This window comes from Phocoena sinus, chromosome 21 (assembly GCF_008692025.1).
Source record: "Phocoena sinus isolate mPhoSin1 chromosome 21, mPhoSin1.pri, whole genome shotgun sequence".
Taxonomy (NCBI): Eukaryota; Metazoa; Chordata; class Mammalia; order Artiodactyla; family Phocoenidae; genus Phocoena; species Phocoena sinus.
The window spans coordinates 2,461,588-3,038,303 of NC_045783.1; positions in this window are offsets into that span (position 1 = coordinate 2,461,588).

The window sequence follows — 576,716 nt, forward strand, 5'->3', positions numbered from 1 at the left end:
TGGAGGAATCAGGTTCCCTGACTTCAGACTATACTACAAAGCTACAGTAATCAAGGCAGTCTGGTACTGACACAAAAACAGAAATATAGATCAATGGAACAGGATAGAAATCCTAGAGATAAACCCACGCACATATGGTCACCTTATCTTTGAAAAAGGAGGCAAGAATATACAATGGAGAAAGGACAGCCTCTTCAATAAGTGGTCCTGGGAAAACTGGACAGCTACATGTAAAAGTATGAGATTAGATCACTCCCTAACACCATACACAAAAATAAGCTCAAAATGGATTAAAGACCTAAATGTAAGGCCAGACACTATCAAACTCTTAGAGCAAAACATAGGCAGAACACTCTATGACATAAATCACAGCAAGATCCTTTTTGACCCACCTCCCAGAGAAATGGAAATAAAATAAAAAATAAACAAATGGGACCTAGTGAAACTTCAAAGCTTTTGCACAGCAAGAAAACCATAAACAAGATGAAAAGACAACCCTCAGAATGGGAGAAAATATTTGCAAATGAAGCAACTGACCAAGGATTAATCTCCAATATTTACAAGCAGCTCATGCAGCTCAATAACAAAAAAACAAACAACCCAATCCAAAAATGGGCAGAAGACCTAAATAGACATTTCTCCAAAGAAGATATACAGACTGCCAACAAACACGTGAAAGAACGCTCAACATCATTAATCATTAGAGAAATGCAAATCAAAACTACAATGAGATATCATCTCACACCAGTCAGAATGGCCATCATCAAAACATCTAGAAACAATAAATGCTGGAGAGGGTGTGGAGAAAAGGGAACACTCTTGCACTGCTGGTGGGAATGTGAATTGGTACAGCCACCATGGAGAACAGTATGGAGGTTCCTTAAAAAACTACAAATAGAACTACCATATGACCCAGCAATCCCACTACTGGGCATATACCCTGAGAAAACCATCATTCAAAAAGAGTCATGTACCAAAATGTTCATTGCAGCTCTATTTACAATAGTCAGGAGATGGAAGCACCCTAAGTGTCCATCATCAGATGAATGGATAAAGAAGATGTGGCACATATATACAATGGAATATTACTCAGCCATAAAACGAAACGAAATTGAGGTGTATTTGTAATGAGGTGGATGGACCTAGAGTCTGTCATACAGAGTGAAGTCAGAAAGAGAAAGACAAATACCATATGCTAACACATATATATGGAATTTAAGAAAAAAAACATGTCATGAAGAACCTTGGGGTAAGACAGGAATAAAGACATAGACCTAGTAGAGAATGGACTTGAGGATATGGGGAGGGGAAGGGTAAGCTGTGACAAAGTGAGAGAGTGGCATGGACATATATACACTACCAAACATAAAATAGATAGCTAGTGGGAAGCAGCCGCATAGCACAGGGAGATCAGCTCGGTGCTTTGTGACCACCTAGAGGGGTGGGATAGGGAGGGTGGAAGGGAGGAAGACGCAAGAGGGAAGAGAGATGGGAACATATGTATATGTATAACTGATTCACTTTGTTATAAAGCAGAAATTAGCACACCATTTTAAAGCAATTATACTCCAATAAAAATATATATTAAAAAAACACAGCAATTATAATCACTTAATTTGAAATTAGGAATTGAACATCTGTGTCTTCAAACAAAATGTAACAGATCTGCTTAGTTCACTCCTATATCTTTAATGTGTTTAGTACTGTTTGCATGTACTAATCACTCAAGAAATATTTATTACAAATGTAAATAAATATAAAAGGAACCAATTAATGAAACAAGAATTTGCCCAGCCTTCTTTGTAGGGGCAATAATTCTTATGAAAGCAATATTTCTTCTTATATTTTTTTCTCCATCTGATATCAAGTAGTCATCAAGAGTACAGATTTCATATCTGTCTCATTTCTAAAGAACACTTTTAGAAGGAATATTAATTATCTCCCTTAACTGGCAAAAGTGTCAAGAATCCCCGACGCTTTGTAACAAAAAGCACTGTCGGCTCTCAAGTGTGTTTCTTTGCCAAACAAGTAATGTTGAGATATTTTAAAAATTCACCTACTCTCAAAAAATTTTATTTTAAAAGTTGTATTAAAAGTACCAAATGTAAAACAGATTAGCTAGTGGGAAGCAGCCGCATAGCACAGCGAGATCAGCTTGGTGCTTTGTGACCACCTAGAGGGGTGGGATAGTGAGTGTGGGAGGGAGACGCAAGAGGGGGAGATCTGGGGATGTATGTATACGTATAGCTGATTCACTTTATTATACAGCAGAAACTAACACACCATTGTAAATCAATTATACTCCAATAAAGATATTTTTAAAAAACCCTTATTTTTCAAATTAAAAAAAAAAAAAGTGATGAACATAGCCAGTCCCCCAATTCAGTATATGTTTCTTACAAAAGAAAAAGTAGAAGACGTACGAGTAGAAATAGTGCATGAGTTAATGTTAGAAGAAAAAAATATATATATTTCTTATCCTTTTTGCAGTGGAGAGCAGAACGCCATATGTTTCACCCTCATACATGACAGAACTCGAAGTGCTTCCCTAATTTGCACTTATATGTAAAAATCCACAGGGCTCATTTTCATTTTGAAGACTATGTTTGCAGCTTGCCAATGTGCAAATTAACAAATTTCTAGGGCATGGAATTTCTCCCTTCTCAAAGCCACATATAGTTCTTTTCTTCTTCATTACCATCCGAATACGAATACTGTGCGACTTTCACTCCCTAGGAGGTCAGCATCACATCCACACAGGGGGCTTTACACAAGGAACCAGTGCCTGAGCCTTGTCAGCACTGCTCACAGGCGAGGCTGGTGTGAGCCAATGCACAGCCCCAGCCCACATTCTGATTGTTGCACTATGGATACCATTTCTACATCTTAAGTAGCAAGGAAAAGGGTGCCTCTATTAAAAGCTATTGGGTAAGGCGACTCCCTTATTTTCAGACTTTCTTCTTGCTTTGTCCAGCTTTGTGTTAGACCCTGTATTGACTGTGACATACTTTTCCATATGAGGCAAAATGAGCTCTCTTGATTTTAAGAGTAAGCAGAGTGTAACCCAGCTCTCTCCCTTCCTCTCCCTTCCTCGTTCCTTTTTAATAGGACTTCGGAATCTTCAGATGGTTTCCCACTGGACGCCATCAAGTCATATTTCCTACAGAAACCATTCTTACCAGTAAGACAAGAAGCTAATCAGGAATGTTCACAATATGAGGCAGAACAGGAAGTGAAAAGCTAAAGCCGATATTCAAAGCGAACCCTCATGCACTGCCCGGGCTGATGGTGTCTAGAGGCAAAGCAGTCAAAATAGCTGAGGGCACACTATCAACGTTCTATCAGAACATCTGCAATTTCAACTAACAGCAAGGAATTCCACTTGGAGTACTTCCTCTTAACAGCTTTCATAATTCAACAGCCAACTCATGTTGAACATTCCAAGCAAAGAGATCCGTCAGTAGTTTTGGTATCAAATCTATATTCTCTATTAAAAGAGATGTGCTCGAACTCTCTCTGCCAAGACCTTGTTTGAGAGCATACATTACCACAGAAACAGAAAACTTCCTTGCCACCTAAGAAAACATACTGCATGAGACCACTGATTGATTCACGGTTTTACAATAATGGCATATACGATCCAGCCCTATTTGTGACACCTTGTCTGTAATCTCTTTGAAGGATACTCAGGGTTCAAGCTATGAACAAGAATGAGTATCTGTTCAAAAACACAGACACAAACAATGTCAAGTCATTTACCTATTTCATTAAAGCCGTTTGCAAGTGGGCAATGAGGAGATCATGAATTGTTATTTTTTTTTTGTTTATCACAAAAAAGTTTCCTTTAGGAAAACTCATTCACTGGAAGATTATCATCATTATTTCTATTCTTCAAAATGAGCCACCATTTATTTGGTAGTTGTCAAAACAATACAAAAGATAATTCTGTGTAAGTTTTGAGTAAAGGATCATGTGGATTTTGTCTTTATTGAGAATAGTGGTTCCTAATCTTGTTTAAAAGGACCACGTTAATGCTTTTTTTTAGTGTTGCGTTTCTGTCAAAATCTTCTTTTAAGTACCAGCAGTCTTACATTTCCACATAGAAGCCTTTTATTTAATAACTACTTACGATGTATTTTAAGAATAAAGCCTGCCTTACAAATAATATAATGCAAAATTGTATTTTAGAGACTTTAACTAGAATTTTTCTAAGTGTCAATTTATTAATGCATCATTCTCTAAAGAATGATCATCGCATGCCCTTTTCTCCAGCTCATCAAAAAGTGATGCTTGCTTGGAGATTTGCAGTATCTCAACTAATTAAATTCTTTGTGTTTGCATTTGGTAAAGGATTCAAAAAGAGATCACTAAGCAAAGAAGATTAGTGCAGAGTTTTAAATATTATTTCAGTATTGACTGATCTTTGTATGTAACAAAGGTTCTAGCAATCCCTCTTTTAGAAAGACCACAAAAGATTAAACTAAGAATTTGAAAATAAAAATAGAGAAATACATACACATTTAATTCTATTTTCTACTTGTTACATTTTGTGGGTAACACTTTTTTTCCTTTGAAGAAATGGCTTTATTATAAGTATTTCCTATTTTTAAAATTTATTATAGTATTTCCTTTTGGAGAAATATATATTTAATTATTTCAGGTAACATCTAGGTCTATGAAGATAACACTAATTAATGAGTGGGCCAAAATATAAAAGTCAAAACAATGAAAGCAGTCCTGGCATTTGTGTGTGTGTGTGTGTGTGTGTGTGTGTGTGTGTGTGTGTTTGTATATGCACAAATTTGAGAAGGAAGTAGCTGTTTAATCATTAGATAATAGAAAAAAAATAGGTTTTCATAGGGGCTAAATAAAGGAAGGTCATATAACTTATAAACCAAGTTATAGCCAATTACACAAAGAGTAAAATAACATTTACAGATCTTATCAAGAATTATTTTAAAATTAAGCCATGCTTCAATTTATAGGGTTCATTTATATACTTATTTACTAATTAAAATGGGTATTTATTATCTTAAGTGAGCAAGTATTAGGCATAAATATGTTCTACAGATCCCTTTTCCTACGAGCATTCCTCAATATTATACTGCTCTGGTGATTAACATTATAAACCAAGAACATCAGAAAATGCTGCAGAGAGAAAAAGTTACAAAACATTTCATTCTGAATACTGGTTTCATTATGAATTGTATATTTTTTAACATCTTTATTGGAGTATAATTGCTTTACAGCCGTGTGTTAGTTTCTGCTGTATAACAAAGTGAATCAGCTATACATATACACATATCCCCATATCTCTTCCCTCTCGTGTCTCCCGCCCACACTTGTTATCCCACCCCTCTAGGTGGTCACAAAGCACCGAGCTGATCTCCCTGTGCTATGCGGCTGCTTCCCACTAGCTATCTGTTTTACATTTGGTAGTGTATACATGTCAATGATACTCTCTCACTTAGTCCCAGCTTACCCATGAATTGTATTTTAAATCGTCTATCTTAACATCTTAACACATGGTAATTCCTGATTTTTTCCAATGAAAAAATGTGTCTCCACTGCTCTTGGTGTGTGTATGTTGGGAGGTGATCGATCTATTTATCTATTATCTACCTCGTAAGAGTATGATAACGAAAAGAAAAAAAAAAAAAAAAAGCCATACCTACCTTACCTACCTCTTACAGAACTGGCCCACTTCTGAAGTTAAGAATTTCAGGCCATAAACTAATATTCCAGGGTGGTCTCATTGAGAATTCCAAAATATCAGATCAAGTTATATGTAAGGTCGAGCATTTCTAATTGCATATATTTCAAAATCCGATGTAAAATGAGTTTGGAATTATCCAGTGTACTAATTCCCTTTATAATCATTCTTAATGAGGAATTGACTTTATCAAGAGAGTTTTATTTTTTTGCTTATCCTAGTTACCAATTCAAAGAGTCATACAACAGCAATTTCACTTTAAAAGATGTATTAAGCACAGATAAAACATATTTCTGTTTATGAGAAGAATAATTCTATTTAATGGTTTTACTAAGCATGCTTGTAAAAATTATGTTTATATAAACTTGATATCAACTCCATTAAAGATGTTTCATTGGACATCTTTTTTTTTTTGGGTGTGGGAAAAATTCAGCCAACCAAAATTAAAACTTAATCCACAAACGAATTTAGCTTTAAAAATTCTAAGATAAACCATCAGTCATCTAATATAAAATTATGAGGCAAAACCAGCAAGTATCCTAAGAGTATTACCTTAAATCACAAAGACGTATATAATGCGCCTCAGCCATGTTCTCATCCTTAACCAAATCTTAAAAGATCTGAAGGTAATTTTATCTTGTTTTTTACATCAGTTGAATCTCTTTTTGTATTTACTAGATGGATGATAAAAGCCCATATAAATTTCATTAACTGTAAAAGTTGCTTTTGGTTTGAAATCCATTTGAAATGGAAAATATAATGCCTCAGTGATTAACCAGTATGCAAAAAAAAAAAAAGCTTGGATATAAGAATACACTATGACTTAACTGAATATATAGTAAATATCTGGGCAATAGTTAAAAAGAAAACACATAACCACAAACTACTGTTTCTACAGCACACTGCAATAATACTTGCACAGGTTTTCAGAAATTCTACTCTAGCTTTTTACGCCATGTTGCTTAGTCTTTTGCATAATATGCTGAAGCATGTCATTCCTGAGAACTTGCAAGACCTATTCTTTAATCTCCAGGTCGCAGTTAAAAGCACATTTTGAAAATATGGGTGGTAATGAAAGCAGACAGCACGGTACCAATGGATATGCTGAACGAATAATGAGGAAAAAACAGTAATACTACAAAGACCTGCAGTTCTGGGGTACACATCTAAAGGACTAACGCAATCCCGTCATCTTGAGTCTCATTTAAATACAAGAGTCTGTTTCTATCTTTAATCTTCTAATTTCAGGAAATTAGATGTAAAACTCTCCTCATTCATTATAGGTACAGAATGATCAAAAGAATAGAAATTTCATCACAAAGATAATTGCATTGTCAAATGACCTCATGCATAATGAATCATTAAAAATGATCTATTCTGTAATAATTGTATGCTGCTAAAGGTTAAAATAGCTTTAACGTGTGGGAAAAGAATTGTAATTGAAATAAATTCCAGCTTTATATTGCATTTGCCAACAATGAAATTAGTGGATGGTATTTGAGTTTTATAAACTTTATCTAATGAAAGTGCTCTTTTTTGTGTGTGTGTGCTGAAAATCTCCCATGACATAAACACTCTGAGACTGATATGAAACAAACTTTTCTATCATCAACATTGATCTCGGGTAATTAGCTCTTTCAGATCTTTAATTACAGTTACTTAGCAAGTTATTTCAATCCCAAAGAATCAATTATCAAGCAGAGGAAATTATGGTATTTCCTCCATATTTCCAGTGAAGACTTCCCCATTAGGTTTTTTTTTTTTTTTTTGAAAATTCAATAAATTCTATTCATCTATCTATATAAATTAATATTAGACATAAAACCCTCAGCTTATACTATTGTTGACATGGGACACAGCCATTTTGCCATCAAGAACAGAGAGAGTAATGAGTTCTAGAATGCAAGTACCATAAATAAGAATAAGGTCCAAACAAAACAAGATCGAGTTCATATCAACCCATTAACCTCTTCTGTGTAAGTAAAGTTAAATTACTTTAAAACCAGGAGATAAAGATAATGGATATTACATAAAATACAAGATCATGAGGATAAAAAGTGTTGGTAAATCATCAGTTCTCAGCCATACAAGGTAGGAGAGTGAGAGAGTGTCATTCAGAAATTGCCTAATAATCACATTTTATCCAGTCTAAATTAGATTCAGTAATAATGAAGTGCCTGCAATGGTAAGCATTTATTGTCCAACTGAAGTGATTCCTGATAAGGATAAAGCACGATTGCTGTTACAGTTTTGCACTGAATCAGAAAGTATGTCGTGATTATGCTAATGATATGGCTTTGAGGTTTAAGAGTATGGGGAATGTTTCTCCAACCTTATCCCCAAATATCAAAGCCGTTCTACTGAGAGTGATCTTGAACAGTGAAGCAACAAAGGCAGAGGAAAACTCTTACAAGTTTTGATTTGGGGGTTGACCCAGGCAAGTGTTCAGAATTTCAGAAGGGGGTAGGTCCAGTAATAGTCTCCAATATGAGAGATGTCTCTAATCGTCAAGGACAAGAAAAACATCTCACCTTCAAGGGTCAGAGAAAAAGAATCTGACTTAAAGATTTTAAATGGTAGGGAAAAGGAATTTTTTATTAATAATTAGAGAAAGTGCCCAGATTAGAAGTGGGTTGTGTTTCACAAGATGTTAATGAGTTGTCCCAATTTGCTAAATGATTTTACCACCAAAACAATATTTCTAAGTTCCCAGGACATTCCACAAAATTTTATTTGAACTAGACTTAATATACCATATTTTTAATTAAAAAAGCACCGTTTTCAAGAATATATAAACACAGGAAACTTAACAACAACAAAAGTAGCTGATGTTTAAGTGAGAGCGGGTTGAATGAAAAGGCCATTACAAACTGGCCCCATGCTTCATCTTCTATCTTACCTTCTTTCTGATCACACTGTACAACCATTTCCTCATACCTCTAGCCATCTCCTGTCTCCATTATATTTGCAAATGTTGTACCCTCTACTTGTATAACTCTTCCTCACTTTTCAATCTAGGAATGCTTTACCCATCTTCAGATGTAGATCAGCTCATTCTGTGAAGGCAAGCCAATTCTTCAACACCATCCTCCATGGCAATAAGTATACTGCATCATCATTTATCCTTTTTACAACTTTCTCTTCTACTCAATCGTGAGTTCAGTTAGGAAGGGTAGGGACCATATTCTTAGTGTTCTTGCTATCTCCAGAAGTGGGATCAACAATGCCTCCCTCTTAATTTGACCCTTAACTGAAGGCCAGGTACATATCTGTATTCTCCAAATTATAAATTAGGAAGAAATTTCTTTGTATATCTCCTGAAAGCTTTAAAAATGAATTTAAAATGTTATATTCAGAAGAAAATAAACTCATGTGCTGTGTTTAAATAGTGACAAAATTAGCAACTGCAACAAATAAAATCTAGCCCATGTGTAAAGTTTAAGAATCTTACGTAAAGGATATATGAAGAACTAGAAAATTGACATTATAATCCTGTGAAGGACTCAGCTCAGTTATAGTTAAGATACTGAATCATGAACATATCAGTGAACCTCTCCAGAAACAAGTCGGTCAGACCGATGCTCCGTGTACAAGTTGCCTGCCAGGCTAAGATTCTAATAATCAATATTGTACATAGAATGGAGAAGCTTTCTTCCAGAAAATGGAGAAGAGCTATCACTCTGGGACATGGCATATCACTTATCTGAAAAAGCAAACTGACAAGTGCTTACATCAGATTGTAAGGGGAAAATCTGCATCTGATATTAAAGTTTCTAAAGTTTGCATGGCACTAGCCACAGGGATGTAATAACTGTATGAAAAAGGCCTAACACGTTAGGAATCCTTTTGGATTTCCTAGGACATTGCTCTTAGGGAAACATATCAATTCTGCAGTCCTTTTCAATTCATATGAGAGGCATGCAAAATGTTTTGTTTTAGGCTTTTATTTATAAAAGATGGTAAGATGTGACAATATTATCTTCAAGTTGGCAGGAAGACGTGTACAATACTTTGAAAATGCATTAAAAAATAGATAATAGGAAGCCTTTAAAAATAAAAATAATATGCTGTTTACTGATACAGTGAAAGGATAACTTTAATAGAAAAATGAATCTTTCTAAGGGGTCCTAGACAATTCAGGAGGTTGCGTTTCGGGTTTTTTTTTTTATACACCCATATTTTTAATAATTGAAATTTCTTTGAATGAATGGATATCCAATGTTCAAGGCAAACTGGAAAGAGAACAAGGTGTGGATATTTGCCCTAAGAATGTAAGTGTTCTATAATAAAAATTAAGCTAGACTATTTAAAACATTATCTACTGGCCTGAAATTTATTCAGAAACAAAGAAAGAGCTCAGAAAAGATTCACTGTACATGATAGAAGTGTCACTATATGTTAATATGAAAGGATAAACCATTCAATAATGGAAACTCAATAGAACTGATTGATGCCTCATATTAGAAACAAAGATACTTTCCTGCTGGAGAATGCCCTAAGTGTAAAAAAACAATAAAAACAAAACAAACATAGTATTACTAAAAATTCTTTATTTTTTAATTAAAAATAATATTTTCAACAGTACAAAATAATTGCCAACTGTAAAGTAAAAGACTGCTAAAGTTTTCTATATCAAAACCAGAAGCATATTACAACAAACTGAATGTTAAAAAAAAACACCAAAAACTTGGGAGAAGATGTCTGAAAATACTTAACAAGAAATGCTTGATTATAAACTGCAGAATAACAGATACAAATTAGTTAGCAAAGGCATATAATCCAGTACAACAATGGGTAAATAAAATGAACAAGATCTTTGTAGAGGGTGATGTCACCAACACGATGGGAAAGAGTTTTCTATCATCTTCCCCCTAAACGAACATCAATTTAGACCATAACGCACCAATGAGAGTGCCTTTGTGGGAGGATGGGAGTCTGGCAGAGAAGTTCCAGCACACCTCTGGAGCAAAAGACAATCTGAGGTTGGATGCACTGAAGAGGGTAAGAGGGGCAGGTTCACGTTACCTGTGTCAACCTTCCCCCAAGGTGGCACAGCTCAGTGCCAAGTAAGATTTTTTGGACCCTGATTTCTCCTATGGGGAAATGTGAGGGTCTGTGAGTACCTGGCTTCCCCAGCTGTGCAGAATGCTGCCAAAGAGACCCACTTCTTTCTCTAGGATACTAAGAATACTAAGGTGTGCAACCTGACTAGGGGGCAGGAAGCTGCTAGACTAGCAGCGAAGGCACTCAGAGGGCTTCAAAGGAACAAGGGAATGAAGATGCTACAGTACTAAACACAGACCCCATCAGGAAGCCTGTCCAGGAGCTGCCGGGGATGCTCAGTCTGTGGGTCCCCCCATCTACCCTGTGGGCACCTCCAATGCTCTGCATGCCTCAGCCACACATTCCCCCGACCTCAAGGCCAGCTGCCTGTGTCTACCCCGCAGGGCAGAGAGCTAGTAAGCATGTGCAGAAAACTGGCCAGACTCTGCAGGATTGGAAGCAAACAAACCAACTCGAGCATTTAGATCCTTGCCAAGACATATTGTAATAACACTGTCTAAAATCAAAGACTGAGAGAACGCTGTAAAGCTGTAAGAGAAAACGATTTACATACAAAGGAGCTCCCACAAGGTTATCAGAGACTTTCTCGGCAGAAACGTTGCAGGACAGAAGAGAGTGGGATGCTATATTCAAAATACTGAGAGGAAAAAAAAAAACCTGGAAACAAAGAATGCTTTACCTGGAGAAATGAAGGCAAGATAAAGACTTCCCTAGACAAAGAAAAGCTGGGGGATTACAAGAAATGCTGGAAAAAAGTCCTTTAAGCTGAAGTGAAAGAACACAAATTAGTTACAAATCAGTAACATGGAAACATATGAAAATATAAAAGATACTGGTAGAGGTAAGTACATAGTCAAATTCGGACTACTTTAATACTGTAACGTGGCAGTATGTTAACTATGTAGCTCTAGTAGAAAGGTTAAAGGACAAAACTGTTGAAAATAACTATTGCCACAATAATTTGCTAACGGATCCACAACATGAAACAGTGTAAATTATGACATCAAAAGTACAAAATGGGGCTTCCCTGGTGGCGCAGTGGTTGAGCGTCCACCTGCCGATGCAGGGGACACGGATTCGTGTCGCGGTCCGGGAAGATCCCACATGCCGTGGAGTGGCTGGGCCCGTGAGCCATGGCCGCTGAGCCTGTGCGTCCGGAGCCTGTGCTCCGCAACGTGAGAGGCCACAGCAGTGAGAGGCCTGCGTACCGAAAAAAAAAAAAAAAAAAAAAAAAAAGACGAGAGAACCAGTGTTGATGAGGGTGTGGAGAAAAGGGAAACTTTTGTGCACTGTTGGTGGGAATGTAAGTTGGTGCAGCCCCTATGGAAAACCATACGAAGGTTTTCAAAAAATTAAAAATTGAACTACTATTTGATCCAGCAATCCCACTTTGGGGTATTTTTCCACAGGGAATGAAAACATTAACTTGAAAAGATCTGCACACCCATGTTCACTGCAGCTAAGACATGGAAACAACCTAAGTGTAAGGATGAAAGAATGGATAAAGAAAATGTGGTATAAAAAATATGTATACATCTTATATAAATACACACATACACAACATATATACGGAATATTATTATATACACAATATCCATATTAAAATACACAATGGAATATTATTCAGCCATTAAAAAGAAGGAAATTCTGCCATTTGCAACAACATGGATAAAACTTGAGGGCATTATGCTAAGTGAAATAAGTGAGATAGAGAAAGACTACTGCATTATCTCACTTGTATGTGGAATCTAAAACAAAACTACATTCAAACTCATAGAAAACAGAGAATAGAAAAGTGGTTGCCTGTGTCTGAGGGGTGGAGGAAATAGGGATATGTTGTTTACATATTTCAGCTAAAAAGGGTACAAATTTTCAGCTGTTGGATAAGTTTTGAGGACTGAACGCAAAACATGGTAACTAGAGTTGATAATACTGTGTACTATAATTGAAATTTGCTAAGAGACTATGTAGAAATTCAGTGTTTACACCAAAAAAAAAAAAGATAAACTGGGAGGTAACAGATGTGTTAATTATTTGGGGGGAGTCCTTTCACGACGTATACATAAATCACCACAATGTACACTTTAAATATTTTACAATTATATATGTCAGTGATACCTCAATAAAGCTGAAATAAAGAGTAAAATTATAAAACTAAAAAGAAAAAGAATAACAATTTAAAACCCAGAATATAACGTGCTTTTAAATGATCTACCATAGAGTCAAAGAAGGGTAGACCAACCATCATGCTACCAAAGACTTGTTAAAATAGGATGCGGGTTTGTATACTTAAGCTAAGAATGCAAAAGAAGGGTCCACTCGTATGTACAGTTTATTCAATAGTAAATACTATGGTTCTACATAATCTACTGTTGGAAAAATACACAGATGCTAAATCTCAGATACAGAGGAGCCTTGTACACAGGGGACTGTAAGTTATACTCCACTGTGGTAGTATAACCACTGCATTGCTCAAGGGTCAACTGTATACACTCTATTGCGGTCCACGGAAGGCTGCTACTGGGTGGGCTGTTGGTATGAGTATAGAGTGAGGTAAAGAGCTTTGGTGCCAGGTAAGATGCCCGATATGAATCGACTGTAACTATGTCAATAAACTATTTTGTTTTTCCCTATAAGACTTCCTTGATGAATTAAGTCCTGTGTCAGTTTATACACTGGCTTAAGTTCATCTCATCACGTACTTCCTGTGTGGGTACTCAAGAGAATTTCAAGAGCACTGAATGAAAATAATAATTTTCAGAATGATATGAGAGGCAGCATACCTCACCTACAGGATGGTGCTAACTACTGTGCATGTCACAAACATCTAAGTACACACTTAATAATAAACAGACAGGCTAGACTTTAAGCGCATGTTGATTATTGCCTGAGTAAAGAATGGATGAGGCTGGGAATTTTAATTATATTTCTAGTCCCTTATTTTTAATTAAAAACAAAGAAAACGTGTCAATATTAACTTCAGTTTTGCATGGTAGGTGTTTGGTAGAGTATCAGGGGGAAGACAGTATTTTGTCATGGTTCCCAGGACTGAATCAGGAGCCAGACTTCTTGATTTGAATCCATTCTCTACTGCTTAGTGGATGCACAGCCTTGGGAATATTGCTTAAATTTTGTGTCTGTCTCCTCATCTGTAAACAGCATTAACAGTACATAACTTTTTGCTAAACAGACTCTCAATAAATGTTAGCTCTTATTACGCTATATAAGATTGTATTATAAAATTATAAACAATTTTATGCCATCTTTCTTTTTTAACTGAAATTTAAGAGGCAAATGTTAACAAGCTCGATATTTTGGATTTCTAGGTTTTAAAACACTGCTAATGAGGAAGAGGAATAGTTAGTGGAAAGAGATGGAACACATCAGGCTTGAAGATTAGTGGTCATTTATTATTCAATTAATTTTGATCAAAGTCATTTATTTCTCCAGAGCCACAGTCTTCTCATGAGAGCAAAGGAGTGTTATACAACTCTTGTAAGTTTGTTGTAAATAAATCATATAAGTTAGAGTTCAGTAAATACACATATTCCCTTTCCTTTTACTTTATTTTAAAAGAGTAAATAAGATCTTTAAAAGAGTATTTGTTTGTATGATACAGTTCCTTCTATTAAGCTTTTAAAACATTCCTTTTGTCTCTGTAAAGTTTTCTCTGCTGGATTTTACATAACTTTTAACCTTTTAAACAACGTTTATTTAATGGTCAATGCTAAAATTATACATAATGCTTTTTCAGTAAATTTTCAAACAAGCTTAGCTATTAAAAACTTAGGTATTTACGGGTCTTCAGACTAAGTATCTTCTCTTGGCTAATTATTTTCTATGAAGTTTATAAATACTGTAATATAACTTATGTACTTACAAGTTAGTAAAAGTTGAAAATATTTTACAATCTTAATTGTAAAGTAAACAGGAAAGTTATTGAATTGGCTGAAGCTTATGTTTATCCTTCTTCAAGTCCGTTTCTTTTTTGTTAATGAGCATCATTATATTTTGCAATTTTCTTCAAACGAGGAGAATCTGAAATAAATCACTTAGCACTGGAATCCAAAAACAATCCTGTAGCCCTGGACAAGTTGTACATATATAAAATTTGGATGGTAATATGATTGTGAAGACTAGATGAAATGAGCCACTTAAAGCACCAAGTACAATAAAACATCTAATATTCAACAATGTACGGCTTAATAAATGTCCTACGAATATTCAGCAAATACTACTAATTAACAACCCCATCTCAAAATCATGAACTAGATTTTAAACAGGAATTGATTTTGAGCATAGAAGTACAAACATATGTTTGCACTATTAATAAGTAGCTTGAGCATAGAAGTACAAACATATGTTTGCACTATTAATAAGTAGCTTAAACTTTGTCTGTACCTGTCAGCCTGATTTTTTTTTTCTCGAGGCAGTATTTGTGTGGATAAAGGCGCTGTGTGTGTGTGTGTGTGTGTGTGTGTGTGTCTGTGTGTGTCTGAATAAGAGTGAGATTTCCTTAACTGATCAGCTGATTAGAGTAGAAAAGGCACCTGAAAAAAAGCAAAACAGAATACTAGATGATTTATTTAAGAAATACTTTTTTAAATTCAGAGGAAAAAGAAAAAAAGAAATGGAAATATTGAGAAAGCAGCAGTCAGTATGGAGGAGAATTCACGGAAACTCAAACCCCATAATTACAGGTCTTATAAAAGAAGAAAACAGGACAAACGAAAGAGAAGCAATAAAAGATGGTATAGCTAAAGGCAAGGTTAGTGGGCTGGAAACAAAAAAAAAGGATCTGTGCTTGGCAAACTGAAAAGGCTCATTATGTAAAAGGCAAAATAAATGTAAAGAGATTCTTATCTGGACATATCTTGGGGAAAATGCTAATGGAAGGAAAAAATGCCCCTACTCACATATAAGTAGAAAAAATAGTTAAACTATAAAGGGTGTTAAGAGCAAAAAGGCATAAAATCGTCAGTAAATGCTACATGACAACAGAATGTTAAAAATATTTAAGAGGAGAATGGTTCTTACTTAGTCATTTTGAGGCCAGTTAGGCTGTTAAAGTGTAAAAACAATGGGAAAATATTTTCAGAGACAAGAAGTTTTGAAAATGAGAGATGAGCCAATATGTCAGCATCATGAAATATTTAAGAATGTAATGACTTGGGGAGGAAAGATAAAAATTAAACCAAGAATGTGACAAAGGAACAATAAACAGACTTGCTTCAGAATTATGGGAATCATCCTCAGCAACACTGGACACCAATGAAAATGTCAAACTCTCTTCAAATTTCTGATTAAAAAGTGGTTCGAACACAGAATCCTATTCTCTGTCAAACTAGCCTTCAGAAGGATGCCAACAAAACAGGTTTGCAGAGGAGAAACAGAAAACTCCACCACCCAGAGGAAGATTTACATTGTAAGAAACAGTGACAGGTGAAGGGAAAACTGAAGTATAGAACTTAAAAGAAAAATGGTGCCACGAGGCTCTGTTCATTCCCAGATGTTCCCTAGGACAGAATTTGGGAGTCTGGACTGCGAGTAAGGAAAGCATGTTAAGACTGGGGTTGCAGAGAACAGAAATGACAATTAACTCTGGAAACTAATTTTTTTAAATGTTTAAATATATGTGTTAAATATAGCAATACCATTCAGAGAATAAGAAATAAGGTACAAAATTTCAAAATACTAGACAAATGACACCAATCTAATTACATATAAAAGATAACCAACAAGCAAGCAAGATATACAGGAACACAAACTAAATGGCATAAATCAGAACAAAACAAATGACAATAAAAATGAAGAAGTGTGACAAAGAAAGATAAGGTTACATGATCAGTCATGGAGGGCTCTTCAAAGTAAACTTGTAAGGGAAATGTAACACAGAATGACACACTTTGGGGAGCACAAAAGAATAATGCTGTATGGAAATGTATAGAAAAAGAGGAGGAAGGATAAAAACCATCACCTCTGGGGAAGGAAGCTGGGAGAGAAGGGAGGGAGGGAGAGAGAGAAAGAATGTGTGTGAAAGTTCAAGGGGTGCATATACGTGTGTGTGCAGGGGACCTGCTTCATGTTTTATTCCGTGCACTCCATATATATCCTGTGCAAGCTTTTTACATAAGAATGGCTCTTACATTACTTCTTGTGGAATACATGAACAGAGCCAAGTGAGGAGAAAAAAATGAGAAAGTTATCAAAGTTAAACCATTCTCAAAAGTCTCTAGTCCCAGAAGATTTTATAACTGATTGCGGACAAGTGTTTAAAGTTTGGTTAATTCCCATGCTTTTATTGTTTAGCATAGAAAAAAACTGAAATGTATCCATTCAGTATAGGAAACAAAATGTAACTTTGGCAAGAGAAGCCAGCACTGAACGTAATTAAAAAGAAAATTACTGTCCCTTCTGACTTTTTGGTATACTTAACAAAATTACATATGAAATGTGAAAAAATATAATCCAGTTGCATATGACAACATTAAATCAAGAAATGTGATAAGGGTCCTATCTCTCAAAATTGTTATAACCCATTCATAGGTAAAACAAAATGCTCACTGAAGAAGACATTTGTCTGATTCTCTAAGTTTTCCTTACCACCAAAGCTAAAACAAATAAGTGAGTTTCTGTTTGAAACCAGTAAGATACGTTCAGAACGTGAGTTTATTGCTTCTCCTTAATAAAATCCCATTGAAGTGACAGGAAAGGAGAAAAAGATAAATTTCTGGACAACAAAGGAAATCAGGAAGAAAATATCAAGAGCAAGATATTCCAAGACGTCTCTGGAAGATGAAGTAAGAGTGGATACATCATGGCTCCCAAAACTAAGCAGAAGCTGCCACAGCACAGAAAAAACAAATAGGGCAAAAAAGGACTGGAAGAAGGAGCAGAACCTGCAGAATCAGGAGAGAAAGGTCAGCATATTTGGAAGTTTCTAGTGAAGCGGGGAACTGAAAACAGTTCCTGATCTACGCTTCTCTACTCTGGTTTGCGGAAGACCCAACCATCACATGTTCACCCTGTGGCAAAAACAGGATTTCTTGCAAATAAACCAGCAAACGAACGCTGAAGACATTGTTCTGAGAAACGTAGAATGGCTGGCTTCAGAAAAGCTACTCCAAAGCAAAGCCTGCCTCATTTTGGTATTCTTTGCATTCCTAGAAAGTAATATTTAGCTCCTCCAAAACCTGTTTAATAACATGATTTTATTGCCTGTAAAGCTCACAATTGTTGTTTTTTAATATCACCTTATTCAAGTATAAAGGGAACCAAGGATCACCAGACATTGAGGAAGTATCGACATCAAAATGGTTATGAAACTGTGTACTCATAACTTCAGGAAATACTTTGGGAAGAAAATTCAGACAAATTTTTTACATTTCAATGTATTTTGTGACAAATAAAAATGAGAAAACTATACACAAGTGCTGTGCGCTTAACAATTTCTCCTAGTGAAGTGATTTGCATAGGGAAAAAAGTACCTTAATGAAATGGAGAAAGACTCTTACTGAATAAAAATAACTTACAGGGAGGTTAACAGGGTACTTTATAATTTACGTTTATATTCTAAAAGATGGCATTTGATTTGGCAAAGGTAAAATCAGACTAAGGAACAAGTACTTCAGAAAATAATTTTGCTTAATTACTGAGAGTTGGTTATCAAGTACCTTACAAGCATTAGCCTAGCTTAAACATTAGAGACAGTAAGAAAGCTAGATATGGATGTTTTTCTAAATGTAATAACATTTCAGTATGTATTACCATGTACTATTAGCCTGAATTCAGTAAGCGAAATAGATAAAACCATACACAACAGAACAGCTAAAATTAAAAGGACTGGAGGACTTCCCTGGTGGCACAGTGGTTAAGAATCCGCCTGCCAGTGCAGGGGACACGGGTTTGAGCCCTGGTCTGGGAAGATCCCACGTGCCACGGAGCAACTAAGCCCGTGCCCCACAACTACTGAGCCTGCGCTCTAGAGCCCACGAGCCACAACTACTGAGCCCACGTGCCAGAACTACTGAAGCCTCTGCGCCTAGAGCCCGTGCTCCACAACAAGAGAAGCCACCGCAATGAGAAGCCCGCACAACGCAACGAAGAGTAGCCTCCCGCTCACCGCAATGAGCGAGAAAGCCCGCGCGCAGCAATGAAGACCCAACGCGGCCAAAAATGAATGAATAAATAAATAATTTCTTTATTAAAAAAAAAATAAAGGACTGGATATCCCACGTTAGCAAGGATGTATAGCAAAATGCACTCTCTTGCACTGCTGATGGAAGTGAAAACTGGTACAACCACTTCAGAAAACAGCTTGACCTTATCCACTAGAGGCTATGATCAGACTCCCTATGACTTACTCACAGGTACCTACCCCCCGAAATGGGTTCACATGTATTCCAGAAGGAAGATAATTCATTAAGTTGTACATTTATGCTTTGTGCATTTTCTGTATGACTGTTATATTTAACAGAATTATCTATAAATAAAAGAAAATTATATGATTCTTTGTGAAGACTTGCCGTAAAATTTTCTTTTTAAGTATGGTATTGTTTCTATTCTACAACGTAGGCAGAGGAGTAGGTCAGTTCCTTATTGGAACTGGAATATGGAATCTGACCATAGTTCTGTATCAAACTTTAATTCCAATTTCATGTGAATATAAACAAGTTAGTAATATTTAAATTTCTAAGGAGATTTAATTGAGAACATCTGTATCACTCATAAACATATTTCTGGATGAAACATATTTTAAATTTTCATTTGAAAAGTTTAAACTATGATAAAATAGATATGCTTCATACTCTTTAAAGCTACGCAAATTAATTTAAAATTTAAGTAAATTTTGTTTATCCATCTGTTCATTCATTTCATTATCCATTCACTCATTTAGATATTCAACAAGTATTAACTGGACCTTAAACTCTACCAGCCCATAGGATCCCTGCTCTCATGCAGCCAGTCTGGTCAGGGAGAGAGACACCCAAAGAGAATAATAACAAAATGTATAAACACTGTATAATTGTTCAGTGCATGTGTCAGTGTATCGGTGTTAGTCTATCAGGATAGTTGATCTGTGACACTGTAAGAACAAAGAAGTTCAGGGAACTAACTAATCTACCTTAAGAGGGTCAGAGACAACTTTGTAGGGACGTTGATATTGGAAATAAGTTTTAAGTCAGAATGTGAATTAGTCAGCTGGAGAAAGATTTCTTGGATCATGGAAATCAAGTTTTTGAAAAGATCAGTTTATTACCACAAAATACTGAAAAATGTGTCCTTGGGAACAGCTTGGTGAATTATTGTAAGTATATCCTTGTGTTTCTATGATTTCTAACTGCTTAATCTCAGATCATCATAATTATCTAGAACTATCAATACTTTACAAAGGAACTATGTTAACTGTCATATGTAATTATTAAAGTTGATATTTAAAGGAACAGTTATCCAACAGTACCTCATTTGTACAGAAACTAAGATTTCTCCAATCAGATGCAAATGCATTACACACACATCTTATACCACTAAACATTTAAATGAAAGGCAAATTCAATCATGGGACAGATATTAAAAAGTAATTGAACAGAATGACTTGAAAAACTGTTAATAAGCCAAATCCAACTAATTTGACAATGATGACATGAGGTTTGTTTCTGGGAAGGGGAATCCTCAGTTTGTTGACAATGTTAGATTTCTCAGTTTCAATAGATTAAAAAAAGAATTCAGTTCAAATTTAGCATTAAAGGATATAATAAACTGGAGCCTAAAAGAGAATAACTAGTGTTTCTGGGTGCCTGAAATACAGAGAGTTTACAGTGAATATACAGAGATTTATTGAGGTATTTGAGAAGGTTTACCTAGGAAAAAAGAATCCCATTTAAAGGGCTATTGCTGGGAAATGTAGATTTATTTGACCATTTCCACAGTGTAAAACTAAGCTCTATGAAAATATTACAAAGAGGATCATTTAATTATCAGAAAATATATGAATTATAAAGTAAGTATTAGATATCGTAATCATTAGTAAATGATCTCTAAAAGAATGACCTGGCTAAATGGCAGGTAAATCCAAAGGACATAAATTATTTAATTATTGCTCAGAAAACTATAGATATGTGATAAAGAATAAAATATTTTGTTTTGGGAGTAACATTGAGCTGGGCAGACTTAAAGGCTTCTTTAAATTCTATGCCCCATAAATTTCTAGATTCACACAGAGTATGGGGAGACAGCTTCTCCAAGAACCTAATATGGTTCCCCTTGAATTGGGAAGCCAGGGACAAGAAGGAAGCCTACATTTGTCTATACTGCAGATGAAGTGAGTTTGGAACTTGGATTCCACAGTGGAGAAGAAAGAGCCATCGTCAAACATATTTCTGGAGGATGGGAAGCCCAAGATCAAGTTGCTGGCAGATTCAGTGCCTGGTAAGAGCCTACTTTCCGGTCGATAGATCCGTCTTTTCCCTGTGTCCTTATGATGGAAGGGGTGAGAGAGTTTTCTCAGGTCTTTTTTTTATAAGGGCACTAATCCCACTCATGAGGGCTCTGCCCTGAAGATCAAATCACCTCCCAAAGGTCCCACCTTAAATACCATCACACTGGAGATTAGATTTCAATTTATGAAATCTGGGGGACACAAACATTTAATCCATTGCAGAATCTAGCTACTTAAGCTGGAAAATCTAAAACAACAGCAGCAACAAAAACCCCTTCAATGTTGAGCTATGTCAATATTTTTAGCTGTTAATTTCCCAAATGTCTAAAAGAAATGTAAAAAAAGAAAAATGAGAGGAATATTATTACTAAGTCATGTTTACCTTTTATATATGACTATCACTGAATCAATTAAAACTTATTTTTGATTTGTAAACAAAAAGTGGTTTAAAATTCACCAACAAGGGCTTCCCTGGTGGCGCAGTGGTTGAGAGTCCGCCTGCCGATGCAGGGAACACGGGTTCGTGACCCGGTCTGGGAAGATCCCACATGCTGCGGAGCGCCTGGGCCCGTGAGCCATGGCCGCTGAGCCTGCGCGTCCGGAGCCTGTGCTCTGCAACGGGAGAGGCCACAACAGTCAGAGGCCCGTGTACCGTAAAAAAAAAAAAAAAAAAAAAAAAAAAAAATTACCAACAAAAAAGGTGCCAGATACACAATGTGCCTTAAAGTCTTGTCATAACAATGGCATAAATACTATTCTCGCTTATTTTTACTAAGATAAGTATACTGATACAGAGTCATTTATTATTTGGTCTAAATATTATTTGGTATAACATTTTGAGTATTTAGCCATTTAATTATTATTTGGTCTAAACTTTTGAGTATTAAAACTTTTAGACCTGATTCTTTTGTCTTACGGGCCTTTGGGTTGAATGTTATGAAAATTAAGGACATTTAAGGATATTTCATATGTAGGACTAGATTGTTAGGGAGTTTAATTTTAAAATATTTCCTGAGCTCCACTTCTGCAAAACTGCATTGATTTTGTCCTAGCCTGTTCCCAAGGTTAGCTTCTTATTTTTAAGACAAAAAAAAAATCTCAAATATATTAATCAAATATCACATCGCTATTTTATTATAAAACTTTACTTCTAAATTATGTCACTTCTTAAAAAGAGAGAGTTGTTCAGATCATAAAACAGTTGTTAGCCAGAAGAGACAAGGATATTTTTAATAATCAAGCTTCACATATAACCAATTAAAATAGCATACTACTAGACTTTGTCAAAGGGAATAACAGCACTTTAACAGCCATATGCTTAAATTAAAGTTTAGAAAAGTCCTCTCCCTCTGGTAAGTAGATTCCCCTGTGATTTTGCAGATAGAAGTTTGATAGTTAACTTCAAATGTCTCTGGTAGATACCAAGTAAAGAATAGGTAACGCAAATACTTTGAGGAAAAAAAGAGAAATCTTAAAAATATATTTTAATGCCATTTCTCTAAAACTTAGGAAAATAATTATAATGAATAAACCTTAGTATCTTACATATGGAACGTAATGTCACACTATTTATTATTCAGCATCTCTTGAAGTTCAGTCTAAGTTCTTGCCTTGTAGAAGCATCTGGGATACTGGTACTGTGAGTGCCTGAAATGGGACCCATAACAAAGTATTTCTGAATAAATGATAACTTGGTAAGTAGCAAAGCCAGCAAAGAGAGATTGCTATGAAGGTCTCACAGTCTGTCTGCCTAAAGGGCTCAAGTTCGAAAACTAGAGAATTCTTGACTTGCAAGGAAAAAATACTCCAGAGCAATCTATCTTTATTAAAAACAAACAAGCACTGGAAATCTCTCCTGGTGTATGTCTGAACAATCACACTGCAAAAGGGTGTGTGCAGGACACAGTACCTGCCCCATGTGCAGGAATGTGAGCTAAATGGTCTGAGGGACCCATCTGCCAGAAACAGATCCCGGACAGTCACAGCTCCCTGTAATTCTCATTATTAGATCCCTTCCTTCAGTAGTTATCTTGCCAGAATACATACATGCTACAACATAAAGTCACTGTGCTATAATTAGCTCCTTTGTGCATCTTACATAAAATAGTTTGTTTCTCAGATCAGTTCGCGACACTCAATAAGATCTCAGAGGGATAAGAGTACAGCGGATAATTTGAATGAGCAGAGAACGGAAGAAAAGTGCAGCCAGAGCTCCACATGGAAGAATGAAAGGTGGATGCAATGAACTTCTAGAAGATCTGAGCGGGGCACTGCTTTATTTCACCTCTGTATATGTCACTGAATACAAAGTGTTGGTTTAATATTTTTTAATTTAGAGAAAATTTTACAATGTTCTTCAGATAAGAAATTTGGATGCTATTAATTTATTCTTTCACTGGATAAAAACTAAGATTGGAAAGATATTTGTTGATACAAAATCTAAATTAGAAAACAAACAAACAAACACTGTCTTGCTAGTTTGAAGGTTAACCTTTGAATAGGTGGTATTTTGGTGCTCATGAAAACATACTTGATTCTTCCCTTGTTTCTATTATACCATTTAAAAATTTACCTGCCTTGTTAGCAAATAAATATATAGTTTGACAAGTCAAATATACTTTACGTCTAGTAACATACAGCTACCTAAGTCTGGGAGCCACTTTCAACATTTGGCTGATTTCATGGTATTTACCATAATATTTCCAAACAGTGTGTTTAAAGTGCTATTTCTTGATTTCTCAATTTTGGAGAGTACGTAGTACCTTCCAAAAAAGAAAAAGGAGGATTTAGGTTTCTTTTTCCTTTAAAACACATACACACAGCCTTTTATGAGTTGTATCAGAATTTTAAACCAATATTATTCAAAACTGAACCACGGACAATATTGTGATTTTCTTCTGATGTACCTGTTTTTGAGGAAACCCTCCAGTAGGGAAGTCCTACTTCTTGTCTCTGTGTGTGTGTGTGTGTGTGTGTGTGTGTGTGTGTGTGTGTGTGTGTGTGTTGATTTATTGCTCTATGTACCTATCACTGTTGCCCCCTGAACACTCTGACAGAAAGGTAGTTTTACAACATGATCAAACACATGAAGTAATCTATCAATTCACTTATTATTATTGTTGCTGTTATTGCTGCTGCTACTTTTACTATTATTTTTTATTGATATTTCATTGCTTTTAAAGCGTGCTGTACACTGTCATTTTGGCAATCCCCTTCACGTCACTTTGACATTCCGCAAACACCATCCTGAGAAGTAATTACTTTCACTTTCTTCCTAGGCTGAAGCCCGATTTCCTGCACCCCGTCTTCCTATTTATTTATTTACTTATTTACCCTTGAGAATATCTTCCTATAATCTCCCGAGAAAGTGTTCAGGGGAAGAAACATTTTTGAAAACTGGTATAGCTGATAAGTATCTTCATTTTATCTTCACACTTAATAGTTTGGCAGGGTATGGAATTCCAGGTTAGTGACTGTTTTCCATTGTATACTAAGAGATTTTCTTCCACAGTCACTTAGACATCAATGTTGTTAGAAGGCTCGTAACTACGAGTTTGAAGCCCAGTCCTTTCTATGGGGTCTATATTTTCTCTGGAAACTTTTGGGATTTTCTACCTCTGACAGTCTGAAATTTCATAACGTATCATGAGGAAAGCATCCTTTCACACATTGTATCAGGTAACTGGTGGTCCTTATCAATCTAGAAACTGTTGTCCTTCAGTTCTAAAAACAAAATTTGGTATAAGTTATTTCTTATTCACTATTCTACCCACTTCTATCCCCCATCCCAGTACCATTATATGAAATCTGGTTTTCTCTCCCTAGAATGAAAATAATTTGTTATTGAACCTCCTAAATTGGTATTTTAGTTTTCTTACCTCAGTCTACCTTTCTAATACTACTTCTATTTTTATTCTATTTTCCTTTAGATTTCCATTTTTTCCACCTAAAATTTGATTTTTAAAAGTTTTGCTAGCATATTTTAAATTCTCAACAGTATTTTGTCGTTTTTATGAACATCGCCTTTTTATAGCCTCCTCTTTTGTTTACTGGATTCAATTTCTACTGTTGCAACTTTGAGAACAGACTTCATAGCTTCTTAACAAAAGCTTTTATTCTGTTCGTGGCTTTATCTCTGTTTCCTATAAATTCCATTTATCTATTTCCTTGCTGTAGTATATAATATTTTTCCTGCTACAGCTCTCCTCAAGTGTATCACGATTATTAGTTGTTTAGACCTAAAGAAGAGTAAAGTAATCTAAACCCAATGGAAGCACAGTACTTGGGGGCGGAGGAGTATGTAAACTGGTGGAGGGGCAGGAATTCCCTAGGAGAAAATGAACTTAAGGAATGGAAACAACCTGAGTGTCCATCGATGGATGCATGGATAAAAAAAGGGTGGTATTTACGTATAATGGACTATTATCCAGCCATAAAAATAATGAAATTTTTCTATTTCTGACAACATGGATGGATATTGAGGGCATTATGCTAAGTGACATAAGTCAGAAGAAGACAAATACCATATGATCTCACTTACGTGTGGAATCTTAAAAAGAAACAAAAACAAAAACCAAGCTCATAGATACAGAGAACAGACTGATGGCTGCCAGAGGTGTCAGTAGGGGAGGTGGGCAAATGGGTAAAGGGGATCAAAAGGTACAAACTTCCAGTTATAAAATAAGTGATCCTGACGTAATGTACAGCATGGAGACTACAGTTAATTATATCGCATTGCATATTTGAAAGGTGTTAAAATTGCTAAGAGAACAGACCTTAAAATTTCTCATCACAAGAAAAAAATTTTGTAATTATGTTACTATAACAGATGTTACCTAGATTTATTGTGGTGATCATTTTGCAGTATATACATATATCAAATCATTATGTTGTACACCTGAAACTAATATAATGTTATGTTTCAATTATACCTCAGTAAAAAAGAAATCACTAAGAACAGTGTCTACAGATCCAATAGATATGAAATAAAAATACAGTATCAGGTAAAAAAAACATAAAGCTAAAATTAAACAAAAACGGGCTTGCCAATATTACTTAGCCAAAAGAAGAAAACAAGTCTGTGGTCTTACAGTAAGTTGAGCTGAATTTTTGACAGGTTATATTAGGGATGTCTGAGAGAAAGCTAGATGACTGTGGAACATTGCAGGCAGTTGTAAATAAAGCTCTGCTGTAACTGATGTAAAAGTGATAGCCGAAACCAGGAGACGGAGATAACTGCCAAGGAAGACAAGGACACAAGAAAAATGTCACTGCAGTCACTGAGCTTAATAAATCAGTACTTACAATTTTCTTTTCAGTTTTTAGGAATAACTTCCATATAAGCAACAGAAGAACAACCATCAGAAAAGAGAGTGTTGGGTGGGAAAATTGTCCTATTGTAATTATTCACAAGTGTCACATTTACGAGAAAAGCAATTAAGTTAATTGGGTTGATGATAAAAATGTATCACCGTGAGCATTCTAAGCACTTACTTAATTCATAACTAGTAAGTACCAGACTCTTCAAAGCACCCTTCGTGTGGTGGATTTCTATTGTGAGGTATAAAAATCTACTGAATAGTCAGAAAGTCTTCCTGAAATCAATGACAACTTTAATCCATACATGGAACTGTTAATTAAACTGGGATGTGCACATTCATTCACTTGTCCATTTATTTTCATACATAATATACCTAGATATGTTTGTATTTATATATATATATATGTACACACACACACACATACATACACATATACGCTTTAATATACATACAGGGTACCTGGAGATACTGTGGGTTCTTTTCCAGACCATTGCAACAAAGCAAGTCACAAGATTTTTTTCGGGTTCCCAGTGCATATAAAATGTTTACAAAATACTGTAGTCTACTAAGTGTGCAACAGTCTTATGTCTAAGAAAATGTAAAACTATTGCTATAAACTGTTATCACCTGAGCCTTCAGGAAGTCGTGATCTTTCCATCGGCGGAGGGTCTGATGCTGCTGCCTGATAAGGGTGGCGATTGCTAAAGGCTGGGATGGCCGTGACAATTTCTTAAAATAAGACGACCGTGAATTTGCAACATTGATTGACTCTTCCTTTCACGAATGATCTCTCTGTAGCCTGCAGCTCTGTTTGATAGCATTTTAACCAAAATGGAGCTTCTTTCAAAATTGAAGTCAGTATCTCATACCCTGCCGCTCTTTATTAACTAAGTTTATGGGATATTCCAAATCCTTTGTTGTCATTTCAATCTTCACAGCACCTTCATCAGGAGGAGATTCCATGTCAAGAAACCACTTTCTTGCTCATCTATTAGAAACAACTCCTCATCCATTCAAGTTTTATGCTGCGATTGCGGCAAATTCAGTCACATCTCCAGGCTCCACTTCTAATTCTACTTCTCTTGCTATTCCTACATCTTCACTGACTTCCTCCACTGAAGTCTTGAACCCATCGATGTCATCTGTGAGGGCTGGAATCAACTACCTCCAAACTCCTGTGTAATGCTTCTATTCTGACTTCTTCTTAAGAACCACAGATGTTCTTAATGGCGTCTAGAACGGTGAATCCTTTCCAGAAGGTTTTCAGTTGACTTTACCCAGATTCCTCAGCGGAATCATTCTCTATGGTAACGATAGCCTTACAAAATATATTTCTTAACTAATAAGACTTGAAAGTAGAAATTACCCTGTGATCCACGGGCTGCAGAATGGATGTTCTGTTAGCAGGCACGACAACTTTTATCTCATTGTATGTCTCCTCCAGAGCTTCAGACCAGGTGCAGTAATATTTTGAAAAGAAGTTTTTTCTTCTGAGCAGGTTTAACAATGAGCTTAAAATACCCAGTACACCATGTTGTAAACAGATGCGATGTTATCCAGGCTTTGTTGTTCCATTTAAAGAGCACACGCGGAGCAGATTTAGAAGAAGGGTCCTAGGAGTTTCAGAATGGTAACTGAGCACTGAGTTAAACTTCAAGTCACCAGCTGCATTAGCCCCTAACGTGAGAGTCAGCCTGTCCTTTGCATTTTGAAGCCAGGCACTGACTTCTCCTCTCTAGCTAGGAAAGTCCTAGATAGCATCTTTTTCCAACAGAAGGCTGTTTTCTCCACATTAAAAATCTGCTGCTTAGTGTAGCCACCAACATGGATTATCTTAGCTAGGTCTTCTGGGTAACTTGCTGCAGCTTCTACATCGGCACTTGCTGCTTCACCTGGCACTTTCACGTTATGGAGACGCCTTCTTTCCTTAAACCTCACGAACCAACCTCCACCAGCTTCCAACTTTCCTTCTGCAGCTTCCTCACCTCTCTCAGCCTTCACAGAATTGAAGAGAGCTGGGGCTTTGCTCTGGATTAGGCTTTGGCTTGAGGGAATATTGTGGCTGATTTGATGCTCTAACCAGATCACTAAAACTTTCTTCATATCAGCAAAAGAAATGTTTTGCTTTCTTATCATTTATGTGTTCACTGGAGGAGCAGTTTTAATTTTCTTCAAGAACTTTCTCTTTGCCCTTACAACCTGGCTAACTGTTTGGTGCAAGAACCCTAGCTTTCAGCCTGTCTCAGCTTCTGCCATGCTTCCTTCTCTAGCCTTAATTATTTATACCTTTTGATTTAAAGTGAGAGGGGTGTGACTCTTCTTTTCACTTGAACACTTAGAGACCATTGTAGGGCTATTAACTGGCCTAATTTCAATACTGTTGTGTCTCAGAGAATATGGAGACCCGAGGAGAAGGAGAGAGATGGGGGGGCGGGGGAACAGCTGGTTAGTGGAGCAGTCAGAACACATTTATCGGTTAAGTTCTCCACCTTATATGGATGTGGTTCTTGGCATCCCCAAACAATTACGTAGTAATATCAAAGATCACTGATTACAGATCACCATAACAAACACAATAAAAATGAAAAAGCTTGAAATATTTTGAGAATTGCCAAACTGTGATACAGAGACACAAAGTGAACAAATGTTGGAAAAATGACACCAGTAGACTTGCTCTACACGGGTCGCCACAAACCTTCAATTCGTAAAAAAATTTTTTTTAATTAAAAAAAATCAAACACACAGAAAAACAAACAAAAAACACCCACAATATCTGCAAAGCACAATAAAGCAAAACACAATAAAACAAGGCATGCCTGTACACACACACATACTTGCCTTTGAACACATATTTAAATTTGGAGAGTTAAGGGAGAAGGCTGAGTGTGGGATATAACATGCTAGTAGTTTTATCTAAGCCATTTACAGTTCCCATCTGGAAAACTAGAAGTCAATTTCCTGCAGATTCTCATTTATATTCAAAATTGAAAGTTTTTTAGTTAAATGAAAAGTAACTTATGTGTTATTTTGCCCTTCTCTTGATACTTTATATTTCTATCTGTGGTCTTCACCATGCCAACTTCTCACTATAAGGAAAATGTACATGTTTTCATTCATCTACCATGGATGAAGGTGGGACTGGAAGACCCAGCAAGTACCAGTATTTTTCCTCTATGATCCTTATTGCATTGTCCATGGTAATTTCATAGTAATAGAGTGAAATCCAAGTTTCCCACGATACAGGCTTCGTCACCTATGATGATATTAAAAACAATGGAGAAAGTATTCCATTGGTTATGAGACAGAACCAGCAATCAGGGTACCGAGGTTTGAATTGTGGTGTTGGTGCTCATAACATGTATGAACTTGCCACTTCTGTAAGAAGCAGCAAATGAGATTATCACGTGGCTTCACAAGGCTATAAGGAGGAAAAATACGAAGCACTTAACACAACACCAGCTGTATAATAAACATCCAATAAACTTTAGCTACTATAATAATGAGAACAAGAGCTGATGTTCCAGAGCTACCCTGATCCTGGCACCACCAGTGGTAATACTGTCTTCTTTCTCTAATTTGTCCATTGTCCTGCAGAAAATAAGTTCTTGCTTGATTTCCATTTACTGCTGTGATTTGAAATTGCTTTTGCTTCATAAGCTACAGTGCTCGATCTCTGTATTTGAGATATTTTCTGATTTTCCACTCTTGTTCTTTGCACTTTCTCCACTGCCGATTAAGAACTCCAGAACTGGAGCGGGGAAGGTGGGAACACTGCATGTGACCAACAGCCTTAAGTTCTCACTGTCATTCGAGACAACTGGATAAAGGAGTAAAACCAGGAGGAAGAAACTTAGCACAGTTTAATACAGCCAAGCTGCAGAACCGAACCAAAAACAAAACATAACAGCTAAAAGTCATGTTTGTTTGAAGATTTATCTTAACTATACGTAGAAAAGAAGGAAAATACTTTTCACTCTTTAGTGTGGTATTTCCAAAAATAAAGGGGCTAACATTTTCCAGAAACATTATATTGTTAACTGAGTAAGAAGCAAAGGGAAGCGAGAACAACTAGAATTTTATTTCCATAGAAATGGACCAAATCGAAAATGAGTCCAGATATTTTAACATAATTTCTAGTGTGGTGGCTCCCTCAACTAGATTAGTGACAATTTAGTTCATTCATGAGAATTCTCCCATGTTGAGACAGGACTGGAGTGTCTAACCTCACACCAACCCATTGTAAGTATTAAAATAGCATCTCAAGATACATCTAATAAACCAGGGCCGCTTCCATATCTAGTAATTCTGAAATTCAAAGCAAGTAAAGATATATTTTTCTTAACTTTTCACCAATTAATTAGAGAATTGTACCTGTGGAAAAGGGAATTATATAACTTTTATATATTTGATTAATAACATGTAAAAAGATTTAAAGGGTTCTTTTCTAAGTCCAGAGTACAGAAAAATCTAATGTGGTATTTACCTCAGTTCCCTAGAAAGAAACGGTCTGTTTTCTTGTGTGTGTGTGTGTGTGTGTGTGTGTGTGTGGTATGTGTCTGTTTCAATAGGTCTCTTGCATACACCTAAGGACACCTAGAATGAAGCATTTGCATTATGAATGTTATGTACTGAAAGCCATATTCAAATACAGATTTTGCTTTGTTTGTTCATTTTAAATTATGTTTTACCAACTTTTGGTATTTTTCTAAATATTCTACAGAAAAAGAAATATTTCCTATCAGGAGTGATAATATAGACTCAGGGTTTTATTTCAATCTCAAGTGTAATAAGACCGCGATAGAGAGGATTTTGGTAGATGGTGAATTGAACACAAATAGTTTATTTTCTGTTACCAACTCCACATCTGCCTTTGTTGATTCAAATTGCTGCTGAGCTTCTGCTGGCTGGGTTGGACACACAGAGTGTGGGCGATCTGAGGATGAAAGATGATAAACGACTGAGGGAACTCAACAGGCAGAGAGAGTGAGAGATCCTTCAGAACAAAGCGAAGAAGCAACCAGCAAAGTAAGGATCCTCTCAGAGCCGAAAGATACCTTTCACAGAAAACTAACAAAATTATTAAGGGGATTCAAGTACAGAACAAACAAAGCAAAGGGAAACAGAACAAAAACAACAGCTATAGCAACCACGATTGTCCAAATAACAACACGGAAGGTAAATCATAGGACAGGAATGAAATGTACTGGAACGTTTTACGGAGGAAGAATATCAAAGTACTGTGCATAGAAAAAAAGTGCAATAAATCTTGAGAAAAACATAAAATGATACGACCTGGAAATCTAACATATAAATCAAAGGCATCCAGAAGAAGGGAAAATACAAATGGAGGAGACGCATCAATTAAACAAATACTGGAGGAAGATTTCCTGAGGGCAAGGAAGATTTGAGTCTGCACGTCGAAAGAGCTTCCTACCATCTGGACTGCACTGATGGAAACCCCTACCTAGACGTATCATATGAAAATGACTGAGCTGTAAGTGCAGAGAGAAATCTCATAGGCCTCTGGGGAGAAAGGACAAGCCAAAGATGAAATGAATCACACCGTGATTATCCTTTGCTACGTCTGAAGCCGGTAGGCAGTAGCCAGCCATCTAGAGTCTCCTGAGGGAGTGGAACTGGGAACCTAGCATCCTGTATCAAAATGATACAATTTTCCTATCTGAGTAAAATAAAGTTTTAAAGATGTAGAATTTGTAAAGTAAACCATACCGGTACTTCATCTGAAGAAAGTAATAGAGAAGAAGGTAACCAAACAGCAAATGGCCTGGAACAGAGACCTCAAAAGACAGAGAAGAAATGATCACAAGCTCTGAGTCTCGTGCCCTTCCAACAGACACATGTGCACGCACATACAAACACACACTGATGGGTAGTCTAAGAATGTGCAGCAGAAGTGATAAAGAAGAAATACTGAAAGAGCAGAGTATACTCCAAAGCAGATTCTAGTAACGGCCCAGAGCACAACGCACTACAGAATCCAAGCAAACCTAGCTATGGGGAAGGTTTGCGGTGGGAGGGAGGTGATAAGCCAACTGCTTCATTTGGTTAGAGGACCTCTGGGAGAACAATGGGCACGAGGAAAGTAAACATATTCTACTAGTCTCTTCTGGCTAAAGTTGGGGGTTGAGATGAGGACAGAGTAGGGAGGTACTAGAGCTTTAAGGATCACTGAATATTTCTGGGGAAATAAGTTTTTAAAAAATAATATATAGCAACATATATATCATTAGGAGTTAAAAGAAGAGGAAAATAACCACATAATATAATAAAATAATGTATGGAACTTCCAAATTAACAAGGAGAAATAAATATACCGGATTGAAAAATGGTAAGTCCAAAGCAAAATTTAGAAAATAACAAAAGAAGAAATAATAACACATTAATTAATATTAAGTAAGACTGAAAGAATAAAACCATGTAAATCAGTCCCTATAATTAAATGATGAAATTTGTTCCTTAAAAATCTGAGACTGTCATATTAAATTTTAAAAAACAAGGTATCTGTATGTTTTTTAACAAAAACAATACTTAATGTTACAAAGGAAAGTTGAAAAATTTTAAAGATGATGTAAAAATAACTTACAAATGCAAACGGAATACGGGAGTTGCGATGTTATTTTCAGAAAAATCATGATAAAATATTAAAAACACTCAACACTATAAACAAGAAAACTGTGTAAGGCTGAAAGCAGGCACAAGGGACAAGGAGAACGTACCTCCAACAAACTAGTATTTACCAAACATCATGGCATCATCTATAAACCAGGATATGATGGAAATAAAATGCACATGGAGGCTTGAATAAAATACTTTTGGAACTTAAAAGACCTAGTAAACTTAGCATACAAAGGATAAGCAGAAATCAACAGTACACTCAAGGCTTTTGATTTAACATACAAATATAGAACTCTACAGCCTTTGAACAATGTGTATGAATGTGCATTTGTGTCTGTGTGTTCTATGTCTACAGAATATTTTACATATCCATCACATAATTGGGCACAAACAAAAACATCTTTAAAAAAAATTAGTTTATAAATGAACAAACATCGTTACTTGGAAATAAAAATAAACCAGATTAAATTGCCCTTGGATCAAAAGGAAATCACTAACTAGCAAGAAATAATGAAAAAGCTAACACTTCTGAACAAAACTGATGAGACACACTGAAAGCTGTCCTAGGAATGAAATCTATGGCCTTAAATGTTTTCTTTATTAAAAAAGAAAGATGAAAAGATAGAACTTAATACAAATAGAAGCAAATGGAAAGAGAACTACAGAGTATAACGAAATAAACAAGATGCAAGAATTAATAAGGTTAAAGCCTGAAATTAATGAAATAGAAAAAAAATAGCAGGAAAGATATATAAAGCCTAAAATGTGTTTGTAAGATCAACACTTTGCAAGCCTGATGAATATTTTTAAAAAGAAGGGGAACTAAACAGACATATTAGGAATAAGAACAGATAAATAAGTACAAATATGAGACAGATTAAAAGAAGGAGAAGGGGCTTCCCAGGTGGTGCAGTGGTTGAGAGTCCGCCTGCTGATGCAGGGGACGTGGGTTCGTGCCCCGGTCCGGGAAGACCCCACACGCCGGAGCGGCTGGGTCCGTGAGCCATGGCCGCTGAGCCTGCACGTCCAGAGCCTGTGCTCCGCAACGTGAGAGGCCACAGCAGTTAGAGGCCCACGTACCGCAAAAAAAAAAAAAAAAAAAAAAAAGAAAAGAAAAAGAAGGAGAAGAAAATACTATACACTCTGATGGCAGCAGATTTGAAGTCTTAGAGAAAATGGACAGTTTTTTTCCAGTTTCTAATATTAACTCAAGAAGAATTAGACCACTTGAATAACTCTATTACCACAGTAGAGATTTGGAGAGAAAATAAATATATACCATTGAAAAAGGCATTACGAACAGCTGGGCTCACAGATGAAACTGCTATCATTCTTAAAGAAGTCATAATTTCCATTTTACTTACAATGCATTTGAATTTAGAAAAACAGAAAGTTCTCAAATTCATTTTTAAGATTAAATCAAATTCATTTATTAAAAAATGAGAACTTGAAAACCATTCTCATTGCATAAGTAAAACGTCTAATTAAAAGATTAACACAGGGCTTCCCTGGTGGCGCAGTGGTTGAGAGTCCGCCTGTCGATGCAGGGGACACGGGTTCGTGCCCCGGTCCGGGAAGATCCCACATGCCGCGGAGCGGCTGGGCCCGTGGGCCATGGCCGCTGAGCCTGCAGGTCCGGAGCCTGTGCTCCGCAACGGGAGAGGCCACAACAGTGAGAGGCCCGCGTACCGCAAAAAAAAAAAAAAGATTAACACAAAAATGTACTAAAACAATAATACCTTATTACCAAGTAGAATTTATTTTGGAAATGAATTTAACCCCATTCAGCATATGAATTTAACATACTTTCAGTTAGAGTCAGGACAGATGTTGTAGTAGTTATTTTGTAAGATACTTGTAGAGAAGAAAAAACGTCTAAAGCAGCTATGAAAATACTGGTGTGTGTGTGTGTTTAGGAGACATGGGCTTTGCTTACAAGGGTCCAGACTATGCTTTAAAGATATATCCTATAGGGCTTCCCTGGTGGCGCAGTGGTTGAGAGTCCGCCTGCCGATGCAGGGGACACGGGTTCGTGCCCCAGTCCGGGAAGATCCCACATGCCGCGGAGCGGCTGGGCCCGTGAGCCATGGCCGCTGAGCCTGTGCATCTGGAGCCTGTGCTCCGCAAGGGGAGAGGCCACAACAGTGAGAGGCCCGCATACCGCAAAAAAAAAAAAAAAAAAAAAGATATATCCTATAGATGTGGGATATATAAAAATATCAAAGGAATGGAATAGAAAATATGAAAAGAGATTCCTATATGTTTAGTATGTGACAAAATTGATGTTTCATCCTGTGGGAAAGGTATGGATTCTTTAATAAACTGCTTGCACAACTGATTATTCACATCGAAAGAAATATAAAAGGATATGAATCTTTTACTGTATACAAAATTAAATGCTAGATGGATTAAAACTGAAATATGAAATGTAAAATATTTATAATTCTTCAAAAACATATACCATAGTATATTTATAATATTAAATATCCCAAAAGAGTAAAACTAATTTGTAGCTACATTCATAAAAACGAACACATTCCATAAACGTAATAGTAAACAAAATGTGCAGAGCCGTATACTCGGCATGGATCCATTAATACAAGGGTCATGAAGAGAACTAAACAATACACTGTTCAGGAATATGTATATATATTTTAAAGCTATAAACAAAAGGAAAAGGATTATTAACACAAAAATGCAAGATGTTGATTATCTGCAGGAGGATAAAAATGGGATGTTATTGGGGGAAAACGCTATAATAATTAAGCTGAGGTGGCACATGGATGTTCAGTATACTCAAACATTACATATATATTATAGAAAGCTACATATATACATATATAATACATATTTATGACAAACTCAGAACTATAAAAATGTGGAACACTGCATGTCTACTTTAGGGGTTAGGAGAATTTCTTAACCACAACTGGAAACCCAGAAATTGTAGTAAATACATTTGTATAAATAAACATAAATCTTTTTGTACAGCAAATGATGTCATAAATAAATGCAACACACAAGCAATAAATTTTGGAAAATATATTAAAATGTACAGAGCGTATATATATATATATATATATATAAAATACAACAAGTCTTTTCAAATTGACCAAGGTAGATAAATGATTTAATAGAAAAATAGAGAAAATACAGGAATAAGCAATTTATAAGAAATCAAATCAAAATGATTAGCAAGTACATAAGAAGACATTCAAACACATTAGCTGCTAGGTTAAGGCAAATTAAAGTGAATGGGATATCACTTTCCACTCATTAGCTGGAAAGTATTAAAATAAATACTTTTAATATTTTAAAATATTAAAACAATTCAAGAAGTGCTAAAACATACTGGCAAGGATATGGTAGAAAAGGTGGTCAACTACTTTGTTGATGAAAATTATTACAACTTTGAGGAAAGCAAGTCAGAAGAAAATTTAAGGAAGTATTTTCTTTGACTCAGCAATACTACATCTGGGAAAACATGACATGAAAATAAAAGCTCCATTATGGCATAATAGTTGAACAAGGTTTCTACTGCAACACCGTTCCTACTGGCAAAACCTGGAGACAAAAATGAATGTCCACAAACAAAGGAAAGGCTGAATAATTTATAGCTCATCCACACAATCGAATATTATGCAGCCATTAAAATGCAACTAAACCAGTTGACCTGGAAAGGTTTCTACAAGGTACATTTAAAGAGGAAAAGCAAAATGCAAACTCATGTATACTCTAAGTCTACTGTTGTATAAAACTCATTTTAAAGTCCTATATAAGTCTAGTATATATTTATACCTGATGAGACTAGCATAGAGAAAATCACTAAGGACTGCATAGCAGGTGGTCAACGTAAGTAACCAGTGGTTGTAAGAAGTTATAATGTGGGTATAGAATGGGGAGGAGTGGCACATGTGGGAACAAAAATATAAACCAACGACCTGCATTCTAAAAATCAAATTAGAATATGACTATATTTGTGATTTTATACAAAATTATTTGTGCATATAATGCAATTAAAAATATTGTAGGGCTTCCCTAGTGGCACAGTGGTTAAGAATCTGCCTGCAGCCAAAAATTAAATAAATAAAATTTTAAAATAAATAAATAAAATTAATTAATCAATTAAAATAAAAATATTGTAGTGATAGAGATTGGCCATATTTCTTATGGGAAAAATAACTTTTCCCCTATTGCCTAACATAAATGTAAATAAAAATGGGTTAAGTATAGAATTAATCCACAATGTAAAATAGAAAAAAAGGCACGGAATTCAGGTTTTGAAAACTAGAAGTGCAAGAGGGATTTTTGGCAAGATCAGAATACACATTTCATTTAGTTTCACTGATTCTATCTATAAAGCTCAACTTCCATAAAAAGTACCCTGACATTTCACATGACTGGAAATTCTATATAAACAGAGTGACCGTATTAAAGGATCTCACACACACACACACACACACACACACACACACTCACACAGAGAAGTTATCTGTAACAATTAGAGAAATGTTTTCCAATGACCTGAAGGAAAATAATATAAATAATCTAATTGCAAAAATTAAACATCAGAATTAGTTCTAACTAATAATAAGCTGTACTTCACATTTTTAGTCTGTTCTCTGATTATCACAGCTGATCTGTAAGTGTTCAAGTTGTAAGCCACTTTCATTCTGATTAACATCACTTAACTAAGAATTGATTCGTTTGCTTGTATTATCAAATAATAAATTCTTTCTGAAAAGGCAGCTAGAAATTTTAATCACTATCATAGCAATGCTTAGTTGGCTTTCTTGTTTCAGAGTTGAGAAATCGATACTTTACATTTATGCAAATGCAACAGTGAACCTCTGTGTTACAATTGCAATATGCAACTGACTACACATTACTACTCATCTAAACAGTGGAGTAAAATTTGAGGTAGTTTTTGATAAAAGTAAGCATAGTCTATAAATGTGTTGGCAACACATTAGAAGGAAAGTTGACAGAAAGGGAAACCTGTGGAATAGAGACGTGTTTTTTCCTGTACATAAATATGAGTAACGGAAATATTTAGTAAGTTTGTTTTAGGGCTCAGAAGGTTAACTCCTTACTCTGACTCTGATGTATATCACCTCTAACTTTGAATTCTTCAAAGGTGTGTCTAAGGCCTCTTATCATCAATAATCAAAGACTTGACACTTTCTGGATAACACACACACACACACACACACACACACACGCACACATATGCAAACCTCACTGATCACCTTTTTTTAAAAAATGTTCTCACTGTATTTATTCTCATCTTAACTTGGGAGCATCAAATTCAGACTTTTATAGAGAGCACATCTGTCACTGGATAATGAAAAATAGCTTATGTGTTTTTCAGAAATTTGAAGTGAGCTGATTTTATTTTAAGGACAAAAAGAAGGCTTGCTCCAGTGGCCATATATTGGATGACATAGCGGCTCTGAGGAAGTCCTTCGGATTTCAGCTCCTTTGGGTGAATGTACTGGGCATCCTGCCAAGCCCAGCATTTTGCCTGGCAAATGCTGGTTATATTAAACCCTAAATAGCCAGAGGTCCTCAGATCAATCCCGTTATGCCAATTTTATTTCTTAATGCATCACTATCAGGATTATCTTTTTAAAATAAGCCCGGCACTACATTTCTTTTTCTGTTCAGATGTAAAGGAAAGGTAATTTGCGGCTAAATGCATCTCTATGTAAAATTCAGATACTCCTCTCTCTTCCCATGTCTACTAGACTGAGTCTCAATATTGTGGTGATAGGTATGAGCCACAAAACCAGGTCTCAGCATTCTGACAAGGCTTCCGTGGCTGCAGAGGAAATGTTCTGGAAGATTATTCTTTCTTTGGTACAATGCCTTCGGTATTTCATTACGAACATATTATCAAAAGCACAGTTAAAGAAAGAGAAGACAACCCATAGCCAAAATATACAAAGAACATTTGAAACTCAACAATAAGACACTTAACAACTTGACTGAAAAAATGGGCAAAAGGTCTGAACAGACAACTCACCAAAAAAGACATACAGATGGGAAATAAGCATATGAAAAGATACTCAACATCTTATCTCATTAGGGAATTGCAATGAAAACAACGACACACCACTACACACCTACTAGAATGATGAAAATCCAAACCATGTCAAAAACACCCAAATGCTGGAGAGCATGTGGAGTGACAGGAACTCTTGTTCATCGCTGGTGGGAATGCAAAATGGTCCAGCCACTTTGGAAGACAGTTTGGAGGCTTTTTTACAAAACTAAATAAAATCTCACCAGCAATTGTTCTCCTGGTATATACCCAGATGAGTTGAAAACTTATGTCCACATAAACGCTGCACACAGATGTTTATAGCTGCTTCATTTATGATCACCAGAGATGTCTTTCAGTGGGTGAATGGATAAATAAACTGTGATACCTCCAGAAAATGGAATATTATTCAACACTAAAAAGAAATGAGCTATCAAGCCATGAAAACACACAGAGGAATCTTAAATGCACATTACAATGTGCAAGAGGCCAGGCTGCAAAGGTTACACACTGTATAATTCTAACTACAATTGACCCTTGAACAAGAGGGGTCTGAATTGCTCAGGTCCACTTATACATGGATTTCCTTTCACTAAATACATACAGCACTACACGATTTGAAGTTCGCTGAATCTGTATCCGTAGAATTGCACTTATAGAGGGCCAACTATAAAATTATACAGAAAGTTTTGACTATGGGAGGGGTTGGCACCCCTTAACTCCCATGTTGTTCAAGGATCAACTCTACATGACCTTCTGGAAAAGGTAAAGTTATGGAGGCATTAAAAACATCAGTGGTAGCTAGGAGTTAGCATGGAGGAAGGGATAAAAAGGCAAAACATTGAGGATTTTGAGGGCAGTGAAACCATTCTGTATGATATTATAATGGTGGATACATATGACTGTACATTTGTCAAAACCCATGGAATGTACATCAGACGTGAACCAGTGGAGTTTGGTGACAGTGATGTGCCATTGCAGGTGCACTGACTGTGACAAATTACCATCTGGTATGGGATTTCACAGTGGGAAGGCTGGGGGTACTGGGGGCAGAGAGTATAAGGAATTCTGTATTTTCTGCTCAATTTTGCTATGAATCTAAAACTACTATAAAATGTCTACTTTAAAAAATGCACAGTAACTTTTGAACTACCTTTTTAATAGGTTTTTTAAAAGATGGTGTCTCATACAACAACCAATATTTCTATAGTCTTGCTTATAGTTGCAATATGAAGGGATCATGTTTTTCAATTAATAGCTGACTAAGCTTGAATCCTAGAAAATAACTAATTTGGCTTTTTTGACCTTTAAAAAGGGCAACTTAATAAGTTACAATTTAATAAAAAGAGCACTTAAGTTCAGTATCATTCTGACAAATTGAAGTACCTGTTAATCCTTTTAAATCGTTTTCTACCATTCCCTGGATTCCATTTTCCTCAAACTATTTATTAGCCCTCTACCACACTTGACTCTAGTCAGTATTTTACTTGAAATTTTATCTGTAGATAATAAAAATATATTTAATTTTAATGTATACTGAAGAATATGAATATTTCAATCTCACATCTTTTTCGCTTCCTCGTTAAATGAAATTATAAATTTTTTGATGCTGAGACTATGCTTTCTTTTTTTTTTTTTTTTTTTTTTTTGGCAGTACGTGGGCCTCTCACTGTTGTGGCCTCTCCCATTGTGGAGCACAGGCTCCAGATGCGCAGGCTCAGCGGCCATGGCTCACGGGCCCACGGGGCATGAACCCGTGTCCCCTGCATCGGCAGGCGGACTCTCAACCACTGCGCCACCAGGGAAGCCCAAGACTATGCTTTCTTTACATTTCATCATCTACTGTTTTCCTAAGTACCACGATCTGCATCCCATGAAGCCTTAAAAAAATATTTTGAATAACTGATGGCTATAGGTTCAGGAACTAAAGAATAATTCTTTGTAACTATTTCTTGCCTTCAAGATAAAGCTGTACAAAAAAGTTCTCCCTGAGATTGGAGACTTTTTACCGCCTTGATCAATAACCTGGGCCATGTGAATGATAATCATAAAAATCCTCACTCTGAATAGAGCATCTGCCCCCTACTCCTTAAGGACACACACAGAACAGCCCCTGTAATGCCCAAAGGCTGTTTCTTGACATCTGGCAGCAATCTCTCTATCCATGTTTTGAGTCCAAAAGGTGACAGATGAGAGAATGTCTGACAACAGGGCACGGTCACCACTTCAAATCTATGTGCACAATGATGGGAATATCAAGATCATCATGGAAATATAATAAACCCTTACAATAAACATTCCTCCTAGCTCTGCAAGGGTGCTTATAACAGGACAGTTCTTAAAGTGCTCAAAGAAAGTAACTGTATTTGAAATAGAAATTAAGCAATATGCAAGTCCTCTTACTATAAAATAATAGACCTTATGCATGATAGCAAACTGGGTTTTTTTTCATTTCATCTGTAACTTGAACAATACACAGAAAGGATAATTTCAAGATTTTAAAATAATTTTAGCGCACTCTAATTCAGAACTCCTCATAAAATATCTGCGTTTCTATGTGGTTTATTTAAAAGGGAGTACTATCTTGTTTTAACCACAAGCTCTTGTTCTTATATATAAATAAGACTGCATATATTGAAATCTGAAATCTTACCCTAAACTGCTGCATTTTTCTCTACACACAGTATAATGATTGTATCTTTTATCTCCGGAAAAGGAAGGTTTCCTATTGCTCACATACCATTTCTAGTAAGAAATAGGTTCATGTTAGAAAATCCTTCAAAGGACAGTTAACATAAAATCCCTTAGCTATAACCCATCACCTCCCAAAGAGAAACTACAATGGACAGTAAACAGTGTGCAGGAACGACCCTGTGGCTGTGTTGAGTCCGTGATTTCCATGTGCTGGACTGACCTCTGGCCCCATCTCTTAACTCCACTCAGCCTCTTTCAGTGACCCTTGGCGGTCTCCAACTACTCAAACTGCAAACAGACTGAAACCAATTTGTTGTCCTTATGTTTTTAAAGCCACTAGCCCGGTATGCTAATTAGAAATAAATCGCTTGACCCGTGAAAGAAACGGCAGGAAACCTGAAATGAAGGCATTATCCTACACTTCATGCACCTTAGTGATGCCATTTTAAATATTTCAGACAGCCTATAAATAATTAAAACCTCACCGCAGCAAATTATGTCCTATTATGCAAATAAATAGCCTCCTCCCCGGTTTCATTAAAGATTCTAGATGACAAGCTGAACGGTTTCAACAGAGCAAGGGACTGCAGTGAGGCGAGAAATCTTTCAATATTTTTTTTAATTGTGAGCGCCAAGTTTCATGTGGATTTTTACTTTAACACTTTAATTTGCATGAGCAAATAAACCTTTAGAAAACCTTTGGTAGGCGGAGGAAATGCATCATTTAATTAAATTTGATTTGTTGTGAAACTATCGTGCCTCATGAATAGTTAAGGACCACAAACTCTCTTTTACTAAAGAGTACACTATTTTAAGGAAGGAAGCGATTTTCAAGAAACTGACGGTCTCTGAGAGATTACAAATAATCAATACATATTCAGATAAACTTTTCACTACAACTGACAAACGCCTGCACATGTACAAGTTTCAATAGCATACTTACACTTACCCACTTCGGGTCAAGTTTTATGTAAAATTTTTAAACCAGTGATATCAAAAACAGGTTAACTGTGACTGCTTCGGAATTTGTCAAAAATGTTCAGTCTTATTTTCTGTTTTTAAGGTATTTTATTCGTGCTAAATTAAAAGAACCCCAAGGTTTATACAGTAGGATATAGTTACTGTAAAACACTGCAGGGGGGAGAAAACCCTATTTTTAGTTTAAAAATACTCTATATATCATACCTAAATACCATACAATAGAGAAATGAGCTGCAAAGTGTATAAATATCTTTTCCCATAAAAGATTAAAATATCATCTCCCTCTGAAGCACAGCCTCTCATTTTGACTTCAATTAAATTATAAACATCAAAGGAAATGCTTCTATAATTGTTTTACTGGCAATCGATTATTAAGGCAATGTCTGTCACTTTGTAACTTGCTTACAGAGCAATGCTTATTGCGATAATTAAGGGGACTTTCTCTCACGCAGACTGGAGGGTTTTTAAAATTCACCCTAAAAAAAAAAAAAAAAATTCACCCTAGGGCTTCCCTGGTGGCGCAGTGGTTAAGAATCCGCCTGCCACCATGATGAGAAGCCCACGCACCGCAACGAAGAGTAGCCCCCGCTCGCCGCAACTAGAGAAAGCCCGCGCGCAGCAACCAAGACCCAACGCAGCCAAAAATAAGGAAATAATGAATCAGCGTATTAAAGAATAAAGAAAAGAAAATACACCCTACATAGTGTTTATTAGCAATTAGTGAAGGCCACTGTAAGTTTGAAAAATGTGTTATATGCAGTATAAGATTATGATTCTATGAAATCTAAATGAAAAATAGGTTATCTCCTCTAAAAAATAAGAGGTTGACAATACAATTATTTATTAGTAATATTAATATAAATGACCCCGATGATATTTCTATTCTAAAATGTTGTGACACATTCATTCAATTATAGGTTGAAAGAAGTCCTGATCTTTTTAGAAAATAATTTTGATATAATCATGATTTTTTGGAAATCCATGAAGGCTGTTAGTACAGCCAATAATCAATGTAATATAATGCTACTTGCTAAATAAAGGAGTAATTCAGTAATTATTATTATTTTTCAAGAGGCTTGGACTTTGCCAATTCCTCAAACTATCAAGCACCATCCTAATTCCCAACAGATGAACTGCCACTTATTTTGAAAAAGTAAATTCACCCCTCTCCATCCACCTCACGCATTCACCAAAACCTCTGATTCCAACCTTCTTTCCTTTATTCTGATCTCAGAAGAGGTCCCCCTCCTCTAGATCATCCCTTCAACAGGCTTGTCACCGTATTTCCTCATTGCTCATCTAGGCAATTCCTCAGTCAAAACTAATTTGGCCTTATTCTATCTTCAACTTCTCTTTCTCTGCCAACTCTCCCTTATCGTTCTCTCTTCCCATCAACATAAATGAATAAGCAAACAAGTCAATAAATGATCCCCACACAGACAAATAAGACGAAGAGCAAAAGCTTTCCCTCTGCTCTGGGCTCCCAACTCTCATTTTCTCCCACTCCTTGTTAATGAATTCCGTTCCCAGCACATAAATTTCTGAAAACAGTAATGGACATTAATATTTTTACTTTCTAAATTTCCACTAACTACTGACTCCTAATATAGCTTCTGCCATGAGTAACTGTCATGGGCAGTGCTTTCTGAAATGATCTGTTTCGTGACACTAGCGTACACTGATCTTGAACTCCCTGCGGGTTTTGATACTCTTAACAATTTAGTCCTGAGAATAGGTCTTTCTTGCTTTCCCCTCATGACCTTCTCCCAGTCTCTTTACTGCTTCTTCTTTGCTCTTGTGTCCCTTTTCAGGATTATATTCAGTTTTCCCCTCTAACTCTACTCTGAGATGATAGAATCTACATCCACGGTTTTAACAACCAATTCTGTATCTACAAGGCCCGCACTTATTTCAATGTGTGATTTTTTGTAAAATCTAAACATCTAGCTGCCTGTCAAAGAACTTCACCTGAATGTTCCGTAACTCTTCAAAATGTCTTAATTTCACATCTCCCCCCAATATCTCAAAAATCTATCTTTTCAATATTCTAACTACTGTTTCTTAGTTCAGTATTTGGGGGGATAAAGTGGAAGGATTGTGGGTTGATAGATGGGAAAAATGGATACATACACGGATAGTCACCAAATGGTCTAGCTTTCATCATCTCAAATATAATGACTCAGCTGGTTTCTCCATTCCTCCCTCCCAATACTTGCTGATGTTGACAGTAATTTCGTACACTGAAAATCTTTTCAGGTTATTCCTCTGAGTAAAATGTTTAGTTATTCTTCTCACGCACAGAATAAAAGTTCAGATGTCTTCACATAGCACATAGTCTCACCGTGATTAGACCCACTGTTCTCTGTTTCCATTTTCTTCCCACCCCCACCCCGTATCCCCATCTCCTCTGTTGGCCTACTGAGTTCCCAATAACCCCCTAACTCCTGCTCAGGCATCACCCTTACCATGAAACTTACCTTGAAACACCCAGATACTGAATTCATCACCACCTTCTCTGGAGGGCTCTGCTCCTTCCATTTAATCTCTACTCACGTACCCCACCACAGTGTAACCAACTGTTACATGAATTTTCCCCCAACGAGACTGACAGTATCTTATCTTTGTATCCTCTGCACTCAGCCTGGCATTTGCCACATATATCACAAATTCCACATTAAATGATCTTTTAAACTGATCTAATTATACATTGTTAGTTATTCAAAAGAAACAATCAATTCCATATACGAGAGGACAAGACAGAAGGGAAGAAACTCTATTTCATGGTTTCACAGTACCATGAAGAGAGTACTGGCTTGAAGATTAAGAAACAGCAATGCAAATCCCTTTCTAGTCTTCCGCAAATCATTTAATTTCACTGAGGTGCAGCTACCTTACCTGTAAATTTAGAAAATACTTTATAAAAACATAGAAGTTAGGCATATAAAATCTGTAGAATGGGGCCTGATATAAAATGTTCACTGGGAAAAAGTTGTATCTACTATTATTATTTTCAATTACTTTATGGTGATCCTTCCCTAAGAAAAATCCTTCCCCAATGGCTGATTGTTGGTTAAATTACAAAATTAAAGATTCTCTGATCTGGATAAAATTTTGTATCAATTAACTATGATCTATTCTTAGATAGTTAACACAGCAATCTATAGAATGTATTTATATATTTTTATGATTGAATCCATCCAGTTATTTCTACACCCTAGTTTTTCATAGGAGAGAAAGAAAATACGTAAAAATGGGTATGGTTACTTAGAATCCTTGGTGAAGTGGGTGGGAAGACAAAGGTTGAACGATTCTTAGAAAGGAGATGTTGATCTTACAGACAGATTACTGTAAAAGCTTGGACCAAAATAATTGAACTGGTATAAAGTAGTATAAATATAAATGACCATTACTGATGGCAACAATGCTGAGATTATGTCAGTTAATACTATTAGTCATAAGATGTCATCATGTGCTAGATCATAAAGAATGCAATTTCATGTTTTGCTAAAAATTGCATGTTAAGGAAAAGAGAGTAAAAAGAAATCCGTCTCCTAGAATAAGACTAGCTGAGAGTCAGATTAAGAAAAGTACTGTATTGACAGGAATCCATGAGAACTATTTAAAAAGCTTGTATTAGTGTTAAATAACTTACCCTCCAATTTACACGTGACCATAGGTGAGCACTAGTGCTTGGCGTACTATATGTATCTGATTATAAGTTTTATTGTCGTTGCTTGTTTCTTTTGTAGTTTATATTTTTATATTAAGAAACATTATTGTAACTTTCATATTGATGCCACTTATTACATATGCTAGTTCTCTGTACTCCTTCAGGCTAGTAATTAGCTAGCGTAGTAGAGCTACTGTACAACCAACATCTATGTTTTATGCCAGTTTAACATGATTAAAGTTGATTTCTCATTTACTGCAATGTTTCATTGCAGGTAATTCTGGTGTTCATTTACATACTGTCATTCAGGGAAGCAGACTTCTGCCATCTGACAACTGCATGCATCTTGAGGATCTACACAGCCAGTGGGTGGAGAAAGGGCAAGAAAGATGCGGGTTGTGTGGTGTGTAAAGGCAAGCCCCGGGAGTGATGCGTATAATCTCCTTTGACATTCTATTAGCTCGGGCTCAGCCACGTGGCTGGAATGGGCCTGAAAGGGACTAGGGCATGGACCTCATACGCCTAATAACAGAGAAGTAACGGACATTGGGTTGGTGAACAGCTAGGCGAGCTTTCCTATAATGGTTTCCTCAAATTTATCAGTGTTCTTTTTATTTTCAAATCCCAGCAACTCCTACCTCATGGTTAGCAATGATATCCTTTCTTAACCTATACTCGCATCCTTGATTTTCACTTTCAGATAATATTAACAGTTAATAATCATATATTATAGACTCATGTAAGTTTTACATCTATCAATTTATTTAAACCTCAAAACATTCCCTCAAAAAAAGGATTATCTCAATTTTCTAGGAAAAGAAACTGGTAACAAGAGAGTTCCAAAATAAGATAACCAGACTAGCAAGGCTAAAATCTGTTCTCTAAATCGTTCTTGTGCTACATACGATTTTACTTTTCAAGTAAAATAATGGGTGATCCTTTTTTTTAAATGCTGGTTTTTATGCTACAGTTCAAGTACCATGCAAATATAATATTTCTTACGTAAAAAGTGAGGGTACTTTCAAATGTATACATCTTTTTTAAATGTTTATTCCATATTGATTTTTCTTTTTTAAAAAATTAATTAATTTTATTTCTGGCTGTGTTGGGTCTTCGTTGCTGCGTGCAGGCTTTCCCTAGTTGTAGCGAGTGGGGGCTACTCTTCGTTGCGGTGCGCAGGCGTCTCATCGCGGTGGCTTCTCCTGCTCCGGAGCGCGGGCTCAGTAGCTGTGGCACACGGGCTTAGTTGCCCCGCGGCATGTGGGATCTTCCCGGACCAGGGCTCGAACCCGTGTCCCCTGCATTGGCAGGCAGCTTCTTAACCACTGCGCCACCAGGGAAGTCCTGATTTTTCTTCATATAATCTTAATGGCGTAGAATATCTTTCCATTATTTATAATCATAATAAATATGAAAATCTTTAGGCTTTATTTTAAGCCTATGGTTGTCACTGACAAGAAGTTTCAGAGTAATATGAACAGAAACTATCACTAATATATTTGGTCTTCAAGTATTTACCAGGTTTTTCCTTCTCAAATTGAAATAATTACTTGTAAAACTGTACTGCATATATTTTAAATAGAATATTTTAAATTGCAGCTAACCTTGACACGTTTAATTGAGCTATTTATTTTTAAGTTTTCTGTTTCTTGACATAAGAATGTTGACTAATTTAAACCTGCTTAAATATTTTTATACATTTATGTATTTATCCTCTCAGAAAAATTAGCAGGTACTCTTTACTAAGTGTACAGAACTCTCTACTCTATGCTATCTTAAATTTTGTCTCCCACTTATTTTTCCTACCTTAATTTTCTGCTTCTATTAATATATTCACTTATTCCTCATCTCATTTTCCTTATATATTTTATAAGTTGCTATAATTCTCTTTATTATGAGATATACACACCTATGTAGTTTTTTTCGAGCAGACTCAAAATGATAAATTATATCTTAGTCATTAGTAGTCTCTGCATAGCTTCTATGTGCAGCTCTCAATATTTTGCTAAAAGATGAGTAATTCCAGGTGAGAACGCAGGAGAATAATTCAAAGATACTAAGTCAGTTTGCCGTTTATTATGAGTAATTATTTGGACTAAAGTGTATATAAAATAGACGTTCTTCGGGTGCTATCACAACTAGGTTGTGCAAATAAGACTGAATTAAAATGCACCTGTTTATTCATTTTCTAACCACAAATTTATTTGGAGATAATTATAAATTCACAGGCAGTCGTATGAAATAATACAAAAAGATCCCAAGTGTCTTTTTCCCAGCTTCTCCCAACAGCAAAATCTCTTACAAAACTACAGTTACCATAGCACAACCTGGACACTGAGACTCATTAAGTCAAGACGCAGAATATTTCCATCACCGTTAGGATCAGTCATTGCATTAGTTTCTTAGCATTGCCCTCACACATCACCACAAATTGTGTGGCTGAAACAACAGAAATTAATCCTCTCATACTGCTGGAGGCCGAGAATCTGAAACCAAGGTGTCAGAAGGGCTGTCTTTAGCTTTCAGAAGTTCTCAGAAGTTCAGTTATGCTCGATATGGATTTCTTGGATTTCTCTTGTTTAAGGTTTGCTCAACTCCATGATTCCGTATTTTCATGAGGTTGCCACATTTGGCACCATTTTTCCAACTCATTATTTTTTTCAACTAACTTTTTCAGCCTTGCTTCCTTTCTCCTCTCCTTCAGGAGCTCCAGTTACACAGTTTTTTTTTTTTTTAAATATTTTTCGTTATAGTTACATAGATCCCTGAGGCTCTGTAATTCTTTTCTCTGTGTCTGGATCAGGTAATTTATCTCATCTTATCTTACAGTCCACTGATCTTTTACTCTGTCTCTTCCATTCTGCTGTTATGCCTCTCTACTAAACTTCTTATATCAGTTCTCATTTTTAAATGCTCAAATTTCCCCTTGGTTCTTCTTTACAATTTCCAATTTTTTGTTGGCACTTTCTATTTGTAACTGCTCACTAAAGCATTTTACCATGCATTTTATCATGGCCGCTTTACCACTTTTTAAGGTAGTTCTACATCTCTGTCAACTTGATATGTGTATCTGGTGACTGTCTTTTTCATTCAGTTTTAGATCTTCCTGGCTCTTGGTATGACACATGATTTTCGATTCAAATTTGGTCATTTCCTAGTATGTTATGAGACTCTTATTGAAACCTTTGGTTTTAGTTGGCTTTCTCTGATTTCACTTGGGCAGGAGAAGGGGATGGACGCTACCTCATTACTGGTAGGTGGAGTGAGAAGTCCAGATTCTCCAATTAGTCAGTCTCATGACACCTGATAGGACTCTCCACTCGGGCTCTTTTGACCCCATCCCAGGAGGGAAGGAGAGGGATGTCTCCCCACATGATCTCTGCTGACACAACGGTGGGGTGGTGAGGAGGGTTTGGGACCTCATTACAGCCCCAAGGGGAAGGAACACTGAGCTCCCCACTCAACCTTCATCAGAGGAGCTGCGGGGTCATACTTTTCTTTTTCTGTGACATTTCCCTGGAATTGATGGCTTATGTCTGTAACTGTTATGTCTTGCTAGGCTGCCCCTTTCCTGGCCCTTTAGCTCGAAAATGCAAGCTTCTGTTGGCGTCTGTATTTGTCTGCACCCATCGCATTTCTGGGTGGCTCGCTTCTTCAGAAACAAGTCATAAATACACGAGATAAAGAGAAAATATAGAAACTAATCATCAAGGCTTTCTTCAGGCTCTAGGGTCACTAGCTGCTCTGAGCTCTCTCCACCTTTGAAAGTCTTCATATGTTTGTTTTGCATGTCATTTCCAGGGATCTTAGTTGTGCCTACAAGGGAAAAAATACATCTCTTCCACCTTCCTGGAAGCAGAAGCCCATTTAATTTAAAGTTAGATCGAAGGAACTCATTTTGAAACAAATGTTAATTTGCTGTATCAAATATTCCCAATGAAATATATGAGCTTAGCTTTTCTATATTTTGAGTTATCTGTATTGGAGATATCTGAGTTATCTGTCAGAGCTCTCACCGAGTAGCATGTTTTTGCACTGGGAAATTAAATCTTTAACATTGCAATAAAAATTCTTCAGAAAATTATTTAAAGGCTATTATTATCACTTAGATACAACAAATAGGTTTTATTGGAAAATCCAGTCATTTTGTTGATATTTTCTTTATCCTTCAAGTATTTTACAATGATTATAAATCAGTAGTGATTTTTAAATTCTCAGAATACATGGGAAAACTAAACATATTAGAAAGCATTAGTCTCTACAAAATAAATGAATGCCATGTTCCCTTTGACTAATGGATACAACGTATTATCCCATTATTCTACCTCCTTTTATATGTACACATATGCCTCACTTCTGATGTGTGCATTAGCCATTAACTCTTTCAGTTTTCAACACTTTGTTGATAGTGTGGAAATGTTCATTGTGTGTCCCGAATTGCTCACATATAAGTTATCATTCTGACTTCAGAGCTGTGCCTGGCACTTCTAGGTTTCTAGATTCAGTTATACATTGCTTACTTCTCTTGCTGGAAGCAAAATTTTATGCAACCCCCAGGAAAAAAGATCAGAAACTAACTCAGAACCGTTGGTGGTGAATGCAGAGCTTATACAGACTGTCATCCCTAAGCCTTATCTAGATGGTTAGGAGTGGGTATCCAAACGTTTCATCAATTGTTAGTATGCAGTGTGCCTTATAAAGTATTAAACGGTGCAGTTTCCCAGGTTAGGGCTTTAGCTCCACTGGGCCTTGGATTTCTTGAACAGTAAAATCTCTTTCCATTTCCCATTATCTTTTTAAATAACTATCAGCTCTCTCTCTCTCCTTCCATGCCAGTCTCTCTCTCTTTTTACATTTCAGTCTAGTTGCCTTAATTCTCCTTGGGAATAGAGCCACTCTACACTCATTTTTTTGTTGTCCTTGGAAAATATATCTACTTTATCCAAGCTTGCTATTTTTATATACCAAGAGAAAATGACCTGATAAACAATTTTGTGTGTGTGTGTGTGTGTGGTATGCGGGCCTCTCACTGTTGTGGCCTCTCCCGTTGCAGAGCACAGACTCCGGACGCGCAGGCTCAGCGGCCATGGCTCACGGGCCCAGCCGCTCCACGGCATGTGGGATCCTCCCAGACCGGGGCACGAACCCGCATCCCCTGCATCAGCAGGCGGGCTCTCAACCACTGAGCCACCAGGAAAGTCCCTGATAAACAATTTGATGCAAACATTTCAATAAAAGTTTGGCAGTCTCGTTTCCAAAGATACATGGTGAAAATTCACTCTGAAATTCCTACACTGAAGCCTTGTTTCTTAAACGTGAAATAAATGCAACTGGCATCAATTTAAGAGAGTATATCAGAATAATTTCTGTAAATGTATTTTGGTGATTCTTACAAAAAAGAAGAATGTAAAAATTCTACCTTGATACCGTTGGCGCCAGAAATGACATGGGCTTTAGAAAGAACATGTGTGTGTGCTAACTTTTCATGAAAAATTTTGAACACGTGCAAGATAAATTTTTAGCCAAGAATGTTCTGACATTTGAATAGTCTTGTGTGTTTTGTTCTTAGTGTTATTTTAGTGTAAGACATCATTTTTAGAAGAAATTACAAAGGAAATAATACAGATTTTATAGGTGGCAAATTGTTCAACTTTCAATAAACAAAGTAAAGAGTTGGTGGCAATAATAAATATTCCTATCATAAAAATGGATACTATCAACACAAAAACCCTAATCGGTGAATGCACAGGGACTCTCACAGTCATGAAGCCTGAATTTAGTAAGCATTTATATTATTTAAATGAATACAAAAAACTTAACATATACACGGTGAATAAATATGTGGGAAATGCTCAGCCTATTAAAATGATTCAGATTGGTCTCTATCTTAACATGGCGAGTTATTAATGTCAAGATTTTGAGCGAAGTAAGCTCTCAAAAATGTTTTTCTAATGAATGTAATTTCTCAACACATACCAAATGTCTTCAAGTAAAGGGTTCATAAGATGATGAAATAATTCACATCCAGGAATATATACTAAAGACGTACCTATTGGAAAAGATTTTTTTTCTCCAAGAATTTTTACAGTAATCATTCTTTATATCTGAAGACTTGAAATTAATGTATATGTCCACAACCACCAACTTTTAAACGAGGTAAAAATATACTGTAAATGGCGTGGTAAACTATTGATCACTGAAAACTAATTTTTAACCATGTCAGAAAATAACTATCATAGAATATCAAATTAAAATAAAAAGGACACAATTGATCTTACACGTCTAAATGACAAATATTGCTTATTTGCGACAGGTAAGACCAGCAATAACTTTTATTTTCTTCTCTGCCTCTTTCTGTAGTGTTCAAGTTCACTAGAATGCAAGGACATTACATTTATAACGTGGACTGATCTTGAGGATGAAACAAATCATCCTTTGCTAATTGATAAAAAGCTCAACTATAGTGGCAGAACAGACTGGTAGTAGAATTTACATCTTAATCTGAAGTAAGTAATACGTAACACTAAAGGACTTACATGGAGGAGGGTAGGAGGGAAGAAAGTACCAGGAATTGGTGGCTGGATTTGAACTTGATGTATTACTCAGATGTAGAAGTGGAAACAATCCACAGAAAAGAGCTCCGAATGAGTAATCACACCATTGTGTGATGCAGACTGTGTTTTTCAAGCTGACTCGTGAACTCAGCCTGCCTTAAAGAATCCCTGTTGTGGATGTTTGATCTCCTCCTTGTAGGGAGCTCGGGCTCCTGGCAAGGCTATGGCTGCAGTCTAGGGGGAGAGCTGCTGGGAGCCAGTGAAGAGCATGAAAGCTAACCACACTTTTCCTAGCAAAGGATAACTCAATCAAAGACAAGGGATGAACAAGGAATTTTTTTCCAGTACATTTTAGCAAGCAGGACAGGCTTAGAGAACAAAGTAACACCATGTAGTGCAACAAACCCAGAGCTACGATGAAACCTCCCAGAAAGCTACAAAAATAAATTGCTAACAATATCAATGCCAAATTCTGGAAGATGAAGAAAATTATAGCTAAAATAAAAGCATATTTGTTTAGAAAAATAATATTTTTAGAACACAACATGTTTGTTTATTTAAAACAGTGGATGGTGTGACTTCTTTTGCAGAAAAAGTATATGTTTGTCTGAAAAGTTAGTTTCTATATATGTTTTATTTATAATATAACTTATCTCCTCACTCATGATCACTTTCTCTACACTTACCTCCGACAAAAAAAACCATGGGCAGTTTAATATTTGCCTTAATCACCCCAAAGATATTATGAATATGATTTTATTTATTTTTATTTCGCATCTTTGTGGGAGCCAGAACCTATTCTTTTTCTCACTGGCTACATTAGGAAACCAAAATCCAAGGGTTAAAGACAAGCCAGATACAGGTAAGCCTGGCATTTCGAAGTTATTTTTTAGTCATTAAAGCCAATTCAATGTAAAGCATATATGATCAATAAAGTTCATCTAAAATAATTTTAGCATAATTTTCAAGTTATAAATAGTTACCATAAAGGCTCTCCTATAAAATAGCAAACAGTCAAGATACCAAGAGGTATGTAGTATTACATACATTGCAGTAGTGACAGAAAAGAAGTAGAAGACAGTGTCAGCTCTTGAAATATCCACAATGCCACTGTGATTTGTAATCGTCAATATTCCTTCACCAGTTCCTAAAAGGGAATGTCTGCTGGGACTTGTGTTTTGTCAGGTAAGTGAGCAAAGGATGCACCAATACCCAGTCTCTCCAGTGTTTATGCATTTTTTAAAATTATGTAACACTATAATAATGCTAATATTTCCTAAGAGGTTAAAAAGTACCCAGTGCTGTGCTTAGGACTTTACATGATTAGCTAGTTTACTCTTCATTGCATCCATAAGAAACTGATATTTATACATCATTTTGAGGATGAGGAAGGTAAGATCTAGGTAGCTCAGATTCTTTCTCAAAAGTCCCAGTACTGCAAAGTGGCAGAAGCAGGATACAGAGAATTGTCTATTGCACTTCAAACTCGTCTGGTTTCAGAGATAAGCTAACGAAATATGCCAAACTGAAAAGTGAAGGGGGCAGTACACCAAGAAGGGAAAATCAAGAAGGGATGGAGTGTTGCCATTTTTGAGCTGGTTGTGTGTTTGTTTAATTTGGTCTGGAACCCACTCCCCAGGTATTAGGAAATGTGGCATCTGTTTCAGCACGGAACACCTCTTTCTTACGTTAACATCAAATTTCAATTTGGTTCAAAATTAAAACTTCTTAGTCCATTTTCAGCATTTACTCCTTTATCCCTGTTCTTATTCACTTTTTTAAAAAGTATTAGTATTTTTTTCTCACAGTAAATTTTCAGTTTCTTAAGTAGCCAACAAAGCCTGGCTACAGGTACTCATGCAATGCAGGTTAACTGTTCTCTATCTTTCTGAGGATAGACTGTGTCTTAATCACATTTTCAGCCCCAGAGTATTTTAGGACCAGGGCTTATATATAAGGTTCTAAGTAAATGTCGTCAAAGTGGACAAGGCTATGGCCATCACTGTTCTGTGATGTCAAATATATACAGTCACTCAACTTAGATACTAAACTAAGCATTTCAACTTTAGGGCTCCAGAAGACAAAATGATTTAATTAGTGTCACCCTTATCAGCATCTATTTCTACAATTCAAAATCACCCCCATTTTTTCTTCACTCATCCTCTTTTATCTCAAATTGTAGTTTTCAAGACTGCTGCCAGACAGCAGGAACAATGAAAGGCAGAGATAAGAAGGGGCAGGAAAAGAGGCGATGATGGAGAAATCGAACTATTGTACATGGCAGCGGATGAGTTCATTAATATATATTAATCCAAATAACTTGCTATCGGTACATCTATGATCTCATTAGGTGATCCTAATAAGACAAAATAACATTTAGAATTATACTCAAATGTTATTTAAACTACCATTATGGGAAGCTTTCCAAAGCAGAAACATCTGACAACAGAAAAATGATTAAAAAATAATTCTTAGAAGTAATGATTCAAAACTAATATCATGTTTTTGCCTTTTTGCATTCAAGCAGTTTTCAATTAAATTCAGAAAACCAACATAAGATATAAAAAAAGCCACAGAGACTTACGTTTCCTTATAACTACTTTTTATGTCCATGTAAAGCACATACTCTGGTTAAAAAACTAGACGCAGGTGAAGTTTTGTTGTTGTTGTTTTTAGGTGTGCTATAGATTGTTATACAACTTATTTTTAAAAGTGGTTTTGTGCCTAAGAGGAGAATATTAATATGGCAATTCAATGAAGTTAATGGGAACTTCATTAGTAATTTGACTGGAAAGAAAAGGTTTATGACAAGGGGATGGAAACAGAGTAAAATTCTAATGGCCTGGGAATGGAATAAGTAAACCTTATTTAATAAAACATTTTACAATGAAGCAGTGATGTTTGGACAAGTCATATTTTACCTAAAACTGTGCATCTTTTAAGAAATGAAGCCCAAACTTAAACCCAAGACTGCCTGACTCAATGGAGCCAACTACGCTTATGCATATTGGAAGAACAATAATAACCAGCCTTTCCCGGATGATGAGAGACATGAGTAAGGGAGAGAGCGAAATGGCTGAGGACGAAGGGTGGAGTTACACTGTGACTGCCAGGGTAAGAAGTTGTCCATTTAATGTGCTACGAAAGGAGAATCACGAAGGACTTGAAATACTGGCAACATCAGATATATACATAAATATATCTGAGGAAGAAAAAAAGAAGTGTGATACTCTGTATAGTCAAATTAGGTATGCTGAATAAATATATAACAAAAAAATCATCACAACAACAGTGATAAACCTTTTGATCAATATATCTTTCCTTCTATATATAATAATACTTAACAACTCATTAATGTCAAATGTTTCCATGACATCCACTTCATTTTTCAGAAATTTTCATGATAATATCTATCATTCTTGGTGTTAATATGCTACTTAAAGCAGAGCATCTATTTTCAAGCAGTACTGGAGGCCAGTAGCGTATTTCCTTTCCACTTTGCAACAGGTATATACGGGTAGTCCTAAATTATTTTTCTTCCATGATTATTTGAAAATATGTTAACTGACTATGAAGTAAAGAAGTATTACATGAAATAATCTCATTATTATATAGACAAATCATTTTCTTATCAGAGAGTCTACAGTACATAATAAAATCTCCCTTTCAAGAAATAATTCTTCTGCTATTTACATAAATTTGAAAGCATATATTCTATTATACTTTAATAGTCTAGAATGATATTATTCCATTTCAACCTGAAAAACAATATTCAAAGTATTTTTCCACATACTCTCAATCAGCATTCTTTACTTGGTTCCTCACACAATTTTTAGCCTACTGAAGGTTGTAATATGACAATTTATAAGAGGTCATTTATAACTTTATAAAGACAATAAGAGGCGCTATATACTTGATGTGCATAAATACATTTTATATGACAGAAAATTGCATCTAAAATTTTTATCATAAAATGTGAAAACAAAAAGTATGTGAAATACTTACTTTTGAAATGCATAGTTTCAAAGAAGGAATATTTTAACTTAAATTTGATTTATCTCAAAATGAATAAGAATTTTTAAATTTGAGCAAGAATGAATAAGATAAAATACCAAGAGAAAAATAACCAATTTAGTGGTATGGAAAATAGTGAACACTGAGAGAATAATGAAAATATTTTAAACCTCAGAAGAACAAGTTTATTTCAAAAATTTATAGTTTACCCATTTTTCAATTGGTTTGTTTGTCTTTTGATGTTATGTTTTATGAGCTGTTTATATATGTTGGATATTAACCCCTTATTGGTCATATCATTTGCAAATACCTTTCCCATTCAGTAGGTTATCTTTTCATTTTGTCAACGGTTTCCAATGCTGTGCAAAAGCTTTTAAGTTTCATCAGGTCCCATTTGCTTATTTTTGCTTTTGTTTCCTTTGTCTTAGGAGACGGTTCCAAATATTGCTACAATTTATGTCAAAGACTGTTCTGCCTATGTTTTATAGTATCTGGTCTTACATTTAGATCTTTAATTCATTTTGAGTTGATTTTTGTGTATAGTGTTAGGGAGTGTTCTAATTTCATTCTTTTACATGTAGCTGTCCAGTTTTCCCAGCACCACTTATTGAAGAGTCTGTCTTTTCTCCACTGTGTATTCTTGCCTCCTTTGTCTTAGACTGACCATAAGTGTGTGGGTTTATTTCTGGGCCCTTATCCTGTTCCACTGATCTGCATGACTTTTTATTTATTTATTTTTTTTGCCAGTTCTATACTATTTTGATTACTGTAAGTTTGCAGTATAGTCTGAAGTCAGGGAGGGTGATTCCTACAGCTCTGTTCTTCCTTCCCACGATTGTTTTGGCTGTTTGGGGTCCTTTGTGTTTCTATACAAATTTAAAAGTTATTTATGCTGGTTCTGTAAAAAATGTCATTTGTATTTTGATAGGGATTGCAGATAGCCAATAGGCACATGAAAAGATGCTCAACATTGCTAATCATAAGGGAAATGCAGATCAGCAACACAATTAGACACCTCACACCTATCAGAATGGCTATCATCAAAAAGAACACAAATAACAAATATTGGTGAAGAAAAGGGAATCCTCATACACTGTTGGTGGGAATGTAAATTGATACAGCCACTGTGGGAAATGGTATAGCAGTTTCGCAAAAAAATAAAAATATAACTGGGTATACATCTGAAAAAAACAAAAACACTATTTCAAACCCTACTACATACACCCCAATGTTCATAGAAGCATTATTTACAATTGCCAAAATATGGAAGCAACCTAAGTGTCCATTGACAGATGAATGGATAAAGAAGATGTGAGATATATATATATATAGAGAGAGAGAGAGAGAGAGAGAGGTGTATACACACACACACACAAACACACAATGGAATACAACTCAGCCATAAAAAAGAATAAAATTTTGCCATTTGAAGCAACATGGATAGGTCTAGAAAATATTATACTTTGTGAAGTCAGACAAATATTATATTTTATAACTTATACATGGAATCTAAAAAATATGACAAACTAGTGAATATAATAAAAAAGCAGACTCACAGATATAGAGAACAAACCAGTGGTTACCAGTTAGGAGAGAGAAGGACAGAGAGATAATGCAGGGGTAGGGGATTAATCGGTACAAACTATTATGTATAAAACAAGCTACAAGGATATACTGTACAACACAGGAAATATAGCCAATATTTTATAATAACTATAAATGGACTATAACCTTTAAAATTGTGAGTCACTATATTGTACACCTCTAACATATAGTACATCAACTATAATTCAAATTAAAAAATTCATGGTTTACCAATAAGTTTCTCTCCATCGTTAGCATATTCACATTACATTTGTCCGTGCACATTTTGTTTAAGCATCTACTACCATTAAACACCTCAGCACTTGTACTTACACATGACCTTGCCTGACTCTATGGCAGTATTTCAGTCAAGCGTTCCCACTGATGTTATGATATGAACCATTCAAGTGCAACTCCAGCAGTTATTGAAGACCAGCTCATTAACAAAATCATAATGCCAGCTTAGCAAGGAATTTTCAATCTATCAAATTTCCTAAACCTCGTGGGGCCAGTAAATATGTAAAATTATGTAAAAGAGCGTTACATATAAATTAAAGATACTCCAACAATGAGAAACAATTTATCATATGCCATATCACAATAGTTTATTTGTTGTTACGTATTAATTTTTTTCTATTTCTTTACTAATTATTACACTATCATTAAACTCCAGTATAACTGTGTAGAAGAAAAAAAACAAACCTGAAGTTCCAGATTAAGGAAAAAAGAAACAGCATTCCACATTGAAATAGTCTCTATGGCAAGTTGAATGAAAGTGCTTTATTCAATAAACAGATTTTAAGGGAAAGGCTTTCAAATAAATAAAAAGTACAAAAGCAATAAGGCCCAAATTATTCTATACATTTTTAGTATTTATTTTTATTTTACTGTTCAAAGAACACCAAAGTTAAATAGTTAAGTATATTTAAGAAAACAGCCACCTCATAGCGTGTAATTCCTTATGTAAATTGATATGGTGGCGAAATTTCAACAGTTTCAAACCTCACAGTGCTTCTATAATAACAGACTAAACTGTAATAACCATAGGGTGAAGAGAAAGGGAGCTTGGGCTTCTACTGCAAAAGCAATTTGTTCAAACCACATCTTCAACGTCAACAAAGGAGAATGAGATTTTCATTATACACGGGTTCTTTTTAAAGTTTTTGATTAGCATTCATGAAACATTCATTCTTAGCCACATCAGGCTCATTATTATTATGAGCAGTTTATATTTTTGTTGCTTTTCCAAAGAAAAGTTATTTGCCTGGGTGAAGAATAATACTTGACATACTACAAAAGGTATATAATTTAAAAATCAAGTAGGTACTTAAAAATGACAAACACATCTAAAAGCTAAAAATACCAAAGTAAAAAGGATCACAAAGATAATTAGTTAATTGCTTTTTACCAAAATAGACTCATTTATGATATTTTACTTAGGTTAATATTAACATAAATTTGTATAAACAAAATCTCATTCAAAATTAATGACTAATATTTCTGGAAGAAGTAAAAGCTTAGATTTTCTTTTCTTTTTTTTTTTTTTTTTTTTTTTTTTTTGCAGTACGCGGGCCTCTCACTGTTGTGGCCTCTCTCCCGTTGCGGAGCACAGGCTCCGGACGCGCAGGCTCAGCGGCCATGGCTCAGTGGCCCAGCCGCTCCGCGGCATGTGGGATCTTCCCGGACCGGGGCACGGACCCGTGTCCCCCGCATCGGCAGGCGGGCTCTCAACCACTGCGCCACCAGGGAAGCCCTAGATTTTCTTTTTATTCATTTTCCTTTTCTTGATTTTATGTCAATATATCTTTCATGAACTATCTAATAACGACCTGTATGTAACTAGCTTATGTCAGACATGACAATAAAATTAATTCTAATACAAGTGAAATAGGATATGTAATTATGAATTTAGCAGAACTGGTAAATAACAGCTCCGTTAAAATTTTCATAAATATTTAAATTATGCAATTAAAATAGAAAGGGTCAATATCATCTAATTTCTGAGTTTGTACATAATATGGGGGACAGAAAATCAATTATTTCTCTGTAACATGTAATTATACTTTTCTGAAAGCAGCACACAAGTACTAATCTACTAATATTTGAAGAGTTATTTCTATGTAGTTTTGGGGGAAAAGCATTTAAGAGCAAAATGAGCAATCACCCTATTTTAAGAATTAAAATAAATTATGCAGTTAATATGACTGCTATTCCTGAATTAATACAGAAAGAATCTGACTGCTTCACTTCAGGACTTCAACGCACACATAGCTTTGTATATTTGATAGCAATATCGATAGCGTTTCACATATTCAAAACAACTAACTTAGAAATGATATATGTTAAACTATTTTAAGTTGTTTGAAATATGCAATTCTTATCATAGAAATATATAATTCAAACTATCATATCATTTATGGAGTTTTAACATTTCATGCACCAGATTAAACCAGGGGAATGGTCTTGTTCTGGTATATTTTATCCTCCACTGATGTAAATGGCTTGCCTTTTTCTCATAACTTGCCTTGTTGTCCACCACTAAAGTAATAATTTTCAGTACCGTGGTCCTCTGAGAAACATATATACGTACAATAAGGTACATTATGAGAAGATCTCACAAATTCTATGTATTTTCAAATCAAATCCAATTTTTTTCCAGATTCAGATTTTAATTTAAAAATAAAATTTTTACTGATATTTAGAAAAATCAGCAATAATGATCACAAAACTAGCATTTTAACACTATTTAATAAGATGTGCATTATTAAATTATTATAGAAATTATCATTCTTTAAATGTCATAATATTTTTTGGAATACCTCTGCTAGAGTTTTCATTTGACTAGCAATTAAGGGGTTACACAAAGAAATATAACATTTCAAAGAAAGAAAAACATGTTTCATGATAAGCTTTTCACATTACTCTAAATTATTAATATGCTATTTCTACTTTCCAAATAGGAATCAATTTCTACATAAAATGCTTTCTTGTCTCAATATAATTTTGGCATTGAATCAATCAGAACATATACTCATAACTTGCATTCTTTTTAGAATATTAAAATACTGTATTTTTACAAACTACCATTTATTCTAGACACTACTAATTATTCTTTGAATGAAGAAAGCAGAAATCATTTTATAACTATTAAGGTCATTTAAAATATCTAATGCAGTTTATAAAATATTTCTCAGCATTTCTTTCTAATGAAATACATTGTCAGAAGTGCCTAATGCAAAATGAAATGTTTATTTTCTTACTTTTACTTAAGTATTTGGTCGGTTATTTAAAAATTCTTGAGTCATTAAGTTTCCACTAAAACAGCACTTGTGCATAAATTATTATTAATTACTAGTTAAAATTTTCAAGACGTCCATAGTAAGCGCATATTTTTTTCTTTAAAAGAGGCAGTGTAACACACGGCGCACCTCAGGGTGTTGCAACATCACACCAGCCTCTGCCAGTGCAGGCTCACCCCACATTACAATTATAACGACCTTACCCCTCCCTCCCCCCAGCCTGAGTGAGCCAGAGCTCCCTAATCAGCTGCTCCTTTAACCCCATCCTGTCTGAGTGAAGAACAGACGCCCTCCAGTGACCTACACGCAGAGGTGGGGCCGGACCCAAAGCTGAGCCCCGGGAGATGTGCGAACAAAGAAGAGAACGGAAAATCTCTCCCAGCAGCCTCAGGAGCAGCGGATTAAATCTCCACCAGCAACTTGATGTACCTGCATCTGTGGAATACCTGAATAGACAACGAATTATCCCAAATTGAGGAGGTGGACTTTGGGAGCGACTGTAGACTTGGGGTTTGCTGTCTGCGACTGACTTCTTTCTGATTTTTGTGTTTATCATAGTATAGTTTTTAGCGCTTGTTATCATTGGTAGATTTGTTTATTGGCTTGGTTGCTCTCTTCTTTTTTTTATTACCTTTTAACTCTTTTATATTAATACTTTTTTAAATTTTAATTATTTTATGCTTTTTAAAATGATTTTTTCTTTCTTTTTTTCTCCCTTTTCTTCTGAGCCATGTGGCCGACAGGGTCTTGGAGTTCTGTCTGGGTGTCAGGCCTGAGACTCTGAGGTGGGAGGGACAAGTTCAGGACATTGGACCACCAGAGACCTCTTGGCCCCATGTAATATTAATCGGTAAGAGCTCTCCCAGAGATCTCCGTCTCAACGTTAATACCCAGCTCCACTCAACGAGCAGCAAGCTCCAGTGCTGGAAGCCCCATGCCAAACAACTAGAAAGACAGGAACACAACCCCACCCATTAGCAGAGACGCTGCCTAAAATCATAATAAGCTCACAGACAACCCAAAACACATCACTGTATGAAGCCCTGCCCATCAGAAAGACAAGATGCAGTCTGACCCACCAGAACACAGGCACCAGTCCCCTTCACCAGGAAGCCTACACAACCCACTGACCAACCTTACCCACTGGGGACAGACCCCCAAAACAACAGGAACTACGAACCTGCAGCCTGCGAAAAGGAGACACCAAACACAGTAAGTTAAGCAAAATGAGAAGACAGAGAAATATGCAGCACATGAAGAAGGTAAAAACCCACCAGACCAAACAAATGAAGAGGAAATAGGCAGTCTACCTGAAAAAGAATTCTGAATAATGATAGTAAAGATGATCCAAAATCTTGGAAATAGAATGGAGAAAATACAAGAAACGTGTAACAAGGACCTAGAAGAACTAAAGAGCAAACAAACAATGACGAACAACACAGTAAATGAAATTAAAAATTCTCTAGAAGGAATCAATAGCAAAATAACTGAGGCAGAAGAATGGATAAGTGGCCTTGAAGATAAAATAGCAGAAATAACTACCACACAGCAGAATAAAGAAAAAAGAATGAAAAGAATTGAGGACAGTCTCAGAGACCTCTGGGACATTAAATGTACCAACATTCAAATTATAGGGATCCCAGAAGAAGAGAAAAAGAAAGGGTCTGAGAAAATATTTGAAGAGATTATAATTCAAAACTTCCCAAACATGGGAAAGGAAATAGTCAATCAAGTCCAGGAAGCGCAGAGAGTTCCATACAGGATAAATCCAAGAAGAAACACGTTAAGACACGTATTAATCAAATTATCAAAAATTAAATACAAAGTAAAAATATTAAAAGCAGCAAGGGAAAAGCAAAAAATAACATACAAGGGAATACCCAAAGGTTAACAGCTGATCTTTCAGCAGAAACTCTGCAAGCCAGAAGAGAGTAGTGGCAGGACATTTTAAAGTGATGAAAGGGAAAAACCTACAACCAAGATTACTCTACCCAGCAAGGATCTCATTCAGATTTGATGGAGAAATTAAAACCTTAACAGACAAGCAAAAGCTAACAGAATTCAGCACCACCAAATCAGCTTTACAACAAACGCTAAAGAAACTTCTCTAGGCAGGAAACACAAGAGAAGGAAAAGACCTACAATAACAAACTCAAAACAATTAAGAAAATGGTAACAGGAACACGCATATTGATAACTACCTTAAATGTAAATGGATTAAATGCTCCAACCAAAAGACACAGAATGGCTGAATGGATACAAAAACAAGACCCGTATATATGCCCTCTACAAGAGACCCATTTCAGACCTAGGGACACATACAGACTGAAAGTGAGGGGATGGAAAAAGATATTCCATGCAAATGGAAATCAAAAGAAAGCTGGAGTAGCAATTCTCATATCAGACAAAATAGACTTTAAAATAATGACTATTACAAGAGACAAAGAAGGACACTACGTAATGATCAAGGGAACAATCCAAGAAGAAGCTATAACAATTGTAAATATTTATGCACCCAAGAGAGGAGCACCTCAATATATAAGGCAAATGCTACAGCCATAAAAGGAGAAATCAACAGTAACACAATAATAGTAGGGGACTTTAACATCCCACTTTCACCATTGGACATATGAACTAAAATGAAAATAAATAAGGAAACACAAGCTTTAAATGACACATTAAACAAGATGGACTTCATTGATATTTATAGGACATTCCATCCAAAAACAACAGAATACATTTTCTTCTCAAGTGCTCATGGAACATTCTCCAGGATAGATCATATCTGGTGTCACAAATCAAGCCTTGGTAAATTTAAGAAAACTGAAATTGTATCAAGTATCTTTTCCAACCACAACGCTATGAGAATAGACATCAATTACAGGAAAAAACTGTAAACAGTACAAACACATGGAGACTAAACAATAGGCTACTAAATAACCAAGAGATCACCGATGAAATCAAAGAGGAAATAAAATAATACCTAGAAACAAATGACAATGAAAATGCGATGACCCTAAACCTATGGGATGCAGCAAAAGCAGTCTAAGAGGGAATTTTATAGCAATAAAATCCCACCTCGAGAAACGAGAAATATCTCAGATAAACAACACAACCTTACATCTAAAGTAATTAGAGAAGAACAAAAAAACCCCAACATTAGCAGTAGGAAAGAAATCACAAAGATCAGATCAGAAATAAATGAAAAAGAAATAAAGAAATGATAGCAAAGATCAATAAAACTAAAAGCCAGTACTTTGTAAAGATAAACAAGGGCTGCCCTGGTGGCGCAGTGGTTGAGAGTCCGCCTGCCGATGCAGGGGACATAGGTTCGTGCCCTGGTCCGGGAGGATCCCACATGCTGCAGAGCAGCTGGGCCCATGGGCCATGGCCGCTGAGCCTGCACGTCCGGAGCCTGTGGAGAGGCCACAACAGTGAGAGGCCCGCATACCACAAACAAACAAACAAACAAAAAAAAGAGATAAACAAAATTGATAAACCATTACCCAGACTCATCAAGAAAAATAGAGTAAAGACACAGATTTACAGAATTAGAAATGAAAAAGGAGAAGTAACAAGTGACACTGCAGAAATACAAAGGATCATGAGAGATTACTAAAGCAACTATCTTCCAATAAAATGGACAACCTGAAAGAAATGGACAAATTCTTAGAAAAGCACAAGCTTCCAAGACTGAACCAGGAAGAAACAGTAAATGTAAACAGATCAATCACAAGCAATGAAATTGAAACTGTGATTAAAAATCTTCCAACAAACAAAAGCCTAGGACCAGATGGCTACACAGGCGAATTCTATCAAGTATTTAGTGAAGAGCTAACACCTATCCTTCTCAAACTCTTCCGAAATATAGCAGAGGGAGGAACACTCCCAAACTCATTATACAAGGTCACAATCACCCTGATACCAAAACCAGACAAAGATGCCTAAAAAAAGAAAACTACAGGCCAATATCACTGATGAACATAGATGCAAAAATTCTCAACAAAATACTAGCAAACAGAATGCAGCAGCACATTAAAAGGATCACACACCATGATCAAGTGGGGTTTATTCCAGGAATGCAAGGATTCTTCAATATATGCAAATCAATCAACGTCATACACCATATTAACAAACTGAAGGAGAAAAACCATATGATCATCTCAACAGATGCAGAAAAAGCTTCTGACAAAATTCAACACCCATTTATGATAAAAACCCTCCAGAAAGTAGGCATAGAGGGAACTTACCTCAACATAATAAAGGCCATATATGACAAACCCACACCCAACAGCGTTCTCAATTGGTGAAAAACTGAGACCATTTCCAATAAGATCAGGAACAAGACAAGGTTGCCCACCCTCACCACTATTATTCAACATAGTTTTGGAAGTTTTAACCACAGCAATCAGAGACGAAAAAGAAATAAAAGGAATCCAAATGGGAAAAGAAGAAGTAAAACTTTCTCTGTTTGCAGATGACATGATACTATACATAGAGAATCCTAAAGATGCTACCAGAAAAATACTAGAACTAATCAATGAATTTGGTAAAGTAGCAGGATACAAAATTAATGCACAGAAATTGCTTGCATTCCTATACACTAATGATGAAAAATCTGAAAGAGAAATTAAGGAAACACTTACCCATTTACCATGACAACAAAAAGAATAATATACCTAGGAATAAACCTACATAAGGAGACAAAAGAGCTGTATGCAGAAAACTGTAAGACCTATAAGACACTGATGAAAGAAATTAAAGATGATACAAACAGATGGAGAGATATACCATGTTCTTGGATTGGAAGAATCAACACTATGAAATGACTATACTACCCAAAGCAGTCTACACATTCAATGCAATCCCTATCAAAGTACCAATGGCATTTTTCACAGAACTAGAACAAGAAATTTCACAATTTGTATGAAACACAAAAGATCCCGAATAGCCAAAGCAACCTTGAGAAAGAAAAATGGAGCTGGAGAAATCAGGCTCCTGGACTTCAGACCATACTACAAAGCTACAGTAATTAAGACAGTATGGTAGTGGCACAAAAACAGAAATATAGATCAATGGAAGAGGATAGAAAGCCCAGAGATCAACGCACGCACATATGATTACCTTATCTTTGATAAGGGTGGCAATAATATACAATGGAGAAAAAGACAGCCTCTTCAACAAGTGGAGCTGGGAAAACTGGACAGCTACATGTAAAAGAATGAAATTATAACACTTCCTAACACCATACACAAAAATAAACTGAAAATGGATTAAAGACCTAAATGTAAGGCCAGAAACTATCAAACTCTTAGAGGAAAACATAGGCAGGACACTCTATGACCTAAACCACAGCATGATCCTTTTTGACCCACCTCCTAGAGAAATGGAAATAAAAACAAAAATAAACAAATGGGACCTAATGAAACTTAAAATCTTTTGCACAGCAAAGGAAACCATAAACAAGACAAAAAGACAACCCTCAGAATGGTAGAAAATATTTGCAAACAAAGAAACTGATAAAGGATTAATCTCCAAAATTTACAAGCAGTTCATGCAGCTCAGTATCAAAAAAACAAACAACCCAATCCAAAAATGGGCAGAAGACCTAAATAGACATTTCTCCTAAGAAGATATACAGATTGCCAACAAACACATGAAAGGATGCTCAACATCACTAATCATTAGAGAAATGCAAATCAAAACTACAATGAGGTATCACCTCATACCAGTCAGAATGACCATCATCAAAAAATCTACAAACAATAAATGCTAGAGAGGGTGTGGAGAAAAGGGAACCCTCTTGCACTGTTGGTGGGAATGTAAATTGATACAGCCACTATGCAGAACAGTATGGAGGTTCCTTAAAAAACTACAAATAGAACTACCATATGACCCAGCAATTCCACCACTGGGCATATACCATGAGAAAACCATTATTCAAAAAGAGGCATGTACCACAATGTTCACTGCAGCTCTATTTACAGTAGCCAGGACATGGAAGCATCCTAGGTGTTCATCAACAGATGAATGGGTAAAGAATATGTGGCACATATATACAATGTAATAATACTCAGCCATAAAAAGAAACAAAATTGATTATTTGTAGTGAGGTGGATGGACCTAGAGCCTGTCATGCAGAGTGAAGTAAGTCAGAAAGAGAAAAACAAATACCTTATGCTAGCACATATACATGGAATCTAAAAAATGAAAATGGTTCTGATGAACCTAGGCGCAGGACAGGAATAAAGACTCAGACAGACGGAATGGACTTGAGGACACGGGGAGGGGGAAGGGTAAGCTGAGACGAAGTGAAAGAGTGGCATGGACATATATACACTACCAAATGTAAAATAGATAGCTAGTGCATAGCACAGGGAGATGAGCTCGGTGCTTTGTGACCACCTAGACGGGTGGGATTTGGAGGGTGTGAGGGAGATGTAAGAGGGAGGGGATATGGGGATATATGTATACATATAGCTGATTCACTTTGTTATACATCAGAAACTAACACAACACTGTAAAGCAATTATACTCCAATAAAGCTGTTTAAAAAAAATTTTTTTTAATAAAAAGTGTTGCTCTGAAAAAAAACCAAAAAAAAAACCAAAAAATGATGCAGTGATTCATTTTTAAATATTTGCATATATTTACATACATTTGTAGCTTATATATATATTTTTTATCTATGCATATGGAAATTTGACTCCAACAGAAATTAATATAAGCAAGGTCTATCCAAGGACATTTATTTTTCAAATTTTTGTATTATTTTATTAGCGTTTATAATAATCTACATATTGTAGCAAGATGCTTAATGTAATAATTGAGAGTGGGTGAAAACTTTTAGTAGTAATGTATCCAGAATAATTTTGGGCAAGGTAGTGAAAATCAGAAAACCATTCAAGAGAATTTAGAAAAATAAAAGATATGTGGGCTGCAGTAAAAATACAGATGTTTTACTGATGCAGTTTGAGCTGTGGCCAGAGGATCCTCAAGCAATATAACCTGAATAAAAGTGAAATTAAGATTTCCCTCACACCTTGGGCAGTCTCATTTGACATATTATAAATGGGGAGGCCAGATGGTGTTTGGGCAAACAGGTCGATTGCAAACCTGTCCTCTGTTACACACACATACAACGCAAGGCTGCTATGCTACCAAATTCTGTCTGAATAATGATAGCAAGAGAACTAAAATCCACCGCACTTCTATAAATAGACTATCATTTGATATAAAACGTGTTACATGTAGCACCCTAAAATGTTGTACATCATCTTCTCAGTGTTTTCTAATTCGAGATTCAGGCTGTGAACACAAAGTTCACTCAATTCAGGGATTTATTTGAGTGGCATGCATACAGTTTTACTTCTTTTTGTATTAATTGCCGTATTCACAATGATCCATGGTCACATGACTGCAGTTGGGAGAGTTTTAGCTACGGAAGTTTAAGTGGAGCCACACATTACAGATTTTGTTAACATTACAGGGGTGAGGCTACATTCCATTTTCTGCATGTTTACAACGAATAATTAAGGGGCTTCCCTGGTGGCGCAGTGGTTGAGAGTCCGCCTGCCGATGCAGGGGACGCGGGTTCGTGCCCCGGTCCGGGAAGATCCCACATGTCGCGGAGCGGCTGGGCCCGTGAGCCATGGCCGCTGAGCCTGCGCGTCCGGAGCCTGTGCTCCGCAACGGGAGGGGCCACAGCAGTGAGAGGCCCGCGTACCACAAAAGAAAAAAAACAAAAACAAAAAAAAACTAGTCTACATCCATAGAATTAAGATGTATGCCTTCTTATCCTATCTCATTTTTCAGTCCACTGGTATTTGAATTCCATAGCTTCTCTTCCTGTTGCAGTAACAATGATCTAATTTATAAATAACTGAATTTTTCAATCCAGTCAGTGTTTGGAGGCCCATATCATACTGAAATCTATATTTTACTTGATAGCATTGAATTTTTGTTATTTCTTGAAACCATTATTTTTGCTTCACAAAACGCTGAACTTACATGATGCTTCCTGACTGCTGCCTTCTCTCTCTTCGTGATTTCCTCTCCTTTAATCTCCCCTCTGCATATCAATGCTCCCCAGACTTCCATACTCAGCCACCTGTACATACACCTTTAAACTCTTTAACTGTACTTCATGGGTTTAACTACCTACATTTTGAGAACTTAGAAATCAACATATTTAGCATAGGCTTCTCCTCCAACAACCATATTCTTCTCCAACTGCATATTGGATATTTCATTTGGAAAGCAGATAAGCGCCTCAAATTCAACATATACAATCCTCAATTCATTGTCTCTCCCATCAAACCCCCTTTCTCCTCCTAACTCCTGAAACACATTTAGTGGCCAAGGTCCACCCATGGCACATGTTTCTTCTATTGCCTTTATAGAGCTTGATTATTTCATGACATGGTCACTGAATCCAAGCTTTTAACATGACCCACAAGGCTTTCCATCCTCTGGCTCTTGCTACCTCCCCAGCTTTCTGTCCTAATTCTTACTTGTGCTCCTGAATCTGAAACTGTGGTACCTGCATGCCATCCCTAAGTGTTCTGTCTTTGCCCATGTCCATTACTTTGCTTCATCCCTGCATCATCTCTCCAGTTAGATAGTGACCTCATCTCCTTTAACTCTTGGCTAATCTACTCCACAAGATCTTCATAAAGCCACGGCTGGGTTTATATGACTCTTCTTTGTATTTCCTACGTGTTTATGTTTATCCATTGACTATCTGTGTGCCCTAATATAATAGGAACAAAACAGTATCTTATCTGTCTTGGTATTATCAGCACCCATCATAATTCCTGAGACATACTACGGACCCCCCGTTAATTACATTGTTAACTGAATATGAGATAGGTAAATATTTGAATGTGCTAACTTCAGTTGTTTCAATAATGCTACACAATCTTTATTTTGGTCCTCATTCTTCCTTACCGGAAAAACTGTAGCCATAATCAATTCCAGAAAAGCTGAGTCAATTTCAGGTTGATGCTTCATCAAATTAAGGGCTCTCTGCTTTTCCTCTTCCTCCCTGCAGTGACCACTAGTTGTGAAGACTTACACAGATGTATAAATTTGTGGCATTGAGATGGCAAGTGGTGCCCATTTGCTGCCCAGTCAATACTACCAATTTATAAAAGCATCCACTGATATGTGCATTGTCTCGTCCGGTCCTCAGGTATGATCATTCCCCCACATGGGAACGCAATGAATGGTCAAATGTACACGTGTCCCCATATCCTGTCCTTCCCTTAACCTTAATATACATTTATGCCTCTCAGCCCACTTGGTGCATCCTTCAAAGACGTGGAAAACTTTTAGATGCTCTTCAGTGGAAATCTTAAATAGTGAGGGGCTGCTTCAGGCTCTCTCTGCCTAGACACACCATGTCATGACTCTAATCATCTGCTTCCTATCAGGAAACGAAAAACTAATTTTCTTCGAATGGTCTCTGCTCAAGAACCAAGACACAGCACCTCTTTTACAAAGACCCAAATAAGCATTTTTTCCATATCTGTCTTGTCCCTGGACCATGGCTTTCAAATTTAAAAGTCATGTGTCACCCTTCTTCTGTTTCCATGTTAATTTCTCCCCTGAGCAAATTCTCATTTAGTAGTTCACATGGGGGAAGGTTTGTAACAAAATAAAAAAGGGATGTACAATTTACGGGAGGTAGGGGGAGAATTGAACATTAATGTCATTCCGATATAAATGAATAAATGTCACCTTTAATGAATCTCACAACAACAAAAATTTAAATAAATATAACCAATTTAGCCACATTAGACACACTTACTGGTAATAGTTTCTGCTATCAACTTCTGGTTTCCTCATACTCATTGGCTGTGTGTTATTTTTTTTTTTTTTTTTTTTTTTTTTATGCGTTACGCGGGCCTCTCACTGTTGTGGCCTCTCCCGTTGCGGAGGACAGGCTCCGGACGCGCAGGCTCAGCGGCCATGGCTCACGGGCCCAGCCGCTCCGCGGCATGTGGGATCCTCCCAGACCGGGGCACGAACCCGTGTCCCCTGCATCGGCAGGCGGACTCTCAACCACTGCGCCACCAGGGAAGCCCTGTGTGTTATTTTTTTATATCCTTTGAATCTTCAGCAAGAACTGCCCAGGTCTTAGCTGTGCTAGAATATTTCAACTGCTGGCATAGGACACATTCTTATTTTGATTCTTCAAATCATAAACTTAAGCTAGAAGATCTTATACCTGCTTCATGAGAGCTCAGTTCTCCAAACAACAATTACTTTTTTGGAGGTGTATCACAAGACTTGCAGACAACTAATTTTGAATTTATTCTTCAATTTAACGGCTTTTCTATACCCTCTCTTGTTATGGGGTGGGATGTATGAGATGTATCTGTAAAATTCAGTCTTATATTTTCATGTGCCTTAACTTCTAGATACTACAGTGATTAACTAGGAACATAAACAACTATTATTTCAAGAAAATAACTTTATATCTATTTCATGAAAGTGGGATTTTACTGTATGTCCAAGTTGGTATATTGCACTTTTTGAAAAAGTCACACTATATTGTAAACATTTTACAATGGTCTACAATGGTCTTAAATATCTTTTGAAAATACGATTGTAAAGTTGTATAGAATTATGTGTTGTGGGATAAAGCATAACACCCCATTTCTAACTGTTAGATATGTAAGTCTTTATGGACATTAGCTAATTATAAATCATGCTGCAAAAAAACATTTCTTTAAACACATCATTGTCTACTGTATATTTCACTGTGTTTTGCTTTTGCTTTTTAAATGGAATAGATTTCAACCTGTTTTATAGATCAAAGAGAAAAAAAATTTTAGACTTGAAACATTGCTTGTATTCAGTGATACATACTTTGAAACACTTTCCCTATATTTAAATTAGACTAAACACCTTGGTATCAAGAGAAAACAAATGTAGTGGAGAGAATAAGCAACTGAGTTACAATTAATTCCTGACTTTATCCCATTCCTGATTAATCAGAAGACACTTAGGCTGAAAGAGATAGTCTATGTTAAACCCCTTAAAAAACGTTAGATGGAGAATTAACACCAAAGAGAAAAAGTAGAGTGTAAAACATTCTGAGTATAGAAACTATTTTATTAGTTATTATTAATACTTAATATAACAACTGAGTGTTTCTAAGAGACTATAAATTAATATTAGAGAAAACCATATTTTAATTAGAAACTAAAATTTGATTAAGTTTCTTTACTTTTCTTTCTTGTTTTTACTTCCAAAAGCTATAGGATTTTTATGGCATGCATAGCTAAATGGAAGCTGTGAATTTCTGCATAATACAGGGTATACACGGGTTATACACAAACTCTGTATGTGATATTTGTTAATTCTATAAAATGATCCTTCCAGGATTTGAAGATCTGCATAGCACTGTCATAAAGAAGCTAATGCAAGAGTGCACCGCCTAGTGTTGACAACGTGGAAATGCAGACACACAGTCCAGAGGCCAAGTAAGTGTAGGGATATATGTTAACTTTGTATTTATGTGAATACAGTCTCCTTAACCCGAAAGGTGAGTGAAAGAAAATATGAATTCTTCAGTTTCCAAATTCTGGCTGCATAACATTTTTGAAAAAGGATTAGGAAATTCAATTACAATATCCAATCCACAAATTATCAAGATCACTTTTAAAGGACCTAAAAAATATTTTTGTACTAAAGTCTCTTACCTCCTAAAATCTACAAGCTGATAGCAAGTGAAGTGTAGCCACAGGTGTTTATTTAGCTCCACACTGAGAGAGCCCTTTGCAATCTGTGGAGTTGTAATGCTAACAATCTTTAGAATGTTTGGCTATTTCAGATTCTTATTTTAATTCTAAACAACTTTCCATTTTACAGCCTGTCATCATTGTTTTTTTCCTGTGTCACGGAACTTAGAAGCCATTCAGTTGAGTCTCAGTGAGGGGTGAGTATTCCTTATTGAGCAGCTGGGGTGCAGTGGAAAGAAAGTAGACATATATATATATGAAAGGGGAGCAGTTTATTTTGTAACATCCAACCTATAGTCCTAGCTGGTGAGGAAAATGTAGGGCATGGTACTCACTGAATACTCAGATGTGTGTACCAGGTAGGTGATGTGCATACTATGTTCCTTTTGGTTCTCTCCACCCAGGAACTTTGGGTCCTCCTTGTAAATATCAGTTGCTTTTCCCCATGAACTGGGAATAGCTCAGTAGTGGTAAACACCCATAATTATCTTTCCCTCCTACTAGAATTCTAAAACAGGGGAAACCTATGCAGATAAACATAGTTCCTCTTTTGCATGACATTTGACTTGCTAGTAGTAGATAGAAAGATGGTATGAGATGATTAAACCTTCATCATTGGTTTGACCTGGCATTAACAAAGCCCCCAGTGTATAACTCTATGTACATGTGTATACATATGCTTTATGTAGAATAAATATAAGTATAAATACATAATGATTAACTATATATTACTTGAGGCAAGGCTTCCTGGATTCAAATTCCAGGTCTACCACTTGCTAGCTGTCGGAACTCGATATTTTTAAATCTCTTTGTTCCTCACATCCTCAAAGGTAATACACTGTATGATAGGACCTACCTCATGGGGTTCTTGTAAGGAATACAATGGTTAGTATGTATAAAATCCTTAGTAAGTCTGGTGCATGGTAAGCTCTCAAAAACATGTTTTAGAATATATGTCATTTCTATGGAGAGGAATGTAGGATCGCTGTACATTTCATTGAGTGCTATAGGATTTTGATTGGAAAATGTTTACTTAGATTCTTTTCTAAAACTCATTTTGACTAAGGACAGAATGAGGACAAACTTCCTAGCCTCTTCAAAGTCACCAGACATTTTTGGTGACAGTTCTCAAGCCGGATTTGTACTAAAAATTCGGTTAGAAAGATAAATAAACTTTTGTGAAAACTTCGTATTTGAATATCTCAAACATAATCCCTTAATGTGCATTGTAATATTAAGCATCTATTCTTTCATTAAGCTAAGGTGATATTTTTAAAGCAAGAAACATCAACACCGTGGGTGAACTTCAGCCATAAAAAGAAATGAAACTGAGTTATTTGTAGTGAGGTAGATGGACACAGTCTGTCGTACAGAGTGAAGTAAGTCAGAAAGAGAAAAACAAATACCGTATGCTAACACATATATATGGAATCAAAAAGAAAAAATGGTTCTGAAGAACCTAGGGGCAGGACAGGAATAAAGACTTAGACGTAGAGAATGGACTTGGGGTCATGGGGAGGGGGAGGGGTAAGCTGGGACAAAGTGAGAGAGTGGCATGGACATACATACACTACCAAATGTAAAACAGATAGCTAGTGGGAAGCAGCCGTATAGCACGGGGAGATCAGCTCGGTGCTTTGTGACCACCTAGAGGGGTGGGATAGGGAGGGTGGGAGGGAGACGATATGGGGATATAGGTATACATATAGCTGATTCACTTTGTTATACAGCAGAAACTAACACAACATTGTAAAGCAATTATACTCCAGTAAAGACATAAGAAAAAAATCACTTCATTGTTAAGAAACATATTTCCTAATTATTTTAATAAATAAACTCCATATAGTATGTATCTACTATATGCTAAAAGCTAACAGGAAGTAAATACTTATCCAAATTCATTTTGGATACTTCCCACTTTGTATAATTCACGCTGTGAATTAATAGACATCACGCTACTTTTTTTACAATTTTTTTTCATAGAATTAGGTTGTAAGACTGTTGATCTGAGTGTAGTCAGACAATTAATTCTCTGTGAGATATATTTCTCAGTTCATCAGATTATATTTGTGGTTCTTAGCAATTACAGTTGCAGCTGCCAAAACAGAAGCTTATTACGGGGACCAAACAGATGGTGCAAAGAAACAATAGATGTCACAGGTCCTATCATAAGGGAGCGTGGACACTGAGGCAAAATAGACAGTTTAAGCCCCATCTAAAGTGTACACACACACACACACACATGCACACACACGCGCGTGCACACATGCAGACAAACGCACACACACAGACACACGCACACAGACTCAGACGCGCACAGACACACGCACACACACACATGTACACGCACACATGCACACAGACACGCACGCACACGCGCACACAGACACACACACGCACACAGACATGCATACACGCGCACACACAGAGACACACACACACCACACAGACACACACGCACACGCGAATATTATTTCTAATATACACATATGCATATATTTTCAGTTGAGGTGTTCTTTACTGTTCTCGGGTTTCCGTGGACACAGCAGGTTGAAGCCCCACCCAGAATTCCTCCAGACGTGGAGACTGAGGACACCACGCATGTACCAATGAGGAACGGAACCAAGGTTAAAGGAACTTTAACCTTATTATTCAGACACACGGGACTTTCCAGAAGGAGCCAGGAAGGTACCAGCTAGGGCAAGGGCAAGAGGGCAGCAAGGTGGGCGGCCTGGGTTTTGTTATGCTGAGCAAGTCAGGCTGGGACAGAGGTTCACACAGACAACTAGCCTCTACATGGGTTGAAATTTCTGTCAGTGCCAAGGAATGGGGAGCAGCCCAGGTGTGGAAGAAGAGGAGAGGGGAGCGCGGGGACCAAAAGCTGTCAGTGAAGTTTCCCTCCTTATTACATAGAGTTCCTCTTAATTCACACGCACACACAAAACTAGAACAAAATAATGCTGCATTACTGAAGTTGTTATATTAAAAAAGGATACTCGACTACTTTATGATGATTTCTGTCTTAATTTTTTTTTTTTTTTTTTTTTTTTTGCAGTACGCGGGCCTCTCACTGTTGTGGCCTCTCCCACTGCGGAGCACAGGCTCCGGACACGCAGGCTCAGCAGCCATGGCTCACGGGCCCAGCTGCTCCGCGGCACATGGGATCTTCCCGGACCGGGGCACGAACCCGTGTCCCCTGCATCGGCAGGCGGACTCTGAACCACCGCGCCACCAGGGAAGCCCTGTCTTTAATTTTTTATATAAGGATGCGGGTGGGAGAATCACAGCAACCGTGACTACACATCTCCTGAGCAAAGAAAGAGAAACACATTGTTGTAACACATGGAGAAAAGACCCATAATCTAAAAACGTTTTCAAAGGCTGTCAGGCATGAAGAAACTGCACGTGGGGAGGTGTTCTAGGCCTGGAGAATGTATGTTTCTGTATACTATTTAGAGGAACACTGTAGATGGGATATTAAGTCCAAAGAGTCGCAAACATCAGAATTCATCGGAAAGAGACAGATGTGCATATTAATGGTACACTTTGAGATGCCAGTTTATTTTTATTACCTTTGTATATCATCTGGCTTCTGTATGTAAGTATAAGAATTTCTTGAATTTGTTTCTGTAAAGAAATATATATTTTAAAATATCAATGAAAGAAATAAAATACAGAAAAATTGAAAATTAAATTAAATTTTAATTCAAATTAACGGGGGGAGGGATAACTTAGGAGTTTGGGATTAACATAAACACACTACTATACATAAAATAGGCAACCAACAAGGACCTACTCTATAGCACAGGGAACTATACTCAATATTTTGTGATAACCTATAAGGGAAAAGAATCTGAAAAAAATATGTTTGTCTATAGAGATATATAACTGAATCACTTTGCTGTACACCTGGAATTAACACAACACTGTAAATCAACTATACTTCAAAAAATAGTTAAAAAAATTAAATATTTGCTATTATCTTTCACTTTCTATAAAATATTCCTTAAATTCTAATTTTTATATATGACCTTCCACGATGTTTTATTTTTTAGCAGCAATGTTATTATTTTAACGTGTAGAGTGCTGTCATTCACATGTTGATAAGAACGAAGAAGAATACTGTATTATACATCTAAAATTTTTTTTCTGTATATTATGTTTTGGCATCCTGAAACCCCTTCTGGCTGGGGAGAGACAGCTCCTCCCAGGGCTAGCTAAAATGGTTAACACCTGGCCCTAGAGCGTGCCTTTCATATGCAAACCAATCCTGGGTTTATACCTCCAACTACCTCCTGGCCTCATTCTCACACACCAAGCCAGTATTTCCCCTGCTCTAAATCAGCCCAGGGCCAGGTACCAGGCAACCAGTGACTAACCATATACCCCAGAGCCCTCTGCTGTCATTCAAAGGAGCCAGTCCTACACTGTTTACACTGGCCTGTCTTGCCTTTCCTGTAAAGACACCAATAAAGGCTCTGGCTTAAACTTTCTGCTGCTCCTAGCCCGTCTGCCTCTTGATGGACACTGGTGTCTTTCCCATGGCCCTCTGTGACATGCGGTGATCCCCTCCCTGGGTCCTGGGAGCATAATAAACTTCTTCCTTCCAAGTCTCATCTCACTTCCTCCTGTGGCTACACCAACTTTTTATCACACTGTCTTCAACATACACAACCTTAAAACAAACACCACTTCACACATTTGTCCATGGAATTCTATCTAGTGCCCCAGTGGTGTTAATCCATGATCCACACCAGCAAGTTTCCGAGTATCATTTAAAATAGGGATCTGCTGGATTTAATAATGTATCATTGAACTTATCAGAGACTTTGGTAGGCTGACTTTACTATGAATTTCTAAGAGGTGAAAACAGAATTCATTGTTTGGCAAGTTTGTTGCTACAAATATAATTAACTTCCAGGGTCCAGTGTTTTATTTCTAGGGATGGGAGGTGAGTTGGATAGTTTTGGTTTTATTCATTTCTCACTGTGGAGACAATGTAATATAAATGATGGCGGCCTAAGATTGTTTGACCTGAACACCAACTGGAGTTTTATGTCTATGTACTTGGGTTCACATTAGTCCAGTTTCAAAATATTATAAAAACCTTCTTCAGAGTGTGTCATTGAAGATATAGGTATCCTGGTTTCCTAAATGGGTTTCCAAGGTCATGGATCAGAAAATATTGATAACTTCTGTAGTAGTATAAACCATAGGCACCATTTACAAAGTACCAGTGTGGTATCCAACACTGGTTACAGACATATGGAGTCAGCACTCTTTCTCTGTATCATCAGATAGCGGTATTGCCAGACAATGAACACACATGCAAGTTTACTGTAGCAGCATCACTGCATTTCTTTAGAAACACTGATGCAGTGTCGTCAAAGACAGAGATTCCCACTCTCAGTAACTCTGCTCTGAGAGTGGGTGGCAAAGGCTTAGCACCTATCTTTAGAGTCCAGTCCTTTGTACCGATTTTACCTTTTCTGTTTCCTAAAGGTTCCGAGATTGTCTACTGTCTATTACAATAGTCAGCATACTTGTTTCCCCTTCCTTTCATCTAATCTCAGAGATCCTGTGAGTGACTGGACCTGATAATAGACTCACACGGTCTAGCATCTTCCTGGCTTCGACTGAAACATTGATTCTCAAGAATTACACTCATCCATCAGCTACAGCATTGAGATCACAGTGTCCTACGTTCTGCATTCCTTGAGAGGGTATTCTGAAGTCATTATCACTCTTGCTGAGTCTACTTTCATACCTTAGGACTATTAACAGTGAAACACATTGGTAAAATCTTCTTTGTTCAGTTAATTGATGCTTTCTTTCACATGCAGTTAGATTTCAGTAACTTTAGACAACATTTTCCCCACATTAAACCATTAAGCACTAGCTCCACTATAATGGAGGGAACAGTTATACAATCCCCAAACAAAGAGTCTTATGTTTAAGCACACACAAAAAACCCACTGAATGTGCAGGCATTCTTCTATTTTTGGTATATTTTCTATACCAAAAAGTCCTCCCCCCTGGTTACAACTGTAGTGGGTAGCAACTCTCATTCTTGTTACTTGGGTATGCAGTGGACATGTCTTCCATGGATGTAGTAGGTTGTCTTCCAAGATCCATTTCAGCCCTCCATGTTGTGAATGTGATTTGCAAGGGATGGTTTTCACTGGCCATCCTTACTGTGGTTGTTGATTTAGAGATGACCCAAGGTAAGCCAAGTTTATGATCTGTGTTTGATGACTATGAGAATGTCCTTTCTCCCACTAGATGTCAACAGAGCATAGTAATAAAAATAGCTAAAATTTATGAAGTGCTGATTATATGCCAGATACCATGTATTCCATCATGTGAATTAGCTTATTTAAATCTCAGAACACTTCTTTGAGATAGAGTCTGTGCTTGCTCCGATAATCCGTATGTGAGAACTGAAGAACAAGGAGGTTAAATAAATGTACAAGGTCACAGGTACAATCAATGGTTGAGCTGGATTGCGAACCCAGGGAATCTGAAGCTAGGACTATGCACATGTCCAATGTACTGTCACCGTTTTCTCCATGGGGAAACCATATAGGTAGTAACCTTAGAGAAGCATCAAGCAGAGAAAATCAAAGATAAATGGAAGCTGAGCCCTAGTTGAACAGCGCCTAAAGGCTGCTCCAGCTCTGAACGTTTCAGTTTCACAAATAAACCCTCTCTACTGTCTAAGCCAGTTTGAATTCGACATTTCTGTTACTTGCACCTAAAAGCATCTTACCCTGTCAATTCATGCAAGGAAGACATAGTCACAAAGAGCAGATTTTACTATGTTGATTTGGTTGAGCAGAAAAGGGAGAGTAGAGGGCTCTGATGACATCTTTATTCTGGGTGAGCATCTGATAATCCCTGTTACAGGTTAACAGTTACTGACTTTCATCCAATTAGGATAATGACCTTCTTCTTGCCTCAGCGATTATTTGGTAATGCATCTGGAACAGTTCAATGTCACGGAGTGCATGGCGTTCCCTTCACTTCCATGATTTAGGGAAAGAGTAATTCAAGAGAAGATAAGGACTTGTGCTTGACATTATGGAAGTGGCTGTCTCTCCCTCTTTCTGCCTGTCAAGGAAGAGCTATGCGGCTAGCCGTATTTGTCAATGGGGAAAGACACCTGAAGTCGAAGCCACCCTTGGAGAAGTGCAGAACCAAAGATACTGAAAGGAAACAAAGGAGGAGGCTTCGTTTAACTCTCCTACTTTATATATTTTTGGTTACGTGAGCCATTGAATTCCCTTCACTGTCTATGATACAGCCAGATGGGTTTTGTGGTGTCAGGCAATCTTCTTTTTCTCACCTGTGTCGTCTAGTTTAATTTAGTCCTTCTGAGTTCCAATTTTTTGTAAGCTTAGCCTCCTATGGAAGTTGTCTCGGCGACGAGAAATGAAACTGTGCATCTTGAAGATGGAGAAAGGGTCAGCGAGGTGCGGACCATAATATCCCACCATATTATCTAAGAGATAAGGTCCCGGTTTCAGTTGATCTATTCGTGTGAAACAAACCCCTCTAAACCTTAGTGGCTTAAAACAGCAGCCATTTATTACTTCTCCTAATGTTATGGGTCTTTCCGTTGCACATCACGATGCTGGTTAGGTCACGCATGCAGCTGCATTCAACTGGAAGCCGGGCTCCGCTCTTTTCCATGTGACCGCTTTCCTCCTGTGAAGTGTTAGCCTCCAGGACCTCTCCCATTAGTTTTTCCCGCCAGCAGAAGTGCTTAGATTTCCTACAGCATTAAACCAGCCCCATAAGGGAATATTTCAAGACAGCAAGCCCCAACGTGCAGTTCTTATCAAGCCTCTGCTTGGATCATTCTTGATAATGCCTACCGGCCAAAGCAAGTAACATGGTCAAATCCAGAGTCAATACGTCAGGAACTCCACAGGGCATGATGGAGTGGGTGTGTAGTTCACTGGGGGTCACCACTGTCACATCTATCATAGGTAATGAGACCTTTTATGTTTCCTGTTAGCATCTCCCAAAGGTTCTATCTAAAGCCAATAAACTTCTGTGCCTTTGGCTACATCAATGAAAATGTCCCTTCAGTTATCAGAGCCACAGTATAATCAGAAATTTTCATGACTCGTGAGGGACACAGGTGGGGAAACAGAGATAAAACCCCATTTCATCAGAGCCCCTTTCTATCTGTCTCGTTTGACTATATTTCTGTTCCTTGCAATCAAATACTCCTGGACAAAACAAATGAAAATCTTCTTTTTTTTAGAAAATGGAAATGAATATATTATTTGGGATTTGGTAGTATATTAATTAGAATGCCTTACTCATTTCGCTGTTTAATATTAATCATGCTTTATATCAAGTAATGTGTTAGGTGATTTCCCATGAGCTAAACCAATGGATTTCATCATCAACTTTGTGACACAGATACCAATTTTTTTCTGTCTTTGAACATTTGAGGAAATTGGGACTTGGCACGTTTAATAACTGATCAATGTCACATTAGTGGAACGTAGAAGAGCCAATATTTGAGGGAAGATTGGAACTGCATTTTTCTAAAATTAAATTACAGAAGGCGGGTAATTTGACAGACATTTTCGACTAAGATTCAATTATTACTAAAGCCTCACCCCAGCAAAAAAAAAGAAGAAGAGAAAAAAAAATGTCCACTGACCTCTGGATATGAAGTGACCTGGCCTTGACATCTGCAATCCTACTGGCCTGTGTTGACTGAAGTCCCCTGGCTGCACACGTGTGCCCTTGCTCCCTGGCAGCTCCACCGATGTCCTCTAAGAATGCCCACTTCCTGGAGGGAAGGGTTCACTGCTCCCCTTTCTCAGGCTCCACTGGCATAGCCTTTGAGTCCATTTTTTTTATGTGCTTATTAGACAGGCCACACCCTTTTTCATCTTTGTAAAAATGAAGGTTATTTTATAAATAACTTTGGTCCCTCTCAGGGAACGTAGGTTAAGGCCAGTTCTGCCGAGTCTCTGTGTCAAGCATCTTTAAGCTTAACAATCAAGCAAGAAAGTAGGTCAGGAATTGGGGTCAGGTGTACAGGATATGACCGGCAACGCACTGAGACCAAGGTGCAAGGTGCGGAGATAGCAGGAAACAGGAAGTAAAGTCGGAACAAAGGAAATATGAATTCACCTTCATCAAGATTGTCAACTCCAGTCAAGGACAGGGCATAGGAGAGGCAGACGAACTGAAGAGGTCAAGGTTACAGAATATGACCTTGAAAGACTACAGTTAGATCATGAGCAGGAATGAGTGTATCTGAGATCGCACAGGTCCAAGGGTACTTTATTTTTAGCTTCTTTCACTATCCTTATTTCCCACAGGGACAATAATTTCCTACATCAATTATTAAAGGTGAAGTATTGCTATAATCATTTGGTTTAAATGTTTATCCCCCTCATGAAAATTTGTATTGCTTTTTGCTGTCTCTCCGGAGAAATAACTGAATCATTTGATTTTCACGACAAAAAAAAACCGATACATGTCCGTAGTGACCACGTATTCATCTCAGCATTTACTTGCATATCTGTAACATTTCATTTTTAAACATATAGCACAGTGGGGAAAGAAGCAGAATGTGTTTCTTATTGGTGTGAAGAAGCTAGAATGAAATCTTCAGTGTTTTATCTCACAAATGACCTTATAAATGTACTTACACTTTTACTTTTGAATGTAACTTTAACTATATAATATGTTAAGAACATTTATATAAATGTTTTTCACCTTAAGGAGGCTCCTTATCCAGGATTCAAATATCCATAAGTATTACCAAACAAATATGACTCATCTTTATTCTTAATCCAATATTGTTTGTTTTTAGGGGACTTGTTCTAAACGGAAGTATCTCTCCTGTGTAGTTAGATTAATCAGGATGTTATTTTGTATTGCCTAGAGCAGTGTGTTTACTGACTGGATAATTTGTCTTCCCCATCACAGTAACAGTGGATGGAATCAGTACACTTGCCATGAAGAAGTTTGTTTCTGCCTGAGCTCAGGGAAAATCTGACTACTTCTATCAGATTAATATCCATTTGAAAATAAATTATTCCTGTAATCATCAACAGAACCTAAAAGCCTGGTAGGCCTTCCTGAGGGAATTACTATTGCAGTGAGAAGAGAGGGGAGTGGCAGGAGGGCTGGGGAGACATCTGAAGGGGGTGACGAGGGAGGAAATCTGGGAGGTGGCATGCCTTCCCTTCATGCCCGAGCATCATTCTGCTTATAAACTGGGAGACAGAACTAAATCATTACGATAGCATTGGCATATGGCTTAATGCTTCAGAATGGCATCGTGCAATGAAGATCACACACAAATGTGCTCTACAGGGCTGCTGTGAGTGGAAAAGAAAATACCAGGACTGTGTGCACTGCTTCGGTAAAGCCGAGTATTTGCAACTCTTCTACGTCTGAAGTCAAAAGTTCAGCAAGTGTGGCTTTCTGCCGTGATCACTACTGGGCATAACTAACTGCTACTGAATCACAGAAAAGGCCATTTTATGTCCATATCTCTATATGAATGTCTTGTCCGATACACACACACACACAGATACATATCTGCATATATGCTACAAATTACTTCCTTTTCACTTTTCACTTATTAGCCATTATAATATTTTAGCACAGTCCTTTACACATGGCACAAAGAAAGAATGGATTTCTCTTCAGATGTATGAGTATTGGTGGCAGAACCTCTCAGACTCTGAGTAATTCTTGTCTTTTAAAATTCTAATATTTCTCTTCATAGCTGCAGGCTGCAACAGTTCCCTCATTTTATGACTTGCAAAATAACTCTAGAGAAAAAGAAAATAAAAGTGTCTTCGTTTCAGTTCTGTTTTTCGTCTTTGTCTTTGCATCCAGTTTTACCACCCTCTATTCTCACCACAGAAATAAAAACATGGAGACACAATAAAATGCAAAAGTCATCTCTATGAACCATAAGGCCTCCTTTAACGCCCTCTCCAATCAGAAGGATTCCTGCCCATCTGACAATTTATAATGTAGGCTGATGAAGGAAGTACTCCTCTGTCACTAGTAATCCTTTCTTTATTGCTTTTTTAAAATTAATGACTGTTAATAATTAGAAAAGTATAGATTACCTTTCTATTATAGTCATTTCTATTTGAATTTTCAGATGTGGCCCCTTGTTATACAGGACTCTGACATTTATATGATCTTGTCCTCCAAAAGAGATGACGGGTACTCATCTTAAAAGAAAAGAGGTGGTCGTCTTAGACATTTCTCTTTTAGACCTCCTGATTTCATATTCATGGCTATTTAACTTATTTAAAGATAAAATGTTAACATGATTCAATAGACCTAAAATGTTTTCATGAGCATCTTTGACAGGGTCTGTTCCTTATCTTCACTGGAACTCCTTTAAAGCATATTTTCAGAGCTTTTTATTGCAAATGCCTTTTCTTCGGAATTTCTATGAACTAATAACGATTCTTCCCCAACTAACACAAAAGAAAGATACTACTGGACTTTCGATCAATGGATCAGCCTATCACTTAGTATGCACAAAGTTCTCCTTTTAGTTTTGCCTGAAATTAGGTAGTTTCCTTTTTTATAATAATGGCTTTAAAGAAGAAAGTAGGATCAGTTGTCCTCTCCAGCTAATAGCAACTGAAGTTTATATATTAACTAGGATCTTTTACCACATGAATAAGTATGTTTTTCTCTTCCTAACTTTGCATATGAAACTCTCTGCTGACCAAATGTTTGCTCAACCAAATACCTCCTTTCTTTATTACAACAGAAGAACCATAGCAGTTGTAATGATTGACCTGTTTCTCATGGTTGGTTACAGTGTTTCAAGCTATGCCCTATACATTCTTCGGCATTAGTTTTGTTATTTATTTGTTTGTACCGATCTATGCAGGTGATTCCTGCTGCCCTGCTCACAAATCATCTTTCTAACTCTTCCTTTCTTCAAAGACATATTAACTGAAAGGCACTCACTATACCAGCTCTTCACAGAAAAAAGAAATGTTGATACAATGACTAAAATCAAGATTCTTCCAGGTAATAGTCACTGAGGGCACGGTAGCTATCATATCCCAGGTACTGTATTAGTTACTTCACAGGTATTATCTTCATTCTTCATAAGATTCTATAAGGTTGACATTAGTTCCATTTTATAGTTGCAGAATCTAATGAGAGGTATTTTATTACACTTTGCTAAGTCTAGAGAGTAATTGAGAGAGACGGACTTTGGACTCATTTTATCCTTGACACCAAACTCAACGGCCCCTTCCAATCCTCAGATAGAGAATTCTATGAATAAGATGAGTTCAAAAAAAAAAAACACAAGGAAAGTTACAAATAGTATTAGTAAGCAAAGATAGCACAAGAGAAGAATGCTATGGGGAGGCAAAGGAAAATGAGCTTAATTCTCATTAGAGGGAGAGAAAAAGGTATCTGAGAAAATATAGTTTTTAAGAAGTACCTTGAAAAATATGATGGTAGTGACTATGAGAGGATAGGACAGCAGTTCAAGGGTCGAGTAAATTATGATTTAAAATAAAAGAGAAGAAAATACTGGTGACTAAAGAGCAATCTTGTTTTGTAAAAACATGGACACCAATAACCTTAGTATTAGTTTACCCTGAGTGAAATCGTTTATACACTGGTGTATAAATAAAATACAAAATAAAATATAAATAAATAAAAAAGATTCCTCTTGGGTTCACAATACTTTCCCTTTAGAAAACTAACTTTCTTTACAAGAATATCCCCTCATCTTACTCTAGTCTCCTTTATAGAACTATGTACTACTGTACACCTTATACCATTTGGTATTCTCAGTCAGTGTTCTATGGGGCACATAACTTGAGAAAGGAAACTAAGATTACAAATCATCTAATGTATGTGGAAAGATCTTCAAAATTGCTTTCTTATTTAATTTACAAATTACTCTAAGAGAAAAGCATTATTAATCCAATTTTGCAGTCTGACACTGAGTTGCTAAGGACAGTCAGGAAGTGGTAAAATTAAAATTTGAACCCAAGTCTACCTGACTCTTTCTGCTGCACCCAAAGGCTCAAAGTAGAAGAGTTTTAAGAAACATCTGGCCATTAGTGGCATCCAGAACTACTTGAATATTAAGAAGAATAAGGAAGAAGAGAAGGTATATTAGAAGGGAAGTTTCCAGAATGAAAGAGTGAGCAGGTCTAAGGAAGTAGAGAGAGTGAATGTAATCTGAAAAGTTGTCAGGAACAGACAGGGATATCTTTGGGGAGAAACAGAAGTTATGAAAAACATTTCTATTTTTATTCCTTTAGTGTTGAGAAATACTTAATATTTTTGGAGACACAAGCCAAGAAGCCAGTGCTGACAGATTGGAGATTTGAGTAGAAGTAATAACTGCTGTACTTCTGTGCCTTATATTAGTTCGTGTTCTTTCGAAGAGAAACAGAGTTGTAGCTAATCTATAGTATGCACTGGACCTTCAAGGGCTCTTTGATTCGGGACTGACCAAGCAGCAGATATAGAAGGAAAGAGGAGACAGACAGAAGTAGAGAAAATGAGAAACCAGGTGGGTCAGGTCCTGAAGGGTGGAGGACAGGATTACTTCCTGGCAGTATCTCATTCAGTTTCCAACAGACCTTGCAGTAGCTCAGCTCCTATGACAGCACACGATGTCGTCTGTTGCCAAATGCCTCCTTAAAGTTAAGTCTTCTCTACTTGAGTTCATTTTATGGATTTTTTTGTTTCTTGAAACAAAGGATTGTGGAATAAAACAGGCATAAAACTCACATCTCATGCAACATTTAGTGAAGTATATTTCAAAAGAAAAACATGAAGTTGCAATACAAGGTCATATGGTAGATTACATGTCTTTCCTCATTTCTCTGAGAAAAGAAGATAAAGCAACAAAAAGGCAAAGGTAATGAATGAGGGTAGAAAAAATCATGGGGTGTGAGGATGGGATTTGGAGAATACATAGAGATGGAACAAAGTACACACATCTAAAAAAAGAAAAAGGACCGTACATGAAGACTGTTGGCAACAATTTATCCCCTTTACCTCCAGGGAGGATTTAGTGAAACAAAACTGCTCGTCAGACTGTGCTTCCCACGATGCTGCAAATAAGGGCAGCTCTGCTTTACATGACTTGTACAGACACTTGGTTCACATTTTTAACAGGGTTATCCTCCTGTAACATCATTTCACTACCAATATTATTAACCATTGTGGCATCACTGCTCTTGGTACATAATGGATACCCAGCATCCATTTCCTATCCTAATAGAACCCAAATGAACCCAAATTGTTCCCAGGGTAATAACTATCCTTTGTGCAATCTTGACGAAGAAGGGGTTCCTAGAATTCCTCTCCACTACAGAAGACTTGGGGGCCAGATTTTTCTTTTGATATTGCATGTGTATGTGACCTCAACTTGGCAAATTAATGCTCTCACCTGGAGCTCTGAATGTTAAGCCGTGACCACGGACAAAAGATAGGGTAGAAGAATATTTATTCTAAGGCAAATGGTGATTGTAGAGGCAGTAGTGGCGATCTCTGACTGGGATATTCAGAGCTCCAGAAATTAATATGCTGCTTCTTTATTTCTTCCAGAACTTGGGTTATACCTTTGGATTCTACTTCACGAGCCCACCAATACTCTTCCAGTAAATAATCTTTGTTGTACGTGGGTCCAACTTGGTTTCTGTTTGCTATCACAAACTCATCTTTTACTAGAAACCCATAATATTACCAGAAGTACTCTGAAACTCTATTTTCCTATCAGGAATCTTTGGAAAGATGTGTGGTAGCCATTTTAGAAATGAATTTACTAATTTATAAGACATAGTTATCTCAATTGCATTGTGCACTATACTGCATGGTATGGATATGATCTAGCCACAGTTTTCATTACACTGGCTTTGCATACGCTGTGTTCTAATTCTATTGTTCAGATATACCACATTTGCCACGTGTCATTCTAAGTAGCAAAGGTTACAGTCTCTCACAATAAAATTGTAAACTTCCTCTAAGGAAACGATACACTCGTTCTCGTGTCGAATTTGGGAATGTGTACTTTATGAAGAATGCATGTCCTTGGAATCAGAGCATGAAGAACAGAAACTTGTACAACTTAAACTCCACTTTCAGGGACTAGCTGCCTGTACTCAACTGGCTAAGAGTTTTCTTCTACGCTGCTGCCTCTTACCAAATGGTATTAAATGCTTCAGAAGATGTACAAATGTACAGTGGTGGCACTATTGTGTTTCAAGACTTCCAAGTTGGTAAAATTTCATTTTCTTTAGAAGTACTCTTTATGTGTGTTTTCATAATCATTTTTTTTAATTTTATTTTATTTTTTAATACAGCAGGTTCTTTTAGTTATCTATTTTATACATATTAGTGTACATATGTCAATCCCAATCTTCCAATTCATCCCACCACCACCAAAGAAAAAGTCAAAAGTATCTCTTTTACACTAAAAATGTATTGATCTACAAGCATCGGGCACACCAAGCTTCCCCAGCCTGACCCTTCAACCCCCTCACAGTGATTCACATGATGTGTAGACACCACTGTTCATTCTGGTTTTTTGTTTTTTTTTTTTTGCGGTACGCAGACCTCTCACTGTTGTGGCCTCTCCCGTTGCGGAGCACAGGCTCCGGACGCACAGGCTCAGCGGCCATGGCCCACGGGCCCAGCCGCTCCGCGGCGTGTGGGATCTTCCCGGACCGGGGCACGAACCCGTGTCCCCTGCATCGGCAGGCGGACCCCCAGCCACTGCGCCACCAGAGAAGCCCTGTTCATTCTTAAATCATGTATATATTCACTTTCTTGTTTTGACTAGATATATACTGCCATGGATTGAACTGTGTCCTCCAAAATGATATGTTGAGTCCTAACCACTGATGCCTGTGAGTGTGAGCTGACTTGGAAATAGGGTCTGTGTAGATATAGTCAAGATGGGCTCGTTGGGGTGGGCCATAATCCAGTACGACTGATGTCCTTATAAGACAAGGAGAAGTCCAGGTGGAGACAGAGACTCGGGAGGGCAGAATGCTGTGTGGACTGATGTCCTTATAAGACAAGGAGAAGTCCAGGTGGAGACAGAGACTCGGGAGGGCAGAATGCTGTGTGGATGGAGGCCGAGCCTGGAGTGTAGCAGAAGCACACGCTAAGAGCACCGGGAATCGCTGGCACCTGTCACAGCTAGCAGGAGGCAAGGAAGGATCCTCCCTGCAGGTTTCAGAGGGAACATGGGCCTGCTGACAAGTTGATGCCTGAGTTTGGGCTCCAGAACTAGTAGGCAATGCATTTCATTTGTTTTAAGCCACCCAATTTGTGGTACTTTGTATCCAGCAAGCAACCCTAAGAAACTGATACACATACATCTCCAAATGGAAACATTTTCTACATTCATTATATTATGGGGGAAAGTTTGTTCCCATTCACCCCCTCACCAGCAAAACACTAGTCAGAAATTGGTCGCACTCTTTCTTTCCCCTTAGAGTAGCCTTTTCAAAAGTCAATCCACAATTCAAATAATCTTATTTTTAAGTCCTCAGGGCAAATACAAGAATGATTACATATTTCTGTATTGTTAGTAAACTACTGTGTGGACTTCATTCTGTGTCCATGAGAACATTAGTTTCTCACTGATAACATATCCTTTAAAAATATTTAGTAACCTCATCAGGCATACTATACAAAAAGACAGTTTATTAAACAGACCTTCCCAGAGAAGAAATACTCCTATGTATTGTCAAATCCCTTCTATGCCTGTAGCCAAATACCCTGAAATTTTGAGTCTCTTGTCTCTGATATAAGATCCTAAGAATTCTTTTATAATTGTACACTTTCGGCATTTAAGTATCTAGACCAAATTAAAAAAAAACAAAAACAAAAAACACTATTCTACAGATACCAGACTCTGTTTTCTGAGATGCTTCCGGATTTATCAGTCTACCACCTCAGCCTACAACACACTTACTCACAAATATCAATTCTGTAAATGACAGTCAAGTGTAAGAAACATAAATTGGTGTGACAGAGTTAATTCTCAGCCTACATATATTTGTAAGTTAGATGTGTTGAATCTGAGCACACTTTCCCATTAAAACAATTCTGTAACTTTCCACTAAATACATAAGCGTCAAAGTGGTCGATTTAATTCAACATTTATCAAGCATCTCCTAAAAACGCAAACCACTATTACAGATAACAGCAGCATCACACTGAATAGCATCCCTGTCCTTGAAGAGTTCACAGCCTAGAAGTTAAGCGTGAGAATTTGAATTAAGATGTGAACTACAGTCTGTGCTCCAGGGCTCCTTGATCCCAGCCTGCGGTGTGACTGGGGCTTGCAAGCAACACATGCTCAGGTTCATACCCTGAATCTGTCTCTCAGTGACCACGGTCAAATTAAATTACCTTAAGCTAGTTTTCTTATCTTTGGCAAAGTAAAATAATGAATACCCTGCCTTGAGGGGTTTCTGAGAGGATTGGCAGGGGAAAAATTTGTAATATGGGTACAGAGAAGTCAATAAAGCAACACCAAAGGGAAAAGAAAAAAAATTTTAAATAGGAGTGTTGAAAGCGTCAGCCGATATAGAAGGATTTAAATGATATTTGAGAGCAGACTCTAGGAGATGCTATAAAAATCACACACTGCTTCGAAGGTATAAGTGATGGTCAGAATCAAGCATTACTCATTTCGCTGAGGATCTAGCACAGTCAGTAAATGAGTGCCTCTTGTAAAGATGAGGTTGAAATAGGGAATGAGGGTCTTGCTGAAGGAAATAAGTAATTGGTATTAGGAGCTAATTTAGGTTATCTATTGTGGAGTTAATGCTATTACAGCTTTTCCCAAAATATATAATGAATGCATGTTAATTTGAAAAGAATTACCAATGTCAAGTAAGTTTGGGGAGCACTGCATTAAACAAAGTGATACAGGTTTTAGTGCTGCAAGCCTTCTGAGAATCTTCAAACTAGGGAGGACAGATAACCGGTGTTTGCTGACCACACAGGACCTCAGGGTCCTTTATCCTGGCAGTGATTCCCCGCCCATTCCACAGGTTTTTCTATTTCTTTTTTCACAGAGCTCTCCCGTAATGGCTCTATAAACCTCATTTTGATAAATACTGTTCTATTTATAGGAAATATTCATAGCTGCCTAGGAAACAAGGCAAATTTGTGACTAAGGTAATTCTAATAAAAAATATTTTTGGGCACCAAAATATTTCTCCAAACCAACACAGTTTGATTTTATATGACACACAGTTAATGGGTTTTTATAACTGGCAAAATGCACTGTAATTTTCTTAATAATCATGACGTGAGTCATCCTACATTATTTATGACTCGATTTTCTTTCCTTTGGCTCATGGTCAGCAGTTAATCTATAAATTTCAAATGATAAGCATTTTTCCTCTGAAAAATCACAGATGCATAAGGAACTATAACATAAACCATCACAAAACACAGCTGAAATACATGTGTGATTTAGACAAAACATGCAATTATATCTGGGATAGAGTTTAAAAATTAGTAAATTTAATGAAAATTAACTGCAATATTATCGTCGAAATATACCTATCAGAAAGACTTTTACTCTAAAATCTACGTTTGAAAGGATTTGAATCCTTAATCACATCAGCTGATGTAACAACTGAATTATCAGTTCATTCAATTTAATCAGGGCTAAGCTGTGCTAAAATTGTGATGTACACATGGTTGTTATTTGGCACCATCAGATTTTTAGCGCTTCTCCAGTGCCCTAGTATACCTCACTTTACACTCCAAAGCGGAAGAAAAAGTTGTTTTCCCAAATATGATTAGTTATACTAAATGACAGCCAATCACTAATGGTAACATGTTTCTTTGACATCAGTTTTCTGCATTTAAAAGCCTTCAAATCCTTAAATACAGCACCTATGAATTTTCCTGCATCATTCAATGAATATGTATGGACTTGTGGAAACAAAGGGCTTTTCAAATATCTCTAATTTACATCATATAAGGAAACCTATTTTCTCACATAAGTCTGGCCCTGAACTAAATAGAAGTTAATTTTAGAAAATGTATCCTTTATTAATTCAATATATACACATATATGTAATATTTAAAATGTTCTGTTTACATAATATTTTCTATATATACATCTATTTCATACAAGTAATATAAATATATTTGGGATGTTCTTTTTCTAATCTCACATTCTGGTGATTTTGTCAGTCTTTTTTCGGTGGGTGTATTGGCCTGAGTACAGGGAGACGTGCTTCCCACATAAAATTATTATGCGCTCACACAGCTATTTTGTTAGTTTTAAGTGACTTGGCTTTATTTTTCAGCTTATTTTATCAGCATGGCACACAGATAGGCCAGTAACTTTGGCACACCAGTAGGAATTCTTTTATTTTTAAAATCACTACTTTGAAATTATGTTTCTAAAAACTAAAGGTATCTCATTCATTACACAGGTAGTCTCGATCTTTCCTCTTCTAAAGAGACTTGAAATTCAAATAATGACGTCTGGGCAGAGAAGAAATTCTTCAATCTGAGGTTAAGAATGTTAATTACCACCTTACGGAGATGCCAGGATCCAGAGAATTAGAGAATTGGGCTGTTAGAAAAATCAATATGCTGCAGAGCTGCAAAGAAACTCAGCACTTTACAGTACTTTTAATTTAGTTCCCATCGGTCTAATAGCAAACTAGCATTCTGGATATGTACTTCTCCTTTACAAAGATTTCAGGACAACATTTAAGCTTTGGACTAAACACTGTGAGGGTGACCTGCTCGTTTTTCCATCTTTCCTCCCTCTTTCCACTAACTGAACAAACTTGTTTACTCTGTTTACACTGATTTATTGATTGTCTGAATGACGGTTACTTAACTGTAAATAAAAATTGTACATAAGATATCATTTTGAGGAATTTCAGTTGATTTTTTAGTTAAATTATTCAATCTACTTGTACCATTTTTTCCTCCAATAGGGCCAGTTATCGTCATTACGTTCTCAGGCTACTGTGAGAGTAACACTCAATACATCAGAGCTGTTACTTGTCATGAGTGGAAATGCTTCAAACTAATTTTTTTCTTTTGGAAATTACATTCTACTGAGTATATCTATATGAAAAGAATCAGGATGAACTGATAAGACAGTATCATTTTCTGGTACAAGAAAGTATCAGTGCCAAAGAACTACACTTTTTATCTAATAAATGTAATTCCCCTTAACTATTTTAAATTGCGTTCTTTAATTCTTATTAAAAAAGAATGTTAGGGGCTTCCCTGGTGGCACAGTGACTGACAGTCTGCCTGCCAATGCAGGGGACAGGGGTTCGAGCCCTGGTCTGGGAGGATCCCACATGCCGCGGAGCAACTGGGCCCGCGAGCCACAACTACTGAGCCTGCGCGTCCGGAGCCTGCGCTCCGCAACAAGAGAGGCCGCGGCAGTGAGAGGCCCGCGCACCGCGATGAACAGTGGTCCCCGCTCGCCACAACTAGAGAAAGCCCTCGCACGGAAACGAAGACCCAACACAGCCAAAAAATAATTAATTAATTTAAAAAATAATAAAAAAATAAATACAATATATCATTTTAAAAGAAAGAATGTTACATAAATATTATTTCATTATTGTAAGTAGAAAATAAAACATAAATCATTCTTTCTAAAGCACAGCTTATTCTATGTAACTTAAACGCGCCCCTGAAGTCATAAAGAAAATACATCTACGGACGACACGTGGTCATTAGCATTATTTTTTGCTTTTTAACAATCAGGATTAAATTTGTGGTTTGTCATGTCTCTGACAATGTATTTTAATGATTGGCAACTAGCCTGTTTTATTCTGAGGACATTTTCAAGTAAATGAGTTCTATTAAACTTTCCAATTAGATGTCATAATGTTAGAAAACAAATATTCCAACCAATTATATGTATATTTCCATATGTGTTCACACCTATATATATTTTATAAATATAAAGATATATTTCACATCATAAATAACGCTATAAAATGACATTCATGTAAACATACATTAAATGTTTCTTAGTGATTCCCTCAATTTGAACAAATGAATAAGTGAACACTTAAATTTAATTAAGAGGGTTGTGTAAATAATTACCTAGTAAAAAGTCCAAGTTCATTCTGATATAATAGAATATATTCACTGTCTCAGTGGTTTGACCCAAACTAAGGCCATGTTTTGTTGGGGATATTTAACATAGAGCATCAATCAATGTGTGTCTGGGTATCACCTCTCCATCGAGTTGGCTGTTACTATCTTTCTTATAATGACAAGAAAAGGAACTATATTTTCTTTTTATGATTTGTGAAATGTTGTCAATATTCCACTTATGCTAATGAAATAAAAAGTACATTTTTCAACGTTAGACTCTTAAAACCAAATTTCCCTCTAGCTACTGTAGCACTTATGCAAATATTAAACATGCATTTATTTTTGTGACTGAGAGACATTAAGATGAATGTTTTAGCAAATTAAGTAACTGAGAATTTACAAAGCTTAATTCACATTTAATAAGAAATCTCAATAATAGGTTATATATATGCACAGAACAGAACTACTTATAATCTTAGAGTTTTGGCCTAATTTGATTCCTGGACTAATAAAAGGGCAATATAATTAAATAAATGTTGATAGATATTTATGCAATTTTATAAATGCATACATGTATATATAGGTCGATACTGATATGTATAAACATTTATTTAATTCATTACATATATACATGTATGTACATACATATGGGTGTATTCATTATACCCTCTCTAAAAATTCATTCTTGATTTTTCCAGTAATCCTTCATCCTTTCCTATCTCTCCTACATTTAAATATAATATTCTTAACTCAGAAAGAAGCAGGTATTTAAAGAGGTTAATATGCAAGATAATGACAATCATTATTTTCTAAGAAGTAACTTAATAAAGCATTTTCAACACTTAAAACTAGGAGATTCCATTTATACGACTACATGTAGCCTGCTATTGAGCTTTCAATCACGGAAGAAAAAATTACAGATCACACAATGATATGTATCCGGTCAATGTCAAACTGCGAATGGACAAGACCTTGTGGTAGTGAGAGGGCTGTAGGTTACGGGATGAAGTGTGCTTACACCGCTGCTTTAATCGCTGACAAGGCTAGGGACCCATCTATGTTTGCCTTTCAGTCTCCATCCTTTCACTTACGGGAGAGTTCACCTGTCCTATACTATTTCTCTTCATTCAATGACATATATTTGGACATAAAAAAAGCAATTTGCTTTCTTCACCTTTATTTATATGAAATATATATATATATATATATATATATATATATATATTTTTTTTTTTTTTTTTTTTTTTTTTTTTTTTTCCCGGTACGTGGGCCTCTCCCTGTTGTGGCCTCTCCCCTTGCGGAGCACAGGCTCCGGACGCGCAGGCTCAGCGGCCATGGCTCACGGGCCCAGCCGCTCCGCGGCATGTGGGATCTTCCCGGACCGGGGCACGAACCCGTGTCCCCTACATCGGCAGGCGGACTCTCAACCACTGCACCACCAGGGAAGCTCAATAAAATATATTTTTTCAAATGCTGATCTAGAGAACAGGCAATTGGCTTGATTCTGACAGTGTCCTCAGAGAAGACCATTAAGTACAACAGCCTGATTTGCTTCGCAGGCACGTGTTTTGGATACTGCTTTCTTTTTTTTTTTCTTTTTTTCTCATACACACACACTGTATTTTATTTTTACAAGAGATAAATAACCTGACACCAAGCATTGTAAATGGATGACCACAACAAAAGCAACAATGATTGCAATTACCGAACACGAAACACACTCACACTGTGTCATGATATTGACATTCAGTCCAGGAATCGTCCACTGTAACAGCTCCTTTACTTTGCACTGAAAATTGATTTGTATATTTTTTGCCTCTGAGCCCTTGTGGGATTTTTTTTTTTTACTCCAACAGAGAGTCGCAAAAATTATAATCACCCTCATCAGTTCACTCAGTCCCGTGTAATTAATTTTTTTATCTTGATCTTTTGTTAGCACTCTTATGAATTCATCAGTTTTCCATTAGAGTTCTGAAAATGCTTATTCATTCAGTTCAGCAGTGGATACTGCTTTCCAATCATACATTAGTTCCCTCAGTTTCACTTCTGGTATCAACTGGGCTATGTTTGCAGGAATAAAGATTCAAACTGTACTATTACGAAACTTTAAGCCTGAGATCCATGTGCTGCCAGGACAACCATGCTGGTGCTACTTTTGCTATATTTTGTCATAAAACCAATTTTCCTACGTACTGAACTTCTTTACAGAATGTTCTTTGAACCACTTTGTGCATAAGAATCCACTAAGCTTGATGTATAAGTAACTGAATAGGATACAAATATTCAGAAGGAAATGTCTTGGACTATCTGTGAAAGTGGAAGCTAATTGCCCACCATTCCAGGTAAGGTTAATGTCCATGAAGGTCATCCACATTCGCGAGGGCTCATGTGTCACACTTTTCTTCACTTGGACTCTACCTCCAAGCCATTTCACTCCCCACTCCCATCCCTGAATCCATCATCATCACCCAGGACCATAATAATCCTGACATTTTAATCCCTAAACACAGCAACTTCCTACAAGCTTCCTCGACTGTTTTTCCTCCTTTTGGAGCTCTCTGCTACTTGGGTAACACTTCCCTTTTAACGGCTCTCACAAAATCTTATTGTCTCTTTTCCCTCCAATTACATCTCCTCCTATTTCCAAGACATATGATTTTCTATTATAAATCTCAGATTTAGGATAAAAGTCTTAATTCATTTTGGCAAAAACGGAGGCCAGGCATTCTCTCCTTTGCTTGTCACCATCCATCTAATAAGTGCCCCAGCCAAAGCTGGGGGGCGGGTGACTCCTCTTTGACCAGTAATAACTTCTCCAAAATTATCTTACCTCTCTCACCCTGAATAATTTTTCCAAAGCCACCTTACTCCCTTCTTTAAAATAATCCCACTGTATCCCACAGCCTTCAAGATAAATTCCAAACTGCTTAGCTCAGCAATACGCGGGTCTCGTTCCCTCACCGTTCTCCTCCTGCCGCCCTCCTCCTATGTGTGATACTCACATGGCATTCTCTCTCACCTTCCCGCATTTACATATGCTGCTGCTTTTCCCTCCTTCTCCCTCCCTACGACCCTTATCTCAGAAGTCATCTGAACCAGAAGTCTTTGCTGACCCCCCTGGCCCCCAACATACCCCATGCATGCACATACGTCTGTTTCCACAGTACCCACTATCAAAGAACTCATCACATAGTACTGCCATCATCTGCTTAATTCCACTATTTTCTCTGCTAATTTAACAGCTTGGAATAAAGAGTCCACATATTTTCATGCATGTCTCTGGCATTTAGTACAGCATGTGCCATTGAATAGATCTCAAAAACGTTTCATCCTCGAAGACTGGATAGGAGACCTCACCGCGATAGTGACCCTAAAAACAGGCATGTTTCATAACCCATCTCTCATGGATGTTTTGTGCTTTGATAATAACCTTTCTGGCAGAGCCCAGCACGGCCCTTGATAGCTCTATTTGATACTTGGTGAAACATTCCTTACAATATTGATTTTCATACAATGAATAACTTATACCCAGGTAAGACTTTTTAAAACAGTAAAGTACTATTTGCATAGGATAAACATAATAGTTTGTGGAATTGAATGATTTTTTTTCCCCATGTGCTATCACATTGTAGACTATGGAGCTGCAGTCAGTTTTCAGACTGAGCGGGTGTGTCTTTTCTTTCCTTTATCTTCTCTGATTCGGCTTTCTCAGTCCCAATCTTAGCACCTGTCCTGAGATATCTTCTAAAACCATTTCTCTGGATATCAACGAGGAGGTAATTGTTGTTCACATTAAGGATATGATTACAGAAGCAATACTGCTATGGGGAAAAAATGTCCGTGATAACACTGAATACTTTAACATGTATAACATACAAACTCAATATTCAATTAATATATCCCATTCTTTTTTGGAAAATAATATTAGTCTAATGATTTTTGTTGTTGTCAACAGATTTCAATACGTAGAAATGATGGACTTATGTAATGTTTAAAAATATTTAAACAATAACTATGGAATATAAATAACTGTATTCTAAACCACTATTTCGGTTAAGACTAGAATTTAGTTCTCCTGCTTCTTAGCTTTTGAACTTTTCCTTTTTGACCACATAAGAAATATGTGAATTTTACTTTCACCTTCTCTTACATAAAACTTTAGAGAATTTATCCCCCATGGGAAAATAATCTCTAAATAGTATAGCTTTACGTGGAATACTACAAAATTATTAACCTAACGCTGTTTTTGGTTCTTTTATTTGTAAGAGGACGTCCCTGGTGGCGCAGTGGTTAAGAATCTGCCTGCCAATGTGGGGGACACGGGTTCGAGCCCTGGTCTGGGAAGACCCCACATGCCGCGGAGCAACTGAGCCCGTGCGCCACAACTACTGAGCCTGCACTCTAGGGCCCGCAAACCACAACTACTGAGCCTGCGCTCTACAGCCCACGAGCCACAACTACTGAGCCCGCGTGCCACAACTACTGAAGCCCACATGCCTAGAGCCTGTGCTCCACAACAAGAGAAGTCACCGCAATGAGAAGCCTGTGCACCTCAACGAAGAGCAGCCCCCGCTCGTCGCAACTAGAGAAAGCCCGCGCTCAGCAACGAAGACCCAATGCAACCAAAAATAAATGAATAAATAAATTTTAAAATATTTTTATTCTATTTCTATACTACAATACACAACTAAGTTAAACAATTTATTAAGTTATTATTTTGTAATAAGAGCTTCTTACTACAAAACATGAAGATTTGTACATTTCAGGCATGACCCAGGTCTACGTATAGTAATTGTAGGTCCCAGTAATTTGAGGGACAATGAACTACCCCACTGCAGACAGATTCTCCCTTGCCCTTCATCACTCCTTACGGGCTCTCTGTCCATATTCCTATGCACACATATTTATATTTTTAATTAACTGGGGTATATAGTTATACCGCTTAAAATTTTAATTAGTCTGCTTGTGGTAATAGCAACATCCATTGTAACTGGGTAAAAAACAAACCTCTGAAAGACGCAAAGGCAGAATTGAAAGATTGGAAAGAAATATTCAAAGAAGAGAAGAAAATTTTGTTCACAACCAACTTCATGGCCTGGAACTAAAGGTTGAGGGCATATTAAAATGTTGAGAGAGAGAGAGAGAGAAAGAGAGACAGAAAGTTTTCTAAAATGTTCTAACTTTCATCACTGACAAATTCTGTTTAAGTTGCTCCGTACGGAGAAATACTCTAAGAGTGCTTCATTTTTATTGATATTTTATTTAGTCAAAGCATTTTTTCTTTAGCACCAACCTAATTTCTTTTCAGGATTTGGCCTTTGGGTGAAAGATAATCTGCATGAAAACTAAATTAAAAAGATACATGATGAGGTTGTAATTTATAGAGTACTGAATTTTATCTTCTCTTTAATATCTACAGTGATTTTGAGCATCTTCGTAATATGTGCTTTATTGAGAGAAGAAAGAGCCAATGCATTAGTAGATGTATTTGCTTGAAATATTGATGTTGTTTAAAAATAGTTTTGCAACTGACAATTTACTGAATGGAAAACCACATTATGTTTTTAAGCATGATTCATAATCTCTTAACAAACTACTTAGTTCAGAGGAAAGAAAAGTGGGAATTTTTCAGAAAGAAGAGTGTTCTTCCTACAACAGAATTTCCTGAAGGATCTAGTACTATAATAATTCAAGGATATAAATACCTAGATTCCTTCTGTCTTAACAGAGGATTAAAAAATACAGCTGAAGAATATCTAACAATGATATGATTTGAGTTATACCATCTGTAAACCTAAAAAGCATATCTAAATGATAGTTTTTAATTAAATGACACTGTTAACATCTCACACTGATACATTCTAAAATAATCCCTATAATAGATTCATTCTGTTCAGTAGGAATGAAAAATGCTGCAAGAAAAGCCTTTTTAAAGAGTTAACATTTCCAACCTTCAGTATATGTACATAAATAGCAACATTATAAAATCAAATTGTGCAAAATAGTACTATTAGAAGGACAGCCAAGACACTGACCTTCTACTGATAACATTCATGTTGTTTTATGGCTACTACTTAATAATATGAACATTAACAGACAGGATTATTTCCATTTTCGGATAGTAGAATGAAATAGAGAAAATAATTATCCCATTGACATAAAGATTCTTTCAACAAACAGGCACTGAGTAACCATGATTTTCTAAGCACTGTTCTAAGAGCTTGGGATTCAACAATGATTAAGACAGACACATCTGTTGCCTATTTAGAGTTTATATAAAATATATGCTTATGATCATCTAGTAAATCAAAAGAACTCCAGGTCTGCTGTCCAGATTCCTTTATAACTGTGTTCGGTGTGTAGATTCTCTAACCTGTTAGAAAAAATGACATATAACCTATCCAATACACTTAATAAAATACACAGTAAACATTTTATTTGTATATTAATGATATTTGGGCCTAGCTTACTTAATATTTATACAGCGAGTAAAGAGTCTACATTCACACTGAATGAATCACAACTTACCAAGGCTTCTAAACTAATTTTTTTTCCTTTCAGTAACACAAATCAGTTTATGTGTAACGGAGTAATAATTATTGTATAATGCCCCCTAATCTCCCAAATCTACTGATTAATCCTGATGGAGCTATATCCTGGTTCAGAATATTTAATCAGCATCTTTTATATGCCAGGGACCTTTCTGGACACTTAAGATTTATCACTTAAAGAAAGACAAAGACCTCTGTCCTTGTGGGCCTTTCAGGAGAGGAGATCAAGAGCCATAATCATAATGAGTAAGTAAATCATACATTATGTAAGGAGGTGATGAGTTCTGTGGAGGAAAATCTTTAGAACGAGATAAGGGAAATCAGGCATAGAGTTTCCAATTTCTAAAAAGTTAGTAGGCGAAAGGCATCATTGCCAAGGTGACATTTGAGCAGATACCTGACGGAGGGGAGAAAGTTAGCCTTGCAAACACTTTTGAGTATGGTTTTGAGGGAGAAATCCAACTTCATTTTTTTCCACATTGCTAACCAGTTGCCCTTATACCATTTATTCTTCACTGAATTGCAATGCCAATTCAGTCATACACCAATTTTCCATACAAAATGGGTCAGACTCTAAAACGAGGTATTACGGGCACCCGCCTCATAGGGCTGTTGTGAGGCTTGAACGACTCCAATCATGTAAGGTGCTGAGAACAGAGTCTGGTACGTAATCAGCAAATAGCAGAGTTTACCCTGGCTATGACAGTTGTTGTTTGTGCCTCTTTAAACAAAAATTACAAGTTTGTCTTTTAATTGATCTTACAGACAGCTACCTACCTGGATACTTATTTTTTCTATAATCTGTCTGGAGAGTCTGTTGTGTCTTTTACGTAAACAATCTTATTTTTTGTAAATATTGACATTTAGCATTCTTCCTTTTCAATAGTTATATGTTGTATTTGATTGTCTTAAAAAACTTAAGACCTTCTGAATAAAGCTGAATAGTAACTATGAAAGTGTGTATCATTAAGTTTCATGTCCTTTAATTTGTTATACTTATGAAAAGTAAACAAACTTTTAAAAAAATCTTTTCCACATCTTTGTCTTTACTAAGACATTTAGTCAATTTATAATTATTAGATTTAATCATATTTTCCCTGCTGAACTGGAAATTATAAACTCAGTATTTGCTTCATGGTTGGATACTCCTGAAATTTTATAATATATAATTAATTTTAGAAAGCTTCAGAGAAACATTGGGATGACAGTATACTTTAATTCTAAATATCCCTCTTGTGGCCTTTAGGACACTATTATCCAGTACTTACATATACAAACACATCCAACTTGGCATTATTATTGTTCCACACATACAATGTTTGTTAAGCATGTATAACAACATCTTGGCTCATCATTAACAAAATTTGGTTAGTGGATAAATCGCTCTTGTTATTTTTTAATCTGAACATGAGTTGCAACCTTCTCTTTCTGAAAAAGATTACTCAGCACCCATTTCTAGATTGGCAGTCATTATATCTCAATGCCTGAAAGATACTGTCCAACTAAACGTAGGTTCAATCGATGCTGAGAACTGCACTGCCAATCTAATGATCACGGTTTAGGAATTGAAGAAGCATCACTCTAAATGAGGAAGTACCCCAAGACTGCTATTGACTCAGACTCGAGCTTGCCTTGGGTACCATTTACCACTGAGACTTAGTTCTCGCCTGAATCTCACTTTGCTACCCAGAGCCTTATCTTGAGAGCCTACCATTTGGGTCTAGGCCCTGAAGTCAGGCCTGTGACTATAACCCCACCTGCTGACACCATCCCTAGGGTCTTCCACAGAACTTGCTGTTCCTCCTGAAATTCTGTGGCATTTGGGCTCAGACACACCTGAGACAGAATTCTGATTTAGTAACTGCATTACTTCAAATCCATTTATTAAATTATATGTGCTTCAGTTTCTGTACAAAGACAGTACCGATAAAAGACTATTATTACTATTACTGTTAATTATAAAAACAATATACGGCTTATAATATGCTAGGACCCGTTTTCAGCATTTTCATGTATTAAAAATTGCATTTTCATGACAGTATTTTGAGGTACTCTTATGAATTTTGCAACCATCAAATACCTGCACTGTAGTCAGCATTCAACTATCCAATACCTGCTATTCCCTCTTACTAAAATATCTGAAATACATTCGATTAGTTTATCAGTCTGTATGTCCTTACTTAGATTATTGGACTTTGAATAGTCGAAAGCAAATCATCTATGAAAAAATATGTACCCTTTAACCTTCTTTCCTTTTTAATCTCTTTCTACCAACATCTTTCACATACCCTAAAGTTTCCTCATTAACACACAAACAACCACACAAAAGCAACATCAACAACAAAAACTTTCTTTAAAGGCTTTTTTTTTCTTCTTTACCCTCTTTACTTGATTCCTTTCTTGATTAACAATAAGACTTCTAAAAATATCCGTGTTTCTTCCTAGCTTCTAGTCTCTTCCATCAATTAACTCAAGCAAGAAAAATTGATATTTCCCAGAGAGTCTACCAAAAAAATTTTTTTTTCCTCCAGAGTCACAGCTGACTATTTTTTTTTTTTTTTTTTTTGTGGTACACGAGCTTCTCACTGCTGTGGCCTCTCCCGTTGCGGAGCACAGGCAGCTCCGGACGCACTGGCCCAGCGGCCATGGCTCACGGGCCCAGCGGCTCCGCGGCATGTGGGATCCTCCCGGACCGGGGCACGAACCCGTGTCCCCTGCATCGGCAGGCGGACTCTCAACCACTGCGCCACCAGGGAAGCCCACGGCTGACACTTTTAAATCAGAGGCTTTTCGTTTGAACGTTTTCCTGCCATCCTCAACTGCATGGTAAAACCCTGTATTTATTTATACCTTTCTCTTGAATCTCTTTTCCATGTTTTCAAATACTGTTTCCTGATTCCTCTGGTTGACTCTTAAGGATCTCTGCTTTCTGGTCCCCACCATATTATTCACCATTCTCCAAAACCTTCTATCTTTGGTTGCCTATAGTTTCCTTCTACCATTTCTGGTCATACAAGTACACCCACCTCTGTGGCTGGTAATCAACGTTCACTCCAAACACGCTCTAATCAATTTACTCTGTGATTCACTCTATAATGGAAGCTAAAAGCCTAAAACTTCATCTTTCTAAAATCTTTTATGGCAAGTCATGTTCATACGACACAGTTCCGAATAACGAGGTAAAACTGGATGCTTACTGGATATCTGGAGGAAATTTTTATCTCCTAATACAAGAGCTGACCTTTCCTTTTCCTTTTTCTTCCCTGATTCCTAAATAATGTTGTAATGGTTGGAGTTTCAACGCCCACCTGGTAGAATGAAGAAATGAGAAGAGAACTTTCACCTTAGCATCTGGAGCTTCTGAATACTGCTATGAACACTATTTTATATGAGAAAAATAAACCCTCTACATTTCAAATTTTCTGTCTCTGCAGATAAATGCGATCTTACCTAACATTATCACACTTTTGCACCCAGCTTAAATTCTAATCATTTCCCTCCACCCCAAATTATCCCACTCTCTGAATTTTTCTTCTTTTACTTCTTTTTCAAGACAAGATGTGCTGGCTTTGCCATCAGGAACCTGAACTTGAATTGAGGTTCTGCTCTTAGGGTCCTAACAAAAGGATGTCATTTCTTGAATATTCTCCTGTACGTGCTTTTGGAGTGTGGGAGAAGCACCTAGAAGGTCAAGGGTTAAGTGATGAAGGAGGAAATGGACAAAAAGGTAACGAGGTCAATGAACCTTCCTCAGCAATCCACAGAGTGACCGGTATAGACACATCCTCACGTAACCCTGCCAACCTCAGATTGCTACGTTTGGGCAGCATTTTCCACATGAAGGTGAAGCAATAATGCAATTTTCTAATAAATCTAACAAATTTCTATTATATTACTAACAGTAACTCAGAGTTTATTCTATGACTAGCATTAACTGAAGTGCAGATGTTGTTTAATTCTCACACAACTCTATGCGTTAGGAACAATCATTAAACCCATACTAGTGTTAAGAAAAAAAAAACAGAAGAAAATATGTAACCTGTCCTGGGCCAAAAAGTCACAGAGCACTTACCATAAATTCCGCTAAGCCGCCACTCATATCATATGGTAAAAACTGTTGGTAAAAGTCAAGTACTATGGAGGTGCCATGTTGTTGGTGTATTTTCTGCTTCCTGACTTAAGAGTGTCATCACTGTCTTATCAGATGCCATATATCGTATTTTCTTTATTTCATAATTATCTCCTTGAAAGCCAGTGACTTTGAATTTTTCTGAACCCCACAGGGTCTTGCACATGAAAAGTCAACAGACCTTTACTGAATAAATAAAATACTAGGTAAAAAAATCCAGAAATTTGTGATAACTGAAAGGTGTAAATTTTGAAATACTGACTTTGGGTTTTTCTTATTTTCCTCCACTTAAAATGTATTGATCTAAACTTTTCTTTAGAAACTCTGGTAACCAATTTACACATTTAAAACATATTTGTCTTTGTTGAAATTATTGAACTGTTTTGTTTTTTCCCAATGTTTCCACCTGCTATCAAATATTTGCTGGTGCTGCTGTGTTTGCACCTACATATAGCTTGAGTGTAGTATATATCATATATACGATGGTATCATATATCCTGAGTGTTTCACTTTTGCCTTTTAAAGTACAATAGCTACATTCTAATCATAAATGATTATGATTAAAAGTAAATAAAGTTATAGTATAATGTAAGTCACAATGACTTGGGGATGATATAAACTAACAACTGAGAGAAATGTTTGATCATCTCTGCAGGACTTACTAAGGGTTTGGACCAAAGCTGGGTCTTCCACCTCTGTCCCATCATCTACCTAAATCTCATATATAAATAGAGAAACATGGGTAGTGAGTATCTATCGGAAAGAATTGTTAGAATGCTCCATATTTCTCCCCCATGCCTCCAACTTCCTCAAATCAATCACCCAGAGAACCTGACACCGAGACCCTACAGTTTGGACTACAAGGGTACACGACTCCAGTTTAGACATTTTTATAAAGTAAAGCTGAGGAGAAAGAGGAAAAAAACGAGGGTCAGAGAGGAAGCAAGAAACACTATTAAAAAGGGTGAAGCACAGGTACATCGGGTCCACGAGGATAAGGAAAAAGAACAACAACAAAATGAAAGTGTTACCATCTTGAAGGTGACGCTGACAAGATGAGTGAGCTGAGTCCACCAGAAGGAGGCTCTCTAGGGTGTCAGCACTAGAAACAGGAAGTGAAATGGGGTAAAGGTGCTCAGCTGGTGGTATTCTGACCTCATCTGGAAGTGCTGCAGTGGGAGGTCCCTCAGGGGAGTTTAAGAAGAACCCGAAAAACAGCCCCTTGTGACATAAAGGACACTTCTGGGTTTCTTTCAAGGCTAGGGCACCAATGCCAGATTACAGATACACTAGTCATTTATGACCCTCGCGTGATCTTTAAGGAACTTTCCCCTCTGAACCTGACTAGAGGAGAAGTAGGAAAGGACAATGATTACTGAAGAAAAGAGGAAAAGAAGACAGAAGAAAATGACCACGCAACCCTTTGTGATGCAAGTTTCTGCACCTGAATGGGGTTCAAGCTATTGCAGAGGAAGAAACGATGAATTGAATGAAAGATTCACAGTTTGTTTTAAATAAGGCTGAACTTTTTATTACCTGAAAACTATACTTTTAATACCAAAAATAACCACCAACGCTACAAGATCTGCTAAAAATGCTGTCCAGACAGAAAAGGGAGATCTACTATTGTATGTTTGGAAGACAGTGGTACGAGGAAAAGAAATGAAAGCATTTCATTATTTCACTTCCTGCAACTCTGTCCCCTTATCTAGATAAGGTATGAGATAAAATTAAAATATATTAAATGATAGTTGTTTCCTCGTCTTATCAATTAAGTGCCTGCCTGGGCCATCTGGATGGTCCAGATTTGCCAGTAATCTTTGAGTTAGTTTATTTACACCCTGAGGGATAAGGCTATGTTCAGTCAGATGGTGTGAAATTTCTACATCTGGTGCAACTCTCTCTGCAAAGTCATGCCTATTAAGATGTTCATCTGAGAGCATCTTCCGGGAACGGCTTTCAGCCACCTCTTGGAATTGTTACCCAGAGAACCTTGTGAATAGTACACGGTGTGTGTGTGGGGGGGGGTTCCCTATTTCTGCACTTATTGCTGCTTCCATAGACCTCCTTCCTATTTTCTTCTGCTTTCTCTCCAGAGTAACCTTTAATAAAGATTCTCCAAGGAAACTATTCTAAGACAAATAAAGACAGTCATAATGTTAAGTTGTGCATTCTTGAATGCCATAAAGTCTTCTAATATTTGTGATGCAATGCTGGTGTAGTTGCATGAGAAATTTATTAGTAACTTAATCACAATAGTTGTCTACAATCACCCTAGACATATTTGTGTCCAATAATCACATTGTATAACAACTCAGAATAGCATTACATTCACGAAGTGGGTTAAAGTCACAGGACAGATTTAAATTGGGCTGAGGAAACACTTGTAAATAATATCCAGTTTGCTTCCTTTTGACCCACAAAAATCAATTTTTATATTTCAGTGAGATTTTCATTTAACATTTATAAACTAATTTAGAGGTATTTTCTTAAGGGTTCGAAATTTTACTATTTTTAGGACTCTGAAATATAATATATCCAATATCTACTTCTACGTTTGCAAATACTTAATATAATTCAGAAAAAAAATAACAGTAATAAAATTTTAGTGCTGCCAGGAAAATTCAACAGTAACAATAAAATTAGCCCCCAGAGAATTAATCCAAGACACTTCTTTGGCACCACGTCCACGGACTCAAAGTCTATACCTGTGCAGAAAACACGTCGCAATTTCTCTCTCTAGACTAGAGTCCCACCCCACTTACGCTGGGTGTACAACAGCAAGTAAGAAGTGCGGCACTGTTTTAGACTCATAGACATAAGGAACAGACCTGTGGTTGCCAAGGGCATGGCGGGGGATGGGCAAGGAGTGGAGCGGGAGGTTGGGATGAGCCGATGCAAACTATTACATACAGGACGGATAAACAACAAGGTCCTGCTGTAGAGCACAGGGAACTATATTCAATATCCTGAGATAAACCCTAACGGAAAAGTGTATATATATGTAACTGAATCACTTTGCTGTACAGCAGAAATTAACACAACATTGTAAATCAACTATACGTCAATAAAAAAAACAAAAAGAAGGGTGGCACTGTTTTAAGAACCACCTAGAAACAAGGATCAAGTATTGACCACACACATGTGGAGTGTCACCATTTGGTAAACATTTTTTTTTCTCCCATACACACACTGGTGATAACCTTGTATGAGACCACAGTGATGACACAATCATTGTTTAGTGAGAAATGAAAACTGTGGGCTCCATCATGTGAGCACTTCCATCCCATCTCTAGGCAGTGGCTTAGTCTAAAGCCAAAGTGCATAAACATCTGAAACTTATTATTTCCTCTTTCAGGCAGAGCTTTGAGTGAAAAGCTTATAAGGAGACAGAATCATAGGTACATCTGTTTTTCAAACTGTGTCTTAACAGGTTTTGGCTGTAATATTATAAAAATAGCTGAAATTGATCAAATGCTCACTATGGCCACAGACAGCTATAAACACTTTAACGCATGCTTAAGTGATAATTTAATTGCCTAATTTGGGGTTTTTCTTCACCTGCCTTTCAGAAGCATTCAGTTAATATATGGTACAATTTGTAAGGCTTTTGTCCTCACAGTTCTTAATTATATTAGGAGAAAGATATGGTTAGAAATACCTACATTTTAAGGCATAACCTAGTAAGTGTCTTAGAGGGATAGTAAATGTAAAATGGGCAGAAAAGGAGTAGAAGGTCACTTCAAGATGAATTAGGAAAGCCTCATACTTTGGATTAGCAAATATGTGTGCGGAAGCTTTCAAGACAGCAGGAACACTTCAGTACAACTGACTGAGCAGATAGAAAGTGTCCTGCAAATACAGGAAAAAGTAAATATCCTGTAACTAGAGGAAAAAACTATTCTTTTTTGAGGAAGTCTGAGAGTTAGGGCAAGAAAGGGACTTTGGGATCAGGGCGTGGAGGGCTGCAATGTCACAGTGTGTAGAATGGAATTTATGGGGCTTTAGTTAGAGTCATTGAAAATATCTGTGATGTTCTTAGGAAAGATGTGTATAGCGGTGGCATACAGACTTTATTGTGCTGGAGATTATCTCACAATTACATTTTATTATTCTAGACATGAGACAAAAGTGACCTGGCTCTAGAAATATTAAATGAAGGAGGTAAATGCCATGTTAATTAATGCTTACTCACTGGCTAATGTTTTTAATATGCCTTACATGATTAGGAAGAATAATATTATTACTTCTGTTATAAAATCTAGCTTCACTTCACCATTCTTAATAAATAAAGCTAAATAGTATAAAACCACATTTTTTTGTTTGAAAATTATATCATCTTTAAATTCACTTGTCACTTCTAGTTCTATGCCATATATATTTAGCAATTTCATCAAGCATTTCTACATGTTCTGGTAGACCAGAAGAGCTGTGCAGTAAATTTGAATATATTTGAATATTTAATGGTACCATATTTTAAGGCATGTGAATAATTTTCTTGCACAATTTTAATAAGCATCTGTATGATGATGGTACCCTATTATATGGCAGGTCTGTTAAGTAGTCTTTATTTAATGACAACACCTTACATATGACAAAAATATTGTAGTATAAATCTCTATGATTTCTTAAAGTTCATAGAATCTGAATGAATTATGAAGAGCAGTATTTTGATAGAGCTTCAAACACGGAAAATAATAATTTTAATTAACTCTGGTAATTTGCACATACAGGGGGGCAAGAATATATAGCTAGTGTTGCCCACAATTAAAACATATGCTGTGAGAAGATTCTCTATTATTTTGTCTCAGGTAAGATTCCTTTGGCCTAACTTATGCATAGAGCACAAGAGTGATAAATTTCATAATGGATAATATATTCCTTTTTTAAAGAAAATTCTGCTAAGAGAATATGATTATCTCAAATCTTGGCTACTACTTTTCAATGAAATTGGATAATTGTATAAATTACTAATACAAATATATTAAATTAACTTTACAGCGATGTATCTGCAAAAGAAAATATCCCACATAGAAGGTTCTTATAGATTACTAAGGTATAACTGAAACTTCCCAATGTTCCTGAAAAAAAAGCAAGATGGAATTTACCTATTTTCTTTTTTATTTTCAATCTATTCTATAGGAGAGTTAGGAAAAGTTAATGATTATTTGATGCAGTAGTTAAGTTAAATGTCAATGTAACAGTTAAATGTCAAAGGCACTGAAAAGCAAGAATAAGCTGAAAATTTTTCTAATGTTCTAAGTATCTGCTGGTCTTCTACACAACTGCATTTTGACAATTTCGGAGTTATCTACACTGAAGTTTTCAATAAAGAGTGCTGCATACCATGAAAAAGGTGACTTTGTGCAGGAGTAATATTCCTATATCACAGAATGAACAAGGGACAGAAGTATTTTGGTCCTTTTCATTGTTTTTTAATGGTAATTTTTCTTATTATTACATCATATTGAAACATTATTTCTTCACGAATTATGATCATTGTAAGTTTATACCATGGCTCTCTCTACATGTATTGGTGCCCACAAGGCATGTTTTTTTCTCCCTCTAAATATCTTTAATCCTTGTATATGTTTTGGGCACACGGAACATGTTCATTTTGGACTTTGTTTTCAGACTTTGTAGAAGTGATCCTCCCTCTGTGGTTACTAAAATAAAGCTCCAGTTCTGATTTCCAAGAAATCAGAAGTCATTCACATAAAAGTTGAAGTGATAATACAATATCAGGAGTAATACTAGACCCTTTAGCTTCCTGGTAGAATACACTGATATTAGAATATGATTTCAAAAGCATTTCTGACAGCTGTAGAGAATTTTTTTTTACCATCACTTTGCTCTACATAAAATCAACCTATTCTTCAAACGTATCCCCGCCTTCCTCAGATGATTTTATTGTATTTTTCTTTCTTTCAGACTATGTCAATATATTTATCTATTTGGCAAAGAAAAAAATATCTCAAAGGATCCGTTGCTAAAATACAGAATGCTGTCAGAATGTGTAAGGAATGAAGTAACAAAAAAGGTGTATTATCATTCTCACAAAGAAGCTTTAAAAGCACTGGTTTCATATATTAAACAGTCAGCATCTGACTATTCAAGTGTAATGTGTATTTTCAGCTTCCAGTATCAGAGTTATGAACTTCATATTTATTCTCTCCATAATGATATTTATAATTTTTCTTAATGTGATCTTGAAACGCTTATGTTAAAAGTAAGTTCTACTATATAGATTATCTTGTTTGTAAGCACCTTACCATGTGAGTCAATAAACATATATTGAAATAGGAATACTATATAAATCAGTTCGCTGCATCACTTTACTACCACCACCAAATTAGGATAAAGTTACACTGCTTTAGGCATATTTAAATTAGGAATCTGAGGTAAAAGATACTCTCAGCCTTCAAATTTTCCAATGTCCATTTCTCTACTCTTTATTTTACTCCATATTATTAGGTTATTATATTTCTTAGAAATTCTAGTTTTTTCATCTGCAGGCCAATTAAGATGGTCTTAATTACAGGTCAAAATTATATATTTATTTAACTATTCCTGATGCTATCAGAAATAACACACGCATGTGGCTTCTACCATTGACACAACTGTGGGAGAATGACCCAAAGTAATCATTATATATTTATATTTGAACTAGAGTGGTAGAACTTGAATAGAGCCTTATACTTTATATATATCTTTGACTTGGACAAAATGATTTTAATAAATAATAAGAGTTTATGTTTAATATTATGCCATTATAATCATGTCTTCCAGCAACATGAACATTTATAATTCTGTTTACTAGACTTTTTAACGATTAGTGGAAGTCCCTATTAATTGTGCTGGAAACTTGCTGTATTTGTTGCTGTTGATACTGGTCTGACAGCACTGGATAGAGCAGTGTATGGGTCTTTGATTAATTCTTCCCCAATTTTTTCCTTGTATTTTGGGAGGAATGCCTTTAAAAATGCCCCAGAGAAGGAAGGTTAATAAAGGCATGATATACTTTTTTTATTATCAGGGATATGGAAAATGTAAAATTAACAATACTACATTCTTGTTGACTTGAGCTAGAATTCTTACAAAAGTAAACATACTGGATTAACCAGTCAACTTTGTACCAAGTTTATAAAAGCAATGTTTATTTACCTTTTATTCCAATTACCAAAGGGTTAGGACATGTTCATTTGAAATTTTGAAACTTTTTGAAAAATATAAAGAAATATCACTGCACTCCATCCAATAAGGCAGCCCTGAAATAAAGTACTGTTGACAACTTGCTACTTTATTTTTTTCTTCTGTTTTTGATTTATTTTGTAAAAACTACTTATTTTTAAAGAATTAGTATTTGTCTTCACTGATCCTCTCTATTGTTGCTTCATTCCATATTTCATTTAATTCTGCTTTTATAGTTATGATTTCCTTATTTCTAATTTCCTTCAGTATAATGTATTTTTCTGGTTTCTCGATTTGAATGGGCACGTTTATCAATTATTTGTTTCTTAATTAACGCATTCATGTTCTGTATTTACCTCTAACTACCATGTTCAACCACTGCAAAGTTTGATATTTCATAATTTTACTTGTGACTTTAAATACTTGTTTAAGCACCAGCGTTATTAGGGTCCCAGGTGTAAAACCAAAGGGCACACGTAAATTAGGATAATTTCAGAGGGGGCTGGTAACGGATTATGTAAAAATGGGGGTGTAATGATATGACATGGCTGGCCCCGGGAGTGCCAAGTGGGCTAGGAGGTGGTGTCGACCAGGAGGGTGTAAGTCCAAGCCGTGAAATCCCTGGAGCTCAGAGATGAATAAAAAGGGATGAAAAAGGGCGGATAGTGAATGTGGAGCCAACTGAAGATCTATGGCATATTTACTACTGTTGTTATTTTTGGTATGTTTACCTTTAAATCGGTATTTAATGGCATAACAGCCACAGAATAAGATCTCTATTATAGCTATTGTTCGAAATTTGATGAAACTATCTGTGTGGCCTAATAATGTGCTTAATATTTTTTGGAAACTTCTCCTTGCTTGTTGGACATGAAACATATTCTCTATTTGTTGGATAAGGCCTTTTCTACCTATATCTCTTAGATCATACTTGTTAAATTTGACTTTCAAAAACATTAACACTATTTGTTTAATTGAGCTCTAGAACAGTGTAAAATTCTCTAACTGTAAACTTCATTTTTTATCATTTTTTCTTATTTTATCATTCTTTCGTATAATTTAAGGCAATGTTAAATACATACAATTCATAGGTTTTATATTTTCTTAAAATTTTTTTACTGTTATGTTTTTATTTGTATTTATTAGTGATATTTGTCCTAAATTTTATTTTGTTTGATACTAATATTGCTATACTATCTTTTTATTTTAGTCTAGTGTTTAATGTCTCTTCACTACTTCTTATTTACCAATTTCTGTATGATTTATTTCAATTGTATCAAAAGAACATCATAACATATATTATAAAAGTTTAATAAGTGAACTAAGAATGGCTTTAATGTTTTCATTCCTTAGATTGTATTTTCTTCTAAGAACCCATAAAGTTACATGTCAAGGAATTGTGAAGTGGTTAACAACCTCAATTCCTCTGTAAACTGGTACTGGGTAATGATAAATGTCATGCTTCAAACACCTCTGAGTCTGTGCTCTTATTCAGCCATTTCTTGCAAACAAATCAATCAGTCATTCTCCTTTTTAACAGGTGAGTTTAATCTGGTTACATTTATTGTGGTTTTCAAGTACTTTTATAATCTGATTTGTTCTTTTTAATACTCTTCTTTCCCTTCTTTTATTATTCTTTCTTGCTTTTTATTGTTAAAAAGCAGTATTATTATAATAGAATAGTATTTGTTGATAAATACATTGTTATCACCACTTCATCTCCTTCCACTTCCTCAACAAGTTTGTGAATAATAGATAATATTTCTAAACTTCACTATCCAGGATTTGTATTTATCTCTTGATCAAGGGCTTAGCAAGCTTTAACCTCCTACTGGATTCCAGATCCAGATTATTTTATCTTGAGTTATAGTTTCAATTTTTATCACAAAATAGTATTTTGTCAAATGGTAATTAAATTTACCAATAACTCATTTTTATATCATTTTTTATACCTTACTATGGCTTCAGTATTCTCCCAGCCAAGCCATATTCTTGAATAGTTGTTTCAGAAAAGATCTTCGTTGGCTTACTCGCTTAGGGCTCATCTAAAATTATTTTTATTTGGGTAAAGCTCTTGAATGATATTTTGGTGGGAAAGATATATTATATGGGTAGTTATTTTCCTTCAGCTCTTTGAAGTTATTATATGTTATATTCTGACAACTAGTTTACTGCCAAGAAATCTGTTTCAATCTCATTTTCATTTGTTTATATGTAAATCTTTCTTTTCTCGGTGCCTTGAAGATCTCTTAATTTTTCATAATCCGCATTCACAACAGTGTGCCCAAGAGGTTACCCAGTTTTATTTATCTGGCTTAATATATTCAATGTGAGGATTTAGTTAGTTCCTCAAACCTAAGTTAAAACCAAAACCCAAAACAACCCTCAGCTAGTAATCTTTTTTTTTTCGGTAGACGGGCCTCTCACTGCTGTGGCCTCTCCCGTTGCGGAGCACAGGCTCCGGATGCACACGCTCAGCGGCCATGGCTCACAGACACAGCCGCTCGGTGGCATGTGGGATCCTCCCGGACCGGGACACGAACCCGTGTCCCCTGCATCGGCAGGCGGACTCTCAACCACTGCGCCACCAGGGAAGCCCAGCTAGTAATCTTTTAAATTTTATTTTTGGATTCAAAGAATTCTATTATTTTACTTAAGTTTGAACACCACAATATGTACTTTTTCTACTTGGTTATTTTTTCTATCTGCCTATTTTTGTTTTATATCAATTGCTTACATTCCATCAATTTCTTTCATTTTATACATGTTTGACCATTTATCACTTTGGGGCCATAAACGTATTTTAAAGTCTTTTTCAAATTATCAAATTATTTTGGTTTACTCTTCTGATTATTGATATATTTGGCTTTTGTCACACTAGCTGTCTTCATTTACTGAAATCATAGCTCAGAGGAAAAATTTAAGCAGAGTTTTTCCCCCTAATTCACTCTTTTTCTATTTGTATTACCTTTGCTCTCCACGGTCCCCTTGCATAGTGGTTACACAACAAGCTCGATCTGGCCACTCAAATTTCAGAATGCAAACCCAGGTCTCATACTAGCAGTCTGGTCTCCCTGCACGACGGCAATATTGAGAAACTGATGATCCAAATGATCCAATTGCAAGCTTGGGCCTTTATCTTCCCACCTCCTATAAGCAGGAGCCCCAATTAACAGCTTTCTTATGCCTCCTATCACACGTGGGAAATCACGCCACCAAAGCCTGAGTGTGAACCTGACTTCACGCCTCCACCTTACAAAGAGCAATTCTGAACATTATGTGAGCCAGACTCCCAGTCCCGTCATTTTGACCGCAACAGGACCTAGAACACAGCAGGCTGAGGGCTTCAGCCAGGCCCATCTTATTCCTTCTGCTTGGTGTCTGTGACATACCTTGCCTGTTCCTTTTTATAATTTACCTATCACTGCTATAGGTTTGGAGTTTGCATAGGGGCAGATGATCAAAGTATGACCCAAAGTACCATCATCTTTCAACACAGACCCAGAACTATCTCCTTTCCATACTTGAGGAATATTGATTCACAGTGTGTATGTACGTTTTCCGTTTTATATTATATTGTAAGCACTTACCACTGAACAGTACATTGTTTGATTTATATGCTTTATTATGTTATAGTGGAAGTTTCTTTGCCTTCCACTTTTATGCATACTTTTCAATACTTATCCTTGCAATTGCTTGTTGCAAGATCATTTCTGGCAGTTCCAACAAATAATTATTTTTATTTCTTAATTTTTAGGTTATTTGTTCTCTCTCTCTTTCTGTCTCTGTCTGTCTTACTTTAGGATAAACGACAACTTTTAAAACACTGAATTTTCCTATCTGAAATTTTGGAATGCTTTTAATTTGTTCAAGTTATTTTCATATTTTTTACATAAAGAACACAACATAGATATGTATATGTATATATAGATTAGATATAAATTTGTTCCTTAAGTTCATTTCCAAGTACCTTATATTTGATTTGTTATGAATAAATTATTTAGCCTTATGTTTTCGAAATATTTATCATTGTTATTTAAGAGAACTATTAATGCTTTATGCTTATTTTGTATTAGCGCTAATACTATCTATTATTACTTTGCTTAATTAATGTTTGTTGATTTTATTGAGTTCTGAAGCATCTAATGATATGATCTGCCAAAACAATGACTGAATCTTCTTTCTCTTTGCTTCACCTCTTAATATAGCTTCCCAGTCTTATTTCATCTGCTATTTTCAGAAAGAAAGAAAATAAAAGTTGTGATAGCAGGTATCTTTCCCTTTCACCCATCTTGGAAAGGATTATCTTTACTCCTTATCAATTTCCTGTGAAATATGACAAAGCACACTTTTGATTAAGTTAGGGGATTTTCCCCCTTGTTAATTATATTTCTTTTCAACATTTACAGTTTCAAATTAGAAAAGGATAATGAAAGAAAACTTTAAATGATAAGTGCTTGGGCTCATAATTATTAACTATCAAATTCATATAATATTAATAATGAAGATAATTTATAAAAGAATAACTATTAACTTCTGGGTGTTTATCATGTGCCATGTAGTATTCTAAATTGTTGAAATGTATTAACTTATTAAATCCTCATAAAATTTCCATGAAGTAGGTACAATTATTATCCATGTAGAAGAGAAATGAGGCACAGAGAGGTTTAGTACTTTTCCCAAGGCTAACTACTGAACTGGGATAGGTCTCTGTAATTATTTTAGAGATCCTACCTTCCAAACACTTACGTATGTACATTAAATTTTGTGGCTTACAAGATGAACTGATTATAAAAGTGTATTTTAAATGTTAATACAATAATTGGAAGTAATTTTTTATAAAGTTATGATTTGGAGATTGGTGATTCATCATTTGATGACAGTAGTACTATATCTAAGTTCGAATACTGAAAATGGTAAAATTCATCAGATTATATTCTTCTAGGAAGCAGAAAGAATTTCAAACCACGAAGCAATGCTGATTTCATTTCTCTTTAAAGTAAAATCAGCGCTTAAATTGCTAAAGGGCTCACTAGCCTGATCTACCTTTAGATTTTCAGTTATTTAAGGTTCTGTACAATTTCAATACGATCTTGTCCACTGTCAATTCATAATAACTGCTTTTGGGCAATGGACAAGTAAATCACCTCAGGGAAATAAAGAGAAAGCAAAAGTCAGAAATTAAGAAAACAGTCTGATTATTCTTGAAATATTCCAAGTAATTCATGCCCAAACTGCGTTATCAGCATACTTGTCTCTCAAACCATAAAAAGGCAACCCCTTCAGCTTGCTGACATTTCCAATACTTTAATTGGGACACTAAGCCCTTATTATATTTTGCTTCAGGGATCCAATAGTACCTATGCAACATTCTAAATTTGACAGTCCTCAGGCCAGTTTCTCCACTGTGCCCAAATGATAATTGATGAATATACTTGTCTTAATTCTTTATTTTAAACTGGTCCTGTTTTCTCTTTTGCTCCTCATTTAAAAATTTAAATTATTTTTGCATTATTCCATTGGATAGTTGGTATATCAGATTACCAGGTTTTAGACATTGTGCTATTTAACTTTAGTTAAGTGCTACATTGTTTTTTTTTTTTCAAAAAAGGTGCTTACGGCTTCCCTGGTGGCGCAGTGGTTAAGAATCCTCCTGCCAATGCAGGGGACACGGGTTGGAGCCCTGGTCTGGGAATATCCCACGTGCCGCGGAGCAACTAAGCCCGTGCGCCACAACTGCTGAGCCCGTGAGCCACAACTACTGAAGCCCACATGCCTAGCACCCATGCTCCACAACAAGAGAAGCCACCGCAATGAGAAGCCCATGCACCACAATGAAGCAACTAGAGAAAAGCTCGCTCACAGCAATGAAGACCCAATGCAGCCAAAAATAAAATACAATTTAAAAAAATTAAAAGGTGCTTAATTCAACAAAGATTTACAAAGAATACCTTTTAGATATAAATATCTTAATAGTCATCAATGAATTTTGTGAACTTAGATGATGATAATCTAGATTGTCAAATGAGTCATAAAAGAACAATGATAACCTGATAAAGATCCTGGAAATATTTTAAAAGTGATTATAAAGTTCATACTATTCAGATAGAAGGGTTCTCTTTTTTTTAAGGATAAAAGAAGAAAAAACTGAACTTGTAGCTCAAGGAACTGGGGTAATATGTAATTAATTACATATTACAACATTTTACTGAAGAGTATTAACCATTAAAATTAGTAACTAAAGATGTCCTAGAATATACAAGGAATGCAAGATTTGTTGTTTGCAGTTTGAAATTGCACGTGGAAGAGACAGACTGAAGAGCCCAGAACTTTGCTTCTTGATTTTATCTTTCCCAGCAAAGAGAAAACAAGACACAGTTGGAAAACTCCTAAATTAGGGGAAAAAAACCATATTCATACTTCGACAAATACACACCAAGGTTCAGTTACGTCTACAAGGTTCTCTTCCAGACAATGCGTCAGTAGAATAATGACTAAGACATGAATTCGACCTTCAGCAATTAAAGTATACACTCCACTCCAATAAGAAAGTAAACAGGTATGTGAGTATGAAGATATAGAGAAAAGGTCCATAAAAGAAGCACAGAAAAAGAGCCATTTGTGTTGAGATCAGGGAGAGATACGGATGAGTTTAAATAGGCAAACATTAGGGAAAAGCACATATGCTCAGTCTTGGAAGACAGGCAGAGTTGAATATATGTCAAACGCGGCATGCTAGAGGATAGGAACAAATACAACGGGGGGCACCCAAATGGGAAACTGGATTATGAATACGAGCAAGAAGAATGTTGTTTACTGCAAGAGCAAGTAGTGAAATTATTCCCTCAATGCTATTTTGACTTGAACCTGGGCTTCAGAGAACATGTGAGGTTTTTGAGGAAACAAGTGACTTAGGGTTTAAACTTTAATAGTAATACATTATGGATTGGAGAAGAGATCAACACTCCAAAATAAAAGAAAACAAACAAATATAAACGACAATAAATTTCTAACAAAATTTCAAAACAAAATACATTCTCATCTGCCCAAGACGAAGAAAGAACTGACTTAATGACTCATCTTCAGCTCTATGATTCCAATTTGAGTTGTCTAATATCCAATAGGGTTAGCAAATCACATATTCCTTTAGTATCAATGGCAACAATTAACTAAGCATATAAATAAACACTAACAAAAACAGTTACCAAAACATGAATAAACTTTAAAAAACTGCTACAAATTTCTATGGATAAAATAAATGATATCATAAACTTTTCTAAAAAGTGCATATAAATTTTAACTCAAATTCATGTTACTACCATTGATTCTTTAGAAACTGTCTTAAGAAATCTTTCCACAACATTGAACATAATCTAGAACCCTCAAAGAATGAGATTTCAGGAACATAATGTAGATTTTAAAAATAGGTAACAAAGTATTTAACAATGTATCAAGTTCCCTTCTCACTTGCTGTTCCTCCTTGCTTTTTTTGTGATCCGATACCCTTAAGACAGGGACTAATATATCCTCAGTATTCAGCATTCGTGAATGAAATAAAGAATAAATATGCAAATAAGTTTATCGACAGATAAATTTCACTGCACATATTTGCTGAACAAAGTACTAATATTTCAATTCTGTTACTTTGCACATTCTATTCTCTTAATCTTCATTTCCTTCTTTGCCTCACCTCTTCCAAGTTAAAAACCCTTTTCTGCATTTAAAAACCAGATCAAAGAAATACAATCCTTGCCGTTCTTTTAGGAATTAATAATTTCTTCTTTTGCATTACACCAGCACTTTATGCATAATATTGTCTTCAAATCTGGTTGTGTATATGTTTTAGTAGACTAAAAGTTATTTAAGCACCATAAAATGTCATATTCATATTTGCTTCCTTTCTACTAGCTACCATAGTGAAATGTCTCAGTGCATGTGTACATAAGTCTGTGCATTTATGTGTATGTATATAAACACATAAATATCTACATACATATCCAGGTTTAACTGATGTTCATATACATATGCATATATATATATATACTCATATATATATTATTATATACACTAATAAAAAACCATTGTAAAATGTATTTGAGTTCCATATTGATGTACAGATTGAAGTGGATGAATCTTAGGTCCCTTTCAGTTATAAACTCTTATGATTATGAAGAACAATGTATTTCTCACTGGTTTTCAACACTGAACTTTACAATCAGTAATAAAATGCTTTCTAAACGAATATTTTGAGGTTAATTTCCTTGCCATGATGATAGTTAAGTCTAGAGTAGTTCTCAGGCTTCCAATTTTGGGAACTTGAAGGTTCTATTGTAAAGTGCAGCCAGAATTCATAACCACTGTCATATAGGTACTATAAAGGCATATATGTCTGTGATACTTTGTCAACTTCTCATTAAATTTTTTTAATAAATTTATTTATTTATTTTTGGCTGCATTGGGTCTTCGCTGCTGTGCACAGGCTTTCTCTAGTTGCAGTGGCTTCTCTTGTTGCGGAGCACGGGCTCTAGGCGCACGGGCTTCAGTAGTTGTGGCACGTGGGCTCAGTAGTTGTGGCTCACGGGCTCTAGAGCACAGGATCAGCAGTTGTGGTGCACGGGCTTAGTTGCTCTGCGGCATGTGGGATCTTCCCGGACCAGGGCTCGAACCCATGTCCCCTGCATTGGCAGGCGGATTCTTAACCACTGCGCCACCAGGGAAGTCCATTTTCATATAATAATCCACAGTTCTTGCCCACTGTAAGGATAACTATACGTTTCCTCTGCAAACTTTCTTATTTATAAAATGCTTTAAACTGGACAAGAGTAGTTTAAATGGCATAAAATGCTTTCTGCTGAAAGAATAAGAAAGTGTACTCAATTACAGTTTACACCTCTTCAATAGCTCTGTCAAAATTTCAAAGTTTGAGTGCCCTGAGCTGGGGTTGGAGCATTTGTGGGCATAATTTTCTTCTATTTATTTTTTTTTATTTAGATACCGCTTCAAAAGAGGATGGTAAGTCCAGGTGTATAAATACGTATACAATTATTACAAAAACAGGATGTCTGTGTCTATTTATTTAGTTTTGAGTTATATTTGGTTATTATAAATACATATTCTTAATTGCATAATAACATTATAGTCCTTAGGACTACACCTTCAAACAATTAGCATTTTTTATCATGAACGTTTTTGCACAATATCACACATTTGGAATATTTGCTGGGTTCCCTTAAATCAAGACCATTTGCCTCTTAACTAGAAACGGACTGTGTAACTTACACATACAGATCTTTATATATGAATGCTCTTTTTTAAAGTTCACTCACTATTCTTAGTAAATAGGACTCTTTTCTATCACTGTAGTTACCAGGTGGTGGTTCTCTGTCTGATTTGCTCAACTAGAGTGTTAAATACATACAATCTGGCACAATATTCCCAAGGTAGTCTCTTTTTTCATCTTTTCATCTTCTAATTTCCATCCCTTTCAGATGGAAATCACTTCAGTATAAAAGATAATTGGTTGTGCTTTTCAGTCTGCCTTAGGTTATGACTGTCTCTTAAATTAAGACAGACAAAAATAATATCTTAACTTTTCCTCTCCCACTATCTCATAATTTGTAAATGTACTTTCATGACATTTCTTATCATTTTCAATAAAGCCCCCAATTTTTATCTCTCTGCATATTGTTTTTATTTAATGCTTTTTTTTTTTTTTTTTTGCTTCTCTCCTTCCCTCACCTTCATCCCATTTATTTGTAAAGGAATGTTCTGCAGCCTAGTGTATAAGACTCAGAATTACAGTTAAGAATCATCTCACAAAGGTCAGGAAAACAGTTTATAAAAACAAAACTCTTTGGACATCATGTCTTCATTTGTGACAATATCTGCAAAAAGGATAGAAGGCGGCTCTCCAAGCACATTTCCAGTCTCTTTTATGAGACTTCTTTTTATTATTATTTGCACCATTTGTAAAGCCCTCTTGATAAATGTATATGTATCACCGTGTCCTTCCATTAGTACTTTTTTTCCTCTTTTGGGCTCATTTTATATTCTGGGGTCTGGATCTTAGGGACTGCACCGCATTCCCACTCCTAAGACAGCCTGCAGTGCATCTGCAGGACAAGATCCTTCTTCCTCACTGTGCTTTGCCCACAGATGCAGTGCAGAGCAGAGTGTTATTAATCAGTACAATGAGCAAAGAAGGAGGAAAAATAATCAGAGAAGAGATGTCTGATTTTGGACATTCGGACTTTGGAATCTCTGATCTATGTAGAGTTTGTTAGTAACCTAACGGAAATAAAATTAAGGATCATTATTACTATAATAATAGGTGTGCTCTCCAGAAAGGAGAATCATCTTTCTTCATTCCTCAGAATGCCAATGCCTATTACTCTCAAATTTCCACTAGAAACTCAGGGCAAGATGAGAAATTCTAGAGTGAGAACATGAAGTAAAGACAAATTACACCCTGCTGCACTGTTGGTGGGAATGTAAATTGATGCAGCCACTAGGGAGAACAGTACGGAGGTTCCTTAAAAAACTAATAATGGAACTACCATATGACCCATCAATCCTACTACTGGGCATATACCCTGAGAAAACCATCATTCAAAAAGAGTCATGTACAACAATGTTCATTGCAGCACTATTTACAATAGCCAGGACATGGAAGCAACCTAAGTGTCCATCGACAGATGAATGGATAAAGAAGATGTGGCACATATATACAATAGAATATTACTCAGCCATAAAAAGAAATGAAATTGAGTTATTTGTACTGAGTTGGATGGGTCTAGAATCTGTCACACAGAGTGAAGTACGTCAGAAAGAGAAAAACAAATACTGTATGCTAACACATATACATGGAATCTAAAAAAGTGGTACGATGATCCTAGTGGCAGGGCAGGAATAAAGACGCAGATGTAGAGAACAGACTTGAGGACATGGGGGGAAGGGGAAACTGGGATGAAGTGAGAGTGTAGCACTGACATATATGTACTACCAAATGTAAAATGGATGGCTAGTGGGAAGCAGCTGCATAGCACAGGGAGATCAGCTCGGTGCTCTGCGACCACCTAGAGGGATGGGATAGGGAGGGTGGGAGGGAGGGGATATGGGGATATATGTATACATTCAGCTGATTCACTTTGCTGTATAGCAGAAACTAACACAACATTGTAAAGCAATTATACTCCAATAAATATGTGAAAAAAAAGACAAATTACATAAAATCACTGACTTCCACCCAAGAGATAGAGTTTCTATAATAAAACAAGGGTCAAGTTTTGTGCATAACATATGAAGATGTGAAGAATGGTGAGTTTCAGAAATATAAAATGTGATGATTACTGTTTTGCCCACCATTAGACATAAAAGTCAACATTAAGGTCTCTGTTCAACAATTAAACTTTCAACGTATGTGGAAAATCTGTCAATCTCCAGATCCTTCTGGGAAAGCAAGCAAGTCATATACTTTCAGCAATAATCAATATTTGCTTAAGTCAAACAATACACTAAAACAAATCAAAATACAGTATGTAGTTCTGAGTACAAATAAACATCTGCGAATTCTCAAAATACGATAAACACTCTATAGAATTATTATTTAACTTATCAAAAGGAAATCCATTAACAAGTGGAATACAAAATGAAATGATTCCACTATGTTAAAATTAATTATATAACTGGATGGTATTTCTAATCCCTTAATTCATATATTTTAACCTTTAAAAGGTCTTAGGCGTGTAAATAAGGCGTATATGACAACTCTACTGGAAAGAAAATGGCCAGGCATAATTAAAAGACATACCGTAACAGTTTAACATTTTTCATTTATATTTAAAATGCAAAGTCCTAATTTATGAGCATGTTGAGTTATAAAATTTAACTTAAAAGTTATATGGAATTTTTAATCCATGTTCTCTTATTTTTTTATTGTGATCATGCAAGAAATACCACTTAATCCATTAATTTATTCTACAAACATGTATAAAATACTAACTGTATACGCCATGTGCTACATCACTGTGGAGGATACAGCCATGTGCAAGACTGATACGGTTTCTTACACACCACTTAAGACATGATTAGTATAATAATAAAAGACCGCCCAGTTATTTTTAGTATATAATCATAGACTAAAATGCCTCCATAAAAAAAATAAAATGGGCTCACAGTTACATTTAGTAATGCCACGAAGAAATTTACTCCAAAGTAAAATCTGCCCAAGGTACGGATGCTCAGGTGGTCAGTGCAACACAGCTGGGTCAGGGGAGTTGATACTTTCATGGTTCTGTAGGATTCTACCTCTTTCCAAGTTAACACCAGGGATGAAAAATAACTTTTGACACTCTAGTGAACAATGAGGATATAGTAAATTATTTTCGGTCTCTCTGCCTAACTCAGTGACTTCCATTCTATGAAAAACAGGGTTCCCACTTACATGGACGGCCCATGACCCCCATGACTCCATGGTTACATCCTTTTGCCATAAGTGAGCCGGTAAGTGATGAGAAAGCCAATAAACTGAGCAGAAAATTCTAAGCAACTCTGCACTCTGGAACATTCAGGCAGTCTTCTGGGAAAACAGGAGCCTTTATCACTTTGATCAAAAACTGTGGAATTCTGGATTGATCGGAGTCTCACTTAATCTCCAGCATTTTTCAGCCTTTTGCCACATGCCTGTGGCCCATGTCAATGACAACTCAGTCTTATGTCCCTGGAAAAATGTTCATTACATTTTTCTTTCCCAGCATTGAATCTTTACCTAAAGTTCTATATCCGGCTTGATCTCTTGTGCCACAATGGTAACCCACTTCTTGGGGTTCTGGTATCAGCTTGTTGCGTGGAGCAAATGCCTTACGCTGGTCCAGTCTGTTAAAACACTAAGTGTGAAGGTTGACTTTAAAAAATAATAATTTAGGGGCTTCCCTGGTGGCGCAGTGGTTGAGAGTCCGCCTGCCGATGCAGGGGATACCGGTTCGTGCCCCGGTCCGGGAGGATCCCGCATGCCGCGGAGTGGCTGGGCCCGTGAGCCATGGCCGCTGGGCCTGCGCGTCCGGAGCCTGTGCCCCGCAATGGGAGAGGCCGCAGCAGTGAGAGGCCCGCATACCGCAAAAAAAAAAAAAATAATAATAATAATAATTTATAGCATGTACCGTCATGAGAGTTTTTCAAGTTTTTAAGTAATGAAATATTTCCTCTATTTATTCTCCATTTGAAACACAGGCCTACCCTGTGCCTTAGCACAAAGATATTGATTTTAATATCATTGCAGTTTCCGGAATTTCCTTCTCCATCCCACGACTCCTCGTGGCTTGTTCTCGGTAGCTCTCTGTTGTTCCCTCTCATGGCAATCATCTAATAGCAGGCACTGTAAAAGTATACTCAAGGATCGCTTCTATATACCAACTTAATCTAAAGTATATGTTACATCCCAAATCCTAGTGGAAATCCCACGGTGCTACTAAGTACACCTGAAGCAGGTTTTGATCTCACTCAGCATGTTGTCCAGTCAATAGGAGTGCCTTTACACAACCCAAATAAAACATCAAAATACAATTGAGTGGTTTTTGTTGTTCTACAAAGAGATGCCAAGGAAAGATTCCTTGAATGTCACACAGTTATACGTCCAAACAATCCTAAACTGAACTGTCTCACCAGAGTCCTTAAAGCAACTGGTCAGAAATCTCATTCCTCTCTTGCCCATTTTCCTTTCCTGCAAATGTCAGCCCATACTATTTTTTTTTTTTTTTTTGGTCCATTTTTCAACCTCTGTTCTCATTCTTACGTCTGCATTCCAGTTTCTAGTATTCTATATGCCCATCAGAGCTGAAGATACAGTTCCTCATTTATTTCAGGAAAAAAAATCCTGTTTTATCTCTGAAAACTTTTACTATTCCACTTGTTGGTCTTCCTTTATTATTCTTTCATATTTATGGCCTTTTCTCCCGATGCAGGAATTGCTAGATTTCTTTGCTCAGCCTTCCCTGTAATTTGCTCTTTTCCTCTAGGTTGTGAACTTGGGCTTGGCTCGGGCTAGTTTTCTGACTAACGTGGCAACTTTGCTTAGATGTTCTATTTGCTCTGATACAGTAAACCTTGCTTTTGCCATTTTGCCTTTCTTGATTGCCTTCACCATAGTTTCAGCTAAAAAGCCACCCGAAAAAAAAAAAAAAAAAAAAAAAGCCACCCGAACTTTACAATTTCTGCAGCCAGAAAGCATGAAAGTAAGGCGATGGGAGTGAGGTCTCCTGCTGAATGTAGCTCTTTCTAGGAAACCTGGCTTCTGTTGTCTGGAATGGGGGTCACGACATTCAGCCCGTGGTGCTCTCTGCTCCCAGCCTGGCACTGTTTCTGGAAGAGAAACTCTATGGTGTGGGAATATATGGAGACTGATATTCTTCAGTTTCTTTGATGTTTCTACAGTCTGCCTACTCAATCCCTTTTTCCCTTCTCTCTGAGTTATAGTGTTTCATTCTACTCAGAATTTTGACAGCTGGTATTCCTTCCTCAGTACTGCCACAGAAGGTAGGATATAACTATTATATTCAAACGTACATCTTAAGCCCTTTTAAACTTGTGTCATTCTGTTAATTCATACAAAGCAAGAGATGACGCTTGAAAGCCTTGTTAAGCAACACTTACTGTAACCTTTGTTACGTGTTGTATTATGTCATTTTGATTAACTAAAATTGAGACATGATACATTTTGACTTCAGTTAAATGAAACGTGGACTTGACTGTAGTGACAATAATGTACAAAAATAATGGCCTAGGTTGAAATAGAGTCTTGTCACTCATAAATATCTTGAGATTAACTCATTAAAAGAGATACACACAGGTATGTGTCTAAACAGGGAATGAGAATAATTCTGTTTTTTGACAACAGAAGTTGTACAAGTCACTGAGAATCACCATACCACTCAATTTCCTAAGCTGTAACATATACAAAATATACTGTATGACCTGCAGTGATATTTCCAGATCAAAGTCTATAATTTGAATTGTTTACTGCTTTTGTGGCTTCATTAGTCATTATTCTAAAAAGAGACATATGTATTTTTGACATTATAAGAACTTCACATAGGAATGGATATATTTCAGAAGATAATTATATCCTTATTTTATTGATAAATTTCAATTTGATAACATTAATCATTATCTTAAATGCTATTTTAGGTTTTGGGACGTTTGTAAACCTAGAAACATTTAAATTCCAAAACTTCCTTTCACAAATTGATTTATTAATCTTCCTCTTTTTCATAAATATCTTAGAGTCTAAAATTTATATTTACTACTAATTACTACTATATACATAGTATATGCTTCATAGTTTTCAAAACTATTTTCCTACAGTGCTCAGAGAAGAAGAGAATACAGGAATCCCTTTTAATTTGGTACCTTATGTGCAGACATTGAATATAAGCTGAAAAAAAGTTAAAAAGGTGGTTGCTTTCCATTTGTTTGACTTTGGAACAAATGTCAACGGAGAAGACAGGCCCTTTGCTACCTACGTAGAATTTCTTTGGAGACAAATGGTAACCAACAATGTTTGTATTAGAGGAGGATGAAGACTTTTTGAGATTCTTATTTATAAAACTCAATAATGAGGATGAAAATAAGACCTGCTAGGATGACTGCTTTGGGTTTTTCTTTTTTATTTATTTATATTTTTGGCTGTGTTGGGTCTTCATTGCTGCACGCGGGCTTTCTGTAGTTGCAGCGAGCAGGGGCTACTCTTGGTTGCGGTGCGCGGGCTTCTCATTGTGGTGGCTTCTCTTGTTGCAGAGCACGGGCTCTAGGCGCGAGGGCTTCAGTAGTTGTGGCACATGGGCTCAGCAGTTGTGGCTCGTGGGCTCTAGAGCGCAGGCTCAGTAGCTGTGGCACATGGGCTTAGCTGCTCCGCGGCATGTGGGAACCTCCTGGACCAGGGCTCTAACCTGTGTCTCCTGAATTGGCAGGCAGATTCTTAAACACTGTGCCACCACGAAGCCCCTCATTTATTTTTTTGAAACTGATTTATTGTATTTTCATTATTCAGCTTCTGTTTTCTGCCTTTATCATTCAGTGGAGATTTTAATCTTCCTACAGGTAATGAGATCCACAGGTCAATTCTGAGCTTAATACCAATATTTTACCTGGTAATATGGAAGTTATACTAGATGTGTGGTGATTTCATTTTCACACTGAAGAAAAGTGATACTCGTACTAGGCATGGCATGAGGATTGCTTATGTTAAAATTATTCTAATATGCAAAACAGTTGTTTACTTCAAGTAATTTTCAGAGCTGAAATGAGGCTATAGAATGGTGTGCTGATCTTATGAATCCTGACAACCTCCAATATAATTGATATTTTTGATACTGTAGTTTTTTCTAATAATCAAACAAGACTACAGCCTGGAAGTTAAAGGGACCACATATATGACTTGACAACCATGCAAAACTATTGGAGAGCTAATTAAAGATGAAACAAGGGACATATCAGGCGTTCAATGAACAACATAGACACTTTTTGTGTTTTTTTCTATGTATTTTCAAATTAATAAATGTCAACCAAATTTCTGTTAGAGCTCTCTTTCAAAGTGAACAGTCCTGCTGCATATTGTATAATACTCTTATCTACCATTTCCATACATGTTTCTATTTAAACACTTTCACTTATCTTACCTTTTCTAGACTCCTATCCTAAATGATAATCTTATTTCTATAATTATCCATCTATTTCTGTGGGGTTTTTTTTGTGTGTGTGTGGTACACGGGCCTCTCACTGTTGTGGCCTCTCCCGTTGCGGAGCACAGGCTCCGGACACGCAGGCCCAGCGGCCATGGCTCACGGGCCCAGCCGCTCCGCAGAATGTGGGATCTCCCCGGACCGGGGCAAGAACCCGCGTCCCCTGCATCGGCAGGTGGACTCTCAACCACTGCGCCACCAGGGAAGCCCTCTGTGCATCTTTTATATGAAGTGTTTTCAGATGCTCTCTCGTCCTTCTTGCTTTGTGTCTCCTCTCAAACCACAAAATTTACACGTATTAAAAATGCATCTGGAAATTTTTTAAGAACACATTTCAAACAAATTTATCTGATTTGTCTGATGAATGGTCTTCTACAGCTTGAACCTTTTGAAGATATAACTACTTTTGCTCTGATTATAGGTCTTCCTTCTCATCTCAATTCTAGCATCAAACTATCATCCTTCATATGTTACACATTTTTCTGTTTTCAAATAGGCATTCTAATCTTTACACTCAAACAGCTCCCAGTGTGACAGCAAAGGGTCTGAACCAAAGGCCTTTTCCCATACAGCATTTATGTGTATTTTTTGCTGTTGCCTCTTTTTTTGGTTGTTTCTAAACTGTCTCTCCTGTATACCTAGGGTCTGTATCTGCCCCATTACTCTTATTCTTGTCTTCTCAGCCAGTTCTCTCTAGTGACCCTTCTCTTTCCCTGTATAATGTAGCTTTCTCTGAAGTATTAAAAACAATATACAACCATTATCAACAGAAAGAGGTATATTTTTTCCTTTAAGGTAATGACCTTTCATCAACTCTTTACCTTTTTATTTCTTTGAAAGCACCACTAAATAATGGAATAGAAATTGCAGATACTTTGAATCAACTGCTTAAAAATAATATTCTGAATCAATCCAAAGTACTCTTTTAGGCCACATTAAAATCCATCTTGCTCTGAAACTGTTCATTATCAATCCAGTCAAAATAATGTCTGCAATTCTGGCATTTCTTAATACTAATCCTACATTTATAATGATGCCTGACGATAAATTTAGCCTATCTTCTAGCTTACAAATATTCTCCTCGAAACTAACTTAACCATCTTTTAAAAGTTCTGTGATTAAGTGGTTAAAAAAAAAAAAGGCATTCTCAGCTGTCTCTTTAGTCCAACAAAATAATTAAAATATTGATTAATTAAGAAAAAACTAGATTTGGGTAAAATAATACTTATTTTATTATACTGAAATATAATACATTTGAGAAAGAAATTAAAACTTTAATGGCAAAATTAATTTTTGATATTACCATAATACAGCGTTTCTCACAAATAAATGTGATTTTTTTCAATATGCCTTAACATTTGGTATGGTGTTTTGGTTTCCTCACAGTTATTATAAATCATTCCCAGATTTCCCATATATCTCCTCAGAAAGTAGCAAAAAACATTTGCTCTGTGTTTCTCTTTATGAAACTTTAGAATTGGCTAAAGAAAACCACAAATCTGAGTAACGCTGGTTACTGTGTAGCGATTCGTTTTGGGACAAAAGGACTGTGGTCTCTGCTGTCTCTGTATTTGATTAAAGACAGACTTGCATTATCAGATGAGGAATGGTCACCAAAAGCTAGAAAAATAAATTTATCTACTGGAGTTACATACATCTTTAACTCTAGTGATCAATAGCTACAAGTACAGATCAGAAAATAGTTCTATTAAAATTTGAAACTAACCATACATTCACAACTATTTTACTTAAAATATTAAATGGTACTACTTACTTTTCTTAGTCTCAATATAGCCTTTTTCTCTAGACAGAAAGAAATTTTCCATTCAAAATAGCTCATAAAACTTCTTGTCTTTGTAATCAAGTTAAAACTAGAGGAAATGACTTGCCTCTATCAGCAGGATACCATTTTATTAAATTCAATCAAATGTTCTATTTACACACTTCAATCCTCGATAAAATCCAATTTTATTATTTGAAACCTATAATCTTCAGTGAAATTGAATAAGTGTATTTCACCAAAGCTGAAGTGCTCTGTTTTATTAATCAGCTAGACAAGATTTTATAAAAGGGTCGGGGGTATGGAACAAAAGGCAGCATTGGTAATGGTCTGTATTTTACCAAACTGTTTTAGCCTCTATTAGAAGTTAATCGATTTTTAGATGTAATGTCAACATTCTTATTAGATAAATGCTACACACTGGAATGAAAAATGTTTTTTTTTTTTTTTTTTTTTTTCAGTACGCGGGCCTCTCACTGTTGTGGCCTCTCCCGTTGCCTAGCACAGGCTCCGGACGCGCAGGCTCAGCGGCCATGGCTCACGGGCCCAGCCGTTCCGCGGCATGTGGGATCTTCCCGGACCGGGGCACGAACCCGTGTCCCCTGCATCGGCAGGCGGACTCTCAACCACTGCGCCACCAGGGAAGCCCAAAAATGTTCACATTTTAATGTAATTTTTATGTTTCACATGAAGGGTTTTTCCTTGAACATAGTTAGAGAACACTAATATTTTAGTATATTTAATTTACAGAAATCCAATTATTTAGCTTACGGAAGAATAGGCATCACCTGCTTAGGAATTCTAAGAAAAGACAAAACATGAACTATGGTAAGTATAATTAATAAAAGAAAGTACCTAGTTCAAGTGCTTCGGAATAACCTTAAGTAAACTATGCCTTGATAACCATACATATATGTATATATCTCAGTAAGTTTAAGCCACAAGCACGCGGATTCAGAGCAGCCAGCGCACCCTGCATGGCTCTTCACCCCGTCAATTAAGTCTTCTGAATGCCTCTGTGGCTTTACTCTGAGAAAGTCCACCGGATATGTTTCTACGTTATCAATAGAGCAGAGCAAATAGCACTGGATTATGAGTCAGATGCCCTGTTTATAGCCATGGATTCAGAGCTAACCATCTGGGCAACTTTGGGCACGTGATGTAAAATCAACTCTCTGAGTCTCAGCAACTATGCTACCAGACTCCATGGCTCACCTGTGGTAGGTAAGGCTAACTGATTATGACACGCTTCATATATTCTAACACAGTGGTCCAGAAAGCAAGTTCCAATCAGTCTAAGGCAGCATTAATTTTTCAACTATTGCCATCCTAAGATTGGATAGTTTCTAAGGTCATTACCACTTATAACATTCTGGGACTCTCAATGCCGCAAGCAATTAATTGATTCCTTGTACTAATACTCATAACGACTCCAAGGCTCTCAGCTTCCTAGATAATCCTAGTGCTACTTAGGAATGTTTTCTGCAGGTTCCTAGCTCAGGGCCCCTTAATCTGATTGAGATGGCTAGATTCTGATTAATAAAACTGAAGTTTACCAGAAATTTATATACATACATATATCTGTCAGATAACATATATACACATACACACACAGTTTAAAATTAACTGGAATATTTATAATTTAAACAATGCTTAAGTCACTTATTTCAATTGGCAGTAAAGGATAGCCTGGCGATGTTTACGAATGTTACGTAATTGAAGGAAGAAGAATTATGTAATAAGATAGGATGTCTTTTGGTTTTGAGAAATGTTTTTTGGAGTCATTACTCTGTGCAGTAGAATGGTGGAAATGTTATTCTGAACTCAGTCAATCCCCTTGACTATTCATCTGTCTCTAAACTACCTCTAAAACAGAAAGTGACTAAATGTGATATGTGACAAAACACCCAGTTAAATAAGTCTTGTTGCATATACTATAATTTAGGCTTGGCAAAGTGCACTAAGGATGTGTATTTCCTGGACTTAAATTTAAGAGATTTATCAAGAAGCCCTATGATAGGGTAAAAAGAGCAACAGCCTTGGAATTAAAAGACAAGGATTCAAACTACGTTGTTGATCAATGAAGTAATAGATTTAATAGAGATTTTTTAATATAAAAATTGTATAAATGTTATCACTAGAAAAATAAATAAATGTAATTATAATAATAAATATAACTATAATTATAAATATAATACTTTATATTAAGCCAAAATGTGATTATATTATACACATATTATATATATCACATTATACATATATATATGTATATATATATATATATATATATATATATATATATACTATATATATATACTATATATATATATAGTTATATATATATAACTGTTATATATATAACCGGTTAGTGAACTGGTCAGTTTTCTCTGTCATATTTTTACTTAAGACGCTTACAAGTAACTAGAAGGAAACAGAATTTAATATAAGTAGATTGCATTCCTTACGTGTGGCAGTAAGTTTACAAGGTTTTTCACTGTAAAATATCAAGACTGATCTATGTGACACTTTCCAATACTCTAATGGTGGCCCTCTCACAGTAGATATAAAGTAACATGTTCAAAAATAATAATTTCCATGATAAGAACCCTGCCTTCCTTTCCTCTAAAAACATGTTAGTTTGAAATAAACTTTTATGATTTTTTCTCTCCAGGCCTCTTTTCAACATCTATAATGGTGCCCTTTCCACAATATTCAATTGCTTCTTTCTCCCCTCTAGGGCAAAATAGTCAATTACGGAACAGGATATCACAAAAGTTACCAAAATATATTTATTTAGTTATGGGGAAATGTAGATCGTATTATAAAATTGTTATTTTATGTAACAAATGCTCTCAGATTGTGTGTGTCTGTGTTTGCGTACGGATTAACCTGAAGGATTATAACATAAAATCATAAGGGTATTTCTTTTAGTAAGTGAGTAAACTTGCAAAATGATCAGAGAATATGGTAGGTGATGAATGTGCAAAAGAAAATAATATGTATATTTTCTTTAAAATATTTCAGTTTAGTTATAGTTTATGCATGGTCTTTTAAGGTGTGACTAGACATTTTCAAATCTTTTATTTTAACATAAAAATATATTCAAGGAACTGCTACAACACAATATTGCACTAACATATTCAAAGTGCCATTAACAATTTAAAAGTTATTGCTCTTAATATTGAGACTATTGAAAACTTGGACAATTATCTTCTCATGGACTTTCCACATCACAACAAACTATAAACACTTAATTATTAACAAAAAATTCAGATGTTCATAATTTGTTGTATTCCTCAGGCAAAAAGAACTAAAATAGCTCATAATTTTTTAAGAATATCTCTTTAATCAAATGTTACGTTTAACTCTATGATGTACACATCAGGATAAAGAAAAGATATCACTACACTGACTGGCATTTTGGGGAAATTATACCATTAAGCTTGCCAGCAACTCATGTACACCTTATGAAGTGTCAAAATACTGTGGCACAGGTATAGGAAAACTTCATCAAAAATAATAAACCTCCACCTCACACCAGTCAGAATAGCAATCGTTAAAAAGTCCTCAAATAACAAATGCTGGAGGAGGTGTGGAGAAAAGGGAACCCTCCTACACTTCTGGTGGGAATGTAAGTTGGTGCAGCCAGTATGGAGAACAGTATGGAGGTTCCTCAAAAAACTAAAAACAGAGTTGCCATATGATCCAGCAATCCCATTCCTGGCCATAGATGCAGACAAAACTGTAATTCAAGAAGATACATGCACCCCTGTATTCATAGCAGCACTATTCACAACAGCCAAGACATGGAAACAACCTAAATGTCTACTGACAGATGCATGGATAAAGAAGATGTGGTACACACACACACACACACACACACACACACACACACACACACACACACACACACACTGGAATATTACTCAGCCATGAAAAGAATGAAATAATGCCATTTGCAGCAACCTAGAGATTAAGTCAGTCAGAAAGAGAAAAACAAATACCACATATCATTTATATGTGGAATCTAAAATACAACACAAATGAACATATCTAGGAAACAGAAACAGATTCACAGACATAGAGAACAGACTTGTGGTTTCCAAGGGGGAGGAAGGATGGAGTAGGGAAGGATTGTGAGTTTGGAATTAGCAGATGCAAACTATTATATATAGGATGGATAAACAACAAGGTCCTACTGTCTAGCACAGGGAATTATATTCAATACCCAGTGATCAACCACAATGGAAAAATAATATGAAAAATTATATGTATGTATAACTGAATCACTTTGTTGTACAGCATAAAGTAACACAACATGGTAAATCAACTCTACTTCAATAAAAAATTAAAAAGTAAACCCCTGTCCCCAAAGCACACAGAATATGAATATTTTTATTAACATAACTTTGTCTACATATATTCAGTTACACAATCCAGTGTGCTCTCTCTGTTCCCAAGGTGCTGAGGTTGACACTGTTTTTGAAAATCATACTGATGCTTCATATGTATTGATATAATTTGTAATATCATCAACCTAACTGTGATTCCACATACGGTCTCTTGTGGTCCTCTCCAAACTCTGCGGCCTAGGTAGAACCTGAATCACCACCCTTATTTCAAATAAGAGGTAGAACTTAAATAGTCTCACCAAAAAAAAAAAAAGGTAAATATGCGAGGTGATAGATGTGTTAATTAACTCAAATCCTTTCACAATGTATACATGTATATGCATATCAAACCACTGTATTTTATACTTTAAATATCTTACAATTTCATTTGTCAACTATGCGTCACAAAAGCTGAATAAAATAAAAAGAGGCAGTATATGCAGAGACATATATGTCAATTGGCCAATGACACAGACTCATCAGTGACTCACACTGGACTAAAAACCTTCCTCCTCTCCTTCCATTATTCCCTTCCTCTCTTCTTTCTTCTCTCCTTCGCTTCCTTCTTCATTTAGTAATCATTCATGTACTTGGCACCAGTATCAGGTGCTGTGAAATGCACAGATAAATGAGAACCTCCAGAAAATTACTAGATCTATAGCCTGCTCCTCTTTCGTAAGTGACATAAAGCACCTGAATTGTAGGACTGAACATTTCAGGTGCTGGCTCATCAACAGATGGGCTGTGCAGCCTCAAACAAAAAGGAGATGACTTTAATAAATACAAAGATTAGAACAGAACTCACAAACCATGCTCGATATGACGGCGGACAAAGTGGTATGCGTACTACAAATCTCACTATGTAAAGGTTTGTGTGTGTACGAATCCATCTGCTAAATGTACACGTGAGATAGATACGTTTCATTGTTAGGATATATAAAGCTAAATTAAGTCTGACCTATTACTTACTTTATGGAAAAGTCTCTACATAACTTAAGGACATGGGCCAGCATTACAATATATATATTACATTTTTACATACTAGTTTTCAAAATAACCGTTTTCTTTTCTCACGTGTTTTCTTCAATTTAGGATATGGCCTTTGTCAATAAAGAAGGCTCTTAAAATGCACTAACACACCTTGCTGAACAAATTCATTTAAAATATTATCTGCTATTTGTCTTATTGTATATTGTCACTTTCCACTGAGTGCTAATAAGTGCTTGTCGCTGAAGAGGTCTGCATTTAACATCTGTCACCAGCATCTAGCAACAGCACCGAAGGGGAACTGTCAGGGAGACTGTCATTCTCCTTTGTAACACCCTGAATCTGTTTCACATCATTTACATACAGATAGTTACAGGCATTCATCATTTCATTATGCTGACGACTTCACTATTCTGATATATAATGTCTCTTTAATGAGCCTCAAAAAACACAATATTCCTTGATTTATGACTGCTTAACTGAAAAATTACACAAATTGGCAAAAAAATTACTCATAATGTATTTTCATTGTTCCTCCACATTACACTTATATTTAACAGTGACTCATGAGTTAATATCATGCATTCTTGACAAAAGGAATGATCAGAATTTGACTTACTATGTTTTAGTACCACTGAGGTTTATGGGCATATTTAAAGCTTCCTTGTAAAACTGTGCTGACACGAAAAAGTAGCAAATTAAAATCGATCTTTTTTTTCCCCAAAAACTGGACAACCAATTTCAATGGCATCATAAGTCTGATAAGGTTTCTTAAATTGTACTTAAAAGTTATTAGCCTAATACTCATTTTTCCCTTTTGCAAATAGATATGAAGATCCTTGATACCAGAGAGAACTCTATCAAGAAACAAAGAAGGTAGTAAAGAAAGAAAAACCCCAGAAGTAAACTGAAATGGGAACAGAAGCTTGGAAAGAGGGAGAAGTTGCTGATTCTTTCACTGCTTGTTAACTCCTAGGCTCCTCCTGGGATGGCAGTTCCAAGGTGTCACGAGCCTTGTTTCCTAGTCTCTTAAAAGTTACACCATTGAAGGTGATGAAAAGTGTTCTATTTATTAATTAAAAATCATTTCCCAAAAGAAACTGGTTGTGCCCCAAACAGGCAAGAGTGCCAAAGAAGTATAAATTATTCAGACGCTGCCAGCCACTGCAAAAATAGGAAGCCTCTGAGTGGAGGGTAAATCATAGCAGAATGAACTCTATATACAATCAAGAATAAAGATGAATCCTGACTCTCAGAAGAGCTCCTAAATCAGTATGAGTAGACATACAGAAACAACAGAATTGAGGAACTGGCATCCTTACATTTGATATTAGCCTCTCTGAAGTTTAGCTTCGATTCAACACATCTGAGATTATTTGCAGCTTTCGATTTCAGGAAGAACAGGAAACTAGGCTAAATTAACCCAGAGCCATGAGAAAAGCAGCGGTTCAAGTTAAATGAAAGAAAGCACAGAACCGTTCTCACGTAGAACAAGTGACAGGATTCCACACAGAAATCCTAATAAAAGACATATAGTATACACACACGTACTCTGTAAGAAAATGTCCATTTATAAAATACATACAAGAAAATGAGTTCTATTACTTTAATACTACTTTTGTATTCCCTAGCTTGATTAGTCACTTTCACGCTCATGATAAATTACTTTGGGTTATATCTAAACATGTGACTCACTCACAGAGAAAATAATCAACGTTGAAAGAAAAAAAATGCAATTCTTCAAGTATTCTTAAATAGAAAGGATTCAAAAAAATATTTAAATGAATTTAGCATCATTTGCAAGAAGGGTTTATAAGTTCCTTAGTCATACATGGAAAGGAGCTTGATGTCAGAACTGTTTTAGGCAGGTTTTCTATCATCCCTTAAAGGGCAATATTAAATTGTTAATTCCTGTGCTAAAGAAAGAACATTCATTACGTTTTACATTTGAGGAGTATAACATTGCCAGCTCACCTACAAAAAATAAGATGTACCTCACAATGTATATATAAAAGCATTCCCAAACAGATGTACACAGTTTTAGGACAAAAGAGGTCTTATTTCCAAACATCTTGGAACTGGCCAAAGGTTTATAAGTTTAGAACAAATGGGGTCCTGATTTTTACTTTTCGTTTTTTTTTTTTTTTTTTAAAAAGGGATAACTGCTAACGTCACCAAAACAATATGGTATTACCTCCCTGAGTATCGTATTTCAAATCTGCCTCAAGAAATACCTATCATTCCTCCTTCATTCTAGTCTCAGGTGACATGCTCACCTACAGATCTCTTCATCTATGAGGCCAACAAGAAGAGCAAACCTTACGAGTTCTCACTGTAAATCACTTTCCCATACATTATAACGTCTAACCTTCACAATAACCCTCTTAGATCAGTACTATTTTTATCCACATTTTAATCAGGAGGACACTGAAGCTTTGAGAGAGAGATTAAACGCCATCGCCAAAGTCAAAGCCGTGGGGGAAGCCAAGGCCGGCAGGCATCTCAACCTGAGATCACTGCGGGAACTATGCTTTCAATGGTATTCCCTCTTCCACGTATTTTCAACTTCTCTCTCTCTTTCCTGGTACTCTCTAAGCTTCATATCACTCTCATTAAGAAGAGAGAGGAGAAAAAAAAAAAGCATCCAGCCACTAACCCGATAGTCAACAAACAATAAGGAAGCCTACCTTAATTCCACGGTCTCCTTCATTTCTCAGGTCGGCTTCTCCTCCATCCCTGACTGTTCACGCCCCAATCTAGCGCCGCACGGCGTCGGCCTCTCGGCTCTACACATCCTGCGCTCGCTACGCAGCACAATCTGTGGCCTATTAATTAGGGATCCGTTCCCAGGGAAGTTCACCTTCGACCTTAATTCGCAGCGGGCTCATCATCGTCACTTCTTTCTCTTTAAAACTCCCTTGAAACTGACTTTCCTGATTCTTCCCGTCCTGCTCCGACCTTCCCTTCGATGCCTCACTTTGCAGTTCCCTTTTCTCTGCTCTCTTATTGGATTCCCACGCTTGCCGGCGCCCCATTTCTCTTCCAACCGGCGATTCACATGCTTAACTGTCCCAAACTACCTCTACCTGGCACTTCAACGGGCACATCCTCAAGATGCCCGAAGCAGAACGCATCTGTTTTCATAAACCTCCCCTTCAATTATTTCCTCAGTGTAAGGCGTCATGCATCAAATGAAAATGAAAAACTGCATGGGACATTTTCCTGTTTCTCCTCTCTCGAGCTCTAGTTCACTAACACCCAGTGTAAAACAGTGTGTGGAGACCTTCGATCCTGCCTTCCCCGTATATTGTCTCCATCCGACCCTTGTCTGAGTTCTCAGCCTTTTACATTGCTCGCTGCTTGAGAGGTCCTTCCTCAACCACTTCCCGCAGAAACCCAGTGCCTATTTTCACTTCTCCCGTAACAGATTATGCGTTATCTCTGGCCTTCGGGTATTTTCAAATAGAAGTGAAATGCAATGGCTGAAGTACATGGCCTCTGAACTCAGCTCTACCACTCGCCAGCAGACAGGTTACCTAACCTCTCTCGACCTTAGGCAATCTCTGTTCTCACATCCACAAAACGGAAGACGACCAGAGCACAGACGGAACAGGGTAGCGGCGAGGATACAGCAGAGCATACTGAGCAAGCCCGGCAGGTATGAAGCATGCTTCAATAGTGCTACAATACTGTTTATAAATAAGTATGTTTCTCTCTAGACTCCCCAGCGGACTGCATCCCTTGAGGATATGGGGATTTATCTTACTATCACTAGCGTCACACACCAAGCACACAGTCAGGGCCTCTATGTGTTGGAATTGATTGAATAAGGCTCTTGAGACACACTATTCTAAGTAGAAGACCGATTTTATTGGATCCTACTCCCTAATTTAAACTCAAGCTGAGTTCAGAGGCCACATTTAAATAAGATTGGCAAGGAAGATGATCACCAACGAGGAAGTTCACTTCAGACCAAAACCCTATGTGTGATTTTTCAGGCCTGATCATAGGCTATACCTGGCAGGCCTCAAAGGGGAAAGCCTCCAGCCCACCCCTGACTGGGGTCTTTGGCAGAGGTGGCGCTTTCTCCAAATTAGCTTCTTGCTTATATGATCGCAGCAAGTGATTAAAGCCTTGACCATTACTTTCATTCTGGGTTACTGTCTTAATTGACACCTCGGACACCTGGCAGCTCTACACTCTCCAGCTCAGCCCTCAACAACTAAGGAAGAGAGGAAGAGGGAAGGAGATTGCAAAGGGAAGACACCCTGGAAAACAATATTCTGCTAGTCCTACTTTATAAGAAGATATAATCTTTTGAGTGGTTCCTGATTAAGAATTAGGATACTCTTAGATGAGAAGACATCTTAGAGACTTCATAATACAATTTATTCATGAATATATGGTAGACATGAAGAAGAACTCAGGGGAAGAGACAAGGCTATATTGACTCTTCATTTGAAAATCTAACTTCCATACTGCTATGTATTATATAGGGTTGAGTCCGGAAACACACAAGTTCCAGAATATCCTGTTTCTTGGTTCCCTTTTTGGCGTTAGCGTCTGTGATGTCAGTAAATCATACATGACATTGATACTCCAAACCCAAGTGGCTGGAGAAAAAATAATAGGATAACCTGAGACCAGAAATGTAAATATATGTGTTTTGGTCACACAAGCATGAAACATCAACTTCTTCAAGTTTCTAGATGAACTTATTTCAGAGTGAAGGCTAAAGATTTAAGAGTGTATATCATATCCCTCGATCACCACAGGCTTCAAGTTGTTTAGAGTTAGAGAGTGAAAGAGTAGATCTGCTGGCCAATAGGCTTTAGCATTTTGTTGGAAAGCAGTTTTCATTGGAGACGTCTAAGAATGAGGGTGGCACAAATAGAGATAAATGGAGACCAACCACAGGTTCACCAACTGCATGAATTCTTCAGTGGGGAACAGTGACAACGCACACATTTCCAGAAAAAATGGTCTCCAGCCTCGGAAGTGCGGGTACGACTATGGTGAGGCAGGACTGTGACTGTTCTCATCTTACAGTAGAGGGCACTGAATGAAGCTGAGAAGTGACGAAGGTCTTCAAAAATCTCCTACAGCACTTTCTACCACAGGACACTTAGCGGTTACTCTGTGAGCCTCATTCCAGAGTCTAAAATAGAGTTGCAATAAAAGACAGGAATTCAAGGAAGTCACCTTTGAACACAGGTCATCGCTGAGACTCATCTTTGCGTCTTAGACTTTTCCAGGTTATGTTTCCAATTCTACCACTCGATTTTCCCCAGTTTTCTCTGGCTATGTGTCAAATGTTAATACTACATTTTCTTTAAGAAAGAAATACAAATACTGCTGGCATGAAGCTAAAACTTGCTCCTTAATAATTGAAACACACTTTGTAGAGGTACCAACTAAAGGTCCTTTCTAAGTGCAGATCTTCTATAATAACACCCAAATCTAAAAAATAAGTAAATAAAAGAAAAATCAATGGAAGCATCCCTAAGTATTAATAAGACCATTTCCTTTAGACCTTAAAGGTATGAAAGATCTCAGTAAGAAATAAAGAGTTAACTATTATTTATCCCTCACTGTGTTGTTTACTTAAATGGAAATCTTAAATTCATAAATAATGTAGTTTTCCTCTTAAAAATTCTTATTAACACCATGCATACGGAACAGTACAAATATCTTTTAACATTAGAGTCAAGGATGAAAGTAACTGATTCAAAAAGTGTGATTTATCACCTAGTAGGCTGTTCACTTCTTCAATGTTAAGTCTATGCATTTAAACATTTTACCCTAAGGTAAAGATTTTATTTTTTAGAAAAAACACCTAAAGTATAGCACAAATTATCTGCCAAACAGAGCAAACAGGAATTTGCAAAAAGCTAATGCTCAGGGAATGTTAAATACCTGTGCCTAAGGAAGAAACAAACAAAAACAACTGCTTTCATTAAGCAAACATCACAATGAAATATTTTACGTATTAATACCACTAGAGGGCGTAATGCATTTTGCTTAATAGAATTCCTTTCACAAGTTTGTCTTCTTGGCATAAATGAACTTCTATATATTCATCCTATAATCAAGGTTATGAAAAAAACTGACACAAAACATAATAAAGTGACTAGATGAAAGGAAATTTTATAGATTGAATATCGTATTAAGCAATTTAAGTGTGTTAAATAAACTGTTTGGCTTCAAATATCACTTATTCTCAAATGACATTATTTCTGCAAATCTGTATTTAACAACATGGTTCTGATAAATGGTCTGAGCCATTTTCAAGGAAGATTAATAGTTTTAAAGCAACTCACAAATTTCTTTCAGTCACAAGTCATCAACAATATAAATTAAAAATAATTTGCCTTCATTCAAGCTAGTCTCAATATTTCATAGGAATATTTACTCTCACGAAAATTTGTCTATGATTCTAACTTAGAGAAATTATATTATGGAAGACATTAAAAATGACTGTCTTTAAGTTCCCTCTTTAGTAGGATAAGTCACACATTTAATAAGTTTGATTTTGTCTCGAGTGGTAATTTATCTTTAAATCAATCTCAGTATTCAGTCATACTGTGAATACATTTATGAGATAATGAGAGAATAAAAATTATAAGACTCAGCTAAATAAACAAGTCTTACACCGACTCTAAAGCCTCTACTTACCCATTTAAAATATGAATGAGTCCAGCTGCCCCAAGTCTTGGATGTGGGTAAAATAACACTACAAATAAATTTTTCATCTTTTGAAGTTGAAAATCTAAGTTATCACCACACTTTATGATAAATTACCTCTGTAATTCTGAAAAAAACTAATGAAATATAAACTGTTTCATTCACAAGGACTTGCCCAAACTCTATGTTCAGTTTTGGGGAAAAAAATATTAGATGTCATAGGATATTAAAAAAAATCTTTCATTATCTGAATAAATTTTCTGGCTAATAACACAATTCAAAACTTGAATGGTGTTAACAGTCAAGACATACTTGACTGTAACCTGGGTGGCAGGCGTTCAAAATACGTAGCCATCTGTAGTGCGTGGGCCTGACTGGTCAGAAGGTCCTGCTGGTAAGCTCTGAGTACCATCTGAGATTGCTACATATGATTTCAAAACCCAAAGAAACCCTAGTTGTCTGGAGGTTTTACTATTAAATGCAATCTTCCTGAATTCCCCCCAGAGGTTATGTTTTGCTGTGTAATTCACAGGACCATCAAAGACATTGCCACCTAAGAGATATAACCTGCCACCTTTATTCCACCAGCAAAATGGCTAACATTTCCACCTCTTTACCAATCATAATAGCACTTACCCGTGAATTACAGCAGGGTGCTGTGAAATATTATGTGGAAAATGTATTTCTTTGGTTATATGACCAAAGCAAGCCCTCAGGTCAATTTACAAGGTTTTTACAAGGTTTTTTGTTTGTTTTATTCTTTATGAATACAATAGTTTTATATGACTAAACTGCAGATGCCGTGAGCAAAGGGCTTTTGAAAAAACTTGGTACAGATTAAGCATTCTAATAATTGAGCTTGGTGCTATCATCACTGATGATTCAACAGGTTTACTCATATCACCAAAATTTAAGCAGTCGGCCTTATGAAAGTTTCTCATTCTGTATTTTCCTAACCTGTATCTCATGACATACTGATTATTCATGGGAAGATTATCATTCTTCCCAGCATAGTTTTATGAATATTTTACTTTCTCATCAGAATATTATCGCATTACTAAATGTATTCTGGCAACGATCACCATGACATAGTAAAAAATCATTACATTGTCCCTCACTTTACTTTTGTTTTCACCAAATATTTATTCTGTAATTAAGTTCTTCTATATCCAGGATGATCTTTTTCTTTCCAAGTTACTATGATCTTGTCAGTGGTGTTTCACCCATTACTGCTCTTAGAATACATGTTACTCTTAAATTCTGTTGAAGTGTACTCCGTTCGACATCATCAAGGCCAAAAAAATTAACATTCTAATTTCATTAGAAAATACTTACAGTGACACACCTCTAGTAGAGATCTTTATGCTTCATCCAGAATAATATCACACGAGAGGAATATCCAGAGGTTATTTTTATCTCCTTTCTCTAATTTAGATGACCGCTGCGTTCAAGTCTGAAAAATAAAAAATTTAAACTACCTTACTAAGTACAATGGCATAATTTCAATGTACTCTATAAAATAAGAAAAAATGTTACAATATTCTCCTGAACATGTTTCCAAATACTGAATGGATGTATCATGAAGAATTTTAAAAATATAATTTATATATGATGCAAAAATCATCAGGCCCAGCAAACTTATATTAAAAAGTACATTAAGTCATGCTCAATATTACTTCTTTTACTTCCCAATGAGAAATGAATCGGCACACAGTGAGAGATCTTAATCACATATATTGTATTTCTATAAAAAAGAAGTGTATTTAGGATACTAAGAAAGGTACAAAATGTAATCTTCCTTTTTGTTTTAACAGTTAAATGATTATAAAACCGACCTAGAATTATTTTGGTGAACTAGCTTTTAGTATTGAAGCAGTCACAGGGAAGTCAATTTTGTCCTTTTATATCCAATTAAGGTACGCATATCCACATTACATTTAACAAAAAGGATACGTATTCAAATATTGTGAGAGATTTGTAAAAGAAAGCTATACAAATAAAGTACCACATTTTTACAATGAGCTGACTCCGGAGAAAAAAAATCTAGGGATATCCTCAGATTCAGTGCTCTACAATCTGCAACGGGAGAGGGACAGCCCTTGTTTGTTCAAGGGAGGTTGCCTATAGCGCAGCTATCAATTGAAATCAAATCAAACAACTTTAATGGAAAGGACTTCCAATGGAAAGGCTCCTTAAGGCTACTGAGCTGTTTCAAGCTGTTTTAACGGAAATAAACTTAGTATCTAGTAATAAAAACTATAATGTTTCAAGATAATGTGGCTTTAATTATTAAACCAAAAAAACAAAGCTATTTTAAGTACAAATGCATTAACACTCTCACCTGCACCTCCCAAAGTTAAAACTTCGTGGAGTCACTGTATGTGAACCCTCAAGACTGTAAGATAGAATAACAGAAGTCACCCAATGTGACCCTTGCAATCTCACTCACCGTGAAGGGAGGCAGCTTAAAGAATAAATAACTGGATAAAAGACCTGCTGCTACCAAAAAAAAAAAAATAATAACTCTACCTCTGAATGTAATTACTAATGTCAGTCAACAGTAGCTTTTTTTTTTTTTTCATGTTCAAACTGGTTTACTAATCCTCTGGGCAATGACAAGGAGGCAATGTATCATGTTAATGTTCTGAGCCTTTTTGCCTTATTTCTTTGCTCTTTTTTTTTTTCAGTAGGTTCTCATTAGTTATCTATTTTATACATAGTATCCATAGTGTGTATGTGTCAATCCCAGTCTCCCAATTCCTCCCACCACCACCCCCAGGCCGTTTCCCCCTTGGTGTCCATACATTCGTTCTCCAAGTCTGTGTCTCTATTTCTGCTTTGCAAATAAGATCACCTATACCATTTTTCTAGATTCCACATATACGCATTAATATATGGTGTTTGTTTTTCTCTTTCTGACTTACTTCACTCTGTATGACAGTGACTAGGTCCATCCATGTCTCTACAAATGACCCATTTCGTTCCTTTTTATAGTTGAGTAATATTCCATTGTATACATGTGCCACATCTTCTTTATCTATTCCTCTGTCGATGGACACTTAGGTTGCTTCCATGACCTGGCTATTGTAAATAGAGCTGCAATGAATATTGGGGTGCATGTGTCTTTTTGAATTATGGTTTTCTCAGGGTATATGTCCAGTAGTGGGATTGCTGGGTCCTATGGTAGCTCTATTTTTAGTTTTTTAAGGAACCTCCATACTGTTCTCCACAGTGGCTGTATCAATTTAATTCCCACCAACAGTGCAAGAAGGTTCCCTTTTCTCCACACCCTCTCCAGCATTTATTGTTTGTAGATTTTTTGATGATGGCCATCCTGACTGGCGTGAGGTGATACCTCATTGTAGTTTTGATTTGCATTTCTCTAATAATTAGTGATGCTGAACATCTTTTCATGTGTTTGTTGGCAATCTGTATGTCTTCTTTGGAGAAATGTCTACTTAGGTCTTCCACACATTTTTTGATTGGGTTGTTTGTTTCTTGATATGGAGCTGCATGAGCTGCTTGTATATTTTGGAGATTAATCCTTTCTTGCTTCATTTGCAAATATTTTCTCCCATTCTGAGGGTTGTCTTTTGGTCTTGTTTATGGTTTCCTTTGCTGTGCAAAAGCTTTGAAGTTTCATTAGGTCCCATTTGTTTATTTTTGTTTTTATTTCCATTACTCTAGGAGGTGGGTTACAAAAGATCTTGCTGCGATTTATGTCAAAGAGTGTTCTGCCTATGTTTTCCTCTAAGAGTTTGATAGTGTCTGGCCTTACATTTAGGTCTTTCATCCATTTTGAGTTTATTCTTGTGTATGGTGTTAGGGAGTGTTCTAATTTCATTCTTTTACTATTGGTAACCCACTTCCTTTCTGATTGGTTAGTATGTCCAGTCTGATTTTTAATGCCTCCTTTGTCTCTGGTACATGACTTTTTTTTTCCTTCCTGGTTGTGTAATTGTTAATCCTTGCTATTCAGGAATTTCAAAGGATAATTTTATACACTGATAATAATTCTACATGAAAAAGGGAACACTCTTGCACTGCTGGTGGGAATGTGAATTGGTTCAGCCACTATGGAGAACAGTATGGAGGTTCCTTAAAAAACTACAAATAGAATTACCATATGACCCAGCAATCCCACTACTGGGCATATACCCTGAGAAAACCAAAATTCAAAAAGAGTCATGTACCAAAATGTTCATTGCAGCTCTATTTACAATAGCCCGGAGATGGAAACAACCTAAGTGCCCATCATCGGATGAATGGATAAAGAAGATGTGGCACATATATACAATGGAATATTACTCAGCCTTAAAAAGAAATGAAATTGAGCTATTTGTAATGAGACGGATAGACCTAGAGTCTGTCATTCAGAGTGAAGTAAGTCAGAAAGAAAAAGACAAATACTGTATGCTAACACATATATATGGAATTTAAGAAAAAAAAAATGTCATGAAGAACCTAGGGGTAAGACAGGAATAAAGACGCAGACCTACTGGAGAACGGACTTGAGGATATGGGGAGGCGGAAGGGTGAGTTTTGACAGGGCGCGAGAGAGTCATGGACATATACACACTAACAAACGTAGTAAGGTAGATAGCTAGTGGGAAGCAGCCGCATAGCACAGGGAGATCAGCTCGGTGCTTTGTGACAGCCTGGAGGGGTGGGATGGGGAGAGTGGGAGAGAGGGAGACGCAAGAGGGAAGACATATGGGAACATATGTATATGTATAACTGATTCACTCTGTTATAAAACAGAAACTAACACACCATTGTAAAGCAATTATACCCCAATAAAGATGTTTAAAAAAATAAAATAATTCTACATGAAATTTTCAAGGTAAAGAATTGATCGCAGATTCAAGAATTTCATTCAGAAGTATTTTCAATTGTAACTTCAAGTTTCCTTTTTATCTGTTTGTTCACTTTTCTATGAACTCCTATAACGTATGCATTAGTTCTGTTACTTTTCTTTAAATCTCTCATATCCTTTCTAGTAACTTCTATATTTATGTTTATCCTACTTTATTTTTTGATAAATATTTCAAAAACATTTCATCATGTCCTAGGCAATTATTGTAACTGAAAAAATCCGTTTCTGTAATTTTGATTTCATTTTAGAATGGTTTCGTACATTTCCTTACTCTTTCAGTATTTTCCCCCAGAGTCTGAGTGCTTGACCTTCATTTCCTTCTGTTGCATTACAATCTCTTTTTGAAACTTGAATTTCTTTATTATGCTCTCACATTTTAGAGATATTTTGCTTCAACACTATGAGACAATGAATTGTCAGAACTCTTTCTTATAACACCTTGCGTCATTTAAGATAGATATTTTTCACCTCCTGTTCACTCAAGTGACTTACCTACTCTTGCTTATGTTGTAGGTGTGAGGTTTCTCTGTATACATAAGATGATATTCCTTTTTAAATTGCTGAATGGGACCATTCAGTGACTGAAATACTGTGTGTGTGCAAGTGTATGTAATCACCATTGAATGTCTTTAATTCAAACATCCCCTCAAAAATGTTATTTGTTTTGTTGACTGGAAACCAGTGACAGTGCTATCAGAAACGTTAACGAAGGTTGTTAGAAAAAGGATATCATTATCCAAAATCTGGCAGATTATAATCGACCCCTGAAAAATTTTGAAACAATTTTTCATCCTGATATTTCAGGCCTGCTTGGAAGTAATTATTGATTGTTCTGTAAGCCCGGGGTAGGATACTGGTAGCAATATTTACTCCCATATGGCCCAACAGACACACTTCAGGTAAAAACCACTGTACTAGCTTTTCTGAACATCTGACATCATTTTTCTAGTCAAGAAAACAACCTGCTGGAGAACACAGAGTTACAAGCTTGGAACCGAACGTCAAAAGGGTGGTGAGGAGGGAGATAGTGATTCTCCCACTCAACGTTCCTAGCCCATTCATGCCTCCTCTCATTCCCACTCAACGATCAATGAAAGTCAGGTCTGCTTTGCTCTTAGCGAGGACTCCCATCCTCAGCATCCTCTTCTATTCTTAGTGGACATCTTGCTGCCTCACAGGAATGGCTGGCAGTAGAACCCAAGCACCTCCTGAATTCCTATGCCACCCACAACCAAAAGGGCTCTTAAAACTCCATGTTCTGAGAGAGAATAAGGCCCTTGCTAGTATGTAAATTTCACATATATGACATATTTAGAAGATTTGTTTCTATGACCAAAAAAAAAACCACACACACACACACACAGACAAAGACACAGTAAACTCTGAATGACATCATTTACAAACCAAACATCTAACCTCAAAACTCTCTCGTGTATTCTTTGATGCTTTCTGCAGCTGTTACTCAACCAAGGTTTTTGCACAAATAATCATCAAGACAGTTAACTGAAGAGATTAGCTGTTGTCATCAGGCTTGTATTGCCGATCCTTCCCCATTTGATTCATTCAAACAAATTATTTAAAAAGGACTTGACTTGATCGGCCAACAGTTAATATTACTTATTAGTTGTTATTTAATTTCATCGTTTCTTTTCTTTATGGACCCATATGGATAAGTATGTCTTAATATGCCTCAGTGATATTTTTCTATGTTAAATTTTCTAGAGTTAGTATTCAGACATTAAGAAATCTGTAATTTGTGAGGAAAAGAAAGTTTGTTTTTTCTCAGAGAATTTTAAAATTAGAAGGCTTTATAGTACAGTACAGGAAAGTCACATGTAAGAAAGAGGTCAGATTTCCAGGACATATTTGCAAGCTGTCTGCTTGATTTCGGGTGTAATATATCATCTGCTGTAACAATGTTCTCAATGGTATTTAAATCCCTAGAATATTCAACTAAGGCATCTACATTTTGGCTTTATTATATTTTGGTAAACACGTCTGGGAACCAAGCCACCACTAAAAACACAGATAATTGTCAGAAATGAACAGTGCATTCTGACTTCCAATTTGGGATTCAATATGCAGAGGACAGTACTGTCCATTTCCCCTTAGCATCCCACACTCCTCAGGGGAAGTCACTGTTACCTTGCAAAGTGTCTGCCTTGCTGTCGCACACTGAAATCCAAAACAGAAGCCACCAGGTATGTGGCTAAAACTGAACACACACATTTGCATGACAATAATACAAAAGACTAGTAACCAACACTTACTAATTGCTCGATATATGTCGGGTCAACACTGTATATCAAGTTTTCATTCATATATGAGATAAGGAATATCATTATCATCTTCAGATTACATATTAGGAAAATGAAGCTAAGAAATATTAAGTGATTTTCTCAAATCATGTACCTGCTAGTAAACAACTTTCATGATAATGTTAATCCCAGATTCTTTCCATCAAATTATGCTATTTAAAAAAAAAATTATGTTATTTTGTGATGAAACTATAACAGAAAATGAGAAGTTGTTTTAACCGAGTATGGACTGTCATGATATACAACACATTACAGGCAAGACTTCAATTTTTAAAAACTAAAATGTACAGATATCTGATACAATTTTAAATAGTTAGAAAATATACGGAATAAACTTGATAAGAACTGAATCCTCTGAAGTATCATATTCACATGAAATTAAACAATAAGGATATGAATGTCAACATGCTAAAATGCTGAATGTCTAAGTTAAATCATTATAGAATATACATGGGAAATAAAAAGGAAATATTTATGTGACTCTCAGAAAAATACAGTTCAAATGTAAATATATCCTACATCTTTGAGGTTTCCATAAACATGAGGGAATATATATATATATATATATATATATATATATATATATAAAAATTTTTAAAAACCTCCTGATTTTGCAAGAGTAAATGCTAAGGAAGATTTAAAACAAAATTTACACACATAAAAATGCTTATACACTGAGTAGTTTAAATCAATATTTACATAAGATAATTCTATCTAATCCTATGTCATTCATGTTAAAATAAATAAATAACTGAATCTAATTAGCACTGCATTAAGCTACATCATACAAATGCATATTTTGGACAAGAAATATTTGTAGGATATCAGATTTTTTTCTTTCAAAGTAAACCAACTTAACGGCATATAGTGTGTCTCTATAATGGGATAGGCTGGTGTGGATTGAATTCTGAAAATTTTAAATAATTTCATACTATACACATTATTTTCTCATTAAAAAAATCTATACAGAACGTATTCTACATGACCATTAATTACAGCTAATTTTACATGAGGGAAGTTTGTTAGCTCTTTGTTGCTACAGTTTTTGATTTTGTGTATGTTTACTTTACAATTTCATAATATTTCTTTTGCTTACCAAAGAAACTCTTAGCTCTCACAAAACCCAGTATGTCAATCAATGATTTAGAGATTTGCTGATAAACTTCACATACTATAGCAAGAGAAACGAAAAAAAAAAGCCTATTTCTGCAGGGTAAAATCAAGCAATTGGCTAAAAAACTGGAGGAATGCACAAATTATAACCTCAAGAAGTATGTCACTTCCTCATTAAGAAGTGTGAAAGTTAATCATGACAACGTAAGTTTTTCTTTTGTAAAATCTAGGCAGAATGGTGATATCGAGGATTTCATCTAATATTTTTTAGGTCAGTAATTGAGAAAAACCTTTGTACATGGGAGAAAAAACCTCGGCAGTTTAATAATCCAAATAAGGACAAAGAATTTGTTTTCAAGGATCAGCCTGGAAAGATACAGCACTGACAAAACTGAGAACAGAGGATAAAGGCTAAATGCACATTGGTCCAAAGTGATAAAGTTGTCAAAATGCTGAATTGATTGAAGATGAATTCTTTTCTGTCAGTAGTTTCACAAATTACAGCCAGTGGTGCTTACTCGAAAACTGCAGAATCACCTAAGGGAAAAGCAATTTTTTGTGCAGTAGGTTTATGATTTTGAATGCTTTCTTTCACTTGTTTGTATAGTCACTGGGATTGAGTAAGAAAAGCGCAACCTGTGATTTTGGAGAGTTTGGGGATATTTTTCAATTTTTGTGCAGTTTTACATCATCTGTATTTCATTTTCTGCCATGAATATGGCAGCACTTTTTGCTGGATAACGTTTTAATATTTTTCATAAAAGTTTGTGACTTCAAGCAGTTGCTCCAAAAAAAAGTTGTTTGAAAATAAGTTTCTAAGCATTAGTTCATGCAGTGTTAAATTATTCACATTCTATAGTGAGCTGTGTAAACTGTACTTGCTAATTAAACTGTCTTATCTAATTTTTTCAAGTGTTTCAGAAAGAAATAAAAATACTTATTCCATTTTAATTCAGTGATGTACTTATCTGCCAGACATATTTTCACTCAGTTTATGTATTTCTTTTATATTTAATAAAATATTCTTCATACTAAAATGTCAAAAAACAGTTAAAAAGCACATTAAAATGTGAAATTGGAAAATGATATTTATCTTGATCATTTAAGTGCACAATGCAATAATCATATTCACTATATTACATTTTACTTTAAGTATAATAATACAAAATTAGTGTTTTCTTTATTTGAATAGTCATATACATTGCCATAACTTTTAACCTAAGAACAATTCCACACAATTAGAGAAAGCTATTCCCTTGGTTAGAATAATCACTGGTATTAAAAGTTACTAGACATTACTGGCTGATCATTATTTTTAATCATACAGATAACATTAATATTATGCTCTGAGAGTTTGACTAATCCCTTTTTTAAAAGTACGGATCCCTGGTCTTCCCTGGTGGCGCAGTGGTTGAGAGTCCGCCTGCCGATGCAGGGGACGCGGGTTCGTGCCCCGGTCCGGGAAGATCCCACATGCCGCAGAGCAGCTAGGCCCGTGAGCCGTGGCCGTTGAGCCTGCGCGTCCGGAGCCTGTGCTCCGCAAAGGGAGAGGCCACAACAGTGGGAGGCCCACATACCGCAAAAAAAAAAACCTTGGAATGAAAAGTACGGATCCCTGTTGCAAATCTTCTTAACCGATTATTAAGGTCTTAGTTTTCTTCCATTTTATAGTTTAAATATTTTTTGTTTCTTTTGAACAATTTGTTTTCGATCATCTTTTAAACTAATTCACGTATTTCTGAAATGATGGGAAAGTTACAAGGATAAAATGACATCTAAGATTAAAATATTTATATTTCTAAATATTTAAAAGATTAAAAACTATTTGATATATTAAAAAATTTAAATACTAAAAATACTTTAAAATACTGAAAAAATCCCACTGCATCAGGCAATTATTCATACACAAAATATAGAAGGCAGAAAAATATACGCTCATGGATTTTGCAATCCAATTGCGGAAGGGATGAGAACAACACGCACAAAAGAAAAGGCCGGGCTCTCTCTTCAACCACCCCAAATCAGGCACTGTTCCTCTAAACAACAATCACAAAACACCTGTCAAGATCAAAAAGTCTTATCCTCACTTTTAAATCCAGTGGTCAATTCTGAGTCATCGTTTGACATAGTTTACTGCTAGCATGTGACCCAATGGACCAGCCCCTCCTAAATAAATTCATCCTGAAATGATTTCTCCACTTGACCTTAGTTCCTGCCACCTCACTGCTTTCGGTCCCTTGTGCCGGTTCATCCATCTCCACATCTAAGGGCTTAACTTGGGGTGACCAAGTGTTCAGTTTTCAACTTCTCCTGTCCCTTTACATCCTCACTGTCTACAGCCAGACTGTCCAATACGGTAACAGCAGCCACGTGTGGCCATTTAAATATAAATTTAAATTAATTCAAATTAAATAAAGTTCAGAAAATAGCCACTCCAAAATTTGCTTCCTCTTATATGTCTTTCACCCCCGACATCCAAATAATCAGCAATTCATTTGGGCACCACATTCACAATATTTCCAGAATCCTGTCACTTTTCATCGCTTCCAAAACTATCAATGTAGTACAAGCCATCACCGGCTTTTGCCTGGGTTATTACAATATCCTCTACAGCTATGTACCTAAACCACAACATGCATGTTTCTGCCACAGGGCCTTTACACTTGCTTCTTGCTTTTCAAGAACTCTCTTCCCACAATCCTCCCTACTCCCATCTTCAGGTCTTATTCCCTTGCTTCCCTTTAGGCTCTGCTCAAATATTCCTCTCTGGGACTTGATCACAGTATATAATCTGATCTTTCTCCCTTACACATCTCACCCTGATTTGTATTTGGAATAAAGGAATTCCCTCCCCCATTACCCAGATTTATGCTTTGGCAACTTTCCAGATATAGCCCCTTATATATCATAGATGATCATATTAATAACCTTACTTTAAAAACCACAAGCATTCTATTTTATGATGTGGCTTTTTACACTATAAAATACAGCATAACCATCTTTCCAATTCAATAAAGTTTATCTACATAATCCACTTTAATAACCTCAAGATTGTTTTTAGTATGGATGCTCCAACATATAATCATACTGAATTGGTTTCTGACTTAGAAGTATTCAAAACAGCACTGAAATGAACATCTTTGTGTGTGTGTCTTTGAACCCTGGTCCGATACTTTACTTATTTCAAATCCAAGTAATAGAACTGATATGACAAACGGTATTCACATTTCCAATCTGGATAAAGCATTTCAAAAGTCAACCTTCCTACAACAGGCACATGAAAAGATGCTCAACATTGCTCACATTAGAGAAATGCAAATCAAAACTACCATGAGGTACCACCTCATGCCAGTCAGGATGGCCACGGTTAAAAAGTCTACAAATAACAAATGGTGGAGAGGGTGTGGAGAAAAGGGAACCCGCTTGCACTGTTGGTGGGAATGTAAATTGATACAGCCACTATGGAGAACAGTATGAGGGTTCCTTAAAAAAACTAAAAATAGAACTACCATACGACCCAGCAATCCCACTTCTGGGCATATATCCATACAACACTATAATTTGAATAAATACATGCACCCGCATGTTCATAGCAGCATTATTCACAATAGCCAAGACATGGAAACAACTGAAAAATCCACTGACAGATGAATGGAAAAAGAAGACGTGGTACGTATATACAATGGAGTACTACTCAGCCATAAAAGAGAATGAAATCATGTCATTTGCAGCAACATGGGTGGACCTAGAGATTATCATACTAAGTGAAGTAAGTCAGATATAGCAAGACAAATATCATACGACCTCACTTATATGTGGAATCTAAAAAAACGACAAATGAACTTTTATACACAACAGAAACAGACCCACAGACACAGAAAACATACTTACGGTTACCAAAGGGGAAAGGGACCGCAGAGGGATAAATTGGGAGTTTGGGATTAACATATACACAGTACTACACATAAAACAGAAAACCAACAGAGACCTACTGTATAGCACAGGGAACTACATTCAATATCCTGTAATAAACCATAATGGAAAACAATATGAACAAGAATGTATATTTTAAAAAAATTATGAGACCTACATGAAAAAAAAAAGCATAATCATCATTCCTAATCTACCTAAAGACAGTAAATACTACTAACCCCGTATCTTTTCACTTAATGTTCTTGAGGCTCAACCTTTTAAATAATCTGGTTCTTTTTTGAAAAACTTCTTACCCCACACCCTATTCCTCTGCACATTTTTCTAATGAGTTGTTGGACATTTTTTCATTGCTTTGCATGAATTATATGTACATTTAGGTCTATTAACACTTTTTCTGTTACATACACACATACATATATACATATATCTATATTTAATATAGAAATACGTACATACACATATATAATTTCATTTATGATCTGTACTATTTTCTTTGCCATTCAGAAGTTGTAAATCTTAATTATTCAAATCCACTGTTTTACATTAAAGTATTTAATTTCTGAATTTTTCTCTAAGAAACCATTTTCTTTGAATATTTTCCTAAATTTTCTCTCTGTATATGTATGCACTCTAGTTTATAATTAGTATAAACGTAGCATACATCTAACTCTTCAGGCTCTCTGGAACTAAGTTGCAAGTCGGGGATTCAGCACTGTGTGTTTGTTTCCCTGCACCCCTTGCCCCAGTGACTACACAGTTGATTTGTAAAGTTATCTTGAATATGAACTAAATCTCTCTTAATGCAAGAGCCAGCTCCTTGGCTTTCTGGTTTTTTATACTAATTTGTCTCTCTATTCCCATTTCAGATTCATTCTTCTATTCTTAAATGTTTACTTTTCCTATCAGAGATTCTCAGTTGACATGTGGGTGCTGAGACTACTGAGATTAATATAAGTCCATACTGGGTGGAGGGAAGACTACAGAAATCACACATGTGCTTCAGAGTTTATATTTTTTTTTAGGTATAAGTCTTTGAAATAATCTTGAAATTACTGATCTCTGGAGGCCTATTACCTCTTTTTTTCAGTAAATTACAAAATTTCACAACACAATCCAGATTTTAAAATTTACTAGCAAAGAGATGTTCAAAGTTTTTCCAGTATTTTGAAAATACAGTCTCCATCCATGAAAATATTCTGTATCTGCTGCAAGGAGATAGAATGGTTAGCTAGTGGTTGGTTAATGAATTTGTTACTTAATTTCCAGTTTTAACTTTATTGAGTCTATTTTTGGATTCCTCTGAGTCTTCCCACTGTCTTGCTTTCATCAAACTGATTTATTCTTACCGTGGCTGATCAGGATATGTAGTGAAGTATTTAATGTATCTACTTGATAGGTAAAGAGGCGCCACCTAGGAGGTGGCGGTACTGGAACTCCCAGGGAGGTAAAAACAATTTAATGAACACACATTTTAAGTTTGAAATTCAAAAAGATTATTTCATTATATAAAAGATAAGATGAAGCTCAACAAAATCTTAGTTGTTAGTAAATATAAGCAGAAGATACCGTGATTTTTAACTAGACCTTTTCACCATAGGGCAATGGAATCAGTAATTGCTTATGTTTATCAAAGGGAGGCATAACACTTTACCCTTGAGAAACATTTCCAACAAAAACATCTTTCTCATTATGTTTTAGACTATTGCCACAACCATATATGGGTGTATACATATATTTATGTACACATAAATATATACGAAGAATTCTAAAAATTACAAAAGTAAATGATAAATCATTAAACAGTTTCAAGGAGATGTACTATAGTATACTAAGTTTCATTATAAGTGTTGTTGACTAGGAAACAGATATTTTATTTAGTATAATTAACCAACATCAATAATAAATAGCTGTATTTTGCAAATACAAACTCAAATAACACAAATATTACACCTTTAATAATAAGGACACATTTCAACAGGCAACAAGACTCAAAGGTGAGACTAAATTGTAAATGTACAGAATTTACAGTATAATCATCTGTTTCTCAATTGAAACATGTAGCTACAAAGCATTAAAACATATAAGGAAAATTTTTTTCTAGTGAAAATGGTACAATTAAACTAATGTAAAATACTCTCAACATATACTCTTAATTTACCTTCTCTTCAATCTGCTATTTCTTATAGTGGTACCGCCCTATGTCTGATCATTATAACATATGATATTCCTTTTTTTTTGGCTTTGGACACCATATTTTTGTTTATTTGTTTTTTGATAACTGCTATTTCTTTTTTTTATTTATGAATGCAAAATACCCTGTTTACACGCAGCATCAATAAAGAGTTAAAATATGAAGTATGTAAATTTATAATGGCCTAGTTGTTTAAACATATTTAAAATCATCTCAAAAGAATATTACATAACTATTGCAAAACATAATCATTAAGAGCCCTACATTTTAAAATACTAAGTAAAAAAGTGGAATACAAAATTTTATTCATGTAATAAGGAAACACATATAAAGAATACATGTAAACAGGACAAGAAGGAAAGGGACATGGAAATAACAAAACCATTAGTAAAATAATGGAAAATGAGTGTATTTTTCTGTCATTTATATTATTTCCTTTAGCATTAAATTGCTATATGAACAATAACAAAGTTTTGAAAAATTATTTTTATAAATTAAGGCCCAAAAGGCTCTGACTTCGGGCTTTTGCTCCTGTAACCTTGTTAATTAAACTTCCAGATCTAGTAATTGGAGACACACACACACACACACACACACACACACACACACACACACACACTAAGCATAACCATGACTCACAACAGAAGAAATTACTGAAAGTAATAGCTATTGTCTACTCAAACTCACCATCATGTACAGACACCCACAGAGAAATCTGAAAAACAACAAGAACCTCAGATTGTTAGTTCAGATACTCATGATGCCTCCTTTACAGTCCAGATGTACTGCAAGCTGGTACATAACTAATGAAACCTATAAGACAGGCTTAATTAAGACCATTTGAATTCGTTCCATTCTGCTTGTTTTGCATAGGTCTATACAATCAAAACAAGTGGCAATTTCGTACTGACACAGAAGATATATATGTATTTATCTATATATTCCTATGTTAAATACTGGATTGTTCATATATTTCAATAGAAGTGTTCACCTAAAGTAAATAAGGTTCTGTGTTTTTGGAAATTGTTATGTGAATATTATGTGTAAACCTTAATAAGAAATTTTAAAATATTTTATTTAAATAGCGTATAAATATTACAACCAATGCAAAAGTAATATGGATAACCTAGGCCTTTTTTCTTAAAACACAGTTAATTCTCTTATTACTAGAAGCCTTCATATCCTAATACAAATGTTTGATTTATTTTATTCATAATGTCATTTTTTTTTTTTGGTCTTAGTGGTTCATTCTATGCTATGCTAATTCAAGTATCGAGACTGTAACTTTAAATAGAACCTATTTCACAAAATCAGATTCCACTTTCTACCTGAAACTGTGCTCATGAGTAATCTTTATTGGGGTAATAAAGATTACCCGGTAGTGATAATTCATTTTATAATGATCTATTTATTCTCATGATTTTTATTTCTTCAAAGTAATGTGTAAATTTCCTGTATCCCAAAGGACATTCTTCAAACCTAGCAGGATGTTCCCATTTGGTGAAGTATTTCAGAAAATACTTCAGACACTGACAAACTTGACTACAGAGGAAAAGTGATAACACAGTAACTTGATATCTCAGCTCTACTTCAACAAAACATGAAAATTTAAAGATGAAAAGAAAAGATAACTTGATATCAAACTGTACCCGTTCATTATTATATACATATTTACGACAACCTTGGCAAAGCTATAATAGCTTTAGGTGAGGACATCACTCTTCATGAAATGCTGTTGGCAGCGCAACGGTGGGATTCATTTGGAATATCGTAGATTGTAAATAGACAAGCACATTATCACATTTTCTCAATTCCAATATCAATATTTCTTCACATTTTAACATTTCTTAAATTGGGATGCATTCTGCAATGGATTTTTAAAGGAAACTTGCCAGCCATTATTGTTTTTTCCCCCAGGAAAGCTGATGTTAAATCAATGGTACCTTGCACAGATATTGACATCTTAGAATTGAGGCTACGGAGTGTAAGCCGAGGATCTCATAATGGCTGATGCCAGCAAGAGTGTAAAGCAATATATCATCTCTACTACCACTAATTATTTTATTTTTCTTGAATGGGTCCATTTTAAACATAATTCAAACATATCCAATATAGGTTTGGAATAATTCCTTGTTTCATTAGAAATTGTTTTTTTAAAGCCCTGCCTCTTTTCTGAACTCGAACTAATGAAGGTTATCGAAATAACTACCTTCCACACCGAACGTTATCTTAATGCAAAGTATCTGAATAAAATTCAACAAGTTTTGCATAACAAACGGCTTTAAGAATGGGCGGCTTCAAAGGAACCCAGAACGTATATATGACTTATTTTTCATTGCTTAAATTCAAAGCTAGTAATACTTGTTTTTACCTTCAAAATCGGATTTGTTGTTAAATCATAAATACTAGCTTATTAGCATCTTAAAAATGAATTATAATGTCAAATATATCACACCCATCATCAAACCCACCGCACAAAGAAAAACCGTACAATATTAACAGCAATGTGTCAGTGAGGTGTTAGAGTAAACTTAAAAAGAATAACCAAAGGAAAGAGAATCTTAAGTGTAACTAAAAAGTACATGGGAAAATATACATAGTTGAGTCAAGACAGGATACCACCTATCACTTTTTAAAAAGTTAACAAACCAAACTTCAAATAGCCATAATCTTATTCATGAAATATTTATTACAAAAACAGTTGTTCATTTAGAATGCTTTTGCTATTTGTCACCACTAAGAACTTGCTTAAAATACATCAACATGGCTTACCAATAATTTGAATGGGCCAGTCGTGTTGGATCACATTTACAAGTTTATCCAGAGTAGACTTTTGTTCCTATCGTATGATGATTCTTTTCTCTCTCTGAGGGCATTAGAGGCACGTGGACAGGAAGTCTGCTTAATGAGCCAGTTTTTCTATAGGATATGGTGAATGTACATATTTGAAAACTCAACACTCAAAATCTCATAAAATTGATATGAATGCCACATATTCACCAAACGTAACTATTACTTTTTCATTACAGCAAAACTACTGTCGCCCGCAGGTCAGCAGTGTTGTGAGGGCGCTGTAACCCAAGCTCCTGCTCTGATACTTGCTGCCCTTCTTGTGGAAAGGCATGCAACAGAACCCTGCCCCTTCATCAGCACCTTCCGGTCCTCCCGCCATCACCGCATCCCAAGCAATGGCTGCGTGAAGTCACAAACACAACCTTCGCATTCGGGGAAAATGTCTGCTTCTCTTTCCTCTATGGTCAGAAACTGAATGGTGGCCTTTGTTGTGAATGTATTTTAGCACAGCTCTTTCCTCAGCAATAGAAACACACGATATGTCAGAGGGAGATATAAAAACACAAAATGTCCAGCTCTCACAGCCAGCAGGCCGAATTATGTTTTTCTCTTTCCATAAGTCCCAGTATTTTCTGGAAGTTTTGAGAATAGTTTTCTAACCAAGGACTTACTAAATACTATGTTTTAAAATTTTTAAACAGCACCTAGGTATCATAATTTTCAAAAGAACTCACACGGTCTATTCAAGGATCGTGCCCTGGAAATAAAGGCTCTAATATGAATCTTTCTGTCTTGAATGTGGGTAAAACAGAAGCCATAGTAAAGTTAGAAAGAAAATATCCTTTTCTTTCAGAATGTTGGGAGTAGCAGTAGAACAAGTATTATGAAGCAAAAAATAAAAAAATAAGACAAAGCAACGCAGTAGTGATAGGGAGAAACTAGATATCATGGACAAAGAAAGTCACCTGTCATATCAGTAAGCAAAGGATGTTGCGGCCATCAAGCTATCAGCCGCAGCAGCCACCCCAGACTGTGCACCCTGAGGGGATTCGGGATGGGAAAATAACAGGATACTGGCCCTAGACGGGTAAGGTGCATGTCGAAGAACAATTTCAGTGAGCCCAAGCTCTTGCATCTTCCCGTACGTACAAAAGTGCTAGATTCGTTAACTTGAGGTGTCTGGTCTTCCTTTAATTAACCGTAACCTTTTGATGTTCTGACCACTTGGTCTTCATTGCAAAAACTCCTATGTATCCTGGCTCCTCCCATACCTCTTCAGAACAGTTTCTCAGAGCATCTGAGAGCCTGTCTCCTAGGCTTAGGTCCTCAGTATGTCCACCAAATAAAACATAATTCTCAACTTTTAGGTTGTGCGTTTTTTCCACTCGACAGTATTATAAGGGCAAAATAATTATATGTGCATAAAGTTCAAAACAAAGAATGGGGTAAATCCTATGGAATGATAGTTTACTTTTATAATCAACAAAGGGTATTGAAAGCTCATATATTCAACCAATATTCTACTTGACTAGTTGTTTACAATGGTATAGAAGACATAGCTCTGTTCCCTAGGTGTTTACCATCTTGGGAAGAGTAAAGAAAAGCAAAATACGTATATATGTAACTCCAATATGAAGCAATTTTTAGAAGGTGAGTTTAAAAATTATCTTTGCTGATTTAGGGAGCAAACAAAACCTCAGCTATAAAGTTCTTCATAATTACACCATGCCTACATAATTCTTCTTTCACATATAACAAATTTTCTTCAGCCGTGTCAACGCTCATTGTTTTTTAAAAAATACTTATGAAATCTTCAATTCTCTCCTGCCCTGTTTGAAACCCTGGTAAAATAATGCTTTTAAATAACTGGGCCTCTGACTTCAGTACACGTATCAGTATATATATCAACAGCAAAACTAAAATGTGTAAGTGCCTTTGGATTCTACAATCCGAAGTCCAGAATGCATGCTTTTCTGTAGCATCTTTATACCTCTTCAACACTAACCCCTGATACAGGAGTTAAATATATTTGCAAGTATCTTATGTTAAAAAATGCATCATACTTGCTTTTATTTTATTCCAATCCTACCTTTCAGTAAGTTACAAATGATAGACAATTTCAACAGAAATCAAACAATGATACCCACGTTTTTACCCATTAATCCTATCACAGAGGCAATCTAGTTTGGACCTTGGAGAACTGGAAATATAATCAAATGAAGATGACATATGATCATTCCAGCAATATCAGAGAATGAAGCATGGCACAAGACACATGCTAATGATCAGGGAAGGAGATCCAGTTGCATGCTTAGGAACATGTGAAATTTGTCAGCAAGTGTGCACCACAGAAGGCATTAGATAAATTCTGAGATGATAGGTACCATTAATTGATAGGACAACCAATTAGGAGAACTACCTTTAGATGCCACTGTAAGTACCTGCTGTTCTCTACTAGCCCAGGAAGTGAGGGGTGGTTCTGGGAATAGTCCTTTCCGGGGATCCCAGTGGAAAAGCAAGACTGCTGGGACCAGTCTCTGACGCTTTTGTCTCCTTGCAGCCCTGGACAACAGATTGAGGGAGGTGGGAACAGTCTGAAAGCATTTCAAGTGGTAGCACTCTTGATCGGTCTCCTTTTTGGACTCTATCAGAAGTAAATTACAGACAGACATAAGTCAGAGCATACCAGGGAGCCCTTGCTCACCAGGCCTGCTGAGAACGCCCGGGGGGCACACTGTGGAGCGTAGGCTCCAGCTCAGACTGCGTCCATCTGAAAGATTTTCCCGACAGCTGCCAGAGACCCCTGCTCTGCCTTTCAGTCCCTGGTGTGGCTACATCAGTAGCTCCAGGACCGAGTTCTCTGAACTCTCTGAGGCTCTGAGTCTTCTTTTGCTTAAAAATGACTATTTCAGTACTTTCAAAGATCTCAGTGGCTTATTCTCTCATGTTTTAGAAATTCAAACCACTCCTCTTTACCTTTAAGCATAAAACTTCCCTCGTAGCTGTGTTCCTTATGTCTTTTTACCCTGCTGCTTTCTTTTGTGCCAGAATCTGCCCACTGAAATAAAGCTCAAGTGAAACTCAGGCAGTCACAGGCAGGACCGTAAATCCAAGGTGACTGTCCAGTACAGGTTGAATGACCGTCTCAAAATCTGGACTAGACTACTCTGGTCAATGAATTCTCACTCAGCAGCTTAGGCAGAGATATGAAAAGTACCCACAAAAACTATCTTGCCTTCTTCCTTAATTATCAAATATTAACAAATATGCCAAAAGACTGATGATAAAATATAATGCACTTAGATTAAAAATCTCTAATTTTTTCTCTTTAAAGTGAACCTAACTGTATTGAATGTTACACCTAATTCTTTTTAAGTTGTTCACAGAAAATGAGTTTAATTAATGAAACTTCCCATTTTAGCAGGTCCATTTTGCAACTAAGTCAAAGGGGCGATGGTTTCGATGTTTCTCCTTGTTTTACAGTCGAGTAATGTCAAAGATAGAGTGGACACCGTCCTCACCATGAGGAACGTGCACAAAAAAGGAAACCCATGGGCTCTGGAAAAATAATAGAGTCGTGTTAACAGTCGGTGAGGGAAAAAAAAGATGTATAACTTTGGATGCGGCTGGTTTATGGGCCAGGCAGTGGCCTGGAAGCCCAAGACAGGGCTTTCTTATGGCACTGGAGCCTGAAGCCTGGAGCCTGGAGCCTGGGAGGTGAATTCTGTCAAGTCAGGCAATTACTCTACCCAGCTACACTTCAGGTAACTAACAAGCAACACTGGAGCAAGGCTCTACCACACAGCTGATACCCTAGGTGCTTGGGGAAGTATTTTAGCAAATATACCCTAATTTTTAAATCATGGAGATGTACAGATGTTAGAGATCACCTGGTCCACTTCACCTGATCCATAAATTACCTCTTCCGCCTACATACCAAGTATCGGTTCAGTCTCTGCATCTTGGGACAGGCTGCTCATGAGGTAGTTAATTCCAAATTGGACCCGCTCTAAACGCTGAGGAATTTTCCCTTATCTTGTGTCGACAGCTGCCTCCAGAAACCGATATCCACCGGTGTAGGTTTTGATGCGACTTTCACGACTGGTTGGTTGTACATTTGTGCCTATTTTTTTTTTAATTTTTTATCGAAGTATAATTGATTCACAATGCTGTGGTAGTTTCAGCTGTACAGCAAAGTGATTCAGTTTTATACATATATGTTATATATATATTCTTTTTCAGATTCTTTTTAGATGATACACCTAAATTTTATTTATTGATGCTTTAGTGGAATTAGAAACAGTTGTGGTCATATTACTTTACTGAGGAAGTTTTATGTAAATCACTTGCATATTTTATTGCTATTTTAAAATTTTTACTTCTCTAGAAACATAATTGATAATAAAACCAAAAGCTAATGCCATCGTTTCTATTCATTTTTAACTATAATACTTTTATTATTGCAATGATTACATTAAAACACATTTTGACTGCATTAAAATTGCATTTCTAAAGATGTTCATATTCCTCTTTAGAAAGAAAAATAGCACATATGGGTGTATTAGTGCTTTAAGGAGGACCATAAAATTTTAGGTTTAAGATATTATTTTGAGACTCTCCTAACTGTTCCATCTCCCTTAATTTACGGAGTGAGAATGATGGGGCCCAGAGAAAGTTAGTAATTTGCCTACAGTCACACTGGATTTTAGTGTACAAACTAAGATTTCAATCCTAGTATACTAACCTGTGCTTTTTTTTCTGTTTTAAACATTTCATCCACAAAAGAGGTGTGTATTTTCTAAGTTTAAAGCTACGCTATATCATCTTTCAAACATCTGAGAGTGTTAAGTAAATGGATTCTCTGGGCTGCAGCTTACTTTGGAGAAAAGCAAAAGCCAAAGAGACGTCTTACTCCAGATACACATTGATAAACAAGGATCTAATCAGTGGAACGAGGACTCCTAGGTTCTGTCTGATCTTTCCTATACTGATTTGTAGGCAGTTCAGCTTTCTTTCATGTGTTGTAACAAGAATCGGCTTTTATTCGACTTTCCCATTCCTGACCACAGATTTTAATAGTCACTGATGATATATTTTATTGTTAGCATTTTAATATCCATATAAAATACAATCACTAATAGACAAAACGTGCACATATATAATCCAAATTATTGGTGAAAGCAATGAACTAGGTCTGTCTCTGCCCCCCTCTGTGTTTTGTTTGCAGCGTCATGACAGACAATTCACAGATAATACTTTGGAGATAGCTCTTTAGTCAATAAAACTTTTACTCTAATCCACCACCAAGACTTTTGCCTTATGAGACATCAAGTCACATACAACAAAAATCTGAACTACTGTCTGTTTTGTCTCCTGGTAGAGAGTATGTTTCTTTCCTGAAAAAAAAAAAAAAAAATTTAAGAAAAAATAAGAAAAGAAAAAGAAAGATGGGACTAAATAGAAAACTTAAAAGGGATCTACCTGATTTCCTGATGGCTAGAAACAAGTAGACTTTGAAGATGGAAGTAGATGGACATATAAATAAGATAAAGACCCCACTTCAATAACCTGTATATCAGTGTTTCTTAATCAGTGGAGCGTTGATTCTCTTTGAGAATGATATATAAAGGTATGTATGTGTCCATGCCCTAAAATAATCCTGAACTTAGAATTTTTGCTTATTTATTTTACTGCAATTAAAAAGCTATTTCTTCACAAGGAGAGAACTGATAATATAATCTTCATAAGCAATTGTTTTTCTCTTTTTAATTTTTCATGCAATTAACTGCTTCTTCTTGAAAATAAATTAAAAATTTTGCAAGTAAAATTGCAAAAAAAAGCCCACAAATTTTATTTCTGCACAAAAAATAGATTTCTGTGAGATTCCATATTTCATTTTCCCGAAAAAGAAGCTAAAATGTTCAAATCTTAGACTTAGCCTTGATAAAATATATGCCATATATATGGTATTTGGTATTCATACATATAGTAATTTTTTATTACAAAACTTACAGACTACATGATTGATTGTCTCCCCCAGTCTCACTCTCAAGAGACGACTATTATTAATGTTTTGTTGTATCATGACAAATTTGTACCTAGGCAGCAAAAAATACCTGGTGTTTTTAAATAAAACTGGAATCATCTTCTTCAACAGTACTGTAACATTTATTGTTTGTTTTAACAACACTATCTAATCGCTTTTGCCTTCTCGTATTGATATGAGTTAGAAAAGGCTGGCTATAAAATCCGTGTAATTAAAAAAATACAAAGCTGAAGTTGCCGTTGGCGACACTGCTGGAGGCTCCACCCTGAATGCTGTGACCCACTATTATTATCCTTGTCTTCAATTGAAGGAAATTATCTGCAGCAAATCCTTCCTCACCGTTCCTGTGTCAGCAAGAAAGGATTCTGAATGTATATTTCATATTTAAGGTCATCTAAGGATTTATGTTCAGAATGGTTTGCAGCGTTTTAAGGTGTTTCTAGAGTTTCCAGTTGATAAACACTGTTGTACTCATTTTCACCTTGGCCCACATGAGGCTTAACTTTTCAAACACTGGGAAATTTGAACTGACATCTGCCTCTGATGTCTTCTTGCACAATGGCTCTCACCTTTGTTTTCAGCATCGTTATGATGACCACATAGCCTTAAATAAACATGACTTTTTTTATTATTTACCCAAATAACCCATGCATTATTCAGGCCAAATTTATTCTCCTTATGTTGGCCTGAGAACGATGCTGTATTTTTTTTGTTCCAAAAAATCAACCCACCAGTTTTGCCTGAATTTTAACCAGGTGCTCCAAGATGCTTGCAAGAAAGCTTTAGATATACTATCATATTTTCGTTTCTTAGCAGAACCCTTCAGAAGGTCCTAACATTAAGTGCCTTGACAAAGTTCAGGACTGCAAGAAAATACTTTTAAGAATTTTTGTCAGAATCTCTGATGACAGAGCAGCTCATGAAAAATCATGATTCAGAGCTGTGGTTTTCTTTAGCAAATAACCAAAATCAGATAGGATGTCAAGTCTATAATGGTTTCCACTGCACACAACAGTCTGAGATTTTTCTTTCAAACGATGTTTTCATCAGTAAAGTAACATTTCTATTTTTTTTAAAAATCAATGGTCCCTGAAGTTTTCAAAATGGGCTCCCCTAAAATTTCATTGATTGTGCCAGGATGTGCATAACTGATAGATGTTATTAGTTCTTTCATTTACTTATTAAAGGGAAATCCTGTAGCTTTCATTTCTCTTTGATATTCAAAATATTCAATGAAGTGTCAGTGATCTAGGATTAATGTTACAGTTTGAAGGAAGCTTTTCAAAAATTTTTTATCTATCTCACCCCTAAGGGGCCAGGGAGCTGTATTATTTCTAGGGCACCAAGAAACCAAGGTATCTCAAACTGCTTGTGGTTAAAAAACAAAACAAAACAAGGTAATGCCATAAGCAAATCTGCATGAAGCATAATGATATGTTTTTTTGTTTTGGAAAATCCACATATCAAAACAATAAGGTTCTAGTCATTTTAGATCAGGTCTTTTTTTCCCATAAGAAAGTGCATATCTTTCAATGCACTCTTTCATTATACATCTTACCCTGAGATAATTAAAGATTCACATAGAGTTATAAGAAATAATAGAAATCCTATGCACCTTTACCCAGTTTCCCCCAGTGGTAACATCTTGCAAAACTGTAGGGCAAATAACAACCAGGATATTGATATCAACACAGTCAAGATACAGAACGTTTTCCTCACCACATTCCTTCCCCGCCCTATTCCTCCTTCCTGAGCCCTGGCAACTACTAAACTGTTCCCCATTTCTAGAAGTTTTTCATTTCAAAAATGGTATATGATGGAATCACCCAGTATGTAACATTTTTGGAACCAGCTTTTTTTCATCCAGTGCAATTCCCTGGAGATTGAGTCAAGCTGTTGTGCGTTTTAATAGTGTGTTCCCTTTTTATTGCTGAATGGTGTTCCAGGGTATGGATATACCACAGTTCAGTTCACCATTCACCTGCTGAAGAACATCTTGGTCCTTTCTAGTTCGGGGCTATTACAAATAGAGCTGCTGTGAATATGTGTGGACAGATTTGTGTGCGAATGGTTTTCATTTCTCTGAGATAATGTATTTTTATGATGGATCAATGTCAGGGATCTCCTTCAGCTCTGCTGAATTAATATGTCCTTTAATATCACTTTTTCCCATGAAAATAACATGTAGCTTTTGTGTCCTATCTCATCAGTCATGAAAATAATACCACAGATCTCTAACTGAGGATTCTTAGTTTCAAATGAGGGACATTGATTTCCCTGAGTAACACAGAAAGGAAATATACTGAAAGGTTTTAGAGTAGCTCCCAGAATCAGCAAGTAGAAGAACTAGGTTCTCAAAAAGGGCAGGGACGAGAAATGCCACGCCATACCCAGGACCATAGCAAGAATCTAACAGAAGAAATCTGACAAAGGCACTACTCTGATAACAGCCGACTCTGCATTTAACACCACTGCCCAGGGCTCTTCTACAAGCCACTGGACAGCGTTTCCACTGATGCCACTTAACATTCTTACAAACTGGATTATGCTGTTGACACTGCCGCAACTGCCAAAATGGATCTCCCATTACCATTAGTACACAACTATGTGCATATTCTACATATCCCACAGAATGCCCCCTCAAAATCTGGAATCCCAGAGAAAATAGTGTACTGAATTTACGGTACATTTTCTCATTAACAATTGAATTGATAGCTTTAAATTTGGGGCCGCTTTACTGAAAAGGTTATCAGCAGATTGAAGAAAAACACAATGGGCATATTGTATAAAAGCATAATTTATATTTACTATTTTACTATAGTAAAATACTAAAATTTACTAATACTAAAATTTACTAAAAATAGTAAAATTTACTATTTTACTATAATTTACTATTATATAAAAACAAGTTCATTCTATAATTTTAAAAAAGAAGAAGAAAATAATAAGGGTTGGTGAAAAGAGAACGTGGGGAAACTGGAGCTTTCAAGCACAGCTGGAGGAAATGTACACTGGAGCAGCTGCTTTGGAAAGTGGTCTGGAAGTTCTCCAAATGGTTAAAAAGAATTTCCACACGACCCAGCAATCCTACACCTAGTTACAAACCCAAGAAAAGTAAAACATACAGCCACGCAAAAACTAATGCATGAGTGTTCATAGCAGCGTTATTCAAAAGAGCCCAAAACCAGAAACAACCCAGATCAGATATTCAGCAACTGATACAAATCTGGCATTCCATGCAATTGGAATATTAGTCAGCAAACAAAAGAATGAAGTATTGATTCATGCTACAACACGGAGAGACCGCAAAATCATTAGGCTAGGTGAAAGAAGTCCATCACAAATGACCACATAGCCCATGATCCTATTTATACGAGATATCCAGAACAGACAAATCTATAGAAAATAAGGCTGTTTGCCTATAACTGGGTAGGGAGAGCAAGATGGGAAGTGAAATTAGATTATGTTGATGGTTGCACAACTCTTTAAATCCACTAAAAAAATCACTGAATTGGGGGTTTCCCTGGTGGCGCAGTGGCTGCGAGTCCGCCTGCCGAAGCAGGGGACACGGGTTCGTGCCGCGGTCCGGGAAGATCCCACATGCCCAGGAGCGGCTAGGCCCGTGAGCCATAGCCACTGAGCCTGTGCGTCCGGAGCCTGCGCTCCACAACGCGAGAGGCCACAACAGTGAGAGGCCCGTGTACCGCAAAAAAAAAAAAATCACTGAATTGTGCATGTTAAATGGGTGAATTTTATAGTATGTAAGTTATATATCAATAAAGCTGTTGAAACAAATGAAAAATAAGTTCATTCTGTCCTTTGACTTTTTGAGCACACTCTGTAATTTCCTCTCTATACATTATACACATACCAATAAACAGATTAATAGCTACTGATATTTGTATATTTAGTCTCATTTTTATTGGCCATCTTATTAATCATAGAGATTGTAATAAGACATCAAGGAGGCCATCATAACGTTTTGAAAGTTTCAGACACGGATTCATCCACCTGCCCTTTGGATTCCCTTTGGATTCCCTTACCTCTTACTCTCAACGACCTTTTGCACCATTATACGTATTGCCTTTATATATTAAAGATGATGATCAGTGTATTCTCATGGTCTATTCTCCACTTCCAGACCTCCCAGTAATTTCTGGCCCTTTTCTGACCCTACCACTCTGCTGAAACGCTTCTACTTCCTCTAAATTGACAAATTACTCTCATTTTTCTTTATACCTCTGCATTATTTAACACGTTAATCACTCACTTCTTCATCAATTCTTGTGGCTTCTTAACACCCACTCCCTTGTCTTTTTTTCTGTTCTCAGACTAATTATCCCCAAGCACATTTTCACTTTTCTCTCCTATTTCTTAAGTGCAGGTGTTCCCAAGGGTTTGAGTCTTAGTTTCCCTTCCTCCTGTTGTCCAATCTTTCCAGATGATCTCATCATTCACACCAGGTCTTCAAGTCACACCTAGTGATCTAGTAACACACTCATTAGTCTATCCTGGCAGATCTCAGAGATACTAGAGGTTCTAAGTCCCCGCAATAGAGTATCACAACGAAGTGAGGCACATGAATAGTCTGGCTTCCCAGTGCATCTAAAAGTTACATTTACGCTACACTGTAGTCTGTTAAGTGTCAACTGCATGTTTTAAGAAAGCACATACATACCTTAATGAAAAAATACTTCTCTGCTAAAAATGCTAACCACCACCTGAGCCTGCAGTGAGTCATGATCTTTTTGTACTAATCGTAACACCGAAGATCACTGATCACAGATCCCCAAAACAAGTATAATAATAACGAAAAAGTTTGAAATACTGTGAGAATTACCAAGAAGTGACACAGAGACATGAAGTGAGAAAATGCTGTTGGGAAAATGGTGCCAACAGACTTGCTCGACGGAGGGTAGCCACAGACCTTCCATTTGTGAAAAACGTAATACCTGTAAAGAACAGTAAAACAACCCATGCTTATATCTGCCTAAGTCTATTCTGTAGTACAAACCAAAATTACAAGTAATCATAAAAACTGTAGCCACAATCACCAATACACCTGTTAGCCCATGTTCTATATGCTTTCCATAGAATATAACACCCAATTTTCATGGGGACAACATATGGTGTATAAACTTTGTCCATTTGATAGATGAAGACACTGACGTTTATAAAAGTAAATAATTTATCCACAGGTACACAGATTTTAAGTGGCTGGGTTGGGATTTATACCTGGTCATTGTCTCTAGAGCCACAGCTAAAAGGTTATGTTGGCCTCCAAACCTGTATTTCAAATGGCTTTGTGAGCATATCAGTGTTCCCCGGGCACTTTAAAACTCACATAGGAAACGTGTTTTCCTAAAAACCTATTCTTCCTATTAAATTCCATAACAGGACACAGTCATCTTAACAGGAACCTTGGGTCTTATTCGAAACTCCTACCTCTGCCACAAGCCACATGCGTTCAGTGTCACCACTGCTCTCCACCTGTAACACCTGTTTCTTGTTTCAGGGTCCTCACCGTCTCGCCCCTGGACTACTGAGAGTCTTCCCCACGACCTCCTCCTTAACCCAATCTTTCTTATCCTGTGGTCAATGTATAGCTTTGCTGAAATCCTTGCTCAATGATGTGCTTACCTAGAGGGTTAAGTCAAACCTCATGTATTGCACAGATCTCTGCCTTATTACTCCACCTTTGTCCACTCCCTTTCGGTCTACTTTCTACTTATTTTGAAGTGCCTGTGCTTTCGAGAAAGACTCCTTTTTCTCAGCCTCATCTGTGTTTTTGTACTCTCTGGTCCTCTTCCAGATTATTTCAGGCCATCTCCTGTGGAAAGCTTTTTCTGACCACAGAATGCTCTGATTAACCCCTCACTCCCACTGTGCTCCTTTTCATCTGAGAACTCTTTTATCTGGGAGAGGCAGCATGAGCTTTGAAGCCGTATACACCTGCCCTAGGAACCCATTTTCTATATTCGAGATCCTGAAGAATTAACTTCAACAATCTGACTTCCAGCTTTCACATCTATAAAATGGTTGCACTGATACCTACATCAAAATGTTGTTGTGAAGGTACTGTTAATATAAATAGTCTCTCCAAAAATGCTAGATATCATTGTACTCTTCCAACAAACTAGACAGTACACTGTATATCTCTCCCACCACTAGGAGTGCAGCTTCTGACTACTCTTTTGACTTCTCCCGTCCTTTGCATAATAGGTGCTTAATTATGTTTCCACACACAAATGAAGTTTTGATATTAATGGCTTCAAGTTACAGATATTCATAAATATACATTTATGTGCAAATATAAATATCTAGTTATCCAAAATGCTAACATGTGCTGTCTATTATCATTACATATCTTTATTCCTAAAATGCTAAAATCTGAAATATAAAATTTTTAGACATGGTTGATACACACAAGCCAATAGTACCCACGTTTGTTCCAAACTGAAAGAACAAGCACAAATGGCAGAGGGTAGAATAACCAAGGAGACTGGAGGAAAGTGAAGAAGGTCACCAAGGTAGCAGAATTCTGAATCACAGGGAGTGCACGCACAGGCCAGCAGAGGCCTGGATATAAGGGGCTGGAGAGGACTCCGGGCTTAGGTGAAGAGCCATGGGACCTCTAGGAGGACCAGACGCTGACACCAGCTGTCTTACTCTGTGGACAATGTGCTGTGAATGGAGGCTGGAAGCAGAAAGACGAGCCAAGATGCTACTGAAGTGGTTGCAGGAAGAAACAGTGTAGGGATGAAACGTTCTTAAGAATAGTGCACAGCTTTTATATCATCCTATTGGACTCACTACACTGTTTTCTTCAGAGCGTTAAATTTTCTATTCATTACTTCATTTGTCAACCAATGTTTCAGGAATGTCTACCATGTGTCAGGCACTGTTATAGGCACTACCGACAGAGCAGCAAACAAAGAGACAAAAACAAGTGACCTTTTGGAACTTTCAATCTACTGGGGTTGGGGGCAGGGGAGACAAAGAACCGAGCAATCGAGTGAAATAAATAGTATATTTGAGAGTGACAGATTCTAGCTGGAAGGATAGAAAGAGCCACGATGGGTGAAGTACTGGAATTGAAACAGGCTGAACAGGGAAGTCCTCCCTAAGAAGGTGATCCAGCCTCAGAATTTGATTGGAGGTAAAAACCAAGTCACGATGATATCTTGGGAAAGAACATGCTGAATTGGCAAATGCAAAGAGAAACTGCAAACTATTCTAGTCTGAGTTTACACAGGTGATTTTGCAGGGTAATCATCTGAATTCTTATGATGATCCCCAAATCACCGCACTCTGTGGCCAAAAAACTCAAGAGCAGTGAGACAGGAGAGCCCGGGCTCACACTGCAAAACACGCCTCCCTGATGGTGAGTCTCTTCTGTCAACACTCAGCTTCCTTCCACAACTCTATCCTGTCTTTCTATCATACTGACTTTAAGAAGAAGCTGTAAGTCATCCAATGTCACTAGTGCAATCGTGAGTTAGCTTTGACTCCTTTGGAGAAGCTATGATGTAAATTTCCATCTTCAAAGGACATTAGTAAATCACCTTTTTATTTTTAAGAATCAATTTTATTCATTCATTCATTTATTTATTTTTGCCTGCATTGGGTCTTCGTTGCGGTGCGCGGGCTTCTCGTTGCGGTGGCCTCTCTTGTTGCGGAGCACGGGCTCTAGGCGTGCGGGCTTCAGTAGTTGTGGCTCGCGGGCTCTCGAGCACAGGCTCGGTAGTTGTGGTGCGCGGGCTTAGTTGCTCCGCGGCACGTGGGATCTTCCCAGACCAGGGCTCGAACCCATGACCCCTGCATTGGCAGGCAGATTCTCAACCACTGCGCCACCAGGGAAGTCCCAGTAAATCAGCTTTTATACAAAAAAACCTAGCATGTGCTCCAACTCTGGATCCTTCAAGATTATAGGAAAGGGAACAGTTTGAGAGGTTAGAAGAATCACAGCTCTGAAGGCAGGCAAAACCAGGAGAAAATAACCCCCTGGAATGGAACATACTCCATAAACAAGTCCATTCGCTTTGGTCGGGTGTCCACTGTCTCTGTTTCTTCTGCTAGCTGTGGCAATCACTCTATGAGGTGAGGGTTGTATTTCACAGAGAACTATGGTTTCTGCCGAGAACCAGGGCCATCTAACCAGTCGTCAGGATCTCCAGCCTTGTTCTTGCATGATTCCTGGACAAGGCAAATTCCTATAGATGCCGCTGTTTCTACGTGTGCTGCTGCCACCTCCCTGCAGATACTCTACTGGGCATTGCTTTCTGCATTACAAATTTACAGGGCATAGCAGCTCTCTGCCAGGGATCATCGCTAAACACCTGACTATATGAGCCCATGATCTCTTCTGCTTTTGGTGTTTTGGTGTTACCACTCATTATTTGAATCATTAATGGCTTCAGATTACTTATTTACATAGCAGCCTTTAGATAACTTACTGAGAAAGACCTTGTGATCATTAATTTTAAGAGTCACCTTGACTGGGCTAAAAGATGCCCAGATAGCTGATAACACATTATTTCTGAGGATGTCTGTGAGGATGTTTCTGGAAGAGAGTGGCATTTGACTCAGTAGATGGAGTAAAGAGATCCACCCTCACCAATGTCGGTAGGCATCATCTAACCCCTTGAGAGTCCCAACAGAACAAAAAAGCAGAGCGAGGCTGAATTCTCCTTCTTTGGTGGAACGGGGATGTCCACCTTCCCCTGCGCTAGGACATTGGAACTCATGGGTCTTGGGTTTTCAGACTCTGGAACTTAGACACCAGTGGCCCCATGGTTCTCAGGCCTCTGGATTAGAACTAAATTACTCCACTGGCTTTCCTGGTTCCTCGTCATGAAGAAGTAGGTCCTCAATCTCCATAACCATGTGAGCTAATAACCCCTATAAAAATTCTCTTTATATATATATATATGTATATATATATATGTATCTCCTATGGGGTCTATTTTTATGTAAACCCATTGGTTCTATTTCTTTGCAGAATCCTGATTAACACAAACCAATTCTGTCCTGTTTCCAGTATATTATTTTAAAGACATTTCAAAGTTATATTAGTTGCGTCCTAATATTTCACGAAGTTCATAAACGTGTAATTTCAATTGTTACTTACAGTTCCCTGTGCACTTCATGCCACAGGTGGCTCATCCATGAAATAGATACAACTGTCAGTCGCCAGGCCACATTCAGAATGCTACCTCCCTCTGAAAACCAAGACTTCCTCTCTGAGCCAACCTCTTTATGCCTGGGACTTTATTCCTACACAATGATTTATCCTATGATAAATAAATCAGTCTCCATGCAAATGATTTTCTTGTTGGCCCATCCTGCTTGTGTGTTAGACATTTCCTAATGTAGCACCACTCGATATAGACTCAAACTGAAATCCCTGTCGCAGATAAATGGAGGAGAAACAATAAATAAATAGGTATTTGTTTTGCATACCAAATAAAGGTATATATTTGAAATATCTATAATCCATAAAAAAGATTAGGGCTTCCCTGGTGGCGCAGTGGTTGAGAGTCCGCCTGCCGATGCAGGGGACACGGGTTTGTGCCCCGGTCCGGGAGGATCGCGCATGCCACGGAGCGGCTGGGCCCGTGAGCCATGGCCGCTGAGCCTGTGCGTCCGGAGCCTGTGCTCCACCGTGGGAGAGGCCACAACAGTGAGAGGCCCGAGTACTGCAAAAAAAAAAAAAAAAAAAAAAAATTTCTACTGGATAGTAGCAATGACAAAGTGAGTGCCCACTGACTTCTCCATTTTCTTTTTACCTTCTTGCTCCAGGATAAATGCTAAGGGCTCAGGACTAAATAAATGACGTTCCTAGTCTGATCTGATTTTCGTGTAGGCACATCATCTAGAGGCTCTTCCCTCTCTCCACCTCATACTGACCATCCAATGCATTCCGAGGCTTAATACTGAGCTTTTACTTTCATCTTCATCCCAAGTTTCTATTGCTGTAACTACTTCACACTTCCACCCCTTCGGTTTTCTTAGTTTTGTATCTGCAAAGTATTATGCACTCAATAAATGGTCACTGAATGAATAATATACAACTTAAATAAAAGACTAGATAATTCAATTATAAAGAGAGCGCTCATTAATGAATTTGTGATCACTTCTTTACTACAGCCGTCAGCCTTCCAGCCTTAGCCATGGTGTTCGGATTTTATTTGAATAGCTGCTGTAGTTTATCATGTCCTCCAGATACTGTAAAATGTCAGTGTGGTTTTTATCGTGTGATGTTATGAAAAAAAATGAAATAAAATATCACTAATTTCTACTTCATTAAATTTGGGATTTGTGATATTTAACATGCTCTGGCCTAAAGGCTACCTTTAATCATACACTAAACAAATGAGTAGCTTCAAGTACATAACAGGAGGAATGGCAAAACCTCTTGGAAAAAGTACATTGTTCTTATGCCAGCTGCTGATACTCAGTATAAGTAAAACTAGGTTGAGTATATCTACTGCAAAGCGCGTTCTGCTTAACTGAAACCCAAAGAAACCCACAGAAAACAGAACCACAAAAACCCCATACTTTTCTTTTTAAATTAGGCTTTTCATTTAATCGTAACAGATATTTCATTTATTCCTAATAGTCTTTTATATAATCATAAAAATTATGTGCTGGATGGGGCATTGCAAATGATGTCATGCAAACTCTCATTTGGAGACATGGAAATTGAGGCCAATTGAGGTAATTTACTGGCATTCCCAAAGTGACATCTCCATCTGATTTGTCAGCCTGGCCTTCACATCTCAGATGTATCGTGTATCAAGTATCACTACCGTCCCATGATACTTCTGTCATTCTTTCTTCTAATTAAAACAAATTAATGAAGTTTTACTACCGTCACAGCACTTTTTGGGAAAAAAAGTAACTTGTTGGCCTCTGTTTCATAAACTATAAAATAAAGGCAGACTAGCTGGTCAGCTCTAAAACTGTATCAGATGCTAAAACTAAATAGTCTGCTTTTTCTGAGCTCTGAACAATTTTTTGTAACTTCCTTAAGGAATATTCATTTTCTGTCATATACTGCAGGTATCAGGCTATATTACATATCTTGTACAAGACTGCAATTGCTCTGAAGGCAAGGACTCCCTTAGACAATCATTAAGCATTTGTAGAAAATGATGCAAAGATCATAAAACGTTTTTTGACCTGAGAAACTGAGTTAAGAAAAAAATGCTATGATTTCAAGTCTCAAATATTTCATTGGGTCTAAGGAAAACAGATATTTTTTTCCCCTATTGTGCATTGTTCACATTATCTTAAATTGAGGTCTATATTTAAAGAATTGAATAATCTCGTGTGTACTAATGGGGAATTAAATGTTTTGCTTCAGCTTTTAAAAAACATTTTTATGCACCATTATATCTTCATGTACCTATATATCTCAATGATATTTCTAGTGGAAATATCAATGAAGTTTTAGTCATGGAGTTAAACACTGATTGATTTCAGCTTATTCTCTAATCATATTAAAACCAAAACATATACATGTACATCACAGCGAGTTACTTGAAATATTTTTGTCCTTGTTTGTGGCTAGTTTTCAACAGATATTATTTAAAATTAAGATCAGAGAAAAAAGTGTTTTAAAGTTTTAAAACTTATATTCAGTAAAAGCAATGTGAACTTTTTTTTTTTTTTTTTTTTTTTTTTTGTGTGTGTGGTACGCTGGCCTCTCCCGTTGCGGAACACGGGTTCTGGACGCGCAGGCTCAGCGGCCATGGCTCACGGTCCCAGCCGCTCCGCGGCATGTGGGATCCTCCCGGACCGGGGCACGAACCCCTGTCCCCTGCATCGGCAGGCGGACTCTCAACCACTGCGCCACCAGGGAAGCCCAATGTGAACTATTTTAACTTTGAGATCTGTCATACAACACAAATAGGGTTTCTATACATTTGGCAAGTCAGCTATAGTTAAAATGAAATATTTATCCACAGGCATGAATTATTATTTTGGGGAAGACGGTAAAGAAAAACTCAATTTTGATTTGTGTTTATAGTTTTTATCAAATCACTCCAACAGTTACTAATTTTAGAAACAATATTTTTTATGTAACAGAAAATCTTTCAAAACACTGAATTCCTTTTTTTCCTTTGTATGGAATCATTCCCTGAATGCAGGCTACGGGTTGGCACAAAAGATATTTATTGTCTTGAAAAAGTAAAGTCAAACAGATGAAGTACCTATGAAATGATGATCTATTGACTGAGCGTTCATAGTTAAATTTAAACTATCTTTGTTAAATTTTGATTCTGAAGCTCTTAAAGTCACAGCACCAATGAGAGCCTGCCAGAGTTACAATTTCCCACCCTGTGGCTACAGAAATGATTGCAGTGGCATTGGGGGTCAAGCCTGCGGTTGGCTTGACATCGCTCATTTCAACTCAGCGCATTGGCGTGTTTCTGGAAAAGGGAAAACTGCTTTATTGAGCTGTCTCCAGACATGAGTCAAAGCACCTCACATGCTGCCAGCTGTTTGCTGGAAACCCCTCCTGTTAGTACTTGAGGTAGAGAAACACCACTGCCTCCCGCTTTTCTGTCCTTCGCTTTTAGGTTAATGCAGCATATCTGCAGCACCCTACCTGGCCTTTAAAAATGTTTTTGACATTTCATTTATGTTATTTCTTTTTCTATCCTACCATTTCTTTCCTGTTTTTGTCCACTCTTCTGCCTTCTAGCTCCTTCAGTTTCCTAAACCATGAGAAAAGGTGTCAGAATTCATGGAAGCAACGCTTCCCATTTTCTCCACCAAAATTTCTGTCATTCAACCAAGAGAAAGCTTCAATACCTAAGAGAGTCGGGAGAACAAGGAAAATGCTTGTATAATAAGCAGAAACCTATGCAACCAGTTGACTTGTAAAGAGCTCTTTTCTTTATCTTTTCCTTCTGTAAACAAAAGGTCCTAGAGGTTAATCTGCTTAAAGAGTCCATGGGCCCATCTAGGAAGGAAGACCAGACTATCATACTTCTCCCTGAGATTTAATGTTAGAGAATATTGTTAAGTCAGCATATTTTTTACAAACAGAAGTAGGAGCAATAGGTAAGCAGAAATTAGAAAAATATGGCCACTGAAATAAAACAGATAATTAGTATATAGAAGAGCCTGGGGCCAATGATTGGTCCTGATACAAAGCTGGGTCCTGGGGTAGGAGGCAACCCTGGGTTTAAGAGAGGAAATTATTTCACCCAAGCCTCCTAAGGCAGATCAGTAGCATGGGGGCAGCACTACGTTTATATTTAAAGAATTGAAACATTGGGAATCTAGGTTATCCTTTCTACCAAGTATGTCACATTACGAATAATTCTGAGGGGAAGAAAATAAATGGAAGCTCAGGCCTATTTAAACTTCAAGCATATTTGTTAAACTGGTATAGAACTAAAATGTCTTCCTCTAGTATAAACAAACAAATTGCATGATAAACTCCTTTAATGTCAAGTGCACACTGCACACATCATTTCTGTTTCTTGATTCAAAACTCTCACATCTTAAAAAATAAAGGGGCGTGGAATAGATGATTTCCAACCACATTTTTTTTTTCTCTTGGAATAGTTTGTTGTTAATCTTTTCATGATCTGTAATAACTAAATAATGTGGATTATAAATAAAAGATCAAAGTCACATACTCCTTATATTTCAAAATGAGTTAAACGAAGGCATTTTTGTTTGATAAAACCACTAGTCTGTTTTAAGGACTAGTTTTCTGATGTTCTGATTTCAACAGAGGGAATTTTAAATGGCAGACTTGCACCTGATGTTTGAGTTCATATATAGACTTAAAATTTGTAATAATCATGTACTCTGGAAGTGGAAAGGGAGCTGAAAAACCATCCAGTCCAATGTCCATATTTTACAAATAAGAAGAATAAAAATGAGGAAAGTTATAAGAACTTCTCCCAAGCACAGGACAAGTTTAGGAAAGAACCAAGATTAAAATTCAATTTTAAACCAAGATTAAAACTGAATTATCACCATACTATCTAAGATGTTCCTGAAAAGCTGAATTATTATTTAGGCCCAAAGACACCTGACATATGATTTACAAACTGAATGCAGAATTTGTACAACTACTTCTAAACAGTACAGGATGAAAAGAAAGACTAGATAAATATTATTTTATGGGCAGCTTGGTATGAGAAATGACACACAGATGTATATACTGTTTTTGTATGTTTTGTTTTTACTGAAGTACAGCTGATTTACAAAATCGTGTCAGTGTCAGATATACAGCATAGCAATTCAGTTATATATATATATTATATACTCTTCTTCAGATTCTCTTCCCTTATAGGTTATTACAAGATATTGAGCATAATCCCTTGGGGTATACAGTAGCTCCTTGTTGTTTAACTATTTTATATATAGTAGCGTGTATATGTTAATCCCAAACTCCTAATTTATCCCTCTCCCACGCTCTTTCCCCTTTGATAGCCATAAATTTTGTTTTCTATGTCTGTGAGTCTCTTCCTGTTTTGGAAATAAGTTCATTTATATCTTTTACTGTTGGTAAGTTGTCTTCCTCAAAACTGCTAAGAACTTAATGTTGAAAATCTGAATACTTATTTTCCTAAGCTTTATTTTGTTACATTTTTATAATGCCTTTAACTGTAAAATAAATGTTTCCACTGGCAAAGTAAGGATACATTTTAAGTACCATGAATGCTAAAAAGTTAAAAAAAATTTCAGAATTAATGTTTAGTTATTAACCATATCCTGTGAGAAAGGGGATAGTACCTCTGCTTGGCATGTTTCTGGGAAAATTACTAAATATAATTAAAAGACATGCTTTAGGTTCATGGAAAGCTTAAAGACTACCTAAAGGGAAAATTTAAGCAAACAAACAAAAACCTCCAGCTACACTTTAATTCTTCCTTGCTTTCAACAAACATATACTAAATGCTGGGAATAAAACATGTAGTGGGATGGGTGTATTCCGACTTCCACACATTTGAAAGGGAAGACATCGTAGAAGAGTGAGCCCGGGAAAGGACAGTTACCGGGTGTTACAGAGCACCAGCGATGCGCCTGCCACCGTAAGCCTGCTAAACGAAGACTGGGGAAGGAAGTGATAGCCTAGGCTCTCCGAAGTCTGCAACAGGTGGAAGGGATGTTTGATGAAAAGAGATGGTTCCACGTAGAAGAATCAGTATGTGCAAAGGCTGAGCAGCTTGAGGAAGGCTAGAATACTTGTGAAAATGGGAAGGTTCCACCCTGACCAGACTATGTCTACATGGGATGTGGCAGAGAGAGGCTACTTATTGAAAAAAAGATCCTTGTGAGCCATAATAGGATTTTCCAGTTTGTTGTCAGAGCAATGGAAAAATTGAAGGAGTTGAAGTTCAAATTAAACTTGAAGAGCTTATCAGCATAAACTAGTGAGAAACAAAACTTAGATGAATAATTGAGGACTGGCTCTGGAGGACTCATTATGTGCTAGAGGACGACAGAAAAGCTGAAGGTAAACGATCACTGGAGGTGTAAAGTCTTCCAGGAATAACTGGACTTCAGGGGGACTTAAAAGGTAAGTGATAGTAAAGACGAATAAGAGGACTGTAACAGAAACACGTAACCCATGAATAAAAGCAGGCACTGTTTGTGATACTGAAATAGAGTCGATTTGACAAAAACAGTTTTAAGAGAGACGGATAAATAAGATCCACAGAATCAGCTAAATCACGGAGACAGAAAATAAGAAAGTATAATTTATCTTCAATTTAAAATTCTGATGACTTTTGAGCCATGGAGTATGGGACGGAGGGGATTCCTTCTGAGTCCAGGAAATCCATTCAGAGACTATTTCAGAAACTAAGGCTGGAAATGGCAAGGAACTCTGCCAGGCTTGGACGGGAGGTCTGGAAGAGCTCACAGGATAAACGCCGGGGCCAGTGTGAGTGGGGCACAGCTGTGGACCGTACAAGAGCAGGGCGCCTCTCTGTCCCATCCCTGCTGCATCCCCACCCCCACCCCGTGCATGCACATGTGGCTCAGGAGGAAGGTTGGAAGGCGGAGTTGGTCTGTCTACAGAAGGCTGATGCATTTGTTTTTGAACATGTTTTTTTCAGCATGTGGCCAATTACATGAATCTCAAGGTCTTGAGGAAGGACTAAAAAAATGGCAAAAATTGAGATCTTATGAACTACAAGAGCCCCGAGAAGAGGATAAGAAGACATAAGCATCGAATTTTCCTGTTCACCCTTTAATCTTCTGGACAGAAGTGGTAGGATTAGGAGACATGCTGATGGCAAATGTAATTTCTCTCAAAGTAGTCAAGTTGTTACAGAAAAACCTGGCACTTCCTCAATGATACATATCAACACAATTTCACTACAATTTTGCATCAGCGGCAATAGAACTTAATCATTCTTGAATTGCTTTTACAGTAATAACTCGTCATCATTTTCCCTTTATCTTGTCTATTTGATCATTTCTTTCTGCTTATTAGTCTCTCCAAAATTGAAGAAGGTAACAAAGATATAAAGATTAAAAAATGCATGACTTCTTTGAGATCTCATAAAATTTTTGATGAGAAATAAGATAAAAATTAATCAATTCTCTACTGACTGGTGGAGATTATTCTGAAGTAGAAAAATTAGAAAATATTTTAAATAAATGTAAGTCTTATTTAAAATAACATTAATTATATGTTGTTGGGTAAAGGGTGTAGATTTTTGAATAAGTACATTTCAATTAATATGGTTTTACCTACAAATTACTCTTTCAAATATGATTTAAAAGCATTTTTTTCTAAAATATGTTTCATTTTCTCTATCCCATCATGTTTGCAGAACTCTTTTCCTTACGTGTAATACAAAAGCCGACCAGTTTGGTACTAACAAATTATTACAAATACAAAATTAATAAAATATGAATTAATGAAGGTTTATTATAAATGCTTAACTGAATTTTACCACATTTTAAGTTTTTTCCTATTTCTCACTAGTACCTATAATTGGAAATTTGCTATTTGGTGGAATAAAATCACACGAAAGGTTTTTTGTTTGTTTTTTTTTTTTACTATATATATATACCTTTTGTGTGTGTGTGTGTGTGTGTGTGCGCGCTGTTTAACCCTCATTTCAGCAACAAAGAATTTAGCAAAATTCTGAAGGTCCTCTACTTGTATTGAAATTGAAATTTTAACAACTACAGAAAAGCAGAAACTATTTCTCTATGAGTGTTGAGCAACTTCTACCATAAACCACCCTCCTACTGTTACAAAGAAATAGATCAATAATAAAGAGGTTTATGGCATTTGATGGGACAGGTATCCTTTAATTTTTTAATTAGTCTCCTTTTAAAGACTCTGAGTGCCTTTGAAACAGGTATTGTGACAAGACCAAAAACTCCATTAGCCTCTGTTTAAACAGAGAACGAAGATGGAGGGAGTCACATTTTCCTTCTCCTAATGAATCTGCTTCAACATAATCGGGTCTTATTTCATTGACACAACGGCTGCCAAGCCTTCAAGGGCACTTTCTACTGATTTTATGTTTAATTTTTTGCCAGAAAAATGATATTTTTCTGGAAGTAACAACACATCCTCTTCCAATCCGGTTGTTCTCTGAAACATTTCATTTCCAAATTCATCAGCATCTTTTATCACACCAGTCAAAGCAGTTTAAATTATTTACCTTAACATATCCCTTTACTCATAAACTACATCAGAAAAAATAAAACTCTATGAAAAGGTTGATTAATAATACTGAAGGGACTCGTAGAGATGAATATGTATATCTTAAAATAATTCAATCAATTCAACTTTGTCAATCTTAGGTTTCTGCAATTTTTAACAACTGTATAAATTATTTTTTTTAATTCTCTCAAGAAATCAATAAACCAAGGGAGTCAAGAGAGCAAAACTAATTTTAAAATATTTGATTAAGTAAATCAGAAGAAATATCAATAAGAAAATCACAATAAAAGCTAAAACGCAGGATATTTCAGAATTTACAATAAAATTTTCATGAAATATTTATTTCATTTTCATATAAGAACAAATGTAAGCATTGTAAACAGTGATGACTTTTTTCTCTTGTTAAACGTTTTTGCTTTCCATTCTTTCCTTAACACCATATTTTTGACCCAATCTCATCATTGTCACAAAAAGTATATTTTTAACCATCAATTTTGCTTAACATAAAAGATCCATCCTTAATTGCTACTTTTAAAAGGTGATATGAACAAGATGGTATTAGGGGGCTATCATCATTCAATTCAGTAATTCATAAGAAATGGCCCCCACGTGCAAAAGACAGACAGAGGATATAGTGACTTGTGAAACAGAGTTACATATGATACAAACTCCCTCAAGTTCAGTGTCTAACGGAGGTGTATAATTGAGCAGCCTTAGAAAAGAGTGGCAATCCGTCCTAACGCGAGTACCAAGAACGTAAGCTACTTAAGGACAAACTAACATTCTTGTGATAGTGCCACTGTCAGACTAATCGTTTCAGCTCAGAAAGGAAAATAAAGACTGCCACCTATAAAGATGAATCTTTTTTTCTTTTCTGCAGTTCCCCCCACCGTGAGTCCCCATTCTTTATCATCTACAGAATTTAACGTGATGATAGCCTGAGGTGTTAACAGCGCAGTTTTTCAATGATACTTAGCTCACACAAAGACTAGGCAGAGAATGTATTATTATTTGAGATCAGAATTTGCCTGCAGGTTGTGTGATGCTGCTAACGTGATTTCTGCTTTTTAAAGAAGCATTTTCTACCCATCAGTTACAAGTTTTTTTTAATTAGGTTTTTTACATTTTAAAGGTCTTTGATAATAAATCATCCACAGCATGTCTACTGCCAACCACAGGTGCCATCTCTCTCAGCGCTGTTTTAAACATACTTTATAATTAATCACACAATTAACTGCTTTTAGGAAACAGTTTTGTTTCCAAACCCAGTCCATTATTTCACCTTCTAAATATATGCATGGTTCATGAAAAATACAGTGTGGAATGCACGGTGCAAAAAGTCATGGAGTATTATAAATGCAAAGGCTAGATATAATCAAATTAATCTCAGTGATGGTCAGGCATATGTTCAAATATGCTTCCTCTCCTTTAGTGCATCAATTTCTAAACCTATTATTCAAGAGCCAACTCAAAGTTCATTTCCTCCACGGAGTAATACTATTACTTGTGGAAAAGTTAACTAACACACTAAGGAAATAAGGTGTTCTAGGGCTAGGCAATAGAATATAAACAATGTAGATCCCGACTTCAAGAAGCCCGGTCTAGATAGAAACAGATGACTACAAAACAAAATTGCAAGTTCATTAATAGACACATGCAAAAGTTAGTATGGAAATAAAGAAAATGGTCCTTATTTTGTTGTGGACGTCAAGGAAGGCTTTCTGGAAGCAGAGAGGTATCAGTTAGAAGGAGCAGGTATCGGTCAGGTGGGTGGTTGGTTGGCTGGGGACAGTGAGAGTGACCCGAGTTACGGGGAAAGAGCAGGGGGTAGGTCTCCCAAGAGGAAGTGGTAGCAAGAGCAAAGGAACAGAGTGAGGAACAGCATGGGCTGTAGGAGCGCCCCAAGCAGCCTGCATCACTGATGAAAAGGAGGGAAACCAGGAACGAGGAAGCAGTGGGTGAGGAGCCTGCGATGTGTGTACACAGAGGCTTGATCAGCAGGACCTCGCATATTACATTTAGGAGTCTGGAATTCACCTCAGGGGCAGTGGAAACCATGCAAAGGTTCTGAGCAGGAAAGAAAAATCCCAGGTGTGTGTGTGTTTTTTGTCTTGATTTGGTTTTTTTTAATATATTTGTTTTAACCCCTGGAGGCTACTGGAATAATGTCTTTAAGAAGTATGGTTCCAAGGAAAGTAAGGGTATGGATGCATTATTTCAGCATAGTAATAATGAGCACAAAAATAAGGGTATTTTGAAGGGATGGAGACATTTGGGGGAGGACAACATGTTCAAGAAATACTGGGGAAGCGGGAGTGGATACACGTATATATAAAACTGATTCACTGTGCTGTACACCTGAAACTAACACAGCACTGTAAATCAGCTAGACCCCCATAAAAATTTTTAAAAAGAAATACTGGGCAAGTAAAATGACAAGATAAGGCGCTGTTTTAGAACAGAGGGTTAAAGAGACGTCAAAGACCATATGGTTCAACGTGTGGCCCCAGTGAGCATTCCAACGCCACCCTTCCTAAGTGACTTTCGGCAAATTATCAATGTTTAACACATTTTAATTAACGTACCAAAACTATAAAATGGAAATGAAGTGCCATCAGCCTCATAAACTGTTAATATTAGTTGAAATGCTTCATATAAAGTACCCACACAGTGTGAGGCACATACTATGAACTCAATAAAAGCTAGTCAGGTATTAATAATTAATACCATCAGGAATTGCGTACAGATATTAGTATTGCTGACTGAAAAAGAGGAAGATAGAAGGAGTGGTCAGTTTAGCAGAAAAAAAAAGATGGGTTCAATTTTGGAAATTCCTATGCAGGAACTATGATGAAGGAAGACATCTATGTGGAAGTACCAAGATATTACAGTACCAATCTAATCCCAGGGGAAGTGTGATGGCTGAGAAAATCAATAGGACGAGTTATGGAACCACAAAAAAATGTGGAGCGATAAAATTTAAGATAAAAGAAAAATGATAAGCCCTAAGGAATGAGAATAGAAACGGGAGGGATGTCAGTCTAACTTGGACGGTTATAGGGTCACAGATGCCATGGGTATAGGGAGTCTGAAGGAGAGAGAGGCTAGCAGAGATAAAAGTCAAAATAAAGCCCAGTAAGACAACTGAAGGTGCTCAGTGGATGTAGCAAATAGGATTCTAACAACCTCCTATTTGCTAGGGAAGTAAGTCAGAAAGAGAGAAACATATACCATATGCTAGCACGTATATGTGGAATCTAAAAAGAAAAAAAAATGGTTCTGAAGAACCTAGGGACAGGAGAGGAATAAAGATGCCGATGTATAGAATGGACTTGAGGACACGGGGAGGGGGAAGGTTAAGCTGGGACGAAGTGAGAGAGTGGCATGGACATATATACGCTACCAGACGTAAAGTAGATAGCTAGTGGGAAGCAGCCGCATAGCACAGGGAGATCAGCTCAGTGCTTTGTGAGCACCTAGAGGGGTGGGATACGGAGGGTGGGAGGGAGACGCAAGAGGGCAGAGATATGGGGATATATGTATACGTATAGCTCCTATATAGGAGATATGGGGATATATGTATACTTTTAGAGGAGATGTGGGGATATATTTATACGTATATCATTTTGTTATATAGCAGCTACTAACACACCAATGTAAAGCAATTATACTCCAATCAAGATGTTAAAAACAAACAAAAAAAAAACAATTGTGTGGGCCAAGGATGTGAGGCCAGAAGGAGGCAGGCTGAGCAGGAATCCAAGTTGAAAGGTTAGAGCAATGATTGTAAATTGCTCTTCCAAGAAATTTCATGAAAGCAGTGAAGAGAAGGACGAAAGAGGTGAGACTGGTCGAAGGGAAGCTTTGTGTGTGTAGGCGCACATCTGTGCCAGAGTACGGTAGCTATGTCTGTTTTTAATTATTGCAGAGTGGAGGTAATAGTTCTCATTTGGAGAAATAGTTCGTAGAGAGGAAATGACTGGTGACACAAGACAGGGAAGGGATGAATTGGACGATGGCTTGGAGGAAGCAGTAGAGGTTTGTGTTAATTGTGTGGGTAAATGATTTGGCTTTGAAGCAGCTTTCATCTCCTGAACCTAAAAGGAAATAGATTAGAAAGGTATACATGGACATATGTTTGTAAATATTTTGGAAGATAAAATGAAAAAAAAAAATTCCAGATGCTTGAAATTTTCTCCATAAATGACAGAAAATAAGTCATCTGGCCAGGAGATCGGATTTTGAAAAGACTGGTGAAAGTTTGAGATCACTGGAAGCAGAAAGAGAATGTGCGTTGACAAAGGACAATAAGTGGCTTGGAAAGTATCTGCAGATGTCTTGCTGTAACGCAGACAATGGATTTATCATGGATCTCAAATACGCAACAGCGTAACTTCTTCCAAACAGACTCACGTCTGAGTGTAAGAATATAAACAGTGAGCGCTGGTGTTGATGCCAAGTTACTGGGTAAGAACATATAGAACATTGCAGAACATCAAACAACTGGATGAAGCAGTCATGATTATCAAATGTGGGGTCCAGGCTCTAGAGAATGAAGAGTTCTGGAGAGACTAATAGAAAAAATAAAGCACTCCAGGGACTGGAGAGTTCAACAGGGTTTACTAGAAAGACCCCCTTCTCCATTCAAACTCCTGGCTCCCTGACTCTGGTAAAAGCTCACACACATAACAGTTCACTGCTGTGGCCACTGGGGTTGACATCTCAGCCAGCTGGGTCAACCATACACCTGTACCTGGTCACTCTGTTCAGGCTGGGTCTTCCTATTTCCCTAAGCAGGTACATTAGGGTCCTTCCTGGGATTTATCTAGCTGAAGCTGGTGAGAAAAGTCTTCCTTTTCTTTTGGTGGAATTCTGAGTATGTAAGTTCAACCTCATGAGGGAATCAAGGCAATGTTACAAGAAAGGTGGGTGTGAGAGAGAAAGAAGGAGATGACAGAGGAAGGGAGTGAGATGGGAGAGAGGAGAGAGAGAATGGCGATGATGATATTATGGCTGTTTGGGCTTCAAACGATCATTGTGAAAAAAAAAAACACACACACACAATGAAGGACTAACACAATGATGCAGAGTCCCAACCCACAGCTTTCTGAGCAGATGTGTCTTGACATGCATGCACTTTTTCAAAGAGCTAAGTCTTTATTTGTAGTTTAATAAAGGTAACTGAATGAAAATCAAGCTAACTGAATTATCCTATATATCTGAACACTTCGGCAAATATCTTGAAGAAGAAAAGGGCAGCAAGCAGCAATATCTGCTCCCAAAAAATTAAAAAAAAATTTTTTTTCCAGTTAAATGATTCTTTTGCTGCATTTTTTTTTAACATTATCCAGAAGTTACATACTAAATTGAGCTCGTATCAAATTAATCCAAAGCAGTCAAGTTTTAAAAACTGTCTATCTGGTCTAATTCAACTATGAATGAACGTTCAGTAGAGCTTAAAATTTAGAGTAGCGAAAAGAAATAATAAGAGAATGCTTTCATTTGGCTGTAGAAGAAGTTACCAATTTTATTTTTTTTACATTAGTCTTATATAGATCATTCTATAAAAGTTCGCTTTAGAACTTATAAGAATGATTGGAATTAATAATTTCTGGAGCAAATAAGCCAATTCATCAAATACTCATCAGGTGAAAACTGTTTAAGTATTTACTGATTGCTTACTATATGCTAGTTAATCTATTTATATCAATATGTCAATAGATTACAACTCTCACACACAGAGTAATATAAACAGATAGAATTCATCTTTGCCAAAGTTATGGGCCTCGAAACCATATTAAGACTTACTTGAGGGACTTCCCTGGTGGCACAGTGGTTAAGAATCCGCCTGCCAATACAGGGGACACGGGTTCAAGCCCTGGTCTGGGAAGATCCCACATGCCGCGGAGCAACTAAGCCCGTGCGCCACAACTACTGAGCCTGCGCTCTAGAGCCCACGAGCCACAACTACTGAGCCCATGAGCCTACAGCCCATGCTCCGCAACAAGAGAAGCCCCCGCAGTGAGAAGCCCAAGCACCGCAAAGAAGAGTAGCCCCTGATCGCCACAACTAGAGAAAGCCTGTGCACAGCAGCGAAGACCCAACACCCCCAAAAAAAAAAAAAAAAAAGATTTACTTGAAAACTGTAATATCTGAAGAAGGGGAGCCGTTAATTTACCAGGTTCTACCATGTGGTTACGCTTACCCTTTATTTATAGCTCAGGCTCATTTCCCTATCCAGGCTGAAGTATGAGATTAATTCCCCCAGATCACTCACTTGGAAAATTTCTCAACTTTTGAACAACTCAGTCTGAATACCACTCCGTCTTGGCAAAACCTCCCTTCGGGATCAAGGCTTTGTTCCTCCAGGAGAGCTGCTGCTTTCAGCCTTAGCCAGACCCACCACCATCATCTCTCCTGAATTGCTCAGATATGTCATGCATGAGACTAGTTAGATTTCCAGCACAGTGAGTGAAGATGGAGAACAGTGGCCAGGACCGAGGCCTGGGGCATTCCCACCTCCAGACATCAGGAGAAGAGATGTATCAAGTCAGGAGTGAGCAGTGAGACGGGAAGAAAACACCCAGGTCAGATGCTACACGTGAGTCAATGAAGACGGGCACTGAGAAGTGACATTAGATTCTAAGCAGCATGGTGGCTGCTGCTGATTCTAACACGAGCAGTTTAAACAGAGAGACGCGGCAAAATCTGACTGCAGTGGGCAAAATATAAAACGAGAGCAGATTAATTGAGAATCTTGTCTAAAGAGAACTCACTCAAGGGGTTCTGCTGCAAAGAGGAACAAAGAAATCAGGGTAGTAACTGGTGGAGGAAGTGATGCTAAGAAAAGATTTCTTTTAGATGGAAGAAATAAGAGCTGGCAGGAATGACAGAGTAGAGAAGAAAATGGGATAGTGAGGTAGAGAGGGCAGAGAATTGCTTATCGATGGCCTTGAGTATGTAACAGAAGATGGAATTTGGTACAAGTAGCACTTGTGGAATGAATGGAAGAATGAATGAGTGAATGAGTGAATGGATCATGTAAAGGCTTTTAACATTTACAATAACTATATTAAAATATTTATAAATAAGCCAAATTAAATAATACTCCATTCATAGAGTCTTAAATAGTAAAAGAAAACCAGAGCATGTTATACAAATATTAAATCAATAAGATTTTGGTGAGTACCTATTATAGAATGAGTAATGTCTGATATTATAGAAGTCAAAGACATGTTTGCTACCCTTAAAGTATGTAATACATAGTACAGAAAAATGTAGCACGTGTAATCAACAAATTTATCTATGTTATTTAGTATTTAAAATGTTATTTGTTATATTAACTATTGATATTAAATATAATTAAACTGTTGTTATTACTTTTTGACAGATGCAAGCTTCCTTAGTCAGCTTCGTGTACAGCCAGGTCTCACACTGGTCTTAACATCCTGGAAATTTTCCTCTTTTGCCTAGCGTTCACCCCGGGATTAGGACTCATTGCCCTCAGGACCATATTATTAGGGGTGTTCTTTTATTCTTCCAAGGCAATCTACTGCCCAGGATCCCAATTTTTCTTTATTGTTGGTTTCCTTTTCCATTTTCCTACCACAGACTTTCCGCATACAATTTTATCATCCTAGTGTCACTAATGGTTCAGAGCTCAGGCTCAGAGCCAGGCTGGCTAGGGTCTCAGACGCTACCTGTAGAGACATCTGTGCATGTATTAACCTCCCTGTGCTTCAGCTTTTTCATCTGTAAGATGAAGCTGATAGCACATAACTCATAGAGCCTTTGTGAAGATTAAATGAGTCAATATATGGGGAGTAAGAGAGGCATGTGTGGCAACAGTAAGCACTCACTGAATTGCTATTAATTGTATTTGATCAGCTCCCTGTGTACTGGGACTCAGACACCTACAAGATGTGCCACTGAAACAAGAGAACGGCCCTAGGTTTGCCTCAGTCCTAGGTGGAAAAAGTGACTATCGTATCCAAACCACGCAACCAGTGTGAAAACTGGGATTCAAATCTAAGGCTATTTACAACTGCCTATGAAAATACCCAAGCCTATATCATACTTTTCATATCAACTTTTGGGACTCACACTCTCAGGGTCTGCACTGCGGCAGGTGCTTTGGGGATTCCTAAACCACACGCCTACCTCCTACAGGGCTCTGCTCCGAGCCCCAGGTTCACTTCTCAATGTCTTCTCAATGTCTCCACTTTGGATGCCCTGCTGGAGTACCCAGTAAAATACATCTGGAGCCAACCTCGTGTTCTCACTACCCACATTCCCTACTTCCCAACCAAGGAGGCCGACTTGTAATACCTATTTTTCCCACCAGTGCTACAATCTTTCTCCAAGTCATCTCATTTAACTCTTAAAACAACTTTGCGAGCTATTATGAGTCCCATTTTGCAGATGAGGAAAATGAAGCTCAGGAAGCCTCAACCACAGCACAGAATACCACACAGCCAGTAAAAGAGTATTTCAAAAGCAAGGTTAATTATGTGGGTAAAACTCGCAAAAATTGTTAAGTGAGGTGTAACAACCAAATTTCTAATTTTTTAAAATAGTGTGGATATACTATACGATACATATATGCAAACAGTAAATATATAGTATATATACGTGTGTGTGTCTTAAAAACTGGAAGCCACTACATCAAACTGCTAACAGTGATACTCTTCTCTGGTAGGAAGGAGATTTTTGAAATTTGATTTGGGGCATCAATGCTTGTCTACTCCAGCTGATAATAACGAAAAAGTGAAGACAGACTTTTAGGGGGTATAAAGGGACTGTGCAGAAGGTAACAGGGAGCAGTGCAGACAGGTGGGGCGACAGTGACAAGAGCCGGCAGCTAATTATGGGAACACAGGCAGGGAACTAGAGAATCAGTGTAAGGATCAGAAGTGGGACGAGAATGGATGCTTGAGTATCTGAAGAATGGCTAACACAGAAAATGAGTTCATCTCTTCATGGTAAGCCTAACAGATGAGAGTTTTCTCTGACGCCTGTTTCTGATGCCTAATTGAGAGAATATTCTCCACACTACCTACTGAAATACTGCTGTTGCTGTGTTTTGCTCACAACAACTGCCCGCATTGAAATGCCCTCCCTGTCAACATAAAGCTCACTTTGAACTTGTGACTCAGGCTCCCCACTTTCTCCAGCTGGTCCAGCTGACTGGGATTTTTTTCACTTTTGAAGGGCTATAACTTTTATCTGGTCAACTTTGCTGGCGTTAATGACACAGGGATTCTACTGACATACGAATATTGCAATGCACATCTTATCCTGACAACTATATTGTAAGTTTCTTGATTGTTAGTACCGTACCTTATGTTTTTATGTCATTGCATAAAGCTTTTAATGTAGTGTCTTACATGTAGATCTATCCAATAAGCATTTGCTAATTAATGCACCGGATTTTAGATGCACAAGAAGTCTTCACAAGTAAAAATATCAGCAGAAATAAAGACCTGGTTATGATCTCTACAAATTATTTCAATATAATTAATGTGTATGAATTTCAAATAAAACTTTTAAATAAAGTGTTAGATTTGAGTGTTGAGATTTCCATATAATGAATCAAGAAAATTCAAACTAATGTTTCCCTTAGTAACCATAATGTATTTCTTTATGCACATATAATATCCCATTGCTATTAATAGTTAAGTTTTATATATAAGTATATACGTAATAAATAATCCTGACAATAAAAAATACAGACTACTACCATAATGCCTAAAATTATGGCACACAGGAGAGCTTTCTACCTCTACTTTAAAATTAAGGATATTTTTGAGAATTTCCCAAAAGTGGCTCTCTAGAGTTACACATTCATGTAATATGCCATATGACCATCTGTGTTCACCACTTCTTTCTACTTGTTCAAGTCCTCCCCCGGCAATAATTTTCCCACATATTCTTCTATGATTACCTTAGCCTTTGAATATCTCTTAGACTGTAACTCCTAAAACTCTTAGGAATTATACTTATCATATATTTGTTGAATTTTTTATAACACAGTATTTTTTAAATCAATTACTACCAACATTTCTCACAATAAGCTAGTGATTTGTAAAAGGGAAGTGTTCTCATACTAATTTTAACTGGGGACAATGAATTCAGTTCAAATGTTAAAAGACACACATCAAAGGACTGCTAAGAGAGTAACCACGTTCACATTTTCTGATTCTTAATTTAATGTTCTCTGTATTTACCAACAAGGTCTTGAGAGTCTTAGAACAGATCATTTTATATTCTTACAGTGTCATTAACATTTTCATCTAGGTGCTTTAATTTCCAAACCAAAGTAAACACCTCTAGAGGTCAGAGATTTTATTTGAAGCTTTTGGTTTCCACAAGTTAGCAGACTAGCAAACGAAGAGCAGTCACTTGGGAAATATGTGTTTTTCTTGAAAATGTTGATAATCATTTTTCCAAATATTTATGATGGCTCATCCAAAAGCAAAACAACAAAGCAACAAAGCCTCCCTCAGTACTAGAGGTCAATTTCTAAAATAAATGTCATATCAGTACTTTATATATTAGACTTTGAAATTCAAAAAGGCTCACATATATGGGAAAAAAGGAAATTATTCATACTAGTATGTCTCAGAGTAGTCTCTGTGTTACATGATTTGTTTCTTTAAAATAGGGATTGTTGGGTGAAGGAGCTGTCATAGGGATTCACATTTTTACAATTTTTATTTTATTTTATTTTTTTTTGCGGTATGCGGGCCTCTCACTGTTGTGGCCTCTCCCATTGCGGAGCACAGGCTCCGGACGCGCAGGCCCAGCGGCCATGGTTCACGGGCCCAGCCGCTTCGTGGCATGCGGGATCCTCCCGGACCGGGGCACGAACCGGTATCCCCTGCATCGGCAGGCGGACTCTCAACCACTGCGCCACCAGGGAAGCCTGGGATTCACATTTTTATGAATTTCTAGTAGGTCATCCTCATGCCCACTAAATTTCAAGGACTCACTTCTACACGTTTATGGGTAGAAAATACCATATCATCTTTCAATTTGCTTCCTAAAATGACTAACTGACATTAACACATGGAGTCATTTTATTGCTTAATTTTTTTCAGAATTTAGGAATTTTATTCATTAAAAATCTGATAAAAAATCTTAAATTAGTTAGAAATCTTAGTTAAAAATCTTATATTAAAAGTTGTAATTCTAAAACTCTATGTTTAGTTATTCAAGAGATGTGGAAGTATTTGTATTCCCAATAGGATTTTTTTCCCTAGGAATACAAAGGAAATATACCTTCTGATACTGCATTTTACATTTAATCTATTATGCTTTTGATCATTATCATTACAAACTGGGCAAATCATTTTTCAGCTTAAAAATCTGTATGGGTCTAAATTCTTCTCGATTGAGGTAACAAGGTACACACTAAAGTTCGATCTGTTTTTGTGACAAAAATATATCCTATCCTCTCAGAAAAATAACTGAAAGGATATCTTAACTTTTAAAGATAATTTACATTTGAGCAAAGAATGTGTACATTGAAACTACAGACCTGAGCTCAGTTTAGCAAGATTACAGACACTTATATATGAAGGGTCTGTTAATAATTAATCATACAGCACTAACTTCGCTATAGTTATAAATAACATTTCTCTTATTTAGATGTTATATTCAGAAAATTACCTCTTTTCAGAGAAACATCTATACTGAATTAAAATAATTCAAAGAGGTTTTTTTTGGAGAAATAATGCAAACACTGGGAAAATGTTCTTTTGGGGGGGGCAGATGTTAGCATTTGGAGACACATTAGAAAATGCGTTACCTTTATTCACTTCTGTTACAAACATGCAGTCAAATTATCTCTCCTAAATTCCTCCTCTGACTGGTGTAACAAAATATTAAGGCCTGCAGTTGGCATGTCTTCCGGATGCTGAGGCAGTTAAAAAGTATAAATGATTAAAAGACTAATCGATATAATCTACATAATCAATAGGATCTAGGGTACCAGACCCTTGGACGTTTTAGTCCCTGTGTACAGAGGAAGACAGAAGGAAGATAAAGAACGCACATGCCTTGACCCTAATTGTGCACAATTCAAAGCATATGTCCTATAAAATGACTACATGATCCAGATTCAAGACTTTGTCTCTTAACACACTAAATTCTAAAGTCAGATATTATGAAATATAAATCAAGTTGCAAGAACACATGGTGCCTGCAAAGGTCAATTAAGATAACCTTTAAGATACTTTCTGGCATAACTGATTAATGTCAGCTAATGTAAGAATAAAGTGTCACTGAGCGTGTGATTCTAGCACTAGTGAGAAAACATTTCATGTTACCGTCTATGTAAAACAGCATATTTTTAGAGAAAATTTAAAAGTTTTCTATGGGATGTTAAATTGTTTTATACTTCAAAACTGACAATCTATTCCATCGCCTCTGTTAAGGCTGACCTAAATAGGTTAGAAAATGAGTAGATATCCTATTTATAACGTTGGGTAAAAAAATCAAGGATAACAAAGCATCTGACGAAAATGTTTGCTATTGTATTTATGCAAAACCAAAGTTAACTGAATACATGAGATAACGACTTCAACTTGCATTCCATAGGTGATGGAAAGATCAGGAAGGTCATTCAACCCCCCAAATCTACCATAATTGAGTGTCCAATGCCTAAAACTACTTCACTAATTTTTCCTGAATATTCTTTAATCAAATGAAAATACTAATAGAATTATCTTATAATCAAGCATCCATATCTCAATGTGAGTTTTTTTGAATATATTTTCCAGTCTGGCAGCCCTGAGAACAGTCTCCTGAGGAAAAGAAGAAGAGAGTATAAAGGAAAAAGGCAGGAATGTGTTTCTCTCGGACAAGGCACAGTGTCAGTGGGCCCTGAGAATTCTATTACAGAGCTGAGTTCTGGGAATATTAGCTTCCCTCATACATTTGTTTCTTGAGGTCTCATTTTCTATTTTCTAAGGGTCCTGCAGTCTCTTGGAGGGCTTAACATCTCTGCAGGGGAGAGAAAAAATACTAGCCTGTTGAAATATTTTGATATTCTTGATCTTTTCTACGTGGGAGGAGAACTCTGTGAGTAAGCAAGTGCTGTAGCTGTTATAGGTTATTACCACTCTGCTCTCAATAGTGGCCAAGAACTGACTACTGTCCGGGACCACAATATAAAATCACATCATAAGGTATCAGTTTACAGTCCTCTCCAACTCTTAAAATATGAGTTCCTCAGGGCTTCCCTGGTGGCGCAGTGGTTGAGAGTCCGCCTGCCAATGCAGGGGACACGGGTTCGTGCCCCGGTCCAGGAATATCCCACATGCTGCGGAGCGGCTGGGCCCGTGAGCCATGGCCGCTGAGCCTGCGCGAACGGAGCCTGTGCTCCGCAACGGGAGAGGCCACAACAGTGAGAGGCCCGCATACCGCAAAAAAACAAAAAAAAACAAAAAGAAGCCATTGCTAGGAGGGAATCTAATGGGGGCCCAAAGAAAGGAGAGATACATCTCTGACCCAAAAGAAATATTTCTTTTCAACCACTTAAATACAGCATGATAAATTTGATCATTAGACAATTATGAAATTCTGTTGACTCATATATCATATACAAAATAAATATTTGTTGTTCTCCTACGTAGTTAAGCAAGGAATGTGTTTTAAAATGTCATAATTTGGACTTCCCTAAAAGTGTTGCTAAATGGTCAGATAATCAATGATATTGAAAAGTTTCAAGATGCCTCATCCTTTTCTCAAACTGTGAACAAATTAAGCAAGATACTAAGAGCAACATCAGAATTACTCACATCTCCCGTGGAATCCCGCTTACGGCAGAACCGCAGGGAACGCCCTCCAAGATGGAGGAATTTATACCCCCACGCTGCTGGTCAGGCTGCCCTGGGCCTATCAGCTTTCTCCTGAAATTGCCTTCAGCTGAAGAGCTGCCTCTTTCAAGGCAGGAAAACCTGCATCCAATGATGGTCAATAAGGAAGGATCAAGGCCTGGTTTGCTCGCTCCCAGCTTAGAACAACTTGGAAGGGCAGCATCAAACTCGCTTTGAGATCGGCTGACACCTTCTAAGGACTTCATCGCAGCCTGAAGTCTCTCTCTGTCCAATCTTGCTGCCTTTCCTTTTCCACAGGTGTGGGTGCTGATTGACTGGGCTTTCTCAGGCTAATTATAGGGTCTGCTCTCCAGGGAATTTAACCAGCAACACCTGTCGATGTTCACCTAAAATTGCAGGTTTTAAAATTCTGATAGTTTTTGCATTCTACTTCACAGATATCCAAATAATTGTAGCTTGATGAAAAGCGGGATGAACAACTGAGAGAGAGAGAGTTTGCAACATTTTCCAAGGCAACTTTCTAAAGACACTTTCAAAACCATAGGCATGAAGGGGTAAAAATCTGAATTATTTCCAGATGCTGGCAATTAAGAATAGTGTCATTACTACCTTGGTACAAAGCCAAATTTCATTAACTTCCGGAGGTAAAGGAAAATTTCAAGGAGATGTGGGGATAAGTTGAGAAATACGATTATTTTTGATAGCGCAGCAACTGGGTGAAAGCAATCATTTCTCAACGTCCCAATTAAATTATTCTGCAGAGGGGCTTCCCTGGTGGTGCAGTGGTTGAGAATCCGCCTGCCAATGCAGGGGACACGGGTTCGAGCCCTAGTCCGGGAAGATCCCACATGCCGCTGAACACCTAAGCCCGTACGCCTCAGCTACTGAGCCTGCGCTCTAGAGCCCATGAGCCACAACTACTGAGCCCATGCGCCACAACTACTGAAGCCCGCGTGCCTAGAGCCCATGCTCTGCAGCAAGAGAAGCCACCGCAATGAGAAGCCCGCGCACCCCAACAAAGAGTAGCCCCCGCTCGCCGCAACTAGAGAAAGCCCGCACACAGCAACGAAGACCCAATGCAGCCAAAAATGAAAACATATATAAATAAATAAATAAAATTTTAAAAATAAATAAAAATGTCATAACTAGTAACTGTCTATACTATCCGTATATTTCAAATTTAAACAAAATTCATGTTAATATTTTTGTGTATTTTTTCAAATGTATGTAAGCTCTAATATGCAAATATGTTTCAAAATAACATAGTAAGCGTTAACCATTCAGTTAGAAATCTGAAGGAAGGATACCAGAGTGAAAATAAAGATAATTTTCCTTTTTCTTAAAACACATATAATAAACAAGTATGGCTGTTTAAAAATAGTTTAAAAATTACTCCTCACATCTTACTGAAGTTAAGTACCACAGAAAGAAATTAAAGTATATATATGGAGTTTCAAAATTTCAAAAATTTTTAAATTTAACTTTTAATTAGATTAGCATAGTTTGGGCACAAATGCCTAGTTTACTAGTTCCAAGAATTTGGGATATCTGCCACCAAAAAGTAAAACAGAGTTAAGCAGAAAAAACTAAAATGATGTTGCATTCTTGTTTCAAACCTGGATATAAACAAAATACTTTATGTGTTAATCTACTTAAATATTTATTATTTTAACTATAAATAATAAATCTGTCATCTCATAAAAATACATATGCTCTTCACTCTTCACAGGAATAGGCAACGCATTTCTATTTTCTAAATAATTTATTCTCTGTTAATCAGATAGAAATAAAGATAACCTCATATCCACTTTGTACTAAAAATAAATAGTACTTGATCTACACTTTGCAATATTCTTAATCAGCTTCAAGCGATAAGTAGCTCAGGAAAGAAACATTATAATTTATTGCAATGTTTATTATGCAGTCAGATGGTTTTCATCACAAAGGTCTAAAATACTTTCATCTTCACAGAAAAATATAAAATGTCCTTTGAAATCAAACAGACCTTCCAAAGACATCAGTCTATTGTGAAAATATTACAGCTTTGTGACTTTGGCCCAAGAGATTTCTGTCAGTCACCAATCTGCTATCACTATAGAATTACAGCTAGAGTACACTATCAATACCTGCTGGGTCCTTTGGGAAACCAAGCTTTGCTGGTTGAACTTTATGGTTTAGTCCCACAGGCAAGAACAAAGCTTTGAAAAGCAGACAGGACACATTCTTCCTCTAAAATTCTAAAGAGACAAGATAGAATCTCTTTGCAATTGTCTGGTGTACTACAGATTAAATTGAATATTAAACAAATTTCTCTGGCCCATAATTAGTATTAGCTGCCTCTTTGTGTTTGCTTCAACTAATTACATTGTTTTAGAATTTTCAAAAGTAACTGTTTAATGTGCTCCTTTTTGCCTTATTGAGCAATTACCAGTTAACAGTGATTCTCTCTGTAAAGGTGCAGGTAAAAGGAATAAAGCCTTTCCCTTCCTATTCTTAAAAGTATATCCCAAAAATCACTTCTTAAAGCTAAGTGTAATATTTCAAATTTGCTGCTAAAATATAGGAAAAAACGATAAAATTAATTTCTGTTTTAAATGTCTTTTTTACTATTATTTACTATTATAGTTTCAAAGATAATGCAAATCTAGGCTTAGACACAGAATTACGTGGGTGAGTCTAATGTACTTATTTTTCAAACAGTAGACGTATACCTGTATATTCTACTATTTCCTGGAAACACATTTTTTCATGGATCATAACACTTTTATTTTCTTCTGGATGTGGTTGGATACTATATATCCCAAATCCTGAGTGATAAGGTTTTTTTTACCCCTAGACCTAGCTCAGTCACTTAGAAAAGTCTACCTGGAGGTATCCAACAGCAGCTCCTTAGCACCGATGACTATAGATAACACTTGGTTCCTCTGTATCCGCGGTTTCCACATCCGCAGATTCAACCAACCACGGATTGAATCAAATGACTACATATCGTTTGCTAGGTGAAAGGAAATAGAATTGTTTCCTAGTAGCTAGTTAAACAAATCCAAAGAAATAGACCAATCAGCACACAATATTTTGTTTCTACCTAACTGAAATGTAACCTAATCCTTTTCTATTACAATTAAATTATTAAAACATATGCTCAAATGGATTTTTAAAATAAAATGTTTAGAATTAACAGAAAGCAGTGAGGAGAAAATTATCTGATTATTTGGAAATAGAAACAAGTTAAGTGAATGTATACAGAAACCATTTTCCTTTTAATTTGTAACAGATTGAACAACTCTGTTCTATCTGAAATTACATCTTATATTAATTTGTATTACAGCAAGAACTTTAATACTATGTGAAGAAATGCAAGAATTAAAGAGCCTAATATACAAACTGCTTCGTAAAATTGAACATTTTTTTTCTTGCCTCATTCAAATACTCAGTAAAGTCAAAGGATGAAGGGACTTTATTGCTTATTTTCATATTTTATATTTAACAGTAACTAGTCCCTATAAGGCACTGGGACTCAGAAGTTAAAAGTGCCCTTAGGGCTTAAAGTTCTGCCACTTCAGCAAAAATATATTCAGAGAATGTAATCAGAGTCTTCAAAGGTGCAATAAGATGCTACACTTTCAGAGAACACCCAGTTTTGCCAGAGCCTTTGAAATATCAGTAGGCAATCAATTCTTCAGTCCCTTGAGAATCACTCACTGAGTAGTCTGAGATCTCTGAGGTTTGCTTGAGTTGGTTTTCCCTCCCTGTAGACCTGGGTAACGTGTTGATTTGCAACTAACCAAGATCGTGTGCGTGTGTGTGTCTGTCTGTCTGTCTGTCTGTCTGTCTTACTTCAGCACACTAAGAACTGCTTGTAACGTGGTGATCTTCCATGTGGTATGATTTTGTGTAGTGGCTCAAAGCCCCATCTGAACAAGGCATATTTCAAAATCAGACAAAATTCCTACTGCTGCAGAAATAAGCTGTTTTGCAGTAAATCAATTCCAGAATAACTTTAAAATAACACATATTTTAGGGGCTTCCCTGGTGGCGCAGTGGTTGGGAGTCCGCCTGCCGATGCAGGGGACACGGGTTCGTGCCCCGGTCCAGGAAGATCCCACATGCCGCGGAGCGGCTGGGCCCGTGAGCCATGGCCGCTGAGCCTGCGCATCCGGAGCCTGTGCTCCACGACGGGAGAGGCCGCAACAGTGAGAGGCCCGCGTACCGCAAAAAAAAAAAAAAAAGTCACATATTTTAATGTGTTCCGGCAGCACATTAGCAGAGATCAAGAGCAAAATAAGAGGTGAAGAGTCCACACTGCACTCTCCAACTGGTAGCCACTGGCCAGTTTTGGCTATCGAGCACTTGAAATGCAGCAAGTACTGAAAACTGTAAAATATGCACCAGATTTTGAAGACACAGTATTTTTAAACATCTGTAAACTACCTCATACGTTATGTATTAACATCATATTTTGGACATACCGATTAAGTAAATTATTAATCTTCTTCTTAACACTTTTTTAACATAGTTACTAGAAAATTTTAAATTACATATGCAGCTCACATGATATTTCTATTGGAAAGCAATGGCATCTATACAAATTTGAAAAGTTGATAGGCGTTTAGAGAGGAAAGGACATTGGGTCAGGGTAAGCACTTCAGAATGCTATCAAAGAAACAATAAACAAACACTGGTGGATGGTCATTCTGAAGCCATTTGAGGGCCTGTGCTTTGGTTTTTGTTTTCGTTATTTTGATCATATACTAACTAAAACAGCATGAGACAGAGGAAAAGCGCACGCACTTCTGGGAAACTTTCAGAATACCCATCCTTGAGACCAGCAGTCAGATTTTGATTAAAATGGTCTGGGATGGGACACGGAAGCTTTTTAAAATAACTCCCTGGGCGCTTCTACAATACAGGATTGTGAACCACTATTCACTAAAAGGTCAGAGGATTAATAAACTCATATCCAAGAGATTCACAGAAAGAGTGTGGAAGGTGGGCTTACAAGAAAAGAGGTTTGAGCCACAATTTTACCATGACACCGGAAATGGATGAGGCACACCCTGAAAGACACGGGCAGGAGCCGCAGAGGAGACTAGTGAAAGTTTGGGGAACTTTTTACACTGATCCAGTAGCTCAAGGAAACAACTGCTGTGACAAAATGCTTCTGAATGATAAAAAAAAATATTTGGAGACCGTAGGGAAATATCTGCAGGGCACAATATTAAATATGATTATAGATATTAAAAGAACATTTATATATTTTGCCAAGCAATATACGCAAACACGTCTTCAAGGGAAGTGCAGCCAATGCAAAAGCTCTTTGGTTACACTGTGAACTTCTACATGGATTTTTTACATTGATGTGAGCTTCCCTATTTGCTGGACCCTTAGTCTAATCTCATAATTGTACACTTTACTCCTTTATTAACTCTTTAATATAGGCCAAAATGCTTAAAATCATACTTCAAATTCCTTATTACATGGTCTTTCAGCTCCACTTATGCCATCAGGCTGTCTCACTTTCCCAAAGGAAGGTGTTTTCACGTCATAAAACATTTATTATTGCTGGTAAATAATCCTTCCTAGAAATAAACATAGTAAGTAGTATTATCTCACAGATTAATAATCCTTATTGGGCAAAAACCACAGTAGGGTTGTCACCCATAGTCTGCCTGAACTTAATTGCAAAAGAAGAAAGGGTGAAACTAGAAAGGGAATAAAAATCCAAAAGAATCTCCACCTAAAAGCAGTAACTTAGAAATAAGTACTAAAAAACACTGACATACGCCTTATTTTCTACTCGCAGAACCCTCCACAGAGAATGAAAACCAAATAAATGTCCTCCAGCGATGGAAAGAGCTAGTGCCCTCCCATCTAAACAATTAAGGGGTGAAACAGTTAATACTGAGGTACCAATCACATGTTTTATCTCTCCGAGTAACATTTTTATAAAGGAGAATTACAGAATTATGGGGTAATAAAATGACTTTGTAAAAAGAAAAAGATAAAAATCCAATCACAGACTTCAACATTTACATCAATCCCGATTCTGTAAGTGAACTAACATTACTGCCCGCCTTTAAGGTCACCTGCCTTATCTATCTTGGTTCTGTAGGTTTTTACGTGAGTAATAAGTAAGTGATTCATGGCCTTGCTGGATTTCAACCAGAGAGAGGAAGGTATCAAAGAGAATGTCCCACAATAAAGCACATTATGTGATCATCAAACTACTAGATAAGATAGATGAAGTGATTACTATGAGAAGCTTTCAATTCAGGAGAGAATGACTTTGGGTAAGAGGCCTCCAGAGTTACAGACAAAGGTTATGTTTTGGCTCTTTAAATAAATAGCGAGGAAAAATGACACGGAGCATATTATAGTATAGAGAGCATAAGTGAGCAAACAGGACTGTTCCATTTTTCCCAAAACAAATTTCGAAACCTTTTATTTTTAAATTAAGTAATTTAAGGTCAAAGAGGTGATATTATCTACATACGTACATACACACACACACACACACACACACACACACACACACACACACACACACACAGTTCTGTCAAGTAGAATCAGAAGGAAATACCCAAATTTCTTATATAAACTACTTCAAATCTATCAAAAATTGCAGGTTGAAAGGGTTTCCTCACAAAATGCCAAAATACATTTGAATGAAATATATTATCAATGAAAAAGATCTATTTTTTCACACTATAAAAGTTTTAAAGATAATTTTCTGTAATATATCTTAACACTGTATCATGGAGATCGTATCTAGTGCACTATTTCTCTAAGACAATAAAACTGATAAGTTCAAGGTTTCTTCTTCACAGGAAAACCTAGCTTAAACAAAATCATACTGTAATTTTAAGAACACACAAAATTGGCAGACTCTGTTACACTTCCGTTAGTAGATGACACTCAGACCATCCTGAAGTGTTTTCTCCTTAACAGGATTTACAACGTGGCTCTTTTTCACTCCTACACACCTCAGCTGATGCTGAAGGATTTGGGGTTTTAGATTTTCCTTCACCTTGAATCTCCTCTGTCTCTCTGAGATGGAAAACCATGAAGTGTATCCCTAACCTCCTGAGATTGAGAACCTCAGTTCTCATTTAGAAAATGAGGAGGGCTGGAATAAACAGCCTCTAAATCCCTTCTATTTCGGAAATTTTACCAAGAAAGTCAAGAGAATTTGAATAAGCAGGTATTACCAAAACCAATGTCCACCATCTTCTACTTTTCACCTTTTCAACCAGTCTCAGGGCCTATTTGTTTCTTTGAATTGATTAATACCCTTCCTCCTAAGATGCACATATCATGGTATAGAAACAGGTTGGGTTTCAGAATTAAAGAGATTTTCCTTTGAATCGTGTCTTGACTGCTTACTAACTGGGACCCCTTGATGATAACTTTATACTCTTCGTGTCTTAATTTTTACCATCTAAAATGATGATAATAATGCAGGTTACAGTAAAAAAAAAAAAAACGATGATGTGGTATAGTTCAAAGATGAAAAACAGAAAAACCTATATAGGCAATTTCTGTGGTTGACCCATAGTCGGGATGCAAATTAAATATTTAACTGAATGAGCATTGCCTCTCTCAAGGTTATTTTCTTCTAACCAGGGACACTACTTTCAAAATGAGTATCTTTCTAAAGGTAAAAATTTAAGTAATAAACGTAGACATATGTAAAAGCTATTTTTTCACCAGGTAAGTTTCTTCAAATGTTTCACATCACTTAGTTTTCCTTTTCATAAGACAAAATGTGGTTGTCCCACACTCTCTGAGACTATTAGATTCCTGTTTTCTGTAGTTTCCACATCTAACAAATCCTTCCAGTAATCAGGCATATTCTTGATAATATACACCTCTTGAAAAGCACAGTCACGGGGGAAAATTAAAATTAACTGAGAATGATGGCCATAACAGCAAAATAACATTTAATGAAAACGAGTTAGATTCATTGGCTACCTGAGACCACAATCAAGAGATATTATTTCCCCAAGGCAGAATCTTGAAGAGTCTTGGAGGAAAAAAAAAAAAGGTATTAATTGAAGGGGGAAAACGTCTTAAGTAAAATACATATGTATCTCTAAAACTAGGTATCATGACTTAATTTCCTACTATGGACAATGGTATATCTTTCTGTACAATCACTCCAGATCAACAGACGTTCATAGCAAACACTCTCAGGGGAAGAAAAGCTTTGCAATTACAGTCTTGATATTTACCTTCTTCCTAAAAGAAATATGACGCATGTGATCATGGCTTAAATGACGCACAGTAAGTTGTTTCAAAGCATGCTCAAAGATCCATATACGTCCTCCTCCAGGAAGAAAAACAGATTTAGAATCCTATACTAAACTCTCCCTAGCCTTAAAGATATTACCGTATTGGGGACTGCTAAAATCACAACTGTAAATAAATTTATACAAGTTGCAGATTGTAAGTTTCATTTTGTGTGTAACATTTCCATCGGTCCATTCCACATTTACAAATGACAACCGCCTTTAATTTCTTTCTTACACCACGTATTACAAACAGCAGCATCTCTCGGAAATATACAGTAGGAACTTTTTTTCCTTATAACATGCAATTCCAATTTAATTTAAATGCAAAGGACAAAGAACTGACTCACAATCTAATATCTTGATCACCTAAATGCTTCCGACTGTGATTGTACACCATGTAAGGGATTTAGCACTGGGATATGAAGGAGAATAAATAGAGAGATTTCTCTAAATCGTGTTTCCCCACATCTGACGCATAAACCACCGGCATCAGATTCATGAGGGATGCTTGTTTAAAAGGCTGATGTATGGCCCCCACTTAAAAACGCCTGGGTCAGAATCTCTGGCCATGGATCTCAGATGTCTGCATTTTAAACAAGCTGCTTGGGTGAATGTCCCCTTATAGAAAAAACACCTCCCATTGCCTTAATCCACAAGTGGAAGGTAACCTCACGGCACCATAAAACTTCTCACCGTGGGACCAAGGCCCTTTGCGACACAGTCTCTTTCCTCTACAGCCTTCCCTAGCCCTCAGTGCAACACGAACCAATGATGCCAAAGCATGTACGTCCTGCACGTCCAGCTGCATATGCTTGGACCACACTGGCCTGATTGCTTCGCCAACCTGAATTCTGATTCATCTGAAGCCTAGATGACACCCTGCACCACCGCCTTTGCTGAGACTGACCACAGCCTGTCCTCACACTCACCCCAGTCGGGTAAAATGCTCACTCCTGTGGTTCTTTGGTTAACATCTTTACTTACACGTAATTCACACCATAAAATCCACCCATTTAAAGGGACACCATGTAAGTTTAGAAGATTTTCATCAGCCCTGAAAGAAACACCATGCACCTTAGCAATCACCCCACATTCATTGCTCTCTCCACCCTGCCCTAGGCAACCCCGAATCTCCTTTCTCCTGTGCCTATGCTGGACATTTCTTACAAATGCCAGTTGCACGTGCTTCCATCATATACTACCAACTGCATCCTATTTCTTTATCCATCTGCCTTTCTGACCAGACTTACAGAGGCTCAGTCTCCAGGATCTGGCACTGAGCGTGGCTCAGGAGGAATAATCAGTACATGCTGGATTAATGAATGAATATCCCTTTTTGCCTCTTGTCACAGGCAAGGAGGGGCAGAACTTGGATGCGCCGTCACCGCTTAGATGGAAAAGACTGGGCTATCACCAACCTGGGGCTGGGGAGTTAGGTTCAGACAGAAGGGAAGGAGTTTGACAAACCCAAAGGACAGCATTAAATACTTTCTAAAGTTACAGCGATCTATTAAATTAGGCATCTGTAGTCTTTGAGATGAGAACAGCAGTCCATGAGATTTTCCATGATATATCAATACAACAACCACGGCTACTAGATCTTGGAGAGACAGCACATCTTTTACTGTCCTTTACGTCCTTTTTGACTCTCTCCCAGCTCCTGTGTACTCTCTCTTGGTCCGGGGGTCCAGCATCAAGAGGTTGTCCAAAGTCTTCCTCTACCAAGGTATCCTTAATTTGAAAAGTAATATTCCTCTCCTTTGGTCTTAATCAAAATTGCTTTTGCCTGAGGGCTATTCACATCACACTGATGTGATTTGGAACACAGTAACTGATGGACAGAACTGGTTAAAAGATTAGGCAAAATACCAGTCATTAAGAAAAAAATTATAATACATGCTCTGGAAGAATCTTCACAAAGAAGTACATAAAAAAGAAATAATTAAGGGGCTTCCCTGGTGGCGCAGTGGTTGAGAGTCTGCCTGCCGATGCAGGGGACACAGGTTCGTGCCCGGGTCTGGGAAGATCCCACATGCCGCGGAGCGGCTAGGCCCGTGAGTCATGGCCACTGAGCCTGCACGTCCGGAGCCTGTGCTCCGCAACGGGAGAGGCCACAACGGTGAGAGGCCCGCGTACCGCAAAAAAAAAAAAAAAGGAAATAATTAAATCACCCAAAATGCCCCGGGGAAGGGGTGGGTGGGTGGTGGATTTCACTGTTAACATTTTTCTGAACATCTTTTAAGGCAGAGCTCTCTGAGGACAAAGCCACATACACATACACAGATACACATGTGTAAAAATATTTACACTTTGCAATATGCTGTGCAGAGTTTTCTATTTCAGTAAATGTAAATCTACAGCATCCACTGATGGCTGCATAGCATTTCACAGTTGAATGTAAGATGATTCATGTAAATAATCCTTTACTCCTAGACATCTAGGTTATTTTCCTATTCCCCCCCTCCCCGGGTACTATTAAAAAATGCTGAGAAGAAAATATATATATAGGAACAATTAGTTGGTTATCTCATTGAAATACATTTCTATAAAGACAATTTCTGTAGCATAGCATATCAGCGCTCATGCTTGATCAATGTTGGAAAAGTGCCCTGCAGAAAGACCGTACCTTTATACTCCATCAACAGTGTGTTCATGTCTGTTTCCCCACACTCTGGCCAAGGCTGCATTTTCATAATAATTTTAGTATTTAACAATAGGCAAGAAGCAAAACTTGGCCTTTTGACACTGCCATGTCAAACTGTAAAATCGGTGCTTTATTAACCTTCATTACAAGTGATGACTGCAGAAAAGTCTCTGCTGCTTTTAGCATCCTTGACCCTGTCTCCGCCTCCAACCTATATCCTTGGTCTGTCCTGTGTCCAACCTACAGCCTTCCCCAAATCCATATGCCACCCTTGTTCCTAACACTGGGGTCAGGGAGGCTATGGAAAATACACATTCCCTAATATTCAAAAGGACAGAAATACAGTGTTCAATTTTTTAAGGACCCACCAAAACAGAAATACAAGATTCGTATTTCATGTGCATTTCTTCAATTACTAGTGAACATATTTTTACTGATCTTTTGTATGTCTTTTCTCAAGTCCAGTATCTATTTGCCTAGAAGGGTATTTACCTTGGGTTATTAATATAGGTTTTTTTCCACTCATGTAAAATGCCTTTGCTATCACATTAAGATTCCATACATTCATAGGTACAGTTTTTTTACACTCTCTATTCTTTCCACTATCATACTATTTCAAATCGTATAATTTTATAATGCATCGTAATATCTACCGGGGCATAACCCCTCCTCCAATGCTGCCTGGGTGTCCTTCACTTGTTTTACATCTTTTTTTAAGAGGTACTTTAAAACCACTTGACAAATTTTTAAAATCTTAGTAGGATTCGGCTTGATTTTACATTGAATGCACAGATTCGTTTTTATACACTGCCTATCTTTACAGTTTTATACTTCTTAGGAGTAGCAGCAGAGGTGTTAGGAGAAATAATAGGAAAAATAGCAAATGGTAATTAAAAGATTGCTATGTGTAAGATAATCTTCCAAACACGTGATATCATTATCTCTTTTATCCATCACAGCTCTGTGAAGGGGATATGTTTATTGCCGTCTTGTGGATGGGAAAATCGAGGTACAGAAATTGTAGGTAACTTATCTATGGTCAAGTACCCAGTGAACACTGGGGTCAATTCCGCACCGAAGCATTTTGAAAAGGGAGCTCCCACACTGACAACTATGCAACTTAGGTAAATCCCTTCATTCCAGTGTTACTGCTTTTTATAGCTTTAAAATTTTCTTTACCTGAACATTGCACATGTCTTGTTGAATTTATATCCATATATTTTATGTTATTAGCTGCAGCTTTTAATTATGACATTTCCTTGGTACATTTCCAAAAAAAAAACTTTTGGCATTACAAATATTATCATTTATTCTTTAAATGGACAATTTATTCAATGTATTGTTTCTAATTATACAATATATACATATATATATTCTTTTCCATTATAGGTTATGACAAAATATTGAAGAGTCCCCTGTGCTATACAGTAGGTCCTAATTGCAGCCACTATGGAGAACAGTATGAAAGTTCCTTAAAAAACTAAAAATAGAGTTATAACATCCAGCAATCCAATCCCTGGGCATATATCCAGAAAAGACAAAAGCTCCACTTCAGATTTCTAATTAAATAATTCATTTTCTATTATTTTTTAATTTAGTAACAAATTATTTAAGATATTAAGCTCCTTTTCATTACAGTTTTGTCTCCACCCACAGATTTTGTATGTAGCAGTATTTTTTACTGTTATTTCCTAACAGTAAAAATTATAGTTTTAGTTTCTTAATTTGGGGTTAGTTATTTCTAAATTTGTTGCCTTAATTTTAAAACAGAGAATCATCTATGACTACAAGCTTTTCATAATTTACCACGGTCATTTTTTTTCCCCACGTGTGTGTGTGTGTTTGTGTGTGTGTGTGTGTGTCTAAGTATATGGCAGCATAAGTGAGATATACAGCTTGCTTGACAAGGAACTTTTGTTTATTTGCTTGTGTAGCACAAAGTTTGCTACTCATCTCTCCAGTGATCTTATCAATTATATCAATAAAACCAACCTTGACACAATTTAATTCTTATGCATTAATCTTTCATAAAGTGTGCTAAACTCGATTACTCTTTGTGTTTTTCACTTTTTCCTTGTGAATTCAGTAGTTTTGTGTTACTTATTTGTGACTTATTTTAATTCTATGTCGTAAGTTAAGTTATAATATGTGATATTAGTGGGAGGCGGATATTTTCGTCGTGGTTTTGGTGGAGGATTTCAGAGCACAATCAAAAACTCTTCTCCATCTCCAATTACTTTCCAAGTAAAACAGTACATGAAATTGTATGGTTTCCAACCACCTACAAACTTCACTCACGAAAATAATAAAAATAAAGTGATTAAAATTGGCAAAGAGAGCAATGAATACTTTAACCTATAAATCACATAAAGGGAAGTTCAGGATGTGTCCTGAATTAACATGCACGTTTTACTATCACAGTATCCTCGATCTGTATCGTTGAGCGACAAATGAGTCGGCATAGAGCAAACTGAGTCCTCATATTACTTAAACATGAAGAGCCTAAGAGATTATTTATATTTAATTTTCTTTTTACAGTGCTTTGATTTCGACGTAAAGAGACGGTACTACTGCATTCTATACAGTACTGTAAAGTGCACAAAAGCACAACGACTTATGGAGGATGCCCGCATGGGACAATGTACGCCAGACACGTGAACTAACTCACATGATTGGTCACGTGAACGCACATCCGCATCTTTGAAAGTTCGCAACTTGGAAGTCCGTGTGTAGGGGACTTACTGTAGTTATTTTAATTTACATTAATTAAAATCAAATACATTCCCAGAGTCCTCACCTTGTGGCTAGCAGTCACCCTTTAGGACAGCACAGGTGGAAAACACTCTCATTATCACAGAACGTTCCTTTGGACAGCACTGGAGGCAGATATTTTTCTTCCCAGACATAATGAAAACGATTCTCATTATTTTTCTCTTCAGATAGGACAAGTAAAATTCTAAGAAAATAAACAGCATACTTATATTCAGAATATTAGTAACTGACAAACCAGAGACTTTACCTCGGTTCTATTTGACTGCTGAACCACTGTTTTTTTCTACTTACTATGTAGAACTGATTGAAGAAAAGAAACCCTTAATATCAGCAACCGCTGAGGGAAGCCCCTGCCCATGCAAGTCATGGCCTCAACAATGTCACTAGAGATGCCACTGGCACACCTTGCCCCACGGACATTTATCCTTGTCCTTCCTAGATTCCAAGTCTCATGCTAGATTCCCTGAATTCTGTTCAGTGTTCTAACTAGTATGTAAATTCTCGAATTAAATTCATCTCATGTCTCAGATGTCTACATTATACTTCTTATCTCTGGCAAAGACTTAGCAATCCTGCCAATCATTATATTTCTATTTCATACCACTTACAGAGACAATTTCTGGAGATGGCACAGTCTTAATGGCCTGTCCAAAATTAACCCTTTAGGTTGTACCAAAGTTGCCTTTTTTTTACTGTTGTGGATTGAATAGGGTCCCCCCAAAAGATATGCCTAACTTCTATTCCCCAGTACCTACAAGTGTGACCTTACTTGGAACAAGAATTTGCGCAGATGCAATTAAGTTAAGGGTCTGGAAACGAGATCATCCTGGATTTGGGGTGAGCGCTAAATCCAATGACTGGTGTCCTAATAAGAGGAAGGAGAGAGAGGGTTGACATCCACAGACACAGAGGAGGAAACCCAAGGGGGAAGGCCCATGAAGATGGAGGCCGAGAAGGGAGAGACGCATCTACAAACCAAGGAACATCAGGGATTTCTGGCCACATCGGATGCTAGCAGACAGGCATGACACTGAGTCTCTCTGAGAGCCTCCAGAAAGAAATCACCACTGACAACTTGTTGATTTCAGATGTCTGTGGCCTCTACAACCGTGAGAGCACGGGTTTCGGTTCTTTCACGCCACCAGTTGGTGGCAATCTGTCACGGCAGCCCTAGGAAAGTAAGAAAGCCACCATCCACGTCAGTATTTCCTTTCAGGGCCTTGATCTCCTTCAAAGCAGTTACTGTTCCTTCCACATCTCCCAAAGGGGTAATCGAGAATTTCTGGTGACTGACTTCCCAATTAACTCTAATAAGGAGGCAAAATCTGGGCGAACACCTGAAGAAAAATGTCAAAGATGCAAGAATGTTAGGTTATGGGAAAACGACTTTGCCTTTTAAAATGTGGTTGGCTGGCTGGATCTAGAGCAAGCTGCCTCTTTCTCAGCGTTGAACAGGCTCTGAAGCAGCAAGAGCCTAAGGAGACTTAATGACAAGACGCGCGGACATGTCCTGTTGATCAAACAACGCTAGAGAAGCAAAAAAGCTTAACATCACTGACAAAAGAATGGTTCATTTAATATGACGTCCCCTTAATGATATGCAAATTATTTATTATGCGGCCTGAGGACGAGAAAAAAGAGCCAGCAGGTAAAAATTTCCATTTTCTTATTGATTTTATTGATGATCTTATCTTGTATTTCTCTAGCAACCGCAAGAATTAATTTTAACAACTTTCCATATCAGGAATCTTTTAATAGCCATTGAGTTCTTTAAACTATACAGAAAGACTCAAACTCTAACACTATCTTTTCATTTGCCCTGAATCCTTAATTCTGTGAACTGTATTTGGGTTCCTCCTAAAGCCTGGCCACAAGAAGCATTTTTCAGTCATTCTCAAGACCATATTCACCTCGGCACTTACTAAAAACGGATGGTCACACTAAGAACAGAACGCTGTGGGTGAGACGCCTGGATGGAAGAGAACTCTCAGACATGGGGGGTGAGTGCGGTGACCTCAGCATTCAAGGAAGGAGAGGAGAACACGGGTGACCAAAAGAACAGGGAGGAGAAAGTGACCTGTCCTCTGGCAGAGGAGAGAATGTGTGGATCGAGACAGGTGTTGGGCTTTAGAACAAAGGAGCTAACGGCCCAGAGACAAATGTTCTCCTTAGTAAAAGGTTTAAAGGCTTAGATAGGAAAAAGAAACTCATGTGCATTTAGGTATAAATAATTGCAATAGCAATACATGATTTTATCTTAGGGGAATGAGAAATAAAAAATACATTCACTTCCAGAAAAACAACCAGGGGGGTTAGAGGAAAGTTCTGTATATAATTGTAATTTTGAAGAATCAGGTTTCTTCAGCTTTTTCTGGGAAGAACACACAATGCATTTGAGGTTATTAAGAGGAAAATGGTTAGAAGGCATTCAGGCCTTGACCATTTAATTTACAAGGTAACCTGTTATCACTTGTGTTTATTTTTCTTCACATGAAGTAGTCTGTAAAAGGCAGTGGACTCAAAGGGAATGGCCCTTATGATCACTTTAGCCTAATTGGAATTTATGTGAGCTCACGGCCTCTACAGTTCTCTAGTTAAGAAAGACTAGGTATTCAGGTAAAGGAAAAAAAAAAAAACTACTGGAAACAACAGCAAAAGAACAGCAGCAAAACTGACTACAGGCCATCATGAATGTCCTAGCCTAGAACTCTCCATAATCTACTGTTCCCCTATTGCCTGAAACTTCTACACACATTAGGAAACTTTCCACTGCTTGCCGACTCTGTAAGAAGACAGCAGACAATCAGAGTTATTACTCCATGACTGACTGGAAATTTGCCTGCTGCTCAATGTTCGTCCCTTATTGTCTATCTCCATCAAAGGTCTTTATACAGCTAATTTAAAGTATACAATTTTTACCGTGCTGTTTGATTGCTGTTAATTAGAATATACTAATCGTTCGTTCCTGTTATATATTTTACAATTTGATCTAGGATAGGGTATACCCTGGAAGCTCTGCCATAAAGAACCAAACTCACAATGGCAGGGATCAAAGACCTTTTAAACGGGGTTAAGGTTATGATTCCTATCCGTCTCCATCTCCTGTGCTTGGAGACTTGGCATGGTAACTAGTAAAAACTGACTTGTGTTAAGTGCCCATTGTTTGAGAGACTATGTGCACTTGCATTCACTCCTATATATGCATGTACACACACACACACACACACACACACACTGTTTTTGTTTTTTTGCGGTACGCGGGCCTCTCACTGCTGTGGCCTCTCCCGTTGCGGAGCACAGGCTCCGGACGCACAGGCTCAGCGGCCATGGCTCACGGGCCCAGCCGCCCCACGGCACGTGGGATCTTCCCAGACCGGGGCACGAACCCGTGTCCCCTGCATCGGCAGGCGGACTCTCAACCACTGCGCCACCAGGGAAGCCACACACACACATTTTGATCAAAGGACAAAGTGTATAATAGCAGGACTCAGGGAGCACTAATATCTTCTATGATCATAAAAAAATATTTCCCACATATAACCTCAAATATATTTGTAAATTACGTTGACTAAATATTTGTACATATCTTTTAAAAGCAAAACCTCTGTAGAGACAGCATTTCTTACAGATCAGGAGGAAGACAAGCACTGAAAGAGGAAACATTATTTTTGAGAACATGGCCCTACATAATCAGGTTCAGGTAGGGCGCTGAAGTCACTGGACTTCAGGCAACAAACAAGGGCAAATCTACTTCAAAAGTTCATTTAATAGGCAAGTATTAAGTACTTCTAAAACTTATTTAATCTAGGGAAACATAATGAAAGCATTTTTTTCTGGATTCTTACAGTGATTGGGAACAAATACTTTAAAAATTAAGTGACAAAATGGTGATAAATATATACATATCTTTAAACTTATTTATGTAAGTTACAAGTGTACTTGAATATTAGCCTGTAATATACATTAACAGAATCAGTGCAAGTCTGTGCAAGAATTACTATATAATGTGTGTACATACACACATGCACACATTATTTCCACAGAAAAAATTAGAGAAAATGATGTCGGGAATTAATTGTAAATATACATGCTGCTATCTATGTGTCTATATTCCAAAATATTATACAGTCAGCTGTGAAAATGTTTACCCAAGGAAAGCTAAAAGAATATTAAGTTTCGGCTAATCTGTGCTTCACTCCAAATAATTGGCTCTATTATTAAATATTACTATAAATAACTGACAAAAAAATTATTGCAACCTTGCAGCTGGCAATAAGTGAGTTAACACTGATAAGCTGTGGAAATACAGCAACTTGTTTTCATTCCTACACACTATTTAATTTTTTTCCAAAATCAGAAGTAGAGTTAGAATAATAAAATGTCAGTGTAGACAATATTCTCTTAAGCATTGTTACAAACTCCAAGGTTTATAAGTCAGAGAAATTGGTACTAAGAGATATTCAATAACCCACACAAGATGACACAGATTTAAATGAAATCAAATCTCAGACTCTGGCAGGATTCATTGTTATGTCTATGATAATAAAATATCAAAATTAATTTTGTTCAAGCAATAATTCACTTAAGAGTCAACCAAAACAGTACAGCGGTTCCAATTATTTAAGAACATGCTTTTATGAAACCTACTGCATTATGTTAATTATATTAAAAATCAAAACCATTCAGGCATACCCTCTGACATAATTTCACATTTGACAATTTATCTTAAATAGATGCTTTTGGATGGCAACAAAGATATAAACCACAATTAAACCCTTCATGTAGCTTCTTTTAATCTTATGAAAATGTAAAACACAACAACTACCAAAATCCCCAACCATATGAGACTGTTAGGTAATTTCTTTTAAATCCATACAATGAAATAATAAGCAGCCACTGAATTGGTGCTGTGGTAGGAAGATATTTAATGACATAGATATTTTTAATTTAAAAAGTGTTATGTAGGATGCTATGATAAGTATCACGTTGGCCAAAAATTAGTTCGGGTTTTTCCATAACATCTTACAGAGGAGACCCGAAAAAATATTTTGGCCAGCCCAATATGTGATAATAAACAAAATAAAATATATCATACATACACACATCACAATACCATTCAAATTTAGCTTATAAAGTTGTGTATTCTGTATTGTATTTTGCATTTCTCTTCTGTATTTTACTGCAGTATCACACTTAAGAACTTTTTCTTATGTCGGGAAAGGAATACTTAAACTGTAGTTTAATCATCATCATATAAGGAAATACTGAACAGTGGTTATAATAAACAAACAAGTTCAAAATACGTGAATAAAGAAAAATCTTAACAATATAAAGGTGAGTAAAAAAGCAAATTGTAAAAATCTGCATACGGTAAACACAATGAATTTTGAGAAGCGACTGCTCTTTTAATCTTTCAAATTTCAAAATATTACTAAGGCTATATTTTAAATCTTGAATTTTGGTTTTTGAGTGTAAATAATTAAATGCCCCAATAAATGTCACAATAGGAATATTTCTGTTGGAAGTATTTTCATTCCATCATGTTGTTATTTCTCCCAATTTTCCTTTCTTCTTTTTTTGTTCCCTGAGTAATTTTAGTTTTCCTTATTTTCATTTTAATAAAAAGGTGGGTAGGGTGGGGGGGGTCCTTATTCTCCATGTTAATCTTTGCAGCCTTTGGAAGAAAAGTTCTCACTGGTGACATGATGAGGGCTCTTCTCAGTGGTGGCTGATGGACAGCCCTTGGGGGTGACACTGCTTTCGTGAACTTGGTCTTGCAGTTTTGGTCACTGTATGTGTCAGTGTCTAATCATATTTGAGGATGGTTCTCGCTGGCAGCACTCACAAGGGTACGAAACGTAGAGCTCAACATGCCAATTCAGTCATTTATAATAGAAATACAACAGTTCCCAGCCTTGATTGTGCAAGAGTCCCCCAAACACCTTCTTTCCCTAAACGAAACGCACAGGAATAGACAGATTATCTGAAGTTTGTTTGGCAAGCACTGAAATAGCATATGTTATTTTATTTATATGTTATTTTATTTATGGGATATGTTACTAATGCCATCAGCCCAAGCCAGCCTGCTGCATCAAACATTCAGAAAGCTAGCGGCCACCGTCTTCCCAGAGTGGCTGCAAGATGAAGATTCCCAAATTGCCTATGGGATTCTGAATTTGTTTGCCAGAATCTTTTTTTTTTTTTTTTTTTTTTTTTTTTTTTTTATGCGTTACGCGGGCCTCTCACTGTTGTGGCCTCTCCCGTTGCGGAGGACAGGCTCCGGACGCGCAGGCTCAGCGGCCATGGCTCACGGGCCCAGCCGCTCCGCGGCATGTGGGATCCTCCCAGACCGGGGCACGAACCCGTGTCCCCTGCATCGGCAGGCGGACTCTCAACCACTGCGCCACCAGGGAAGCCCCATGCCAGAATCTTTTTGATACATGTTAGAAACGTTTGTCTCTTAGATATTGTTAACCCTGTCAATAAGATTAGAGAGGCTGCCTTGGGGATAGATTCTATTCTTTTTGGTAGAGGTTCTTTTTGTGTAGATTTGGTCTCATATGATGAGGTGTCTTCTGATCCATTACTGCATAACTGTTTATTTGAAATCTTAAGAGTCTTCTGAGGTATCTTTCTCTTACTTTTGCCTACAAGGACATTTTTTTCTGGATTTTATATTACCAACGCTAATAAAAGGTTTTAAGCATTATTCATATTTTAAACAAGAATAAAAGTCTTTTGACATTGCTCAATGGAAAATATTTTTAAATAAAACTTTCAACATATGACTGGCTAAGCATGGGAAATAACATTTAAATGGATATATCATATGTAACCCTCTAAGTGATATTACATAACTAGCAAAACCACTGTCCCTTGACGTTACTACCCTTGAGTTTGCCACACAATTTAAATATGAGCTCTCCATAACTTCACTGGAGTTATGACAGTCTGATTTAGGGAAATAGGAAGTGTTGGAAATACTTAACAATTTTTACAGTGGTTAATCATAAGTTGATTCTCAATAAAATTAACTAAAAGGAAATGACCAAACTCCAAAAATAGGAAAAAGTGAAGAATTTTATCATCATGTAATTAATTATATTTTTAATCTAGATTTTTCACAAATCACTATGTCCATTTAAATATTAAACAGAATTAGGCAGATGATCTGATTTATATACAATCAATATCAAAACTGATGAGGGTAACTTGGAAACTATTAACATTGTATAAAACAATATTGGTTGAGATGCACAAATTTTTTAAAACATTAAAATTATGAATGATCCTATGTAAACATTATTAGCATGGAAATTTGGACACAAATCTTACCAAATCAGTACCAGGAAACTGAAAACTCAATATTTAACATTGTTTTCTGCATTTAACTATTTCAAGGTTATTTTCCCTCAAAATTCATAAAATCAAATGTTGTGATTTCTTTTATATATATATATATATATATATAAAATTTAGATTAGGTCATCACTCAAACTTTTCATTTAACTGAAACTTATTTTTAAATATGTATGCTAACCATTAAATTTTTGTTTTCTCTTTTGTTCAAATTAATTACTGTTACCTGTTGAAAACACAAAATCTTAAAAAGTATAATATACTCCACAAACATCAATAAGAAATATTTTATTTAAAATCTTTATGAAATTTGTAAAAGATATAGACTATAAACACAATGGAAATATCACTGACCATAATTATATTAAAAGTAATAAACTTTTAATTTTGATCCCACAGTTACCAATAAAATTTTGAAGAACTGAGAAGCAAACGATTTACACAAATAACTTTAGCAACAATATATTTTAAGGCTAATAATACTTTTCATTATTTTAATGTATTTTTAATCAAAGTAAAATGAAGTTGGCAATAACTAAAATATTATCAAATTCTTTGAATTTAATAAACAAAATATTAAGTTGTATGGAAAAGTATTGTGAAAAGTGTGAATAAGGAAGCTCTGAGTGATATAAACAGATCTTGGATCTGTATTTTAGGAAAGACCTACAGTATAAGTAATGATATATACAAAATAAAAGCTTAGTGTTTCTATACTCAATATCTATATGTATCACACATAAGAAGGCAAGGTGTTTTTACTGTATTTAATGTGTTCATAAAACAAACTTACTTTACATAAGGAATCTTTACATACCACATCAAATTAAAATTAAATAGCAACTTTATAAGACAATGAGAAAAAGAAATTGTAATACATCCCATCACAAAACAAATATTCTCCAGTTGTTAACCTCTTGGATTCTCTTGTACCTAACTGGACTAAAAAGAAAAATATCAGTGTACTGTTTTTTTTTTTTTTTTAATTTGATAATATGAACAGATCAATGATAGGAGGAACATAATATTTACAGGGCATGGGCTTCCCTGGTGGCGCAGTGGTTGAGAGTCCGCCTGCCGATGCAGGGGACACGGGTTCGTGCCCTGGTCCGGGAAGATCCCACATGCCGCGGAGCGGCTGGGCCCGTGAGCCATGGCCGCTGAGCCTGCGCGTCCGGAGCCTGTGCTCCGCAACGGGAAAAATATTTACAGGGCATTTAATTTTATATTTATTCTTTAAATAATTTTAATCAAGCTTATGAATGCCCTCCCAATTTAGGAAAGTGCTCTTGAAGAAAAAAAAAATTTCAGGGAGAGAAGGTAAATTAACATATTTGGTTTTCAATAATATAACCATGTAACTTTCAAATCTCTGTTCAACAGGATATCGTTATCCTCTCAGGATATTCTATTCTAAGGAAAGTCCAAACTAATCAACATAGAAAATTAAAATACACGCGCACACACACACACACACACACACACAGGGAAACCCATTTATCATTTCTAGCTGTCAAATTTGTTGAAATATGGGTTTCTTTGTTTATGCTGCTATTAATTTTGTATATAATCACAGCTTTAACCTAGAAATATTTATCTTCCAAATAATAAAACTAATTCCTGAAAACTGCATCAACAAGTTCTTAGTTTTATTTGTAACTTTTCAAAACTAGTCCATGCCACTGTCATCCTGTAACTGCTGAAATACTTTTTATTTTTAAAAGGTAACAGGAATAAATCTTTCTGCTTTAGTTAACACTTAATGAATAACTGATTGAGCTACAATCCAAAAAATATTAAGTATCAATGCAGTCCATGAATAAATTGATACCTGTGACTGTAATTAGTTCCCATTAAACACATCTAGGTATACAAAATGTTAAAATCAAATGTATTTAATAAACTCATTGTATAAACTGGAGGGCAAGCAACCATGCTAGGCAGGTGACCTCAGTCACCTTGCTTTCATCTTCACGTTAACTGAGGCTGGGAAAGCATGTTTTCCATTCTTACTCACCTGGGGCACTAGTTCAGCAAATGCTATACACTCAGAGCATTTTTTTGGATTGCTTATTTTGTATGATAATGTTTGAAATCTGATGTAAGCATCAAAGATCCCTATCATACAATGATGATCAATATTCATTACAGAAGTCCAGCAAAAGACCAGCAGATTCCTAAACATACTCTACTATACTGAAAATAGGGAGATGAATAAGAACCTCATCTGATTATATTCTTAATAAAATTGCTAGCAAAGTAGTAATAATGCAGATTTGGGGGCTACATATAAAGTAATATCAATATGAACTTTTTTTAAAGTCATTCAGTCTTTCCAACAGCATTATACCTGCCTTTAGTTTAGGCACAGATTTCCAAAAATTGGTCAAATATTATAAAACCTTTAAAATATTCATGTTAGAAAGTAGAAAACAATTATTTGGGGTATGGGGTGTTGTAAAACAATCAAAATCATAAAACATATCCCTATCATAATGTAAATACTACTTAGATAACTGTTTTCTTCTAATAATATCACGTAAATTCTTCCATGATTATACTTTCTCTTTTAATTTTGATTCTCTCCATCTGTTTCAAATCTCCTACTTCAAAAAAAAATGCCTAGAAAGATATGCTTATTGTAATAATTGATAAATGATTCTGCTAAATCCTTAATTTTTTCACTAATTTGATACCAAGTTTTGATTCATCCACCTTTTTCAGTAATAACTCCTAAATATAGGTCCTATAAAAACGTGGAAGATAGTTTTCCACCATCACAAAGAAATACCTGTGTTCGTCTTATCCAATGATTTTAACCTTTAAATAACATTACATATAGTCCATATAATATGCTATACTTAGGGATTAATTACCAGTTTTATGGTAGTTGGGTGAATAGTAAGGTGGTTTACCAATCATTTCTATGACCAAACATTCTAAAACCATATGGCAGAACTCGTAATGTCCTATGCAACCATATAGAAAAAACTGCCTGAAGTCCCTAGACTTCAAAAATAATTTTGGATAATCAATGAAATAAAACCTATTCCTTAATATTGATATGGTAAGAGCAAAATTGCACTCGTGTTTAAAATGTGAATATATATACAATTAACACAGATGATCATATACAATTAAGCTACATTTATTCTTGGTAGGGTTTTATAAAATTAAGTGCTGACTGAAATGAAAACAGTTCTTAAAAATAAAGATATCTGCACCCAATACATCATAAACACATTAAGATTAAATCAGAGTAATACTCAAATTTGGAAATATCATTTGAAGTAAATCTTCAGATTCTCATCATTTCTGCCAAGACATATTCTAAGATACATTTTAACTGCTGTGCTCATCCAGAATAATTCTTATTTTCCTATAACTGATCTCTCAAACTCTCTCTTCTAATTCAGAATTAATGGTGTCCCCCCCCCCGATAAAACCTAAGCTTCAAATATATATGCATTTTCTAGAAATTACAAGTGAAAGTCATATTCAGTTATACTTTATATTACAGGTGAAGTCAAACAGGCTGCTGACAAGACAGAAATTAAAGAATAAGAAGATTTCATCTTTTGTTTGATCTTCACTGACTGGTAAATCTATTTTATCTCTTAGATGATAATTTAATGGAGAAAAAAACAAAACTCATTGCTTCTTCATAATCTCTCAGTCCCTCTAAATGTTTTTTTTTCTTTAAGTTTCATTCAGTTGAAATATATTTAAGTTTAAAACTAACAGCTAATTTTTAGACTGCTGGAAGAAAACTACCTAATATAGCTATAACAGAATAAAGCCCTGAAAAGATAGAATAAAGATAGAAATAATGCACAAATATGGATTAAAATCACTATGATACAAATACTCAGTGATTGACAAGCCGCAAAACTGAGGCTTCGATTAAATACAGACACACTCTGTAACTGATACTTTAAAATAGCCCATATGTGATACTGTAGTTTTTAAAAGAAGAATTAAAAAGTTAATTATTAAAGTATTTCCAAAATTCATCAATACAATACCAGTGTCATTTCTGGAGACTTAACACTATCTACCTACCTACCCTCCTATGCAACGTTTTCTCCCTTAAACTTGAACCCGACTTCAGCAGTCTGCTACAGGATTCTGCCAAGTAACCTTAACTGAACAGCTTACTACTGTATGACGTAGCGAGTACTGAGCATTTTTAAAGTTCCAAAATATAATTTATCTATCCTTATATCCATGTTATATCAAAAATATATCAATTGTATCAATATTTCACTGAGACTGAATTCATGGAAAAGCCTATAAACACATCTGGTTTTCTTTGCAAATGTATATGTCACATAAGCAAGGACCATAATATACCCACTTCTACCCTATTTTACTAAATTAACATTGCTGTTACTAGCTGCCTTTTAAATTACCAATAAGCTCTCATGTTTGAGCAATTTAACATGCTTAATAATGATAAAAAATTAGTAAATGTCCTGTTCTCATATTTTTAATCACGGCATAAATCTTTCGGCATCTTACATTGAAATCCTTTTGCTTTTGCAATGTGTGAAGGGGTGAGGTATGTGATAAATTTAGAAAAATCCACAATGAATTTATGTGACAACAGACAAGGTAAAAGCAGTTCCTTCAGGAAAATAATATTATTTTACAACGCGGGGAGTTCCAAGCCTTCCTTAATATTACGTGAATGTAAAGGAAATAGAGTTTTCAGAACTCACAATTCAGTACTTTTCTAGAGACGTTACCTGATGATTTAGAAAATAATCACATAAATTTTATAAACAGGTGCACTCAATGTAAAGCAGGTATAGTTCAAATGATTACTGGCACTACATTTTCCGGAAGCATCCTACTTGTCCCTAAGTCCTCTGAGATGTTTGATACACAGTTGTAACTTTTAAATTACTAAACAATAAAATTAAAATAAGCCCTGACTGAGTTCTTCCAGACTAGTTAAGCAGAGTTCTATGTCACAGAAAAATCTACAGCAAAATACAATGAAAGGTGCAGAGACTGGAGATGAGTACAGCCTAGATTCGAGAACCAGCTCTTCCTGAAACAGCGCGACGAAGACCTGAAGTTTCTTAAGCCTTTGCTGCTTTGTCTATAAAATGGGCAACCTATTTTTCTCTGTTAACTTTAAAGTTACACTGTCGATGCATGACTTCCTAGGAAGTTTATAAATTTATGTAGGAAGGCAGATTATCTCTCTACATGATTATTGCTACCATAATTACCAATGTACAGGTACAAACAGGTAGCCTTTGAAGGTTCTCCCCTTTCTATCTGAGTATACAACTAACGTGTTCAGGTCACAGCAGTTCCAAAGTTCACGCAAGTCTGGGGAACAAGCACCAGCAATTCACCAGAATTAACAAAAAAGTTTTACCAACTTTTCCTCTTCAATTTTGGCTACAGTAAATTATTTCAAGAAATAGGTATATCAGCCTAGCTTAATTTTGTAAAACACACACTCTGTTACATTCAAACTACTGAAAAGCATTCAAACTCATAATGTTGAGTCACCTTTAAATACAACTTTATGTAGTTTTCTAAATGATCACACAGTAATGAGACTTTTATTATGGCAGGAGGGATTGTTTTCCATGGTGCTGTGAGTCACCCCCCAAAATGTAACTATAGGACCAACTGGTATTTCTGACATGAGGGAATCATATTATACTTTAATTTATACAAGGAACTATTTTTTTAACGTATTATGGAAGAAAAAAGCTTAAAGAATTGAAGTTTTTACAGATATGCTCTGGTTATATTTCAGTGGGCATGCAATTTTCTTTTCAAATAGGACAGAAAATCCACTGCCTCTCCTAAGCATGAGCTCCATATACTTTTTTTTTCTTTCCTTTTTTTCTTTTCTTTTGTATCATCGTGATTGAATGGGGATACAAGAGTGTAAGGCAGGTTGCAGCACAGCTTTACACTGCTCCATCTGCTGGATATGCCTGCATCTCCTGCACCCAGCGGCAACCTCTAAAAAGTAGCACGAACTAATTCAGCAGGTGGCTTCAAAAGGCTCAAGCGCGTTGCCTGAGAAACTTACTGTGACTTTTTAATTTTCGCCCAGAGTTCCAATTTCACCGTAAATATTTAAAATTAATTAAGAACCCACAACCGTCATTAAAATACTAAGGCAGCGAAGACACGCTTCACCGTAGGGGATCTAAGGCAAACCAGAAGGAACCAGGCTATTCATTCACTGCCGGTTTGCACACCGCTCCAAGCACTGATGCAGACATTCATCTAAGGATCCTAGAGCCGTTCACCCAGTCGAGAAATGGAAATACATGCATAAAAGTTTTAAAGAGATTTTTAAAGCACGCCTATCGGTGGGCCCGTAAACGGCACAGAAGGAGATAACGCCTCTCCGAACGGGATTTCCCCAACGACCGAGCGGGAAGCCCTCGGCCTTCTCCTCCGCAGCATCCTGGCCGGCAACCGCAGGGTCGCGCTTTCGGACCAAGCAGCCGGACTTTTCCCTCAGCTCCTCGTCGCAGACGGGACAGCGAGCGGCTGCCGCCCCCCGCCCGGCCGCCAACGCCGTCGCCGCTGCAAAGAAAGGGCTACTCCGCTCCCGGAGCCGGGCGGCTGCAAACTTCCCCTGCTTTGCACATACCTCTTTCTGCCAACTTGAACATCCTTCCTCGCAGGGGGACCAGGGAAAACCATTACAGCGTCCCAGGGAACGGTGGTGAAGGACACCCTCGCAAGGAAAGACCCGCGCCTCCGGCAGGGACGCGCCGTTCGCGCAGGTGGGCAGCACCGCTGCCGGAGGGTCCGCCCCCCGCCCCCCTCGGCCGGCGCTGCCCAGGCTGCGGGGAGGACGGCTGCAGCGGCCACGGGCAGCGCCAAGAGGACCCGGGCAGCCCGCGGGAGCCGTGCGGGAAGGCGGCACGTACCTTGCTGCGGTCGCCGGGCGCGGAGCCCGAGCCGGGAGCGTGGCTGGGGGCGGTGGCGCGGGGGCGCAGGGCGCCGCCGGGCGCTCGGCCCGGAGAACTTGGGCAGAGCCTCCGCCGCGGTCTCCGCCAGCGGCGCGAGCAACACGTCCGGTTTGAACTTTCCAGCTCCGGGCCCGGCGAATACGCGCTCACGCACGGACACGCGCGCGCCGGCAGAGCCTCTCAGGGTCAAGCCAAGCGGCCCCGGGGCCTCCGCGGCCGCGTCCTCCGCGCTGCCCGGCTCTCATTGGCGCGGAGGTTCCGGCGCTATTTATTTATTTCCTCCTCCTCGCTCCGTCCCCGCCCCGCCCGCGCGCGCGCGCGCGCGCGCCCCTCCTCCGCCCCTCGGTCCGCGCGGCCGGCCGCCGGGGCTCCGGCTGCAGCGTGGCGGGGATGCGCGCGGCCTGGGGATGCGCGCCGGGCGGGCCGTGGGGGAGGGAGAGGGCGCCCGGCTGCGCGTCGGAGGCGAGGGGCGAGAGGCCGAGGCGGTGCGGGGCGGACGCGCGGCAAACGCGCAGAGAAGGCTGCGCGGCGGCTCCCCGGCCCGGGCCGAGCCCCTGCGCGCTCGGACGCCGCCTCTGCTGCCCGCCCCGCAGTTGGCCCCAGCCCCGCGGGGACGCTGCGACGTGCCACCGCCGGCCAGCCAGGGGAGCCGCGAGCCGGCCCTTTCTCAGTGGTGGCTTAAGCGCTGCGCAGTGAGGCTTCGCTCTACCCACGGTCCTCGCCCAGGACCGTCGCGAGAGCCGCCGTCCACCCAGGTGAGGCGGCGGGCTGAGCCCTGGCAGGAAACGCCGGGCTGGCGCTGGACCGCAGGCTCCGCGCGCACTTTGGGACGCCCCGCCACGAGCTCCGAGCGCCCATGCCTCTGCTGCTGCTGCTGCTGCGGTTCGCCCCCAGATGAGCTCTCAAACGTCCGCCGGGCGCTGGTGCCACTGATTTTCCTCTGACGGTCTGCCTGGTACCCAAAACTGAAGGAGGGATGACCTTAGAGCAGGCCGCCCTCACCCACCGCATTCAGCCTCAGCGCCGGGCTGGAAGGAGCCCGGTTCTGGTTCAGTGAAATCCGCCTTCCACTTGCGTCTTCCCGACCCTACTTCGGAGCGGCTCCTCCAGCCCAAACCCCTTCCAGGCTTCCCTTGAGGTAAAGCCGGTTTTTGTTTTTGGTTTAAGGGTTCATGGTTTGAGTCATGGAAAGGGGGGAAAAAAATTAAAAGGAAGTAATTCTAGAATAGAGCTAGATAAATAAACAGTAAACTAAGCACCATCCCGAAGACTAGAATGCAAATCTCACCTCTTGGATTTGGAAACGGGGGCCCTTCCTCAGTGATTTATCCTCCAAAGTCCTAACAGTCTTGGGCTATATTTTACTGGGACTCCAGGTATAAAAACACTATGACCCTAGAGTGCTTCCCATTATCTGTTACAGTATGCACTCAATTTCTTTTTTCTTCTCTGTCCAAAAATAACTTCCAGCTTCTCTGAAATGTATTCATTAGATAGCCATCCCTTAGTGTTTTAGATCTTTTCTCCGAAATTCCCTAGTAAGTGTACAAATACTCCTTAAAGTGCTGATAGCTCACAGATTTTACATTTTCTTTGACATCTGGAATAAGCCCCCCAGAGGCCAGACAAGGAACAGGTAAGATCCTGAAATGGGAGAAAATGGAAAAAAATACTCATCCTTTCAGAATGTTATTCTTCTCTGGCTCCAGATTTAATATACACTTGCCATTTTTAAGGAAGCTAAAAGGAAAGCACCAGTATCTAGACATCCAACTTTTCCCTCACTCATGAAGCACCAGCTTATTACTGAGAAAAGGGGCCACTGTAGTTGAATTTAATACCCTGCTACTGAATGGAAGAATCCAGAGACAATCCCCCAAAGTCAGGGAAGTGGCTCATTGGTCAACCGAGTGGTAGATGGGAGGGTGTGCCCATTTCTGATGGTATCTGTGCCAGTAAAGAAGTAAAATCTTTGCTCAGAACCTGAAAGGACCACAAGTAATTTTAAACCCAGGACTTTAGAAGCATGTGTATTTCTACAGAATTCTGCCCTGCTCCAGAGGTGGCCAGCGTCTAATATGGGGGAACACCTATCTGACATTGATACTTTTTATTGTGTTTTGCATACAACCTCCTCTGGATATATATATATATATATATATATATATATATATATATATATTTCAGCCAATACAAAAAATATATATATATTTTGTATTGGCTGAAAAACAATTGAAATGGCATTATTTTCTAAAATTTTGCTCAGGGAATACAACTGTCCCCTGGTACCACTCTCTTCATCCTCCCCATACACATTTGTCCCCAGTATGCTTCTACACTCCAGTGTCCAGAGATACCAGTGCTCATGGGAGCTGCGGGCCATACAATGATGGTCATTATCACTATCACTAGGAAAACACACATCTGGTGTTTGACTTTAGATGCAGCAAACATCATAATCTGAGATATGAGATGGAGAAAAGATCTTTAAACCAGGAATTGATATTAATCATCACAGTAACTCATTGAATATTTCAAAATGTCCGTTATCTTTGAACATCATTTGTTTCAATGATTGTGTTTACGTCTGTACCCACAGCATAAAGCCTATTTCACAGAAATTGGAAAATATGTGCGGAGTAAATTAAAATGACAAAAACATAAAGGGGGTATGTAACCATTTTATTTGTTATGAGTCACTGAATCAGAGGGAAAATAAATATTAACCATTACATAGATATTAAAGAATAATGTTTTAAGAGGTTATTTTGAGAAATACCCATAAAATCCACTATTTTATATTAAATATAAAAATATATAACTGCATTGGATTGGTTAAATTTATTTTAAAATATTTTTCAGTGTCTTATAGGGGGCAAGGAAAATAAAATGAGATAGAAAGGATGTAAAAGTAAAAAGAAGATGAAAGAAAATGAAAAATTGACCACCAGACAAGGAAACTGTTTGGAGGCCGTAGCTGGTGTGATAAGCAGAACGTGGGAAACATGAAGAGAGTCTAAGAGGTATTAGGGTCCCTTAAATTCTGGTCCAGAATGGCAACAATCCTCAGAAAACTCCTTAAGCCTCTGCTTAAGATCCTGAATTTATGGAAATTTGCTTAGACACCACTTTTTTTGCTTGTGTGATAAAACTGCATTATGCAAGAGAGTGAAACCAGACCAATAATCCTCACTTCTGCAATCAGGCAATTGACTTTCCTCACTTTTTCATAAAAGATAACCTGCCTCATAATTTTGTGAAAAATTTTAGTCCAATTTTTTTTTTTTAGTTTGTGAATGCTCATTGGCAAGTCACATGTACTTCCCTTTTCCAGAATCCCTATGTAGAAACACATTCCTAGTGTTTAGCATTTCATCTCCTGCCTTTCAAATTCTTCAACATTTATAATTATTGTTAAAATAAAAAAGTCCCTACTCTAATATACACACCTCTGACACATATCTGCACATTATAAAGCAAAGATTCTCAATCCCGCTCTCCAACTTAAACTTCCTATGCTCACCTCACCTGTCAAAGTTGAGAAGGAAGTTTCCTCTTCTGCATATGCAGTAGGCCCTTGGTATCACCAGGTTCCTCAACCTCTGCTTCAATCGATCTCTGATTCAATTTTCATTGAATCTGTGGATGTAGAACCCGGGGGATACAGAGGGCCAACTATACTAGGTCATTTTATATAAAGGACTTGAGCATCTGCAGATCTTGGTATCCCGGGGTGGGCGGGGCCGGGGGGGGAGTCCGGGGACCAATCCCCTGCAGATGCCTAGAGACGACTGTACCCCCCCCCCCCACCAACCTCCATTAAACTCAGCCTGTTTTTCCCTCCCTCTGGCATCTTTAATCACCACATTCAGAATGATGGGGCAAAGATCGGGGAGCCTTTGGACAAGTTCTTCAATTATATCTCAAGTGGGGAAAAAGAAGGGCAGTGAATTAGCTGTTCGTGAATTTAAGGTTATAGAGATTCCGGGCACTTAAAATGTTAATTCAGCAGAGAGGCCAATACCATTTCATCAATGTGAAGACAGATGGAAACTGTGGGGCAAGTGTGACTGCCCCTAATCCTGGGGATTCTAGTGCCCGAATTCGGTCATCTTCAGAGTCCCTGTGTCCAGAAGCTCGGAGCTCATCCTCACTAATCTCTTCCTTCCTTCCTTCCTGTCTCACAAACTGGCCTCCTTTGATTCTTCACTACTGAGTTTTTCCTTCCTCCTCAGGACCCTTGCAAACACTGTTCCCTCTGCTTGGAGCCCCTGTGTTTCCTCAAACGCCCACCTCAGTTAACTCTTACTCACCTTCCCCCAGGAAAAGTCACATGCTAAGGGTGACAAGCACATCCTGGATTGATTACGTCCTCGTGTTTGTTCTCCTGGATCCCTTACCTTTTCAGCAGACTATCCAGGACAACTTACAAGTTCACATATCTGAAATATTTGATGGATATCAATATTCTAGTCCAGCTCTAGGCTAGAAATTCCATGAGACGAATATTCATGGAACATGAACTGCACTTAGTGCAGTGCCTGTCACAAAGTAGTTGCCAAAAGGACATACTTATTAAATGAGTATATGACAGAAAAATCGGTACAATTCAGAAAGGCCATCGTCTGGACTGGACAGTGGGGTGCTGGACAGTTGGGACATGACAGGGTAAAAAAAAAAGACATAAACTACTTCATCGTATCCAAGTTGATTCCGTTTCCATCATTATTGTGGAAACCCTGGTATTTTTCAAAAAATCCTATAATATTTTCAAAAATTGGATACTTTATTTCATTGAAATTTTATAGTGAAGAAAGTCCTTTTTTAAAAGATTATATGACAAACATGGAATGGAAAGTTATAAAGAAAGAAGATGAAATTATAGCATTTTGATAGTCTAAGTAAATAAGTCTTTATTCTTGGTCAGTTTGGGGAGAGGTTTTGTTTATGCTTTCCTTATTAATAAAAAATTCAACTCTGTCCTGAATTAATCAGAGTGTGTTCAGTACAAAGCTGGGAATGTCTTAGGGAAATTTTATATTACTATCAATACAGAGTATATGAGTAAGGAAGAAAAGGCTAAATGAAATTTAGAAAATGATATAAAATGTTTTATTATGAGATTATTATATTATACAGCAGTTACAAAAAAAGGCAAAAATTAATATGGGCCTTCTGATATCAGAAGTTTCCATGAAAGTGACAGAATATGAAAAGTACCTTTTAAGATCAAATTTTGAGAAAGGTCAGTAGAAGAATGGGCATTTAGGATGAGGTTAAGGTGCAAAAGATCCAGTTTCAAAGGTATGTAAATGCTCTATGAAAATACAGTCCCAGTAAAAAGAGAAATTTCATGCTCTAAATTTCCACTTGTCTTTGACATCTGCATTTTAATATCTGATGTGGTGTCAATGTTCATAGTTGGGAATAAGTTGGCATTAAACAGGAGTGAAAACCTGAAGTTTTAAGCATTTATGATATTTTTGGGTTTATAATTCAGGGAGCTAGTGGTATTTTTTTTCACTGAAGATACCTAAAAAGTCCTCTACACTTAAATACAATTTACAAATAGATCAAATCATAAGTGTTTAACATAAAAGGAGGGACCTATACAATTTGAAGTTTTTTTAATTTAAATTTACTGTTTTTGATAGGTCCCACAAATGCATTTGAAGTATTGATCAAAATATTAATCATTATTTATCTCATATATGATGATATATATGTATTATTAGAGACATATTAGATATCTACATATTATTAGATATATATGCTAGAGACAATCTCAAATGTTTTTCTTGATAGAGGGATCCAACAGGCCAAGAGCCAACCAATGTTTTTCAAAGGTGAAACTTCTCAAAGTTCTTGGTAACATTTTCAAATATTACTCTTAATGTTTATTCCTACTAAAGTTAATTTTAAGTCTAAAATGTTGGAAGCTATGAATGAGAGAGGAGGAGAGAAAATTCAGTAGAGAATTGGATATGGAGAGTGGATCCCTGTCACTAACAGCCCGCCACAGATTTTTCAACCAGTAACTGAAATCCATTTTAACCTATCATGGAAAAGAACACCCACGAAGTTTAGGGGAAGGAGAAGTGGTTAAGGACGTTTACATTTTATGCTCTATGAAGATAGCACACCCTGAAATAACTATCTAGGGCCAGTGAAGTACTGTCCTCGGGTGAACACTTTAGTGGGGTAAAAGCAGGGAACACCAATAACTGAGTTAAGTAACATCTAAATGCTATACTTTAAAATTGGGTGAAATACACATAACATAAAATTTATCATGTAGATGATTTTAAAGTGTACCGCTCAATGGCATTAATTATATTCCCATTGTTGTGCAGCCAACCACCATCCATCCCCAGAACTCTTTCATTGTCCAGAACTGAAACTCTGTCCCCAGTAAACAATCATTCCCCATTGTCTTCTCCCTGCCGCCCTGGGCAACCACCATTCCATTCTGTCTCTCTGAATGACTGACTACCATTCTGTCTCTATCCATTCTTTCTCTACGAATGAGTCCTCCAGGAACTCGTGGAAGTGGGAATATATTGTCTGTTTTTGACTGGCTTATTTCTCTTAGCATAATGTCCTTGTTGTTCATCCGTGTTGTAGCATGTGTTAGAATTTCCTTCCTTTTAAAGGCTGACTAATATTCCATTTTACGTATATACCCCATTTTGTTTATCCATTCATTCTTCAATGGACCCTTGGTTTGCCTCTACCTTTTGGCTATTATGAATAATGCTGTTATCTGTATGGATATACAAATATCTGCTCAAGTCCCTGCTTTCAGTTTTTTGGGTATATATACCCAGAGGTGAAATTTGTGGATCATATGGTAATTTTATGTTTTGTTCTTTGTTTTTGAGGAAATGTCATTCTGTTTTCCATAGCTGCTGCAGCATTTTGCATCCCTACCAGCAGTGCACAGTTACAATTTTTCCACATCCTGGGCAACACTTGTTATTTTGTATTTGTTCCCTTCCCTCCCCTTCCCTTTCCTTCCTCCCTCTCTCCCTCCCTCCCTCTTTCTCTCTCTCAATAGCCATCAAAGTGTGTGTGAAATTGTATCTCCTCATGATTTTGGTTTGCAGTATTCCCCTTCCCTAATGATTATTGATGCCAAGCATCTCTTCTTGGGCTTTGGGGCCATTTTTACATCTTTGGAGAAACGTCTATCCAAATCTATTGCAGATTCTTTAAACTGCGTTGTTTGTTTTGTTGTCAGTGAGTTGTACTAGTTCTTTATATGTTCTGTATCTTAATCCCTTATCAGATACGTGGATTGCAAATATTTTCTCACATTCTGTGGCTTACCTTTTCATCCTATTAATAGTGTCCTTCGATGCACAAGTTTTTAATTTTGATATAGTCTGATTTATCTATTTTTTCTTTAAAATGCAATATATTTTCAAATAAGAATTTAAAAACATGACAAATTGTCCAAATTTTAAGTGTGGACAGGTCAGTCTTACAAATTTTTTGGCCTCAGGGTCCAATATGGCTCAGCCTGGCATTGCTCTGTGCATTTTCTACATTATGCATTGTGAACTATAAGTCCTTTGGGTTCAAACACCTCTATTAAAACAGGTAGACAAATCATGTGGGAAGATTCTACAGGAGGAGTTCTGCATTATGAAGTAAATAGTTTCAGATTAATGTAAGTTTATAATTTTCTTTATTTAGATTGTTTCTATTTCCAGGAGAGGGTAAGAAATGAAATTCAGGCCTGTCTTTGCAGCTTGTTTTCCTTTACCAATGTGATTATTCTGGTTAGATGGGAAAAGGTCTTATTTCTCACTGGGAATCACAACTGGAAAGAGTGCCCAGGGGAGTTGCCCCAGAAGGAGATGCCCCACTGAGGCAGGCAGCAAAGTGCGTCAAAACCCATTTTGTGTACATTGTTGTGTAAAGCATTTTCTAACACAAAGAAATCACGTCTTCCTGTTACACAGGGAAATCACAAATCAAGAAGTCTGCAAATGTTCTAAAAGCTCAAGAAGTTTGAGATATTAATAGGTTTAATAGATTTCTTTCTAAGTGTCAGCATATGGCACGCTCAGATTCCTTTATCTTAACCACTAGTGACTATATGCAGATTTACCTTGCTGAACAGACCATACACATTTCTCATTGTGCTACCACTCTGCACCTCTACTTTTGTCAAATGAAAACAATAAACTAGATTAATGTACATGTTCTTCTTTGTAGTGTTTCCCATTGTCAAACACTGAGTCTTTCTTTTTTAAATGGTTGACTTTGTTTTGAAACTTGTATTTAAGAAGGTATTTTAAAAGAATGAAGTTCATGCTCTTAACACCCTTAGAAATCAATCCTCAAAGACCATTGCACCACTCGTCAATCTAGCAGATGCTGCCATGTAACAACAAGGACCACGAAAGTTGCTTGTAAACTGCTTTGAGTTGGAGCAGTTTACTTTCTCAGCAGATGAGAACAGAAGATTTTTTTAATGAAATGAAGTTCAATTTTATAAAGCTATCTGAATCTTTTTAACTGCCTTCTTTAAACATGCATAGTAAAATCTTTCATGTGAATTTCATGAGCTTCAAGGTCATTTAGGAGAAAATGGTAAGCGTATCAGTGACGGGTAGTCCCTCTTTTTCGTGGCTAAGAGCATATCTACCATACAATACATACCTTCGAGTCACTCTGGTTATTTTTATTTTCGGTGAATTAAAAAGAGAAGAGAGAAAATAATCTATTATTCTCTTAATTGATTTTAATTATATCTGAATATCCAGGATTGTACCAATAATTTTGAGAGATAAATATATAATTAATCCAAGATTGGAATTTATATCAGAAGAATATTTTAATAAGTATATTAAAGTTATAGGCTTTCACAACCTGTACTTATTTTGTTCTTATAATATATATTGACAGTTTTAATTGAGACTAATGTCCACAGCAGAGAAAAATAGTTGAAAAGCAAGATATTCTTTTAATGCTTTTTTTACTTCTGAAATGCACCCACTTGTAAAGGGCAAGGATCTGAATTTTTACCTAATTACTTTCATATGCTCATCTCAAAAAATGTTGCAATGGCTTAATTATACATGTTAATGTGCAGTAACATAGACTGAAATTCTGTTATGCAGACATGTCAACATATAGAATTTTTAAATACTGGTGAATTTCAGATATAATTTACTGGTGCGAGTTTCTAGAATTTCAATGACTATCGTAGAAAGGGAAGACTCTCTTCAAGTAACTAAATAATTAGTGCTGTCAAGAAATTTGTAAATAGTGTGCTATGTGAGCTTATTAGTTGGTGTATCTTGCTGATAACTGTGACTACTATAGATAATTTTGAAAACCCATTGCTAATAGAAGACAATCTACGCTGAAGAAAACAAAATCACTTTAAGTCAAAATAATGAACGATACCAAAAAATGTATTTTACATTGGGATGGTCTGATGTAATAGGTCTCAATGACAAAAGGACAGCTATGATAAAGTCTTGATTAGCTAGAATGCTCTAGAATAGCTTGTATAATTCATTACATTTTTGATTGAGAGTTAATTGGTAAGGCACTTGTTTCAATAATTCATCAATTTTTCTGCAAATATATGAGATGCTTCCCACTTTAGTAAATAAAGTATTATAAATCTACTCAGCAGTTTTTAGCTAAATTTATTTTCTAAACATAAATTGAGTTTGCTCTATGTTATAGTATGGTTTCAACATTAGAAATGCAAAAATGAATAATCCCAGCTTCCTAGGATTGGCATCTTATAGTTAGATAACCATCAAAAACATTAAGAATGATTATGCAACATACACTGGCCAAAATGGTTTTACTAAACTTTTTAACCTTCGAAAATCCAATAGGTAAAATAAGATTCATTACATATTAATATTTATTTATTAGAGTATGTTTGGTCTTTTTCATGTTTGAAGGTCCATTTGTAATGCTTATGGGGTGAACTATATTTTCATATCCCTTGCCCATTTTTTAGTTGGGTTGTTGATTTTTTTCTTAGTGATAACTGTCACATAACTGTAACCCCTCCTGCATCCCTCTTATAAGGACCATTGGTAAGCATCAATCCCAGCCAGGTAATCCAGAAAAATCTCCCCATCTCCAGAACCTTAATTTAATCACACATGCAAAGTCCCTTTTGCCATGTAAGGAAACATATACAGGGGTTCCTGGGATTAGAATGTGGACATCTTTGGGGGTCATTACGTAGCTTACTACAGGGTACAACAGGCCAACAAAAGAAAATCAGTCACAAGATTTAAAATATATTATCATTGAAATAAGCTCCTAGAGGAGTGAGATAAAAAATTAAATACAGGAACACTTGAGGAAACTCAGGAGCAGTACATATGTACACACTCATATGTTTATACACAAAACATTTTTTCAATTAAGCAATTAAGTAGGATATTGGAGGGAGAGACTATCACATTGGAGACCAAATCCAGGCCCTGGAAGATCAAGGGCAAAAGATACGGTGATGGAAATCCTAAAGGATAATAAAGAGACTGTAGGACAGACCCAGGAAACCCATAATAAAAATGATAGGCATTTCAGAAAGATAGAACAGATGGAAGAAAGGCAATAATTACATAATAGGAGATAATTCATCTGTGATTATAAAAGACCTGCATCGACAGACTGAGAGGGCTCGCTGAGTTCCAGCCTGTACTGATGAGAAAAGGCACATGCTTGGCATATCCTGTAAACCTCCTGAATGATAAGGACGGAGAGAAAAATAACACAAGCACAGGGTGAAAAGTATAGATTCCGTACAAAGGGAAAACAAACTAGCATTTGCGGTTCTCTTATGCAACACTGGAAGCAAGAGGACGGTGAAATAACATCTTTGAACACAGAAAACTGTGTAACCAGAGGGTACCCAGTCAAGATAGCAGTCATGTATCAGAGAGAAAGAAATAATTTGTAACCATACAGGAAACCATGGAGTATATCATTCATGTGCCCAATCTGAGGAAGGTACTTGAGAAAAGACTCTTAACTAAATAAAGAATTGTTCCAAAGCAGAAACTTCAAGACGAGGGGGAAAAGAAAGCAAAGGGAATTGAGAAAACACCCCATTATATATTGCCATGGACATGCGTGTATCATTGAAAATTAACCTAGTAGACAATGAATGATTGTCCAGGAATATGTAACACGATTGTGGAATAAGGGCTTCTCTAACAGAAGGGACATACTCTTCATGAAGTTCTAAGTACTGTACGACCCAGTATAACATAGGAGTTTGGGGAAACATGAGGATGGGTGGAGGAATAAATGCCTTCCAAAGTGGTCATCTGCCAGAAGTGCTTGGTGGAGAATGCAGAGGAGCAGTAAAAATGCTCAGAGAGCCTTCTTTTATTGGGACAGGTGCAAGTATGGACAAAACAGAGAATCTTGGCAGAAGAAATAAATAGCATCATGTTTTCAAATACGCTGAATCGTATGGGTCTTAAGGTGCAAGTATGGACAGAAAAAATAAATGACAATTAGAAGGAATAGAAAAGTAGGACTGTAAATTAACGAGGGAAAATTTGGAGTTATTGGCAGCTGTATCAAGCCAGCAAACATTAAGAGAGCAATAGATGAAATTAGCTTGCTGGTCTCATCCTTGGAAACCCCATGTCTCAACCTTTGGACTGCTTTTATTCTTCATCCACAGTGTGCCCTTAATGATATAAACTACACTCAAGGCTTCAAATACTATTTATATGCTAATTATTCCCAAAGAAGTATCTCAGCCTGGGAATTTCCCTCCATCTACACACTATATATCCAGCTACCTACTTGATCACCCCACTAAGATATTTAAAAGATATCCCAACCTTACCATGTTCAAAAGTCAACTTATAATCTGTTCCCCACATACACAGACACACTGCAAATTCGATATCTTCACTGCTACCCAACTGTGTCTCACCACTTCTCTGCTTCCAAGGTCCCACCACCTTCACCTCTTGCCCTGAATATTGTCTAATGTCATAGTTTCTTAATGATGCCCCCATTGCCACCTTTGACCCATGTCTCTCTTTTTAACAGCAGCTTTATTGAGATATAATTCACATACGATAAAATTTATGCTATTAAAGTATACAATTCAGTACGTTTTAGTATCTTCAGAGCTGTGCAACCATCCCCACGATTTAATTTCATAACATTTTATCATCCCAAAGGAAACCCTGTACCTTGTGGAAATCACTCCTCATTCTCTCCCATCTCCCTCCAGCCTGTGGCAAGCCCTAAGCTAGTTTCTGTCTCTGTGGACTTGCCAATTCTGGATATTTCATATACACAAAATCATATAACATGGTCTTTTGCGACTGGTTTCTTTCAATTCACATGTTTTCAGGGTTCATCCATGTTGTAGCATGTGTGAGTACCCCATTCCTTTTCATGGCTAAATGATAACTCAGCACATGGGCATGCCACATTTTGTTTATCCATTAGTCAGACAATGGACATCTGTGTGGATTCTACAGTCTGGCTGAATAATGCTATTATAAGCACTCCTGTGTAGGTTTTTGTGTGGATGTCTGTTTTCAGTTCTCTTGGATGTAAACGTAGGAATAGAATTTCTAAGTCATATGGTAACTCTATGTTTAATATTTTGAGGAACTGCTAAATTGTTTTCAAAGTGGCTGCAATATTTTACAATCCCACCAGCAAGATATGAGGGTTCCAGTTTCTTTACATCCTCATCAACATTTGTTAGTGTCCACCTTTTTTATTTTAACCATCCTGGTGGGCATGAAGTCATATCTCATTGTGGTTTTGATTTGCGTGTCCATAAGGACCAATGATGTTGATCATCTTGTCGGGTGCTTATTGGCCATTAGTATGTCTTCTTTAGAGATATAGCTATCCAAATTATTTGTCTTTTTATTAATTAGGTTGTCTTTTTATTGTTGAGTTGTAAAACTTCCTTTTTCCAAATTTATTGAGATATAATTGACAAATAAAATTGTGTAAGTTTAAGGCATACCACCTGAAGATTTGATACATTTATGTATTGTGAAATGATTGCCACGGTAAGATTAGTTCACACATCCATCACATCACATTGTTACTTATTTTGTCATTTGCATCAGATATATTTCAGGTGAACCCAGAACAGTCACAACACAAGAATACCTGGCAGGGTGGGTTTCTGGGAATAATTTAGTATTTAAAAAAATATGACCGACAAAGCAGTAATATTCTAGAAATCTATCTAAACAATCAAACTCGGGTTCGATACACAAGTAAGTCATGGGCCTCATTTCTACCTTGCTGTGCTACTGAAAACCCTGGATGTAAAATACCAGTTTGTTAATTAATTCTGTGAGCAGTAATGTGATTGAAAACAAGTCTAAATAGCTGTAACAGTGACCACAATGACATAAAATAAATTTAATCCATCTAGGCCAGTATCTGTTTATAGGTTTATTTATCCCCAGTGATGGATTTCCTAGAATAGTGTAGTGACACATGGTTTGTCCCCAATGAATATTTGTTGACGGGATGAATGAATGAAAAAATGAGAAATAAAAGGGTAAGGCGGAGCCGTTCAAAAGAAACACATAGAGGAATTTAATGTTATATAAGGACAAATGGCAACGTAATGATGAATGGATTGTAAATATGAACATACCAAACAACAGAGGACATAAGTACATAGATCATTAAGCAAAGATGGTTAGAAATGTAAAGAGAACATAATAAATTTAAGAATGCAATTTTAATAAAATGGTCAATGTACTACTCAAGTATGAAGTAAAAGATAGTATAGGACTAGCAATTACTATTTGCCCAATTAAAGATGTGTTGATTTGTCTGCAAGTGAAAATCAACACACATAGAATCTGTCTACATTGTCTTCAAAATTTTTCATCTTAAAATTTTCTTCCACATTCTTCACATTTTACCTTTATCTTCACAACTCAAATGGAATTAAATGTTGCCTGAACCTTCATTTTAATTTTTAGCTAATATAAGTTCCCACTAATTTAAATTCATAATTTTTTATTTATAGTTCATAAGTGTCAAATAATGCTTGCAACTTAATAAATTTTTAATTTTTCTTTACAATTTTATGTGAAAACCTGTGCTCTGGTGAAGATGGAATAAAGAAGAATGGGTTTATTCTACCACCTGAAACAATAAAAAAACAAAACCCCTAAATATATGAAATAATGGTGACTGCCTAGAATCAGACAATGAAAGACAGTTATCCCTGGAAACAGGACACAGACGAGGTGATCCTTACAAGTACCCCTGCTTACTTCTTTGCGAAACCTTCCAGGCCGTGAGGCAGGAAGGGAGAACCCAGGCAGAGCCAGGTGGAGTCTCTGAGTTGAGAAGATAGGGCTAGAGTTGGCAGAACAGAGTGCCAGAGAGAAGAGAGCTTCACACAAAGAAAGCCCTGGAGATCTGCAAAGGGTCCCCCTCAAGCTGAGTACTGAGCAACACGGACATGTTAGAAAACTACCTGAGCCTGGATAAGGAACCAGCTAGAAAACTCCAAATGAACAGAGTATCAGATGCTCAGAATGGGCTGGGAACAGTGCTAGTTCCAGCAGCTTGACTAGACAATCTTCTAATTCACAGGGTATTACGTAGAATTCTCAGACAGATATCAGCCCAGAAGTGGGTAAAACTGACCTTAGAAAAAGTGCTGATTTGATCCCATGTAATAAAGCTTAAGAGCAAGACTTAAACTGATTAAACTGATTCCAAGAATCATAACTATATCCCGGGACAAAACTCACGATTACTTACTGGAATACAAAACATACAATTCATAATGTCTGGCATCTAACTAAAGTTTACCGAACATGTAAAAAAATAAATAGGACTATATAACCCATAGTGAAGAAAAATAATGAGTAAATCAAATTGGCACAGACGTTAGGATTAGCAGAAAATAACATAAAAGTTATTATGACTTTATTCCATATGTTTAAAAGATAAAGGTATGGAAGATGTTAAAAAAAAGACCTAAACTGAAATTCTAGAGGTGAAAATTATACTGTCTGAGATGAAAAATACCCTTGATTGGATTAATAACCAATTAGATATTTCAGAAGAAAAGATGCTTGAACTTAATGACATAGCAATGGAAACTACCCAAAATAAAATACAGAGAGTAAACAGAATAAAAGGTAAATGAAATAGCGTCAGAGAGACGTGGGACACCTTCAGATGGTCTAATGTAATAGCGCCAGAGAGACGTGGGACACCTTCAGATGGTCTAATGAAAATACAGAGATGTAAACAGAATAAAAGGTAAATGAAATAGCGTCAGAGAGACGTGGGACACCTTCAGATGGTCTAATGTAATAGCGCCAGAGAGACGTGGGACACCTTCAGATGGTCTAATGAAAATACAGAGATGTAAACAGAATAAAAGGTAAATGAAATAGCGTCAGAGAGACGTGGGACACCGCCAGATGGTCTAATGTACTTGTAGTATGCACACAATTGGTGTTTCCTGCAGTAAGAAGGGAAAAGGTGTGACAAAAAGTTTTTGAAGAAATAATGGCTGAAATTTTTGTCAATTTGATGAAAACTATAAACTCATAGATTCAAGATGCTTAGTATCTTTAAGAAAATTAGATCTAGGTACATAATAATCACATTGCTCAAAGCTTGTGATAAAGAGAAAAATGATCTTTGAAGATAAGGATGAAGGTAGATTTCCTGTAGAAAACAATGTTAACAAGAAGACAGTGGAACGATATCTAAATTCTTAAAATAGAAAAAAAATGTCTATATCGAGTGAAAATTTTATACCAAGTTAGAATGCCATTCAAAAGGCTGATTTGAAACATATACTAAAAAAAAAAATCCTTCAACAGCAGACTCGCAAGAAAAAAATAAGATAGTTCTTCAGGCAGGTTAGAAACTAGGATCATATAAAAGCACCAAAAGCAGTAGAAATGGGAACTGCATGGGTAGATATATCATGTATTTCCCATATTTTAAACTCTTTAGAAGACAACTGACTTTTAAAACAATGCTAATAATAATACATTTGGGATTCATATATTATATATATATAACATATATAACATATACATAATTATATATGTATTCATGTATTATATATGTATAACATATATAACATATACATAATTATATATGTATTCATGTATTATATATGTATAACATATATAAGTGAAATATATTACATCAATAACATAAATGCCAGGAAAGAACATAGAAGAACACTATTTTAAGGTTTTTGTGTTGTACACATATTGGTATAGTATCATTTGAAAGCAGACTGAAAAGTTGAAGCTTTATACTATAAATCCCAAAGGAACAAGTAACACAGTAAAGTGACCACTAAACTTATAAAGAAAAAAAATCAGTGAAAAAGAGCCAACAAAGGAAATAAGTGGAATAATAAAAAATACTCAAGGAAGGCAGAAAAACTGGAACAAATAATAAACAACAAGATATAGACTTAGACTGAATCATGTTACATGCAGATGGCCTAAACACCACAGTTAAAAAATACAGATTGTTAGACTGTATAAAACCAAATACTGGGTTGGAAGTCTCAGTATTTTAATATGTAAATTATCACCAAATTGATTTATAGATTCAACATAATCCCAATCAAAATACCAGCAGTTTTTTCTGTAGAAATTGGTAACCTTGTCAATGATGGAATTGCCAAGGAATGAAAAAGCCAAAACAGCTTTGGGGGGAAGAAAAGAATAAGAAAAGAAAACCAGTGTTGGAAGGTGTTATGGACTGTGTTCTGAATTGTGTCTCCTCAAAATTCATGTTGAAGCTCTAACCTCAATGTGATTATTTTAAAAGATTTGGCCTCTAAGGAAGTAATTGAGGCTCACCGAGGTCATAATGAGGGGCCCTAATAAAATAGGACTAAATCACTCTAAGAAGAGGGAGAAGTGCCCACAGAGAAAAGGCCATTTGAAGAGACAGCAAGAGAACGGCTGCATGCTAACCAAGGGAACAGGCCATAAGAGAAGCCAACCCTGCTGACACCTTAATCCTGGACTTCCAACCACCACATCTGTGAAAAAATAAATATCTGTAGCTTAAGCCACCCAGTGTGTAGTATTTTGTTATGGCAGCCCTAGCAGCCCAATATAGGATAACCTTGCATGTTTTCAAGATTTTTTATAAAGCTACAGTCATCAAGGCAGAATGATATTGGTCTAAGGATAAGCAAATTGGTCATTAGAACATAATAGAGAATACGGGAATAGACCTGAACGTAGCAGGCAGCTAATTTATTACAAAGGTACAAAGGCAAATAAGTTGAGAAAGGAGATGCTTTTCAACATATGGTACTAGAACAATTAGATAGCCATATGCAGAAAAAGTGAACTTTCATCCATACCTCACACTATATACAAAAATTAGCTCGAAATGTATCATAGACATAAATACAAAACTTAAAACTATAAAACATCTAAAAGATATTTATTTGTGATAGTTTAAACTAGGCACAAACCAAATGTCTGTAAACACTTGGTGGATGGATAAGCTGTGGGATATCTGTGCAGTGCACTACAACTCAGCAATAAAAAGGAAATTGACCATTAATAAACGGGAAAACATGGATTAAGCTCAAAACGATATTGATGAGTGAGAGAAGCAAGGCCAAAAAACTGTCATACTGTATAATTCCATTTTATAAATCCTAAAGAGACATAAACTATTCTATAAGGTCAGAAAGCAAATGAATGGTTGCCTAGGCAGGGCAATAGGGGAGGAGGGCCGTGAGGTGGGGATTAGAAAGAGACATCAGAAAACTTTCTAAGGTGTTGAATATGATATATTCACTGTCTTGATTGAGACATAATATTCGCTACTAATAAGAGAGTGAAACAAATTATTACAATAAGCACAACATTCTATATTGATTCCAACATCTAGGAAAGTATCATCAGATAACATAGGTTTAAGGAGGCCAGCAGGTCCCCTTGGAGGGGCACAGGGTGGCTGTAACAAAGCTTTGGGCTACAGACCATGTCAAACAACTAAGAAGTAGTCCCACCCCGAGGTTCTTCATGACATTTTCTACTAGAGAATGGACTTGAGGATATGGGGAGCGGGAAGGGTAAGCTGGGACAAAGCGAGAGAGAGGCATGGACATATATACACTACCAAACGTAAGGTAGATAGCTAGTGGGAAGCAGCGGCATGGCACAGGGAGATCAGCTCGGTGCTTTGTGACCACCTAGAGGGTTGGGATAGGGAGGGTGGGAGGGAGGGAGACGCAAGAGGGAAGAGATATGGGAACATATGTGTATGTATAACTGATTCACTTTGTTATAAAGCAGAAACTAACACACCATTGTAAAGCAATTATACTCCAATAAAGATGTAAAAAATAAAATAAATAAAATAAAAGAAGTAGTCCCGTGACCTAGTCTTCTGCCTATTGTTCATCACATTGACATTGCAAAACAGTTACATCAGCATTGCATAAGAGCAACAGTGTAAACAAAATAGGGAAGAGAATTGGGCCGTCAATAAATAAATTCCTAAGAAGCTTCTTGAAAATTTTCTAGCACATGGTAGGCATTCAATGAATATTTTGAAATGGATAAAGGAAGCATGCTAGCACTGAAGCTTCACTTTCTTTAGGACCAGAAGGAAGAACAGCGAGGAAAACTTTCTGGAGGCCAGAGAGAAACAATGCTATATGCATAGCTAAATCCCTACTTAAAACTGTGCATTATGGCTGGATACCAGAGACACGTTAAACCAGAAAAAAGAAATCGGAGACTAGGTTGTCTCATTTTGAGCAAAACATCCAAAAGTAAATGTAGTTTGAAAATTGCAGCCAAATCTACATAATTACTTGCTCTTAAGAATTCAGCTGTATTTGAGTATATTTTTGTAAATTTCCTTGTAACTTCTACAGACCGCATAGCGGTTCTCATTTTTTCTGTATCAAGATCAGTAAAGCAGAGAATCACTGCTTGGCTTTCTGCTGCATAGCTTTCATTTCATTTTAAGATTTCAACTGAAAAGGCAAAAAAATGATGTTAAAAGCAAATTTTAGATTTTCACTCATTTACTCTCCTTCCAAGCATCACCATGATTCAAGTTGTACTTCATCATTCAATGATCATCCGTTCATTTAAAATATTTATTGAGCACCTACCAAGTAACACTGCTGTCCTAGTTAATGAAGATACATGTAGTAACAAAGACATAGATCCTTCCCCACGGAGTGTACAGTCTGGCAGGAAAATCTGAAAACTACAGGGTAGTACAGGGTGTCAGTCAGGAAGGGTAAAGAAAGAGAGGGTTAGAAAACACTTTTTCAGAAAGTATTATTTCCAACTAAGATCTGAACAGAAGAACGTCACTAACAAAGGAAGAAAATCAAGTTAACAAGACAAACGTGACTGATCAAGTGAAGCATATTTAATGAACTGTCATAGTAAGACATGGCTCATAGAAACAGAGAGGTGATTCCACGGCACAGAGTTCCTTCTTAATTTCAATACATACTTTTAAGTCCCAGAAACTGTTTAGAATATGTGTTCTATTCAGTAATACAGATTATGGTAATTTCATTAGAGTGACTAGAGATATTACAGATTCTAGAAAGATCTTTCCCTTTGATTTAATATTAAATGTGTTGCATGTGTTACACTTACCCAAATCCAATGCATAAAACTGACAACATACTGGTATGTGACCTGAAATGAATTCAGTAGAATACCATGCTTGCAAGATCTTTATTTCCTGGTTATAAATTTTTTTATGTAGTGAGCAAAAAGTATGTTATTACTTTGCCACAATTAAAAACTTTCTGTAAGTTGTTCTGTGGTAGACGGCTATGTTCCTAGAAATACACAAAGTTATAGAATAAACGTGACACAGATTTCTGGGGAGCTTATCTTACTCTATAACAGGCAGTTCAAAGTATTTTATATTAAAATAAATGCAACTGTATTATGGGGTAGAATGTGAAATTTGTATGGTCGTCTAAGAACATGAACATTCAAAGAGAGTTTATATGTACAGTGGACAATTTAAAATTATACTTCCATGCCTTTTTATTCTCCTCTCTCATAAGAGCTGTAATTGGTACATTAGTGAAAAATTTTATAACAGAAATTGATTATTTTAACTCATCTCTTATTCATTCATTTGGTAGTTGACTCTGATTACGCAGTAAATCCTTTTCCATATGTGAAAATGCACAGATTCATGGATTTCCATGAGGCAGATCTGAATCTTCTTCAAAGTAATTATCAAACTCAAACTACTGATTCTTTTGGAAAACACTTATTGTATATGGTAAATTATTTTTGCTATATTTCCAGGGAAGAAATATAAATATTCAACAATTATTCCTGATGGATTATCTCAAGAATGTTTGTGGAGGCTTGCAGCCTGCTTAGGTATAATGCTCTCCCAGAAGAATGAAAATGTTACTAAAAATATTATTTAGTTTATATTCTTTCATTAGCAAGTATATCAGATTAAACTTCACAGGATAAAAGATGTATTTTAGCGTTATTTGCTATCAATAATAAATATAGATTAATAGAAAATTCATAAAAATAAATAATTCTACATCTTCCTGAATAGCTCATCCTAATTTCTCATCTACTATAATTCAAATAGACTTTGCCCCATAATTTTAGAGTGCATCTTAAGATAAAGTCATAGTTGTTAAATATGTGACAGTGTTATTTCCCCAGATTGACTACAGACTCGTCAAGGAGCTGTTCACTTCGTGCGGTGAACCAAACATCATTCCTGATGGGTCTGCGCTGTTTGGGGTCCTGCTACCGTGGGTTGTTATAGTCTTCCATTAACTTTGACTACCGGAAGCTTTGGAGAGACCTCTTTGGATGCCTGAATGGTCTTCTCTGCCCTGGTTGTAGCCATATTTCTCCTGGGTAAATCAGGATCCATCACACCTCCCAGTGCAGTAACACCTTAACATGCCTGGTGGTTCAGTGGTAGTAGCAACCCACCGTGTTCACCGGCAGACAGCAAGCTTACAGTACAAAGGTACCGTTGTTGTGAGTACAGACTAAACCCTCTTCCCTTGCGAACTAGGGGAGAACAAAGCTACAGAAGGAGAAGCAAAAGTTTTAAAACGGATTATGAGGAATAATAGTCAGAGGAGTCATCCCCACTTTATCAATGGACACACATGTTCTTATTTTAGAGAAACTGCATCTTATTTGGGACTTTGGTTCAGAACATACACCACATCCAGCACAACTGCTCACTTCAGAGCCTGTTGTCTCCCGGCTGGTGCCATAATATTGTCTTCCACAGACTGCTCCAAAAGTCTATAATGCTGGCAGATCTGTGTGAAGTGGTGTGAGATAAAATCAGTGAATTCTGTGGAGTATAATTAATTTTTATTTCTATAAAATGAGTTGCTTGGTTAATATTTTATATGATACCAATAATGTGAGTAAGGCATTATATCTATTTATCTATCTACCTATCTATCTATGATAGCATTGACATAGAAATTTCCAGTAGAAAAAGAAAATGCACACAGAGAATATGTGTCTATTTCAATGAGGACGAATTGGTACCTCCCCAGCAAAGTGATTTTATAGGACCCCTCCCCTCCCCTGGGCAGGGGCGTATATAGGAAGCTCAACATTGACATATACTGTTTGTAGACTAGGCATTAAGCAGTAGCGGTAGCCAGAATAGCTTTGGCCAGGGGTAATCCTTGTTATCTCATCCTTTCTATCATGACTACACTGCACATGAATCTGGGATGGCTGGAGAAATGGCTGACACAGCTCCAAAGGATGGGTCATCTTTTCCCCCTGATTATGGAGAACCTCTTCTTCAGTGGACCCTTTGATGAACATGTAATTGTATACAGATGTCTTACACATTGTCTCCATTCTTAGGAGTCCTTCCATACACTCTCCCCTACATACCCTAGTCCCCAGTACTCAGGTCATGTTCTTTTTAAGTCTTTGTTATCCGGCAAACCTATGAGCTACTGCTTATAAATTAGCATAGATCCGTATCTCTGGTCATTTCCGCATCCTGGCAAAACAGATCAGTAGATGCACTGATCAAGATTATTATCACTAGTAGGATTTCCATCAGTAAATTCCCAAAAGCAGAGGTAAAAAAGAGGAAAATGAATGATTACATTAGAGATCTTAACACACCTCTCTAAATAATAGAAGAACCTGACCAAAAAAAATTCAGTAATGTAGAATTTGAACAACACAATTAACCAACTCACCTAATTGATATTCAAAGAACATGACTTCCTACAGCTGCAGAATATGCATTCTCTACAAGTGCACAGAGAATATTCATGTAAATTAGATCATATCTTGCTGTGAAGAAAATTCTCCACAAGTTCAATTGATTAAAATCATGCTATCAAAAACTTAGAGAGTTAAACTATAAATCAATAAGAGAGATAAATAGAAAACCCCAATATTTAGAAATTAAACAACACATTTCATCACAAACATGGTTAAAAGAAGAAAATACAAAATGAGCTATTAGAAAATATTTTGAACTCAATGATAATGAAAATACAGCATATCAAAATTGTGCAGTGCACCTAAAGTTGTTTATAGCTTTGTATACACATAACAGAAAAAAATTAAAACAGTGATATAAGCTATCAGTTCAAGAAATTAGAAAAAAGAACAGAAAATGAAACTCAAAAGTATAAAGAAAGAAATAAAATGATAAAGGCAGAAGTCAATTATATAAAATGCAATGTAGGAACCAGGACACATGAAAAGTTAATGTAACGTGGTATCCTGGATGGGATCTTGGAACAGAAAAAAAAAACACTAGGTAGACACTAAGGAAATTTGAATAACTACTGATACTATGGTTAGTTAATAATAATGTATCAATACTGGCCCATTAATTGTAACATATGTACTGAAAAAGGTCAATAATAAGGGAAACTTGTTGAGGAGGTTTATGGGAACTCTCCATACTATCTTATGTAAATCTAATTTTTCTGTAAATTTAATACTGTTCTAAACAATAAAGTCTTAAATAACTCTACAGAACAAAAAAGCAAAGGTGCAATAGAGAAAAATCAGAAAGGCCAAATATTGGTTGTTTTAAAAGATTATAAATTTGGTAAAGTCACTATGAAGACTTTATAAGAAACACAAAAGAAAAAAAACATACTTATCAATATCACTAATGAAAAGGTACATCAATATAGGTACTGCAGTTAGTAAAAGTTAAAAAAAATATAATAATTTTAGGATAATACATTTGAAAATTTAAATTAAATGGACAAATTCATTGAAAAGCAAAAGAAAAAAAACTCAAAAAAGACATAGAAATTCTATACAGACCATAGCTACTTCAGAAATTGACTCTGTCATTAAAAATTTCCCAAATATATAAAACTCCTAGTAGTTTCAGTGGGAATTCTTAACATTGATGAAATAAATAATACTAATCTCACACAAATTGATTTAGAGACTAGAAATTAAGGAATCAATGTCCAACTCATGTTATGAAGTTAACATAACCTTGATACAAACCTAACAAGGACATTAAATGACTTTAATAAGGACTTTAAATAAAATATAGACTCTGTTTCTCCTATTAAAATTATGCAAAAATCTCGAATACAATATTATTAATTTAAATACAGTGATTTGTAAAAAAGGATAACACGTCATGATGTGCTGAGGGTTTACCCTGGAATTGCAATATCTCACTCAAAATAAATAAACAAATAAATTTCATCCCTATCAAAATAAGGGGGAAAATACATTTTAAAAGATGCAGAAAGGGCACTGCTAATTTTAAAAACCATATGCTTAAAGAACAGACAAATAAAACACTCAGCAAACTAAATTAGAGGAGGACTCCCTTAATCTGATAAGAAGCACCTATTTAAAACCATTACAATTATTACTGATACTAATGGGGGCATATTGAATATTTTACCCTTCAGTTGAGGAGTGAAGTAAGAATTCAGACTTTTACCACTTTTATTTAATATTGCTCTGGAGGTCCTTGCCATGAAAAATAAAAAGTAAACAAAAAATGTTATAGGTCTTAAAAAAATTGCCATTATTCACAGGAAATATGTATAGAATGAAAATAATTTTAAAAAATAAGTATTAAGATCAGCAGTGTCTCTGGATACAATATTACTATACAAAACTTAGTCATACTTTGATGAACAATTATCAAGCAAAGAGAAAATGAAATTTGAATATATATATTTCAAATAAATTTGAAAATATATTTTTATGAGTTATATGAGAATTATGAGCAGTTAATATATGAAAATAAACTGCAAACTGCAAAAAAATTCCTGAGAGGAATTTTTAAACATATAAATAAATGAAGGGTTATAATATGATCATGGATAGGAAGAATTAATATTGTTAAACATCAATTTTCTCCAAGATGGAGAACTTCTACTACTGGATATGAAGATTTAGTAGAAAGTTAGTATTAGCAAAATGATAGATAAATGGTCCAATGGAAGAGAATAGTGAATCCAAAGTGACCTAATTTATGGAGTTATCTGATTTACAACAATGACAACACTCTAATTCAATGAGGGAATTATGGTCTTTTCAATAAATGATATGGGTCATTTGGAAGATATCCAATTGAAAAAAAGTGAAAGTAGACCCATCAGTCACAACATACATACAATTAGTTCTAATCATAGACCTAGCTGTGAAATCTGAAGCAATAAATTTTCTAGAGTAAATTTAGGAGAATATCTGTGTGTTATTTTAATAGACTAAGATTCTTAAAAAGAAGCAAAAAGAATCATGAAAGTGATAATGATAATCCTTATGATTAAGAATCTCAGTTCATTGAAAGAAACTTTTAAGAGGTTAAAAGACTAGTTGCATACTAGAAGATGTTTTCAATACGTACATTTTTAAAAAGATGAATATACTATAACTACAAATAAAAAGATAGACACCACAATTTACAAAAAATGAAAGGGGGGGGCATATTTCTTGAGAAAATTCAGTACAGGAAAAGATATCCAAATAACTGTAAGCGTAAAAAAGACAGTAACCATCAATTCTAATTAAAGAAATGCTAATTAAAATCACAATAGATATCACTTCATTTCCACCAGAACAGTTACAATTAAGAGACATGAAAACCACAAAGAATAAATGAGGATTGGAGAAACTTGTTATCTTTACAGACAATGCTGGTGGGTGTTTAAATTTGTCTAACAGTTTTGTCAACTTTTTAGCAGTAGCCATTAAAAATAAATACACAGTATACCTCTGCTATCACTTAGTACAGAAAGATGCAAACAATAATATTCATACCCAAACAATGAAAAAGAGCTCAATTGTCTACAAAGTGTAACTTTTCTTGATCCCATTAGAGAATTTAAGTTGCAAGGCAACCAAGTAATCTGAAATCCAAAGAGAGGCTTTAAAATAACTGCAATATGTTAAAAGATTTAATGGAAAATGTCCACACCTTGTATGAAAAGATGAGGATTATGAGCGGAAAGCTGGAAAAGTAAGCAAGGGTCAAATGGAAGAGTTAGAAATAAAACGATATCAGAAACTGAGTTTCTTCAGTTAAAAAACATATCAGCAATGCTGATGATAGGTTGTGAGAAGTTATCCAGACTAATGGACAAAGAAAAGGAAAAGAATGGGAAAAAAATGAACAGACCAGCTTAGAGCTGTGGAACAATATCAGATGGTCTAATGTACATGGAAGCGTAGTCCCAGAAGGTGTAGAGAGAGAGTGGAGCAGAAGAAATATTAGAAGAGAAAATGGCTGAAAATTTCCCGGAAGTAATGAAAGAAATCAGATAACAGATTCTAAAGACTCAAGGAATCCCAAGGAAAATAAATACCAATACCCCCCCACACACACATACACACACACACACACACCCCTAGACACACCAAAGATAAATTGAAATTTTTGAACACGCTCAGAAAATGACCCATGTTACACAGAAGAACAAAGAGAATTAAGCAGTCCCAATAATCCCACTCGTGGTGATGCACTTAGCAGAAATCCAGTGTTAAGAGAGGCAATTCAGAAACGAAGGAGTAAAAAACCATGTGATTCCATTTACATAAAGTTGAAGAATTAGCAGAATCAGCTATGGGGATAGAAGCAAACATGTGGTTTCTTTAAGGGCATTGGCTTGTAGTGAGCACAAGTGAAGCACAGGAACACTGGGAATATTCTAAACCTTGCTTTTGTATTTGATTTTCTTGCTTTTTGTAGATTCAGCTATTTATCTTTTATTTGTAGGAGTTCATATATTTTGTGTGTATTGTTTCTTTAAAAAAATTATGCACTGAAAATATTTTTTAGTCTGCAACTAATTTTTTTTCTTTCTTTCTTTCTTTCTTTTTTGGCTTGCAGGATCTTGGTCCCCAGACACCAGGGATTGAACCTGGGCCCCCTGCAATGCACTGGAAGCTCAGAGTCCTAACCACTGGACAGCCAGAGAATTCCCTACAATCAAGCTTTTAACCCTCTTAAAAGTCTCTTTCAATGAGCAGAGATTTTTAATCTTAAGGAAACTCTCCTGTTTATCATACTAAATTTCAATGAGGTGGCACTTAAGATTTGTATATCACTAGCTTAAAATTGCATAAAAATGAAATAAATGTGAAAGAAAAAAAATGCTGAAGAAAAATTGAGATCTTAACAGAAAGAAAATGAAAACAAGAAAAAATAATGTATACTCTTAAATTCTAATTAGAGTCTCAACAGTGTTGTAATTTGCTAAAATAAACTTTTGAGTTTATGTTGAAGAATAAATATCTATATTAGCAATGTAGTTTATGCAAACAGAAGACTGGTGAAGAGACCTCCCTTATGACATATTAAAAACAATATAAAGCCACTATAATCAAGTTAGTATGCTATTGGAACAGACTTAGAAAAAGATAAGTAGAGAGAACAGATTTCAGAAATAGACTGCAGAGTATATAAACTTTTAATACATGAAAAGGAAGATATTTCAATTCAACAGGAAAATATTGTGTAGTTTAAAAACTGTGGCTGACACAAATTATTGTCCATTTAAAAGAAATTTATGTAGAACTGTACCTCACACCATATACAAAAATATATTTCAGGGCTTCCCTGGTGGCACAGTGGTTGAGAGTCCGCCTGCCGATGCAGGGGACACGGGTTCATGCCCCGGTCTGGGAAGATCCCACATGCCGCGGAGCGGCTGGGCCCGTGAACCATGGCCGCTGAGCCTGCGCTCCGCAACAGAAGAGGCCACAACAGTGAGAGGCCCGCATACCGCAAAAAAAAAAAAAAAAAAAAAAAAGAATATATATATATATATATATATTTCAGATGAGTTAAAGATTATAATGTAAAAATAAAAAGTGTTGGAAGATTTTAGGAGACCAAAGAAATAAACTAGAAAGTAGGAACTTTCTGAAAGTATGACAGGAAAATTATTGGATTACAATGAAAACTATAGAAATATTTGTTATATAAAACATATAGGGTAAGATAACCAAAAGACAAAGTATAGACTGGGAAAATATTTACAATGCATATAATTTACATATCATATGTATAGTATTTATGTTCTCTCTCATATGTATTAGGGCTACCCTGCTTCATGATTCCAGCTTGTATAAATTACATTGTGGTTTTTGTAAACACTTCGAGACTAAAATGTGAAGGGAGGTACAGTTGGGCTCCCAGGAGTTGTTCATTACAGCAGCCTTAGTAGAAAGAGTTTCTACATGTTTATATGTGAAAAAAGACCCAGCAAAAAAGTTTGCAAATGGTCTTTAGTAGACAGCTTACAGAAACGTTGATCAAATAGCCACAAACACATAAATATATATCGGATATCACAAGAAAAGTGGTAAATTAAATTGTAAATTTTACTCATAACTGAAAAGAACAAGGTAATTCTGCACAGATTATCAGAAATAAAATAATAATAGTGCTGGCACTAATAGGGATAATGAATAAACAGAGATGCACACATAACTGGTGTAAAGGTGAACGTATATAGCTTTTTTTGAAAAAAAACTGGCAATGTCTATTTACACTGAAAACAAGTACCTCTGTGACCCATTAAGACTCCAGGAAATACACAGAGTTACCAACTATTATTTATTTATATGGTAAACATTTGAAGGGAGAGGTTACTAAAATGAATGCTATGATGAACCTCATTGTAACGAGAATAAACCTGCAAATGAACTAAAGCACTAGTAGGGACTCTGATGACAAAATCATGGAACATCCCCCATGGATGTGTGAGGCAGTCACAAGGATCAACTGATGTACATCGGGTGCCTTAAAGAGATCTCATGACATAACTGTAAGTGAGAAAAATCAAGTTGCAGGAAGATGTATATGATATAAGCCCAAGGTCATAAACAGATAAGGAAAATACAAACATAAAAATTCTACTTGATTGTGTGAACAATAAGAGCAAGTGGATTAGTGGAGAGAGCAAAGCAAAACCCCAAATACAAAGACTATGATTAAAAAAATATCCCAGGGCTTCCCTGGTGGTGCAGTGGTTGAGAGTCCGCCTGCCGATGCAGGGGACACGGGTTCGTGCCCCGGTCCGGGAGGATCCCACATGCCGCGGAGCGGCTGGGCCCGTGAGCCATGGCCGCTGAGCCTGCACGTCCGGAGCCTGTGCTCCGCAACGGGAGAGGCCACAACAGTGAGAGGTCCGCGTACAGCAAAAAAAAAAATCCAAGACTATAACAAAAATACTACAACAAAACAACTATTCAGTATAAAACCAATGATCGTACTTAATGTAAAAATAATATATGTGCGTATATGTATTTCTCTATCCATCTGTCTTGCCAAGAGGTTATTGTTAGTCGTCTCCAGTAATTGAAAACTTCAAGTGCTTTTGACTTTCCTCTTACATTTTGCTATATTTTTTGAAGAATTTACGATGAACATGAATTATTTATCTAATCAGAAAGAAACGAGTAAACATTTTTTTTTTAAAAAAGGAAAAGTGTAGCCCGTGTGTAATCTGCAAATTTATGACTCAGAATAAGTGAATGATTGTAATACCTCACCACTATGATTTGTCACAAGCAGAGAGCTTCATGCACGGGTAATTCTCTATCTACAACCACCGAGCTGTCTTTCCTCTTGAAAGAGTCCTTGTCATAGCAATTCCCCCTGACGTACCTTGGAGCCACTGCCCACCTGATTAGCTGGTATTGTGCCACGTGTAATAAATGATACCGCTCTGCGAAGCTTCTACTTCTACATTTGCTGCTCTTTCCTTGGTTTCACTGAATGCAGTTGCTCTTCCTAGCGACTTCCAGACCCGTGCCCTCCTTCAGGCAGTGAACAAGTTATGCTTTAAGTAGTTCGGTACAATATGATGTTCTGTGCTTATGAAAATGTTCTCTATCTGTTCTGGCAATAAAGTAGAATCTAGCCACATGTGTGTATTGAGTGCTTGAAATGTGGTTACTGCAATCAAGGAACCTACTTCTAAGATCTTATTTAATTTTGATTTATTTATATTTAAATACTCACATATGGCCAGTGGATACCATATTCGACAGTGTGGCTTTAGAGTGATTCCTTCTAATGGGTGAGAAATAATGCGGGTTTATTCCCCTTTATACCACATTTCTCACTCTCCCTGAACACGCAGGCCTTGCAGATACGGCTGTGCTCCAGGCCACAGCCTCATTGCAATCATACTCTCAAGTCTTTCTTCGCTTATAATTATTTGTTTTCTGGATCCGTATTATCTTTTCCTCGGTCAAAACTCCATTATGGAGTATTTATCATGTAAGGAAATCTGTTTATATTCAAATCAACACTATGGATTGTATATAAGTTCCCTTTCACACGGATTCTGGACCCCCAAAACTCAATGGATTTGACTGGGCATGCTTTTTAACCTTAATAAGTACTTGTGACAACTACAGGAACAGATTCCTAAGCATTTTCGGAAATGGGGCTCGTCTGCCAAAAGCACGACTGGAGGACGCATTGCCTGATTTTCCCTGTGATCCCCTCAAAGCTTTACCTCTGAGCCACGAATGTCCCACCATGAGGGATGCCTCCACTCACCTTAAAATAAAGTAAGATTTTAGAAGTAGGTTCCTTGATTGTAGTAACCACATTTCAAGCACTCAGTACATACATGTGGCTAGTTGCTACTTTATTGCCAGCACATGGAGATTTAAAAAGCATTTCCCACCTGTGGTCACCACAAAGGAGAGCACCAGAGTTACCATTAGCCCCAGATAGGCTGGGAACCTAGAAGCGGCCACCATAGCACTGGCCTAAGGTTCATTTTCTCTGTCACTTCCTGGGGGGACAAGCCCGACCCACATGCAGGGTCAGGATTGGCTGACAATTTGCCTCACCACACATTCAGAGTGTCGTTCGATTTCTTCTGTTCTCCTCCCGGACACACAGCAGCTGCTTCTTTCGGACACTCAAAACACAAGTTACACATCATTTTCTGGGCAATGGGAGCCGATGCACAGAGCACAATGGTTCAGAGTGAGGACACGGGAGCCAGGATGCCTGGGAGTAAGTCCTGCCTCTTCACTTCCCGTTTTGTTCTGTGTACTTGAGCAAGTTTTGAATCTCTCTGTCTCCCTATCCTCATATTTAAAGGAGGAATAATAATAGTATATGGGATCCAGAGGGCTGTTGAAAGAGTGAAATAAACCAGCATATAAAGCACTGATAACAGTGCTTGGAAATATAAGTGGTGCTATCTGGTACAATATTAGTTCTCATCGTTTCCTGCCCACATCCTAAAGGTGGCTACCCTTTTAACATTCAGGAAGAAAGCAATGTTGTTCAGAGATTTTCCTTCGATGAGCAACCAAGTTTCTTACATCTTTCACCTTTGGTGGGAAAAACACACCCACACACACCTACACACATCTTCAGATTAATAATGAGAGTGTAACTTTCATAAATAAAATGTGTTTTTTCCATAGGTTTCTTCTTTGAGATGGTAAATATTAAGGCTGAAGGTATGCTTTTCTTTAGAGTAACTTTGTACTCTTTGGTGATCAACTGAGCTCCATGCCCAGTTTTCATGAGTGCTGTATTGATTGATGAACCATCTTAAACGTTTAGCGTAGCACAGAAATTCACTTTGTAGAATCAAATATATTCAGGCACCAGGAGTGTGCAGGAGCCATAATCCATGACCATTTTTATGTATCCCATAAATTTATTTCAAAACTCTCTCACCATGAAAATTACCCTCTTGACTATTGTTGAGAGTTCATATAAATTGGGATATAGAAAATATGGCGAAGAGATACATGAGACAATGTTGCTGATGAATAATGGATGGTTCTAATAGTCTTTGAAAATCAGATCATCTGATGGTTGCCAAGACTTGTCTGGTAAAGGCTGCCTACAAAACAGAGGTACAGGAAATTCCCAAGTCCTTTTACCAATGATAGAACCATAGAGATAATGTGCTAGAGAGGAGAAGCAAGGTCTGATTGGACTCAAATTTGGGATGGGAGATGTCTATTCAATTGGCCTAAGAAGCCATAGGGCCTATGCAGAAGTAAAATATCAAATAAATGAGGATTGACAGGTGAGAGGATGTGAGAAAACCAAGAAGAAGCCTATTATGGGTGGTTCTGCAGCTAATTCGGTGATCTACGAAGTGTTCTTTTCCCATGCCAGCACACTTATTTCCACAGCATTAAGGGTCATTATCAAGTCAGGCTTATCTCTACTCCCTCACTCATCCATTTCCATCTTGGCCAAATCTTTGATTATTGTCTGGTCAGCTGTCCAATAGTTGGAGATATGCTTGAGGTGAGTTTATATTAATGAGCTAAAACACTGAGCTCTAGATCAGCTTCTAAAGATATGAGAGTGATAGTGGTAGGGAGAGAGGCTGAAACTTAGACATTTTTTAGCCACAGGTTGGAATGGGTTACCATAAGCTATCTTTGGAGAATCTCTTGGGTGGATGGTGGGAGTAGACAGAGACTTCTATGATGATATTTCTTTTGAACGGAGACTTGGTTAAATATGCTACAGGAAGATTCTTCTTTAGGTGACTGGTGCAGCAGTTCAACAGGGTAAGCATTTAGTAACTGATTTCCTCTTCCAAAAGTGTCCCCATACTTTTCTTGCAATTAGTCCTTTGTGGCTGGTAGTACAGAGGCTCACTGAGCATAGAAATGCCTTAATAAGGACCTTACAGGGCTTAACATGAACCGGGATACCTAGAATGAAATGATGATGTCGAAGGAGCCACAGAGAAGAATAACAGAGAAAAAAGGACCAAAGTGTTCAGGGATGACGAGGGTCCATAATAGGGTGCCCAATCATCCTTGTCTGTCCCAAACTGAGAGTGTTTTCAGGATATGGGACTCTCAGTTTTAAAACTGGGGAACTATTAAAACTATTGGGCAAACCAGGACAATTTGGTCACTGTAGTCAAGCATCTTGTATCAGTATGGCTACCATGAATGACTAAGATGGCTTCACGGCCCTAGAACGGTACTTAAAAGATCCAAAGTAGGGTCAAGTCAGGTGACCCTCTAGAGACACTTAATAAATGAAATTTAGCCTTTTCAGTTTTCCAGACAGCTTCCTTTAATAATATGTAATAAATATTTTTTCTGGATTTGTATCAATCAGGCATCCCTGGTAACCTGATTGAGTTTTTTGAAATGTGCTTTCTGAGAACTATAAAAACAGCAAAAGTTCAATGTGAACCATCTTCTTCTGGCCTTTTGAGGCTGGAATTTCTGTGACACAGCCTAACACAGGGTGTGTCTGTTAGAAATAGAGTTATTTTCCAGTAACTTGGAAAAATGTTTTCTAAAGTGATGCCCTATCGATAAAAGACATCTTAGAATTTTCCAAGTGTTGTTCTTTAAAAAAGATCTGAGTACCTCACAAATCTTGGGGCAGTGAAAATTCTCCAGAATATGGACAGGCATAAAATAAATATATACCAAGAGGGTTCTACCTCTATCAAGGGATTGGGATGTCTCTGACATCCCACAATTTGTAGGGAAAGGTCATCTATGAAGTGGCAAGAAGTAGATTGAGACATAGTACCTACACTGTGAATTTCTGCTCCCATAGCTGAGAATGCAGAGAAATCCTTTCTATCGCAAGCACTCTTGTTCAGCCACGTGTCTTGCCCATCCCTGAAGTGTGGGAGAGCTATTAAGGAAGCATGATTCAATGTCTTTTTCCACACTCTTAGCCACAGTACTAGACTTATCCCACAAAAATATAGCCAGTACCTAGCGAGTTTCAACAAAAAAGAGGCACTCTTATCCAAGGCCAAATCCTTTACCTAATGAAATACTTAGAAGAGGAAATTAGCAGAAACTAATAGTTCTCTGATCCTGCCAGAAGTAGTGAATCAGTTAATTTGTGCTCTCTGCTTGAACTGAGCATTAAGAACCCTGGGGAATTCTGTTAGAAACATCTTATAACATAGGCAAAGAGAGATGCTTAGGGACTTTTCTTCCACCTTTCCTTTCTTCCTTCCTTCCTGAAATATTATTCCAGTGAGATACCTCCAGGTAGGAATACAAGATTTTATAAGAATGTAAAAGAGGATAATTGGATGGAATCAAATTCTAGTAGCCTTGCAGGAGTAGGGCAAAGTGTTTTGACAGATTTTAGAAGGTTTCTGCATTCCCTGTGAATAAGTAATTGGAGGTCACCTGCTGACAGTGATAGGAGCAGTAAGAGTGTTTGATGTCGGATGAGTGGGAAACGTGGGAAATATTTGTGGTAGATAATATAGTGCAATTTGATCAAATAAATATTGGACAATATTCTATAAGAAGGATCTAGTTAGAGTGAGCGATCTTGAATTATTAGTGGTACCAGCTTGCCAAGTTAGATACTTTTCTCTAGCTGTGTTCAGCTGCCCCGAAGGGAAAGAACTCATAAGAACAAGACAAAAATTATTAAATAATAAATCTTATAACTGAACTCAGAAAGAGAAAGAAGACAGAAGAGAACAATAATGGGGGAAAATAAAAGTATCAAGACGGTTAAAAAAATATTAAGTGTGATTAGTTGGCCAAAGGAGCTAGAAAGACAGAGAACATGAGACTTAAATGAGTGATTTGGGAAATAGAACATTTGAGTACTGAAATTAAGAGCACAGAAGAATTTGTTCATCATGTTTTAGAAGGCAGAAAAAAGGATTTAGATGAGAGTAGGAGTAGAAAATAGGGTCCAAAACAAGGAAGTTACAGAGCATCACGTATTGATAGTCTGCTAAAGAAGAGGTTGCCAGCCCAGGCTGCGAGTGTGGGCAGATAGAGGCAAAGGGGATTGTATTAATCATGGTTCTTAGTCGCAAAGAATAGAACCCACTTGAGTTATCTTGAACAGAAAAGGATTTACTAGAGAACCAGAGCACTACAGCTCGGTCCCACACAACCGGGAAACATAGAGCTCGGGGCGACACGGTTCAAAGACACATAATACCAGTAGCACTGCTAGGATATCCCTGTCCACGTGGAGAACCTCTTATGCTAGTGATGGAAGCTAAACATAATTGGCCACGGTTACCTTGAAAAACCAAATGCCTCTGTGACATTGGTTGCTTGTAGATCTAGTCAGTCTTGTGCATCAAGTTGCTTACTTCCACATTTAGGACTAATGCACATGTATCTGTGCAGAGGAAGACGGGCACACACAGAACCCTCACTTCCCAGGGCTCTTCCAGCTTTGCCAGCCCTCATGGAAAGTCAGATAAGGTTAGAATGGGTGCTAAAATAGTGAATCTACTGTATCTGACCCAAAGCAATTTATATTTGAGTATTTGAGTATTAATTTGAGTATTACTTGATGGAAAAAAGAAAAGAATCGTGACAAGCTTAAACTGAGTCAAATGGAGAGAGGCCCTTGCTTCGTTGGCTTTGTGTATTGTTAGCCAGATAACAGGGGTCACATCACACAAGATTCAGTAGAGCGCGTGTGTTCATTTTGGCTCTTTCGACTCTGGACACTGCCATTCTGAGAGGTAGCAGTCTCTGCTGTACCACCTGAGTATGGCCTCTTTCTCTTTTCTTAAGGTGGGACATAAAAAAGTCTACTCATCAATTTGTACAAGAATTGATCATAAATCTAAATATGAGATGAACACTGTAAAAATTTTTTAAAGGAAACCATAGGAGTGAATATTCATGGCCTTAGGTTAGGCAATTATTTCTCAGACATGACACAAAATTATAAATTACAAAAGACATATTAGATAAATCAGACATCATCAAACAAAGATTTTGTGCTTCGAGGGACACCATCAGGAAAGTGAAAAGACAGTTCACAAAATGGAATGAAATATTTGCACATGTTGTATCTGATATGGAACAAGTGCCCGGAATATATAAAGAACTCTTAAAATTCAACAATAAAAAGACACATAATGTAATTTTTAAATGGGCAGATGATTTAAATAGACATTTCTCCAAAGAGGATGAACAAATCACCAATAAGCACATGAAAAGTTGCTCAATATCATTAGTCCCTAGGAAATACAAATTAAAACCGCAGTGAAATATCACTTCCCATGCATGGTAGTAGCTAAAATTAAAAAGAAAGATGATAACAACTATTAGAAAGAATGTGGAGGAATTGGAACCCACGTACATTGCTGGTAGGACTATAAAATGGCGCAGCTACTGTGGAAAGAGTTCGGCAATTTCTCAAAACGTTAAAACACAAATTTTCCATATGATCCAATAATTCTACGCCTACGTATTTACTAAAGAGAAATAAAAAATATGTCTACACAAAAAATGTATACAAATGTTGAGAGCAGCATTATATATAATAGCTAAAAGGTAGAAACAACCCAAACGTTCACCAACTGTTGAATGGAAAAATAAAATGTGGTACATCCATGCAACGGGATATTACCTGGCAATAAAAAGTAATAAAGTACTAACACATACTTTAACATGGATGAACCTTCAAAACATTATTCCAAGTGAAAGAAGACAATCACAAATTACCACGTATATGTATGACTCCATTTGTATAAAATGTCTAGAATAGGCAAATCCATAATGATGGAGAGTGGATTAGTAGTTGGTGAGGGATGAGGAAAGAAGGGAATGTTGAATGACTACCAATAAGTATGGGATTTCTTTGGGGGCGGGGAAATGTTTCAAAATTAAATTGTGGTGATCACTGCACCATTCTGTGCACCTACTAAAAGCTATGGAATTACACCCTTTAAAATACATTTAAGATATAAATATAAAATATATCTCAATGAAACGTATTTAAAAAAATATATATATATATATATACACACACACATACACACTCAGGTAACATACACTTAAAGTCCCCAAAGGTGACCTAACAAAATACTAGCATCCTTGGTAACTTTGGACTCCTTTGTTTCCATGTTCATTCTGGGTGGATACCTTTTTTGCCGAATTGCTAATTCTGAACCTGTTTAATATAGCAGCTCTAATTTTCTCTTTAGAATCAACCTCTTTGCCAGATGTTTTGTCTGACACTCTGGCAACAGAGACCTCCTGGTTATCATGGGAACTATCACTCCCTAATCACTGTTTCCAGTGAACACAACGTGGAATGGGGAAAATGCATCCCAGTCTGTTGGGAAAGGGACATCTATGCATATCCATACCACCCCCTGCAATTTACAGAAGGTTTCTCACACCAGCACTCTGCGTTTCTTCTTAAGGAGTTTAGAGACGTTCCATCAAGACCTACTTTCCTTACCTAGATGCAATTCATTTTTGATATGCAGGGTGGAAATCTGTAGGAAAGCCTGTATATGTGACATGATCATAATCACGTGTACTCACAACCACGTGATCACACTTAGTGTGGGAAGCAGGCAACGGAGCCGCCCCCTCTGCACTCCCCTTTAAGGATACTTCAAGCAACTTTTGGCCCAACTTGACTGACACCCTTGCGTGGAGGATGGGTGTAATACAGCTCTCTAGTGGTTCTGTCATGAGGTAGAAGGGCCTAACTGCTAGAGCAACACAGGAATTATGCTGCTTGCGAAACATTTCTGAGTTGGCGTCTGAAAATGAATGGTTCCAAACTACTGAACATATTTAGTCTGTGGGAGACTCAGCTCATGACATACTTACCTGTTGGTTACCATGGAAGGAGCCACTTCTGATGAGGAAGAAATAAAAAGTAACATCAATGCGTTGCCACGATGGATGCCAACAGGGTGAGTATGTTTCAAGGTAGGATGGGGTGCCTGTACTTTGGTATTCCAGAAGACATGTAGGTACACTTTCTGGGCAACGGTACAGCCACTGCCTGGACCTCATGTGTCCAGTAGTTACGGGGGAAACCATCAAGGTCAGACCTGAGCCACCCACGAGCCTGGTTCTCCAGTTAGCCTGGCAAGTGTTCTAGTGCTGGGCAAATTCAATGTATTTTGAGCTCATATAGATTCTCTCCACAGTGATTTTGCAGTGCTACATGGTGTCACAGCTTAGCAATTTTCCAACTATTTCTGCCCAGGAAAAATATGTGATGATCACCAAAGTTTCTTTTGTTGCAGAGATGCCAGGCCGTCAGACAATTAAAAATATCCAAAATTTTCTGTAACCGGCCAGGTACTTCTAACTTTACTTTTTCACGCATATGATTTTATTACTGAAACTTATAAAGTAGCTTGTCTTAAAAAGTAGTGTCCAAACATCTAATGCTGCCGCCTCTAGACAGGCTCTGGAATCAGCCTCCCTCGGCTTAAATCCCATATCTGCCACATATTAGTGGTATGTCCTTGGGCAAGATTCTTTGTGTAACCTCTTCCTTTTCCTCTGTAAATCGGGGTGGGGCGGATGTTAATCGTGGTTCTTAATAAGGTCATTATGGGGTTAAATGAGTTAATAAATGTACAAAACACTGCCTAGAATAAAGTAAGCTCTTAATAGATATTATTTTATTTTACATTATATCATTAACGTCTTGATTTCGCATCTGGTTTCTCTCATCCTGATTCTGGATCTTCTTTTTAGACTATGGTATAAATCTTTCCCACTAGCTCTTCCCACATAGGACTCGCTATGATGGTTCTTATTCAGTTCTAGAGAACCAGCTCTAGACTCTACTCTGTGTGTTATCTTGCAAATCCCAAGCAAGAGGTAAGGAGGAGGGTACAGTTTTTATTACCAAAGGCTAGCAAGAGAGGTTGTGAGATTCAGACGCTAACATGCCAAGTACGGTTCTAAGCAACACAAGCACACAGCATCCACCAGGGGGTGCCTGTCTTGTAGAGATGGGTGAATTTTGCTCAGTTCAGGGAAGATTTTTAAAGAGACTCAAACTGAACAAGCACTGACGTAAGCCTGTTAGCCCGAACGTGAGGTGGGATTTCGTCTTCAGTACTAATTGAATGGATAGAGAGCTAATACTGCAGCCCAAAGTCACTTAATGAAGCTCTAGGAGAGGCATTTGAATACTGTGAAGATTCCATACAAATTAGACATCTTTAACCGTCCTCTCTTTTCAGTTGTACCCCCCGCCCCTGCCCCCAACACACACACACTCATACACACACACATATACACACATTCTCCTGCACGCAAACACACACAGACACACACATTCACTCACCTGGCCCATGTTACCCCCCTGAAAAAAATATTTCCTCACATTTACAGGACATAGTCAGTTCTAACTTATTTTGTTTGCTGAAAGCTATGGTGTTTAGAATCCACTGCAATTTCTAATTCTGCATCTTTGACTCAGAAACTGTGTGGTGCCTTTGTTTCAAACAGACCCAATCGTGCCATGTTGAATGTAATAAATATAACCCCAATACTGGACTCTTTCCTAAGTTATTTGCACTTTCTAAATCAACTTCAGGAAGTTCTCCCGATTAGCTATAAGACGTACTCCACTAATAAAATATATACGTCTGTGGGCTTTTGCCCAGATGGCAGAAATAAAAAAGAAACTTTAAAAAGAGTTGATTAGGAAGGACTGACCTCTTTGTCACCAGTATTTATTAAAGGCAAGCATTTTAGAAAACTAAACTAGCTTTCTTAAATTTAGAAAATTAAACTAGCTTCTACTTTAGGGAGCTGATTAAACAATTCTTTGTAGGTATGTATGGATTTGAACTGCTTTTAAAATCTTATTTCATTAATATAATTACCATTCAAAATTAAGTTACATAGAGTATCTCAATTTGCTGCTCATGGGATATGATCTCTCTTAGTTTAAAATTACATTATACTTGGAAAGCTTCAAACTATCGGGTTAGCTTGTTTGGCAGACTGTTAGATTAATTCTCTAATTCACTGAAATATCTATTACCATTTTCAAGAGAATTGACTGTAATGAATTAGAGAGCTAATCTCAACAATTCATCACTCAAATGAGGTCATCACACTTTGCAGAACATTCAAGACTACAAGCCCGTTCCTAACGTTTTCTTTATATAAGAAAAACACATATTTTCTATATTATGCCTTATCGTATTTTTAAATGGATTTAAAAATATAATGAAGAGCTGCTCTGTTATAAGATAGAAATCACATAATCCATCTGATGTAAATTATTTCCATAACGTTATTAAAAGTCTTAACACAGTTAATATGATGGTATGATACGTTGATAATAGAGAACAGTGGTATAACTATGCTCTAAAATTTTAAGCATTTGTTAGGAAAACTAGAAAGCGTACACGTTCTTTTCTGCTATGTTCTAAAGAACCCCCCGGCCCACGTTTTGTTTGTTTCTTACAGATTCTGACATCCTTGTCTGTGCCTAAGACTCTTGTGATAAAATGTCTACCCCAAGTCCTGTACGGTATTCTGCGTCCCTGCTAGTACCACTCTCCTCTTCCCTTGTTCCACAGACTCTCCCTCCACTCCCCGACTGGGAACACAGGCCAGCACGTGAGTACCAGTCAGGGGCCAGACACTACCGTCCCCTGCAGAATGGCCTTGAAGCTTCTTGTCTAAGTACATTTTAGATCTGATTCGCTCCTATACGAAGTCTTTTCCTGCTGCACCAATCAGAATGCCAGTGGAATGTATCCCCAACCTAATCTGCACAGTCTTATAGAGTCTGAATTATCGTTGTTGTTTTTCAGATGCCCTCATCTAGTGTTCGTCCTTCCCCTCCGCCCCCTTCCCCTCCTCCTTTTCCTTCTTTAAAATGGGTATGGTGGGACTTCCCTGGTGGCGCAGTGGTTGAGAGTCCGCCTGCAGGGGACACGGGTTCGTGCCCCGGTCCGGGAAGACCCCACATGCCGCAGAGCGGCTGGGCCCGTGAGCCACGGCCGCTGAGCCTGCGCGTCCGGAGCCTGTGCTCCGCAACGGGAGAGGCCACAACAGTGAGAGGCCCGCGTACCGCAAAAAAAAAAAAAAAAAAAAAAAAAAAATGGGTATGGTGTTTGAACGCAACATGAATTATTTATCCAAATTCTTTTTGATGAACATTAGGGCTGTGTCGAGTTTTAGAGTGGTAACTATACCACTGCTATAAGAAGTCTTGCGACTTGCTTCTAATTGATTGAATATGGCAAAAGTGATAGGATGTCACTCCTTTTGATTACCTCATATAAGACATCACAAGTTAGCAAACACTATTGAAGATCCACACGGTGGGGTGCGGATTGCAGCCCTAGGAAGTGACGTCGGCATCACGACTGAAGCCCGTAAGAAGCCACGTCCTTCAACCACATGGAAATGGATCCTGTTAACAACCTGAGTGAACCTGGACACGGGCACCTCCTCTGTCCAAACGGGAGCTGAGCCCTGGACGACATGCTGATTATGGCTCCAGAAGACCCAGCTAAGCCATGCCCAGGCTTCTGACGGAAACCGTGAGGTACTATGTGCGCTTCTTATGCCACAACAGAAAACGGATACAGTTAGTTATCTCGACTAATATAACATATAAACAAAACAAGTTAACGGTATAGAATTGTAGGTACCGAGACTGACGTATAAATGTGAGAAAATTTGGAACTTCAAATTGTGGCACAGAGTGAGACATTCAGTAAATAGTTTTGGAAAGAAAATATCCATTCGAAGAGAAAATATATATTCACAGTCATAGGAAAAATGATTGGATTAGAAATCTAAATTAAAAAATGCAAATATTCTACATGCTTATGTTTCTATACATTTATACAGAACATAGTAGAAATCATAAAAATTTTATAATGTGATGATTAAAGCCCTATTACAATACAAAAAGACTTCACCAGTTTTGTATGCGCTCATTTGTATATATTTACTCCTGTGAAATTTTAACACATCTACATTTGTATGACCACCGGAACAAGCAAGATAAAGAATAGTTCCATCAAAGGATCACCGATATCATACCCATTTGATTGCTATAGCTATATAGTAAGCCTCCCCATCGGGTAGACTGATTCGTCCTCTTTGTTCTTTTTTCATAATGGTCGACTATTCTGCCCTGTTTGCTTCCACATGAATGTTAGGATAAGCTTGTCTCTATTTGCAACACAAAAGGTGTCTCGCAGGGATTTTGAGAGGAATTGGATTAAACCTGTAGATCACTTAAGAGAGAGTTGTCATCTTTTCTGTGCTATTTTGTTTTTTAAACAAAATTTATTTACGAAAAAAATAAAAAACCACTACGTCCTTACAACACAAGAGCACATTTCAAACAAGTTATATAAAGGATAAACCTTGAATTATATTCCAGAAACAATTAGTAGAATGTCAGAATCTCATATAGACATTTTGAAAAGCACACTGATGGTCAAAAGTGGATCTGAATCTCAGAAGTTGTTGGCACTTAGAGAGGTATCATAGTGAATGAATTACGTAGATGCAATAATACATATTTTTCTCGACTATTATGACACTAGGATGGGAATCCTTTCTTTACCTTGACATAACTAGTATGTCTTAAATTGGTATACAAAAAATTTTAAATGTTCTAAAAAGAAATACAAAGTTCCACTTGCAATTTTCTCATCCTAAACCTTCAGCTAATTCTCTTGAAGCTTTTCTGTTCACGAGTTCTTACAGCAGCATCAGATTGACAGAGAATCTGTATTGGTTCTTCTGACTTGGATAGTTTACCTAACGTTGCTGTCTCCTCATGTGACTTGTCTGCACCATCAACTTCTGTAACCAGAGAAAATTAATGACTGCTCAACACTGCTCTGCTCCTGAATTCTCAGCTTTCTTCAGATCTTAGGTTTCCAACTTAACTGGCCAGTTACAGTTTATTACAGGAAATTGCCATTTTACTGTAAATGTTTCCATGCAGTCTTTCCCTCAAATGCATTTATTGTTGTGTGTGACTGGCCTTTGCGTATTGTAAACAAAATGTTTATGGTGCGACATGCACACAGTACATTTTACTGCATACAAAACAAAGCTAATGACCACGTAATTGTTTGATGATCAGGAAGCAAAGTTTTAAGCATTTTTACATCTAAACACGATATTTTGTAAATTATAAGTAAGCATTTTATTGCATTCAGTAATGATTTAGGAAATTAGTTGGTTTTGATTTAGGTGTAATGCATTATGATTTTTCCCATTTAAAGTGATGAAGACTGGGTAATTATTCCCTTAAATATTTTCACATAGAATGTTAGGTTTTTAGAATCACATCATTTACATTAAGTGGAAGATGGCTGTATTCTGAAATGATGTCTTGCAACACAGCACTTGATAAAATACTACAAACAGCTGTTTAAGTACACAGCTGGGCTTATAAGTAAATAAGGTTTTGAAACACGATGGGATTTTTTATCCCTAGGTTTAAGGTAAAGGTGATGCTATTTCGGCCCTTGGAGGGTGGTGTCTTTTGCTTGCTTCGGCAACACCCTTGATTTGAAGTCTGAGGGTCAATGACTGTCGTGAATAAGAGAAAAGAGTTTGGCTTCACGTAGCAGAGAATGCTGTTGCCTATTTAAGCCTTAGTTATAAATGCTTTACCCTAAAGCTGGCGGAGCGTAAACAGAGAAGGAAATTGGGTTTATAACAACTACTGAATTCTCATGTATACCCTAGACTAACTACTCTCATTTTTTTTTTAACCTGAGAGAAAATTAATCTATTTTTTTTTGGTGTAAGCTACTGCTATTTTGGTGTTTTCTGTTACATATCACTAAAGTTTGTCTTAATTGATATAAATATGAGATTCCTGAATAAACCCAGGGCTCTCAACTTTAGGTAAAGCAAGGCTTACAATAACAGAATCGCCCTTTCACATAAGAGAATGAATGAATGAATGAATGAATGAAAAAGATGTGTTTTTCAGACTAGGGTCTAGCTAAGGACCCATGAGCATTGGAAAGCACAGGCCTTCTTTCACTTGGATACGCTGTAATCTTGCTGGTTCTGGGAAACCCTAGGCTGAGAAAATACTTAAAATGGTCCTTTATACAAACTAATATACACACAGGAAAATAAACGAAAAACACCCGTTAAGATGGAAACTACGAGCAGTCCAGAATAAGATGAGCTATTATGCATCTAACTGCAGATCCACAAGAATTTAGAAAAAACTGAAGAGAGGTAATTTTGAAAACGTAGTGATAAGAATGTTCAAGGATTAATGACATATATGGATCTTCAGACTTAGGAAATACAATAAATCCCAGATAGCACAAATAACAGAAACTCACACCTAAATACATCAAAGTACAGCTAATGAACAACTAAAGAAAGAACTTAGAAACAGAAAAAAAAAAAAGACACATTACCTCACAGCGGAAGACAATTATCCTGAGCGTTCAATTCCAAACAACAGTTTTGGAATTAAGGAGATAGTGCAAATAAATAAATAAATAACTTCATATTGCTAAGGCAAAATATGTATTAATCTAGAATTACATGTGTAGCTAAAATCAAGACACAGGGTAAAATGAAGACAATTCAGGCAAAGGGAAACTTAACTAAATTAACTTTCAAGAGGTGGATTTCAAGAAAGAAATCATTACTCTTAAAGTTATATGAAGGGCAATAAAGAATAATGAACAAATACATTAATAAACATGTGGGTAATTTCAAACTAATATTGAATATATGAAACGTTATTCATATTTAATTTTTGTGGTAAATCATATAGAAGAAGTTAAATATTAAACAATAATAGCAGGTAAGATTGGGATAGGTGGTTATCAAAGTTAAAATATTCTAAGTTTCTTGTATTTTGAAATATGTGAGTAGATATATTGATTAATGATACAATTTTTAAAATGAAGAATGCATGAAAATTTCATTTATAAGCACTACGATGAACAGTGTTCAATTCAGATAGATACTAGAATAAATTAAATTAATTAAAATTATAGGGAAGGAGAAGAATATAAGCATTGAAAACGTGGGAGTAAGATTCACATGAATAAGATAATTGAGGTAAATCTACCTACATCAGTAATCACAATATATACAAATACAATGAAATTCCCTGTTAAAATAGAGATTATCAAGTTGATAAAGACAACAAAGTCAAGCTGTTTGCAAGAGACACATTTAAAACACAGCTTCATTATGTACTTAATAGTGAGAAAGTCAAAGCTTTCTGACTACCATCAGGCACAAGGCAAAGACGTCCGCTCTTTATTCCTGTCCTGCCCCTATAGCTTCTTCAGAACAATTATTTTTTTTTAGATTCCATATATATGTGTTAACATATGGTATTTGTTTTTCTCTTTCTGACTTACTTCACTCTGTAAAGATTTAAAAAAAGAAAAAGAAAAAGCCATGGAGAAAAAGGAGAATTTTTTATGGGAAAGAGAAATTTCTTTTACTAAAAACAAAAAATACAATTTTTAAAGGTCATAAAAAAAAGAAAATGTCCCGTCTTACCACTTCTTTTCAACATCATACTGGAAGTTTTGTCAAAAAGATTTCACACACACACACAAACCTCTCGAAACTAATAAGTGCTTATTCCAGGTTACAAGGTTAATATGCAAAAGTCAATTGCTCTCCTATGTACTAACAATGAACAAGTGGAATTTGAAATTAAAAGCATAATATCGTCACACTAACATCCCCCAAAATGAAATACTTAGGTATTAATCTAAGAAAACATATACAAGATCTATATGAGGTAAACTGCAAAACAATTTACAAACAAAATCAAAGAAGAACTAAATAAATGGAAAGATATTCCATATTAATGGAGAGGAAGACTCAATATTGTCAAGATGTCAGTTCTCAATTGATCTATAAATTCAATGAAATCCCAATAAAAATCCCAGCACGTTATTTTGTGGATATTGACAAACTGTGTCTAAAGTTTGTGTGGAGAGGCAAAAGACTCAGGGAGAGCCTATACAATATTGAAGGGGAGGAACAAAGTTGAAGGACTGACACTACCCCGCTTCAAGAATTACTATAAAGCTGGGGCAATCAAGACAGTGTGGTATTTGCAAAATAATAGATGAAGAGATTAATGGAACCGAATAGAGACCCCAAAAATAGACCTACATAAATGTAGTCAACTGCTCTCTGACAAAGGAAAAAAAGTAATACAATGGGACAAAGAAAATCTTTTCAACAATTGGTGCTAGTATAACTGGATATCCACATACAAAAAATGAATCTAAATAGAGACTTTATACCTTTTATAATAATCAACTCAATATGAATCACAGACCTATGTAAAACACAAAACTATAAACCTCCAAAAAGATAATTACAGGAAAAAACCTAGATGACCTTGGGTATGGCAATGACTTTTTAGATACAACAGGAAGGGCAAGATTCATGAAAGAAACCATTGATAATCTAGACTTCATTAAAATTAAAAACTTCTGTTCTATTAAAGACCCTCTTTAAGAGACTGAGAAGACAAGCCACCTACTGGGATAAAATATTTGCAAAAGACCATCTGATAAAGGACTGTTATCCAGAATATACAAAGAACACTTAAAACTCAACAACAAGAAAACAGACAACCCAATTAATAAATGGGTCAAAGACCTTACCAGACATGTCACCAAAGAAGATATGCAGATGGAAAATAAGAATATGAAAATATATTCTACATCATACACCATCAAGCAAATGCAAATGAAAACAACCATGATATACTACCACACACCTGTCAGAATGGCTAAAATCTGGAATACTGGCGACATCAAATGCTATGGACGATATCATGCAACAGGAACTCTCATTCATTGCTAGTGGGAATACAAAATGGTACAGCCACTTTGGAAGACAGCTTGTCAACTTCTTAAAAATTAAACATTCTCTTACCATACTAACCAGTAATCTCATTCCTTGGTATTTACCCAAAGGAACTGAAAACTCATGTCCACACAAAACCTGCACACAGATGATAACAGCGGCTTTTTTCTTAATTACCAATAGTTGGAAGCAACCAAGAATGTCCTTCAGTAGGTGAAGTGATAAATAAGCTGTGATACATCCAGATAATGGAATATTATTCTGCACTGGGAAGAAATGCACTATCATTCACAACACAACATGGAGAAACCTTAAATGCATATTACTAAGTGAAAAAAGCCATTCTGAAAAGGCTACCTACTGTAGCATTCCAACTTTATGATATTCTGGTAAAGGCAAAACTATGGAGACAGTGGTAAGACCAATGGTTGCCAGGAGTGATGGGGAACAGAAAACAGATGAATAGATGAAGCTCAGAAGATTTTTAGGTGAGTGAAAATATTCTGCATGATACCATAATAACTGATATATATCATTATACATTTGTCCACACCCATAGAATGTACAACACCAAGACTGAATCAAAATGTAAATTATGGCCTTTGGTTGATTCGATGTGTCAATGTAGGTGCATCAGCTGTAACTCTCTGGTTGGGGATGTTGACACTGAGGGAGCCTGTGCATGTGTGGGGATAGAGGTTACATGGGAAACCTCTGTACCTTCCTCTCAATTTTTCTGTGAACCTTAATCTGCTCTAAAAGAAGTTTTAATAAAAAAAAAAAGATATCAAACAACTTCACCAGAATACTAAAAGTTAAAAAGATAAATGAGGGAAATATTTGACAAAGAAAGTTACTAATAATAGATAATGATATTTTTAGATAGAAAAGCATTATCATAGATAAAATAGGTCAGATCCTAATAGTGATTAGTTCCATTTGTGGGAAAATTTTAAAATTCTAAAGTTATATACATTTAGTATAATAGCTTCAACATAACTAGTGAATGTCTGTATTGGTCAGACTTCTCAGAGAAACAGAATCAGTAGAATGTGTACATATATATATATATATATATATATATATATATATATATATATATATATAATAGAAATTTATTTCCTGTTGTTATGGAGGATGGGAAGTCCCCCAGCCTGCCACCTGCACTGGGGAGCCAGTGGTCTAATTCAGTCAGTTTCCCAAGGCCTGAGAACAAAGGGAGATGATGGTGCAAATCTTAGTCTGAGAGATTTTTATATAAATAGAGAAGATGTTTAGATCTTCAAGAACCTGGATGATATCCACTCAGACTGGGGAGGGAAACCTACTAAATCCATCAATTTAAATGCTAATCTCACCTGGAAACATCCTCACAGATACACTCAGAAATACTGTTTAATCTGGGCACCCCATGGCCAGTCAAGTTGACACATAAATTTAATCATCTCAATGTTCATGCATATTTTCTCCAAGCCATCATAAAACATTTATTAAAGGAAACATGTACTGAGTCATAAATCAAATATCTATTAATTTCAAATAATTAGAATCATACATACAATGTTTTCTGATCATAATGAAAGTACGCTGATAATCATGACAAAGATATATATAGAAAAACCCACATATAATTTGAAATTGATGAACATAGCTCAAAAACCTCAGCTCAATGAAAACATTGTAAGGAATTAAGAAACATTTTCAACTTAGTGAATATTAGATATGATATATCAAAACACCAAGGAAATGTCTGTGTGCATTTATGTGTGAATCTAACAAAAACTCTTAAGTTATTTATAGGGAACCTGACAAAATTTAATTGAAAGACATTAAAGAAGACAAAATTAAATGGAGATCTATATACGTTTAGACAAAAAGAAGCAACAACTTAAACTGATAGTCATCCCCAAATTTACCTATAGATTTAGTTTCGATCAAAATTGCAACAGGATTTTTTGAGGAACTTGCTGAGTTTGTTTTAAATTCATATGGAAGAGTCAAGGTCTAGCCCAAGTCACTTCTGAAGAAGTGTAAGATGTGATTACCTTAACCAGGTAACAAGAATGATTAAGATTATTAACAAATTAAGTCAATAAAAATTTGGTGGCAATAAAGACCCACATATATAAGGACAATTGATATATGACAAGATTAAACTATATATCCTGGGAACATATGAGCTATTCAAATGGGGAGGAGGAATATAACTGACTTCCCATTTCACATCAAATATAACAATTTTTAACGGATTTAGCATTCAAAAGTCAAAAGAAAAATATTAAAATATATATAGGGCTTCCCTGGTGGCGCAGTGGTTGAGAGTCCGCCTGCCGATGCAGGGGACACGGGTTCGTGCCCCGGTCCGGGGAGATCCCACATGCCGCGGAGTGGCTGGGCCCGTGAGCCATGGCCGCTGAGCCTGCGCGTCCGGAGCCTGTGCTCCGCAACGGGAGAGGCCACAACAATGAGAGGCCCGCGTACCGCAAATAAAAATAAAATTAAAAATATATAAATAGACTATTTTCATGTATCTGTTTTAGGACAGAATTTATTTAAAAGACACAAATAATTGTAACATATACATAAATATTGAACAATTGACTACACTAAAATTAAACCATTTTATTTATCACAAGGCATTCTGAATAAAGTGAAGAGATGCTCAAACTGCTAGTAAATAATTAAGCACAAACAGGTAGGAAAAGATTTATATCCAAAATGTATAACTTCTGCTAATGAGTCAAAAAAAGACAAAAACAAAAAAATTAGATAACAGAAACTATCCAATTAATCTATGACAAGATATTCTACATTGTAGGTAGCCAGGGTAACGAAATTAAGACCATAATGAGACACACTTTTACATCTACTAGATTGGCAAAATTAAGAAGTCTCATAATTCCAAGGTTGGTGTCAATCAATTCAAACCCTTGGACACTGTTAATGGAAGTAAAAATTGATCCCAACCCATTAGAAAACAACTTGGACCTATCTTGCAAAATAGAGTTTATGCAAACCTTGTGACTCAGATATTCTCCTTCGAGGTAATTTTGAAAATCCTCATTTAAAAATAGTGTTTATGGGACTTCCGTGGTGGCGCAACGGTTAAGAATCTGCCTGCCAATGCAGAGGACACCGGTTTGATCCCTGGTCCAGGGAGATCCCACATGCCACGGAGCAACTAAGCCCATGTGCCACAACTACTGAGCCTGCACTCCAGAGCCCGCGAGCCACAACTACTGAGTCCGTGTGCCGCAACTACTGCACCCAGCGCGCCTAGAACCCGTGCTCCACCACAAGAGAAGCCACCGCATTGAGAAGCCCGCGCACCGCGACCAAGAGTAGCCCCCGCTCGCCGCAGCTAGAAAAAAACTACTCACAGCAATGAAGACCCAACGCAGCCAAAACTTTTAAAAAATATTAAAAAAAATAGTGTTTAAATGGCATAATAAGAAATTCAGGGTAGTGATAACTTCCCCGGAGGAGAAAAGGAAATGGTGAGAGAATACAAGGAAACACAATCATTATCAGTGAGTTTCTAATGCTTAATTTAAGTGATTAATCATTGTGGCCCATTTTGTAATTATGTTTCATAGCTGATATTTATTTTACAAACACTCTTCTGTACAAATCAAGTATGTTTTTAAAATAATTCTAAGTGGTAATGAAAATAATTTATGATAAAAAAATTATATTTTAGCTCAAAGAAGGAATTTTTTAAAAAAATCATTATCTAGAAGCGAAAATGGTGAATTTTCACCGTGAAAAAATTCAGTAGAATATATGATACCCAGCATGTGATACACCAGGGGTGCTCAAGTATTAATTGCTAATGATTACCTGAATTTTTTAGGATAATTTTAGATGCAGTCAATTATTTTTATCACAGGTAGTTTTACTTAGTCATCAAATTTTTTCAATGAATTGGGAGAAAACGAGTGCCTGATAAGTCTCTGGTTAAGAGACAAAAATAGATTTTTCCCCAGGTTTCATGCAAATGAACGGAGCCTGTAGATTTTGTAAACGTTTCTTTTTCCAATGTAGTTTATAAATGTTGAAACTCTTCAACAATTAAATTCACAAAACATTAAGCAGCTACGTTATTCTAAGCACTTAGCACTTCATGTCAAAAGGTAAATCATGAGATAAAGTTTGCTCAGAATAATTGTTTTTTCAATGTAACCCATATGAACTCATCTTACTAGCATGTGGGTACCTATGAGGTCATGATACTATTAATACTCAAATTCCCCTAGGATATTGCCCTACCTGCAGAACCCAAGTTTTTGGGAGCCTAACATTGTCTGCCTTGGTTGTTTTGGTAATTCCTAAGAAAAACATGTTCTAATAGAGTCAATTCTCATTTCTTCTACGCTGGCCCCCATATTAACAACGGCCCCTCACTAGTGCCTCGACTGCCAGTACTGTCCAGGGGAATGTGGATTCCTGACTATGATAGAGTCCAAAGTGACAGAGGGCTCCGTCTGTAGTTTATGCAGGGAGAGAAGTATACAATGTCCCGTGAAGCACTGAGGAGAACGGTCTCTCCTCCACAATGGATACAAGTTGGAATATTGCAGAAATCCTAGTAGAGATGATAGTGGCTTGGACTACTATGGAACCGAGAAGGTGAAGAGAAGTGAACAGATACTAATATCTGCCTGTGTCCTTGAATCTTACAAAATCCTTCGCAAACAAACAAAACCCCAGAGACACAATTATTGACGTGGGTTTAGAAACAGCCATCAGATCCCCATACCTTCACCCTTCTAAATAAACGGAACTTATTTTTGGTGTAGTAATTGAGAACTTTCCATTAAGTTATTACAAATCTAACTAAGCTGATTAAAATATATTAACAGGGCTAAACCATGGGTTTGTAATGGCTGCCACAAGTAAGATTGCTTTAAATTCCTTCTTAAGAATGAGGAGTCCCGGGCTCACAACTCAAGAAGGCACTCACTCCCGGGGCCCAGACGTGTGCCTGGTAGGCACCTGAGTGTGATCACCTCCTTAAATTTTGAGCCCCAGATACCTTGCTTGCCTCACCCTATTCCTGACTCTAACTAAGTGTCAGAGTGGATACAGACAGTCAGTGAAGCTTGTTGCAAACCAGACTGAGATGGAAATTAATAATGGCAAAGTATTATTTGCAATGATTATTTTAGGTTACCTACACATCAACATTCCACTAAGGCAAAAAAAAGAAAAAACAAATAGAGTCTGTTTTACACATAGCTTCATTCATATAGACAGTACATCTGGAGAAAAGCAGTCCCGTATTTCCTGTCCTCACCAGATACAATTTGTTATAGACATGTATTATCTTGTTTATTTTTTTCTTTCTTGTTATATTTTAAATCAGTAAATTTTAGGCTAGAGAGAAAGTAAGTCTCGTCTTTATATGAGAGAGAACAGGTTTGTGTTAGGGGTTGCACACTCACAGGCCATCAGGTACCACACAGTCACATAAATATGCCCAGCAGGCTAGAGGGGACTGCAGTGACCCACAAAAGCCACGTCTAGTTTATGACACTCAACTGCTATTTTCTAAATACTGTGCAAGCAAACCAAATAGTTCTGCTACTCTAGCATTTTGTCTTTTACAACTACCCTTTTAAAGCCTCTATCTAGAAATGTAGTATTAAATGTTTATAATTTTTCTTAATTAATCCCCTCCTCTCCCACCTACAACCAACAAAACAGTGATAACAGCAAACACAATAAAAACTCAGCCTTGCACTAAAGAAACTGAAGTGATCCTAATTTGTGGTCATTCTCTCCAGAAAGATGGCAGATACAAAAGTGTTATTGACAACTTAATGAGGATCTCTCAGCCACAGCCAGCCAATCACCTGGCACTATTCCTTCCTAGTTTTGAAGGAATGAGAAAAACCTGCCATAGTTATTGTGTGTGTGTGAGGACACGTAAAGTCCAGAGGCAGACCCTGAGTGTCATTAAGCCCTGGAACACCAAGAAGAAAACCCAGTGGCTAACTGTAAAGAGATGCTTGGAGAAACAAAAAGGGAGACCAAGGAAGGCCAACTTAGATGGCTGTCTAAATACTCTTTATTTAATTCATTCTTTTGCCTAGGACTACTGCACTGCATTTTTTAAATTAATTAATTAATTAATTAATTTTTGGCTACGTTGGGTCTTCATTGCTGCATGCAGGCTCTCTCTAGTTGTGGCGAGCGGGGGCTACTCTTGGTTGCGGTGTGTGGGCTTCTCATTGCTGTGGCTTCTCTTGTTGCGGAGCATGGGCTCTAGGTGTGCAGGCTTCAGTAGTTACGGCATGCGGGCTCAGTAGTTGTGGCTTGTGGGCTCTAGAGCGCAAGCTCAGTAGTTGTGGTGCATGTGGTGCATGTGGTGCAAGATCCCGTGGCATGTGGGATCTTCCCGGACCAGGGCTCGAACCCATGTCCCCTGCACTGGCAGGCAGATTCTTAACCATTGTGCCAGCAGGGAAGTCCAGCACTGCGCATATTTTAAAGTCTGTAATTTCTTCTTTGTTTCTGCAATAACTATTTTTTTAATCACAATAATTTGCCTGGAACAAACATGTTGCAACACCTAACACCTTTTTTTTTTTTTTTTTTTTTTTTGCGGTACGCGGGCCTCTCACTGTTGTGGCCTCCCCCGTTGCGGAGCACAGGCTCCGGACGCGCAAGCTCAGCGGCCATGGCTCACGGGCCCAGCCGCTCCGCGACATGTGGGATCTTCCCGGACGGGGGCACGAACCCGCGTCCCCTGCATCGGCAGGCGGACTCTCAACCACTGCGCCACCAGGGAAGCCTCCAACACCATTTTTGTAACCAATTAATTCCATTACTTATGTGAGCACAATTGGGTTTGATATGGTTATAAAATTGCCTACATGAAGGCCAAGGATATTGCGAATTGTTTCATTTTGAAATGAATTGGTGATTAAAATATAGAAATACCCACACACAATTATGTGTACAAAACCAAACCTTCTGTTGCATTGTGTCAAGATCTATCACAAAGAATACGAAGGCAGTAAAAGCAAAGAAAATGTTCATTCCTGTAGTATGTTCTTTTGCCCAAGAAGGAAGTGTGTTTCAAGGGAGCAGACATTGAAAAGGTTATTGGACCATTTCAGAAGCGTTCCTGAGAAATCTTACACCATTATCTCTTGTTCCCTCATCCCAGCACCACTACCTTACTACCTTATGTACACCTTTCGGTAGCATGAAATTTTGCTCCTGAGAAAGCTGCAAAGAATTAGATTTAATCAGCTTCGCTTGGTAGCTCTTTCTAGCATTAATGCTCAGGCCATGATCACACACAGCTGAACTCAACTGAAAACTCATTTATTTAGGGGAAAAAAAGTATTGTACATAGCAGTGGGTGCCAGTGTCTCATTTAAAAATGTTCATTCATGAAAATAAAATACTCCTACCTTTGACATTGAGTCTTGACATCCAAACTTACTTTACAGGAATAGACGGGATTGTTCTTGCATAAGAGCAGGTCCTGAATGACCTCTCACTTACTATTAGTGTTCTCCATAGTCCGGTTAAAACCTTGTCCCCTATTGGTTTCCTGAAGGCCAAAACTTTAACTGGTTTTTATCACATTTACTAGGAAGTGAGAAATCATTTTTATCTTGCAACGTTTTATCATTTTAAAGTAGAAATTGTAGAGTACTCCACCTCCGTGAATCATGGAATCACTTCATTTCAACCATTTGTCAAAGTAAATAATCATGTCAATACTTTTTCAAAATATTTTCTGATTCCAGTCCATTGCCAAATTTTGCTAATTCATTCATCCTTCCTTTTAAAAAAATTCCTTCCAAATCTATTGTTTATATGGAATCCCGATTAAATCACTGCACTTTGGTAATGAAATTGAGAGACTCAAAGTTTTTTTTTTTTTCTGGAGAAAAGCCTACTTAAGGTGTTTGTTTTTATATGATTTCAACATGCCCAGCTGAGAAAATAAATAGAATGAATGATGAGAGATATTCTTTGGTTTTTAATTCAATTTCTTATTGAAAAATTGAAATAAAATTAAATATTGACTATTTTAATCTGTTAATTAAACCAAAATTCAAAGCCAAGTTTTCCCCTTTTTTGTGACTTATCTTTTTCTCATATGAATGATTTAAATTTTTGTCTGGTCAATTCTAATTCCAATTTCCCTTGTGTTTTCTTTTATAGATTTGAAGTTTAGATTGTCACCTTTTTACAGATGTTGGATAGATATTAGTTTGTTTCATCTGTTTTTATATTAACATTTTAATCTGAAATTTAGTTTTAAATGTAACAATGTTAAGGTGTTAATATATTTCTTTGTAAACTGTTAATCAATAATCTCAACATTATTTACTGAATCATGTGTTCCTTTTCCTTTAACTTATTATTAGACTTCCCTTATTAATATTAAGTATTGTGACAGGAGTTACAGTTTAGATGCTTATTGATGTCACGCTCCCTGCGGCACACGGTGCCTCCTCCACCGTCCTCCTGATACAGTGATAACCCCATCCTTTGTGGTGGTCAATTACCTGCCTTTAAAAACAGGAACAAAAGGGCTTCCCTGGTGGCGCAGTGGTTGAGAGTCCGCCTGCCGATGCAGGGGACACGGGTTCGTGCCCCCGTCCGGGAGGATCCCACATGCCGCGGAGCGGCTGGACCCGTGAGCCACGGCCGCTGAGCTTGCGCATCTGGAGCCTGTGCTCCGCAGCGGGAGAGGCCACAACAGTGAGAGGCCCGCGTACAAAAAAACACACAAAGAAACACAGGAACAAAAAATGCTTTCAAGAATAAAATATTTTTTAAATTGAGAAGATTTATGTACTAAGCTAAAAATTATGTGGCAAGTACTTTATTAATCCTTGTGATCACAAGAGAGAACAATGGAGACACCAAATTATCCTCTCTTGTCAGTCACCACTGAGGGGAAAAACATTGAACTAGGACCAAGCTGATGAACGTGAGGAAGCAGAAATTTCATTTGATTTGGGAGAGGATTACGGAGGAATCATTCCAACCTGAAATAATCAAACAAAACCTTCCAGAGGAAAGTCATTTAAGTGGATAACTTAAGTATGAGAAAATGTTGGCGTATTGAATAAAGGAATGTGGTGAAAGTTAAACCATAAAAAAATGCATAAAATGAGAAAATACATTTTTTTTAACTCATAAATCTCTCATTGGAAAAACAATAAACAGTTCTGTCAACATTCCAGAATGTTTGAGGAATTTCTCACAGATAGAAACCAAATGGGACCAGAACAACAGAGAACAAGCAAAGAAGAAACCAATCATAGGTCTGAACGTGCACAGAATGCTGTGATGGAGGTGGGCATGTTTGCAGCAGCAGCTGGAGGGAACTGAGGGGAATTGCAAGGATTATAGACTCAACAGCGAATTCAGAGTAGCTGGGCAGCTTGGCTCTCCTCAGTGTTCTGGACATTTGGTTGCAAAAGTGTTTGCTCCCATGCAGAAGCAATACCCAGGGATAACAGAACAATATTTCAAATAGTTACTGACTTCCAGCACCTGTGGACTGGTGAACAGTAACCCTCAAATAAAATGATGACCAATAAATAAAACATCGATAGGAAATTGAAGACACCTAGCACCACAACATAAAATAACAAAGAGCAACAGTATTAAAGATGAATTTATTACAGGAAAAAGAGGGCACAATTGAAACAAAAATATAATTAAATTATCACCCTCAGAGGAAATTGACAGGAACTTACACACATGATGGTGAGGTGAAAAAAGCAGAAGCTAAAGATAATAGAAAATACAAATGTTTTCTTTGAAAGAAAAAAAAGTTGATTATTAGATTGCATGCAGAGAAAGAGGAAAATTAGTGAGCGGGAAAAAATGAAGCCAAATATTTCTCCCAGAATTAGAATAAAAAGTATAAGGCAAAAAGGTTCAGAAACAATGATGATAGACACAAAAAATTGAAAGCCATTTTAATAGGCATTACAGAAGTAATAGAGACACAGAGGGAAGTAAATAAGCAAATAAAAGATAGAAATAATCATCAGAATTTATATAAAAGACATGAAGATTAAATTGAAAGCCTTTACTCTTGGAAGAAGGATGGATGAAAACAAGCCTATATCTAGTATTGTCTCAGTGAAATTTCAAAAGGCCAAGGACAAATAGAAAAGCCTGAAAGAGGATTCAAAATGACAAAAATCATTACAATCTGGTATTTTTTACTTTTCATTTCTACCTGACTATTCATGGTTTTCCCCTGACTACCGTGGTAGGCGGAATAATGGTCCCCAAAGATGTCCACATTCTAATCCCCAGAATATGTTAACTTTAAAGGCAAAAGATACTTTGTAAATGTCATTACATTAAGAATATTAAGATGGGGAGATTATCCTGGATTATCCAAGTGAGTTCAGAGTAGTCACAAGAGTCCTTATAATGGAAAGAGGGAGGCAGATGAGGCAGCAAAGGACATTTGATAACAGAAGCGGAGGTTAGAGTTACATGGTTTGATGGCTTTTAATATGGAAAAGGGCTGTGAACCAAAGAATGTGGTCAGTGTCTAGAACCTGGAGAAAGCAAGGAGTCAATTCTTTCCTAGAGCCTCTGAATGTTTTTTTCTCCCAAAATTCCTATGTTGAAATTCTTACCCCCAACACAATTGTATTATTAGGAGATTGGGGTGATTAGGTCATGAGGGTGGGATCCTCATGAATGGGATTAGTGTCTTTATAAAAGGCACCCTGGAGAGCTCACTCACCCCTTCCACCACATGAGGACACAGCAAGAAGACTGCCCTCTATGTACCAGGAAGTGGGTCCTCATGAGACAACAAATGGGCTGGTACCTTTATCTTGGAATTTGCAGCCTCCAGAACTGTGGAAAATAAAGTTCTGTTGTTTAGGTCACTCAATCTAGGACAGTTGGTTATAGCAGCCTGACAGACTAAGATAGCCTCCAAAGGATCACAGCCCTGCTGACACACTGATTTTAGCCCAGTGATTCTTCTGCCCTCCAGAACTGTAAGATAATTAATGTGTATTATTTAAGCCACTAAGTTTGTGGTAATTTGTTACAGCAGCAGTAGGAAACAAATACAATAGCTTAATGTCTGCCTCTCTTCAGCCCTCAAAGAGTTTGCTTTTTGCCTTTGGGGGACTATTTATTGGGCTTCCATGATAAAAAAAAAAATGGAGGGAAAATAAGAAAAATTTGTGGGATGGACTGAGTAAGGAATTTGAGGAAGAATGCTAAGAGTTTGTGGGTGAGAAACTGCATGAATGAAAAGGGCAAGAGAAATGGAGAAGAGTGAAAAAAAGATATAAAAGTGCTAGGAGTTTTGGTGGGAGGTTATACTATTTGGGGTTCACTGAGCTTCTATCATCTGTGAGTGTATGTCTTTTGCTAAATCTGAGATGTTTTCATTCATTTTTTCTTCAATTTCTCTCCCCCAACACCACAATCTTTCTCTTCTCCTTCTGGGTTTCCAATTACTTGAATGTTAGACCTTTTGTTATTACTGCCCCAAGGCTCTGTTTTGTTTTCCCTATTGTTTTCACTCTGTTTAGACTGGATAATATCTATTGAACAATCTTCAAGTTCATTGACTCTTTCCTCTATTATCTTCATTCTATTGTGCTTATATAGGGAGATTAAAAAATTTTTTTTGTTATTGTGCTTTTCTGTCATGTAATTTCTGTATGGTTCTTATATATTTTCTTTCTTTACTGAGCCTTTCATTTTTAAAATTAGTTTCAAGAGTGTTTATATTTGCTTGCTGCAGCTCCTTTATAATATCTGCTTTAAATTTTTTTTCAGATAATTCCAACATCTATGTCACCTCAGCCTTGGCATCTGTTTATAACGTTTTCCATGTGAGCTGAGCTATTCCTGGTTCTTTGTGTACTCAGTAATTTTTCATTGTATCTTGGTTATTTTGAATATCAAGCTGTGAGACTTGAAGTCTTGTTTGAGTCCTGGATTTAATAAATAGTGAATGTTGATAATCTATGTTTTAACAGGCAGTTGAATCCAGTTAAGAGGCCATATATTCCAAACCACCACGTCATGCCACTTTTCAAAGCCTTGAGGTCCTGTGTAGACCTCTCCTCTGAGCGCTTAAAGTGGGCAGTGGTACACAATCATAGGGTATCATTTCCATGGAAACTGTTGGGTCTCAGAGCAGGCCACCCCAAGATATGCCACAATGGCATATTGACCATTTTGAATTAAAATTACCTAGGAAACAGCAGGTGAAAAAAATATTAAAAGAATGACTCTGACCATCCTCTTTTCCCCTGAAAGCAGGAAATAAATCTCCCATGTGAAAGTATCCTCCCTATAACAGGAGGACAGAAAGCATCCTTATCACCAGACTTCAGGAATTCAAGGTTAAAAAAACAGTATAAACAAACTTTGCTACTTCTTCATTAATTTGTTAGCCCAAGCACAAGCCCTTTTGTTTTAATAAATCTTCACAAATAATTGTTTGTCTAAAAATGATGTGTGAACAGCTTGCTTTGGTCACTTTGGGGGTCCCGTTTCTGTGAGACCACTGTCATATGAATTAATTTATTTTTCCTCTCGTTAATCTGTTTTGTGTTCATTGAATTATCAGACCAGCCAAAAGACTCAGGAGGGGTGGGGAGGAAATTTCCACTTCCCCAACAAAAACTACTCATAGCAATAAACACTGAAAAATAGAAGTTGACTCTAACAGTGACATACTATTTAATTCTTTCTGTGGAAACCATTCAAATGAGGATGGCCCTGAAAAGGGACTTTTGAGGATACTAGTTAATATGAATAATACAATTCACTTAGAGTAAACACAAATAGGTCTGTCTTGGTGGAAAGAGAATAAATTAAATCTTTACAGTTATGACACATTTTCACTTTTCCTCTTGTAATATGACTAAATCTCTATCCTATTTTCCTTAAAATACATTTAAGTAATCACAACATACCCTAATATGTAATACTCTACTCTTTACCAGTGTGTCAGGACTCTGCAGAACCACTCCCAGTTTAGTCAATTAGCTAGAAGGACCCACAAGATTTAGCACAGAGTCCTACCCATGGCTGCAATTTATAGAAGCAAAAGAAATCAAAGCAGAGTCAACAAAGGGAAAAGGCACACGGGGCAAAGCTCAGAGGAAACCAAAAGCAAGGTTCCAATAGACAAGCTTAAGTCCTTCAACAATGAGTTGCGACAACACATGTGAAATGTTGTCTATGAGGGAAGCTCAGGAGAGACTCAGTACCCAGGGTTTTTCAGTCAGGGCTGTTACATGGGCATCTTCTGGTTAGCACCAGTCAAAATTCCAGACTTCCAAGAGGAAAATAGATGTTCCCCACAAACCATCTTGTACCTGCAACTGTTTAAGCACACTTATTCAGTTAGGATGGTGGAAAAACTTTTGAAACCATGTTTCTAAATGCCAGGCAAGAGCCAACCATGCGAGGGAGCGTTTCTAAGGAATATGATATAGTAATTAAATTTACTGGGAATTATGCTGGGACTGTAATAACTCAAAATTGTGGAATTTTAATATTTTCTTATCACTTTCATAATAATAGAACAATATTACCAAAGAACTTGTCAAAAACAGAATGAAGATGAACTTTATAGTCGGGAATGAATACAGTTAAATGACAACATGATTAGAGTCATATAAAAAGAGACATTTAAATTTTAGTGTAAATAATTAATTTTATTATATTAAATTACTTCACCTAATATATATTAAAGGCAGTTCACCAAGAGGCTAATAATTCTTTGCTCAGTTTGAGAAATGTCAATATACACAGTGACATTAAATATTTTATTCATTTTATTCTTACATAAATTATTTGGAAAAAATGTGAGAAAAAGTATGAAATGTCTCACGTGTGTCAAAGTTTTGTGCGTTTATTAAAAACCATCCAGGGCTTCCCTGGTGGCGCAGTGGTTGAGAGTCCGCCTGCCGATGCAGGGGACGCGGGTTCGTGCCCCGGTCCGGGAAGATCCCACGTGCCGCGGAGCGGCTGGGCCCGTGAGCCATGGCCACTGGGCCTGCGCGTCCGGAGCCTGTGCTCCGCAACGGGAGAGGCCACAACAGTGAGAGGCCCGCGTACAGCAAAAAAAAAAATCCATAATTTAAAAATTCATTGAGCATCTGATGGAGGATAATTGAAAGTCATTATCTCTCTGGATGTAGGTCATGTACTGTAACCATCAAGTTGTTTGTGGCTAAATCTACTTTTGGTTGTCTCTTTTAATTCTCAATGCAGTTGGTTTATTCATTATTTCTTTGGTGTTATTGGATTATGAGTCATACTTGGTTGATGGTATTCTTTGGAAACTCTGGGGGCTGGCTGGAGGGATGCTGTCCTGCAAAGAGTGATTGACTTTGACATGACCAGAGCCTAAAGACCTCAGAATGGGACCACAACCCTCCCCTGCCAAGTCTTCAGTTCTGTATGGCAGGCTCAGGTTCAGGAGTCTCCCTTACTAATCTGGAAAAGGCTCAGTGTCTCAGAAGCAATGCTGGTATTTGTTCCTGCCTATAAATCCTGCCCTTTATGTGTTTTCTCTAGTCATCACTCAGGTTCAAGCTCATACTTCTCTTCTCTCTACAGCTCTCTTTACTTGTAGTGTTTTCTGTTACATCATGCAGGAGTTAGGTATCAGGAACGGAACCCCACTCCCCAAGAATTTAATCCACAATATTGGTGGAAACAAAAGTCCCAACAGGCCACTTTGATACTGTAATATTCAGTGAACCGTGGCTAATACTGCATCATGGAATACAGTGCAGAGGAAATTGCTATGGAAAAATAGCTTTCATTTATCCTCCTTTCATTCAGTAAATCCTAAAAATCCAATACGCATTTATAGACTGTCTACTTAGAACCACGCATTATAGTCAATACTGAGGCTTCAGAGGGGAAAAAATAGTCCTCACTCTTAAAGTCCAAGGTATGGTGAAGATACTGACCAACCCGTAAATTAATAAATTATATAACACAATGTGATATATAGAAAGGTAGGGGATAAAAGGATACATGAGACCGACACAATATCATGTACTCATCAGGTTCTTCTCGTGACACTTTTTCCTGAGAATTATGAAAACTATCCTTCCCCACCCGTGCAGTTATCCAAGGCCATGTGACTGTGAGCCTGGCCTATTAAATGTGGGCCAAATAGAAGTGGAGAACTCTGAGGTTAAAGCTGTAATAACCTCCGTGTGATCCTCCAGTTTCTCTACTCCTCTGCAATGGTAAATATGGAAGTCTCTCCTGAATTCACAAGTTCAAGGTAGCCTAGGTTACTTGGGTACCACAAGGTGGACCCTTAGCCATGAGTAGGACTCACAGTGAACTTTGTAAAAGTAGGCAAGCCACGGAGAGTTTGGATATGTTTATTAAATGTAGCACAACTTAGAGACTACCCTACTAATGGACTGTGGAAGAAGCATAGAGAATAGAATTGACTTTAGTAGAGGTAAGAAGCGATTTTTTGGAAGAGCAGTGCTAATAGGTAGACAAAGAGATACTCATGTGCAAGGATGTTTAGGTGTGAAACTGATTATAATATTTGGGGAGCTATAAGCTGTTGCAGAGGGAATTACTACAGGTGCCAGGAAAGGAATGAATTTTAATACATTAGCCACAGTGAACAGCATTCACCATGATTTATCAGTCAGAGTTCTGGGTTGCAAGTAACAGAAACAGACTTTGCTCACTTACATAAAAAAAAAAAAGAGGAAGAAATCGGACAAGTTCTTTGGTAGATCACAGAAACCAGAGAACGAAGCTCAGAAAATAGATGTAACCAAAAGATTCTAGTGAGCAGCAAGCACTGCCAAGGGGACTGGGCGTACACTGTCTGGTCCAACCATCCCTGCTTGGCAGATTCCACTGGACTCCATTATGCCTGCCTCTGCAAGCTGGGGCTCCTGCCACTAGACAATTCTGCTCTGAGATGAATTACAAATTCTCCTTTTATTTATTCATTATTTGTCCAACGTTCCAATCCTTTCTAGAGACGTTATTTGCCTGAGCTTAGATAATGGTACCCATTAATGGCAAGGGTACAGACTGGGTATAGATCCTTCTGGTATTTGTAGGAGAAGCCAGGGTTTGGATACTTGGCAGACAAAACAAAAACAAGACAAACATAAAAAACAAACTGTATGACCCTACCTGGTCTCACTTCTCTCCTCTTTACTCTCTGCCTGTCAAATAGTGTGGCTTCCTTTTGTTTCTTCAGACAAGCCTGACTCAATCCTACACCCACTTTTACTTGCTGGTCCTTTATCATGGAATGTGTTTCCCATCTATATTTGCATTCACCTTTTTAATGATTCAGTTGTCACCTATACTGTTACCTCTACAGTGAGAACTTTCTCAGACATAATATATATATGCTGCTGTCCGTTCTCTTTAATCACTATATATCATATGACTGTTTTATCACTTCATAGCCTTTGTTGATGTTTGAAGTGATAGTAGTCATTTTATTTGGTTTTATCTGTCCTCCAGGAGACTCTGCGAGATTTTTTTTTAAATTAGCACAAATATTTTTATACCACAACTCCTTTATCCATTCATCTAATGATAGGATTTCTTGGCTACTGTAAATGGTGTTATGAAGATAGGGGCGTTGATATCTTTCTGAGTTAGTGTTTTTGTTTCCTTTCGATATATTCCCAGATGTGGAATTTCTGGGTAATATGTTAGTTCTATTTTTAATTTTCTGTGAATCTCCCATACTGCTTTCCATAGTGACTGTATCGATTTATAATCCCACCATCAGTGCACAAGGGCTCCCTTTTCTCCAGATCCACACTAGCATTTGTTATCTCTTGACTTTTTGATGATAACCATTCTAACAGGCTTGAGGTGATATCTTATTGTGGTTTTGATTTGTATTTTCCTAATGATTAGTGATGTTAGGCACCTTTCCAAGCACCTGTTGGGCATTCGTATATCTTCTTTGGAAAAATATCTATTGAGGTCCTTTGACTATTTTTAAATTTTATTATTATTGTTACTGTTAATGTTATTGAGTTGTATGAGTCCCTGTGGCCTCTCCCGCCGCGGAGCACAGGCCCCGGACGCACAGGCCCAGCGGCCATGGCCCACGGGCCCAGCCGCTCCGCAGCATGTGGGATCTTCCCGGACCGAGGCACGAACCCGCGTCCTCTGCATCAGCAGGTGGACCCTCAACAACTGCGCCACCAGGGAAGCCCCCCCCCCCATATATTTTTGATACTCACTTCTTTATCAAATATGTGGTTTGAAAAAAATTTTTTCCCATTCCCTCATTTGTCTTTTCACTTTGTTGATGCTTTCTTTTGCTGTGCAGAAGCTTTTTATTTTGATGTAGTCCCATGTTTATTTTTTATTTTCTTGCTTGTGCTTTAGGTGTCATATCCAAAAAAATCATTACCAAGACCCTTATCAAGGAGCTTTATACCTATATTTTCTTCTATGTGTTTCATGGTTTCAGGTCTTACATTAATGACATAAGTCATTAATCTATTTCAAGTTAATTTTTGTGAGTGGTATTTCATTCTTTTACATATGAATATCAATTGTTCCAGCACCATTTATTGATGAGACTCTTTTCTCCTTTGAATATTCTTGGCTTCCTTGTCAAATAATAATTGACCATATATGCTTGGGTTTATTTATGGGCTCTCGATTCTGTTTTATTGGTCTATTTATCTGTTTTTATGCCAGTACCATAGTGTTTTGATTACTATACCTTTACAGTATAGCTTGAAAGCAAAAAGTGTGATGTCTCCTGCTTTGTTCTTCTTTCTCAGGATTTCTTTGGCAATTTGGAGACTTTTGTGGGTCCATATAAATTTTAGGCGTGTTTTTAAGCCCATATTATATGAGAAATGAATACCCGGTGAATGAAGGTTTGGCGGGTTTGAAGTATTTTGACACTTTAAAAAGTTACTAATGGGGGCTTCCCTGGTGGTGCAGTGGTTGAGAGTTCACCTGCCGATGCAGGGGACACGGGTTTGTGCCCCGGTCTGGGAAGATCCCTCATGCCGCGGAGGGGCTGGGCCCGTGAGCCATGGCCACTGAGCCTGCGCGTCTGGAGCCTGTGCTCTGCAACAGGAGAGGCCAAAACAGTGAGAGGCCTGTGTACCGCAAAAAAAAAAAAAACAAAACAAAAAAAAACAGTTACTAATGATTAGACAGAGATAATTTTCATTTAAGTGTAATGAACAGGAACAAAATTGTAGTATATCAAGGGACTTATAAGATAAAAACTAACATGGAAATTGAAATTTTGAAAGTAATGGTTATTTTTTCTCCATTACAAAAAGCACTGCAAATCATCAATCAAGTATACCTACTTTATGAAGCAATTTAGCTTAATTTACCTTCTTCCACTGCTGACTCTACAGCTTTTTTCCTCAAAAGTCCCAAATCTATTACTTTAAGTATAATTCCTGTAACTTTTAAGTTTTCTGAATTTCAGTAAAATTTCTTATCTTAAAATAGCATATAAGCCCTCTGTAAAACCAAAAAGAAAGCTTATTTCAATAAAATAATTATATTTTTATTATATATAATATCTGAATCAGGTACATTTATTAAGAATACAAATTTATTATTTACTGATATTTAGCTTGTGTTGTAGTTTCCTCTCCATTTTACACTTTTGAATAACCAGTAATTTTCATTATTATTTGTGAAGGATTTCTTCTGAAGGAATCCTCGTTTTCCCCTCACTGGAATGCATCTCACCATTTTAAAGTGTCTTAAAATTTAAATGAAGGGGGCTTCCCTGGTGGCGCAGTGGTTGAGAGTCCGCCTGCCGATGCAGGGGACACGGGTTCGTGCCCCGGTCCGGAAATATCCCACTATGCCGCGGAGCGGCTGGGCCCGTGAGCCATGGCCGCTGAGCCTGTGTGTCCGGAGCCTGAAAAATTTAAATGGGGAACATTTCTTTTCTTTCTAGTGGTGTAAAAACAATTGGTGTTTTTCAATTAATTTTACATTTGACTTGAATACAAATTGCAGAAAAATTTTATTACTTCGTTCTTCCATCAACTTTATGTGACAGTATTATTATAACTCTATGAAGCACAAAGAAGTAGTTTGCCCAGAATAACACAGTTAATAAATGATTGGATTGCAGTACAAGTATAGTATAGAATCCAATAGTGGTTTTCAGTTTCAGCTGCTCTAGCACTAGTGTTTAATAAAATACTTTATTGCTTCCATTATTCTTAGTACCTATGCAATTATTATGTGACTCTCAAAAGCAATCTTGTTTTATTTGGGGGGGGCAATATACAAATATACACTTTGGCTGTACGTATATCAAGTGTACCTTATTTATAATATGAAAAGGAAAGTATCATTTGAATAATTTGTGTTTATGTTTATCCCTTTTTAACACTCGACATTTATACCATCCAATTTATTTTGCTTTAATCTTCAGGATACTGTGAAACAAGGAAATGTTCTCACATTTTCATAATTTTCATGATTAGTAGTCTTAGTCCTACTAAGACTTTTATTTGATATGATGAAAAGTTAATGAAAATAAACAGAATGGATAAAAATAATTAATTATGTGATATCAGGAATGATCTAATTATTCATCTTAAGGAGTTCAAATAGCTCTCTCCTGTCCACAAATGAATGCAGAGTAAGTAATATAGCATAGGCACAGATGTGACTATTTGTTTCATAAATAAAACCAGAAACCTAGAGACATGTCTTGAAATGCTATACCTAGAAAAAAGGAGTTACACTTGAGTAAGAAAACAGCTCTTACAGCATATTAAAAACTCTGACTTAAAAGGCAGTGTACACATGAGAAAATCAAGTAGAACTCTTCTAAGAGAGAGCGGGGACTGGACCATAAATCACAACATACTGACTACTCTCCTTAAATAGCATCAGGGTTATAAAACTGAAAATGAAATTGAAAGAAAATAACTTCACCAAAAGCAGGTTTTGATATGTATGTGAAGATGAAAATGGAAAAAAGTTAAAATATTACTCATAGGAAAAAAGATAACACAGATTCAGCACATCAAAGTAGCTAAGTGGTTACCAATGACTTATTTTTGACAATTATGTATGAAAATTTACTCCTGTTTCCTACATGCATAATGAGAACAGTTAAGTTAAACTTGAATTTTTTTAGCATAAATCATCAAGAAGAAAACAGAAGATCAAAAATATAAAGTTCTTTCAGGCTCACACAAAATGTCACTCTTTTGATATTGCCCATATTTATTTCATAAAAATGTCTTTGTAGGCATGAACGATATCTAATTGTGTCTGTGTCACAGGGGTCTCTAAAACAGATGGAATTCATTTTCTATCCAAGACACCTTTATTTTAATTTGAATATTGGAATTCTCTTCATGGTATTTTGACTTGTAGGCTTTGAAATTAAATATGCATCCAGTCTGATTGAAATAAATGACACTCTTGGTCAAAAATCTTTTGTAAAATGAGGAGATATTTTGTTTTTCAAATTTTCAACAACTCTGTGAGATGATGTGTTTAAATGAGGTGGAAAGAAACTTGCAAATGTATATTTCCTTGAGATTAGTAATTTTGAATAGCAACAGTGAAGTTATCCATTAATTTATCAATCTTAGGAATATTTATTAAATCCCAAATACCGTTTACTAGGGATAGACAGATGAATAGCGTTATTCCTTATCCTCAAAAATCTCACAAACCAATAAGTAAGGAAAGCCAAGAAAAACTGATTTATAATATAACATGATAGCTGTTATAATAGAGTTACGTTCATTTAATATTATATGAGAGTACAGAAAGTCATTGGCCATCTCTCACCTGTTTTTCACTACTAGACCTTGCTTATTTTATGAAACTTATCAAAATATTTAAATAAACTTTTCTTTTTCACTTGTCTTTCCTATTAGATTTTAGTCTACAGTGCTGATCAGCGGGACACAATAATATTCAATTAGTGCTCAAAAATGTGATATATTTTTAATGCTGTATTTATTTATTTGGTCCAGAAAGCAAACATAAGTTTTCTGAATCAGAGGCAAACTTGAAAGTAATAACTGCCGAGGTTTCCTAGGCCACATTCTTCTCCTTCACGGCAATGTGATAGGAGCCAAAGGGTTAACGCCAGTGCGGTCTGTACCATAGCAGCAAAATCTCAGAATTGTGAATTTGTGGTCTTGTATAGCATTGGTACACATCTGCCACCCTCGCCTCCTGATCTTTCTAATTAAAAAAATCTCTCCAAGAAGAGAAATTGAAAGTCACTGGTTTAGAACACTTTGGAATGTAGACACATAACTTTGCAGAAATAACTCTCTAGAAAAATCTGGACCTATCTGTTTATTCAATCACCCTTTAACTTTCAAGGCTTGTCATTTAATTTAAGTCTTTAGTAAATTTTGGTCAGAAAGCCCTGACCATGCAGAAACATAAAAATATTCATACTGCTTCCCAACACTAAGGAAAGTGTTTATAGGGAATAAAGAACAGTGAAGTACAGAATTATTGAAAGGCATATGGTAACAAACAAAACCAAATTTATCCCACTCCTTCACATCCGAATCTATTTCTTGAAACATTACCACCGGATGTCATTTACTTGGATTCTTTTGTCCACTAACATGATTCATATTTGAAGGATTCAAATAAAAATGACAAAGCAGTAACTAAGTTTACTGATTATTTATTACAAGTTGTCCATTTTTATTTGTGACACCTGGAATAAACATGTGTGCCTAGGAGCAGAGATAGACAGAATAAAAGGGCTAAAAAAGAATGATATGGGAACCAGGTACACTCTTGAAATATTTCATGGGGTTTCCTATGCTAACTTATGTGAGATCACTAAATATCCATACTGATATATATTCTACTGTGAATATTAAGAACTATTCATATATGTTTTAATATGTCTACAAAAGCAACAGGATCAGGAGTATGGAAGATGAAAGCACGGATTATGGTCCAGGAGGAGCCACCATGTTTTGCAAATCATTTAATTCTGTAGTATTCTTTCTGGATTTTCATCTGTAACATTTTGGGTTACACTAGATGCACAAGTTCGTCGACTTGTGAAATTATATGGTTAGACTGGACAAAATAGTGAGGTTGCCCTAGATGATATTTAAAATCATTGGCAATTTCACAGTCTATGTATTATCTTATTTTACATACACACAGACAGACACACACAGACACATACACACTGACAGACGCATACACACTGACAGAGACACACACACACAGTTGAAGAAACAAAGTCGGAAAAAATGCACTGACTGATAAGTAGATTCAGCAATACCTCATATGTAGAGAATAGTGTTAGTCTTTTCTCATGTACACATTACACATTTTATAAAACAGGTTATTCTGCAATAAGCTTTTTTTTTAAAATTATGAGCAAGAGTAAAGGCTTTGATAATTAAATTTTCATTGACTCTCCAACATCCCTTGAATCATCTGTAAAGAATGAACACCAGCGCTGATTCATCAACAATGTTACACTTAATCACCAGCGGGGAATTACCTTTTATATAGATATGAACATGTTGAGATATTTGATACTATGATTTAAAGTTACAGATGTACATTTAAATCTTATTTCAAAGGAGAATCTTCTTAGAAGGTTTCACAGCATTTCATATATATTAAATAATGATATCATAAGATTCTGAAGTCAACATATGACTTATAATTGTAAAATAAGTTTCTACATGTGTTAGGGTAAGCCATTAATTACCTCCGGTAACTGGTGAAAAAAAAGATTCCTAAAGGCTTTCCTGTAAACTCCTACCCTCCGGTACCTTAATTGTATTATGATCCTTTTGGCCTTAGCACAAACAGAATAAAAAAACACACAACACTCAGGCATGTATACACACACACAGGCAAGCACACAAGCATATGCCCAAACAGACAATAATTTAGGAGTTGTTTTAATTAATTATATCTGAAAAAGTTTTCACTTTTCTATGATATATACTTTGCTATGATTCAGATGATTGTCTATAGGAAAATAACCAAAGACAATCTGGTCAGCAGAATTCTAAGACGACTCCCAAAATTTCTGTGCCCACTATATATGCAATCTGCATAATCCCTGGAGAATGAATATGATGGGTTTTACTCCCATGATTAGGTTACGGTACATTGCAGAGTTGATTTTAAGAAAGGGAGGTTTTCTAGGGCATGCCTGACCTACTCAGATGAGCCCTTTAAAAGCAGAGAATTTTCTCTAGTTGTTCACAGAGGGAGAAGTTAGGGATTAAAAGCATGAGGGGGCTTTGCCAGAGGGAGATTTTCCATTTCTGGCTTTGAAGATACAAGAGGCCATGTGGCAAGCATTTAAAAGCAGCCTCTAGTTACTGAGAATGGCCTCAGCTAACAGCTAACGAAGAAACAGATACCTCAGTCCTACAACCAGCAGAGAATGAAGTCTGCTAATAACTTGAATAACCCTGTAAGCAATTCTTCCCCATAGCCTCCAGAGACAAACAGGAATGCGGTCCTCTGACATCCAAGCCTTTGAGGAGACCCTGAGCAGACGATGCCGCTAACCTGTGCTAGACTTCTGAAACGCAGAACTGTGAGCTATAAAATAGGTGTTTTAAGCTTCTATTTTTGTGTTATGCAGCAATAGGAAAATAATATGAAAAGAAAAAAAATAACTTGAAGTACAAGCTTCTGAAAATTTTATAAAATACTTATAGAGACGATATGCCGATATGCCATATCGAGTTGGCCAATCTGAAAATGATCAATAAATTAAAACAGTGTTTCGCTGGAAAATCGTGAATCCCACTTAATGTATTTTTTCAGGGTTATTTTTGTATAGTGCCAGTTTGTTTTGTCATCTATCGACATTTTCAGGAAAATATATGTATGTTTTTCCAGAATTTTTCTTTCATTTTTATATATAACTATTTTAGGATATTTCCACTGTCCCAATTTTGTCTGGAAAACGCGGGGACTTGATAAAACTGTGAAGGAAATTAGGAGTTGAATCTTTAAGGATTGCCAACCCTGGTTTGACTCACCTGTTGCAATGTTACTGATATCATATCAGTATAATATTTAACTGAAATTTATTAGGTTTCAATAAAAGAAAAGAACTCTTACCAGCTTTTAAATTTCAACACTGAATCAAAAACTTATTAATCTTGTTTAATGATATTACTCTCTGAATTTTCTGGCTTCATGCATTGATCTAATTTTTTCATGTCAATGGACTATCGTCATGGTTAATTTCTGTCCTATTTTTCCCATAAATATATAAGTTTACTGTAAAACAAGGGAGCAGAACAATTATGCCCACGTTTTTCCACATGGTCTACCAAGGACAAGTCCTCGCTTCAACTAAAATCATTAGATTTTAATATATTGTGAGCAGATGAAAGTTCAGCATATAATATCACAGGATCTTAAAATAATAGATAAAGCCATCAAGAGGTATCAGCTAACAATTTTTTTTTCCAGTTTTCTCCTATTATTCTCCATATTTTGTTAGTTGACTTTCACCATTTATCAGTGGAACACCAGGGTCAATGTATCTTTTAATTTTTATTTTATTAATTTAATTTAATTTAATTTTAATTTTTTTTATACAAAGTTACATTGACCCCACGGCACATATATACAGTGGGGTCACTGTATCTTTACTGAACCAAAGGTACTTTTAAAGCTTTTCTATTGCTCAGTGCCTATTAACAGGGAAGAATTAAAATAGTTCTTAAAGAGATCAAGTACATAAATAGGGCATAGCATATCTATTAAGCAGAAATGGTCTTACTTTATCTTAAAAGAAGTTTTAATCAAGAATATTTATTTCATTTAACATGAAATATGTTTAGATTAAAACAAGAATGTACAAACTCAAAAAGCATTATAATTTAAAATAGATGTTATTTAAAAATATTTTTCTATATTTTAAATATTTACATTTAAATATTTATTAATCAACAGAATTTTTACTATAACATCTCAAGTGTTCACTAATCATTATCCAAACAGTAGACCAAATTGCATATTTAAACACTCCCACATCCTAGCTGCTGTACGTTTTTCTTTAAAATGCAGGAAAAAATCAGTAAAACTATGGGCCAAATTTTTATCTTTTTAGTTAGAAAATAACAATAGGTTAACAACACAGTATTCAGTAAAATACACTTAAACATTTTTTAACTTAGAAATTTAAATTCCATGAACAGCTTAGCTTATTTATTTAGGAGCAAAGTCTCATGCATTTTTATGTATGTCTGTAATATTTAATATTCTATACCTTATCTGAGCTAAGTTACTATTCTAAAGAAAAATTTTAAAAATTAGCACTGGGATGCTGTGAAAGTGCTCTCTGTCAAATATTATTTTGCCCTGGTCATATTTAGGGCATTATCGTTAGTGTTTTGCTGGAGTTTTACTTTAACTTTCTAATTTAACCTTGGTTATGACCTTGGGCACGAACGTTCTCATTAAAAATTAAATTGCTTGTTATAGCCTGGCATCGCTTTCCTCTTTGATCAGAAAGCACAATAGGTTCCTTGAGTGGATTTACCTATAAAGTATTCTAGTAATGAGAACAGAAAAGGCAAGTTTAATAAGCTTAACACTGAAACACAAGCTACCGAAATGCCACGAAGGGGGACAGGTAAGAAACATTTTACGTGGTGAAAATAAAGTACAGATTTGTGATACTAAAATTTGGTCTTCTATCTCATTAAGTAGGCCTTTCTTACAACTTGAAAATCTAGTCGTTGATTTCAGTTCTACAAAATTATGTTCTGCCACTATATATACTTTGTTGATAATGTCAAAACCTCCACCTCCCCTCCCCAAACAGGAGAGGAGAACAGGCAGCCCTTGAATAATTCCACTGTCAAGAAAACAGTTTAAGTGAGTTAGTATTAAAATAACTTCTAGGGCTTCCCTGGTAGTGCAGTGGTTGAGAGTCCGCCTGCCGATGCAGGGGACCGGGTTTGTGCCCCGGTCCGGGAAGATCCCACATGCCGCGGAGCCGCTGGGCCCGTGAGCCACGGCCGCTGAGCCTGCGCATCCGGAGCCTGTGCTCCGCAACGCAACGGGAGAGGCCACAACAGTGAGAGGCCCACATACCGAAAAAAAAAAAAAAAAATTAAGGATTTGTTATCCATATATTGTATCCTTTTAGGACCATACCAGTTTTGTACTTATAACCCCAAGGAATGTTAACTAGGGCTATTTCTTTGCATTAATATTGGGGTTTATTTCTGTTCCCATTTTTTTTTATTTCTAGGTAATCATATTACATGCTGTGCAAAATTTAAAAGTACTACTTTTATCACGTACAATAAGGAATTTGAAAATACTTATCAATTTTCATATGATAGACAACTAGAAGTAGGGTTGAAGATGGAGACATGGATCTATTTACACATAGGGTATCCTTGATAATTAGCTTTTCAATGTTGACCTAGAGTTGCTCCAGTTTAATATACTCACCTCTTCTCATACTGCAGTTTACTCGGTTATCGCAATTTCTCACTTTTACAATTTATACTGTTATATTCTTACCTATAGCTTTACCTATTCCTATATTTGTTTCACAAGATGAATTAGTAACCATTACATCTCTTCATCTGGAAGTACATATAGTTTCTAGTTCTTTAACATACTGGCAAATGGATTTATAAAGTCACTTTATTAATTTACCACGATATAAGCAAAGGAAAAATAATAAGTATCAATTTGTCTATATTTCATTGTTACTTTTGCTTATATAATGGTAGTAAAGCAATATATATTTTTCTTTAATTTTTTTTGACATTACAATTGTTATCTGTACCATTTCTCCACATATCTACTAGATTCTAGAATATTTTATGAAATTATATAAAATGTACTTACTAGCCTATTTTATAACATACTTTTCCTACATGTATAAATTAGTCCTTAGAGTTTTATTTCTGATGTTTTGACTTTACCAAAGTTTTAAAGAGTTAAAGCAACTGGGCCATTACCCATTTTTCTCTCCTTACCTGTGGGACATTCTGAGAAGAAAGGCAGGTGACCCAGGCTAATCTTCCTGAAAACATGCTGATAATCGGACCTCTTGGCAAATAGACTAATTATATTGTTACGAGAAGAGTTTCTAATCTATGAAATGCATTTAGCAGACTGCCTGTAGTTTAGGATTCCTTTTTGAAAAACAAACCTAGAATCTTTATAGTTACAAGGTATTCTCCTTGGAAAACGCATTTGAGCTACAACCGTATGATTCATAATCAAAATGTTCTCTGTGTTTGAGACACCTGAAGACTCTCCCTAGAACTCTCTTCTCTTACTCTGGTCCAGGGAGCTCGAGCCCACTGCAGAAAATAAAAGACCAGAGGAGATGCCCTCAATGTCTCAGTCTTCTCCCTGCCTCCACTGTGCATGTTTACTCATTACAACAAAATTATCGGAAAACATTTCACACTGGGTAAGGACTCTGTTTCATGTGAATCTGACTTGACAATGCAAATTTTTACTTCTGTTTTTAACTTATATATATATACATGCACGCACACACATACATATTCAGATATTCACATTAATTATGGTTTCCTTTTTCCTCTGTGATTTTTTCTAACAATAAAATCTCTTATATACGAAAAATGTAAGTAATGAGGGCCCACTATATGCCAAAACTTGTACTAGATAACAAATGAGATTCTTGTAATTAAATAATTTATACTTTAGTGAGTTCTATAATCTGACTGCAGAATCAAGAAATACGGACCAGAGAAGTTGACCCACAATGGATACATAAAATAAGCTAGGCATAGACGTACATAGTTGTAAGCTACTGAGATTTTGGTGTGGTGGCTTAACCTAAATATACTGATAAATATATCATTATCAACAGTGGGGTGCTACATTAAAAGAGGGGGAAAAAGTGGCATAGGCTTTTGCACTAGGCATTGGATAGCGAGGAAACTTTATTTGAAGATTGGAAAACTATCAATGCACGCATTGTAGTGGTGAAGCATCTCATAAAAGTGCTTCTCTGTGACGACTCAGAAGGCAGTTAAATGTGCTAAATGAGCCCATGGCTTTGGCTGAAAGAATCAAGAGATAGAATGTTGGCTGTCATTGGCTATATTCCACAGGGTACTATGAGATGAGTCTATAAAAGCAAACTCTTTGTAAATAGGATTAAAAGAAAAATCAAGGGGTCTACGTATTGGGACTTGTTGGGTGGAGAGGTGCAACTGATTCTCATCTAACTGTGAAAAGCAAAACTGAGAAAAAAAATCATGTTGCAAAATAGAAAATCAGCCTGTGGTCAGGACTGAATCAAGGTTATGGCCATCAATTCCTCTGTTACAACCTCTAACTCTGATTAAGTTGGGACCCAGTAAATACTTCCAAATGATCAAAAGTGGTTCAACGGAAAAGGTCTAATGAATACCTTGCCTTTTAAGTTCAAATAACTGTAACTAAGACTAGAGAGAGAAGCTTACCAAATATCTGTGGGTATATGACTATTGGCACGTGGAGCTGATTGTTAAAAACAAAGAAGTAGATTTTCAGAGATATAAACCATTCAACATTCCACCTGTGACTGAGCTTAAGCCCCAAATTCCTATAGAAAATAAGCTTAGTTTCCAAGGAAAGATTTCTCTCTAATGCTTTCTTTACATGCAACCAAGAAAGATAATGAAACAGAACATCAAGAAAGCAGAGGCAAAGTCCACGGAAAGGAATTGACCAGCATGCTCCCTCCCCCAGTGAGATGTCAGAATTGTGATGACGTAGTGTCTGCCCCACAACTTTCATTCTTCTCCTTATTGACACTATCCTGTACCTATTGGGTGTGTCCTTTTAATTCTCTGATCTCTGCATCAGGAAAAGCTATATGCAAATCTGACATGGAAAATATGTGACCCTGGACACTGATTCTGATGCTAAACTGGACTCTTTAATGTACTTCTTGGGGCAAAAGGGGGCTAAGCATATTCTATGTAAATAGCACAGAAGCAAATTTTATGATCAAGAGGACAGCCTGTGTAAATTATTTAATTTTCAAATTATTTACCTCTTTTCTACTGTTATTCAGGATGAAAAATGGTCTCCCAAAGTTGTCTATGTCCTAATCCCTAGAGACTGTGAATATGTTAATTTACATGGCAAAAGGAACTGCAGATATGATTAGTTTATGGATCTTGAGATGGAGAGATTATTTTAGATTCTCTAGTAATCACAAGGGTCCTTATCAAAGAGAAGTGGGAGGGTCAGTTTGAAAGAAGGAGATGTGGAAGAGAGAGAGAAAGAGAGAGGAATTTGAAGAAACTATGTTCTTGGCTTTGAAACAGAGGAAGGGGCCACTAGCCAAGAAACAGTTACCCTCTAGAAGCTGGATAACCAAGGAAATGGGTACCACCTTACATCCTCCATACGAAATGCAACCCTGTGGATAATCTTGATTTTAAGACTTCTGACTTCTAGAACTGTAAGATAATAGGTTTGTAAGATAATGAATCTATAAGACAATAAATTGTGGTAATTTGTTACAACAGTAATAGGAAACTAATAAAATGACTTTCAGTTCTCATCCCTGTGGGAAATTATACTTTCCTACCACACTGACATCATTCTTGCCAATGTAACTTGCTTTAATTAATGAATCATGAGGAAAAGAGACATGTCACTTCCAAGGAGAAGTTTCAACAGCCATCACATGTTTCCACCGTGCTTGTTCGTTTTTTTTTCCTCCGCCACAACAATAGCAAATGTCTCAGACAGAGATAGCTTCATTCTCCTGGACTCCAGAATGAAGATATATGTAGTAAGACATTAGCTGGTCCACAGTGAACTTAAAACAAATAGAAAATAAACCATTGCTGCTGTCATTCACTTGCTATACAGCTAGAGTTTAACTTGGACAGAATGGCTATCTTTCTCCAAAATATCTAAGTCTTTCCATATAGGATTTGTATGTATTACACTTTTTTACTCTCTCAATACAATTGATGAAAGCTTCATTATATGTTATATACATTTCTCATGTTTTCTCTAGATTTGCAATTATTATTCTTTATATTTTTAGTCAGAATTCTTGGTATGTCAGAAAAAAGGAACATGAATACGTCTTCATGTGATTTGAAGCCTGTGTGTGTAAAAATAGATTATTAGACCTTGAATTTCTTTAAATCTCTTTTCTGTTGGGCTTGGTTATTTTTTACTATAGAAATTTCTGGGTTATATAAAAGGTGTTATCCCATTTCATTGTGAAGGCTAACATATCAAAGAATATTGTGGCAAGATGAAATTCTAATATGGATAAATATATATATATTGACCCTGAAGGCATTATGCTAAGTGAAATAAACCAGTCAGAGAAAGACAAACACTGTATGATCTCACTTATAAGTAGAATCTGATTAAAAAAAAAACCCCACCAAACTCATAGAAAAAGAGATCAGATTTCTGTTTATGGGAGGCAAGGGGTTGGGAAGAGGAGAAATTGGAGGAAAATGGTCAAAAGGTACAAATAACCACTCATGAGATAAATAATTACTAAGGATGTAAAGTACAACATGACGACCATAGCTCACACTGCTCTATGATTATAGGAAAGTTGTTAATAGAGTGGATCCTAGGAGCTCTGATCACAAGGAGAAAAGTGTTTTCTTTTCCTTGCATCTTTATGAGATGGTGGCTGTTAACTAAATCTACTGTGGAAATTCACAATATGTGTAAATCAAACAATCATGCTCTACAGCTTACATTTTATAGTGATAGATGTCAGTTATTTTTCAATAATTGGAAAAATATATGGGTGAATAATCCCAAACAAATACTGGCTGTGTACAGAGTAATGATAATGTTTAATTTTGAGATCAAAAAGATGGAAGAATATGGGCAAAAACTGCATATTAGAAGTGACATCAAATTTAAAGGGTTCTAAAGAACCTAGTTTTGTTCAGAAAAGGTAAAAACTTCTGCACAGCAAAGGAAACCATCAACAAAATGAAAAGGCAGCCTATGGAATGGGAGAAAACATTTGCAAACCATGTATCTGATAAGGGGTTAATACCCAAAAAATATAAAGAAATCATATAACTCAATAGAGAAAAAACTCCAGTTTACGAATGGGCAGAGGATCTAAATAGACATTTACAGATGGGCAACAGGGACAGGAAAAGGTCCTCAACATCACTAATCATCAGGAAGATGCAAATCAAAACCACGATGAGATATCAGCTCACACGTGTTAGAATGGCTATCATCAAAAAGACAAGAGATGGGCTTCCCTGGTGGCGCAGTGGTTGAGAGTCCGCCTGCCGATGCAGGGGACACGGGTTCGTGCCCCGGTCCGGGAAGATCCCACATGCCGCGGAGCGGCTGGGCCCGTGAGCCATGGCCGCTGAGCCTGCGCGTCCGGAGCCTGTGCTCGGCAATGGGAGAGGCCACAGCAGTGAGAGGCCCGCGTACCACGACAAAACAAACAAACAAAAAAAAAAAAAGACAAGAGATAAGTGTTGGTGAGGGTGGGGAGAAAAGGGAGCCCTTGTTCATTGATAGTGGGAATATAAATCGGTACAGTCACTATGGAAAACAATATGGAGGTTCCTCGAAAAATTAAAAATAGAACTACTACGTGATCCAGCAATCTCATTTCTGGGTTATTATCCAAAGGAAATGAAAACAGGATATTGAAAAGGTATTTGCAATAGCAAGTCCACAGCAGCATTATTCACAGTAGCCAAGATACGGGAACAGCCGAAGTGTGCATAAAGAGATGAATGGATGAAGAAGATGTGATATGTGTATATATAGAGAGAGCTGAAATCAGTGAAAATAGAAAATATCAATAAAGCCAAAAGTTTGCATGGGTGTCTTAAGAACTTCTCACGTTTTATCCTTACTCTCCTTCCAGGTACTTTCTATGACATTGAACTCAAGGGTGGCCTTGCCACTCATTTTGGCCAAGGGATTGTGTATAGCAGTGACTTAGGATTTTGGGGTGCATTCAACTGATGCCCTGGTGACCAGTGATGATTTCCCTGATGGAGAGTGTTCCATCAGTCTACAACCTGGTGAGAGGATCTGTAATTTAAAAACAAAGAAAGAAAGAAAGAAAGATGCTGAATTGCAATAAAAATTAAGTATAAGGAATCAAATACGTTTAAACCACTAAAAATGTGGGATTATTTATACCCACAGCATAACCTAGCCTATCCTGTTGGTTCTTGGAAAATAAGAATAAAATAGATAAAACCTTGGCTAATCATAAACGTGCAAATATGAATACACAAAGAATATATGCATATATTTTGAATGAAAAAGGAGAAATAATATAGATGCTACAGAAATTAAATTAGAATTACAATATGACAACTGTCATGCTAATACACTGATAAAAGAAAAATAAATTTAGAAATGGCCTACTAAGATTGAGTAATGATTGACTTGAAAGCCATAATAGTTCTCTACCAGTTAAAGAACTTCAGCCAGTACCTTAAAATCTTTACACGAATGAAATGCTCGATCCAAGTAGTCTTGGATCTACAAGTTTTACCAAATATTCAAAACATAAATGATTCCAGTCTTAGATAGACTCTTATAGAGAAAAAAAAGGAAAGAGCTTTTGTCACCTTGTCTTATTAGGCTAACAAAACCTTAATATCAAAATCTGACAAGGAAAGTTTAGGAGAAAAGAAAATCACTTACCAAGCTAGTCATTAATACACAGTACTGTGTTAGCAAAATGAATCTAGTAACGAATTTAAAAAAAGAAAGGTAAACCTGACATAGTTGGGTTGATTCCCATTAACAGATAAAAGGAGAAATAATAAAATATATATGTATATAATTATCTCAATAGGTTAAAAAAGCTCTCAGTAAAAATTCATACCCATTTGTTATTGAAATAAGTTATTACAAATTTAAAATAGAGTGCCTTGATAAAGGGCATCACAAAATAATAACCCAAATATAATATTTAATAGGAAAGCATTTAAAGCAGTTACTTTTAGACCAGATACACTATCACCACTTCTATTCAACATTGTAGTAGACACCCTTGACATTGAGATGAGAAAAGAAAAAAATTTGAAAATGAAAACATCATTATTTTCAGGTCATATGACTATTTGTACAGAAAACCCAAAAGAAACCACAGGGAAAGTTTAGAATTAATACATAAATGTACCAAGCTTTTTGGATTATCAATACACAAGTCAATTGCAGTGTTACACAAAAGGGATAATATTTTTAATGTAATCTAAAGATACTGATCACATAGCTGTATAGAAATTACTTAAGATATGCAGAATCTTAAAGGAGAAGATTTACTTATAGAGAATAAAACTTTATTAAAAGACATTGAAGCAGATGTAAATAAAGGAAGAACCTACTATGAGTTCAATTGCAAGGCTCAATACTGTGAAATTGTCAATTCTTCCCATGTTGATCTATATATAAGATGAATGCAATCATAATCAAAACCCCAACAGTATTTTTTTTTTTTTAGAACTCAGTAACCTGATTCTAAAATTTATATGAAAGAACAAAGGGCAAGAAATAGCCTAGACTGTCCTGAAAAATAAAGAGCAAGAGTTAGCAACAGTCTTAAGACTCTGTGGCAAGAGAAAGCAGACCAAACATGTTTAGAAGATACTCCAGGTGTGTATGTGCTCTTCCTTGGGTGGTTCAGGGTTTCTTAAATCAAATAAATGGCACAGACCAGAATGGAAAATATTTATTACCCTGTCTGTATTAAAATGTACAACTTCTTTTCATTAAAAACAAAGCAAAACATGACCATATACAGAAGGACTGAGATGTAGCGTAAGAGATGCTCTCATTACACATCGGTAGTTTTGGAATGTAATCTTGTACAACCGTATTGCAGAACAATTCAGAAATCTCAGTGAAGTTGAAACTACGTGTATTATCAAAGATCCAGAAACAGTAAAAAATAAAATCAGATCAGTAACACAGTATTAGTAAGAATTCATTGTGCACAGAATAACAGTTCGAGAACTGGAAGTCTTCAAATCTAAAGCTTTTATGAAGCTCAGAGGCAAGCCGTTGCAGGATGGCTAATAAAGTGCAAATGAGGAAGTAGTTTAACCTTGGCAATGCTTAGCTATTACAATGGGAGTTCCCAGATAGCAGGGGGTTGGTTAAAACTATTATTTTATACTACTTTAGGAAGATGATTTAAGTCTCTTCTATGATTATCAGAGGCGTTTACAAGAAATTACCTAAGTTAAGTTCCCCTATGTTCGTGGAATAAGCAAGATTTAATTTTGCTACATGGCTTAAATTGTTTCGTCTGCTCAGGGAATTTTCAGATTTGGTCTCCATTGTGTATTTTAACATTACCCTAAGGTAAAATCCCTACCCGAAAAAATAAAACACAAACAAAGAAAACCAAGAAGAAGAAGAAAAAAAAACCTTTGCACTAGAAAGAAGCCTTTTATCCATAGCTGCATTGATCAGAAGAGGAAAACAAAAAAGCAGTGGCCTAGATTTCCATTAATAGACTAGTAGAATGGATGATTACTTTATAGTATAATCATACCACACAATACTATATAGCAGTGAAAATAAGTGAAATAAAGCTGTATGCATAAGTATGATTGATTCTGAAAATGCACTATAAATTAAAAAATCAATTAAAATATAGGATTCCATTTATATAAAAAAGCAGCAAAATTATAGATCGATGATAGATAGTAGGAGACACATGTGGTAAGACCATAAAACCAAACCAAAACTATTAAGAATTCATGGTTATGATTACTTCCAGAGAGGAGGAAAAAAAATGAATCAAGATCAAAGGGCTACTAACATTCAATTGGGGTTCTTAATCTGGGAGCGAAGAACAAGGGTGCTCCTGCTTTTACTGTTCTTTAAACTGTGTATCTTTGTGTTTGCATGCAATATACGTTCTACTAAAAGTGTGATGACTTTACAATATTAGACATTTTTACATTTAGAGGTAAATTTATACCTGTTATAATTTTTTCTAATCTTTTGGGGGCCTGTGTTTTTACTTTTTTCCTTATCAATGTTAAAACTTAATTGTTATGTTCACTCTCCAAGTTTAAAAACGTAACATATCTTTTACGTTGTTCCCGTGTTCCCAAACACTCATGTCGTATGTTTATATTTGTGAATCATTGCCTATTTATGAAGATTTTTTTCTACCAGATATGTTCTGTGTACAGTAAGTTTTCTAAGGACTTGAATGCCTGGAGTCTCTTTATTTAGCACTTAATGCATTTAAACGACAGGGTAAAATGCTTTCCTTAGAGCAATTCAGGGAGATTGCCTCACGTTATTCTTCCATTGAGTGCTGTACTTGAGAAACACGATGTTGATCTTACATTCTTTCCTTTTACGTGATCTCTGTTCTCTTTCTGGGAGCTTGTCACTGATATCCTTAAATTTCCCTAGCAAGTTATTTCCTGTTTTTCCTTTTTGGAGCTTTATGAGCCAGCCATTTCAGGGTAAATACATTAAACTATGTTTCTCTGTACCGCTGGAATCCGATACTTGATATTATTTCTATAAATACATGTTCTCCTTTCCTTCTCATTACCCATCTCTTCAGTCTCCTCAGAGAGAAATCAGTCCTTCTAATTCTATCCTTTATGTTGATTATTTTTCCCATATTTTGTTTCTAACTAAGCTTTCTTAAACATTTCTGGGAAAGTTTCTCACCTCAATTTTCCAACTCACTAATTTTCACTTTGCCTGTAGCTCATGAGAATTTTAATTAAAAAATGAGCTTTGAATAGCTGATGTGAGGTCTGACATAATATAATTTATATTGTTAACATTATATGAAAAATAATCATTTGTCAAAAGGAAAAATTATGTGATTTAATTTATTTTTTGTCGAATAGATAATTATCCTGTCTCAATTTCTTAGGCTACTTAGAAATATTAGACATTCATAATCACCATAAATTTTTCCACATCTTCAATTACTATAGAGATTTCAGAATTTTCTCACATATTCCATTATCTCCTTCAAACACTTGTGTATGTGTGTGTGAGCACTTACATATCAATTTTAGTATATCTAGTTTAAATAAATTGAATTTTTTGACAGTTTGTTTTTTGGACTGTTAAAAAAAGTCATTCTAAAGCATTATGTTTGAGTCATATTTTTCCACTGAGATCTCAAATAACAATACACTCGAGTGCAGATGTGCTAGCCACTTAATATACTATATTATATTCTGTAGTTTTTGCTTTCTCAAACTGTATACTTTTTTGCCTTGCTAATTTTAAAGACCTATTTTGAAATATGATTGTACAACTCTCCTTTAAAGCTTTGGAAAGGAGGAGGAAGGAGTAGGAAAATGCATGAGTGAGAAAAGAGGTAGAGCATCAATAATTTTGCCCTATGGCTTTTTTTTTTTTTTTTTTTTGCGGTACGCGGGCCTCTCACTGTCGTGGCCTCTCCCGTTGCGGAGCACAGGCTCCGGACGCGCAGGCTCAGCGGCCATGGCTCACGGGCCCAGCCGCTCCGCGGCACGTGGGATCTTCCCGGACCGGGGCACGAACCCGTGTCCCCTGCATCGGCAGGCGGACTCTCAACCACTGCTCCATCAGGGAAGCCCCTGCCCTATGGCTTTTGAATGAAGTTGCTCATGACTACATAACTGTGTTGTGAATCTATTACTGATTATATCAGTAGCCTTAGCCATAACCTCTGGACTTCGCTATTTGTCATTTGAATTATGAAAATAACAATACCTGCTTCACAGGGATGGTGAGAAAAGGAATTATATTCCTATTTATAAAATGAAGGAGAAAAATATATGTTAATAAAATCAAAACTACTTTGCCTATTATATTTTTCCTTTAGATGTTCAAATTATTCAAAATCTACAAAAGAAACTGGAAATAAAATTTGTGTATATAATTAACTTTATGTGCTCTGTACATATATTTCAGCTATAAACGTTCTTTAAATAAGTTCCTATATTTAGTGTAGCATTCACCTTAAGTTTTTAAACTTTTACACTAAATTTTTAATATGTTAATTCAAGTTTACTGGGCTTTGTGTGTCATAAAACAAACATCATTTTTATGTTTCGAAATGTTTACTTTTGTAGTGAATTATTATATAAGACAGTACATTTCAGGCTTTATTTTTCCTATTCAAAGATATAGTTTGTTTTGTCATCATAATTGCTTAGCTTTGAATATTTAAATAATTATTTATTAACTAAAAGTGACAATGTTTGGATTAGCTATCTTAACTATAGAGGGAATAATTAAACATAAAATTGACATTTAACTCACAGTGTCACGTCAGCCTATTACCCAAAAGGTATTTCACCTTCAGTCAGTTCTCATACTTAATTTAACTTTAATTTAAAAAGTTTAACTTTAATTTTAAAAAGTTTAGTTTAACTTTAATTTAAACAGTTCCTGTTTGATTGATGCAGTTAATTGAAGTAGCTATTTCCATTTATATGACACCCATCTGAAGATTTAATGCTAGATTACTATCTCTTCAATTGCATTTTTCCCTGTTACCTTATTTACTGCATTTCTGAATCATAGGTCATACTATAATCTACTTCTATTAAATGTAGTTTTTGATGAAACACCTCAGTATCATGAATTTAGATATCTCCATTCTTTACTAAAATCTTTCAAGGATATGTTTTAAATCTGACACAAATCCCTGGTGAAATTCTCACAACTCTCCTATGCAAGATGGCAATAAAAATCAAGATCTAAAAGATATAGCGCATATTTACAGCTGTGCTTACAACATTCTATAAAGAGCATTTTGACATTGAATGAGTTTGAATGTGTTACCAGCAAACTGCGCATGGGATGAACAAAATACATCACTTGTAACTATTTCTATTCCAAATCACTCTGCAATGTCTCCATCCATGAAACCTGTGGTCATAAGGGCATCTTTACAATTCATATGCTTAAAAGTTTTAGTTTAGTATTCATTTTAAAATGAGACTCTACTTAGATTGGGGCCAGTTTTATACTTGGTCATACAAAGGCCAAATTTGCACCACAGCAAAAGAAGAGATCAGATGGGATTTGAACTAAGAAATCCAGGAGGCCCTAGTTTTCAACCTTTCCTTTTATCCATACACATCTCACCATTCCATTAATTTAAATTCTCCATTCTGGTTGAAAGAAAGGTGAAAGTACAAGTTTAGCGAATGGGGAACTGTATTTAGTTTGGTACAGAGTCACTTACGAGGTATGTTAAATATGAAAAAACTGAATACAATGATAATAATCACTTCGGTATTGCAAATTTTCTGTGCAACTCAGGGACATGCTTCAAAGAGGATTCTCAAGGCAATTTCTATTGAAAACCTGTAACAATAATCTTGCTCCTGTAGTTTCTGGTTAAAAATGAGTTTAAACAAAAATATGCCCCACGTAGGCATTTTCCCCTAGTTTGAAACACGTACTTAATTATCTTTAGGATATTTCCTTTCAAATTTCCCCCTGAGGTTCATCCACTTGTTCTAAACTTGTCACAGAAAGGTCAGGTTTCCCTAATGTTTGTGGATACTTGGTTCCACTTAAAGAGTTTAGAAAATCAAAGAAGAGAAAAAAGATGGTACTATTATTTCTTTCTTATAAGATGGTATTTTTCATCCTTTAAGAAAAATTTATCTCAAAGTACAGAATATTTTCACTTATTGAATGCTCAAGATGGGAATAAATATTTCCAAGTTACAGAGTGAAATTATGTGTTATTATGAAACAATAAGAGTAATCTACTGACTGTGAGAAACCAATTTAGGATCAATCCCCCCAAAAACACTAAGTTGAAAAAAAACACAATATTAATAAAATCCATGTTTACCCATGACATACAATCACAATTTCACGTCCAATTCTTAGAGAAAATATTGCATAAATTATCAAGTCACCACATTTTCTTTACATGAAAAACAAAAAGCTGTTAAAATCAGCAAATTATAAACGAAGCTTGTCAAAATCTAGGAGACATTTCTCAACACTTGCCTCAGTCAGCATTCTTGGTTGCTGGCTGCAGACATTAGAAATGGAGTCTGGCCACATAGGAAAAAAATGAATTTAGAAATATATGAAGTAGCTCATTGTATGAGAAAACTGGGGAAGCAGATTCTGAAATCTCTTTGATTCTGGAATCAAAGGCATCGAGACCAGAGGCGTGGCCAATGGACACCAGTATGATTAGAATGCTTTTACTGTCGCTGGCGCTACTGGACCTTAGCCATCATCACTCCTGTCCCCAATTCTAACAGAGCTGCCAGAAAAAACCTAATGCTGTTTGCTGCCTCTGGGTACCCCCTCTTCTGGCTTCATCATTGTGGGTGATGGCATCTTATTAGCTCTGCCACCGCCATGTGCCAGTGCCCCAGGTGAGAGGTTACACCTGACCTTGAAGAGTTCTATAATCCTGCCACCAACCAAATTTCATAGTGTGGCTTTGTCTAAACAAAAATAGCCCTCGGGCTTCCCTGGTGGCGCAGTGGTTGAGAGTCCGCCTGTCGATGCAGGGGACACGGGTTCGTGCCCCGGTCCGGGAAGATCCCACATGCCGCGGAGCGGCTGGGCCCGTGAGCCATGGCCGCTGAGCCTGCGCGTCCGGAGCCTGCGCTCCGCAACGGGAGAGGGCGCAGCAGTGAGAGGCCCAAGTACCGCAAAAAAAATAAAAATAAAAAATAATAATAGCCCTCACATGCCAGCAAATAATGTCCTCTCCAGAAAAATCTTTTTTTTCCCCCCATAACAGACAGACCAGTGGAATTAGCCATGCTAAATTTTTGGTGAAGTTAGATGGCCAGAGAAAATGACTGTGGGATCACTCCATACCGCCACCCAACTTGTAATTAACGTATTTAATGTTGGTAAATAAGAAAAAAGAAAGGCGAGGAGGGAATTGTTCGACCTTCAAATCCCTTTCGTCGGTGAGTCACAGCGGTTGCTACATAACCTTCCGTCTGAACAGAACCTCTGGACTATGTTCGGTGTCTAAGCAGTCCTGTGTCTGTGCGTGAGCAAAAGGAAGGGTCGCAGGTGGTCCCTCGCGTTGATGCTTTTCTAACGTCAGCGTGTTTTCTAGTCGTCTAGTTAACTCCTTGCTCTTTTAATATGGGTAACACCTTAATGCCCAAGGACCCTTTCAGAGTTGTAAAGTCTTGCTTATTTCTCTACATTTTACTTCTGAAGTTCCTCAACTCCCCTCAATTTCCCAAAACCTTTATATTCTATATGTAAGAAAGAGAAATAAAATAGATGGATAGAGAGATAGGCAGTAGATTTAAACCACCTTACATCAAAAAACGATTTGATATTTATTGGAATGATACTAAATTTTTCTAGCCTTTCCTAATATATTCTAAAGAAAGTTATCGCCATGAATTCTCCATAAATAAGAATATTCTTTCCCACTTTCTAATGTTTCATGAAACTGCCTAAAACTTTATGCATGTTTTGCACTTGCCATAAAATCATAAAAATAACAGATTCACACACTTCAGCTTCTTGAACTGATTTTTAAAGTTTGTCTAGTGTAATTGTTACTTGTATCAAATAGAATCTTGAGAATGACATTAACTGTTCAAAGAACTGACCTCATGGCAGAAAGTAATACACTCTATAATACTTGTTTTTGATTTTCTACCATATAGGGTAAAATTTTTACATGAACAATGTCTGATACCACTGCAGAAGTAAGTACCTGCTTCTGAAGCACTGGAGATCACTTTCAACTTTAGATAAAAATCTGTTGACTTAGCTAACCTTTCCAGGACAAAATCTTTTCTAATGACCTCTGCAAAAAAATTTAAACCAAACCTTAAGGAAAAGTATTAGTGTCTAGGAAAAACTTTTCTCCTCAGACCCTGGAGGAATATCTCAGCTAGATTCAGAAGCAGAATGGAGATCCTTTTATATGACAATAATAAATTCAGATGCCTTGAAGATTAGACCAAATTTTCCCCAGTGCAATGTTCACTCTCTCATGGACACTGACATCTTCAGTCAGCTGTCAGACAGCAGTACCATTTTAACCCTTAATCCCCATCAGTCATCTCTTAGGTATGAAAAATCATTTTATGACCCAGCTGGACTTCTCGTGAAACCACTTCATTTGTGGAATACTGCTTTAAGGGTTGATGAAGTTAGGATCTTCATTTATTTTACAAAGAGATGTTTCTATATATTGTTTCCACTAAAGAAGTGGAGTGAAAGTCCACTGCCTCCTTTCTACGTGCAGACTAGGGTGATATACCCACGCGCTTCCCCCGCAGAGACACACACCACAACTAACATACAGAAAAGATATATTCTTAGACTCATTGTTAGCTGTATGTTCGCCTGCACCGCTCTGCGTTACTCCCTCAAGTGAGATGCCAGAGTGGTCCTTTAAAAATCATGTCAGATCATATAATTTCTCTGATTAACATCATCTGATGGCATCTCCTTTCACACAGAGGAAAAGCTGAAGTCCTCACGATGGCCTCTACAAGAGCTGCCTGCATTCCGCTCTTGGGACCTCTGAGACCTCATCTCTATCACTTTCCTCTCATGCACGTCACTGCAGCCGCAGGAACTTCTCTGCTCTCCCTCAAACATTCAGGTATGACACAGCCTAGTGTCTGTACGCTCTTCCTCAGATTCCTCTTGGCTTTAGCCCTCATGGTCACTGCTACCCCTTCCTCAAGTACAGCACCAAGGATCATCTTACGTTCTTACCTTCTCTTTGTAAGCGCAATCTCCCCCCCACCGTCAGGACTTCAAAGACTCCTTTCCTGGCTTTATTATTGTCCATTAAATGTATCATATTCTAACACACTATAAAATTTAGCAAATTTTAATTAATTAAATTTAATTCAATGTACTAAATTAAAAAAAATAATAAAGCTACTCACAATTCTAGCATTCAATGTCCATCTAGTTGCCAAGATCAAGAACTGGTATCACATTTCTCATGTTATTTCAGGAATCCCAACCACAGGTAAATACCCAGGAGAAATCCTGCACGTATAAAACAGGGGACATGTACAAGAATGATTACAGCAGAGCTTCACAAAACAAAACATGGGAACACCTCAAACAAGTGAGTTTATGAATAAACTGGGATATAATGCAAGATTATATGGCAAAGTGAATGAACTAATGTGGCATGTGGAAATAGGGATAGCGCTCAGTTCATGTAACTTATCTTCATCTAAAAAAATAGAAATTTGATTGCTCAATTTACAAAATTTTCCTCAACCGCCAACTTCAAAAGGGCAGAATATTTCAATAATTGGTGAATACATTCAGGGTCATAAATCGGAACACAAATATGGGTAAAAATGAACTTTCAGTAATTCTAAGAAAAATATTAAGGAAGATCTACTTCATTCATTCAAAGAAAAAGATGATCTTACCTATGCTTTTTAGCTGCTTAGCCCCTCTCTATACGCAAAATCAGAGTCCATCTTCAACAAGGGTGGAGGCACGAGCCACAGAAGGTGATGGCATTTGGACAGAGTAAACTTTTGTTTTGAGAACAAAGGGCAAGAAATTTTGAGAAGCACTTTCCTGGGCCTGAAGGTCTACAAGTTGCACTGAAGCTTCACTGAGTAGTGAACCCGCAGCAACACAGATATCCATGTGATTTTTGAAATACATTTGTGTGTGTGTGTGTGTGTGTGTGTGTGCGCGCGCGCGCGAACGATAGTTTGACATGGGGGCTTTTATTGATCTCTGTTTAAAGGCAATGCTGCTTGAGCATAAGTCACCATAGATCTTGGCAGCCACACTCTGTAAAGATAATTATATCAGAAAAACAGTAGAACGAATAAAGGACTCTTTTCCAGGGAATGTTTTCCTATTCTTTTCGATAAAAAGGAGGATGTATGCCAAAGAGCAAAGGAACAATTATATGGAGCCAGGATCTATTTTTGTCCTCTTCCAATTTGACCTAAGCATGCATTGAACAAGCTAATTCAATTTCTGGTTCTTGTTTGGTGGTATGGTGATCCCAGAGAGACTTTCCAAGTGACTAAATGATAGGAAGCAAGCTAATATCACTGCCTTCTTTAGAAAGAGCAATTTTATAGTGAAATTTGATGGGATAGAGGAGGTTGGTGGTAATAAATTATTCAAGATAACAATAACCTTAGGGCATGCATGAGTTATCTATTTAAATAGTACGCCCTAGCTGAGCTGCGTATCAGAATATGGTTAACTCCATGCTTGGGGTTGAGATTATCCTGTTGTTAAGGTTAAGTAACCCCTATGCTATTTTTCTTAACACCATATATTTTTCCACTTTTAATCTATCATTAAAAGGACCTACCAAATTGAGACCATATATTCAATGAAGTAATTAAACTAATATACCTTTTAGCATCCTGCATAGTTAGTCAATACAAAACTACTTTACATGAAGACACTGGTGGAATATATCTTCAGGCAGATTACAAGATATCTGTAACAAATCAGATTTCTGAGAGCAATACTTTAATTTGTCCTAAAATTTCACTTTGAAATTTGCAATTAACTCTTCTGTTTGACCTCTACCTCAAGAGGTCCAAGTAGAAAAGCCTTCAAGGCAATGGTTAATTGGATGCGTGCTTTCTAAGTTAGAAGTCTGAAAAAGTATTTTTATAACTCATTCTTTGGAAGTAGACATTTATATTTAACTTAGGTATTTTAGTCTAATTTCTGTGTTTCATATTATAAACAGCTGACCTTCTTCATGGTCTTCTCTCTGAAAAAATTGAGTTTTAGAAATCATGTCATTTCAATTAAGAAAAGTTATTAATGTCTGTGTCCTGGTTTACAAAATTAATTCATATCAAAAAAGCAGGCAGGAGAGGCTAGAAAGCCATCTTTGTTGTTAATTTCTCTCAGGTTTTTTTTTCTGCTGTTTTTAGAAAAATGTTAGAATGAATAAAAGTGTTGTTCATACAATTATTAATTGGTATATTGGTTTAATTATGACAAATAATCTGGTTAAATATTTTGCCAAAATGGTGGCATGATAAATGTATGCTTTGATGCAGCTTCTACTTCAAACATCAATTTTAGTTGAGATAAATAAAAATGTGTATATCCAGATTTAGAAATCATATCTTTGTAGATTAGGAAAAGAAGGAATCAATAAAGGGGTGCTGAGACTAAGCATTGAGTCTTCTATGCCATAAATTAGGAAAGGATGGTAGTTGTTTGACTCTAGAAGTTTAAGAGGAATAGAAGGGGTCCATGTTAGATTTGAGACCAAAGATATTTCAAGGTGTGAAGCTAGGAGATGGTTACATCAGCTCTCAATAAGTAGCCTGTAGCTACTGAACTCTGAGCCTAAGGAGGAAGCATAATACAATAATAATAATTATCAGCTGTCACAGAGGTTCTATCTAAAACCTATGACTGTCACTGTGAGGTTGACAAAGTGTAATTTACCAGGAAGGTAGTTACCCTTGAGCAAGGCAACTCCATATTCCATTATAGGAAGGGGTGAGCACAGAAGGAGAGTGTGAAAAAAATAAATTAAAAGTGAACCAAAAAAAAAAAAGCCCTGGGGCTTCCCTGGTGGCGCAGTGGTTGAGAGTCCGCCTGCCGATGCAGGGGACACGGGTTCGTGCCCCGGTCTGGGAAGATCCCACATGCCGTGGAGCGGCTGGGCCCGTGAGCCATGGCTGCTGAGCCTGCGCGTCCGGAGCCTGTGCTCCACAACAGGAGAGGCCACAGCAGTGAGGGGCCCGCGTACTGCAAAAAAAAAAAAAAAAAAAAAAAAAAAAAAAAAAAAAAAGCCCTCCCATTTGAGTATACAAAAACCAATAGAAATGAAAATATTACCAAAAACAAAAAAAAAAAGAAAGCAAAAAAACCCTTCAAATCTGATTGTACGAAAGATAAAGTTATGACAGAGTACTAACGTATTTTTCCTCATGAACTGTAAAGAAAATTCTAGTAAGTATTTTAAATTTATCTTCAAAGAAATAAATGAAGAAATCACATCCATAAAAAATAAGAAATGATGAAATAAAAACTCAATCAAATGAAGCTAGTTAATTAGAACATGAAAAGTGAATTAATTCAATTTCTTCCACATGAGAAATTCAGCCTTTAACATTTAAAGATGCATAGAAGGAATAGACTCTGGCTGCATGAAAAATAGTAAATTGGAATGTAAAGTTGAGAAAAATCATACAGAATTAAGCATCACAAGATAAAAATGATTAAAAATGTAAAAGAGCAGGTAAGTAGAAGGATAAATTCAGAAGCTAATACTTTTCTGAGAAGTTTAAGGATAGAGAAGGAAGAGAACAGCAAAGAAGTAATATTCAGAGTTAAAACTTGAAATTTTCAGTGGAAGTATTTTTCTTAGCAAGACATAATGTTAAAGTAGCATTCCGTATATTAATAAGGAAAAATTACACAAACGCAGTCCCATGCTGAGAAACTGAACACCAGGAATAAAGAAGTATTTTTAAGCAAGTATCAGGAAAAATATTAACCAGTGTAATGATAACAAGGTTGTACAATAATGTTTTTACTGCAGCCATTAATGCTGGAAGATAATGGAGCTATATGTGAAAGTAATGAGGAAAACTGATTTCAATGTAGAAGTAACTAATTTGCTGAACAGTCATTCAGGAGATACAACAGTTTCTACTTTCTTTCACAAGAAAGTAACTGGGTCAGAAGTTTCACCCTCTGCCCTCTGTCTTGAAAAATCCAGATTTTCCGTGTGAAACAATGGCTTTCAAGGAATTAGACAGCAGACAATGAAGTATATAATCCCTCAGAGATAGGAAATTATCAAACAATGTGAATAATCCAGCTGCTCTAGCTTACTGCCTAGAGATATTTGAGGTCATGGGGTAGACCCATGGACTCAGTGACACAGAAATGAGTGTGTAGGCAAGTCGAGGTATCAATAGTATGCAGGCTCAAGTACCAGAAAAGGAGAGGTGGGCAGAAAAAGAACTGCAGAGTGTACCCTTCAAGTATACAATCATGTACTGATCAGCACAAGTGGATGAAGAAAATAACAGTGGTTGACAAGTGAACCACCTGAAAAGATTAGGGAGGACAGTGCCTGACACTTAAATAAGGCTTGGACTAGTAACTTTTCCCACCAACCAGAGAGCAAAACTCCAAATTAATGGTACACTGAAAACAATACTAAGAAGATCTTGACTCAGTAATGGGGAAAAGCACTAAATACTGCTTTGATCTAACCAAAGAATGCTCGTAGGCAAGACCAAAAGAATGAAATTGTTCCCAAGTAAATTAGCAAATAAAGCTCAATTATTGGGCTTCCCTGGTGACGCAGTGGTGGAGAATCTGCCTGCTAATGCAGGGGACATGGGTTCGAGCTCTGGTCTGGGAAGATCCCACATGCCGCAGAGCAACTAGGCCTGTGAGCCACAGCTACTGAGCCTGCACGTCTGGAGCCTGTGCTCCGCAACGAGAGTCCGCAATAGTGAAGAGGCCCGCGCACCGCGATGAAGAGTGGCCCCCACTCGCCACAACTAGAGAAAGCCCTCACACAGAAATGAAGACCCAACACAGCCAAAAATAAATATTAAATAAATAAATAAAAGATTACTATTATAAAAAAAAAAGCTCAATAACCTACATATGATACAAAAATATCCAGGACACACAACATAAAATTTGTAGTGTCTGGCACCTAATCAAAATCTATGAATCAGGCAACAGAAACAGGAAATTATAACTCATGGCAAGGAGAAAAATCAAACAAAATTGACTCAAAAATGGCACAAATGATAGAATTACTAGACAATGACTTTAAAAATTGGATTGGCTCTATTAGTAACAAAGTAGATTTCAGAAGAAATAATGATAATACATATAAAGGGGATAATGAAAACGTGGTCAATTCATCAGGGGAATGTAACAATCCTAACCATTTATGTACCAAGTAACAGAAATTCAAAATACACGAAGCAAATATGGAAAACCTGAAAGAAGAAAAAAGTAATCCACAACACCACTCTCAAAATAATAGAATACATAGATGAAAAATCAGTAAGGATATAAAATACTTGAAAAATACTATCAACCAGTACTTCCCAGTTAACCTTCTATACAACATTCCACTCAACAACCACAAAATACATATTCTTCTCAAATGAGTACAGATAATTTGCCATGAAAGGCTGTACTCTGGGACATAAAACCATTATTTTTAAAAGGGTGTATTTCTTACAAAATATGTGCTCTGACTACAATTGAGTTAAGTTATAAATCAATAACATAAGGATATCTAGAAAATCAGCAAATATCTGGAAACATAATAGTCACCCTGAGGCTGAGAGAGAATCAACTTGAGGTTATTTGCCATAAATTTAAAGAAAGGATATTTAGCATGATTTTCCATTTTTCCATTTTCTCCACATTGAGCTGGAGATTGGATTTTAACTATGGTTGTATTTTACCCAAGATACTCACAGGAAGTGAGAGAGGAAAAAGATTGTCAAGGGGATACACAGAGACACTGTAAAGGAGGACTTTGGAAATTAAAGAACATAAAAAGGAAAAGACAGTACATAAAGGAAGAGAGGTGGAGGGAACTTCAGTGAGAATAATCCCTGAAGTTGAGGGTGGGATTGGAAAGGTGATGGTAGTGGTCGGAGTGTGATTCTTGAAGTTTATATTATGGAGTGTCTGCAGTTATCACTGTTGCCAATTGTTCCAATCTAAAACATATTTTCAGAATGATAAATCAATATATTCAGAAGGAGGAAAGATGGAAAGCTAGAGAGTAATATTTAAAATTCAGACACCTTAAAACAGAAAAACAAGTAGAGATTGGAAGAATATATTTACAACACATGTAACTGGTAAAGAAGCAGAAACCCGAATGTAAGAATTCTAAAAAGTTAATAAGAAAAGCAAACAAACTCATAGAAATATGGACAAATAATATGAAGTCACTCAGAGTAATAAACCTGAACGCTCATAGCACATAAATTATGCTTAACCCCATTACTGATTAGAGAAAGGCACATTTAAGAAGGCGGAATCTAGAAAAATGGTACAGATGAACTTATTGCAAAGCAGAAATAGAGACAGAGATGTAGAAAACAAACTTATGGATACCAAGGGGGGAAAGGGGGGGTGGGATGAACTGGGAGATTGGGATTGACATATATACACTACTATGTATAAAATAGGTAACTAATGAGAACCTACTGTATAGCACAGGGAACTCAATGCTATGTGGTGACATAAATGGGAAGGAAATCTAAAAAAGCGGGGATATATGTATATGTATAACTGATTAACTTCGTTGTACAGCAGAAACGAACACATTTTAAAGTAACTATACTCCAATAAAAATTAATGAAAGAAAGAAGTTGAAATCCCTTCCGCATACAATAATTCAAAAAGGTGATTCATCCCATTAAGTGGAGGCACAAGAATTCACACAATGGTTGGAATATGAATTGGTCAACCAATCACTTTGGAAAGCAATTTGGCAATATCAAGGGAAGCTGAAGATGTACGTGGACAATAATCCAGCAATTCCAGTTCTGGATAAACGCTCAGACATGCACATGAGGAAATGTACAATAATAGTCACCGTAATATTAGCTACAGTGTGGCAGAAACCATAATACTCATTGATAAGGGAATAATTAAATAAATTGAGATATTCTTATTACATGCATGGATTAGGAAAAAATAAGGCATTAGAGTGAACTAAATCTACAAATATCAACATCAGCAACTCAAAAAAGCAACATGCAAAGAATACAGGTTCAGGACAACGCTGTTTACATAAAATTTCTAAGCAATATATATAGTATTTATGTTTATGGACATATATACATATTGGTGTATAAAAACTATCTACACTAATACAAAAATGGAGATTTCCTCTGAAAATGGATACAAGGGAATTGCAGAGTACATGAGGAGAAGGGGTTGATTTTATCTGTACTGTCTTGTTTTTTAAAAAAAATCTTAAAGAAATATTAAATATGATCAGATTTGTTATAACTGGTTAATGGGTATAAAGTGAGAGTTGTTATCCTCAAACTTGTCTCTACCTTTTAAATATGTTTTGAAAAGAGAGAATATAGGAAATACTGGAATATCTTATCATCTGAATTTAAATGGAGAATAGATGATATTTGAAGAGTACTTTGTCACCTGGATGAGACATTTTAACTAATTCAATTTATATATTAACTCATTAAAGGAAGTATTTATATTGGTTGGAGATGACATACTCTCACAAACGTGATGTGAAATCAGGCTTTTCAAGGGGGCTAAGTATAATCCAATATATCATCTGGTCATAACTTTTTTCTATATAATATTTGTTGACATTCAGTTATACTATAAAACTATTTACCCTCAGTATTCATGATATATTTTCTTAAATCATGAACATAATATTTCATATAAAGAATTTTGCAGCAAATGTTTCTGTAAGTACTTCCTGGAATTTATTCATGTAACTAAAGCATTCCAATCTGATATTCTTCAAATTCATCAAAAACATTAATTTACCTTAAAGTTTGGGTTTATGAAATATACAAGGGTGCTATGCAAAAATATGTAAATATTTAAAGGATTAAGTGACTAATGTACTTGCAAAGATTTTGCCCATGTTATAGTTGTATTTACAACTGGTTTATAAAATCATTTCAATAAATGAGAGGAAGAAATTACCTTGTCTCATGAAATCTGGATACATTTTAAATAGTTGATAAAATCTTAATGTTTAAAGGACAATTTTAATCATAGGAAAATCTAAAATGTTTTTAATAGGCTAAATTTGCTCATTATTTTCCTAATGTTTTGTTTCTTGAGATTATCTTCACTTTTGGTTAGTGCTTTAGAGATTCAAAAGAGCTTTTTAGAAATCTTTCATAGAAATACACCTCCCTCTGGCAATATATACTTTTATATAGTAAAAGCTTTCCCACAAACACACAGAGCTGTCTCTAATTATGGAAATGTTAACAATTATTATCATCAGTGCTGAAATATCTTTTACACATTATTCGTTAGTAAAATTCTAAATTCTAACTTTCTTTTGTTAAGCAATCAGAGTGACATTCATGGATGACTGGAAATACTTGAAGTGATATCTTCTGTATTTGAAAAATAAGTTTTTATGTTAATAACATAAGCTCAGTGATGTCAGACTGCTTTAATCACGAAGGCTTTTTAGCAATGAGACTATTCAATATGGGCTCATGAGTTCCCTCTGTCTCCATCCACAATAATGAGCATAGCTTTGGAAAGATTTTTGAATAGGAAAGGGAAGGTTAATAAGAATGATTACACATATTATAATGCTTAAAATAGTACTAGCACACTAAGAAATAAATTCAACATTATGTGGAAGTTCTTTGAAGCCTGTTTTGTTTATAAATGGCTTTTGTGTTCAGTGATGTTATTCTAATTACAAAGAAAGAAGTCTGGAAGATTTTATAAAGATGTAGTTAGCAATAGTTATCTTTGTTTTGATATTGTGTCTTGCAGGAAGACAGAAATAAAGTGGTAGAACAAAGGAGACAACCAAAAATTACCATCAGCAAAGTGATTACATTTTCATTGTTCCTGTGACAAGCTGGGGAGTGTTTCCGGACTTGTCCTTGGTCGAATTACTTATGTATTTCAGTTTGTTGGCTAAAAGACAAAGCCATTGCAAATAATATTGACTTTTCAAGAATTAAGTAGGATTATCTTGACTTTGCCACCAATGATGATATAACCAGACTGGAATTTCAGAAAGATTACGGCTTCTGTTCTTTGGGCATTAAGTTAAATGCCTTAGTGGCTGTTCAGAGGAACCAGAGACATGATAGATCTTCCCCAGTTGGCCCCTGCACTTGTGCAAGTGATGTTTGAACCTAGCAACTTGCTCCACGGTTATATTGTTTGATTGACCAGCACTGTCTGGATATAGCTAATGAATTGGCCAGAAATTTGATTCTGTCTAGGCTAAAGAATACAATGGTTTTACGATCCTTTGAATGCCAATTAACTAATCTGTACCTATTCCTTATTTCTATATGAGGGTTATTTCCATTTTGTAGAGCGTAGTAGAAAAGGATTCAGAGTTAAAAAAAAATTGTATTTGTTCAAAGTAAAGGATTCCATATGACATAGTGAGTGATGAATAAGAGGCAATAAATCCTGTAGAGGAGCACGTACAAGGCAAGTTATCAGAGGAGTGAAAAGTGAAGCGAAAATAGGAATGAGCTTCAGAACACTGGTGGAAAGAGCCTTTAGTCCGGAAGAGGGGCGGTCTGTTCATTAACGCACTTTTGGAAAAACTGTCATCTTTGTGATAGTTAATGATGTATCTCTTTGCTAGTTACTAGCTTTGCAAGGCTTAGCTTATTCAGGCTGTGTGACTCTGGCCAGTTATTGTCCTTCCGAATGAGTTTTTCTTTAATATGGTGGGATTCGAGTGCTAGTATTATACATTTGTTACGATGATCTATAAAGCTAACATTCGAAGGGCTTCAAATAATTCCCAGTTTATAGTAAGTACTGAATAAATGCTATTTATTATTATAATTATCATTATGTTTGTTTCTATCCTATCTTTCGTCTTTTTTTTTTTTTTTTTTTGCGGTACACGGGCCTCTCACCGTTGTGGCCTCTCCCGTTGCGGGGCACAGGCTCGGGACGCGCAGGCTCAGCGGCCGTGGCTCACGGGCCCAGCCGCTCCGCGGCATGTGGGATCCTCCCGGACCGGGGCACGAACCCGTGTCCCCTGCATCGGCAGGCGGACTCTCAACCACTGTGCCACAAGGGAAGCCCTCTTTTGTCTTTTTTCACTCATATATATATACAATATTTTTAGAAAGTATGTATATTTTTAATAATAATATTATAGACATTTATGTACTTACCCCAAATGTATAAAGTATAATATACTCTGTATCTTTGAAAAGCTCACTGTACCCTCTATGACTGCATTCTCAACCTTGTCTCAACAACTGTTGTTTACATTTAAATTATTCATTCCTATGCTTTCCTTTTTGGTTTTTCATTTGTGTCTTGTAACAAAGTTGACTAACATACACAAGAGATGTCTGTTCCCTTGTTCAGCGTAAAGCTATGCTGAGGAAGCAGCTGCTTGTTCACAGACTATATCCCCAACTCCCTGCATGTGGTGGGACAACGTGACTCTTCCTGCTTAAATGGAATATGATTGGAAGTGATACGCGTCATTTCTGGGCCACTGCGTTTAAGAAATGGGTGTGTCTTTCCATGCTCTCTTTCCCTATCGACCGGATGGATGTAAAGAAATATGTGACTGTAGGGGAAGATGGAGTCACAAAATGGAAGGAGTTACCATGCAAAATAAAGCAATCCAACCAAGACGAACACATGCTTCAGACAGTTTCATGAGAAAGAATTCAGTTCTGAAATTTTGGCTTTTGGTTACTGAGGGCAGTTAAAAATAAGCTAAGTAATAAAGATCTATATTAGCAATCAATATGTTTATTTTTTTTAAATTTTGCCTGTTTTTTTAAACTTTACAAAAATAGCTGCAATATGCATCATTACGCAGCTTGCTTTTATTCTCCGAAATTACATTTTTGCTACTTGGCATTTTTCGTGCAATCATCTGTAGCTCTTTCACTTTTACTGCTGTATACTATTTCATTGTATATGTATGCTGTAGTACGGTTATTCACTTCATATTTTGATTCAATTGGCAAAAGTTGTCATCCTTATGATAGTTAATGGTACACCTCTTCTATATTGTTCAATAAAGTTTTATAATTTTGTCCCTAAAGGCTTTTACTACATTTACTTTGCTACATTTGCTATTAGATATTTCTATTTTTATTTCTGTTGTAAAGAATATTGATGTTGACAAGTTATGGAAACATACTTTGGAAATATTAGAAAATAAGAAAATGATTGTTGATACTTTTTTTGTTTAATCAATGCATGCTAAACTCTCTTATTAACTCAATTATTTTATCTGTAAATTCCTTGCATGTGCTATATATACACAAGAATTCCATTTACAAGCAATTATAATTTTGTTTCACCCTTTAAAATTTTTTTTAGTTAAACTGCCTACACGGAAAAAAAGATAAAAGTGTAAATAGCTTACATCGTATTTCAATCCTAATCTTCAAGAAATGCAGTAAAATTTAACTACTAAGTAAAATGTTTGTAGTAAAATTTGCAATACAGTCTTTACTTTGTCGGTAAGTAACTTTTATTCCCTGTTTGCAGATAGATTTCATCAAGATTGGATACTGGATTTCATTATCCTCTCTTGGTATCTATTATGATAATTATATTTCTCTCTTTAATTCTTATACCTACCTGCTTACATCATTTTATTTTGAATCCAAACTTGCATTTTTGATATGATTCTAGATTGATCAGGAAGTAATATCTGTTTTACATGTTGCTGTATTCATTTGCTAATACCTACTTTAGTATTTTTGCTTCTATATCTATGGATGAGATTGGCCTAAAATGTTTCTGTATACTAATGTTCTTATCTGGTTTACATATCAAGGTTGTGTTTCCCTTCTTTAATCTGGGGAATATATTACATAATATCAGAATCATCTGTTACTTGGATGAGTGGTAGAACTTGTCCTAAAATTGTTTGGCCTATTATTTTCTTTGTGAAGAGAGTTTGAATAAAAGTTCAATTTTCTGAATGATTACAGAATTATTCTGCTTTTCTATTTCTTTTGAGTCAGATAGATTGAGTTATATTTTTTCCCATTTTAGCCTCTCAGTTTTTTTCATCAAATACTCTTTTTAAGACTTGAATAATTTTAAGTCTATAGCAAAGCTTCCTATATTGTTTAAAATGAATTTCTTATACCTCATTCTCCTTTTAATCTTTTTAACCTGGGAGGGTTCTGTCAGTATTTTCATAGTCTTTACAAAAAGAAATCTACTTTTATTCTCCATTTGTTTTCGCTAAGTTTGATTCCCTATAATTATTTTCTTTCTTTTAATTTCTTCAGTTTTCGCAGCTGTCGTTTTCTACCTTTTTGTTAAAGAGATACTTAGATAATTAATTATGTATTTATATTCTTTTCTTATATGTTTCTTGAATTTTCCTCTGTGTTCTGCTTTAGATTTTTCTCACAAGTTTTGTTTAACCCCACTATACTGTACCATTTAAGTGGTTTATTTTTTATTGAGGTGTAATGCCATAAAGCAAAGTGTACAATGTTAAGGTGCAAAGCTTCGTGAATATTTAGAAATGTCTACAGTCAGGTAACCACTACACAGATGAAGATATAACACCCTTCCATTGCCTCATAGGCTCCCTCTGGCACTGTCACAGCCAATCCCCACTACTTGATGGATACCACAACTTATTATGGAACTTAACAGCCAAGGAATTACATAAGTTCTTCCGTGCCTGGCTTCTTTTACTACATATGTTGTCAAGTTGTTCTAGAGCCTTACTATCACTAGGTATTGTCCTTTAAACAAAACAAAACAAAACAAAACTGACATTCAGGGAAGCCTTGTATAAGATTTGATGGTTAGTGCATTCCTTATTATTTAATTCCAACTCTTTTTATTTGAACTAGAATTTTATTTTGATCCATGAACTAGAAGTATGTTTTGTATTTCAAATGGATGTGATTTCTCTAGATATGTGTTTGTTACGGGATCATTTTCTGTATGATACCAACAACTCAAAAATCATACATCATCCTGGATTTTTTTTTTGCCCTATGCTAATGTTCCATATAATGCTAACACTTTTGCTTTGCTCTCTATTTTGTCTGCTATTAATAATTATGTATCAGCATTAATTTAATATGTACCTAGTGTAATATTATTTAGAATTAATTTTAAATGTTTTGTTTTAGGCAAGTCTCTTGCATTCAGCATTTTAATTTGTTTCTAATATCTCATTTGTGCTTTCTATTTTTCCTTCTTTTCCAGTCTGTCTAATCTTGGGTTTATTATTGTTTCTCAATTCAGTTTCACCTTGTTTTATAAGCAATTGTTCTTGTTAATTTTTATTGGCTGTTTCAAGGGGAAAATACGCTTTTGTTTGTCAGATGATGTCCTCAGTCTGTGTTTGTTCTGTCCTTGTTCTGTTCTTGCTCTTGAAAGATGGTTTCACTGATTACAACATTCTAGGTTGAAATGTGTTTTCTTTCAGCACATTAAAGATGTAACAATTTCCTTCACTTCCCTTCTTGCCCTTGAAAATTCAGCTCTTAGATTAATTGAAGTTCCTTTGTAGGCAATCTCCTTTCACCTCCAACTGCTTTTAAGAATTTCTCTCCAGCTTTGGTTTAGCAGTTTTACCATGTTTTGCCTCAGGGAGTAATATATTTCCTTCTCTTTCTCTCTTTTATCATCAACTTGAATAAGTGGTATTCCTGGATCTCTTCCCTCTAATATCTTATTTTTAAATTCGAGTTATTTATATGTTAGACTGGCTCATTTTTCTTACCCATCTTTTTCAAGGATCCTTTCATGTGTTTTCATATTAAATGTAAATATTTTATAATCTGATAATATTAGTATCTAATTATTACCATATTTTAGTGTCTGATAATTTTCATATGTGAAGTCATTACTTGTCTGTAATAGTAATCTTTGGTCTGGAATTTCCATTGGTTCTCACTCATGGTGTCTTAATTTCGTGTGCAATTTGTTTTTTTTTTTTTTCTGTGAACATGTGTTACTTAGAATTTTTGTAATAGCGTTGAAATCTGTATTGAAATTGAATTATGTCAAAGGTTATTTTCTTTAGCTTCTGCTACTTGCTTAGGAGTAATATTATTCTAATACTACTTTAAATTATAATATTTGGTATATGGTTGTGTGAAATAAGGCTTTAGACACTTGTGAGGGATTCGTTGTGAACATGAATTCTCAAAGAAGACATTTTTACACCTTCATACACCACAAATATCAAGGCAGGAATGTTTCCAGCAGGCCTCTCAGAAACACTATTTGATATTTTAAAATACATAAAGTCTTCATCAGACAAGAAAAAAGATTCATTTCATTCATTATATATAAAAGATTAAATAGAAGTAATTTCCCAGAAACTTAATGAACACAAATATAGTCACATTTTTAGTAGCAATAAAATGGAAATCAATTCATATTTAATAGTTTTGCAATGTAAGAAATTATAAGAGGATTTGGGGGAGATATTTTTGTTTGTTCTTTTATTTTTGTCTAAAGATTTACTTCTTTTACTGAATTTTTTAAACTGCCATTTAGCCAGCAGACCCCAATTAGCTACTAGACCTCAGCTGCAAAAGATAAAAGTTCCCTGTACCACTAAGATCATGTGGACGTTGGTAAGTGTGTATAAAAGAAAACAGCCCATCAGTAGGAACTTTAGTCTTTTCTAAGCCCAGATATTGGAACTTCATTTGCTCTGAATTTATAAAGATTTTTACAATATTTTAACTGATTTTCCTTTGAAGCATTTTGGTTAACACTGAGTTGGGTCTTTTTCATTTTCTGTTGAATTTTTCTTAGGATTGGAAGTTACCCTGAGTGACCTGGAAATTATAACTGTTGGTATTCATAAGGGACCGATCCCAAGAAGCGCGGCAGCAATCTGACTGGTCAGCTGGAGAGCACAACTGAACATCAATGGGCCACCTCCAGCAGCCTGGCCCTTCACTCTTTGTGCTCTCTGCTCTGTTACTTGCCTGTGCGCCTCTCTGATGCCCTGGGACATTTAGCCTTTCAGATTCTTCCAAAGAACTCATCTCTTGTCAGTTAACCAACCAAGCTAGCAGTCTGCCCAGGGGAGTACGTATAATCTGGTAACTCATGGAGACTTTCCAAAAGGGGTGGAGACATAAATAGTTTTGAGGAATTATTTCTACGACCTTAAACTTCCATATTTACTATTTTCTGAAGTTTGTCTGTTTTAGAAGGTACACATGGGCAGAGGATCAGAGTGGTTCTCCTTTCTCATTCTCATTTCACAATCATCCTTTACTCATTGTGTAGAATACAGAGACATTTTGAATCTTATTATGATAACTTTCCTAGAAATGTAAATGTGAAACAAAGTGGTAGTTGGAACTATTTGTGTCACAGAAGTCTTTTTTATTCTTTGGTTAAGGCACAATTAATTATTCCCTTTACCATCTCACTGTGAGCTGCATTTCCAAAAAGCAAAAGTTTTACTATTTTCTAATTCATTATAAAATGTAAAATAATTTATGCACAGATTTTGTTGTGGAGAAGTAAAATAGGGTAATCAATAAAATACTTCAAGCTTAAAAATATGTTACAGTAAAATAAAATTTTACAAAAGATGTACAATACCAATATATTATTAATATAAGTAACTTACAGCACAGAAATAAGGATTAATGTCCTGAATGTAAAGATAGTGCCAAAGAATAGAGAAAAAGAATAAAATCTAAAAGAAAATAAGGAAGATGAACAGACCCATTACAGAAAAATAAATGAAAATGGAACTTATACCTATCAAAATGACAACTACAATCATAATGAGAGAAAGGAAAACTAAAACTCCATTAAGAACCAATTCTTACCTGTCACAATGTCAACAGTCCAAAAGTTTGACATTGCCCTCTGCTGGTGAGGGTATAAGGAAGCAGATACTCTTCTGCAGTATTGAGTACAATGGTGTAATTCTTGTGTGAAGCTGTAAAACTCCCATTAAAATATTAGAATTTCTATGGAGGAAAAGTTGAAAATATCTAGCAAAATGTCACATGGCTTTACATAGTAAGCAAAGTAGAGTGCTATAAGGTTCTAAAGAGTAATGCAGACATCTCTGGAATGATGACCAGCCTATAACTAAAAAACATAAAATGGAGAAAAGTGTACACAGATGCTACCATTCTTACATGCGGGTAAAGGGGGGAACTAGATGGAGATATGAGATATATTTCTGAATATATTTGTTTTAGACTTGCTTTGAAATCCATAATAATATTTCACAAAATTATAACACATTAGACTTTTTGGTTTTTTTATTTTTACAAAAGCAATGCCTACAAATTAAAAGCAAATGCAATTAAAGAATTCAACTATATATTAAGTTGATGGCATAATCACACAGAATGGAACTATTTCAGATGACTTAAATAAGCCAGTAAAATTACATGCTATCCACAGGGATAAAACTGAGAGAAGAAAATGTTAAAATGCTACATTATATAAAGTAAACTTTAACCCAGTTTAGTTATCATAATGTTGCTGATATGTTGTCATTTGGAAGCCCACTAGACACATTTCACCAGGAACACAACTGAATGCAAAGTTATTAAATTGCTGGAGGAAGAGGGAAGAAGCTAGAAGAACCATGGAGAATCTCAGCAAGAGAGTGTTGGGAGATGTTTTTGTATAACTGGGGTTCTTAAAATCTTTGGAGGGGATCCAAGAGAAATGATTAGATGTTGTTTGACTAGGGAAATTCAGTGATTGGTGTCTTAATACACAGTTTAGTGACTGGTTGTCTTAATACATCTTATTAAGAAATGGAGAAATATCACTGGGCTAGGTTATCACTGTTAATGAAACATTCTAACTCATATGAGCTGGAGGAGGGAAATACTAGATTATTAATGTGATTGCGTAGGGACTCTGTTCAGATGCAATTACAGAGTGATATTTTTTCCATATTGTTGTTCCATGGTAAAGTAGTGACCCTGTCTGATTATTGTTAATGTTCTCTGGAAATTTTTTCTGTTCAGGATGAAACATCATGGCCCTGTTGTTGCCAGCTGCCATCTGTTCACTCAGATATTTTTTCCCCTGTCCCATCTTCCTACTTTACCCAAGAATGCATAAAGCAAGGGCAGAGGACATTACTTTGTAGGATTCTAATCTGCAATGTTTCTCAAATTTTGTGGTTCACAGATGTTAAGGGAACGTTTTCTGCATTTGGATTAGGTTTATACCTTATTGTTTCTTTTCTTGCAGGACTATCTGTTGAATATGCTGATGGGATAATGACTGCACTGAAGTATAGAGAGTCAGTTTTCTCTATAGAATAGACTTTTTTTCCAAAGAGAACATAAAATGGCCAATAGGCACACGAAAAGGTGCTCGACGTCACTAACCATCACGGTAATACAAATCTAAATCACAGTGTGATACCATCTGACACCTGTTAGGACGACTGTCATCCAAAAGACAAGAGATAACAAATATTGTCAAGGATGTGGAAAAAAAGTATCCTTGTAATGGTGGGAATGTAAATTGGTGCAGCAATGGGAAACAGTATAGAGGTGCCTCAAAAAATAAAAATAGAACTGCCGTATGATCCAGCAACATCCATTCTGGGTATATTTCCAAAGGAAATGAAATTAGGATCTCAAAGAGATATTTGCACTCCCATGTTCATTTCAGCATTATCCACGACAGCCAAAATACGGAAACACTCCAAGTGACTGTCAATGGATAAATAAAGAAGATGTGCTGGATAGGTACAATGGAATACTACTCATTCATAAAGAAGAAGGAAACCCTGCTTTTTTCAACAACGTAGATGGACCCTGAGGGCATTATGCTAAGTGAAATAAGTCCATTATGCTAAGATGGACCTTGAGGACATTACTCTAAGGAAAGAAAGAAAAATACTGTACGATCTCACTTATATGTGGAATCTAAAAAAAAATTCAATGTCATGGAAATAGAAAGTAGAAGAGTGATTACCAGGGTTGGATGGAATGGGGGAAACAGGGAGGTGTTGGTCAAAGGAAACGAAGTTGCAGTTGTATAAGAGGAATGGGTCTAGAGATCTACTGTACGAACCTGATGACTACACTTAATAATAGTGTACTGAACACTGGAAATGTGCTAAGAGAGTAGATTTCAGGTGAACTAATCACACACAAAAACTGCTAACTATAGAAGAGAAAATAGGTTAATTAGCTGGACTGTAGTAACCATTTTGCTATGTATATCAAATCACCCTGTTGTGCACCTTAAATATATATAATTTTTATTTAAAATATATAAATAAGTGAAAAATATTTGTATAGCAAACTGCCATGAAAGATAGAGTGTCTCCCTCCATAGCGAAGTGTTATCCACTATATTTAAGATAATGTTTCCTTTTGGGGTGGAGTTTGTGAACGTTTGCTTACAGCCTCTCAAAAAGGTTTGATGTTTCCTCAACAGAAAGATTCTCTGCTGTGATGCAAACCTATGGTGTATACACAGATACACAGATCCATCCATGTGGATCTGCTTCTGTAACTTGAGTGCAAAAGGAAGGAATGTGAACAGAAAACTTGTGTTGTGTGCTATACCCTGAGTATAAAGTCCTTTTTCTCTGACTCAGGAGTTTCATGTCTTCTGCCAGTACCTGCAAAACTGCGGCAAGCTAACTTGTTAGCTTACACACAGGTAGGGTAAAATCTAAGATTCTTCACAGTTCTTGACAAATAACATTTAAGACTCTTGAAAAAAAAGTATGAAGCATTACAGGTAATTACCTCAATAAAATTATTATTGCTATTCATATTAGGTTATAAACCAAGGGCATAAAAGCCAAGTCAGAAAAATGGACACAGCCCACAGTTCATTTGTGTCTGTTCTAGAGAGACAGGTGGGCTTTCCTTTTCATCTAGTCATGAATATTTCAAATGACTTAAAGATTATCTATATAACTATCATCTGTCTGTCTATCTACCTATCTATCTACCTAAATTGTTGATGAAAGCACCTAGACAAATGAATTTTAACTACTTTATACAAAGAAGTAGGACCTCGGTGGGTTGGTGGGTCACAGATAGTGTTAGGAGTATAACTATCATTTCCCATAACAGGAATGAGTTAAATATTGTTCCCTTACTCCAGGTAGACTTTCTGAATGGACTTAAGTATTGGGGAAAAAAAATTCTCGAGTAAACAGAGTGCATATGACAGAACAGATTACCCAATTTGGGCCCCCATTTTTGGTGAGTCTGCTTCTGCTGGAATAATTTTTGCAGAAATATTTTTGACTTGTAGTCAAAATAAAATTTTTACAGTAGTAAAGGGTTGCATTAATAATTTGAGGAAAACACAAATTTTAGGGGGAGCCTATGGGAGAAAATCCACCGTCTAAAGACTAGCAGAACTAAATTTTGTCAGAGGTCATCAAATGGGGATGACAAACTTAGTAATTGTTTAAATTCAGACTAGTGTCTGTGGTCATAGAAAAATACACGAGTCTTATGTTTCCTTCGATGACAGAAGAACACCTTAGGGGATTAAAAGTAAAGAGGTAGAGATAGGTGCAAGCACACTGAAAGCCAAACATTAACAACAAAAAATTTTAGAAGATTGCTGAGGAGTGCCTCTAATAGGTAGGATCAGTAGTAAACCAAAAAGGGGGAAAAAGGAATAAGATATGTCAGGAAAACAATCGAGTTCCATCATCTTGGGTGGAATTTGTGTATATCATGCCAACATCTGCTTGGTAAAAGCATCCTAGGTTAGGTATTTTTTCTTCTAAAGTTCATATGCTTCTGGATCATTCCCAAGAATCCTCATCTTAAAGTTGCATGAAGAAATGGAAGGTCAGTGCTCTGTAGAGGAGAGCAAACACTTTTTGATCTAGGAAACATGAATTCAAGCATCAATATCCTAGAGTTGTACTGTGACAGTTAACAGTTACTGACAAGTCTTTTCCTTTGAGATGCAGGTGCCTCACAGGATGTTTCTATCAGGAGACTTAGGTCTTCCGATTTCAGGTCATGTAGGGTCTGCTTAGGTAGGTGTCTTGGAAATGATTTTGTAACTAGTGATCATAACATTGTATGCAACATCTGAGTTTACTTAGCTGTATTAGTTTGCATCAGGGCAGTCTAAGACCAGGAGTGAAATCTCCATATTCATGGTGCAGGCTGTTTTTAACTCACAAACCAAGAGCTTATGTCAACAGGTTCAGGCCATAAGAGTTCCAGATCCCCTGGGAACTTGGCCAAATTTTAGTTTTAATTCTCTTATTTTCTTGAATACAATGAAAAATAAAGATTTGGGGTTAAAAGGTGAGGCTTTGGAATAACTGCCCCAGTGAAATGTAACTCTCTAGCAATAAAATCCCTCAATCCATTCTGATACTAAAGAAACCAAGATCAAAGTATATAAAAACATACTGACTGACTGGTTGAATATTAAGTATGCTGTTTTTCTAAGTGGAAGATGAAAGTGAAAATAATTAATAGAGCCAATTTTACTGATGTAACTTCTGGGAGAGGGTTACATTTCAAAGACCTGAAATCTGAGGCTCAACTTGTTCTTTCTCTGGTCAGAAGTCAAGATGGAAAGTGAGCAGGTTTTTTTGGACACATCTTCAATTGTAGTTGATACCTTCTTTGATATGTGATATGACAGGAAATTCAATGTTTATCTTACCTATTTTCTGCCCCAGTGTAGAGTCAGCTATATCTCAGAAGATCCTTGGTTTCTTTCATTAGAAAATGGTATATAGAGATCATGATCTGGTTGCTAAGTGTGCTCATTAATGCTGGCTTGACCCACGTTTCTGCTACTCAGTGGCTTGAACTACGAAATATGCCTTTTAAAAAATTAAAATATATTGCGAGTTTGTATTGATAATTTCAATTTCAAAATTAGAGGATTTTATTCTCTCCTTACCCATCTTACACTTGCATCTTCTTTTTCTCCGTGAATAAACCCAGTTATCATTTAAATTAACATATTTAATCATTTATATTACCTCACAAAACATATTCATAGTTTGAGAATAACAGTACTGAAAAGGAAAGAAGGCCACGATGTTTCCTCTGGATCATAAATAGTTTCTAAAGAATACAAAAAGTAACTAGTCAGATAAGTTTTGACCATAGTAGAACAAGAAGAAAGCAAGATGACTCCTAAATCACGTTTGAACACAGAACCAAGGACACTGTGCCATCATATAAATAATCAAACATACACCTCCTTCCAGCTAACATGTATGACTACACTTTCATTTCAGACAACAACCCTGACCACGCACTGTTCTTTCTACTTCTTGATAAAAGTTATTAATATATCCAATCTCCTAACTGTTACAATTCCCAACATGTCTCAATACAGGACAGACTTCCTTTTCTTTGAATTCTACTAAAAACCACCAATGATAAGTCATAAGCATATAATAATCACCTCATAACCCCCACTTACGGAGACACCCCAACATTCCTTTGGTAAATTCTTGTTTTCTATGGCAAGTTAATAAATTCATTTTTGTTTGACTACAAGAATATTTCTGGTGTTCTTTGACTTTTGGGCTTCAGCAAAACTAGAGTTTCTACTAATATTTGTCTGAAACCCTTGTTGTCATGGGCCAGAGCCTTTGACTCAGTAATAAATAGTGCATACATCTGAGACCTCTCGGATCTCTACTAGTTCAAAGGGAAGGCCACCATTCCTATAACCTTGAGTTAAGTTGCTTGGGTTCTGATTATTTCATTGAAACTATCAGAGTTGGTCTTATTTTGTTTGCCCTTGCAGTAAATAAAACCAATATTCCTTAAGATTGCAATCTCCATTTGAAGGAGCTATTTATTAAAATGTGGACCTTAAATCTGGGTCACATTCAGATCTCTGTGCCATTGGTAAGAATTTCCCAAATCCCAGGGCTGAAAGGGAAAATTATATTGAAAATCCAGACTTGCCCTTGGAACCTATGCTTCACATCTCTCTTAACTCTACCTGTCCGTCCATTGTTTTGGTGGAGCCAGAGGATACAAATATTTTACTGAAAACAGCTAGTTGGCAAAGCCATGGAAGTGATTTAGAAGTTAATGAACCTTTAAGGAGAAAAACAAAGACATCTTTTTGACATGGATACTCATCAGTGTTGTAAATGAAAGGGTTAGTGAAAACTGAGTTGTCACATCCTTGCTAAAAGTAAAGAGAAAGTATTACATTTATATTCTTTATGTGTGTTTCTTCCTCTTTAAATTTCTTCTAAAAGCTTTAATTCAAAGGAGAAAAAAGAATTATCGTGATTTTTTTTTTTTCAATTATGGACTTGGCTCCTAGGTTTCAAAATAAGAAGAGGATCAGGGCACTCGGATTTGGCAGGATTCAAAGAGTCCTTAACATCTGGTTATTAATTAAAAGGTTTATAAATTATATTAAAACAATATTTCATGTAATATTCGAGATAGTATTCAATTAGGCAAATTAAAGTAAGTTAACAATATTGATTCAAAGACAATATTTTTCTTCCCTGGATTTGCTATATAAAAATAATGTGATCACAGTATTTTATTATGACAAGAATAAGGTTAAATTACTTATGAACACTTTCTAAATTATACTGATTTTATGAGTCAAGTATGCTGTAATTATTTTATGTTTAAGATTTTAAAATGATATAAATATGGTTAGCTATATGTAATTGTAATAAAGGTTTTGAAAGCGTTTAAGCTTGTAAAATTTTTATAATGATACAATTAAAAAATTAAAGTGTTAGTGAAAATTGTATATTCACATCATTTTGTTGACTTTAAAGTTTTGATAAATGTTAAAGTGAGTTAATTAAAATATAATCTTAGAATATCTTTCCATTTCTAAATAAGAATATGAAACAAATCAATAGTCACTGAACCTAGTTTTAATTTATTTTTATGAAATAGGAAGTATATATCTTTTACCCTCTAAAAACTCTTCATTGTGCTTTCCCAAATCCAAACTCCAGATTCAGAATAATAAAACTCTTGATATCTTTTATAATCGAACCATCTTTTGGTTTCCTAGAATGACTGGAAAGTATTACAAAGAATACTTGCTATCTCGCCTAATAAAAGAAAGGGTGCTAAAAATAATTACATTTGTTTGATGGGATCCAAATTTTATTTCATGCAAAACTATTGTCAAAGCCCTTTTGTTTACCACACTTATAACAAAATAATTGATATATCAGTATTATTTTTCTCTCCATTTTATAAAGAAAATCGGGTCACGGCCAGGTTGAGTAAGCTCATAAGGCGCAGAGGAAGATGATAAAATAAGGTCCAAAATTCATGTATGATAGTCCATTATTTTCTGATACTGTCAAGAAAGTCATATTTCAAATTTAGTAGGTGTGTTCACATCAATAGCTACTTTTTAAACTAAAATGTAGTCTATTGAAAAGAAAGAAAGAAAAAGAACCCATGCAGGAGTGATTTAAGTCCAAGAAAGAATTCAAGATGGATTTGAAATGTGCATTCTGATCAAAGTGTAATTAAGACTGAAATAAGATTAAACTGTAGTCAAAAGCAACTAAGAGTTTATGTATAAAATACTCAGTTTCATTTTGACCTTGTTATATTTGTATCATTTTGAAGACTATCATTTGAAGACTCTACAAATGTACAAAATACATTTTTATGATCCAAAATTCAAATAATTACAATTTCAAAAATCATTGATCTGCTCTCTAATTACATTGTGATGACTGTATAAGCAATTGCTTTGCTAGTTGGTGAATAAATGCATTTCCAAACATAAATTTTGGAGAAATTTAAAATTTATAGAAAAGCCATAAATGGTTTATAATATTTGACAAGGTTAGTGATAATTCAGGGCTAATTTTTTAAGATTAATTACTGTTAATGTTATGTTTTTATTTAGTAGTCCTGAATAAATGTTTTAAGATGCTTATTTTCCTTTTCTCCTCGTTTTCTATGTAAGAGTCATGTTACAATATCTTACCTGATTCTCCAGTTTTGAGGCTTATGCTTTTAGTAGAACATTATTTACACTTTCTTAGCTTGCAAAGACATTAGAGGTTAAGTTCAACAATTAAGACCCAAATCCTAATATTAACTTTTGTTCTGTTGCCAGAATAATTAATGCATGCCTTGACTTGTCTCTGTCTACTATTCAAGGTCAAACACTATAAAGACAACAACAGTCTGTCATTCATTAACACCTTTGAAAACTATGGTGGCACCATGTGTGCTTATATTCACTTCCCTGTATCTGCTAGCCTTATTGAATTGCTAAGTTTGCTCCTTATTATTATGGAACTAGTAATTTAGCATTTCATTTAAAAACTAGTGAGGTTGAAAGCAGTGGAACCAGAGCCTGATGAACAAGTTAATCCTTTTTCTTTCTCCTGTGTGATCTTAGATGTCACAGGACTTCTAATGTGGTAAAGTCATCTCCTCAGTGTTTTCAAAAAGCCTGCCCTGTCAATTTTACATGGTGATTGCAAAGATTACAATATTCAAGATATTCAAAACCTGTGAAAGGTAACAGAGCTGTATATATTCTACTCTCATAATAACTTAATTTACTAATCAGTAATAAGTATTTTGCATGTAAAGAATGTGCATCCCATGACAATAAGGAGGAAAATATCCTCTTATCCATAATCAATAAGTAACAAGCCATATATATATATATATATATATAATACACACGCATGTATATACATATACACAAACATGAAGATGCATATAAATATACACACACATATAGATAGATATTGATAGAGATCTATGCAATATACATCTGCATATGTGTATAAAATGAATACTTTAAAAATTGCCTGATAAAAAAAATGAAATTCTGCCATTTGCAACAATGTGGATGGAACGAGAGAGTATTATCCTTAGGGAAACAAGTCAGAGAAAAACAAATATCTATGTTATCACCTATATGTGGAATCTAAAAATAAAAAACAAATGAACGTATATAACAAAACAGAAACAGTCTCACAGATATAGAGAACAAACTAGTGGTTACCAGTGGGGAGAGGGAAGGGGGTGGGGGGCAAGATAGGGGTATGGGATTAAGAGATACAAATTATGTATAAAATAGATAAGCAACACGGATAGATTGTACAGCTCTGGGAAATATAGCCATTATCTTGTAATAACTTTAAATGTTGAATTACTATGTTATATACCTGAAACTAATATAATATTGTAAATCAACTTTACTTAAAAATAAAAATTATAAATGGCTGAATTAATTGACTATCCATATGGAAAAATATGCATCTTGATCTCTATCTCATATCATAAACAAAAGCTAACGTCAAACAGATTACAGATATAAGCATTATATATTTAAATGTGAAAGTTAATAAAGCTCCTAGAAGAAAATATGGAAGAATATTTATATGATCATAGAGCAGGGAAAGATTGTTTAAAGGAAACCCAAAAGCACTGTTTATTTAAAAATGATGATTTGGACTTTATTAAAATGGAGAAACCTGTACCTCAAAAGATATGATCTAGACAGCAAGCAAGCAAACCACCTTTTGGGAAAAAAAAACAAACTTATATACCTCCCAGAGACCTCATGTCCACAAGATACCTTTGAATCAGTAAGTAAACAAAAGAAAATCCAGTGGCTAAATGGCTCAGAGCCTTGAAAAGATAGTTCATGAAAGATGATGTAAAAGTTGTTAAAAAAATGAAAATTTGCTTAACCGCTTTCATTATCAGATAAAAGCCAACTAAAACACAGTAGGACACCGCTATGCACCCACTAGAAGGGCTAAAATTAAGAGACAAAAGCATATGGTGCTATTAACAATATGCAACTAAAACACTCTCATACATTCCTGATGAGAGCATAATTTCATAGAAGTATTTTAGGAAACCATTTGACATGATCCACTAATGCTGAAAATACATGGACGGCCCAACAATTCCACTTCACGGCATATACTTGACAGAAACGTGTGTATAACTTTACCGAAAGACATGTCAAAGGAGATTCATAGCAGCACAATTGATAAAAGCCATACACTAGATCGAAACAGCCTAAATATTCATCTACAAAAGAATGGATAGACAAATGTCCGTATACTCAGACGGGGGAATACTACCCGGCAACGCAAATTAACAAACTACTTTTACAACAAATTGGAAAATTTCCAACAAATGTTGAGTGAAATAAGTGTGACACAAAAAAGCACATATTCTATGAGTCCACTTCATAAAGTTCAAAACAGGAGGAAAACAGAACCCTAACTGATGATGATAGAAGTCAGCAGGGTGTTTACGTCTAGGGGCATTTGTGTCTAGGACAAGGCAGAAGGGACGGTCTCTGTGGTAGTGGGAAAGCTGTATTTCTGAAATTAGATCACGGTTACACATTTGTGATCACATTATGAAAATTAATCAAGGTGCACATTTCACAGGATTCCTAAAAATTGTTTTAGGTCAATAAATTTTTTCTTAAATATTTGTTGTACACTTGTCTTGAAGGATCAGTGGCTCACAGTATATTTATAATATGTAGGTACTAAGAGAGAAACCTCCTCTTTAAGATAACTAATCTAATTACAAAGAAAATTCAAACTTAATTTCACTGTAAAACCACAATAATACAATGCCTATGATTTTCATTTACCTGGTTAACTGGGAGTTGGCATCAAAGTATTTGTTATTTTACGCTTCTGGTGTCTTGTTATGGTCTAGATAGTTCTAGGCAGCTTTTTCTGAACAAAAACTGATTTTTATTCAATCAGTTTCATACTTATTTTAGAATTCTATATTTTGTTATGTTTTTTGCATATTATAAGAACAGTAGATGTTTATTGTAAACAATTCTGAAATTAAAGAAAAGCATAAATATCATATACTAATCTCTTAAATCCAATTTATAACATTTATACATAATACATATATATTTATTTATGTTAAAACATACAGAAAGAGATTGATAAAAATCAGAGCATAATTAAGGTATTATGTCACCTGTTTTATGTACTTAAAAATTATATATTATGAATATTTTCCCTGTCATTGTTTTCTAAATCTGATTTTTATCATCTATTTCAAATAACTGAATGCACCAAGAATTATTTATACAATTACCATTGTTGGATACCTACACTATTTCTGATACATAATGTGTTTTTCTCTCCTTCTCAGGTTCCTTTGCCCATTCTTTTCATCTCCCCATCCCCTTAAGGTGTGAATGCCCAAGGCTCAGACTTTGGATTTTTCTTGATTTCAAATATAATGGTGCTATACACTGTAATTTGCTTCTCTATTTTCTTATTTGTATTTCACCACTAGTTGAGCAGCAGCCATTCAAATTAGAGATTTCTCTTGGAATATCGATTCTAAGAAAAGTCTACAAGTAATTATATTATTATACAACATGATAATAAATCTCTCCTCTCTTTTTCTCTTTCTCTTCTCTTCCCACTCCGTGTACACACACACACACACACATTTGGGCTCTTTTCTGGACTTCCTATTCTGTGCCCTTTATCTCTGCAATCTTTAAATTATTACCTCACTGTTTCAATCATTACGTATTTTATGTTTAATATGTAATAATGCAAGTCTGTCTATACAATACGAATTTTTAAAAGAAATACCGTATTTTCATCTAGAGATTTATTTTAACAAGTTTTAAAAGGTTATAATTTTGATAAAGTTATAAATTCATTTGTAGAGAATTGCCTTTGAATCAGTCAGGGTTGCAACAGGAAGCAGATGGCATGTTTAAAACATGATTTGAAGACTCTTTACATATTAAGGCTTATTTATAGAGGGGTGTGTTCTAGGAAGTGGCAGTGTAAGGCTTTACCACCCTCAGGCCATACAAGAGGAATGAGTAGATCACAGGATTGGGAGTGTGACACAACTCTATCCACGCCGGGTTCACAGCCAACTTGACGTGAAGATGCTGGGAGGGGCCGTGGAATATATGGTGACTCTCCTTCCCCTGCCACTCTCTCGCCAGCACCCCTCACTGTCTAAACCCAACCAGAAATCAGTGGTTAAAGATGTGGTCCTTAGGCAGCTTCCCTGATTGAAGGCAAGAGGAAAAAGTGGCTCTGAAGAAACAAATACAAGAAAACCGACATGGCATTTTTTGAAATAACGATGAGTATCATTGTCTGATCATGTGCGTCTTTCTTTATCTGGTCTCTTATACCTTTTAGAAAAATTAAACAATGTTCATCATGTCTTCAATAGTTCCCTTGCAAATTTACCTCATAGTAGTTCCATATGTGGTATATTTGTGAATATTATGTTATATATTTTTTCTGGTAATTAATGATATAAAGGTATACTAAATTTGTTCTTGGACAGCCTACCAAAATCTCACGCAAATTCCAAGGGTTTTTGTTGCTGTTTATTTTGTTGTCAGGTGAGTTTTCTTTGTTAGGGGGGGTGACTTGTTTTTAATTGGACTCCTAGGGATATTTATGTTCTTGAATAGCTGTCTAATTGTCTTGTGGAAGAACAAAGGCTAAGATCTCCTACTCCCCCATCTTGCTGACATCACTTTTCCTTTTTAGTAAATGTCTATGCAATTGCTTTTTCGATTCCTTTGATCTAATTAGGTAATCACTATTTTTTCTAGAACACAAATTGTTACATAAATATTTTAATATTATTTGTAATGAAATGACATCTTATGAACTTTTAATGAATAAGATGTATCTTCTGTAACTATAATAATATCTACTTACTTTCCCAAATTTTCTTCATGTTTTCTTATTTTAGTCTGACAGTTGAGTATATATTTTTAGTCATTTCAGAAACAGATTTGTAATTAATATACAGTGCTTGTAATTTTATTCTTAATAATGTATTATTTCAGCTAAATTCTTTCTAAATAGTTTATAATACTGTTTTAGGCCTTTTTGAGGTTCCACTTTTAAAAGTTTGAGTTGGAGTCTTCTTTGATTGTCATTCATGTTCCCTCATTATCTAATAAAACTAACATACATCTCTATTAATACTTATGCTCACACTGTATATATTTTTAAGTTAATACACTTTCCATTTAATTTCTAAATTTTAATATTTCCTTTTAATCTAAGACTTGGTTAAGAGACTTTAGTCTGTTTCCATTTTTGCATCTCCTAGCATATATGCTTTTCTTTTTGTGTTGTTATTAGTAATACTGATTGTGGTTCTAGCAATGCTGTTTTTCTCCTTTTTTTAAAAACTTATAAATTCTGTTTTGTTTAGACGGCATGGTCAGTGAACAGGTCAGCTCAAGTTCTCTTAAATGAATTTTACGAAGGCATACCTCATAGCCTAATATACGTCATTCTTGCATCAATGATTGAAAGAATATGCAGTCTCAGAAATGAAATATGATATACAACTACAGTGTTATTCATCCCCTACATTTTGTATTTTAATTGTCTAAATCATAAATGATTAAAAGAAAATATTAGTACTATGTGATAAAGTTTCTCACTCCTATATTTTTTTGTAAAATTTTCTTTTATCTCTTAGAGGTTTTTGTTTATTATGACATTATACTACATAAAAAATTTTGTGAATGTTACAGAACTTCAAATAAAGAATTAAACTCATTTTATTGTTTTTTGTGTTTCTAATTTTATATATACATATATATTTATGCGTTATAGTTAATATTGTTAAAACTTTTTTCTTTTTATTTGCATTTTCTCGGTGTCCTTTCAACCCACCTTTGCTTTACTCTATCTTATGAGTCACACATTTTGAAAGTTGTTATTATCAAGACACGGTTATACCTTTTTCAACTTCTCATGATTAAAAAAAAATTCTAAAGTGAGATTTTTGCTTATCGAGACAAGAAATTAAATCTCTAGTTCACGATTGCAGATTGAGCATTTCTAACAAAATGTTTCCCTTAAATTTCTCTGAAATGCCAGAATATAATAAGATGATGTAATAAGAATAAATCTATAATAATTAAGAAAATTAATAAATCTATAATAATGTCAGAGCATCCTGAAATATACCACTGATGGAAATGAAAATTAGAGGAAATTTACCTGAGATTTTTTTTAAAACTGAGATTTGATTGAAAAATGATACAGAATAGAGAATCTTCCACCGAAACCTTGTAAAATTAAAGCCGTCTTTAAACGACAGCCATTCTTCCTAGTAGAGACACAGAGAAACTCCAAACATGCCATCAACATATTAAAATAAGCAGAAATAATCACGGGGACCTAATTGTTCATTAGATTAACTATAACGTATGTGTGTGTAGAAATTTCTCCTTCCCTTCTCTGTTTACAGAGAACCTGCTTTTAGAAAGATTTGCTATCAGAATGAAGCCCTCAACTCTAATTCAGGATAATTTCATAGAAAGCAGAAAAGAGAACAGCAACTGCAAATAACTTTGCCTTGCTTATGTAGTGCCAGGAACTATGCTTAAGAGCTTTACATAATGAGGAATCCAGAGGTTAGAAAAAAAAAAAGTAGACAGATGTGAACACATACACTTCTGTCAGTGAAACAGCATATCCAGAATTAATGCTTAGGTTACATACTGGCAAAACATACCTGTAATTTATGCAACAGGATATAGATTTATAACCATAATTTAAAATGAATCACTAAACACCAATAAAGAAAAGCCATCACCTTCAAATAAAATATAAGTAGGAACAAAGTAGGAATACAAATGGACATTATGAAAGTTGATTAATCTTAACCTGGTCAAAATACTAGTACAGAAAACAATGTGTCATTTTCATGAAATAAGATTGGCCACATTTTTAAAGTCTGATAATACCAGATATTAATGATAACTTAGTAGGTAACAACTTTCTTACAGTAAGTAACAACTTTCTTACATTGACGGTAAGAAGATGGATTCCTGTTCTAGTTGTTACATTTAGTACAATGGATACATTTTCCAAACACTAAATTGCCCGTGAAGTTGGACCTGCCTTATGTTACCCATCCAAAATCCAAATGCCATAGTGATAGTTTAAATGATTTTTTAAAACGCTTAAAACCCATCCAAGCTATTTTTTAAAAATCACTGTGGGTCAGAAACAGAACAGAAAGAGCCAGCAGTAGTCAGGACCAGGGCCACAGCCTGCTGAGACCTGGCTCTCGTAATGAGCAGAGGCAGCTGGGAGGCAGGAAACCAAGTCCCCAAATCCCCACCTCTGCTCACCTGGGTGGTAGATATACAGGTGACAGTTATACTCTTTCCTTTCTTTCTTTTTTTGTTTCCTTAAGAAGAAGTAATGATCTAGTCACAAAAATTGGTTGGTAACTAGGACTCAAGTGCTTATTTGGTTGCAATCTTTTGTAACCAATATAGGACTTTGAGTGTCAGTTTCTCCTTTTCTAAAGTTGGGGTTTACAAACACCAACCACACCAAGTTTTAAAATGGAAAAATTTAGACTCCAGTGAATATGTCTATCCCAGAGTCTTCACACAGTGGATACTGCATCTAGGTTGATTGTAACCTTGAATCTTTAAACTCAGTCAATAAACAAAGTAATTTTGAGGTTGCCTTTTGAAAATTTTTTCATTTGGTTGATGTATACATGATACAATCACAGATCTCTTTCCTAAACAAAATATTTGTATAAGTGGAGATAGAGATATACAGATATAGAGATATACATAATCCTTTAACCTTTAATACACTTCCACTAACATAATTCCAATTCCAATAATATGGCTAACTATAAAATCTGAACAAAACTTAATAGAAGAAAATTTCTCAGATATCTCAAATTCTGAGCTCACAAGAAAGTAATAGAACTCCCTCCTTCGAAGGGGGTGAAAACACTGCAAGGAAGCCAGCAATCAAGCTAGACCATTAAGTACACTTAATCTCTCAAAAACAGACGAATTTATATGTGGATTGTTAAATAAGGAACACTCAACTAAAAGTTGTTAGACAAATTAGATGATAAAACTGAATTTGTATCTAAGAAGCCTAGAAGTTGCACTCCGAAAAGTATCCTAGGTGATTACCCCTCATTACAATTCTATACATGACAAAATCAGCAACTTTTCTGTTTTGTAAAAAGGCTAAAACTAATTATCGCACCACCACACCATGCATTTTGTTATCTATCTTCCTTAAGTAATTGCCATAGAAGCAGAGGTGATGCGAATACCAGTGCAGACAGGGTATATTATGCTGTGGTTAGAAATAATTCCAAAATCTAAGAGTCTTAAGCCTCTCTTGTAAAAGAGCTACGTGTCCATCTCCGGTTAGCAGAAGAGTTCTGCTCACTTAGGGACATGGTGGGCTGAAAGAACAGACAAAATTTCAGTTATTGTTGGCAGCTCTTCCATAGAGAAGAGGGAGTTTAAGAGGGTCTCAGACCAGCAACTAAATGCCCCAGCCTGGAGGTGACAAATTTCAATTATGGTCACAATTCTTCGACCAGATTGAGTCATATATTCCTAACCTGAGGGGAGCCAGAAGCAAAATCTCATCATGTATTCAGAAGAGAAAAATATGAAAAAGGTTTATCAAAAGCACTAATGACTACTGTAACGCATTTGATATGTTTTGTTTTTATGAAGTTGTCAACCTCAAGATGTCCGTAACAAGCCAGTTTTGATCATGAGAGACACGTGAAACTATGGTAAATACTGATGGTTTTCATGTTGATTTAATTTAGTCAGTTAAAGCGTTTCATTGTTCCCTGTCTTCTATAAAATTCATTTGACTTTGCAAATGGTATACTGCGGCAGTCAGCTTTTCTTTTTGGATCCTATAGCTCAAAGCTAATAGAGATAAGTGTATCGTGCAGTTAATGAGTTTGTCTCAGCATTTGGATAGCTCTTCTGTAAGATTACAGGACATGGTGCTTCATTGGTTCTTCCTTTGACATCCTGAATTACATATTCATGCTCTTATTCAAAAATTGCGTCTCCTAGACTACAAATATAAGGAACTGAATCATTAAAAAGTTTTCAGTATCTGTATGTTTGCAGTAATGTAATGTTAAAGAAAATTTCATTCGTGACGCTTGTTAAAAGAATGGTAAGGCAGGCTTTATACAGAAGGACTACTGTGATAATACAGAGACCGCTGCATTGGAGTTTTGCTCTAGGGGAGAGAGATTGGGCTCAGATTTGAAAACTATAAGGAAAGTGTAAAGTTAGAGTGAAGGAGCAGGGGTGGGGAGGAAGTTGTTGGTGGATGAAAAACTGCAAAGGAGGAAAGATTCCGGCTAAAGTGACCTAACCGGATGCACGCTGAAGGCACGTAAGGGTGCTCAGATATCCCCTGGGAGGTGGTGGAGGACGGAGAAGCTGATCAGATACTGAAGGTGATCAGATGTTGAGGGTGGAGGATTCTGGCTAAACAGACTTGGCAGAATTCTTGTTAAAATTGGATAGTACAGAGACAAACACAGGCTTAGTCGAGAAGAGAATTCAGAGGAGCCTCATTAGTTTGGTCAAGGAGAGAACCTTTGTCAGTAGCAAAAAGTTGTAATCCAAGAGTTGTGTTCTTAAAAAATTTTGGCCTCAATTTGAGCCTATTTATATAGATTCTCACGAAGAGTGATTATTTTTACAAGACAATTACATACATTTGGAGATAGTACAGAAGTCTACCAGAAGAAGCTAACTGAATGGAGAATGCTGGAATTACTTTCAGTGTATTTTTACTTTACTTTTACCTTTCAATACTTTTTTAGTCTGCTTATGTGTTACATACAAGAATGTATCTGGTCATGCTTATAACATATCTAGTTCAATAATGTTATAAATAATGTCCTTGGAATAACATACAGCTTATTCTAAATCATATAGTCTCTTTGTTACATGGAAAAAGCAACTAATTCAGTATTTACTTTTCATATGAGTAATAATAATATGTATAAACAAATTTACCACTGACAACAGCTCACATTTAATTCTCAGATACTCATGTTACAGGTAAATTTAGAAAAGATATTTTGCAACTGATATTTGGAATAGAATAAATTCAAAAGGGATTAAAATATATAACTATGGAAATATCATTAAAGTATTTTAATATTATATATTCAGGTAGCGTAAACTTTACCTTTAAATTAAATCTACTTTGTTTTTATCTACTTTGTTTATTTGCCCCTCTCTCCTTTTCCTTTAGTGCTATCAGTTCAATACTAACTCTTTTCTGCAATGCAGGAGAGTCAGTACACCAAAATCAGAGCGGTGTCTATTCTTTTTCAATCTCACCTGCCTCCTATGTACAATGGTGGTCCCACCTAGTTTACCTTCTTCCTTGAGTTGTCAGGACCTGAGTGCAATAATATATGAGAAAGCGCTTTATAACCCCTAAGCCACTATTTAAATGTGAACTGTAATTAAGACGTTAGACTGAACTGCAAGTTTAAGCTCCAATCCTAGGATACTTGAGATATACTACTTTATAGATCAAAACTCAATAAGCGAAGCTCAAAAACACTTTTCTTCTCATGTGAATATAAAATTAACTCCTGGAATCAGGTTTGCACCTTGCTTTTACAATTGACTTTTACCATTTTCTTAGTGTTCCTTGAGTCTGTGTATAAGCTCCTAGAAAAGGTTTTGCCCAGTATAAGTGCAGTGTTATTTTCCAAACGCATTCTGAGAACATTTGAGTCAGTGGATAATAAACATAAAAACCTTAGGGTAAGTATTTAATAAGCTTTCTGGGAAAAAAGTTTTCTAAGAGGATAAACCAGAGATGCAAAACATTTTGCCTAAATGTTTCCATTTGCTTTTTTCTTTTTTTTTTTTCTTTTTTTTTTTTATCTTCACATCTCAAGTACAGTCTAACCTTTGAAGAGGGAAATTCAAATGCAGCAATGAATCAGGAAGTGATTAAACTTCCTTTTAAAATGTTCATAATGAGTTGTGTCACTGAGTTTGAAATCTCAGACTAAATGTTATCTATACCATTTTTCTTAGGAAAAGAAACCAGTTGCACATAATATTGTCTTCCATTTAAAGCGACTCTTGTGTCTAGCCCTTTCTCAGTATTTCCACTTCTTCGTCTAAAATGAGAAACTTGTTGCCTTTTATCCTGTGTTTACTTATCAAAACCCCTCCAAAGGGTCTCCTCACTCATAAACTAAACCTCTACAAAACACCTCAATGCTGGTGACCCGTGAATCCCACAGGGCTCAACTGAAATGCCTGTGAGATGATAGGGAACTGAGGTGAAGATCACTCTATATTCCTATTTGTAGGCTTTGTAATTCCCATTTTATTGGGTATAATATGACTTTAATAAAGCTTCTGGTTAAATAAGAAAAGAATCGCTCTCTAAATCAATGTACCATATGTACACATTCATTATCTTAGGTCAAACGGGTCTTGTTATTTTATTAGTGACATGTAAAATGTTTTTAAATAATTAAATTATGACTGTTGACGTGAACACCATCATACATTCAAGTAGCATATAAATCTCCAAAAGTGAATTAGTAAAGATAAACTCCCCAACAATTAACAAAATGGAAAACAAATAAAAGGTACCTTTGTAAAAATAATACCAGAGCTTTTTTTAAAGTCTAGATTAAAAGAATTCTTTGTCAAGTCTAATTTTTTTAATGTTTTAAATAAATAAGAAAAAATAATAAGTAAATAGCATAAGCCATTTAATGAAAGAGGCAGGAACTACATTTGTGGATGTAATTTTTAAAAACTATGATTAGATAATACACAAATATTCAAAACTACATTAAAATTTAGATTAAAAAGATTTTTTGAAATGCAAATTACCATAAGGTACTAAGGATAGGGCAGAAAAATTGAATCGATTAATAACTAAAAAGATATTCCAAGAGTGTTTAAACACCCATGCTTAAAAGTTAGCAGAATCAGAGGTTTTATTGGTCTATTAAACACCTTTCATAAAAAAGACAAATCTTATGATGGGAGGGGCAAGATAAAGGTCTGGGATTAAGAGATACAAACTACTATGTATAGAATAGGCAAACAACAAGGATATATTGTATAGCACAAGGAAATATAGCAATTATTTTGTAATAACTTTAAATGGTGTATAATCTATAAAAATATTGAATCACTATGCTATACACCTGAAACTAATACAATATTTTAAGTCAACTATACTTCAATAAAAAAGATAAATCTTATGATGGTTAAGCTGTTCTAAACAGAGTAAAATGGAAGCTAACACTAAGCAAATGATAGATATAAAACTACTAGTGACATTTCAAATGAAATACTGAGAAAACAAATACAGCCATGTATTTAAATTATCAAAAATGTTTTATTCTAGGCATTTAAGGATAGTTCAGCTTTAAAGGATATATATACTCAATAGTCCTCAATCCATAATTATAAAAATGTACACAATAAGGAAATCTGAGCGACAAACAACAGAGAAACGAGATAAGTGAGACCCATGGGTATTAGATATTAGGATCATGATTTCATATAATAACTTAAGTATGCATAAAATGATAGAGAAATACAAATGGAATTAGAAACCATAGAAAGAAGAGAAAGATGGGCTTCCCTGGTGGCGCAGTGGTTGAGAGTCTGCCTGCTGATGCAGGGGACGCGGGTTCGTGCCCCGGTCTGGGAAGATCCCACATGCCGCAGAGCGGCTGGGCCCGTGAGCCATGGCTGCTGAGCCTGCGCGTCCGGAGCCTGTACTCCGCAACGGGAGAGGCCACAACAGTGAGAGGCCCGCGTACCGCAAAAAAAAAAAAAGAAAGAAGAGAAAGATTTGAGAAAATTCAAAATTAGATTTCAATAATTAAAATTATTCTGAAGGAAATAAAAATATAATAATTAAAATTTAAGAATCTATTTTCTTAAATAGCAGTCTAGACATAGCTGAAAGGAAATTCGTGATCTTAAATATATACCTGAGCATATTAGGCAGGATACAACATAAAAAGACAAATGTATAGAGAATGTGTGACATTTGGTTTCCTGCTCAGATATTTAGAGAGCCAGAAAACCCATCCAACCAGATAAAGGCCAGACAAACTACAAACTCATAACCAGTTGTGAATTTATAGGTAATTGAGATCACAAGATGACAAAATCATCCTGCATCTGGGGCGAGAGAGGCATCTTACGGAGAGACAGAATGTGAGCCCTTCTTTTACTTGAGCAGACAGAGTCAGACACAAGTTCAAAGAATGGAGCTAAGATAGCTGACTAATTGTTGTTGTCTGTGCTGCGTCTGAGAGCAGAGCGCAGACAGGAGGGAGACCCTGGGGACCGCAGATACTGGGGGGGGGCTTGTAACCCCTGAAGACCTGGCACACATAGGGGAGGCTGGGAAGAGTATAAAGAAGCTTTGCTCGTGGTGCAAGTCTCGGGCAGGATAGGAGCAGCCACTGTAGGTTACAAAACTCTATCTAATCTGTTTCCTCTATCTCCCTGTATTAGTTGCTCAGGCTGTCATAGCAGAACACTAGAGGCTTAACCAACAGAAATTAATTTCCTCACAGGTCTGGAGGCTAGACATCCAAAATCAAGGTGCCGACAAGGTGCGCTTCGTTCTGAGACCTCTCTCCTTGGCTTGGAGATGGCTACCTTCTTGCTGTGTCCTCACATGGCCTTTCCTCTGAGGGCGCACAGATTGAGAGAGATCTCTGGTATCTCATCTTCTTCTTATAAAGACACCAGTCCTGTGCGATTAGGGTCCCACGCTTATGACGTCTTTTAGCCTTAGTCACCTCTAAAGCCTCTAACTTCAAATACAGTCACCATGGGGGTTAGGACTTCAAAGTGGTGGAACACAGAAATTTAGTCCGTAACACTCCCCTGTGAAACAAAGGCCTTAATCAACAAAAGAAAGGGTAAGAAACACTGTCACTTTTAGGGTCCAGTGAAAACTCATCACAGCTGAGAGAAATGAACAAAATAAAATTCTTTGCTAGTAGTGGTGGCCAGGGATTCATGCTGGGACCAGAACTACACCTGGAGGAAAGTCGGGGCACTTGTGAAAGCCGCGGCACTTGTGAAAGCCGCATACTTGGGACCCAGGACGATGTGCCTACCTCTATCAGGCTGAACCTGTGGCTTAATCAGATAACACCTCCCAAACCTACACCACTAAGGTGACAAACTTTCAGTAAATGGAAAAGTGAAATACTGTTGGGACAGTTATAAGGGACTGACTCTGAGCTTCTGTGCAAAAGGAGGACCTAAATGTGAGTTTGCAGCAGACACTGAAAGAAAACCTCTAGTAAACCAGTCCTCACACTAAATATAGGTAGCACTAAAGGAATTTGAAGATTGCAGTGCAGTGGGGTAACCCTAGTGACAGGAAACCATGAGCCAAACTCAACTGGTGACTAGATTAACACGAACTGCCACACTGTGAGCTTTGCAGAAAGAAAGAAACGCCCATTTCCAAGGATAAAAATGGCGTACTTTAGTCTCTAAAAAAATAAATGGTTTTGAAGAGCCTAGGGACAAGACAGAAATAAAGACGCAGGTGTAGAGAATGGACTTCAGGACACGGGGAGGGGGAAGGGTAAGCTGGGACGAAGTGAGAGAGTGGCATGGGCATATATACACTACCAAATGTAAAATAGATAGCTAGTGGGAAGCGGCCACACAGCACAGGGAGATCAGCTCTGTGCTTTGTGACCACCTAGAGAGGTGGGATAGGGAGGGTGGGAGGGAGACGCAAGAGGGAGGGGATATGGGGATATATGTATACATATAGCTGATTCACTTTGTTACATGGCAGAAACTAACACACCATTGTAAAGCAATTATACTCCAATAAAGATGTTTTTAAAAAATGGTGTATTTTAGTCTCTACTGTTTTACAGAACAAATCCAGATTTCAGAAAACAGGATGTAGCATAAGAGAAGACAAGCAAATGCAACACACCTCCGAAAGAGAACACAATCAACAGAACCAGCCTGAGATATGACACAGATATCGGCACTACATTATAGGAAATTTAAAATATTATAATTAATATATAAAGACCCAAATGGAAAAAGCTGAACAACAAAATCAGCTGAGTAATTTCAACAGAGAGATGGAAACTATAAGAATGAAATGGAATGCTAGAAATGAAAACAGTAAAAGAGGTAAAGAATACACAGTAAAAGAGATAAAGACAGACTCTTTGGAGGACACAACATAAAGGAGGAAAGAATCAATGAACTTGAATATAGATCAGTAGCAATTAGATTAATTGACACCAAAAAGAAAAAAAAAGTGGAAAAAAAAAAAGCAACCAAGCATATGGGACAGTAACAGATGATCTAACATAAGCATTGTAGGAATTCAAGAAGCAGAGGCGGAACAGGGTAAACCAAATCCAACAAAACAAAAGACCCTGATGGAATGGTTAGAAAACAGCTAACAAGATTGAAGATGTCAATGTGAACGTTTCAGTAACAACATTAAACGTGAATGATCTGTACACATATTAAAAACTGAGACTGTCAGATGGGATAAAAAAGCAAGACCCAAGTATGTGCTGGCTATAAGGAACTCACTTTAAATATACAGATAAACATTGATCAAAAGTGAAAGGATGGAGAAAAGTCATATGATGCGAACGCTAACCCAAAGAAATCTGGGCTATTTAAATACCAGATAAACTAGATTTCAAAACAAGGAATATTAACACTGATAAAGGAGGACATTGCAAAATGAAAAACAGGTCAATTCTCCCATAAAGACATAAACATCCTAAGTATATATGCATCTAACGATAAATCTTCAAAACACAGGAGGACAAGGACCAACAATGCTGAAAGGATAGACGAGGCCACACTTACGAGGAGAGAATTCACGCTCCTCTCAGGCACTGTTAGAATGAGAGGCAGAAAATTAGTGTATGGATATTGGGAGGTCTGAACGACACCAGCAACTAAGTTCTCCCGACTGATATTTACAGAATACCCAATAACACGAGAATATATATGTTTTTCAAGTGCATGGAACATTCATCAAATATGACTACATTCTAGGCCATAAACCAAACTTCAAAAAATATATATAAGTGATATCAACTATGTCATTGGCTCATAAAGGACATAAACTGGAAATTAATAGTGGAAAGATATTTGTAAATGCCCCAAGAGTGGAAAGACATTTAGAAATTCCCTACTGGGAATTAAATAACACATTCTAAACAACCACAGGTCAAAGAAGAAGTCAAAGGAAAATCAAAAATTGTTTTTCACTAAATGAAAATATATCAAATTTGTGAGATAAAGTACTGCTTAGAGGGACGTTTTTAGCATTTAAAGCTAAAACGAAAAAAAAGGGGGAAAGGTCTTAAATCAGTATTCTAAGCTTCCATCTTAAGAAACTAGAAAGAGAACAAGTTAAAAGCACAGTCAGCAGAAATAAATAATAATGATTTTAAAACACCAAAATCAATGAAAAGTAGAAAACAATAGAAAATAATTGAAACAATGTTTTTTCAAAGAATTAATAAATTTGATCAACCTCTAGTCATATTTACCAAGAAAAATGATTGTACACACAAATTACCAACATCATGAGTGAAAAAGAAGACATCAGAATAGATCCTGCAGATATTAACTGAAAAATAAAATAATGTATGAATAATTCTAAGTCTATACATTCAACTCTTTAGTTGAAAAAGACCACATGATTCTCTTTAAGAGTAAATTTTGTGGTATCTTAATTTACCCTATTCGCATCCTCTGCTCCTTAGATCAGTAGCAGACTTGAGAATAATAATCTGCATTCCTGGTCTCTGTACCTAAGGCAGGAGCATGATTCACAACAGACAAAAGGGGAAGCACCTCAAACGCCCATCGACTGATGAACGGGTGAACAAAGGTGGTATATGCACGCAACAGAACATTACTCAGGAAAAAAATAAAGGAAGGAAATATTGATACATGTTACAACACACATGGATGTGTAATACATTATGCTAAGTGAAAGAAGCCAGACACAAAAGGCCATACATTGTATGATTCCATTTCTATGAAATGTCCAGAATAAGCAAAACCAGAGCTAGAAAGTAGATAACTGGTTGCCAGGGGCTGAAGGAGGAATTGCGATTGACTGCTAACAGGTAGGAGTTTCTTTTAGGGGTTAATGAAATGTTCAAGAATTAGTGATGATGGTTGCACAATATTTGAACATACGAAGCCCATTAAATTTGTCCACTTTAAAATGGTTAATTTTATGAAATGTGAAATTTATCACAATAAAAAAATTAACATAGACACAGTGTAGTATATTTGTCTCAGACACTAGAACTAGTGAAGGATCTGTAGTTCAAAACATACTATTTCACGCCTCTGTGTGTTTACATATTCTATGCTCCCTTCTTTATTTCCTTAAATTTCATTTAATTCTTGAATTACTAATTAATATTCAGTTTTAAAAAATTATTTATTTATTTATTATTTGTTTATATTTGGCTGCGTTGAGTCTTCGCTGCTGTGCGCGGGCTTTCTCTAGTTGCGGCGAGCGGGGGCTACTCTTCCTTGCGGTGCGCAGGCTTCTCATGGCGATGGCTTCTCTTGTTGCGGAGCATGGGCTCTAGGTGCGCGGGCTTCAGTAGTCGTGGCACGTGGGTTCAGTAGTTGTGGCTCGTGGGCTCTAGAGTGCAGGCTCAGTAGTTGTGGCACACGGGCTTAGTTGCTCCGCGGCATGTGGGATCTTCCTGGACCAGGGCTCGAACCTGTGTCCCCTGCATTAGCAGGTGGGTTCTTAACCACTGTGCCACCAGAGAAGCCCATTAAAAAACATGTTATTTAAATATAGTTGTTATTAATCATGTTCTTCTAGGTTATGACTCAACCTTGTACAAATTTAATAAAATTACCCACATTATTTGTAATTAAGCTTTTACATGTCTGCCTTTCCTTAATTGAACTAAGGAAAAACAAAGTATCAATCAACATTTCTTCAGTAATTTTGTAGTGCACGGCATATCCTTATATATCAGTAAATAAATATTAATTACTTTTGGCAGTAGAATTTGGATTTTTATCATTTAGTTTATAAATTATTGAAAAATGTTACCCAAGATTATTTTATACATAAATTTTTAACCTAGAATTTAGAGTTCCAGAAATTTTTTTTTAAATTGAGAAGCCTTCATGTATATCTATCATAGCGGCATTATTTTTCTTTTTATATGTATAAAACACAAGATTTATGCTTAACATATTTGATTAAGCAAAGTACTGTTTCATCTTAACTGTGAATACAAATGACTCTTTTTCAGTCTAACCCTCTTCAAATATCACTGTTAACAAAAATGAAAAAAAAAAATGTAAGAAGACTAAATCCAAACGCAGGATCTGTGGAATTTTTCTCTTCATCAAGAATGGGCAGAGAGGACAAGACTGAAATCATAAATGACACGGTACCTAGCAAATATGTAAATAAAAGTGTCTATGTAGGAAACATATCCTAAGTGCTTGTTGAAGTGGCCTATGTATTTTCAATGTAGACGGGGTTAAAAATACATTGATTTCTTCTTAAAAGGTTCTTAACGAGTCATTGATTCAGATAGTTGCAGAGTGGACTTATTTATATGTTCAGACAATATAGGTTTATGGATAGATTCAAAGGCACTGTTTTTCATTGCTGATTTCTTCACATAACTTATTTTAAGTTTTAATTTAAACAAAAGTTTATTTTTTGACATTCAATGTTGAAAGAATTGTCATTTTCTACTTTTTTATTTCATTTCCACGGTTCTTATGAAAGCAACTTGCATGATGCTTCCCAAAAACTACCAAGTAAGGGGCTTCCCTGGTGGTGCAGTGGTTGAGAGTCCGCCTGCCGATGCAGGGGGCACGGGTTGGGGACATGGGTTTGTGCCCCAGTCCGGGAAGATCCCACGTGCCGCGGAGCGGCTAGGCCCGTGAGCCACGGCCGCTGAGCCTGTGCGTCCGGAGCCTGTGCTCCGCAACGGGAGAGGCCACAACAGTGAGAGGCCCGCGTACCGCAAAAAAAAAAAAAACAACAAAAACTACCAAGTAAAATCAAAGCTAGTTTTTCAACCTGAAAGTCTATTCTTGAACATTCACCCTCTTGACTATTTAAAATTTATTTCTCACCTTCTATGAGGACATTTTCTAATCACTTCTCCTTCATATTATTTCACTTGCAGAAGAAACAATAAATTCAGTTTTCAAGTAGTTATGTTACAAAACTTCATATACAAGTTGGTTGTTTGCAACTAGAACAATTCTTTCAACGGATTTAAAAAAGTTGTTTAGAATTATAATTAGATTCTTTGGTTAGTTTTGCCAAGGTTTATTTAATCTATGTTGTATCATACTAGACTCTTAAAATGGTTGTTTTCATTTTTACAACACTGGTAGCAAAATAAAAGAATACATGCCGTGAAATTGAATAAAAATTAAAATTACTTATGTTGGTTTTGTATATTATTGTGAAAAAGGACTTAAAAAGAATAGAATATTTATGTAGGATGGGAGAGACCACCAGGAAATTTTATAGTTTATGATAAGAATAAAAGCAGTAACAATGGTGATGGTATCAGTTCTTGTACCTAATTTCTATATATATATCTAGATATACTTACAGTTTTATCACAAAAAGATACATTTTGGTTTTTTATTATTTTCCATACAGATCGATAGGCTATAAAAAGAAAGATATTTCTTTTATATCTGGACAAGTTTTAGATGTCAGGAAGATGGAAAATAGATTACATATTATAAAAGTATATTTTATATAAATGAAGTTTTGATTAAGAAGTCAGGATTTTTGCTCACTTCTTTGTGTTACAGGAAGCCGTTACATTCTGATCCCTTCCATTCCCTGTGCCTCCTAGTCAATTTTTTAATTCATATCAACATATTGGATTAGTTGTTGTTGCCAGTGAACTGAGTTTGATGAGTTACCGCATCCATCATTGTCCTTTGCTGCCAGCAACACAGAAAAGCAGTCTAATAAGTAATTACAGATAGCCCACGTCATCTCTGGGAAGGCTCACAGTCTGATGATGAAGACTACATCACCAGGAATAATAGCCCAGAACACGCTGCAGGGCTGCAACCTCACACTGGGTCACCACAGTGCAATTCGCCACAGCGTGTGTCTCTGTTGCTGCTGAGTTGGGCACGGGATTCTGCTGCTAAAATGACTGCCACCGTTGCCTCTGAAAGCTGAATGTACCCACCTCCGTAGGTGGGTGCCAGCCTCTCCATGCCCCTGGTTTATAACCCAAGGACAAGGTTGTGTACATCTCGTGGGTGAAGCACAGAGTCCCTTGCCCCTATCCTAGCAACAAGGGAAGCTGGGAAAGTGGCTGTCTGGCATCCATTGGCCATGGCAGAGACTAATGATGTGAGAAATTCTCCAAATGTAAGAAGAATTTATAAGGTAGAATGTCACTAAAAAGAACTACAAATCTCCTCTTGAAGTACCAAATTTCTTTGAATACACGTTGCTTTTTCTGTCAAGTAAGGAAGACGTTTTCTGTTTTTCACACACACATAATTATATTCACTTATACACTATGTATACGAAGTAGATCACTGGAAGCATCATAAATCGGAATATATTAATATTAACAAGACCAATAACAACTAATATGCACCTAGAGCTGTGCTATCATTGATATCATATAATAGTAGATATCATTATACAGTTAAATAGATAGTTAACAAGAGGTAGAAGATGTTGCTATGAATAATCTCTCTTGAAGGTGAGGGATGATAGTAATTAAGTAAAGCTACGAGGTCAAAGTTAATCTTCCATGAGTTTAGTGAGCTAAATTTGTACCTCAAAATTGCACATGCAAGTTCTAACCCCCTACCTGCGTATGTAAACTTGTTTGGAAAGAGAGTATTTACAAGTGTAATTTAAGTTAAGGATCTTGGGATGAGACCATGCTGCATTTACAGTGACCCTTAAATCCAATGGCTGGTTTACTTATAGAAGAATGGAGACAGATTCGACAAATGCCGGGAAGATGACCACGTGAGATGGAGGCCAAGACTGAAGTCCAGCTGCCATAAGCCAAGAAATGCCAAGAGCTACCAGAAGCTGAAATAGCCAAGGGTTCTCCCTTAGAATCTTCAGAGGGAGTATGGCTATGCTAACACCTTGATTTCAAGCTCCTGACCTCCGGAACCATGACAGAATGAATGTTTGTTATTTCAAGCCACCAAGTTTGTGTTTATTTGTTGCAGCAGATCTAGGAAGTTAATACAATGGATTAAAACAGGATGGCGTTTCCCAAAAGGTTTTCCTACTGGCCTTTGGATATAAGGAAGTAAACTTTCTTACTGGCTTTTCACATGAAAAGATGATCGATAGTTTAGGTTGCTCAGTATACGCTTATAATTTGAGTTACTCTAGAAAGCTTATCATTTTGTACTTCTATTTTATACAAATCTTTAAAAGTTTTGTGTAGCTTTATAAGTACCCAACATGTTTTCTAATAAACAAACTGATCATTTTAAAAGGTAGATGGTTATTGATATTTTAGAATTTAAAAATTCTTGGATAATCAGAAAAGAAATAAGAACAATAAGAATAGAAAAATAAGAAAGCTTAAACAATGAAACACTTGCAATACATTTATCTCTATGAATAGTCACGTACTACATTTTTATAAATTTATAAAGTTTTTCTTTTAACTTTGCAACGTAAGCGTTGAATATAAATCATGAGTTTGAGTTCACTCAGCAATTGCACATATAGCAAACAACAACAAAAATAAGGATGAGGAAAAGTAAAAGAGAATGAAAAGCAAATCTACAATCATGATGGCATAGCAAATGTTTTAACATTCTGACCTTCAAATACAGTAACATTAAAGTTACATTCACTCTGTTGGTTGGGTAGTAGTTTGCATGTTGGATTAGGAGAGACCAAAGATTGAAAAGCACTTAGGATGAATACATTCATTCAGTTGTGTAAAATGCTATCCTGAGTAGGGATATAAAAAAAAACTGAAGGGATTAGAACAAAACAAAGATATAGTGTAAGGAAAGTACCAGAAGGACATGAAAATTAGACAACGGAATAAGAAAAGAAAATGACGAAAGACTAATACATTCCCAGCTTGGCTGAGCGGAAGAATGACAAGGTGATTGGCAGAAATGGTAATATAAAGAGACTGAGAAAGACTATTTGAACCCTTACTAGATGACTTTCTCTGACAGAACCTACTAAGGAATAGCAAAGCATTTAACAGTTTAAATGTCTTTTCCCCGACCTTTTTGATAGCATTCCTAAAAGGAGTCAGTAACACCGGTTCTCATTCATATTGATGACACCGCTGTCTGGAAAAGGTGATGTGTGAAGTATTCAGAGTCAGCATCCCTGCCAGCTCCTCCTAAGAAGAACCGTCTCCTTTTTTTTTTTTTTTTTATGTTTAGAATTTTATTATTTTTTTTAAAACATCTTTAGTGGAGTATAACTGCTTTACAATGGTATGTTAGTTTCTGCTTTATGACAAAGTGAATCAGTTACACATATACATATGTTCCCATATCTCTTCCCTCTCGTGTCTCCCTCCATCCCACCCTCCCTATCCCACCCCTCTAGGTGGTCACAAAGCACCGAGCTGATCTCCCTGTGCTATGCGGCTGCTTCCCACTAGCCATCTATTCTACATTTGGTAGTGTATATATGTCCATGTCACTCTCTCACTTCGTCCCAGCTTACCCTTCCCCTTCCCCATAACCTCAAGTCCATGCTCTAGTAGGTCTGTGTCTTTGTTCCCGTCTGAACCCATCTCCTTTTGTCTTAAGAGGTGTAATGAATCTCTTGCAGAGCAGAAGGGGTTGCCCCTTCTTATCTGGGGCTTTTATTTCAAAAGCCTGTAGCTGGTGAAGACTGGAAGATTTGAAAATCCCTATTATGTGAAAACAATTTTCTCCTTGCCTCCCACGTTGTATTTTTCACTGCCAAGATAAAATCTTTCCAGCTGTGGTTTGAGAAGAGTAGTGTCTGGAGAGAAAGCAAGTGTTTCAGGACTGTGGGATGGGGAGAGGCTGCAGGATTTTTATGGCTAAGGGAGAGTACATTGTTTTCAGAGTATTATGTCTGGGTGGTGAGAGGTAAGGCAGGAATAGCATGCCCGTTTGAGCCGCCGAGGGACAAAAAGGACATTAACGCACCAACCCCAAGTCGTCTGCCGCCTACCATCAGCGGAGAGAAAATTCCATAATTTCTTTACCTCTTGGGAGGCAGAAGTTAGCTGAAAGTATTAGAGATGGTTAACCACATGAGATCTCAGAGTTGATGAATTCTTGCTAATTCAAGATGCAGTTTTGATTTTATTTTCTCTCAAAAGTATTTCTTCCACCATAGAGTGTACTTACTTCTCTGAGCTCTTATGGTGTCATGTACATTATAGCTACTATGTATCATTTACCTTATTAAAATGTAAAGCTCTGAGAAGTAGAGTTTCAGTTCCTCAGCAAAATAGTCCTAATACATGGAATCTGCCAGACAATCAATACAGATTATGCTGTTGTAGTGCCTCAAGTAGTGATTATTCATTTCTGAGGTCAACCAGTGATGACGTTTTCCTTTGGGCCTCAGTCCACCCATACTACAATCCTTTGGAATTTATTCATATTTTGAACTACCCTTTCCATTCAGTTTTCATTGCTAGGTTTTTATTAACACAAAGAGAATCTTTTACAATAGTCTTCTAATTGTTTTCCTTATTTTTCTTCTTTTCTGTCTCAATATTTGCTTACCCTTATACGTAAAAAATTCCCAAAATTATACTAGTCTTAAATTTCTCCATGTTAAATACATCAGTATTCTCTCAGTCACAGTCTGGTATTGAAAACCCTCTGACATTTGTGCCAGCAAACCTGCTTTATCTCATTGCTCTATTGTTGCCTTGACAATCCATTACTGAAAAACAAGGTTCCCTTTAGAAACTACAGTAATCCCCCCATATCCTCTGGGGATATGTCCCAAGACCCCCAGTGGATGACTGAAACCATGGATATTACCAAACTCTTTTTTACACCATTTTTTCCTATACATATATACCTATGATAAAATTTAATTTATAAATTAGGTGTGGTAAACGATTAACAACCCTAACTAATAATTAAATAGAACAATGATAACGATATACTGTAATAATGGTTATGTGAATGTGGTGTGGTCTCTCTCTCTCCAAATACCTTATTGTACAAATTTAATGCCTTTTCAATCTTAACTGAGCACTTATCACACTACAGCTATAACTTTTGCAGTTTCAGGTGTGACAACAAAACTAGCAAGGATCTTTTTTTCCCTCTTCACAATTTCATGTGAATGAAGAAGAGTGATTCTTACTTTAGAGTTCTTACTCAGCAACCTTAAAATACAATTTTTTTCTTTCCTTATTAAGTGGAGAACTTTGACCTTTTCACTTTTCAGCTTCTCTTTGGCATATCCAAATCGCCAGCATCACTTTTCTTGAACTTTGGGGCCACTGTTAAGTAAAATAAAGGTCACTTGAACACAAGCACTGAGATACTGTGACAGGTGGTCTGATAACCAAGGCAGCTACTAAGTGATTAATGGGAGGGATTCGCTGGATAAAGGGATGACTCACTTCCTGGATGGAACCAAATGAAACAGCAGGAGAGTTCATCACCATCCTCAGAATGGCGTGCTATTTAAAACTGACAAATTGTTTATTTCTGGAGTTTTCCATGTCATATTTTCAGACCATGGTTGACCACAGGTAATGAAGCCACAGAAAGTGAAACCGTGGGTAAGTGTGGACTACTGGACACCATCGCTATCTTTCTCTCCTTCTAAGAACATTTCCTCTCTATTCAATTCATGTCCATTCTTTAAGATTTGTGCACTTCATATATCACTCATGCATCACTTCCTAAATGCTCTCAACCAGGGTTTCTCAGCCTCAGCAGGATTGCCAATTTGGGGCCATATAATTCGATGTGGGAAGGGGCTGTCTGGGCCTTGTAGGATGTTTTACAGCATCCTTGGCCTCCACCCATGAGATATCAGCAGCTTCTCCACACCCAAGTGGTGAAGAAGAAAACTATTTCCAGATTTTGCTAAAAGTTCTCTGGGGGATAAAGTTGTCCCTGGTGGGAATCATTGCTCCAAACAGCAATAATCTTTTGAAATTAAAAAGAAAGTTTCATTTCTTTTGTATAGCTCTGAATATTTTCCAAGGCATTTTTTATTATATATACAAGTTATAATAATGGAAGGTATTACTTATTATATAGATAGTCTCCTTTATCCCCTAACACTGTATCACATATTATTAGGTCCTTACAGATGAGACTCAAGGACATAAAATTCAGTAGATGCCTAGTCTTGCGCCCTATCATTCAATGGCGTATAGTGTCTATATAAATCACTTCTGACTAAATCACAATCTTCTTTATGAGATATCTTGTTACTAAACTCTTGAATTACAATTTTTCTCTTGGTGGTTATTGTTTCCTTCTTTAAATAGATCGTAAGAATTTGAAGGAACTATTCATTACATAGAAACTATTGGACATCTCAGCAGAAATGTTATCTACCCATTCACTTAATATTAAAGAAGGAAGTGGTTTTCTATCAATATCTAGCACAGTCCTTCACATATACTAACTGCTCAGTCACCATTTAATGAAATATTTAAAAAGTGCTAATAAGCATCCTTAAGGACATATGTGAAGTAAAAAAAAACATTGTCCTTTGTCAGCAGCTGCTTTTCAGTCTTTCTCTTGGAGAACACGTTCCTCTGCTTCCTTGCTCTTATGCCTTCTTTGTCATCCTATGGATTAAAGGATTCATTGAGAACCCTCTGTTAAGATGTCTCATACACTTCTGCTTACACTGAGTTTCCATGTTTCACAAAACTCTCTTTTTATCTGAATTTCATCAAAACGTTAATTTCCCTGGAATAGCTAAGTTTAGAAAGTTGAAAGGAGTACGTGATCAGATACTGTGATGCGGTTACTGCTGAGTTAATTGTGTAATGGTTTTAGGGGTATATGAGATGTGAAGGAGAACCTATTTTCAACCAAGGTGAGGAATTGCTTTTCCTAAATTTCTTCGAGGTAGCTTTAGAAAAGAATATTTTACAAGGAAAATCGGATGACATAAAAAGGAAAAAATGTTACTCAACTGAAAGATTTAGAGTTAGAATCATTGAAAAAGGGCAGATGAAAGGAAAGAGGTCCGATTCTAAGAGAGAAATGAATTAGTGACAGGGATGATTTTGAAATTTAACACAGAGTGACCATGAGAATGATAGTACTAGATAGTATATGCTTGTAAAAGTTAATTGACTTTGAAATGGATGCCGTCAAATTAATTTTTAAACAGCATCAAGATTACTTTATATCTAACAGGTGGATGCATGTGAGTAGTAGAGAGACACTGAGAAGAGAGTCCCCAAATGCATGATTCTTTCAAAACCTCTAGTACATGATATAAATATAATAAAATGTGAGAGCGAGGGAAATAAAGATGGAAAAAATAATCATTTCCCATTGTTTAAAGCGTTTCACTTCCACGAGAAGGAAAAAAGAATTAAATGAACTAAATTATGGCTATGGGAATTCATTAGGAACAATTGAAAATTAAAAGTTAAAAAGCCTATTTCTATCAAAAATGTTTCTGAATCTATTCAGTTTCTGACAGAGGAGGACTTGAATTTTTCTGTTGCATCACTCGTAGGGACCAGAGTATATTCCAACATGACTGATTGCAGCTGGATTTGAGAGCAATTCTCATTTTCCCTGTTTCAGACTCCATGCTAAATCTAGGAAACAGACACAATAGTTTGTAACAGAATATTCATCAACATAGACTGACTTAGAGTTTGATGAGAGATCAAGAGATTTATTCAGCTTTCGTCTTACTGAAGAAAATGTTCTTGAGTATGTCATCTGTAGAAAATTAACCTATGGTGATTGCGCTGAAATATTTTGAAGATTCTGTGGCCATTTTTTTTTTTAACATCCAAAGATAGACACGAAGAATTGTCTGAATGAATAAGTGAAATGATGGACTTATAGGGATCATGTTAGTTAACTGAGGGTGAGGAAACAGTCATGGAATCATCTTGAGTAGGTCAGACATTTGAAAAAGTCTAAGAGAACTTAAGTTCTCCCACAGTAGATTTCTTGATATTTTATTCTACATTCTAAACATTGAGCCATTTTTCTTTCCTGGAAGTAAACTAAAAGGGACATAATCCTGGCCACATGGGTAATGTTTCTTAATCTGTCCCAAGTATTTAGTACTAAATATGCTGTAGCATTGCCATGTTTTATGGGGGGGAAATTTCAAATACTTGAAGAAACTGACTCATATTTTTGATACCCCAATGGCTAGGATATGGTTAAACACTCATTTTTTTTAGTGATAATGATGAAAGATGCATGTCCCAAGCCTTCTTATCATTGAGGTCATTCCCCAAAAACACTGTTGCTTAACTCATTTAAATTTGACTAAACACTAAAGAATAAGTCACACCAAATAATCCTTCACTAATGAATTGAGTAAGAGGGGCTGATGGTCTTTTAACAATTTTAATTTCTACAATTCTATGACTTCAACTAGTGTATCAAAACCCTCAAAGGCAATGCAGTGATCAATACAAATTAACAATAATGAAAATGGACCATTTTCTCGGTTATGTATTTAAGAAGGAAACTTTCTAATGTGATTGTACTAAGGATATGTAAGATTATTCAGTGTAGCCAATGCCTCCCCTCCTTATGGCCAAGGTTTAACAGCACTTTATTTCCCCACCCCTACATATGACATTTTAAATTGGTTTTCTGGGTGATGCCCAGAAATTCTGAGCACTTTAAAGAGGTTATTCAAGAGCCTTATAAAGAGGTTATATCTATAGCTCTTGAAGCTAACAGTTTGTAATTTTAAGGTCAAAATTGTATGCATTTTAAAGCATACAGTCCTCATTTGCAAAGCAGGGCTCATGAAGAGAACAGGAAGACAACTTTGTTCTATTTGCATATGTCAAGAACGAATATTGCCTTGATCTAAATATTTGGAGATTCAAACAGATGACTTTAATTTATAATGCATATCTTATAAGCCTGCTCTGGTTTGCTTAGATGGTTACTTATAAATTAAAACAAACAAGAAGTAGCAGAAAATAAACAAATGGCCTGACAGTATGTGTAACGAAACTTTGGTGAATACTTTCTTTCCTAAAACTTATGTGCTGAGAAAGCCTTGTAACAATAACCAACCAAATAGTTTAATGATGTTTCAGTGTATTTGCTAGAAAATGTTTCACAAGTTTAATCAAGCAAATGTTTAAAAAGGTATGTTCTGAGTTTATAGAATCTATTTATACTCATGAACTATGAGAATAAGAGTGAGCAGAGTGGCTGGAAATTTGGATGTGCTTAATACATACTTATAAAATAAATGAAGAAATTACTAAGAAGGGTTAAATATATAAATATGAATAAAAAAGCATATATTTATATATGCATATATCAGTGAATTTCTTTGATACATTACTATATGTAAATGTATTTACTATACATTATATCTATAGACAAGAATATATTCTATAAAAATTCCTCACTGCCATAACATCTTAATAAATGGTCATTTCAAAATCAGTTTATAATATGGTAAAGCAAACGGATTTGGACATAGCCTCTAGTTAAAACAATGGTTTGTAACTCATCTCAACCATCCAGTTAAGTTACTCAGACTATCTTAAGATTCAGCTTCATTATTTATCAGAGAGGAATAATGATATTCTCTACCTTCCTGTATTCTTGTACAGATTCACTCACAAGTCGAGTATATGAAAAACTAATATCGCATTGACGAGCACAGTGGAAGTCCACAAATGCCATCATTGTTATCACTGAGTTATTATTTAACTTAACTCTAAATTTTGTGGGGTTTTTTTTCTTTTTTCTGAATGTGACAGAAATACGAAGGTATCAGAAAATGATCATGGGATTAAGGGGCCAATTATGGCTGCGTGAGAGGCGAGTCAGCGCCTGGCCGAGCCACACCCAGGCAGGCAGGTTTCAGGGACACCCGCGAGGGGCTTTGACGCCGTCCTGCCTCCCCTTCACCAACAGTAATAATAATATCCCTAATATGACATTATATAAGGTCATATCAATCTACTTGTTCACTATCTCATTAAAATAAATAGCTTTAAACCCAGCAATACTTAATGAATGCTGGTAATCATAGATAAATATTTCAAACACTTTGAAAAAAATTGCTTATTGATTTTGTTTTAATTTGATAAGAGTTAAATATATCCTGCAATCATTTTGAAAGACTTTACATAGATGAAAGACTTCTTAGATTTCCTTAGAGGAATACATATTAGTGAATTATTTTAGGATCAGATAGTTACAGAATTTTTTGCTTTCCCCAAAGCATAAATATGTATTCCTAATATACGTTCCTTCTAAAGTTATCAATTTTCTTTTTGCTACTTTGCTAATTAGAGATTTGTAGCCTCTTACATGAAGAGCAATAATCCTCTACGCCAATAACAGGTTAATTCTCCAAACCTAGGTGGAAAAACCTAAAATGAGGGTGTTTATGACTTTGGGTGAATTCTTAATGGATAGGAATCAGTTGCAAACTAAGTTTAATGAACTCGGTTCCAAAACCCTCTATTGGTTTTTATGAATGACCTGTACTTTGTTACTACTCTGAAAGTCAGGGTTGGTATAAATGGTCTTTTAATATATTCTTTAATAATTTTCAGTTGGTAAAAAGGATATAACCTGTTAAACTTCTTTTAAAAGTTAGCTTTTAAAGACTTGGTAACATAATGGTATGAGTTAGTTACATGCTCGCATCTAAAACTGGACCAAGTAATGAATGTGTATTAGAAATAATGGGGCCCCCATTAACCATAATTATTTAAATATTCGTTGATATTTACTTGGAAAGAGACCAACAATGCAAAAGGGAAGGGTAGAGTAGTATGCTCTTAATATGTTGTCCCTAGAAATTCGCCTTTGGCCCTAAACTTTCATATCCCCCTTGACCACAATAAAACCCAGCTCTTTGCTGGACACATTATTCAGAAGACTCTTCCATATGCCTGAGACAGCTAAGGAAAGCATGCGTCACCTTTTATTCATTGTACAGAGGAATTTAAGCAACAGAGTACAAGGAAGAAGGAAAAAAAAAAAGCTTGTAACATTGCCTGGCACAGAGCAAGCAGACGTGAGATAAATTCAATTTTCTACATTTTCAGTAATATTCAGAATCCCAGAGAAACAGTACCATTTGTAGGTTGGCATCCCAGGAACCTGCCTAACTAACCCACAATCTCGTCCTTCTCTACCTGGATCTTTTCACAAAGAAGCAGGCGATTAGATGTATTCTATATGCAGGTGACACTAGTTATGGTTATAAATTGGAAGTGATGGTGAAAATTCTGTTAAGTAATCTCAGCTAATTTTACAGAAAAGGTATTTTCCCCACTTTAAATGTACAAATGTTAAACAAACTGTCCAAATTCACATAGCTATTTATTAGTATAGAAATGGGATTAAAACCCAAGTATGTCTGAATCCTTAGCCCATGCTCTTAAAGAAGACAGTCTACTGATTCCGAATAGCTTTAAGAAATAGCAGCTATTGTCATCTAAATCTTGCCAGAAAGAAAGTCCTCAGATAAACTATTTAGAATAAATACCATTTCTCAAAATTTAGAACTGGTTTACAGCTAAAACCCCTACAGAGCAAACTACCATATTCAGTTAACTAAATATGCACTTTTTCCCCAACTCAACTTCTGTTGAAAAGTTCACCAGAAATTATGTTGCTTAATGCTGGATGTTCTATGGGTATACTCCTTTTTTGTGACTGAAGTATTTTCTGTGACTTGTTTTAAAATTATTTAAACACTTCAACTGTGATCTAGTACCTAGATTTGACCATTCAAACTTGAAATAATGTACATCCTATATTATTTGCTGAGGAAAACCTTGAACCTGATTACAAGTGTTCTTATATGATTATGATTTGTTATTATTAGAGTATTTATTAAATCCTTATGTGCCTGGGACTCTGCTAGATTCTGAATAGATGTGGGCAAATAAAGTTCTTTTATTCTCCACAGAAAGCTTATACAGGAGAGAGGAGGCAATGATACATGAATAACACATAAAGATGAATAATAATTATAGAAAGTAATAAGAAGAAAATTTTAAAATATCAGTAATTTAAAATCATAATGTAGAGGAAGCAACTCACAAAGGAGGTCAGGTGACGGAAACCCGAGATAGTTACATTTCGGCCACCACTGAAAGATGAGAAGAAGCTATTATATCAAGAAGCATAGGAAGTGCATCCCAGGTAGAAGTAACAGGCTTTGGAATATTCTGAGGTGGGAAAACCTTCCAGCAAATGAAAGAAGTTCAGTGTGACTATAGTAGGCTGGACAAAAAGACATATCCAAGGCTAGATCATGGCCAGATCTGTGGGGCTTTATATTTTGATAAGAGATATAAGTGTATTCATTTAACACATTGTTAGAACAGCTGTTGAGAATCAGGCAGTCTTAGAACTGAGAGAAAATGTGTAAAATTGAATTGGCCTCAGATGAATTGGTCATGGAACGAGTTAGATTGACACTAAGTTACCCGCCAATCTCAAGAAAATTTCCGTGCAAGGAGGTACACTATAAAACACCATAAAATTCCCAACACAGAGGCACGTCCCTCTTAGGTATTAATTTGGTTCTGAGAAATCTAAGGCTTATCTAAAGAAATGAGATCCTCAAGTTTCAAAGAATTGAGCACACCATCTTCAAAAATAACTGGATTTTATATCTAAGAACTGTGGTCCAGGAAGCTGTAGTTATTTATAAAAATGGCCAGATTTTACTCAGATAACCTAGAATTACAATGGCCATTATGGGAAGAGTTCTAACTAGACAAAATGCAGAAGCATCTGAAAGCTTTCAAAATCCCAAAATAGCTTTATTGAAAGATTCATGAACAGGTAACGAAAAATTAAAGACGTAAGAGGAACCTAGAACAAGACTGTGACACTGGGCTTCCCTGGTGACACAGTGGTTGAGAATCCTCCTGCCAATGCAGGGGACACGGGTTCGAGCCCTGGTCCTGGAAGATCCCACGTGCCGCGGAGCAACTAAGACTGTGAGCCACAACTACTGAGCCTGCGCACCTAGAGCCCATGCTCTGCAACAAGATAAGCCACCGCAGTGAAGAAGCCCGAGCACCGCAACAAAGAGCATCCCCAGCTCGCCACAGCTAGAGAAAGCCCGCGCACAGCAACAAAGACTCAACGTGGCCAAAAGGAAAAAGAAAAAAAAAAGACCGTGATACTGACGTGGCTCCCACCACTCCCCTTTATCCTCCTTTACCCTAGTACTCAGTCTACTAATCCTCTATCTCAGTTGCTTTTCCACTCTAAATAGACCACAAGACTGTTCAACAAAAGTCCACCAAGTTAGTGGCTTTACATATGCCCCCATATCCACCCTCATAGGAGGGCGCCCCTACGGGCTCCTCCCAGGCTTGACAGGACTCCAAGGGATTCTCCAGTAAAGTGGCACCAGTTATTCCCTTAAAGGGCCAAGGGAAAATTAAAATTAATGAAAAATCTTGCCAAATTCTGATAGATACTGGAACTACACCCTCTACTTTAAGCCCCATTTACTAAGGACCCTGCAGATGGGATCCTGGGAAAACTGGCAGAAGCCAGCCAAGAGTGAGAATTCTTACCCAAGTCAGCTCTCCTGGGTCTCTGTCTGTAGTGCTCGGTCAAAAGGGTAAAATGAAATTTCACGTTGTCCCTTTCTTTACAAATTCTGGCCCAGCAGTTATTGATCCTTTCTCTCCCAGGATAGACAGCTATTTGCTTTCTTGTTTATTTTGTTTTGTGTCCTGAGAACTTGTCTTGGCAACCGTGAGGTCGGGGGCCTCAAAATTATAGCCGGATCGAAATGAGGGTCTCACTTCATTTGCATGTAGCTCAGGTCCTGTGACTGCCGCCGGCTCTCAGAGGAATCGTCTGAGTCTTTCTTTCTTTTGGTTGTCTTTGAAAGAGGCCATGGATCTTGGCATGGTAGTATCTTTTACACCTTGTTTGAGGACAACTCCTCTTGTATCCAAGGGGTTTTTAAGTACTGCCAGGAATACTTACCGTTTGTCCCAGCTGAAACCTGACAAGATACTTAGCAGGATTTTTTTTTTTTTTTTAAGTAGCCCTGTGGTCAGCAGTTGGCCAAATTAGAAGCTGATACTCAGAGCCTGTTAGGAACTTTCTTAGGCCTTCTCCTCAAAGCTTAATAAAACTATAAACCCAGAGGTAAAGAAAAATATTCCAAAGACAAACGACCCTAAATCTAGAACGTGGGGATCTTTGGGTTTCATCTTAGTTGAAGATCTTCTCCCTGATATAAAGAAGCAATTGAAGATAATAGAGTTGGATGGGTGTGTCAGTGCCTTGATAGCATTCAGGTTGCAACCCAATTCTTTGAGGAATTAAAAACAGCTGTTCCGTAAATTAAGGCCAACTCGTAGAAGGAAAAAGTAGGGGAAAGGCTATTTGGAAACCAGACAATAAAAGGTTGCTTGATCACCTAGATTGTCTTCTCTCATCATTTTTTAACAGTGGTGAGGGTAAATATTTGAAGAAAGTAGCCAATGGACATCTCAAATGGCAAAATTGAATTGAATATTCATTTTAACAAACAATTAAGGGCAGAAATCTACATATTTACCCTAATTTGGAAAGAGTGGACCTTACATAACCAGCTTAACTGCTGGTACCCACTCTCCATTCCAAATTCCAGGTGATGTCCAGGGACTGTGGACTCCGTCCTTTTCCCTCTTCTTTTTGGTTTATTACTTTACCAGCCCCCTAGGTGGCAGCAATAAATAATTCCAAAATTAGACCTCGGCACTGGCCTCACTTTTTCTGTTGTTCCATAATAATTTCTGGGTTTACATATTAATACTATGGTACAGTTAGCACAGTTATCTAAGATAACTCATGAGTAAAAGTAGCACTCTTTTTTTTTTCTTGAAGATTTCTAGGGACAGATATATGGATTGAATGATTCCTGGTATAAGTATTCCTCCAGATACCCTAAGGATCATTACTGAGTTAAGTTCATTCATCTGATGGGGCATAATCTCAACCACGTTCATGCAGCCTGTTCCCCTCATCACCAAGTAACTGCTTTGCTGCGATTAGTAATCACTGGAGAACACAGAAGTCTATAAAATTTCTTACTCTAAAATACCTTCATTCACAGTAGAGAGTGAGAGTTTTATCAGTTTCCAGTTCCACTCAAATACAAGTCTTGGAGGTTTCCCTTTCTAATTACCACTGACCTGCAGGTGTCAAAAAACACAGAAAGCGGTTAACAGAGGTCCACCACCCCTTAGTTACAAATACAGTTGAAACAGCTTTTTTGAGAAACTCTTACAGTCTCTGCAATGATATTGACTTTTCTTTCTGGCAGCAAAGTGATGCTGGTCCCAGCTGGTCCTTGGATCTATAGTGACAACTCATTTACCTCCTAGGTGGTTCTACCAGGGCTTCTCTTTCCCTGCTGGCCAGCCTCCCTAACCTTCCACCTTCTTCAAGTTCAAGTATTATTTCCACACTGCTCCCCTCTCTAACCTCAGTGGTCGTGGCACAAAGGATCGTTTGACTTCTATTCTTTTTAGTTATGCAATAATCTACTACTTAGGGCTTCCTTTTTGATTTTACAAATTCAATTTGGAAGACATCTAAAACAAAAAAGGGACACCAGCTATTCTTTTCTCTATGCTTTCTCCCAAAGAAACCTGGTTCATCTCAATACAGTGAGATGTATCAAATTGGCTAGGAAAAAAACCAGGTACTAATAAGAGTAATAGGGATGGTCACAAATGTTACCATTTAGACTTATTGCTGCATAAAATATTATTCATTCACCAATTACTCTAGCTCTCAGTATGAGGACACATGGAACACATACTGCTTGGACCTAACACCCGGGGTCAGGAACTTAATGCTACTTTTGAGTTTTTAATGCACTGAAGCAACACCATTAGGCTATCAGAAACATCAGGGTAAAATGTATGGCCCATCCGTAGCAGTAGGAAGGCAGAAATGACATTCCCAAGAGGAATGTTTAATGTATGCTATAAAAGAAGAACCCTGGAGGGGGTGGCTGGCTCCGTTGATAGATCTGAGGCTCGCTTTATAATATGAAGTGACTTTATATTGTTTTGTTCTAGCTCCTAGTCTCCATATCCAGAGGACGTAAACAATTCCACTCAAGAGTCAAATATAATATCTTCATATAATTACATTAATGACTGTCTGATGATTCATTCTACAAACATACCAAAAATTAACAACTGCTTTTGAACTTTCAACCTGATTCCATGTTGTAATTCTTAATTACATAGACATATTTTGAGCTTTATTCTGAAACAATGTTTATATTCATATAATATCCATATATCATAATACAGTAACATAATATAATATTATGTTCATTTACATTCTTATTATTTTCTGAAAATATAAGAATAGTATAAATCCTAACCCCTCTTTGGACAGAATGAACTATGTTTTTATTTAAAGGTGGAAATATCTGGTATTTCAATGAGGGCTTAGTACAATCAAAAGGATTTTTAGTTGCTGCCCGTCATCTAATTAGAGGTTTCTAATCTTTGAATTTCACAGTTAACTTCTAGAAAACAAAATTACTTTTGAATAGGTTTTAAATTTCAAAGACTTCAAGAAAATAGGAGCCCAATAAAGATCTACCAGTGGGTCAAAAGGAAGCTTATCATGATTAAAATATCACTTTAAGTTACCGTAGGAGAGATTAAACCACACTTATGATTATAGTATTAGAACCTTTTAAAGATAATGAAAAAGAAAAAAAACCTTTTAAAAAAAGTTTAATACATTATTAGAAGTGGAATTATTTCATATGAATGAAACACTTAAACGCTCTTATTAAATAACATTTTATAAACCAAAGAAGTAAATGATCAGCAGAAGAGTACCAGAATACAGTTGCATTAACAACAACAATAAAACTGAAATAATAAATTAAAATACAATATAGCAAAGTAATTTCTTTACATCTGCTATATTAACAGTTAATATCTATTATCTATGGTGTGATCTGCTAATTATTCTATAATTTATTCTTTTCTTAACTGAGCTGTGTTGTGGTATCCAGAGAAAACAAAAGCCAATTATATTCCTCTCAGAAAGTTCCAAAGTTCTAAACAGAAGTTTCTTCTACTTGGCTTCTACGTGAACCTAAGAATCCAACAAGGCAACCTGAACAGAAGAAAGATGAATCAGATTCTCAGTCATTTTCCTGCGGGAGTCAGAACAAGAAGCAATGTAGAACAAAAATAAACGGAATTAGGTGACCTGATTTTATACCTGTAATTTATTTACCCATAAACGATATGTAACTGAATGCTAGTCGTCTTTTTTTCAGTCTCCCTCACCTATTTCCTTCCTCCCCCAAAGCCCTCCCCTCTGGCAACGACCTATTGGTTCTCTGTATCTATCACTTTGTTTCTGTTCTGTTTGTTCATTTGTTTTGGTTTTTAGATTCCACATATAAGTGAAACCATACAGTAGTTGTCTTTCTCTGAGTGACTTGCTTCACTAAGCATGATACCCTCCAGGTCCATCCATGTTGTTACAAATGGCAGAATTTCATTACTTTTTATGACTGAGTACTATTCCATTATATATATATGTACGTATACCACATCTTCTTCATCCATGCAATGGACACTGGAATACTAGTTGTCTTTTAAACACTATACTTACTTCTGCTGTAGACAGAGTGAGCAAGTAGGTGCTTAAGTGGAGTACATGTTCTGTAACATAGATGACAGGTGTCAGACTGCAAAGTTCTGATTTTAAAAGAAAAAGACCCTTGATATAGCCAATACTCATTATTCATGGATTCCATATTTATGAAATTCACTTACTCTCTAAAATTTGCCTGTGTTCCCCAAATCAGTATTTTGGGCACTTTTGTAGTCATTTGTGGGTCTGTACAGAGTGGAAAAAAAATTGAGTCATCCAGCATGCATTCTGCCAGCTGAGATCAAACAAGGTGAAGCTTTGCATTTTTGTTTCAGCTTTCCTACTGGAAACAAGTAATCTTTTCATGGTCTATTGAGTGCTACATTTTTCACATTCATGTGCTTTTTATTGATGATTTCACTCTTTAGAAAAGCCCGCAAGCATCACGCTGAAGTGCTGGCTAGTGTTCCTGAGAACAAGATAGCCCTGACGTGCCTTATAGAGATAATATATTTATTAGATAAGTGTTGTTTGGGAATGAATCATAGGGCTGTTTGCCATGAGTTTAATATTAATGAATTAACAGTGATATTGAATTAGGTGTCTTTAAACTCGAACACAAATAAAATAATGCTATATATTGATGAGCTGATGGAAAATGTAGCGACCAGAAGCTTATAGGAACCTAACCCTGTATTTCCCCTAAAAGCAGTGGTTCAGTATTTACTGATTCGGTGTTTGCAGCAACTTTACAGAACATAATTTCCACGAATAACGAGCATCAACTGCACATGGGTGTATTCGTTTGCTAGGGATGCCGTAACAAAATGACACAGACTGGGCGGCTTAAAATCAGAAATGAATTTTTTCACAATCAAAAAGTCCAAGATCAAGATGTCAGCAGGTCTGGTTTCTCCTGAGACACATCTGCTTGGGTTACAGATGGCTGCCCTCTTGTGTCCTCACATGGGCTCGCGATTGTGTGCATCATCCTTGGCGTCTCTTTGTGTGTCCAAACTTCCTCTTCTTCTAAGGACACCAGTAGACTAGATTAGGACCCTCCCTAATGGCATCATCTTAGCTTAATCACTTCTTTTTTATTTTTATTTTTTTTGCGGTACGCGGGCCTCTCCCTGTTGCGGCCTCTCCCGTTGCGGAGCGCAGGCTCCGGACGCGCAGGCTCAGCCGCCATGGCTCACGGGCCCAGCCGCTCCGCGGCATGTGGGATCTTCCTGGACCGGGACACGAACCTGTGTCCCCTGCATCGGCAGGCGGACCCCCAAACACTGCGCCACCAGGGAAGCCCGATTGTGTAATTTTATCTTGGTACATAACATACAGATAGGATGAGCAACGATTATATGCCAGATACTCATTCCAAAGGAGCTCCTGGTCCATTCCGGTAGTTTTTAACATGCTAGGTGTCCTATTGTGGGAATATAAAAGCCCTCACCAGGACATTTACTGTATTTGTACTCACTGAGAAAAGAGACAATGCCATTGATTAAATTTTCTCCTATTTAAGAAAAAAACAAAACACATTTCATTGTCTTTGCATATTTGAGAACAACCTAAGGCATTCTCTGGTAAACATTTAATGTTTTACCTTTTAATGCTTTTTAATTGTCTTTTAAAATTAATATTTTTAGACCATCTTATAGTGATTTAGCTTGTCTTTCTTGCTTAGTTGTAAAATAATTCCATTTATTCTATTCACCTTGATTAAGTGTTATCCAATTTTCCATTATCTTAAATTTGTAATCAAGGAGATAAACTAAAATCATTTGGTTTGGAAATGGGAAATGACTCCCTGTTCACTCTAAAACCTTTTGAAAATATCTTAAATGCCAATGAGTCAGATGCACACAACTCTGTAAATTTTAAATCATTTACATATATTTGTCCTTATAATATTGTGCCAAACTCACAATTTTCTTACACATAAGAATGTAAAAAGTGTTATCGCATAATGAGCAAATATTAATCGATGCTTAGAAAAGCTTCTGCTGTAGTATTCCTGCTTTATATTCCAAGTCCTTAATCTTTTCCTTTTCTTTTTTAACATTTATAACAAATATTTAACACTCTAAGGTTAAAAAAATGAATCTAATTGGTAATACTATAACCACATATATTGATGTAAATATGCAAAGAGGTTTCACATATCGGTGAATTAACCCTCGAAATCCAGTGAAATCTATTCAATAAATCATAAAGTGGCTGAGAGAAGTTAGACTTTACTCCAAATCACATAATTTATTGTGTGACATGGGGATTTTTACTGGAGTTTTCAGAGTAACAAGGAGATAGAGATATCTCACCAGTGTTTTGTTTACATTTTAATCACCCCTTAGCCCAGTACAACCAATTGAGCAGGGTACAGATTTACTCTTTTTTTTTGATTCATCTCCTTGCGAGCAGGACATAAGTGCATTGCATAGCCTAGATTTTCTCAACAACAGGACCAGCTGTTTTCATACAGTCCTGGTATCAGTTCACCAACCAGATAACACACTGTTCAAATTCTAGTACCCCAAACATTCTATATATTGTTAGGAAAGTCCTTTCAAGGATCTGGGCATATGCATTAATGCTGTTTCACAAGACTCTTACAAAGACCTGGACTTCTGCTGTTAAAAATAGGCAGTATCGGCAGTAACTTAAGGGGGTTTTTGTTGACTTTTTTTATGTTATTTTTTTTAAATCAATTTAACCTATCTTTCTCCATTTAACAATTAGTGCCAACTACTGTTTTACTAAACTAATCAATGAAAAACTATTTCCACTGAGATAAACTATCTCTTTACAGTAGATTTTATCCCTGATATAAAAGTCAATATTTCACATATTTCTTTCATCAACAGTCCCTAATATATTATCTTAACTTAATCTTGTACAAAAATGTATGTTGGGGGACCTTGAAGATGGCGGAAGAGTAAGACGCGGAGATCGCCTTCCTCCCCACGGATACACCAGAAATACATCCACACGTGGAACAACTCCTACAGAACTCCTACTGAAGGCTGGCAGAAGACCTCAGACCTCCCAAAAGGCAAGAAACTCCCCACGTAACTGGGTAGGGCAAAAGAAAAAACAGAGTCAAAAGAATAAGGACGGCACCTGCACCAGTGGGAGGGAGCTGTGAAGGAGGAAAAGTTTCCACACACTAGGAAGCCCCTCCGCGGGCGGAGACTGCGGGAGGCAGAGGGGGGAGTTTCGGGACCGCGGAGTAGTGCACAGCGACGGGTGCGGAGGGCAAAGCGGGGAGATTCCTGCACAGAAGATCGGTGCCGACCAGCACTCACCAACCCGAGAGGCTTGTCTGCTCACCCGCCGGGGTGGGCGGGGCTGCGAGCTGAGGCTCGGGTTTTGGTTTTGGACGGAGCTCAGGGAGAGGACTGGGGTTGGCGGCTTGAACATAGCCTGAAGGGGTTAGTGCACCACGACTAGCCGGGAGGGAGTTCGGGGAAAAGCCTGCACCGGCCGAAGAGGCAAGAGACTTTTTCTTCCCTCTTTGTTTCCTGGTGCGCGAGGAGAGGGGTTTAAGAGCGCTGCTTAAAGGAACTCCAGAGACGGGCGCGAGCCGCGGCTAAAAGCGCGAACCCCAGAGACGGGCGCGAGCCGCGGCTGAGGGCGCGAGCCCCCGAGACGGGCGCGAGCCGCGGCTGAAAGCGCAAACCCCAGAGACGGGCGCGAGCCGCGGCTGAGGGCGCGAGCCCCCGAGACGGGCGCGAGCCGCGGCTAAAACCGCGGACCCCAGAGACGGGCGGGAGACGCTAAGGCTGCTGCTGCCGCCACCAAGGGGCCTGTGTGCGAGCACAGGTCACTCTCCACACCCCTCTTCCGCGGAGCCTGTGCAGCCCGCCACTGCCAGGTTCCCGGGATCCAGGGACAACTTCCCCGGGACAGCGCACGGCGGGCCTCAGGCTGGTGCAACGTCACGCCGGCCTCTGCCGCAACGTCACGCTGCCTCTGCCGCCGCAGGCCGGCCCCGCACGCAGTGCCCCTCCTTCCCCCATCCCCCAACCCCCGGCCTGAGTGAGCCGGAGGCCCCGAATCGGCGGCTCCTTTAACCCCGTCCTGTCTGAGCGAAAAAACAGACGCCCTCCAGCGACCTACACGCAGAGGCAGGGCCAAATCCAAAGCTGAGCTCCTGTGAGCTGTGAAAACAAAGAAGAGAAAGGGAAATCTCTCCCAGCAGCCACAGAAGCAGCGGATTAAAGCTCCACAATCAACTTGATATACCCTGCATCTGTGGAATACCTGAATAGACAAGGAATGATCCCAAATTGAAGAGGTGGAATTTAGGAGCGAAATCTATGATTTTTTTCCCTTTTCCTCTTTTTGTGAAGGTGTACGTGTATGCTCCTGTGTGACATCTAGTCTGTATACTCTAGCTTCCACCATTTGTCCTAGGGCTCTATCCGTCCATGACTTTTTTTTAAAAATTCTTTTTCTTAATAATTAAGTTTAATTGTAATAACTTTATTATACTTTACCTTCATTCTTTCTTTCCTTCCTTCCCTCCCTCCTTTAGACAACGAATCACCCCAAATTGAGGAGGTGGTCTCAGGGAGCAGGATTTATGATTTTTCCCCCTTTACCTCTTTTTGTGAAGGTGTATGTGTATGCTTCTGTGTAAGATTTTCTCTGTATAGCTTTGCTTCCAACATTTGTCCTAAGGTTCTATCCGTCCCTTTTTTTTTTCTAAATATTTTTTAATTCAATAACTATATTATACTTTATTTTATTTTTACTGTATCATCTTTCTTTCTGTCTTTTTTTCCTTCTTTCCCTCCTTCCTTCCTTCCTTCCTCCCTCCCTCCCTCCCTCCTTTCTTTCCTTCTTTGCTTCTTTCTTCCTTCCTTCCTTTCCTCCTTTCCTTCTTTCTTTCCTCATACTTCTACTAATTCTCTCTACTTTTTCTCCCTTTTATTCTGAGCCGTGTGGATGAAAGGCTCTTGGTGCTCCAGCCAGGAGTCAGGGCTCTGCCTCTGAGGTAGGAGAGCCAACTTCAGGTCACTGGTCAACAAGAGACCTCCCAGCTCCACATAATATTAAACAGCGGAAATCTCCCAGAGACCTCCATCTTAACACCAGCACCCAGCTTCACTCAACGACCAGCAAGCCACAGTGCTGGACAACCTATGCCAAACAACTAGCAAAACAGGAACACAACCCCACCCATTAGCAGAGAGGCTGCCTAAAATCATAATAAGGCCACAGACACCCCAAAACACACCACCAGACGTGAACCTGCCCACTAGAGAGACAAGATCCAGCCTCATCCAGCACAACACAGGCACTAGTCCCCTCCACCAGGAAGCCTACACAACCCACTGAAACAACCTTAGCCACTGGAGACAGACATCAAAAACAACGGGAACTACGAACCTGCAGCCTGCAAAAAGGAGACCCCAAACACAGTAAGATAAGCAAAATGAGAAGACAGAAAAACACACAGCAGATGAAGGAGCAAGATAAAAACCCACCAGACCTAACAAATGAAGAGGAAATAGGCAATCTACCTGAAAAAGAATTCAGAATAATGATAGTAAGGATGATCCGAAATCTTGGAAGTAGAATGGACAAAATGCAAGAAACAGTTAACAAGGACCTACAAGAACTAAAGATGAAACAAGCAACGATGAACAATGCAATAAATGAAATTAAAATCACTCTAGATAGGATCAATAGCAGAATAACTGAGGCAGAAGAACGGATAAGTGACCTGGAAGATAAAGTAGTGGAAATAACTACTGCAGAGCAGAATAAAGAAAAAAGAATGAAAAGAACTGAGGACAGTCTCAGAGACCTCTGGGACAACATGAAACGCACCAACATTCGAATTATAGGGGTTCCAGAAGAAGAAGAAAGAAAGAAAGGGACTGAGAAAATATTTGAAGAGATTATAGTTGAAAACTTCCCTAATATGGGAAAGGAAATAGTTAATCAAGTCCAGGAAGCACAGAGGGTCCCATACAGGATAAATACAAGGAGAAACACGCCAAGACACATATTAATCAAACTGTCAAAAATTAAATACAAAGAAAGCATATTAAAAGCAGCAAGGGAAAAACAACAAATAACACACAAGGGAATCCCCATAAGGTTAACAGCTGATCTCTCAGCAGAAACCCTACAAGCCAGAAGGGAGTGGCAGGACATACTGAAAGTGATGAAGGAGAATAGCCTGAAACCAAGACTACTCTACCCAGCAAGGATCTCATTCACATTTGATGGAGAAATTAAAACCTTTACAGACAAGCAAAAGCTGAGAGAGTTCAGCACCACCAAACCAGCTTTACAACAAATGCTAAAGGAACTTCTCTAGACACGAAACACAAGAGAAGGAAATGACCTATAGTAGCGAACCCAAAACAATATATAAAATGGAAATAGGAACATACATATCAATAATTACCTTAAATGTAAATGGACTAAATGCTCCCACCAAAAGACACAGATTGGCTGAATGGATACAAAAACAAGACCCTTATATATGCTGTCTACAAGAGACCCACTTCAGAACTAGAGACACATACAGACTGAAAGTAAGGGGATGGAGAAAGATATTCCATGCAAATGGAAACCAAAAGAAAGCTGGAGTAGCAATTCTCATATCAGACAAAATAGACTTTAAAATAAGGACTATTAAAAGGGACAAAGAAGGACACTACATAATGATCAAGGGATCGATCCAAGAAGAAGATATAACAATTGTAAATATTTATGCACCCAACATAGGAGCACCTCAATACATAAGGCAAATACTAACAACCATAAAAGGGGAGATCAACAGTAACACATTCATAGTAGGGGACTTTAACACCCCACTTTCACCCATGGACAGATCATCCAAAATGAAAATAAATAAGGAAACACAAGCTTTAAATGATACATTAAACAAGATGGACTTAATTGATGTTTATAGGACACTCCATCCAAAAACAACAGAATACACATTTTTCTCAAGTGCTCATGGAACATTCTCCAGGATAGATCATATCTTGGGTCACAAATCAAGCCTTGGTAAATTTAAGAAAACTGAAATTGTATCAAGTATCTTTTCCGACCACAACGCCATGAGACTAGATATCAATTACAGGAAAAGATCTGTAAAAAATACAAACACATGGAGGCTAAACAATACACTACTTAATAATGAAGTGATCACTGAAGAAATCAAAGAGGAAATAAAAAAATACCTAGAAACAAATGACAATGGAGACACAACAACCCAAAACCTATGGGATGCAGCAAAAGCAGTTCTAAGGGGGAAGTTTATAGCAATACAAGCCCACCTTAAGAAGCAGGAAACATCTCGAATAAACAACCTAACCTTGCACCTCAAGCAATTAGAGAAAGAAGAACAAAAAAACCCCAAAGCTAGCAGAAGGAAAGAAATCATAAAAATCAGATCAGAAATAAATGAAAAAGAAATGAAGGAAACAATAGCAAAGATCAATAAAACTAAAAGCTGGTTCTTTGAGAAGATAAACAAAATAGATAAACCACTAGCCAGACTCATCAAGAAAAAAAGGGAGAAGACTCAAATCAATAGAATTAGAAATGAAAAAGGAGAAGTAACAACTGACACTGCAGAAATAAAAAAAATCATGAGAGATTACTACAAGCAACTCTATGCCAATAAAATGGACAATCTGGAAGAAATGGACAAATTCTTAGAAATGCACAACCTGCCAAGACTGAATCAGGAAGAAATAGAAAATATGAACAGACCAATCACAAGCACTGAACTTGAAACTGTGATTAAAAACCTTCCAACAAACAAAAGCCCAGGACCAGATGGCTTCACAGGTGAATTCTATCAAACGTTTAGAGAAGAGCTAACACCTATCCTTCTCAAACTCTTCCAAAATATAGCAGAGGGAGGAACACTCCCAAATTCCTTCTACGAAGCCACCATCACCTTGATACCAAAACCAGACAAGGATGTCACAAAGAAAGAAAACTACAGGCCAATATCACTGATGAACATAGATGCAAAAATCCTCAACAAAATACTAGCAAACAGAATCCAACAGCACATTAAAAGGATCATACACCATGATCAAGTGGGGTTTATTCCAGGAATGCAAGGATTCTTCAATATACGCAAATCTATCAATGTGATAAACCATATTAACAAATTGAAGGAGAAAAACCATATGATCATCTCAATAGATGCAGAGAAAGCTTTCGACAAAATTCAACACCCATTTATGATAAAAACCCTCCAGAAAGTAGGCATAGAGGGAACTTTCCTAAACATAATAAAAGCCATATATGACAAGCCCACAGCAAACATCATCCTCAATGGTGAAAAACTGAAAGCATTTCCACTAAGATCAGGAACAAGACAAGGTTGCCCACTCTCACCACTCTTATTCAACATAGTTTTGGAAGTTTTAGCCACAGCAATCAGAGAAGAAAAGGAAATAAAAGGAATCCAAATCGGAAAAGAAGAAGTAAAGCTGTCACTGTTTGCAGATGACATGATACTATACATAGAGAATCCTAAAGATGCTACCAGAAAACTACTAGAGCTAATCAATGAATTTGGTAAAGTAGCAGGATACAAAATTAATGCACAGAAATCTCTGGCATTCCTATATACTAATGATGAAAAATCTGAAAGTGAAATCAAGAAAACACTCCCATTTACCATTGCAACAAAAAGAATAAAATATCTAGGAATAAACCTACCTAAGGATACGAAAGACCTGTATGCAGAAAATTATAAGACACTGATGAAAGAAATTAAAGATGATACAAATAGATGGAGAGATATACCATGTTCTTGGATGGGAAGAATCAACATTGTGAAAATGACTCTACTACCCAAAGCAATCTACAGATTCAATGCAATCCCTATCAAACTACCACTGGCATTTTTCACAGAACTAGAACAAAAAATTTCGCAATTTGTATGGAAACACAAAAGACCCCGAATAGCCAAAGCAATCTTTAGAACGAAAAAAGGAGCTGGAGGAATAAGGCTCCCTGACTTCAGACTATATTACAAAGCAACAGTAATCAAGACAGTATGGTACTGGCACAAAAACAGAAAGACAGATCAGTGGAACAGGATAGAAAGCCCAGAGATAAACCCACGCACATATGGACACCTTATCTTTGATAAAGGAGGCAGGAATGTACAGTGGAGAAAGGACAGCCTCTTCAATAAATGGTGCTGGGAAAACTGGACAGGTACATGTAAAAGTATGAGATTAGATCACTCCCTAACACCATACACAAAAATAAGCTCAAAATGGATTAAAGACCTAAATGTAAGGCCAGAAACTATCAAACTCTTAGAAGAAAACATAGGAAGAACACTCTATGACATAAATCACAGCAAGATCCTTTCTGACCCACCTCCTAGAGTAATGGAAATAAAAACAAAAATAAACAAATGGGACCTAATGAAACTTCAAAGCTTTTGCACAGCAAAGGAAACCATAAACAAGACCAAAAGACAACCCTCAGAATGGGAGAAAACATTTGCAAATGAAGCAACTGACAAAGGATTAATCTCCAAAATTTACAAGCAGCTCATGCAGCTCAATAACAAAAAAACAAACAACCCCATCCAAAAATGGGCAGAAGACCTAAATAGACATTTCTCCAAAGAAGATATACAGAATGCCAACAAACACATGAAAGAATGCTCAACATCATTAATCATTAGAGAAATGCAAATCAAAACTACAATGAGATATCATCTCACACCAGTCAGAATGGCCATCATCAAAACATCAAGAAACAATAAATGCTGGAGAGGGTGTGGAGAAAAGGGGACACTCTTGCACTGCTGGTGGGAATGTGAATTGGTTCAGCCACTGTGGAGAACAGTATGGAGGTTCCTTAAAAAACTACAAATAGAATTACCATATGACCCAGCAATCCCACTACTTGGCATATACCCTGAGAAAACCAAAATTCAAAGAGAGTCATGTACCAAAATGTTCATTGCAGCTCTATTTACAATAGCCAGGACATGGAAACAACCTAAGCGCCCATCATCGGATGAATGGATAAAGAAGATGTGGCACATATACACAATGGAATATTACTCAGCCTTAAAAAGAAATGAAATTGAGCTATTTGTAATGAGATGGATAGACCTAGAATCTGTCATACAGAGTGAAGTAAGTCAGAAAGAAAAAGACAAATACCGTATGCTAACACATATATATGGAATTTAAGGGAAAAAAATGTCATGAAGAACCTAGGGGTAAGATAGGAATAAAGACGCAGACCTACTGGAGAACGGACTTAAGGATATGGGGAGGGGGAAGGGTGAGTTTTGACAGGGCGAGAGAGAGTCATGGACATATACACACTAACAAACGTAGTAAGGTAGATAGCTGGGGGGAAGCAGCCGCAAGGCACAGGGATATTAGCTCGGGGCTTTGTGACAGCCTGGAAGGGTGGGATGGGGAGAGTGGGAGGGAGGGAGACGCAAGAGGGAAGACATATGGGAACATATGTATATGTATAGCTGATTCACTTTGTTGTAAAGCAGAAACTAACACACCATTGTAAAGCAATTATACCCCAATAAAGATGTTTAAAAAATAAAAAAAAAAAAAAAAAAAAATGTATGTTATATGAATCAACTAAGAAATCTGGATATATCCCCCTGTTACTCTGATATTGATATATAAAACACTAGTGTAATCAAACTGAGTCTATAAAATGTTTCAGCTTAATCTTATAATTGTTTACCAGACCCTGATTATAGCTCGTGATAACTAGAATGTCATTCACTAGCTAGCAGCTAACACAGGGGAAAATCCACCAAAATAAAGATTTCAGAATTTTGTTAGATATGGTATTTGTCTTGTTAAATAGCAATATCCATCATATAAAGGCATGAATTAAATGTTTCTAATGATTATACATAGACTCTCATACATAATCAATGGTTACGTGATAACCTGGCTTAAATTTATACAGTTTACTTTATAAGGAACCTTACATAGTTTCCTTCACATTGTTGTAAATATAGCTTACCTGAGATCCATGTTTACATATTTAATATTTAATTATGTCAAGGAATGTATTTTTAGATGACAGAATAAAATGGAGCAAATATTTTCAGATGAACATAAAAAGTGACATTGGGTCCGCTCTACACCCTGCCAGTGATTCAGATACCCATGGATCCAATTATTTAAGCTGCCCTGAGGAAAAGGAAGCCTTTGAATAACTCAGAGTGATTTCTTTGCTTTAGAAATCACTCCTTCACTCTTCTAAATACTACTTAAAACATTCTATGTCTTTAACCTTTAAAACCTTATAAAGCCGAATTATCTCACGTCTAAGATTCTTTGATTTTATAAATTCTCAGGAAAGATGTGTCTATGCCCAGTACTACAAAGAAATTGGCATTTATTTAGAAGGTTAAATGACTTTTTCTCTTAGAGCTTAGAGGTGCAGTATTTTAACACTTATGGTCTTTACAAAATAAGATATTCAAGTGACTGTAATGATCCCATGACATTCTGTGTAAAAGGAAATTGGAGCACACTTCAATTTCACTATATTTGACCCGTTTTTCTTTAAATATGCTATTATTTTTGCTATTAAAAATGTTTGCTCAAGATCCATATATTGGCTTTGTCAAAAAATTATTTATTTTACTTTAGATAAAATAATTCTAACGTTTATATACAATTTGTAATCCAGTTTTCCCTTATGTAAAATGAGACTAATAGCAGTACGTAACTCATGGTATTGTGAAACTTCAATGGATTACTAAAATGAAAGCACTTAAAACAGTGCCTAGCACACAGTAAGAACTATGTAGGGTTAAATTTTATCATCATCATCACTGTCATTTTCATTAACATTGTTATGACTTTCTTTCTTTTTTTTTTTTCTTTTTTTGCGGTACACGGGCCTCTCACTGCTGCGGCCTCTCCCGTTGCGGAGCACAGGCTCCGGACGCGCAGGCTCAGCGGCCATGGCTCACGGGCCCAGCCGCTCCGCGGCATGTGGGATCTTCCCGGACCGGGGCATGAACCCGCATCCCCTGCATCGGTAGGCAGACTCTCAACCACTGCGCCACCAGGGAAGCCCCTTCTTTCATTTTGAAAATAATCCCACAAAATGAAAATGGTGCAATAGAGTGTTCATCTAATTTCATAGTTACGGTATCCAATCCGTACCTGCCCCTTTTTCCTCCCACCCCTTCCTCTCTTTCATGCATCTCTGTCCTATTTGTCATAGTCTAACAAGGTTAAAAAAAGTAGGAAAAATATTTCAGATAAACTACAAGATTCCCGTTTATGTGTGTTCATTCTATTTATCTTTTCCCTCTGAACTCCCTTTGCTTTTTACTTATGTCTGAAAGGTATCTGTTATGTCTGGATTTTAAGAGAATCCCATCTATCACAGTTCCCTAGGTGGACTCTCCAGTGTCTATCCTTAACAGATATATTTGGAGAATAGCTTTGATGAGATCAGTACCTCCTCCCTTTTGATAATCACAAATTCCACAAGTCTGAAGATGCATGGGGATGAGTATATACTGAATTGTCAAATATACCAACACGTCTATCAAATTTATAGTGACCTTCCTTTGTAAGATTTACCGATGAGATTTTTTTTCTTGATTTTGATAAGCTTCCTGTTCCATTGCCCCATTTATTGTTCTAAATTATGCTATATAGTTTTTATCACTCATTTGGCTGTTTATTCACTCATTTATTAAATAAATATTAGTTAAGTCCAGGCACTGATATGCAAGATAATACATAGTGTTTGATCTCATGATTCACCTTATGTGAAAAAAAAATAATAAAATGAAGAGAGAAAAAATTTTAAAACTAGAAAATAAGCACCATAAAATTGCGATGTCTTATGAGATTATATAATGGAAAGTCTAATTTGGTAGGAAAGCAGAGAATGCTTCTCTGTGGATAGTTAAGCTGGAACCACAATACTGAGTAGGAGTTAGCCCAACAGAGAATGATGGAACAATAATCCTTGACTAAGGAATAGAATGTGTGAAAGTTTTCCAAGTCAAGAAGTTCCAATTGTTCTCAGTAAACGAACAGCTAGTGTGTGATGAAAACGAACAAAATGGAGAAGGTTGGTTGATAAGATTGGAGAAGTCAGCCACGGTCAGCGCCAAACCTGATAGCACATGACCTTGATTCTTCTTTCATGGATGCAAATGTCAGCAACAAACTGGCACTTGGCACTGGCACTTGCCAACTACCTCTACAAGGATTAAATCATGAGCTGCCGCAGCTGCTGACTTTCAACGCCCCCTGAAGGAGTTCAGGGTGGAGAGCAGAAATGAGGCCCTCTGTGCTCTGGGGAAAACTGGCAGAACAGGCCTTCAGATAGTTAGATATTTTCAGGAGCTGATTTTATGAGCCCAGTTCTTGTATCTAGAAAAGCCCTAAAATCCATGGTGACGACTGCTCCTCGTGACTAGCAGAAACCTTCTGCCAAAAAAAAAATATGTGCTCGATTGTATGTACTCCCCGTGCACCCAAATCACATATATACTGACCTTCTCCCCGCCCTTTGGAGCAGTTTCTCAGAGCTCTCTGAAATGCTGTCTCCTGGGCTATGCTCCTCATTTTGCCCCAAATAAAACTGAACTCGCAACTCTCACATTGTACCTTTTTTAAAGTCGACACAAGAAAAGCTGTCAGGCGTGAAACCCCTCAACTTTCTACAACATATAAATTCAAACATATCATTATTATTTACTTCTGGTCTCAAAGGACAAAGCACCTCTCTCTCTCTGTTCAAGACTGAGTCCTTGTCTGGGACTGGGCTTAATCATTTCCCTTAGCTCATTTTTATTTCCTCAAGGCTTTCTTTTTAACATCCTTCTTTATCTAAATATTTTGATCTCAAAAAAAAAAAAAAACCAAACCAAAAAAGAGACAGAGAGAAAAGTTTGTAGAGGACCACTGGCTTTGAAACAATTTGCATTTGTGACATCATGAATGCCAGAATGCCTGGCTAACACTTTTAAGATATTAAGCGATTCAAAGAAGCACTAAACTAATTAACCAAAATTACAAGCAGTGACGTACTGGAGTTGGGTCTCGCAAAAGCCAGCTGTGTCCATCTCTTCCCAGCTTTGCCTTCAGTGATGTCATGTTGATGGCTTGAAATAGGCATCGGTGGAAGTATTTACTGCGTCGACAAAACAGAAACTACAAAATTCATTGGTTCCACCTCAACACTGCTCTTCTCCAAAGACAGAGCAGCTGTTAAACAGTTACTAGGACAACACCAATTATAAAACACTTCCTTAACGTTACAATAACTCACAGTGTCAAGGGAAGCATCGCAGGTACTGCTATGCCTTATTCAATTAGCTTTGTACTTGAATCATGCTTTCTTACATATTAGTGACATGAAATTTATTTAACTTTTGCTCCACTTGTCAGTATCTCCCTTCTGAGATGTACCTGGTTGTACCCCACTGTAGGCTTTATGATGTGATACACTATTTCAGTGTTCTGTGTGTTCGTTGCTATAACAACATTTGCTTATCTATATGAATGTTACATATATAGAGACTCACACTTGAAGAAGGCTGTTACAGAAAAAAATATGGGTACAAAAGATACTAATTGAGAAAACACGGGCCTTGGGTTTTACCCCCCCATTTGTCTACCATGCTAATATTCTCCCCCTTTCTCCGTTAAATTTCTTGAATACTTCATCTATAGTCACTATATCACTATATGCTTAAAAGTATTTAGTTCTTAACGCACCATTATCAGGCTTTTGCCTACTTCTGTAACTTGCATTAACTCTGAAATTTTGATTTCAAAACATAGCTCTGTTATCTCTGGTTCTTATTCTTTCAAGTGACCCATTAAAGTATTCCCAATGTGAACTTAGGGAGATCTTGAAACCATTGACCCACCAATAGTGTAATAATTCATAAGATGCTTTTGGTTTCACTTAATGCTTCTTTTACCTCAAGATCTCCTACTCTTTGCAAAACACACCGACATATACACAAACATACGTGATACATCAAAACCAAACCAAACAAAACAAAAACACATCAATTCTAGCTCCAAAATACTCCAGTGGCAGAAATGGTGCTGTTTTCTCCAAACTTTTCCATTCTTCTCTGAATACACAGGAAGCCTATGTTTCCTAGACACTCACCCCACTATATTCATATGCAATCATAAACCTGAATTCTGCCCAATAAAACACAGGTGAAAGTGATGCCACCTTTTACAGGTGTGACTTCTACAGTGCCTCAAACTTTAGCCTCAATATATGGCAGAATAGAAACACTTTGAGTTAGAGTCCCCAAATGGAAACTTCCTAGAATTTTTAGTTATAATTTATACAGGCCCCCCAGGATCTCTATCCAAACAGGCATACTTGTTGATGAACGAGAAATAAACCTTTACTGTACTGAGACACTACAGCAGCTGTAGTGCTGTTTATTACAGCAGCTAGTGTTTAATATAGAAGTTAGTCCCTTGAAAATGTATTTACTGTTCTTACTTTAGCACAGTAAATGTAACAAAACTGCCTTACATGACATTGGCTTTGCTGTATGGTGGCTGGCAAGGAGGACACTAACACCAAAGCCTGAAAAGAGGATAATGGTCAACAGCAAAATGTTTTATAAAACTGTCACCTCTGGGGCTTCCCTGGTGGCGCAGTGGTTGAGAGTCCGCCTGCTGATGCAGGGGACACGGGTTCGTGCCCCGGTCCGGGAAGATACCACGTGTCGCGGAGCGGCTGGGCCCGTGAGCCATGGCCGCTGAGCCTGTGCGTCCAGAGCCTCTGCTCCGCAGCGGGAGAGGCTACAACAGTGAGAGGCCCGCGTACCGCAAAAAAAAAAAAAAAAAAAAAACAGAAAAAAGAAACTGTCACCTCTGGACATATGCCTACTGGCTAGCATCTTTAGAGCAGACGTAGGAAGACCTTAAAAGTACGTTTATTGATTGGTCTTATTGGCTGTATTTTAACAGAAAGAGATGGGCTCAGAGAAGAACTGGCCAGTTTGCAGGCAGAAATGTAAATGAATTGTAAGCAGATCCAGAAATTCCGAGCCTTGCAGGGTTAGAAAAGGTGACAGGTGATAACTTCTAAAAAATAGGAGTTGCGATTTAAAGGGGGATTTAGTGACTAGGGTCCAGGAAAACATTTCACTAAAATAAAGCAACTCAGGCAAAAGGTCAGGTTCAGAATAAGGTCTTTCTCCCTATTCCTCCATATAATCTCAGAATAGTCACCACGAACTTGAGAGAGAATTATGAGAAGTAAAATGAAGCAGGCTTGAGAAAAATGTCTGGGAATGAACCTTGTGACGACTATTAGCACATAGAACAAACGGAAATGGAACAAATCAGGTGCCTGCTCTGTTTCTGAAGAAATTATATTTACAACGAAGCCGTGGTCCTGAACTCAAAAGACTTTTGACTATTCAAGGCTAAAAACAATCTTCGTTACTTACCCTTCTGCCTGTCCAAGCAGGAACTGGGTTCTGAAAGCTATAAAGCCGCTAAGAGGGTATATCCTCCAACACCCATTTTAGGTGTGGCCACAAAAGATATTTAGTAGAAATGAAAGAAATTTTCAGAAGGTAGAGAAAAAGGCTACTGAGAAAGTGATCAAAGGAGTTTGCCCCAAATATGGAGATCCAGGACATATTCAGGGATTCCTCCTGCATCCACTAATTAAAGGAAGTCTCTCAGGGGACACCCATGTAGAAGCATTGCCTAGAGCATTCACTTAGGACTTTTTTCTGAAAAAATAGGCCTTGGTTGTATCATCCACAGATATTTTCTTTCGTTAACAGCTGTATGGTGGATGACGTGATGTACTATCCTGATCCCTTCTTCTGAACCCTATTGAGTCACTGGTTCCCCCGACTTCTATTTGCAGTATTTGCTGCTGACAGCACAGATGCATCTCTTTCTGTGAAATGACCTCTACCCAAGGCAGCTGCGTCACCCAAGGCTAAGCCCTGTCCACAAAGCAGCCTGTATCAAATGACTGGTCAAACAGAGGTACATGTGCCAGTTCCATTGTCTCCATTTGGACAACTCCAAAGGATTATCCAGCTCCAGGGCACCCGTGAAATTTCCTGAGGTCTCTGTGGCAACTGCATTAAAGTCCAACTTCTCTCTCTGCCCGATCCTAATTCCTTTACTTCCTCAGAGTTGTTTTTCCCAAGTGAACTGCAAAAAAATTGCCTGAATACACATCTTTATATCAGAGTCACCTTCTAGGGAACCCAGCCTAAGACAATAGCTCATGACTCTTATCCTAACATACTCCCAGTTCCTTGTTTATTACATATCTCAGATTTACCATCTTTTTGCCATGTTCATTGTCACCATCCTAATCTAAGCTACCATCCTCTCAGAGTACTGCATAGCCTTTTGACTGGTCTTCTTTTCTTCACTCTGGTTCCTTTTCAAACATTTCTTCCTTCAGAAGAAAAGGGATAATTTAGTGTAAGCTGTATCATGTGACAGCCTCCACTTAAAACGCATCAAAATTTTGCATTTCACTTGGAAGAAGAGTCGCTCTTTTTCATGGCCTGAGAAACTTGGCTCAATACGGCCCAAGCCTATCTCCTTCATCTTATCTTTTCTACTCTCTGTCTTTTTCATCATGCTCCAACCACAAGATACTGTGAAGTATCAGTTGTTTACACCTGGGATCGCGGGACTGACTGGGAGCTGCAGTTTGTATCAACATCACAAGAAAGGATCTTACTGCATATCACTAGCCAGGAAAAGATCAAGATTCAAAATTCGAAGTAGGTTTCTACTGAATGAGTATCAATTTCACACCATCAAAGTCAAAATATGGGAAGTCAAACCATCATAAGTTGGGTACCTTCTGTAGCTTCTTTTTTATTTTATTTATTTATTTATTTTTGGCTGTATTGGTTCATCGCTGCTGCACACGGGCTTTCTCTTGTTGTGGCGAGCGGGGGCTACTCTTTGTTGCGGTGCATAGGCTTCTGATTGCAGTGGCTTCTCTTGTTGTGGAGCACGGGCTCTAGGTGCATGCGCTAGTAGTCGTGACTCTCGGGCTCTAGAGCGCAGGCTACTAACATGCGCTAGTAGTCGTGACTCTCGGGCTCTAGAGCGCAGGCTCAGTAGTTGTGGTGCATGGATTTTGTTGCTCTGCAGCATGTGGGATCTTCCCGGACCAGGAATCAAACCCGTATCCCCTGCATTGGCAGGCAGATTCTTAACCACTGCGCCACAAGGGAAGTCCCTGTAGTTTTTTAATGTAACCACACACGGAACTTGTATTAAGTGTTTGGAAAGGGGTAGTAACAAAACAATGGACTTCCTACAACTGAGAGCATGGCACTTCAGGACATGATGATTTCATTAATAACATAATAAAATTGCATAAAGAATAAGGTCTAGATGATCAGACATATCGTATATGCTCAGTAAATCGTTGTTGAAAGAAAGATTCATTAATTGATCCGTTGCTTACTCTGAATCATCTTCTAATTTCACCCAGAGAGTAGAGAAATCAAATTGAGGAAAAGAAATAATAAATGATCAAAACAAATGAAAGAAAATTGCTAGAGAAGTCAAAAATTTTAAATCCAGACAATTTCAGGTGGGTTTGGAATACTTTGATAAGAGTGGCAGTAAAGCTCATTCAGTCACCCAGTATTGTTTTAATTTACTTATAAAGTTAGAAATGAAGCTGATATAAGAATGTATTTGTCAGTTAATGGCATCTTCCATTCCAATTATTTTTAGTTTGGGACATTGCTTACTTTTATATTGTATATACATGATTTTATCAACTCAGGTAAATAAGAGTTAATAACAAGAGCATGAATTTGGCCCCAGTAGATAATTAGTATAATCTGTTAGGTATGAAATATGGGTTGGCAGGATTAGGAGTTTAAAAGTGCCCATGGTGGGCTAGTGCACCACAGCTGGCCGGGAGGGAGTCCAGGAAAAATCTGGACCTGCCGAAGAGACAAGAGACCATTGTTTCCGGTGTGCGAGGAGAGGGAATTCAGAGAACCGCCTAAATGAGCTCCAGAGAGAGGCATGAGCCGCAGCTATCAGCACGGAACCAGAGACACACATGAGATGCTATGAGATGCTAAGGCTGCTGCTGCCGCCACCAAGAAGCCTGTGTATGAGCACAGGTCACTATCCACACCTCCCCTCCTGGGAGCCTGTGCAGCCCACCACTGCCAGGGTCCTGTGATCCAGGGACAACTTCCCTGGGAGAAGACACGGTGTGCCTCAGGCTGGTGCAAGGTCACGCCGGACTCTGCCCCCGCAGGCTCGCCCCGCATCCGTACCGCTCCATCCCCCTGGCCTGAGTGAGCCAGAGCCCCCATCAGCCATTATTTTAACCCTGTCCTGTCTCAGCGAAGAACAGATGCCCTCAGGAGACCTACACACAGAGGTGGGGCCGGATCCAAAGCTGAAGCCCAGGAGGTGTGGGAACAAAGAAGAGAACGGGAAATCTCTCCCAGCAGCCTCAGGAGCAGTGGATTAAATCTCCACAATCAACCTGATGTACCTGCATCTGTGGAATACCTGAATAGACAACGAATCATCCGAAAATTGAGGTGGTGGACATTGGGAGCAACTGTAGACTTGGGGTTTGCTTTCTGCATCTAATTTGTTTCTGGTTTTATGTTTATCTTAGTTTAGTATTTAGAGCTTATGATCACTGGTAGATTTGTTTATTGATTTGGTTGCTCTCTTCCTCCATTTTTTTATATATAGATATTTTTGCTTTTTCTCTTTTTATCAGTGTGTATGTGTATGCTTCTTTGTGTGATTTTGCATGTATAGCTCGGCTTTTACCATTTGTCCTAGGGTTCTGTCTGTCCATTTTTATTTTTAGTATAGTGTTTTGCACTTGTTATCATTGGTGGATATGTTTTTTAGTTTGGTTGCTCTCTTCTTTCTTTTTATTTTCTTTTTTATTACTTTTTAATTGTTTTAATTTTTAATAATGATTTTTATTTTCTACTTTAATAACTTTATTTTAATTTATTTTATTTTTTTCTTTCTTTCTTTCTTTTTTTTCTCCCGTTTCTTCTAAGCCATGTGGCTGACAGGGATTTGGAGCTCCAACCAGGTGTCAGGCCTGTGCCTCTGATTTGGGAGAGCCGAGCTCAGGACATTGGTCCACCAGAGACCTCTGGGCTCCATGTAATATCAAAAGGCAAAAGTTCTCCTGGAGATTTCCATCTCAGTGCTAAGACCCAGCTCCACTCAACGACCAGCAAGCTACAGTGCTGGACACCCCATGCCAAACATCTACCAAGACAGGAACACAACCCCACCCATTAGCAGAGAGGTTGCCTAAAATCATAATAAGGTCACAGACACCCCAAAACACACCACCAGACGCGGTCCTACCCACCAGAGAGACAAGATCCAGCCTCATCCAGCAGAACACAGGAACCAGTCCCCTCCACCAGGAAGCCTACACAACCCACTGAACCAACCTTACCCACTAGGGGCAGACACCAAAAACAATGGTAAATACAAATCTGCAGCCTGAGAAACAGACACACCAAACACAGTACGTTAATCAAAATGAGAAGACAGAGAAATACACAGCAGATGAAGGAGCAAGGTAAAAACCCCCCAGACCAAAAAATGAAGAGGAAATAGGCAGTGTACCTGAAAAAGAATTCAGGGTAATGATAGTAAAGATGGTCCAAAATCTTGGAAATAGAATGGAAAAAATACAAGGAACATTTAACAAGGACCTAGAAGAACTAAACAGCAAACAAACAATGATGAACAACACAATAAATGAAATTCAAAATTCTCTAGAAAGAATCAATAGCAGAATAACTGAGGGAGAAGAAGCGATAAGTGAACTGGAAGACAAATAGTGGATATAACTACTGCAGAGCAGACAAAAGAAAAAAGAATGAAAAGAATTGAGGACAGTCTCAGAGACCTCTGGGACAACATTAAGCGCACCAACATTCGAATTATAGGGGCCCCAGAAGAAGAAGAGAAAAAGAAAGGGACTGAGAAAATATTTGAAGAGATTATAGTTGAAAATTTCCCTAATATGGGAAAGGAAATAGTTAATCAAGTCTAGGAAGTGCAGAGAGTCCCATAAAGGAAAATCCAAGGAGAAACACACCAAGACACATAGTAATCAGACTATCAAAAATTAAATACAAAGAAAAATATTAAAAGCAGCAAGGGAAAAGCAACAAATAACATAAAAGGGAATCCCCGGGCTTCCCTGGTGGCGCAGTGATTGAGAGTCTGCGTGCTAATGCAGGGGACATGGGTTCGTGCCCCGGTCCGGGAAGATCCCACATGCCGCGGAGCGGCTGGGCCCGTGAGCCATGGCTGCTGAGCCTGTGCGTCTGGAGAGACCACAGCAGTAAGAGGCCCGCGTACCGCGAAAAAAAAAAAAAAAAAAAAAAAAAAAAGGGAATCCCCAAAGGTTAACAGCTGATCTTTCAGCAGAAACTCTGCAAGCTAGAAGGGAGTGGCAGGACATATTTAAAGTGATGAAAGGAATAACTTACAACCAAGATTACTCTACCCAGCAAGGATCTCATTCAGATTCGACAGAGAAATCACAAACTTTACAGACAAGTAAAAGCTAAGAGAATTCAGCACGACCAAACCAGCTTTACAACAAATGCTAAAGGAACTTCCCTAGGCAGGAAACACAGGAGAAGGAAAACGTCCTACGATAACAAACTCAAAACAATTAATAAAATGGTAATAAGAACATACATATTGGTAATTACCTTAAATGTAAATGGATTAAATGCTCCAACCAAAAGACACAGACCGGCTGAATGGATACAAAAACAAAACCAGTATATATGCTGGCTACAAGAGACCCACTTCAGACTTAGGGACACATACAGACTGAAAGTGAGTGGATGGACAAAGATATCCATGCAAATGGAAATCAGAAGAAAGCTGGAGTAGCAATTCTCATATCAGACAAGATAGACTTAAAGACGATTACAGGAGACAAAGAAGGACACTACATAATGATCAAGGGATCAATCCAAGAAGAAGATATAACAATTGTAAATATTTATGCACCCAACATAGGAGCACCACAATACATAAGGCAAGAGCTAACAGCCATAAAAGGGGAAATCGACAGTAACACAATCATAGTAGGGGACTTGAACACCCCACTTTCACCAATGGACATCATCCAAAATGAAAATAAATAAGGAAATAGAAGCTTTAAATGTTACATTAAACAAGGTGCACTTGATTGATATTTATAGGACATTGCAACCAAAAACAACAGAATACACTTTCTTCTCAGGTGCTCATAAAACATTCTCCAGGATAGATCATATCTTGTGTCACAAATCAAGCCTTGGTAAATTTAAGAAAATTGAAATCGTATAAAGTAGCTTTTCTGACCACAGTGCTATGAGGCTAGATATCAATTACAGGAAAAAAATCTGTAAAAAATACAAACACATGGAGGCTAAGCAATACACTACTTAATAACCAAGAGATCACTGAAGAAATCAAAGAGGAAATAAAAAAATACCTAGAAAAAAATGACAATTAAAACACGACGACCCAAAACCTATGGGATGCAGCAAAAGCAGTTATAAGACGGAAGTTTATAGCAGTACAATCCTACCTCAAGAAACAAGAAACATCTCAAATAAACAACCTAACCTTACACCTAAAGCAATTAGAGAAAGAACAAAAAAACCCCCAAAGTTAGCAGAAGGAAAGAAATCATAAATATCACATCAGAAATAAATGAAAAAAAATGACAAAAGCAATAGCAAAGATCAATAAAACTAAAAGATGGTTCTCTGAGAAGATAAACAAAATTGACAAACTATTAGCCAGACTCATCAAGAAAAAAAGGGAGAAGACTCAATTCAATAGAATTAGAAATGAAAAAGGAGAAGTAACAACTGACACTGCAGAAATACAAAGAATCAATAGTGATTACTACAAGCAACTATATGCCAATAAAATGGACAATCTGGAAGAAATGGCAAATTCTTATAAAGGTATAACCTTCCAAGACTGAACCAGGAAGAAGTAGAAAATATGAACAGATCAATAACAAGTAATGAAATTGAAACTGTGATTAAAAGTCTTCCAACAAACAAAAGCCCAGGATCAGATGGCTTCACAGGTGAATTGCCTCAAACATTTAGAGAAGAGATAACACCTATCCTTCTCAAATGCTTCCAAAATATAGCAGAGGGAGGAAAACTCCCAAACTCATTCTACGAGGCCACCATCACCCTGATACCAAAACCAGATGTCACAAAGAAAGAAAACTACAGGCCAATATCACTGATGAACATAGATGCAAAAATCCTTAACAAAATACTAGCAAACAGAATTCAACAGCTTATTAAAAGGATCATACACCATGATCAAGTGGGATTTATCCCAGAAATGCAAGGATTCTTCAATATGTGCAAATCAATCCATGTAATACACCATATTAACAAACTGAAGGAGAAAGACCATATGATCATCTCAATAGATGCAGAGAAAGCTTTCGACAAAATTCAACACCCATTTATGATAACAACCCTCCAGAAAGTAGGCAGAGAGGGAACTTACCTCAACATAATAAAGGCCATATATTATAAAACCACAGCCAACATCGTTCTCAATGGTGAAAAACTGAAACCATTTCCACTAAGATAAGGAGCAAGACAAGGTTTCCTACTCTCACATAGTTTTGGAAGTTTTAGCCACAGCAATGAGAGAAGAAAAAAAATAAAAGGAACCCAAATTGGAAAAGTAGAAGTAAAGATGTCACTGTTTGCAGATGACATGATACTATACATAGAGAATCCTAAAGATGCTATCAGAAAACTACTAAGCCTAATCAATGAATTTGGTAAAGTAGCAAGGTACAAAATTAATGCACAGAAATATCTTGCATTCTTATACACTAATGATGAAAAATTTGAAAGAGAAATTAAGGAAACACTCCCATTTACCATTGCGACAAAAAGAATAAAATACCTAGTAATAAACCTACCTAAGGAGGCAAAAGACCTGTATGCAGAAAACTATAAGACACTGATGAAAGAAATTAAAGATGATGCAAACAGATGGAGACATACACCATGTTCTTGGATTGAAAGAATCAACATTGTGAAAATGACCATACTACCTAAAGCAATCTACAGATTCAGTGCAATCCCTATCAAACTACCAATGCCATTTTTCATAGAACTAGAACAAAAAATTTCACAATTTGTATGGAAACACAAAAGAGCCTGAATAGCCAAAGCGATCTTGAGAAAGAAAAATGGAGCTGGAGGAATCAGGCTCTTGGACTTCAGACTATACTACAAAGCTACAGTAATCAGTACAGTCTGGTACTGGCACAAAAACAGAAATACAGAACAGTGGAACAGGATAGAAAGCCCAGAGATAAACCCATGCCCATATGGTCACCTTATTTTTGATAAAGGAGGCAAGAATATACAACGGAGAAAAGACAGCCTCTTCAATAAGTGGTGCTTGGAAAACTGGACAGCTACATATGAAGGGATGAAATTGGAACACTCCCTAACACCGTACACAAAAATAAGCTCAAAATGGATTAAGGATCTAAATGTAAGGCCAGACACTATAAAACTCTTAGACGAAAATATAGGCAGAACACTCTATGACATAAACCACAGCAAGATCCTTTTTGAACCACCTCCTAGAGAAATGGAAATAAAAACAAAAATAAACAAATGAGACCTAATGAAACTTAAAACTTTTGCACAGAAAAGGAAACCATAAACAAGATGAAAAGGCAACCCTCAGAATGGGAGAAAATATTTGCAAACAAAGCAACTGACAAAGGATTAATCTCCAAAATTTACAAGCAGCTCATGCAGCTCAATATCAGAAAAACAAAGAAGCCAATCCGAAAATGGGCAGAAGACGTAAATCGACATTTCTACAAAGAAGATATACAGATTGCCAACAAAGACATGAAATGATGATCAACGTCACTAATCATTAGAGAAATGCAAATCAAAACTACAATGTGGTAGCACCCCACATCAGTCAGAATGGCCATCATTAAAAAATCTACAGACAATAAATGCTGGAGAGGGTGTGGAGAACAGGGAACACTCTTACACTGTTGGTGGGAATGTAAATTGGTACAGCCACTATGGAGAGCAGTATGGAGGTTCCTTAAAATACTAAAAATAGAACTACCATATGACCCAGCAATCACACTCCTGGGCATATACCCTAAGAAAACCATAATTCAAAAATATACATGTACCACAATATTCATTGCAGCTCTATTTACAATAGCCAGGACATGGAAGCAACCTAAGTGTCCATCAACAGATGAATAGATAAAGAAGATGTGGCACATATTTGCAATAGAATATTACTCAGCCATAAAATGAAACAAAATTGAGTTATTTGTAGTGAGTTGGATGGACCTAGAGTCTGTCATACAGAGTGATGTCAGTCAGTCAGAAAGAGAGAAACAAATACCGTATGCTAACACATATATATGGAATCTTAAAAAAAAAAAAAGGTTCTGAAGAACCTAGGGGCAGGACAGGAATAAAGACGCAGATGTAGAGAATGGACTTGAGGACACGGGGAGGGGGAAGGGTAAGCTGGGACGAAGTGAGAGAGTGGCATGGACTTATATACACTACCAAACGTAAAATAGATAGCTAGTGGGAAGCAGCCGCATAGCACAGGGAGATCAGCTCGGTGCTTTGTGTCTACCTAGAGGGGTGGGATAGGGAGGGTGGGAGGGAGACGCAAGATAGAGGAGATATGGGGATATATGTATACGTATAGGTGATTCACTTTGTTATAAAGCAGAAACTAACACACCATTGTAAAGCAATTATACGCCAATAAAGGTGTTAAAAAAAAAAAAAGTGCCCATGGTATGAAATCAACAATTTTTCATTATGGTTGCAAAATGCAAAGATGAACAAACACTCATTTAGGAATTTGTTTGTTTTTCCAGAAGAATCCCCTGAGATTCTTCTTCTTCTATTTGCATATTTGGAATAACAATAAAAGCTAGTGATTGAAAAGCTGTATGTCAACATAATTTACAATTTTCTTATTGCTTATTGTATATAATAAATTCTTTAATGTATTACTTTTGTAGTTGTATCTTCAATCTCACATTTGAGGTGGGTGTGGAAACATGAAGGAAAGGCTAAGACTATAACCAATTATAAGATTACCTTAAAATATGTGTTCTTTGTATACATATATAGGCCTACTATGATATGGTCTAAAGCATGTTAGTGTATTTTTAGAACATAGTTTATTGGATATATTTTAGGTATGTTTATATAATTGGTAACTATAGTAGTATAAATGTACACACCGCTTATGGGTACAGCATATGTAAAAAAATTATCTTTATAGTATGCTTGAGATGTTTATGTTCAGAGGTCCCATATTGCTGTTTTAAAAGATAGAAACTACATAATAAATGTTATCTTTAGTATATGCTATCTCTAGTATTTAAATAATCAAGGGTATTATCAGGTGTATTAGGTATATCAGGTATGTTATCAGGTATATGAGGGAAATGGCAACTTTTGTTTTATAAAGCTTGTCTGGGGAGTTCTGACTAAAAGAGAAGAGAGGAGAGAAAGGCTGTTTCAACATAACTGCCCATATAATAAGAGGCTATAGCTCATGGGATTCATGAATTTGGTGCTATCAGCCTATGGATATGCGATCTTTCTATTAGCTCCTATCATAGAAAATATTCCCTCTCCCTCTCTCACTCTCTCTCTCCATATATATATATATATATATATATATATATATATTAGAAGGAATAGCAGGGATTGAGGAAAGAGGATGGAGAGAGAGGAGAGGAAGGAACGAATGAGACAGGATAAGTGAGCGAGAGGATATAAAGAAAGAGAAGGAGGAAGAAATGGAGGAGGGAAAAAAGGAAAAAGGGTGGAGAAGGTAGAGAAGATGAGAGAAAGAGAGAAGCTAAGTCCATTCCCAACCCTCCCTTTCACAGAACATTCTGTGGATAACTTGTGAGACCTATTACTTAAGCTACAGTGGGCCACGCCTTACAGGTTATAATTGTATGATGAATACCTTTGGGTTTCTAGAGCATGGTAGTAATATTTCTTTATAGGAATTTCTTCCCTGAAAATTATAGTGTATCTGCAAGATGCCTAAGATACTGTTAGAGCACGGGGATAACAAATCGTATGTTGAGCGCTAACTGAACATCTCCTATTATGTTGGGGGAACCCAGGAAACTGACAAGGTAGGTAGGAAGCTCTATATCTAGAGAGCGAGAGTGAGAACACTTTCCTCTACAGATGTCTCACAGCTGGAGACACTGTCCAGCTTGTTGACTCTTACTTCTTATGCCACAATTATACCAAATTGAGAGGTAAAAACCTGAAATAAACTTCCTAGTTAAAAGTATGTTTAGGAACAATCTTTATCTCAGAATTTCATAAGAAGCAACTCTACTTTTCTGACAGACTACAGTGAGCACAGGAAAGGTCGTTGGAATGATCATAAAAGTATTAGATATCTCCATGCTCTATTCCAGTTCAGTGAACATGAGGCACAATAAAGACTAGAGCCTTCTCTCTTCTTGAACTCATCTCCATTCAGTTCTCTAGGCAAATGCTGGGCTTGGGAGAGAGGGCTAAGCGAGCTTTTGAAATAAGCCACGTGCCTCTGCCTCTCAGTCCTGAAAACCAAACACACATTTGAATTAGGAAGGCTTGGTAAGCCGTCATATCTTTAAATCACTTGCTGAGGCCAAGAGAGAGAGCGCTCCACCCTCCCCATAGTTCATCCTTTGTTCCATCCATTCTCCTCCCATATTTGGAGAGCAGCTCCTCCACAGTTGCCACAGGCATCTCTTCTGGAGAGGAAATCTGCAGAAGGAAGTTAGTGAGACGCTGTGCAGACCCCAGCTCTGCAGTTGGGGCTGAGGCTGCCAATGGTATCCATCACCTCCCTCTTCCACTACCCATTCTGAGCTCATCTTCCCCTCAGTGATCAGCCCACCTGGGCTGCTTAACTCTAGTGTCAGGAAAACCCGTTCCAGAGGAGTCTGAGCTCTTGGTAACCATACCCTTCTAATGCCACGTTGTTTGTTGTACATATCCATTCACTCCAGTTATATTTGGTCAAAGGAGTTAACAAGGGCCGTCAAGTGAATCACATGGTTCCTCACATATTTATCCCTCCTCTCAGTTGGTAAAAGCCACCCTACACCCTCCTGCTGACCAGAACCAATTACCCTGCCAAGGCAGTTATTCCTCTTCTCACTTGCTAATTCCTAGGAAAAGACTCCAGAATGTTCAATGAGACACATGCTATGGACCCTGAAATTAACACACTGCCTCTGGTGAACAGGACCTCTAACCCTGAAGAGCCTACAGTTATGGTGGCAAACAGTGCAGTGTCCCCCAGTGGTTCCCTTGGAGTGAAGGGAGATGGAGTTACTTCTGCTTCCATCCTTGATTCATGGATGCATGGATTCTTCCTATTAGATTTACAGAACCACCTACAGACTGAGTACATGGGCTGTGTCCTGAAAGACTCGTTTCAAAATGTTGCCTCTGAGCTGTTGTTTCACCTGTGGGTTGTTCCAAAACACTATCAGGTCAACTCTTTTCCCTGTGTCATAACATGAGACATAATTAATAGATCCTGTGATTATGGGCCCCTTCCCATATCCCCTAGACTATGAGGTGAATTTCTTGGCTTGGCGCTCTACTGTACAGGATTCAATTACAGTGGATCAGGCATTCCATAAACTGTTTGAGGATGGTGACCACTTTTCAGATCTGGAACCCACTGATGAAAGAGAAAGTTAGACTCCCAGGTAGAAGAACCCTGCCACACTTCAGCAAGTATACACTGGAAAGATTGTCTCAGGCTTCACTCAAGGGAAACTATAGTCATTTATGCCACTGACTCTGCACTGAGAAACACCCAGACCATTGGAGAACTACAGGACAGAAGAGCTAAGTTGACGTTAATAACAGGAGACCCAAAGCAGAGTCATCGCCCTCTTGTTGGAGTAGAGGCACATGGGCCCAGGTAATAAACAAAGCGGTGGCTGAAGTCTGGCTTACACTGGGCCCACTGCATCTGAGCAGCCATGCACTTTCCAACGCATCTCTCTGTTTAAAATTTGTGTTTAAACACTTAGCATTTTGGAGTAACTTCCATAATTGTTCCTTAATATTTTCATGAAGTAAAAGCCTCTGAAATCTCCCTGCAACCAAGATTAAATTTTTAAAAAATATATAAATAAAAAGAATGTTGCAACCAGTGTGTGTGTGTGTGTGTGTGTGTGTGTGTGTGTGTGTGTGTGTGTGTGTGTTGTGTGTGTGTTTGTTGGCAGATGGGGACGTTGGGTGGCAGAGTTTAATGCTATCATTAAAGATCTAGGATGCGTTGCATGGGTGGGTGATCCTTATCATCTATTTGTGAGATTCAACTGTTTGACTCCGGAAGAAAAATCTAGATGGATCGTGGAGAATGATCATAGACTCTACTGCAGGCTCAACCCAACAGTAGTCCTGATTGTACTCCCCACACTATATATGGTACCATTGCTGGAGTGGATTCACAAGGCCTCAAGCGCTTGAAATTATGACCGTCAATCGAATGAATATATCCTCTTCTATTCCGATCAAGAGAGACAGGAATATCTCTTGGAATATGGACAAAGACATTTACTCAGAGTTTTTCCCGGTCTATATCAACACTCCTGTATTCTATCATAATAAAACCTGAAGAGTCCAGGCCATCTGAACACCACAAAGGATTTCATATTGATTCATGACATGGATGACATCATGCTGACTGTGTAGGATGAACAACAGGTGGCTTGTTTGCTGCAGCCTTGCTAAGACACGTTAAGTTCAGAGGATGGGAGCGAGCAGAAAGGTTCAGGACATGACACTTCAGTCAGGTTGTTTTGGTTCCAGCATGCCAGTGTGTTTGGGGAGTGTGCCAGGACCCACCCTCCAAAGGAAGTCAGATTGCTGCCTCCTGTGTCTCCTACAAAGAAGGAAGAACAATGTCTGATGGGCTCCTTAGGCCCTGAAGGCACTAAAGGAGAAACAGAGACATTTTTATAGAACCAGTTTGTTTTTTCTTCTCATCCAATTTATATGCGATATTCATCAAGATATATCACCGGTCACAGAGTATAAAAACAAACAGAAGTCATTATGCTTTTGCCTATACATCAGTTACTTTGTATGAAGTAAATAAATGGGAGGGGACTTACTAAAGCAGTAAGGATGTAGTGGTGTAAAAATGTTTATTAATTGAGGCTATGTCTTGTTTGCAGGAACAAAAGTATAAAATAACACGTCCCCGTTTTTTCAGTATTCAATACTGTCTGCTACTATAACATGTCAATTTTTTCTTCATCCTCCATTTCTAGCTGTGTCATTGATTTGCTGCCCATCAAATCTCAATCTGATCTGTCTCATTGGCAAACTGTCATTCACAATAGACTCCCATTAGTTTACTAAGTGGTGTGTGGCTCTTAGTCTTAAACTGCATGGTGGAACCATTCTGCCCTGCCACCTGCAAATTAATATGATTGCTTTCTGTGCCTTGAACCCTCCCCTGTTTTCCATCAGCTATGGCAAGCATCACAGTCTTTTCAGCTGCAGATCCCCAAAGAAGGACCAGTTTCCACTGGATTAGGACCCTAGCAGCGCCAGGAGAAGCAGAAAATAGAGAAGCAGTGATGAAGCCTGTTTATTTTACCTTTACAAGTAGTTTGAACTTTTGCCTGCAGTCCCTGGTGATATGCTCTTTGTCATTAAATTTGATAATTTTGCTAGGATATATCTCATATTTGATCACTCCTGGTCAATTTTAATTTGTCCTTCATCTGAGATGGTTTTGGCTTTATATTTCTTTCCTGACTTTGATCAACTTTCATTGCTTTATTTTTTTCCTGCTGTTTTTATTTTTTTGGTCCATTTCTGGTCTTGGTTTTTTGCATGTCTGATTTTATTTGTGTTTGCTTGTTTATCTCTGTATGCTTGTTTGAAGGTGTGCTGTTATAACTTTCTTTTATTTCTGTTTTATTGTTATTTCTTTGGGGGTTATATGGGGTTAATTTTTATCAATTAAAATGCTATGCTTTATATTTCCTGTTTTATTTTCTTCCTTACGGTAGTGCTCTATTAAGTTTCTTTTTAACTTTTCTTCTATTACTATACATGTGGTAGAGAGGTGGCCTTTTCTGTGATGTAGCGATGTTCAATCTCTTTAATGGGCACAGTTGACAGTGGTGATAAGAGGAATAGGAAGACTTTTAGAGGTTCTTGTTTTTCTTTGATTTCTACAGATTTCTTAATTTCCCCATTTTTTCCTTCTTTCCTTTCACTGCCACATCTTCAAGGAGCACCCTTGTCTACTTATCTGCTTCTGCCTCAGAAACTGGGTGTCATCAAGCTGTCACTTTAATCCCCCTCATTGACAAGTCCCTTCCCCAGTAAGTCCCACACCTGTCTTCATCATTTTCCCAATTAGTGTTGAACTTTTGAGGAGCTACTTAGTCTGTGCTTTGCCTGTCATTTATTTTCCCCCTCTTGTTTACATGGCCTCTCTTCAAACTTCCTTGCCCTGCTATACACACCCACACGTTTGCAGTTTCTCAACTACCAATTTCTTGTGCACTTGAAAAAAAGATGCAAACATTGTCCTAGTGCTAATAATAATATCGTCTGGGAATATCAAATACGAAAATAAATAAGTAAGCAAAATCTAAAACACCAGTTGGCAGTGTGGCAGTGAGAAGGCTCCATAGCAGAGGTCAAGGAGAAAGATAGCTTATACTTAATGCAAGTGGCTGGAGACATAAGAAGAGTGGAAAAGGGAAAACTGTTTAGGAAGGAAATATCATACATTTCAAAGGATTGGATATTGGGGGATGAAAACTGTACTGTTATTTAATATAAGGTGAAAATCGAAGTCATAGACTGGATGAGAAGAAAATCTTGAGGGAAGTATGTTATAAGGAATCTAACGTGTAATGGCTTGAAAGGACTCAGGGAAGTACTCTGGCCTGAGGGACATTAAGAATATCAGGGGAAACTTGGGCCTTGAAAGCTTTGAGAAGAGAGTATTTCCAGGAAAAAAAAAAAACCTTAATCGTAAAGAATATTTTAGGATCAGTTATAGAGATTTGATTATGGACTAAGTATTATATGATTTATGGCATTATTACTAATTACATGGAGTGTTGCAATCTTACTTTAGTTATGTACGGATTTATCTGAGTATGTATGTATGAAGAATCATGCTGAAGGATTTGGCTATGGAATATCTTGGTATGAGTACTTTAAACTATTTCAGAACATTGTAAAATAAAACAAGTTAAATTAAGGGAATGCACAATTATATCATACTCTACTGTGAGTCTCAGTTAGGCGATGGTTGAATAATGTCTTTTGCGTTGAACAACAACAGAGAGGTAAAGCTCTGTTTTGGTGGAGTGGTAAGAGAGAGAAGAAGATAATGGAGTAGGAGGAAAAAATGCAAAGAAAAAGTAACTAAAAATGGCAAGTAGAGATAAACTCTCAATAAAAATTTCAGATAGCACCGAAGAAGAAAAATAAAGTTTTTTTTTTTTGTTTTGTTGTGTTTTTAGTAACAAAGAAAAAAAAATCAAGTATTTTTAAAGGCTGATGGAAAGGATCCAGCTGGGAAGGAGAATAATAACAAATAATGTGGCCAGTTTATTGAAGACCTCACTGGGATATAAACAGGAACTAGTTTTATTTTGCCCAGGCAATGCTGTTTACTAGACTAGGAGGAATCTAGGTGTCCCCCTGGGTTGTAGGTTACTTAATGGCAGCTTTCTCAGGTTCCACAAATTTCCTGCCACTTTCAATTACTATTAAACCTTAGTCCTATTCATTTCCAAAACTTCAATCACAAACTTGACAAATTCTGGCCTCTGCGTAATTCCCGGCCAATCTTCATCTGTGGGCAGAGGCTGTTGCCGCCATCTTCCTCTCCTTCTTGTAGTTCTTCTGCTGTTAGAGGCAGGAATGCGGGGGGCACAGAGGAGACAAATGTCCCCTTACAGGAGTACAGCATGCTAGTAGGGAAGCATCCTTCTAGTTGATGCTGGTGGACTGTGCTTATGTGGTGGTCCCCATTTAGGTATGTCCACATGGTCTTGGAGCGGTATTCAGGTGTCCTCATCCTCCTAACTATTGAGAATCCCTGTAGAGGACCAGCCATGACTCCCCTCACCTGCCAAAGATACGCCCTCAACACCCCCTTGGGTTGGGCGTCCCATCGTTCGGCTCCACAGCTACCTGGTGCTCATTGTTTTAGCCCAGGAAATGAGAAACACTCTGAGGTCTTCTTCTGCACCCTTAGAGGGTTACATAGAACAGACACTCACAGAGATTTCCCTACTTCTATCCAGGCACTTAGTCCTGGAGCCTTAAAGCCCTGCTGGCACCTATTATACCACAAGGCTTTCTGCATTCAGAAACCTCTACAAAAATAGGCTTCCATCGTTATGTTGAAGTATTCACCCAAAGCTTAGGGGGCCCATGGGACATCACCCCACATCTCTCTCATATTCAAGGGAGGTCTGCAAAGGAAGCTGCACCAGACTCAGAGCCACCCAGAACACCTTCCTGAGGTGCCCCTGAGCACACTCTGCTCCAGGGGTGCGCCAAGGTGTCCATGAGTACCCCGTGGTTCTGCAGGCACCCAGCTGTAGAATAAGATTTCTGTCAACTGTTCTAGCAGAGGTACACCGATCGTTCAACCAATTTTCTTGGAACAATTCAATTGGTTTCAGGGAAGAGTGAGCCTCTCTGCCTTGTCCGAAAAGAAAAGGCTACAATGTCCCCCTTCTTCTGGGAAGGAGGTGGTGGAATGAGAGTTGGAGAAGTGAGCGAGAGATCAGTTCAGCAAACCCATCTGGGGGACTGCAGGTGCAACTACTGGTGGCAGCTGGAAGCTTTCTTCATGGCCCTCGATGACTTTTATTTCTCAACTCTGGGCCTCTTTACTTATACCCAGTGCTGTGCTGATAAACCAGTATGGGCGGGTGTGGGGGGGGGGCTTGTCGTATTCGTGGATTTCTGTGATGTACATGTACCGCAACGGCCTATTTCAAGCTACCAAGGTGATGTCACCAGACAGAGCTGGGAAAAGGGACGCACAGTTGGCTTAGGAGCCAGAAGTTGCCAGCATTTCCTCACGGTTGCCTGCAGCTGTGGTTCAGCAAAAGTTTGTACAGTTATATTACGTGTCCAATAAACAATTGTTCCAATGAACAAAGCAAGATGTTAAATATATATTCAATGATACTAATATTGTGTTCGCTCATGGGTTAAGATCTTAAAGTTTTCGATTGGGAGTTCTTTATATAAAGCTAAACATTTTTTGAAAATGGAATAGCAAGAGAAATATTGACCAAAGTGCCTTTTTATTTTCTTGCATGTAAAACAAAAGAATGCTACAGTTAGTTGATAGTAGTTTAACATGATCTGAGGCTATGGTTGGCCTAATAAAGACTGATTTATACATGTTATGTGTGTAATTGAACATCTTTTATTGAGTCAGAATTCACATACCATACAATTCAGCCATCCCAAGTGCAAACTTCAGTGGCTTTTAGTATATTCAGAGTTGTCCACCCATCACCACAATCAATTTTATGGCATTTTCATTATACCTAGAGGAAACCCTGTTCCACTTAGTGATCATCCCCCATCTCCCCATCTCCCCTAGTCCTTGGCAACCACTAATCTACTTACTGTCTCTATATATTTTCCTATTCTGGACATTAAATATAAATGAAATTATATAAGATGTTCCTTTGTGACTGACTTCTTCCACTCAGCATTTTTTCAAAGTTTATATATGTTGTAGCATGTATCAGTTCTCCATTCCTTTTTTATGGCTGAATAATATTCCACTATATGGATATACCACTTTTATTCATCCATTCATCAGCTGATGGACATTTATTTTGTTTTCACTTTGGGCTATTGTGAATAATGTACTGTGAATATTTGTGTACTTTTTTGGGGTGGACATGTTTTCATTTCTTATGGGTGTGTACCCAGGATTACAACTGGACCATATCATAACTCTATGTTTAACTATTTGAGGAACTGCAGGAATGTTTTCCAAAGCAGCTGCACTATTTTATATTGCTATCAGCAGTATGTGAGGGTTCCAATTTCTCCATGTCCTTGACAACACATTTTGTTGTCAGTCTTTTTGAATGTGGCCATCCTAGAGGGTATAAAGTACTATTTCATTATTGTTTTGATTTGCATTTTCCTCATGGCTAATGAGTGTGGGTATAATTTTATATGAAGTAATAACTGTGCTCCTATTATAGATGTCTCACTTTTAATACCATCTTTCTTTTTCTTCACGTGGCTCCACTATTTCCCTGTTTTTGCCCCAACACCCATGTCTGTTCACCCTGCCCAGCGTCAGGTAGCTGAACTTTACCTATTATATTATATCTTTCCATATTTATTACCTGTTCATAGATCCATGTAAAAGTATATATACATACATATTTTATATGATTATATACAAACATATCACTTTCTCCACTAAATGATTCCTAATATAAATCTCTGCAAGTCAATTGATTTAGAAGAAACTCATTATTCTCAGTCTCTTCATGGTATTCCATACTTTGAATTTACCATAATTTTCCCAGCCATTGCCTTATCCTTGGATGTTAAAAAGTTATCAGTTAATTTTCTTTTGAAGGATACTATAATAATCATTGTTGTACATATACCTTATATACCAAGATCTTCATTTCTATGAGTTGGGTTCCAGGATAGCATAGCTGAATCAAAGAATGTATGTGTTTTTCATTTTAATGGATATTTTTGCCTATTCTCTTTCCAAGCTACAGCACTGCATATTTCAGATGTTATATATGAAGGAATCTTTTCCTTAGCAACAATATCAGTCAGAGGAAGTTCTTTCTCACCGTTCTTTATTCATACATTTCTCTGACAATCTTAGGCATTAATTTTTCATATAACTTTTCAGATTATTTTATCCAATTAAAAACTATTGGGATGCTAATTAAACTTGGATCACATTCCTATATTAGTTTTGAGAGAACTGGCATTTTTATTATTTTAAGTCTTTCCATCCAAAAACACATAATACTTCTCCATTTGTTCAGATATTTTGTGATCTTCAATATATTTTTGTAATATAGTTCCTGGGCTTTCTTATTAAATTTATTCTGAAGTATTTTATATTTTTAAACTATTTTATTGAAATACTTTTTCACATTTCTAAGTTATATTAAGGTACTAAGTTACATATAATATATAATACATAGTTAGATAGATGACAGATAAATAGATAGATAGATATATCCCGCAAACACACTTTGTGCTTTAAGATGAGATACTTACATTATACGCATTGCAAAGACTGAGATAGGATAAGGTGATGTTGGTAGAATACTAATAAAATAGTCGTCTTCCTTCTCTCCATGCATTAGACAAAACTGATTTTTACATAACTTACGTGGACCACCAATATAACACCACTATATTTGAGTGGTGGTCTGTGCACCATTATCAAGCACTAAATGCTAAAGAAATACTCAGAAAAATCTAAATTAGCCAAGAGAAGAAAACAGTCGATGGACTTGAAGTAGAAGAAATGTATATTTCTTAAGTGCATATGTCTCCACAAATCTTAAATTTCTATTAAATTTTGGTGAAGAGAAATGGCATGGTTTAGGTTCTTGTGTGAAAAAGAGTTACTTATTTACTCATTCATTTGTTTAATCATTTACTTATTTATGAAATAATTATCGAACGTCTACTGTGTATATGACAAGTCCTCACTCTCCTGCAGCACTCAAACTAGCCCAGGGTTGTGGGAAAAACCATATAATAAACAAATTAAGTAAAGCTTGATCATTATAAATGCTAACGAGAAAAATAAAATCAGACAGAGGAATGGAGTGTGGAGGAAAGCGGTGGAGCGTCTAGAGAGGGTGTCGTGGGCGAGTCATTTGAGTGAAAACCCAGAGGACGTGAGAGAGTGAACCATGCACATTTCATGGGATGGAGGGAATTTCAAGCAGAGAAAACAGCAAGGGTAAACATATGATATTTTGTTTGGAAAGGTGTTTAAACTATTTATTAGTTCCATGCGGTTTTCTGTAAGGCATTTTCATCTTTTAAAGGAATTACTACAGTGATTTCTTCCAGATGCTTTGATTCTAGCTTCCCTTGAAAGCCTTCAGCTTGTCCTCAGAGATTACATTAGGCAATCTGCTGTCGATACTTGTTTATTCTAATTACATTGGAACTGGGTGCCTGGTGAATACTGAGTCTTAATCTTTATGGAGCTAGACCACATATACTTAAAAGCTGCCACAGTTTATGTCTCTAGAGGTAAACAGAGATTCAGTGTACACAATCACAATGTACAATGTACAGAATCACAAATTAGGGTCCATTAGTTGCACAGATATAAAACCAGTAGCTTCACTTTTCTTATATGGAAGTGTAAGGTCACTATTAACCAGAATTTAGTAACCCAAATCAGGTTTATTAATAGATCTATGTCTCTGAAATATTTAAGATTTATTTTTCTCTCTTAAACATGATTTTAGCCTGTGAAGTGCTTTAAGTACCTTGTCTGTAACTGATAAATGTGCATGCTTTTTGTTTAAGCATTCGTCTGTGACTTTGGAAGGAATGCCAGACCAAGGCAAGCAGACTTACTGGCCTGCATATCCTAATAATCTCTTCTCACAATGGGGGATAAAATGAGTCAAGGAATTGACTGAGCTTGGTACAGTCACTTCCATTCATGTTTTGTTTAAAACTGTTTCATGCTATACAGGCAGAACTGAGTATTTCCTGGAGAGACCTGTATGGTTGGCAAAGCCTTAAAATACACAATCTGGCCACAAAGGGGAAAAATTTCCTGATCCCTGTTCTAGAGTATCTCATCGTATTTTCTTCCCTAGATTGAAATTCTATCTTTAGAGCATTTTTTATCAACAACTGCATATTGACATATATATATATATATATATATATATATATATATATATATATACATATATATAGTAGGTTATAGGAACTATTTTCATTTTCCCTGTTTTTTTTTTTTTTGTATCATAACCTGTCATTTTTTCCTGTACTTCAAATCTTCTTTTCTAACTCTCTTTTCAAATAGTAAAGTTTTCTGACAACCTATTCTTCCCTGATGTAGGGGGAAATTCTTGTATATTACCTATTAATCTGTTTTGAGAAATCATGAACCCAAAACATAAAGGCTGCTCTTCAATGCTATCTTCCGAGCCAAAGCTCTTCATTCCGCCTTTTGTTCTATAGTCTAAAAACAATTTAAGGAAGAGTTAAAACCCATCCTTCTTCTGCTATCCAGACTTCAAAGCCACTAGAGATTCCAGTAGTTACCTTTTTAAGATTCATTCCCAAGTGAAACAACATCAAAATCTTCCCAACTGCTCAAAGAATAAACTGTTTCCAAGGTAGACTTGTCCTGAAATAAACCATCTTGTTATCCCCAAAGCAATATTTACACTGAGAATTATAGAAAAATAAGAATAAAAACTTGAAATACAGTTTTATTTTAATCAGTTTGATTCTCTAACATAAATTAATTTCTACTGTTTAAGGCTGTCTGTCTTTAAAATTAAAATGTCAGTAGAGAGACAGTGGTCTTTTCTGCTTCTGTCAAAAATTCTCCTCTAATGTCTCCCTATTTCCTTTTTTCATTTGTGTCCTCTTGCACTTGGGAAAAATACATTTCACAAAGAGTTCCTTTTTATATCTGTCTTCTTTGAACACCTTGGAATGTAAGCTCCTTGGAGGGAGGACCTGTATCTTTTACATGTCAAAGACCTGACACAAAATGAGCCCTAAATAAATGTTAAAACATCATTAAACCAAACACTTCAATCATTTCCTGTTTAGAACAAGAGGATGGGGGAGGTGGTGACAGCTGGAATTTACTTGCCACTTTAACACCTTTGGGTGCCTTTGTCAAGCTATAGCCTGAGGCCCCTTCTGTTGAAGAGATAATAGAAAATATTAAATGTACTGCCAGGTGACTTAAGCAAGAAAAGGAAGAGAAATGAAGGAAAGTGCCTATGGGGCAGAACATTTGAAACACAGTTTTGTTTGGAAGAGAAAAGAAGTCATATAATGGAAAATCTTTTTTTTTTTCCTCAAATTTCTGTGAAAGGTAAACAAAATAGTTATAATTAAGTTTGAAGAGAGAATGAATGCACATTGGACCAAAGAGCAATACTGCTGGCAAAAGTGGTGCTTTACTGATGAAAACTGCTGCCTTTGGACATGAAGTAGTCAAGACTCCTAGATCTCAGGACAAAAGGACTTCCTTAAATACTGAAAGCATTCATTCTGTGAGCTGTCTGGGTTGTGCCTCTCTGAAGTAGAAATGTGAGCCATACGAGGAAATTCATGGTTACCAAAATAAAATTAAGGGAGAAAAATTATGATTCCTGTCATTGGCTAATTAGGTTTCCTAATAAAAATTCAACATACAATGAAGATATGAGAATGAAATTTAAGGATAACGATAATCTTTAGCTCAATAGCTTTTAAAAGGCGAACAATACACTCACGGGTGATGGATCTGCACGTGTCTAAGGTAAAGCCCAGTCGGGTCTTATACAATTTCCTGAGACACGTCTAACCACCCTCAGTATAAGAGATCTTCATCACTTTGCTCTTGCAAAAGAAAATAACACATCACTGTCAATTAAGAGAAAGATCCAGAACAACTAGCTAGCTGAAGTTGAACATCTATTGATGGATCAATCAATCAACCTATTGATCTATCTCTATCAAAAACATAATATTCGCTGGTGCTATTCAAAGTTTAATTTTAAGAAAACAGTAAATAATTTGTATTAGAAGCATGCGTGGCTCTTTATAATTTGCTGTTTCTTACTACTTAAGAGAATTCTTATTGCTTAAGGCAAAACATGTTGAGTGAGAATATTTAAACTTTCATGCACACTTCTGATCACGTTCTGCAATTTTCATATTCTGGAATCAATTTTGCCACCAAATAAGTGTTAGGTAATTGTGAAAATGCAGTTTTCACTTATGTATTCCCTGTAGAGTAACAACCAATCTGACATCAACAGGAAAAGGTAATGAGAAGTGTAATTACCTAATATAAATGAATTCGGTAGTGGCTATTTTCCATCTGAAAATACCACTCGTTTCGATCGGCATTTCCAGACTTCTCAGTTATGATGCACTGTCCAGAAATGAGTATTTAGACGGCACCTAACTCTAACCTTAGGAACTATGCCTGTTTTCAGTAACAGAAGCACAATAAAAATAATACAAAATAAAGTTAAATGCTGAAAGTGAACCTTAACTAGTAAGTGAAAAGTGTATAATTTTATTGTGTCAGGGTATTTTGTTAAATAGAAAGCCAAGTCTCTAAAGTAACTTAAAAGAAGACATAAAACCTCATACTATGCAGCCATGTGGTTAATAAGCACAGTTGAGGGTTTGACAAATTTCCCTTGTCAAATGAAGCCAGAATGCATATTCTTCAAGTTCCACACATTGTGTGGCATTTTAATTTTCCCCTTTGCGCTTGCTAAAAGCAAAACTCTTTCATCATAACTTCTGATATATAATAGAGAGCAGTTCTGTGAATATAGACTAGATTTTCTATTGACAGCTAAGTCGAAGTGCCCTTGAAATTAAAAAAATATATATGGACTTTATTGTTACTCACGGGGATGTTTTGGTTAATAAACTGAGCAACAATGTCATTTTAATCCTTCAGTAAGATAGCAAAATAACTGTATTACAATTTGGGATCAGAGCAAATACCTGTAGTTCTTTAATACATTTTTATAGAGAAGAGTTATGAAGACAAAAAAAGTCAAGCATTTCACTGAATGGAGAGTTTGGTGTGAATAAAATAATTAACATTCGTGGAATTCCGTATATACGTCTGTAATGCAGGGCATTTTCCCGTGGCTATGCTTTGATAGTCTTCTGACATTAAAATTCAACAAAGTGAATTGAGCAAACAGCAATAGCAAAATTTCACAGTTCAATTAGGTATCTGTTTACACATTTAGTTTGTCTGCCTTTTTGAAGAAACACTTTAGCAAAGACTGTATCACATAGGGTTTTATGTTTAAATGAATCTTATTACAAATGAAAAATGCGTTAACTCTAGTAAATAGCTTTAGAATAAAAAATATGCAACTTCTAAAAGTTGAATGTGAAAACGTTATAAAGTTTGTTTTCTGATGACATATTATTTTTCTGTGGTCTCAGTCAAGCTGACCACTAAATTTTGGGAGTACTCAGTTTTTGACTTAAAGTTATTTCCATAAGAAAATTCATATGTACATTACTACATGATGACTCAATTTTATTTTATTTTATTTTTTTATGTTTTTAATACCATTATTGGAGTAGAATTGCTTTACAATGGTGTGTTAGTTTCTGCTTTACGACAAAGTGAATCAGCTATACATTTACATATATCTCCATATCTCCTCCCTCTTGTATGACTCAATTTTATATGAACTCCTGAATTATCCTATGAGCTTCAGCTCTGTATAAAATTTGATCTTACATATCTATGATACAATTAAGTCTAAATATATACAAAACCATGTTCACATCTTTCCCCCTAAATCACATCTACAGCTAAGATTCCTAATCAAGAATAGTGCAACCATGAGTTAAATTGCCCAAGTTAGACACATAGCTATTCTGCATGGTATAGCTGTCTCCCAGATTTAGAGGTTTTGAAGTTCTAAATATCTCTTTAAAACGTGTGCTATAATCTTAGCTTATTATCATCTCTCACGTGGACTGTACACATACCCTAATCTCCTAGTATCTAATCAACCATGATTCTTCACCTCCCAATTTGTTGTCCAGGTTGCAATGAGAGTGACATTTTCAAAACAGATATCTGATCATAAAATTCTCCAATTGCCTCCAACTGTCCATGTAATAAAAAAAAACAAACACAGTTCTCACAAAAGCATTCCTCATCTGTGCTCTTTCTAAACTCTATTTAGTCTCTTTCCCACTTTCTTGCTAAGTCTCTGGACTTCAACCACACCAGCCATCTCCGTGTTCCTTGAGAATTCTGTTTTGTATTTTTTTCATACCATAGTCAGGGCCATAGAACATAGATTGGGCCCTACTGAAAAAAAATATTTTTTAAGGCCTCTAGTAAACATAAACTGCCTAAAATCTGTGCACAGGGGCTCCTTCAAGACCACCAGCCCCTCGTCATGTCAATTGATATTCCAATATCATCACATGATATTCCAATTTAAATGAACCCGATTGCAGGACCCAACTATAGCTGGTCCTTTTGACTGGAATTCTCTCCCTCCAGTCTTTTACCTTGTTTCCTACCCATCTTGAAATTTTTCCTCAAGGATCACTTTTTTTTTTTTTTGGCTGTGCCCCGAGGCTTGTGGGATCTTAGTTCCTGACCAGGGATCAAACCCATGCTCCCTGCAGTGGAAGCGTGGAGTCCTAACCACTGGGCTGCCAGGGAATTCCCTCAAGGATCATTTTTATAAGGAAGTCTTCCCAGAAACTCCACTCCTTTCTCTTAAAAATCAATCAAGGTCAATTTCCTTTATAATGTGCTTGCAATATACTATCTCAGTTTGAAACGTGTGTTATTGTGGCAGTTTTACTAATATCAATCTTCTCTACTAAGCCATAGACATGATGAGATAAGAAATCATATATGTTTTCATTTATTATTTTATCTCCAGGATGTATTAAACAAGTGCTGAATAAAAATTTGTTTAGTGAATCAATGAATAAACCAATAACTAGTCCATTACCAAGTTTTGTGTTTAAGGCTGATAATCGCTTCTTGCTCTTCCCTAGATTCCTAGATTCTGAACCAAGAGAAAAATATAGACAAGGAGTGGAATAAAGATCAAACAAACTGTGGAAAAATGGATATCAAATGAGTCTTTGTCCAAGAGCCAGGTTTTTTACTTCTTAAACTCTTTACTTGAAATCCCCTTGAATCATGGACAGAACAGCTGGCAAACAGATTTCTCCTATCATGTGGAAACTTCTTCTCTGGCGTACCTCATAAAGGAAATTGAGTGAAGAGAAAAGCAATATAGACTAGAAGCAAGCCCACTGCAGAAAATCAGCCCAGATGTTTAGACTGGACCTGCACAAACATTCTCTTTCCAACCTTATCAGTAATGTACATCCCTCAGCCTTGCATGGGAAATGAGAATAAGGGTCACGGAGAACAGGTAAATTATGCACAGTTCTGTCTTACACTTTGTTCAGGGTTCAGCAAACTTCTCTGCTAGCTCAACCTACCTCTGCCCTTGCTGGTGTGGCAAACTCCCCAAAGAACCCATGCCTGATCCTAGCTTTGGCAGACTACTTCCAACGTTAGGTCACAAAGTGTGTTTGTCCCTATCTGGCATAGTCACTGGCCAAATATCTCAGCTAAATTGTACTTCCCCTTTGGGGGCATATAGGAATGTCCGGGTGACATTCATGTCATATGACAACCAGTATCAGCTCAAAACAATATAGGGACTTCCCTGGTGGCACAGTGGTTAAGAATCTGTCTGCCAATGCAGGGGACACAGGTTCAATCCCTGGTCTGGGAAGATTCCACATGCCACGGAGCAACTAAGCCCGTGCACCACAACTACTGAGCCTGCACACCACAATTCCTGAAGCCCGTGTGCCCTAGAGCCCATGTGCCACAACTACTGAGACTGCATGCTGCAGCTACTGAAGCCCACGTGCCTACAGCCCATGCCCATGTTCTGCAACAAGAGAAGCCACTGCAATGAGAAGCCCACGCACCACAACAAAGAGTAGCCTTTGTTCACTGCAACTAGAGAAAGCCTGTGTTCAACAACGAAGACCCAATGCAGCCAAAAATAAATAAATAAATAAATAAATAAATAAATACTCAGTTCCTCCTGGTAACCATTCTGTACCACTAAGGTTTTATTAAGGGGACCACTGTATTAATGACACCCAGAACTTAGGTGTCACAGTGGGTAGCAGGAGAAAAGGAAACTTTCCTCCTGAACTGATTCACTGAAAAATTTCATTTGTCCTGAAATAACTAACATTGTGCTTGTTTGTATAATGCTCAAATTGTGAAAGTAAGTTGAAAGAACAGGTGTTCAAAATAAAAGTAAGTTGTATCATAAATTTTTAAATTCAGTTTTTTAACAAGCAAGATTGGGATTAGAAATACTGAACTCTACACTAGAGATGATATTCCCTCTAAAAGCCAAGGTGTTCTCACGTGTGATCGATACTGAAACTGCCTTGGCTACAAAGATTAATTTTCTTTATATACAGAAACATCTAATTAGAGACATAAGCTAATTATGGATTAAATAAGTCCAAGTCTGTTTCCCCCCCCCTTAATTTGCAAAAATGTTCATGGGCCTTATTATTGTTTTGCAGGATACTTCATTTAAATTCAAACTCCTATGATCAAGTAATACCAATTCAAAGGCCAGGAGAAGTGTTTTATTTTGGCCAAATTATGGATTAAAATTAAGAAAACATTATTCAGCATTTTGTTCAAATAATTAAATGTATGACCAACACGCACACAGACAGACACACACCCACTCATTCATTCAGCATTATGCACAATCCACTGGCTTTTTAAGTTAAAGAAAATGATATTTGGAAAATCAATAGGAAAGGAAAGTGACAAGACCACTCATGTTGATTGCATCAAATCCAAGAGGGACTTTTAAGAATTCATTAGGCAAGGAGTCAGCATGTCTACTTTCTTAGTCAGATTTACCTATCTGATATTCTAACATTCTAGTTACCTAGGTAATTGACTACAAGGACACTGGTGCTTAGGTCACAATTGTTTCATTTTTAGGGTAAGAATTTGACCAGGGGATATATTGTAATCACTTGTAATCACTCACCCCTTACCCCCGATTTATATATAAATCTGTAATTTTACTGTAATAAACCACAAGTCTACAGAAGTATGCATATTACTGCGTGTAGCAAGAATTACTTTCCTCTAAGTAAGATTCCTTTGTATTTATGGGAAATAAAAAAAAGTACTTACCCTAAAGTTATAGTAAAATAATGCAACTTAAATTTATATTTTTGAAAAGTAAAGACTCTTCTATACAGAAAAACCAAAGTCCTTCTCTAGTTTCCTTTGGGAAATATATGTACATTTTTAATTGTGTCTGAATAAGAGAATAGCTATTTAGAAGGCTGAAATTGTAAGATCATACTATTCTTCATATTTTGGAAAGAGTTCTTGAGTTTTGATAATGAAAGAATAACTTTGGAATTCCTATGATCCTCCGGTAAGATATAGGGGCTACAGTGCCCCTGAAATAAATGTAGTTTAGCCAGCTACTCCTGGCTTTATTCTTGTTGGTTCTCAGATCCCTTTTAAACTACTTACCTATAACTTGGGGATAATAATTAGGTTCAATTTTCCCTAGTTTATGAAAATTTCTACAAGACCTTGACACCAACCAAGCCTTCCAATTTACCCCTAAAATGTGACGAATTTACAATTGAAGCACATCCCCAAATCTACCTTTGGGCCATAGGATTTCCCAGACCCGTACTGGTCTGAATGGTGGCTCAGTATACAGATCCTAAAAGGAATTAACTGTCAGAGATAAACAAAGCCAGACACTGGTTAAAGGGGTAAGGACAGATTGTATTCAGTAATAACTCTAGCAAGAGGGAAGAGGGTTCAGTGTGAACTAAACACAGCTTCATCAAAACAAAGTGCGGGAGACTTTTCCAAGGCCGGGCTGTGCTAAGGAAAAGGCACTGAGTGGTGGTAAGGGGTTTCGGTCCATGTGACCAGCCATGTGGGTTTCTTAATCGGCTCATATCCAAACTTCTCCTCTCTTTATGACAGGAGGCAGTGGTGCAAGTTGGAGCATGGTGCCTGCTGAAGAAGGCCCTCATTCTTCCACAGGGAACTAGAGTGACAGTTATCTCCTTGAATGTTTGTATTTTAAAGAGAGGGCACTCAGGTCCTTGTGAAGACAGTTCTGGGAGGTAGAAGGTTTACATCGCAAAGGGGTGAAGAAAGAATGTATAATGCAAGCCTTCTAAAGTAACTGCCCTAAGAGGGGGGTTAGAAGCCTATTTACCTGTCACTGGGTTTTGGCTGGAACAAACAGTAAAATGTCCTGGCAGCCTTGAGGTTTCCTGAGCAAGAACTTAAGGGAACTGGAGTCATCAACCTGGCGATGCAGCCTTGACTGATTAGAAGCTAAGCTAGTGTTTGTTCAAGTCTTTTAAGACATTGTGTAGAATTTCATACTCTCTGTAAGAGGCAGACTCCTAAAATGAGCCCCCCTCCATGGCCCTCTAATTGAATGTAAACAGAACCTATGAATATGACAAGTTATTATGTCACCTTATATGGCAAAAGATATAATTGTTTCACAATCAGTTGCCTTTGAGTTAATCAAAATTAGCCTTACCCATGATGGGTCTGACATATTCAGATGGGCTCTTTAAAAGAAGAGAATGTTCTTCTTCTAGACTGGGAAGTGTAAAGCGGCAAAAACTGTCTTATAATTTCATACGGAGTGGGATAGCCTTTAGGAGCTGAGAGCAAGTCCTAGGCCACTACTATCGAGAAAACAGGGACTTCCGCCATAACCTGCAAGAGATTGGATTTTGCCAGCCATCTGAATGAGCACCAGTTGAGAACTGTAGTCTTAAATATCACTGCGGTTGCAGCCTGGTGAGACTCAAGGACTCCTGCCCATGGAAACTGAGATAATACACTTGCATTGTTTTAGTTGTTAAGTTTGTGCTAGCTCGTATGACAGCAAAGAAAAGCAATATACTTCCTAAACCTCTGGATGCTTTCTTCTACAGTATACTAACTAAATCAATAAGTCCAGTCCATGCTCAAGGGGCAGGAATTACACAAAGGTGTGAATACAAGGAGGTACGGATTGCAGAGAGTCATCTTAGAGTCTGCCTACCATACTGGATAAAAATTCATAACTTAGTTTATAGCAAGGAATTTCAAGAAGTAAATTTTACCAACTCCTTGCATCAGGAAAAATAGTTGCCTTAAACATTCTTAAGCAAGGAAGTGCTAAGTTTAATTCCCTTGAAAATATATTATTACATATTTGATTTTCATGACTCATGTTAAAACATAATTCTTTTAAGCGTTCTTGACACTTCTGTAGATCATCTGAAATGAATAGAAACTTAATAGGACAAATTGAAATGCAATTTATACCATATGAACTAGATACAAGTATTTAAATCTAGGAAATAGAACTACCCAGGTATCCCCAAATTTCTTAAAACTAAGGAACTGTTATTATTTGCTGAAAAGATTTTTTCCTACAGAAATTCTCTGTTTAGTTTTAGAAATTAACTTGGCCTCCATCTGAGCCAAAGGCTTTGGCATGTATGTTTTCTGACAATTAAAAGTGTATTTTTAGTAGCTATTTGTTCAGCTAGAAACCCACTGAGATTTACATTTGCTCTTTCCGGGATTTTTAAAAATCAATTGTAAAAAGATAAAATCCTCCAAAATTTAATTTTGTCTTGTGTGCTCAGAGTATTAGCTACTGAATAATCAAAACTTATTCCTCCCTTCCTGACCCCACCCCCCAAACAAACTGGAGATATAACTACATCCTCTGGTCAGCAAAAGGGAAGCACAAATTAATTTCAATCAAGATGAAATTTTATAAAATCAAAATTGGTTAGACACTAATATGCCTCCTGAGAGGACTATTTGGAAGGAGAAAAGGTAGTGATGTGATTCTCCAGATTCTCCATTTCATTAGGTGCTTTATTCGGAAGTGTTTGTTATGGTAATTCTTGAATTTGTCCAAACATGCTTTTCTGGCTTTATTTTTATAGGGTTATCCTATCCAACACAGATTGAAAAAGAGAGCTGAAATAGACCTACAATTCCAATAACGATCCATAGCCTCTAATTTAGAACTTGATTGTATTCCATATATTCTATATTTCTTTGGGTTTGGTAATATCTCTCTTCCCTTCTTTCTTACTCATCTCTTATTTCTTCCCTCACTCCTCTGTCACACTTCTGTTTGAAACCCCTCTAGGGCTCTTCATTACTTACAGAGTGATTCTTGATCTTTAGTGATCATAAAATTCCTTGTTGGGACAATCTTCTTTCTTAAAGAATATCTCAATATGATTCTGATACCACTTTTAAGAAACATTCATAAGTCAAGAAATCTGCTCAGAAGGCATGGACCCCTTTTATAATGTGTCACATGTGTGTCTCCTCTCATGACTCTTCATGACCTTCCCTATGTCCCCTATTGCAGTCATATCAAAGTATTTCTCTCATCCTAAAGAGGTTTGTTCTCTCATACATCCTTATTGTTGCACATAATATCCCCTTTCAGACTGAGTAAATAAATTGATTTGACTGTGAGTCATTTCTCAAGCCTCTCAGAAAAACTCAGACTAAAATTTATGATACTTGAATACTTGAGGCAATAAGCTTCATGTTCATAAAAAACAAGTCATTTTATCAATTTGTAACTAGAATAATTCAGAAATTTACTAAAAGGTCATCTTTTATATGCTTTCTTTCTCTCTTCTTAGGACTCGATACTTTTTGATTGGTTGATTGATTTGTATAATAAACTCCATGACCTTATAACTTGCAACACAATCTTTTATTACTCACATCAGTGCACCCAAATATAAAAGTACATAGTATTATCACTTTGATACTAAAAATGTCTAATGTTCCCTGCAAATAAATGCTCCACCTGGCTACTCAATTTACCATTTTTTATTTTGGTACTTTTATCTTTTGAATATTTTATGACTGTTTTAATTCATAAATTTTCATGTATACATTGTAGTTTCAATTTGCTCTCTAATATGTTTACAATAGTCCCTGATATTTCACTTTTATCATCAGTTGAGGTGGCTAGTGTTGAATAAGAACTCTGAAATTAGACCTAATTTAAACATTTTTGACAAAAACATAACTTGTTTTCGCAAGCCAATGGCGTATCATCGATATTTCAACATATTGTGGATACTTGGGTCTTTGCTATACTGAGTTGACTATGGAGGTGTGCCTCCCTCATGTGTTAATTATGGCCACGTTTTACAAATTATGGCCTAGATCCATGGGTAATTGCATATCAGCATCACGATCCCTTCTCTTTGAGATTGAAAGTGATCAAAATATGTAAGATGGAAAAGAGTGAAACTGGTGGAGAGCAGATCACAGAGGTAACAAGACAGGACAGCACACAAAGGGGACATTTGGATGGGTACCAAGCCTCAATTCCAAAGTTTAGATCATTGCAGAGGAGTGTTGATTATGTCCCTGGTACCCTGGTCACATGGGAATGTTTGAGGGAAACTGCAGTATGTGGATAAATTGTATATGCTATAATCAGAACGGTAGCCATTGAGACCTAGGCAGTTCTCCATCACAAGCCCGTAATGGAAAATCTCCCTGAGGGATACTCTTGTCCCTCACGCTTGGAGTGAGCGTAAGAACATGTGGAACAGACGGGAACCAACTCTAATGGACACCCAGGGCTTTAGAATATCTATATCGGTGGAAGTATTAAAGACCCTCCTCAAGGAGGGGGGCCTTAGGTTATGACCCCTATAAGCAGAACCTGAAATGCAGGTTTTTTTTAAAGTGACTTACTGAGGTAGTACTTTTGGGGGAAGGGAAGTGAGAGACACAAGCTAGGGAAGAGGAAGAATGTCCAAGGTGTCTGAACACATCTTAGCTCCAGCCTGCTCTCACTGAGAGCCCTGTAGCATGACTTGCACCCGAAACACTATTTCCGCCACGGAAAGGGGGCTGTGCTTTTGTGTCCTCGCGTCACTGATTCTTGGGCTGTGGACTTTCAAAGAGTGTATACTGGATGGGAGGTGATTTCTTTTAGGCTAAGTGTGATTCTCTGCAATAGCTTGGAGATGGGTGTGCCAGCCGGGTGAGGGTGATCTGGGCAGGATTTCAATAGGACCCACCACCAGAGAGTACGTATTCTTGCTTTCCCATAAGAAGATGTGTGAAATTTTCTATTTTTCACATGGAATATTTCATGGCAGTATCTGCAGAGTGTTATCCTTGATAAGTTAACTTATTTGGTGTGTGTACAGTGAAACAATGCCTTTGAGGATCGGTTTCTAAAATCTGGTATAAAATAAATGCTGATACTTAAAAGTAATACCATAGTTTTCATCTACAGTATCTGTTACTTTGGCTTTGAGAAGGAATTGGCTCAAAATCCTCTATATCTAAGAAAAATTGCATCCCCTACCTATTTGAGTGAAGTGAAATTGACAATACGCCTTTCATTTTCAAGCATGGTGATAGTGAGAGTGCTTATGCCTTTGATTATAATTGAAATGCCCAATGTATAGTCATTCATCTGTTCCATATCTCTTCGCTAAGATATGTACCCTGGTTCCATGGCATGCTTTTGCTACTTTGGGGCAAACCCATTGTCATTTCCTGTTCCTGCTCTCTTCTCCTTACAGTATATGTTACATTATCTGTAGGCACCCTTCTCTCCCCTTGTCTATTCCCTGTATCCAGCCTTGGAACACTTCTCACTTCTCCTTTCTCTCTTTGGTGCTAACTTCTGCTTGTACTTGCTCACTTTCCTCTTGACACCTTCCTCTTTCTACCTAAACTGGTTTAGGTGTCCCTCCAGAATGCTCCCAAAGACACTTGAACCAGCTATATTATGTGTCACACTGATTTTGCTTTCAGAACCAGAAATTTACTTCAGGTATAATTGTTCAAAGGTATGTTTAGCACAGACCTTTCGAACAATAGCAACAAATTTACTCACTAAATGTAGATAAGTGCTTTCAATGTGCAGGCACTGTGGTAAGATAGAGAGATACCTCTTGTATTAATACTTATACATGAAAATGAAAAAATTGTTGACCATGTTAAATGTCCTACGGAAAAAAAAAAAAACTTCATACTTTTAGTTTCTCTGATTCAGGTGTTAGAAGGCTGGTAACCAAGGCAAGGAATTAGTATTTTTGACATATTTGTGATATCCACTCTGAGCCATGCTCTCTGTCACATGCTTCATAAAGGTATTAGAGCAACTTGGTGAGAGGTGTATGATTTTATGTGTTACAAAGTAATCAAACTATAAAACGAGAATATAGCTTCTTGACAGAGGGAACTGTTTCTTTTCAACCATGTATAAAACAATGCTTAATACACAGTAGATATTTAATAAACATTTGTCAAATGAATTGAGTGCTGTGTCAAATATATGAAGGGCCTTTAGTAAGTCCTTCATCAAAAAAAAAAAAACTTCTCTTGATTTGTCCATTGTGTCTATAGATATAATTTTGCCTGAGTACCTATATATTTATATACTTATATGATACATATATGTACATATATATGTCATATCTATGTTTTAATTGTTAATTTGGAGAAAAAGTATTCTTTTAATAAAATTATACTCAAGGAGATTATTTAATAATATACTAATAGAGAATATTGATATATTTCAATAATATGTAATACTATTTGAATTTCAGTATTACTAATTTTAGTAATGGGATTATTTTACCCATTACAGCCATCCAATAGTTGAATCATTATAGCTTATAAAAGTGATGGAGGAAAGTAATCAGGGGTTCAGCAAATCATTATTTAATCACTTTAAAGTTTCCCTAGGAAAAAAAATCACATTGCAAAGAATCTATATGAAAACAATATACATAATGTATTATTCTTTCCCCTTTATAATTAAGCATTCTGCCACCGGGTTCTTCTAATGAGTTATAGAATACATTACACCTGCCTTAAATAATCTCAATAGCTTATAAAAACAAAAATTTACCTTGTATTTTACCTTATATAAATTCGTAAACATTTATTTTATGTCCCTATGACTTTATTTTCACCATCTCCTATCCCATGGTCCTCATGTGAAATCTATATTGAACAATAGTTATGAAATGTGATATTACTGCTATCATCATTTTTGTTGGCAATTTTTTCCAATCAGTGGAATTCTGTGATTGATGTTTGTAAGTATTTCATTGTTTTCACTGAATAAGAGAAAACCAGAGTAGTGCAGAGGCTCTGTTTCATCTTTATTTGTATCCCTTGTAGTGATTAATACATTTCCTTACATGTAATTGGCACTTAGAGCAAATATGTTGAATGGAAATGACTAGTTTTAAAACCAGTGGAATTCCTTTGCTTGAAATCAGATACTCTGTTATTCAAATTGATTCTGATTTGTCCCTTGCCAGACTTGTCCCTTGCCAAAAATATTATCTTTTTGAGAATTTTTCCTAAGTTTATTGATTTTAACTAACCACAGTTTTTAAAAAATTGAAATAGTGTTCATTTCAGGTGAAGAATAACAAATTTTACTGACTTTATTTTTTATAATTTGGTTTTCCTATTATTTTTCTCTGTGAACGCTAATGTGAGTAGCTCTGAAAGTGAATTTCCAAGTTGCTTAATTGTGCTGAAATAATATGGGTGTTAGTAGGATCATGTGATTTTTAAAATATCCAAGTATTTTAATAAAAAGCTTGAAGTAGGTTTGTCATAATAAATCTTTAATGGATTAGAATCTTTTCCTATATACACATATGAACAAAAACTTAAAAGTATTCACAATATTTAAATATATTTACAAAGTCCACCTCCTGTTCTTTTAGTATAAATCATATTAAATCAAGAAGTCTGTATATCAAAAACTAGTCTTCCTCTTATGTGTCCTGAAATCCCTATGAAACTACTCTTGCCTTTGAGATAATTAATGGAATGATTATTTCCCTGCCTATTTACAATTCCTTTATACAAATTCAGGAAAGGAAAAGAATGTAGAGGACAAATCAGAAAGTTTGAAACCTAATGAATCTCTTGTTAAAGTTTTAATAAGAGGAGAAATGAACATTTCATGTTTGCATTTTCCAGGATTTTTGTTTTAAAGGACCTTTTACCTTTTTCCACAATGTCATGAATTAATTGAGAGTTTGTTCTGTGTCTTTGTCTTACTGCAGTCCTTTGTCTAGCGTTGGTATAAAGTTATCTAAATTACAGAGGGATCGGGTCAGTTGTTCCATGGCTAAAAGTCAATGTGTTGATAGAATAATCCCCCCCATCAAGTGTACATCTATGTGATTCAAGACCAGTGTTTTTTAAATGAAATATGATACTTTCTCTTCATTATGATGAAAAATATCCCTCTGACTCTCCTTGGACAATTCATAGACCATCTGGAAACTACATCTGGAGGAAGAGGCTTGACAGATTTTAATTTTTTAAAAACAAGTGAATATTAATAAACTTTAATTTGTTTTTAGTAAATTTCAACCTTCTATCCTTAAAATAGAAAACAAAACAAAAACTGAGTTTGAACTCAGATGACTGTTTCTTATGTAACTGATGATCTGTTCTAAATCTAACCCTGAGGTGTTCACTAGCATCCATGTATGTGTGTGAGTGTACGTAACTGAGGTCTCAAGCATGCAATTCCCTATTTCTGTTCACAAGAAGTAATGAGTCTAAAGCAGCTTTATCCCTAGCTTAATTGAGGTTTAAATTGCACAAATAAAAATTCCCCTATATAAAGTGAACAGTTTGATGAGTTTTGATGTCTGTATACACTTGTGAAAATACAACCAAAATTAAGATGTAAAATATTTCTATCATCCCTTACATTTCCTTCCTGCAACCCCAGGCAACTGCTGCTCTATCCCTATAGTTTTATTTTTTCTAAAATTTCATATTTATCGTTGTGTATTAGCAATATATTTCATTTTATTGCTGCATATTATTGTATCATATGGATAAACCACAGCTTATCAAAAGCTAAAGGAATGCTGTTTCTAAGTGTTAGCTCTTAGGTGAAGTGTTACTACATGAATATTCATGAACAAGTTTTTATGTGGAATTATGATTTTATTTTCTTGGATAAATATGTAAGAGTGAAATTGCTGAGTCATGGGGTTAATGCACACTTAACTTGTAAGACCATAATGACAGTTTTCCAGAGTAGTTTTCCACTCTGAATAACCACTAGCAATGTATAATTCCAGTTACTCCTCACCCGCATTAACATTTGACACTGTCAGTCTTAATTTTGGTCATTCCTGTGGATTTACAGTAGTGTTATATTTGTTTTAATTTGTATTTTCCTGATGTCTAGTGATGTTGAGCACATTTTCATATGCTTACTGGTCATCTTCATATATTCTGTAATGAAATGTCTATTCAAACGTTTCACCCATGTTTTTATTGGGTTGTTTATCTTTCTGTTACTGAGTTGCAAAAGTTTGTTATATATTCTGGATACAAGCCTCTTTCCAGATAAAGAGATTGCCAAGTCTCTTTTCTCCAAGTCTATAGCTTGCCTTTCCATTTTTTAAAATCTCTGTCTTTCAAAGGACATAATTTGCAATTTCATGAGTACCATTCTATCCATAATTTTTGCTTGTAATTCTTGTGCTCTGTTTAATAAATATTTGTCTAACCCAATGTCATAATGAATTTCTCTAGAATGACCTTGTCATCTTTATGAAAATTCAATAGACTATTTTTTGGCTCTCTCTTCTGTTCCATTGAAGGATATGTTCATCTTGCCACTAATATCCACACTGTTTTGATTTCTGTAGCAAATTGAAATCAGATAGTGTAAGTCTCCAACATTCTTTTTTTGAAAGAATGTTGTAACTTTAAGTACTTTGCCTTTTTATATGCTTTAAAACTAGCCTGGTGTTAAATAAAAAACACTTGATATGATTTTGATTGGGATTATATTGAATCTATAGGTCAATTTGGCAGAGATTTTGTCATTTTGTCAATAAATAGCTGTATAATCTATAAACATGGTATAAATCTCAATTTATTTGTCTTCATTAATTTCTCTGATGTTCTATACTTCTTAGTGGACATCTTGCATATACTATATTCTATTAAATCCATTCTTAAGTACTTTATTTGTTGATATTTTTATAAATGGGGATTTAAAATTTTTGATTCCCTAAGTGTACATTGTTAGTGTACAGATATAGCTTATGTCATTTGGCCCTGTTAAATGTACTTAGAATTATACTTAGCTTAGATTTTGACTCTTTAGAATAGTCTAGATGTACAGTGATGTCACCTGCAAATCAGCTTAGTTTTATATCATGTTTTCCAATCTCTACACCTTTCTAAAATTTTTCATATAGCAGTGGTTAGGACCTCTAGTACATTGTAGAAAAGTACACTGGTGAGAGTAAGTATCATTGCTATAATCCTCTCTTAGGCACAAAGTATGTTATCTATTCTTCACCGTAAAGTAAAATGTTAGCTGTAGGTGTTTTGTGGATGCCCTTTATCAGACTGAAGAAATTCTTTTATACCTTGTTGCTAATAAATTTTATCATGAATAGGTGCTGAATTTATCAAATGCTATTTCTGCATGGGATGAAATGATCATATGTCTTTTTTTTTAGGCTGTTAATATGGTGAATTATTAGCAGTCAAATAAAAGATTTGATTTCTGTGTTAAAACAGCCTGGGATTCCTGCAATAAACCCACCTTGGTTGTGGATGCTTGACCTTTGTATATTTCTGAATTTTATTTGCCATTATTCTGTTAAGAATCTTTGTTTCTATGTCTATGAGGTATATTAGTGTGTAGTAGTTTTCCTACAATATCTATTTCTACCTTTGCTGTCACTGTAATGCTGGTCTCATAAGATGAATTAGAAAACTTTTTCATCTCCATTATTTTCTCAAAGAGTTTGAGTAGAACTGATAATTTTCCTTCTTTAAAAGTTTGGTAAAATTTACCTGTGAAGATGCCTGGACCTGAAGGAATATTTGTGGAAATATTTTTAATTACAAATTTCTTTTAAAAGTCTATATTGTCAAATTTATTCAAATATAGTTTTTTTATAACATTTTAATTATGATTTTAATGTCTGTAGGATGTGTAGTGATATCCCTACTTTCAGTTCTGAAATGGGCAATTATGTATGTTTTTGGCCATTCTTGCTAGATATTTATCAGTTTTATTCATCTTTTCCAAATAGATGCAGCTTTTAAAAAAACTTTAGAAGCTTTTTATTTTATTTTATGTTTTGGCTGTGCTGTGCCGCTTGCAGAATATTGGTTCCCTGACCAGAGATGGAACCCATGCCCCCTGCAGTGGAAGCATGGAGTCTTAACCACTGGACCACCAGGGAATTCCCTATGCAGACTTTAGTTTTATGGATTTTCTCTAGTATTTGTCTATTATTTATTTCATTGTTTTCTGCCCTTATGTTTATTATTTCCTTCCTTCTACTTATTTTGACTTTAATTTGTTCTTATTTTTCTGGTTTCTTAGAGCAAAAATATAGATTTTTATTTGAGTCTTTTTATTTCCTTTTACATATAAACTTTAAATTTATAAACTTTCCTCTAGGCATTGCATGTATTCTGAGAGTTTTTATGTTGGCTATTCATTATCATTCAGTTTAAAATATTTAAAAAACAATTTTGTGATGCCTACATTGACAGTATATTATTTAGAGCATGTCATTTAATTTCCAAACATTTGGGGGATTTCCAACTCATTGTCAGAAGCAGAATTTCTGGGGTATTTTCAGTAACACTTTCCCACATGTTATAATCATATGGTGAAAAATAATGCAATACTCCAAGGTGTATAGTTCAAAACACTTTGCTGTTGCAAGCCCATGCTAGCTTAAGCTAAACCATTTTTATAAATGAAATTAATACAATATTTGTAAAGTGACCAAACTTTTGGAGTGACATCTCTTATTCTCTTAATCCCTCTCTAATTTTTCTTTCTGTCTTTCTTAGCTTCCTTTCTGTGAACACAACAAATCCATTAGCAAATAAGCCTATTAATTGACCAGGTATTTACGTTGTCCTGTCCCTGCTCATGAAAAGGAAACAACACTTTATCCTGCTCCAGTTTGAAAAATTCCAAAATTCTACAATTCTGATTGGTTTGGCTTGCATCAGTCTCACTACATACACATACTCCATACAAAACTTCAGCCTTTACTAGAGTAACAGGGTCAGACAGGATAAACTCTGTTGGTGAGTTTCTCATAGACATGGACCTTTCCTAAACAGTGGGGTCATTTTGCATGGCAACTGTCACATCACCTGCCCATTGCCATGTATGGGAATGTTATTGTTTAAAAAAAAAATTAGTTCATTTATAGAATCTCAACAACTGCCTAGGATTCAAGGTTCATTTAATAATTATTCTAATTAAACCAAAGAAAAATGACTATAATTTATTCACTGGTATTTTAGAGCAACATTTGTACAGCTTTGTTCACTAGAAAATCTAAAATCCTTTCTTCATCTGATGAGTTGACTTACATTCTTGCTTTTCTCCAAATGCAACTCAGTATTCTCACAGGTAATGAATGTCTGTGACCATATTGCTAAATTTCATTTAAAAAATAAATAGTGCTCACATTAATATTATTCTCTATCTAAAATATATCACTATTGTGAATCCCCCTCATGACTAGTGTGAATAACTATTTCTTTATCCCATAATTTTATGTACTTCTGAGTCCATTTTTCTGGCTACTTTTAATAATCTGGATTTGTCTAATTTCTTTGAGTCCCTAGGACCCTCCTTTATTTACTCTTTACTCGGATCATTTATTTAAGTCATATAAAACCACGCAGGTACCTGAGCTTTTCCTTTCCAGGAATGGGGAAACGTTTATGAACTCACTTTTATTCTTTTTTCAGTCATTTATCTCCAGTATCTCTGTCTTCATATTTGCTTCACAGACTATATCGATTTCAATTCCTGTGCCATTTTTTTTTCATTATCTATGTCGATTCTAAAAGTTCTCCATCAACAAGACTATGTCTGGTGTGTGAAATGCTCTGCATTGTTATTGTTTTAAAATTGTATTATTTTCATTGCTTAATTATTTCTTTTAGTTAGTAAAACACCACATTGCTTGTATGCATTTAGTGTATACATTTATATTCAGCGAACATGAATACTAATCAGATTTGTCTCTTAAAATAGGTTATGATAGATTTCCCTTTCTGTTCTTACACATTTTAATATTTGAAACTGCCTGTTATTTATTTCCATATGACAAACATACTGGAGATATTCCACAGTATGCAATCAGATACACTTTTAACCAAATTTTCAGGTTTATAATTGTCACCAAGTTTTAAATCGGTTCTTTCCTTTGAGTTTTATTTTTATTTTTAAAAAATTACTAATCTCAACAGAACCAGGTAAACTGAAATGCCAATTACAAGAAATTATTAATATAGTACCAAAACCTAAAGTTAAAGAATTAATATTTTTTATCAGAATACCTCAAAGGCAAATGGCTGGAAGTCTTGATCAAAATAATAGATATATTCTTCCAGCTACATTGCTTCATCCTTAACAATGCAATATGCCAGAAAATCAGAATGTTTCTCTCAAGTCTTCCTGTTTGATAAAATGTTTTTTGTTGTGGGTCTTGAAATTATTGCTCTAAATGAATGACTTGAGTTTTTAAAAATCCCATGTCTTTGCTCTTTTGTAATTCCTTGTATCTGTGCTGTCATTTTGCTCTTTTAGTAAATGTCATTTTTAGACTTACGATCCACACTCACATCAACAGCTGTTTTTCCCTAGATTCTGGGTCATACTCACGCTAACTGCAAATTGATGAGTATTTCTTTAAGCAAAGTATTTAATTTAGACTTGAGGTTCTGACCCTAATCTAAAACATCTTACATGGTCAGTCACCTGAATATGCTTATGATTTGGTTTCCTTCTGGGTCTCTAGTGCCTCTTCCTCGCATATAGATCAACTTTACACTTGATCAAACATTAACTGACATTTGAGAGGGCAATTTTCTCTCTGCGATAGTTTCATCTGAGTGTTACGTTTTGCAATCTAAAGAATTGGATATGTATATATGTACATAAAATATTCAGAGATTTATCCTTCTTTCTTCTGCTCTTATCTACTTAATCACTGTGTTTGCTATATTCCTGCATTCTCGTGGCAAATATGTGGATACAACTATGATCATTATAATTGCTAAATCTTTCCAACATTAATGGAAGAGAGTTTATTAGAAGTTCCCATTTACTTAAGCAACATGAATTTTGAATTATAGTACAGTTTGTTCAAATGTAATTATGATCTCTTAATAACTTCCAACTGATTTTTGCTATGGCTACCACAATTAGAGAGCGCCTAATTAATTTATTTTAGTAAATAAGTAAAGCTGAGCATGGCCAGTGTCAGAACACCAGAGTGTCCTGAGCAAGTGAGTTGAATGTATTTATAGAAGGAAAAACAAAGAATCAATGTATTTCGGAAATACAGGAGACTTTAAAGCTCATCCAGAAAACCTTTTCATTTCACAAACAGGAGATTTAGGCGCAGAGAGTTTACATAATCTGTCTCTATGCATAATAATGAAACACTGAGGAAGAGAACCCAGTTCTGGACCTTTCCACTGTAATCTGTTCTTCCTGATCATATATCTAGAAATATTGTTTGATTTGGGACATTGCTCTGTATGGTTAATGACTTAGCATTTTCTTTTCCTGTCCTGTAGCACACAGGATGGTGGAGAGAAGAGCGGACCAGATATAAGATATCTGGGGACAATTCTAGCTATTCTATGATCACTAATGAGACCTGGTGAGACTATAGAGTCATATTTCATGTTTTGGAGGTCATGGTTTATTAAACATGTATTCCACACTAAATACAGAATTAATTTTAGATGTAATATTTCCCAAATATTAAAAATTCACTGATTCTTTAGTCGGAAAGGTAGTGAGGAGTGTGAGGTGATCTAAAAAGTTGCATTTTAAATACCATGTCAGTATTCAATTGAATAATTAATGTGACTTATTTAATCTGAGAAACCAAAAATCAGAATATGCCATTTTGAATGATAATTTTAGAAAAGTGTTATGATCATAAATATTTATTGCCATATATGTTCTTATAGAGGATTAACTTTCCAGTGGTTCTGAAAGTGTGCTCTGAGACCACCAGTATCAACATCATCTGGGAACTTGTTAGAAATGATATTTCTCTGGCTCCACCCCAGATCTACTGATAGCACTTCGTGTTTTAACAAGCCCTCTTGGTGATTCCAATGCACTCTGGAGTTTGGGAACCACGCTTTTTACACAAATTTTTAAAATTAGGCAAATGTACTTCTAATAGAAAATGTTTATAGATAATGCAAAAATTTTACACTGCTAGTTAATGAAACAGATTAGAAATATTCTTAGTACAAGCTTAGAATTTGAGTTACAACATATTTTAAGTTGAATGATAATGCACCAAACTGTAGCTCAGATTTTTAAAAAAAATCACAAGATGGCATGTGTAAATTTTCAAAAGTAGATTTGGCCATGCAATTTTGAAAATATCTCTAAATTCCTTCATTTCAACATGAAATGAGTATCAGTGTTACAATTATTAGATAAGATTGTTTTAAATATTTCTAACCTAGAAAAAAGTGATGCTCCTTTCTACTGCAGTAAAATAGAAATACTGAGTTATCACCAGTGTTCTCCCAAATCAGCTCCTCTCCAAACAGAGCAGTCGTAGAACTGGCCCATACCTTACCCAATACCCACCATCATATAGCATATTTTATAGAAGCAATGAAAATGCCTAAGTATTTAAATAAATGCAATAGTATTCATTCATCAAATGAGTTTCTAAGGATGGAACAGACTTTTCCAGTATGGCCTTACCTGAATAATAGCAAAGCTCAACACTTCTAGTAAGCTTCAGATATTTTAAGGTAAAATTTAATATAGTACTCATATAGCAGAACAAACTTTGACTGTGAGTTAGAAGTCCTGGGCTTAGGTACAGACTTTTTTTTTGGCCATGCTGTGCAGCTTGTGGGATATTAGTTCCCTGACCAGGGATTGAACCACCACGTGCCCTAGGCAATAAAAGCAGTTGTCCTAACCACTGGACCACCAGGGAATTCCCTAGGTATGGCTTTTTAGTAACTTTGCAAATGACTGACCTCTCCCATCTTCATCCTCTTTATGCAGAAAACATGGGAGTCCATAAACTGATTTTGGTTCTTTCTAACTTTAAATTTCTGATTTGTTTGCTCAATGGTTTTAAGATTTATTATGTATGCCATGGACGGGAAAAGTATTTCTTGAGTAGTCCTATGGCCACTGAGAACGTACCTATGAGTAACATTAGTTTCCTATACCAATCATATTTTCCATTTAGGGTAAATGTTGATTTTAGTCATTTATACTATGAGCATGATTATAAAGAAGGGTTAGTGTTTCTGTATTATGTAAAGCATCAGTCACCCTGCCATGAATTCTGTAAGTATTTTGGTTGGTTGGCAAGTCTTGGAGTCCATATAGACTTTGCTTCTGAACATCTTGTCAAGGCCACGAATCGTTTTGAGTGATGGGTGGAGTTAATATGCATTCTGGTTTAGGATAACATGACACGAAAGGAGAGAGTGGTCCCGTTCATTGGGAAGATACTTGTAACATAGAATGCCACTGTAAAAAATTATCAGAACTTACAGGGAAGTTGAATAATACTGTTGCTCGTTGCTTTCCTGTTCATGTTTCCTTCATGTTAAGTGTACATCCTGAGTAGAATACTTCCTCAACCATAATCTCTAAATGTAGAATAAGAATATTGAATTATATGTAACAAAACCCTTGCTTAAATACAATAATTCTTTGTGATAACTAATCAGAATATCGTTAATAATTAAATATTGATTTGTATATTTAATAAGAGTATATGGCCTTAGGATATATAATAACACTTCTCTTAAATGATTTGTGCCATTTTATCCACAGACAAAATACATTATTTTCTGTTACATTGAGAACTATTCTTTTCCTAATTCACATATGTCTGAAAGAGAAAATTCATAAACATCTATTTTAATTTTAATATGTGATATAGGTAAACAATGATGATGATCCTTATGTAACCTGCAGCATCTGCTGTTTATGTTTGTAGTATATAAAGAACTAGGAAAATTTAAGTTGTAATCTGAGGAGTTAGGCTTTTGCCATACTTGCCATCTTTTAAATAGCAAGCAAACCAATAAAAGAAAAAAGAAAACAAAAGTTTCCTTAAAGATTTCCTACGTTATCCATGCAAATCCTATTATTTCTATTGATTTAGTAACCACTAAACCTCATTTTCCGCTCTGTGACGTAATGGTGCTCCTGGCACCATTCTTTTTTTTTTTTTTTTTATATATATTTTTTTGCGGTACGCGGGCCTCTCACTGCTGTGGCCTCTACCGTCGCGGAGCACAGGCTCCGGACGCGCAGGCTCAGCGGCCACGGCTCACGGGCCCAGCCGCTCCGCGGCACGTGGGATCTTCCCGGACCGGGGCACGAACCCGCGTCCCCTGCATCGGCAGGCGGACTCTCAACCACTGCGCCACCAGGGAAGCCCCTGGCACCGTTCTTTATTTCAGGACGCTAATTTGAAAAATTTCAGTCACTTCTCAAAGTTGCAGAATAATCCACATGCTGATCTCCCGAAAGGAATATCATCATGCAGATGTGTTATACTTCGGAAGTACAAACAGAATGTTGAAAGATCAGTCTGCCTTTCTTCTTGGAAATCGACACTACACCTAAAATACTAAATCCAGCTTTTCTCTTGCTGGAGGCTCTCAGAAGTGCAGCTGCTGTTTGGCAAGCCATTAAGTAGGTTCAAGTTGGGAATGGAAGGTTAACAACAGTTTGCGTAACAGAAATGTAGACAAAAGATAATCCAAGTTTCCAGCTTTCAAGGGATTCACTGGCAGTGGCTGACTGTGAGCTTTCAGTATTAAACCTAATAAAGTCCTCGGGCAGAGCAATGGTGGGGATGTTACCTTTGAGAAATGGCACTGTGGTTTTCCGCATTTGGATCAGAAATAGGCACACTGAAAGATTTTTTAAAGTTTTATTTTAGGGGAATCTGAACTGAAATCAAGACGTGTAAGGATTTTATGGCTCTACTTTTTATAAATGAATTAACATTTCCAGTATGAAAACCCTGAATGAAAATACTATTATGATACTGCTTCCTCCCAGTCATTTTCCAAATAATAAACTGATACAGACGCTGACATATAATTTTGCAACTGTACTTCATCAAACCAAGCTTCTTTTTCCTAACCTAATTTTCTCTCAAGCTCACAGTGTCATCACAGGAAGAGTCTCTCATTTAAGTGCTACTAATCATTTTAGATTTAATTTGAATATAAAGCAGAATATTAGCCAGAGAAGAAGAACCTTGTAATGTGCAAAGGTTCAGTTCACTTTTTCAAGTTGCCCTTCACGTTTCTTTTCAGTCATTTCTACTTACTCCAGAATGACCTAGGGTTCGTTGAAGACTCACCATAGCCACTTAATCTATGAAGAGCGAAGTAGAAATGATATATTCTTTGACAAGGACTTAGCAGGCTCACTACACTTCTGCAGTTGAAATCTCTACTTTTTTTTTTTTTTTTTTTTTTTTTTGCGTACATGGGCCTCTCACTGTTGTGGCCTCTCCCGTTGTGGAGCACAGGCTCCGGACGCACAGGCTCAGCGGCCATGGCTCACGGGCCCAGCCACTCCGCGGCATGTGGGATCTTCCCGGACCAAGGCCCGAACCCGTGTCCCCTGCATCGACAGGCGGACTCTCAACCACTGCGCCACCAGGGAAGCCCTGAAATCTCTACTTTTCATAAAGAATTTGTCTTACATGACCTTTTCCTCTTATCTAGTTATTTTTTAAAGAACAGCAATCTGAGATCGATGAGAAAGGTACTCCTGTATCAATCTAACCAAATTTATGAGGATTAAAAATATATCTAAACAAAAATATAACAAGCCACAAGTAGTAAAAACACAACTTATAATAAACACTAACATTGCTAAACCATTAAACAGATGGGAAATGCCCACTGCCACTGCCACCTATGGGTAAATCAGGTGGATGCTGCCTGTATGTGAAATCCCCAAATTCTTTTTGCATAAAAGCCTTTATGAAATTTATTTGATGGTTTTAGGCACCTTTAAGAATTTTTAGATTTAGATTTGGGGTTTATTTTCTAATTCTTGTTTAATCACTCAGTCAGTCCAAGACTGGAGTAAAGTGAATCTATTGTAGTTTTCTAAAATGATGGAGGGTAAAAATTGGATTTTTCATTAGATATCACACAGTCAATAGGGAAAAGAAAGGAAAAATAATATTCACAAGAAAATGGAAGTGCTAAACAGGATACACTGGATAATTTCTGGGTCAGAGTAATTCATCTTTGTTTTCTTTTACATTACATTCATTTTGTGATGTGCCACCTGGTTTAACTCATGTGCACACACACAGTTCTCTCCAACCTTTTTCTCCTTCACAATAAATCCATCTAGTGTGAGTGCTCTATGACATCTTCAACTTGGTTTAGATCTTGAATTAGCATTCTCCAGGGAAACAGAACCAATAGGATGTATATACGAGGAGATTTATTATAGGAATTGGCTCACTTGGTTACGGAGACCAAGAAGTCCCACAATCTGCCATCTGCAAACTGAAGAACCAGAAAAGTTGGTGGCATAACTCAGTTCAAGACCAAAAGCGTAAGAACCAGGAGCTTCGATGCCCAAGAGCAAGAGAAGATGGATGCCCCAGCTCAAGAAGAGAGAGGGAATTTGCCCTTCTTTCCTCTTTTTGTTCTATTCAGGCCATCCATGGTTTGGAGGATATCCCCGCTGATACAAACACATGTGAGGGGCATCTCTTTACTCAGTCTACTGAATCAAATGCTAATCTTTGCAGAAATACCCTCACAGACACAGCCGGAAATAAAGTTTTACCAGCTCTTTGGGCATCCCTTAGCCCAGTCAAGCTGGCACATGAAATTAACCGTCCCAGATAGGAATTAGATATTTTGCAGTAGGAAAGATATTTGGATTCCCTAATACAGAATATGCACTGTAGGGAGAAGTTATTAACAGTTATGAAAACGCAATAAACCATTGTAAAGGAGGAATGCACTTCCTTGCCAAACATGTTTCTAATTTCTCACACAAAGTACGTTGGCGCAGAGCACATGAAGAATGGTAGGGCATAATTAAGTGAGCATAATGTAAGGTCATTCAAATTACTGTACTGCTTACTTCCTAACATCATACATCGCCTGAAGCAGGTCTGCATTCTTCCTTCATGTGGACAGTGATATCAGACAATATACACTGTAATTTTGAGTCAGAACATTGCTGAATCATAGCTCTGGTTTCACATGTGGCAAGTAGACCACACAAACATCCCCTAGAGATAGGATATGGTCTTTGAAGATCTAGCTACTGTTGAAATTAATTTAATTTATATGACATCCGTATAAGCAGAAATGTCATGATGGCACTAGATGGCCTTATTACGGTTGCTACATATGAAGTTAGCACAAAAAGATAAACACCAAGTGCACTTCAAATGCTTAATCAGGAGCATTGCCCACATTAGCTCTTCAACCATGCTGTGTTTTAATTGCCCTTTTCAACTCTCATGATCTGACACATTTTCTTTTGGACCATGTTCTTACAGGGTCAGGCCATCTTCTAATGGAAGCCCAGAAAAATGTTTATTGCCCTAAACAATAGTGCAATTAAGACTTCTCAGCCAGAATTCCTAACATGCTTAGTTTATAGTTTAATTACCACAAAAAAAGAAAAGAAAAGAAAGAAAGAAAAAAAATACTCCCAACAGAAAACAAAGAAGCAAAGAAACCAACCCTACTGAAAATGAAGAGCTATCATTTTTCGGGTGAGAAAGAGAATTAATTTCGCCCTTTTAATTCATTTTTCCATTTTCTTCATGCAGATTTAAACTGTTTTGACTAAAACAACACCCTCTAAGCAGCTGGTCTTTAGCAAATATAAGAAGTTTTATTTCAGATTCTGGTTTAGGTAAGGGGTATAGGAAGGTTTGTGGATAAAAATGTTTTTGGGGAATGTCAGAGATTTTTGATAAACTATAATATGTCTTGTTGAAATTGCAGAACCTACAGATTAAACTTTGCTTTTTAGACTTTCTAAGACACTTCTCCTATTGTAATAATAATAGTCTACCTTGGTTTAAGCTAGCAATTCGCAACAGTATTTTAGCAAAGACTTTTATTTGGAAAAAGAATCACTTGTTTGACTCTGTGGAAGATTAATTTGATGCTAATTTAGAAAATGCTAGACTAAGAAAACAAGATTTTTCTGTCCTAATACCTAACAAAAGAGTTAGTAGAAGAGGAAATTGAAAGATTAAATAGTTTACTAAATTGCGAAAGTTTAATGTCTTTAAACATTTCGTGTTTAACAAGAAGTTTTTCAAATTTCAGAATTTAAGATGCCGTAAGGATTTGTAAAGAGTTTAAAAAACTCATTAATATTTAAGAAAACTAGATATCAATTTCTATTTAAAATTTAAGCAGATTTGAAGTCTCAACATGTTTAACAAATTCACTTCTGAAGTTCTGAACACTGATCTATTTTTATATTTAATACACAACAAAACAGATTTTAAAAAATGACGGCCCTACTTGTTCCCACTTGAAGGAAAAACAGAAACACTGAAACCCAGAAAGGTATGTCAAGTTTCATGCTTGTTATAGGGAATTTAAAGATGAAAAATGCTGTTTGCCTAAAGTAGTTCCCTCTTTAGCGATGTTGTCTGAGAAGCAAATAGTCATCATGAAACGATATGAAAAGCTTTTCCGTCATCAGAGGTAGGTTCAAAGTGTCACTGAAATGAGGAAGGAAGGGAATGACTAACTCCCAGACTCCTCAGTGGCGGGGAGGGGCGGTCAGCTGGAGGCTCCACTAATCACCTGCATGCTGGCCTCAGAGAGTGGCAACCCACCAATAGGAATGACAGCTCCCATAGAAGACATTTTAGAATAAATATCCAACATTTATACTTTACTTTGAATAGAAGGCCATCAGAAGCTAAATTCAAAACCCTCAAAACCCTTTCTTTTCTTTTTTTTTTTTTGCTGTACACGGGCCTCTCAGTGTTGTGGCCTCTCCCATTGCGGAGCACAGGCTCCGGACATGCAGGCTCAGCGGCCATGGCTCACGGGCCCAGCCGCTCCACGGCATGTGGGATCTTCCCGGACCGGGGCACGAACCCATGTCCCCTGCATCGGCAGGCGGACTCTCAACCACTGCGCCACCAGGGAAGCCCCCAAAACCCTTTCTTTAAGATGAATTAATGATTGGAAGTTATGGACAATGGATTAGTTTTACCCAAAAGCATTTTCTGAAGTACTATTTGAACTTCCAAATGAAAACCTAATTCACAAGTTCAGCCCATGAAAGGACAGAAGTAACTGGAGTGCAAGAGGACAGCAAATATGTTCCCCCAAAATAACCCTGCCTCTTCAGGCTAAACTCCACAGTCCTGTAACAAAGGAAACCTTTTCCACACTTAGGCATGCCTGTGGTTCTGAAACGAACCAAGTATAAGCCGGTTAGTCAAACAAAAATGACTTTGTCTGTCTTTGAATTGGTGTATACTTTGAAGTAATGAGTAAATACAGGACACATGTGGATGCTTGCGCCTGATAAAATTCCCATCCATCGGCTATTTTGTTTTCTGGATTCCTGCAGAACCAGCACATTCAGGAACAGTCAAACTAACCTTGTTCCGCCTTGTTATGAAGAGTCTCAGTTCAGTGGGTCTGGTTCTCTCCACCCTCAAGGGACACATCCCCAGTGCACATCCATAGACCTGCAACACCTTAAGCGCCCAGGGCAGTAGAACACACGAGGAGACGTTGATTCATCTCTCTTATTCTTTGTTTTTGGATGACTTCTGCCATCAGTGTCTGCTGTTGCCATAGTTGTTACAGCTTTTAATTATAGTAGTCCAAACTACTAGCAGAATCTCTGTTTTCCTTTCTTGCTTTTTTTGTCATCTATCATTTTATTAGCATTTGTGTGAAAATTCTCTTTTTTAAAAACTTCATAGACCTGTAATAGACTTCTTTTTCTTCTCAGAGATATAACAACAAACCACAGTGTGTTAGGTGTAGTCTTTAAAATTTGGATTAAATTCCTCTTCCCTCCCTTCTCTCTCTCTCTCTTGTCTTATACTCTGTATTCTTGAGCTGATTCATAGACACTAAAGCCACTACGGGTGTTTAAGGTGAGACCTCTGTGTGTGTGTGTGTGTGTGTGTGTGTGTGTGTGTGTGTTAATGGCAGTGTACGTTTATGATTGCTAAGATGTTCTAGAAAGCTGATCTCCTTAAGCTGAGTTTTTACCATATTTACATAGCAGCTCGTAAACCTATGGTGTTTATTATTTTAAAATGTGGTAAACACTGAAAATATAAATTGGTACATAAAAGTTTAGAAAAAGGATTCATTATATCACCACTCTATGTGACAACCATTTGTTTTCATATTAACATTCAGTTTCTTTGTCAGAATAATCCTATGCTAGGTATATAATAGGTCTGACATAGAATTTAGTCTTATATTCTTTACATCTACCCTAGTCATCACCAATGTTATGCCCTCCAGAAATTTATAATCATCTGCACCCATGTAAATAATTCAATAATACAAAGTACGCAATTTACAAGTTCTACTAAATAGAACACATGGGTGTAACTTTTGATACTTTGCCTCTGGAAATAATTTACCATTGCCATTCAAATATAATTTTGCTTTTAGTATGATGAACAAGTACTTATTTTTTAAGACAGATTTAATGTATTTTCTCTATGAATATATTGGGAATGGAATGAACCTTTAATAATAGCAGTTTTAATTGGTAGTGCTAATTACATTTTTATTTTTTTTTAATATGAAGACACTAATTCCCAGGAACAAGGGGTTAATTATACACTAAACTTTCTTGGGGGCGGGGAACGCAGCTCTGAAATTGTTTTTAAATCAATACATGTTGCACTTAGATTGCAAATAAGCTCTGAGGTGAGAAAGAAACATCCCTAGCAGATCAGGTGAAGCATGACAAGAGCCCAGAAGCACCCCTTGACGAGTGCTCTGTGAACAAATGCACCTCTGCTCTTAACCAAAACGTTTTAACGCATTACAGTTTGTAGAGCACATTCCCTATCTACCCTGCCTGAAAATGTTTCCTGTTGGATTTGGCTACAAAGGGTTTTTCTTGGTGTTTTCTGTTTGTTATTGTTACGTTTAATCTAAAATAACATCACAGAGTAGAGGCGCTTATATGTTATAGTCTTTCTTTCTTTACATAAAAAGAAGGAAATTTTACCTGAAAGATATGCAGATGAGGATTTGATAGGGTATTTTTAAAGTAGGAAAACATCTTTAAAAGAAGTTTCAAATATTCTAAAATGCTAAAAGAATATGTTTTTATTGCTGTAAAATCCATCATATAAAATTAAACGTGATATTTGGGGGAGAGGGATTAATGTTTCTCTTTGTTAACAACTTTGAACAAGAGCAAACTTTACAGAAGGAGTAGATAAAATGTGCTTAATAGATAAAATATACAGAAAATATTTTCCCCCAACCTTTATTATCTTAAAACTATGGTTAAGTCTTAAGATTACTAAAATGGAACCTGGTTTCTACAATGAAACGTTTAGGAGTATTAATTATGTTAATTTTATACGAAGAAATTTTACAAAAGTGTTAATAATCACACTTTCAATATTCATTTGAATAAATGAGTAAAAGCTCTCTAGCTATAATTTCTAGATCTGTGTAACTTCTCTGACAGAAGTGCTCTGATATTTATTTTATGCTTTTCTTTTCCCCTGAACACCATTGCTGACTATTATTCTATATGAGTCTTACAGCCTGGTCTGTCCACTTCGTGGAGCAAATGTAAATCCCAGTTTGAAGGAGGCACTAGTGGCATTTCGTGACTCTGGCCGCCTGACTGGGTTAGTCATTCTTCAGTCCTGACTTCAAGCAGGAGCCAAACAGGTGCTTTTTAATGTACTTCAAGCACAGCCAGGCTGAAAACAACAGGCTTGTTAGAGAAATGGTTTTCGGAGACCTAACCTGAGGGTCATTCAAGTTAAGAATAGACTTCTAACTGCGACTTGCAATCTTGTTTCCTGGAGGCATGTGTGGATATAATGAACTGAATTGGATGCTTCCAGGAGTGCCTGTCCTGTGCCAAACTATTAGGCTTAGCATTTCCGTGTATATACGCTCTTATTCAAATGCCAGAACACAGTGAAGCGGAATTGTTAGGTAGAAATTGAGACTCAGAGAAGTTAAGCAGCTTGCGTCAAGTCCTACACTGGATCAGAAGTCACCTAGGTAGAGACTGGATTTTAATTCAGATGTTCAGACTAAGTTCAGCGTGTTACCACCTAACTGCCTTGCAACGGAAGACTCCGGGACTTGGAGAGGCCCTTCTGGAGCTGGAATACTGCCTTTGGTGAAAGATTTCCTGTACCATTAGAGCATAGTAGACTTAAATCCTGTTCTCCGAACATTGCTCCCAGATCAGGACTTGTTTGCCATGTGCACAAGTTCTTTAATCTGTTAATCTTAGGTTTCTCTCTCTAAAAATAACAAAAATGATATTTCAAACTATCGCCTACGGGTGTCATGAAAATTTATGTAATAATCGTGGTCGTAAGTCATTTGAAGCTACTACAGAAAATTTCTGACAATTAGATAGATCCACAAATTCTATTTTTATCCTCCTACAGAGTCCGCACCATGGGCCCACCCCGCCATTTACTCCCATTTTCCAAGAACACAATGAAGAACTGATAGAAGACACTGCAGTAAGTAGCACCATGGCCCCGAGGAAAACACTAAAAATGACATGAATTTTATTTTCAATTCTGAGGAGCATTCTTCTTTGCCCAAAGCCTGGTTCCTTTTTTAATATACAGTGAATATGAGACCAACTGACTTTTAAAGAATTTCCCGATAAAATCATAATTGTAAGCCTCCAGAGATCTAAATGTCTATATCAGCATATAGATAGTATATGATCTTCATTAATATTTCGCCAATGTTATCAATAACGTCATGTTGTCTTTCTCCAGTATACCTTATGCAAGACAGTCTCCAAGCTAGAAAAGAATACAGACATTTATGATGATAAAATATGTCTAAGGTTAGAAGAAAGATTCAACAATGAAAAGAAACAGCAAAGAGCAAAGAAATATTGAAGATCAGTGTAGCAAACAAACATGCTTAGCATGCTGGGACATGTCATTAAGGCTTAGACCTGTCTCCTTGTTCCCATGAGAATCCAGCTGAATCTATCTTAGTGTCCATTTCTTTATGTGTTAAAATGGACTAAATTATAGCTTATGTGAATTAAGGAGGGTAATCAGAAGTAAATAGAATAACACTTGTAATATTCAAATGTACGTTACTATCCAATTGAATTTTAATGTTTAATTAATTTTTACTGTTCGATCTCTAGTAACCAGTAGTAATTTCTGATAGTAAAAGAGTCAGGCATTCACATTATGATAATGATCTTCTTTGTTTTATAAAAAGTGGAGGCACCAAATTATTGCATATCATCTTTCCCAGTTATCTTCAAATTCAAGGAATTATGTTTACACAATTCCAGACATTGGGTTGGCATAATAATTAAACCTCAAATTGTTCTGTTAATATGTCATATTATTGGGTTTACCTATTTCCTTAAAACAGAATGTACTGGGTTGAATAGCGCCCTCCTCAAATTGTGAGAAGTGACTTCCCTTATAAGAAAGAGGAAGTCTGGACATAGAGACACACACAGCAAACACCACGTGAGGACAGAGGCAGAGATTGGAGTGATGCATCTACAAGCTTAGAAGTACCAGGATTGCTAGAAACTTCCAGAAGCTAGGAAAGGCATGAAATAGATTCTTAGAGTCTTCTGATGGAATCAACCCTTGATTTTTGCCTCCGAACTGTGAAAGAATAAGTTTCTGTTGTTTTAACCCCCCTGAGTTGTGGTACTTTGTTATGGCAGCCCTTGGAAACTAATACAGATTTTAGTGCTGGGCAGTAGGGTGCCACCGTAACAAACACAGAAAAATGTGCAAGTGGCTTTGGAATTGGGTAATAGGTAGAGGCTGGAAAAATTCTGATGCTCATGCTAGAAAAACGTAGATTGCCTTGGAGAGACTGTTGGTGTTAAAGGATGTTAATGACAATCCTAGTGAGGTCTCAGAAAGAAGCTAGAGGAGCCATGGAGAAAATGTCTATTGTCTTAGGAAAACATGTATCATCGTGAACAGAACGCTGCCAGACTACGAATGTTAAGGTACTTCTGGTAAGGTCTCCGACAGAAATGAGGAACACATTCTTGGATACTGGAGGGAGATGATGCTCGGTATAATGTGGCAAAGAATGGGGCTGAATTTACTTCTGTTGGTTGGAAAGTAGAATTTATGAGTAATAAGCTTGGATATTTACCTGAGGAGTTTTCCAAACAAGGTACAGACATGAAGCCTGATATCTGTTGTTGTTGCTTATAGAAAATGCAAGAGGAAAGAGAGAAATTGAAAAAAGAACTGCTAAGCACAAAGGAATCAGTACTTGACACTTTGGAAAATTCTCAGCCTATCGAGATAGTGCGCCTTAGAAAACGGGCAAAGGGCATAGATAGATAAACTTTGTTAAAGAGATTAGTCATGTGACTTACAGATCCAATAACCATTTCAGCAGGCCAGGCATAAACATGGAATTATCCAGGAGAGATCTCTGAAGACACCTCATATCTAATGGAGTGGGTCCCCTTTGCAGCCATGGAGGACCAATAAGGCTTTTGAGAATTTTATACAAGCAGAAGCACTACGAGCCTGGACAGAAAGGGAGAAGGATGGGACAGAATGGAAGAAGAATGATTCTGAGAACAGAGACAAGGATGCTGAGGTCAGAAAGGACAGATCTGTTGCCCTGGGGGGTCAAGAGGGTGGGCTGTCCCAGATAGCCCAAAGGATACAGCATGAAGCCACCTGAGATTACTCTTGGGCCTAGAGAGCTAATGGAATTTGCTCTGCTGGATTACAAACTTGCTTTAGACTAGTAAGCGCTATATATTTTTTCATCTTCTCCCTTTTGGAATGGGAGAATATATTCTATGCCTGCCAAATCATTGTGTTTTGGAAGCAGGTAACTTGGTTTCTATTTTTATAGATCAGTGTACAAAGAGAAATTTTGTCTTAGGCTGGGCGCTATGCATAGTCTTACCTGTAGTTGATTTAGATGAAGATTTGAAATATTTTAGAGTTGATGATATTTAGGTGAGATTTTGGATTTAGAGTCAACGCCAGAATGCGTTCAGACTTTTGGGGATGTTGAGATTGGGCAAATGCATTTTGCACATGGGAAGGATGTGAAATTTGCAGGGGCAGAGGGTGGACTATTTTGGTTGAATAGTGCCCGTCCCCAAATTCATGCCCAGTCAGAACCTCAGCATGTAACCTTATTTGGAAATAGGGTTTTGCAGATGTAATCAAGTCAAACTGGGTTAGGTTGGGCTCTAAACAAATATGACAGATGTCTTTACAAGAAGCAGGAAATTTGGGACATGGCAACACACAGGGACAATGAGACATAATGATGGAGTCAGAGTTTGGACTGATGTATCTATAAGCCAAGGAATATCAAGAATTGCTGGCAACCACAGAAGCCAGGAGAGAGGATGGAATAGATCCCCCCTCAGAACCTCCTGGTGGAACCAACCCTGCCTCTACCTTGATTTTGGAATTGTAAAAAAAACCAAATTTTTGTTATTTCAAATGCTCCAGTTTGTGGTACTTTGTTCTGGCAGCCCTAGGAAATAAACATGCGTATGTGTGTGTGTGTGTGTGTATGTGTGTGTGTGTGTGTGTGTATACATACTTGTTATTGCTGTTATAGTAAAATTAATGAGCTACCACTTAAGTTACTCTCTTAATGTATAAATTTACTTTGCAACTAAAACAAACTACCATATAGTCAAACTCATATTTTGAAGTTAACCTTATAAACAAACATAGCATCCCTAATTTGAATGGAGGCCAAATAGGAAAAGGACACAAATACATATTATTCATAAACATTTTGTTTTATATTCAGAGAAAAGGCAATAACATTCTTATAGGAATTTTTCCTGTTATAACAAAGTAAAGATAAATGTATATTCAATCATTTATCTAAGTTGGTTTCAGTTGTTTTGAGAAGGTACCACATAATTGTATTTAGTGAAACTACATTCAACAAGAAATAATGTTTAACAAACTCATATGAAACCTTGTAACTTTTTTGTTTTTAATTTTTGTTTCTCTGGAATTTGCGTGAATAAGATCATAAAAGCAGACTATAAGGGGGAAATGCCTACATTAAATTAGATTAAGGGTGCACTGTCAGTATAGTTGTCTACAAATTTAAAACTAAACTTTTAAAGGAATAAAACTAAGAAAATACTGTCTTATACTTTCTTTATTGGATAAGCTGAGTCATTTTTGATATTTTGTTATTTTTGGTATATTGACTAGAGATTTCCATAGAATAGTTCAAATTTGATTCAGTTTTGCTGTTACTGACAGAGATAAGATAGTAAACACAAATACTGAGAATTTTTAAATTGCCCTTCAGTGAGTGCCATTATTTTTCTATAATTCATATTTCTTAATGATATAAAACATATATTTAGACTGGGTTTTACAGTGTTAGAAAGGCCTTCTTTTATCTCTCTTAATGAAGAATGTAGAAACATTAAATCTCATGTAAATAACACTGAAAATATGAGTACTATTCTTTCATCACTTTGCTGATATTTTGTTGCTGAGGCTAGAATTTCTCCATGTAGCATAATACATAAAACTTAAAATAGAGTAAAATTGAGATGGATTTTAAATTAATTTTAAATATCCCAAATCTCAGAATAAAGTATACTGTGATAAAACACAGAAATGCTATGTAAACATTATTAAAAAAATAAAAACTCAAGATATATTGAAAGACAGGAAGGGAGAGAAATAGTGAATTAATTCTGATTACCTATGAGCTTTTTTGGATTATAAGAAAATGCATTATCATAGAACATTTATAAGATTTTTGAGATATGGAAAGAAAAGTGAGAGACTGTGAATAAATTAGGTGGTAGATGAAGGTCATTTTAAATGTACTAATTTAGAAATGTACCAGAAAAAAAATTTCCCATTTCTTACTGAGACACAATATGCACAGGAGATATGATTAGATATGGTTTCAGATCCTGTTTGGACACTTTCTTAATTATCTTCAATAAAAATGAAATTTTAGACATGAGATTAATTCAAAAAAATCAGTTGATAATGACTAATTAATTAATGTCAGTTATCATTTATAAAGCAGTTTGAAGATGGAACACACTGTGCTTGTTAGGTCATTTTATTAAGCTTATAATGATGAAGAATGTGGATAAAAATCTGGCATGGATAATGTTTCAAAGAATCATTTATATTATGGACTGTATAGAGTATTGCATAATATTTAGGAATAGATATGCAGCTGTTTCTTAGGTTTCTTTTCAACATTTTTTCTTATATAATCAAAAGCGTATTTTTAATTCACTCTTTGTATCATTTTTTTTTTTTTTTTTTTTTGCGGTACATGGGCCTCTCATTGTTGTGGCCTCTCCCAATGCGGAGCACAGGTGCCGGACGCGCAGGATCAGCGGCCATGGCTCACGGGCCCAGCCACTCTGCGGCATGTGGGATCTTTCCGGACCAGGGCTTGAACCCGTGTCCCCTGCATTGGCAGGCAGATTCTTAACCACTGTGCCACCAGGGAAGGTCGAAATTTGAAAATTTTTAAAAACACAATTTACATTAACATCCTCATAAAAAATTCTTAGGTATAAATCTGACAAAATATGGACAAGATCTATATGAGGAAAACTACAGAACTGATGATAGATATCAAAGAAGAACTAACTAAATGGAGAGATATTACATATTCATTGGTAGGAAATCTCAATATTGTCAAGATGTCAGTTCTTCCCAACTTGATCTATAGACTCAACCAGTCCCAATCAAAATCACACCAAGTTATTTGTGGATATCTACAAATGGATTTTAAAGTTTATATGGAGAGGCAAAAGAACCATAATATATGACCTACTTCTATTCCTGAAGTTGAGTAGTGTCAGTCTTCCAACTTCACTCTCCTCCTTCATATTGTATAAATAAAGTTGGAAGACTGACACTACTCAACTTCAAGATCTATGTCAAGCTACAGTAATCAAGAGAGTGTGGTGTCAGTGAAAGAATAGAAGTAGGTCGGTGGAACAGAGTAGAGAGCTTAGAAATAGACACACAAAAATATATACTCATTTGTATGTGTAAAACTCCTAGAAGACAACATAGGAAAAATCCTAGATGACCTTAGGTATGGCAATGACTTTTTGATACAATATCAAAGGCACAATCCATTAAAAAAAAGAATCAATAAGCTGAGATTCATTAACATTAAAAAACTTGTATCCCATGAAAGACAACCTTAAGAGAATGAGAAAACATCACCAGTCAGAAGCACTAAATGCTGGCAAGGATATGGAGCAACAGTAACTTTCATTCACTGCTGGTGGGAATGCAAAATGGTAAAGCCGTTTTGAAAGACAACTTGGCAGTTCCCTATAAAGCTAAATATACTCTTACCGTATAAACCAGAATTGCACTCCTTGCTATATTACCAAAAATGTTATGTCCACAGGAAGACCTGCACATGGACACTGACAGATTTACTCATAACTGCCAAAACTTGGAAGCAACCAAGATGTCCTTTACTAAGTGAATGGTTAAATAGACTGTGGCTCGTCCAGATAGTGAAATATTATTCAGTGTAAAAAGAAATGAACTATCAAGCCATGAAAAAATATGGAAGAAGTATTATTAGGTGAAACAAACCAATCTTAGGAAACTTCATACTGTATGATTCCAACCATATGACATTCTGGAAAAAACAAAACTGAAGACAATAGAAAGATCAGCGATTGTTACGGGTAGCAAGTGAGGAGGAATGAATAGGCAGAAAGCAGAGAGAACTTTTAGGGCAGGTAAATTATGAAGTGCAATACTAAAACGGTGAATACGTGTCATGAAACAAGTTTGTCAAAATCCATAGAACGTGCAAGAGTAAACCCTTACATGAACTATGGACTCTAAGTGATAATTATGTGTCAATGTAGATTAATTGATTCCAATAAATTTACCCTCTAGTGCAGGATATTGATAGTGGACAAGGTTGTGTATGGGAAGTCTCTGTAGCTTCTACTCAATTTTGCTATAAACCTAAAACTGCTGTACAAAATAAAATGCATTAATAAAAAATTACTGATAACTTCAGGATGGCAGCAACAGAAAATTTACTCAAATATGGAACTCTGTTAAGTAGGAAATTCTGTGCAACTGCCCAGTCTGCTCACCTAGGAAGCCAGCCCAACAGTTGGATGGAAGGAAAAGAGACATCAAAGAAGACTGTATCTTATAGAAGTGTAAAGAAACAAAGATGTCATTGACAAACTCATGCCCCCTCAAATTCATATATTGAAGCTCTTATCCCCAGTGTGACTATATTTGGAGATAGGATCCTTAAGGTGATAATTAAGGCTAAATGAAGCTATAATCATGGAGCCCGAATTTGTAGGACTGGTGTCCTTACAAGAAAAAGAAGAGACCCCAGACCACAGATCAATCTCCCCCTCTCTCTCCATGTTTGCAGAAGAAAGGCTATGTGAAGACATGAGAAGTCAGGAACGGAACCTCACCAGAAAGCAACTCTGTGGCACCTTGGTCTTCAATTTCTAACCTCTAGAACCATGATAAAATCACTTGCTGTTATTTAAGCTATCCAGTCTGCGATATTTTGTTATAGCAGCCCTAGAAGACATGTACAAAATGTTTCAAAGAGGGAGTAGTAACGATGTTGAAAAGTAAAACAGGATTAATACTGAGGCTTGACCAGCAGCCTCAGGCATACAAAACAGTCATCATGTGACAGGGACCATTTGCTCTCTTGCCTTGCTACAAATGGCTTTCTGTATTTTATTAACTGATCTGATTAAGCTTTATTTCACAGGATGCACTAAAGTACTTCACACTGTCCCCACAGCATGACAGTCACTGACCACACCATAAGTCCTAGGAATGCGGCCCATGATAACATCTTAGCTGTTTTCCAGGACGAGATGGCACCTGCAGATAAGGGTGACTTGGGGACTTGTGACTCGGACCCCCAGAACACCTGCAAGTACCTCTCAGACCTCTTGTCTCCTGAGAAAATGCTACAAGAAGATGATTGACTGCCACTTCCCTTCTCCTCCTGGCATAAAAGAAACCTAAATTCTGTTCTGAACTAAGATGGTTCTTTAGGACACTAGTCTGCCGCTTCTCGGCCTGCTGGCTTTCTGAATAAAGCTGCTATTCTTTTGCCCCAACACCTCATCTCTTGATTTACTGGCCTGTCGTGAGGCAAGCAGTACGAGGTTGGAATAGGTAACAATCAGGCAGAATATTCCAAGGACTCACAGTTCTTTTCCACCCTAAGCAATTCATGTTCTGAAGACAGGCCTGTCTTGAGAATGTCCAAGCCTGCTGAATTAAACTTTTCCCACACAGTCTTCCAAAAGTTCTTTCATTTCTTGACTTTCAATTGAGAGGGAAAGGTGGAGCTGGGATTAGTGAGAAGGAAGGGTACAACATTCAGTCAGCGTTTACCATCTGTCAAGTACTGGGCCAGATGCTATTAATCCTCACTACAACCCTCCAAGTTGGTTATGGTTCATTTATTCATTTACTTAAAAAATCTTTACTAATGAGCTGTGGATGTATGTTGTAATACTTCTAGTCTGTGTGGAAGGATTTTACAAATTCTTTGTTATATCCATAGTTTCAGAGTGAGTTCATATGCCCAAAGCTCATAACTGAGTGAATTTTATTTAATTAAACAAGTGTTTATTAAACTCTTAGTGTATACTTATTGTATCCTATTAATTCAAGTTATACCCTACATACACTGTATTTCTTGTAAGTACAGAACAGTGGAGGAGATAGCATTTTTTTATTATAAATTTTCCATACTTGATTGCTCTTTATATATATATATATATATATATACACACATATATGTATGTATATATATATTCTTATTAGTTCTGTTTCTCTAGAAAACCCTTACGAATAAAATATATTTCATTCATTGTTCAGTTTCTTGATTGGTAATACATGATTGTTATAAAAAAACTACTCAGAAAATACAGAGGAGTATAAAGGCAAAATAAAACAAAGTAAAAATCATTTATAATCTTACCTAGTCTGAAAAATTATGTCTAATTTTTATATCACCCATATAGCATCATCCTGTATATAGTTGTAATCTTCCTTATTAACAACCATACCATTGCCTCTCTATATGGTAGGATATTATGCAGTTGTATCTAATTACCATGTAGACTGATATGAACTGTCATATTTTAATTTTTAACCTTTTAAAAATATCTAAAAAATATCTACAACATGCCAGATATTGTGCAGAGTGTTTTATATTAATATCTCATTTTATCCTTGAAGTTACCCCTTGGTATGTATGTTTTTATTCCCATTGTACAGTTGAGGCTCTGAGGATTAGAGATTTCAAGCAAAGTGCCCAAAATCACAGAATTAGAAGTTGTTGTTCTAAGTTTTATACCCAGGCCTCTCCAACTCCAAAGTTCTAGGTTATCTTAGTCTTTAAATTTCAGGTATGTATCTCATGTATTTTTAAAATGATGTTTTATGTATCTGAAGAACATGTTCTGTGCTCTGCGCTTCTTTTGTATGCCCTTCAATATTTAATAGACGGCAAGGAACGTGTTTGTTTCTAATTTAATTCTTAATTAATTTAATTCTTAATTAATTTAATTGAATTTACCATATGGTCTTTGCTACTTCATCATTAATTTATTTGTGCTATTGATTTGGACTCAGTAAAAACATACATGATTTCCATTGATAAAAACATTAAGAGTTATGATTTATATGTCTTAATCCAGATATTGTTTTAATAAAACACTTGTGGTTTATATAATCAAGAACAGAGTTTCTATAATTAGTTTTTTTTCCAAATGGTGTGTGTCTAAAATTTAAAGAAAGGTAAAGTCATTGATTAACGTTTTAGTTGTGTCATTTATCAATGATGATAAACATCAGAAGTATGGATCAAATGATATATATTAACAAAATCCACACTTTCTTCCCAGAAATTTTAGTGGTTAATAACTGGAAGAAAACAATACAAAGTAATTTTATCTCCACACTCCCCAGTAATTTCCACGTCCTTCTGAGTTAACCCACAACATTTGCTCTTGCAGTGAGGCTTACACAAATTCTTTAGCTGTAATATTTCTTCAGTCTATACTTTTTCCTGAAACACATTTCATAGGACATCTTTTTTTTTTTGATGCGGCACAAGCTGCCCAATGGGGCCATAGGTATCAAGACAAAACAATTTGCCATGAAGAAAGGATTTAGAAGTCAAATGATCATTGAAGGACGAGTAAGAAAGTGATGTCATTTTGAAAACAGGGAGTATAGAATTTGTTTATATATATATATATATATATATGCATAAAATTAGAAAAATAATATCAGTAAAAAATAAACTTCAGAAAATCCTTAATAATTGATCCTCCCTTTGAATTTTTGCTAATGATATAAGTATTGGCTGAAGAAATCTTGAACCAAAAGTGTAAGAACCAAATATTGTTTGGTATGAAATGTGTATTGATTTGAAATGATTAATTACTAACATTAAGAAATTTGCATAGAGATACTTAATTAAAAGATTTCAAGCACTATACCCAAGTGATATACAAGCAGCATAACTCTAACCTAAGTAGAAGAGCATTGTTAGTTGGATGTTTTCATATGATAATTAACTACTCATTTAAGTGTGATATCTAGTAGATACTTTAAATTTCCAAGTCATTAAAAGAAATGAAATGAAATTATTCTACAAACTCTGTGATTCAGAGTGTTTAATTATGTTAATTGTCAATCTCCCTCCCTCCCCATCTCAATTGGTCTAAATTGTTAGGTTTTAGGTACAGTGGCATGCAAATGTAAGGCTTATATGACTCTTGTCAAACTCTTGTCAAGGAATATAAATTTAGATCAAAGAAGGAAAGAAAAATTTAGGTGGCAAAGATAGCTTTAGAAAATATCCGATGAAAAAAATGAAAAAGGACACAGTGCTATTTCTATTAAGGTAACAATCCTTAAAGTCTATTTATAAATTGGTCTATTACAAACATATTGGTATGATTACAATTTAGACATAATTAATCGCCATATTTTGAACAAAGGTAAGTAAAGTAAATGGCATGAAAGGCTTACATGGAAATTTTTTTCAATTATGAAACAATTTAAAAATCACCATTGCACATTGATTATATATTGCATTAATAACCAAATATTGCTTAATTTGAAATGTTTACAGATTATCATATTGCTCACTCAGGTTTCATTATAAACATAAGACAAATTGTCAAGAATTATGCCTTCTTGTTCAGATGCCCACATTTATCGCATAAAATTCTAAAAATTCCACGTTGATCTTATTCTTGCTAGCATACAGATAAACAATAATTGTTGAGGGCTTCCGGGAAGATGGCGGAAGAATAAGACACAGAGATCACCTTCCTCCCCACAGATACACCAGAAATACATCTACACGTGGAACAACTCCTACAAAACACCTACTGAACACTGGCAGAAGACCTCAGACCTCCCAAAAGGCAAGAAACCCCCCCACGTACCTGGGTAGGGCAAAAGAATAAAGAATACACAGAGACAAAATAATAGGGACGGTACCTGCACCAGTGGGAGGGAGCCGTGGAGGAGGAAAGGTGTCCACACTAGGAGCCCCTTCGCGGGTGGAGACTGCGGGTGGCGGAGGTGGGAGCTTCGGTGCCGCGGAGGAGAGCGCAGCCACAGGGGTGCGGGGAGCAAAGCGGGGAGATTCCGGCACAGAGAACCGGTGCCGACCGGCACTCACCACCCGAGAGGCTCGTCTGCTCCCCCGCCGAGGCGGGCGGGGCTGGGAGCCAAGGCTCGGGCCTCGGTCAGAGCGCAGGGAGAGGACTGGGGTTGGCGGCGTGAACACAGCCTGAAGGGGTTAGTGCGCCACGGCTGGCTGGGAGGGAGTCCGGGGAAAAGTCTGGAGCTGCCGAAGAGGCAAGAGACTTCTTCCCTCCTTGTTTCCTGGTGCGCGAGGAGAGGGGATTCAGAGCGCCGCTTAAAGGAGCTCGAGAGACGGGCGCGAGCCGCGGCTACCAGCGCGGACCCCAGAGACGGGCGGGAGACGCTAACGCTGCTGCTGCCGCCACCAAGGGGCCTGTGTGCGAGCACAGGTCACTCTCCACACCCCCTTCCGGGGAGCCTGGGCAGCCCGCCACTGCCAGGGTCCCGGGATCCAGCAACAACTTCCCCGGGAGAACGCACAGCGCGCCGCAGGCTCGTGCAACGTCAGGCCGGCCTCTGCCGCAATGTCATGCCGGCCTCTGCCGCCGCAGGCCCACCACGCCCTCCGTGCCCCTCCCTCCCTGCGACCTGAGTGAGCCAGAGTCGCAGAATCAGCGGGTCCTTTAACCCCGTCCTGTCTGAGCGAAGAACAGATGCCCTCCGGCGACCTAAGCTGAGCCCCGGGAGCTGTGCAAACAAAGAAGAGAAAGGGAAATCTCTCCCAGGAGCCTCAGGAGCAGCGGATTAAATCTCCACAATCAACCTGATGTACCTGCATCTGTGGAATACATGAATAGACAACGAATCATCCCAAATTGAGGAGGTGGACGTTGAGAGCAAGATTTATGATTTTTTCCCCGTTTCCTCTTTTTGTGAGTGTGTATGTGTATGCTTCTGTGTGAGATTTTGTCTGTATAGCTTTGCTTCCACCATTTGTCCCACAGTTCTATGCATCCGTTTTTTTGTTTTTTTCTCTTAATAATTATTTTTTTATTTTAATAATTTTAATATATTTTATCTTACTTTATTTTATTTTACTTTATCGTCTTTCTTTTTTTCCTTCCTTCCCTCCTTCCTTCCTTCCTTCCTCCCTCCCTCCTTTCTTTCTTTCTACTTCTACTAATTCTTTCTTTCTACTTTTTCTCCCTTTTATTCTGAGCCGTGTGAATGAAAGGCTCTTGGTGCTGCATCCAGGAGTCAGTGCTGTGCCTCTGATGTGCGAGAGCCAACTTCAGGACACTGGTCCACAAGAGAACTCCCAGCTCCACATAATATCAAACATCGAAAATCTCCCAGAGATCTCCATCTCAACACCAGCACCCAGATTCACTCAACGAACAGCAAGCTACAGTGCTCGACGTCCTATGCCAAACAACCAGCAAGACAGGGACACAACCGCACCCATTAGCAGAGAGGCTGCCTAAAATCATAATAAGTCCACAGACACCCCAAAACACACCACCAGACGTGGACCTGCCCACCGGAAAGACAAGATCCAGCCTCATCCACAAGAACACAGGCACTAGTTCCCTCCACCAGGAAGCCTACACAACCCACTGAACCAACCTTAGGCACTGGGGACAGACACCAAAAACAATGGGAACTACAAACCTGCAGCCTGCAAAAAGGAGACCCCAAATACAGTAAGATAAGCAAAATGAGAAGACAGAAAATTACACAGCAGATGAAGGAGCAAGATAAAAACCCACCAGACCTAACAAATGAAGAGGAAATAGGCAGCCTACCTGAAAAAGAATTCAGAATAATGATAGTAAAAGTGATCCAAAATCTTGGAAATAGAACAGACAAAATGCAAGAAACATTTAACAAGGACCTAGAAGAACTAAAGATGAAACAAACAATGATGAACAACACAATAAATGAAATTAAAAATACTCTAGATGGGATCAATAGCAGAATAACTGAGGCAGAAGAACGGATAAGTGACCTGGAAGATAAAATAGTGAAAATATCTATTGCAGAGCAGAATAAAGAAAAAAGAATGAAAAGAACTGAGGACAGTCGCAGAGACCTCTGGGACAACCTTAAATGCAACAACATCCGAATTATAGGGGTTCCAGAAGAAGAAGAGAAAAAGAAAGGGACTGAGAAAATATTTGAAGAGATTATAGTTGAAAACTTCCCTAATATGGGAAAGGATATAGTTAATCAAGTCAAGGAAGCACAGAGAGTCCCATACAGGATAAATCCAAGGAGAAATACGCCAAGACACATATTAATCAAACTGTCAAAAATTAAAAACAAAGAAAACATATTAAAAGCAGCAAGGGAAAAACAACAAATAACACACAAGGGAATCCCCATAAGGTTAACAGCTGATCTTTCAGCAGAAACTCTGCAAGCCAGAAGGGACTGGCAGGACATATTTAAAGTGATGAAGGAGAAAATCCTGCAACCAAGACTACTCTACCCAGCAAGGATCTCATTCAGATTTGATGGAGAAATTAAAACCTTTACAGACAAGCAAAAGCTGAGAGAGTTCAGCACCACCAAACCAGCTCTACAACAACTGCTAAAGGAACTTCTCTAGGCAAGAAACAAAGAGAAGGAAAAGACCTACAATAATGAATCCAAAACAATTAAGAAAATGGGAATAGGAACATACATATTGATAATTACCTTAAATGTAAATGAACTAAATGCTCCCACCAAAGACACAGATTGGCTGAATGGATACAAAAACAAGACCCATATATTTGATGTCTACAAGAGACCCACTTCAGACCGAGAGACACATACAGACTGAAAATAAGGGGATGGAAAAAGATATTTCATGCAAATGGAAACCAAGAGAAAGCTGGAGTAGCAATTCTCATATCAGACAAAGTAGACTTTAAAATAAAGACTGTTAGAAGAGACAAAGAAGGACACTACATAATGATCAAGGGATTGATCCAAGAAGAAGATATAACAATTGTAAATATTTATGCACCCAACATAGGAGCACATCAATACATAAGGCAAATACTAACAGCCATAAAAGGGGAAATCGACAGTAACACATTCATAGTAGGGGACTTTAACACCCCACTTTCACCAATGGACAGATCATCCAAAATGAAAATAAATCAGGAAACACAAGCTTCAAATGATACATTAAACAAGATGGACTTAATTGATATTTATAGGACATTCCATCCAAAAACAACAGAATACACATTTTTCTCAAGTGCTCATGGAACATTCCCCAGGATAGATCATATCTTGGGTCACAAATCAAGCCTTGGTAAATTTAAGAAAATTGAAATTGTATCAAGTAACTTATCCGACCACACGCTATAAGACTAGATATCAATTACAGGAAAAGATCTGTAAAAAATACAAACACATGGAGGCTAAACAATATACTACTTAATAACGAAGTAATCACTGAAGTATTCAAAGAGGAAATTAAAAAATACCTAGAAACAAATGACAATGGAGACACGACGACCCAAAATCTATGGAATGCAGCAAAAGCAGTTCTAAGAGGGAAGTTTATAGCAATACAATCCTACCTTATGAAACAGGAAACATCTCGAATAAACAACCTAGCCTTGCACCTAAAGCAATTAGAGAAAGAAGAACAAAAAAACCCCAAAGTTGGCAGAAGAAAAGAAATCATAGAGATCAGATCAGAAATAAATGAAAAAGAAATGAAGGAAAGGATAGCAAAGATCAATAAAACTAAAAGCTGGTTATTTGAGAAGACAAACAAAATTGATAAGCCATTACCCAGACTCATCAAGAGAAAAAGGGAGAAGACTCAAATCAATAGAAGTAGAAATGAAAAAGGAGAAGTAACAACTGACACTGCAGAAATACAAAAGATCATGAGAGATTACTACAAGCAACTCTATGCCAATAAAATGGACAACCTGGAATAAATGGACAAATTCTTAGAAATGCACAACCTGCCAAGACTGAATCAGGAAGAAATAGAAAATATGAACAGACCAATCACAAGCACTGAAATTGAAACTGTGATTAAAAGATTTCCAACAAACAAAAGCCCGGGACCAGATGGCTTCACAGGTGAATTCTATCAAAGGTTTAGAGAAGAGCTACCACCTATCCTTCTCAAACTCTTCCAAAATATAGCAGAGGGAGGAACACTCTCAAACTCATTCTACGAGGCCACCATCACCCTGATATCAAAACCAGACAAGGATGTCACAAAGAAAGAAAACTACAGGCCAATATCACTGATGAACATAGACGGAAAAATCCTCAACAAAATACTAGCAAACAGAATCCAACAGCACATTAAATGGATCATACATCATGATCAAGTGGAGTTTATTCCAAGAATACAAAGATTCTTCAATATATGCAAATCAATCAACGTGATACACCATATAACAACTTGAAGGAGAAAACCATATGATCTCAATAGATGCAGAGAAAGCGTTTGACAAAATTCAACACCCATTTATGACAAAAACCCTGCAGAAAGTAGGCATAGAGGGAACTTTCCTCAACATAATAAAGGCCATATATGACAGACCCACAGCCAACATTGTCCTCAATGGTGAAAAACTGAAAGCATTTCCACTAAGATCAGGAACAATACAAGGTTGCCCACTCTCATCACTCTTTTTCAACATAGTTTTGGAAGTTTTAGCCACAGCAATCAGAGAAGAAAAGGAAATAAAAGGAATCCAAATCAGAGAAGAAGTAAAGCTGCCACTGTTTGCAGATGACATGATACTATACATAGAGTATCCTAAAGATGCTACCAGAAAACTACTAGAGCTAATCAATGAATTTGGTAAAGTAGCAGGATACAAAATTAATGCACAGAAATCTCTGGCAATCCTATACACTAATGGTGAAAAATCTGAAAGTGAAATCAAGAAAACACTCCCATTTACCATTACAACAAAAAGAATAAAATATCTAGGAATAAACCTACCTAAGGAGACAGAAAACCTGTATGCAGAAAATGATAGGACACTGATGAAAGAAATTAAAGATGATACAAATAGGTGGAGAGATATACCATGTTCTTGGATTGGAAGAATCAACATTGTGAAAATGACTCTACTACCCAAAGCAATCTACAGATTCAATGCAATCCCTATCAAACTACCACTGGCATTTTTCACAGAACTAGAACAAAAAATTTCACAATTTGTATGGAAACACAAAAGACGCCGAATAGCCAAAGCAATCTTGAGAACGAAAAATGGAGCTGGAGGAATCAGGCTCTCTGACTTCAGACTATACTAAAAAGCTACAATAATCAAGACAGTCTGGTACTGGCACAAAAACAGAAATATAGATCAATGGAACAGGATAGAAAGCCCAGAGATAAACCCACGCACATATGGTCAACTTATCTTTGATAAAGGAGGCAGGAATGTACAGTGGAGAAAGGACAGCCTCTTCAATAAGTGGTGCTGGGAAAACTCGACAGGTACATGTAAAAGTATGAGATTAGGTCACTCCCTAACACCATACACAAAAATAAGCTCAAAATGGATTAAAGTCCTAAATGTAAGGCCAGAAACTATCAAACTCTTAGAGGAAAACATGGGCAGGATACTCCATGACATAAATCACAGCAAGATCCTTTTTGACCCACTTCCTAGAGAAATGGAAATAAAACCAAAAATAAACAAATGGGACCTAATGAAACTTCAAAGCTTTTGCACAGCAAAGGAAACCATAAATAAGACCAAAAGACAACCCTCAGAATGGGAGAAAACATTTGCAAATGAAGCTACTGACAAAGGATTAATCTCCAAAGTTTATAAGCAGCTCATGCAGCTTAATAACAAAAAAACAAACAACCCAATCCAAAAATGGGCAGAAGACCTAAATAGACATTTCTCCAAAGAAGATATACAGACTGCCAACAAACATATGAAAGAATGCTCAACATCACTTATCATTAGAGAAATGCAAATCAAAACTACAATGAGATATTATTTCACATGGGTCAGAATGGCCATCATCAAAAAATCTAGAAACAATAAATGCTGGAGAGGGTGTGGAGAAAAGGGAACCCTCTTGCACTGTTGGTGGGAATGTAAATTGCTACAGCCACTGTGGAGAACATTATGGAGGTTCCTTAAAAAAACTACAAATAGAACTACCATATGACCCAGCAATCCCACTACTGGGCATATACCCTGAGGAAACCATAATTCAAAAAGAGTCATGTACCACAATGTTCATTGCAGCTCTATTTACAATAGCCCGGAGATGGAAGCAACCTAAGTGTCCATCAACAGATGAATGGATAAAGATGTGGCACATATATACAATGGAATATTACTCAGCCATAAAAAGAAACGGAATTGAGCTATTAGTAATGAGGTGGTTAGACCTAGAGTCTTCACCTAGAGTGAAGTAAGTCAGAAAGAGAAAGACAAATACCGTATGCTAACACATATATATGGAATTTAAGAAAAAAAAATGTCATGGAGAACCTATGGGTAAGGCAGGAATAAAGACACAGACCAACTAGAGAATGGACTTGAGGATACAGGGAGGGGGAAGGGTAAGCTGTGACAAAGCTAGAGAGTGGCATGGACATATATACACTACTAAACGTAAGGTAGATAGCTAGTGGGAAACAGCCGCACAGCACAGGGAGATCAGCTCGGTGTTTTGTGACCACCTAGAGGGGTGGGATAGGGAGGGTGGGAGGGAGGGAGACGCAAGAGGGAAGAGATATGGGAACAAATATATATATATAACTGAATCATTTTGTTGTAAAGCAGAAACTAAGACAACATTGTAAAGCAATTATACTCCAATAAAGATGTTTAAAAAAAATTATAGTTTAAGATAGTATAGGAATGCTAAAGTTCAATATGAGAGTGAAGAAGTTTTTGATAATATTGGTAACTGGGATCAATATAAAATAAACTAATATAGCATGTTCTAACATAGCATATATGATAGTTGGAACACATTTTTAGAGTGAAATAAAAATTATGCAATTAACAGATGCAACAGACATGATATTTACAAAGAAAAATAATATAAAACCACCAAGAATATTGGTTTCAAAAGCCACATCAGGTCTAAGTAATTATACACCAACATTATTTTCCTCTCCTACTATCCAACATCCCTCATTCTAACTTTCCTCGAGAAAATATAGCAATGATATTATAACACTGGCCTTGTATTTTGTTTTGTATTTTTACTTGTTTAGTTGTTTTCCCATTCTCCTACTGAGTATTTGACAGTTTATTGTCTATAGGCAAGAATAGATAGATAGATGGAGGAACAGATAGATATTTAGATGTGAATATAAGGATATATGCCTATATGAACCATCGATCCTCATTATTCACAGATTCTGTATTTGAGAATTTTTCTACTCATTAAGATGTATCTGTAACCTCAAAATCAATAGTTGCAGCTCATTTGTAGTCACTCAAGGACATGCACAATGTGGCTAAAAGTTTGAATCCTTCTACATACATGCTCTCAGCTGAGGTCAAACAACACCGTGCTCTGCCTTCTTGTTTCAGCTCTCATACTACATACATGTCCTTTTCATGGTTTATCTATGAAAGCTTTTTGAGCTTTTTGTTAGTAATTTTGCTTTTTGTTAGTAATTTTTTGAGCTTTTCGTTAGTAATTTTGCTTTTTAAAATGCCCTTCAAATGTGGTGCTGAAATGCTAGTGTTCCTGAGTGCAAGAAGGCTGTGACGTGCCTTACAGAGAAAATACATGAGTACATGTCTTAGATAAGTTTCCTTCAGTTATGAGTTATAAGGCTGTTGGCCAACAGTTCAATGTTAATGAATCAACACTATGTATTAAATAAAGTGTTTTTGAACAGAAACACATATAAAACACATTTATGTATTGATCAGCTGATGAAATGTGACCAGAGTTTCACAGGAACCCACCCAGTACGTCCCCTAAGTATAGAACACAACTACCATGAATAATAAGAATTGACTGCATTACCAATGTCTTATGATGATATCTATATATAATTAACTATAAGTTAATAAGAAAAGGTATAAATACTTTTGATGATAAGCCCGTGGAAAAAAAGCTAAGTTTTAGTTATTTGGGGTAAAAGGCGTTTATTTCTCATGCAAACTTAAGGTGCTATTAAAATAAAAAATATGATTAACAGATTTCCAAACTTGATAGTTTTCATAGCCTCTTCAAAATGTGAAGCAAGTCCATAGACATCACATATTTTAAAGGACTGTTAACTTTTTAAAAGATGTGTAAACTGTGGGAATATTCGGATGATACTGATGGTAAATCTTATTTCATTCTTTTCGAATATGCATATACTCAGCTTTTTGGAAGAAACCAAGATGTTAAGTAAAATTTTCAAAGGAGTATCATCTTGTTAACCAAACATTCAATAACATAGTATCATGTTTAATGTGTCTTTGGGAATCTATACCTCTAGCCCAGCTACCTTCCCTGTACTCTGGCTTCTTACATTTAACTGTTAGACTGACATTGCTATTTGGTTGTCCAGTAGGCATCTAATGGGCATCTTAAACCTAATGTTTTTTCCCCAAAACTTGCCTTCCTATCAGAATGAAGAGCAACTCTATCTTGCTAATGTTCAGGTCAACCATCTCAATCTTCCTTAAATCAACTCTTTTCCCACACTAAATGTTCAAGCCACCAGGAAATTCTGTTGGGGGCAGTAAATCCTTCAAAAATATATAAGAACACAGCTCCTTTTACTATCTCTATTGCTATCAATTTGTTCCATCATTTCTCACTGTTTTCCCAGTCCTCTCTTAGCCTCTTTGGTCCATTGTCAAATGAACAGCTAAAGTAAAATTTTAAAAACTGAAATCTTATCATTTTTTCATCAGTGAGATTTATCTAATGGCTTCATAGCTTGCTCAGAATCAAAATCAATGTTCTATGGTCCACAAGACTCTTATACCTTGCCTCCATCAATCATCAGCTTTTGTGGTTATATGAAATCAGATTTCCATTTTTGAACTAAAAAAATGACAATGAAGATAATCCAGTTATGAACGTGATTAAGTAAACAAGTTACCTCTATAAACATACAAGCCAAAGTACTTGCTATGAATGGATATAAGAAAATATAATTCTGCACAATACTGACTTTTTTGTGTATCAAAGGAAATTATCTTAATAATTATTTGTGTAGGTTATTATGGAGAATTCTACCAACAAACTAAGTTTATAACTCAAAGGGTTTTATTTTTAGCAGCACTTGTTTCCCTTAAGAAGTAACTAAATAGAATCATAAACTCTGTTTCTATTTACCTACTTAAATTATTACTCAACCTTAGTGAACAGAAATAAAAATGTTTAAAAATCTGCTTTATTTATTTTGCGGTACGCTGGCCTTTCACTGCTGTAGCCTCTCCCGTTGCGGAGCACAGGTTCCGGACGCGCAGGCTCAGCGGCCATGGCTCACGGGCCCAGCCGCTCCGCGGCATGTTGGATCTTCCGGAACCAGGGCACGAACCCGTGTCCCCTGCATCGGCAGGTGGACTCTCAACCACTGCGCCACCAGGGAGGCCCCTAAAAACCTGCTTTTTAAAACACTTTATTTGCACTGACTCAAGATAACGTATTTTGGTTTTGCTCATTTTATTTCATTTTCTTTTGTAATGCTTTATTAATAATAAACAATTGGCTCTCTGTATCCTCACGTTCCACATCCACAAATTCAACCAACTGCAGACTGAATATATATATATATATATATATATATATATATATATATATATATATATATATATATAAAATCCAAAAGTTCCAAAATGCAAAACTTGAATTTACCACGAACAGGCCACTATTTACGTAGAAATCACATTGTATTACATATCATATGCAATAGAGATGACTTAAAGTGTAGAGGAGGATGTATATAGGTTATACGGAAATATTGTCATGTTATATGAGAGACATGAGCATCTTCGAATTTTGGTATCCGTGTGGTGGGAGGGTGGGGTCCTGGAACCAGCACCCTGCAGATACTGAGGGAGGATTATATTTACTACTGAGGTACTATTTACATCGATGCGAAACCATAGTCAATATAGTTCTATTCAGGAAAATAAAATCCCTTATAATTTTATGTGGAGACACTGAACAAAATAGTATATCTCTCTATATACACATATATATGATATGGATATCGTCTCTAGATTTATCTCTTTATGTACACTTCTGACAAAATTAGTAGGAAGAGAGAAAAATATCTCATAAGTTTATTAGAAAGAGTAACACGTACATCTTAGCATATTTGATAATTTATTAAGTTGACTGCCTTTCTGGTCTTAAAAGGTATATACCATCCAATATTTATTTTCTATAAATTATAGTGGAGTATAGAATTATACTGAATTTTCTATAGAATTATAGTGGAGTATAGAATCAAAGGGTATTCTGCCTGTTTCCATTTTAACTTGAAAGGATCATTTGGAAAAATACGGGGCAAAAAAGAAAAAAGTTAATGATTATTTACAAAAAATTTTAATAGAACAACCTAGTGAAATGCTCCTCCATAGATACTAATTTTTAGAGCAAAAAGAGAAAGGAAAAAAAGTGAGAGAGAAAATGATGGCCAGAGGAAAGAGAAGAGAGAGTTACTTAAGCTCCTGGGATTTCTCTTGTGAGAGGCTATTATTTGTATTGATTTTAGTTTGCAAGTTCTTTTCTTCCCTCTCTCTGCTGGCCCACTATGTAATCCATAAATAATAAATACAGTAGCAGTGAGTCATTCTTTAGGCTGCAAGCACAGCAACCATCACAACACATTAAACCACCAACTGAATACCACACCATCTCCATCATAAAATGCACTTCATCGTGGAAGCAAGACCCTAGATCTTAAACTCTCTGTTGGCCTCAAGATTCTAATTAAACAAATTGAGTAGTGCAAAATGAAAGGATTCTTACAAGCCAAATATGTCAGCTCTTATTGTTACTTGTGCCTTAATTCATATCCTTACTTCTTTGTCTTTAAACCTTGACTTGAGTAGTGAATGTTTAAAGCAAGATCTGTTTTATTACATAGCAAAATGTTACATACGACCTCTTTCTGGGTGATTTGATGGGAGTTATAAATTTTTTTCTAAGTAATATAACTTTGTTATTTATTGTATAAATCTGTGAGAAATGGAAAGCTTCAGACTATAAGCAGGTAACTAAATGGCTAGTTTATAAGCCCAAAGAAGAGAGTAAAGAAGAAGTGACTAGTGTCAATTAAAAGACTCTTTAGAAAGTAACATCAATAAAGATAATTGGGGATTAATAATAATTCAGTGAGTAATATGACCGCAGGGAGTTTCAGTGCTATAGAGAACTGGACAGGCATATCATATAATACATGTGCAAGGATATTTTTCATTATGTAGAAGCATTTTATTTTTATGATTATTTTTTAACATTTTCTGGTATTGTGACAAACATCCAGAAAATTGAAAAAAATCATCAGTTCGTACTTTGGTGAATTTCAAAATGTCAGCATACTTGTCATTCCAGCACCCAGAGGAAGAACCAGAAGATGAGCAGCATCTCCCAAAACCCCCTTGTTCACTTCCAGATACTGTCTAAAGACTGACTTTCATCCACTAAGTCTAATTTCTAAGAATTTGCTTTTTTTCTGGCTTCTTGTGTGTAGAATAGTTTGGTATTGCTCATTCAGTATAGTATTTGATTGCTTAAATATACTACAGTTTATTTTTCCATTGGATTATTGATGAACAGCAGGGCTATTATGTAGAGTGGTATTATGAACATAGTTTTACATATTTTTGGTAGACATACATGCTGGTTGATACACTATGCATATATTTATTTTAATAAATATTGACAGTCTGGAAAAGTTGTGGTACCAGTTTGCACTCTCACTAACAGTTTGTGAGCATTCCAGGTACTCTACCCCCTTGCTGGTATTTAGTGTTATCTCTATTTTCTATTTATTAAAACAACTTTTTAAGCTATTCTAGACATGGTAGTGGTAACCCATCACGTTCTGGATGTAACGGATACTCTCTTAATGACTAATGAAGTTGAACACATTTTCCTATGATTATTGGCCATTTGGATATCTATCTTGTTTGGTAAAATGTCAAGTCTTTTGCTCATTTTTCTCTGGTGTTATCAGCCTTTTGTAGTGATTTGTAGGAGTTGTTTTTTATGTCAGCTTGGGTTTTTGATCATTTAATGGTGTCTCTTGATGAATGGAAATTCTTGTTTGAACTTAATACAATTTTTCATTTCAAAATTTTATGATTAATGGTTTTGGTAATGGCTCTGTGTAAGAGATCTTTGTCTTTTCTAAGGCCAAAAATATGTCCCCTGATATTTTCTTTCAAAAATTGTTACTTTAACTTTCACATTTAGATTTGCAAAGCATGTAGTTTACAGATTTGGAAAGGCTGTGCTATTTAATTATTATAACTAGCACAATTTCCAATTTCTATTGTGCTAGCATACAATTTCATAAATTTGATTCTGGGATGTCCTTTGGTCAATGTATCAGTGCTGGTCCAATCAGGAGAGAGAAACCATGCAGTAATTTAAACAGGGAAAATTTAATATAAAAATTATTATCTATAACAAGAGGATGGAATAATGAAGGATAGGTTAATAAATCAAGAGAACTCTAAAGAGTGTAGGAATATTAGAAAAAAGGAGCAGTGGCTGGCCCTAGCACTGACCTGAACACCAACACACAACCCCATCCAGGACTGAGATGCAGACCTTGTTGGAAAGGACACCACCATGACTCACATTTGGTAGAAAATTGGCCATGGTGGACGCTGGTGGAACTTGCTGGAAATTCACCATTTAGGGCCTGGGAAAGTTGGAGATGCTCTGATGAAAAACTGTCCAGGGGAGGGTGGGGAAGGTTGCTGGCACATGGGTGAGGCTAACCATAATCTACTGCAGGCACCTGATGCTGGGGAAGCAACTCGCACTTCAAGAGCCTAATGCTGGATGAGCCACTCACGTTGCCCAAGCTGCACCCTGGGGAAGCCACATGAATTGCAGGAGTCTGTCAAGCAAGCAAACCCTTTTTTGACGCAGGGCATATCTAGCATTCTCTACTGAGAAAACTTCAGTACCAGTTGAAAAGGGAAACATATTTAAGGGCCCACATCCATTTTCACAAGGCAGACAAAAAGGGTTACATTGGAGTTGAGACAATGAATTGACGATGGTCAATTTCAGGTTTGAAAAATAAAGACTAGGTAGTTAGATACCCAGGATTTCTTAACCTGACTCTAATAAATATTAAGGAACCTTAGCCATCCTGTGACTCAAGGTGGAAGATAGATAGATTCCTACCACTGGTGTGCCCTTGGCAGGTGAAGATCCCACTGTACTTACCTGGGAATGTCTTGGCTCTGTCAGTCCTGAGGATATAGTCCTTGGAATTAGCCTCTGTTAGATAGTCAAGCACTCTGGACCATGTGGATTCCTGACAAGCCAGGAACTGGGCAAAATTTATTAAAATATATCATGACTTATTAAAAACACCCAGTTTCCAAGGTACTCTTGTAAAAAGTACCAAGTTTAATAAAATCATTCATTGATGGTAGTAACATCACTTCTCTGCTTATAATTAAGCAAAGAGTTAAAATTCTATTTAATGAAAATAGATTGATTGACAAGAATTGCTCCCTGAAATATCTTTACTTCTATCTACATACGGACACATTGGTTTTATTTATTTTTTTGAGCATGTAGAAGGGAGACTTGAATATACTACATCTTGATAAAGAGCTGACAGGGAATGTCTCATGATGGGGAGAAAAGTTGCTCCAAAAGAGAGGCTAATAAAAAGGTACTGAGATATTAAGACCAAAACTAAAGATTAAATGTTGGATTATAGAATGTAAGAATTAGTCATTGTAAGTCTTGGATAAATGTTGAATCAGAACTGGTGTTTAAAAAAGGATATGTAAGAAAAAAAAATGTCATGAAGAACCTAGGGGTAAGACAGGAATAAAGACACAGACCTACTGGAGAACGGACTTGAGGATATGGGGAGGGGGAAGGGTGAGCTGTGACAGGGCGAGAGAGAGTCATGGACATATATACACTAACAAACGTAAGGTAGATAGCTAGTGGGAAGCAGCCGCATGGCACAGGAATATCGGCTCAGTGCTTTGTGACCGCCTGGAGGGATGGGATAGGGAGGGTGGGAGGGAGGGAGACACAAGAGGGAAGAGATATGGGAACATATGTATAAGTGATTCACTTTGTTATAAAGCAGAAACTAACACACCATTGTAAAGCAATTATACTCCAATAAAGAAGTTTAAAAATAGAAAAGGGGGCTTCCCTGGTGGCGCAGTGGTTGAGAGTCCGCCTGCCGATGCAGGGGACACGGGTTCGTGCCCCGGTCCAGGAAGACCCCACATGCCGCGGAGTGACTGGGCCCGTGAGCCATGGCCGCTGAGCCTGCGCGTCCGGAGCCTGTGCTCCGCAACGGGAGAGGCCACAACAGTGAGAGGCCCAAGTACCGCAAAAAAAAAAAAAAAATAGAAAAGGGTATGTAAATGGTTTAGGGTCCAGATTTTCCTTTTGTCTAATTTTTATAGCAATTTTAAAGGTACTGTTGGAAGCTGCACAGAAAAACACTGAAAAAACATGTAGCTACAGGAAACTTGATTCCCACGAGGATGAATGGGCTCTTGAGGTCAAGCATAGCTCCAGAATTCTAAGAATGTATGGAATCTTTTATTTATTCCTCTGTGAGTTGCCTCCCGAACTTATGTAAGAATTATTTATCTTCATTTTTCAGAAGTGGGAACCAAAATAAGGTTAAGTGACTTTACCAAAATGTAAGAACGGCTCAATAACAGAATTCTAAGAGGAGTTCTAGAATCCCCGCTAAATTGCTAAAGTTGTTTTAAAATTAAATGTGGCATTTTAGAAAATTTTGTGAGTTGTCCTACTCATCTACTCCTACCTTATTAGATGGATATAGTATTAAAATAAAATTATTTCTTTCTTAATACAATTATTAGATCATTTTTATTTTTGTAAATAAACAAAGGCATCTTCAACAGTCTGAAAAACAGTGCCCAGTAGCATGCATAATAATTATAACATTTAAAAGTAATATATAATTAATTAACAGCCTATTTGACCTCAGGAATTATTATTCAAGACCTATTTCTTGAGTTCTTATTATTCTCACAATACTCCGTGTGACCCTGTAAGGACTGTAACGAGACATTATTGTACAGTGTATAACAGCATGTATTTTGGAGTTTGATTTCCTGGGTTAGGATTGTTGCCTTACCATTCATGATATGTGTAAACTTGGGGAAATTGTTTCACTTCTTTCCTCCTTTATGAAAAGTGTATAATTATAGTACTTACTTCTTTAGGGTAGTATGAGTGTTAAGTGAATTTACACGTTGTCAAGTAATTAGAACAGTATCTCACACATAGTTGTTGCTCAAAAAAAATCAGTTCCTATGATAAGACAGATCTTAACAAATAAACATGGTGTAAAGGATCCCAGTCACTGTGCTGTGATCTTGTGCTGTCGTGTTACATCAAGAGAATTATTTATAGTGTAGAGGGAAAAAAAATTTCTCATCTACCTTTCTGAGTTCTTAGCTGAGACCCCTGTAATGAAAGCAGATTAACAAGAGGAAAAAAAAAGAAAACCAGAACGTTATTAACATGTATACCACATGTGGGCATGGGAGATGCCCAGAGAAAAACAAGTGGCTCCCCAGGTGACTTAGAATTCAGGCTTAAATACCATCTTCATAGGGAAAGGGGAGGAGAGATGTAGGCCTCTTTTGGGAGAGGAAATGATTTTTAGGACGATGAATGGGCCCTTAGAAGAGTGGATGGATGTGATAGTTTGTGACAACACGTGTCTGGGTGTGGTGTCATTTCTAGTCTCCTCTCTGGTGATGAGTCAACCTTCTCTGGTTGATGAAACTCCCGGGGAGGGGAATCATGACAATTGGCTCCTTTTAGAGGATGTGTCTTCAGGCAGATTAAGGAGTTCAGAGAAAGCCTCTCCATGCATTTGCTGTTTTCCAAGTGTCTACAGCTCCAAGTAATCAATATACCAAAGTGGCATATTTTGGGGTGGCACGTCCTAAACATCCTACAGTCATATTTTAGGATGAAATATTCTGCTACCCTTCAGTGGTTTCGAATTTTTAGTAAAATAATCTTGGAATCATGCTTTGAGAATCCCTCTATGTTGTAGAAACAAAGAAAATAAAAAGTGATCTTGGGAGGAAATATGATCAGGACCCAGGTGGTAGTTGTAACAGCCAGTTTCAAAAATGGACTGAGGAACCCATATATGCATATGGGGCTTGCTGGCTTTCTTTACCTGTTTTCTTTTTCTCTCCTGACAGATATGCCCAGGGTTCTCCTGTGTTACGTGAAACCCCTGGGCACAGTGTTACTATGTCATAAGAAATCACTGACTAAAGAAAGAGTTTTTAGAAGGAAATCATGGACGATTGATCAATTAACCATGAGTTATAGCTCCTTAAACACATGTTCCTTATAAGGATATAAAAGATCATTTGTAATCCAAACTACTAAGTAGAGGGAGGAGTCCAGCCACCCACCTTTCAGCCAAAAATGTGCTCCCAGTTTCTTTTTCCTATAAGCAGACTTCAGTCAATGACAGACTTAATCTAAACTGTAAGGTCTATAGTCCTTACTGCTACAATTGGGCAGCATCTTGGTTGGTTGTAGCATTAAAATATAAAGTCTCTTTAATAAATACTGTTTTTACAAAAGCTAATAACATATATATATATGTGTGTACACAAACATTCCTAGAAAAAATATTAAAAACATATTTAATACTTAAAGTATGCTAGATATTGAAGGGGAGAAAAAATACTCTCACAGAAAACTGTCAGCTCAAAAGTGGTTTTATGTAACAATCCAGGTTTACATGAACAAAATGAATCCTTGAGAAAATCCTGACTTTATCCATGTTGTACAATGCAGGAATATATTTTATAGTTTTTAAAATGAAATTTGCTCTTATTTTCTTATGGCGAGACTAAATAATCTGTTTCTTAAACCCCTTATACTTATTTACTGACTAAATAAGTTATATTGTTTCCATATGATGTTTACAATCAAGAAAAATGTAATTTTTCTATCAACGAAATTTGAATTATAAATCTGAAAATTTTTTACTATCAAGAATAATTAGGTTACATAATAAGTCAACTGAGATATAATTTCTAAGATCTTTAGATAAATGGGCATTGATAACATTAAATGATGAATAAATTTTAGATACCTATGTAAGTTTTAAGTAAGAGAGAATACCACAACATTGGTTATAAGCATTACACAGACTAATACTCACCCACCCATCCCAACCCAGCACACACACACACACACACACGTGATTTTTTAATATTAAATAATTTTTCTCTTGTACATACTATGTTATGAAAAAGAGTAAAGAATGTATTTTTCATGGAAAAAAGAAAGTAGTTTCCTTTGAAGAGAAATGTTTTGTTACAAATGTGAAAGAAGATAGTGAAATTAAAATTTGAATGACTATAAAAGGTCATAGAAGTTTGGCAGATGGGGAACATTTTTGCCTCCATTTATAATAATGACAAATAAAGAGTCTGAAAAGACCTAATAGATTGGGCTAAAATTTTAGCAAATTTGCTCAACTTCGACAACTTTGTTCACTTTAAAAAGTATATGGATACTTAATGTAACAAATCATAATAATGTAAAATTAAAATTTCATTTTCTCCATTAAAATGATAAATTATCTTACAATATCTAGTCTGCTTATAACAAGAGGTAGTAAAATTTATTATTCCCCCTTTCTGTAAGCTTTCCGGTTGATAGAGATTTTGTATCTCACCAGAGTAATTTTCTACACTTTGTACTGATTTTTTTATACCCTTGATTATTTAAAATAAACAATCAATTAAAATTTCCTCACTTTTGAAAGAACTGAGATTCCTTATGATTGTGCTACTCTCTTATATTTATATTTTTAAATAAACTCTGTCACTCTGAATTATAGGCAGCAAGCTACAACTTTCACTGATTTCAAGAACTTACTCTGTTAATCACATTAAGTACTATTTTTGACAACTCGTGTGATTTTGTCTTCCTGAGATTAATCTCTCAATTAAAAAAAAAAGGTAAGATGTCTTTTCCATCTAAACTAACTTTAAGATTTCCGGGTGGTCAGTATTTTATATAAGAAAGTAGAATGCTGGAAATAATTTATTTGGTATATGCTCCATATTTCCTACTTAGCTCAAAAATGTACTGGCTTCCCGAGAAGAGTAATCTTATTAAAAGGGAAAGTCATCCTTCCTTAGGCACATTTTTCTCAGGTAAATTGTTATTAATACAAGTAAGTTACAGAGACTGTGCACTTTTAGAGGAGTTCCCTTGCTGCTCATGGAATGTATCTTATGTACCTTCAGGGGAAATACTAATGAAGTCTTTTTTGAGCCAGCTACTTAGTGTACCTATGAGAGAGTACTTTTATTCCCCTCCACTCTTAATATTTTTGGTTAGTGTAATAAATTAGACAACCAACCAGTCTTGTCATCTGTAGGTGGCTTTCTGATCTCTCATGGTCTCCAGCTCTGCTAAAATTGACAATCTAGAAATATATTCTACCACAAGGAAGGCCAGTCTGAGCTTCATAAACAGAGCTATGTCAGCTAGTCTTTAGTATTGGTACTTCAAGGAAAGACTAATAGTACAGACCTCTAAGCTGATATCACATAGACAAATGTCTGAATCTGCTAGGGTACTGAGTCAGCAATTTGGGGACATTTTTATGGAGATTACAAGATTTTATGAAAGCTGACAGGAGACACAATATCTATTGGAACAAATATCAATTAAGTAAGAATGAATGAACTGATGAAGAAAAGTTAATTATGGTTATTTGTTTGGAATATTGTTGGTATTATTTTGAATGTTCTCTTTTTTTCCACTGATATATATTTAAAGAAGATTTTTTTCCCTTTTTACCTGTATGTCACCTTTAATTTAGTCATTCAGACTTCAGGAACAAACACTTCTACTAAATATTTTTTACCTTTAATGGCAGTAAAAGTATTTATTTAAATAGGACAACAAAAGTCAGTCATTTTTAAAAACCAGGATACAGTTTAACAAACCAACTACTCAAACAGAAACAGTGTTTACATTTTCTGGAGTGTCATATTTGAAAATAAATTTTATCTAAAGAGGTATAGTTGGTGCACCGTTAAAAAACAACGGGGGTTGCATATTTTATCTGAAAATAATGCCTAGGAAGCCCTCCTAGGAAAGCCATTTGATAACAGTTCTGGAACTAACAGTGTCCCTTTACAGGTAATAAGTCACTTCCCATCCATAAGTTACTTAGCAGATTTTGGAGAGACAGTGTAACCATATTTATTGATACTTCAGATGAAACAGAAACGAATATCTGAGATTTAGTATCCTAAGCAAATTGAAATGATTGGTAGCCTATCATGGGAATCACGTACAGTATGAAGCCTTTATAGACCGGCTTCTTTCACTTCGTAATATTAAGAGCAAATAATAACAATGATAATAATATTAACTCAAGGAGTGATAAAGCATATTAAAAATACAATCCTAGGTTCCTTTTAAAATCTTTTAACGGAAATTACCTTTATGTTCTTAGTAGTTATTCGGCACTGTATGACTTTTGATTTGCTGACCACACTACAGGGTATATCAGCTAGTACCTTATATATATGTATATATAAGATGCAGATCATACATAAATAAATAGGGTGAAAACACAATTTTTGTGGCATTTTTGTAATAAAAAATGTGGAGATTATTTTAAATCATTGGAAGTGGTACACTATTAAAAAAAATTGGAAACTTGGAAATAAGCAAGAGATGACTATGTCATTTTGTGCCGATGCCGAACAAGCCAATCTATTATCTCATTCTCTGTAGGTATGTATGTTTGTTTTACTATTATTCACTGTTGATTAATACGTTTTACAACTCTGTAAAGCTAGAGGTTAACTTGTTGACAATATATAGCAGTGCAATAGATTTTTGTCTAAGAGCAATGTGATTTTGTTCTACAGATATGCAAATGATTTCTGTGCAAGAGAAAAGATCAAACACAGAGTTATATTTGCATTGCCCTATAGTGTATTAATCAGTTTTGTACGTGGTTTCACAGTCTCCAGTTTTCTTCCTTGCAGTGATTCTATATATTTCTGTATCTCCTTTGCTTCTTTTTAAATAGACTTTATTTTTTAGAGCAGTTTTAGGTTCACAGCAAAATTGAGTGGAAGGCACAGAGGTTTCCCATATTCCCCTTCTCCCCACATATGCAGAGTCTCCCCTGATGTCATCATCACCCACCAGAATGGTATATTTATTACAACTGATAAACCTACATTGAGACATCCAACCAAAGTCTATAGTTTACATTAGGGCTCACTGTTGATTTTGTACAATCTGTGGGTCTGAACAAATTTACAGTAACATGTATCCACCATTACAGTACCATATAGAGTAGTTTCACTGCTCTAAAAATACTCTGTGCTCTCTGTCTATTCATTCCCTCCTCCCCCATCCCAGGCAACCACTCATCTTTTACTGTTTCCATAGTTTTGCCTTTTCCAAAATGTCATATGGTTGGAATCAGAGTATGAAGCCTTTACAGACTGGCTTTTTAAATTTTGTAATACGTACTTAAGTTTCCTACATGTCTTTTCTTGGCTTGGTAACTCATTTCTTTTTAGCACTAAGTAATATTATGTTGTCTGAACGTACCACAGCTTATTTATCCATTCACCTACTAGAGGGTATCCTGGTTGTTTCCAAGTTTTGGCAACTATTAATAAAGCTGCTATAAACATCTCTGTGCAGGTGTTCATGTGGTCATAAGTTTTCAATTCATGTGGGTAAATACCAAGGAGTGTCATTGCTGAACTGTATGGTAAGAGTTTGTTTAGTTTTAAAGAAATCACCAAACTGTCTTCCAAAGTGGTTGTACCATTTTGCATTGTCATCAGCCATGAATGAGAGTTTCTGTGCTCTACATCCTTGTCAGCACTTGGTGTTCTGATTTTGGCTCTTCTAATAGGTGTGCAGTGATATATCATTGTTGTTTTCATCTGCCATTCCCTGATGACACATGAAAAGATAGGCAATATCTTTTCATGTGCTTATTTACCATCTGTATATCTTTTTAGTGATATGTCTGCTAAGGTCTTTGATCCACTTTTTAGTTGAGTTGTTTATTTTCTTATTGTTGAGTTTTAAGATTTCTTTGTATATTTTGGATTACAGTGCTTTATCAGATATGTCTTTTGCAAATATTTTCTCCCACTATGTGGCTTATTTTTTCATTCTCTTGATAGTGTCTTTTGCAGAGCAGAAATATTTTATTTCAATTTTTTTTTTTTTTTTTTGCGGTACATGGGCCTCTCACTGTTTTGGCCTCTCCCGTTGCTTAGCACAGGCTCTGGACGCGCAGGCTCAGCAGCCATGGCTCATGGGCCCAGCTGCTCAGCGGCATGTGGGATCCTCCCGGACCGGGGCACGAACCCGTGTCCCCTGCATCGGCAGGTGGACTCAACCACTGCGCCACCAGGGAAGCCCCTATTTCAATTTTAATACAGTCCAGCTTCTCAATTCTTTCTTTCATGAACTGTTCCTTTGGGGGTGCATACAAAAAGTCATCACCAAATCGAAGGTGATCTAGATTTTCTACTAGGTCATATTGTACGAGTTATATTTTTGCATTTTACATTTAGATCTGTGATATATTTTGAATTGTTTTGTGATGGGTGTAAGATCTATGTTTAGACTGATTTTTTTGCATGTGGATATAGTTATTCCAGCACCATTTGTTTAAAAGACCATCTTTGCTCCATTGTATTCCCTTTGCTCCTTTGTCAAAGATCAGTTGTCTGTATTTATGTGGGTCTATTTCTGGCCTCTCTCTTCTGTTTAATTGTTTTTTGTCTAGTCTTTCACCAATACCTCACTGTCTTAATTACTATAGCTTTATACTTAGCTGACGTCAGGTAGTATCAGCTCTTTTGTTCTCTCTTAATACGGTGTTGGTTGTTCTGGGTTTCTTGCCTCTCCCTATAAACTTTAGAAACAGTTTATCTATATCTAAAAAATAACTTGCAGGGATTTTGATTGGGGTTGCATTGAATCTATAGATCAAGTTAGGAAGAACTGACATTCTGACAATATTGTGTCTTCTTATCCATGAACACATAATATGTCTCCATTTATGTATCTCCTTTTTGATATTTTTATTATAGTTTTATGGTTTTTCTCAAAGTCTTATACATATTTTGTTAGATCTAGACCTGAATATTTAATTGTTTGAGTGCTAATGTAAATGGTATTGTGTTTTTAATTTCAAATTTGACTTATTCATTAATAGTATATAGGAAAAGTGATTGACTTTTGTATATTAATCTTTTTTTTACCTTTTTTTTTTTTTTTTTTTTTTTTTGCGGTACGCGGGCCTCTCACTGTTGTGGCCTCTCCCATTGCGGAGCACAGGCCCCGGACATGCAGGCTCAGCGGCCATGGCTCATGGGCCTAGCCACTCCGCAGCACGTGGGATCTTCCCGGACCGGGGCACGAACCCACATCCCCTGCATCGGCAGGCGGACTCTCGACCACTGCGCCACCAGGGAAGCCCTGTATATTAATCTTATATCTACAAATTTTTCTATTGATTCTTTCAGACTTTCTGCAGAAATGAACATAGCATCTGTGAAAAAAAGATAGTTTTATTTCTTCTTTCCTATTCTGTAACTTAAAAATTTCCTTTTCCTGACTTTTTGCATTACCTGGTGTATTCAGTACAATGTTGAAGGGCAGTGGTAAGAGGGGACATCCTTATCTTGTTCCTTATTTTAGTGGGGAAGCTTTGAGTTTTTTACCATTAAGTATCATGTAAGCTGTAGGTTTCTTGAATATATTCTTTATCAAGTTGAAAAGTTCATTTTTATTTTACTGAAAGTTTTTATCATGAATGAGTGTTGGATTTTTTCAAATGCTTCTCTGTATTGATTGATAGATTATGTGATTATTCTTATTCTGCTGATGTGATGGATTACATTAACATATTTTTGAATGTTGAACCAACTTTGCAGGTCTGTGATAAATCCCACTTGGTTATGGAGTATAATTCTTTTTATATTTTGTTGGATTTGATTTGCTAATATTTTGTTGACAATTTTTGCATCTATGTTCGTGAGAAATATTGGTCTGTGCTTTTATTTTCTTGAAATATCTTTATCTGGTTTGATATTATGGTAATGCTGACCTCATAGAATGAATCTGGAAGTATTCCCTCTGCTTTTATCTTCTGAAAGAAATTGTAGAAAATTGGTATAAATTCTTCACTGACTGTTTGGTAGAATTCACTAGTGAACCCATACAGGCCTGGTGCTTTCTCTTTTGCAAGGTTATTAATTATCGAGTCAATTTCTTTAATAGATAAAGGCCTATTTAGATTGTACGTTTCTTTTTGTATGAGTCCTACAATTATTGAACCAATTTCAGCATCTTGCTCTTTCCCTCTTTAATATGTGAAACACATCTTTTACATGTTATCATTTAAAAATATTTAGTGTCCCAGAAGGTTTTGTATTCTGATTTAGTTCAGTAATTTAAATAAAATGTTAAAGTGTTAGTACAGTTTAGAAATATATAATGCATTTAATTAACTAAACATTTAAAATGAGACCAAATATTTTTCAAGTCTTTAAGGGAAATGTTAAAATTTGAAGGACTTATCAATAAAAAAACAATTTATTGGGTGAACTTAACCCTAAGCGAGAATTCTTAAGTTTTTGTATCTCTCTGTCCCTTTGCCGTTGAGCAGCATGGACCAAAACAGCTCTCCCAGCACTTTGTAGAAAATAGGTCAAAAAACCTTGGGATTTGGTACAGACTGAGAAATTGTTAAGCTAATTTTGCAGTGAAATTCTTAACCACCTTTGTCTTGTTTAATGTCTGTCTTCCTCATTATCTCAACCATATGCTCTTCTCTTTCAAATGACCAACCCTGTCTCTGTGATAACTGTTACACCTGCCTCCAACCTTCATCTTAAACTCACTGGTGTGATAGCTCTACCGGGAATCCTCCCAAATATATCACACATGAAGCAACCCATAAGGGGAGAAATTCAGAAGAAGTTGCCAAGGAGAAGTGATAAAGTCCCCACTAAACCTACCCCTCACAGAATTGCCCTTTCTTCCTCCGTGGCATGGTATTATTATATCACGGTGGGATCAGCTGTTGATCCTTGACAACAGAGAAAACTAGTTTTCAAAAATAGACTCCTGGCATTTCTTCAAGAAACCAAGATATGTGAACATAATTGTTCCACGTAAAAATGTGTAAAAGAACACCTGTAACTTCAAAAGACATGGAAATAAGGAGGATCCTGATAGGACCTATGGAAATCCTACCAATCTCAGGCATTGAGAATGAACCTTTCCTTGAGTCAAAACTTACTAAATTCAGACAGTCCAAACATGGGCTTTTCTCCCCTTCATAGTCCCGATTTACAACTGACTCTTTGACCAGCTGTCCTGGGTCTCAACACTGTTCTCCTCTCTGAGATATAACTCTTTGCACACAGCATTCATTTCCCTATTCCATTTTCTTTCCTCTTCCACTTCTGCCATGTGATTACTCATTTTTTTTTCTTCCTCCTTTCTGTCAGTAACCCACTGAGGTACTAACATCTGAGTGGTGTATTTGCTTCTTCCCTTCTTTCTGTATGGTGACAATAGTATATTAAAATTTTAATCTAAAATTTGGATATGTGGTGTTTTTCTTTTTCCCTCATTACTACCAAATTTTTGTTCATTTACATATTTTGTTTGTTTGTTTTGAGTCCTCTTCTGCTCTCAACTACTCTGGGGATAGGTTGTAATTTGGCCCAGACTCACAGCACTGAATGGAACACCCTGAAGATAGACACTAAAATAGTCAATTATAACAACCCCAGCCTGCACATCCTGTTTAGTATTTGTTTCATTCTAACTGTAAGTCCTTTGAGGTCAGAGACCACGGATTCCATTATTTTTATATCTCACAGACTGCGTAACTGGGAGATTGGCACACACTAGGCAAACACAAGGCATACAATCAATGAATAATTGATTGATTCTGATGCTCTAATACACAGCCATATTTGCTTCCGGGAAGTAGCTTAGTTGTTCAAGGATCAAGTTCTAGAATGAATAATTAATCACTTTCCAAATGCCTCCAAAAGGCAAGGTCAAATGTGACAGAAAGGATGAAAGCCATTGGAGATTGTTGATATGCACACTAATCCATTTCAGAGGCGTCAGTTTGCATTTGTTGGTGGCTAGTCTATGGAGCACTGCAGATTGCGGCTTTATCAGAAGATGCACTTTTCAACACCTCATTACTAGAGACTAGATAGGAATAAAGACCCCACACACTGTACTATGTGCAATCTTCCTTCTCTGACTTCCTGGAACATCTTTCTTGTTTCTTATCTATTTAAGGTGATTATATATTCCACATCCGTAATGGAGTCTGCTAGTGGTCTCCCAGTACATATCCTCCCTTTTTTCCATGATAATAGGAGTGTTAGCTAACCATAGATCTGGCCAGAACAGTGCGACATCATCCATCCACGTTAGCATCCACGTTAGCAGCCACGTATTTCCATATGGCTAAATTATGAAAATGACATATAAATGCAAATGAAATATACATCTTCTGAACTGTGTTCTTAAATGTAGAGAGTTTCTTCTCCTTTTCCCTTTTCACCTTTCTGCTGGCCAAAATGCAGAATTGGTGGGTTTACCATATTGAACAATGGCTTGAAGTTAAACAACACAGAAAAGATGGAGCAGTAAGATAGAAAATGACTGGTCTTTGGATAACTTTTTCAAACGGAGCCATCATGCTAGCCCTGTATCTGCTATCTGTGAAGCATTAGATGAAACAAGTGAAGAAAATAAACAACAGCAAATCTTACTTTATGTAAGCCACTATTAACATGAGTGTCTCTTTTAAACAGAGTCATACTGTAACCAATTACTAGAGAAATTGATTTTAAGACCATCAAAGAGGAGTCTTGAATCCAAAGGTTATTTATGATAAGGGAAAGATGCTCTAATGATTGACCCCAGACTTAACTATATTCAAATTTCTGATAGTGAGTTCATTGTAGAAATATATATTTTGCATGATCGTTTTTCTGATTAAAAATTAGTCAAATTCTAGCTCCTTCAGTATAAGGTATCTTTAAACCCTTTATAATCTGTATCATGGACAATAAAAACTCCTGGTTCTTTTCAGCATAATGAAATAGAAATTTACTCATGTAGCATATGCTGCTGTCAAGTTACGCAAATTTCTTTAACCCATGCTGGTCTGTTCTTTGTTTGCACTTTGGTGAAAGGTCTGATGATAGATGGTGCTTTGTGGTGAGCTTTATGAATCAGGCATGGATATCAGAAGCAATATATATATATATATAGTTCTAGAAATTGCACCCTAATTGGCTAAACTGCATTTACGAGATTCATTTTGCTTCAGGGCTCAAATCTACCCTCTCCTGTGTGCTGCCTGGTGGAATTATCATTCAGGGGAACTGAACACTATAAGAAGATAGTCCCACAGTGTGGCCACCTGACTGAAAATGAATTCAGCTTATTTCTTCCTCTGTTCCAGTTGGTTGGTTTGCTCAGTTCACTGCTTTCTAAGTCTGCTCAGAGAAAGAAAGGAAAAAGCATTTTCTGAATGTAATTAAGGCCATATCATGGTGGCTTTAAATATTTTAAAAAATTACTTGTTTCAGATCATTTTAAACTTTTTTTTATTATTAATTTAGCCACCCTGATTTTAAAACATCTCTACAAGCCATTTCACTAACAAGCTGGATCGTACATTTGTTTCTAATGTCTTTATGACCCCAGAAAGCAGAGATGAATTGAACTGGCTTAATTGGCTGAAACACGGTTGAAATGTAATGTGGGTGATTTAATCAGCCTATGGCACTAATGGAGTTAAGCACTCTGTCCACTAGGAAACTGTATGATCTTTCACTGGGTTTCTAAGTGCCTGCTTATCGCTATATGGAAGCTATTTTCTTTTGTAGTTTGCATGTGGCCTTGTATAGTAGATTAAAAGGAAAAAATGTTTAGAGTATATATGTTTTAAATGGAACAGTGGCAGTAATATTGGTGAAAGAATTGAATAGCATTATATCCTTTCTTGTAGAATACTTGCTGAGCCAGCCTATTTCAGTTTTCCCTAAGCCACCTGTTGGCACTGACCAATTTGAGCCCACTTTGTCCCAATTTCTTTTTACTATTATTTTTTATCATTTACTGTTCTTTAAATAGTAAATTTAGACTATTCATTGGCCAATGTAAGAGAGGGTAAGATAAACATTTTAAAGAAAGAAGTATCATTAATTACCTGTTGGATCTATAAGTGAGGCAGGATATTCTCACTGTCAAGAAGTAGTATTTCAGGGTGATCTCCAAGTCCAGACTGCCTCTAGTTACACCCCTGCAAGCTCATGTCTCTTCTCTGATACTTCTTAGCTTTGCCACCTTAGGCAAGTTATTTCACCTCAGAATATCATCAGATCCTTGATGATTTCACAGCATGATCTAGACCTCAGTTTTTATTGCAGCTGCTCTGCTGGTGAACTGTTACCACCTCTACACCATCATGTCCCAGCCACCACTCAGGCTCCATGCGGTTCATTTCCTCCAAAGTTAGAACCCCAAGAATAGTGACAACTTCTCAAAGGTTCTTTTCTTCCTCAAGTCCATTTGCGGAGATTGATCCAAATGAACTATCTCCCTTAGTAATTAGAGTCAGACAATAATATAAACCAAATCATTTTTTCTGGCCAGTGTTGCAGACCAGGACATATTTATCTCCAGTTAATTGTATATCTTAAACCAAAATACTCATTACTGGATTGTTTCATCACTTATTATTATTTTTTTAAACATCTTTATTGGGGTATAATTGCTTTACAATGGTGTGTTAGTTTCTGCTTTATAACAAAGTGAATCAGCTATACATATACATGTGTTCCCATATGTCTTCCCTCTTGCGTCTCCCTCCCTCCCACTCTCCCCATCCCACCCCTCCAGGCTGTCACAAAGCACCGAGCTAATATCCCTGTGCCTTGTGGCTGCTTCCCCATCACTTATTTTTGAAGGGAGACAATCATAACTCTATTCCATAGAAAAATTCTCACATAAACAATGCTTTACCTTTCTCTATCCTACAGGTCTTGTTAACTATAAACATATTTTACTGACTGTTCTGTATACCCATAATAAATTATTTGCACATACGTGTTTCAAATTGGCCACCAATAAAATCTATCAAAATTACAATTAATTGTCCGATATGCAAACAGTTTTATTGTCATTCAGTATAAATGATTACTGTTTTTTAAGTGAGAACTATGAAAAATGAAGAGAGATGGCATATTCTGGCTAACACAGCAATGGCAAATTCTGTTCAGTTGGTCCTGCTTTGCTGTGTTAAATCTGCTGAAGTCTGGGTGAAAATTCATCAGGCCAGGGAAGGACTTACTTGGCAAATCCTGCTGCAGGCTGGCAGTGGATTTCATATCCTTGAACATAGATTCACTGGAGTTCCTAACACTCTTCATGTCATGCATTTCACGTCCCTGAATTCAGATTTTTTTGGAAATTCTGGCACTTCTTAAAATCCAGAATCTTACACACATTCTCATTCCCAAAGGTGGGAGAGACTTTTAAAACTGACAAGGTGACAAAATTTTACATATTCACTTGAGTTAGAGAGTTTAAAATGTCAGTTTTACACATTCATTTCCACTTCTTCTGCATAATGGCTTTTGTTCAGAAACTTACATTTTAGCCTGGGACCAGGGAGATTAACAGTTATAAATAAATGCAATCAAATTTGATGGGGGAATATGATGGTGCCTGAGAATAGGAGGTGATATAGGAAGTAAATCTGGGGAGAGATGGTGGAAAATTGTAGAAGAATTAATTTAAAATATAGATAAATTTTAGATTAATGTGTTTGTGGGAAGGAGAGAGGACCTAGAAAATGTGAATAAATAGCTTAAGACAGTGAACTATTCAGAATAGTTCCTATACTGTCACTCGTGAAGCATGAAATCGGCTTTATTTGCATTTTTTCATTGTTCTTTCCTTTTTATATACTCTTATCCTTCTTAGCCAATAAGATTTTCACACTGTTATCATTCTGCTGGTATATAAATTTTTTTATGAATGTCACTTTTGAAATATAACATAAAATTTACTGAGAATTTATTTTATTCTGGGAATGTTACTAAGTACCTAAGTGTTTTACCACACTGAGTTTTTACAACTTCACAGCTAAAATACTAACTATCATAACTCCCATTTTATAGATGAGAGAATGGAAACTTTGAGAAAATAATTGACTTAGAAATGTCACAGAGTCAGGGCTTCCCTGATGGCACAGTGGTTGGGAGTCTGCCTGCCAATGCGGGGGACACGGGTTCGAGCCCTGGTCTGGGAGGATCCCACATGCCGTGGAGCGACTGGGCCCATGAGCCACGACTACTGAGCCTGAGCGTCTGGAGCCTGTGCTCCACAACAAGAGAGGCCGCGCAGTGAGAGGCCCGCGCACCGCGATGAAGAGTGGCCTCTGCTCGCCGCAACTAGAGAAAGCCCTCACACAGAAACAACGACCCAACACAGCCAAATAAATAAATAAAATTAAAAAAAAAAAAAAAGAAATGTTACAGAGTCAGTAATAGCAAAACTAGGATTCAAATCTAGTAATGTAGTCTTTTTTCAATGCCTATACACTTAACTACCATGTAAACTACATTATCTACATGTTCTCAGTGACAGAGAGACTTGATTTTGGTTTTATCCAGACAATAAATGTTATATTAATAGCCAAGAATGGAGTATTTGTATGCTTCTGAACACATTTTATATTTCATTTTTATTACTCACTTTAGTCAATATATGTGTAGACACAGCATGTGTTTTTATGTGTATGGGCTTCAATTATTCATGGAAAAATGATGGCTTAATCCAATCAGCAAATATTCACAAGGGTGAATTAGATCTTGTTTTTTATTAAGAAAATAAAGAAATACCATTAACATCTTAGATTAAAAGTTAATCTGTTATTTTTAAATGTTAAAATGGCATTTTAGGGACTTCCCTGGTGGTCCAGTGGTTAAGACTCCACACTTCCACTGCAGGGCATGCTGGTTTGATCCCTGGTCGGGGAAGTAAGATCCCACATGCTGCAGGGTGTGGGCCGCACCCCGCCAAAAAAAATTTTTAATGGCATTTTCAGTGATGAACTAGCATGTAGACATATACATATTTGTGCAAATAAAATATTACAAAGGAACATAACAAAGTTTACCAAAAAAGATTAATGTGAGGAACCTTTTTTTTTTCATATTGGCTAATCTTTTCTCATAAATTAATATTCTTTTCCTGAAATAATTGATGTTTGATTTTTTATCAATGCTACAGGAATTGAACACCATATTTCCATGCATAAATGTAGATTTTATTCTTATCTATTGTAATTAAGAGCATTACCTTCACAATGACTCCAAAAGAAATTACAATAAACACTAAAATCTATTTTAAATTATTTCAGTTCAACTCACTTCAACAAACATTAATAAAGACCTACAATATTATAAGTACTGCACAGTTCTGGAAAATCCATGATTCCTAATCAAATTGGGAAAATTGTACCGTTTCTTTCTTTAAAATTTTATGTTAGTGGATATGCAAATTGAACATCCTATAATGTGGCAAAATGTTGGATTTTAATTTGCAGTGTAGCTTTTGGCAAATAATTTAACTTCAGTTTCCTGGTCTCATCATATGACCTCTAAGGTCATTTCTAATTTTAAAAAAATGTGGTGACACTGTAAAACAATTGGTGAGAAGATACTTTCTCGTGGATTTTTAAATGTAATTGTGATTTTATTATTTTTAATGCAAATATTAAGACCAATGTAATAAGATTATATACCATCTTTTGCAAAAGTATTTTAAAAAACTTGAAAACTTCAAAAGTAAATGCCAAGTTTAATTACTACATTATTTTTCTGTAAAGCAAATGCTTCATTTTGTTAACTCCATTCAAATTTAGTGTAATTAGATAAATATTATGTTTCTTTCAAATTAATTCCCATTGATTTTTATATGAAACTGACAAAAATAGTGATCTTAACACACACTTGATTCCTTTCCTAATTAAGTTTATTTTTATTTGATGCAATGTATATTTTACCTACAATCAACACAAAGTATTAACTATCTCGTGTTCATTGGATTATGTACTAATTATGTACTAAAATCGAGTGATACAAAATGAAGTTAGTATTTTAAAAAATAAGCCTATCTTTTCTTTCCCACTTCAAATTACATGTAAATAGAATAAAAGTAAAGTGCTTTGAACATTTAAATTAGGTTTATAGATACTTTGAAAGAAGTACGTTTATTTTTTCAGAAAGAACAATAAATTTCACTCAAAGAAATAACTAGGGTAGAAAAATATCATTTGCCAAAATCTGTGTTTCAGGAGATTGCAGGAGAGAAATGTATCCTTTAATATAGCCATTTTCAGGAGTGTTTTTCCCCCCTATTTCCAGTAGTTAATTCTTAGCACATGTACATTTTACTATTTGTTTATTATTGACAGTGACTCATATTTAGAATTACAAAGAACCATATTCTTCGTTTTACCATTAAAGCAAATAATTTCCCTCCTCCCCTCCACCCCACCCCCGTCTTTTTAGGAAATGAAGGAGGTTTTTATTTATTTTTTCTATTCCTAAGAAATTAATTCATGGTTATGAAAATGTTTTGATAATAATGTAGAAATAAAACTCATGTTAGTTATAATCCCCATTCCAAGGATAAAGCATAGTTCAGATTTTCATATTTTATGTTTAATTATCTATTCTGCTTTTACTGAATGATTATTATATAAGCACTTTCACATTTTCTTGAAATTTTTGTAGACATAAATTTAAGCACTACATAACCACTAAGAAAATATAACATAAGTTATTCAATCATTTGACTATTTTGGACTTTTACATTGTTTTCTGGTGTTTAAAATTATATTTGTAGGAACAATGAATATCTTTTGCACAATTCAAAAAATATTTGTGATTATTCTTTAAAGATTCATTTCTAAAAATAGAATTACAAGGACCCAAGATCTGAGTTTTTAAAAACAAATTGTATATAATTATCAAATTTGCTTTGTTACTATAGAGCCCTTGCCAGTCTGTGAGGAAGTCTACCTAATAATACCTTTAGCATTTTAAAGATTGTCTATTTAGACACGTGAAACATGGAATCTCATTGTTTTCATTTAGATTTTTATGGTTACTCATTAACCCACACTTTAATATTCAGATTAAACAACTGGTATTTAATATTTATTTAAATTTCCTTTTCGGAATTGTTATTTTCGCTTTTGCTCAGGTTTCTGTGGAGCGCCCAGTGTTTATCTCACCTTCATGTTTGTGCTCAGAAGGATATTAACCCTTTGTAATATTTGTTACAAATATTTTCTCATTGTGTCTTCTTTAATTTTATTACACATAACAGTAACATATTTTAATGTTTATGCAGTAAAATCAGTCTTTTATTCTTTCTGTCATTGATTATGTGCTTAGTAAGTTATTATCCATCTAGGAGTCAAATATTCATTTCTATTTTCTTTAGTTTGAATACTCTGTCTAGGATTAATGCAATTTTTGGTATATATTCAAACTCTAAATTGATATTTTTCTCTCAACTATCTAAAAGGCTGTTTATGTTAAAGCCACTCCAATTTAATAGGAATATTCTAAAGACTACAACAACTAGTAGAATAGTCCTCTGATATAAAACCTTATAAGTACTTTACACTTGTCTTATTTCATGTCAAGTCAGTAGTATACATGTGTCAGGCAGGATATTCTAGATCATGCTCTAGAAACAAAGTCCCTCCAAATTGTAGTGGCTTAAAACAACCTAAGCTTCTTTCTCATTCACACTTCATGTATATCTCAGACCCGCTGAGGGCTGTTCTACCATGGTGTCCTTATTCTTGAAACTCCACTGAAGGGCAGCCACCCTCTGGACCAGTGCAGAAGGAAAAGAAGGCATAGCAGAGGGAAAGAAAGTGTAAGCGATACACAAGGGTTAATAAAACTTCCATATAAAGAGGCACATTTAAAATGTCAAGGCTTTTCATGTTAATTGGCAATTCAAATGGACTCAATTTTAAGGTGGTGGAGAAGGTCCAGGAGGAAAACTGGAACATTAGGTGTCTAGTCACTAATGACTGGACAGTCTGACTTTCTTGTTGCAAGATATTCAGTGTATTCTCTTTCCTACATCCTAAATCTGCTCACTCCCTCTCCATGACAGATAAACGTCAAGTGCCACCCAGTCACTGGGTCCACCTCAAAGTTCAAGGACTTGAGTGATGACTGATATTTTCATCATTCACTTAGCACGAGGCTCCTTCTATTCAGAAAACTATGAACTATAAAGAAAAAGTAGATGCCCTACATATCCAATAAAAACATGATGGGATTGGGGCAGGTGCAACCATAGTAAACACTCCCACTGGGAAAGATATGGTCTGGGAGATCAGAGAGATTCTGACATCCATTTGGGCATTGTTGGGATGGTCCCTGACTTTGGTGGTGGATAATATTTCCTAATTAAGCCACAAGTCTTTTATCTGAATGGGACTCTCCAGTCATACTATCCCTGTTCCTGACTCTTCATCTACTTGGAGATGCTTCATTTTCTACTATTCTCCTTGTCTGCAGGTTATGAGGATTAGAGAAATTTTTTTCCCCTTGTAATTCCTTTCCTCAGACTACTTCCTTACCATTAAATTTTGGGGTTCAAAGTCTTAGACGTTCTTATGGCTTATGGGTTATGGCTTATGAGTTTATTACCTTATGTATTTATTGAATACGACATTTCTATTAAAACTTACTTGGCTTCTTAGATATTTTATTCTGTGGATCTCCAAGAGCTAAAAGCTATACCAAAGCTATTTCTAGAGAACTCTTAGATATGCTACACATATTACATTAATGACCCCATTCGATTTAGGAGTCCTATAGTGAGTTTTTCTCCAAGCCACTTCTTAAATTCATAGGATTTACTGAGTGCCACAACCATAAATGTCTCTGGTTTGAGGCATCTTAATTATCTTAATTTATTTACATATTTTAACAATGGTTGTGATGACCACAGCATTGATTTGATAGTTGCCACAAGGCTGAGTTCCAATTGGCCTTGACTCTCAAGTAACTTTTCATTTTATCATTTGGGATTGAGGAATACTTTCTCTTTCTAATCCTTCAAGTTTCCAGACTTCTGTACTTTATTCTCTTTTATTCCTGCTGTTATTCCTGCTTCTTTCTTAGATTGCCTCTCTTTTTTTATACCACATTTTCCAAATGCAGCTTTTTAATAAACACAGAGTTAACACTCTACTTTTGCAATCTCTTTCCCTAGAGCCATCAATTCTTTAGGAAAATGGTGTTTTTCTCAAGTTGAGAGAGAAAAAAAGTTTACTAAATTCTTTGCCACCGTATAATGGGGATCGCCAGCATTTCATCCTGCAAAATCTGTTTCTTTCCTGTTTTCCAATCAACCATTAAGACAGTGCCACATTTATAATGCTTTGTTACAGCAGCACCCATCAGCGGTACCTGTCAGGATAGTCTAGCTGTAAGAACAAACAATAATGACTTATCTCTTGCTGGTGCTTTATACACTTACTGGGTTGATTGTGGTCTCCATTCTACTCCATGCCTCCCTGCAGAGCCCCGAATAATGGAAGGACCACGTCTCAACCACTACAAGGCGCTACGGCAGTAAGAAGACATTGGAAAGACACTCCCTGGACCTTCAGACCTCTGTCTGGAGGCCTTTTGCTCTCAGTCCATTGACCAGAGTAAATCATATAATCACATTTAACTTCAAAGTGGTGGAAAAGGAAAATTCCACCATGTGCCTGGAGTACCTGAATGACTACCAAAGTAACAATTTCAATAATTAATGGCTTTAAATTTATTTTTACAACTTTGCCTATATTAACCACCATCCACTAATAGTCACAGCTAAGAAATAATCTGTTATTTATGAAGAATTACTGTAAAATTGTGAGTGATATTAACCAATTTTGTCCCTCAAATTAAGGTAAAATATTTAGAGTATGTTTGAAGGAGTCTTTGTGAACGTGGGGGCTGATAAATATTCAAATGTAGGTAGAATCTCTTAATTTAGACAACATGATTTAATTGTACAGATTTTCACCTGTTTTGCAATACTGACTGTTATTATTAAGGCAATGCTACAAAAAAAAAAAAAGACAATGCTACATAGAATTAGAAAACAATACTTGGCTAGTGTTTAACGCTCAAATTTTATGTACGGCATATTCACCAGGTCTGCGTTGATTTTGATGGTACTACCCTGCACTTCACTATTCTGTAATGGCAGCTGAATGGAAAGTTCTCATGCTATAAACCAAATAATTATGCTCTAGCAGTTTATAATAGTCACTCTATATGTGCAGTTAATGCCCTGCATCCAGCTGTGTCACTCCTTGAGAAAGACAGAATGAACAATGAGGGTCTTAGCAAATTCTTAAACTCAAGTGATTCTCTCTAGGTGATGGATTGATATAGTTTAGATACAGCTCCCGTTCTGTTAGTTTACATTGGAATAACAGCCGATGATATCATTTGACATATTCTCTTAAAGAGAGTCCTGGGGACCTTTTGTAACCCTGTGTTAAAGTACCACATCTCTAGTAAGTAAAGCATTTTATTACTTATCCTGATGCATGGGTGCACTGAGCCTCTGTGCCCAGCATTATTTAGTATTATTTCTATGCATTCATAGGCGCATAGTTTAATGGGCATTATGATATACGGTTTAGTAGTGTAGGTGACATCTGAAAGTAATCTTTGAGTCAATAAAGGGAACAGCATTTTAAGAAACATATGAGCAAACCCTAGCTGTAGGAGCAAGAAAGAGAACATTGTAAAAGATTTAAAAGCAAGGTACATGTTTTCTGGTCCAGAAACCATTCACTACAGCAATAAAATCTGTTCTCAACCCTATTGTAAAGATCTGTCTATGGACTATAATGTAGCAAATATGTTTAGGTAGATGGCATAATATTACCATTTAAGAAATGATTTCTCATGGTTATGTTTCTTGCATAATATAAAAGAAGTCAATTGCAAAATGAGTATTAGTAATGCAGAATAAAACTGTCTCTGGTATATTGTTGTTTTTCACAGAGAATGTTCTTCTGATCAATCCAAGGATTGAGAGGCTAATAAATGTCATTAAATCTCTACTCATTTTGTCTGTTATTGTGAATGACATCTCTCCAACTTTAAATTTTTCAGTTTACCAGAATTGGTCCTAATTGATCACATTGCAGTGGTGATGTACTGGGATAAATCAAAACTATCTTAGATGATTATACTGTCTTATATTTTGATAACAAACATGTATGCATCTGTCAAAATTAGGCAAACTCACACTTTAAGATTTATGCATTTCATTGTACAAAATCTTTTCATCAGAGAAACAAATCTAAACAATACTGAATCCAAGCTGGTGTTATGAATGCTGATGCATTTGCTGGAAGTGTTTTGATTTCTCCAATGTACTTTTATTGCATCAAAAATAAGATGGATGGATTAATATGTGCTAAATCACCAAATGTGTACTATGTATGTTAATGGTAGAATCTGTTGCTATTACATATGGGTGTACACTGTAAAATTATTTCAAAATGTCTGTATGATCAAAATTTAATTTAAAAAAAATTTAAAAATGGCACAAGAGAGGTTTTTGTTATGTTAAACTCTGATAAAAATCAAGGAGAGTTTTTAAGGAAGTTATTTAACACAAATTATTATTATTATTATTATTATTTTGCGGTACGCGGGCCTCTCACTGTTGTGGCCTCTCCCGTTGCGGAGCACAGGCTCCAGACGCGCAGGCTCAGTGGCCATGGCTCACAGGCCCAGCCGCTCCATGGCATGTAAGATCTTCCCGGACCGGGGCACAAACCCGCATCCCCTGCATCGGCAGGCGGACTCTCAACCACTGCGCCACCAGGGAAGCCCAACACAAATTATTTATTGATAAGAAAAGGGGAATAGAGTGAATTGCTCTGAATAAAGCGACTTACCAAGCAGTATAGTGCCTTGGTCAACCTTTTCCCAAACAGAAGGAAATACAAAGTTTTCATTTTTCCCCCCCTAGAATGAAAAAGTGTATCATGAAAATCGCTTCAACATGGTTTCTTAATTGGGAGCGGTCAGTAGAAAGACCAAGGCCAGTTAAAAACTTTGCTAGTTTTGTAAGAAATCAATTCTCTAAAATGAAATTAACAAGACATTGCTGATTGATACCTACTAACATGAACAATAGTTGCCATCAAACATTCTTTGTGTAACTAGCCTGCATCACCATTCAAGAGAGTTACCCAGCCAGTGGCAATTTGCCTAGAACTGGCTTTAGAAATTGAAAAAGTAATTTGGAGCTTCATTACTTGCCCAGTTTCTTAGCTTATCCAGTTTCATGCATGCTTGAATCTATCAGGAAATTCTCATTCAATTGAGTCTGCTCACATAGAAATGTATTGCCATTATAATATGACGCCATGTCCCAGTAATTAATTTTTTTAAAGTAATAGTATTTAGCTACTAATACATTATTAATAGTTTGCATAATAGTTTAGCAATAGCTGCTTAATATTTGAGTGTTTATCACATGCTAATAAAATACTTTCAGTATTTATATGTACATAAGATACCACAAACGTTAACTTTTACACCATTAATCGTTAATATGTCACTTGAGATGAATTTTTAGTGCTTGCTTTGGTAATTTGGTTTTAAAAACTATTACTGAGTATAAGTCCATAAACAGAAAATATTTAGAAAAATACCCTTGAAAGTACTTGAGTACTTTGTTGGGAAAAGATGGTAAGAACTATAGCTATAAAGAGGATAAAAACTAATGAGGGTGCTGGTGTGACTTCTGTGACTATTAGGCTATTATGAAACTCTAATTTCATGTTTAAAACTAATAAAATTTATGTCACACCGTGAAAAGTCTACTTTGAAGTATTTTGTGTCACCTGAAGAATAAGTAAATATAAACAGAACACTGATTTTTGTTTCTCACAATATAAACTAAACATTTTGACCATATTTTATCTTTAATTCTTCATGATTTAAGCTGAATTTCTTATAGCATTTATGAAAAATAATTTAAAGTAAACCAGTGTTTTGTCATTTTTGGTGAACTATCTGACTTTGTACAGTAAAAAGAACTGAAATTTTTTCTCAGAAAAATATAAAGCAAAAAGTCTAGTTTTGATGATCTGATTAGCTAATTGAACACATTTTTGCATCTGTATCTTTAACTCTCACTTAAGAATGCATGAAAGGTCTTGAGTTGTCAGACAAAAGCATGGTCTCCTTTGACATATTTCTGGAGGTCAGTACAGATAATGATTTTGAGCAAACAGAAAGATTACTTGGTTTTTGTCATTAGCATAAGTTTCAGGTCAAAGTCTCATACAATAAATAAATAAAAGAAGGAAAGAAAACAACTGCTATTTGAGATTCAGTTAATATTTCCAAATTTGTCTATTACATTGCAATATAGAATAGCATTACTTAGGACAACAGAATCCAAAAAGTTAAAAAAAAAAAGCTTAATATTTTGAAATAGTTATATAAATATAATTACATGTTACCATCTCTTAGAGGATGATAATAAACACTTTTTGTTTTTGTTGTTAACTCAGCAGAAGAAATAACAATATTTTGGGTATCAGTGTTGCTAAGGACTCAAGTCAAATTACTGTTGCCTGGAGTATACAATAGGTAGGGTAAATTTTTTTTCAAATAATATACTTGTGTAGCTCAGAACTCTGATTAGACATGTTCTTAGTTGCTGAGCAACACTTAGAAAAATTTTAATCATATTTGGTATTTTGGTTTCATAGGACAACATACTATCTTCTTCGATATTAACTATAACTTTGGCAAAAATATGGGTTTCCTGTTTCCCTCTGTCATTGGTTAACTAACATCCCTAATGGTCAGGGAATGAATTGAAATCCCCTTATGGCAAATCAAATGTCAGATAAATACACCTTAAATATTTACATATAGATGCAAAAAATGTGTATTTTAAGCATTTGGATTGTAGCACATTTAACAATATAACTTCATGTATTTAACACACTATTGGCATAATCAATGTATTCCTTTCTTCCCAAGGAGAAGGTGTTCGTGTCTACGAAATGATGAATATTCCGTCTTTTTTCTGGGCATTAATCCAATGATCAGATGCTTGGTGAAGTCCACATAGATTTATGCTTGCTAGTACAAACAATTCCTAATTAAGATTCTTTAATTGGGGTGCTGACAAAAAAATGTGTATGCCTCCAGTAGGAAACAACAAAAAGTATATTGTGTTCAGCATTACTTGAATTTTCATTCTTTCAATAAATATTCATCAAGTCGAATGTTGGGGAGTAAGTGATACCATATTACCATATTCAGTCTGTAATAAGCTATGAAGAGACTCCCCATTTTCATTTGGGAAAATTGAGCCTCAGGTATGCTTTATGAATGGCCCAAAGTTGAACAGTTAATTTGTAATAACACTGGAATTCATTTTAATTCTGACTTCAAATTTTAAGCTCATTTTCCTTTGCCTCATTTCCACCCAATTATTCTTCGATGAGTTGAACGGTTTCATTTACTCATTTAGTTATCTTTTTTCTACTTCCTCTAATGTTAAAATGTACTTTCTCAGCATAAAAATTACTTTCTCCCTTGCTGTTCTGGGTGCTGACATCCTGTTTTGTTTCTCTTTTGAGCTGCACACTCCTGATTTAGTAGTCCAAGTATCTTGTAAACCACTGTCCACCACTAATTTTTATTAGTATCAACAATTTAATATATTATCAAATTTAATCAATAATTTTTAAAAGAAAATTTTATTTGAAATGCATCTATTAAAGGATGGAAAGGGCTGCTTTATTTATTTTCTTTTTTGTTTGTTCGTTTTATTTATTTTCAAATCAGTTCTTATATATACTAATGAGTAGAACTTATTGCTTGAATGAAATACTATTTAGCATCAGTTTTCTTCCCATTTTTAAAAAATAATTTTTAAAATATAACGATAAAAAAAACCCTGAAAAGCTCTTTTCACCTAAATTGATGAAAATGGAAGGAATTTTTGTAACAATGTTATAAAATACTTTACATTATTCCAAAGTTATATACAAAAGATCACATGGTAATTTATAATAAAAAATTATTTTAATGATCTACCAGATGAAAACTCAATTAAATCTCCCTTCAATTTTTTTAAATGTATAAAATGGAAACCAATTGTCTCACAAAAGGGTGTATCACCTGCTTATTAAAGTCATTCATTTTTTCAACCCCAAGAGAAACACTCTGAATTATCCGCTATATACAAAGAAATTTTATACCCCATAGGGTAATGCACTACACGTAAGATATTTGAGATATCTATGCTTTTCTTGTAAGGCAATTTTGAAAGGGGAGTTATAAAAGAGCAGGTGGGATCTAAAACAGATCAATTTAAGAAAATTGTGTAAATGGAATTGTTACCAAGGCTGTTGCCCTAGAATTATACTCCTGCCCCTCCCTCACTCGAATGGTAACCAATTAATCTTATCTAAGTTTCAGGAGGAAGCTGCAAAGAGAAAACAACCAGGAACTGACTGGTTAAAACCATCTAGGCACAAGATGGTGGAAGATTTGACTTCCCATAGACCTTGAGCCTCATTATATACTCATTGTCATGCATTAGCATGCTCAGTGACACAGCCACCAGCACCATAAGAGTTGACAACTGCCATGACAACAACCAGAAAAGCACATACAAGAACTGAAAAGGAGTGTTGCATCAGTTCTGGGTCCAAACACCCCTCTGTTCTCGGATAACTCAGGAGTATTCCTCCCACTCACTTTTACCTAGACTGTCCTATATATTCGGTGTCTCCACCCAAATTTGGTTGAGAAATTGATTTTCTTACTAGGTTCCCACTCCTCCATTCTTTGGCCATTGAATAAAGCTTGAGCTCTTTCAGTCTCAGGATCGATTTCATCATTGGCTGTGTGAATCCAATTGGAGAAAGAACCTCCCAGGCCGAGACACGGGGGTCTCAGCCTGGGCTAGGAGCCCACCACAAGTCCAGTCGACCAATTCAGTAATAGAATTGGCAGAATTCCCTAAAACTATTCATTCCAGGCTATCGTTCTGAAAGTCTGGGTACCTCCAAGGGTAGGTGTACTCCAGTTTGAAGATTCTGTTCTAAAAGTCAACTCCAGTTAACCGCATGTTTCTTGTAACTAAGAAAGCAGAAGTCGTTAACCTTCATAAAACTCTGACATTTCTGTAGGAAGCAAATGTCCCTGCAGATTTATTTATCCCTCCCTCTCCCATTCCCTAAGCAAAACAAACCCATTTTTTTCTCATATTCACTGTTTAAACCTTTCTCCATTTATATATTAATTTAACAAAAAATTCAGTGCTATGTTTCATGCTTTTGATGCCATAATGCATGGTTCTGCCTTTTTGTTGATTTTGAAATTTCAGTGATCAATATCATGGCAGCTAAAAGTTAATGAGACTGGATTCACCATCTCCTAACTTCCCTTTGTAATTCAAAGAATCAAATTAACAAATAATACATGATTTGTGATGGTCAAATCCTAAATGATGGCCGAGGGTTGTGAAATTACAAAAGAACTTTCTTTTTTTTTTTTTTTTTTTTGGTGGTACGCGGGCCTCTCACTGTTGTATCCTCTCCCGTTGGGGAGCACAGGCTCCGGACGCGCAGGCTCAGCAGCCATGGCTCATGGGCCCAGCTGCTCTGCGGCATGTGGGATCTTCCCGGACCAGGGCACGAACCCGTGTCCCCTGCATCGGCAGGCGGACTCTCAACCACTGCGCCACCAAGGAAGCCCCAAAAGAACTTTCTTAACCAATGACTCTAAAAGGGGAATGGATCAGCCACAGGAAAAAGGTAAGATGGTCATTATATACCCATTTTTATTCACACTGATGAGTCCAACTAGAAAGAGAGAGCACCTTATTACTGCAAGAAATTAGGGAAAAGACAACTCTAAGTAACTCAAAGATACTTTAGCTGTTTCGCAACAATCTCCATCCCCATTAATTCCACTTTCTGAAAAACCTATATTCACTCTAAGAATATGATTCCCAAGAAGACAACACATTCATGGCAAGATTTGTCCATGCACATTTAGTGATGAAAAATCAACAAATGCCTTGTCCAGCTTGAAATGTGCCTAGTCCAAATTTGATTTGAAAGAATTAGTATGAAAAATTAACTGTAAAATATCAATAATTTTTACACCAACATTTTAAAGTGATAATATTTTGCATGTCCTGGGTTAAATAGATTTTTAAAATTATCTTCACCCGTTTCTTTTGATTTCTTTACATGAATGTCTGAAATTACGTTTGTGATTGTGTTTTGCATTATTTTTCCATTGGGCTTCACTGCTCTAGGGTTTGTTTTTTTTTTTTCCTCAGTACTAGTGAACCTAGGATTTTGGACTTTTTTACAATCCCTGATGGAAGGTGTTGCCTGAGGATTGTGTTAAAATTTAGCATAACAAAATTGCTCTTAAGCTGTATTATCTTCTATATTTGCTCATTCTATGCTGAGACATTGAATGAAGTATAAGGGAAATATGGTGACACATAAACGGAGGGCCAGGAAGTGACTTAGCACTTAGCATCCATTATCTCAATGGAAAACAAACCAAAAATGTAAAAACCCTCAAAAACGAAAATGCTAACCAAAAAACCAGCAATTTCTCCATAATCCTTCTTTCTGATTTGAGGCCCTATCTTATTACTTTGCTAAGTACCCAAAGGTTTGAATTGGGAAAAGAATGCTTATTTCTAATGTGAAAAGACTTAACTAGAGGAGAAGATAAAAATAAGGCCTTGTCCTCCACTTAAACTCTCACTAGTAATTACCTACATTGAGTTTTTATCCAAATGTTTGGAATTAAATTACTAGCAAATTGGTTCAAATGATGTCACAATTAGAATGTGCCCACAGTATTACTTATCTTAAAAGACACAATGGGAGGAACTAGACACTTAAAAACACATAACACACTTAATAGCTTAGATAACATTTTACATATGCCATAAAAAGCTTTAATGGATAAAACCGAAGAGGCAAAACCAGACCTTTGAGGTTTGCCTAGAAATCTCATTTAACTCTTTATTTTTAGAGGCACTAATATCATTATTTATATTTTACCACCATTAGCTAGGGTGAGGATCCAATTTTCAAAAAAACTCAAAAATTATACATATATATATATATATGCATATAAATATATATAAATGTTTCTTTCTATTGGGTCATCCTGATTGTTAAAATCTGATTTTAAAATATCAGTACATGTAATCAGATTAATATCAGGAATCATGAGAGACTTCTAAACTTGATTGAAATCCTCAAGTGGAATAATTTTGGTAGTCGTATAATTTTACCACAGTGTCTAAGTTCTGTAAGGACCAATTTATAAAATAAACTATTACATTTTGATTTACACATTTTAGTTGCAAACCTATTTTTACGTTTCCTTTAGAATGTTCCAAATGCATTTATAAATATTTTTTACTTTTGTTGTCTGTCTTTCAGAGGTTTTTAGTTTCACATAGAACAAATTTAGAACACAGTAAGTTACCAATACAAAGAGTTGGATCAAATATCCAAATTTTTATATGTAATAAAATATTCACCTCACATCCTAAGTCTCCCAACTGCCAATTTATCATTCTGTGTTGAAAGTAGGATCTCTGAAGTGAAGAAATACAGGTCACTTCTTTGAGTTATCTGTGGATAGAATCTAATAAACTCCCCAGATGAGAGTTATAGTTTTATAAAATTCTGAACAGGATGATGAGGCATTCAATTTTCTGTTTGGATCTGATGGGTACATAATTTATTCTTAATGATTGAGTTGTTTCGGCTCATAAGATCCCTAGAAACTTAATTTCTATTAACTATTTTGAGTTGATAATACCTGAGTTTACCATTTTTCATGTCCAACTGATAATTGCGCTCAGGTGAGGAAGCTACTACTACCTGAACACTCCTGAGAGTCCCAATTCCTGGGCTTCCAACCATCTCAGGGGAAACCAGTCGCCCAGATGAGGAAGCCAGAACGCCTCAAGCTTGTCTTTGAGTGGACATTAGCCATTTCCCTATGACATGCCCTATTTTTAAAAAAGTTTCATAAAGATATGATCCAAATACTATACAGTTTTCCCTTTTAAAGTTTACAATTCAGACCATATATTTCAAAATTTCACTGACATGAATTGCCCACAATTGGTAAATCTATAGGGATAAAAAAGTAGATTAGAAGTTGCGTGCAACCAGGGGCTGGAAGCTAATGACTACGACTTCCTCTGGGGGATGAAAATGTTCTAAACTTAGATTGTGGTGATGGAGGTGCTGAGCCTGTATTCTCCCTTCTTCATTTGTCTTTTATTTTCTTCTCCTGAAGGAGAGGTCAGATTCTGTTTCCCCAGACCTGGTATGACTTTACTTTCTAACTAAAAGATCAGCTTGGCTATACTTGGGTTGTGCACTTGCAGACAGAGGGGCACTTAGAGCTGGGAGGTGAGGCGGGGTGAGGGGGGACTCCTGGCTGAGTTTCTATCACAGCAGTTACCAGCAATAATTCACTTTTGTCGTCTCTTCCCCTCTCGGGCCCAGAATTTCTGATACTTTGATAACTAACTTCACATTTAACCTCTCACATTTTAAGCAGATGAGGCATCTGGAGTTCTCCCCGCTCCCATACACACACATTCATACTCAACTTGCCCTTTTCTGTCATATTTCAGAGAAAAGAGAAGTAAGAATATGCTAATTTCATAATTTCATCCTCCCCATATCATTTTTCCTTCCCCTAAAATTTGAAATCTTCGCAAGACTGAGTATGAGTCCATAATCTTTTTCTCAATCTAATAAGGTCAAGTTTATCTAAATTAAACTATGTTGAAAGTAGAAATGTCAGTTATATATTTATTACTTTAGTTATAGCCTCTCCATACCATCCTATTTAGTCTTCTTAGAAAATATGGATAACCCAAAAATGATTAAATGTATAGTTAGCGATATATATTTCAAATAGTTTGTTTTAAATCTTAGCCAGATGAATCATAAGATTACCTTTTGGAAATTTGACTAGGAGATATTTCATGATTAAAATAAATGTTTTCGATATTCAACTTGGAAGACATATAGTCTAGATTGCAACTCTCTCTCTGTCTAAACTCCATTTTACCCCTTTGAGCCATCGAATTATTTTATAAAAGTCACAGAATCTCAAGTCCAAAATTCTTGTATAGAGAAATATCTAGTATCTGCAATGGAAAACAACACATCCAGGTAAACTGATGTGCAGATAAAAGCATAGGCACCAAGCTTCTACCTTTTGTTGTTATGATTAGCCTCCTTTTATCACTCATGTGATATGGAAAATCAAATATGTAAATCACATTAGTTATTCAACATATAACCTTATAAAATGCCTTTTCATTTTATACTTTAATATAACAAATTTTTCAATAACATTGCTTCATACATTTATTTTATAAATATTGTTCAGATGGCATATGTACAATGTAAAAAGCTCCCTGATAAAGACTATATGCCTTTACCCTGATGTAATTTCGTTTACTTAATTAAGTAAGGCACTTACATTCTGTGCAGTCTCCACTTCTTTGTGTCTTACTTTCCTCATCTATAAAATGGGGGCAATGTCAGTACACCCCAGAGGACTCCAGGGAGGACTGAGGAATTGTACTGCTTCTATCCAACTACCAACCATATGTGGCCTAGGGCAAGTGAAAGAGTCAACGACTGTTAGCATCATCATCACCACTATATTGACTTATGTATATGATTCTGCCATCCCACCAACTGCTTTGGGTGAGGATTTAAGATCTCTGAATTTAAAAAAAACAAAAAACTGCTTAGAAAAATGACCACTAGTCACTTATTCCTCATTTAGTACCAGTATGTGATGTAGTTTCTCTGTCCATGTCATCAGTGCTCAGTGAAGTCAACTATTGAAGTGAGGAAGCAAGCAAATCTAGGAATGTCTGTTGTCATTTTATTAGTAATTGGTTTCATGAAGAAGTTTAGAAGAAAACAGGGGTTATGAGTTTCATGGAGCAGAGGGTTTAGGAAAAAGACCAGAAAATCTATCATAAAAGATAGGCAATAGGGCTTCCCTGGTGGCGCAGTGGTTGAGAGTCCGCCTGCCGATGCAGGGGACACGGGTTTGTGCCCCAGTCTGGGAAGATCCCACATGCCCGTGAGCCATGGCCGCTGAGCCTGCGCGTCCGGAGCCTGTGCTCCGCAACGGGAGAGGCCACAACAGTGAGAGGCCCGCGTACCGCAAAAAAAAAAAAAAAAAAAAGATAGGCAATAAATTAATAGGAAGCAGGCCTATTGAGAAATGGACCACCTTAGAGGTTCATGCCCCCTTTAATTGGGGGTTTTGCTATTCGGAACTAGATGATTGTGGCTGTGGATGAATGTGGATCCAGATACACTAAATGGTCTGTTTGTTATTTACCTTTCTTTAAATCTGTAAACCAAAAAGAAATCTATAGTGAATCTCCCATGTTAAGAAACATAATATTGCCAGCTTCCACAAATAGCCACAAGTACCTTTCCTAGGACTACTTGACATCTTGCTGATGGTTTGCTATTGGTCCCATGTGATCTTAGTTCTTTTATGCCTCTTTTTCTCATTGAATAGTAATCATATTTTTATTATTTTAATTGCTTATATTAGCTTTTTGCTATAGTTTTTAATGTTGCCTTATTGGTGGTTTACAATAGGAATTACAAAATCATGTTTAACTTACTTTAGTCTGTATGAAACTAATACTTTTCCATATCTCAAACATTGCACAAAATGATATAGTTTTAATTGCATTTAGCATCCTCCTGCCTTTTTTGGACCCTTTCATATATTTTACTTCTAAATAACTTATAAACCAACACATTATTCTTATTGTATTTATTATTATTGCTTTAAATAGTCTATGCTCTTATAAATTTACTCATATACTTACAGTATCTAATGATGTTCATTCCTTGCTATATTTCCATGCTTTCAAAAGACTTATTTTTAGTATTTATCATACTTTGGGTCTGTTAGTGATGAATTCTAAGGTTTTGCTTCTCATAGCATCTTTATTTTGCTTCAGTTTTCAAAAATATATTCACTGGGTATAGAATTCTATTGACTGTTTTCCCCCCCTTTCATAACTTTAAAGATTCTATTTTATTATCTTCTAGTTTCTGTAATTTCTATTGAGAAGTCATCTGACTTTCCTGCTGTTGGTCTAATTTTTTTTAGTACTTTCCTACAACATATCTGGGGGAAGTTTTATTTATACTTATTCTGCTTGAAGCTTGATGACTTTTTTCAATCAGTGAGCCGAAGAGGGGGAAATCTTTCACCAGGTTTTGAGACTTTCCCTCAAGTATTGTTTTTGTCTCATTACTGCTCTCTTCTCTTCCTAAGACTTCACTTACATCATGTTAGGTAATTTGATTCTCTACAGTATATTAGTGCTTTTTTCTCTTATTTTCACGTTTTTCTCTCTGTGCTTTAGTTCAAATTTTTTTCTTAATTTAACTGCATTCAAATCTTTGAATCTTACCTTTGGCTGGGTGCATTTGGTGTTAAATTAATGTGTTCCGCATTTCAAGTAGGATTTTGCACTCCTAAAAGGTTTGTTGGATTGGATGGTATGGATTCTAATATTCTGTTGTTAATACTTCTTTTTATCCATATTGCCTATCTTCTAAATTATTCACATATTAGTTACAGTTGTTTGAAAATCTTTGCCTGTTCATTTTAATATTTGAATCATCTATTAAATCTCTTGTTATTTACTGTCTTACCTTTAGGTTACTGATTGATTTTTCCTATTTCTTTCCTTGTCTTGTAATTTTTTAATTTACACTATATATTATGAACGATACTCAATAGATTCTCTAATCTTCTCTATATCATTCCAATTTTAATATATGTGCTGCCGAAGTGAGCACCTCAATAGATTCTCTGACATTTAACTTTCTCTAAATAATGCCATATTCTGTTTTGGCAGGCAGTCAGATTATTAGTGGATGTCCTTGATCCTCTTAAACTTTGGATATGGGTTTTGTTAGGGTATGTCTATATCCAATTTTGATCTTAATCCTAGAGAAGAGAACTTATTCTTAAGGCATAGTACTCACTCCTATGATGTAGTCTTTCAAATGAATACCTGAAATATTCTTAAAGGTCTTTCCATTCTGTCTGGACCAGAGTCTTAATATTTCTCCAACAAAGAAAAATCTGAAATATCTGTTCAGCTTCTAGCCTCCCAGGCGCTGATTCTCTGATAGATTTTCTGAAATCTCACTCTACACACAATACAGCGTAAAATCAAAGACTGATGAGGAATACTAAGGCAAGGTATTTGGAGACTGGAATAGAAATTTGGGGACAAGAAGGCCCAGTGGAGATGGTACAAGTGTCAAGACCTTTGCACAATATGTTAACATCATCCAGGACTGCCCACCAGAGAAAAGGCAGTATATAAGGAGCTTGTTGAGGATGTATGAAAACCTTGAGATGCTTATAGATTAACTAGAGAAAGGGACAGGAGCCAGGTTATGATGGGCCTTGTAGGCTGTGTTATAAAGTTCTAATTTTGTCCTCTAGAAGAAAAGAAGCTACTTTTGTCTTTTAAGGAGTGGTGAAGTAATGGCTAATATAATACTTTAGAAAGCAATTCAGAGCTTCTGTGAAGAGGACCAGCTGAGGATGCCTAGGCTGTAAATGGGAAAAGGTTCTAGGAGGATGGTACAGTAATCCAGGAAAGGGGTGATTAGCCTTCAGTAAGTGATGCAGGGGCAGAGAGATTTGAGGAATATTTGGGAATTAGAACGAGAAGATCTGGTAAATAATTAGATATGAATAGGGAAGAAAAAAGAAGCATCTAAAATGACTTTTCCATTGTCACTTTGGACGACTGGCAGATTCTGTACAAGTAAGACTGAAATAGAGTAGGATGAGTTAATTCTAGTGAGAAAGCACTTCAGTTTAGTTTTGACAGGTTAAGTATGAAGTATATAGTTTAATCCTAGGTGTAATATGCTTTAGCATATATTCCAACATACAGACTGTAGATTAAGAAAACCACAAAAAAAAGACATAGATTTGACAGTAATACTAGAGATTATGGTTATGAAAAATTCATAATAATATGAATATACAAAAATAGTAGGTATATAGTTATATATAAATTATAATTGCAACAATTATGTATATATAAATATATACATATTATGTATATATAAACTATTATGTATATATAAATATATAATTATATAAAGCTCAGCAAACATTTATTGACAGTTTAACATGATCCAAGAACCATGTGAAAGGCTGGAATTAGACATATCGCTAGGATCCCTCTTTACTGAAAATATGGAAAGGAAAAATATTAACCATCTACTAGGATGAACTTATTAACATTTTATTCCATGGGTTATCAATTCCATATGAAGGATGTTAGAGAAACAGAGGCAAGTTTTTTTTTTAGTAAAGATTTTGTGTTTTCTCCTATAAAATCATGAAATACTTTCAGATATTCACCCTCAGTATAGTCTATGCAGTAAAAAGTTATCTCACGGGTATGTTTACAGTTCCATTTTTGCTGATCCTCAAGAGCATTTGGAGTAGCTATTAGTGAAATACAGAGAAATCTGTATGCTTGCTAAGATTCCTTTCTTAGGCTTCAGGGTATATCCCAAGTTCAATCAGCAATGACTGTCAGATTAGATTTGGATAACATTTAGTGTGTATGATCACTGGTATTTCCTTTATCCTTTCTGCAATGAGGATTAATTGGGTTCACGACCTCAGCAGAGGAAAAATGCCGATAGTTGTGCCCAATGGACATTTAAGTTCCAGACGTTATCTTCTTGTGATAGCAGTGCTGTACTATACATATTAAAAGGAACGTAATAAACTGAAGAATGGACTAAAATGTATAATTAAAACCCTGAATGAAGTATGCTGTTAAATTGGTTTAGTTATTTTGGAAACTGGCATTTTTGTTCAGTAATAGTGTCAGTACGTTGAAACATACATGAGACAAAATGCAAATTTACTTTACGTCAAGTTTTTGAAAATGAAATAGTGACCAATTTCCCAAATTGGGATTTTCCTTTCTTTAATATATTTTAATTCCTCAATCTGACTTGTTATGGAGACTGTGATAATAAGCTTATTTGTGACATGAGAAAAAAATTCTTAAGCTTGTATAACTGTGTGACGAGTACCTCAGTTGTCTGTATTCATGAAAAATACTAGACTATAAAAAATTACAAAGACGTTTAAAAAAAAAAGCAGAGAGTGCAAAAATGACGGCAGTAAGCTACATAATTCAAATAGCAGAGAAAAGCTTAAAGTTGCCATAAATTCCTTCACAAAAGGAAAAGAGAAAATAAGATGGATAAAAGCCATTCTAGACAGGATGGAGAGAAAAAAGAACTGTAGGTAAGCTGTAGCTTAAATACTGACAAGACCAATTAAATAGTTGCCTCTATCTAAACTTCTATCAAAACAAAGAAAACAGGCTGAGGCTGACATTTTCTGAAAATGGCTTATCTTCAAAATCTACATCATGATAAGCCTTCTAATTAACTTGAACGTTAAAACCAGTGGTTCATTATAACTCCAGTTGTTTTTTTTTTTTTTTTTTTTTTTTTTTTTTTTTTTTTTTTTTTTTTTTTTTTTTTTTTTTTTATGCGTTACGCGGGCCTCTCACTGTTGTGGCCTCTCCCGTTGCGGAGGACAGGCTCCGGACGCGCAGGCTCAGCGGCCATGGCTCACGGGCCCAGCCGCTCCGCGGCATGTGGGATCTTCCCAGACTGGGGCACGAACCCGTGTCCCCTGCATCGGCAGGCGGACTCTCAACCACTGCGCCACCAGGGAAGCCCACTCCAGTTGTTTTTTAAAAAGGAATGTCATATCCTGTCCTGAGAGTGCTTTTATATACACTTTGTTGTAAGTTGAAGGGGGAGAAAGTAAATAGAGATTCCTGCAGAGATGAAGTGCATGCCAGACGCTTAGAGCCAGAGAAATGATCTTGGAGAGATGTGATATATTTAGTATTATAAAAATCTCCACTTGAGAGTGACAGGAAATTGAAACAAAGTGTAAAGAAAAAGTGCAGTCTTTAAAGGCCCATTTATAAATGTCACAGTTATCAAGGAAACCTATTTCTAAAGGCAGAATTTCAATTCATTTTGGTGTTAGGTGTCAGTGACAAGTGACACAGGTCAATCCTTAGTCAATGACAAAAGGCAAACAAATGGCAAATATTTATAAATATACTAAACTACTCTTGGAAGGTCACATAAACACCAAGTATTTTTAAACTCAACCCTGAATGGCATAACTGCTTATTACTCATCCTGACCTTAGAAAAGAAATTCATCTTTAATATCAGCAGCAGGACCTACATTATTTCCTTTCCCCAGGAGGACTTGTTGGAGCCCCTTTTTTCAGTTCATCACAAAAATCGTGTTATAGGAAGTAAAATAACAATAACTTGTAAGTAATATATTTGTCCTTTCAAAGGGTAAAATCCTTTCTTAGGCTAGATAAAGTTATTCTTCTACAATACATATATGAATATTTTAAATGACATCCTTAGTTTTCAAGAATAAAAATTCTGTCCCTGCTACAACATTTTAAGGTAGCTGTAACATGTTAATTCTTGTAGAATTCAATAGAGGAATATTTTCCTTTGATCATTTTTTATGACAATAATATATTTTCAAGGAAAAACAGGGATGTCATTTAAAAAGATAAAATTTATCAAAAGCTCATTATCCAGAGACAATCATAGTTAACATTTTGGTAAAAATTCTGTTCGTTATTTGTACTTAACAGATACAATTATTACCGTATTTTAACATCAGAATCTTGCCATCCATACTATTTGGTAGTCTTAATTTTTTTTTACTTAATACTATATCGGAGTAGATTTTTTCAAAGTGCTCTGTTAATGTGATTGTCAAATATGTCACAAACATAGACTGGATATTTAGCCATCTGAAAAAGTTTTACATTTTAATGGCTATTATTTTCTCTACTAAGTGCCTACAGATATGTATTATTAATTATACATTAATACATATTATTAATATGTATTAATAATATTAATCCAAGCACTGTTAATCTTACTTTTTTATGAAGATAATTCTCTAGTTACAACTAAAACACTTACAAAGGATAAAATAAAAAACTGTAGCTGTAACATGTAATTAACAAACATGATTTGTTTGTCATCACCAAAGCACGTAATTTTATGAGTTTACAACAATTATTTTATGATTATGAATGAAAAATGGAAGGAACTAAGGAGTAAAAAACACCAGGGATATTAGTTAAGCTTTACACAAAGAAGAATGTTCCTTTGGATGTAGAGTTTGGCTTTTACTTGTAGAATATCAATACTTCAATTCCAACTGAGCTCTGTCTATGTCCAAGAGTAGTAAAATCAAAGGCAGATTTTCTTCAAATTAAAAAAAAAACAAACTGCACCTACATTAAGGAAGCATAGTGCTTTTGGTAAAGAGATCTAGTTAAAAATATAAAGTATGAAAGTGTTAATCTTTCTTTTTATATATTACATATATGTTTAAAGATAAAATGTATGCCTATCAATTTATAGAACATTAGATATGATACAAAGGGTAAACACATACCAGAAGCTTTCTGACAAAGTATATGTCCATTCTACTCTACATCACTATACATAAGATATTGTTCATGTATCAACTCACCAAAATCTATTTTTGCTCTATCCACACACTGTTGAACTAGCATGATGATGTTTTAACTTAAATTTAATAAATCCTTAAAAGACAAAAACTGACATAAGTACTCTCAACTTCTAGACAGGGCACATGAAATTGAATCTGTATTAGTTTGCCTGAGATGGGACAGTAAGAACAATTGCTTAGTTTCACCAGGTTGTTTGTTCCCTCATGATTTCCTGGCTAAGGAACAGAAACTTTCTGGAAAGAAACTGATGTTAGCATTGGTATAACAGCTTGATTGTAATTGACTGCTATTATGTGAGTCAATGAATAAATATTCAAAGCTTCCTACTTCTCTTTGTGGACAACTTTTTGATCAGTGTGGTTGCTAAGCATTCAATGAGATTATCATTGGAGTTTGAAAGATACAGTGATAGCAATCAGTCAGGAGTATATTTCTGTTAGATGATTTTCTGAGAAACAGGAATTTAAGTCCCACATTTGTATACAAAGCCCCAGAGGCTTTCTACTGTGGTAGCAGCTTAGAGAGCTTGTTTCACCTGGCTTGAAAATGGATGATTATTATCCAAACATGTATGACAAAAGGAGACTTCTCTTTTAATATAGCTCTAAGTAGAGGCAAAAATGATGTAAAGAAGCTAAGATAATTTTAATTTTTTTTTTTTTTGCGGTTCACGGGCCTTTCACTGCTGTGGCCTCTCCCGCTGCGGAGCACAGGCTCCGGACGCGCAGGCTCAGCGGCCATGGCTCACGGGCCCAGCCGCTCCGCGGCATGTGGGATCCTCCCAGACCGGGGCACGAACTCGTGTCCCCAGCATCGGCAGGCGGACTCTCAACCACTGCGCCACCAGGGAAGCCCAACTTTAATTTTTAAATGTAAACTCATGATAGATTTCATTTAAAAAATTGCAACTCTTTCATGAAATATGCATTTTCAGTGTATAGTTTTTCTGAGAATATCTGAAATATTGAATGTTGTGTAATTCTTTTGCTTCACTGTAGAAGCCAAGACCACTATAACTATTGCTCCATGCATATGAAATATTTTGGAATTTCAAGGCAGCATTTAATAGGCTTGCATCATTTCATTTAAAATGCAAGGCCTGTTTGTCCTTGTTGACAAGAATTGGCAATTAAAGTCACTTAAGAAGAAACAGAATGGACTTGAGGACACGGGGAGGGGGAAGGGTAAGCTGGGACGAAGTGAGAGAGTGGCATGGACATATATACACTACGAAATGTAAAATAGATAGCTAGTGGGAAGCAGCCGCAAAGCACAGGGAGATCAGCTCGGTGCTTTGTGACCACCTAGAGGGGTGGGATAGGGAGGGTGGGAGGGAGATGCAAGAGGGAGGGGATATGGGGATATATGTATATGTATAGCTGATTCACTTTGTTATAAAGCGGAAGCTAACACACCATTGTAAAGCAATTATACTCCAATAAAGATGTTAAAAAAATACAATTAAAAAGTTGATTAGGTTTTATGTCCATGATGAGTTAGCTTTCACAAGGCAAGTCTAGGTTTTAATATTTTTTACTTCCCCTAAATTCATAAGCATTCTTATTGTTTTTCTCATTTATAAAGGGAAATGACAGAATCTATGGTCCCAATATCCGTGGCTTTCATTATTAATTTAATGAGCTAGGCTCCAAACTGATCAATTTTTTGTCCTTACCTAAGCATTTGCACCAAGTAAACCACAAAGATCACAACTCTTGTGTGGCATCCTGTAGCATCTATCTCCCTATTAACATAAACTTTGGAAGTCAGCAGCATTTGTAAAACCCCACCACTTGCAAAACACTCTTATGTATTATGATGAGATGCAGGGGATTCAAAAGGCAGCTCTCATACATTCAGGGGTTTATAATCCATGTTTATGCAAAATCTCTCTCACAAAGCCATTGATAATGCTGCATTCTGCATGTTCTGTTGTCCTTTTTTGATTCAGAGTGACGCACACAAGGGATGATACATAAAGACTTCAGCAACTCTTTAAAATCACATGATATATAAAGACTACCTAAATATCATGGTTATAGTGCTGTTTGGTTTACCAGCTATAAACATCATCCATTTATAGGCTGCAGTGAAATAACCGGATTTTTAAAATGTATTCAATTTTCACTTCTCCCTATTATTTAGCCATGTTTATTGTCAATTTTACTTTTTCTAATAATTGCATTTGTAATTTTACATAAAATACTTAAGATTTTTGTCTTAATCTGCTCAGGCTGCCATAACAAAAATACCATAAACTGAGTGGCTTAAACAATAGAAATTTATTTCTTACAGTTCTGGAGGCTGGGAAATCCAAGATAAAAATGTGGCCCATTCAATTTCTGGTGAAGCCCTCTTCCTGGCTTGCAGGTGGTCACCTTTTGTTGGTGTCCTCACAGGGTGTAGAGAGAGAGCCAACTTTCTGGTGTCTCTACTTATAAGACACTAATCTGAGATCACCACCCTCATGCCCACATCTACCTGGAATTACCTTCTCATGGCCCCATCTCCAAATACCATCCCACTGGAGGTTAGGGTTTCAACGTATGAATTCTGGGAGCTACACAAACATTTAGTCAATAACACTTATACTTCTTAATTTTTTTAAAACTCCTCAATATGTAAGATAAGGAGATTATGTTTTCTTTTTTTAACCTCACTTCTCCAATCACCTTCCAAATTCTGTCATCTTCATAACTCTCCAGTTCACCCTAGTTCGCATTACCCTGCTTCATTCTTTTCTTTCTTATACCTGAAAAATTTCAATCCATTGGTGTAATTTTTTTTCTTGTCAGGATTCAAAGCTTTATATTCTATTGTGCATCCCCAATTAGTATATTCAAGACTTGGAAAGAGTGAAATGGCATAATTTAACATTAGCGAAGAATATAGCAAATTATTACTCACTGTAGAATCTCTCTGCAACCCCCCAAGCAATATCCTGAGATCAACATCATAACTTGATGAAAATGTTGTTACAGTGACACAGACTTGTTCCTGTTGTCAGGGCTAAGGCCCTCTTATTTCTTACAAGACTCCTTTGCTCAAATGATGCCACATTTGGGGTTGTTTTTCTATTCTGGATCACGACTTCATCAGGCAGCTTTTCTTTTTATCTCTGTTATGCCTTCTTTACCAATCACTGAGATTTTCCAGGCTTTTGCTTATACCACCTTTTAAATAAAAATAATTCCACTTTTCTTTTTAAAGATAGTCTTCTTGGGCCAAATGAGTTCTTTTCGAACTTATGTCAAATAATACCTAAAACATTAGCTTAGCTCTTACACTGAAATTGATCTCTTGTGTCATTCCTTGGTCAATTCTAATGTTTATTGCAAAGAATATACTCATTTTTATTTTGCTTAAGCATTTTCTCAAAAAAATTCTCAAAAAGTGAATATGGGATGTAAGCAGCCTCTTAATGTATATTTAATTGGCATAGAATTCTAGGATTTGAGGCAATTTTCCTAGTGCCCAGAAAATTTTGCTCTACTGTCATCTTAGCTTCCATTGTATATGATGGCTAACTGACTTTAATTACATTTTAGTGGCATGTTACTTTTAGGTCTATTTTGTTCTACTGTCTGAAAACTTTTCTTTTCTACTTTGGTATTCAAAAATATCACAAAAATATGGCTATAAATGATTCACCCATCCTGCTCAGCATTCAATGAACCCTTCCTTACTTCCTTTTTATTTACAGCCATAAAAGAGAAAATATATAACACACATGGATATGATATTTCTATGATTGCTTGCAGTGGAAACACTCATGTAACCAACACCAAGCTGAATAAAAAAATCTACAAATACCACTGAAGTGCCCTCTTTTCACTGAAGGTTTTACTGCCTTGAACTTTGTGCTAATTATTTTCTTGCTTTGAAATTTTTGTCTCATGATATATAATAGATGTACAGATGTCCCTCGAACAACACAGGTTTGAGCCACATGGGTCCACTTATACGTGGATTTTTTTCCAGTAAATATATACTACAGCTCTACACGACCCACCCACCCCCCTTAGTTGAATCTGTGGATGGGTTACCTCAGATACAAGGGCCATCTAACTATAAACTTGTACATGGATCTCTGACTGCTCCAGGGTGGGCACCCCTAATCCCCACATTATTCAAGGGTCAACTATAACTATTTTTGAAACTGATATAAATAAAATCATACTGTAGATTTTCTTCTGTGACTATACCTTTTTATACTCATTTTTTCCCCAGATAAATCCATATTAAGCTGTATCACTATTGTTCCCTTGTTTCCACTGTGGCATATTATTCCATTTTGTGAATGGACAATTTATTTGTTTTACTGTAAATAGACATTTGAATTGCTACCAATATTTTACTATAGAAGTAATATTGCTGAAAACACTTTTATGTACTCTCATGCACAGTTAGATGCATTTCCCCTTATATACAAGATTTTGCATGCTATGTGCATCTTCCATTAGCTTGGTAATGATAGAGTTAATGTGTTCAAAACCGTATAAACTGTCCCAAAATTCCGTAAAGTTTCCACTTAGTCTCTGACCTGTTCATTTTTGAGGTATGGGAACTACACAAAGGTGCCTGTTGTGGTTTTAATCTATTTTCCCTTGATTACTAAGGAAATTGAGGTCTAATTCAAATGACCAATCTCGGAATGTGTACTCTTTTCTGCGTGAAATGCCTGTATGTCTCTTCATGGCTTTTACTCTGTGTTCTCTCTCCCTTTTCAGCTTTTTTTTTAAAACATCTTCGTTCATGACAAATCATTAAACTATATTTCAGACTTTGATTCTTTATCAGTTTAAAGTGCTATGAATATATTCTCTTAATTTGTGAAAAGATCCTTTGATTCTTTCCATTTTTGTTGTATCATTTGGTGAACACAGTTTCTTCATTTGAATAGAGTCATGCTTACCAAAAGTTGCTTTCTGAAACGTCTTGTTTAGAAATCCTTTTCTACCCTTCACAATCATAAAAGCTTTGTACGATATTTCTTGTAAATTTAGAATAGTTTTATTTCATATAAAATACTCCACATCCTCTGGAATTGGTTTTACAGTATAATGTTAAGTAAAGATCCAATTTCATTTCTCCTTATATAGATAACCAATTTACTAGCACCATCTATTTGTTGGATTCCTGTTTTCCAAATTTTTATCTGCAATACCAAACCTGGCATCATATCTTGTTTCCATATTTGTGACGATCTACTTTTTGGCACTCGGTTCAGTTCTGTTGATCAATTAGTTTAACTCCAAGCCAGTATTCCATCTTCACCCTTATACTGGAAACCATGATCCTCCGTGGGTCTCTCAGGTTCCTATTTGCAAAAATGCATGTCTCAGATCCTTCCTTATCAGAGCCCTTCCCCATGGTTGTGTTTGCGATCAGCATCCTTGAGAGATGAAATGATCTCACCCTTGAGTACAAATTATGGGCTTAATTGCTGCTTGCTATAAAATGAGATGAATTCCCCAAGGTCAGTGCTCTTCACTGGTAATGCAATCCTCTACATGGACAGAAATCTTCTGAAGCTCTCCTGGTCCCTTTCATGAGACTTGGAGGTAAGAGAAACTGTTGCTGCTTGCTGTGTCATGAGTACTGATCCTTTGTCTTTAATCCAGAGAAATATTTTATATTCTACCAGCAGCCATGAAAGAGAGATAAATTAATTTATTAGCTTGTAAATATGATAAAACCGCATCACAGATTTAGTATCTTTCTTTTCTAGAACAGATTTAGCCTTAGCTTATTAAACCTTCAAACATTCATATCGAGGTTATGATTGAAAACTCTATTGGATCAAAAGATCAGTTTAAAAAGAAATTTCATGTTGAAGTGCTTGCATGTTTTTCTTATTAACAAAAGGTCTCTCAAGTTATTTAATAGTAACTGAAATAAATTTATATAACATTCTCCATCAAAAAGTCTTCAATATTTTTGTTGTATTTATTCCTAAGTACTCTATTTTGTTCCATTTACCTTCGTATCTTCTGTTCCCTTTAGGAGCATTTTTAGTAAATGGTATTTTTTTAAGGGATGTATCCTTTCCATCTAGGTTGACAAAATTGCTGGCATAAAGTTGTTTATAACATTCCCATATTATTCCCTTTTTCATGTCTATGTTCTCTTTAATTAAAACACCTCTCATATATCTGATATTGCTAACTGTTACTCTGTGCTCTCTCCTAATTTCTTAGTCTAGCTGATGGGTTATCAATTTTGTTGATTACTTCAAGGAATCAATATTGATCTTTGGTAATTTTCTCTATTGTTGCTTTTTATTTTGTTTGTTTTTACACATATTTATTATTATTTTCTACGCATATTTGTCTTTTATTATCTTTTGCTAGATTTTAAATTTGCATTTAAAAAATTTTAGACCTATTATACTATCCTGATATAAATATTTAAAGCCATAAGTTGGTCTGTCAGCACTGAGCTGTATTGTATGCATTTTAGGCCAGCTCCAACTGTGTCATTTCTCATCAGCCTAAAGAACTTCCTTTAGCATTTCCTGTATTGCAGGTCTGGTGGTGATGAAATCTGTTAGTTTTCATTCTTAATTTTTATACTCTAAAATGTCTTTATTTTACTATTATTCTTTACAGATGTTCTTGCTGGAGATATAATTCTTGGTTCAAGTGTTTTGGCTTTTGTTTTTCTCGCAGCAATTTAAAGATGCTATTACACTGCCTCCACAATTTCAATGAGCTGTCAGCTGATTTCTGAACTGTTGTTTACCTTATTTAAAGTATCATACTTCTTTCAATGCTTTGAAAATGTTGTCTTTGATTTTCAGTTGCTTGACTATGCTTTGCCTAGGCGTGGGGTTCTTTCTTTTTATCCAGCCAGGTATTTTCTGAACTTCTGGAATCTGTCAATTTACGTTGTCTCACCAAATTTGCAAATTTCCTGCCTTTATTCCTGTAAACATTATTTTTCTGCCACACTGTCTTCCCTCTGTCTAAAGGACTTCAGTTATACATGGTTTAGACTGTTTAATGTCGCTTTCAGTACCTTAGTTCTTTATAAAAACTTCTTTCTTTGTGTTCTCCATTTGTAAACTCCATGCCTCTGTTGTCACATGATGTTCTCCTTGTACACCTGTCACTGTCTCTCCTCCTCTTTTTACACCAGAAAGATTGGACTAGGGCCCACCCTGATCCAGAATGACCTCATCTTAAATTGATTATATCAGCAACGACCCTATTTCCAAACAAGGTCCAATTCACAGGTACTTAAGGTTAAGACATCCACATACCTTTTCAGGAGAACACAATTCAACACACAAACCTGGTGTTCCGGGAGGAGAAAAACAGACTAATTAACCAATACTAAGTACATGACCTAGGAAACTACCACAGTCTTGTCTAAAGAATTATGCAGAAATAGGCTATTATTATAACTGAATAAATCCATTTAAGTGTTCTATATCTTATTTACCTTATATTCCCTTAAGGCTGAACGAGGTGTTACAGTCTTTTACATTCTATCAGAAGCTTGCAGAATTTACATAATAATGAAATCTTACTGAGTTTGAGGCAAAAATTACATAATATGATGCAAAATGCAAGTAAGAGTTCCATGGAAGTAGGTACCCAATCAATAAGAGATTTTGGAAGAACACATTCAAGAAGAGATAAATCTACACCTCCATATCACAGTTTTCTATTTTATTTAACCCAGAAATATGCAAATATACATGTATTTAACTCTGTTTTGAACAATTCTGAGAAACAAGATTTATCAATGGCAATGACCAAGAGTTCATATTTTTAAATTATATTTAATAGTACTTCAAGTTTCACAACTCAGAATAACTTAAAAATTGACACAATTCAGTAAAAACTTTGCCTACACAAAGTTCAATAATTATTCACACGAATCTTTATTTCTATTTTTTAAAAATGTTTTTCATTATGTGTGGCTTTTTTGAAATGAAATTTTATTAACAAGTTGTACCCTATGACAGTGGATCTTGGAAATAAGAGTTCAATGAGATAGAAACAACAAAGCAGATACCTTCCAAAATAAATTATGTGGCTATCAGGAATGAGAGAGGGAGAAACAGGTGCAAATGACAAGTTGATGTTGAATTAATTGATGCTTTTTACGATAAATTTAAACACAGCAAACCATCATGCTGTAAGGAGAACTGCTAATAACTTTTATCCCACAGATTGTGAAGCTGCGATAAAGTTTAAGAAGAAATTTGTATGTATAATAAATTAATTACAATCAGGATATAAGAGCTACATTTCTATAGGTTCCCTGTGTAGAATATATAACAATGGGAATAACACGCCTAACCCCATGCATAACTGTATTACACATAACTGAAGCAGTCAAGTGATATTTAGTCAAACATAACTGGAAACTGACCCTGATTGGGGGGAAGAAAAAGAAAGGAAAAAGGAAGGGGGCATTTTTGCAGTTGGACGGGCTTAAGCTTGAATTTATTTAGCAGAGTGTGTAATCTTACAGCCTAACAGCTGGCAAACAGTGGCCAGACTCAGCCTGTCTTCTGTTTTTGTCAATAAAATTGGTTGGAACACTGCCACACCCACTAGCTGAGACTGTCTACAGCTGATTTCATGGGACAAGAGCAGAACTGAGTAAGCTTAAGTTATTTATTATCTGGTCCTAACCAGAAAACACTTGCAATCCTTGTTCTCTATTTTAAATTGAGCCTGAATTTTGCCTTCTATTCCTTTAAGTGTTGGGAAGTTTTTAGTGGATAAAAAGCTCATGGTCAAAATATTATGTAACTAAGAGTAAAACTCCATTTTCTGCATGGGAAAAATCTGCCTGATTTGATTCAACTCAAGTTTTCAATTATTTCCTTTGTACTTACTGTATAGATAGCATCATGAATAAAAAGTAATTATAAGAATTTACAATCTGGATAAGACACATGCTACATCATTATGAAAAATAAAAGAAACACAAATATATAATCAGTTTTTAAGTAATCAAATTTTTATTAATGATATGTAAGAAAAAGCATAAACACACCATTTCACTGTATTTATGGAAAGTGCTCATAAGTAACTTTCTCAAGGAAAGATGACAAAATTCTTTTCCAAAAACACTAGGTTGGCCAAACATCTATTTGTGCTTTTACATAATGAAGTAAGTTTGCCTACTTCTGCTTATTTACATGTTCTTCATGGCAATATATACTATAAGATGCTTAATTAATAAAACTCTTTTCTAATACAAAAAAATACCGTGTTGGTTTGTAAGTTTTCCTATTCTAAACATACATTAGAAATGATAAAATCATTCTCTTTGCTCTCAGTGCTGTGTCTGCTTATGTCCCTTTTTATCTTTCTGTTGGTTACCTCTGTTTTGACTTCATCTGTCATGGTACTAGTACTGGAGTTTTTTGGAAATAGAAGGCAAATCATACATTTCCCTCCTACATTGTCTATAAATACAGGCTGCATCTTTTGGAGGCCTCACGAAGGTTCAAGGAAAGTTCAGTCTATAAGAAAGGGAAGCCTTTTCTATATCCCTTCTATATCAGGCTTCATTCCACATCTGTTATCCATGGGCTATTTCCCATGTTTATGCTTGTGGGAATATATGGGGCCAGGCTCATGAATAAATGGTGTAATTTATCATCTAACCTCTACTGTAGGTATCAGAGAGGTATATAATTAAAAACCACTTCCTTACATAGAAACACACACGCACACACACACTCATATTCTCCCCCACTGATTACGTATAATTTCTGAAATTATACATTAGGACAATATTCCATTGTCCCTGATAAAATTCAAACACCTATGGAAAAGAAAATGCCAAACGTGTCATCCACTTAGATGATATTGTCAAAGAAATTACGAAATTGCTTCCTGGAAGTCCATTTTAGTAGCTGCAAAATTTGAGATAAGTTGATTGCACTAATGTAAGGTACAAAGTTGGAGAGGATGAAATGGGTAAGAAAAGCTGAGGTGTTTGGCAAAAATTTAAGTCTATAATCACTTGTTGAGCACCTATATTATGCTTGCACAAAATATAAGGAATTTTTTTATTATTAAAAACTCGTCCTTCATTGTCTTAGTCTGTCTGAACTGCTATAACAAGATACCACAGAATAGGTAGCTTCCAAGCAAGACAAATTTTTTTCTCCCAGTTATGGAGGGTGGGAACTCTAAGATCAAGATGTTGGCGGATTTGGTGTCTAGTGAGAGTCTCCTTATTTGTTCATAGAAAGCCTTCTTTTTGCCGTGTTCTCGCAGGGTGGAACGGAGCTCTCTGGAGCCCCTATTATAAGGGCACTAATCTCATTCAGGAGAGCTTCACCTTCATGACCTAATCATCTTCCAAAGGCCCCACTTTCTGGTACCATCACCTTGGTACATTAACATTTAACACATGAATTTGGGGAGGACACAAATATTCCATCTACAGCTTTCATATTCCACATACTAGACAAACAGGGAACATTTCCTTACTTGCTAAATCAGGCTAGCAAAACTCTGATAAAAATCATGGCAAAGACAGTAGAAGAAAAGGAGGATGATGTTTCTCACAAGAATAAGTGCAAAAATCCTGAACAATGAAAACAAAAATATATTAAAGAAAGAAAGAAAAGAAGATGGAAAGAGAGAAATCCACTATGAAACTGATGGTGAGAGCCATGAGTTGAGACAGTTTTCCTGTTATTGCCATTATTGGAATCCTAGCAACTTCCAAGGCTGAGAATATGACAGCGGAGCAGCTACACCCTCTGAAAGCCGTTATAAAGCCTATTCACCTAAAAAAAGGAATGACCATGGTGGGTTAAGGACCTGAAAGGTAAAGTAGTAACAAGTTGGTAAAAGACAGAGAATGAGGGAGGGGCAGGCAGGGGGTGGTCAGTGACACATGAGCAGGGTGGGTAAGCCATGTTAATATTTTGTTTTTTATCATCAGAACAAAGATGAATTTTTGAAGAATTTTAAGTACATGAGTGACTTGTACAGTAATAAATATGGTTCTGACTTATCTGTATGTAATGCTTAAAGAAGCATAGGGTGAGGAGAGGATATTGCAGGAGACCAGGTAAAAAGTTAAAAAGTAATAGTAGCTATAAGCAGGATGGTGGCCGAGATGGAAAAGAAGGAAAATCTGTTCTGCGTGGAGGAAAAAAGTGAAAACAAGAAGATAGAGGTCGGAAAATACAGAAGATATCAGGACTTTGAGTCGTCCTATGTGGCCAGAGCATAAATGAATTTCAAAAGATAGGTCACCTCCTTCAAGTCTCTGCTCAGGTGCCTTTCAATATTCTGCATGCCAAAACAAAGATCCCACGTGCCGCAACTAATGCTGGGCGCAATTTTTTTTTCTTAAATTTGTCAGGTGCTTTCTGCAGGCTCTTGCCCTAGAAACATCACTTTCTTTACATTGCATGATGGAAGAGTGGGGGACCCCCATCCCTAATCCAGGAGACTGGATGGGCCTGGTAACTTGGGGAGGTAGCTACACCCATGATAGTAAACAATCTTCTTCATCTTGGTAAAAGGAAAGAGCAAGAGAGAAAAGCAGAGAAAAATGTGGAGAGGTTGAGAAGGAAGACTTATGGAAACGCAAATAAATAAAAAATAATTCAGTGACTAATCCTTCCCCTACATTTGGGTCCCCAGAAGAAACGGGAAACCAACTGAAGTAATAAAATCTACCTATCCTAAAAAGAAATTCTAGGTAACAAAATCTTGAGCTAGTTTCTTAATGTTTGAGTGAGACAGCAGGAAAATATATACCAAATAATTCACTTCACATAGATTTATTATAAAGCTAAAGATGCTTAAGTTTCAGTAATGTTCATGCCAAAGTGAGCCTCTTCCAAAGTCAGTGCAGGGTCTTAATAATGTGTTCACACAGCCATGTGTTTACATGTTTCTGTAAAGAGAGATATTTTAACGTTTATCTATTAGGAGCATTGTTTCTTTCTATTCTGTCTTCCTTTCCTCCAAAAGAGCATTGCAGTGGAATAAAGACCATTTCAAGGATTTGGCTAAGAGGAAATGGAGCTGAGAACAGATTTAATTCAGGATTATTGGGATTTATTTATGGGATTCAAGATCACTTCTGTGTATAGTTCTGTAGCAACTAGGGATAGGAAGGGGTTTACGAAATACTCCTACCACCACTGTGCCTATTCCCCAGCCTTATGACACAAAGATGCAGGACCAGAGACATATGACCATACAGTCACATGCTATGGCATCCAGAACGAGAAGTTTGAGGATCAAAGAGAAGCTAGGTTTGAAATATGCAATACAAGAATCTAGTCTGTGGAAAATTCTTCCAATTATCTAGCTTATAAAATTGAAAAGAGAGTCAAAGGTACAATATTCTCATGTCAAAAATATACTTGATAATGTAACATATATAACTGTAAATCCACCATATGCCTTTGATGAGTATTATGTGAAGGATTTATCAGAATCCCAAGTGTAAAGACCTACACTGATAAAAGTGAGTACATTTATGTGCGAAATTGCATGTTTTGTGTGTCCCACTTATTAAAATTTTTAAAAATTAATTCATTATTCTAGATGAAAGACTATATTAATTTTCTTTTCTATCCATAGAAAAGTACAAAACTGTCATGTGAAGAGGCAATCAAAGAGTACACAAAATGTAGAGGAGAGAAGTATTATAGTGGTACATAAGGCAGTTGATAAAAATGTTACATTATTTTTCTGTATTTTGTGTTGTTTGTTATTTGTCAGCTTTTAAAAATATTTAAGCTGCTGGCCTTTCTTTTCTCCTTATAAATACATATTCACTTTCATAAATAAAAATATAGGTCATTCTTCAATAAACATTAAATATCTACTCTATGAAAAAATTGTACTAAGGAAAGGAATTGTAGCAGTGAACAAGACAAAAACAATCCTTGTCCTCTTTAATCTAGAAGGCAAGACAAACACTGAATTACTAGTGAAGCAATTATTTAATACAGTGCTACAAAGGAGAAATTCAGCGTTTTGAGCTCAACATGCTTTGAGCCCTGTTCCCCAAGGACAGGTAGGGGATGATGGTAAGGGAAGAGTTTCTTAAGGAAATGAACAGTGAGCCGACTGCAGTATGAGTAGGGATTATGTCAGGGGTTGGATGGGGTAAGAGAAGGGTAGCTGGGGTAGAAGGGTAGCACATGCTAAGGCTCTGACGCAGGAATGACCATGGTGGGTTAAGAACCTGAAAGGTAAAGTAGTAACAAGTTGGTAAAAGACAGAGAATGAGGGAGGGGCAGGCAGGGGGTGGTCAGTGACACATGAGCAGGGTGGGTAAGCCATGTTAATATTTTGTTTTTTATCATCAGAACAAAGATGAATTTTTGAAGAATTTTAAGTACATGAGTGACTTGTACAGTAATAAATATGGTTCTGACTTATCTGTATGTAATGCTTAAAGGAGCATAGGGTGAGGAGAGGATATTGCAGGAGACCAGGTAAAAAGTTAAAAAGTAATAGTAGCTATAAGCAGGATGGTGGCCGAGATGGAAAAGAAGGAAAATCTGTTCTGCGTGGAGGAAAAAAGTGAAAACAAGAAGATAGAGGTCGGAAAATACAGAAGATATCAGGACTTTGAGTCGTCCTATGTGGCCAGAGCATAAATGAATTTCAAAAGATAGGTCACCTCCTTCAAGTCTCTGCTCAGGTGCCTTTCAATATTCTGCATGCCAAAACAAAGATCCCACGTGCCGCAACTAATGCTGGGCGCAGCCAAAAAGACAAACAAACAAACAAAAAAAACAAACCCAAACTTATGTCCTTCTAGCTCTCTGTAAAGAGTTCTGTTTTGTTCTGTTCTGTTTTCTAAGCTCTCAAAAATATGCTTAGCACACCTAGAACAAAGTCAATACACATTTGTTGAATGAATAAATGAGGACTCCAAACACATCTGTTTAAAACAATGATTTTGTAGGAACTGTGTTTTAAGGGTTAATTCTGGAGAAAAGAGGACCCTTATGGTGACAATAAGTGGCACCTTTAAAATCTTCTCTCGTGTCATACGTCAGTTGCAGGTTATTGTGAAGACTAGAAATAGCTATATTTCTATTTTTCTGACTCAAATTCTGGTTAATATCTCAAAATAAAAACTCATTTACAGATGGTACTTACCACTTAATGGTTCTTGAGTAGAATTCCCATCTTTTCAACTTATCAACATTTCTAAAGTGAGAACTATCCTATTTCTTATCAACAATTTATTTATTTGATAAATATTAACTGAATATCTACACTAGACACCATACCATAGTATTTAGCACAGTGCCAAATGTCCTCATTAGTCATCATACACAAATAGGCAAAGTAAAAAGAAACAAATTAAAAGAAAAATGTTTTAAAGAAACATGTTAATTTCTTTGGAGGTAACAAGTTACCGAGATAGAGAACAGAAAGATCGCTGTCACATGAAATGATTGGGAGGCTTTTCCAAGGAGAGAACATTCAAGCTGTAAAATGAAAGATGAAAAGAAATTTTCCCTGAGAGGAGCAGAGAAAATACAAAGGGAAGAGGAACACTTTAAACCAGGAAAGGGCTTGGCAGGCTGAAGGAAAAAGAAAGAAAATAATAATGACAGCAGTCATCTTTATTGATGCTCAACTGTATTCAAACATTATTCCAAGGCTTTACCTTGACTGTATCTTTAAATGCTGACAAGCTCACCATCTCAGCATGTTAGAGCTGAGGAAATAGTCACAGAGAGAGCAAGTGATTTGCACTGGATCACGCAGAACAAGGTCACATACAGGTGAAACAATAATCAGGCAATCAAACTCGAGTCGAGATCAGTTATACAAGGGCTTACAAAAGGCTGTGAAGTTGCGCAGCATCAAGATGACCCAGAGCCTCAATTCAAGTATCAATATTAACTATGCGCAGGTCTCATCAGCTTACAGATTTGTTAAATATAAAAGTATTTTCATTTCATAATGTTTCTAAATGATATTAATTGAATCATTAGTTGTACACCTGAAACTAATATTGTAAATCAAATGTACTTCGATAATATTATCAGCAAAATAAATAAAATGAATAAATAAATAATAAAATATTAAGAGTTTCCTATTTTCCTTACTAGAGACATTTCTTTGATACACCAATAACCAATTACTTTTAATAGTGTTCTATATTCTGGAAAACATTCTCATATTTCTGAGAAAAATGAAAGAAGATTTGAACAAATGAAGAGATATACAGTATTCATGGACTAGACAATTCAATTTTATCAAGATTTCAATTCTTCCCTAGTTGATTCAGATACTCACAGTAATTTTAACTATAATCCCAGGGACTTTCTTTAGAAAGAGAAATTGACAAGATTTCTAAAATATATATGGATATGCCACGGACACTGAAATTGTAAAATATCTTGAATAAGAAAAATAAGAATGTATGCCCTTTGAGTTCGTGGCTTAATATCTAGAATAATCAAAACAGTACTCTCCTTTTGGCATAAGTATCAAAGAACAGAGCAACAGAGAACAATAAATCAGAAACAGATCTACTCTTATAAGAGCATTGAATTTACACAAAAATAAAAAAGCCATGTGATTTGTATAATAATGATTTTCCAACGGTGAGAGAGTAATTGAATATCCATACAGAAAAAAATGACCTCCATTCATACCTTACACGCTCTGAATTGATTAGTTCAAATATATAAATATATTTATATTCCTAAATATGAAAGACAAAACCACAAATCTTAAAGAAAAACAGAAGAGAAACTCTATGACTTGAGGGCAAGAAAAGGTTTCTTGGTCACAGAAAGTTATAACCGTAAAAGGAAAAGTGATTAGACTTTAAAAAATTTAAAATTCTGCTCAAGAGAAATCTTTAAGAAATACATAGACAATTATAGCCTAAAAGAAAATATTCATAAAATATATATCTGACAAAAGACTCATATAGAAGATTATACTTGTCTCCTACAAGTAGATAATAAAAGAAAAAAAACACACAGATGCTTTAAAATAGAAGATATATTAACACAAGTGCCCATTACACAGATGGAAATTGCTTGGATGATTTATCATATGAACATGTAAATTAAAACCACAATGAGATACCCACACCTACCAGAAGGGCTAAAAATAAAATAGACTGACCAGTCAATGTTGGGGGAATTTGGAGTAATCAGAACTCTCGTAAATATTGGTGAAAATTTAAACTGATACCATCACTTGAGAAATATTTTAGAAATTTCCTATAAACTAAATTTATTCACTTGCTCCATTATCTAGTAATGCCATTTCTAGATATATATTTAAAAGAGACAAAAAATCTGTTCACAAAAATCTGCAGTAGAATATTCATATTAAATAGTTCAAAACTGCAAACAACCTCAGAATCCATCAATGAAAAGGATTTATATATTAAAATAACATGTAGTGCCAATACCTTCTCATACAGCTTTTCTTTTTCCATGATTTCCTGATTATTTTTGCATATTTTTCCCTATAAACTTCACTGTCAACTTTTTATTGGGATTACATTACATTTATAACTGAATTTGTGAAAGCTGACACCTTTATGATGCTGAGTCCTTCTAAGCAAAAATAAAAATTCTTTCCGTTTTTCAATTCTGCTTTAGGGCCTTTCAAGAGAAATGCACACATTTTTGAGGTTTTAGAAAATGAGGTGTAATTGGCATTAGCACTCACTTTACTGATGAAAAATCTAATTTCTGGGTTTTTTTAACTTAATCTTACTTTTGAAGCGACAGCATCACCGTAATCATTGTTTCAGGCAAAAATTATCTGGATGCAAGTAGAGTGGATGAAATATGTGTAATGGGATATTTGCATAGTCTCAAAATATCTCCCCATAATATATTATTAATTACAAAGGGAAAGCAGAAACTTTAAAGTGAAGAAACCAACTTAACCAAATAAAGTTAACCTTACTAACAAAGGGAAAATTAGGCATTATGTGACTGGTGCTATAATGCATTGAGAAGGATCCATGCAACATTAATTTTGTGTATTCCTGCCAAAAATGCATAATGCAATCATGAGGAAACACCAGGGAAGCCAAATGAAGGACATTCAACAAAACAACAGGCCTGTTCTCTTTTTAAAAAGTCAAAGATATGAAAGACAACGAAGATTGAGGAGCTGTTCTAGATTCAAGGGCATTAATTGGCCATTTGCCACATGTGGGTTGAATTCTGGACCAGAAAAAAAATTATTTTTCCATACTTGTTATAATGGATATTAGTGGAATAATTAGCACAACTTAGATGAGGAATGCAGATTAGATAATACTATTTTTATTAATGTTAATTTTTTGATTTTTATCATTGTACCGGGTTAAGTAACAAAATTGTTCCTATTTTTAGGAAACTCTCATTGAAATATTTAAAGATAAAAGCACATCACAAAAGCAACGTACATTTAAAATGTTGCATAACAACTGAGGAGTCTAAGTTAAGGGAGGGACACATAAAAAGTGTTCTTGTGAATCTTCTATAAATCTGAAATTAATTCAAAATTAAAATATTTTAAACATATATTTAAAAACTATATATGTTATATTAACATATAATATATATAATAAATAATCTATATTATATATAGATTGTATTCAGTTACCTTTAGATACTAATCTGGAAAATACTAAAATTAAAGAATTGCTAAATGGAGATTTTAAAAGATATATTCTATGGGCTCTAAAATATTCCTAGCCACAAACTGAAGGCGTCACAGATTGTACATACCTTCATTTTTTTTTTTTTTTTAATATCTCACCTATGTCATCAGCCCTCTGGGAACACTAGAATAATTAAATTCTCACCAGTTAAATGTGTAGAATAATTAAAGCTGTCAGAATCTCCAACATGCACAAATTCTGAGGCTATTCACGTAAACAAAGACAGGCAACATAGATGGTGTCACTTTAAGGTCACTTTTAACATTTTTGAGTTAAAGAAGAATGACATATGAAACAGTATAAGACATCTAATACAGAACTTATGAAACCTTGGCAGGAATTTTATGTTTAGAATAGAACTATAACAAGTAATAGGTTAACAGGTTAATAACTACTGGATTTTTTCCTGAATGTCATTCTCTAATAACTAGGCTTTACCATCCCACTCTTTTTGCATAAAAAAGAACAAATATTTAGTGGTAGAAAAAGGTATGAGCAGTAAGAAACAAACTTAATGTTCATTCTTTCCAAATGGTGAGGCTCTTCGAAATAAAGATGCAGGGTCTGAAACACTGTGAAAAGCTGTTTAAGTAATTCTTATGATTTCTATGTAAAGAGCAAAGGCAAAGCTAGTACTGTCACCTTTTTGTATACAATTTCTATGCTAAGGAAACTCCTAATCTATATGGCATTGCAAGTTCACGCTTTGAGTTCTTTCTCTGCTTCAAATACATAGCAATAATGAATAGAATAAAAACATACAGTCAAAAAATAAAAATGTATATGAACAAGAAACGGAATAGAAGCAAGCAAACAAAATAAATGAAACTAGATCTGCTGGCTTGTTCTGGGAATCGAAGCAAGGAAAGGTGGCCTGGGGTTTCATCTTCTGAAGGGCTATGAGAACCTAAATCAGCCAATATGACATGTAGAACTGGAGCCAGAGGCACTGCCTGAATTAGAGACTTATTAATCCCTCTGCCCTCGAAAGGAGGCGGAAAAGTTCTCCTCCTGAGTCCTACCTGTAACCAGGGCTTCTGTGAATCCGTTTGTCTGGGAATGTAGGAGGAAGTTGACTAGAGGCTTCATCAATGCCAGCCAGCTGACTTAGCTCCTGAGCCCACAATATTGCCACATTAATAGAACAATTGCAAATATGGCCCAGGGTTGGGGACCCAGGGGAGTCCTAAGGAGGAAAGAAAGGAAGAAACAAACAAAAATTACAAAGGCAGAGAGAGAAAATTCACTCCACTTAAGGAAGCAAACCAAAATTCCAAAATCTATGAGGAAACCTTTGAAAATTAGCCAACAAAATGAACAATTAAGAGACAAATTCACTAAAAGAAGAGTAAAGCAATCTAAAAATGACTGTGAAACCTACATGCTCAAGATTTTCAAAATGTAAGTGAAAATAGCATTTATAAAAAAGGAAAAGAAATTATTTTTAAAAGATAAGAGAAATGAAGCAAGGAAAGTGGATATGAAAAATAATGAATTAGAATTCAACGGGTATAAAGTTTCAGTTATACAAGATGAATAAGTTTATAGATCTGCTGTACAACACTGTGCCCGTAATTAACAATACTGTATTTTATACTTAAAGATTTGTTAAAAGGGCAGATCTCCTGTCAAGTGTTCTTACCAAAATTAAAAAAAAAGAAAAATTAATGAATTGGAAATAATTGAATAATGTTCACAAAGTGAGTTAAATGACCTAGATAGAGACAATAAACTCTATGATGTACACAAAGAGAAGTAGGGAACTGGAGAATAATTCCAGAAATTCACCCAGAACACAGCAGAGAGAGAAAGGGATTTTTAAACGCATATACATAAGGGGATCTCTTTGTTCCAATATGGATTCAGTTGATCCCTGAATTACTTATCAATGGTCATCCTTCTTCAGAGCAAACAGGAAAAGATTTTAAACAGGCTAAGTGTCCTTTAATATATTTTTGATAAGGAGTGACTCTCATTGATTAATTTTTATTTTGTAAGAAGAAGAAAGCATTGTTACATGTTGGTAAACAAAAGGTGATTTAGGACCTGTCAATATATTCTTGAAGACAGAATGTTTAAGTGAAAATCCCTTTGTTTGTATGGTAATAGAATGATTATTTTCTTTTGGGTGTGGTTGTGAAGTATCAGGTTTTGCCTTTCTGCATCAGTCCACCTTTGAAATAACTTCTTTACAACTTAAGACAAATTCCTGTGTATTAAACTGGGGCTAAGAAATATTTGGGGTCTGACATTTAAGTCTCCATCCTCTCAAATTAAAGCTTTTCAGAATAAAGAAAAATTTATTTGGCAACACAAGATTATATAAACTCAACATCTGGATAATTGAAATTATTTTCCTTTTTATCCAAAAGATTTGATGCCACGTGGGCACAATCACCATGTCTTCTATAAGGATACAAGCATCTCTAACAATGGGTGAAACGATGTTTGATAGAATAATATCCTGATTAGGACAATAAAAATGGAGCACAGCTAAGTGGATACTTTAAAGTGTCTATAATACAGGGAGTAGAAATTGACAATATATTTAGATGTCATTTTGACCTTAAAAAACACGTTGAAGCAATTCAGAAATGAATTAGCTTAAACTTGAACAAATTAGCAGGGCTTGTCCATGAAGAATGACTGGCGAAATGTATTACAGTTTATGGAGCATTATTAAAATGTCTGATACATAATAGATGTTCAATAAACATTTGCTGAATTAAATCAGGGCTAAGTGTAACAGGATACCTTGTATAATAGACTATAATAGATACAGAGTTTCATGAACACAAGATTCAAATACAGTTGTATCTCATTTACTTTTCTAAGTAAACACTTAAGCACCACTGACCCTGAAAAACCGTTATACTAATATCACCTCCACCAGTTCCTGTGTGTCCAAAAATTGTTTTCTTAGTCTCAAGAGCTCAGTTCTTCCATGTTCTAGGAAGAGAGCAAAATGAAGAATCTAAGTTCTTCATGGTGCATTTGCTTTGGTGCTGTTACATACATTGAAAACTGTTCTTGTGCATTCCGATGGATTGATATCCATGGCTTCTGTGATTAATTTTCTCCCTAAGATCAGTGTAATAGTCCTACAGACTTGAACCCCAAGTTTATGCTCTAGGAATCTCCAACCTAGACTCTCCTTCCTCCTTATGGTAGGATTGGTTCCCTTTAAGACTCTCCATGTCTTTTCCCTAATGTGCAGCCACCAAACTTTGACTCCTTGGAGCAGCTTCTCTTCCAGAAAAAAAAATGAGTGTTGCCACCAAAGGCATCCATGAAAAGGTCTACTAATTCTCAGTATTAGGTTTCACAAAAAATGTTTTAGTCTTGTTAAATATATAGTCTGTGATTAAGAAAAAAAATGTACTTTTCTATTTTATTAACATAAAACCTAATTTATTTTTAAGAAAATGTCACCTATTTTTACAGCGATAAGATAATTATGCTAACATTTTCCCCTCTTTAATTCACTGTACATTGACTAAATGATGCAGTTAGCCACCTGGGCAGCGATTGTAAGGAAACTGGAGCACCCTAATATTTGAAATTGCAAATATGGACAACTGAAATGATAATTAATGAAAAAACAAATATAACCTTCATTTCATTTGATCTTTATCAACAAAATCAGCTGGAAGACTAAGGTAACAATATGAATATATCAAGTTAAAAAAAATCAGTGTAAAACTTTAGCTATCTCTATACCATACGGGTCTTACATAGGTTAACTGAAGAAATTTCCTTTTATTTACACATACTTTTAATAGAATTGATCTCATCTATGTCAAAATATAGAAACATGGGTTCTATGTATCTGATGAACAGTCATTATACTACAATTCTATATTTCCAGGGTAGTATGAGTATATATTAGGGGATACAGAACACGTAGGGATCCAATGGCAGGAGATACTTCTTAAGTAGAAGTTATTTTTATTTTTCAATAAGGATGTTTTTACTTTGACTTGTCTCTTCATATTCAGAAATGAAAGCACAATTTATTTTTCTTGTGTGCGTATCCAATTTATGTATTATGTAGTTTTTCCTGACCCAGGTGAACCATGAGTATGAAAAATGAAGAAAGGATTTGCAAATAAGGCAATATAGTAAAAAAGGTATTTATGTGATATTTAATAGTATCATATTTCCTCCCACTTAAAACTATATATCCTCAATGGTTTATATATTCTCTAAGAACCGAGTTAAAAATGCTCCTATAATTGAGGTGATATTCATTTTAAGGTTTTATTTGTAAAGAAACATTTTCTTTTTCTTCTTATTATATAATCGTGGCACTCACATTTGAAGAATGTGAAGAGTCAGCTAGAAGACACAACTCTGTCATTACTTCATTAGAGTCATCCCACCTTTCTTCTGTTCTTTTTTTGTTCTTCTTATAATTGCTTTTTGAAAAAAAATGGGAATATATGAAACGGTCTTAATGTTAATTTACACTTGAAAAAAATTGTAATTGGTACAATTTAAAATTATTTCATACTCATATTTAAAGTACAGGAATTATACATTAACTTAATATTGACAGGTAGCTCTTAATTCCGTAAATATTAGAAAACCCAGAAATAATCAAAAATAAATCCTAAAGCTATTAGATATGCTAAATCAATGTGATGACAGCCCACAAGTTTGGTTTTTAATTTTTTTGGTCTGAATTACAAAAACAGTTTTCTTTTACTCATTTTTCATTGAAATAAAATTAAATTATCTAACTAGTTTATTTAAATTGTGTGGTCACTGAGACAGATAGCCATTTCTTCATTTAGTTATCTACTAAGTTGATATGTAACCAAACAGATTTAATCAGTTTAGTTAAATAGCTAGACAAATCAGTCAAAACTTCAGTTATTTATCAAGTGTCAAGTAAATTTACAAATGAGTTATTTTATTTTGTAAAAAGTATTTTCTGTAAAGCTGTTTAATAGTCATATAAACAACCAGAGGGAAAACAAAATCCACACAATACTAGTAAGAATGGAGTAAGATCCCACTAAAATCGAGGAATTAAAAAGAAAAAAGATGTGACTATTGCCTTATAAAATTTTCAAGACACTGTACAGTCTATTGTCTCTAAGGAAACTTTGGACAAAGACAACATAATTGTGACAAAATCACAAAAGTGATTTCTTTTATTTCTTCAAGAAACTCCTAAACTTTTAACACTGTCCTATTAGATCATTTAAGAAAAAATCATGTGTGAAGTTAAGTGTGTATTTATATACATGGATAGTGTTGCTAAGATCTCCCACGTATTTATTCACAAGTGCTCAGAAGAGATTGCTAACACAGTACTGCATAGTACAGCCATCTATATATATCTATATATATATATATGTGTGTGTGTGTATATATATATTATATATATTTTTTTTTTTTTTTTAAGGCCTTGGACTTCCAACTGGAGAGAGAGAAAATAGCTTTAAACTAACATTTAACCACATCACAATAGTACATTCTAGGTAATCAAAAAGAGAGAATTCCACAATCGTGGTTGTTTTTAAACTATGTTTTTAAGAAATATAAAATGATCCTTTATTCTTTTTCTAATAAGTTTTAAAACATTTAAGTTGGCTTACAATACTTGCACAAGCATTTTGAGCCAAAAATATTTATCTTACGATTTACAAATTACACTACAGTAATTTGTAAGGTAAGTTTATCTGACTTTCAAATGTATAGAAATATCTTAAATACATTTATTTACATATTTTGACTTGAAAACTGTAAGAAAAATAAAGTATGAGTTTTAAGGCATATACCTATTTTTAGTTGTAGATGTTCAGAATGAAAGATAATTTTCCCTACAAATCTCTGGCAAACTCTAACATAATAATCATCAATACAAATAATTATTCTATCGGATTTTCAACCAGATCAGGTAAAATATGGTTCTTCCATATGTATTTTTGAGGAACTTGTTTTAAATCATTAAAGGTATATACAGTTGAGTTTGTATCTACTGGATGCCAGCTTAAGTACTCCGTTTAATCAATCATTTAATGCGGTTTTTAAAAAGCCAAAGATTTACCCACAAATGACCCATGTGCAAAATCTGCTCAATTTTGAAAACTGGAGATTTTTGTCTCTAAGAATATAATGAAAATCATATTTTCAAGATTGAAATAGTAACAATGAAGTACAACTTACATATATTAAATCCTTAACAGTTTACTCATGACTGTTACAGATGTGCTTTGTCATGGTGAAAAAATAAAGACATTAGATGGCCCTTTAATTGAATAGGAAAGGAAATATGCATTTCTCATGAGTATGCCATGCCTTCAGCTGACTAAGACACTGAGTTTGGCCGACGGGGGCACTGGAGGTCAGAGAGCGAGGCAAGGAGATGCAGGGCTCTGATTTCCTCCGTTCCTCTATTTCCTCTCTTCCAGCTGTGTTTGGCAGGCCTGTGCTCCTCTACCAAAGCCAGAACAGCTGTCTGGAGGCCATTCCCAGGCCTGTAGTAAGTGCTGAGCTCTCCTAACAGCTTCTTCCTTTTTGCCCCTCAGGACTGATGACGAACGCTTTCTCTCTATTTATATAGTTGCTGGGTTCTTCACTCTCCCTGGTTAGTTCTTCAGTCCTGCCCCAACTTTGTACACACTCCCTTAATTGAACTTTCTTTGATTATGCTTTGTGTGTGCCACCTGTTTCTTGCCTCTGGACAGTGACTCATAAACTGTAGAATGCCCAAATTAGATAAATTTAAAATGGCAAAATAAAATGACTAATATTGTGCTCTGTCCATAAAATGATGTATTTTTAGAGTACACATGTAAGCTCAGTTCATTTCATTGAGCTTGCTTTTCTTTTCCCAAAATACAGTTTTACAATCCATTCTGCACTAAATGTTTTTAAATGGTTTATTCAACTCCAAATTCAGAAGTATAAAGTTTTCTAAAGGCAAGCTAAAGTACATGTTTTATTTACATACAATGGGATTAAATGTAAGGCAACTAGGTTTCATATGCCCACTTTACCATTTACTCTCTATGTGACTTTGGCAAACCTTCATAAACTTTCTGCATCAAAGGATATTACTCTGTAAAATGGTGATAATAATATGTAACCTCATGGAGTATAGTGTGGATTAAGTAAGAAAGTTAATACAAATTACTTTATGTGTACCCAGTATCAATGTGTTATTTATTTTACTTTATTTCCATTAGTCATGAAATCCAAGGTTATTTTATAAGCAAAAAATATATACAACAATCAATTAGATAACTATACATTATATTATAGCTATAAATGAATAATTAAAGATAAATACTTTTGTAATATGGAGATTTTATGTCAAATTTGAAGGCAAATCTGGCTCCAGTATTAAAATTTTCTTTTAGAAAAAGATACTTCTCAAATCATGAAACGAACTGCTATTCATTTATTTATTTATAAGTAGGTCATAGAATTTAAATGGACTTGACAAATCATTTTTTTAGTAAATGTTTGTGTCTCCTAATTAGTTCTGTGTTGAAGTAAGTTTTCTCCACCTCCCTTTCTTTCTCTCATATTTGTTTTTACATGTGTATGTATATATGTGTATATATATAATTTTATTTACTTAATCTCTATAAATACATTTTTAAGTAATTGAGAAAAGTATCAAGACTTCTAAATGATATCTCTATATCCAAAATTCTCTATTCCCTATATTGAAGCATGATAAGAGGTAGCCCTCCAATGATCCTTTCAGACAGGATTTGTTTTACTAATAACAACAGTTTTACTTCTTATATTCCCTAATTCTTACACTAAATCCAATTCAAAAATGATCTGCTTACTTTCTGGAGGCATTTGGATTTTGACACATCCTTTAAATTATCATTGAATAATATCTGTACATAATATTTATAGTACTCTTAAACTAGCCATTGGGTCCATCTGAGGAAATCCAGAAATTAGATTATATTTTATCTCACTTCTAAACTAACCTAAAACTCAGAATAGTACTCAACCTCATTTATGACACTAGAAATAAAACCATTGATTTTTTGAGGAGTTTCAACTCAGAGAGAAAACAAATTGTTTCTATTTTTCTTAATCCCACTTTTCCACCATGTTTTGTTAAATCCCCCCTGCCCTTTTCCCTTAACAATATAACTCATAGATCTGACAACTTTAGGGTCATTTTCCAGGAAATTCCAACTTTTCAGTAAATTCCAATTGAAACTTCTGATTTCAAATGCAAATCAAGCTCTACACTTCCCTTGTCCAAAGGTAGAGCTATGACTTCTGTGCTGGGAGAGCAGGCATGATTGTTGTTTCTACTCTGATATATATTTCTTGGGTCTCTGGATGTTCTACCCATAAATTTGTAAGGATTGGATGGGAATAGATCAGGTATAGGGAGTGGCTAATACAAAGACCCAGAGGTAAGAGCCTACCTGATGGACACTGTAAACAGTTCAGGGGCAGTAGAGGCCCTTGAGGACATTTTGAATGCACTGGCATTTAATCTGAGACAGGAACCCATTGGAATTTTTGAGCAGAGAAATGAGGGCATCTGTTTTAAGTTACCAAAAGACACCATAGCTTGTTTTTTGAGAATAATCTACATGGTCAGGGGTGGAGGAGCTGCAGAGCTGGGTCCAATGGTGATGATACAGATGATCTGCTCCCAAGAGGCTGGAGGCTGATAGAAGGACTAACCTGAGAGAGGAATCCTGGGAGAAAATCAGACCATTCATGTGGGTGGGAGCTCCAAGATTTTAGAGGTGTGAATTTTGCAGATGTGACACAAATACTCACATGAATGCCCAATCAGGGAAAGTATTACAAAAAAAAAAAAAAAAGGGTAAGAAAGAAAAAAAAAGATATATTAACTGTCCTAGACTGAAGTCTAATTGAAGACTTCAAAGCCTACATATTAGTGAGAACTAATGAGCTGGTGACTTATAATGGCTCACATATTAAAGTACACCTCATATTGAAATTAGCTAGATTATTTCATCATTAGACATGGTTACCAGCTAACGTTTTGGAAAATCAGATTATCAGTTAATAGGAATTACCTTTCTAGAATTACTTTCCTCTTTGCATTAATACTAACCCCCTCTCTTAAACTTTTTTTCCCCTATGATCTGTATCCTTGGGATATGCCAAGTGTTTTCCTGCTTTACCCAATTTAAGGCTGCTCTTCTCATATCTGTGAATCTGGGTCATCTGGTCTCCCGGCAAGTACAATAAATAGTATATAATTTGCCCCTTTAAGAAAACAATCCAACTTTCTTTCAATTAACTTCATCTCAGATTCACTTATTTTCTTAGCCTTACATCCACACAGTGCTTTCTGGTTTTTGAGTACAGGTTATTAATGAATTCAACATGTAGTATAGGGAAAAAGAAAGTACTGAATATGTTAGGGTGAATTAGATTGAAACACAAATACAGTATGTAAAGGCACAACACCACAGAAATTTATTTCTTGCTTACATAACTTGCTTACATAAAAGTTCAGGGGGGCAGCTCTTCTCTATGTGATCTTTCAGTGACCTAGACTTCACTTATATGAATCTTTGAGCACCTCATTATTGGATGCTTTCAAGAGGCAAAGTGGGAAGATAGCTTGGGCAGCCACCCTTCAATCTTAAACCCTTTGCCTGGGAGAAGCACGCATTACTTTTGCTCATAACCCCTTGAAAAGATTAGTCCCATAGCCACACCTAACTACAAAGTGGTATGAGATGTGGCGGTCTTAGATGGGCATCTACTTCCTGGCTACTATTCTGTTTAATAGAAAAGGTGAAAATAAAATTTGGTGGACCAGCTAATAATAGCCCATCCTCTGGCCCTGAAAAATCTGTGTCCACTTTTATTCTCGCACTTAGAACACTTTCCCTCCCTTCCTTAGAGTTACAACCAAAAGTCTATCCAGTTACTTCACGCATATCAAAGTCCAGGATTTCTCAGTGATGCACAATCTTCTGGACCTCATGCTGTTGCCACTTAATAACTAAAAATGAAAGCCATCTCCCACATTAGGCCTCCTGGCATGTTCACTAAGATAAACTCACAGAGGCAGGGGGCATAACCGGTATGCAGGTCTCCTAGTATTGCATCCTGATTCAGTGCACAGGGACCCAGCAGGGACAGACATCAGGTCTGGGAGAGGGAGGAGGGACTTCTTAAGTTATGAGATTGGGGAAGCAGTAGACCTGCAGCCAGGGATTCAACAGCAAATACTTGTCTCTAGCCCAGTTTTGCCAGCTATCATTCGTGGGAGGATGAGCATCATTGCACTTCCCGGAGTGACCTGAGCCTTCCTGTTACAGATGTTTGATCTACTTCCTCAGCATTCCTGTAACTGGGGAGCATAGCCCCTCTCATGGGGTGATTCTGGAGGCTGGAGTCCAAGCCTTGTGGTTGCAGTACATAGCACCTGGCTGACAGGTGAGCTAATTCACCACATTCGGACCCTACCAGAATTGATGGTTTTAAGTGCTCTGCTGTAGCCAGTTTTCATGCTTTGCACGAGACCACTCTGCAACTGGTTATTCCTTACTTCTTGAGATCAGGGACTCATTATACTAAACATCCCATGATTACCTGTAGGAAGCATGAGGAAACTTACGGAACAGGCATACAGAGGACAGTTAAGAGCTATTGTATTTTAAGCCTTTGTTCTGGTTTTGAGCTTCTGACAGATGTCACTTAAAAATTATATTTAATATGAGTAACATGATTCTGTAGGATATTTACACTCAAACCTATGGAAATCTTTTATAGGTAGAAAAGCCACAATATTAAATCTTAAAGTAGCTTAAAGTAGCTTAATGCAAATGTAACTTTTCTAAAATAGTTGTTTTAGGATAAGACCAAAGAAGTCTTTGTTGCTGATATAAAATACAATGCCTATCCTTTTATACAATATAGGGCATTAAGTCAGTATGTACTTAAACTAACTTTATACTTTTTATACAATATTGAGTTATTCCTGACTTCGTGGAAAAATTTATCTAAAGGTCTAATTATTGGATCCTCTGTTAAGGTTTCATCTTTTGTTTTTAGAATCACCTAATCATATACATATATGGTTTTGTGTCTTAATATTAGATAATATCTGATGTAGTTTGAGGGAACATACTTGATGGAGAAGGGAGACTGAGGAAGAATTATAATTTTGTTATGGTATTTAGGGTATGAACTACCTGTGAATTTCTTACCTGGGTCAGATCAGAGATAAGAATTTACCAGATGTAGAAGAAACTCATATTTTATAGATAATGGACTAGTGCCAGAGAAAGGAGAGTAAGGAGAAACAGCTACATATAATAAGAATACATGTACATGTGCAAGTTAGATAGTCTTACCAATAAAAACAGCCAAGTTACAAATTAATGTTTCCTGTTATATCTATAAAGGTATATGCTTAATGTAAATATGTCTTTAAATTTTTTTTATGTATAATAAAATGGAGGTTTTTTTCAATTGACTGAGAAAAGGATGATTTTCCATATTTTTACTAAGCAGATTAGATACTTTTTCTTCTTTATTTGGATGAATTCTACTTTATATTTTTAAAATACACAATTATTAGTAAAAATCTACTCTATCATCTACCTTAGGAAGTTTCAAAAATACAATTTAAAAAAGTTCAAAGGTAATGGAAGGCTTGGTCTCTTTGGCAACTTACTCTATAGGTTTGATCAAATTGTTAATTTGGTAGCAGAGATCTGAAAGCCTGAGCTATTTTAATATGGTTTGGAAAATATTGATTGGACTAAGTTTGGAGCAGACCAATAGATTTTTATTCTATTAGTTACTCTATCAAATAATATCTAGTATAATTCAATTGTATGGATCAGATTGTATTATATAATTACTAAGATTCCATTCAACTTTAAATTTGTGTTTAAGGTTATTTGTTTTTCTTTCCATTTGCTATATAGTAGTGATGGATTTTCTTAAATTTTACTGATTTTATTGATTAGATATGTTTTCCCTTATCATATGAGATTCGACAATAAAAGCAAAATGATCAGGGGATTTGAGAAATAAATCCCTGGGCACCTGAGGGATGTGACACAAAATTGGAGTGCAATGTGCTCTTGGCCTTTAATTTTTGTGAGATTGCCTCTGTTCGAGGGTTAAGTCTCTAAGATCTGGCACTGAGGAAGATTGGTGAGTTATTAAATATAATATATCTTACAAAGGAAGAAACACTTCAGCTTCAGCTGTAGAAATATTTTAGATATAAGTTAGTTCCTAGGAATTTAATGAACATGCATTCTCTGATTTTTCTGATTTGATACTAATAAACTAGTTAAATTTAGTTTTAATATTTTATTAAGGTGCACAATAAGCTACATCATAAGTGCATTTGTTAGAGATTTCTTGCTAGTTTTGTTTGTTTTAATATTTAAAGGGCATCAACTGTGAAATTTCAGTTTCACCACTAATTAAGTTCTTACAGAAGACCTTGAAAGATGCCACGCAGGGGACACCTTAGAGTTTATTTTCCTAGGTATCCTTAAGGTAGATTTGGACTCTGTTCAATTGTTGCTTTTAATTAATTCTGAATCCTTTACTGACCTTCACTAGAAATATCTTAAGTCTTCCCTAAATGTTTGCTGTGCTATCATTTAGATGTTTGAGTGTTTTAAGACATGCAAATAGAAATATCAAGTACAGAATCGATCACAATTGACCTGAGTCATGTTGCAGAGCTGCCAGTAAGACTGAGTATCCAAATTCTCCAATAATGCCCAGATTCAAGCCTGGAGGAAGTCTACTCTAGAACTGGTTACTCTAGGGTTTTTTTCCTAAAGGAATGTAATGACAAGACAGAGAGGCAGAGAGGTTAGCTAAAAAAGGCAAAAGGTTAGCTAAAATAGGCTCCTGTAATCCAAACTTGATACGGAGGAGGAATACTAACACGACTTTAAAAAATGGGAAGATGTTTAGAAGTCAAAAGATTAAAGCTCGTATTTACGTAAGTACATACTCATTCTGGGCACTGCAAAGGTAGAGGGGTTTGCTTTTGAACAGAGAAAAATTATAACAGATATAGGAGGGGAGTTTGGGTCCAGATGCAGGTAAGTTTGTATGTTTCCTGGAAGAAAGGGACATGGGTCACTCTGATTAGAGTGTCATGGGTAGAGCCTCCCAAGTTTTCAGCCACATATTCATTCATTTCAACACGTAAGGGGTGGTTCTTACATGTCAGGCACTAGTCTAGGTGCTGGACACTCAGTAGTGAATAAAACACAAGAATCCCTGCATTTGAGTGGCCTACATTTCAGTGTAAGAGATAGAGAGAAGAGATGTTCTTGGAAAATAAGTATAATGATAATAAGCTAGATGGTGATAAGGGGCTGCAAGGGAAAATAAGGCATGAAGGGGCTAGAGACAGTGGGATGGTGTGCACGTGTGCGCATATACACGCAAGAAATTTGAAAGAGTATAGTGAGGGCTTCAAAAGAGGAAACCATATGTGTAAGGAGGCGAGGGAGTCACACTGGTTTTCTGAAGGAGAAAGACCAAACATTGAAGTAAAAGCAAGTGCATTTCCTAGGGACAGAAAGGAGGTCAGTGAAATTGGAGCAGAGGAAGCCAGGGGCAGAATTAATGAGATGAGGCCAGAGTGGTATTGGGGTGGGGCTATCCCACCCCGATGGGAGTGGGATGGGGAGATCCCATAGGCTTGTAGACTTTTAGGTTGACTTTTGATGAGCTCTGAGAGAGCTCAGAAGTCATTGTAGGGTTTTGAGCTGAAGGGTTTTGTTTTAATGGTGTCCACTATGCCTGCCAGGTTGAGAATAGATGTCAGGCTGGCAGAAGCAGAAGGAGGGGACTGAGTTATGGGGTTACTGCAAGAATCTGCATAGAAACAACAGTGATTCTCCCCAGAGTGGTAGCAGCAGAGATGGGGAGTAGTGGTCAGAGACTAGATACACTTGAAGGAAGAACTCAGTTGTGGAGTAAAAGAGAAACTGATAGGAGGATATCTGAGGGAGAGGCAGCTCTGCCGATGAAGATCAAAACTTCATTTCTTGTTTCTTATTGTAGGGGCATGGCATATTAAGTTTAGGCCATTTCATACATATTTTAAAGGGTATTTGAGAAAAAGGAATTCTGGCTGTTTGATTCACTTTGTTTGGTTCCCCTCTTCTAAGAAGCAGAGTGATAATATGCAGTGTTTTCAATAAATGCTTAACAGAAATATAATTTACTTTTGTTGGTTCTAGGCAGGATGATTGGTTGATGACAAATAAAAAAGATTGGTCTCGTCATTTTCAAAGCTGTATTTAACAGTATGACAATAATTCATAGCATAAATAATGACCATGGCAGCAGAGCTTGGATAATGAACAGCAAGCAAAACATGAATGAGGCGAGATCATGCTGATGTTGATTTACTCCTTTAAAGCCCCTCATTCTGCAAGTTGCCTTGATTTAAATATTATTCTCTAAGATCTATTTTTCATTTAAAAAGTGATCAATGATATTTGCCCAGAGTATCAGGTCCTATGAAGCAGCTGAGTTAGAAGTTATTTGGAAAAAGTTATCTGAATTACTATAACGTCAGCTGCATTCAAATATTTAAAATACCTCAAAAATGCCGATGTTGCTTTTGTTTGTATGACTAAATTGTATCTGTTCTGTATTTTTCATATAATAAAACCTTTTCCTAAATGGAGATGGCTTACATAAATTGAATTTTTAAAGAACAAATTTTATTCTATTTCTGTTATGTTCTATGACCTAAGCTTATTCTTCTATCAAGCAAATCAAGTATAGGATCTGAAAAAATGAAATTTAGGATTATCTTAGAATTGCCAGTTTCTTCATTATATAACCTCTTCCACAAACTCTCAGGATTCTTTCAGGATAAAAAAATATATTTTCACATCATCATCACTACAGTTACCTCTGAAATTTATCTGAAAAAATAATGATTCTAGGGCCAAGTCCAGGATAATGGCAATTTCACAGCCCATATTTTTAAAAGTGCCCCGTTTCTCTCAGGCCATCTTGTAAAAGACAACAATTATAATTTTATATGTATAAAAGGAATTAGTAACTCACACGAAATAGGAAACCTTGCAAAGGGACTGTAAATATGATCTATGCTATGTCAGTATGATCATAAAGAACCTAGTAGTCACTAAGTAGTAAGCAACTTAGGATTCTTTTATAGCCCCTGCAGGAAACCTTGGAGTTTCATTGTTATTAGATGGTCTAGTTGCCAAAAACCTTTAGGAAAAAAAAAAGAAAAGAAAAAGAAAAATTATCAACCTATCTGTCTATATACATATGTATATATATGTTAAAAATGCATTAATAAAAGACATTTATAATTGTCCACTATGTGCTAGACTCTGGGTCACAAATTTTTTATGCATATAATCCTCCTCCTTTATTGCATATAATCCTCAGAACTACTTGCACTTAATACTCATGAAACCCCTTTTTGTTAGTATGCTCATTTCCCTTTATAGAAGAAGAAATTGAAACGCTGGAGGTTAAATTACTTACCCAAGATTACAAGATTAGGAAACAGTGGAACCAGGATTTTCACCTCACGGTTGTAAATGTAGACTCTTGAGAAAGATTCTTTGTGTTAACGTTCTCTTTCCGCTTTTTGTTTTAAGGCAAGGAACTTAAAATCTCTGAGACCAGATTTCCTTATCTGTAACGGTAAATAAGTATATTGTATTTACCTCACAGGGTCGCCTGAGGATCAAATAGGATAATGTATGTAAAACACTGAGCATATGTCTGACAATTAGAAAATGCCCACCAGAACTGTATCATTCTCATAAGTTTTTATTCCTTACCTTTCACTGGCCCTGCAGGATCTCTACGCCTCACTAACAATATTAATCAAGGTCAATAATAATGAACTCTGCTTCTCTTTAATGTATTAGTCCAAATGACATTCAATGGCCACCTTCCATACGTTTCTTGTCACTCTAAATCCCAAAGATTTTCTTCAACTCCAGAGGGCCGGTGATTACTGCTCTCTTAGTAGTTTAGAGAGCACCTGATTATCTCAGACCTTAAACGGAGTCAAGTCTGGAAGGTCAGCTTGCAGACATCGTCTTTAACCATGCCCTTTTCATAGCTGTGACTTCTTCTTAAACACTTGTGTAATACTGTGTTAAGGTGATCAACATCTTCCAGCTTTCTTGGTGCTTTCTCCATTTTAGAACAGAAACTCCTTTGTCCAGTAAGCCCCTCTGATGCTGGGAAACCAGAAAAACTATATCATATAGTTTATATTATATAGTTTATATTTATAGTTTATTAATATATTAATATTCCCAAGTAGTTAAAGGGCATGTGCTGGGAACTATCAACTTTATCAATGGAGAGTAATCTTCGACTGCTCTGAAATCTTGGAATAGTTTTTGAAACTACTGTTTTAGTCTGATTTCTCCAGAGAAACAGAACAAATAGGATATACAAAGGCACTTAAGAGGAGATTTACTATAGGGATTGGCTCATATGAGTATGAAAATGAGAAATCCCACAATCTGCCACCCTTAAGCTGTAGAACCAGGAAAGTCAGTGGTGTAATTCAGTCTGAGTCTGAAGGCCTGAGAACTGGGGAGCTGACGCTGTAAGTCCCAGGCTGATTCTGAAAGTGTGAGAGCCAAGAGGGCAGGAGGTGAATGTCTTAGCTCAAGCAGAGAGTGCAAATTCGCCCTTCCTCTCCCTTTTTGTTCTAGTTAGAACAAATTATTTTTATTCTAGTCAGACCCTCAACAGATTGGGTGATGCCCACCTCATTGGTGGGGGCAATTTTCTTTACTCCATCTACTAATTCAGATACTAATCTCTTCTGGAGCCAACCTCACAGACAAACTCAGAAACAATATTTTACCTGCTATCTGGGCATCTCTTAGCCCAGTCGAGTTGACACAGAAACGTATGGATCACGACTACCCTTCTGTTTTACCCTTGGTGTAGTCGTGCCCTCTAATAGCAGTCAATCCAAATGGTGTCCAAGTTTAAGAGAGAGGAGAGCTTCTGGTCTAAATCCAAATAAGAGCTGATGAGACTAGCGTTTGAGATGGCCTAGATAGCCATATAAAGTTGCACATTGAATCACATATTCAACTTTTTATATTCTTTTCTGTTTTGTAGGTATATAACTGTTTTTAGTGTAATTTTGTGGTAGAAGGAAGAAAATTAGTAAATATCTCATATTATTTTAAGATAAATTACTTTATGTAAATAGTCCAAAATTTTACGATGGAAAATTTCATTTGTAGGGGATTATCCACAATGAATATATGTCCATGATTGAGGGAAAAAATATATGTATGACTATATATATGAATTGATCAAAATATATGCATAAATATTTCCCTTTGCTGACTCAAGCAAAATCCAAATTGTGTAAAACTAGATATGTATGTAATTATATTATACATATCTATGCATATAAAAATTTTATTATCTATTTATTTTTTAATGACATTATTGAGTCTTCTCACCCTTTTGTCCTTAGACTATGTGTGTATGCATGTATATGTATGTGAAGACAAAAAGATTAAAAAATAGCAGAAATCTTATACAGAAAGACTTCCGATGAAACTTCTCAGTTTTAAATATAATTACAGGCATTCATGAGTGATCAGGAAAAAAACAGGTAATTCTTAAATTTGAACTGGTATAATAGCTTTAAATGTAATTTTACTCTTACAAAATGTGACATAGATATTTATCCCAGAAATATCAATTTGTTAGTGCTATAAGACGGTGCCACTGATGACAATATCATTTCCCTTCTAGACCTGTGGTGTTTATTGTTGGAGTCACCATTCACACTGACTTGACCATATTCAAAAATATTTGTAAAATCTTATTTACTCAGCCATAGACATGGCTATCAAATTGCTGAGGCTTCAAGGACACCCCGAACTGATAACTTACTTCAATAGGAGAGCTCTTTACCTACACTGGTATGGTTTATTTCCATCAAAAGAACATTCATCATAGGATCAAACTTTTATCTGAAATTATTCTTGGAAAAATATTCAAATATTCTTGAACCAAGCTATCGATCAGCCAATTTTAAAATCTGTATTAAATTTTGATAAAGTTTACAGAAATTTTAAATATTGTAGAAAATACCTCACATTATGAAAATGGAATAAAATATAAAATTATGGATTTGACATCTCTTTATATTTTAACTCAGAGCCTAAATTAAAGATACAGGTTTCTAAGGCAAGTATAGTTCAATTTAGAAATAATTCACGTTACATACTTGAATTTTTATTATATAAAAGATGCGGGTTTTTTTTTTTTTCTTTTTGGTAGAGAAATAAACACAGAAAACAACAAAATTCCACACTGTTTTTAGCTGAGTTCCAGCAGGGTAAATAAGAAAACTGCTTTTATCTATAAAAAGTTGACCTAAAAAGACCAAGTTTTTCTCTGGGAATTTTGAACAGAATCCAACAAAATAGAAATAGAATAAAATATACACTTTCTATGTGAATGAACTAGAGCAACAAGTTCTCCAACCATCCCTTTACACATGCATTAAAACAGAATTTAACATGGTTATCGCCACACATCGGTGTCAGTAACTTGGTAATATCCTTGTACATAGAGGAAACAGATGTTGAGTAATGGCCAGTTTTGTTCTTATTTATATTTGTATTCATTCTTATTATGAAACAGTTCAACTGGTTTTACGAAGGTATCATCTGAACAAACTCTTCAATAATTAATCTTATATGTTTGGCTCATCCTAGGAACCAAAGTTATTTAAGTCATTTCAGAATTTCCAGGGTCTAGAGACTTCTGTAAGGCTCTGTTAGACCTTAGAAAAATGGTGGCCTTTATAACCCCTATAATGAAAATTGTAGACCTGCAATAAATTATGAGCTGGTCGTGGTAACAAAAGGCAGAACTTTATCTTAATAAGGAAAAAAGATTATAATAAGTTCGTACATTCCCTTGAAATGGAACTTCCTCTAAAATTACATGCACCTCTCCTCTTTTCAATCTACACTCCCTCATCTTACCAACTACTCCTATGGTTTGAACAATTTGCCTTACCTATGACTTCCAAATGTTATTTCCAGTTTTCTTTATCTTCTAAACTCTAAAATTTACAAATTTTTTTTTCACAAACAGGACAGAAAATGTGAAACTTATTGTATACCTCTTTCCTAGAAATGTGTTCTTTCTACTCTGTTCCGGATATAGGTTAAGACAATTGATAAAACATACCCTGCCTTCTAGGGTAGCATCAGATGATCACCTAGGACATCCCTTACACCTGACTCTCACATTTAATGTATCACAAATTTCTGTCAATTTTCACTTTCTCTTGACTAATTGCCTATTTTAACTTCTTAATGCCTTAATTCAGAACATTTGTAATTTGGGTCTGAATTACCACAAAAACCTCAAAGTTGGCAACTATATATATTTCAGTTATTTATTGATGTGTTAACAAACAAGAAAAAAAAGACAAAAAAAATTATCCAAAAATTTAGAGTCATCCAACAACAACCATTTTATCTCACCATTTTGTAGATCAGGAATTTGGGAAATTCTGCTCCTGTGGCTTCATCTGGTATTACTTGGTGGTATTGGATTAGATATTGAGTTATTCTGGAGAGTCCAGGATTGCTTTACTCATATGCCTGACATTTGGGACAGTTGAAAAAATGGGCTCATCTTATCCATGCTCCCTCTTTAAGGCCATGTCAGGGAATCCTCATGTGGTCTCACTAGCAGAATGGACTTCTGACTTGACAACTCCAAATCCTCCAAGAGAGCAAGGAGGAGCAAATCCTCCAGCCTTCTTAAAGACAAGACTCAGAACTGCCACACCGTCACAGCATCTGCCACACTGTTTTGGTCAAAGTAGTTATAGGCCAGCTCAGCTTCTGGTGGAGGGGAATAGACCCCATACTCACAATGGGGAAAGTGTCAAAAATGGGCAGCCATCTTCAGCCAGCAGTCTACCCTGTGACCATAGAGAATCTATGGCCATCTTTAGTCTAACATGTCTGATATAGCTCACATTTCTCCAATTTTTTACTTTTCTACAGAAATTCCATCAGAATTGTCTTCTTAAAACACAAGAGGAGTGTTCCATTACTGAAAACCCTTCATTACCAACCTAAGCCCCCCTTCTTAGCATAAGTATTTGCTTTTCTCCTTAATTTGTTGATACATTTTATTATGCGTCATATGTTTTGGGTCCTATTGCAAACTTTCTGATTTAACTAGATAATAAATGACAGTCTGCTTTAATATTCTCTTCAGAAGGAAAAGCTTATATCTCATTATTAGTTTTACTAAGGTCATATGTATCAGGTAGGATGCTTTCCATTGTAAGGCATAGAAAACTCCAATTCAACTACCTCAAACAATAAGGAATATTTTTCAGCTCACCAAATAAGGACCACTAAGCAGTGTGGTTTGAGGAGTACTTTAGTTTAGTGAGACCATGTCCTTAACAGCCCAGGTTCCTGCTCTCCTCCTGTTCTTCCATTAGCAGCATATTGGTTGATATGTGACAACTTGTTTGTAGCACTTTTCTTCTTGTGTGTGTGTGGTTTTGTTGTTGTTTTGTTAAAATTGCACTAAATACCTATGCCTAAAAAACCCAAAACCCAAAAACCCCCCACAACTCTAAAGAGGTAGGAGACCTAAATGATTTGCTTATCCAAATGAGGACAAACCTCTGAATCTCAGCGGGAGAGGAAAGCAAATGAAAGAGCATATGTTCTGCCAGCATGGAAGGAAAACTGAATCGCTATTGGGGTCCTCTCAGCCATGACTTCTAAAGACACAACTCAGAGAAAATGAGGGCTTAATAATTATCAACTTAAAGCCGACAAAATTAAACTGACAAACCTTAATCACATTCAAAATTTTAACATTTCTCATTTTTACAAATTATCTCTGATTTATAGGACGTTATAAACCAAAGATGTCTAGAACCTAACCATATGCCTTCTAATCTCTCCTTTTATCCAAACTAAGTTAATTATAACATGCTGTAGGAAATTCCTCAGCCCCAGTCTATCTGCTCTTCCTTTCCTCATTTCCCAAAGGGAGATGAACCTAGTAACAATTTTTCAAAATCTCATGTGAAGAGCTGCATCAGGCGACTCAGTCTGTCCTTACAAGTTAGTGGATGCCTTTTCCATTCCTATTAAATTCTATTCTTGTTTCAAATCCCAGTTCAAACACTGACTCCCCTTAAAATGTTCTCTACAGGACCAGTTAGAATTAATCCTTCCCTCAGGGCTAAGTGAACCCTTCTTTACTCTCCTTCGAAAGAACAGCACAGTGCATGCTTTGGAGTGAAAAGACACTCATTCAAATCCTGGATCTGCCATTTTACCAGTTGTGTTACCCTAAACAAGTCAAGTAACCTCCCTCAGTTACTTATTTCTTATTTTTTAAATGCTGAAATCAGAACTCACAAGAATATTTTTATTATGAATCATAAAATGATATTAAAATGCAAATTATTTTTATAATTACATGAACCTTTCTTTTAATAGAGAAATCATCATGCTGAACAGTTAAATACTTTGGGTAACAATTTCCTTGGATACTTTGATGAAACTAAGGACCTCCTCCTTCTTATAACAATGAACATAAACTAATATATTTTCATGTTTCATGACCTTGGAAATGCAAAACCTGACTCACAAATGAGTGTTGCTTCAAATATACTCGGAAATCTCATACTTACTTTTCTTCAGATGAAGGTAGAATTGTGTCAAATGCCAGAATTCTTCATGACTATTTTGAACTAAATTAATGTCAGAATGTTTCCTTTTTCCTATATCCTTATTGCTAAAGTCAATTTGGTTAGGGGCTGCATTATGAATGCTGTCTGTATTAGCAAGGAAGGTATTACGAATCTACATTTCAATTCTAAAGTCATCTAAAGGAAATATTTTAAAGTGCTTTTTGTTTTCAGGTATCTGGAGGTTTCTGTCCACAGAGAAATTGACAAGACTTTGTAGTTATCAATTCCGTCTTGAAGAAGTGCTTTTTCCAGCTTTGCAAAGTTTGCATAATTGAGTTCTGTAGCTCCTCTTCCAGAGTGGCACCATGGAAAAGACTAGATAGTTCTTTCAACAGCATCTGTAATGGTGACCTCGGGGTCTTAAAAATGTAAAGCTGGATCTCATAAATGTGGCCAAAAAGATCCAAGACAGAGAAACGCTAAAAGAAATCCTTCTTCCTGAATTATTCTGAAATTAAACAATCTTTTTTTTTCACAAAATATTTATCCCCAAAGATAAGTTTTAAGACATGTTCTATTTTGTAAAATACATTGACCATCTGCATACTAGGCAAGAGCATTCATTATATGTTGTCCTTCAGTTTTCTTAGAGATTTCTTTAATCAAGACTTCCTCATGACCCTGATTATGAAGTTGAGATTTCACAACTGTAGGAAAAACACATTTTGGTCTCACTAGCAGAGGCAATGATGACAATGGATATTCACATAGAAAGAATGAGTCACAAGGCCGTCTGCAGTTGTACCCTTCATTCACGTAGCAACATTAGATGTAATACACAATGCCACAAGTTTGTCATCTGAGCTCAGAGTGAGGAGACTTTTCTTCCAATCAAAGTTTTACTCAAGAAAGAAATGATTCATGACTTTGAATTTATCGGCTGCCTTTCTTGTTTCCACAAGGGCATCACAAGATAGAAATTCTCCTTTAATATTCAGCATATCCTTAGATGGAGGCTTAGAAACTGGGTTTCTGAGAAGTACCAATACTTTTGTGCAGGTACCTGCTGAGAAGAAGTGGCACAGCTGAGACATCTACCATGACCTACTTCAAAATATTGAAGAAAGACCAGTGATTCAGAAGTGATGACATCATTTGGCAGAGATACTACTTCCATTTCCTACCCTACTTAAATTACGAAATAGCTAAGTCACATCCAGGATATATAAATTTACCATGCTCTCTCCAATATCAAGTGACTTCTTTTGGTTTTCCATCCAACCAGTGACCCTGAAGGATAATTCACATGAAACCTTTTGGGTAAAATTCCAACTTCTTCAAATGGGGCCATTTTCTTCCAGAAAAGTTACTTTTTCTGTTAGCTTTTAGCTTCACGCCTGCCCCCACCAAACAGTACCATAGCTTGTGGTTCCAAGTAAAAATGGAAAAAATAAGTATGATTTCTGGTGCTTTTCTTCTATATTTTCCAATATATACATAAAGACATGCCACAGTTATAATGTCTGGTCAGTACATTTTTCTTCAACTTTTTCAAGTGGACACTTAACAGATACTGCTATAAAAATGACTACCACTCACATGATTGTAAACAGTGTCAAAAGTTATTCTATAGTCTGGAGTGAAATAAAACATTTATAATATTATGTGTTTGTTTTCAGAGGAGTAGGAAAGAAACTGGAGAGAAAAAAAAACCCACACCTGGTAATTCATGGACCCCATGAATTATATTCCTAGATTCTGTAAGTACAAGATTTGAAATCTGGTTTATTACTCACTGGCTGTGTTCACTTAAGCAAGTTACTTAAATTTACCAAGCCAGTTTCCTCAAATATAGAATGAGCATAATTACTATCTCATTCTCACAAAAATGAAAGGATATAATTAGGTAGAGTGCTTAGCAAATATCCGGTAAAGAGGCACACTATAAAAAACCATTTTCTTCTTTCTGTCTTTCCTTATACATCAACTTACATTTTCCTCTACATTCCCCATTGTTTGAAGTCAGGTCTTTCCTACAAAAATTGGCAAAGCTCAGCATTTAAATATTTTAGATTCTAGGATAGTTTCTGGATTGTAAGCAAGTTGTCACAGTACTGTAATGCCCTTGTGCTTAATAGCACCATTTATTCTTCTGAGAGATTTATTGCTGGTCCATGATCTTCCAAATCCTTCATGCTTTGGTTGAACTTACGCTACATTCTATACTTTTGACTCAGTATTCAGGGTCCTGGGCTCTAGTCTCTAATCTTTGTTCACAGCTCTACCTAAGTCTTTCTCTGGAAGAGTACCCAGTGATATTCCACTGAGTAGGAACATTGCCACAGGATCCAATTATTTAATGCACTATGTTTCTTCTATCTTGTTCCCAAACTCTTTTTCAATATTTTATCATACGGTCAATTAAAAATTTTAAAAGCCAATTGTTGAGTTTTCACATTATTATTTCAGCGTTTATTCTCCTGTTTTATTCCATCTGCCTATGTCATAATGAATAACTTATTTATCCAAGAAAATTGATCCATTTACCAGCATATCTGCCCAAATAGTTGGATATAAACTGGAAAGAAAAAAGAATTGTATCTGCTAGTCTATGGAGAAAGGGTGCCAGCATGTTCTCTTTTTGCATCACACTGCTGCCTAGACTTCAATGGTCTGCCTGGTTACATCCACTCTGACTTGCGGAAACACTTCCCTTCCTTTAACAGGAGACATAAGACTAACTGGACATTTCTCTAGTTGCTTCTCACTTTGCTTTAAGCAAAGTGAACAAATAATATTACAAAGAATTGAGGATAGGGGAAAAAAGAAAGAAACAGAAGGTACTATTTGGATGAATTACATGTCTTGGTGCTATCAGGGCCCCAGGATTTCTGTGATGTCAAAAGGGGAAGTATTTGGATTTTCAGTGAACAATTGTGTCCTGACCTCTTAATTCCAAAAATTCGAGAAAAAGAATATTGTTCAATCCTGATACATAGGGATGCTATGGTGTTCTACTGTAATACCACTCCCCTCAACCTTCCAGAATCAAAGCATGCATCCCTCTGGATGCTGGGACCATTGACGATTGTACCACGGCATTGCCTCTTCTGGTGACCGTTCATTGATGAAGGGATTTTCTGGCTGAAGATGATATCCCTTTTTCTGTGGTCATCTGCGTCCTGTTACAGGATGTTGTGAAGTGTAGAGATCCAGCTACCAGGCTGTAACCAGGGACAATTTTATAAGCCATCCTAGCTCCAGAACTACCTAAGTGATCAACTGAGGGATTTGTCGTCACCGTCCAGCAACCCAGCATCTCCCTAGTAATCCTGCTTTCTGTTCTTTGCCTGGGAGTTCATCCTAATATCACTCCCTATTAAACTTCCAGCACACAAATCTCCATCTCAGAGTCTGTTTCCCAGGGAAACTGACCTGCAACAATATGTGTATGACATTTCACAGAAATGTAATGAAGTTTCCTGCATGGTTGTATCATATGAAGCTTTTCAGGGGCTTATATTGGATAAACAGTAATAGCCAGGGTTATTGCAATGCCAAAATAATTGTGATCCAAAAAAGCATTTGGTAGAAATTAAGGTAAGATGTAAAACAAGAGGTGATGTTTCATTGTTCTGTTTATTGGACCCTAATAGGAGATAAATATATCAGAATTAGATAAGTTCATGATACGACTCCATAGAACTAAGCAACAGTATTTTATTCTTTGAACTTGTATGATGCTCTCTAGTTCATTACAGGACGATTAAATTTGAAGGTAAGAGGGAATAAATGAGATGATCAAAGATAAATCTTGGACACAGAAGGAAGAGACTCTGAGGGGACCTCCAAGAGTAAATGGCATGTTCTGTCCACTTCTGAGTTAACAGCACAGTACTGTGATGGGCCGTAGTAAAAGCTAAACGGATATCTTCTAAACCGGAATAAAGCAGGCCCTACTCTCTCTCTCGTCACCCTAATCTTGCTTAGCATTCTGGTTGTACTTATTTATCTGGGTTTTGGGAAATCACTCTTTGATTAAACAAGTACTATTTTCTGCTGCACATGACTGCCAAGGGGCCCTTAGACACATAAAAGGCTCTAACATTTAGAGTGGCCCCTCTAGCCATGTAAACTCTGGTGAGAGTGAGTGGTTGAAAACCCTGCCTGCCAGTCTCCCGGCCAGTGTCACTGCCATGGAAAGGAGGGCATATGACCCTGCAGGTTTTAGTGCTTACTTGCTATTATCTCCTGCCTTGAAGATTCATAAAATAGGACTAAGAACACCTCCATCCCTATTACATCCAATTAAGGTTCCTATTTGATGAAGTACAATTTGTATAGTAAATAGACTGTAAAGTAGAGCAAAATAGGCAGGAAATCATTAAAAATTAGATGCAGTAACAAAGTCAAGTATTTGAGGGAAATTATCTTAGGGAAAAATGAACTGATATTTCAAGTTTTTAAAAAGGCAATTGTAAGTTACACAAAATAGCTTGATGAATTTAACATTCCTTCTGGATTAGATATATTTTTATAAGAAATAAACACCCTGTGCCTGGACATGTTTTAAAGTAATACTTTAATTTTGATTCATGATAGACATCAGTATGCTTTAAACAGCATATGGACAAGGGTAACTCGACTTCAAAGAGAAGAAATTTAAGTCTCATTTGCACTTGAGAGGAGGCACATGAAGGACTGCAGTCAATACAGAGGAGTTCATTGTACTTCTGTGTTAAGTATTTGATATACTCTCTTGAAAGTTTAGTCACATCCTTCATTTGCATGAAGAATTTTTCTTAAATGTCAGAAGTGAGATATGACAATCGGTATTCTCTTTGATTAACATGTCCAAAATTTTGCTTGACTTTAAATGAAGATATGCAATAGTAACTCACTTCAAAAATGTGGTCTTTATAAATTGAAACAAAAAATCCATACTGACAGTTAAGATCAGAGTGCCTTACCTTGTACATAGAGATACAGTGCTAAAATATATATTTTGCCATCTTTCAGACATTTTCTTATACTGCCATTATTGAAATTCATTATTCAAAGTAGAGTGTTGCCTTTTTAAAAAATGTCTTTGTACTTTAGTGAATTCATGAGCCATCTTTGTCTAAGATATAATGTAAGAGACGATTTTCTGGTAGTAATAAAATTTAAATAATATTTATTTTGTAGAAAGCTATTACATAATTGAAGCATTCTTATAACTGTCATAAAGTATCAAATGCCTAGTGACACATTCACACACATATCTGAGTTGTTTCATGTGTGAATGTGTATACACCCACATATGTATAATTACTTTGTAATTATCGACAGCCCCAATGGTTTTTAGTGGAGTAGGTCATTATATCGAGAGACTGTTCATATTCAGATGTTTGATAAGAATTCCTAAGACATGTAAACATACATTCAGTTAATACAGAAAATTGTCCTCACTGTTATAGAATATCTCGTGACTAATATGCCTACACCCAAGAAATATAAACTAAACTGGGTATGTATAAATATATTCAATACGATCTTAAATTTGCTTAATAATTGAAAATCCATATTTATACTCCAGTATGCATAGCTCTATTTCATCCTTAAATGCATGGTATCACCTCATGTTTCTTACACGCTTAACCCAGTTTGAGCGAACTGGCAATTCACCGGTTAGTTATTATCTAGTCATTAAAAAGGATTCTTTCCTTAACTTTGTGTCTGGGACATAGTTATTGACTGTTCCTAAGAGCAGCTTAAGAAGTGATCAGATGACCCAGCAATCCCACTCCTGGGCATATACCCCGAGAAAAGCATAGTTCAAAAAGACACATGCACTCCAATGTTCACTGCAGCACTATTTACAATAGCCAAGTCATGGAAGCAACCTAAATGCCCATCGAAAGACGAATGGATAAAGAAGATGTGGCACATATATACAATGGAATAGTACTCAGCCATAAAAAGGAATGAAATTGGGTCATTTGTAGAGACGTGGATGGACCTAGAGACTGCCATACAGAGTGAAGTAAGTCAGAAAGAGAAAAACAAATACCGTATATTATCGCATATATGTGCAACCTAGAAAATGGTACAGATGAACCGGTTTGCAGGGCAGAAATAGGGACACAGATGTAGAGAACAAACGTATGGACACCAAGGGGGGAAAGCGGCAGGGAGGTGGGATGAACTGGGAGATTGGGATTGACAATATATACACTAATATGTATAAAATAGATAACTAATAAGAACCTGCTGTATAAAAAATTAAATTAAATTAAAAAAAAATCAGTGATCAGAGGGAAAGAAAACGCTGACCATCATCCTCCACATCTGTCTCCACAGATTAAGCTCTGAATTGCTTCCACTTCAAACATGCACAGAAGAGTCAAGCGACACCGGACTATGTGTAACTCCTGTGCCATTTGTTCTAGTAGTTATACTGTACCAACTCCCACAGATGAATGGTAAAGCATATCTCCCTAGCTTCTCTCGCTGCTCCAAGTATAAATGATATACATTCTTGAATCTCTTTAGTTTTCTTAATGATAGGCTAATTAGGTTCAGTGATAATCTCATTAAAAAATGACTTTAAGTCCCACTGGGAATGCTATAGCTCTTTAAAGACAGTGAAGAAAGTAAAAATACTCACTATTTTAATTAATACGAAAGGTATATGTTATTTAAGTCTAACGATAGGTGTTCTTTCATCTTGTCACTTCAGCAACAGCATGACCTGAATTAACCCCTACTAAGCACCCTCCTTCTCCTGAGGTAATCCATCATCCATTTCCTCTTTGTTGTTAAATTACTACTCATCTTACAAGTCTCTTTTCAAATACCACCTCCTTTGCTCAATTTCTCATCCATGCAGTGCTGGCACCTAAAACTTTACCATATCTCTATATTTAAAGTGTGAGCAGAGGAAGAGTAGTAGTACCCGTCCCCAAAACAAGGTTAAAAAATAACATGGATAGGGTGAGAAGTGGAGGTACATAGTGTTAAAAATGCTCAGGTTGAAAAGATAATGCTAAAAAGAGAAGCACAAAAAGGCACAGAGAGGTCAACCATACAAGAACCTGTGGTGGGGATCAGGCAAGGCTCTGGTTTCCTACTTCAGTGATAAATAGCCTAGTGGCACTTTTATCAGTTTTACACAGCAGATTCCACACAAGACTACAGGTGAAGAAAAGCTCCCTTGAACTAAAGCAAAACAAAACAAAAGTTTGTGAAATGGTCACATAGTTAAGAGCATTGTAAAATCAGTCATTAAGATTGGGGATGCTACACTGCACCATCTTCATTAACTTGCTATTTGATTTTGTGCTTTAACCATATATACTGAGGAATTTGAAACGGACTGGGCTTTAGATGTCTTACACTCGTAATTTTGATTATATGAGATTCAGCATCACACTGGTTAGTTGTACAGGCTCTGGAGAGAGTATACTTGAATAAATAGCTTGGTGTTAAGACTTACTGGCTGTGTGACTTTGCAAAATTTACTTAACCTTTCTGTGTCTCAGTTTCTTCTACAGTAAAATGCTGACAATAAAATGACCCAACTTATAGGCTTATTGTGAGAATTAAATGAATATTTTAAAAAAGATTTGGAATATACCAACATGGTAGGTGATATATGGTTGCTGTTAATCATAGCCATATAATTAAAAAATTCAGTAGAAAGGCAATATAAACTCCAGTGCCTAGGGTTAGAGGAGTGAAGGGAGCTTGTTACTATTTCTGTGGATCCCCTCACACTGGAGATCACAGTGATACCCTCACATCTAGACTTGAGGATAGAAGCTCAGCATTAGAGGGAATCTATAAAATCTAGTACAAATTGAGCCAATCCTGGTGCCTTACAACTGTTCCCACCAAGTTCATGCAGACATGCAACTGAAAGTTTGAGCATAGACTGGGAGAATTAAATTACAATTTCCCAAGGGACTGAAATACATTTATGGATACTTTCTCAAACTAACTGGACCATGAAAGGCAAAATTGTGAAATAATTTTGTTTTTCTTCCCACCATCCTTTTTCAAGCCTACTATATTGGATTTCTTGTCTCTGGTGTTGGAGAAAATATGGGGCAGAAGGCAAAGCTTTCCAGTCACTCTCAATCACATTTTCAGAAATTAACAACCTAGCCCAGTGTAAATGAAATATGCACCACTGTTCCAATTAAAAAGTCTCTACTTCCTCAGAGCTCCCTGACAAATCAATGTTCAGAAATCAGCAGTGGAAAAAGAGGTTCCAATTTCTTCCTCTTTTCTTGTTCCACATCAATCCTACTTCCTCTATCCAGGGTCGGGCAGCACAATTTGGGGCAAGGGCATCAAAATGTATCGTTTGAATGCTGCCCTTATCGTCTGATGTTGAAATTCCCTGATTGCTTGATATCCAAATACTGGCTGCTTCTTTTATGGGATGTTTTCTCGATTCTTCAGAGGTGCACCCTTGTGTAATAAAGTATTTGGCTGGCATTTGTTCCAGGTTCCTAGGAGGTAAACTCTAAACCTCTGGAATCTAAGCCCAAGTGATTAGAATGTCTCTGTTTTTCATAGTGGGCCCCTCAGACCACAATTGATAATTTATGCTGATGAGGTGATCCATGGTGAGCCCCTCTGGCCATACCAGAAAGACCACCCATATGATTAGAGGGTTGGGGCTATGAGTCAAGTGATACCAGCCTCACCTCTGGGGAGGGGACAAAGGTTGGAGGTTGAGTTCAATGACAGGGCCCGCGTGACTCAATCAATCACTCCTATGCAAGGAAGCCTCAGTAAAGTTCTTGACACTGAAGCTTGAGTGCACTTCCCTGACTGGCAGTACTCTTTTGAGTATTGTCAAACTTTCAGGCTGGGAAGCTCACACATTCCTGAAGCCGACAGAAGCTTCCTAGAACCCTCCCAGACCTCCCTTTATGAGTCTTTCTCTCTGGCTGATTCCAATTTGCATCCTTTTGCTCTAATAACTGTAATCACATAGTGCTTTTCTGAGTTCCGTGAGTCATTCTGGTAAATTACTGAAAATGAGGGTGGACATGGGAGCCCCACATTTGTGGCCTGCTGGTCAGAAGGGAAAGTGGCCCAGGACCCCTGAGTTTGTAGCTGGTGTCTGAGGTGAGGGCAGTCTTGCAAAGGACTGTGCCTTAACTTGTGAAATTTGGCAAACTCATCTATGGGCACCTTCCATTGACACCATTCCTGGTGCAGGTGATGTCCGCTTAGGGACTCTGGAGAGCCACTTTATTCTGGGAGTTTTAGACTTCTTGGCTTGTGCACATGTCTTTTTACAGTATCAGTTCTGGATGATGTAAGATACCTACTAATTTCAGCCTCCAAACCTTAGAAGTGTGGGTCACCTCCACTCGAGTCCTACTTCCTTCTTCTGTCCTCAGGTAAGCTCCAGAGTCTCACTTTTACACCCTTTTCAGGAGAGCCAGGCACACTTTCTGTGTCTTTTGAACTTAAGGGGACAGATGTCAAGTTCCACCAGTTTTATGAAATGCTAGTCTGACAAAGAGCATTCCTCTACACCAGGGGCTGCAGGGAGAAAATGCCCAGAACTCTTATAACACTTTCTAAAGAAATAATCATTCATTCTTATTCTTCTCATTTTCTTGATTTTTCTATATATTGAAAAATGGGGGGTGGGTGATGGACTTTGGTCCATCTGGTACTGACTTGTGCAGCAATCTGGCACATTTCTTTAGGAAGTGAGAGTACCTAACATCTGGTATTCTGATTCCAGATAAGCAAATACGGAGACAAAAAACAGTCATTTAATTTCCTGATGCACATTTGGCTAGGCCCAACTGTGAGAAATAAAGATTTACCTGAAACTTGCTTAATGCTTCTAAGTGCTTCACAAAGTATTTTGGGAGATACTAATTCCAAAGGATGTTCATAGTTGTTCTCTAAGTGTAAAAACATTCCATGGCCTCATAAACTTGGAAAATTCTGGGTTAAACATATTAAACAATTTTCATTTTGGCAAGACCGCCTAGATTCTTTAATAATATGTTGGAAATTTCCAAGTGTTTGACATAACATGTTTTCTAAAATTACTTGATTATAAGGACATTTTAAAAAGTAATAGCTGATGGGACAGTTCCATGATATATCAGACTGAAAAATGAGGTATACATCCTCTCTTATTCATCTTTTTAAAAAATTCTTTGTGGTTAGGTAGTTTTTGTTTACTCACACTTCTCAGCGGCAGCCTTCACCTGATTGAAAAATTAAGTTATGCTCATTCTTAAATATTTTCTTTCAACAGATGAATAAAGAAAACGTGAGATATATATATATATATAATTGAATATTATTCATGAAAAAGAATGAAGTAATGCCATTTGCAGCAAAATGGATGGACACAGAGTTTATCATAGTAAGTGAAGTAAGTCAGACAAAGACAAATATCATATGATTTCACTTATATGTGGAATCTAAGAAAAATGAACGTATTTACAAAACAGAAATAGACATAGAACACAGACATGGAAAACAAACTTATGGTTACCAAATGGGAAAGGGGAGGGAGAGGGATAAATTAGGAGTTTGGGATTAACATATGTACACTACTATATATAAAATAGATAAACAACAAAGACTGTATAGCACAGGGAACTATATTTGATATCTTGTAATAACCTATAATGGAAAGTAATTTGAAAAAGAATATATATTTATGTATAACTGAATCATTTTGCTCTATACCCGAAGCTAACACAACATTGTAAAACAACTATACTTCAATTTAAAAGAAAAAGAAGGACTATCCTGGAAGGATATGGAGTTTCATCCAGAGTCGATGGAGGCATTGAAGAAGCAGACATCAAGAAGTTGGGAACTACAGCAGGATCCAGACCAGCTCTTCAGGACCCCCAGTGCAGGTTAATCAGGTGTAGCTGCTGCATTAAGATTCAAGTTTATGGGAGAGAGAGTCTGGCCTAGATTGGGTCTCGTTCCTCCTCACGTACCAGTGGTGTTTGGTGCAGACTGACTGACCTTTCCCCCCAATGGAACTAATGAAAGTTCTGTAAAAGAAGTGTGGAGTTCTGTGGTACAGACAGCTCACTGTCTATCAAACATCTTCCCTTTCATTCTTCCTCACCAAAACTGTGTTCTGTGCTAAAAAGATGTTTTACTGCCTCTCTTTCAGATATGTATGGGCAGCCGTGCAACCCAAAACTAAATAAATGCTTCTTGAGTGAATGCATGAAAAAATATTTTCTTTGGCCCATTTCTTATTTGAAGTATTTTGAGCATCTTCACTATTAAAGATTTTATCTTTTCTTAAATGAAACACAGATGTTACAGTATTCAAGTGTGCCTTGGCCAGAATAGGGTAGTGTGATAGCATCAGATCTTTAATTCTATACAGTCTATACATTATTTTCAGGGTGGGTAATCCCTTTACCTAGTTGACCAGTAATAATTTATAGTTAATGAAAAACACATTAAGTAGAAAACTCTAAGCTTTTTACAGACATTTAGCTAACAATCATTCCTCTTCCATCCTTTATTGGTGCACAGTACTTATGTCAAGAGCACTAATTTGGCAACTGCGTTTGCAGCTTGAAAAATGCAGAGTCAAATTCATTTCACAGATGAGAAAAAATAAGCGGAAACATTTTCATTGTCCAAGGCCATTTAATACATCCTGTCTGGCTCAGTGATGTGGTATTTCACTAGTGTATGGCTTTTCATCTTAATTAATTTTTACATTACTTGAGGTCTAGGAACTATATTTTTCCACTTCACAATTTTAAATCTCATGATAATTGCCAAATTCACATTTTCTGTATAAATGAACACATGAAAAATATTTTTACTCCAATACAATTTGACCAATTACTAAATACAAATGACAAATGATGCTTTTAAAAGCATAATCATAAATTGAATCATAGATGTGGACAACTGCTAAGTTGTTTAACATATTTTTACGTTTAAATATATAAGCAGATTAATAGTACATACTGCTTTTAGACTTTAGGGCCTTACACCACCTACTGCATCAATCAACAGTGGATGTCTAGAGGGGGACCTTCAAGATGGCGGAGGAGTAAGACACGGAGATCACCTTCCTCCCCACAAATACACCAAAATACATCTACACGTGAAACAACTCCTACAGAACACCTACTGAACGCTGGCAGAAAACCTCAGATTTCCCAATAGGTAAGAAAATCCCCACGTACCTCGGTAGGGCAAAAGTAAAGAGAATAAACAAAGACAAAAGAATAGGGAAGGGAGCTGCACCTCTGGGAGGGAGCCGTGAAGGAGGAAAAGTTTCCATGCACTAGGAAGCCCCTTCACTGGCAGAGACGGGGGGTTGGGGGGGGAGCTTCGGAGCCACAGAGGAGAGCGCAGTAATAGGGGTGCAGAGGGCAAAGTGGAGAGATTCCCGCACAGAGGATCAGTGCCAACCGGCACTCACCAGCCCGAGAGGCTTGTCTGCTCAACCGCCGGGGCAGGAGGGGGCTGGGAGCTGAGGCTTAGGCTTCGGAGGTCAGATCCCAGGGAGAGAACTGGGGTTGGCTGCGTGAACACAGCCTGAAGGGGAGTAGTGCGCCACAGCTAGCCGGGAGGGAGTCTGGGAAAAAGCCCGGACCTCCCAAAGAGGCAAGAGACCATTGTTTCAGGGTGCTCAAGGAGAGGGGATCCAGAACACGGCCTAAATGATGTTCAGAGATGGGCATGAGCTGCGGCTATCAGTGCGGACACCAGATACGGGCATGAAATGCTAAGGCTGCTGCTGCTGCCGCCACCAAGAAGCCTGTGTGCAAGCACAGGTCACTATCCACACCTCCCCTCCTGGGAGCCTGTGCAGCCCGCCACTGCCAGGGTCCCGTGATCCAGGGACAACTTCCCCAGGAGAATACACAGCATGCCTCAGGCTGGTGCAACATCACGCCAGCCTCTGTCACTGCAGGTTCACCCCGCATTCCAATTATGACTACTGTACCCTTCCCTCCCCTTGGCTTGAGTGGGCCAGAGCCCCCTAATCAGCTGCTGTTTTCATCTCCTGTCTGCGTGGGGAACACACACCGGAAGGTGGCTTAAACACAGAGGCAGGGCCAAATCCAAAGCTGAACCCCAGAAGCTGTGCGAACAAAGAAGAGAAAGGGAAATCTCTCCATGCAACCTTGGGAGCAGCGGATGAAATCCCCGCAATCAACTTGATATACCCTGCATCTGTGGAATACCTGAATAGAAAATGAACTGTCCCAAAATTGAGGTGGTGGACTTTAGGAGGAAACATAGACATGGGGTTTGCTGTCTGCGACTGATTTGTTTCTGATAATTATGTTTATCTTAGTTTAGTTTTTAGCGCTTCTTATCACTGGTGGAGTTGTTTATTGGTTTGGTTGCTATTTTTTTCTTTACTATTACTCTTTTTGTTAATAATTTTTAAAATTTCTTTATTATTTTTTATTTTTCTTTCTTTTTTTTCTCCCTTTTCTTCTGAGTTGTGTGGCTGCCAGGGTCTTGGTGCTCTGGCCTGGGGTCAGGCCTGAGCCTCTGAGGTGGAAGAGCCGAGTTCAGGACATTGGACCACCAGAGACTTCCCAGCCCTACGAAATATCAATCTGCGAGAGTTCTCCCAGAGATATCTATCTCAATGCTAAGACCCAACTCAACCCAACAGCCAGAAAGCTCCAGAGCTGGAGACCCCATGCCAAACAACTAGTAAGACAGGAACACAACCCCACCCATTAGCAGAGAGGCTGCCTAAAATCATACTAAGTCACAGTCACCCCAAAGCATACCACTGGATGTGGCTCTGCCCACCAGAAAGAGAAGATCCAGCCCCACCCACCAGAACACAGGCACCAGTCCCCACCACCAGGAAGCCTACACAAGCCACTGAACCCACCTTACTCACTGGGGGCAGACACCAAAAACAACGGAAACTATGAACCTGCAGCCTGCAAGAAGGAGACCCTAAACACAGTAAGTTAAACAAAATGAGAGGACAGAGAAATATGCAGCAGATGAAGGAGCAAGGTAAAAACCCACCAGACCAAACAAATGAAGAGGAAACAGGCAGTCTACCTGAAAAAGAATCCAGAGTAATGATAATAAAGATGATCCAAAATCTTGGAAATGGAATGGAGAAAATACAAGAAACCTTTAACAAGGACCTAGAAGAACTAAAAACAAACAATGAACAACACAATAAATAAATTTTAAAATTCTCTAGATGGAATCCATAGCAGAATAGCTGAGGCAGAAGAAAGGATAAGTGACCTGGAAGATAAAATAGTGGAAATAACTACTGCAGAGAAGAATAAAAAAAAAGAATAAAAAGAATTGAAGACAGTCTCAGACACCTCTGGGACAACATGACGCGCACCAACATTCGAATTATAGGGATCCCAGAAGAAGAAGAGAAAAAAAAGGGTCTGAGAAAATATTTGAAGAGATTATAGTTGAAAACTTCCCTAACATGGAAAGGAAATAGTCAGTCAAGACCAGGAAGCACAGAGAGTCCCATGCAGGATAAATCCAAGGAGAAACATGCCAAGACACATATTAATCAAAGTATCAAAAATTAAATAAAAAGAAAAACTATTAAAAGCAACAATGGAAAAGCAACAAATAACATATAAGGGAATCCCCATAAGGATAAGAGCTGATCGTTCAGCAGAAACTCTGCAAGCTAGAAGGGAGTGGCAGGACATATTCAAAGTGATGAAAGGGAAAAACCTACACCCAAGATTACTTGACCCAGAAAGGATCTCATTCAGATTCAATGGAGAAATTAAAACCTTTACAGAAAAGCAAAAGCTAAGAGAATTCAGCACCACCAAACCAGCTTTACAATATATGCTAAAGGAACTTCTCTAGGCCAGAAACACAAGAGAAGGAAATGACCCACAGTAACAAACCCAAAACACGTAATAAAATGGCAATAGAAACATACATATCGATACTACCTTAAATATAAATGGTGTAATGCTCCAACAAAAAGACATAGACTGGATAAATGGATACTAAAACAAGACCCGTATATATGCTGTCAATAAGAGACCCACTTCAGACCTAGGGACACATACAGACAGAAAGTGAGGGGATGGAAAAAGATATTTCATGCAAATGGAAATCAAAAGAAAGCTGGAGTAGAAATTCTCATATCAGACAAAATAGACTTTAAAATAAAGACTATTACAAGAGACAAAGCAGGACATTACATAATGATCAAGGGATCAATCCAAGCAGAAGATGTAACAATTGTAAATATTTATGCACCCAGCATAGGAGCACCTCAATAGATAAGGCAAATGCTCACAGCCATAAAAGGGGAAATTGACAGTAACACAATAATAGTAGGGGACTTTAACACACCGCTTCACCAACGGACAGATCATTCAAAATGAAAATAAATAAGGAAACACAAGTTTTAAATGACACATTAGACAAGATGGACTAAAGTGATATTTATAGGACATTTCATCCCAAAACAACAAAATATACTTTCTTCTCAAGTGCTCATGGAACATTCTCCAGGATAAATCATATCTTGGGTCAGAAATCAGGCCTTGGTAAATTTAAGAAAACTGAAATCGTATATCTTTTCTGACCACAACACTATGAGACTAGATATCAATTACAGGAAAAAAACTGTAAAAAATATAAACACATGGAGGTTAAACAATACACTACTAAATAACCAAGAGATCCCTGCAGAAATCAAAGAGGAAATAAAAAAATACCTAGAAACAAGTGACAATGAAAACACGATGACCCAAAACCTATGGGATGCAGCAAAAGCAGTTCTAAGAGGGAAGTTTATACCAATACAATCTTACCTCAAGAAACAAGAAAAATCTGAAATAAGCAACCTGAACTTACACCTAAAGCAATTAGAGAAAGAACAACAACAACCAAAAAAAAACAAAGTTATCAGAAGGAAAGAAATCGTAAAGATCAGAGCAGAAATAAATGAAATAGAAACAAAGAAAACAATAGCAAAGATCAATAAAACTAAAAGCTGGTTCTTTGAGAAGATAAACAAAATTGATAAACCATTAGCCAGACTCATCAAGAAAAAAAGGGAGAAGACTCAAATCAATAGAATTAGAAATGAAAAAGGAGAAGTAACAACTGACACTGCACAAATACAAAGGATCATGGGAGATTACTACAAGCAACTATATGCCAATGAAATGGACAACCTAGAAGAAATGAGCAAATTATTAGAAAAGCACAACCTTCATGACTGAACCAGGAAGAAATAGAAAATATAAACAGACCAATCACAAGCATTGAAATTGAAACTGTGATTACAAATCTTCCAACAAACAAAAGCATAGGACCAGATGGCTTCACAGGCAAATTCCTCAAACATTTAGAGAAGAGCTAACACCTATCCTTCTCAAACTCTTCCAAAATATAGCAGAGGGAGGAACACTCCCAAAGCTTTCTATGAGGCAACCACCCTGATACCAAAACCAGACAAAGATGTCACAAAGAAAGCAAACTACAGGCCAATATCACTGATGAACATAGATGCAAAAACCCTCAACAAAATACTTGCAAACAGAATCCAACAGCACATTAAAAGGATCATGCACCATGATCAAGTGGGGTTTATCTAAGGAATGCAATGATTCTTCAATATACGTAAATCAATCAATGTGATACACCATATTAACAAACTGAAGGAGAAAAACCATATGATAAACTCAATAGATGCAGAAAACGCTTTCTACAAAATTTAACATTCATTTATGATAAAAACTCTCCAGAAAGTAGGCATCAAGGAACCTACCTCAACATAATAATAAACGCCATATATGACAAACCCACAGCCAACACTGCCCTCAATGGTGAAAAACTGAAAACATTTCCAGTAAGATCAGGAACAAGACAAGGTTGCCCACTCTCACCATTATTATTCAATATAGTTTTGGAAGTTTTAGCCACAGCAATCAGAGAAGAAAAGGAGATAAAAGGAATCCAAATTGGAAAAGAAGAAGTAAAGCTGTCACTGTTTGCAGATGACATGATACTATACATAGAGAAACCTAAAGATGCTACCAGAAAAGTACTAGAGCTGATCAATGAATCTGATAAAGTAGCAGGATTCAAAATTAACACACAGATAACTCTTGCATTCCTATACAGTAATGATGAAAAATCTGAAAGAGAAATTACAGGAATACTCCCATTTACCACTGCAACAAAAAGAATAAAATACCTAGGAATAAATCCACCTAAGGAGACAAAAGACCTGTATGCAGAAAACTATAAAACACTGATGAAAGAAATTAAAGATGATACAAACAGATGGAGAGATATGCCATGTTCTTGGACTGGAAGAATCAACATTGTGAAAGTGTATACTACCCAAAGCAATCTAAAGATTCAATGTAATACCTATCAAACTACCAATGCCATTTTCACAGAAATAGAACAAAAATTTCACAATTTGTATGGAAACACAAAAACCCCAAAGAGTCAAAGCAATCTTGAGAAAGAAAAACAGAGCTGGAGGAATTAGGCTCCAAGACTTCAGACTATATTACAAAGCTACAGTAAGCAAAATGTATGGTACTGGCACAAAAATAGAAATATAGATCAATGGAACAGGATAGAAAGCTCAGAGATAAACCCACACACATACGGTCACCATGTCTTTGATAAAGGAGGCAAGAATATACAGTGGAGAAAAGACAGCCTCTTCAACAAGTGGTGCTGGGAAAACTGGACAGCTACATGTAAAAGAATGAAATTAGAACACTTCCTAACACCATACACAAAAATAAACTCAAAATGGTTTAAAGGCCTAAATATAATTCCAGACGAACTCTTAGAGGAAAACAGGCAGAACACACCATGACAAATCACAGCAAGATCCTTTTTGACCCACCTCCTAGAGAAATGGAAATAAAACCAAAAATAAGCAAATGGAACCTAATGATACTTAAATGCTTTTGCACAGCAAAGGAAACCATCAACAAGACAAAAAGACAACTCACAGAATGGGAGAAAATATTTGCAAAAGAAGCAACTGACAAAGGATTAATCCCCAAAATATACAAGCAGCTCATGCAGCTCAACATCAAAAAAACGAACAACCCAATCCAAAATGGGCAGAAGACCTAAACAGACATTTCTCCAAAGATGATATACATGAAATAATGCTCAACATCACTACCAACAAACACATGAAATAATGTTCAACATCACTAATCATTAGAGAAATGCAAATCAAAACTGCAATAAGGTATCACCTCACACCGGTCAGAATGGCCATCATCAAAAAATCTACAAACAATAAATGCTGGAGAGGGTGTGGAGAAAAGGGAACCCTCTTGCATTGTTGGTGAGAATGTAAGTTGATACAGCCACTATAGAGAACAGTATGGAGGTTCCTTAAAAAACTAAAAATAGAACTACCATACAACGCAGCAATCCCACTACTGGGCATATATCCTGAGAATACCATAATTCAAAAAGAGTTATGTACCACAATGTTCATTGCAGCACTATTTACAATAGCTGGGACATGGAAGCAATCTAAGTGTCAATCGACAGATGAATGGATGAAGAAGATGTGGCACATATAAAATGGAATATTGTTCAGCCATAAGAAGAAATGAAATTGAATTATTTGTAATGAGGTGGATGGACCTAGAGTCTGTCATACAGAATGAAGTTAAGTCAGAAAGAGAAAAACAAACACCGTATGCTAGCACATATATATGGAATCTAAAAAAACAAAGTTCTGATGAACCCAGGGGCAGGACAGGAATAAAGACACAGACATACAGAATGGACTTGAGGACACAGGGAGGGGGAAGGGTAAGCTAGGATGAAGTGAGAGAGTGGCATGGACATACATACACTACCAAATGTAAAATAGATAGCTAGTGGGAAGCGGCCGCATAGCACAGGGAGATCAGCTCGGTGCTTTGTGACCACCTAGAGGGGTGCAATAGGGAGTGTGGGAGGGAGGTGCAAGAGGGAGGGGATATGGGGATATATGTACACGTATAGATGATTCACTTTGTTATAAAGCAGAAACTAACACACCATTGTAAAGCAACTATATTGCAATAAAGATGTTAGAAAAAAATTTAACAAAAAAGAATCAGTGGGTGTCTAATTCTCAGTATTTACACGTACAGTGGTTATACAAGTGCAATTATTTGTAGCAGGTAAAACAACATTTAATATGCTTGGTAACATCAGTATTAATAATGGATATGTTCTTTTAATCTGTTTGGAGGGTATGCTCAGTTTTCGTAATAAAGCCTTTACTACATTCTGCAGCTATTTCTGTTTGGATAAGCAAAGGATGATGAGAACATATATTTAATTTTTATGTACATGTGGAATCTAAAGAAGCATGGTGTTAACCCTTGTTAGCAAAAGGCTCAGAATTGTAATGATTTGTGTATGCTAGCAAAGGACATAAATGTAGAAACGTATTTGTGGTTTTGTTTAATATCTTCCTGACCCAAGGTTTTATAAATTTTCATCAATATGACTGATTTTTTCATCATTATCATGATCAAATAGGATGAGACATATATCTCTAAAATAGCATGTTTTAAAAATTTCTATTTTGAAGATAATTTTTCAGATAATAATGCACTGGTGATTAAAGCAAACTTTCACTGCAATATACCTAGAAACATTTCTCTCTGGAATGGATACTGTTAATATTTATTAGATTTAGTTCCTTAGTCTTGCAGCCATTTTCCACTAAGTATAACTGATTTTATTTTGTAAAAATATCTTCACTGGAACATAAAAAATAAAATCTTCAGAACTATCTGATTCGTCAGAAATTAAAATTCCTATATTGGGGTTTTCTGCTTCCAACATGACAGGGTATGTCCATTATGGACTATCTTTCCTGCTGATTACAACTAAAACAAAATAAAATGCAAAAAAAGCAGTATCTGAGGAGACTGAAAAATAGCTAAGAGCAGGTAGGTTATGTCATAAATGGTTGTTTCCTCTTTTTTCTTGTTGCTGTTCTCTTTTCTCTTATGCTTTGCCCCAAAGACAGAATCCAGTAACACAGGTGCAAAAAGTAGCAGTAAAGTGGGAGGCAAAACACAGTAAAAAACAGTGGAACTGGGGAAAGAGAAGTGCGTGGGTCAAAGAGAGTCTCGAGACAGCTAGCAAAGGGGATTACATACATGAATCTACAGTGATCTCAGCCTCACCTATGACCTCTACATAGCTGCAGTATGCCCAATGCAACATTGCAAAGACTCTGAAGAACTGAGGTTAGAAAGGCATTTAACGAAGCCAAGACCAGCCTTATGGTCTGAAACCACCTGGGTTGATTATCTGCCAAAATTTAAAAATATTCTCTAGAGGATAAAGGATCCATAATCTAAACATAATATTCAAAATGTCACTGATACAATCTAAAATTACTCATCTCACAAAGAACCAGGACAATCTGGCCAAGTTTCAAGGGAAGTGAAGAATCATCAGTTGCTGAGATCAAAGTGACCTGGATGTTGAAATTATCAGGCAAGGACTATTATCTATTATTATTATGCTCCATAAGGAAAAGACAGAAGTACTTGAAGTGGAAAGACAGTTATCAGCACAGAAATAAAAAATATAAAAAGAAAAAATTTTAGAACAGAAGAAGAAATAACTGAAGAGTAAAATCATTGGGTGGGCTCAGTAGCAGAATGGGGATGAGAGGGGGTGATCTGGTATATTTGAAGATCAGAGAAAAGATTTAAAACAAAAAGTAAATAGAACCTCAGGGATCTGTGGGACAATAACAGGAGATGTGACATAAAGTCATCAAAGTACTGGAAGGAGAGGTAACAGAGATAGAACAGAAAAATATTTGACAAAAATTCTGAAATTTGGAAAAAATATAAATTTACAGATACAAAAATTTCAAACACCAAACAGGATGAACTTGAAGAAAACCAGCCAAGACCCATCATAATCAAACTTCTAAAAACCAAAGATAAGCAGAAGAAAACTTGAAGGCAGATAGAGGAAAATAGCACTTTACATACAAGAGGAAAACTATAAAATGACCGGCAAATGTCTCATCAAAACCAAGGAGGCCAGCTGATAGTGGAAAAAAACCTTTAAAGTGCTAAAAGAATTGTCAGCCTTGATTTCTATATTCAGCAAAATTATATTTCAGGAATAAAGGTAATATAAAGATATTATAAATTAAAGAAAACTAGGAAAATTTATTGCCAGAAGGCCTGCCCTAAAAGAATGCTAAAGAAATATCTTCAGGCTAAAGGGAGAGAGAAATTTGGATCTTCAGAAATGAAGGAATAGTAACAGAAATGGTTACTGTCTGAGCAAGTTCTTTTGTGTGTGTGTGTGTTTTAACTTCACTGTTTTTATTTATTTTTAATTAATTTTTTAAACTTCTTTATTGGAGTATAATTGCTTTACAATAGTGTGTTAGTTTCTACTTTATAACAAAGTGAATCAGTTATACATATACATATGTCCCCATATCTCTTCCCTATTGCATCTCCCTCCCTCCTACCCTCCCTATTCCACCCCTCTAGGTGGTTACAAAGCACCGAGCTGATCTCCCTGTGCTATGCAGCTGCTTCCCACTAGCTATCTATTTTATGTTTGGTAGTGTATATATGTCCATGCCACTCTCTCACTTTGTCCCAGCTTACCCTTCCCCCTCCCCGTATCCTCAAGTCCATTCTCTAGTAGGTCTGTGTCTTTATCCCCATCTTGACCCTAGGTTCTTCATGACCGTTTTTTTTTTTTTTTAGATTCCATATGTATGTATTACCATATGCTATTTGTTTTTCTCTTTCTGACTTACTTCACTCTGTATGACAGACTCTAGGTCCAACCACCTCACTATAAATAACTCAATTTCATTTCTTTTTATGGCTGAGTAATATTCCATTGTATATATGTGCCACATATTCTAGTGTGTGGAAACCTTTCCTCCTTCACAGCTCCCTCCCACTGGTACAGGTCCTGTCCCTATTCTTTGTCTCTGTTTTTTCTGTTTTCTTTTGCCCTACCCAGGTACGTGGGGAGTATCTTGCCTTTTGGGAGGTCTGAGGTCGTCTGCCAGCGTTCAGTAGGTGTCCTGTAGGAGTTGTTCCACATGTAGATGTATTTCTGATGTATTTGTGGGGAGGAAGGTGATCTCCACGTCTTACTCTTCCACCATCTTGAAGCTCCTCCTAAACAAGTTCTTCAAAAGATAATTTTGAAAGTAAAAATGGTAGTATTTTCTAGTAGTAATATACATACATTTATATACAATACATATAAATTTACACGTATAATTATGACAACTATGACAAACTGGTCACGAGAGTTCGATGGTATCTACATAGTTGCAAGGCTTCTAAATTTTACCTGAAGTGGCATAATTCTAAATCTAAGCAGGAAGTGACAGTTTAGGTATGTCTATTATAATCTATAGAGGAACCATAAAGATTAATGAGAACTGAAAAAACATACCGATTAAATAGGTTATAAAAACATTCAAACAAATATAAAGAAGGCAGGAAAAGGAGAAGAACATAATGAAAGTAAAAAGGACAGATAAAACAAATAATAAAATGATAGGTCTAAATTTAACCATATAAATATTTACTTCAAATGTCAATGGACAGGGGGCTTCTGGTTCCAGTTAAGGTAAAATAAACATACACAATGCTATGTCTCCCATTAACTATACCTAAAAACCCTGGACAGAAAATGTAAAACAACTACTTTATGAATCTACAGAAAATAATTATAGGCAGAACTGGGAAGGGTAATAAAAACTAAAAGAGGAACAACACAGTAGAGAGTTTTCTAGTTTATTTCCCTTCTCTATCTCTAAGTCTCCCAGCAGCCCAAATATCAGAACTGCTAATGAACATGACCAGAAGAAACTCTCCTCTTTCTCTCTCCCTCTCCTGGGACTGGGAAGTATTGGGGTGTGTTAAAGATGAAGGAGATTGAGAAGGTGCTGTGAGTTGAATAGCGCCCTCCCGAAATTCATGTCCACCCAGAATCTCAAAGTGTGGCCTCATTTGGAAATAGGGCTTTTGCAGATATAACTATATTAAGGAGAGGCTATAGAGGTTTAGAGTAGACTCTAAATCCAATGACTTTTAAGGAGAGGATATACAGAGATATTCAGAGCACATACAGTGAAGAAGTCTAGATACAGTTGGAGGTGGAGATCGAGGTCTCATTAGGAAAGAAGAATGATATTGCTGCAGAAAAAGTACTTGATGAAAAGGTATACATTTTAAAAATCAAGAAACACTCAAAACCCAAACAGGATCAATTTTTTTTAAATGCCCAGACCCATCGTAATCAAATGACTATAATCCAAACATAAATAAGGCAATCTTGAAAAGAGAGAAAAATGACATATTAGATATAAGGGAGCAATGATATTAGTCACTGAGAATTTCTCCATAGAAACCACGGAGGTCAGAAGACAAGTAGAGCATTTGTAAAATGCTGAGCCAAAAAAGCTGCTTACTCATAGTTCTGTAATAAGCATAAATATCATTTAGGAATGAGGGCAAAATAAAGACATTCTAAGATGAAAGAAAACTAAGAATTCATCACTAGAAGAACTGCTCTAGAAGAAATGATAAAAGAAGTTGTTTGGGCCAAAGGAAATTATACCACAGGGAAATATAGAACTTTAGAGTGAGAGAAGTCCAGTGGAAATTGTAAAATCTGTGTAGATATAATAGACTATTTTCAAAAGCAAAAATGGTAATAGTGTCTGGTGGCATTTTCAATATATATAGGTGTGATGCAACTACTAAAAAAATCTTATTTAAATTGAGAAAATCTTAATTATAAAAACACTGTGGAAAGTTACATGTGTGTATTTTAAACAGAGTACTAAAAATACACAAAAGTATACTAGGAAAATAAATTAAAATGTAATTTAAAATACTGCAGTAGTATGAAAGCTATAAAAGGCAAATCAGAAATGAAAAACAGAGAGAACAAAAAGAAAGTACTCCTACATCTGATAATTTAAACATTAAATATATATGTATATATATATAATCATTTAATACATGAGTTGAAAGACAGGTCACCACAGATCACCACTTCTGGGAAGATGGAGTAGACATAATTTTCCCTTTTCCTCTCATTAAGTATAAGTAAAAGCTCCGTGTGTTTATATATAAAACAACCACAAGAGGACTCTAAAAAGTGGAGGGAAGTGACAACCCTGAAAGGTGGCAAGCCAGATCCTTGGGACCCAATAAATGGCACGGACAATTCTCTGGGTTTCATTTTTTTTCATATATCCCAGATTCGGAGACAAAGCCAGCAAAACCAGAAATACCAATGAGCACAGAAAAAATAAAGACCCAACAAAAGTCAGCTTCTCTCTAGATAAAGGACTAGGAAAGGGACTTCCTAGGTAGACAGAAAACTTATGCAATAACTGCATTACTCCAGATAAACACTGCGAAGACAGCTGAGTCCCCACCCTAACGAGAGCCTGCAGCCCTGCAGAGCCTAGACTTCCACCCTCGCCATGCTGTAATGAGGCAGCCCAATGGGCTAGACTAAAGGGATACGGCTCCTATTACCCAACACTTCCTAATAAGCCACCCCAAATTTAGTATACTAAAATAACAACCTTTGTATAGCTTGTGAAATTATGTATCAGCAATTTTGATTGGGCTCAGCTGAGTGAATCTTCTGCTTCAAGTGGTGCTGACAGGGGTCACCTGGCATTTTCCTGATGGTCTGCAAGATCTGAGATAGCATGTCTTGCGTGGTGACCCCTTTTGCGGATAATGGGGTAGCTGGATTTATCTGAGGCTCTTCACATAAAGTCTTCAGCAGGATGGTCAGACATCTTACTTGGTGGCTGAGCACCATGAGATAACAAGACAGAAACTACCAGTTCTTTTAAATTTTGGAAAGAGAACTGACAATAATATCACTTCCACAGTGTGTTGTTTCAGGCAACTCCGTATTTGAAGAGAGGTGCAATGGATCCTACAGCTTAGAAGAAAATGTGAAGGGCTTTGCTGTACACCTGAAACTAACACAAACATTGTAAATCAACTACACTCCAATAAACTTTTTTAAATGTGAAGGAAACTGCATCTTACTTTAATCCACCATAAATTAATGCTAAATATTTCATTGCAATATTTGCTTTTAAAAACTGGGCATAATCCAAAGAGATTATCCAAGAACTGTGGACAACTACAAATGTTTAACATACGTGTAAGAAGAAAGGAACAGAAGCAATATTTGAAGGCAAAATGATGGAGCATTTCTCCAAATTAATGTCAGACTGCAACCCACAGGTCCAGAAAGTCAGAGAACATTGAGGATAAATGACAAAACAAAAACCCAAGATCTACACCTAGGCATATCATAAACGTCAAAAAATCAAAGATAAAAATCTTGAAAGAAGCTAAAGGGGGAAAAAAAACCCTTACCCCCAGGAGCCAAGAAATGACATCCAACCTCTCCTCAGAAACCATGCAAGCAAGACGACAGTGGAATGAAACATTTAAAGTGTTCAAAGAAAAACAAAACAAAAACACCAACCTAGAATTCTGTACCCTGTGAAATTATTCTTCAAACTGAAGGAGAAATAGATGATCTCAGCCAAACAAAAATTGAGGAAATTTGTTGCCAGTAGACCTGCCTTGCAAGAAATATTCAAAGAAGCTGTCAGAAAATAGGAAAATGACACAGGTCAGAAACTCGGACACACATCAAGAAAGGGAGATCTTAGGAGAATGAATAACTGAAGATGAATAAATTTATCCACCAAAGGAAATAAAAAGCTATTAAAAGGTTTTCAGCAGGGATGTAACAAGGTCATATTCTCCTTTTGAATAGTTTACCTCGGGGCTCTGTGGAGCTGAGGTTTTGAGATTTAGGATACAGGAGGCAATGTTTAGGACTGCTTTTGTGGTTCAGGTGAGAGAAAGTGCATGCCGGAAGTTAAGACAATAAGCACGGAATAAAGAGAAGGAGGAGGTTGGGACACTATTTTTTAGAAAGCTTCTCATTTGATCTTTAATGTGCGTCAGAGGTTGAAATCACCATGCAAGATTGATAACAGCAGGTGAAGTTTGCCTGTGGCGAGAGACTCAGTGAAGTAGAAATTTCCAAGAGTCTTATTAGTCCAACTAGCATACTTGTGGTTTTTTTTAGACCACTTCCCCTTGTATTAAAAGCTGCAACTCCCAGCCCTACCTTTAGATTATGTCCCTCCTGATATTTACAACAAGGAAGAAACTGGTAAGATACGACTATGGATTTTAGGTCTGAGTGCAATCTTCCTGAGATTGTAAGCAATGGGTGTGATGACTGCTAGGCTTCCAAAGATAGAGACACAGCTCTAAGCACAAGGTTCCTTCGATTTTTATGGAAAAATCTCCTTTGTACAAAGCAAGGAAACAAAGCTGCGCTTGAGCTTACTCCCAGAAAAATCTACCGAGCATTTTCTTCTCCCTCCTCCACTACCAGCCCCTTTAAAAGAGCCTACGTTTGCTGCTTCCATTACTTCATCCCCACGCACTTTTCAGCCCCCCAAATAAGGGGCCAACTCCCACCCTGCAGTCAGGCTCTCCCCTCTCTCTGAGCAGATTAATCCATCATATATTTACAACTGTAAACAGAGGTGATTCCCTGTCCTTTAACCCCTAGTCTTTATTTTTTTTTTTGCGGTACGCGGGCCTCTCACCGTTGTGGCCTCTCCTGCCGCTGAGGAACAGGCTCCGGACGCGCAGGCGCAGCGGCCACGGCCCACAGGCGCAGCCGCCCCGCGGCATGTGGGATCTTCCCGGACCAAGACACGGACCTGCGTCCCCTGCATCGGCAGGCGGACCCCCCAACCACTGCGCCACCAGGGAAGCCCTAATCCCTAGTCTTGACTTATGAAAACGCGTAGCAGTTAGATTCAGGGGCAGCTGTCCACTTAACTTCCCCCTCCTATGTCTCCTTTGGCATTTAAAATTCCGTATTATTTGTCAGTCTGAAATTCAACATCTTTATCTCAGGTCTGCTTTTCCACCTAAGTCCTTTCATCTTGGTTAACTGCATCTAGTCGGTCAATCTTGATTACCGCTACTGAACCAGGTCCGTTTGCCTGAACACGCAGCAAAGCAAGGGTTTACCGCAAAGGAGCCAAGCCAGGACACAGGAGGAGAGGCCGCACATCTGCGTCCCTGAAGACCGGGGACCGGGGTATCTATAAGATAAGCAAGCAGGGCGGTTCTGAGGCTTGAGGTATGTGGGGAGGCTGGGGCGACAGGACAGGAAGACCCTGCGAGGATCACAGTTCTCCGCAGGGGTAACTAAGCCACACACCTCAGCTCGTTAAGAAAACATGGCGGCGTCAGCCTGAACTGAGGGTGGAGTTTGGGGCCCCCTGACGTCAAAAGGTCACGCCGCGGACGCTCGCGCATGCCAGTTGGTGGGCGCTCGGTTCCCTGTCAGGTCCCAGGCTGGCTCAGCTCAAACTGGACGCAGCTGACTCCAAGTTTCTGGAAGACAACTGAGGCACACGTCTCCTTGTTTAGGTTATGAGCTGCTTGGAGGCAGGTGAGTTTTTTGTAGCAATGATTAAAACTTGAACG